This window comes from Spea bombifrons, chromosome 5 (assembly GCF_027358695.1).
Source record: "Spea bombifrons isolate aSpeBom1 chromosome 5, aSpeBom1.2.pri, whole genome shotgun sequence".
Lineage (NCBI taxonomy): Eukaryota > Metazoa > Chordata > Amphibia > Anura > Pelobatidae > Spea > Spea bombifrons.
The window spans coordinates 13,218,245-13,783,407 of NC_071091.1; the positions used below are offsets into that span (position 1 = coordinate 13,218,245).

General features: G+C 37.0%; 4 protein-coding genes across 11 annotated transcripts; 2 read left to right on the forward strand and 2 right to left on the reverse strand.

Annotated features, from left to right (window-relative positions):
• Positions 1-15,853: 15,853 nt before the first annotated feature.
• On the forward strand, positions 15,854-28,940 carry SKIDA1 (SKI/DACH domain containing 1). 3 transcript variants are annotated; one of them, XM_053467795.1, is made up of 2 exons: positions 15,854-16,009; positions 24,870-28,940. In XM_053467795.1, the coding sequence occupies exon 2, from the start codon at positions 24,956-24,958 to the stop codon at positions 27,347-27,349; it is 2,394 nt and encodes a 797-aa protein (XP_053323770.1). In that variant the 5' UTR covers positions 15,854-16,009; positions 24,870-24,955; the 3' UTR covers positions 27,350-28,940. The 3 variants fall into 3 exon arrangements, with proteins under 3 accessions (XP_053323770.1, XP_053323772.1, XP_053323771.1); XM_053467797.1 differs by lacking the exon at positions 15,854-16,009 and adding an exon at positions 24,467-24,671; XM_053467796.1 differs by lacking the exon at positions 15,854-16,009 and adding an exon at positions 24,682-24,774.
• Positions 28,941-67,822: 38,882 nt separating this feature from the next.
• Positions 67,823-151,261, forward strand: NEBL (nebulette). 4 transcript variants are annotated; one of them, XM_053468187.1, is made up of 29 exons: positions 106,594-106,695; positions 117,107-117,234; positions 118,304-118,361; positions 118,531-118,602; positions 122,607-122,702; positions 125,496-125,606; positions 127,455-127,565; positions 127,801-127,902; positions 128,430-128,531; positions 128,904-129,017; positions 131,672-131,776; positions 132,401-132,505; positions 132,946-133,053; positions 133,595-133,705; positions 134,910-135,020; positions 135,100-135,210; positions 138,458-138,568; positions 139,140-139,250; positions 139,871-139,975; positions 140,613-140,705; positions 141,381-141,473; positions 141,615-141,707; positions 142,319-142,411; positions 142,753-142,857; positions 143,851-144,022; positions 145,984-146,076; positions 146,660-146,803; positions 149,289-149,413; positions 150,913-151,261. In XM_053468187.1, exons 3-29 carry the CDS (start codon positions 118,305-118,307, stop codon positions 151,087-151,089), a joined length of 2,931 nt encoding a protein of 976 aa, XP_053324162.1. In that variant the 5' UTR covers positions 106,594-106,695; positions 117,107-117,234; position 118,304; the 3' UTR covers positions 151,090-151,261. The 4 variants fall into 4 exon arrangements, with proteins under 4 accessions (XP_053324164.1, XP_053324165.1, XP_053324162.1 ...); XM_053468188.1 differs by lacking the exons at positions 145,984-146,076; positions 146,660-146,803; XM_053468189.1 differs by lacking the exons at positions 106,594-106,695; positions 117,107-117,234; positions 118,304-118,361; ... (19 more) ...; positions 142,319-142,411; positions 142,753-142,857 and adding exons at positions 67,823-67,913; positions 73,436-73,530; positions 94,859-94,943; positions 104,988-105,095.
• Positions 107,876-394,000, reverse strand: PLXDC2 (plexin domain containing 2). 2 transcript variants are annotated; one of them, XR_008354366.1, is made up of 15 exons: positions 392,920-394,000; positions 335,302-335,498; positions 308,430-308,576; positions 302,520-302,589; positions 280,232-280,354; positions 278,293-278,411; positions 269,641-269,740; positions 267,039-267,134; positions 265,410-265,491; positions 246,693-246,753; positions 245,233-245,380; positions 243,678-243,716; positions 237,034-237,194; positions 231,653-232,306; positions 107,876-107,896 (listed from the first exon to the last, which is right to left on the reverse strand). XR_008354366.1 is itself a non-coding variant. In XM_053468192.1 (14 exons), the coding sequence occupies exons 1-14, from the start codon at positions 393,122-393,124 to the stop codon at positions 232,190-232,192; spliced, it is 1,665 nt and encodes a 554-aa protein (XP_053324167.1). In that variant the 5' UTR covers positions 393,125-394,000; the 3' UTR covers positions 231,404-232,189. The 2 variants fall into 2 exon arrangements, 1 of the variants encoding a protein (XP_053324167.1); XM_053468192.1 differs by lacking the exon at positions 107,876-107,896 and having other exon boundaries at positions 231,404-232,306.
• A 16,963-nt stretch (positions 394,001-410,963) lies between these two features.
• Positions 410,964-539,558, reverse strand: MALRD1 (MAM and LDL receptor class A domain containing 1). 2 transcript variants are annotated; one of them, XM_053467034.1, is made up of 41 exons: positions 539,295-539,558; positions 537,665-537,787; positions 534,583-534,680; positions 534,342-534,500; positions 525,192-525,288; positions 523,311-523,454; positions 510,283-510,440; positions 508,648-508,740; positions 505,907-506,093; positions 505,388-505,534; positions 502,387-502,478; positions 497,742-497,918; positions 494,917-495,016; positions 493,684-493,818; positions 491,628-491,780; positions 491,147-491,252; positions 490,289-490,656; positions 483,761-484,182; positions 480,066-480,153; positions 479,157-479,333; positions 477,779-477,938; positions 471,327-471,483; positions 469,724-469,834; positions 467,676-467,889; positions 466,740-466,984; positions 465,560-465,857; positions 465,232-465,477; positions 464,647-464,804; positions 458,194-458,371; positions 449,819-449,947; positions 448,060-448,209; positions 445,951-446,108; positions 444,750-444,951; positions 439,981-440,253; positions 436,782-436,907; positions 434,982-435,048; positions 423,941-424,023; positions 423,777-423,858; positions 420,209-420,287; positions 416,026-416,091; positions 410,964-411,089 (listed from the first exon to the last, which is right to left on the reverse strand). In XM_053467034.1, the coding sequence occupies exons 1-41, from the start codon at positions 539,503-539,505 to the stop codon at positions 411,018-411,020; spliced, it is 6,489 nt and encodes a 2,162-aa protein (XP_053323009.1). In that variant the 5' UTR covers positions 539,506-539,558; the 3' UTR covers positions 410,964-411,017. The 2 variants fall into 2 exon arrangements, with proteins under 2 accessions (XP_053323009.1, XP_053323010.1); XM_053467035.1 differs by lacking the exon at positions 416,026-416,091.
• Between the last annotated feature and the right edge of the window lie 25,605 nt (positions 539,559-565,163).

Below are 565,163 nucleotides of genomic sequence, written 5' to 3' on the forward strand. Positions count from 1 at the left end.
AGAGTCTTTGCCCCAATCTCAGGGTGAAGGGGCAGATTTTCAGGGTCACACAGTGAGGAGACTCCTCCATAGGACTCCTTCCTATCCTCCTTATACAGAAGTTAACAGAATAGGTGAATCACTAAGTAGAATCTTCACGATTAGTTTGAAAGGGTTAATATGTCAAAGGTCTCAGGCTCCATGCATTTAGAAAGTTCCGGGGTATGGTGAGGGTATCTTTTGCATTACAGAAAAATTGTGCTTGTTTAGGGCAATATCGGGAAGAAATTATGTGCACATGACGTAGACTGTAAGCTCCTCTGCGTTTTCTAATGTCTTCATACCTATTGTGCCCAATCAAAAGGTCTGATGATCTGTAGACTGCATTACTTATTATATAACAGCACTTGTTGCACCTGCCCTGTGTTATAACGTAAACTGTGAAGTGCGTCTATTAGCGCCCAGTAAATAATAATATACATGCATGCTGAGAGGCCGTCTATGATGAATACACAATGCAGGAATGCATTTATTGCGGCGTAGCATGCGGTTTTTATTAGTATGGCTCTAAATATACTATTCAAGTAAAACAAAGTACACTTTCTTTATATCAATTTGATGATTTATTGCATATATCACCATCATATTCCGCAGCGCTGTACAATGACTAACATAAGGAGGTTGAAATCAGGTGGACTGGTTGTATGTTGTGAGATGCTTACTTTTGGTATTGAGATGGTTAAACTTTCTTCATATTATTTCATCTTCAATTGTGGGTACATAACCTTTAGTCTGCAGATTAACCTATTCAGTCCCAGTTCATCCTTAACTTGGTGTCATGAAAGCATGCATTAGCTGGTGGTGTGAACAGACCCAGGTGTCAATCCAGCTGCCCATTCTATTGCCGTCAGGCTTAATGGGTCTCAGGCTGGCTTAACGTCATGGGAGTTGTGCACAAGGTTTTTATGTGAGACATGAACTCGGCATTGCTTGTGCCTGATTATTATGCAAAATAGAAGAGTAACATAATCCCAACACCGTTCTTAGATTCAAATAAATTCAGGTCTCCTGGACTTCCTTCACAGCGTCATTACCAAGCGCGTCACTGTTTTAGCGCTCAAGGGGTTAATGGAAGCTCCCCACATACCCAAACACACACGCCTCCATTGTAGCCCCGCCCATTTTCAGCAGCAGACGTAGTAATAGAAGGGGCAGCTGGCTGGCTCCGGATTATAGAGAGCTGCGAGCGGCCAGAGCGGCCGTCAGTCATCATTAACCCTTGTGTCGCCTGAACAGACTGTGCGGCATCCCTGAGCCGTATTAATTGTGTTCGGCGTGTGGTTTACACCCCGTGGAAAACGAGTCCAATCTGCCCCATATTTTCTTCTCCTAAGGAGCAGTAGAGGATGGAAGCATTAATAAGGCTATCAGGGTATAGTCTAAAACTGAATGGTCGGTTCAGGAAGGTTTTTTCTTCTTTTAGTGAAAAGGTGGTAGATAAGTGGGACAGCTTCCCAGCAGAAGGGGTAGATGCTAACATAGTGAGGGAATCTCAGCATGCATGTAACATAAAGGTATCCTGAATCTAGACGAGAACAAGGACTGATTAAGGTGTGAGCCTTTACATCAGGAAAAATGGGCAGACTAGATTGGCTGAATGGTTCTTATCTGCCGTCTAATTCTATGATTCTCTCTCCTTAGCTGCTCTCAGATTAGATGGGGTTGATTACCAGGACAGTGATTAGTAAATGGGGTGAAAAAGCTCATCTTCCACCTTTAGCATATCCTTTAGATTGTAAGCTTGTGAGCCGGGCCCTCTTTACCTAATGTGTCAGTCCGTCAGTTCTAGTCTGGTCACATCCTTTGAATGTATGGACTGTAATTAGCGCTGCGTCAATTAATAATAATGGACCAACCTGGGTAGGTTTCCTTGAGAGAATGTCTTCACTTGTGGAGTTGGCAGCTATTAGCAGCCACATATCCAATTTTGTATCTTACCACGACGTGCTATTTAATGAATCATGCCCTATCTATAATGGTTGTTTTATTGACTTTTTTTTTGGTTTTTCTAAAACACAGGGGAATGGTTTGTTTTATGTGTTAACCCTCCACATGCCTGAGGCTAGTGCTTAGCAATTCTCTACAAGCCCCTGGCCACCCATTAGTCTTTAGGTATTTAAATCAGAAAGCAAAACGACTGCTAAATATTTCAAATGCAACTCATATGAATTTATCTGTTTCATTATTTCTGCTTCCCTGCCCCCGATACTCGGTATACAGCTGCTATAATGTACAATGTATTCACTAAGCACTCCTGTTACAGGCAGTGTGGTTTCCGATCCCATTCAGTGTATCGGAGAAAATGACACTTTTTCCTCCTCGCAACTTCACGTGCTTCTGTGTAATTGTGGACGCATTCTTCACATCATGAGCAGAACTCACGGACTAATGCCTTGAATTAGAGGAAATGGAGGTTCTGGACCAAGTAACATCGGATTAATGCAATAATTTGTGCTTCAAAGAGCAGGGCTTCACTGGAGTGTATGCATGCGGCCGCAGATGCTTGTCGGAAATCAGTGGGTCTGCCGTCTTAAAAACACAAGGAACTAACAAGAGATTGGGAGATGTTCTGCACATGAGCCCCTTATACTACATACATACACGGGGGCTGTTTTAACCACAGGCCAAAAGGGGCAACTTGCCCAAAGCCCATGCACACATCAGGGCCCACACAAGATGCCCCATGCTGTGCCAAAAACCGTAAAACTAACATATAGCCCAAATGTATACCAGATAAGAACCATTCGGCCCGTCTAGACTACTAATTTATTCTAATGTAAAGACTCGGATCTTAAGTCATTCCTTGGTCTCATCTTAGATTCAGCGTAGCGTGATGCCTATCTAATTCCCTTACTATGTTACCACTTCTGATGGGAGGTTGTTCCACTTATCTACCACCCTCTTGCATCGCATCTAAACCTCCGACCCTCCAGCTTTAGACTATAATATGCGCCACTGTTCCATTGGTAATGCTATTGATCTTCGATGTCCAGCATAGTCTTGCTGATAGGAGCCACCATGATGATCTGCATCAGCTTTGTTTGCTAAAACGTACCAAAGTGGTTAAAAATTGTCTAAACAAGGCGAGAGAAAGTTAATATATAAAATTCATTGTTCATATATAATATAAATACGAATTAAAGCAATGATTGTCTGTTATGTGCATGAGCTATGAATCAGTGTATCCAAGTGATTGCCAAAGTCTATATTCCCAGTACAAGTACCTTTTCCTGTTTAAAAAATTACCTTTCAAGAGTAACTTTTCTCAGGTGTCTGGTCACAGGTTGGCTTTTCCCCAGGTTGGCTTTTGAATAATGGGGCAAGTGATATAAACCCATTAACATTAAATATGGCCCTGCACACAATATAAATGCTCTTTAATTATTCATATGATTATTCATATACTACATGTATTTGGCAGCCCAACCATATAAGCTATTGACTATTTAAACATACAAGCCACAAACACACAATAGTATAGTATAGTAGTATAGTATAGTATAGTAGTGTAGTATTGTATAGTATAGTAGTGTAGTATTGTATAGTGTAGTATAGTATAGTATAGTAGTGTAGTATTGTATAGTATAGTAGAGTAATATAGTATAGTATAGTATAGTAGGTTGAAAAAAGACTTCAGTCCATCAACCTTTCACACATACCTAGTTCTAAAGTTCTAGTATTTTCTATGACAATGGTAGATACATGTCGGTATTTATTATAGAACAGTTCTGCAGGATTCCGTATGCGTTCTGTATTTTAGAAGTGGACAGACGTATAGTACGCACAGTTTGATTTAAGCCAAATGCATTCCCCAGATAAGAGAACTATGAGACACAGTGTTTGCAGTAGAGAGCTTATTGTCTCCATGCTCCATCTAAATTTAATGGATGTATTATACACAGTCTGACATAAGCCTTCTATCAAGAGAATGTGTGCGGGGTGTATGTCAATGCACACGTGTGCACGGTTGATCCCCAGCCTAATAAATGGGTGAAATTTGGTGTCTGTAGGATACTTGTGATTTTTAGATACATAGACATAGCTGCCATTGTTCTGCTTACCACATGTAACATGTTTCCTGATTAGAAATAGAAGGACACTGTTCTATCTCCCATTTGAGTGATGACACTTGCATAGGCCTGCACACAATGACCTGGACCTGTAATTAATTGTGTCATAGCTTCTAGCACCTGTTTGAAGGCAAGTGTGTTTAGAGGGGCATTGTATCCATTTGTAAGAAAGACCTTTTAGATGACATGAGCATTTCGGCTACAGTTGGACTGCATGAGTCTCTCTTACCCTGGCCTAGAATTGGAAATGACAATAACTACAGTAATGGAAGACACATTTCATGCAAGGACTTGGCCTACGCATCCATTTAGTTGTTAACCAATTGTGGCAGTGTTATAAAAATATCTAACCAGGAGTACAATGACTGCATTATGGCTTATTCACCTCTGTAGTGCCAGAGTTGGTGAGTGATGTGCTGCATTGTCCCCTGACAGCTAAAGGGTTAAAGCATTCTTTATATGCCTGCTGGTGATGATTGATATACTGTATATAATGTCAGGTATCACTATTAATTCTGTGTTCTGTTTTTTTTAAAACTATTCAGGACCTGTAATAGTGGAGCATTAGTTTGATGTTTTTATTTTATCGGTATGATTTTTTTAATATTGTATTGCTTGTTTGTAATATGCGCTTATACTGGGCGTCTGTAATTTTTATATGTGGGTATATATATATTGCAGGAACTGTAGTGTATAGGAATTATATCATTTAAAAAATGCCTAAAACAACTGACTCTCAATTATCAATACAAGCATTTCATAATATAAAGATTTTTCAATTTTGTATATCTTCAGTTAATGCACAAAATAATTACAAAATTCAACAGCAATTACAAAAACCTTTTTTATTGCTTTGTTTGTTTGTCACACAATTTTCATGGAATAATTCATTTTTTTCATTCTTATTTTGTAAATCAGCTTGCCTGGGCCCATAGCTTTAGGGGATATACTAAATTATCAACATCATCATAAACCAATACTAAGCTTGGTGTTTAGTTGAGTTTAACCTGAACGTCACCCTCCTTTCCAGAAAAATGTAACAAGGCCAATGTTCCTAAATAATTTACAGCTTTCATTTTAGTTGTGACGGTGTTGTATCCAGGATTCTTTCCTTGGCTTGATACATGCAAACTTAAAAAGCTCATGTTTTGTGGCATAAAAATACATTGTATACCCTGAGAATTACAATTTCTTTGTATTCCTGGCAGTGTATTGAATAAATGTGAAAATGGAAAAAAAGGTTGAAAAAGTTACTTTCTCTATTCGCATATGTGAACAAAGTAAAAAAAAAACACTTCTATTTTTAATTAATAAGTATTTGCTAAGTAGCAATCCTTTCCAGCCCTCATGGTTCAAACAGGGTTAAAAAGCTTTGTGTATATAATGCATCTTGAAAAACAAAGCTCATACTATTCTGTGAATTTGATGCACACATCCTCTAGTGATCTCAAGAAATGTGGCTAGGATTCCTTTCTGACATTTAGGAGCAAGAAATTTTATAATTCTAAGGTTAAGAAGTCATTTCTCTACCTGCCTACACTGCAGATGTTCCTTTAAACAAATTTGTTAATAGAGGACACAGACTACAAAGGGAAATTTAAGTGGTAGACACAAATGGCCTGAAAACTGCAAATTTTTTTTTTTAAATGCCCCAAATGTATTATTTGAATGGGTTTTGTTTATAAAATCTGGTTTTCTCCCTTAGCACTTGTTTGCATAAAGGACTTAAATGATAAGCTCCTCCTTATATTAGAAGATAGGTCCTGGTTTCTCCCTCCTGGAGAACAGAGTGGAGGGAACTCCTTGCAGTCTTGGGCAGAGAGGGCTTTATCATGCTGAGCCTTTGGGAAAATCCTTGTATTTCCAAAGCCCTAATGTGCCTTTTTCCACTTGATGCACATAGAAAAAAATCATTAGGAAACAGGGCATTTTTCCACTGACTATGGGGTGGGGGTAGAGGTTTGCACTAAATTTGCCTTTAAAAAAAACACCCACTAATTTCTGGGTCTTTTTTTCATTCCTCATTAAATAGCAACATTACAAATTCTTGTACTTTTTTTTGCAATTGGCATCTTACATTTTGCATTACATAAATATTGTGCATCCTGTGTAAAAAAAATAAATAAAAATGTTTTGTCTAATTAAATGGCAAATTATTTTTTTACAGTCATTTAAATTGGTTATTAATGACATTAAATAAATTAACAATTTATTAAGGTTTATTTTTAAATATTTTTTTTAAAAAAACTTGTCAGAAGAATGACACAAGGAGAGACTAATATAGGTGTCTTATCTTACTATATATATATATATATATATATATATATATATATATATACACATATATATAAAAATATATATATATATAATTTTTTATTTTGCTTTTGTTCAGAAAACACAACGTAAATTGTTGACTGCTATCTTTTTTATTGTTATTGTATTTTTTTAACGTTTAGTCACTGTGAAACAGCCCTGGTGAAAACACGTTCTATACATCGAGTTCAGGAAGGGCCTTATTTTTCCAGGGGTTTTCACTTTTATTTTCAGTATTTTCTCTGGTTTCTCATGTTCTTTATTTTTCTTAAAATGCAAATTGGCTGTACTCCACAAACGTATGCACATTACAGCCTAGACCCTAAAATATGAACCGGTCTTTTTACCTTAATGTTAAGATTTTCAGCTCAGCACAAAGTGAGCTGATTTTTTTTATATCACACAGTGTTCTTTAGCATATTTTGCATTTTTTATTGTATTATATATATAAGAGGCACAATGCAGTTATATTGTTTAATGAATATATTAATAATAATGGTTTTATTTTACTGTATGGTTTTTTCGGGGGGGGGGGGGTTCACCAGTTTGGGGCTTTCAGAAGTTCATTGTATTTCTTGCTATTTCAGAAAAGGTAATTAACACAATCCTCCAGACCCGGATAGTGTAGTACTGGTAACACAATAAAAATCTTACAGCAAAAAACACAATCGTAAAAAAAAAAAAAACCTAAAACCTAAGATCTATAATATGCATTAATGTAAAAATAAAGGGGTACAAAAAATCGTGTTTTTTTATTATTATTTCTGCTTTACACATCAGCATTTTTTAGTGGAAATGTAAAAATGAACAATCAAGCAAACCTCCTTTTTTGATACATTTCTAGTCTTTCCTGTCTAAGTAACAATAGTGAAATGAAAAGAGAATGTGGATTAGCTGTTAGAGTGTGGAAATGCAGAGCTATTCCTGACAAGGCTGTTAAATTTACTTTCAATCTTCCAGTTCCAACATGCACACTTGGAAACTGAATTCTGAGCCAGAAAAACACATTTCCAAACAAACCACGACAGAAAATCATTCCCATTTACATGTTTCCACTTTACAATTAAAAACTCATTTAGTGGCTTCATTTGTTTCAGTTTGTGTTTTATGTCAATTCAACCTCTATTAAACTTTTTTTGTGTTTATTATACCAATTTGGGGGGCAGAATTCCAAGAAATAATCAGAAAATATACTTGTCAAACAGAAGATTGTCACTTATATCTCAGTTTCTTATAGTTATAATTGTCTTATTTTCTACATAATTTTGGGGCTGTTTTTATGTTCATCTATCTTTAAAACAAATCTAGCAAGTGCAAGTATTGCAAGTATACAGAGTTATACCATTGGCTATATATATATATATATATATATATATATATATATATATATATATAATGGAAAACAGAAGCTTTGTGATGATAAATCTACTCAAATTAAAACGTGTTTTTCTTTTTAGAATCCCACAAATACAATAACTATTTTATTTCTGCAATGGGTTTAAAATTGTTTTGTTTCTCTAAAAAAAATAAAAAGAAAGACATTTGAAAAATAAAGCAGAGACTGGTGTTAAAAATTATATTCAATTAACCATGTTAGTGCCAAATAGGGGCTATCAAAGGATTAAGTGTCCAGCATCGATGCTATATACCCTAATTTTGTGATGATGCATAATACAATTTTATTTTATTATTGTATTTTCTTCTTTACAAGCCTTGTAATATGTTAACTAATTGTAATGGGTTCAGTGGTGAATACAATAATAAAAATAATAATAATAAACTGACCTGATTTTTTACATGCAACATTCCACTAATGGAGGGGCCATCAGAGGCTGCATAACAGGGAAATGTGAAGCTTCCCCTTTATATTTATAACCAGGAGCTAGGACCAGAGTATTTGGGGGTAAAACAATCCCCTAACCCTTAGCTCATTTTCATTAATATAGCTGGATTATGTTACCATGAAATGTGACCAGTTTTCACTCCCTTTTTCCTTTCTGCACCCTAATGTGGTTTTATTTACTTGAAAAAAAGCAATAAAAATAATACAAAAAAAAGAAATATGACCAGTTTTCAAAGTGGGGACCCTTTAGCTATGTAATATGCCAGATATTGTGGAATAAGAAGTGTGCATCTTTTACACCAGCAAACAAGCACTATGGTGCAACACACACACACATGACACTATGGCAAAAGTATTATACCAACAAACATAAGGATGAAAACTGCCATCAATGGTTTAACTCCTTTGAAAAGTTGCTACTGGAGGGAAAATGGTGAAGAGGAAGATTTTGTTTTTAATTATCAGTAAAGATGAGAAGAAACAACTTAAGTTTTTCACCTATTCTTCTAGACATTAATTTACACCTGAAGGCCTAGCAAAGGTGTGTCATATAAATACAGAAATTAAAATTTTAATGAATACTAGGATTCCATTAGGATTGAACAGACTGGCAAATGTAGGGGGGACATTCCATATCTTTTATTAAAAAGTTAAATATCTGTATAATATATATTATATATATATATATATATGTTATAAATTACCTATTCACATAAATATGTGCAATACATAAATAGAAAGTGCAACACAACGTGCCATAGCCAATGCCTCCTGTGCCAAACCTGTGTAAACTGGAAACAGTTTACAAGAAAAATAAAACTGACTAATTACAAACTCACACAATGATCTGCATAGAAAATATATATCTCATGCCCTAATCTGTATTTTGGGAGTTAATTCTCTTTGCCCTGTATATTTGTTTAATAATATTATTTATTTATGTATTTATTTATTTATTTTTATTAAAGTCAATTCACTAACTTACCTGTAAGGAAGGAAAAATGTATTTCTTACCCACTATCACAATGATCTTCATAAAAAAAACTTTGCCTAATCTTTGTTTTTGAGTTAATTCATCTTCATTTTTATGAAATATGTCCCCAATCTGCATATTTTATATTAACATTTTATATTATATATATATTAATACTATTATTTTTTATTTACATTTTTAATTGTTGCTTATTCATTAATTGATTAAAACGTGTTGGATTAAAAAGATAGTGACATTTACAATACATTGGAGTAATATAGTAATTTAGGTTGAAAAGCGTCCATCAAGTTTAATGTACGAATAATATTTTTTTAATTGATATGGATTAATAAATTGATTTCAAATTGTGAGATTAAAAAATAGTTATAAAAAAATAATTTCTATTACTGGACTTAAAACCACATAGCAGACCTTGTGCAAAGCCCTCAGCCTTGTTTTTAACACTATATATTTTTTGCAGTAGAGCAAAAAAACCCTGGCTGGCTTGACCTCTTTGTATGCAGTAAAATATGCTAGGGAAGGATCTTGTAAGATAGTAGGGTTCTATAAAGAGTTCTGCTTTCTCTTCCCACCCTCTTCTTGTTTTGAGCCTGCAAACAGCCATGAAGGGTATGTAACAATGGCAGTGCCCTGAGGAGATCCAGGCCAGTGCAAACTTGCAGCATTTCCTGGCTGGGTAACCCAACCCCCCCTGTTCTTCAGACCTCCCTCTGCTGGCTTTAAATGTACTCCAAAGATGATCTGCTGGGAGGGTTAACCTGTGCCTGAATTACATAATATCCTCTCTACCACATTCTTACACATGCAGCTTGTCTCTGGCATGCTTTACATGCCTGATTGGTTATGACAGGGTTAATGTAATATTTTGCCTTTCTATAACTGGTCTAGCTATTTCTCCTTTTATTCTAATCTATATTTAGTTCTTTTTTTTTCTTACAATACTTAATGTAATAGAGACATACAGATCCAACAGTGTATACAGATATGCACCCTTACACATTGCATACATTCTGTATTCAGCAACATTTATCTATCACAGATGAAAATTTGGAGTTATATATATATATATTAGTATGTGTATATATATATATATATATATGTGTATGTATGTATATATATATATATATATATATATATATATATATATATATAACCCTTAGTCTATTCCAAGTAAACATTTGACCACATTTAACTATAAACTGAACTTCTGCACATACTATTCCATTCATTTTGAAAATCATAATGATTTTGTACAAGGCCTAAACTAAATGTAAATAAAAGACTGACAAATAGTTTTTTGCATTTGATCCCCTTAGGCATACTACATTCTGCTTTACATTTTAATCTGCTATGAAAATTAAAGTATAGGTCCAATAACCAAATAACTTTTCTGCAAATTAGGTTATTTTTCTAGTAATGCCTGTTTTTTTGCAGCTCTGCAATATAACAAAAAATAATGTTGATAAAAGTAGTTCTATTCATGCAACTTTTTTTCCAAAAAAGGGAGAATTTTGAATGTATTATCTCCAAGACCATGGCCAGCATTTCTTACTCAGACTATAAATTTCAACATTGTTAATTTTGCTATGAAATACTGTTCCCTAGCCAAAAATTTTTTATTATATTATATATATGTCATTAAATGTAAATTTAAAATTGTATTGTCTTATAAAATTATTTCAAGGAAACTGACATTTACGCTAAATGATAACAAGGTGACTATTAAATAAAAGGCCTTAACTGTTTATGCTTTATTTTTCAATGTTATTTTCTTGTTGCAGATTGTCATGTCAATTTAGAGTGAATTTATTTTGGTGAGTAGATTAGTTCCATATTTGTGTATTATTCTTACAGTCTTCAACACCCACAATCATTTATTTATATCCCTTGTTTGTTCAGACCGTGCATCCAAGCAATACATATTATACATTGTCATTTTTTTGCTTTTCAATCTAATTGGTAATTCTTCTTTCCTACAGTTACATGGTCTACAGGACAGGTTGGAGTTTTCTTAATATAATAGACTTTTGTGTTACGAAGGCCTAAATTAAATGGAATTTATTTGAGACGTTAAATGTCTGGGCCTTTCACTCTGTCTTCATAATAATGTGTATTCATTTACTTCTGTAGAATATTGTTGTCTGAAGAAAGGCCCTTAATGGTCGTATTCACAAAAGAATTAGGAATAAAGAATTAGAATCTAAAATAAAATAGGAAATTCATATTTAAAATATATTGTGGATATTTTTTTTATTATATATATATATATATATATATATTTATTACACTGTGGTGGTAAAAAATGGAAAACCGAAAGCTTAGCTCAAATAGCTTTGAGGACCAGCAGCGAACGTAGTTAATCTACTAATATTCAACAGGAACTTACAGTAAACCCCTTCCTGTGCACATGTGCGTGCAAGGAGGAAACACTGTTATTTAGCAGTTGTTTTCAAACAGACTCATGCGCCGAGTTTATACACACCTATCTAATCTATAAATACACACTGCATACTGGTTTTTGCTTTTAGTGTTTTAACTGAAAAAAAAAGGCCATGGACTTCAACCACATGACAACCGCATAACTGCATTTAGGAGAACTGCTGAAGAGATAGCATGTTCAAATTGTTCATGTTTGCTAGACAAAGGGAGTAATTTTAACATTTTGAGTGCCATGGGTGTTACTTCATAGGCCATCTCTCTGTCACTCAATACACTTAACTATCTAAGAGCCAGAGACCTGAAAGGCTCATTGGATCACACACACACATAGGGCACTGAAAGGTTTAAAATAATTTACATGGGCAATAAAAAATGGAAATTGTATTGTGTTTATTATTATGCCATTATTTTAAATAAGCAACTACACATTAAGTACTAATGTCAATTCTCATAAGAAGAAATGTTTATTACAATTTATAGTTTTTAATGCTTTATTACAATTGTACTAAAAAAACATGGTGGCTGGTAAGGTGGCTGGCTCTCATCTTTTAAAAAAATCAATAAAATATACAAATTTAAATACTTGTGAACGTATGTATTTGCAAAATCTATTTGTACAAAATAAAGATAAGACATGAAGGCAGCGGAACAATGGTGTTTTTTTCCACTCTTGTGCCCTTAACAAGATCATCTTATACCTTTTCTAGACCGACACAGGTCTGTCTTTTTTCCTGTTATTGTTAGTAACATACATTTCTTGGTTTCCTTTTAATGTTTTTATATATATGTGTGTGTGTGTGTGTATGTATATGTATATGTATGTATATATATATATATATATATATATATATATATACACACAATTTTTTTTTTTTTTTTTTTTACTAAAACCACCAATAAATGAAATGAAGTGATATCATCAATATGCTACTACAACGTTCTGTATTGTTGGTCAAACAATAAATGGAATAAAAAAATGTGCCTGCTTTATATAAGAAATAAATGAACTATTAGTTCACGCTAGGGGATCTAGTTTCTTAATTCTACTACTAGACTGAAATTTAGCACCTTTTTTCTCATACTTTTCCTTTGCAGTCTATGGGGACATTGTATTCCATTGTTGGAGTCAAATTCTTCTCTGGAGATAACATCTATTGGTAGCTGTGGTGCTCTGCCATACTAGGCAAATATCATCAGTGGTCCTCTGAAATACCTAGGAAAACTAATGGGATACTCTGCCACAGTAGGGACAAGTCTACTAAAATGCATGCTTAGTTCTGGTAATCACCTATTTAATTAATTGTAAATACCAATATTAAGGACATTTTCAAACTCTGTAAATGTGGTACTGAGACACGATTTAGGAGTTCCATGGCATCAGAAAGCAATAAGACAGAGGCTCATTTTATAAGACATTCATACAGGAAGGTATAGGCCCCTGCGCCTGTATTTCTTATTCACATAATAATAATTTCATGAGGTGAAAGGGTGGATGAGTCAGGATCTGTACCTCTATAAAGCTCTGTGTCTGAAATTCTCTGCTGCCCCATTAAAGTTACATTTTGCGGTTTTAAACCTTCTGGAGTATTGGTCCCAAATGTTTCACTCAAAAAAAATAAGTTTGTTTTCCAAAGCAATCCTTACATCTTGTATTCACTCTTTATGTGTTATTCGCAACTCTTCATACAGAAAGTGGAGGTTATATTTGCACTAAAACAAAAACTGTCCATTATTCAATTTTATGTATCCACTATTTATGTGTCTATGGACTATTATTAAAAATGCTTTTAAAATTCTGGTGTTTTTGATTTTTCTTTAAGACCTTTGTTACCAAAGGGATTAGCAGTATATTTTAATGGCAATTATGGGTGAGCAATTTAGCTACGTAAAGCTTGTATATTGTTTACTTGAAGGGAACCAATGTATTCTGTAGTGGTGTATAAATGGGAAATAGGGCATACAATATGAGACTTATTTAAGCACAATGAAACAGATGGTGTGGAAAAGCCAGTTCATTAGAGCTTACAAGTGTAATATAATATTCTGCAGCAAAGTGCAATGAAATAGGTTTCAACTTCATTAATAAACAAGGGTTAAAATATGGGAGTGTTTCTATAACACAGAGACATATAATATAAAAGGATTCCATCAGGCCTTTTTATGTATATAGAGCAATAAAACGCATGCAATATTACCAGAATCGGTACATCATTAATAATGTTTTATCTTGCGCATTTATTTTTACTTCTTACACAGATATGAGATGTGATAATACATTTCTTTGATACCTAATCTATCTGTATCGACAGACTAAGTATTTGTAACAAATATTAAAACATTGCTACTATCTAGCAAAGTATTCCTAAAAAAAAGACCCCCCCCCATCATTTCACAAACATGCTATTCAAATCTTGCTTTCTGTAGGGAATACCTGATGCATTTCTGTAATAAATATGTTGGTGGGTATTTGCTGGTATTACCGGTATATAAAATGATGTTACTAGTCATTATAACACAGCCTGCTTTTCCATTAGGAGTTTGTTAAATAACAAGGTTAAAATAATTTTTCTTTAAAGGAAAATTCTCTAAATAATGGCTGATCACACAATGAATGGTTCCCTGCAGATTACTGACATACATATGTAAAACAGTTGCGTTCACTCATAAATGCATTTTATTGTTTAGTGGGTTTTACTTATTGTAAATATGCAATTTAATAATTCACTTTAACCCTGTGGTAATATGAAAATAAGGGAGTCGTGTAAATAGCAAAACATTTTAAATGTCTTATAGGAGACGGATGCATTGCAGGCCATTTTAGTAACAAAAGGGTTAATGCTGGAATTGTCCCATTAAATTTTTTTTTTTTGGTCCAGAGCTCAGGAATCTCACTCATTCAGATCACTGAACCTTGACTGCTACATATGTGCCATGTTTGCCCTATTTAGGCTTCCCCTTGTGCATTTTTGGGGGAAAGTTCTGGTTAAACTTTTATTTCAAATGCCATTCCTATGTTATTGTTTTTATTATTTTTTATTTATATAGTGCCAACAATTTACTCAATGCTTCATACAATACATATGTTGAAAGGGTCTGACAAAACCAGAACTGACAGACTAACACAAACCGATACATTAGGTAAAGAGGGCCCTGCTCGCATCAGTGTGTTTAAATTAAAGCAAATAAAAAAGACATAAATCCTTCATTTTACACTCCATGTGTAAATATTTTGAATACATTAGGACATAACATGCAATATCCATACTCGTCATTAAGGGTTTTCAGTTTTTATTACATTATTTCCAATTCACTATGATTAATTGGGAGCTTCATCCTTTGTGTGCATTCACTTTAAGATTTTGTAGGATATCATCTTTACTCTGCTATTCCTAAAAAATATAATTGAAATCCCTGTATTTTTTCCTTTTACATTTTGAAAAACGTATATGTTGTTGTTATTTTTAGTTATTATTCACGGCCTTCCTAGGAACCTTTTTAAACCTTGCAAAAGAAAGCTGAGCGTTTGAAAAGGCTGCAGAATCTGCAACTATTCAATAATTATAACTGTTTCTTGCTAAAGGGAAAACCTGTGTATAGCAAACACAGTATATCGCTTTATATACACAGCAATTACACCGTTTGCTAGTTTTAAGACATGGGATTTTGTTACATATATATATATATATATATATAACATAGGAGATATTTATATATAATAATAATAATTATTATATATATATATATATATATATATATATTAGTGGATCAAGGCCCAGGGGCAGCAGCAGCAGCAGCTCCCTAGTGTAGCCCTGAAGCCTATGGCTGTTTCAAGGGGTATCCTGTGAATAGAACCCCTGACCGTTGGTGACGTAACGGGGCCCGAGCAGGGATTCTCCGAGGCTCAAATTCGACATGAGCTGCTGGGGTAAAAGAGGGGAAAGGGGGAGGGAGAGGGGCACGCAGGGAGGGATGTGGACGAGGAAGAGAAAAGTGCTTTGAATGGAACGCCGGGGAAAGGTGAAAGGTCAAGCCGGGAGCTCAGCGCGGTCACGTGACGTAGAGGATGCACTGTGCACGAGAGCCTTACGATTAACCCCTACTGCTCCGAAAGCGGGCTGCATCAACAAGCATTAGTGAGGCATCCGTATTTTAATGGACAAGCCGGGCACGTCGGTGCTTTTATTTGTCGCAGAATGTGCTCTGACCCCTCTTATATTATTGGAACTAAACTGAACAGATTAATAATATCCTTTTTTGGTGGCGTCTACAAGTTACTAAGGCCGCAAGTGCCCGAAATACAAGTCTAGAAAGGTACCTCATAAACAATAAAAACTTTAATAAATGACAGGGCGATATGTTGTTTTTTTTGTTTTACTGTATTGTTATTGTATAATATGCAAATTATGATAATTTAAAAGGAAAAGTCACGGTAATAAATGCGTCAATCACATAAAAGAGCGAATTGCGCCTTTCCACGTGACTTGATTTTGTATTGAAACATTTTGTATATTTAGTATTGGGGCTAATATATACGCAACCCAGGTATGGATATATATATATATATATATATATATATATATATATATAAAATATAATATTTATAATGTAAAATTGACATAGATAAGAATATTTTTATGTTGGTGCTTCATAAATAGACATACGATATAATGTAAAATATTATAGCGCATATTACACGTTTATGATCAATTATATAATAACTCTTTTTATTTCACAAATATTTCCAATTTAATAGCAATATTTTAAGTAACCTTATTTTGCTGGGGCAGAGGGGATGGGGAAGTAATATTGTGGAAAAAAGGGGCATCTGATTACCCAATTATTAAATGTACCCTTATAATATGAACCTACTGCCTACCGGTGCTGACTGGTTTGTGTTTCTGCAATATTCAGGGTTCCCATTTGTGATATTTTAGAACGGGGTTTTTACTTATGTGGAGTCAGATCTAGACTTCCAAAATTAATCTAGAGCTTTAGGGTTTCGCTAAATGATATTTAATCAATTAACAGTGGGTATCACTAAAGAGTTGCAGTGACTGTTTTCAGAATATTTCCACCATAGTGAACTCACACCCACCATATTTATTTTGTGTGATTTCAGAAATCTAAAGATCCCGAGTGTATTTACAAAACATATGGAAACCAAAATAGACATCTCTGTTTAAATATAAAAAAGTATCCATAGACACCAGTTACTGATACAGAGAAAAGATTGTACGTCAGACCCCACAGGACTACAGGATGGAGGAGTATATTATGAAATAACGGTCAGAGACAGTGGGTGTTACATAATGTATGCTTGATGGTTAAGGATGTGCAGAAGAGCTTGCAATTTAGAGGAAGTTCTGGACACATGAGAACATTCTGGATTACCCCTCTGTGTCTCCATTCCCTGCATCAATGGATTCCTGCAGGATCCAACATTCCATTAAACTTCATTGAAATTTTGCTAACTAAAATTGTCAGTTTTGGGCCAGGAATCCACAAATCTATGTCATTTGTGGTCTGTGGACCTTGATAGCTATGTATTATACTAATGTCACCATCCCACCCCCTTGCTATAACCCTACCCCAAACCCACCCCCTCACTCCCCTGCCCTGGCTGCAGCACTTGGCAATGCTACAAACAAGGGGATTAGAAAACATATACATGTGTCAGGCTGCAAGCTGGAAGGTAGCATCCTCATGTGATTTAACACCTTCAGTGCTACCTGTGCCTCTGACAACTAGCATTTAAATAATTTTGTTCCATAGCCTCAGATGTTATTTCTTTCTGGCTTCTTGTTTTAATATTTTCTGCCAGCGCAGTCATCCAAAAATCTGCAGTTTGTTTTTATTTAACACTTGTATGATAGGAGTCCTGATTATATAATGCTTAGACATATATGTTGACCAAATAACCATACATGCAGATTATACAGACATACATGCACATGTGATACATTATCTATATTGTCTTGAGTGGTAGTAAAATCATTCTCAGTTGAGGTCGTGTGCTGACCCCAAACTGAATATGGTTAGGGAGGGTATGCTGGGGTACATACAAAGTCCTTGCTTAGCTAATCACATATGGACATGTGATAACTGTATAGGGGATTGCAGCCTAGCAGCTTTGCATGTATACACGGCACCCCTAACATTCTATTATCTCTCTCTCTTTCTCTCTCCTATATAAATGTAACATCTTGCACCATGTGATATACCGGTATATGTATATACACAGGGCAGGCCATTCTCCCAACAGAGCTATATTTGACTATAAAAGATATAGACAATCCAGCGTCGGTTACATTTGCAATATATTAAATGCAGAGAAATACTCCACTAATTTCAAAGTAACATGGCATTAGTGCAGCCCAGCTCTGCGGTCCTGTGCTAACCTGTTTTCCCTGTCCCGTTTTACTCCTGCTTTTCCAAACCGTGCTACCCTCCGTGTGCTGCCCTTTTCTTATATAACGTATGTTAATGCCGTCATTAATATTGTCTAGTTATATCCGTCTTGCACCCTGCCATGTTTTTCAGATTGGTGACATCTATGTTGCCCCACTTTATACTAACCAGTCCCTACTTTCTGTGGACGTACTATCTCGTGATATTTCAAGCATGCTAATCTGTTCTAAAAGGGACCCATGGCTAGCTCACACAAGAATCTCTTGTGGTTTATTCCTTTCACGCCCAGATTAGCCCACAATATATCCCGTGTTAGCTGTATCAGCGCTGTGGCATGCTATCCAGTGACTAATTTGCCCCTTACCCAGTTTGCCAGCCACACTGTCCCATGTTAGTCTAACCATACTGCCCTATACTACCTCCAGGCAGCTGCACTCCCAAATAACCCACTCGGGTTCACCCCCACTCTGATAAGTCTGGGAAGCTCTGTTCTTAATGATTTTCTTCCATTAACGTTCTCCTCCCCCTTTCCTCTATCTCCTAAATAAAAATAAATAGATCCTCAATGATCAACTCAGAATGTGCTCTCCTGTGGCTTAACTTCAGCTTTCCACGGCTTGTTATAGCTCACCCAACTGTATATTCATATGAGTGGAAACTTTAAGGAAAAAAGTAAAATTGCCTGATGCCACTTTTTAGGTTCATTGCTGATCTCCTCACTAGATTTAAACGAACGATTTTTTTTATTTTTTTTTTTTACAATCAAACAACAACAAAATATCCAGCGCTGGTAGAAACTGCAGCAGCGTTTAGATGTAGTAAAATCAGCAAATGTTTAAATGGGAAGGAAAAAAATAATTAGCTAAGGGGAAGCCGAGTTGCTGCCTTTGTTCGCCCATTGTCTGTAAACAGGAGCACAAGGGGACAAATTCTTACCTTCCCTTGTATCTGATCCAAGTTCCCGAGCTTCCCATCCAGTAAATATTTGATCCAGGCTCTGCCAGAGCCTAGATCAGGAGCTGTATAGTATATTCCATTTATTAATCGCTATATCCCCTTCTTGGTTTAGGATTAAGTTGCTGTGCACGTTGTTGCAAGATAGAACCCCCCGCCTTGTGAATCAGTCACGTTTAGGACCTCCAAGTCCACCCAGAGAGAGAGAGAGAGAGAGGGAGTACTGGAGGTCTGAAGTTTCAAAAGGAGGAGGCCTGCTCCTCTCCTTAATTTGTTAAATGAACTATTTATTTACACCTAACCTTTTTATTGCAAGTTGCATATAGGTAAATTCTGATCTGTATAGGAAATCTGTAATATCACATGTTTAGAAAAATCTAAAAATAAAAATCTAAGTACAGGCATATAATATTTAAAAATAGGTAAAGAAATACAAGCCTCTAATATCTCATGTTTAGTTGAATATAAGAAATAAAATAAAAATACATACATACATGTAATATTTAAAGTAGGTAAAAAAAATACACACAGCTTCTAAAATTTCATGTTGAGGTTGATCTAAAAATAAAAAAACGGAAATACATACATATAGTATTTAAAAAAAAAAGGTGAAAAATACCAGCCCCATATCTCATGTTTACTCGGACATACAAGTAAATACATACATGTAATATTTCAAATAGGTTTAAAATGTACACGCCCCTATTATAGCATTGTTAGTAAGATATACAAATTAAAAAAAATACATTTAATATCTAAAAATATAAAACGTATTCAAGCATATTTTAATCTTGATCCTGAGCTCAGAATGTGTAGAAGAAATACAGTAAACATCAGAAAATAATAAGTTAGTATTTTCTTTATACTATTTGTCCAGTTCATGTTATATATTGTTGACACTATGAGTGTCAGAACGCCGAATATCAGGAAAGACTTGCAAGACGCTCACAGGGTTAACTAGGAATTGCTTACTAAATAATAATTGGACCAATGAGATACTTGCAGCCCAAGTTTTCTCGTTTGAGGGATTGCATTTAGTATTTTTACCTTTTCACCTTGTTTATTTAAATTTAATCGGATATTACAAAGTCATTTAACAAGCCCAATGACCAAATCGAAGGAAAATATATTAGGCATTCAGAGAGTAATTGCTCCTTAAACTACTGTTTAGATTTTGCTGATACAATAAACGCTACAATTAACGATACTTACTATTTGTCTAAATTAAGTGTCCGGTTTTCATTTACGGATGTTTAATAGCCTTTTTTTATAGTCAGTGAATGGACGTGACACATTTTGCATTTCATGATAATAAAACTATTATGAATAAATGTATGAAATCCCTATAATTCTTTGAAAAATAGCCAAGATCTGTACAGAACGAGAAAAAGGTGTCCATGTCCCAATTACTCCATTTATATTATATAACATAACGTTAAAAAAGCATCACTTGGAAGGTTTGTACAAATTACGTGTTTTCTTGTTTGCTACAAAATAGTGTATTTGTTGCGATTTAGTGGAAACATGAACACCCTACACAACCTTTAATGGGAATTAAAAGATTATGGCGGCTGCAAACATAATTTATTTATTTAGGGTACAAAAGGACCCATTGTTTTATGTCCAGCATAATTATGGCGTCCTATAGACTAGTTGATACCAGTGCAGATAAGGGAATGTGCTCCAGATCTGATCAAGCTTTTGTCCACTTCCCCCACACTCCTTTGCCACCATTAGCCCCTGGTCTCCACAATCCCCCTGTGGCTTTAAGATGTGTACCTAGCCTGGCTAACAGGGCTTTAGTTTTTCCTGATTACTGGGTCCAATTCAACACCCTTCTGATTTTTTATTTTTTGTTTCTAGTTGCTATTCACCAACTTGCAGCATTGCAATTTCTTACAACTAATTTGCAAGTACCCTCAGACTACTTGCATATCTGCAACTAGTTTATTTACTATGGCTTTTGTTAGGGAGACTATTGTCTGTTTTTAAAAATGCACACGTTCAGAACAAAACCTCACAAAATCCTCTTTTACACCGAAGGATTTGCAAATTTCGAAAGGCTGCATTGAATTCTGGTGGGGTCAAGGGGCAAAAAAAGGGTAGAAGGTCATCGCATTGCGGACATGGTTCACTACACAACATGGCATGCAGTATATGTACTGATCCTCAGGCTAGTAATACTAATATGCAGTCATTGCTTTAATCAAAATATATTTTACAATTAATTAGAGGACACACACACACATACTTGTGTGTCTGTCTGTATGTGTAAATATATAATATACCGTACATATATTACCACCTTAGTTCTCAGGCCTGCTTTGCATGTCAGTTAAAAACTGGAGGGACAGTACCATCTGAGTTGATTGAAAGTGGTCAGGCAGCTCTCAGATGGGTCAGATCACATGTTTTTGTGTGCTCATCTTCTGGATCAGATCTGCTTCCTCTTGACTGCAACTTTCACAGTATATGTTCTTCAAAAATCATACAATGTTGTCTGTGGAGTGAATTTGAAATCTATATTTTTTGCTACTACTCTTTTATCTTGTCTTTTTTTTTCCACGCAAAGCTAATTTTGGATACTTCTACACCGTGGAATTAGGGAGGTTATATGTGAGATATGGTTGTAGTCCACAAATCGATAAACGGTAAATTAACTAAATTATTAAAATGATTAAAAAAGGTTTGATTTTTTCAGGTGTGACAGCTGAACATTTGTAGCTAAAGAAAATGTTTGCTTTTTAATGAATTGGGACGTACATCTTGAAGTGAGATTAGCAACACAAAAACCTCATAATTGCATTATTTCTATCACCAAAAGACCCATCTTTAATTTCCCTGCAGATACTGTTGTCCTATATTCACATTAATAATCTGCACCATAAATGTCCCGAACTATTGATCGAAATCCCCTGTCTGGATGCAAATCCATCTTGAAGTTAAAGCCTTTCATGTGTTTGGGAGAAAGGGCTCCTGTCAGCTTTTCTATTGGGCTCGACCCCCAATGTGCTTGTAAAAGACCCCAGATAGGGGACGTGTGCTGATGGCCCAAGTCGATCTGTCTGTCAAACATATACCCCTCAAATGATGAGCAGATCATGGGAACAAAGGGATTTTCAGTCTCGAGTAAAGATGGATATATCTATTAAAATATAGTCTGAGGTTCCAAAAGAACTCTGAATCTATGGCTGGAATAGACGATCTCTGTTGGATCCAATAATTGTAATTACGATTATGATACTCATAGATTGCTCACATAATTGCCATCTATAAGTATTTACTACCCGTCACCATTATTGCTGGAAATCAACATAGCTCGATAGATAGATAGATAGATAGATAGATAGATAGATAGATAGATAGATAGATAGATAGATAATGTGTGATTAAGTTGCTGATTTTCCTGCTCAGAGGAAAAGCAGAGTGAGACATACACTTGCATGCAATCACATTATCTAAAGGCTACCACCCAAAAAACACACATTTTGAAAGAAAGAAATGTGTGTTGGCACATTGACTTTTCTTAGCGAGTTAAAAAGTACAAAACTACCCCAGATGCTAAGCCTATCTACCATAATAAAGTGTATAATAATAATGTTCACTGGTCAATGTATGGGGGAGTTATATAAGGACGAGGTACACGCTGGGTTGCATTAAGTATATAGAAAAATTGTTAAGCTTGTGTTTTGGGATATCACGACATGGCTGTGTTGACACGATTAAATTTAGTGGTAGGGTCTTACGGAAATATAATTTATTGAGTCGAATAGGCAGCCTCTTGTTTAATGGATAATATAAAAGCTCAAGATTACAGATCTACGAGTGGAAGTCTGCAGGCATCTGCTGGGAGATCCGCACAAACCCATGTGTCTGATGCACTCATTAAGATCACCAGTCTACTTAAAATTCTCAGAGATGTCAGAAAACAAAATGTAACTATATACACAAATCAGTTAATTCACATTAAAATCTAGAACTTGTGAATTAAGGCAGCCTTAAAACTGATGTCAAACAAAATAGTATTTGGCTTTTCTTTCTTCCTAATTTCTATCCCTCTCCTATTCCTGATAAATGCCCTCTCTTCGTCGCTTGTTGACCATGCATGGTTTTATTCTGGAGCAAATACGAAACTGAGTTGTGCGAATAGTGACTGACAACGATCTCATCACCTTGGTGATTATCACATTATTATTATTAAAAAAAAAAGCAAGCACAACTCTCCGTTACACACAGTTATAATAATCACCTTGTATACATCGTATACCATTATTTTGTGACTTCATATTTTTGGATATATGAATATTTAATGGAAAAAATAGGCAAAACAAGTATCTTGACCCCCTTGGGGAACCAAAGGGCTGGGTAATACTTTGGAGAATGTCGATGCCTTCTCTGACAGGCTAAGGGTTAATTATAGAGTGTTGGGGCAAACGAAAAGTGGGAAGTGCAAGCCGAATAGATGAAGAGGGCTAGATTCTTAAGAATGCAGTATGCAGAGCTCAGCTATCACTAACTCTAGAAGCACCTTTGATCATTAGTATTTGTGTTCTCTGCTGGAGCTAAGAGCAGCCGGGTCGCTGGGATCCCGAGGTCTGGAGCCTGGGTGAGGAGCCTGGACTAGTGGGGACTTACAGTTTATACATCCACAACGTTCCATTTTCAGAATTGCGAATATTTCTCGTCGTATTCCTTGTCTTCTTCTTGTGTGCGTGATGTCAGCAAAGCCTCCTTCTACAGAAAGGAAAACTCAGCGCAAATGATCCCTTCTGCGCCCAGACACAAACCTTTTACAACCTGTGAGCCATAAATATATATATATATATATATATATTACTGAAAAGATGAAAATCAAGAAAAGGAAACAGTAAGTCATCTCCTGTATTTTAGTACCGAATAGATTACTTAGTCCGAAAGAAGAAAGAAAGAGTAGAATTTTATTCAATCACTCTATGTGAATTTCAAGTTAAGAGAGAAAAACTACTTATAAATCATGCATTTCGTCTGTAAATAATACATACATTTAAATATATGTTTTACATATATATATATATAAATACATATACGATGTACATGTATAAAACGTATATATATATATATATATATATATATATATATGTGTGTGTATGTATATATATATATATATATATATATACTGTGCATTTAGTAGATATAAATAATTCCGAATTGCGATATTGTTATATTCGTATTTTAATGAAATATTTTCTCCTCCACCTTTAGTTATATATATGAAAAAAAAGAATTCCAGGTCTAAGCATATTGTAGTTCTATGGAAAGATTTATATAGTAAATGCATTATTTACTTTAAGAGGGGAGGTGGCAGCATAAGAGTATGCTAATTAGCCGAAGATTTTTTTGGGGGGGGGGGGTTGAAGGGGTGGAATATCAATTTTTATTGCATCACCTGTCAGGAGTGTCCAATCAGCGTTGGCTTTAGGGGAATTAATTGATGAAGGTGTCTCCGGACGGGCTCACTATACTCTGTCATTTTATTTGGAGCTGATGCAGCGGCCGCAGCAGCTGGTGCCTCCCCGGCTAACATTCCATTATTCCAGAGCCCAATGGAGCAGGGGGCTTTAAAAGGACACAGGTACTGGGCCCCCAGGCGCTGCCTTCAGCCTCTCCAACAATGGGATACTAAGACTCTACTCCACTTCTTGTATATAGCTCTCTGTGTCTAGATGTATATGCATGTATGTATTCATATATGAACCGGTCTATATGTGCATCTATGCAAGATTCTAGGCAATGAAGGGGGAATAACAGCCTTTGTTATTTCTTTTTTTAGCAGGATGCCTTGAGACTACAATACCCTCCTCTGGATTTGCATGTTTTCTTTGCCTGCAAATGTTGGGGATACAATAACCCAAAGCCATGGGAGATCTGGAATGCGGATTTGAAGTGGTGGACGGAGTGAGACTGGGTTACCTGGTTATTAAAGGGAAGCAGATGTTTGCCCTGTCGCAGGTTTTTACAGATCTCCTGAAGAACATCCCAAGAACTACAGTGCACAAACGCATGGATTACTTAAAAGTGAAAAAGCACCAGTGTGACTTGGAGGAGCTGAGAAAACTCAAAGCCATCAACTCTATAGCTTTTCATGCAGCCAAATGCACTCTGATCTCCAGAGAGGACGTGGAAGCTCTGTACACATCCTGCAAGACGGAAAGAGTCCTTAAAACAAAAAGGAGGAGGATAAGCAAGACCCTGGCAACAAAAGATCTGCAAGAGCAGCACCCATCCCCCGACCCTTACAACAGCCTTTGGAAGGAGGACAAACTTTGGCTGGGTTTGAATGAATCTGCCCAGCCCATAAAGAGAAAAGCCTTTACTACTGGAAACCCAGACTTGCTACCGGCAGCTCATCTACCTCACTTTTTTAGTAAATACACTGGTCAGACCTACCCCGAAATAGCGAGGTTTCCTTGCAAAAGCCCCCTAAACTATGAAACTGCCCCGATCCCCGGAGACTGTGTTGCAGCTTTTCACTCCAGCCTGCCCTTCATCAGGGGTGTCCTGTGCTCCAAGCACCCGGCATTCTATTACCAGTCCGCCATTGCCCAGCCTAAGCTAGGCAGCTCTGCCGGGGTGACTTACAGATACAAAAGGAAAAGGTCTTCTGCAGAGAAGGAGTCCTTCAGCAGCAGCAACAGGAGGCTCTTCTTCATCCCGAAAGCCTACAGATCCAAGAGGACCCCGGTGTGCTTGGAGAGCTTCCACCTGATTGATGGCTTTTGCCCCCAGCACCTAGGGGGCTTGCAGGAAAGCTACAGCAGCGAGTCGGAGTCCAGCTCGTACTCGGAACATGCTGCCAACGACTCGGATTTTGGCTCCAGTCTGTCCAGCAGCAGTGACTCGGTGTCCTCAGACGAGGAGGAAGAGGAGGAGGAAGAGGGCAGCCTGTCTGACTCCAGCGAGCTCAGCTCAGACGAGGAAAGCTCTTCGGAGTCAGACAGCAGCTCAGCGTCCAGTCAGGTCTCGGTAGAGAGCATTCGCTTTCGCAGAACGAGTTTTTCCAGCCCCAGCAGCAAGCCTCCTGGGTTGTCCCAGGTTAACCTCCTATATCAGGTCTCCAGATCCCCCAACCCCGGTTTAGGAAGGACTGAGAAGGAGGACAGCAGCGGCTCAGGTCACTGTGACATCAAGTCTGAAACTCCGGAAGAATGGAGTCACCAGGGCTGGGGCTCCAGCCCTCATAATGTTTGCTCTCCCTCTGCCTTGGGAAGCCCTTTTCCAAAGATAAGATGTGATACGGCTCGTGGAATTCCATTCGAACTCTCTGGGTTCTCTTCTAGAGCAAAGAGGACTGACCTGACAATTAAGTGTGTTGCAGAGGGGGGGTCTTCACCTAGCCCAGAGAAAAACAATGCATTTTCACAACAAAGAGTACACAGGGAGGGAAAGCAGATCCTTCAATCAAACCTCACACATTGCTTGGAAAAGAACACCCCAGGCCCCAGATCCTCAAACTGTGTTTCTGTATCTGCCGAAAACGAGGAAAAAGTGTCCACAATATGTACAGCAGCTGATATACCTGGAGATTCTGCACAGATTCGCCATGGGGCTAATGGAGACCCTTGCACTGATTTATCATTTCTGCACAACGTCAAAATTAAAATCGAGGAGAGTGTGGACAATGAGGAATATGAAGCTAGCCAGCATAAGCTAAACTACAAGTGCAATGTTGCAAAAGACGAGATTGACAGTGATGCGGGGAAAAACAGAACCGAGGAGACTTTGTTAGAAGCCAAGGAAGACCATGAGTGCACTGTTGAACAGACCACTTCCCAAAATGTGGCCACTCAGGCCACTTCATGCACTTTAGGTATCCCCAAACCTGAGGAGGGAGAATATAAATTTGGTGCTAAGGTAAGGAAAAACTACAGGACTCTGGTGCTAGGGAAAAGACCTCTTCTTCAGGCATCCCCCAGTAAACCAAATCTAAAATCACCCAGGAGCCCAAGACACCCTGGGAAAAATGAATTATGTGAAGGAGCACTGGATGGTTTTACAGTGACCAATAGACGTAAAAGGTTAGCCAACAATGTAGCATCTGCAGTAAAGAGACCCTTTAATTTCATGGCAAATTTTCCCTGTCCACCATCACTAATTGTTGGCAAAGACGGAGACTTGCTGCCTGCTTATTCCTTAAACAGCACAAAGGAATATAACCCACCCCATAAGGCCCATCCAGTATGGAAATGGCAACTGGGTGGCTCTGCAGTACCTCTTCCTCCAAGTCACAAATTCAGGACATTTCACTCATAACTCATTCTGGGAAATATTTTCTTTTATTTTTTAAACAAATGGTTGTATCAGCCTGTGTTTTTTTAATATTAATAATAATATTATATTATTATTATTTGGAATTCTTGTCTTGACATCTCCTGAAGAAGGATTTTGGGATAAATATTTTGCATTTGGAATTTTGGATCTTGTTTTGTTACATTCCACAGACTACTCGAAGCCTGACAGACACACATGCCCTTGTTCATGAAAATGGAAAAAATAGATTTCTTACAATACACCGGTACCTCAATTTATCTACAGCATACAAATGTCAAAAAGCATTTCATAATAAAAAAAGGAAAAAAATCTATATTATGAGCCATTGCATTTCTGCACTACATTTGGAAATTGGAGGTCTGACTGTTAATTGGTTGTGGGTCACCTTAATTATTTCTGGCAGTTTTTCTCGTTAGTTTTTCGGGTGTATTTTTTCACAGAGCAGTTGCACTTACTCCTTTTCCTGTGGACTGCAATGGTCTTGGGCTTGAGTTGAACTCGGGCACTAGAATTTGAAAAAAAACAAACAAAAAAAAATAAAGAAAGAAAAAGCTGCCTCACCATTTAGTCAGTAAATGTGGGTATTTTGTGAAATGCCTTTTTAAATGCACAATCACTGCAGAAATACCAGCCTATTTCCTACCCAAAGGTTATTATGTATTTTATCAGTACTACTGTCATCTTGCAAATAAAACCTAATTACAATTCCTTAGTAGCACCATCAGGAAAAATAGCACCCCCACTAAAAACAGTATCTTTTATGTCCCAATATTTCAAAGTGTGCAGTTCAGGCAATCTACAAAACGAGGGTACTTCGTAAATAATTGTGTTTTTGGCTCCAAGACTACATACTACAGATTAAAAGATCTGCATTTTTCACTGTAGCTGTAAACTTGAATATTCTTACAATCCTGGCATACACAGGGGTGTAACTGCACATGACAATCAGAAACCATCTCTGCATTTGCACTTAAAACTGAAATAGAGAAATATTCAGGATTGTGGAGGCCCATTGGTTATATACTGTCTTCTGTAATGTGTTGGTGAAAGCAGTAAATCATAAAATTATGGAAAATTGCACTGTTGAAAAGTATGTTTCTTTTTTAATTTTATTAAAAAAAAAATAACACAAAAAACCAAAACACTGTTTTCAAATTACCGATTCAATTCATCCTGAATTATTCCAGCATTGGTCCTGATTTGTATTAACAGGAAAAGGTTAATTTAAGATTTTTTTATGGGGTGGGTGGGAGAAAGGATGGGGGAGGGGGTCCAAGTTTGAAATAGGTGCTCTGTAAACATTTTGCATTAAAAAACCGAATTTGTTAATGATTATTCGAGCTGTGTTTTATCCACTTGAGTTTTGTTTGCTAAATTTCACACGTTTACTAAAACCTTTGGGGAACATATTGAAATTATCTAGAAAACAAAGATACAAAATAAAAATAAGGAGAACAAAAAGGGGCATTCAACACGTTTTCTAACCAGGCCTCTGTGCGACTCTCCTCTAGTTGGGATTCTTGTATTAAACAATATTCTGGAACCTTGATCAATAATTAAAAAATACATTCCATTTTTTTGCGTTGATTCCATGGCTGATTCTGTTAGTTTCCTTTGTCTCATAACATTTTAACTAGTATCCGCTTAACACTACCACGTGTCTCCTACCAGTGCACGAAATAATATTAGGATCTTAGTGATATAAATAAATGCAGCTCCAGATATATGGATTAACTAATTTGTTGTTTTCAAAATTATATAAAAACATACATTAAAAATCTGAAATGTAATTAATAATTAGAGAAATAAATATGTAATATCGTAAATTATCCCATTAGGGGGTGAAATATATGAGAGATTTCCTAGATGCTTATATCTAGGTGCTTTTTTCAACAAGTTAAAAAATACATTTTTTTCACTATGAATTCTTTTGTCTTGCTGCCTGGGTAAAATTTTGTATGCACATTTATCTCAAAAACTAACCGATCACATGTTTGGAGTGCATTTTTTTAATGTTTAGAATTAGTAAAATAGTGTAAAGTTGTAGAGAAGGCATCATATATGCAACATGATAATCTATTGAATCAGACACAGCAGTAGCTAATGGTTTCAATTTCTCAATGCAGGTAAATGAACAAGCTCTTGTGTTTAATGCATTCCCCAGTATTACTGTCCTTGCAAAAAAAAAAAAGGTTCCTATTCAAATATATAGAAATACCCCAGTAAAAGGAAACTCTTTATTTTGTGAACACACAATTTCACACAATCAGAATTTTGTTTGTGTGGTCTAGAAGACAAAGAAATATGAAAATAAAAAACACTTTGTCTTTAATGATAGTTTCCTTCAAGAAAAAAAATATTGTCAGTAAGTTTCTTGTAGAATTCTCTGGCGGAATTGTAACTATTCTTCCTTTGTTGTGCTAATTTAGGTTTATTGTGCAATGCTTAGCGTGAGAGACTAATTCCTATGACACTCTTATATGCTTTATGTGGCCAGAGTAAAATATTTAGGAGTGTAGTGGATAATACTAACATGACATCCTGAGTTATGTTTTCAAAGAGCACTTTGGAGTGTGTACATGCAGTACAATAAATATCAGGTTATTAGGAATGAATGAGATACAAGGCCATGCCATGCTACAGACTATACAATAATGCTGAGCAACTATGCTGAGCAACTATGGGCTGTGCTTGCCTGTGTGTGTGTGTATATATATATATATATATATATATATATATATATGTATAAGAAAAAAAATTTTTTTTGTCCATTAATACATAAGGGAAGTGTAGACATTTGTACTAAATTTTGTACACAACAAATAAGCTCATATTGCAGAAAACTATATTTATATATAAATATATATATATAAATATATATATCATATTATATGTAAGAGTACATTTGAGTATCTATGCTTTTCTTTCTTTCTTCCTTCCTTTCTTTCTTTCTTTCTTTCTTTCTTTCTTTCTTTCTTTCTTTCTTTCTTTCTTCCTTTCTTCCTTTCTTCCTTTCTTTATCTCCCTTCTCTCTTTTTCTCTTTCTTTCTCTTTCTCTCTCTCTCTCTCTCTCTCTCTCTCTCTCTCTCTCTCTCTCTCTCTCTCCTATATACTGCAATATGGAACAAGTGCTTGATTTGTGGAAATATTACTGAAATATTATGATCACTGTTCTTTTGGGGTTTAGACAATTTGCAGGTCAGGGTGTAACAGACAGATACAGGAAGAATGGCAGATGTGGTTTGCTTGTGCAACTCTCATATCCTTGTTTGTAAACCGCTGTTAGAAACGTTAAGATGTGCAAAACCCAATAGATATAAGCTGTTTTTATTAATTTATTTTTTTCTATGGACAACAAAGCCAAATATCTTCTTAGACCCATTCTTTAATGCTTTGAAATCGCTACAAACTCGTTCACCTCTAGATACAATTCTAGATACAATGTTTCATAAATAAACGCGTTGAAACCAGTATGTATAAGTGTTATCTCCACATCTGAGGCCTCAATGGCAGTTACAATGCAGCGGCAGGAAATTTACTTAAATGGGCGAAATTCAGAATAAATCTAGTGTATGGATCCTGCATTCTCCCTAATGTTTTTTTGAAAAAACACCCCCCTAAGCACAAGGACGAATTAGAGTAAATATAATGATTGTGTAAATTAAAGTGTGAGTTTATTTTTAGCGCATGATCTTTTGGCTGTTGGATCATTTTGTATGATTTATGGACTGAGATGAATTTAGGGAGTCTGATGTCTTTCAACGTGTTTTTTCCTCCAGTACTGGTGTAATTATTTTCCTTAGGCTAGGCCTCTCTGCCTTCTTCCTTTTCAATCTGAGGAGGCCTCACAAACACTAGATTTAAAAGGCCAGACATGTTTTGCATAAAGCTTCACAATAAGGCTGGTGGAATCACATGCAGTGTGTCCTCTACAGGGCATGGACCCCCATCTCTAGCTACATCTCCCTTTCCTCACTCGATTCTACACCCTTACAAAGAAAACCAGAGCAAATATTTCTACTAATTCTGGCTAGTGTAGCCAGGAATTATGCCCATTAACCCTTGTATTCCTGAAAAACAATTTGTTGCAATCAGCTTTGGACAAGATAAAAACCCCTAAAGCAAAACAATGTGAAGAGTAATATTTTGCATTTTGTGTTTTCAAACGGTTAATCTATACCAACGCAATGCAAAACGGGGAGGCTGGCGAAATAAAATGTATCTTGCGATTGACCACCAAATTATCATCGAATCTTGTTTAAAATATTAATAGGAACAATCCTCAGCACCTAAGAGAATAGGTGAGGGTTTTCTGTAGTATTGTTGAAGTTTCCTTGTGATCATAATTTGTAGTGCAGTATTTAGAGGGAAGCAGAGCCAGCTCCGTGTGTCTGTGATTATAGAACCCAGACAGAATGTATAGGAAACAAAATAGAAAGGGGAACTACTAATTCAGTCTCTTTCTGCCTCCTAATTGTTTAGTTAATTTGCCGTATGCAGTGCACTACACGCCAGCCACTATCCTAACGTTAAAAAAGTGCCATGTGTATGTATAATACTGCAAACGTATCACAGGGATTTATTAAATAGAAAAGGGAGAGCTCTTTTGGTAGGCCTAGCATAAATTCCACTCATGGAAAACCTTCTTGGTTCTGCACCAACCTAGACGTGAATAATAATGAAAAAAAAAAAATAATAATTTCTGTAAATATTGTAAAAGAAAAAATAATCTTCATGGTGGGAGTACTTCTAAATAGAAAAACTTAATATGGGATGGAGTAATTAGAGTCACAGTCCTTAATATAGATGCATCAACAAGCTTGTGGAGGCAATGTTTAAAGTGGGGTTGTAAAGTGAGTGAAATTGCACACTGGTGTCTTAAAGGTTGCCTAATTTATCTAAATAGGGATGCCTTTGTGAATGAGTTTATTATGTTGTTTCTTGTTAATTGTTGAGAAAATCCCCATTGTTAGGCGTGAATGCCTTTATGGTCTAACTCAAACTCTGCAGTAATCAAATGGTCTGTAAATGACCACGGCAAATGCCAGAAAACTAGCATTACATAAGTGTGAAACAGTGACCTTTGGTGATTTTTTACGAGTAGAATACACCCTTCTGGAAATTAAAATACTCCTGGTGTCAGATACAGAATATACACAGCAAAATCACTTCTCCTAGAGGTTTACGGGCTTCCTAGACTTTCCATGCATAGATGAAAAAATTACAAAAAGAAAGACATCACAAATAAAACAGAGTGGTAAATAAACATCGCACGTGAAAACAATAAACAAAACCAACAGTATCTTCTGGACATGAAAACAAAAATAAAAAAAAATCTGGAATCAAATGCTACCAAATAAATGTTATGAAGGAAAAGATCTAGGCTTGTATAACAGAGGGGCATTAAATAGAGTGGAATGTTTAATTGCAGAAGATGGTGATCAATCAATAGGACTGAACAGGCTTAGTAAATAGCAAGGATGGTTGGTTCATTGCGTGATAGTAAAGAAGGGATCTCAAAACTTGTAAACTTGCCCTGGCAAATTTGATCACATAGTTAATTATATATATATATATATATATATATATATTCCTTCGAACTTAAGCAAACGTTTTCATAGCTGGAGACAGAATACATAAACGTATTCAACACACTACACACACACACACACACACACACACACATATATATATATATATATATATATATATATATACATACATACATACATAAATATATATATATGTGTAATATAAGAAATGTGGAATGGGATGATTAGCAAAGTCTTTGAGTTCAAAGTGCCTTAAGAATTCTGTTAACAATTAACGAACTATTGTTCACCCCACTACACTTTCTTATCTTTGTAGAAATCACCATGTTGTTGGAATCGATCACGTCCAGCAGATATTACAAACACAGGCTTAACTAATAAGGTTTTTTTTTTCGAGCCCCCTTTGGAAATGGACTTTCACGATCGATACTGAGCTTCAACTAGGAAAATGAAGGAATCCTACTAGATTAACCCCTTTTGATTCTAATGGGACCTGCAGTGCAGGAAGGGGTTAACATCCCCCGCTTCCATTTGTGCTTTCTACTTTGATTAATACACTGGTTGTAGATGTACATAAAGCACAGAATCCATTTTCCCCAAAACAGGATGTTTCCATCAGGCTGAATGTAATTTTCCCCATAGATTAGTGCTGGGTTTATATGGTGAACCCACATTCCTCTTGTTATTTAGGATCACCCTTAATTGTTTGGGGATATTCACGACTGTCTGTTATTATAAGGAGGCCTCAGGACAAAAGAAAAGCTTAAAAGATGTAGCTAACTATTTTTTTCCCCTAATAAAGAATTGAAAAAATTACTTTTTACCTAAACGCAAACCTAAATACAATATCATATTCACAATAAACCACACTTTCTTTATTTGTTCTAATTGAATTTAAATACGCAATAATCTACCCAATAGTTTTTAATACCAAACTTATTAAGGTGTGTAGATTTTTTTTACATTTTTTTTTTTTTTTTATTAAGCAGTGTGTACTTTACAATAAGAAGAAAGGAATGGAATACATACTGGGCCTACCTATAATATATGCATTATAGGTAGACCCAGTATGTATTCCATTCCTTTGCTCTTTGATTACGAAAGTAATTTTGTAATTTTAAAGTATATTACATTTTATTTATGTATTAAAGTGATCGCATTAAAAACAGAAGAAAATAGAAGAAACACTTGTATAAAATGTACATAGGATTGCATCACATTTTATTTATAAAGCGCTAGTTGATTTCGGTAGCGCTATTACAGAAGGGAAAATATACAAAATTAAAAATAACATGAATACATATAAAATACTTAATAATTGAAGGGAGCTTTGCCTTTGAAATCTTATAGTCTATTAGGAAGGATTTAATGAATACATGTTTCCTGATATTTCCCCAATGATTGGGTTTCTCTGCAGTTAAAAGTCTGTTTGTGCCTCTGATTATCGCCCCATATTTGCACAAATCAAACCACTTAATGTTTTGGTCGAATCATTGTATCGCAACGTTAATTTTAGCGATAAACTTCGCCAATAGTGTACCCAAGTATTTTACACTGCCGCTAAGCCAGATGCGGTCTGTGGAAAATTGCGACTCTTTCAATATCTGATCACTACGGTACTATTTAAAATATCAGATCACCCTTAGAGTGCTGCAAAACGTATTTACTATACCACTCTCTGTGGTAAATAACAAGGCTTTGGCTCAACCGTGACAATTCGACCTGTACAATGATATAGCAAAATAGCGAAAGGTATCTATGCACACTCAATTCATCTTCTAGACGAATAGATACAAATATATACAGAGATAGATAGATAGATAGATAGATAGATAGATAGATAGATAGGTAGAGCATGTATAGTACAATGGTAGGCATTTAGATAGATAGATAGATAGATAGATAGATAGATAGATGGATAGATAGATAGATAGATAGATAGATAGATAGATAGATAGATAGATAGATAGATCATATATAGTACAAGGATAGATAGATAGATAGATAGATAGATAGATAGATAGGTAGATAGATAGACAGGTAGATCGTAACGAAGCATTAGTTAAAGACAGATAGGAGCTCTCAAACACCGAGATAATATAACACTGAATTAGCAAGTCTTGCATGATTATACTTCTCTTATTATTATTACTGCTATGGGGGATCAGCGCCCCCAGCCCCTAATTGACTTCAAAGGCCCCTCTTTCTGGTTCTGCAATTACATCTAATGGGTAACTTAACTTCTAGGTTAATTCATCACTCGGCAGAAGATAGATCGGGAGCAAAAATGAAGTCATAGGTGGTTGTTTGTGACAAATGAAGGAAGACTTGGAGAAGAAAATGCCCCTGTGTGAATCACACGGTATGGGGTCATGGCTTTGTACAGCGCTCTGCTACTTGTGTGCAAATCATAAGTATATTAACAGCATTCCTAACAGCGGATGGGATAATAAATATGAGAGCAGAAAGCTGTGTTTCATCGATTATTAATCTAGAAATAAATACATTTGTTGGTTGTGGTTTTGAGAGTAAATCTACGAATGCAGCGTGTTACTTGCGCTAAACACGTAAGAGTGATTATTTACAATATTTTGCGCTCGGGATAAATGATTTACCCTATATTCTCAGCGATCCTTGAATCTCACGCCGGTTTGTGCATGGGTCTGAATTTTGCATTTCGGACATCGCTCAGGAATGGGAAATACGGATTCACCCAGGAGCTTGACCGATTGGGATTGCTTTGTTCCGAAGCCAGATTCGGAGCAAAACCGTTTTATAGCTTGTGAACTGACAAGAGCAGGGCCCTTCTCTACTTTTGTAGAAGTATGTGTTAACTTGCGTTAACCGCATTCTCAAATTGTATATTGTTCATTTTATTGTTCGGTTTTTTTTTCTGTCCTCCTCCTTGCAATAGCGCTACTGAATCTGCTAGCGCTTTTTAAATACATATAATGTAATGTAATATATTGTTCATAGTAGAGGGTTGGGCAATATTGTTTAACCCTTTAGAGTACGTATAGGGGTGTATATCTCAAGCCCAACAACCTTAAAAAAACGTTAGTTTGTAGGTGTAAATCGGGATATTACCGTAGTAATCTTAAGGGTTGGTCCCATCCCAATTTGCCTTATGCCCAGCGAAAGGGATGGGCCTTTGTATGGGGAGTTGAGGATTATATATCAACTACAATTATAGGTTGATCACGCCAGGAGCTTTCCTTCCAAATCAGTAAAGGAAGAACCGTACAGGGACTCCTGGTCCGTGGGGTCTGTCTTTGTTCTGACTCCCTCAATGAACAGATGCTTTTTTCACAATTCTCCTTTTCATTAAGTCCTAGGGAAAAACACACACACAATAAGGTTTTCCGAAGGTTTATTGAAGAAAGAAAATGTTTTGAAAATGCCTACAATAACAATGTTTGCACTTAGAAAATGTTTAATTTCTAAATTTGTTTTCCAGCAGAAATAGACAAAACACAGCAGGAAATAAGTCACATGCGACACATTTGTGCATATGTATCTATATATGCATCTTAGTCAGATCCATTAACAGACCCACAATTTTATATATATATATATATATATATATATATATATATATATATATATATATATATATATATATATATATATATATGTTATTGAAACACTGTAACTAGTTACTGTTGGGTCAAGAAGACATTTATTATTATATGTTATACGGGAACAAGCCAAATAGTTTCATATCTATCCTATCTATCTATCTATCTATCTATCTATCTATCTATCTATCTATCTATCTATCTATCTATCTATCTACCTATCTTTATAGATACTGGAGCCTTCATGCTAAAAGTACAGCCTAACCCTGTTCCCTGTTATATGCTTTTTCAATTGTTAAACAGTCAATGGTGCAGCAATCTATTGATATTTATTTCTGCAGTGCACCCCTTATATTTCTGCACCAGAGTAAAGTGAAAAAGCAGTCGGACATTATTTGAGAAATTATTTCATACTGTGAACATCTTTTATGTCAAATAGGAATTTAGATGAAAAGCAGCGAGTCTCTTTAGGTTTCATTAGATTCGCGGTGTAACAGTTCTGCATTTTGTAAAGTGATAGCTTTTTTTTGTTTGTGAAAGGAGATTGGTACTTTAGTGAAAAGAAGGCATCACAAGCCTAAGGGAATAAGATGGTGTTTCTCAGACCCCACATAAACACACACTCACCATCACTTAAAATTCTCAACCACTTTTTTTAATGCCCACCTACACATTCAACCACAGAAAACCACTCCAAATATTCAATGATAATATATTTCTGTTAACCTCACCAACACGCATAAAAGTGGAAGATTCGTGGAAAGTCAACAAATCCAAGTGTAAAATCCATGCAAAACAGCATACAAATCAACAGTTTTGGCGATTTCACTTACAATTTAATTGAAAGTGAAATACATAATCTGCATTAAATTTGAGAAAGTTCTGCGCAGGATCACTGTTTAATCTATAATTGTTGATATAATTGTAATGTTGAGTACAGTATTGCATTAAAATAGCTGGGGGGTTCCAAATTAATTTGTTAGCAAATTATTAATAATGTCACTCATTGCCTAGGGACTTGGTGCCACTAGATAGAAGGGATTTCTTTAGGAAAACCACCCCAAGTTATATATATATATATATATATATATATATACGTATATATTTCCAACAAGTTATTTGAAATAAGAGAAATACAAGCAGAACCCTGTGCAGATACCTAGATAGTGGACATCTTTTGTTTCTTCAGTCTTTGTCCCAGCTGCAGCTGGAAGACCTTAGTAAACAGATACCAAAACGTTGTTTATTTTTCAAATGAGGATCTCCTAAGATATGTGAGCATTTCGATCTAGCTGGGGATCTCACTGACACATCAACGGATATTCCCCAGAGGGGGGCCAGTCCCAAATCATTGTGATTCTCACACAGTTTGGCAGGATTTTACATTTGTAAGTGGATGTTTGGAATGGGGTTTAGGTTTTTGAGTTTACCAGTAGTCTATAAGTAATTAGAACTATTGCTGACCGCTGAGTACTGTTTACCATGCTGAAGCCAACCCATTCTGTTCATTTCTCCTACTTAATCATACAAAAAAAAATATATTTTCATGTCAACTCTTGCTTTTCATTATTGCCATTAAAGACCTGTGTATAGTTCACCACAGAGCAGGAATTATTAAATCAGATAATTTGTCAACTTCATATGCACCGGATAATTAGAAGAGCTCCTGATGACGCTTTTGATGGCCACACAACTTTGCAGAAATATGGTGAATTATTATTTGGGTATCCATCTCCAGGTAAACAGTAATAAACTGCTTGGTCAGGAATAAATTGTAATTTTACCAATATTTGTGTATCTATTTTTGATTGCATAGTGACATGTTGTAATCACTTGTTTGACTAGGACTAGCTAATATTGTCCAGTGTGTAGTAAGCGTGTAGTAAGCCTCTTAATAGTTTCTCAATAAAATGCCACCATAGTAGGAAAAATAGGAGATATTTGAGAGCAGAGTCAAGATCAGAATATAATCCCACTTTCTGTCAGACAGATGAGAAATCCAGTGTAACATAGCAAGCATGTAACACCCAAAGAGTTAGTATAAAACAAATAGAAGTGAACTTCTACTCTGCAAACCTAAGAAAGGCCAGTTAAAACCACACAAGGCACAGTCATGGTTCCAAGCCACTTCAGACCATTTTCAATATCTTTTCTTCTGCCTCAACCTCAATATTATCTTTGATCCTTGTGCTATTTAAAAACTAACTACTATAATTGATTATCTTGGTTTGTGTATAAAATTTTCAAAAATTTACAATCGTAATCACTACAGGTCACACTATGGACTTCCAGTTTTTAGGAAGAATAGTCATTGTTGACGTTCAGTCTGGCTGCCAGAAAGAAAACATCGTCTTCTAAAAATAAATATGGGACATTTCTGTTGGTTGATATTAGGAAAAGGGAAAATGTTGACTACATTTCAGCTGAATGCAGAATGTATTATGTAAGGGTTATTTCTGTTTAATTGTTTTACATCCCATGACATTCCTAGGCCTCAGGATTCACCTGTCACAACAACCAGAGCTGCACACAAATATTTCGAATAAAGAATTAAATGTCTAAGGAGATTTCTTACATTATAGAAAAAAATACACATTTGTATTAAATGATTATTTAAAACATCATTAATTATTAATTAATAGATTACTGTACAGCACATAAGAAAAAAGTATAATCCACTGCATTATTATCTTTAGTCTATGCACCCTCCTAATTTCATCACAATCACAATGAATTTAAATTTTTTTGTGCACATTATCGGTCTCTGTTCAAATATTTTAAAAATTATAATTAGTTTCAATTTTGGAATAGGAATAAATTGGAATTTATTGGAATAGGAATAAAATGTAATTTAAAATTATATCTTATATTCTAAAAACCTAATCACACATATTTTTTAATATGTATATACAATATATCATTCATACGTTCTATCTGAATGGTCATATGTGCTGATGTGCTGTGCCCTCCCCTTCTTCTGTCCCATATATATATATATATATATATATATATATATATATATATATATATATCAGACTTTCCTTTTATAAATTCCAGATTGCTTGTGCTTGCCTTTTTTATATGTTTAATTTATTATGTGACAGCAAATTCAATGGCGTTTGATTATTTTGACTCCTTTGTCAGAAAAAAATGTCTAAAAAGTAGTTCCCCCCCCATTAAGTAACCACACAAAACAGTGGATTTTTGGACGCGGATGTAAGGAGGATTTCTATCATAATCTGATGCGCTCATAATCCGTGACAACCAGAAAATATGAAAACTGTATTAAGCAAATTCTACACATTAGTTGACTCTCAATTTAAATCACATGCTGTGGGCGATTGTTTGCTTTGCAGGTTTAACCCTTTCCATTGCCAGAAGCAATGTCTAGATTATACATTTGTGAGCCGGGTCCGCTTTACCTAATGGTTTGTCTGTCAATTCTAGTTTTGTCATCCCCTTTGAATGTATGTAAAACGCGCTGTGTAAATTGTTTGCGCTATGTAAATAAAAGATAATAATAATAATAATAAAAATAATAGTTTTGCGTCACCCTCCAGCACATTTATTTGGGACAGTTTATGATAAGAAAATTGGAGATTATGGAAAACAGTCAGTGGTTATAATGTTCTCTAAAATAATACTTGACATAAAAATAATCACTTCTTGCGTTTTAATGATTCGAAATGATTTAACTGTTTAAATAAAATTATTTAGCTGTTCTACCCTTTGGTATTCTGCGGCACTCAGGATTAATGCACCGTTTGTGGACAGTCCTGGTATGCAATAAAGTGCACTGACATGGTGGGAGCCTAGCAGTGGTGGGAGCCTGGCAGTGGTGGGAGCCTGGCAGTGGAGGGAGCCTGGTTGTGCTAAGAGGATCCACCAAACGGAATCTCTCTCTGAAAGATCAGAACTCTTGTATTCTACGAAGATAATGCACGGATTCCGTCTGAATGATCAGAGAACTCGGGTATTGTTCCATGAAATGAGAGGAAGGCGAGTGACGTGGGAGTGGAACAATGGCATCCCTGAATCAGAGTGAATGATTGACATTAGGGGGCTGCATAACCCCAGGGAATAAGACTCATTAGCGTGACTGCACAGGACATCAACTGGGATTACAAGACCCCCAGCCCCCCCTAATCCAAAAATATATTTCCACCAAGCACATGTACTGTCAGAACTGGCTGAAACGTTGGCACTCTTTGGCAGCAACCTCTGCTCAGGACAGAGGGGACATAAACTGGATGCCAGTGGCATAGACTGCAGTGCTGTCATGAGCTAATTCAAAGAACACCCCCCTTTGTGTGCAAGCAGAGCACTGCCAGGCAGAGTAGGTAAATGGCATATAATGAGCTGAATACCATTTCAAAGGAAGGACACAATAGCATATACATACATTGAAGGAATAAAACTATACGTACACTTTATATATTTTAGTTATTACACACAAACACACAGTTACTTAATTGTATTGGATTATCTCCACTCTCATATGAACCAGGATGAACAAACACATTTGGATTAAATAATATTAATGTTTATATACAAACCCGTTAATGTCGACTAAGAGGAGGACACGTCTGTATTCTTTTCTATGTAGGATATAATTGTTTATACATTAAATTACAATCACCTAATTATTAGTATTTCATAAAAGTACACAATCTGGATTATGCATAAAAAAATAAGGAAGTAAATTTGTGAAAGTAGATTTTAAAATCGTAAGAGCAGGTCCCTCTTCTCCTTTTGTATCATTTTGTGATTTTCAATTATTTTACTGACTCAGTTGTAACAGCGCTACGGAGTCTGCTGGCGCTATTTACATAACTATAATGAATGTAATATGTAAAGTAGAGCAATTAGCAGAAATTCGTTGCTATAGTGATAGCTCTACTACTGCCTTGCACCTTAGCACTTCATACGTAACCTTTAATCTATCTGTAGGCTGCCTCTCCTTTTAGACATCATTTGTATGTATAGGTAATCGTATGTTGCACGATTACCTGTAACCCAAGAAATTTGGCCCAGGGTAACGCTTTCCATTTTTAAATCAAGAGGCTAAGTGAATCAGATTTTTTTTTCTCATTCCCAGAGCCCAAGATTCCTGACCAACTCATCCCTCTTTGAACTTTTGCAAACAGAACCAATAACTCAATTCTCACTTAGAGCAATTTGTGCACTGACAGACTAATACAAGATGCATATCCTATTTAATAATGCAGTATCTTTTTAATTTCTTCTTTAGCATACAAGAAAAACTGGACACTTCCCCACATAGAGCATTAATAAATAAAAGTGTGGGGGACACACTGGCTCCAATTATCAAATTCCAATCGCTTGTATTTGTCCTGCGTGAGGATATCACAACCTACACCCAGGATACAATTGACTTGATTAGGTGACAGCTGGGGGCCAGGAGATTATTTTCACCCAATACTGTAGAAAATACAGCGGGTTTTTACTTGACTCCAGGACCCACTCAAAAATCAAAATAAAAAAACAGTGAACAGTGAATTTCATGGCAGATAGAGAGAGTCATTTTGCTCATCTGGTCTGCCCATCTTTTCTGTTGTTACCCGACTTGGTTCTTGGGCTTGTCTTAATATTCAGGACATCCTTATGCTTAACACATCTATCCTTAAAGTCTCTCTTTGTAGTACAATATTGTTATTGAAAAGAATAGGTTTCTAATGGCTCCAGTGATCAGAACCTGGAAACACATTAATATATACCATAATATAAAACACCACACCACCCTTGCTATTACATATGTGGAAATCAGCATCACATTTATATTGTTATATTTGCTAGCCATGGCTTTCATCTGTATCTGTAGAGTCGGTGCACTTTCAGATGTAACAATATACCCTGCACACAGGCACATATCTTCTGTATCTACGTGGATACTGTATAGTTTCTTACAAAATGCTAAATAAATAAATTGGCATTTTATCTTTCCTTAATGGCACCATATATATAATACTTTAATCATAGATTAACAGCTGGCAATACACTACAATTAAGGGTTCATTTTATTTATTTGGACTAAGATGTCTTATTTAACAATGCTATGTATTCTTCATTAATTGTGAATGGAGTTAAGTTTTGTGTTAATTTGAAACCCAAAAGGAAGAAACTTGAATTTCAAAAAAAAAGAAGGAAAAAAAAGAATTCTTTCATATAAACTCGACAATTGGAAAAGTGTCTAGTGAAATAAGGGAATATACACAAGAAAATCAGCTGATTTATCTGTCAATATATTTAAGAGTTTTAATAGACATTAAATAAATATATACAAACCAAAAATAAATATAAAATGCATCAATATCAAAAACGCAAACCCTGCAACGACAGAAGGAATTTTGGATAATGTACATGTTTAACACCACTAATATGTCATTGCATACAGAGGAATATAACCAGACTGGGTGGATCATATAGTATATAAAATTGGAGAAGTTAAAAATAGTAGTGATTCCAAAAGAGTTTTTTCTTTCTAAAAAAAAGCCCATGATGAATTAATGACGAATCATGAAGAAAGAAGATAAATATATTCTCTTGGTCCCCAGGGATACAATCTCCCAGCACCACAGAGATTCCTAAATTGAGTGAAAGGTGAGAGGACAGCAATAAATATTCTCATTATTATAGGGATCGTCACGTACACATCTTGGCAGTTTCATGTGTCGCACAAGTATGCACATAGAAGGAGAAAAACAGGGAATTAAACACTGGGGGCAATTTTGACACCAATTTTGATGCCGAATGAAGAATCAATGATCACAGAAATAGGCATATAAATCTTTAGTCGTTAAAGGAAATGTGTGAGACCTGACTAGGCAAGATAATTAAGATTTTGCCTCTGCATTTATAAGTAAATTTATATTTTAATCTACAAAGACAAATTAATTGTAAAGCAAGCATGTGCATTTATTTAAGAACTTATGCCTTTAAATTTCCAAATATGGCTTGCTATAGGGGACATACATAGGGTTGTTTCATAATGTGGGTATAATCACATATTAAACTGTTTGCCTTTTTAATTCAGTTCTCAAGAGGACGTTGTAGTCTTTGAAGAGCACAGTAACGAGTGTAACCCATAAAATATAAGGAGACAGAACCCTCTCAAAATTAAATAAGTACCTCTACCTATAGCCCATCCATCAATACTAATACAGGTTTAATGATAAACAGGGTTTGCAATCCTTATAAGCACAAGACTAAAAACGTCGGTTTTTCTTAAGCTTAGTCCCTATTTTCCCTTTGACCAGATGCGTTTTGGTGTTTATTAATCCTGGTCCTCAATGGGTTAATTTTAAATGTGGCAAATCGTTCTCATCTGTGCAATCCAGGGGCACTTTCCCTTAGACGTGTTGTGCCAAGACATGTCATACCCTTATAGACCACCTTTTAATACATCCTCTCTATTAGCAATAAACAACAACAATAATATATATATATATATTAAATGCATACAAGAAAATAGAAATCCAGACAGGAGAGTGGTAAATTATCTTCAACATATTCCCATCCACATCTGCCCACTAGTACTCAGAGGGTTAAACATCCAGGTTTTCACAGCTTGCAGTAATTCTGCTGCTTTGTTTAATCACACCAATAGGTTATTATCTACTAAACATCTACGTTTACTTAAAAGTTTATTGATAAGTATACCCTTCAAAAGTAGGATTTAAATATTTTCTCCAGGTCTTAATACACCACCTTATCGAGAAACTCAGCTATGTCGTTATAATCTCTCATGGGTCGAAATCACACTTAATATATATATCTATTTTGAGAAAATCCTATTCATAAATAAATACAAAATATTCTGGGAAAAACCAACCACATAATTTTAATAAAACAGAAACATATCTAAATAAATAAATAAACATGCTAAATAATTAAAATGTGTCTGTTCTGAAAACTAAATAATGTTTAAAACCTGATTTAAACTACAACAGAAGATTGATATAATTTTAGTGGCTACTACGAAGAAAAAAACATCAAATAAATACATTTTAGCCGAAAAACCTCGAATCACTAACAGCAACAGATGAACTTCATAAGAAATTAAAAAAAACGAAACGATCTATTCATATTTTACAAATAAATGTAATATTCACGATGACATCTTATTTATTATAAATAAAAGTAGTTTGTTTTTTTGTGGTTAACGAAGTTTCATTCCCTTCGTTATAAATAAAATTCAGAAAACTGATTTGTGTAGTAATTTTAAAAATATTTTTGTATTTTTTTCGAGGAACTACAAACGTATAAAACGTGTAACAAATTAGTATAAGAATTATATGTGTATTTTACTGCGGGAACACATAATGGCCACATTGTGTGTGTGCAGTACCCTATATAGAGTGAATTAAGTTATGTTGTGTAAAGTTTTAATACAAACACTGGAAACGCCGGAACATTGCCTGTTCCAATGAATGATTTATCTGCTTTTCACATGTTGATTTTTATAACAATTCTATTGTGAGCTCCATCGGCCAGACTCGCGTAGCACTACTGCCCTCTCATGGACATTACAGGAACTACGCGACACAGTCATTATTTGTCGTATTTAAAGTGGAAGACATTGTTAAGGTGGAACGGGTTTTTTCCGAAACGCAGCGATTAAGCTACGTTTTTTGGATTTGTTCCTTTTTTATTAACCCACTTTACTTAGGAAACTAGTCTGCATGTCTCGTATTGCATACACTATCGGATATGTGGGGGCAGGGGGCATTAGCACGAATCTTGCAAGAGACAAACATAAGCAAACCCAAACACATAGAGAATGAATATATAATTCTGGAATAATTAAAATTGCATGTCGGAAACTGTCCCTTTAACACGATTTGTGAATCATGGCTAATTCTATCTATCTATCTATCTATCTATCTATCTATCTATCTATCTATCTATCTATCTATCTATCTATCCATCTATCTATCTATTAGCATTACATGAATTATTTTATAAACTGTATATCTATTTTCTTGCTGTTAACTATTTGTGTCAAAGTGATTCTAGATTAAAATTCTAGACAGATTATTTACCCCGTATGAAAAATCCAGAGACCGCTGAGTCTACTGAGTTTAATGTATCTTTCTAAGCACTGATCTGTTGGAAACAGCAATAAAAAATAAATACATCGTCTTTAATTTATATTACATGTATTATTCACTCTGTTTCAATAAGCACGGGTTTTCTGATTAACGAAGTGATATTAGTTTTCAGTGGCAGATGAGCTGAAGTTCATTTATCAGTAGGGAATTAAGCTCCTATTATTGATTCCGATTTACATTAATAGTTTAAAGGTACAGCTAGAGGTGGGTTAGTCAGATCCTCTGTATGTAGTTTTGTCATGTATTGCTTTAACTGCATGTACAAGAAACACTGATACTCAAATGGTTAGGGTATCTTATTTAACAGCGAGAAGTATATGGCTCGTTTAGTATACATATCAGGACAGGCAATACATTATAATGTGTTTCTTAACGTAAATTAAAACCTATGTCTTTCTTTCTCTGATATAATTATTATCTAAAACCAACTGCTTCCGCATAGTTGGAAAATACGTTTGTGCAGAAACTTCACAATGTGTACTGTAGCGCTAAGGAACATGCCGGGCTCTATTAATACAATGCTATAATAACTGAAACAATGTGGAGTGCTTTTTATTTTATGTATCTCATTCTCTGGTGTTTCATGCGAATGCACAACAATAAATAAATGAAAAACAATAAATAAAAAGATGTATCTGTCATGACGATGGAAGAATACTATAAGATAATAACAGGATAGACCACATTAAGTGCTATATATTGCTCCAGGAGGAGAAATTTAGGAGTTCTGTTTTTTGTTTTTTTTTTAAAAACATCTTCTAAGCATCGTGTCGGTGTCATCTTACCCAGACTGTGTGCTTGATAGGCTGGAAGTCTATATTGCTCTGATGCAGCCCTCATCACATACAGCTCCCTCTATCCACACAGCAGGTGTGTGCTTATGAATCACACTCCCAGCCACCTGTGGATACTCAGGGCTCTTGGGTGACAAAGGTTACCAGGAGAGAGCAAGTAGGTTACCACCAAAATAAACCCAAATGTGCATTTAGTTAGAGCACCAAACTCTGTGAATGACTGCATTTACCAGCTTTTTATAATCCCATTGCAAAGCTTTAACACAAGCTTTTTTGTTCACTTGGACACAATAATATTGGTTACTGCAATAATGTCTGGCTGGACCTTGACAGTAATCTGACCATCCAGCTGCTGTGGCTCATGGAAGTCCCTGTCACCAGAGGTTATCCACCCTTGTTATGTGCAGGTCCACAGACGTTCACATAGTATCAAATCCAGAAACTGTAAAAACAATTCAATAAAATTGCAAAAAATAGAAATAGTTCTGCTGTGTGTGCTTCGAGTGTGGTGGGAGTTAGGGTTTGCAGTAGCTGATGCGGAGCATGGCAAGGAGACCAGGGTATTGTTGCCAAGAGAACAAAGTATTGAATTGGTTAAACACCCAAGGCTGATGCACTAAGCCTCAAATTGTCACTTTCAGGCAAAAGTTGAATTACACAAATACACTCAGTTCTCATTTTGGTGATTCAGATTTTTATTAATTATTCATTGATTTAAATAGCGGCATTATATTCTACAACACAGTACAATGGATAAAGAAGACATAACAAGTAGTGCATCAGAGAAACAAAAAACTGGGGACTGCCCTGTTCAGAGGTACTTACAACACTAGGTGACCCGAGACCTGAGACCTGAATTCTTTGGGGTTGGCAACCCAAACTGTGCTTGAACCCTAAGCTAGGGCATGTCCACCTAGACACTATGACAGCCTTTGAAATAAAAAGGCAAAGCACTGCATTAAATATAATAAAACTTATTTAGATCATCTATTAATATGCCTCTCTGAACCCCGATGCATGCATGGGTGAAATAATAGATAGATCCCTTAGAACCTAAATGGTTAAATGTAATAAAAATGTCATCCCTAATTTTAGTGCATGTCCTTAATTTATAACTAATACTAATTTCCATCCTCAAATCCAGTGAAGAGGCCTATCTTAAAATAATAATTTTCCTAATTTGTTGTCTAATAAATGTTTGGCTGAAAAACAAACAAACAAACAAAAAAACACATAGAAAACCAGGACCTGAAAAATAACCCCTTTCACCAATAGAAATGGGTTTGCTCTGACTTTGTCTATACATCATCAAAGCTCAGCTTTTTAGCTTTCCAATTGGCTTGTTTGAGAACCTTGCCAATCATATCACAGTTATTAAACATCCTAAAACTTTGGTATGGCATTCGAATTTAAATATATATATATTGCTTTTTTTTGCCCAAATGTTAAGATTTTAGGTGTTTGCAATATTGTGTAACTTTTTCCCACAACATTCAATTCTGTACCATGTGTTTCATTAACATTTTTATTAAATGTATATATTGTAACACATTTTCAACTGAATTCTACTTTGTATTAAATATAGACTAGGAAAGGGTTAATTCTTGGATCATAAATCCTGAAATACCATTTCTGTGTACAGAGATGTGTGACACTAAATTATAAAATATAAATAGAATTTAATGGGGTATTATAGGTTGCAACAATCCACTCTACTAAATACAATTCTAATAAAAAAAACTTTCATGGAAAAAAATAAAACTACTATAAAAAAAAATCATAGTAGTGAAAACTAACAATACTAACATTGACAATATACAAAATGGACAATAACATTAACAAGTTAAAACATGCAGGTACAGCATTCAGAGACTGTCTCTGTGATATCTGTTCTAAAATTATTCTGATTGGGTTAAACAGTAGTCCAATTCTACTGTTTAACCCAATCAGGATCATTTTAGAACAGAAAAATCTAATAATACAAACAATTGTTCCTTTGGGAAATTCTAAAATGCATTTTGGAAAAATCACAATAATTATGTCTAAACAATGAAATCCTTTTTATACTTGATTAGATTCCTTTAATATCTATCTATCTATCTATCTATCTATCTATCTATCTATCTATCTATCTATCTATCTATCTATCTATCTATCTATCTATCTATCTACCTATCTATCAATAGCCTAGGTAATTAGGAAGTCTATTCTGCCTTTAGTTCATTATGTATCTTCGGAAGAGTTTCTGCTACTTAGCTGTTTTTTAAACTTTCACAAGATTCTGGCCATAATGTAGATTTTGTGGTAAAATCCATAGTCCACCGGATATGAGGAATTTCAAAGTGAAGAGCAAACCAATGAAGTGCTCTTACTCATGTAAAGTATATCAATGATCATGTTTCAGTGTTACTTAACCCTTTTTGTTTTACTGTTTAGTCTGTGTCTCTGTTACTTAGAGGTACATTCATATAACTGGGGTTTTAGCAGGAGAGTTGAACTTTTGACTGCAAGAAGAACTGTACTGGTTCTGCATGCATGGCTAAATTGATGGGATGACTGGGAAAGCTCCACAGATTATAAATATACCTTATGCAGGGTCAGCTCGTCTTTCGGGAGTTGCTCAAGGTGTTTTCCCCAATGAAGATTAGTGAGCTGAAGTATTCAACTCGACTGCAAACATAAGTGATTTGACCCCTTATTCTTTTTCCTATACAAATTACATAACAAGCAGAGGTGCATTTACCTTGGTTGCTGCTCTAGGCCTGACCCAGAGAGGTGCCCCCCAGCCATCCCCTCCATGATTGCTGTCCTTGTGGCTCAGAGAGGGTTGCCACCTTTTATTGGGCAATTTCCCAGGCAATCTTTGAAAGGTTGCTCCCAGGGATGTGGTCAGGTGTGTGACCCTATAATTTAGAGCAAACATGCTTTCATATTTTATTATTATTCTAATCTTTTATTTATATAGTTATAGTTATACAGTTTACACAGCCCTTGATACAAACATATATTCAAGGGGTATAACAAAACGAGAATTGACAGACTAAGACAAACTGATACATTAGGTGGAGAGAGCCCGGCTCGCAAGCTTATTATTATTATTATTTATTGTTTTATATAGCGCTATCAAATTCTGTAGCGCTGTACAATGGGTAGACAGGACATAACAAGTAGCATGTAACATAACAAATTGACTTACAGAGACAACAGGTGAGGAGGGCCCTGCTCAAAGGAGCTTACAATCTAGAGGGAGGAAGGGTGTATTACACAATAGGTAAAAGTGCCGTTGTTAGGGATAGACCAGCCACACTAGTAAAAGTATTGCAGGAGAGGGAGTAGGAAAGGTGAGCTAAAGGAATCTTGACGAAAGACAAAAAAAGAAATTAGAGGTGACAACAAAAGAAAAAATATAAAAAGAGAAAGGAGGGAAATAAAAGGGACAATAGAAAAGAAGAAGATGACAGAAAGCGGGAATGAGAGGAGATGAAAGAGAAACAAGAAAGGAAGAAGAGGAAAGGAGAGAATGGAAGAAAAAGAAAAAGGGGTTGGATGAGTGAAAAAAGATCAGATCAGTGTGTAGCAAGCCCATTGAGGAGCAAAGCACTAATGAAAACAAATATGCTGATGCTTAATGTGGCCCAGCTCAGGAAATAAACAGCAAAACCATTGGAAGTAACAACCCTTTGGTGGTCAGTTTCCCTGTAGTTAGATAATTTGGTATTATTTCAATGCTTTTTGGATTTTAACTAAATATAGCGCCACAATATATGCTGTGCTTTCATTACACAGTAGCTTTTATTTTTTAAGCCTTCCAGGTTCACAAAAAATATCATCTATTTTCTTTATTCCCCTTGATAGTCATTATAGTTGGTCAACCAATTAAACTAACTGTGGCATGCTTTGTTCTAATAATTACTTATTGATTTATGTAGTGTCATCATATTCCGCAGCGCTGTAAAATTGGATTTGCTAAGTATATTCTTAAATCAGTTTTATTTGCAGGTTCAGAATTAGAGTATTCCCTGCAGCCAACTCCATTGAGTTTCCATTGAGTAGGTAGTGAATATGCCATTTAATTCAGAATTCAGCTTTAAAATTGGTAAATAAATTGAGCTACACGTATTTAAAACTCGAGGCTATCAATTGCCATGCCTGCTCCAACCAATAGTATATACGTCGCATTTGCTCTGTCTGCCAATATGTTTTGCAGTGTTGGACTACTACTATTACTAATTTTACTCATTCTTTCTAAGTTTTATTTGGGACTATTTACTAAACTTTGGGTTGTAGGTAAGTTGAGATAAGTGATTTGATCTCACCATGTATTCTAGCTATTCATGCAAGAAGTGCTAAGTGGACCCTGTACAATGCATGGTTAAATCAGTGATATGTCTTCATTTCATCTTTCTATTTTAAGTGACCCCCGGTTATACTATGCATTATGCAGGGCCAGCTCAATCTTTCATGCAAGAAAAGCTTTCTTGTTTTTAGCCCTTCACAATGCATATAGTATCAGCACGCAGTTTAAATGTTCAGTTCATCTGAAGTCCTTGGTTTTATGAGTGATAAATGTTTATGAGACCAAACTTGTTAAGTAATATACTTTTAATGGAGCATTATATCAAAAGAATAGATTTGCCATAAATGTCTTTCTAATATGGGTATTTTCTCCTCTCACCAATCTTTTTGATGCGTGTAATTGCTGGATTCTCATACCAATAACTAAAACGTGAAAAAATGTTATGACAGATCACCACAGTGTTTTTGTAATACAGTTGTTCAGAATTATATAAATATTGCACATAATAAAGTTTATTATTGGGAACCAACATGCATTCAAAACTATGTTTGCATATTTTAAGCCCCTTCTCACTCAACCTAGAAAAAAACATTATTGACAGCTATGAAAATCAGTACCCTTGGGATAGTTTGGCGATGTGTGTTGAATTACACCTGCTTTCTGTAACCCTATGAGAGCTTCAGAGGGGTCTGTGCATGAGTACTGCAAAAAGTGGTCAACACAGATAGTTCCCATGTGGATAAATTAGCTAAATAAAACTTCAATGCTACTTGTGTTTTTACAGCCAATACATGTATAATTGGCCTCTAGTCCCATTCGTTGCTAACAAGCTTCCTAACTGTAAAGGATTTACTGAAAAGCTCAACTGCAATGCTCATTTTCCCCCAGTATGAGGTCACATCGATGGGTGTATGTTATGCAAGAACTAAATAACATGACATCTATGTAGGTTTCTTTTAAAAATAAGTAGTACCGAACTCAGCATCTGTATTATACCCGAGATTTTACTGCATGTAAAAGCAAACTCATTTCTTATAATGATATATTTAAATTACTACAATGGGATCCCAAAGTTATAACCGTGTAACTTCCAATCATATAAAGGTAAACGTAACTGTTTTGACCTTGCCGCACCCTGTTTCAGATCTATTTGTTTTTATTTTCCAGGAGAATATCCCAGTTCAAATCCATATCTTCTCCTCCATTTGAATAGCTTTTTTCTCTTTTTGCTCTTGGTGTTCTTAGGATTGTAAAAAGAATTCATATTTCCGGTGAGTTTAAATAACAAAAGACTGAATCCCATTTATCCAGAGGATCTTGATCTGCCTCTTATTCTGAGTTCAATATTTTTAGGGTACTTTTGTACATCTGTCTTGTGAAACCATTTTTTGTCTTATGAGAACATCCCTACTATGGAAACCCATGTCTTTTAAATATGAATGTGACTCGGCCAAGATATAAAGACAGACGCTATCATGTATCTTTTTCTCCGTAGCTCTGTTTGAAGTAACCACCCCTGGAGTTCTCCCTTAGCGCAAAGCAGATAAGAGCCTTAAATTTCTTTCATCCTCATGTAGCCAAATGTCTTGGCTTTGTAATACTTTGTAAGAGATCTCAAGAATATTACAAATGACAAAAGCCCTATTGTGCTGTAAACCCTGAACAGGAATAGGCAATAAAATTCCGTACAATGTTGGATGCATTTTAAACAAATTACCACCCACGATTTTACTGCAATATGGCCTATTATTTTTACAAGTATTACACGATTAATAAACTACAAAACCACAACAAAGCTGATAAAACGTGTATACTTTTTTATATTTCATTCTTACGTTATAGCTCAATAGAGTTGTTCAGTGCCAAAACACCTGACTACTGAACAGCACCAGAAAAAAACAGCATACGAAGACACTGTAAAGTCTAAACAGGACTGAACACTCCACCTAAAAGAAAGTAATGCTAATAACATAAAGAGAATCAATGCATGAGAATTATTGGGGTTGGAGCTGTGGTTTAAACTTATTGATTTCTTTAAGCATTATGGAGGTCCAACCCTAGTGAGCTTCTGCTGCAGTCCTTGAGTAAACCTTTATAATGTATAGTTCAATAAATGAGATCTCTTTAGTGTGCTAACACATTGAATTATACAATATGCAGGGCCCGCTCAGCCCTTCTTGGTGGAGAAACCTGCCAGTGTTGGCTCTTCAAAATGAATAGTGAAGTGAGGGAGCTCTCCTGCCAGATCTTGAGTGCATAGTTGCATTGGGTTGGAAAATTGAGCATGGATACAATACATATTATTATCTTGCAAATTAATAAAAATATACATTTTTGGAATGCAGGGTGGGGGGTTTAGGTGTAATGTGTGGGAAAGGGATCTAAAAAGGTCCAAAACAGACAGGCACAGGACTAGGGTGAAAATAGGCTTACCTAACTACCAATCATTATGAATTTCCACTAGAAGTGCTCTAGACAAGCAACTGGTATATGAGAAGGAACTACTTAATGACGTCTGTTCTCTCCCCTTTATAAAACTTGGATAATCTTTTCCCTTCAACGTTTTGAGGCTTCCTTTGATGTGGATAGATGTGTAGGATTGCCTTTGTCTTCCCACAATATTTGTCTTTGTGTTCACTGTTGGAACCTGGATTTTATACTTGGCAAACACCTTTACAGTACCTATGCCTAGCAAACATAACTATTCACAATGTATAAATGAAACCACCTACCCTATATAATGTGATGTCATATCATTTGACAAGTGCACTTGAGCGAGGAGTTCCGTGGCCGATGAATATGCAACCCAATGACGAAGGATAAACGAAAGTCTCTACACGTAAGGAAGAAATAAGGTGGCATTTAGATGTAACAAGGTTTTTATGTAGTTTTTTGTTAAATTCTGTTGCTCTATGTGTTTGTCACGGGGTAAAATGTACAGCTGTCTAGGGCATTTACATAATCCAAGGCATCTTAATCTTCTGTTAGCTGTTAAAGAACCCTACAACATATCCCTCATGGATGTTAATGGAAAGCATATGCTTGGCTTAATTTCTAAAGAGCGTGGTTTCCTGACATGCTCACATGTGCTCAGACACGGTCATTCGGTCCCTTGCCTCGGGCAAACTGAATAATGCTTCTACATTTTTTTTTAAAAGGCTTAGAAATGATTACAGACTTAGAAGGCTACAGACTAAGCCATGTTTAGTAAGTAAATAAAAAATAAGGAAAAAAAATATGCTCAACAAATTGAGTTAAAAAAACCAGAACGAAAAAAAAAGTGAGCTCTTGCAATCAGGGTCTCATTTTGATTTTATCATCTCCTATATTGCACAGCACCGTGAAGCTTATCATGTGCTAAAATTATAAATAGATATTTTAATAGGATAAAAAAACTGATAATATGATTTGGGATAGTACCAGTTATCCAAGCGCTGCTATATACCTTCAGAAAAGCTCTGATGGAAATGCGGCCAGCCAACCCATTCTAGCCATGTGGTGTCCTCGGGAAAAGATAGAAACCTTTATTATCAGTCAGATGAGTACGTAAAACTAACAAACGCCACTAAGTACAGTACATTTGTACAAAATAATCTGAACGGGGCTTGTGGGCCGCTGGGGGCTTCAAAAGGATAAGCAGTACATGCTTCGTGGACTTGAGGTTTTCTTCTCTGTCAGATGTCTGTATTGATTTTTTCCCCCTGTTTGTTTGAAGATTACTTAGGGATTTTCGTAGGACGTGCTGTACACAGAGGGGTTGTTCGGCCATGTTATACATTGGAAGGGTTAATCACATAATCTACTTAGTGGAATAGAAATGTCCTTACTAGAAATGCGGTGGTAAATATTTCGAAAATGATAATCCTTATAATGATATTTCCTTCTAATGCCACATCTTTCATTTTATAGAAAATATAAACTGTAGCTTAAATTACAGACACAACAAAGTAAGAGATCAGCGCACACCCAGCAAATAATCTAAGGCATAAATATTGGGGATTCCATCACACTATATGGCCGTATATTGCTTAAACCACCACTATGTCAAAGTTCTCCAAGGTTGGCGAGTCCTATCTAATTTTTCATGGCTGTATTGCTTACCAAGGTGCTGAATTCGTGGGCCTGCACTGCAATTTAACCCAAATGAGAAATTTCACCCTGTTGTGATGCAACCGGTTACAACAAAGACATTAGTTCTTTCATGCTGGAGAGTGTCTAGATTCCATCTCCTTCATACAGCAACCCCTGTAAATAATTTTTACATTTATTAAGCCATTTTCTCGTAAATCAGTCATGGTGATGAGACGTAAGGTCGCACTAGAATGCAATATATGTATGAAAAGCCACTGAAAATGCTTGATTACCAATATATGAAGTTAGCACCTTTCTGTCTGCTTTCTATCATATGCAACAATGGGATGGATTCAATGCATAAGGTAAATATATAAAAAAGCAAGACTAATTCAGTCAAGAACAGACAATGCTTAAATTGCTTGCCCCAAATTTTATCTCATCAACATACCAGGCTAATACCATCCATAAGGCAATCTAGAACCGAAACGGAAGGCAAATTTCTACCTGCATGAGGGACCCAACAACCCCAGACCTCTGTTTCAGTGCAAATAATAAAGTGTGATGGAAAAACCATAAGAAAAATGGTGACATAGTATTTCAATTTAATGAATAGCTCTTTATTAATTTAATCTCTCTGTTTTTTTTTTTAACTCATTATCTCTATTGCAATCTATGCAAAGACAGCTTTTAAAACTTGGGACAGATTTATTTCTGGCATTGAATCCTGACAATCATCCATTAATTAAAAGGAATTAATCCACCCTATTTTAGTAATAATATGTGCTGACCCGAAAATATAAATGTTTTACCAGAAAACTAAATATGTGACTACTTTATCCAATGTTAAGCATGTGAAAAATCAGAGTGAGCAAAACGAGTTGGTCGTTTTTGAATACTTTCGCGTCTGGGGTATACTATATATATAGTCTTTGAGTAGGTTTGATTATATTGACAGATATTCTATTTTAGTGAAATTTGCATGGTGCGTGACGGCATTGAACGCACTAAGCACAGCACATTTTAAATGGCCCGTATCAAACTTATGCAGCACTAGGTTTTTGGGGGCCCAAGCAAAATGATTTGGTGGGCCATATTAAGGACAATTGATGAAAATGGATATTTAGCCAAGAACAAAGGAACATACTTCTTATTAAAGAGGAAACGTTGAGACACACCTATGTCATCTAAAGGGGGCCCATAGACCAACGGAGGCCCTATCCATTTGCTAAATAAGCATATATGGAAGCGTCACCACTCAGTATCCTCAAGGTAAACCCCTTTTAACTGAAAAGACTGTTTTTTTTGAAATTTAGATACACATAAAGTAATATGTATAAGTATATGTTGTAATGTCATCGAAGTATGCATGTTACAATAGTGCAGATGTAAGCATATACCTTTAAATTTTAAATTTATAATTAAATATATAGTATTTCACATCATGTGCTTCATTACAGGCCTATTTAAAGCACTTACACATCACTTGTGAGTCTCTTTGAAATGGCAAAACCTAATGACTCAGTAAAGTTAGTGTCTTGAGAACAATAAACAATCTCTAATTGCATGTTAATATAACCCTGCAGGCTTATTCTTATGCTTGGTGCAACGAAAAAAAAATATAACGTCTACATTTTACAGAACAATTAAACATTGCTGGGACTATGCAGCGTATACATTTTGTAAGATTTTTTTTATTTCCTAAAATATCTTAATGGCATGAGAGACCTGGCCTAGGGAACTATTAACTTTGAGCAGAAGCTGGTTTTGTGGGACAAAGATCCCAGAAATAGCACGTTCTGGGATCAATATATTTATCCTAGACAGCACACTGTGGCTGGAGTATAACATCTACAAGGGAATACACACATTATATATATATATATATATATATATATATAAATATATATATATATATAAATATATATATATAAATATATATATATAAATATATATATAAAACTTACATTTTCACAGCAATGTGAACTTATTTTGAAAACTATTTAGATCACTACTGATCTCTTATTTTATTCTATTTTCTAAAAAAAATAAATACATTTTGTTAGATTGGACACAATAATACATAAAAACTGTTTCTTTCTTGGCATTTATGTAGACTATATTAATCTTGGGAAACCATGCGAGTCAGCTTCCAAGACAAAGACCTTTTAATTCAATGAGCTAAACTTAGCGATGGGACCATGCCATGGCCATTGCTTTAAACCAGGCCATGGAATGGGCAAAGATTTAACACCACTATAATTTAAAAGTAACTTTGGATAGTTTTGAAGAAAACAATCTCTAGGCAATTTGAGAGGTTTGTATTTTTATTTGCAAAAATATTATCAATACAGTATATTAGGTATTCTGCAAAGAGTCCCAATTATCGTATCAGTCAAATACTGGAAATTGACCCAAGAACATAACATTACATTGTTATAGTACATCCTAAATGTATGCCAATTCTATTTTGAAACACTGAAAGTATAGTTTTTTTTTCTACCTATGATATCTAATATACTCAGTTTATTAACATTGTAACCAAACCACCAACATATAAATAGCATCCACTAGGCGGCGCCACCATAATGTAAAATGTACCCTAAACCTGTCTGAGGCTTTGTGACTTAAAGTTTACTTGAACTTCAGCAGGATCTTGTATGATTCTAGAGTTGCTAAGGAGACGGAAAAATATTTTATTTTAAAGAGCATTTTTTGCTGTTTTTACACATAATTTCTAAAATTAGAAAGAATATTCATAATCTAAAAAGCATGCTGGCTAACATTTTTTTATTCTGAAACTGAAGTCTCCCACCCTAAGCCCCCTTTACTGTTGATATGTCTATGTCTCAGGGACACAAGCCAGTCATCAACATCGCATCAATCAAAAGTTTAAGCCAACACGTTTGATAAGTTGCTTCATATATTTTATTTGTTTTCCTTAAAATAAATTGTCACCATGTTCAGTATATAACTGTGACTTTGTATCTTCATGCTTCTGTGTCCATGTCTTTATTTTGACATAATCAAATGATCATATCAACATTAAACCTGTCATGTCTACACATTCCCAATTATCCAATAGAAACAAACAGTAACCTGCCCAGTAATCTTTACAAATGTCATGGAAGTAGTCATACTGCTTCTTCCTTGTAGCTACACCTATACATATAGACACACGAAGACATGATGTATATATATATATATATATATATATATATATATACACACATACTCTGATATGCAGCCATCCTGTATTCCTGGGAACTCTTGAGTTGGGATGAAGTCCTGCTTCCCTGGGTCTCTGGGTCTGTTTGGCTTTGCTCACTCCCCTCCCACTCGTAACCATACCTGGGAACTCTCCGGGTTTGATTCCCAGGTTAGCACTGCTTCTCCGGTCCTCCGGGTCAAGGCCCAAATTCTCGTCACGCTCCGGTCCCCACCCATTTTTCCTTTAAATGGAGGTGGTGCCCGCTGCCGTCAGGTAGCCGGAGCCCAGAAGTTCCCAGGTATGCTTGTAACCCACGAAAGGCAGTCGGGGGCTAATCCCACCCCTTTATTAAGCCACTTCCCCAGAAAAATGAGAGGTCTGGGAAGCCCACCCTGGAAAGTTCTCACAAATACTTTAGAGATACTAGTTTTTTTGGCGAGTAACATAACAATCCTGGTCTTCAAATGACTTTCAATAGATTCCAGCAAGGAAGCTTCTCTTATATGCCAAAAACCCCAGAATTGGGTCATCTACGAATGATGGACATTCATTGCGCTGCAGGAGAGAGGTGCCCCCTTCTTTCCGCAGACAGCAGTTTTTAGGGGGTTTGGTTTCTATATTTTAGTTTCGTTTCTGTTCTGATGTGATAAACATTAAATCTGGCATAGCCATATACTGGAAATTCCATAAATACTTTTAAAAACTTTTTTTTACACCAAGGTCGACTGACTCGATGTAATTGGAATTATTGCTGTCATTTGCCACATAGGTAAAAAGTTTAATGATTTTATTATTTTGCATTATCTTTCATTATCTTTTCAAGCACCTTTATTAAAGAAGATGTAATTACATGAAAGGATCTCAGACTTAGCATAACAGATATGTATGCTGACATGGAAGCCTGGAGAGCTAAAGACTTCACAATCTACCTATAGAAAGGTGAGAGAGACGTTAAAATCGAACAAAAAAGGAACAGAACAAAAGGAACAGAGGATGTTTCAGACTGGCTGAGAACATGGTTTTCTAAAAATATCCTTTATAATGGTTTGGTATTAGTCATGTTATTCCAGAAACTGCACTTTATATTGAGCCAAAAAGGGTTTGCTCTCTTAAAACATACTGATTTTCACAACAGAAAAATATAATTTTAACCTCTGTTTTAAAGTTCATGACTTTGATTTAGTTCTATTTGTTTTGAAATTCATCTATATCCATTTTGTTTATTTTTTCAAAGCGTTCTGTTAAAGGAACTCATCAACTAAGCAGTGTTTAATATTGCAAGGAAAATATTAAAAACATAAGGACATCATGTTAGCCAAATAGCTGAGCTTTAAATACATCAATGGGCAAAAAGTATCCAAAACGATTTGCTATGATGAGAACTAATCCCTATATGATGCATGGATTGATCACAAATGCTATGTGATACCCTTAACCTGGAAAGTTTGTATGTGTGTGGGTATGTATGTGTGTATATTTATGTATGTGTATATATATATATATATATATATATATATATATATATAGTCTAGTCATTGGCCTGAAACAATAAAAGCACATTGCCAAGTGCCCTATCTCAAGTTGTTAAGAAACTGTAGGTTCCTGTACAACATAATGACATATCTCACTAGAGGAAACAATTAAAACATGCCAAAGATTCCACCACAGAGTACACAACCTACACAACCTACACATCAAATGCTACATAGACCGGTTCAGAACGATTACTACCAAGCATTATTTCTTGAGCGTCAAGGACTTTCCAAGAAGGTTTTTGCTGCTTTGTGTTAAAGCGGTATTTATTTTGCAGTATGTAGCTTTCATATATCTATCTATCTATCTATCTATATATATAAATAAGCCATTTCATTGAGCTGAAACCAATAGGAGAAACATATTAAATATTACACAAGAGATTATGAGTCAGGGAGCAGTAAAAATTAGTACATTACCAGCAGCTTAGTATATGTAACCCTGCAATATGTTTTTTCTACACCAAGGAACTTTGTGATCTCATCCATTATCACCCATCTTCTTAATTATGGTCATTGATATAGTTATAGTTAACCCTTTTATGCTGTCTTTACCCATCTTGGGAAAAAATGCCTTCTGATGCCCAAAACATCATAAGTGAATTCATTGGTTAACATTTTCAATCCCTTCCTGATTTGGCTATCAATGTCTGCTTCCGAGTGACCTATCCTGTGTACTCACAGCCATGCTGTGTTTGTATTATAACACTGCTACTAATTCTGGGCAAAGTATCAAGATCATTGTGCAAAGGCAATGCAAGCCATCTGTTTGTTTCTACGATAAAACATTTTGGATAACATTAGATTGAGATTATTTTGGACAACATTTTCAGTGCCAGGAAGACAGCCACACTTTACTTAAGACTATGAACTACAGCATGTAACAGAATACAATTAGGGATCAATTGGAATGGCTGAATTTGATGGATATATATATAAATAACATACGTTCAAAGTAATACAGTTCTCGTCTTGGGCGAGAAGGCCTAGCTCGCAATCTCCGTTACAGTTCATCTTGAATGTGTTCGATGTGGTTGAGGTCAGGGCTCTGTGTGGCCTGTAAGGTTCTTCCACACCAAACTCATCCAACCATGTCTTTATGGACCTTGTTTTGTGCACTGGGGCACAATCATGATGGAATGGAGAAGGGTCTTCCCCAAACTGTCCCCATAAAGTTGGCAGCATAACATTGTCCAAAATGTCTTGGTATGTCCCCTTCAGCATTCCAAGACATTCTGGACAATGTCTCATATATCTGAATGGGGTAAAAATCAGGGTACTTATGGTCACAAAGCATTTACTGGTGCAAAAAGTGTTACATGTGTCGCCACAGACCTTTTCAAGGCATAATCTTTATGTGACACCAAAGCAGGTCTATAGAAGCCAGGAGCCATCAAGATCATGAGATGTCCCAGCGCAACAACTCACATGTTGTAACAGTCAATCATAATTCTGCCGCAGATTGGAAAGTCAGTTGCATCCTCATAAATCATATTTAAGGGCACAGGCAGGAGAACACCAACACAATTAGGAGGACAGTCATACAACAATAACCAATAATACTTGGGAACCTCTCAGGCTAGGCTACGCAGAACGTTCCCTTTTATGGGGAGTGGCTCCTTGCAAGGGGATAGATAGCCTTAAGTGGGTCGCGAGTAGAAGGGAAGTTGGTGGGGAATATGAGTGGTCAACAGCACTCGCCTCTCTAGAGAAAGAACTGGGAAAGCTGATCACAACATGAAAAATGCATTTGTGTGTCCTGGACTTTATAAGTAACTAGCCCTGCTAGCAAACATTAACTGCTGGGCAAGGATAAATCACTTCTTCATAGGCCATAAACATTCCACCTGACAATTTTCTTTCTTGCTTTGCAGCAAACGACCTCTGTGAATCGGCAAAAAATAATATTAAAATTTCTCAGGGCCCACAAGGTTAGTTGAATATGAAAATCAATGATTACCTAAATAGAATGTGATTATTTGGCTCAGATATTTCAGTACAGGTTAGCTCAAAGATTTGATTACCGTGAATGGGCTCAACAAAACTGGCCATGATTGATTTGGATGCTGCCACAAAGCATGGGACAGGTGCCACTAGTTTTTTCTCCTCCAGCTTTTTACCCTCTCACTCTTTCCTTTAGACTTTCTCAACCCCCCTTTTTGTCTTGTAACAGATCCCAGGACGGTTTCCCTACTCCTTAAATCTTTTTTATTACATTATTATTCACATATTTTTCTCTTTTTCCTTAGTTCCTTTACTTGACCTCCACCCAGTCTCACTCTAACTCACTTTGTGTTACTCATTCTCCCTCACCAGTATTTTTCCATATTACATCCCAGGTATTTTCTACTTCCAGGCCAAGGAAGCACTCCACTTTTATTTACTTTCTACTTATAGGCAAATTCTCACCATTTTCCAGCTTTTCCAAAATGTAATGCAATGTAACTCTTGCTTAACACCTTGAACCATCCTAACTAAGTGCCCAATCGCTCATTCCATTCCCCAGGCAGACCAGGACTGGCATTGCAGGCAAGGTGGCCCAATGGCGCTGCATGCTTAAAGTCTGCTGCTGCTTGAGAGAACGATCTGGTTCCATGTGTACCCAGCTGGCAGTTAGACATACATTATTTATTTGCATCCTCAGTCTGGCCTTCCTCAAGGTATCTGTTGAAACCCTAGGCATCATGAAGACAACTTACAGTGAGAGAATGAATGCCGGTGTACTGGTGTAGCACATGTTCCATCGGCAAGACATGAAGCGGTAACAAGAGAGAGGCGAAGTAAGGCATCAGTAAGGGAAAGCTGATTTTTCAAATGAAATATTGACAGCAATTTTAACCACTGTATTTATATTACATTGCTAATTGTATTGCTAATATTACTTTTAAGGGAAGCATATAAAGTAAGGGCAAATTACCATTCTAGCCTCCCCATTACTTCTTGCACCAAAAATCTCAAACTTTATTTGGTCCTTGGTCTTGCCCTAAGATAGCCATATACCTCCATACATATTTAAATGTATCCACTGCATCCACCTCTTTGACTGCTGGATGGCTATCCCCCTTATCTACAACTTTCTTAGTGAAATAAACCTTATTATTATTTATTGCTTTATATAGGGCCATCATACTCCGAATTGCTGTACAATGGGTAGACAGGACATAGCAAGTAGTATATAACATAACAATTTGACTTACAGAAACAAGCTTGCAAACATTAAGCCTTTGATGTCTTAGTTTTTGATTTGGTTTTGATCATATCCCTCTCCCTATTCTCTCCTCAGAGCTATACATGTGAAATCTCTCGTCTTTCCTCATGGAGTTTACCTTGCAAACCTTTCACAACTTTAGTTATACAAAGATAAGAGGGAGAGAGTGGAATACATGAAATAAAATAGATCTGAGGCTCAGGTTTTAGAACCTCTCTTCTCATGCAAGGCTGTCTTCAATGCATTTATCACTGCTTGGTTGAAACCAGAAATGCATTCATATAAACTTACTTATTCAACTGTAAAGTATGCAAACTGGTTTTGTTGGAACCAATGGTATAATATTATGTGTTTCACATAATATTTAGCGTAGTAAATGGAAAACAAGAGACTTGGAACCTTTTTTTTAAAAAATAAATTTACACTCACAAACATCAATGCATCACCCATGTTCCATGAAAAAAAGAAGATTCCGAGTTAACATCCATAATCTCTTGGGCTGTATTTTACTGACAGAGTTTATTATGACAATTATAAATTCTTATTGAATCTATAACTAGAAATTAGATATTTTGATCAATAGGAAAAGGTAATACAAACACAAATGGTTCATTTAACTATTACAAGGACAGTTTAATGTCATTGACACCACTGCTAGAGAAGAATAGACATTAAAGTACTCACTAGATTGTAAGCACTTTCGAGCAGGGCCCTCCTTGTTTCAAGCTGTTATGTTATGCGCTACTGCTCATGTCCGGTTTCCCCATTGTACCACACAGTGGAATATGATGGTTTTATAAAATAATAATAATATGCATTCTTCTTTTTTAAAGTGAAGGTGCAGCTCTGTAGCTGCAGCTGCCCTCCTCCATTGACTATTCTTGTCACTGATTGGCTGCTTAAAGCAATTCCACTTTCCACATATGCACACAGGGGTCTGAACAGATTCAGCTCGCAATGTTCCCTGAGCCAGCGCTGGAGTGAGGTGAGAATATCAGGTGCGTTGGTATGTGTTTAGCCGAGCACATGGTATTTACATTACATTTACACGGTAATGCGTACGGGGGAATCCGCCCATTCATTTACTAAAAGGGCCTCATGAAAATGTCAAGGGGAGCTCTGACAAGCATTAAAATGTCCTTTTAACAATTACCTGAGAATCCAGTCTTTCAAACTATTTAAAAGTTATTCTTAGAGAATAAGTCAGATATATATGTGATGAGTATCACAGAAGCTCCTGTGGGTGGAGGTGTAACTAAAAATATCTTAAAACCCGAAATCCACCGTCACCAGGGCATTAACAGATTGATTTGTGCATGGCGAGCAAAATCCATTCGGACAAAATTTTTGTTTTGTTTTTGCTGCGTTTGTTTTCGGGCAACAAATTTTGTTTCCTGACCGTTTGGCTCGGACAAAATGAAAAATAATAGATGATATGATAGAAAGATAATAAAACAAAATAAAGTTGCTGCTACTAACGTGTTAAGATGGCGTCAGCGCACTTATATATCTAATGCTTGTCCCCTCCTCTTGTAAATGCTGATTGGCCAGAGTGAAAAAAGAAAGGAAAAACTCTTACAGGTTATTGTACCCATCAATCACAGCCATTATCATCAATGAGACCGCCCCCCATTTTTTTGGCGACTTCTACCTATCAGTGATTGATATGTGCCCTCCCACACACAGTCCCTCCCACTTTACCTCAACAAGCGCCAAAACGGCTTGTAATGGCGGCAAACCGGCGGCTACACGTGGAAACAAATGGACAAATCACAACGAATTTTCAGCAGTTCTTTTTCGTCAGTTTAGTCGGAGATCACCCTCGTTATCATTGATTCATACGAATACATGAAACAGGCAATTTTAGTTAAAAATAAAGTTTATATGAAAACTAATGCACAAGTCTATTAACAAATGACTTGCTAATTCATTATACAATTTCTTCAGTCATTTGCAAAGGCCAATTAACAGTTTCCTTGCTAGTTTAGCCCAGGGCTACAAATATGGGTTGCAAATGTCATTTACAATTATAATTATTATCAGTAATGTATTTATAAAGCTGGAGCGAATGGCAAACACACAATTTGGTGTATTGACTGCAATCCTGGTTAATTATGCCGTGCATTTTATACATTTTTAAGATAAATTCACCCTGCGAGCCGTCTGTTGCACAACTTGTGTATGGTGTTTTTGCTGAAAGGAATTAGGCTGGTAGAAGGTGTGGTAATAGATGTCATGTTGAGGCACATACATGATTGTGGTATGTGTCATTGGAAAGGGTTACACCTGCCTTTATACTACAGTTGCAAAATAAATAAATACATAAAAACAACCACAAAATTAGAAATTCGTTTTGCTTATTTCTCGAGCTTCAGGAGACCCATCATCTTGAGAAACTTCTGTTCCTAGGTACTTAGACATGTCCTCTCTCTTGTTAAATAAAATGTTGCATTTACTGTTTTGGGTGAAAAAACAGACATTGGGTGTAATAAGACTCCCTATAAATATGACAATTGCCAATTTTATTGGATAGTATGATCCCATCTGTATTGACCCATCGCATCTATCTATCTATCTATCTATCTATCTATCTATCTATCTATCTATCTATCTATCTATCTATCTATCATCTATCTATCTATCAAAAAATGTAAAGATACACTGTATTATCCTTCAGTTTTCCAGGCCCTGTATTGAGATTGTAACAGGTTAGAGATATTTAGAAACATTCACAATGATTAACCAGGAATACGCCATCACATGCAGTCTGCTGCTCTGTTGATTGGCAGGTCATCAAAATATGTAGTAAAGAGTAAAAAGCCAAATTGTAAATGCTGTCAAGAACATCCAATAAAGATGTTATGATATTGGGATTGAAAGAGGCGGTTGAATGTGAGAATGTTATAAAACATTATGCTACCCCATTTTGGACCCTTCCCTAAGATAGTCAGGATGCTAATAAAGCAAATGCTGCAGTATCTGGAAGTATTCTGTCATCATCTGGATATAAATGAATAAGTTATATATTTACTAATGTATGTATCTGTGATAAAAATAGTTTCATTCACTAAAAATTAAGTAAGCAGTTGTGACAGGAACTCATCAGGGGAGGGCTGGCAGCATTCAGTCTGGAAGACAAGTCCAGCAAAGCAGCCCAGTCATAATCAGCCTAAAACATATCAACAGACTTAGTATTTGCAATCCAGTCCTGTCCAGAGCTTATTTACAGAAAAGGGATTGCATATAAAGCTTATATGGGGTGGATAAAAAAAATTTAGATTGAAATGCTGAAGTGCGTTTTTTTGTAGACACCCCTGGTGGATTTGTGTGAAATTGCAAGTTTAAACAAAACATTAGGTAGTGGGCCAAAATGTCAAAATCAGAACTGCCCAAACTAACATTAACTATCCAACTCGCATTGTTTTATGCTGGAAACTAAAATTTAATTGGTGTATATATACTCATCTTTTAGAAATTCAGAGGGTTTTTTGTTTGGAAATTAAATTTGTTGCCCAAAGGCAAGTCTCTCTCATTGTGCCATCTACCCATTTCCCCACTCATATTTGTCATTATGAGTCCTTTCTTGTACTCATTCTTCACAACCTTCTCTGTACTCCTTGCCCTCTCTGTGCCCTGTAAAGGTATGGTGACAGCATTAGTGAGTGTTAATGTATGATAAAATTTTGTGGATGAGTATATGGCATTAGCGTGTGATGTGAGTGTGTGATACTATATGGCGAGTGCCTTAGTGCAGGTATTAGTGCCAGTGTTTGTATATCAGCATATGGTGTTAGCATGAGTGTGTTTGGGTGTAAGTGCATGGTGCTAGAGTGTCAGGGGTGAGCCTAGTGTTACTGGTGCAAAGGAGAGGTGGGGGGTAGCGTGTATGTTAGTGTATGTAAATGTATGTGTATGGTGTTAGAGTGAGTGAGTGGGTGTTAGAGTAAGTTTGCATGTTATTATGTGCACATATGGGTGGAACTGCCAAAGAAATACTGCACCTAGGCACCTTTAACCCTAGGCTTACTCCATAACTGGCAGCATGTGGCTGTGTGTATCCAGCCAGTTGTCGCACACTGCAGAACCTGATCTATCACTGAGGAGTCTGTAGGGGGAAATATGTGGTGCTATAGGCATCCATACCTACCAGGCATTTTCCTAGTGTGCCAGATACGTAGTGGACTTATGGACTGTAGTAAGCATTCTTCTGTAGTGTACTGGGGAAGCCTTCGTCTATCCTCCTAGCAGAATTCTTGCATGTTAGAGAGTGCAGTAGCCAATGTAACACAAAAACAAATCAGATTACTACATGTGACCAAATGTCAGATTAGCTGACTGGCTGCTTGTAGAAAACTCTGGTCTCTGGTGGCGTACAGGGTCAGAGGCTGTGATGTCAAAGATGTCCCCAACTATTAAACACCCCCTCAGGCAATAATATCAAGGAAAAAATAAATCAATATAAAATAAAAAAGGGGAGACAATGAGATAAATGGGCCGTGAGCTTTTTGGGAACTACCTCACATGTATTGACAATTACATACTTGGGTCTATTAGCCCCTTGTTAATATGCCCCTGAGGGCGATCTCAGGGGACATAAAAGGGATTTAGGTCCAAAAGTGGGACTGTATCTCATAAAGAGGGACAGTTGGGAGGTATGTTATAAAATAGGTTTTTACAACATGCAATTATTGGGTTAGTATAGCAAAGATGCATATTTCCTGCCACATGGCATGTGCTGGGGTAGTCTGGTGTCTCTCCTTATTTACTTGCTTGAATGTCCCTTTAATTTTGTTGCGTTGTTTGATTCTAACATTTCAATAAAGCATTTAAAAAAAAGATGAAGAAGGCAGGGCATGGTGGGGGGAGCCTGGAAGCTCTCACGCACACACACACACACACACACTCACACACACACACACACCCACACACACACACGCAGGAACACATCTGCCTCCTGACTGCAGTGTGTTGGGTTCCACAGCTGATCAGCGCTCCCACGACTCACCCACTGACAGCTCCTTCACATCTGCGACCAGAGAAGAGTGCAAACTCCGTGTCCTGTCTCTATATCTTTAACGTCATTCTTCCAAGGAGTGGAGAAAAATGAACCCACAGTGCGCTCGCTGTGGGAGAGTCGTGTACCCCACGGAGAAAGTCAACTGCCTGGACAAGGTAAATTGCATTGGTGTCTGTAGCAAATGGCTTGTTAGAGGATCTGAAGAACGGAGGGGTTCGGTCTAAAAGACTTTAGGAAGAACAGAATGTAACATATAGATCTTTCTACAAATGCGATGTCATCATTCACTTAGTGCTGGGGAGGAGGGCTGCATGGCTATGTAGCTTTATTTTGATGACCTGTGCTTAAGGGGTTAATAAGGTGTATGAAGCCAACATAGCAAATACCTTAAGGCTTAAGGAGTGACTATGGCTGGAATGCTTTTAATTAGTCATCCCTTCATGCAATACGAAGGCAGCGCAATTTCAAGTTTCGGAATAATCTGCTTTAATGTGAGCAGAAGCCAGATTTCGATAGAAGACACGAAACGTTCGATACTTTCATTGTAACAACGTTTCCACCGAACGGGAAACTGTATCTGCTGGCAAACGTCTGCTAATCTCATTTGCAGTGTCACGTTATACCCCATCAAACACTCATCCGTTCCCATTAATGAGATAAATGACACAATGTTTTATCTAGAAGATATACACACATCACATGCAGAATGACAATGGGGGGGGGCACTGATCCAGCTGCTGAGATCTTCAACTCCTGTCATGTCCAGCCAGCTTCTGGTTGATCCTGAAGGCAGTTTGGGCAACTACAACTCTAATCAGGCCAATAATAATGCCACTTTTCAGCAGAACATTTGTGCTCAGGGATCCTCATAAATAATGATGAAATAGGTGCTGAAGGAGCAAGAGAGAGATATAGCTTGCAAGCTGTGTAGGTGCTGCTTCCTTGGCAACTTAACTTAATAATACGTGACTATGGGCGCTGACTTGCACTATGAGGTGCCATCCAAAAAATAAAAAAACAAAGTATCCTTGAGAAAGTGGATCACTCCCCCTTTCTTGTAATGAGAATCAGATTAAGAAGGTATCTTGGCCAGCAGCTAGGACTTGGAGATCCAGGGCTTTGCAGTAAGAGGAATGCATGACCCTGGGGATGATGCCTTTTTAATTGAACAGTTCATTTTTTTGTTAACTCAGCAACTGTGTTGCTTTTGTATCCCTGGGCTGCAAATATTAATGCTGTAAAAAGAAACAAGAAGCCTGTAAACCCATAAACAGGCTAGTTCCTTAAAATGATCTTTTACAGATAGAGCCTGAAACTAAACCAGAAGCTTTTAAACCAAGCGTTGCCAAACCAATTTACACCAGATTTAATTCTGCCCCTCTTTGATGTGTAAGAGGAGCAACAACATGTCTAGCATCTGGCTTTGCCTTGCACGCTTTCTGTGTAGTGAATGCACTTAATGCATAGGTAGTTTAAATACTGGATTCTCTTCATTCTTTTGCTTCCTTTATTTCACTACAATTATTGATGGGAACAGCCTACCTTTTACAGTTACAGTGGATTGTAATTTATGAAATCCATCTTTCTCTTACTGTTCTTTGCCCTGAATTCATGAACCCAGAGAGGGAGAGCCAGAAAAAGAAGACCCAACAAAAGAAAATAAGACCCTGCCAGAATTGAGTTTAGCATGAAAAATATTTAAAGATTTGAAGATATAATTATGTAAAACACCAAAGCAGGGCAAACCCTTATTTTACTTTTAAAGATATTTTTATCACACATTCCCTTTAACTAGGATCTATTGGCATTTCGCTGTTCTTCATAACTACATTTATGAAAACTGCATGTAACATGTGCCCTTTGTTTGTCAATGTAATAGTTTTGGAGATATTTGTTATTAAACTATTTTACCATATGGAAGCTGCAATATGTCACAAAAGGTGGTAAATCTAGCATAGCAATTCATTTCCTGTGTCGATGTTACAAAGGCTGCTCAACTAATTATTTGCCAAAAAAACCCCAAAACCAAACAGGTGAAATAACCTAATAGGATGGCATAATCCTGCAATCCTGTGAAATCCTGGGTAAATCTACTCATCATATGACCTTTAATGGTTTGTATAGGGTTCCAGTATATGGAATATTCTTTATATATGGCTGTAGAATTTCTCCACATGGATGACTAGCTTTTTTCCTTCATAGATCTTCTTAATAAATATCTCTGTAGTAAACTTCTGTTAAACAGAAGTCGTTCTATTGCCTATGGATGGCTGTGACATTTTCTTTCGTGACGTTTTTAGTAAAACTCAGCGTGGTTGGCTAGTGCCCAAGGAACCCACTAAGTTCTGGAGATAAGTTGAACCCACATGGGGTAAAATTTGTTTGACGAGCTTAAGTACTTTTGTGTATTTCATTTAGAATTTGTCAACGCATACCACAGTGTAGTTATCTGTAGGAGTTTTGTTTCAGATGCAAGAACAACAAGGGAATGAAGAATGAGGTTGATATTTTAATTTGCTTCAATGCTTAGTGTATGGACATTGCATTAACAAAAATGAAAATTTACCATAATCTCTAAGTACATTTTGGTTTATTTGAATATTTAATTTCAATATTGGCAGCATCATAACTGGCGATGCATTACTGAAAGAGCTCTCATTAAATTTAGTTACTAATTCAAAGTTTGCATCAATTTGCATATGTAACAAGACCTTGAAATGAACCGTTTGGGGACTTTCTCATGTTTGAAGTTAGATTTTCAAATGTTATTAACTATGTATTGAGGAAAGCCATTTTAAGTGGCGATTATTACTTTGTATATTTTGGTCCATTGCTACATTTCACAAAGTTTTGTTTATTACCCCAACAGTCTTTGGTATTACTGGAGATTTAGGCCATTGACAAAGGAATAAAATATGCAGACTGGAAGGTATTTGCTGGGTACTTCTTATTGCAAAAGAGGTTGCATAAGACTGCATAAGACACTAATTTGTAATTTGTTTTTATATATTTATTTTTACGGATAGTGGTTTTGGGGCAGGTGATACGTGAATAACAAGAAATGTCCTTACTTGTAGAAAAATGCTCATGCTAAGGATTTCTGTCCTAAGCAAGTTACCTATGCGTTTTTTTGTGTAGAGTGCCTCCAGTACAGAGTCTGGAAATGTTCTAGAACATACTTACCAATGTTTTAAAAAGAGTTTCCATGGACACTTGACTTCTGCGCAGTGACATCAAAGTTTGACATCAGTTTTTCATAATGGTAAATTTGAAGAGCAGACTGGGCCTTGCTGGAAACAAAAATCATCCATGGAAAGAATTTTAACAGCAGCCCCATATATAATAGCATCATTATCGTGCAGGCATCACATATTTGTCTAGCCCTGATATTCTTTGATAGGCCAGGTCAAATAATATTTTCTTTGCTCTCATTATAACCCTTATCATAATTACCCCCCAAAGAAACCTCCCACATAACTTGATAAAGAAAACTTATAATTTTGATAAAACAAAACCCCAAAAAGAAATTTGAATAACGACATCACAACCACACATACTATACCCCTCTCAGCTGCACACATGGCACACGCACCATGCCACTCCTAAACTGCACTCCACACTCAGGGGCAGATAAAAATGAGGCTAAAGGAGGCATGTGATGGACTGTGCTGAGAAAAGGGTAAAGTAGTGCCGTCGTAGTTGAGGTATATCCGAGTCTCAGTTGAGCAAAGGACAATCTTAGATTGCAGTATAAGTATATCCAAAATAGGGGTTTTCATAGAATACCTGAACAATTTGGGCAAAGTATGAAAGAGATCCACCACTGGTGCAGTAGATGCTTTAATGTGGTTTTGCTCTCTATGTAAACCCCCACTGTATCTCCGGGACACCACTGAAAATGAAGGGCCCCAAATTATTTGCGTACCAGACCCATATGCTACCTGCATGGCATTCATTCATATTAGAAGTATACGCTGATAGTGACTGCAAACGTAAATGTATATCACCGATCAGCACGTATTACCAGGCGCCAGAAAAGCACTCTTACAAGGAGGAATTTGACCTCCAAAGTAATGTGGTTTTAAGTGACTTGAAGTGCATTAACCCTACGCGTGCAAATATTTGTCTTTGGTTCTCTACTTTTCTTAAGTAGATTGTAGAAATAGGAGGTAATTCTGTTAAAATGTAAATACCATTCTTAGCACAGCATAAGGACGCTGCAGAGGTCAAACACACATTCCAATATTTTTTTCCATCTCTCCTGTTTAACAAGGCATGCGTTTCCAATTGTATAGTTTCAAGGTATTTAATGTGAAAATGGGTTGCAAATGTCTTGCAACAGAGGAACCTATACAATTTAGGAGAAAGAATATTAGCAAATCACCCTTTTTAGATACAATCTACGTTTTAAATGTATTTACTTTTATTATTTTTGGGAAACAAAGCACTTTATAATTGAAAACCCAGACATTTGCTCGTTACGTTCAGCCACACAGTCACATCGCCCTCGGCCACACACAAGTGACTAGTAATGATTTATTTACTTTAGTGACAAATATGGCTTCTCATAAATGCATAAGTACGTGTAGTGGAAGTTGAGTGGCCTATGCAATTTTGCTTACTATGCACAGTCAAACTGGGTTGTCTTCTTTTTACTCTCTGTGCTGAAGACCTGAGTATGATTTTTCACACACTAGTCCACTGGCCAGACACCATGGAGCTTTATAGATTGTCTGTGATGTTGAAGCAAAGCTATCTCAGCTTTTTCAAATTACAAATGACCTGCTGTTGTGGTCATATTATTAAGCCCATAGGGAAATTTCTACCTTTCAGTCCATTTTCTGAGTATTTTGAGTTGCCAGACAGAGATGTGTATTGGGTGATGCCTAAGGCTTGACTCAGGACCTACCTCCACAGGTGCCACCTCCTCTGCTTAACACAAGGATATGGTATTGTATACCAACACCCTGTCTTACAACACATGGGGCCGGATACACAATTACAATGGAGGCTGTATTGGCTAGGCCTCCATAGTGTAAATAAGCAGGCTAGTGAGAGTCAGATCTCCCTTCTATCTGGCCTATTATGCAAAAGCCTTAGAGGGACCTGGCCTCAGAGTCTAAAGCAGAATAAGCTGCTCATGCCAAAGTTACATAGAATACATTGTGTAAATTCCCTGTGATAAGCATATTAGTGTTTTCCAACATAAGGGATGACATTTTTTTGAACCTGGGAATAATTGTATATCCAGATGATCGGTGCGCACAACAGCACTCGATCTGCTTTTGGGGTGGCAACGGCCACCAGTCCAGGTCACTTAATTGATTGAACTATTAAAGTTATCTAAGGCCAGCTCCCATATTACAGGAGCAACTTGCCATAGCTGTCCATTTAAATAGTAAAAAATTCCAACATTGAGTTTTATACTGTTGTAAATTCTCTGCTTACCAGAGACACCCTGTTTTAATTTGCACTCCTGTGATTAGGGATGATTTTATTGTAGGTTTATGATGTGATAGTGACATTTTGTACCACACCCCACTAAGATGTCATCATTTTTCAATGAAATAAAAGGCAATACTTGTGTCCCACGTACTTTCCGATGACATAATACCAAAATGTTTTTATTACAGATTATTTTAGTCAATATTTTGCATGTGTTTTGTTTTTTTTTTAGTACTGGCATAAAGGATGTTTCCATTGTGAGGTTTGCAAAATGACACTGAACATGAACAACTACAAGGGATATGAAAAGAAGCCTTACTGTAATGCGTAAGTACAACGAAAATAAAATGTAGGGTGCGGTTTGGATATATACACAAAGGGCAACGGCTTTATAACCGACAGAATTATAAAAACGTATTCTTCTATATCAACAAGGTTAGGTGGAACTCTGCCTTTTTAGTGGTATTGTGATGATCTTCCTAAGTATTCCAAGAATTGTGATGAATAATGTTGTAGAACGTCTGGTATGATATGCAGCATCTGAAATTGTGTGGCATTTACAAATGTTCTTCCTTCAAACAATGCATGATGTGTCACGGGGTATTAGTACGTGCATTTATGTACATTCATGAGACTGGAGATTCCTGTGGTAATTCCTGTTTTTTTTGGTCAAATGGGATTTAAAGTGGTGGAGGAATTCATACATTTATTTGTAAATTAATTTTAAAAGTGCGCTGTCTTGCAGTGTGGCAGAATCGCAGATTAGGTCTGTTAAACAGGAGAACCCATAGAAAAATACTGTAGATTCTCTATAAGCAGCAAATACAGTGCTCTGTACAGAATGTAGTTTTGCATTAAATATTTGCCGTTGAATGTAGCCATGCAATATTTAGGGTAACTTTTCAGTTACCAGACTATCCCTGGAACCCTTTTCCGTAGAAGTCATAAGATTGTAAACTTGCGTGCAGGGCCCTCTTCGCCTAATGTATCGGTTTGTCAGTCTGTCCGTTCTCGTCTTGTCATACCCTTTGAATTTATGTATTGTATTAAGCGCTGTGTAAATTGTAGGCACTCTTTAAATAAAAGATAATAGTAATATCTAGTCGTTAAAGCTGGCTAGAGGCATACACGGAGGGAGATTCAATATAAATTCAGAGCATAAGACAGGCCCAGGTATAGCAGCAAGATAACAGGCAGAGTTGATGAACAGACCACGAACAGCAAGGGTTAAACAGTCCAGAAGGCAGCAGGCAAATAGAAATGCCAGTAGACAGGGCAGGGTTGGCAATGATTAATTAAAGCAGTATAGGAGCAGGTAAAAAGTAATGCTGGTAGAAAGGCCAGGGTCAGAGAGCCAAACAATCGCTAGGCAGGGTTAAGGGAGGCTGGACAGAGAAACAGGGAACCAGGAACTGGTGCAGGACTCACGGAAGGGACAGGGAGCAAACATATATGCTAAATTGGAAAAGGAAACTCTTAAAACAACCGGGCACATATTAGGGGGTGTCAGAGACTTATATACTGTCTCATCAGCCCCTGAGGGTCAACTGCCATAAATTGGGTGCAGGCACGGGCATCAGAGACTCACCACATCACGGGGCTCCTGCAGGCAGCAGGAGAATGCAAGTGGGCTCAGGGAGAAGTCTGGCAGCACTGTGCGGGGTAAGTGCTGTTCATGACACTTTCCATACTGACTCTCCACACTGAGTTTACTGTGAATTGCAATGCTAAAAAAACCCTGCTTATCCAATGAAATCCTTTACTCCATAAACGTTCTTGCTTCTGTGTAGTTAAGACTGAGCCATTCTATGGTTTATTACAAGGCAATATGAAAAGGAGGGTGTTGGCAGGTCCTGTGAAAGCAATCTGGATGCCAGGGCTGGCCTTTGGGGTGTGTGACCTGTGATCTATGTCTACAATTTAGGGTTTCCATTCATTTTTTAATCCATACCGTCAAAGCTTAATCTATAGGTTATTTTCAGTTCTCTATACCTGCAATGCTATGTGTCCATGTGTTATTTATTAATACCTGCAAGTGCAAGTGTATGTATGTATAAGTGGGTGAGCACGAATGCGTACGTATAAGTGGGTGAGCACGAATGTGTATGTATAAGTGGGTGAGCACGAATGCGTACATATAAGTGGGTGAGCACGAATGCGTACGTATAAGTGGATGAGCATACATGTGGTGTGAGGGAGTGTGTGTGTTAGAGAGTATGAGTCAGTATGAGTAAATGTGTATAAGTTTGCTTACATATGTGTGCCGGGGGGGGGCAAGGGGCAAAAAAGGGACACTTTAAAGCGGGGGTCACAGGCAGGCATTTAAATGTTTAGCACTTAACTTTGATAAGCATAAAACTAGTGTCCATCAGACCTTGTATTGTCCCCCATCAGCCTCTGTCATATCCCCTCTTCAGCTTCTGCCATGCCCCCCAGGCCCTGTATTGCCCCCACCAGCCCTTTGACGTGTTACCAACATCCCTGCCTTGCTCCTCCACAGAAACTGCCATACTGAGCCACAGCCCCTGCCATTCTTCCCCCTCAGCCTCTGCCATTCTTCCCCCTCAGCCCCACCATTCTTCCCCCTCAGCCCCACGCAATGCTCCCCAAGCCTCATCAGGTCCCCACTATTCTCTGTCAGGTCCCGACCAGCCCCTTCCATGCCCCTCCCAGCTGCTCCTGCCATGCATGGAGTAGGATGGCACAGGTATGTCTGTAATTGTTCAATTAAATGTACAACGTAATATTTTACTGAAGAAGACTTTTAGTTTAAAGATAAAACCTGCTCACCTTTTTCTTGAAATAATGTTTCATCCATGGAGCAAATACCTACATGTAAACAACTGTATACAGATAAAAAATATTCAAAGATTGTGATATGGTGAAAATGGCCTAATCCAAGCCAAGTCTCTTTAAAAATGAAATATAAAAACCACAAATAGGTGGAAAAGAATATCCTAAATGGTAGGAAATGAACAGCTTGAAGGCACTTAAAGCCCTTAGTCTAAGTTCTGTCTATGGCTTTTGTTTTTTTTCCCCATTGCTGGACTTACCATTGCGTATGAACTCAGACCATTATCCTTGGTCTATTTTTACAACACGAGATCTTTGTTTCTCTGCAGAGATTCTGCGTTAAGATGGCTGTGTCAGCATTAAAGAGGTTAATGCAGACAGTAACGTTTTATGTTATTCTGATTGAAGTGTTTGTTATATCAAATTCATTAGTAAATGTATATTGGAGAATACCAGAAAACAAATATAAACATTTGTGCTACACACTGCAACATATTCATGATGGGTCAGGCAGTGCCCTCATCCGCAGTGCACAAGACCGGGTAGAGAGTGCTGTGAAGGCGTTATGGCGAGGCACAGTCCTCAACAGTGTAAATGCACTAGTAGAGACCACTATTGGGTCTATTCCCTCAAGTTTGGATTAATGCGTGTTGACTAACTCGCAAATTCAGGAGCTGTAGCTTTAGTAAACAGACCCCAATGATTTATACCCACATGCAGTTTCACATTATGCAGAGCTGCACAATATGACCATACCTGGGAACTTCCCAAAGCAGGCCACCTGGAGCCCCCCTCCTGGCAGCACATAGGAGCAGGAATGTCTTATTGCGGCTAGGCCCATACTGTGTTGAGTAGGAGGGAAACTAGGCGAGCATGACTAATCATTCCTCCTGCCCTGAGAAAAAACAAAGTGACCTGGGATGTAGCACCTAAACCCAGAGACTGTGTGAAACCTGGGCAGCACTAGGGTTGCAGCTTCTAGGTCAGGTAAGGGTTAATGGGGTGACAGGGACATTAACTTATATTATACAGCAGTGCTGCAATGCTAGCAACCTATGGATGTGTGTATGTGTAAGTATCCATGCATGTGCAAGTATGTATCTGTGCTAGTATTCATGGGTATGGCCCCAGCTTGTTGGTCCATCAAAATACAGCCCTCCACACGGACAAATTGGACAGCACTGTTAGAGAGCAATAAGGGAATGGGTAACAATGACTGTATTGTACCCACTGATGGCAGAATTTGCATTTGTAGCAGAATATTTCTTACAATCAAATGATCTAACATCCCATAACGTCACTATTGTCTTTCCAGTTATGTTTAATGGAATGATAAATGGTTGCTCGGATCTTATAATCAACCAGCTAGAATTTGCATGCTATAAATACTGGAAAAAATGCCTATTATAATGTGCTATGGGGCTATCTTTCAAGATATGTTGATTAAGTTCTGCTTTCCTTTTGTTCATTCATTATTTTTCTTTAAAACTCTATTCTTCCAATAGCCATCTGAGGTTTGAGGTATAGTTTCATTGAAACAACTTTAACCTGGGGTGCAACATTGAAATAAATAGCGGACCCTTCTTTCCTCTGTTTTAAAGGGGATGCGTCAGATGCCAAAGTATGGATGACAATGACTGTTTCAAGTGCAGAACTGAAGTTTAGCACCAGTTTTATTGCTACACTGTAAGCGAGAATTTATGATAAGAGTGCGGCTTGTACACAGCGATTTCTATGACAATATAATAAAGCATTCCAATCACACACACATAGCTTTTGTTGCATTTGATTCTGGAGGAGTTGGCAGTCCTTTAATCTGTCAACTACTTGGTGAACAGTATTCCATTTCAGCCCAAAATGTCAGCCAAATGATAATTTGTTACCTAATGCAAGAGTTGCACATAGTTCCATGGGATTTAAAAAAACCATCAGGGACTGAAAATAAATGTTGCAGGGGAGGGCTGGCAGCCTAAGGCCTGGGGGGCAAGTCTAGTCAACTGGCCCATTGCACCATCAAAGCGGCTGCGAGCGACATTGAAAGTGGCCGTCGTGCGGCAGTCACTCCACCAGCGCCTAATGAAATTAAAGTGGCCGGCGTGCACACACGACATGCCGCAGCTCTTCATCACACCCCTTTTAAGACGTGGGAAGAGGAGCTGAGGCATGGCCGTTGGGTCTGACAGCCGCATGATGCAGGGGTTACCTAGAGTATTTGGCACCTGTGGCAGACCCTGTATGTGGCACCCCTCCCACACACACACACTTTAAAACTGCATAGTTTCTATGGTTAGGCAAACATTGACAGGGGTACAGCAAAATTGTTATCATTATATACTTAGGGATTACGCAGCACCACCGTCAATGTGTGCCTATACATTGAGCCAGACACTGACAACCCCTATCACTATATACTAAGCCAAACATTGATGTGGTGTAGGCTTACCACTTTAGTGACTGGCATAGTATATAGTAGTGATGCACCGAAATGAAAATTCTGGACTGAAACTAAAAATTCAGCATTCACTTGGCCAAAACTGAAAAAAACCCAACAACTTTAAAATACTTTATTAAAAGTAACACCAAAATTAGACAAAAAAATCAACAACAATATATATATATATATATATATATATATATATGTATATATATAACAACAATGACAATCCTATCATGCCCAGGTTCTAGCATGTGCTGGCTGACTTAGCATGATAGGAGTGTGATTGCTGTTTGCAATTATATATATATATATATATATATATATATATATATATATATATATATATATTAATACTGTCATTGAATTATTCTGTCCAATAAAAGTGTTAACACACCGAAGTTGGACCAAAAAATAATTTATAACAGCAATCACACTCCTATCTTTCCTAGGCAGCCACTACATGCTGGAATCTGGGCATGAAAGGAATGTGATTACGGACTCCCTATGCCAAGCTATCCCCCAACACTTACACATCCATGCTATCTGAAACCCTCATTCACAAACATTCAGCATAACACCCATCACTCTCACACACTTACATTCAGCATAACACCCATCACTCTCACACACTTACATTCAGCATAACACCCATCATTCTCACACACTTACTAATCCACTCTCTCCTACCTTTTCTTCTTTCACTCTCACTTTTCCTCCTCCTCTTCTTCTTCTTCTTCCTGTCCTGTGCACTGAGCGCGGAAGACGGTGGGCGTGGCTTCAGTGTTGTACGCGCATCGTTTCTGAAGGCGTGCCGGCATGGTGGCACCCCTCAGATGAGCGGCAGCCGGGGCGGACCGCCCCCCCCCCCCCGCTAGGTTCGCATGACGGCCGCATTCAATCCTGCTCGCGGCCGCTTAGTTTTTAACTTTGCGGCCGCAGCCGCATTGAATGTTCGTCTGTCGGTCGTCCGTCCGGCCCACCGGTAAAATCTTCACAACAAGCAATTAAAGGGTTACAATTTCATGATTCTGAGGGTCAGCCCATTGGGAAAGTTGACGTGCCATTGTAATGGAGAAGGAACTTGATTAAATAATGCTGGCTTTGCCACAGGCTGCTGCTGATCTCTGCTCACATAAATTGAATTGTTAAACTAGGTACCTCCAATATTTACAGTGGCTGATTAACAAAAAAGCACAAAGTATCACTAGTTTTCATGACTGCATCTGTTATGCTGAAAGCTGTTACGGTTCATTGTAATTTGTAACTAGGAGAATGGGGGTACTCAGGTTCTTTACCAGCTATTTTAGACCCATTTGGGCAAATGCTGAGATGATATTACTAGAATCTAATTTTTACATACTGTGGGAACCCTGGAACTTCCTAGAGACACAGATAAGAATAGCATTTAAAACACATTGCAGTATTCTGAAGTCAAGCTTAACTCTTTACATATATAGTGGGCAGGTAATCTGCAATGTTGGTAATCTTATTCTAAAAGACAATGGGTAAACTATTCAAACTATGAAGACATTCAACTGGAGCAGAGTACTATATCTATTCACTAATGCGTGCTATATTATTTTAAGGTATAGAGTTACTTTCTATAGGGGTACAGGCATACACTCATGGTGGTTATTTTATCACGTTTAGATTTTTTTTTTTTTTTTTTAAGGAATCAAAGAGTTTATATGTTGCTGATCAGCATATGTAAAGTGCTGCCCCCTACAGTATGTAAGATGTATAACTATTGATTTGTGATTTTATGCATCCGACATACTACAGGGCAGCATTTTAAATATGCTGGTCCATAACATGTAAAATGAGAATCTTAGAAATAATGGGGAATTACTGTTAGATCTCTTCACTTTTGTAGGAAGGACTAACAGTAATAAAGAGGAGAATATTGTATCCCACTTCCATTCCTGATATATGTTATGGATGCCACTACATGCCTTGAGATCCTTTGGTGGCCACTTAGTGTTTCATTAAAATGATACATTATTTTAGTATGCATTGAGGTTGCAAAATGTGGTTTGGACTGCTATATTACTTTGCCAATTGGCCAATTGCCGAGGTTTACTTGAAATATGTCACTTGGTCTCAGAGAAAGGGATCTTGAAACCTGTATCCAGCTTTAGACCTTTCCAAGACATTACTATGTAACACTATTTACTGACATTGACTCTGACGGGCTGAACAAATAACCTTTTGTTTGGCGTTACGACATTGCTGTTAATAACCCTTTCTTAAAGGATAAAGCAACCAAGGTCAATTAATTTCTGTTGTGCGTTCTATAAATTTTGGTGTATTGTGACAGCTGAAGTATTAGGCAGTCATAATTCTGTTAACAAGCAAGGATAATGCCACTGCACTCACGGCTTTATATTGCTTCATAGGTCAGGAAATCTATTTGGAAAAAAGGTTAATTAGTCAATAAATATTCAGTGGTTAATAGAAAATATTTCACAATTAACTTTAGCTTTTATTGATATTGAAGCAAATGTTGAAAATAGAAAACAATTATAGTATTTTTATTTTAAAACGGGATGGTGCTTTTGCCCACCTTTGGAAGAAGACAGTGTTAAAAGGGAAATGCCATGGGAAAATATATATTTTTTCTTTTTAGCATAAAAGTATCATTTTGTTCCAATTAAGTTCAGACCAGGAGGCTGCCGTTGTGGTCAGCTATGTGATATTTTGAGTGACTCCCTGTTTTAACAACGTACCGAGCTGATTCTTACATATTGTCCAACGAGGTGATTAAAACTAAGATATGATATACAGTGATGATATACAGATATATTACACTTGCCATTTATCGGGTGAGTTGGGGAATCAGTCAGCCAAGGCAAACATCTAGCAAACAAAATTGTACCTGAGTTTTAAATTGAATATAAAATACTGGAAAATGGAGGCCAGCTGAGCTTCACTTCTGTGTAAATTGCAGTTGGAAATGGGATTGTCTGATCCGAAATGAACACTTACACACTGTCCTGCTTTTGTCAGCCATGGAGCTCATGGGTCAGTTAGGGAGATCCTCACAGAGCACCATAACATCTCGCATGTGGCCACCTTGTGACACTTTAAGGCTGAGGAGCACAAGGTGGCTTTTCTAGGATGGTGAGCATGTGGTTTGTTACCGCCTCTGCCCAAACACCCCAACACACCTGCAATGTTGGAGAAACTCTTTTATCTCATTGACCCAACTATGAATGATGCACAGCAAAGCTCACACAGTTTCTCTTGCAAATAGTTGGCCGTGCATAATACATCGATAGATTAAGCGGGGCCCATAACATGCACATATCCAGCCCCATCTTCACCAGTCCAGCCCTGTTATAAAGGTCAGAACAATACAGTTACCAAGAATGGGGGCCCTGCTTATACCGTCACGTTTGGACAGACATAGAACGTGTGCAGGGATGTTACTAAGTGACAAGGCGTCATCATCATGCTCATGTGTGCCTTTTCATAGTTTTCCAATGTTATTAGAGTCATGATGGGTGAGAGGAATTGTTTTTAAGATCAACAAAAATGTTATGTTAATTACGGAGCTCTTGGTAACTGTTGCTTGGTAACTATGCATCGTGTAATATGTCTATGGGTTTGTTAAGTGTATGCCATTGTGCACATTTTACTAAACTGTATATTATTTCCCAGTGAATACATTAGGTACCATGTAACCAATTTGAATGCAGTAACTGACTCAAGTCAGTAGCCCTCGACTACGTTTTGCTTATTTCTCGGCTACTCGGAGGTTTAAAGGGACAGTCTACTGTGTTGAATGCATATTAAAGTACTTGGTAAGTGCTGGTTGGAAGTGAGCGTCTGTGCATCCGATGAGATGGGATCTCACGCAAGGCCAATAGCAGCGGTGTTGGGAAACAGAGCCAATACTCTGACGAATCCCTCTATGCATTTGCATGCAAACAATAGATACAATAGGTGACGTTCGGCTATCAAATGCATTACATTAGCTGCAGTGTATCTTTAACAACTAATTTATCAGAACCCAGAACCTAAAAATAAAACAAAAAAGCTGTTATTGTAAAACAGGAAGCAAATGTAGATAATATTGTAAATTACATTATCAAAAAGATCACCTGCTGCAAAAGGCTGTGCTAATTAATTGTGCGGAGATATATTCTGTGACACCAAAGATATTTTAATAACCTTTACTGTCAGGAAAAAAAGAGAAGCCACCCCAAACCTGAAAGCAGGACCCAGAGACAATAGTGAACCGTGTAATAATCAGTAAAGTGGCTAAAACGGTCATGAGCAGGGCTGTTCTAGAATAGCCGTGAGATGTGAAAGCCAACCTGTTTTCAGGGAATTACTTGCCAGGGTAGTCCTCAGGGAGACAAGCTCCCACGTGGGATGGGACGGCAAAACGAATAGATTAAATTGATTAAATGAATAGATGAAGCATTAAATTGGCAAATGAATAGATGTATTAATTGGCACACTAAACAAAGTGAAATGTTGCAAGTGTATTTAATCAAACCTATACCACGGCAAAGTCTAAATATCAGAACACACTCAGCAAAAAAAAAGTAAAGAAGAGATTGTGCCCCAACATTTCAAGAAAACATTTAGGTTCAAGGGATTAAAGAATGTTGCACACCAGGGAATATATAAAGATATATCATACATAGGAGCTACATTCCTGGCAGCTGCCAAAGACATGTAAATGTTGGACATCATGACTAATTACAATAAACAATGAATATTTGATGGATATCCAGGCACGGACTGGCCATCGGGCACACCGAGCAAATGCCAGGTAGACTGCTGGCCAAAATCACTCCATGCTACAGTGTGCGGCCACTGGCTGGATATGCCCGGCTGCACGCTGTGTGAGCATAAAGATCTAATGTGCGGACTCTTATATCCAGCTGTCAGCCACATCTACATCATAGGTGGCCACAGCCAATTAAAATGGTTTGTACAATATAAGTGATCAGATAAGATCTTAATATGTATAGCCTGGAATATAGAAGAAAGAGGGATATGATAGAACCATATTAAGCAGAACAATCTCCCAGCAGAAGTGGTAGAGGCTAATACAGTGAGAGAATGTAACCATGCATGGGATGGGAAGCTCTCCTAAATCTAAGACAAGACCAAGGACACGATTAAGGTCCGAGTCTCTACATCAGCACAAACATGCAGATTAGATGAGCTGAATGGTTCAAATCAGCTGTCAAATAACTTTTCTAAAAAGCTACCTTATGAGTATACCATGAGAGAAGTATTATAGCTTTGTTTCCACTGCATGATTATTCCTTCCATTATCTTATCTCTCCCCTATTTTTAAGTTGCTGATTGGTCAGGTAGACCTCCTAAAGGTGGTTAAAATACTGAATTTAAGGACAAAACTCAATTGACAGGCTGCTGCCAATCTCAAATTCTAGGACACGACCATTTCAACTAAATAACCCCAACAATTACACTCACAACCAAACAAAAAGCCCAAGCTATAGTCGGTTTATTGATGAATTTCATTATGCGAAAAACAGTGAGTTCCCTTGAAATCAAAATCTAATTCTCCAAATAGGTGGCAATGATGCCTCATCAAACTACAAGGTAAAAGGAGCACGAGAAAGACGTCCTGCTGTATTTCACACCAAACCTGACACTTTGTCAGCAGTGAGAAAGCTCTGTACGTAGTAATAATAGCCTGTCAAACACAGCTTAGACTTAATGCATACACACGTTTTTATATATATATTATAAATCCATAATTAGCGCACACTCATGGGACTTCAGATCTTGATGTGTAAGATCAAGTAGTTCAACAGAACATTGATGAGTATCAGGGCCGGCCCAAGGCAAAATGTCGCCTGGGGCGAATTTTAAAATGCCGCCCCCCCCTTATCTACCCTTCCTCTCCCTCCGTCCCTGCCGCCACCTCATTATCTACCCTTCCTCTCCCTCCCTATTATCTACCCTTACCCCCGCCCCCCCTTGTAGTTACCTTTCAGCAGTCCTGCGGCGAGTCTCCCTGTTCGGTCTTGGTGCCGGCTTGTAATGCTGAGCGCCGGAAATGAGGTAATCTTCCGGCACTCAGCATTATAAGCAGGCACCGAGACCGAACAGGGAGACTCGCCGCAGAGGAGAGAGAGGGGCGCCGAGCGGGTACTGACAGCTTGGTAAGCAAAAACCACTCGGCGCCCCTTTCTCTCTCTTTCGCTATCACGCATATCACGCATAATCAATAGAGAAAATATTAAAATCATAATAATAATATTCTTGCTGCATATATTCATTTCCTGATCTGGAGTTTAAGCAATACACGCATTTCCAAAGTTTGCTAATGATCTGGCTGTAGTTTCACAACTTGTAAATATGAATACACAGACACACCTTTTCCCCCATAACAATCCAACAGGGGAAATTCACCAATGTTATTACAGGGCGATGATGTAATAACATTGTATTTATTTATTTATTCTCTGACTATACATGGTTCAGTCCCTTCTCTCTTCATCTGGGGACTTGACTCAGGAACTCCATGGAGAAACCTTACTGCACCCAGACTGGCCATACTTTTCTCCCACGCTCAGAAACAAAGGGGTGCTTTGATCATTTTCTTGTTCTTTAAGTATTCCTTTTGATACGCATACAGACACCTTGGTTTTCTGGCAAAATGCTTTGCAAAGTAGCACTGGCGGAAAGATAATCTAGGCTTGATGTATCAGAATTTAAACCCACGTTTAATACAGGTGAAATGTCACCTGTATCCAATATCTATACCTCCTGACAATATATTGTTAGCCTAGAACTTTTCCTTATAGTCCCCCTGCTGCCTGCTCTACCCCCCCCCGGTGTCTCGTTGCTCGATGGCTAAGAGGAAGTCGACCTCCCCAACTGGACCATTTACACAATGAATGACACCGTCAAAATATAGAGCACCAGGACCCCCTGCGCTCCCACCTCCAGCAGGGGACTGGCCCGGGTGCGCACTGTTTGAAGAATTTCCGCTCAGAAGATTTGGTTCAAGTTTCATTGGATTCAAATATTTTCCCCTGATTTGATTGTGTTGTATTCAGGCCAAGGTTTTAGAGTTCTCAGAAGCCACCCTGCAAACAGTGATGAACTGGGTGGGAAACGGCACGTGTCAACAAGTTGTGCATGTTGCTGCAATGTAATTATTTGTACTGAGTATTTTGCAGTCGCCATGTAACAATTATAATTGTGAGTCCTCTGAACGCACGATCAACATTATAGAGGCTGCATCAGGACAATTTGTCCAATTTCTTTCTATACTAATGGGTTATGCTGCTTGAGTCCACTGTCAGCTGAAACTATTAAATGGACATCCCAACCATCATATGCACCTTTATGTCTCTCTTTCAACTGCATTGGGGTATTATGAAAACATCCTCCATATTTATTTGGCTTATTTCCTACCCCCCAGATATTTTCTGTGCAGGTGATGTGTCCGGGACATTCCTGCCACTTATTGGGTGCTTCACTCAGCGGCATGAAATGTGTGTGTGTGTGTGTGTGTGTGCGAGTGTGTGTGTGTGTGCGTGCGTGTGGGGTGAATCTCCAGCTCTGCATGTGCAACTTCTCCATAACACAAGTACATTTTTTTCTCTTTTTTTTTTTTTTTTTTTAACTACGGACCTTAAAAAGCACTTTGTAAACGCAGACTCTTATTACACTCAGTCCGCATGCAGGGAAATTGCAGTTTTATAGCAGATATCATAATTGCTGATGAATTGGGATGTGTCATGACCAGCAGAATGCTGAGCTGTTTCTAGATATTCCCATTGCTTTCCAATGCCTGATGATGTGCTGTGAAACATTTTTACAGGTATAAGCGAATCAGTTCATGTAGGCAGTGTTTCATTAGCCCGGTCTTTTCTATCTGCAGCCTATTGTGCCATTGAATAGAACTTTCCAAACCGTGCATTAGATCAGCAATAACAACAAGGGTCTTTTGATGATTTGGGGTCTCAGTGTCCATATCCTAGCAGTATTTCATTGCCTGGAAGATATTTTTTTTACGTTTTTTTAATGATGTGGCATGCAATGCATTCAGATAGACTTTGTGACTTATACATTAGCTCACAATTGGCTGCTGTTGGTTATTAATAACTGCTGCATGCCGGTGAGGCAGCTACTCAGTGATGGTGTCATAGGCTTCCGGTACTTGCTGTGTGTTGGATGTGGGTAGTATGTACAGCATACTTATGTTTTGGTGCAGGCATCTTTGCTGAAAGTCATTTAAATGATTTTGCACACATACTGACATCCTCACATACAGAAGGGACTTAATAAGCATAACTTATATGGACAACAAGACTGTAGCTTTCTCCCTATTCCCAGTGCTGTCTTTATAATTAATGAAGCCCAGGACAGGCCTAATATCTGAATGCGACGTGGGGGTCTGTGGTGGTGGTGTGCCCCCCGCGATATAAAAATGATTGTAATTCTGTTATATCAAGCCTCGGACCTGACAACCTAAATTCTAAGGACTTTAACTTTATTACCCTTCTTTACCCAGCTTGTAAGTCCTACTTGGTTATTTACATAATGGTTACATTTTTTAGAGCAAATAACAATTGACTGACAATAAGTAACATCAAGATTGAGAAGACAGACATGTTAGCAGAAGACGGCTCTACTCTCGCAAGCTCAGTATATTTATGCCAAAATACACCCAGAAACTAACAGTACTTCCTTTATTTCCTGTGCTCAACTAAAGGTTCGACAATAATTACTTGGATCTCATCCACATAGACTTACATCAATACATTCTGAGCATTACAGCACAACAAACCCCACCCTGCCCCCAAAAACAACATTACCTAATGCCAACACCTTTCTTCTATAGATTAAAAAAAAACTCCCATCTGTCCCCAGACATCCATGACTAAAAAAAAAATCAACTATTACCATATCGAGAAAACTATAATTCTGTAATAGGGACCAAAGAAACGGAACTAACCTTACCATTTAAAAGACATTTTGTTTTGGAACAACCCTATAAACAACGCCCTACATACACAAACTGGGTAGATATTGCAGGGAAATATTTGAGTGAGGATATTAGCATCAAATTAGGCTTTTGTATTATTATTGTATATGTATGACACTGTGTGTAAGATATGCCCTTGCACCTATTACATTTAATTTATTTAATTTTTTTTTTTAGGTAATAATTCATAAAGGTCATAATTATATTGAGACACAAATCACAGAAATAAAGTGGACCTAAAAAAGAACCAGTAGAAGTTAGAACATACAGAAAGTATATAACTATCGATGTAATACTGGGAATGAATTATTTTTGGAATCCAGCAGGGGAGGGCTGGCAGCCTAAGGCCTGGGGGGCGAGTCTAGTCAACTGGCCCATTGCACCATCAAAGCAGCTGCGAGCGACATTGAAAGCGGCCGTCGTGCGGCAGTCACTCCACCAGCGCCTAATGAAATTAAAGTGGCCGGCGTGCACACACGACATGCCTCAGCTCTTCATCCCACCACTTTTAAGACGTGGGAAGAGGAGCTGAGGCATGGCCGTTGGGTCTGACAGCCGCATGATGCAGGGGTTACCTAGAGTATTTGGCACCTGTGGCAGACCCTGTATGTGGCACCCTCCCACACACACACACACTTTAAAACTGCATAGTTTCTATGGTTAGGCAAACATTGACAGGGGTACAGCATATTTGTTATCATTATATGCTTAGGGATTACGCGGTACCACCGTCAATGTGTGCCTATACATTGAGCCAGACACTGACAACCCCTATCACTATATACTAAGCCAAACATTGATGTGGTGTAGGCTTACCACTTTAGTGACTGGCATAGTATATAGTAGGGATGCACCGAAATGAAAATTCTGGACTGAAACTAAAAATTCAGCATTCACTTGGCCAAAACTGAAAAAAAAAACAAAAAAAAAATACTTTGTTAAAAGTAACACCAAAATTAGACAAAAAAATCAACAACAATATTAACACACACACACACACACATATATATATATATATATATATATATATACACACACACACATATATATAACAACAATCACAATCCTATCATGCCCAGGTTCTAGCATGTGCTGGCTGACTTAGCATAGGAGTGTGATTGCTGTTTGCAATTATATATATATATATATTAATACTGTCATTGAATTATTCTGTCCAATAAAAGTGTTAACACACCGAAGTTGGACCTTCACTTCACTATACATTATGAGCTCAACCACATAAAGCAGCTTCTGCAGAAAGAGCTTGGCCGACCATGTACAATGTAAAGTTGGTATCGTTAAATCAGTAACATTTGTTCAGTCTCTTTAGACATTGAAGTATGCATTATATAGGGCCAACACAACTCTTCTGCTGGAAGATCTTGTTGGTCTTGGGCTTCATAATGAATAGTGAAGTTAAACTCAACCATTCTCCATGAAACTGTCTTTCCAATTCTGCCTAGTAAATATACCAGATGAGACTAGTCCCTTAATTTTTTGGTGGTCTCCTGTACACCTGCAGTTGCCATATTTTAATTTAGAGTGTGTGCTTTATTGTTACTCAACTTTTATATCTAATTGCAATCTTTCACTTGCAAACACTTGGTAAATACACTTACAGTTATGCATTGAAAACTACAATTACAAAGACAGCCACCATGTCACCGGGATCATCTATCCAGTAGACATATGATGGGAAATGAACCTGGTGTATTACTAATGCCACACATTAAATACCTGTTAGTAGTTAATGACTAACTGGAGTGTTATTGTTAATGGGCTTGGTTGGAACCAGTTATTCTGCAGTGTGGGAGTTAATTAGACACACCTTATGCCTAATTAACACAATATAATACAGGTTTTGCTTGTTGGGTTATAACTACAAGTCTAGAACAATATACTGTTTATCGGCTTTTACCGACATATATAATTGTGAAACGCAGAGCTGGAATTTGGTACTGCAAATTTATAGTTAGAAATCAGGCATTTAGTAAACTTGTACATTTAAAGAAACCAACTGGTTTCCTTAAAATCCTTATAGGTGCCAATGAGTTTGCACAACTGGGATATATATTAAAAAAAGTTATTTTGGTTCAGAATTGGTGAATAGAAGTGGTCTTATCAATATAGGAACTATTGGAATTGCCCCATAAGCATGTTGTTTTGGTTGCTATGGCGATGAGACCCCTTTTCCCGACTCTGGAAATAATGAAGTACTTGGAAAACAAACTAAGCAAATATGGATGTATGAATTCTAGACATTTTTTCAGTATGTGAATGTTATCTTGCTATATTTGTAATTCTTTCTCATTAATAGCAACATATCAGTTTATCAAGAGCATATATCACTTATTTAGCAACATTGTATTAAGAGTAAATCCACATTACAAGTATCGCAGTTTGCAGGGTACAGCGCACCGCAGACACTTCATGCTGAAGAGAATACAAGCCTTTTGGCCTTAAAGTGGCTTTAAAGATTTTAATACCGAAGGAGACCATGTTCTGAGAACTACACGGCCCTTACCTGCAGTTTTCTTTTACTTGAGCGTAAGTATTGCAATGCTTGTAGCAGCTTCTATAGAAGCTCAAAACGCTGACAATTTCTAGCTTTCAGGTCAATCTCTTGATATCAAATCACATTGTGTTTAGCTGCTAACAAATTATCTGAAGCTGACAGCGGAGAATTGTCTAAATCATGAAAATTGCACCAGACAGCATGGATCACAATGAGCTAGCAACGTCAGAGCCGGCTATGGTGCAAACTGTAGTGACAGACCTCAAGTTAAGGAATCCACGAAGCAATGAAGACACAAGTTACTCAAAGAGTCGCAGACGGTTGGGTGGTTGAATTGCTAATAGGAATCCTGTGAGAGACATGTCAAATGCTCTACCCACACACTACACTGGAGACGTAATGAAAACAAGATTACTTTGCTTGTAATACCTCTTACCCACCTACAGCATCTTAGTCATTGGGACATAACATAGTACATTTTAATCACTTCTCCCTTTTATCTCCATGCTTCACCTAATGTTGTCCCATAATGTTCTTTTTGATGCAAAACCATCTACCCACACATTAAATCTAGAAACAAAACACAATTCACCATTCATACACAACCCATCACATCCTACAAAAGATTTCTTTGTCCAACCTTGTTGGTTGTCACAGCTTAAGGTAATTTATGAATGAGAGTTGTGATATGGAGGTGGATTTAATGAACTTATCAAATAATATTTTGGATTCTCGATAATTGGCAGGTTAATATGCTTTTATTATTGAGCAAATAACAAAGACTAGAGGTGGGTGTATCCTCATATGTATCCATATGGACCAAAGGGGAAGACAATGCAGTTGGCTCTGCTACATCTTACGCTGCTTCTGTTTTGGTTGAACCAAGCTATATTAAAGACCCTTATGAATAATACGAACACAACTGTTAAAAGCCATTGCTCCCCCACATGGTGCATTTTAATCACCCATCACTGTAATCACCAATGGAGGACAGTGTTGGGTGGAAGGTTAAGTGGTTCATTTTTATTATGTTGATTTTACTTTTAATCCACGTGCAGTGCTAGTATGCGTGTGCGTTTTAGTTTTGTCAGATCCTTTGAATGTATGTACTGTAAGAAACGCTGCATACATTTTAGGGGCTACATAAATATAATAATAATGTGCATTGAGTGGTGTTGTTACATTGGGGATCTGAGTACGTTGTTGGCATTAGCTAGTTAACTAGTTTCTTGTAGGCATAATTTAATATCCACTACAAGCCAATAGATGCACCTTTTTATCTCAGTTTTTAAGAACATTTTACCTTAATCTAACTGAAGACTGAACGCTCCATTCCACACAATAACACAGCTTCTTGTAAATTTGCCAGCTATAAATATCTGTCCTCCATAACATTGTGTTTCAGTAAATGTTTACATTTGCTGTAAGGAGATGCTGTTCAGGACTAACCCAGTTACTATGTATCTCATACCCAAGACCCAGGTTTGTAGGTGTGAGAACAGTGGGAACTCAAACCGATGGTATAAAAAGCAAAGGGCCTCTGGAATCTTTTCTTTCTTTTTTTTAAAAATAGTGAATGCATTCTTCTCATTCTGTCTACACTTGTTATAACGGTTCACATTTATGATGTTTTATGCAGAGAAGCCTGCAGTCACATCTAATTTATTATGCCAAGGAGAAGCATATTGAAGTATATACCATTTCTATGTAGAACTGATTGGGACTAGCAATAGCCCAGGGATTATAATTGTCATTTTTGGGGGCATTCATCAAAGAGCAGCGGAAAACTCATCGGGGTCATTCACTATTATGCTATAGGATTAAAAAAATAGAGATAAATTAGCATTACTGAAAAAGGTAGTATGTAATTCATATGGATGCATTCAATAATAAAGAGACAATTTATCATTAAGCACATGGCAAAAGTGGTAATTATTTGTGGATACAAAAAGCAATTTGTCCTATAACCATGTTTCTAAGAGCTCAGAACCTATTTTTTTGGTTAAGCACGTACATGTCTAAATCTTTTTCAGGAACAATGTGGATAAGCGCTGGCCTGACCAGTTGGAATCCTCGGTTTGAGAAATGATTTCCTATCTGTGTATGCTATGAATTACATATCCCTGTGCGTTAATCTGGTTTTGGATTACTCTTTTGGATTTGTCCATATTTCAAGGTTTTTCAATAACACAAGTAGTTACTGCAGATTTTTTCTCATATTTTTGGACATATAAGATTACAATACATTAAATGAAAGGCTGGCATGAAACAAAATATCTATTATGTTAAGTATAATTTATGATTTATAATTTATAAAAAATTGTACTTAATAAATAAGAATTGTACGGGCTGACATTATTGCTCTTGGAATCATATTATGAATATATAAAAGTGAATGAAAATTTCTATAAATGTATGTAAGATACAACATATAACAAAAATACTATAAATTGTGTTTTTCAGTTAGATAATAAAATACAAAAAAAATCATCTAATACAAATCGAGCAAATACGTCATATATTCTGCACTGGGATTATAAAAATATACCATAAAATTACATGTAGGTGAAATAATAATGTTTAAAAACTGAGGAACAATTTTCTGAGATTGAGACCTTTTTCCATCATTCTACTGAACACCAACATATTTTACTAATTTATCAGTTATCGGGGTTGTGGATGCCCATTCAGAGACAGTCTAACCTACATGGCATTTAGCATTGATAAAAATCCTTGTATTTGAAACATGTATTTCAAGTGTATTGAAAATATTTAATTCAAAAGTAAACCTGGGTTCAGTGGCAGATGATGGCTAAAGCAGCTTATCTCATTCCCATGCTTTTCAGCCCACGCTGACAAAGATTAAGCAAAAAAGATAAGGAAAACTTAACTTGCAATAACAAAACTGTGTCAATCCTGAATAAAGGAAGTAAAGAATAGTTTCTAATGTATATGTCTATATGATGCTCATTGGAACTGGTAAACATGTTAACATGGCTGTATTTTGTATACTGGAGTGAATGTAGGATTGGTGAGTGATTAATTTTATTAATAGTAAGGCTCTAGTCATGGTCACCGATTTTTTTTTGAACTTCTTAGCAGTAAAAAGGCCCTTTAAGGATTTTTCAACCCCTTTTTTTGTGGCCATAGGGAATCCAGAGTATGTGATATACCATTCGGCCACAGATTCTCAGCAGGGATAGACTGGGGATTTAAATCGGACCTGGCACTTTAAGGCCAGTGGCCGATAAATGATGCACATGTGGTTGTCTGCTGGGTACACACGGCCACATGCAACATTTTCTCTAAATGTAGCCACATCGATTCAGCATACCTGCACTGGCCATTTGTGTACCAGGCAAATGCCCGCTAGGCTGCTGGCCAACATCGCTCCATACAGACACACCTGATCTACTGATTCAGCGTGCCTGACTGCACACTATGTAAGCATAAAAATGTAGTGTGCAGCTTCTTATGTCCAGCCACCCACCTAAGAGTGCCAGGGCTGTCTCATCATCCTCAGTCTGGCCCTGCACTTAGGGACCAGATCTGCCTCATGAGCATCACTAGATATTTTTCCTGTTTGCCAAATTGAAGGTCTTGGCCTCTTGATTTCTGCTGACCAGGGTTTAAGTTTTAGCTTTTTCTCATATTTGTCGCACTTTTGATTCAAGACTTCCTTATTAAATTGTATTTTGTGCTCCTTTGAGGATTTTCTCAAGGGTCAAGATGTTCAGTGATTTCACACATTTATACTGCAGGTACATAGCTTATATAAAAGCTGTCAGTAAGGCTACAGAACATCAGAAGAACTTCGTGTCTGTTTCTTCTTTAATCTCTGGTGTCCAAGAATGTTTGGGTTTTAAGCAGTTGCTTTATTTCTATGAGTTCGCTTCACTCCTGTCTCAGAGCTATTATTAAGAATAACCCAGCAAAGACATGGCAAAGCAGGAACTGCTGTCAGTTTTCATCACATTAAAATATCTGACCATCTGTACCCTGTGTGTAATCATGTCACAAGACACAGGCAAGAAAAACACAAATAAACCCTTCTGCCGCCACATTACTTGGAAGCTATCCTAACCACCATGAAGCATATCCACACACTGGGCTTACAACGATCAGGAAAGGCTCTTAACTATAAATCAACATAAATCAACTATAAATTGCTTAGTACTAGAATTACAACCGATTTAAGTGAAATGTCTCAAATGATATTTATTATTCCACAATAACAATCCACTGCAAGCTTTGTAAAGGTCTTCTGTAGGTTTTGGTGCGCGGAAGGAGTTGAATTTAAGTCTACCTACTTCTTGCAATTTGGTGGCTGTCCCCAAACCTTTGGGGAACTCCTTGCCCTAACCCCATAAAATATTGTGAGGAATATGAGAACAGGAATTGGGGAACATATAATTTGTTAAGAATCATTCAGCCCATCTAGTCTGCCGTTTTGTACTGATGTGTAGACTCAGAACTTGATACTGGCTTAGAATCAAGATAGCTTTATGTTTATCCATGCATGGTTAGATTTCCGGTTGGTTTCAGACTACATGGTACCATGGATTGCTAGCATGCTAACCAAATTTTTATTCTGATAAGTGTGGTCTTCATCAAGGTACTTTGTGAGCCTTAATTAGGCTTGGACCTTACAGAGACCTGTCTTTGCCAGCAACACTAAAGCCAACTGGACAAGGTGGGAAAAGCATCGTAGAGAATGGGTAGCTGGGGGGACTTCTATATAGCTGCATTTAATACAAAAAAGTCACATACAAAGTGACATGACTGTTACTTTATGATCTGCCACAATGCATTAAGCATTATACCCCTATAGTTTTACTTGCATACTACATTTCTGCCAGGATATGACTATGTTAATATGACAATGACAATGTTAATTTATTCATCTATTTTTTCCCCCCAGGCATTACCCGAAGCAGTCGTTCACCACCGTGGCAGATACTCCTGAAAACCTTCGACTGAAACAGCAAAGTGAATTACAAAGTCAGGTAATAACATACACAGAGAAATTCATCGAAAAACAACAACAAAACCGTTTAGACTAAATAGTGAAAGGTTTGTCATTGATACGCTCCCTGATATTTCCTGTTATTTCCTCTTCCTAGACAAGAGCTGTATTAAAATTAACTCCCTGTTAACCATACATTAATACAATACAAATCACAGAGTCAAGCACCGTAAATTGTTAATGCTCCGGATATGGTGCTTGGCTCTGTGTCCTTTTTATTCATTGTTTGAACGTAAAGAGTACATTTTAGTAAAGCCCCTGGTCTGCCTGAAGGGTAATTGCCAAAGGAAACCATTTGTGATTTGGTTTGCATGTAGTTTTGTGTAATTGTCACAAGTATGGTATATGCTTTCTTTCGTCTGAGTGTAGGAGATGAGTGTCTGTGTTGTGCCCCCTATCTGAGCACGGTTTCCCTGTTTCTAATTAAAACCAAAGCCTTGTTTTAGGTAATAGAACAATGTACCAATATACCTGTTATTGTCTGTAACCTTTAAACTGAGCTTGAAATTAGATACCCAACACTTCTACTGCATATCTGGTTACTATCTGCTCTATATGTCATATGTTTCTAAAATGCTTATTCCATGTTGATCTCAGGCCTAGTTATCATGGAGATAGCATGTGCATAGTGCAGCAGATGTGTTTAAGGGGTGGTGGTAAGGGCGTATTAGTGCATATATATGGTGTGTTATATATTTGTGAGAGATTTAATTGTTCCCCAGGCAATTATATGGAGATATGACAGTGGGAAGACTGTTTAAGCTCTTTAGTGCTATGCAAGTGAATGAGAAAGGTATTGCTCCCATCCGATATCTAAAGACTTTGCCACAAATATGTCCCAGACATTCTAATTCTGGTATGATCGCAATGACATAATATGAGAACCATGACCCACCCATGAACATTAGAAATAGGACAGGAAATTCCTCCCTTCCCTTCTGATGACAATCACGTTCAATTGCAGTACATTGAATAATTTGGTAACAGTTGCAGTTATTATAGAGAACTATAAAGTGGATCCCTTGTTTCATTTGTCCAGTGTTCTCTCAGGCACACATGATTCGCAGTTACACAAATTCTCAAGCAAAATCAGGACAAGTTATACTAAAGGCTAATTATATAGCTGACTCTAATTTTGGGACATCATGAAGATAACTTTGGCTACAGATTTGTTTCCTCAGAACTGAACTGAATCCTGATGCTATTTCTCATCATCCCCACTGTTTCTTTATCTTGATTTTTAGTTGATAATTGGAAAATAAATTTACTGGGCATCTTGTTCAAGAGATAATGTGGTTCTAGGTGTGCTGTAACTTCATTCAGACATAAAAGCCCTCCTTAGTGTCCGATGATGTAAACAGTATACCTTCTTCAGGCCTCGTATTTCGATTGTGTGAACATTCCAACAACAGGTTTGGTCCATGTGGACACATTTCACTTACCACAGGCAATGACGCTATCAACACATTGGTAGGTTAGCATCAGGCCAAGAAGATAACAGGCAATATGGTAGGCAATGATAACCCTACGGAAGCTGGGACTTTGACAGTATTGTAACACAAAAAGGTAGTAACCCTAGAACATATGATGATGTCAATTATTTCATAAAAAAAGCTTTTTTTTGGAATCTCTAAAGAAAGGACTTTTGAGGTTGCCAAACGATGCGTCTTGTTCTCTTTTGGCCCAATAAAAGAAAAAATCTTCAACTCCATTGTTGAAAAATAATCAAATATATATCACCCACAGTGCTCTGGCTGTGACTGAATACCCTTCTATGCTTTCTCTATGTGATCTATAACCAATACTGTTGGCCAACTGCAAATCTATGCTTAAACATAGAAACATAGAATGTGACGGCAGATAAGAACTATTCATCCATCTAGTCTGCCTGTTTTTCCTGATTCATGTGGCTTGCAGTGGTTTAGCACGTACATAAAGGCGATTGAGGATGAGGTACCGTAGAGCCATATCATTGGGCTTGACTCGTTGTGTGAATCTGTTTTCACTTGGAATATATAAATGTAATACAGAAAGTTTGTATTTTCTATAACAAGGCGTGTGTTATAAGGACACTAAGAAGATAAATGAATACAATATTTATGTACAATAGTGATATATATGTCCCATTTCAGAAAACCTAAATAACAAATTGCAAAAGGGAAAAAGCTCCCCCCAAAAGTCCTGTTAAATTTAGTCCACGTTCTAACCCCCCTTTCATAAGATGTTCTGCGAAATAATACTTATGTTTATGTAACCTTTTCAGTGATTTGTATTCGTCTCAATGTTGTGCTCAGAGCTGTCATTATATATTTTAGGGCATTCAAAATTCAGCTTGCATTCACACACTTCACAAAATCACTTGATGTGATCCTCACCAAAGGATGGTCTGTTACCTCCTGCAGTGATTCATCTTTATATTCATGGCGGCACCTTCTTGAGTATAGTACTGTACATCGCCAACAATGATATTATTCATCTTTCTTAAAGGTATAAAGGCAAATTCTGCTTACAGACAATTTAAATCTCAATAAATCTAAAAATCTAGAACTTATTATGTATCACACAAGGTGGACTTACACAGACGTCATTGGTCATTTGTAGTATGAAATACTGTGTGCCCCTTTGGTTCCATGCATACACAAATATCTACAGATGAACATACACGATTCATTCTACTTTTGTTTCACCAAGATGCTGTATGTATTAATATTTAAACCCAATGCAAATTGCTTCCTTGGCCATGTTTTGTTATATTAGAACAGATCGAATCGGTGACAGTGACCACTTAACAAAACCAAAACAAATCTGGAAATGTCTATATGAATTTTTAATGTTGATATAAAGTTTTCAGAGATGCTATGCATTGGGGATGAATGCTGCTTGAAGAAAGCAAAGTACAAGAGGCAATATAATTATTGCCTAATTTGCCTTTTTTGGGCTATAAGCTTCTCTCTCTCTCTCTCCTCCCTCTCTCTCATATGGTAACAGTGGAAAGCATTGACTCATTACAGATAGGAAGCAGGTACAAGCCCTTTATTGCATGAAGGGGAGATTCTAACCGCAGTTGTGTATCAAGTTAGTAGATTCCAACAATAAAGATTGAGCTTTGATCTCTGCCTTGCACCTGAGAGAAATCAGTGAGGATTTTGCACTTTTGTGACCAGAAATGCTTTGTGGTTGGGAGAGGTCTTGGAGAAACAGGTGCACGAGAACCTTTGAAGTGGAAGTAGCCTCTGATCAAATGGAAAAATATCCTTTGATATTATGTATATCAAAAGAGATACAGGGAGCTCATCCATATTACATTAGAAATGTTATCTAGAAGGGGAGATTTTAATACCAGGTTACCAGCAACAAACTTTTCAACCCCATTACTAGTCTAATTCCTTCTACTTATTTGTTCTAAGGAAAATTTTATATATACACTCACTATATGCCATTACAGGGGAAATAGCTCCATGGACATATATAAGTTGGATTCTACCACACAGGCAGTCCAGAGCTGAAATGCAGGGCAGATTTCCAGTGCATGAGGGAACCAGCAACCTCAAACATAGGATTCAGCCTTCATGGTCCTAATCAGTGGGGTCCGGTGGGAATCCCTTAAGCACAAGTGAGCGAGGAGTGAGCCCCAAGAGATCCCCGAAGAGTGAAATACCATACACCCTCTTGTTGTCTTGTCCATGGCAAACAAAACAGCTGAACATTTAGACTTTATTACAGGTTTTCCCCAGATCGTAGAAGCCCCGAGACATCTTGGTGTAGAAGTAGGCCTCTTGAAACTGTCCGTAACCTATTGTTAATGATATCTGTAATGTTTTATTGCCAAGCACATTCGTTAACATATTTTGAGCAAATTTATTTTGAGTTTATTTGCTTCCTATTATATGTGGACACTACAAGCACTAATTTCCCACATTTAATAACACAGGCACTTAGATCCTAAACAGAAGACATATATGTAGGGAGGGAACCCCTTAAACAGCATGCGTGGGGCCCCAGGATTTTGTGTTACCCCATTTTCTGACTATATGAGGACACATTTTAGGTCTGCAAGGCAGAATCTCTATATCAGGCATGTCCAAACTTTTTTCGAAGAGTGCCAGATTTGATGAAGTGAACGTGTGCGAGGGCCGACCATTTTGCCTGACATTTTCTGAACCATTAAAATGAAATGCAAATTAACTATTTTATGCAAAGTTTATTGAAAACGGCATACCACATCTATCCCTTTCTCACTCTCCTTTTTCAGCAACCGCTCGGCACCCCTTGGGCCCCACTGACTGGCAGAACTCCAGGGCCTGGTCGCAGTCGCGACCCCGGTAATTCCGCCACTGCCTACAATTTCTTCATCAGATGCCCTTGTGGCTGTGTGTGCCGGCGCAGGGAGAAGGAAAGCCCAAATCTAGCGACGTCCGAGATCGCAAGATTTGGGCTTTCCTTCTCCCTGCGCCGGCACACACAGCCACAAGGGCATCTGATGAAGAAATTGTGTAGGGGAGGGCAGGGGCGTACCTAGAGTATTTGGCACCCGGGCGGATCCTGTATGTGGCACCCCCCCCACACACACTTTAAAACTACCTGGCCGAAACTGAATATGACCCCCCACACACACCATAAAAAAATCTAACACTTTTATTTAAAGTAAGTAACACACCAAAATAGGACAAAACAATTAAATAACAATATATATATATATATATATATATATATATATATATATATAATTGTTAACAGCAATCACATTCCTATCATGCCCAGGCATACCCAGATTCCAGGAGGCAGTCACAGACTTGGCATGATAGGAGTATGATTGCCTTATCTACCCCTTCACGCTCCCTTCTGCCCTATCTACTTCTTCTCACTCCCTTCTCCCTATCTACCCCTCCTAACGATCTACCCTCTCCCTCTTTGAAGTTCACTTACCTTTCAGGAGTCCTGCGGTGGGGGTGCAAGGCCTCTGTCTCCCAGCTCTGCCACTGTATGGAACAGTATAGAGTGATGGGAGTTATGATGTACTTTAGAGCATAATTATATAATGAAAAATACATTGGAAATGGTACAGCATAACATCCATCACTCTCACACATTTACCAATCCACACGCATACCAATCCACACGCATACCAATCCCCACACACATACCAATCCACACACACATACCAACACACACACATACACCAATCCACACACATATACCAATCCACACGCATACCAATCCACACGCATACCAATCCACACGCATACCAATCCACACACACACCAATCCACACACATACACCAATCCACACACATACACCAATCCACACACATACACCAATCCACACACATACACCAATCCACACACATACACCAATCCACACACATACACCAATCCACACATACCAATCCACACATACCAATCCACACATACCAATCCACACATACCAATCCACACACATACACCAATCCACACACATACACCAATCCACACACACACACCAATCCACACACACACACCAATCCACACACACACACCAATCCACACACACACACCAATCCACACACACATACCAATCCACACACACATACCAATCCACACACATACCAATCCACACACATACCAATCCACACACATACCAATCCACACACATACCAATCCACACACATACCAATCCACACATATACCAATCCACACACATACCAATCCACACATATACACTAATCCACACATATATACCAATCCACACATATATACCAATCCACACATATATACCAATCCACACACATACCAATCCACACACATACCAATCCACACATATACACTAATCCACACACATACACCAATCCACACACATACCAATCCACACATATACACCAATCCACACATATACACCAATCCACACACATACACCAATCCACACACACATACCAATCCACACATATACACCAATCCACACACATACACCAATCCACACACATACACCAATCCACACACATACACCAATCCACACACACATACCAATCCACACATACATACCAATCCACACATACACATCCACACACATACACCAATCCACTCTCACTGTATGCTTTCCTACCTTTCCTCTTTTCTCCTTACAGCTCCTTTTCCTGCTCTTCGCTCCTCTTCTTCTTCAGTTCTTCTGTCTTCTTCCGAGGGCACGGGGTTCAGAGGGCACGGACAGCGGTGGGCGCGGCTTCAGTGTTGTGCGCCGGGATCTGACAACAAACCCCGGCGCACAACAGCTGTTGCCGCGTGGATCGCAAGGGAGCAGTATCGGAGGTCTTTACCGGACATCCGGCTCCCTTGAGTGATTTTAAGCCGGATGTCCGGTAAATACCTCCGATACCGCTCCCTTGCGATCTGCGCGGCAACAGCTGTTGTGCGCCGGGGTTTGTTGTCAGATCCCGGCGCACAACACTGAAGCCGCGCCCACCGCTGTGTGTGCCGGCGCAGGGAGAAGGAAAGCCCAGATCTCGCGCTTTCCTTCTCCCTGCGCCGGCTGATGACGCCAAGTCCCGTGGCTCACTTGGGGGCCGCATCAGTCCGGAACGCGGGCCGCAATTGGCCCGCGGGCCGGACTTTGGACATGCCTGCTCTATATGCAGTATGTCTTTATGCAGCAGTTCAGGTTATGTGTATCAGAAGAAGAAATTGACCCTGGAATTACCAGAATATCACTGGGGTCTACTTTATTTTATTCTAAGTTTGCACGCGCATAGAATTGATCTGAAGCAGAATGAGTTTGAATAATATTGTTACCCTCTAAAGAGAGATCTGTTCACCTTAGAGGAATTGAATTAAAATCTACTGGGAGACGTCTCAGGAATAAGATTATGTTTACTAACAGCTTGCAGCACCTTCGAGGACTAAAATGCCTGCCAAGCTTGCAATGTGATAAACTGGACCTTGTGAAACACTTTTGAAACAGCAATAAATTATATGACTTATTCCCCCCAAAAATTGTTCTTTGATTCAATACAAAAATTATGTACAATAAAGGAACATTTTTTTAATTTGCCTTTTTTAAGCCAATTGCCATATTCTTTGTCGTTCTTCATAGAATTTCTGCAAACAAATAAGAAAACGCCATGCAAAGAGAGTACACCCCAACTATTTGCCCATGTCTACTACTTGGAATATAGATTCAGTTGAAGTAGTACAGACGTAGTATGAATTTAAACAAAAACTAGGGATGTGCATAAAGCTATCCTTATTTATATACAGTATTCATGAAGACCTAATGTGGCCAATCGGTTCTTTTCTGTCATCGCTTTCTAGAAAAGGAAATTACCAATTAAAATTGGCAAAATAAAACAATTACCAATGGCTCTTGCGAATTTACAATCTATAAGCATATGAGACTTTATTGCTTATGTTTATTTACTAAAATAATAGTTGGCAGCCGTTGTTCCAATTGCACCATGCTGTAGGAAGGTACATCCCTGGTTGGCTCTCCATAATGCGTAGTTAGAATTAAGTGTATTAGCTTTGGCCTTTGATAATACACAGATTATACGCTAGACGCTCCTGCTTGCTCACCTGAAACATTTTCAGTTTAATTATGTATTTCCTTTTTATTAGAGTTTCTTCTACTTTACTTCACTATTGGCCAATCCTATTTAGCTTCAGGTTTGTATAATGTATAACTATCATGGGGGATCTTCCTAACACTATACATGATACAGGGCTGACCTAGCTTCCTAACACTATATATGATACAGGGCTGACTTGGCTTCCTAACACTATACATGATACAGGGCTGTCCTGGCTTCCTAACACTATACATGATGCAGGGCTGACCTGGCTTCCTAACACTATACATGATACAGGGCTGACCTGGCTTCCTAACACTATACCTGATACAGGGCTGACCTGGCTTACTAACACTATACATGATACAGGACTGACCTGGCTTCCTAACACTATACATGATACAGGGCTGACCTGGCTTACTAACACTATACCTGATACAGGGCTGACCTGGCTTACTAACACTATACATGATACAGGACTGACCTGGCTTCCTAACACTATACATGATACAGGGCTGACCTGGCTCTTCTAACAGAAGAAGTTAACTGTGATTAGACCCTGATAATGCATGATGGAGTCTGAAAAATATACCTCATGCCTCATACAGACAGGGTGTTACTGGTCTGAATCCTGCATTCAGCTACGAGGGGGAATGTACTGCGTGCCACAAAACAATGGAGCAGTGCCTTGAGAACCACAACCCCCCTGCTTGTTTCTGTTAAACTGATAGCCATTAAAGTTTAACCCGTGTTATTTTAGCCCTGACTTATAAAACCAGTTTCAATAAACTTTCATCATATAACACGCTGATGGCTATGTCTCTATAGCTGCATCACATAGACAGGTTTAGATGGGTTTGCAGGTGAGGGCCATCACAGTAAGCTTCTCAGGCAAGGGTACATCTAGCCCTACATAACGCATAGTTATATTGGAGAGAAATCTTTCCCCCTATCAACTATACATTGCACAGGTCTGCGAATGTTCCATTAGCATGCTAACCATAAATGACCATGGGTACTTTGTTTTAGCCAGTTGTGAATACACGCTGACAGCTTTTATTTTCATATTTTTTTTTTTTTTCATTCCCCTTTCCATTCCTCACGCATCAGGGTTTAATATACTGTCATTTTCCTAAAATGCCATCAGGTCAGTAAGCGTTAATAATTCATACTAACCTGGCTCTTCAATAAAGTTGTAATTAAGTTCATTCTGTAGGCACCTTTCTGCTTTCCAAAGACCCACTGAATTTTTCTCTTTGTTTTTTTTGATAGGGATCACTTGATTTGTCAAATTCCGCATACAGAATTTATCAAATACAAAGATAATCTCGCAGTTCCTGTTTCTAAGACTGGTTTATATTTGTACATCTTTGTTTGTTATGAATTTACTGTGCCAATCTGCCTGTGTTCTTCTTAGCATGGTAAACACATGAAGGATTAGTCACTTCTCCAAATTTGTACAAATGGCTCAGATTTCTTTCCAGTTAATCAGGATTCCTAGCTATGGTTAATCGCCAGTTAAAATAATAGTAACATTCTATTAGAAGCATTAATTTTGAAGTATTTGGGTTCATAATTGTAAAGTAGCAACAGATTTTACATTTACGAAATCCATAGGAAAAGTCAAGCTTAATGCACGGGAAGCGATGGCAAGCCATTTGCACTTAGTAGATTACACGTTGTTTATAATTACATGTAGCTAAAACACCATGTGGTCCAATTTACTAACAAATATCTACCTGGGCTTCCCGTACTCATTTACTCCTGTTTTAAACAATTATAGTTACACTCCACAAATTATAACTGATGTGGCTTTTAAAATGTATGCGTTCTGCTAGAAAGTAGGTTTGAGTGTGTAATTCTTCTGCACTCCTCAATTCTTATGCTGTAAGGTTGTTAAGCTCATCTAGTAATTATATACCGGTAATTTAAATTGCAGTCTAAATGATCAGTATCTTGGAGTATTTATGCATGGTTTCTCTTAAAGTCTTAGTGCTTATTATTGTAAGGCTTACATTTTCTGGCACAGTGCAGGTGATAAAGTAATATCTTTTGGTAAATTTGAGGATTCACACAAAGCCACTAAAACGAGGTCTTCCAGTGACGTCCTCTGCCGCGATCGGAGAATCGGGGAGAGGACGTCACTGGAAACGCTCTCATTTTGCAATAAGTTGAACAGTTTATGGTAAAAATCAGTGAGGGTTCTTTAAAATCACCTCTCTGGTTGGGCTATGAAATAGGCAGGGCCAGTTTCTCCCCTTTATGCATTGTTAAATTGTGAGCTAAAACCAGAACTCACTTAAAAAAAAGTATTCTTTTAACCTCCACTTTAGTCGATGTTTCTGCTATAGGAGACAAATGTAATCATTTATTATTAATAGAAATGGGTAACATCTAAGTCTACTAAATGATACTTTTAAATTCCATGATCTGTTTCTTATACATATAGAACAAGACATGTATTCATTAAATAAATAAATATTTTGCAGGTAAAATACAAGAAGGATTTTGAAGACAGTAAAGGAAGAGGATTCAGCATCGTGACTGACACTCCCGAGTTACAGAGACTAAAAAAGACCCAGGAACAGATTAGTAATGTATGTGAAACATACTATCCAGGGTGTGCAGCAGTCATGTTGACCTATGATATTTGTGAGATTATAAATGGTGTCAAATTGTGCGAGTGAGTGTGTGTGTGTGCACAACTGAGTGTGTGTGTGCACAACTGAGTGTGTGTGTGTGTCAGGTTCACAACACGTGCATTCTCTATGCAGCTCAAATTCTCATTTCTTAAATTAAGATACTGACTTTTTATATACATTTTTTAAGAAAAGGAAGCCAGTATGGCATTCTAAATTCCTTACGTTTAGTATGGGTGTATCCATCCCATCACAAAATGTTCATTTAGGGAACCATAGAAACTAGGGCCACCATAATATATTGAATAAATATCATAGAGTTGAAAACCGCTTTTTGAATGTATTTTGACTGTGGCTGGTTGGCTGACAAAGTCAAGTACAACAAATTCAAGGAGCATTTCAGAAGAATATTTTCTGAAGCTGGTCATGTGACATTTGAAGATGTGCCATCCTAAGAACACAGAAAACATTAATTGCAGAAATGTAAAATAATATTAATTAATTTATGAAAACTCTCTCCTACGTTGTCATATCTGGAATTGCTGAGAAGCTGGCCATAAACCCCGGGTCTTCCTTTAAAAGCAGTGGTTGCAATCGTTCTTAATCCAGCAGCTACATGTAACACAGAAGTAAACTTTCCAGGTTCCGGAGGAGGAGGGAGAAACCAAGTCTTGTCTGAAACGCTAAAAAGGTTAAACTTCTGTGTTTATTTCAGTATTTAATCCTAAAAATCACTTTGAACTTATATCTGTCTGCTCTCATGTTGCAAACAAACATGAAAGCTCACACTGCACATATTATCACCTTCTTATTAAATCAAACAAACCCTGGAGAAATGAAGAACGGATTATCCCTATGCTGGAAGATCAAGAAGGTTCATCAACCAACGGTAAATATTCCATATTTTGTCTTTCAACGTAAAAATGCTGTAAAAGCTATAACTGCTTATTTAGCGCGTTACGATATTTATGGGTTTCTGAACAGCTTGTTTTTTTCCAATCAGCTTCCCGTCTAGTAATGTCAATTTTATGAATGGTCAAACTATGATTGTTTAATAATCTTAGTTAAAATGGGTGTGATTAGAGAACTGCTTTCATGTTGGCAAAACGTCCAAAAACCTTTCCTCTGTAAAAAATAAGACTACGTTTCAAGACCATCCGGGTTTGTGTTTATTATGCTTGGAGGCTACAGATGTTTAGGAAGCAACGGCAGTTCACGCCACAACATAGGACTATTATGACAAAAATATTGCAGACGAGCTGTTGACATTCGTCTGATTTACGAGCTACAGCAAGGACGCAAAAATCAAACGCTTTCACCAAAAACTCAATATTTGCATTATTTATATTTTGCATTTGTAACCCATAAGATCAGTTATTGCGATATTCATAAAAACATACTTGTTTTGAAATTAAATACCCTTCTTATTTGGGGTATATGATTTATCTCATTACAGGGCTGCGTTATTTGAATATAACAAATATTTTGGATTACTCAGTGTCTTGTAGGATTCTATCACAGGTTGAAGCTTGGCAGCATTTGCTAAGAGACTAGTTGGGTAAGTCGGTTTCTTCATTTGATATTGTCAAGCAAAACATTGATGTAAAATGATCTGTTGAGCATGTGTGAGCGATTATGTTGTGACTTTTACAGGTATTTAAGTGAATAAGTCCATACCTCTACAAGGCAATATCTGATTTCTTCAGTACACTCCCTAAGTCTTCCTCTTTCTTAGCATGCAGGAAGGGCAGATAAATAATAATAATTTATTATTTTATATATATCACCATCAGATTCCACATCGCTGTACAAAGAGTAGACAGAAAAACCCAATTAGTATATATATATATATATATATATATATAACATAGCAAAATGAAATACAGAAACAGGTGAAGTTGAGCTCAAACGAGCTTACAATCGAGTAATACAATTAATATGAATAATAATGTTTTTCTCTGTTTTCTTCTCTGTAATATTTTTTACAATTATTTCTAAAGGTATCTTTGCATAACAGTAATTTTTTAACCAATACCAAATTGCCATATGTTAAATGACAACACATTATACACCTCCGCATTAAAGATATTTCCTTGATACAAATTGTAATGGTGCACAGTGTCATGTAGCAGTAGTGAAAGCAGACAATAAGTTATGTGTAAGAAAAAGTTTTATATGTGAACCAAGGGTACACAGTTTTCAAAGAAGAAACGATTAGCTAATACTTAATATATGGGACTCAAATCTGGACAGTATTAAAAAGGTTTTGAAAATAGTTCATTAGAAAATGTAAGAATGTCCTAAAAAGATATTATCATGGCATATTGGTAGTCTATGGAATTAGTTCACTTGAAGATGCTCTGGCAGTGAAGGGGCATTGTTCCACATTAGTAGTATTTCTATAACTTCCAGATTTGTCAATAAATTCCATTTGTTTTTGTTTTAATTTCTATTAAAACACAGGTAAAACTTTAGAATTTTGAATTTTTTTAAATTAAATATGGCAACTGTATTCAGAATATATATATCTATTCTACATTAAATTGCATGTACTCAAAAGGGTAAGCCATACTCTGAAATGTAATTTGAGAATCCTCCACCTATATAATGTTTAACATTATTGAATGCATTTAAACCACACTACTGTGTTATGTGCTGTTGATACTTGTGTTACCGTTAAATAACTACTTTATCTCGATTAAGCAGAGTTTGGTAGAAACCGGCATATATAAGTACCTCTGGATTTTTGTATATAGTTCCTTGGTTGTATAAGGGAGAATCTCATAGGCAGGGCTAAAATAAGTTCCCAATATGTTTCAGGTAACAAACCTTTAGTCACTGAATGCGCAGTGTTGCTTTCTCCTTACACTGGATATAATGTGTAGGGAAGGAACGAACCCAGCAGAGATTACGTCTGTTATACTGTTACCAAAAATTATTAAGTCACCTTTTGTAAAAGTCCATGTGGGCTTGAGGAGGTGAAAATGATCAATTGTATCTTCCCTTTCTGACTATGGATCTTATAGAATGTTCTTCTGTACAGTATCTGGTGGGGAAGACTGACTTGGCTCACATATGGACTTAGCTTGTCCGTTAAGACTCTGACTTTCATAGTATTTGAAGCAAGTACCTTCCTTTTACTGGATCAGTGAGGCTTCTTATATGGATTGAACATTTAAATATTAAGGCAAACAGTATTAAACAGCAATGGCAGCAGTGAAGGGAAATATTTGTAGGCAGCCGTCTCATAAATACTTCTAGCAGTAGTATAAACATTATAATTTAGACCAGTGGTTCTCAACCTTCCTAATGCCGCGACCCTTTAATACAATTCCTCATGTTGTGGTGACCCCCAACTATAAAATTATCTTAGGCGACCCCTGTGAAAGGGTTGTTCGACCCCCAAAGGGGTCGCGACCCACAGGTTGAGAACCACTGATCTAGACCCCCAGTGACCCTTTATTTGCCACCAATGTGCTCCTGTGGAACCAAGGTGTTCATGATGAGAAACCCCATGACAATAGATGGTCTCTTGAAGTTTGGAGCAGGGTAGCTCATTGTTAAGGGCCATAATCCTTTTTTGAGCAGCTAGATTCTGGGTACCTACTGATGACACATTCACACTAAAGCGATGGAGAAATATAATCATTGAGTTACACATCACTAAAACCATTAAAGTGTTACAGGGCTGTGACATTCTAAGAGCATAACTAGTTGGGATTTCCCATTGGCCCTTGTGATATAGTGTATCCAATCCATACCGTACCCTCTGGGTCTTTTTTTGATGGTAATCAATTCTGATATTTCCCCTTCCTCTGGGACGTAGCCAGTTGCGGTACCAGTGCCCTTTCTTGTTGTTATTCTTTATACATCATTATACTTCGACTAGGCTAAAATAATTGTAGTGACATTTATGTGTTCCTGTTTACAGTAATATTTATTTTGATACAAGTGCTTACAGGGGAATGTGTTACATATATGTTGTAGAGCTCTCATTTTGGGACTAGTGCAAGGCCCTAGACTATGAACACTGATTCATTGGTATTGGTAGAAATGGTCACTGTCAACTGCATTTACCTGGTATTTACTGTGGCACCGAATAAAGCCTGTTTAATCACACAGAAGCCTTTAAGAAGCATTTTTATTTTCTATGACAACAACCTATTAGTGGCTGCTTTTGTGTCACAGGGCTTATTAAAATTTCACAAATGAGACATAATTTTACATCATTAAAACATTACTTCTGGGAAAGGTTTGGGGGGTAAAACAGTACTAAGAATGGTGTATTTAGTGCTGCAGTGTGCTACAAAACTGTTAAATTTAGCAAATTAGTGGAAAATCAACTTGAATTGACTTTCAAACGGTACGCATGTAAACCACCAAATCATTTTACAACAAGGATTCTATACACACAGAGATGGATAAACTACAAACCACTTGTTTATCGCTATAGCAAAACCAACAGTTTATATGGCTGGCATTCTTATTCCAGAACCCATTTTTTTATATTTAGAATAGAAATCAGGAAAGCAGTCGCCAGTAGCAAGGGAACTAAAAATACAGAATTATTCTGTCCCTCCTGTGATATGGCTGTTCTCAAAAGGGACACCTGGCGTGGTTTATGAGTTAAGGAAACAAGATCTACTTGAGAAAATGACTAGATGGTTTCCAGGGGAATTCTCCTGTTGAAAACACTCTCATGATCTAAATAGCCTTGTTGTGTTCAGAGTCTTTATGCACTCCCAGTAGCTCTGGTGAATGTTAAAATGCGGTGTCTTATTCTTGCAATCTGGCAAACAGTGAACTCGAAAAGTTTCAATTGTATCCTTTGGCATTTGCATGCATCCGGTGAAGCCGCTGCTCGTTACAGGAATTTTTAAAAAAGTCAAGAATTCTAATTATCATCATTAATCTAATGATAATCATGTCGGCATTATGAATGTTCTATTTGGCTACTTTTACGTGTAGGGTTGAAATTGTGTAAAAGTAACTTTATATTCACAGTCAAACTATCCTAAAACGTACTCTGAGTGAAATTTAGGACAGTCCAGCTAAGAGAGATTAAAGAAGATACAGCCCCACCAATGAAGAACGCATATTAGAGTTCTTTCTAAATAGTTTAATATGCATTTTTTACCTAAAAAAACCCCAAAACACTTACGTACCGCACACAGCTCCCTCCATAATCAACTTTGTTGTGCTTAACGCATCTCCTACAAGCCAAGGAGCTAGGGGCGAGGAAGGAGAGCAAAGGCATTAGGAGGATTCGGCAGATCAAACCTTACTTAGTCCACAGCCTTGTCCTATGTTCGTGATAGCCTTAATAAGCATTCTATTGACAACCCAATTTCTGTTGGATGGGTATTTGGCTTAGTGAAGAAATATTTCTGATTCTAAAAATGAAAAAAAGTGCATTTAGCCTAATGCGCCTTGTGCACGCTTGATTTTTAGTGCTTAGCAACAAGAGTGGAAGCATTTTTGACCTAGAATAAAATATACCAGCAGTATTTTTGACTTAGAAGAGCAGAATGTATAGCAAAACTCAGCATTGATTTAGGGATCTTTATATCTCGTCTCGTGCCCTTCCCACTGACTTATTTCAGGTTGTTAAGTTATCAATTTTCTCCTAAAAGAGACTAAGCTAAGCCCAGGAAGTATTCCTCTGAAGGTTAATCTAGTCCTATCTGGTAATGGGCAAAGCATGCTTCGGGTAGTACCAGTAGCTCTGAACATTTAATTCTAAAAAACACAAGCATTAAATAAGCTTTTCTAGTTTCTGTGGCAATCATTGCTTACATTTATCTGTGTTTAAGAATTATTTCTCGGAAGGGCTGTACATTCAACAATACTAGAAATGATGGCTTCTAATGATACATTTTTGTTAAAGTGGTAAATTGCAGAAGAGGACCTATACAGCCATATATTGCTTATCCCGCCACTACGTAAAAGGACCCCATGTTTGGCGAGTCCTATCTCATTTTTCCTGGCTATATTGCTTACCAAGAAACTGAATCCTTGGAATTACACTGTATTTTAACACAAATAAGCAATGTAAAGGCTTCTATCGACACTATTAATGAGGCACATGTGTGGCAGGTAGGCTGCTCAAGCCTAAGGTTTGACCAGAACCTGCAAATATGTAAAGCGCAAAACTATATACAAAAAGGGGAGCAATAACCTAAAAAGCATAAAAGGCACACATATTCAGATTCCTGGGTCACTGCTAGAATAATAATGACCAATAAGTACACAAAACAAAGCAAGAATTCAGCACATCCCCAGCAGATAATTTCCTGAATGATAACATACGTAAGCTTTCAATTCATATGGACTACCTTTTGAGATGTTCAAATAATGACGTCCTTCCCCATTTAGACAATGAATTCCCTTTGTGCCTCAGCGTTTCCAAGGTGCTGCACCTGGTTTGTGTGACATGGAAGCTTTGGTTTTTGTGTGATTAATAATTTATTCCAGGCAGCGAAATTGCAAAGAATATAACATTTATACAGTGGCGGAACTACCGGGGTCGCAGGGGTCGCGACTGCGACCGGGCCCTGGAGTTCTGCCAGTCAGGGGGGCCCAAGGGGTGCCGAGCGGTTGCTGAAAACGACCGCTCAGCACCTCTTGGGCCCCCCTGACTGACAGAAATCCAGGACTCCTCTGCTCCCCGCCGCCTGCCTCAGCGCAGTGTTGGGAGTGTGAGGTGTTTGTCTCGGGTGCCGGCGCTTCACGTTGAGCGCCGGCATATGACGTCATATGCCGGCGCTCAGCAGTGAAGCGCCGGCACCCGAGACAAACGCCTCACGTTCCCAACACAGGAGTTGACGGTAAGTGATCTACAAAGGGGGTAGGGAGGGAGTGGGTAGATCGTGAGAAGGGGGGGTAGGGAGGGAGAGGGTAGATCGTGAGAAGGGGGGGTAGAGAGGGAGAGGGGAGATCGTGAGAAGGGGGGTAGGGAGGGAGAGGGGAGATCGTGAGACGGGGGGTAGGGAGGGAGAGGGGAGATAGTGAGAAGAGGGGGTAGGGAGGGAGAGGGGAGATAGTTAGAAAGGGATAGATGGGGGGCCTTAACAGATTCTCGCACCGGGGCCCTGAGGTTTCTAGTTACGCCCCTGCATTTATATACAACGCTCCTGTAGAATTAGCAGAAAATTATTTTGCGTCCAAATAAAAAAAGAATAACATTTTTTATTTTGGAAATAGTGGCAGAAGTTCATTTACACAAATCCAATTTAACAAACTGTAGAACGCGTTTTCCCTAAAGTGCGCCCTTTAGCAAGTTTCAAGGTGAAGATGTAGTTAAATGGTCAATTTCCAGTGTAATTTGAAGAACAGCTTCTCCTTTAGGCTGTGCAGAGCCAGTAAGGCAAATTCATATTTATTTAAACTAATTCCATTGTGCCCATGGATAAGTGAATGAATTTACAAGTACAAATGGAGGTAGAGTTCCGGCGTTGTCATTTTATCAGCTTGAGTATATTTATAAAGATACACAGGGAGAAGTGTTAGCTCAATTTACAAATGCTCATAGCGTTTCCAGCTAAAGATAGTAACTGGCATTTTATCGCCTCTGTTTTTGGCATCTCTGTAGAATTTCAATGAAATGATTCAAACCATTGTTCCCGTCTTCTGCCTCTCAATCAACAGCCTGCCCCAGGCTGCTGGGAACAATGATAACATCTGGGATTACAAATCGATACAGGGGGATCGATATACACACGCATTACCTTTCACAAATAATGAATTCTAATTGTTTTTGTTTTTTCCACCATAGCCGTTTTATCTAGCGAGCCAGGCTAAACTGCATATAAGTACAACCACTCGTACAACCACTCAGAATTTTTTTTTTTCGGTTTTTATCCTTAAAGGAGAGCACCCTTCACATTTACTATTATCACATTAAAAAATAAGTTGTGAAAATATTGGCTTGTTTTCTGTTTTAAAACAGTTTTAGTTTGAAGATAACATGCTATTTTCAAACAACTGCTTCTTAGCCAAGTTCTAGCTCTGTTATCTTTACCCAAACTACTAGGCAAACACCCCAACTTCTTTTTTTTTTTTTTTTTTTTTTTTTTAAATTCATTCTTTATTGAATATTTCATTTAAAGAATGAATTTAAAAAAAAAAAAAAAAAAAAAAAAAAAAGAAGTTGGGGTGTTTGTCGTCTGAAGGTAAAAACAAGAATGGCTCGGTCATGATCACTCAGCTAGACACACATACCCCCAGCTTTTAGTTAGAATAGCATATTGTATTTTTTTCAATGTCATTCTGCTCAGTTATTGAGCATTTCTTGTGCACACAACAGTGTGAGCATGTGATTGACAGTTGTATTTATTTTATTCATAGTCCCATCAGTTCAATAGCTTTTACCATGTGGTCCTGAAAAATGATTTTATTCTACGGTGTCAAACTCAACCTTTCATTTCTATCGAGTTTTATTATACACTTGGAAGATGAGTCAGAAATTCTAAGTTTAAGTGCGTATGGTTAAAATGTTAACAAAATAATGATGCAGATAAAACAAAATGGACATTTAGTTTAAAAAATGTATCAAGACTACCTTAAAGTGGAAGGCAGTATGGCAGCATCTGGCTTACATTCATGGTTACGTGAGATAAAATCAAAAATAATACCACCAGTTAGTAACAGCTACTTTTGATGGTTCAGATAATCGCTAGTGAAATTAGCCTCTTAAAAACCCATGGTTACAATGATTCTTTAGGACAAAAAACTAGAACCTTGGCTGTAGTGACATTTTCCAAAGGGCTGCATCTGTAGCTTCCATTAGAGGGCAGAAATCCATCAGCAGATTTGGCTTTGGAACCAAATTTAAGCTCTTTTGGATTGTTACTTTGAGTCCTTTCATAGCCTGTACTATCATAAGGTCCAACTTGGAGTTTGCTGCCTTATGCCACTACAGAAATAAAAAAATGCCATCAACCTGATTCTACACCATAAGGCCACTACAGACCTCAAATAGGAACCTAAACAACCTCTTCAGTGAGGAGCTCTTGGTATCTATGTGAGCTATTAAAGCTCTGTGTACTTCATTCTGATCTCCTGTGTATGACCTGGGCTACATTCACGATCCAGATTTGTGTACCAGACCCCGGCGTGTCCCAGACTTACCTACCTGCCCAGCCGTTTCCAAGCCGTGTGCCCTGCCTGAGGGCTTCCAAGTCGTGTGCCCTGCCTGAGGGCTTCCAAGTCGTGTGCCCTGCCTGAGGGCTTCCAAGTCGTGTGCCCTGCCTAGGGCTTCCAAGTCGTGTGCCCTGCCTGAGGGCTTCCAAGTCGTGTGTGCCCTGCCTGAGGGCTTTCAAGTCGTGTGTCATGCCATTCTGAGTTCCCCTGTCCTCGCTACAGTTCCCCTTTATTATTCGACTCCAGTCCTGCTTTTCTGTCTGTTGTGTGTCTGTACCTACCTACCAGTCATGATGCATCAAGGGGTACAGACAGAGACCCTGGGCAACTGGGCTCCTACCTGACCTGCTTGCCCGGGTCCTGACAGAACCTTCCAAAAGCCATCTGCTAAGACTTGCCTCATCTTAAGCCAAGCGTAGGGAGCAACAAAACAGACATCCCTGTACCTTTAAAGGAAAGTCTATGGTTGATTATGATCGAGGTGATAGAACATACCCAGACTGGAAGAACTAAATACGCACAACAGTCATGGTGAAAGTGCTGCTTAAATACCCAGCTGGATTTTCATCGTCCTAGCTAATAATGTTTAAAGGTTTGGATCCAAACATTTTGTATGCCAGTAACTTAAGACTTAATTTATACATAGAAGATACAACACACAGCACACAAGAGCTAAAACACTAGGACTCGTTCCTTCAAGATTTAAATGTAACTTAACAGAGTACAATCTAACGTAATGTAATGAAGGAATCAGAGCATGTGCAAAAAAGGAGACATTAAAAAATGTACAGACTTACAGGGCACTCAGCAAGGGCTGGAGCCATAATGGTCTTTGAGATATTTGCTCCATTCCTGGTTGGCAGAGACATGTGTATACTAATATAGCAGTTCACTTGGAGTCCTACAGATCTTACTTTAAGTTTGTTCTATATAAAAATTGCAAAACCCTTTGTTTTTACACCTGGGATAGATTTCCCCTTTGCTATTGCTCCGTCTTCTGTTCCTTTAAGCTCCTTATACAGTTATTTATATAATTCACTTAATCGACTGAAGTGTTGGTTCATTTCTGGCAGTATCCATCTCTCTGCTGTTTTCGCGCTTGTTATTGCTGTACCTGCTGACTTGGAATGACCTAAAATTTATACTCTCAAAATTGGCTATAGCAGCTGTTTTGATTAAGGCCACTGCAGGTAATTTCTTCATGGTGGAAACAGTTTGTTCCATTCAGAGACTTACATGCCAGCATACAATAAATCACAGCTCATACTTACATATATTGCTGCTGTACTGACATGATGCTTTTACAGACAGCAGTTACATGTGGTCATTGTTCTCTGTGTCTTCTTACTGCCCCTCGTAAGACTATACAGTTATTTTGGAAAATATTTGACATTGCAATGCTTTTGTGTGGCAAAATAAACATTATATAACAAAAAATATAAAAATGTTCATTAAAGGATGTTTTTCTAATTAGGTGGCAGATGCTACAAAACTGTAAACCCATTCCAAAGATAGCAAAATTTAGATGGTCAGCCTCAGCAGGATGATGGTCAACCTCATTATTAGATTAAAATGATACCTATTGTAGTCGGTTATGTAAAAATCCAGAAATAACCCATTTCCCTCCATTTCTAGACTCCAAGGTCAGATCTATGAAACTTGTTTGTCCAATACCATTCTGAGTATGCAAAGAAATGTTGTAGGATCCTGAAACCTACACAACACCTTCTCACCAATAAACACGTACATCTATTAAATATGAACATTAGTATTCAGTAATCACTCTTTTGGATCTTTCTCTGTCACCTTTGCAATCAGTAACTCACCAGCAGAACCCATTATCAGCATACTTTATAGGCTAAATATCAATTTAAGTTACACTGTCTGCTTTCATGAAGTGCACAGCTTGAACAAAACTCACTTGAAACTTGGGTTTCTTGCAGCCACATTTCAAAGTTCTGTAACTTCTTATTGCACTCTACACATTATTTAAATGTTGCTTAGCTACTGTGACTAATTCCCATCCAGGCCTGATAACCCATAGACTTGTCAATGTTCATACCCAATGTCAAAGAAGACATTGCATGTTTCAGTTAAGCATGTTGACTTACCTGTTCTCCAGTCCTGCTTTAATCTCACCCTACACATGTTTAACCCTCCCTACTTGTTTGACCATCATCACCCTACAAATACTTTTTCTACCCTTCCAAAATGCCCTTATCGGCATCTTCCTCCATACATCTTGGTCTAGTTAATGGAGTAAGGCAGTTAATGGAGTAAGGCAGTTAATGGAGTAAGGCAGTTAATGGAGTAAGGCAGTTAATGGAGTAAGGCACCTTTGTCTTCATATCACTGCATGCTGCATATGCTTGAATTTTGGGCAAGAGAGCAATATAAACGTGACCCAGACATTTGGCCAGTTTGGAGTAGGTGGAAAATGACTAGCCTTTATTTCCATGTATCTCAGGTCCAGCAGCCACTGTGCCTCCATCCACTGCATATGGGCCATTAGCTAGGGACTGATTCACTTCACAACACCCATAGGCAACCTCCGAAGACTTCAGCTCTCAATGAGCTCAACCACCCTCTGGCTGATCATGAGAGGATATTTAGCATTTAGCAGCTGCTGTCCTAGATGGCATCAAATATTAGACTTCATAAATGAAAAAAAGTTATATATTGTTAATACTCTTCCATTTGCTGTCAAACCTGTTAGATGTATACTTATAAACATTTGAAGCAATTGAAGTTTATATCATCGTTTCTGCTCGGTTTCATAGCATTGAAGTGCTCTTAATTTTAACGTTATGCTTTTTGTTTCATTCCAGGTGTCATGGACCATGTACATGAGCTATAAAGACGCCACATTTCCATTTATCACACGCACATCATCTTCATATTGATAGTGAGATGGAAGCGAGTATGGAGGCTGCTGTCTGGTGGATTTAATGCGATGGTGAGTAGACACAAATCAATGCCCTTTTTTCTATTTGTCGAAAACTTGGCAATATAATAATATAATACTATTATAATACGTATAGTTATTTGTAATGCACTGTATGAAGAGGGGAGTATATCTTTTATTTGTGTGTTCGATATGATCCCCCGTGTGAGGCACACTTATCTCCAGTACCATTAAAGATATTGTGTAGAATACCCCTGCGAGTGGATGTGGTTATAAACCGAGGCTGTGTGAAATGGTTGTTTGCTGTGGCATCACACAGACCGTGTTAAACAGTCAGATGTGACAGTGTGGCATGAGATATCTAAGGTTATTGTTAGATATTACTCATAAAATCTCACTTCTCCCACTTTCCAGCTCATCTTACGTAAAACCTCAGATCTGCCCTTTTTGCTTAACTGCCACGTGCTCACAGCCATGTGTTATATATCACACGTATATTTTAATCCTCTTTGGCTTTGTACATTTTGCAGACTGTGTTGATTTCCCCCAGAAGTGCTGCAATAAAACGATATTTATATTAAATGCAGTACTTATACCAATAGCGAATAGGACTCAGCAGTACTGAGTTCATTGATGTATATGCATAAGCCTTGGGTTTCCTTGCTGCATTGGATGACAGTTGGTGATGGTGACCCTTATGTGCCCTAATGATGAATATTCTATGCTACAGAATACCGCTACCATAATCTATTTGTTGGTGGGACACCAGTTTTGTAGAACTCGGCACTCATACACTGCACAGTAGCTTGAATGTTGGATGTTTTTCATTGATATTCTCCTTAGTATCAAGAGAAAAAGTCTTTACCTCTTACTTAATAGTTCAGCTTGAGTGGGTCATCTAAATATATGACTAGCTGTCTGCCACCGATGCCTTTCACTTTGCTATCTCGGCGTTCCGCTGATAAGAACCAATCGGCACCATATAAGGGTGACTCTTGATAAGGTTAAGTTTAGAGCTGCTATCTAGACACAAGTAGACTTTACTGCATTGTTTGCCTCTTGCTGGACACGGCGCTTTCTTTTGGATCTTTTATATTTTTGTTTTGCTAAAATCCCACAGAATGAAAGTCCCGGTCATCATTGACTCAACGGTGGATGACAGCGATGAAGAAGAAAAGGTAATACAGGACTCTGTAAATATATATATATATATATATATATATATATATATAGATATATATATATATATACTTTACTATATGTGTACACGGAACTATATATCTACACGTACACACATATTGTATATAAATATATGTGGAAGTTGGCTAATATTTTTCTTGTTTTCAGGTTTACCCAAATCCTGTTGTGGAAGATAGAAACATTGAGTTTGCAAAGAAATGTAGTGAATTGATCAGCGATGTAAGTAAATGCCATTATTTGCTTCAGTCATTCACTCTCTCTTGTTCGCTTTCATTCTCCCTGGTTTGCTCTCTTTCTCTTTCGTTCTCTCTCTCTCTCTCTCTCTCTCTCTCTCTCTCTCTCGCTCTCTCTCTCCCGCACAAACACATACACATATAACATTCAAATCAATCCAAATGTGTTAACTTTATATTTACATTACATATTGAATAGTACAGCGGAAAAAAAACAATGCAAAAAAGGAAACTCTCACCCTGAACGTTAAAATATGGTGAAGGTCACCTATAGAAACACGTAATCAAAATGTCAGACGGTACATTCACAAGTATGTTCTTTCTACTAAAATTATAAAAAATAAACACATCACAATTAACTAAATAGATCCAGAGAACAGTTTAAAGATCACTCTAATATTTTTATTGGCATCACTGTTGCGCAGCTCGCTATAAAAATGATATATTTCATGTTATAAATATCAACATTTTCCAAAATAAACAGAGCTTTTTTGAAGAGGGGGCTCATACAGTAAATGCCGACAAATATTTCTTTGTGAAAAATGTGTTATGGAAAAAGAATTTAAAAACGGTTGAAAGTTTAAGCCGCTCATTTGTTTAATTCCAGTTCATTCTGGTTCGCTGTATAAATCACTGACCGGTAGCAGAAATGAATTGTTCTCTCTTTTTATTCCAAGCTAGAAGTTTGTGCCTCCTCTCTGCCCACCCTCTGACCCCCTCCTGTGAGTTACACAATAATCCCCGACAGGAAATGTAATTTTCAATTATATAACTTTGCAAACTGAATTAAAAGCTCACAAGCTGTTACTGTTCTGGGGAGTTTGATGAATTTCCCAGCAAACGCTAATGACTTCAAACATTTTGGGGCAGTGTTTGCAAATAAAAGCAGGGAATTCCATGAGCGGCCCCCTCCGCCAACACAAAGCAGTCCGCTAAAACCTTAAATTAATTATAGGATGAAACAGAGGAACAAACGTGTCCAGTTCTAGTTCCATTCTATGGTTTCAGATAATAACATTGTAACGGAAGAATTTTATGGTTCCTCGCCCCACCGCTTATTATAAAGACTTAAGGTCACAATTTTTTTCACAAAATGGAAATGGAGATCATTACAAAAAACAGCTCTATCAATCTATTTTACCTTTCCTCAAGGAGCAGCCTCTAAGAATACTCCTGCTTTATCATGTGTTTGTAGATACATTTAATGCGACTTATTAGAAGCAACGCTTTTTGTACCAGTATATTTTTCTAGTATAAGACTCAGACCTTAATCACTCCTTGGTATAAAATTCAGGAGAGCTTTATGTCTATCCCATGCATGTTTAAATTCCCTCACTGTATAAGCCTCTATCACTTCTGCTGGGAGGACATTCCACCTGCCTACCACTCTCTCAATAAAGTAAATTTTTCTTACATTACATCTAAGCCTCCTCCGGTTTTAGATTATGACCTTCTGTTGTGTTTGCACTCGCAGCAACATACAATATTAGCTGTATATTACAGAATCAAATAATGCGTTAACATCCCATTATAGAAAGTTCCTATTAAGAAGCAAGGATTTTTATTATGTGCTTATAGAAACCATTCCCAGTCCATGCCAATTTGGGGCTAGGCTGCCATCTGGAACAACGTCATCTGGAAGCTCTTCAGTCAGCACTGAGATAACACGGGGCTTACCAATGGCATGACCTCATCAGCCATTTTTTTTACATTTCTGAACAGCACATTTATAGAAGTACCCTGCAACATGCGGGATATATAACAGAGTCCCTTATGTGAGTTAATACATTGCACACAGGGTAGGGCAGAACTTTACATGTTCTGTCTGCGATGTGTTAAATAATTGGTGTGGTCAATCTCATTAGTAAGCCCAATATCATCTCTGTGCTGAGCTAATAGAGCTAATATTACCAACCATTGTCAATGGCAGTTCACAAACCATACATTATATACAGCAAGGAAGCAGAGAATTGTAAAATACGCTGTATGCTATAGCATTAGCACTGAAAACCCTGAAATTACATCCCCAGACCAGTATCCCTCCTCCACCAAACTTTACAGCAGGCACCGGGCGTTCCGGTAGGTAGTGTTCTCCTGGTACCAGCCAAACTCAGATTCATCCATCAGATGTCCAGATAGTGGAGCATAATTCATCACTCCACAGCACCTGTTTTCACTGCTCCAGTGCCGGCGTGCTTTACACTACTCTAGCCTCCACCTGGCATTGTGAAAAATCAAAAAACATTGGGGCTTGTGTGCAGCTGCTCAGCCGTCAAAACCCATTTCATGAAGCTCCTGATGCACAGTGGCGTTTTGGGACTCTTTAGTGGGTGATGCTACAGACGACGCACAATTATTACACACTACATGCTTCAGCCCTCAGCAACCCTACTTTGTGACTGTGCCTGGTCTACTGCTACATGGCGCTTACAATGAACCCCAGCAGATATAACAGGGCACAAATTTCCCCAACTGACTTTTGACTGGCAAACATGGCATCCTATGATGGTGCTAAGTTAGTCACAGAGCTCATAAGTACGTATGTTGATACACTAGCATCAGTTATCAAACATTTTACTGCATAGATACAGCATAGAACACATTTCTAAACATATTTACGGCAGTTTAAACACATTGATGTTCTTAACTACATTCTTAATTTTTAGTGCTAAGCATACACACCCATGTACGGAAAAATGATGAGCTCCTGGAAGAAAGGGACAGAAGTATAGTCAAAAGGGATTTTAACTCTTAAGATGTAACAGTATCATCATCGCCTGGGCATATAGCTTATGTTGACACAACTATTAGCCTCTAATAAAAATAGGATCTTACATGAAATGAATATGCCTAGAATGCCATCAATTCTTTATAGGCGCTATCATAGGCAAAGGTGAGGGCCTTAATGATAGTTATGCCCACTCCTACTTTACTTGTTTTCAAGTATGCTGTGTAGAACAGTCATTCCTAATTCCTTGTCTCAAATTTCCCCAAGGTTCTTACCATGTCAGCAAAGTCCACTCAATTAGTCTCCGTGACAGATTCTTCTGTACTTATTCAACAAACAAAATCTCAATTGATCCTAAATAACCTTACAGTTGGGGCTGCTTTGAGGACTAGATTGGAGACCATCGGTTTAGACTATGCAGTCTCCTTTTTTCTTATTTTGTAGGTTATAAATTAAAGGGACACTTCAGTGCCACACACACCTGCACCAAAGAGGATTGCAAATGAAAGTACATTTAATATGCATTCTTAACCGGCAAAAATATCTGAAGCCCCAAATAATTGGCAGGAAAGCGCTCGAATTGGAATCAATGGAAGTACTTTCTACTCGTGTGCATAGGAGGTCATATTGGGTGAACGTTGCATTTGTAAGCAAGATATGTGTTTGGCCGAATGCATCTCCTTCACACCACAAAGCTTGGGGGGGGGGTTACAACGAGAGTAACTGCATAGTGAGATGCATTCTGAGGAACCCATCCATACATTTCTGGCTATCATATGCATTAAGGTGCATCCTTAATAATAATAATAATAACTGTAATTGTATAGAAAATACCAATATTTAACATTAAGCCATTTTCCTGTTGTGACCTTATACTTGTTCCTGCTTTCGCCCACTCTGCCTTATGGTCTTTTGAGAATGTTTATTTGTACTAGTACATTCCTATGTGTTCTGTTTTATTGTTTGTTCTCTTGCTCCATTGTGTTGGTCATAAAACTTGTCAGGCAGCCCTGACCTTGGTCAGTCCCATGGCTGCCTCCTTTATTTCTTGAGTCAAATTCTAGGAGATTCCCCTTAGAATTGGAGGCAGCTGGGTACCTATAGACTAGTTGGATCACTATTGCTCTCGTTTGAACGTGCATTTATTCAAATTTTTCAAGTGACCCACATATTGATGAAATTATTGTCACCAATATAGTTGAACATTGTAAATAATTCCTTTCACGAACTGATATTATTATCTTATTTGAATATCTTCACAGGTTAACTACAAACAACAATACAAGAAATCAAAAGGAAAGAACAAATTTGTTCCGGATACAGTTACATTAAAAAATGTTTCAGATTCAATATCTGAGGTAAGATAGAGCTCTGTTTTAACATGTTATTAAATGAAAAACTCATTAAACATTGCTTCTAGTGCCGTAGCTGAACTATGTTTCCATCTCCTTCTTTCACATTTAGATGCTGGGTACCATAGGTATGATCCATGTGGCCTTTTATATCAGAGCAGCTCACCTCCGTAGATCCTGGCTTAGTATGGAAATTATGTGAGATATAGTATAACTCATGCCAAAGTTGAAATTGAGTTGAACCAACGATAGAACTGGTATGCTATGATACCAGTGATGATATGCTCTCATATTCCCAGAAAAGGCGAGGAATCCGCAACTCCTTCTTTATTTCCGGGCACACAACAGAGTAGAGTGGTCAATAGACAGATCCCACAGGGATGTCCAGACAAGAGCAGACAGGGCTCCATTCAGGGTATGATTTCTGTCCAGCTGTACTCACCATACCAGCTTGCGTGGTCCTAAACAACAACTTACTTCTTAACTTTTATCAGCGTGACCCAAATCATCTCCAGCGTTTGAGTTGTTGGTTGAGCTGTGCCATGTCGAGGAACATGAGTCCGAACTACATAATGTGTGTCGGGTTAAACGTTTGACTCAGCTGAAGTGTCGACCCTTAGTGAATTGTCCTGCTTATAATTGATGTATGGTGTGTAGGATTATTATTAAAGTAGTATTACTGATATACTTTGTTCTTTTTGCTTGTTGTTAATTTGATTTTACCTCTTATTTGTTAGGGTGCATGATGGATACATATACATGTAGCACTTGCTAAGTAGAGCCAGATGTGTTCCAAATAATTTCTATGATCTATCAAATAAAACACACAGCATCTGTGACATATGTACTTTGTCAGCTGCTTACAAAATTGCCGTACAGCACGTAGCCCTCACATGAGCACATCAACCATTACGTGTAACTATGATTTATGCTCAACAACTGTATGATGTTTGGCAACAGTTTTGTTGCTTTTCAACATGTAGTATTGTCTTGCAGAAAGATACGTAATTGGCTGCATCCTGTTAAGGACAGAATAGGTTATCGTTTTACATTTAAAAGCTTTGGTAAGGAGCATTGATTCTATTCAACTAACGACCGGTGCCCCTTGCTCTTTTGTCATAGATTAATGATAATGTTAATAATACAAAAATTGTTGGAACAAGTACATTTTCCCATTTTTATTCTTTCATAGAGGCGTAATAGATATTTTATTTCAGATTAATGCCCCCAATATTAGATACATGCATCTGGAAATAAAACAGTATCTTATTGTCAGAGTTTTTTTGTGATGTTCTGATTATTTGCCGCACACTAGTTTAATGATAAATGTGTCTGGGAAAAGTAGGACTTAATCCAATCAAACTAGTGAGTTTTGGCCTACGGTTTTGTAAGGTAACCGTACACTTATCTATCAGCTTATTGTCACAGGGGCTCATAGATACAAATTATGCCAAGGGCAGAAGGTAATAAATTCTAAAGGTCACCTTCTGGACCGTATGTTTCTCACCCCAGGTACTATTTATTCTAGAAAATAACTTCCTTCCACCAGACCTCCTGGCTTTCTAGGGGAAAAACAAGTAAGCTATCCTTCATTGTTGGTTACCTGAAAGGTTACTTTAGGAAACGGTCACTTTGACCCCGCTCTTTTATACTTTTATAGCAAGACATACTTTGTTTATGGACCATATTAAACAAGCATGACACTGCACACAGTTGTCCATCTGTGTATGTTTGCTGCCACCTCCCAGAGACTGTTACCCCTTCAACTGAGGTATTTGGCCAAGTCTACCTAAAACCCAATTCACTAAACCATAACTCTTTGCAAACATAAAACCCAGGGGTTCATTTTTAGCTTTCCCCCCTAAATTTGGAGCTGCAAAAATTGTGGATGCTCATAGATTTTGCATTTTGGCACAATTTGAGACACACTTCTATAATTTGGATAAACCTTGTAATGCAGTGAGTTTATCAATCAGTGGGAATATTTAATCAGTTTGAGTGATCTCAGGTCTCACTATTTTCAATTTATTGATAGGCAGTCACATGATCTTGACTAACTATAAGGAGCAGAGGACTTTTCTTTGGCATAGGCATGGTAAGGCTTGGGTTGGCTATAAGGCACACGGGGCAGTTGCCCAATATCATCTTCCAAAACATAGTGAATTCATTTTGATTACGTTGTGGGCCTTTAACTATGTGGCCACCTACTGGATACACGCAGCCGCAAACTGAAAACGTGTGAAGTTACATGTGTCCAGCAGATGACCTCATACCTGCTATTTATCAGCCACTGACCAATTTCCAGTCCCAGTCTGGCACTGGGAATGGTTACACGTTAAAGGATGGGATCCTGGGAAATGAAGTCAAGATCATATTCACAGATTAAGCACGAGTCATAAACATTTTGTACCAAAAACCAGTACACATACGTTTTTTACATTTTCTTCATTGTCTTTCATTTAATGTCATTTAAGGATGATTCTGCCCTCTTTATAACTAGAACATTATGCAATTTGCATTTCTGGCAAACTCACGCCAGCAGATTTTGTAGTTGTTCATACACTGATGGAGAAAATAGAAAACGTTATGTTACATTTAATTATATAGCCTTTAAAATAGCATTATTGCAACACGTTTGCAGCTGTTGTTAATAGGTGGTCTCTGCTATATGCTTCCTATATCTGAAGGTAAATATAGTAGATTTAGGTATGGATTCATTCGTAGGAAAATACAATTTTGATACAATGAAATTTCTTGGATCTTTATATAATTATCTCCAATGTATTTTATTCTACCTAGACAAAATACAAGGAAGCCAGCAAGAAAGAACTCTCGAACACTCTGTACATGAAGATGCCAGCAACGATAGATATAGCTTTTGCAAAACAAGTCACACAGCTTCAAAGTGAGGTATTACCTAAACTTATATTATTTAAATTTCCATTTCTATACATTCTTTCTGTAAAAATGTTTTCGACACAACTTAGTCCTTCTATACATACCAGTGTTCCATCAGGTTCCCTCATTGTTCTTAGTTTCATGAAGATGACCAGCAGGGGAGATCTGTAGACTGAGATATTTTTCCAAGTTTCCCTCTATCAAAGAGGGGCAATCTTTTGCACTGCAGCTTTTGTAGCTTATGTTTCTCATGATGGTTTGACAACTAATGATGAGTCGAGATGTGTATCATACGCTGAAAAAGCTACATATCCAATGAAATTGTTGTCCACACTTATTGTAACATCGTTGAAGCAGTAAATAATAGTTTAAGTCATGTTTTAAAATCCTATAAAAGTCTTTAAAATAGTCAGTAGACTAGGAAGGAAGCTCAAGAGAAATCCATTGGGCTCCAGCTAGAACTGATGAAAGGACACAACAGGCAAATGCCCAGTGCATGATGACACAGGCACACAGTCTTGTTACAGAAGAAGTGTTTGAGCAGAGGTGACGTAGAAACTGGTGGAAAAGTTTGAGTCCTGGTGTGGTCCTTAATGAGCAACAATCTGAATTATTATTATTATTATTATTTATTGTTTTATATAGCTCCATCATATTCTGTAGTGGTGTAATTTGTAAACTGATGTTTGTAAGCACTTTATAGACACTCCTTTTGTGTGAAAGTGCTTACATTAGAAGAAACACTATGTAGAAACACTCTTTACGTCTTTACTGCTGTAAAGATACATCCGTCTGAACAATTATATGTAACAACTGCTCCCTGCTTAGAAAACAAGAGATACAAACAAGTAATAAATTAACCAGTGGTAACAGCCTGCGTAATATTTTCTTCTTTCTGGATCTGTAAACTGTGGGACCCACAGCCTCAGTATCTACACTCTATGAATCCTCCTGGCACATAAATCAGGCTGTTAAGTGTGGTTTTACAAAGAGCTTGTCTATGTTCTAGGGCTACTACAGAAAAAAAAGGTAATTTGGTTTGTTGTGATGTATTGGAGCAGATGCTGAACAATTCTCCCCCGGTAATATGACACTGTGGGGGCTTTTATTTCCAATGCTACATTAATTTACAAGGATGGAGACAAATGTGGCAGTTACGTTTCATGGGGCCGGCCATCTGCCTGAAGAAAATTATCCATAGACAATTATATTGATAAAATGCTCTATTTTTTATTATTGCCATAAAACTGAAGTAGATTTTTGGCAGACATAATATTTTCCCTGTAATAAATTAGGTGTATATTTGTAATGCCCTGGCATACAATTAGTCATGTGTCCTTTCCCTTTCAAATGGAATGACATCATTGATATAAATCTCTAACTGCACTGTGTAAGTCTCTTCTGATAAGCTGATACAGACATCCAGTCTCTTTACATTTCAGCTTTCTTCAAATCAACATCCTTCATAATGTAAATAAAGAAAAAATATGCTTTGTTTTTTGTAAAACATGATATTAATGTCCCATAGTAATAAAAAATCCTCAATACGAATAATAAATACAAACAAATAAAAAAATCAAAAATATGATATTTTAATTAGGAGATTTTATTTATAGAATGCCTTTAGATTCCATAGTAAGATGGCCACATATTTGTGTAATTTGTTTGTAAAGGTTACACGGGGAAAGAGTATAGATTAGGTGATTCTAAGGGTAACTTTGGTTGCATACCGGATAACATACCGGATAAGAAGAGATCAAATAGATTATCGCTAATAGGCAGCGATAAATGACATCATTGGTTTACTATAGACTACTTTATTTGCTCACAATTCTAGTAACATTGCTATTCTGTTCCTAGGCTATTTACAGACAAAAATATGATTCAGAAAAGGGAAAATCAAGTTATGCGCAGATGTTGGAGCCTCCAGAACTTAAGCATGCAATGGAAGTCAATAAACACCAGAGTGATGTATGTAATAAGCCACAATATGGAACTATTAATTACTATTTTATCCTGTGTTGTATTTATATTTTAAAAAAAAACATATTTCTAGAATATCATTTTTATTGTGACACTGGTAATAGAAAATCTTGGTTCCCAATTAAAGCAGACTAAATGTATTGTGCAAATGTATATGCAGTTACATGTGCATATCATTATATAATTGTGTCTTTTAGTCCTAACCCTATTTTTGTCATTGCAGATATCATATAGAAAAGATCTGTTGGACACGCACAAGTATACAGAGGTGTTGAACAGACCAGATATCCAAAAAGCAACAGAGATTTCTAAAATTATAAGCAATGTAATTATTCGCTTCAGTATTTGTTTATTATTAGTTTTGATATCTGTCTCGGTGGACACAGTTTGTTATTATAGTTTATAGTTATATTATTATATATTATAGTTTATTATCAGCTCCCTCCTGTTGGTAGAGTCTATAAGTTCATTATTAACAAGAAACATTCAGTTGGCTACCACAGCACTTTCTATCGGGCAAAATAAGTGTCCATAGATCTTGTGTTGGCTTATCTTATTCTAATAGTCATTTAAAAGATGATACTTTAAATACATTTAACTCCAGGGAGAGGGTTGAAGAGGTGGAGATGGGCAACCCAAGAGACTTCAGATACATAAATGTTCTTGTTGTGTTCTTTGGGGAACTGATTTTTATGTAACTGTTTATTTATGGCAACTTTCTGTGAATGGATCCTGTTACATACAACATCACCTGGGATATTTACACGCTTAAGATTTAATGAGCACATTATGTAGATGTCTATCTGTGTTTTATAAAATATGGTGGCTTTGATATTTTTTTTCATTCTACAGGTTGATTATCGAAAAGACAGAGGGGAAATGAACAAGGAATCGGCCGTTTTAGGACGACCAGATTTCGAACATGCAAAAGAAGTTTCAAAGCTTGCCAGTCAGGTAATAAATAATTGTAGTTATAAGATCCAAAAAAATCAGAGAACAGCCATTAAGCATATAGATAAATTCAAGCCATTGTAACTTTAGGTGTTTATTAAATAGCACACGGAGCTGTCTTTGGGCTCTAGATAGTATGAATGATAGAATGATTACCTAAAAGTGACATAGGGCATGGGATGAGGGTAGCGGTGCTCCTGTTGGTTCCACCACAGTTTTAAGGGGTGTCCTTGGAGCATTGGGTTTTTTTTAATGTTATATATGGAAAATATACTATATAACCAAACTGTGTTTTTAAATAAATTCTAATTAGGAAATAAAAAAAATGATTTATAGACTGTGAATTTTAATTTGCTGAGAATTTTTGTTGATTAGGTAAAATATAAGGAACAATTTAATAAGGACATGAAGGGCAAGAAGCCATGTTACAACCCTTTGGACAGTGCCTCCTTCAAGCAGGCCCAGGCTGCATCTGTACTGGCGAGTGATGTATGTATCAACATAATCTGTGCATCTGCATACATAGAGATTCTTCTTATTTGCTACATATTATGATAATAGTAACATAGTTGCTTAATATTCCTGCTGTGTGACTGTATTTAAAAATACTTGGTTTAGATTTATTGGTTAATGTCAATTCATAGATACCTAAAATCCTAACTCATATAACAGGAGTTTCGCATATTTACCTTTTTGAGGATGATATAATAATGAAATGTATTAAAAAAGAACATAGAAATGAGCCTCTGAATTGTTTTTGTTTCTATATGTATCTGTGTTGCAAATGGGACACAGTAAACGCTGGGTGCAGACCGCACCTTGTACCTAGTTTGGAAACCAGTTCTGAACTGGCTTGCTGGTATTTATATCAGCTAGTAAGAAATCAGAGTTCAGATCATGGTCACTGAGCAGATAATAATAAAATAACAATACAATAGGATGGAGCAATACAACTGATATACAGTAATCCCCCCAAAAAACAGGACCCTCTTCTACTTTGTAATAGGGCTGGTAATCTATAAGTAAGCACCAACAAATTAGGCAGCGCTGTAAACTTTTAATGGAGTAGTTAACACATACACAAGAAATATACATTAATACATACAGACACGTCAGGAGTTGGGAAACCTGCCTGTAAGCTTGCCATCTAGCAGATTTGCAGAGGACTTGGAATGTTTCAGGAAATCTACAAGAGGGGAAAGAGAGAGATTAATAAGTGAGAGGATTTTTAGGGTAGAAAAGGGAACTAGTTATAGCTGTAGGAGGCCAGGGGGGGGGGTCAAGATAAAGGAATGTACATTCCCAAGGTAAACAGCTAAAAAAGAAACAGTCCTCAAAATAATGTTTGGTACATGTACATAAAACATGCATAAGAATACAAAATCTGAATTGGAACATTTGCTTGGGGATCTGGTAAAGTCCAGATGTGGTTGGGGGGGGGCAAAAACCGCTGCATGTTTAAAAGGATCAAAGAAACCTGTGATTGATGTTAGCATAGGTCATTGCCACAGCAGAAGCTCATTCTAGTACAAACAGTAGAGAGAGTATTGTTATGTTTGCTATATTTGTACAGCAGCTCACAGCTTGGAATATGTTAAGGTCTAATATAGTTTAAAAAATTAAATAATTCAATTTATCTGTCTAAAATTGTAATGAAAAGTGGAATAATTGGATAAGAAGCAATCCTTAAATTGAATATGGTGTGGTAATAAGTAAGTCATATATTCCTTATATAAAAATAAGTCTGCTAATCCTGGAAGGTAAAATGTAACTCCCGATTCAGTGGTTTATAATTTAGCACAGTGGTTTCTGTGGTATACTGTGTGTATACTGTGGAGGGTACTCAGTTCAGCTTTCTATGTTGCATTTTTATAGATATATCTAGTACATTCTAGACCTAGATACCATGAATGTATTTTGTTAATGTTTAAACAGGAATTGTAAACCATGTGCTATCGACCACGCGGTAGCACCAGTTAATTAAGGCTTAGATTGTGCCTATGATTACTAGCACAACGCCATGGTTTTGAACTTTGACTAGTTTGCATGGATACAATATTTGAAAATAATAGAAAAAATCCATGTCAGTATTTAATTTAATAAGAACAAAGATGGATAGAGTAGCTGCTTTACACAGCTCTAAACCCTGCTGTGCTTCCAAATCACAGCTGAGTTTAACTTGCTGGCGCCTCTAACGCTTTTCAATTGCTGGGGAGCTGTACAATCTGTGAATCCCTGAGCAGAGAATATTCGTTCCTCCACGGGGATTCAAACAAATTCTAAAACACTGCAGACATTTGGAAACTGTGAGACTCTGTTCTGAGTGTTTCAAGAAATATTTATATATTGTATAAAACAGTAGCCTGTGCCCAAAGCATTGTAGCATCACACAGTTACAACGGTAAAGTGGTTACAAGCTAACAAGATTACAGTTTTGTCCAGAACTAGACCTGGTAGCCCTTCCTGTGCTGCTACTATAACTTATTGTTAATCACTCACCTGGACACGCTTACTAATAAAAGCTTATGGAGGAAAGGGTTTCATTAGCATTAGCTCAGTGTGCTGTTTGAGCAAGGAAAGTCACCCACAATATCAGATGACTGACAACAATGACCGCCTCCAGGTCTGCAGATAAAGGGAGTTTATTGGGGGAAAAAATCATATAAAACCAGGTATTGTCAATGCTAATTACTACATTACTGTATTACAAGAACAACATTGTGTATAAACTGGGAAACCAACCATGTGGTCTCCCCAGCCCCTGCTTCCCCAAAACGTATACACACTCACTTCCTTACATACATATACTGTATACTTGTCTTGCATAAAGCCTGCCCTCAGCCCTGCTTGTATACAGTGTGGTCTGCTGCATTTCTAATACAGGGTCCTGTAATGTCAGGTTACATGACCTCACTGAGCTCCCAGGGCATGCCAGTCGCAATTAGACCTACCCTGAACTCGAACTGAGTAGCACATGTGTGCCAGCTTTCCTCCCAAGCCATAGGTCTTATGGTCAGGTAATTTATTCCTTGACTTGTTTCAAAAGCTGTCATAGAGTTGTCATATAATTGTTTGTAATATACCTGATCGACCGGTAGACACAAAGTTAGGAACTCCACTAATCGGCAATATTTTTTAATTAGGTGCAGTATAAGAAAGACTTAAATAACATGCATGATCCCGCTCTCGACTTGCCGAATTTACTTTATCTTGAACATGCGTTAAAGACCAGCAAGATGCAAAGCAATGTAAGTTATTTATCAATCTATCAACTTTTTTTAATATAAACTATAGCAGTTATCACTAGTGTATATTTTAGGCAATATTATACAATTTTGTCATTCTTATACAATAACAGTATATAATGTTAATTTTTTCTGCAGCAGCATTATGTTGTGCAGAATTTATTTGTTGTGCATTGCTCTCTGTAGACTAGTTAGTTCCACCTAAAGGGCCACTTTAGTAAGAATATGGAGGAAAGTTTCTCTGGATTTATAATTAAATTACTAATGTCTCCCTCTAGTGGTTACAACTAGGTAGCTCTACTTAACTTACATAAACAGAATTGTGTGAAAATTCTTAATAAAATGTGAATATTGAATTTTTAAATTGAGTATTTGTATATTCCTTGGTTTGCTCCATGAAAAGAAGAAGTATATGATGATGACAAAAAAAGAAGAGATCACATATGTACAGTGCTTGATCTTTTAGAACTTCACGTTGGAGGTGTAAGATGTGCCAAATGATTATTATTTGCCTTCAAATACTATGTTTCCATGTAGAGCACCTAATTTATCATGGCTTGAACGGCCAGAGTCACATAAATCTCAGCTTCATACTATAACTAGATATTTAACTTTTGTATTTTTCAGACAACATACAAAAAACAGTTTGAAGAAAACAAGGCCATGTATAGCTTTGCTTTGGATACAGCAGAGCAGATTCACCATAAGGAAAACGCTATCCTTCAGAGTCAGGTAATTGTGATAAGTATAATTGGGAGATGGAATTTCTTTTGGTAAAATAAACATTTTGGGTTATTATTAGTTGTTATTTGAGTACAGTTTGAGTGAAATATTGTATAAATTATGTCAAACTAGAATAACAAAGAATAAAACAATGGAAGTTATGTGTGTATGTATTCAAAAGGATTTTGGTGCTAAAGTGTTAAAGTAGTATTGTCACCATAGCAACCAATAGGAAGGAAACTTATCAAGTGGGGCACAATATTGATTCAAAATTTTATTTATGATTTCCAAGGTGTTGCCAGATAGTGTTTTGTGTTATTATTTTTTACAAGTTTATTTTTATTTAATTAGACTGACAATAGGATTATTTTTTTAACTGTTTTTTTTTGTCTGTATGCCTCGCTCACAGCTCCTCAATTTAATATAATTAGAAAGTTATTTGTATTCAGGTTAAATACAAAGAAAAATATGAGAAATCTAAAGGCAAATCATTGCTGGAGTTTGTTGATACTCCGTCATACCAAGTTTCAAAAGAGGCCCAGAAGATGCAGAGTGAGGTTGGTGAATTACTTTTGCACTAAACTATTATGGATATAGAACTGTAGATAGCGTGATCTGTGAGGAACATTAATATACCTCATTAATATATCTGCATAAATATATCTCATAGGTTTACATAAAATAAATGTCCGCTGTACCTAGTTTCATACAGGGGGTTCTGTTTGACTGTTTCCTGTATCCATGGATATCTCTTTGGCAGGGTTCTTCCTCTTCTCCTGAATGTCCCGAGAGGGTAATAGATAAGTAGAACACCCTTCTTGCAGATTTGGTGGAGGTTAACACCTTGAGTCAATATAAAGCCACATGGCGTAAGGATAAGATTCTCTTAAATATAAAACGAGACCAAGTAAGGTTTGCCATTTTTACTTCGGGAAAAACAGGAAAACTAGATAGGCCCAGCGGTTGTTATCTCTTCTCTTGTCAATGTTTATGCTGTCTATGGTTGCCTAGAGGATATATATCGGACAGATAACTGCTGGCTGGTCTTCCTTCTATTTTATTTGACTGATCAAGCTTCCTTTTTATTTGAATAACTAGAAATCATACCGGAAAGATTTTGAAGAAAGCATTAAAGGAAGAGCAGCAGCAGATATGGACCTTACACCAACATTTCTTCATGCAATGCATGCTTCTACTCTGCTAAAGGAGGTAAACGTGGAAATTTGGAAAACTGTTTATATTAGGAGTTACTTTCCTGTCTGACCACAATGTTACTTGACACTTCCATGTATCAGAAGGCTGCAGGGCTGGCCCAAGAATTAATGCCGCCTGGGGCGAAGTCTAAAATGAAGCCCCCCCCTGGCGCCCCTCTCTCTCCTCCGCTCCAAAAAAAATAATAAAAAAAAAAAACGCTTTGCCGCCCCTTCAAAAGTGCTGTCTGGGGCAATTGCCCCACTTGGCTCCATTGTAGGGCCGGCCCTGGAAGGCTGCATTGTGATATTGCTCCCATGTACTTGCCAGTCTAGTTGAATATAGTACTTGATAAAATAGCTGTGCTGCAAAAAGACATTACTTGGCCGTCAGCAAATTTAGTCATCAGATGCCAAGTTCTAAAAATCTCTACAAGCACAGATCTTCTTTATAGTTGCAATTTTGTGTGATGAAGGTCATGACAAACACTATAGGAATTGGAAGAGATATCCACCTAGGAGAAGTATTCATAGAGTCCTACCTATAACTTCTTATTATTACTTATCCATTTTAGCCAGTAATAACAGGCAAACTACTGTCATTTGTCTGAAACATCTAGAAACATTTCCCTTATAACATTATCAAGCATTCTACCTGGATTTTTTATTTTATTTTGGGCAATACCAGCAAAACGATTTCTAGAAATATGTCTTTAAGAACATTCCAATTGGCATATAAGAGTTACTCCATGTCCTAAACCTTGCAAATTAAAATTCTAATAATTATATTATAATTAAAATTATGGATGATAATAACTCGATAACACAACATATCTTAACATTATAAACATAAAATGGATGTTATTAATTATTAGCATGTAATCGAAGACATTGTTACCACAATCAGTTGTGTAAGGTTGTCATGTATCTTCACAACAATGTTTCTATTGCTCACCTGGAAAAACTGGAGACTAGAAAGTAAACTTTAACAATAGTTTAATATTGTGATTTCTATAAAGGTGATAAGAAACAATATATGAAATCATCAGAACACAGCCATATCCAGCCTATTTGTGCTAGTGACATTGTGTTATTAATTAACTCTAAATAGTGTGTATGTATATATATATATATATATATATATATATATATATATATATATATGGCTATTTTCACATGTAATTGTTCTGACCCTACATGTTTACGTTTCTTTTGATTTTTAGAAAGAATACAGAAAAGATTTGGAAGAAGGGATCAAAGGAAAAGGGCTTAGTGTCTTAGAAGATACTCCCGATTTAATAAGGGTGAAGAATGCTGCTCAGATATTAAGCGAGGTACAGGATTGCCTTGTATAAAAAGTGCTATAATCAGCTGTTTTGTGCATTATGAAAAGGTGCCACGTTTCTTTTACAGAAACAATATAGGAGAGACCTTGAAAATGACATAAAAGGAAAAGGTATGGAGCTTAATGCGGACATCCCTGATATTATCAGAGCTAAAAGGGCATCAGAAATCATCAGCCAGGTAAATATAACAGCAAGGTGCCTGCACGTTTAAAAATAAGAAATAAGAATGTTCCTGATACATTTAATGATTTTATGGAAAAGAACATTTTGGTCCAGCCAGGACAATAAGAGGAGTATAATGTATTATTAGTCTATTCACTAGGTGAAGCAAAACTTGCGCATAGCCTGTATAAACACATGGGTGCCAAGCAGGCCCGGACTGGCCATCGGGCACACCGGGCATTTGCCCGGTGGGCCGGGCCACGGCAGGGCCGCACTGACTTAGGGGCTGATGGAGCTGCAGCTCCAGGCCCCTACCCTACCTACGGCCGCATTAACGCAGGGCAAAAGGGGCACCTGCCCCTTAAGCCCGCCGTAACTGCGACCGGGTCCGCCACTCTAAGGGGCCGGGAAGTCCCCACCAAGGCCGGCCTTACGGGTCTGCGGCCGCACAGGGCTTAAATTAAAACATCGGGGTTTTTTTTTAACTTTATTTAACATCCTCCATGTTAAATAAAGTTTTTTTAAGTTGAAAAAAAAAACCCCGATGTTTTAATTTAAACCCTGTACGGCCGCAGACCCCTAAGGCCGGCCCTGGTGGGGGCTTCCCGGCCCCTTAGGGCAGGGCCGACCTTTGGGGTGTGCGACCACCCTCCAGGGGGCGGCGGCGGCGGGGGGCGGTCCGCACTGGGTGCCGCCAACTTGCGGCACCCGGCACCCCTCCAGAGACGGACAGTAATGTCCGCCGCTGGAGGAGCAGGCTCGCAAGGGAGCGGTATCGGAGGTCTTTGACAGACTTCCGGTTCCCTTGAGTGATTTTAAGCCGGGTTCAACCCGGCTTAAAATCACTCAAGGGAGCCGGAGGTCTGTTAAAGACCTCCGATACCGCTCCCTTGTGATCCGTGCGGCAACAGCTGCTGTGCGCCGGGGTTTGTTGTCAGATCCCGGCGCACAGCACTGAAGCCGCGCCCACCGCTGTCCGTGCCCTCTGACCCGGAAGAAGACAGAGAAGACAGAAGAACTGAAGAAGAGGAAAAGAAGCTGAAAGAAGAAAGGAAAGGTAGGAAAGCATTAAGTGAGAGTGGATTGGTGTTATATGTGTGTGGATTGGTGTTATATGTGTGTGGATTGGTGTATATGTGTGGATTGGTGTATGTGTGTGTGGATTGGTGTATATGTGTGTGGATTGGTGTATATGTGTGTGGATTGGTGTATATGTGTGTGGATTGGTATATATGTGTGTGGATTGGTATATATGTGTGTGGATTGGTATATATATGTGTGTGGATTGGTATATATATGTGTGTGGATTGGTATATATATGTGTGTGGATTGGTATATATATGTGTGTGGATTGGTATATATATGTGTGTGGATTGGTATATATATGTGTGTGGATTGGTATATGTGTGTGGATTGGTATATGTGTGTGGATTGGTATATGTGTGTGGATTGGTATATGTGTGTGGATTGGTATATATGTGAGGATTGGTGTATATGTGTGGATTGGTATATATGTGTGGATTGGTATATATGTGTGGATTGGTATACGTGTGGATTGGTATACGTGTGGATTGGTGTATATGTGTGGATTGGTATATATGTGTGGATTGGTATACGTGTGGATTGGTATACGTGTGGATTGGTATACGTGTGGATTGGTATACGTGTAGATTGGTAAGTGTGTGAGAGTGATGGGTGTTATGCTGTACCATTTCCAATGTCTTTTTTCATGATCTAATTATGCTCTAAAAGTGCATCATAACTCCCATCACTCTATACTGTTCCATACAGTGGCAGAGCTGGGAGGCAGAGGCCTTGCAACCCCACCGCAGGACTCCTGAAAGGTAAGTGAACTTCAAAGAGGGAGAGGGTAGATAGTTAGGAGGGGGTAGTTGCGGCGGGCTTAAGGGGCTCTGCGTTAATGCGGCCATATAGGACCAGTCAGTCCGGTCCTGAGTGGGCCTATTTTAAGGTGGGGGCCTGGAGCTGCAGCTCCATTAGCCCCTAAGTCAATCCTGCCCTGCCACAGGCGCGGTCGCAGTTGCTGCTTGCTTCGGCAACAAGGTAAGTAGGGTGAGGGAGGGGGGTGCAGTGAGAAGGGGCAGAGGGGGGTTAGATAGTGAGAAAGGGGGAGGGGATAGATAGAGGCGCTACATATTGAGAAGTGGGGAAGGGGGTTACATAGTGAAAAGGGGCATATAAGATGAAGAGAGGGGGTAGTGTGAATGCGTATGAGAATGAATGAATAAATGTGTGGATGAATTGTGTGAATGCGTATGACAATTAATGAATTCATGTGAGGATGAATTGCTTGAATGATTTGTGAGACTGCATTAATGAATGTGTTAATGATTTGTGTGAATGATTAAATGCAAAGGTGGTACATGAAGGGTGGGCTTTAACAATAAATAAATAAATAAATAAATATGGGCTGCTCAGGCTTAAATGCCCGGGCCTATTTTTTGTCCCAGTCCGGGCCTGGTGCCAAGAGTGTGCGTGTGCGCACGGGGGGGGGTTCTGTGAGCAACCTCAAATGATTTCAATTGGGTCCTTGTCAGTATATATTTTCAGCGACTTCACCTTGTAAATTAGTGGCTTTGTATTCAAATAAACTTTATAACACATCATAAAAAAAGCTGAGGGGTTAGCTAAATCATTCTGATGGTTATTATTATTATGTTGATGAAGGGCTCATGTAATCATCCTAAAGCATGTGTTAAGGCTTAAATCTTGTTGGAACCAAATTAATTATTTCAGATAACACTTGGCACACACTTTATCTCACAATTCTAATTTGTAAATCTCCGTATGTACTTGGGACACATATACCGCTCTTTCACAGTTGTTTTAATACAGGGCCGTCCAACCTGCGGCCCTCCAGCTGCTGATGGACTACATCTCCCATAATGCTCATTCAGCTAAGGGGCTGGCTGAGGAGGATGGAAGATGTAGTCCTGCAGCAGCTGGAGGGCCACAGGTTGGACGACCCCTGTTTTAATATATTAATTTATTTAATATATTATCTTTTTTAGCATTATTATACAAAATATTTTGCAAAGACAGTATGAGCTCCAGCAGTCTTATGAAGGTGGCATTCACACACCAATTTAACTCGAGAAACTTCTTCTTGTGCTGCCAAATTATTTTAGACAAGATTTTGTTCTTAGGTATCAAAGACAAGAAGGCCTGTTTGTCTAGAGGGCAGAGTGCTTGTTGCTACAATTTGATAATGTTAACGGCAATTTCATGTTTTTTTTGTGCAGAAGGAATACAGGAAAGACTTGGAAACAGAAATTAAGGGGAAAGGAATGCAAGTTTGTGCTGATAACCCAGAGATACAACGTATAAAGAGGGTATCCGAAATGGTCAGCCAGGTTAGTATAAGAAATATACAATTTATATGTTATACAGGTAATTTAGGCACCCAAAATTATTTACCATAGTAAGGGAATTCAGAAGGCTCTCTGTAGTTCTATATGCAGTTGCCTTATTTGCTAGAGAACAGGGTGTGGGGTACTGTAATTCTACTGTTTTCCATGTGGTTTTCTGCATATTTTATTTTATACTTTCAGTACTTTTATTAACTCTGGACATAGGACTTTCAGGTTTGTGGGAAATCTGTCAAGAAGTTCACAGCTTCCACCAAGTTACTCAAAGTCACTGTACACCCCCTGGCAGGCACTTGGTACCACCATGGAAATCTAGCTGCTAGCTAGCAAGTGCAGAGGGCTTCATTGCTAATGACTGTAGACCATGTCTTCCCAACCACAGTCACCTGAGTGATATTCTATACAGTAAAAAGCAGATTGTTATACAAACAATAATACAGTACTCAAAATTGTATTTTACTTTTATAGTTAGTCAGTGTGTTGGTTTGGGGGTTACAATTTACTTATTTTACAATGAAATACATCTCATTAACATGGCCTGGAACTTCCAATGCAGAAAGAGTACAGGAAGGACCTGGAGACCGAAATCAAAGGGAAAGGAATGCAGGTTGGTCCAGATATTCCAGAGCTACAGAGAGCCAAAAGAGCTTCTGAGATCATAAGTCAGGTTAGTATGAAGCTCACTAATCCATTCTCATAATATGTGATTCACATAAGCCCACAATATTACCAGCTACTGCATCTTTGTAAACACTGTCAGTTCCTAGTGTAGATAAAGCAGTTGGCTTTATCGGTGTCAGAAAATGACAGAACCGCTATAATAAAACACTGAACACATTATGTTGCTTTGACTGACCAGTTCTAGCAAATTACTACTATACATAACGGGCTTGCAGGATATTGTACATCGGGTATTGCAGCAACGGCCCCACAACGAGAGTGAGTAAAGTAAATTATTGCCAATGTCACCTAAATTAAGTGCTGATTTTTTTAATTTAGTAATCAGTGACATTTTAGCAAACATGATGTTATCTCTTTTGCTTTTGCCATCAGTTCCCCTGGAAATAAATTAATAATTTGTGCAAGCTGTCGGTTTTCTAAATATTGATTCCTTGTAGATCTTAGGAATTTCTAATGCCAGAAGTTTCCAAATGTAGTTTAATGAAATAATAAGTGTTCTGTCCACATTACTTGTTGCAAATAGTCCTGCTTTCACTTAAAAGTGGTTTCAAGGAGGCAAAGGTAAGAAATCACATTATTTATTAATACTTATTTATTTTTCCTTAGAAAAAATACAAAGATGAAGCTGGCAAAATGCTTTCTACATATTCCATAGTAGCAGACACTCCAGAAATTGAGAGAGTCAAAACCACCCAAAAGAACATAAGTTCAGTGAGTATTTTAGATAAATATACTTTTAAGAACAAAGTGTCCCGGCATTGCTTGCCTAATAAATGTATCCAGTATAACCTTGAATTATATTGCAAATGTAGTATTTTTCATAGTGTGTTAGAAATTGCATTTGCAAATGCTTAATTTAGTGTTGTTGCACTTGAATTGGTGCAATTCTAACAAACTCACAGTAGGACTGCAAAATAATTTAGGGTAAATTTAGTCGCCAGAATTTTTCTTCATTCCATTCATTCGATTGACACCATTAGACTGTTCACCAGAGAACTTGGCTGTTCAATGCTGCTAAATTGGACAGTGAAAGCTTGTGAAATTAATAATATTAGAACATAAGTTCATTTCTGAGATGAGAAATCACTTTATTATAAGTGGTATTATTATGAATTCATAAAGTGCCATCATATTTTGTAGCGCTTTACAGGTTAACTGGAGTGTCATATTTAAAAATCACTCTTACCAAATAATGGCCAAATACTTCATTTCTGGAGCACCGTCATACTTAAATACTGAAATATTAGCTTAATAATGCATTTGTTTAAGATTTCTTTATTTTTTGATTATTTTTGAGAAAGTGCTTAATGCAATATTTAAGTTGTAATTACATTATTTGTAATTTTAGGTGTTATATAAAAAGGAGGTGGGGGCTGGCACGGCTGTTAGGGAAACGCCAGAGACTGAACGAGTTAAGATAACCCAGCAAAATATCAGTGCAGTAAGTAAACAGTAGCTTTTACTGTATCGACCATCCATATAAATATGGATGCTTTTTGGTTGTTGCTTTTTTCACATGAACCAGTACCAAGATGTGTGTTTTGAAGACATTGTTATAAAAAAGTGGTTCTCAACTACAATTGTACAATAAACAGGAGCATTCCCTTTGTTTCTATGATGCTAAACCGAAATACAAAATTGTGCACCAGAATCACATAACTATAAACATATGTTGGTCTTTAACCTTTGATAAATATATAATTTACATCATGTACAACTGCTTATATAAGAATTCACAAGTGGTCCAGATAGCCCAATAAAGACCACAGGGTGGAACTTTTCATATCTATTCACTAACTATTTCAAAGAACTAACTCATCAGCTTTCTCATAGTTAATCTACTTGTGTCCTTCCTGCAAGTTCCTCGAATTTAGGGCAGTTCATGGAAGCTGGTAGATGTTCAGGGAATGTTAGTTAACACTTTAACACGTTTAGCCTTTGGTTTTAGTGATTTAACCTCGTGGTTGAGCGTGTGGGAATGTGTCAATAAAATCTTGCTGTAAAGATTTCACAGGTAAACATCTGATTTAGACTACTATTGCAGTCTATGTATTAATAATGTATGCATCAATTGCATGTTCAGATATGGGAATTTCATTCTGTCTATATTATATAGGTAAAATATAAAGAAGATATTGGACCTGCCACGGCCATCTCAGATCTACCAGAAATAAAGAGAGTTAAAGAAAACCAAAAACATATTAGCAATGTAAGACAATTGTTCTGTATTTGAAACGTGGCACCTGTGCCTGTATGTCTCATGTTCTATGCAGCTGTAGCAATGTTTCTCCAAACTGAATAAAGATTGTACACTCTGAAATAAAAGCTTCTTGATTATTATGATTAACAGGTACAGTACAGAGAACAGCTGTATAAAGCCACCCCTGTCACCATCACTCCAGAAATGGAACGCGTCAAGAAGAATCAGGAACATTTCAGCACGGCAAGAACTCCCAACATATATCTTCATAGCGTTTTACATTTTTATGTGCACTGCAGAAAATTCTTTCCATAATATTTATGACCTGTTAGTCATGGGGGAAAGAGTATGGGTGCGGGAAACTGAATATCCCACCAACGATTTGGGTCATTTCAACAGCTTTAATGGAAAATTTCATATTTTAGTCATAAATTATGATGAATAGGACTCATCTCTTGTTACATTTTCTCAAGCAGGGTCATCTTTTCCACTGAATACAGGAAAAAAAAAAATAAAGAGGATTTTTGCACAAGAGAAAAATTTGCCTTAAAACATTTACTGTTTGTGGTACCTGAGGACTTGGTATTGAGAAGCTCCAAGATTACCCAAAAATATTGCTCTTTAGGGCAGATAAAGTAAACAGAACTTAAGTTTAAAATTTACCTTTTAAGAACTTTAGTATATGATATAATAGGGGCCCCTTGGTACGAGCTCATGTCAGATACGTTGGCAATAAAGGTGATATTCGTAAACATTTTCTTGCTCCAGATTTTTGATAGCCGTATTGTGTTTTTTACATCGGAATTGTACTAAATCTTATTGTGTTCTGACTCTACTGTCTCCTTTGTCCTCAGGTTCACTACAAGGAAAAAATAGGAAAAGCTACTGACGTTAGCCTTACCCCTGAGATGGAGAGAGTAAAAAAGAATCAGGAAAACATTAGTTCGGCAAGTTTCATATTCAGGAATTTGAGGATTTACTCTAATTAAATTTCTATATCCATTTATTTGAAATAAAGCATTTTGTTTAACAAGTTACAATTACCCTCACTCCATGACCCCTTTGGTGTTGAATGTAAGTTAGGTAAAACTGATATGTTGCGGGTTTTATTTTTGGTTATCCTTATTATAATCCCTTTTTCACAGTTCTCCCAGTGGTTACTGCTCTGTGACCTCCAACGGTCTTACAATATAAACCGATTGAAAGTCCAGTCCTTCAATTAGGGTTTATTTTGGGTTTGTATGGTCTAACGGAATAAACGTCTTACTGTCTTACTGTTTTCATCCAGGTTAAGTACAGCAGTGATTTGAAGCAAATGAAAGGAAGATCTAATGTAAATTTAGACACACCAGAAATGAGACATGTCAAAGAAACACAAAACAACATATCAATGGTAGGGTGTTGGGACATTGTCACGCTAGCTGGAACGTTCAAATTAAAATGCATGTAGCAGAGATTTTATCTTACTTTTCGAAACTACAGCAACTATATACCTACTTACAAGCACATTCAGTCCTTACCTTTTCAAGTGCAGCTGAACATTGACGTCAATCACTTTGTTGGAACACTAATAAAATCTTTGTCTTAACCGGATTGCGTATTTGTTTTTAACTCGCACGTAACTGAACCTGACACAGTCTGAGTGTGATGCACGGTGCGTTCTCATCTGCATGACTGCACAAGTGATGCTGTTTGACACACTAATTTTGTTTGCTTGAAGTGTAAGAATTTATTTTGTTCATTACCACGTGTATGTTATTGGCAAATTATTTATGCAATTGACTTGTATGTCAGTATTCATAACAATCTGCAATATAATTGTTAATTTAGGCTACGTGTGTTGATATAAATTCTAATAAAACCGACAAATGAAATGTGGCAGGATCCCAGTGTGTTATCTGAACACATTGAATATGAAGCTATACATATTATATTGGTATAGTGTCATCAATATAGTTTACATTTCTGGGAAGTATAAGGTTATATACTGTATTTTTGTAACAAGGTATTGTAACTTTCACACGTGGAAATCTCAAATTACTGTCACATTCATTTAAACTCAAATATGTTACTAAGATGTTGGAACTGGACTGAAATATTGGGTAAGTTGTAGTTTCAGCTACAATGAAGTGGCATGACTTCTGCGGCCTTCAATATACTTGTCTTAGACTTAGGAAGTTAATTGTTCACTGTAGTTAAGAAGGAGACGTGACTCCATATTTGTGCACACCCAAAGTTTATTCTCACTCAGCCTTTCACTTTGAATCTTGAGCCAACTTGGCCAACATGGGCCTCCGTTGACCCTGTTATTTGTATTTCTTATAATTCACGAATATATAATACACAACAAATAATTCAGCACGTTAAATCTCTTGATTACTTTCAGATTAAATATCATGAAGATTTTGAGAAGACAAAAGGTAGAGGATTCACCTCAGTTGTGGACGATCCAGTGACTGACCGTGTAAGAAAGAACACACAAATTGTCAGTGATGCTGCCTACAAAGGGGTTCATCCTCATGTTGTTGAGATGGATCGAAGACCTGGGATGATTGTGGGTGAGTTTATCAGAAATCAAGATCCAGGAGGCACTATACTCAAGCCAGCAGTGTACTTGGTTCTCACTGGTTAGAACAGCGGCTGAAATTTCATAGAGTAGATATTAGTTGCAGATGAGTTGGATATTTTCTTTGGCTTTGTACTGGATCTGTTTGCAACATAACCGGAGGATTTTAACCTTTTTATTCTAGGTTATGTAAGATTATTTTATTATTATTATTATTATAGTCCACTTAACACAAACCATTTGAATTGTGTTATCAACTTTTCAAACTATATTGACTTTTTTTGCCCCTAGTTTTAAAAATTAAGAGTAGTTACACACTACTTTTACTACATTACTCAGAGGGTTGAGTAGTTTTATATTACTATATTTTTGAATATGATAGCCCAATGGAACGTAAGAATGGAGAAAATGGAGCATTGAGGGTGAGTTGTGAGTGAATCAGAAAAATATCAAGCTACTTAAGTTAACTGTGTGACTTTTGAATTCCGTAAACAATTGTGGTTTATGGTAGAGATCCATGGTGCAGCTGCCGTTAAGATGCTTTTAACAGAATAGTATTGCTATAGTACTCAGAATTGGTTTGATCTCCGTATTATGGGTTAAATGGGCAAGGCGGTGGCAGAAACAGTGAGCTAAAGCTTGTAGCCTACCAATTTTATGTCCCGGCCTCCCAGAGGCAAAAATTTTGCCAGACCAATAGTGGTGCAAGGGTTGAGCTTATGAGCTTACATGTGTTCCACTTGCAAATGCTTAAACACATGTTCAGCCGAACTTACCTCCCTGAGCTACCGAAGGAGAGTGAAAGAAGGAGGGAAGAGAAGGAGAGAATCGATGTGTAAGTTTATGGTGTTAGAGTATGTGTGTCTGAGTTTGTGTGTTTATGTGTATAAGTGAATTGTCATGTGTGCCTGGAGCTCACCGTTGTGTAGCAGTGGCTGCCTTCAGCTCTAGGTTGTATAACAGTGCCTGTATACAGTTCTCCATTGTGTAGAAAGGCCTGCCTACAGTTCTCCATGTTTATGCAACTGGGTGGCCTTGTTAGGCCCTCCCAAAAGCTTCATTGTCCCCGGAGCCCTTGCATTTTCCCCCTGTATTGTCACCCAAACCCTAAGAAACTCTCTTCATGTACTGCCTACCTTTTGTCCAAATACGGTACTAAAGCCCGATGTTTATTGAAAGTAGGAATTAGTAGGTTTGGATTTGAGCGCTGGTAGAACTGGCAATAGTACAAAGAAGTGGCCACATTCTTGCTGGGATTTAATGTTCAAAACACAAAGGAATGTTCAGGTTTGGGCAAATCTCTTTTTTAATAGTGTCTGAAAAATACAGAAACATTTAAAAAATTTTAACACAACAGATAAACAATTTTTATGCTCTATAGATGAAGGTCCTCTTTTATTAATAAATATATTTATAAGGGCACCAGCATAGTGTTATTAACATGGGTAATTACAAAATTAATAACATTAAAAGTGGCAATATGCAAACGAACAATAACATGACCATGCATAACACATTCTGGTACAGAAGAAGAGGGCCTTGCTCTTGTGAGCTTATAAGCTAAAAGGTTGGTGGTATAGTTATCTATTTACAATATATTCACACATGCGGTGGCCCACATTTCCCTATACCGCACAATATCAATGTTGCAAATACATTCAATCATTTAAAAAAATATTATCTTTTTAGAATCACTATCAGCACCATATTAAAACAATCCCTTTATTCTAGATATTGCTACGCATCTTTTATATATCAATAATTATTTTAATAATAATTTTGCTTGTTGTGTTGCTAAAGGAGTACATATTGGTGTTTTGGCACTTTATTTTTATCAGCATTATATTTTTTTTTATATTTGCCTTTTGCTAATCTCTGACTTGTCCTTGTACTTGGAATTTATTTTCGCTTCTTCCTCTTATCTGTCTTACACCTTTCCTTTTCCTGCTTAAGACCTCAAGGTTTGGCGCACTGATCCAGGCTCCATCTTCGACATTGATCCTCTGGAAGACAATATCCAGTCTAGGAGTCTGCATAAGTTAACTGGTATTTCTGACTGATGCCGTAAACTCCCCAAAAATATGAAATTCCCACACAGTTTTAAAATCTCATAATTCTAATTAATCATATAGATGTTTTTATAGCTCATTGATAAAAATAGATATTATTAAATAGAATTAATTAGCAATAATAACTAAGTACAAAAACCCATTGATTCTTCAATGACATAGAAACACAGAACTTGATTGTGAGGCTGTTCAACTTACCCTCTCAGGACGTTTCTATCGTAATAGTGCCTTTCAAAACATGTAGCTCATTAACAACAACCACAACTAAAAAATATCTGTGGCACAGAACGTGATACGAAATTAATGCCAAAGTTTAGCTTTGAATAGATGCCAAATGTTCTAATAAAGATAGCGCTCACTGTTCTTTGTGGTTGGTAATATCAGCTTTTTTTGTAACCAAACCACTTGCATTCTGTAATATTAACGCACCCTTTTCTAGGTCACATATAAATGATACATTGAGGCTAAACTTTGCGTTGTTATTTCTTGATTTTGTTTTGTTTTATATCTTATTCTATTATTTCCAGTAATTTGTTACAATAGCGTTCCTTTGCTTTTAGAGAAAGCAAGCCTTTATAGTAAGCACTGTTGCCACTCTGCTGGGGCTGCTGCATTGAGTCAGGGTGATGACAGGTCAGAAGTATCCGAGATGAACCCTAGTTTTTCTTACTGCAGTGAGGGCACCAGGGTATCTGAAGAAGGAGGTAACATTATATTTAGTACTGTACATTATTAAAGCGGCTGTCCCCCTATGAACATGTTAGCTTTGGTGAATATTGCCTCCATGGAGAGCCAGGTTGCCCTTATGGCAAAACAGGCAGTTGTCTCTTTCCACAATTATGTTCTGGCGCACTTGAGAGCATGTAGGTAATTTTTCGAATAGGCTAATTCATTTAGAACACCTGATCATGGTGTGACTTTAGTATATAAGTTCTAATCTTTAACCAATGTACTATAAAAATAAATATCATGGGGACAGCTGTTTTAAATACTAATAACACATGGGTGTTGTGCAGTGGATCACTTTAAGGAAAGATTAACATTGATCATGGTATTCAAATATGTTTGTCACAGCAGCTGTGAATAATATTCAGGACATTTGATGAACCTAAATAAAAAGAACTTCCTGTCTTCCTCTCATTATTTTACCAGTGATAATGTGATTGTGCTGTTCTGTTTTTTTCTATAGCTAGGTAAGACAGCATTCTGACTTTTTGTCAGATGTCATTGACTTATAGACCATAGATGCCAAATAGTAAACTAATAACATGAATACGGACTTCAGTAATATGGAAAAGCAGATTTGATATGTTCTAATGTACTTGTATCTTGGGCCATATGACATGCCATTGTTATTTTTCTGGTCATGGATGGCTACTGTGGGCTTGATGCATTGCTTGGCTCTATACTAGAGTGGAAGCTAAGCTGGAACAGGTGATAAGCACGGCTTCTCTTTACTGCAGTCCTAGCAGCATCCGTAAATATGCAGATGGGCAACTTTTGTGTACCACAAGGGACGCAGCTGGGCTTATCAACCCAGTACAGAAACCAGGCTGTTCTCTGGCTTGGTCCATACTTCTTCCCGCTCCCGCGTCTCTAACATGTACACAGCCTCTTATTACTTTGAGCTTTATGCACTGTGGCCAACATTCTATGCATGGTTCCATGTGCCTTCTTGGACATTACTGTTCCTATAAACAATTGTGTATGGTCTGTGCTTTTACAAAACTACTGAATGGTTCAAGAATAATGTGATTCACCAAAACAGAACATTACCTGTTTCAATATATGTATACATTCTTAATATCAGCTTTCTTGTAATTTTAGCAGAGTATAGTTTAGAATACTTATATTTTAGTATATTATAATATTAGTATATTATATTATATATTATATATACACCTGGGAACTCTCAGGATTTGGCCCCAAGTCTCAAGGTTTTTGCCTTAATCTCAGGGTCCCAGGGTGAATGGGCAGATTCTCAGTGTCACACAGTCTGGAGCTGACATCATAGATAAGAATCCTAATGATTTTGCTACCAGTATGTTATGGTTGATATCCCTGCGTCAATGAGGACCACTATTAGGGTCATTTGGGTAATACATTTAGCGAGTCACCACATAAAATCTTTAAAAGGCTATAAAAGGGTTAATATTTCAAGAATCCCAGGGTCCGCTCATTTAGAAAGTTTCCAGGTATAATTATAGTATAGTTTAACAAATCTACATGAAAGACCTCATGGCTACAGGGGCTCCTAGACAATGTGTCCAGTGTGCCAAAAGGATAATCCAGGATTGAACAAGAGTTTGTTTTGGTTTTGTGATACTACTTCGTATTGTATTTGGGACTTTGCCAAGAATTGCTCTTGTATACATGGATCAATGTATTTTTCTGAATGTTTATCTATGTGACAGAAAGGGCTATTACACACGGGTTACCCTGCAGCTACCGTCCTTTTCCGTGGTCCTACGGTTTTGGCTGGTAATGGCTGTATTTTTGTAAGTGTCCCTGGTTAGAGGAGCCATCTGGTCACCTTGTACTACACAGCTTTGCATCAGTGTGAATTTTCAGATGGATAGTTACTGTTCATGCAACAGAAAGGGATGCTTTACTAATGTTATTGTTTTAACAAACACTATGATATGTAACTTTCATGTCTCCTCTGCCTGTTTATCATATTATCCCAGGCCTCCTGAAGAAAATGTGTTGTGGCTTCATCTTTTTCTTTAGATCTTCTAATATTAGTCTCTCCACCTAATGTATCCGTTTCTCTTAGTCTGTCAATTCTAGTCTTGTCATATCCCTTGAATTTTTTGAAGCGCTGCATACATTGTTGGAGCTATATAAATAAAAGATACTAATATTATATATAATTATCTGGATAGATCTCCACATACAACTGTTTCACTGTTTACAAAGGTTATTTTGGTATGTTACTGTGTTCTAAAGATTTTCCCATTGCATCTAGACATTCACATCTAGGGTTTTCATACCTACCCTCTTTCCGGGAACATACATTCGGACAGCACTTTACATGTGCTGATCACAAACATGTGAAATGTATGTGTCCCTAAAAAGATGGTAGAATGGCAACCCTAATCACAGGTAAGTCATTCCGTCATTATTACTCTGTGGGTTTTGGTCAGGTTTCACCATTTCACCATTCGCCATTTGGATCTTTAATTGCAGCTCCGGTGCTTCCTGGTGCCTACCAGCAATCCCCGCCCCATAGCTATGGATTTATGGCCCAGTCAAGTACATCTTCCATGAGGTCCATGCATTCACCGCATGCACAGCAACATTCTCCGAGCTTGGTGAGTACAACAAGGTCAATAAAAAAATATACCAGTCTTAACCGCATGCTTTTGCTAATTTTCAAATGTCCTTGCAGTAACTCAGTATATTAATAGTGTGGTCAATGTACCTTGTCTGATATGTTCAAACATAATTTAAAAAATTTGTCCGCATTATAAAGTTTACATTTTTTGTAGCACAAACCTTGTAGAGGGTTCGATGCTACATCTACATTGGGAATTTTACTGTATTTGGAATCAAGTGACTTGGGCCATCTTCTCCATCTTCTTTGCGTGAAGAACTTGACTGCTAACTCTATCTCTTGACTTTTAGTGATTAAACCCAAAATAGTATTAATTTAAACTGGGAGCCTGCCCCCTTAAATTTCCCCTTTAAATTTTACATTGACTTTAGCAGCACATCAACGCATGTTTTTACAATGAGTCCGGTTAGGTTTGTTTCACTGATTCCCTCCAGTCAGTGGCTGGCAACCAGCATGTCAGTGGTTAATTGCAACGTAGGCTAATGTTCCATTAACCTTAAAGACACGCAGCAGCATGGCTAACCAGCGTGTTTCTGGTAGAAGGGGAGACATAGAAATAGAAACATAGTCGCCCATTTTTTCCTGATGTAAAGACTCTGACCTTAATCAGTCCTTGTTCTCATCTTAGATTCGGGATAGCTTTATACCCATCCCAGGCAGGTTTAAATTCCCTAATTGTATTGCCAAAGGTTTAGGGTAAGTTCTGACAGCCGCAACAGCCAATATATGATTTTATGTAAGGTGGCTAGAACGGTCAGGCAAAGTCAACATCACAATATGGAAAGACTATTATATTAATTTGGTCTTCAGGGCCACAGTGCAATTCAGGTTTCAGGTTTTTTATCCTCAAGTGTCTACAGACCGTTCAATCAGCTCCACCAGGAATTTACGAGATTATCCTGAAAATATGTTCTGGGGAGAAATACCACATTTGAAGCAGTCAACTAAAAGCAAATAGCCTTGTATCGCTAAGTTATTTAAGCGCACCTTCATTTGGCTTTTCATTTATTTCAAGAGCTATTTTTTTGTTCTGATACTGCCGCTACATATGTGATGCATTGTAATAACTTTCTTAATGGAGTATTATAAATTCTTCTAAATCCAATATATTATGTAAAATGTAGTATCAGACATGGTAACAGGGTGGCGTAAATTTGTCAGAATAATAGGTTATGCTTTTATGTTACAAATACTAGATACTTAATTTCATATTTTTTCATTATTACTAATAAGAATATTTAATTCCCCATCCGCCTGTATGCCAGCACGCACATTAATGTTCAAGCACCTTAAATAATTAATATTATACTATATGTATTTATTCTATATAAGTCATGTATGTTAATTTGACATGACTCAACTTGTATGAAAAAAATTACATTTAGGAAAGAATACCCATTTGGGTAAACAATTTAAAACATGTACTTTCAGTTTAGCAATTTGCCTGATAAATATTTCTGTATTTTTGTCGTGCAGAATACATACAGGGCAATATATGATTACAGCGCACAAGAGGATGATGAAGTATCCTTCAGAGATGGTGACTATATTGTTAACGTGCAGCAAATTGACAAAGGCTGGATGTACGGCACTGTTCAGAGAACTGGAAAAGCGGGGATGCTTCCATCCAATTACATTGAGCTGGTTAACTAAGCGCCTGGAATCACTTCTTCTGTATTATACATTCTGCGTTTTATGTGAGGATTAGGAGGATCAAGGATTGTTTATTAATCATTATTTTCAAACTTGCAGAAATATACATTGAAAGTCACAGGCTTATTTTTTTAGCACTGCTATAAAAATCATTGATAACATCCAGATTCACACTATATATATATATATATATATATATATATATAGGAACATTTATTTAAACACTTTGCTGTTTTAAAAATATTGGAGAGGTTTTGTAGAAACATAAAATATTAAAACATAATAATAGCTCCATACCTTTAAAATATCACTTGCTCTTCATGCTTTAGGAACCAAATGAATGCTCCAAGGGCTGTTAAGTGTTGACAATCTGTACGGAATATTATACATGGTACTGTACTGATACAGGTCGGTCCTACTGTGGTCCTTTAGCTGTTGTGGGTGGGCACACTCCTATATTGGGCCAGCAAACATAATGCTAGAACAGATGGAAGATCACAGATGGACAACCCTTTCCTTGATTCAAAAACGTAATATCATTTTATAACACAATTGTACTAATAGGCTGTTTTGCGGTATGACTACTATATTTTCTGAAAGTAAAAACATAAACTAAAGGCTTTATCGGTGGGGCGTGGGCAAAAGGTGTTGGCAAAATGTATTAACCAAGACAGAATATGGAAAGAAGTAGTGGGAGCTACCATTAAGGACTGTCCACTTGCCACTGGAGAGTACCTGAAAATGTGGTGCTTTGTCTACTCTTCCTTATGGGGAATACATGTTTGGATATGCACAATTTAACTCTTTCAGCGTTAAAGGACCGAACAACTTTTGTAATGGAATGCATTTCTTCCCCATAATACACCAATATTATATGTAGGAACTCTCCAGACTTACCCTGGAGGCTGTAGTTTGTCTGGTTATGCATGTCCGTGCTGTCCTCCATTACCGAGTAATCTTCTGGGTAAATCTACCTGGGACGTTCCAGGGGTCTTTTTTTTTTATTTTTTAAAGTATATAGACGCTTCATAATTTAAATTTAAAATGAAAAATAATAAAAATATAAATTTTACAAACTATATATTTTAATTAAAGTATATTTTATTCCTGGTTATTTTTAGTATCTGGACAAGAGGTTGTGTTATAATATTCCGAGACAAAAGAGTATTGGGTTTAATTTATCCCTTCTCATCAAGCTATGTGGCACAAGCAAGAAACGTATCTCTTAGCAATTCTCGGGGAAGGGCACGGAGTGATTGGCCTCTTTCCATACTCCCTTGCGTATGGGAATTAGTTGTGAAATCAGGAGAAGTGGGTTATATTCATAACCCTTAGAGGAAATATTAAAGGGTTCAAGGAGAGGACATGCTTTGAAGTGTTTGTTTTCGAGTGTAGAAAAGGCAAGCACAATCTTCTAGTTAATCACATCCACCAAAGTTTGGAAAATATTATTCTTTATAGTTTCTTGTTCGATTTAAGTGCTTTGTTTGATACTATACTACTGACTGCTTGTAGATTTAATATATGCAAAATAAAGAAGATAAACACACTGGGGTACATGTATGTGGACCAAACTCTACACTGTTTTTATCAGTTTTAATGGAATATTGACATCATTGTATAAAAATGAAATATTCCCCAAACCAGCCGTAGTGTAATTCTCACCTAAAAATACAACACAAAATCTGGATTTGTTATTAAATTTCATATTTCTCATTTGTGTGACATATATAATACAAACACATAAAAAATAACATATATCTGACAGTCACCAATATAAAATGACCCTAATAGGAAATGACAGAACAATAATTGATCATTACTTCATAATTCATAATATAATACCAACCACATTTATATTATGCAATAGAATACTAGTCACTAATCATTTATCATATGTTTGGAAAATGCAAATCAATTAGAGAAACATAGAATTCAGCCCATCTAGTCCGATTAATCCTTGGTCCTTGGTCTCGTCTTAGATTCAGGATAGTCATATGCCTATCCCATGCATATTTCATTTTCCTCAATGTATTAGCATCTACCACTTCTGCTGGGAGGGTGTTCCACTTACCTACCACCCTCTCAGGAAAGTAAAACTTCCTTACATTACATCTAAGCAGTCTAGTTTTCACTGCTGAAATGAAAGAACACCATGTAGATCTGTTTATTTATGGACCAAAGCTGACAATTCCATCACTCAAGTTTTCAGGCACAACACACTGAGATCATTAAAATTTGTGGCTGATCAATGACACCTGCTAGATACATGCACCCACTTGCTACACTGTTTGATCTGTGATCGTTATCATAATTCCGTGTTTTCACAGATTTATTAATTCTGTCTAAAGGGGTGAGATTTGATTGATATTGAAACATTGGTATTTCTTCGTCTCTGCCCACTAGGTGGTGCTGTTTTTTTCTCAGCTCTCAGTGGAATTAGTTGACAACATTAATTTAACAAGATTTTTCAATGTATAAACCTAATAGTACAAAGATGATGATTAAGAAAGTGTTAAAAGACTGGGACTGATTGGGTCCTAAATAATTAATTACACGTGGGCATTAAGTTTATGGCCATGGTTTTAATCAATAGTCTGAATTAGAGCCCTGCGTGGGACTGTTTTCTTAATCCCGATCCCGCTGAATTTCTGACCATTACCGCCCGCTCCCTCAATGTGTGTGTGCCACTCCTACCCGCTCCCGCAACATATGTGTCCAATCCCTACCGCTCCCGCAAACATCATTGACAAACATTCATTCACTCATTCATATACTCATTCATTCCCTCATTCACAGATACTAATCATTCACAGATACTCATTCATTCCCTCAATCATGCATACTCATTCATACAATCTCCCCCACCCCCTTACCTGAACTGCAGATTTCCCGCCACACTCCCGCAAGGCTGCCTTCGCGTTGTTCGCTCACAGCGCCTCTTCTCTTGTCCCGCCGGAACGGAGAAGAGTCATGTGACGTGATGTAAATTCACGTGACTCTGCTGGGTTCCTGGGTGGAACAAGAGAAGAGATGCTGTGTGCGAGCAACACCAAGGCAGCCTTGTGGGAGTGAGCGGGACCACCTGCTCCTGCCTGCAACACCCGAAAAAATGCCCGCACCCGCAAGTTTTTTGACGGGTCCCACATCCAATGCAGTCCCCTAGTCTGAATGACCAAAAATGGTATATCTCAAGGTTTAATCCTAAATATTTTTGTGAAATTATTTAAATATTTAACATCAACATTTCAGATGATTATTTTGAAACAGTTACACTAACAAAAGTTCTAAATATAATCAGCTAGTTTTTTTTGTCTTCCAGTTGTAAAATAAGAGTGTTACTACAGGCAGTCTCTGGTGTTACGTTTTTTTATGGAGTTACACTGTCTATTGACTCTCATTAAGAACTACATAAAAACATTACAAGCTGCTACATGTTTATTGTAAAACAGCAAATGATATACATTTACCTGGAGTTTAATTTGAAATCTGAAAAAACACAATAGCATTTTAATCTGGGTCCATTTGAAAGCATTTTTTACCGTTAACCACAGTCCCAATTAATAATCTTTTATTAAGGGTAAGCTTTATAAAGGCTGTGGTACAGCGGGTTAAACATAAATCATTTCTACAGATATTAACGGCAGACTTTAATGTTTAATACCATTTTTAGTGTTCCATCTAAGGTGAGTAGTCCAGTTTTGTAAAGCGGTTAAAGAACTATCACCTTCCTGAATACCCCTGACACTAATTCTTAGACTTGCATACAACATATTGATTATCTTTCCTGTATATGTATTCCTGGGAATTTACCAGGTCAGCCTGGGGGAGCAGCTTCACAAGGGGGCCTAGCCATGCATGTGGGTGTGATTAGCTGCCGATAAGGGTGTGGCTAGCCCAGAGAGCATGGCATTGTATGGGTGTGGATGGAGTGGGTGGGGACTTGACATGTTTAAATGCCGCTCGCCTACCCAGAAGAAAGACCAGAGTGCCCCCAGAGACCCAGGGAAGCAGAGATTCACCTGGAGACTTGAAACCCAAAGAGTTCCCCAGTATGTTCAGATGGAATTTGCCATCTTGCTGCTGTACCATATTTTAGGCTGTTGTAAAATCTCTAAATCTAGAGGCTTATGTGCTAGACTATGCCCAGAGCATTAGTAGCTGGGTCCTTCTTGAAGATGAGGATTCCAATGCGGTCAAGAGATCATGTAGAATTGTGTTTTGTGTCAATGGTGTCAAATATAAATCTGAATATCTTGAAATATCAACAAATAAAATAATAATGATAACAACACTAGGCATAAGGAGTTTTCAGTGCTAGATTAAAATCTAGATTTCTATATCCCTTTTAAGAATGAACTACATAAAGACAGTCATATGGGTTTGAAACCTGTTAAAGTGTTTTTCATAATGAAACCTTTTATTTTATTTTTTTATTAAACTCCACGTGTTTCACCACAGATCAAATATAAAATATTGCATGAGACAAATAGGAGTCATTTCTTGATTTATTTTATGAATTTCATTTTATTATTTTCTGGCGTTCCATATTCAACTATAAAAATATAGCAAATATAAAAAGCTAAGATATATTTGTAGAACATTTATTGGTAATGTTAGCGTGCTGTGCTTAGCACCAGTTTATATCGCACTTTCCCACTGGCTTCCATCTGCTCAAATTGTGTGAGAAAACCTAGACGTTATTTCATATGCATAGATATATTAAAGGGGATGCTTTTATTCAAGTAGAATTATTGCATAAAGGCAGGCAACCTGCAGTGTTTGCGATGTATAACTAAGTAATTGGTTCCCTTCAATGAGTTTATACATCCCTGTACTGCAGGGGGCCGCACTTTACATGTGCTGGCAAGCAATATGTGAATATTATACATGTTCTGGAAACATACGTGTCAGTAACATCCAGAGAGCCAGAGTTTAGTAACTTCTCTCCTGGTTTATTTGAATTGAATGTAAAATCATTTTGTATCTTAACTGATCAGTTGCTGTCAATCAATAATAATGTATTGTCAAGCTATGTCATTTGGTATGCATTAGGTTCATAACATCAAATATTAAAGTATATTTTAGCACAAATGTTTTTTTCTTTGTTGTGTTTTATTTTTCGCATAACACTTAAAATACCTTTTAACGTAATGGCCAGCGCACTGTCATGCCAAACCCTGCCACTAGGGGAGAATTGCAGACCATGTACCTGTGCATGCGCAAGCTGAATCCCATACTAGATCTGACAATGACAACTATTAAGAGGAGGGCAATAGCCTCTGGTTAACAGACGAGGGGTAAAAGGCCCCTTGTTTTTTTTAGCCAGGCAGGGACTGGTAAAACAAATAAAGTAATCAGGACATTACTGTCCTCTTAAAATTAACTACATGGAAATGAACACAGGAAATATTAGCATTGGAAGGGATGCTCCATGAATGCCCAGTCATATTCTGTTCTGGACCCCCTTCCCGCACTGACTGTATGTGGAACTGCAAGTGAAAAAACAAGGATGTGATGCAGATTCTTCAAATGGTATGACCCCTGGATTAGGAACCCCTTTCACAGCTTTCTGACAAAAGCAAGACGTTATTAAAAGCAGCTAACGGAGAAGACAGCTCCAGATAAAAGCATTGTTATGTCCTTGTGACCCAATGTATAGCAGGTATCTTAGTTTATGCATACTTACTATCACTATTCACTAATACCTATGTTAAGATGCGGCCCACTTAAATATTTTTTTGTTTTGGTGTCCTAAAAAATCTATGAAAATAGCAGCACATATCCGAGACATCAGAAGTGCTGAGATTATGACATCATATCCTTAAGATCTCCCTCAAAGGACCCAGAAGAGATGACAAGAGGATAGAAGCACCCTAAAGGTGTCCCTGTAAGGGAATTGTGGAGGGGCAAGTGTCCTCTGCACCCTCTTCTGCAGACATCCATGGCTGCTCCAGAAGAAAGTCGGTGGATTATATATATATATATTTTTTTTTTAATGCAATATATTTAACTAGACCCATACCTGAAATACCTCCCCCATCCTGTGTGATACCAAGAGAAAGACCCACCTGGAATACAAGCCACAGACATAGGACAATAATAAACTTTGTGGTCACCTACACTTTTGATGTAGAGGCAATAGGAAAAATCCCAAACCAACCCACTCTTAGGGATTAAAGATTAAAAGCTATTTTCCCAACCTTTGTTTTCTCGCTTACAGACCCATAATGCAAAGAGAATAACTGGAAAGTGTCATAACCTTTAAAAGCCAGTTCATTCCCACATGGGAGGACAATTTGCAAAGCACAGTCAAGATACCGATACCCACCATTAAACAGGACTTAAAGGTCCATTCACCCGTGTCTCATACAAGCTCAGACTCAACTGACAAATGCGGGATGACACCTCCCATATACCTTTAATGTCAATTGTGTGGTAGATCATTTGCTTTAGTGGGTAGCCTCTGGCTGGATACACATGGCTCCAACCTACTGAAGCGTCAGAGTGTAGCACATGGCTGTGTGCATTCAGCACCCAGCTGCCCATATGGCATAAAGTACCAGGGCCCATTTTAATCCCTAGACTGAACAATTGAACAATGCCAAACAGAAGGTTACTCTATAGGGGAAAATGGGCAATCACTGAGGAAAATAATGGTTAACGGCGGTTACATAGTGGCGAGTCCAGCCAGGTTGCCAAAGGTGTAGAATACTCTCAAGAAGACAACATGGTCAATGCACACTATCCAGTCCTGTCCAAAATACATGACCGAAAACAGGATGCACAGAAATTCTATTTGAAATGTGTAGAATCGAGTCATCGAGATGTCATGTAAATCCATTCTTACTCTGTACATCCTATATATAAATTAGCAGTAAAAAAAATCTGAAAAAACTTCAGGTAGTGAACCAAAATCTGTAAATCAGACCAGCTTAAGGAATAATAGCCCTTACCGTATTCTACACATCTAACAACTCCCTGACTTCACAGATTGTTCCCACGTCTGTGGTAATCATCATCTCCTTGTTCTTTCTGCCTTGATGTTACAGCACTCAGATAATATTCCATATACCAGCCATTAGTTCTGTTAATTTACCTCTATTTTTCACTTACTGTATCTATTTTCTATTTCATACTCTGTATATATTTACCATGTTATTTCAGCTTTATGTGTTCAACTGTGCCTAAAGAAAGGGACCTCAGTGTCGTGAAACATTGTATTTACTATTTTCTCAATTACCTTGACTGTTATGTAGTTTAATATTTATGTCTTATGCAGGTATGTTTGCTTGTAAAGCATAAAAGTAGAAACAGCATGGGGCATCGGTGTTTTGTAGTTTGTAGTCCCTGGCTGCTTGTTATTTCAGTTACCAAATCATTAAAAGTGACTAATAAAGTTGTTTGGCACCAAAATAATCTCTCTCATTTACTAGTAAATATGCCTTTACTTGAATAACAACTGCTTTGTGAATTTCCAATAAACACTTTTGCCCCCTGTTCCATATGTTCTAACTTAGACCTTTAAATAATTCCCACGAATAACAGAGACCCACTAATTCCAGGCTCCTGTTATTAGAGCTATTGTTTTCTCATGGATTGGATGTATTTGGCTAACTTGGAGAGTGCCAGAGAAATAGACATAAATGCAAAATGTGGCCTCACTGATTTCAGAATAATTATACAACCTCAATTCATAAGACTACATGAAAACAGATGGCGAATGAATAAATGAATCCCATTGTTGAAGCACACAAACATAATTATTCATGTACTTACTATATCACCCCTGTAGAAGTTTCCCTTATCCTGTAGTGATTTGGGCTTTGTTATATAAACCTGTGTTATATAGACCCTGATGCACTGAAAAACCATATTGCCTATCTTTAAGGCTTTTACATTAACCTATCTTCAGAGTATGAAACTTTATTTTTTCTATGTTGGCTAAATAAGAGAGATAGAAAGAAGAGGAGGATAAAGAGGAGAGGTGAGGAAAAGGAGGAGTGATAATGAGAAAGGGTGGAGAGAAAAAGGGAAGAGAGAGAGAGGTAGGAAGAAAAGGGAAATATAAATACAAATTAGAAATATAAGGAGAGATCATAAAAAAGGGATGACCAAAAGGAAGGGGAGAGATAAAAAGGGGTAATAAGAAATGGGAGAGATGGACAGAAATGGCAGAGATAGTCCTATGTGTGCAATCTGGGTGCCAGAGCTGGCCTTTAGGTGTGTGACCTGTGACCTATGTCTGCAATTTAGGGTTTCCATGCATTATTTATTTGATCTATACCTTTAAAGCAGAGTTTGTGTGTAATTTCTCAGTTGATCTATACCTTCTAGGCTGGGTTTGTGTGTTATTTAGTTGCTCTATGCCTGCAATGCTATGCTTCTGTTTGTTACTTATTTACTCTGTACCTGCAAATACAGGGTTTGTATGTCTTATTCAGTTGATCTGTACCTGCGGTATACCTGAAAATAGAGGTGTGTCACAGTGGAGGAGGGGAGAAAGGGACTCTGAGGGTCGAGGGCACCATACAGGCCCCTGAACACCTAGGTACAGTATACCTAAGTATACTGTTTAGAATACTTTTTTTAGACATGGAATAAGGTAGAAGGGTAGAATGGGTCCAAACACTACTTCATCACCTCCTATTTTATGAAGATTTGTTGAAGCGGAGTGCACACTTCAGTGTTTTATCTTGTTTTGTTGTTAAAATATTACACTATAGCCTGATTACATTTGAAGCTGGGATGTTTTACTTTTTTTAGCGTTTCTCTTGAAACAATGCAAAAATACCATTACTTAGAAACATTAATTCAATTTGGTTACATTAGGCATGTGACTAGAGGTCACTGAACTCTGAGGGGCCACCAGCTACATAGCAGCAGCTGCTCTGTTTAGGGTAGTGTAGCCGGTCACGCTACATGACCCCATGTTACAAGCGATCTAGGCACCTCTAAAGGGACTTCATTTGGCACTGCTTGTATAACTGATTCCTTGCCTTACCATGTCTTCACTTCCTTTTCAGCATCACAAGTTTTAACCTATGGTTAAAATATCAATGGCACGATTTTCACAATGAAATCATAGGGACTTTTAGAATGCAGATATGTAACTTTTTCACATACTGTGCTAATCAGTAAGAGTTGGGAGCTTTATAATGATAATGATTATAATTGAATCCCTGTTCTCTAATTTAAATCCAAAGACCATGTTTCTTACCTGACGTTGAAGAGAGAGCCGCAGGACACACTTCCTGAAACCAAAAGTAATCAAGGAAAACCCTAACGAAGTCTCCTGAGATAGCGGTCCTCTGGACCGCTTACTTGCTCCTGGCAGGTTCCACAAAATCCTGATTAGAATTCTGTTTCCTTGGCACATTTCCATTTAATCTGACTGAGCAAATACAGACTGGATGTTATTAATATTATCTTTTATTTATATAGCTCCAACAATTTGCGCAGCGCTTCTTAAAATAAACACATTGAAAGGGTCTGACAAAACTAGAAGGGATGGACTAAGACAAACCTTTAGGTAAAGAGGGCCCTTCTTGGACATTATTCCAGAATCATTAGACTCTTGCTTGATGGCGTATACTAGCCTTTAGCTTTCTAGTGTCCTAACTGACCATCTCAGCATCTTAAGCAGCCTTCTGCCTATGGGGAGTTTCTAGGGGGCCTCCTTGCTTGGCTGTTTGGTAGGACCAGTATACAATATGCTGTATTTTGTTCATGGAATGTAATGCAGGTTAACAATTCCAGTGCATCTATTTTTTTGGTTTTGATGCTTTTATTGCAGACGAAAGCCAAACAAAACTACTCTTAGATCACTCAGATTTTTATTCCTCCCGTTTTAGTAACTCAAAAATACCACCAGATGGCAGGTATGTTCCAGCATTTCAGAAATCCTTTTTGTTTTGTCTTATAGTTCTTATGAAATGACATGAATGCTTTCTGAGCCCCACCACTGAACACCGGGATATACATATATATATATATATATATATATATATATATTATATATTATATATATATATACACATACATAATTAATCTATTACGCAAAACATTTAGTCCATTAGAAATAAAATTAGATCAGGGCATAATATTTGTTCAAAATTTATTCAAAGTTGCTCCAGCCAACTTCTCGCTTGCATCATTAACTAGAAGCATTTGGGACTCACAAAACATACTTACAGAGGAAAATCAGAGTTAGCAAAATTCATCACACTGTAACCAAATTATTGTTTTTACTTACTTTCGACTCACAAAAAAACTGTCTTGTTGAACAACCAAAGTTGCTGAACAGGCTTTATTTAACATTTTGCATCATAAACTCAGCAAATTAAAATTTCAGTCTAAGACCTAACGGAAGCCTGGTCAATAAAAATATTTTGCTCGATATTGACATATTACAAAATAGAATGTAATTTGAGGACATGTTAATTCTACAGAAAAAAATATAATTTTTGGTTAACAGGTATATCTGAAAATTAATGGCTGACTATTTTGGACAGGTTTTTTTTAACTTAAATCTAGTTAAGATGGACGCTAAGAAGAATACTTGCCTCTGGGATGGGTTTAGGAATATCATATTTTAATGTGTTTCTTTGAGGCTTTGGGTTTGAATGCTTTATCTTATTTTGTAACTTTTAAAATACCAGTAATTCTGAGGGAATTTACAAGTGAAAGTTGTATTCGTGTACGCATTACACTAGTATCTTATTTTTAAAATGGTTCTTGATGTATGTGTCAAATTAACGTTTGCATCCATATGTTATGAATAGAAGTTTAAATTGCTTAAGAAGAAGTAACCTAAAGCAACTTAGAATGAGCTCTAATCTTCAGAGATAAGAAGAATGGAAGTGAATAGAACACACAACCGGGGATGTGAAGTGAGGAAGCAATGCATCATTTATAATAAATGTCAAGAACTCATAAAACAATCATTTCCGTGCTTAGGAAGATATTTATAAAATAATAAGTATTTACCCCACAACACATCTGCCACAAAAGATAATGATTTAATAATATATAAACTAGTCATTGTTTGTATTACGACATAAATATTTAAAAAAATATCAACTCTGTTATCTAATATTTCTGGCAAATGTTAGATATCTTCATGAACATTAATTTGTAAGTATTTGACGTGTTTCTGCAACTGAAAACTTGGTTGATAGCATTTTGAGAAATTCCCAAAGGACCAGAATGGTCTTAATGCGATACTTGTGGAAGAGGAAAGATGCTTGTTTAGTGTTCTGATGTCCTTTTTCCTAAAAAAAAAACAAAAAAAACCTTTTCCGAACACGTTAACCAACTGCACCGTTATACCATCAATGTTGTGGACAAACTAACGTTGTTGGTAAGCTGCAGTTAGATGAATCCCTGTTTTATTGACATACCTGCCCCAGTGATCTCTTATATCACTTCTGTGTTAGCAAGGAAGAGTATGTGTAAAGTGAAAGAAAATTTTTTGAGACAATTTATTTCATCTGGCCTTTTAAAACAATGTTTAGCACATATGGTGTGAATAACGCATTTCATTGGGCTGCAAAGTGAGGCACAAGAGCTTCATGGATCATCGTTGGATGGGCCCTTAAAAAGGCAAGTCACCTGACATCCAGAAAGTGCTTAGATATAACTTTTCACTTTTTACTATATGTTGGTTTAATCAAGCCCCTTTTCTATGTTTGCTGTACACACTAATTAAACATAATTTTCACTTTTAACCTTTGTGGGAAAAGGGAGAAAAGTTGTTTCTCACTGTCTTCCCTCTGAGCTCCACTGTACTGATCACACGGTGATCAGCAAGCACAGCTCCATAGCCTTGCGTTGCTGATCCCAATATATGGGATCAGCCAGCGTGGGGAGCAATCAGAGACAGGCCCTACTCCAAGGAGCTTCCGGTGGATGTCAGCAGTGAAAAACACATGACGTACAGGTATATGAAGGGTTAAGGATAGTGGGTAGGTAAGGTTTTTTAATTTTTTTTTCCCACTTAGCCCCTCCATCCCACCTCCACCAACTTCACTTGACCAGGAATTCACTACCTACAGTGGTTGTGCCACCAAGTTCAATGGAAGCCTTTAAATATGCAAGAATATAACAGGTTATAAGGACTAAGGACATTAGAGCTTGTTGACCCATCATGCCATTTTGGAGTCAAGAAATACATTTTCCCCCTTTGGGCATTACTGGAATTGTTGCCTTCTGGATTAATAGTGAAACTGAACTTCACAGATTTATACCTTTATTTGAATCTCAAATATTACTGGTATATACTATTTTTTGAGTGCATTCAATTGTTAACATATTTGTGAATATCAAAGTGAGCCCTTACATTTATTTGACTTACTGCGCTGTGTATGGAAGCACTTCTCCCAGATCCGGAATGACCATGAGAATGTCAACAAGTCCATAAATGTAGTTTATTATGTACTATTCATGCAACACAATGTATCTCTTTTGCCTGTCTTGGGAAAATAATATAAAAAGCACATATTTTTTCCTACAACTCTGTTATAGATTGTGCTTTCCAGACAATGTGTGTAACAAAGGTAAAATAAAATATAACTCCGCTAAGGTAAAGTTGCTCAATGTTCGGCAGGTTTATTAAGAGCTGCTAGTACGACTTATAACATAAGAAACACTTTCACCCTTGGCAAGTCAATTTAACTGAAATAACTTGTAATCACCAAGCATGAATAATCTATCCACCGTCCCAGGTTTGGGCTCACTTAGCTGTGTTTATGGAAACCAAGGACATTTCTAGCTGTCCTAACATTATTGCCATTGGAACACGAGTGATGGGAGTGATAAAGGGCCATTAAAAATCAGTCGTTTTCTAGCTACAATAGTAATTTACGTTAACAAAGTCTTTTCGATTTATTTCATGTTATTTCATGGAGAAAATGTGCAAGAGGAAGGTATTGATGGTATGGATTGGCCCGTCCGTTCCCCAGACCTGAATTCGATTGAGCACATCTGGGACATCATGTCTCGCTCCATCCACCAACGCCACGTTGCACCACAGACTGTCCAGGAGTTGGCGGATGCTTTAGTCCAGGTCTGGGAGGACATCCCTCAGGAGACCATCCACAACCTCATCAGGAGCATGCCCAGGCGTTGTAGGGAGGTCATACGGGCACGTGAAGGCCACACACACTACTGAGCCTCATTGTGACTTGTTTTAAGGACGTTACATCAAAGTTGGATCAGCCTGTAGTGTGGTTTTCCATGTTGATTTTGAGTGTGACTCCATATCCAGACCTCCATGAGTTGATAAATTTGATTTCCATTGAGGATTTTTGTGTCATTTTGTTGTCAGCACATTCAACTATGTAAAGACGAAAGTATGTCATACGATTAGTTCATTCATTCAGATCTAGGATGTGTAATATTAGTGCTCCCTTTAATTTTTGGAGCAGTGTATATATCTGTAGCTGTGCCGTGTCTTGCTTGTACAATAGAAATACTTATTTTTATCCATATTAATAATAAATTGGGGTAAATATTTTTTGCATCCAAGATTATAGTCTTCTACAAATCCTCATCACGATTCTTTGCTGGTGTAATAATCAAGTGCTATTGTACAGGGCAGCCGATATGTTTTTAGCTGGAACACATTTGTGTTCTGAGAATTCTTCGGGGGGTGTGTGCCACATTTCGAGAGACCACTTAAAATATTTCAGAAGGCCTTTAAGCAACATCATATGTTAGTACTTACAGGGCTTTAGAAGAAATTCCTATTTTCAATACTTTGTAAAGGAATGGTGAAGCTTTTAGTAAGTGTTATTTCAAATGACTGAATAAATGGGCTTTTTTAACCCGACAGGTTATAAATTCTTAAAGAAGTTCCTTTTTTTGTACTCCAAGCCAATTCCCCGTGTATTTAAATGTATTGCAAAGTTGCATCGGCTAGTACACCGTTGTTTGAGTGGTGGATCATAACCGGATGTGTCCAATATTTTTGTGAAGCTCTCATCTCCTTGTATAATAAAATATAAAGGGTGTGACAGTTGTGTGGCAAAATTGCCCTCAGGTTTGCTCCAGATAGACCATTGCCTGCGTTTTTATTTACTTTGGGATTCACACATGACCACAATGGGTATTTGGAACACATACTGTTAGGTCTTACATTTTTTATTTAAGCTCCTTTAATGGATAATCTTGCAGTCTATTTGAGAGTCGCAAGTATGTGAAAATGCTTTTTATGCTTTCTTATTAATAAGATTGCGATGTATGGTCGGATTTGCACCTTCGGCTCAAACTTGCTGATTTGATTTCCTATGTATACAAGGTGAGTGGACAAATGCTACAATGCATGTATGGGCAGTATCCTTAAGTACGCTGCCTGCTTTAGTTGAGACAGTCGGGGAGGGAGGAACTAAAACACAATTCTCGTTCTCTAACCCCCAGAAAACATGCCCCAATTTGTATCCAGTAAAATGTTCCGCGGTCCATACAAAATGGATTCCAGCAGGCATTTTTCTGATTCTAACTGGTAGAGCGGTCCTTTAAATATTTGAGGTTTCTTTAAGTTAGATTTTTTTTTAGCCAACTCAACTAATCTGAAACAATCACTCTTTGTTTGTGGCGTATTGTGAATTTTATACTAGGTTGATATTTTTTTGTAAGATATATGCCTCTTTCCCCTGTGAGAGTTAATATACAGTCACGTGAAAAAGAAAGTACACCCTCTTTGAATTCTATGGTTTTACATATCAGGACATAATAACAATCATCTGTTCTTAGAGGGCTTAAAATAGGTAAATACAATCTCAGATGAACAATAACACATGATATAATTCACCGTGTCATCATTTATTCAACAAAAATAAAGCCAAAATGGGGAATCCGTGTGTGAGAAACTAAGTACACCCTTACTGCTTCCATAGGAATTAAGATGCTAAGTAGCAGACAAGTGCTGCTAATCAAATGCCCTTGATTAATTGATCATCAGCAAGTGTCACCACCTCTATAAAAGCCTTTATTTTTTCTTTAGTTTTAGCAGTTTGCAGGTCTGGAGCCTTCAAGTGTACCAAGGAGTAAAGACACGATCAATGATCTTAGAGAAGCAATTGTTGCTGTCCATCAATCTGGGAAGGGTTATACGGCCATTTCCAAACAATTTAAAGTCCATCATTCTACAGAGAGAAAGATTATTCAAAAAATTAAAAACATTGAAGACAGTTGCCAATGTTCCCAGGAGTGGACATCCCAGCCCGGGGCATAACTTTTTCAGATGAGAATTTTCTCATCTGGGCCCTGTGGCAGTCTGGCCCTGCATTCAAACACTAATAGGAATGATGTTTTTAATGCTGCATTTGGTTACAACAGTTTTAAACTGAGCAGAATAGGCGGAACATCGTCTTTTGGAAGAACATAAATCAAAAGCAAATATGGATTTAAAATTGACCTGATTATAGTTAATCTGTTCCGTATCTGATGAGTCTAAAATATCTTTTTACTAACAGAAAGGTTATTTGCTTTACCTTAAATGCATTTTTTTAAATTCATTTACATTACTTATTAAAAATAGGACTTATAAAAATAGTACTAAAAGTATTCCGTTTTGACTTTAGGAAGGATATTTATGCAAAATATTGGAGTATACAGAGTGCATGCTGTAAAGAAATCTGATGATTAGCATCAGGGACAGACTGATGATGACGAGGTAGCCCTGGTACTTTAAGGCCAGCTACATTCAACCACTAGCCACACAACGCAGAACCTGATGTGCAGCTGGAGTTGCAGATTGGGTGTGTGGCCCACCGGGTATTTGAATGGTGTGTGAGAGGGCCAGTGCAGGCCTAGCTATTATTCATTTATCAAGACAAAAAGAATATCCGAAAGGAAAATTATAAGGAGTATTAATAAAGTCTTCGGCATATGAGGAGTCATCTCTGTGTGAAATTACTGCAACATTCTGAGGCTTTTAACACACTTTAAATTTGCCAATTATATTTTTACTTCAACACGCAAAATTCATAGTGTGTCGTGATCAGTTAAAGAAATAAATACCACTGCCTTCCCAAATATATGTATATAAAAGCCAGGCTTAGGCTATAACCTCAGCATTTCGATTCAACAAACGTGTTTAAATTCATGCAGTTTGTGAAAAGACAGAAAATATCAAGAAAATAAATGCCTCTGCAGGGACCGCAGCTTTCTGACCAATTAAAGATATGATTACCATTTGGAAGATACAGCAATGTTTTTTACTCTATAAGACAGGATGTTTAGGACTCAACAGGGATTCAAATATTCAACACAGATAGAACACAACTCCACCACTTCTGACTTCAAAAGAAACAATTATGACTAGAACACCAGTTTATTACTGTATAATAGGCACACTAGATGGGCCTGATGGTTCTTATCTCCGTTGAATTCTGTTTCTAACTTAATACCGCAAAGTTGAGTTTATATTTACTTTCTAACACTCGGTAACTCCATATGTGAATTACTGGCCCAGCTTTCATTTTATGTTTTATAGTAAACAAGTGTTAATAAAATATTGTCTCATAAAAAAGTATTTTATTGCATGACATATTATGTTTTCGATATTATATCTTAGGTGACCAGAACTTACTGTTAAAACATTGAGTTATGGTGGATCAGAAATTAAATGTCTTTACACAGCCTTTATCAAAGAAAGAACCTTTGTAAGAGAACCAAAATGACTTCTCCACCTGTGTAAATAAGGTCTCTGTATCAAATTAGAGCCCAGACCCCAACACCATCACGGCTCATCATTTTAATCACCTAAAGTGTCCTTCAAGCACACGTTCTCCTCTGCTAGGACCCCCAAGTAAAAGTATAGCTCTGCCTTGGATTCCATGTTAATGCTATGAAGAAAGGAATGTGGGGGGGATTAATCCACTGTGGGGGCTCTGGGCTCTTCCAGAAGCTACATTAACCGTATTGCCCTGATGGCCGTATTTCCAATTCTGTGTACTGGCTTGGCTTACTAGACTTTTTGTAATGATCATTTATTCACATTTCTGATGCTATTAGGTACATAGACACATCTCCCTGCCATGAGAAGGAAAACAAACCTTGTTGGCAATGCTTAGGGAAAAATGGACAGGCATGAGTAAAAAAAAAGCATAGTAAATGAGAAAAACTGTACATTCAGCTTTCCAGGTTGCTGCTAAAATACTTACACAAAACAGAGCAAGTAAAGAAACCCTGGAGTCATAGGCGTAAGGGGAACATGACCCTGCCAGCACTACAGGACGGTGCACATGGTATTAGGGCAGGAAAGGGTTAACTCAGCAAGGGTTAGCACGAGGTGAGAATGCACAGGGAACGAGGGGGAAGTCACAAGGAACGTGACTGTAGGGGGAAGGGGACAGGGCTATAAAGCCCCTCTAAGCACACGTGCAAGGGGCAATTACTGAACACCACAGGAGCAGTTTCCCGCCCGCCCTCCCTCTTTTTGTCTTTTGCTTTGTGTTTTTGTTTTGGCTTTGTGTGTTTTTTCTTTCCCCCTTTCCCTCTTTCTTTTTGCAGGATCCGTTTTCTTTGCTGTGGCGGAGGAGTTCCCTGGAGAAGTTTGAATGATAATGGGAGTGGCAAGTTGATGGTTTTGGTTAGAGGTTAGAGTTAATGCCCTCCCTGTACAGGATTAACCAAAGCGTTAAGGTGGAGCTCCCCTATCCGACCCGCGGTCGCTTGGGCGATTGTGGTATCCGGCGGAAGGGGTAGTGTGAAGCCATTGTTTTGTGTTTAGGTTGGGAACCCTCAGCTGTTTGTACACAGGTGTACAGAAGACTGTATAGTATTTATACAGAAGTTATTATTAAAGTGTTTTTACAATAATTTATAAGATGTTAAATAAAGTTATGTCGAGACATTTGTTAAATAAATGTCTCGGCCTTTTCTAAATCCAATCCTGCTGGTGTCTGTCTCTTATTTCGGGTTTGAGAAATGGGGAACCGCCTGGGTATGGGCAGTGCAAGGGTCATGAGCACATACTAAGCGAATACCATTCAGAAACACCTATCTCAGGCATAAATATTGGGGATTATGTGATACTATATGGCCATATATTGCTTAGCCCTCCACTATGTCAAAGTACCCCAAATTTTGCTTACCAATGTATCCTGGCGCTCGGCATTACGTGTAATGATTAGGGAGCACTGAAGCCGAGGTCTGAAGTGATAGACCTCATCCTCCCTAATGTTGGGCTAGTTGGAGGCAGATTGCAATCTCCCGAACCGGCCCTGCACTGTAGCCGCCCCCATGGGCACCTCCTACCCACACCACTGCCATGAGCGCTGGTTTGGGTAGCAGGAAACCACAGGGGCGGCCGCTGAGCAGGACTGGTTGTGGAGATGACAATCTGGCCTCACCACTTGCCCTATGCTACTGTTCTAGAGGCTCTGTGGTGAATCACATTGCTGGCAGCACTGTGATACACCCCCGGCCCCTAGAATGTGCGGCCCATGAAATACTAGGAGGGCTGGTTCATTTTAATACTGCATGGTTTGAAAGTTTCCCTTTACATGCATTATGGTAATCATTATTTTTTGTAATGATTATGAGAAGTGATAATATATATTCCTAACTAACAATTTGGGATTGTTTATAGAATTAAAAAAATGGGGAATCTAGATCATGATTAGGAAAAAAGGGCAATGTTTCTGTATAATTTTATGTTTCTCTCTATAACTCAGCAAACCTTGGAGACCTAATTACATTTCATATCATAAAGTAATGACAAGTCCTGAAAATAATATGTTCCTGAGTACACTGACCTTAAATGTAGCACTAGGATGACGTTAATGCATCATGCTCTAATTAATGCACATTCTCATTTGGAAAATGCACAAATCTTTTACAAGAACTCCTAAATCTAAAGGGATGCAGTTTTAGCTTGGTGAACTCTCAAATGCATTAATATTAAATAGAGGAGCATGTCCTTTGTATAAATCAAATGTATATTTTTTTAATTGATTTTATAAGTAACTCGTACTAATATAAAGCAGGTGAAAATAATGGGCCCTTGGGCAAGGCTAGTAATTTGACTCACAACAGGGCTGATTTTCAGCAGGGTCATGCAAGGTTGAAAGCAACATTTAAATACATAAAGGGATTCAAGAAAGTACAAGGGGAAGTATATTTCAAAGGGAGCAGAAATGTTATGCCAAGAAGACATGGTCTAAAACTAGAGGATCAGAGGCTTAGATGAAATGTGGGGATGTCTTACTTCACTAAGAGGTAGATAAGTTGAACAGCCTTTCAGCAGATGTGGGTGATGTTAATACAGTGAGAAATTTGAATGCAACAAGCATAAGTCTATCCTTCATATAAGAAAAGATCAAGGATTTCAGTTTGTGTTTTGAGGGGATGACATTGTACCATATTAGACTATGTTGGGTGTATGGTGTTAGAGTGAGTGTGAATGGGGTACAAGTGTACCATGTTAGACTGAGTGTGTGTTAGTGTACAGTGTTAGAGTGAGTGTGTGGAAGTATATATCAGTATACAGTGTAAGTATCCATATATAATGTTAGAGTGTGTGTTAGTGTAAATTGTTTGGGTGTCAGTGTACGGTGTTAGAGTGAGTGTGTGGAAGTGTATATCAGTATACAGTGTAAGTATCCATATATAATGTTAGAGTGTGTGTGTTAGTGTGAATTGTTTGGGTGTCAGTGTATGGTGTTAGAATTCGTGTTAGTATATGGTGTTAGAGTGTATATGTTTGCATATAGTGTTAGAATGCATGAGCTAGGGAGGTGATATGCAGAGAGAGAGTGAGAGAGCAGAGCTCTGTACTCTACTATAGTTTTTTCACTCCTCAATCATGTCAGGTCTCAAAATATTGCTAGTTATGTAAAAGAATGGGAGGGGGCACAAAAGAATATTCTTGCTTGGGGTTCAACTTGGTCTAGAACTGCCCCTGGGTGCTGTAGTCCTGGCTTTCATAATCACAGAGCCACTATTTTTTTATAGGTTATTCACCACAACAAGCATCCCATCTGCTTTAGTTTGGTTATCGAATTAGAAATTTTACTCCTATGAAAAAACAAGATTTTGTTGATTTTGCTGCAGTCTTCTATACAATTATGTTTCATTATCTCTATTCCTTGCAAAATATAGTGTCATCCTAGGTAACATACAGTAGGAGCTGCGTGAAAATCAATAGGCAGTGCGGTACAATAAAATAGTTTTGTACGATAAACAAGCACAAACTGCTTTCTGGGAATTGAATTTAAAAGCAAAAAAATATAAAGCTGAATTCAGCAAAACCTGCAAAGTCTGGAGAATCGCCAGGACCTTTCCATGACAGATCCAATTATACACTATTAATTGCATTTCGGTTGTCAAAAAGATGGTGAAATAAATTAGAAATCTGAAACCAAAAATCTGCAAAGTATGGAAAGGCAATAAAAATGTATTTATTACATATACTGTATCTGAAATAAAAATACACATCTTAATAAGTCATAGCAGCCATGCAGCCACAATACAATGTTTTAGGTCTAACTAAATGCACTGAAATGCAAGGGTTGTTCTGCAAAGTTAGTTGGCAAAACAAATGCTAAGCTGCTGAGATCAACTCATCAACGCAGTGGCCAACTCCAGAGCAACGCAACTCAACTTTTTGCAGCAAGTTACTAAAGTTAGCTTATTCTTGTGCTGTTGGGTGCTTTTTGACTTAAGTCTTGGTGTTACAACACTGACTCCACTTTGAATGAAATTTAAATGGAAAAAAAATCTTTAAATTAATCAGTGAGGGACTTTTTTTTTCTTCCACCTTCAAGTCCAGCAAAGTACTGGAAACATTTGTTAGTCATCTAATTAATATATAATGTAGCACTGTGAGACGAGATGAGAAATCATCAAAAAATAATACTGTAATTTTAAACACAGCTGAGTCTCATTTCAGCATTCATTTTTAAAGCTTATTTGGAAAGTCAAAATCATTACAGATTCCCAGTTTTCATAAAGTATGTGGATGAAGAAGAACGCTTCAGGTAAACTGTGGAATGTAACTTTGTGTAACTGAATTGATAAAAAAAAATACCAGAGTTTTTCTACCAGTGCTGAAGAGAGGACTTCATACCAACACAGCGATCAGTACTGACTCAGAATGCAATCTACACAGCTCCCTTGCCATCCATTTTTCTAGTTAATATCATTAAACTACATTATCATGGATGGAGACCAGGAAACCTGCCAAACCCTGGTCTTGCCGTTAGCTGGGAGAATCACTAAATGCACCTGCCACCACAAACCTTGGCCACAACTGGACCCAACCTTGAGGTAAGGTTTCCTTTTGTGGTCCATCCATCCTGGTCCGCGACACTTGCTTGTTTGCTGTTTTTTATAGCCTACAATAGAATGTGACAGCACACGACAGACTGTGCTTTGATGTCTGTTTACAATACATACCTGCCAAGTGTCCCTCTTTAAAAGGGACAGTCTCCTTGTATACTAATGCATCTTCCTTTACTCTCTACATCCTGCTGCTGCTAGGATCTGAGATATGATGTTATATCCTGGTGCTTTGTGCAAGAATGTAAACTGAGGTCATAGGGAACCATTAAAAATATGTTCAGTGCCGCCACTGCACAGACCACCACCTCCACACAATGGTGGCTGTTGAGGGAGACTAAGAGACAACTGCCAATGGCCCCAAAGCTAATCCTGAGCCCAGGGCAGCTGCCCCTTTTACCCTGTGTTAAAGATGCCCCTGCACCATTCAACGTCACTGAATAAATTGGTGACTGGTGATTCTTAGCGTGCCAATGACTATGGTAAATATCTCTGCGGCATTTAAAGCATATACCGGTACATTTATACTTAGTTAATGTCGAAAATCAAGCAAAATACGGATATCACTGATCTAGCCATCCAATATCAAAATGAAGAATTCAGATACAGGTTGTTATTTAACAATACCCAGGCTGTTCCATTTATATGAATAAATAACTATGTCAGTACCGAATACACTTGTGCTAATACAGAGTTTTGAATCTGTTTTTTTCACACAAGTCTGCATCTTTTTCCGGCATCCTGTAATTACAAAGAGAAGAGCTGTGGAATAGGCGTAGGATATGGATATGGACATAATATGGCAGAAGCCTTGATTCCCTCTACAGTGGGCCTTTTAAAACATTTTAGTGCAAGAGAGATGGGCATTTAATGATAGGCACTTGACCAAACCTATCATTAAGAAAGGACACTGACAATGGAGTGGATCGTGTTTCTGTAAAAAGTCAGCTTCAATCGCTCTTTACTGCCGTCACTGTCTAATACATAGATTTGTATCGGGTATAATAAGTCACACTGGGGTTAACATACAGGTTGCTGCTTTTTGCTCTGAATATTTCCTAGTCTCGGTAAAACCAATGAAAAGGTTCACCTGACCCTATTTGAAAGTGTCTTTAATCAATGTTTTACCTAATCTGAAGCATCAACAATAAAGAAAGATGCTATTCAAAGACTGTATTTATATCAGAGAAAGAGCACTTTGCAGCATTTTCATTTCTAAATCACCCCCTTTCAAGAGATGACTTCTGTGGTGCCTGATGAAGGCACATGGCACTTTATTTCCACTTGATTGACAAAAATGGAGAAAATTATAGTGACATTTACCATAGTTACACTAAAAAAACACTGATTGCCCCTTTAATAACAAAAGCCCATGAATGGGAGGAAGAGATAAAGAAAGATAAGCAACTGAAATAAAAAGCAGTGCTCATATATACTGTATCTCTCTCTCTCTATATATATATCTATATCGAGAGAGAGATATAGATATATATACAAAATGTTCACACAATTTGTATTTATGTGGCAGAGTCAGGAAATAACACTGGAAGAATTGATTTTTTCTTTACGGGCCTCTTGGTATTGTAATGAAAGAATTTCTTTTTTGTTACTGATGGCACAACTGACATCTCCGCAGCATAAATGAAAGATGGGTCCAAACGGCATGTAAATGATGGAAAGGCGACTAAACATTGTTCCAAACTGTTGTTTTTCACTGGAACAGCCGCAGGCAAAGTCAGGCACCCGTACATTTTAACATGATCCCTATCCTACATGATGTCATTTAACATATGTCATTTATTATATCGCCAATCACGCAAAATCCCACCTAATCCCAAGCTTCTCCATGGAATGTCCTCCTCAGATTTTACTACATCACACAATTTACAACATTTCAAACTAATTATTTTGATGGGTTATGTTTGTATTTTCCTTTGCAATCCTTTGTTGATCATTAAACCTAAATGTCTCGATGAGAAAATGAAACATTGTTAGGAACACTGCGGGGTTTAGTGAAGGATGTATCTTTAATAGTTAGCGGGTGATTTAACTGTGACAATATCTCCATTTTAATATCACTATATATAATGGAAAATGGTAAAGATTTGCACTACGGCACAAAGGGCATCCACCACTGCCTCCTGCTTAGTGGCCACTGCCTCCTGCTTAGCGGCCACTGCCTCCTGCTTATCGGCCACTGCCTCCTGCCAAGGGGCCACTGGTATGCCAGAGTCGATTCTATTCCATGACCAGAAAACTGCATCAGCTCAGCACTCTGCATTACGATTCAACCATACTGACACCCGCTAATAAACCATGCAGTGGATTATTAACCAGTTGATTGCCATAGGATTTAGTATTTTAGGGCTTGTACTATTTCTGGTTATCTACATGTTAGTTTTTCTTTTTTTCAGTGCTGACCATATGCTTGCTTTTGTGCCAGGTGCCAAAACAGTAATTTAAGGGCTAAAATCAGGTCAGGAACTGTAAAATACTCACAAAGATGTTTTCTTTCATAGCAAAAAGGTATTAGATGGGATTGGGAAATTCTGCTGCAGTCTCGAAACACATTATATATTCTCTTTATCAACGAACAGCACACGGAATAATTTGTTCTTAGCCACTGCTCTGCTGGGCATTGCAGTCTGCTCAATTGATGATAGGGACAGTTCATCGTCAGGTCATTAGCCGAGGTTTCTGTTTTTAAGTAATGATTTGATTGTTGCTGAAAGCATTCTTGCAGTTTGAATGTACACAATTTAATGCTTTCAATACACACAAAGTGACTGTAAGAATGCAATCCATTGAGCCAGAATATTGCAGGGAATGGTTCCAAGGTGTGCTGATGTAGCTGGATGTTTTAAATGAACCAAGATTTTTAGGGTGAAAAATACAACAGTAAGAACCTGATATTATTGCAATTTATTGTTTATAGTTTCACTCCTCCCAACATTTCAAATTGGGACACCTATGACGGGGTGGGTCTGGGACCAAAAGTGGGTTGGAGCAGTATCACAATTGGGTGGAGTTAGAGGTGTGGTCACCCACAATACCAGAAGGAGCTAACGTTTTACCCACCAACTGCAGATTGTTGCAAGGCGGTCACATGGGAGCTGCAAAGGAGGTCTACACTGCAAACGCACAGAACCGGTGAGGGAAATCAGAAGCCTTCCCCAGCATGGCAATGGGGCTACTACAATGCCAATAATCAGGACTGTCCCGTGAAAACCAGGACTGTTGGGAGGTATGGACTTTCAATATGCATGGACAAAAGAATGAAGTAACGGGAGAGCAATGGCCAGTTGCATAAGTCTTGCATTCCATATAAATAACAGAAATGAAGTGAAGTAAAGAACCAGAGCCACTATCACAAAAAAGAATGATCAAACAGCAAGGGAAGAAGGAAAGTAGAAAAAATGGAATTAATTTTGACTGTCAATAAGAGTAAAAGATGTTTGGTTATTTATTGCCAAATCCACCGCCATGTATGACTAGCTTTATGCTTAAGCAGCATCTAAGTGGGTCATAAATCATAATCCAAACCACTTTGTACCCCTGTTCCTTGTCATTTTCCACCCATCATTCATTATTAGTGTATGTTTGCCTCTTTTGGCTCTGATACAACACATTACTTATTTTTAGACTTTTGCCACATGTCCATGGTTTTAAAATTAAATGAAAAAATAAGGTACAGATGTTCTATAACTCATTGTTTAGCCTTAAGTAAAATTATGTTTGGCATAGGTATGATATTACTGACACAGATATATTTTTTTATATTCTCATGCTTCAACAAACATTAAAAGAAGGCCCAATGACAAACACATTTTAGCCAAACATATTATAGAAATACTATGATTGTGTAGAATATGACTATTCCTCATTTTTTTTCTCTACCAAGTAACAAAACAGGAAAATCTGTGAAGCACTTATTAAAACACAAATACTCTAAGGGGTTAAAAATGATTGACAGAAGGATTTGGGCCTGCCCTCCTAAGAAGAATCTTGTGGGTGGTTTCTATAAGGATATGATACTACTTGGCTATTTCCACCAAACGGTTTTATCAACAGATCATGAAGAAGTATTAATAAAACGCGGAATTTGGAATTCTAAAATTAAAAAAAAAAAAAAAAATTACTACACAAAAGCAGGCTTCATAATGAAAAAGTTACCTAAATACTAAAATGCTATGCAAAGCATAATTTTGCATGGGGCAGGCTGGCTAGAGGTGGCAGGGTGCAAATTCTTAATGCATTGTCATCGCTTCTCCAAACTGGGGTGTCTCAGAGTTTCGCACCCTTTGCCAGTATACAGCCAACAAAAAAGAAAGAAAGAAACAATGTTCAGATAGCTGTGACACTCTAGGCTCCAGCTCACCTACAACTTTAACATATAAAACATAAGACATAATGAAAGCACTTCGCAAGACGCCCAGGGGGCATGGACCAGAGAAAGATGCAACCTAAAGTAAGCAGAAATAAATAATATACTTAGCACTACCACAGATGTGTTGCTGTATCTTTCAGCATATAACTACATATAGTTTCCTGACTTCAAAGTGAAACAATTAATTATTTTTAACAACAACGAGCATACATTTATATAATACAAGATCATTGTTTTGTTATCATCACATTGACTTACATTATGTGGACTTATTTTTATTCTTTTCCCTAATGACACTTTTTTTAATTATTCATGTGGGCACTGTATTAAGCATTCACTTTTTTTTATAAAGCCTTAGACAGACATTTCACTGGTACTATGCTAATTATCCCTGAAAGGACCCAACACTAATATTTGCTTGTACATTAGGGATCAATGTGAATGATAATTGCTGAGTTAACAAACTTGATATGGCTTTCAATGGCATTTCTTCATTTGAATTTGCTGTAAGGACAGCATATAGAAGCATGATTCTTATCTAGAATATTCTTATGTTGGCCTGTACAGCTAGATCTGTGTCATAATAAAAGGCCAGGTTAGATGGGTTGGCTGAAAATATGCAACTTTACTCAACTGTTGGATCAACCATAAGTGCAGTTGACTTGGCTACCAATGTGGAGAGAGTTGTTATGAAACCTTCCACTTCCACAAATTTGAGTTGATTTGGGAGTACTCCTTCAGATGAGAGGCCCATTGACAAATGCGGGCCCCGAAGACCAGGCTCGGTCTGGCCATCTGGCACAATGCACAGAGGGCCCCTGGCTAACAGAGCCACACACTGATCTGCCACTTCAGCGCGGGCATAAAAACAGCAGTGGATATCAGCTGTTAACGGGACTTACGTCATCAGGATGCTTGCCTTAAAGCGCCAGGGTTGCCATGTCATCGCCAGTCCGACACAGCTGAAGACTGCTGACTTGCACAACGAAAACAAGTGGCAGATTTGCTAATTAATTTAAGATTAATTTATTAACTATTGTACAACTCAGCAAAATGGCGAATGACCTACAACCATTAAATGGTATTCATGGTACTATACGGACTCTTACAAGGAGATGTGTGCTGAGCAGATGCCTAAAGATGTTTATGATTTAAGTTATTTTGAAAATGAACGTCTCCAGAATTCATACTTAACCAAAAGTTGGGTTCCCAGTGCCAGGACAACAACACACACAGTGCCAGGACAACAACACACACAGATGGGTCCCTCAGTAATTTACTGGTGTTGTGACTTAAGGATATTCTCCACCAATAAATCTGGTGGCATCACTACATGTACCTGAGTGTAACTGCCAGCTGCCCTAATAATCTGTTAACTGGTCAGGAAAGCTGATACTATTAGAGGCTATACAATATATATATATATATATATATATATATATATATATATATATATACAGATATAAATACATATTCCACCATTTTGTGTGTCTCAATTGCTCTAATGAATAGTCTGTTCACACTGTTTGTCCATGTCGGCTTGAATATATCAAAAAATTAATGCTTTTCACACTTGGTTTGTAGATGGTGAGAGAAAGAAAAACACTATACAAACTTCAATATTATATCAATACATGCATATAACTGAAGACTATAGATCTCTGCATGAACATCTCCCCAGTGACATACTTGCTGTTCTTTTAATGAGCTAAGTGTTATCACAGTGGTCACACTTCAGCATGAATCTTACACAAGAGACTTAGAAGCAGCAAGCGTGGTCTAGAATTGGCAGTAAGAAAGCAGTCTTTGTAAATGCGACAAGATGTTTCTGACCTTTTTTCTGTAGCACTTTTTGCAGACTTTCACCTTCATCTGGTAGTAGAGTGTCAGCTCTTTCCTCTGGTATTATTCCCTTGCTACTGCCCCAGTGTCTGTTTTTATCTGTAAGTTCTGAAGGTATAACTATAAATTCTTTGACAAGCCCACATACATAACACATTCAGTACCAATGTTTCTGAAAGAGGCAGTCCTTTATTTCAAGGATCAATAAAAGACACTCTTGCTAATAAAAAGGGTAGAAAAGGGGTCAGTATTTTATTAAAATAAAGAAAACTATCTAAGAAAAGATTTTTTTTTTTACCAGTATTTTTTATCAATAAATGTTTTTTAAAGGGACACTCCAGTCGTCATATGCGCATTAATGGATACAAATATAGATTAATTCCTCCTGCGCAGTAGTGCACATTCAGGGCATCTAATAAAAACCCTTGCATGTAAATGCAGAAATTGCTCCCATTTGTTTTATGGGGAGCTTTTTCATGCCAGAGACTGGCCGTTTTAAGCAGCCAAAGCGGACAGCAGAGGTGGTGGTGCATGGCTTTCTTATGAGTAAGTGATGTATATTAAAGTGCAGACAAAGTATGCATGCACCAATTGTAACATCATTTGCACTTTCTATATTTTGTTCTCTCATGAAACAGAATTCTAAAGGTTAGACTAATGTCTGTGGCAGGGCACAAGCTGATCTAGTGACAAGTCAGACTGGCCCTGCACATACAAGGGTCCCTGTGTGTGTATGGAAGTACAAAAGCCGAAAACCAGAAAGAGAGAAGACTTTTAGGTAATAGCTGGTGTTCCGGATGTATCAGTCCGAATTAGGTGCTCTGCTCAAATGCACTGGCTTATCCAGCTCTCTACATTGTAGGCCGTTCTATGTCCTTGTTCTGACTCAGATGACCCTATAACCATACCTGGGAACTTCTGAGGTCTGGCTACCCGGAGACTTCCCTTGCAGGACGCGGCCAGGACTGCCCGCTGATGTCAGCGGGCATTCCCAATGATGTCAGGGGCGTTCCTGCTGACGTCCACTGACATTGTGGAAAACACCCCCACTTAAGAGAGAAATGGGCGGGGGCAGGCCTGTCAAGACCCTCCTTCCGCGACCCAGAAGATTCAGGTGTTGACCCGGAGAACCAGAGAAGCGGTGCTTCACCCGGAGTTCTCCGGGTCAAACCCGGAGAGTTCCCAGTTATGCCTATAACCCGCTCCAGATCAGTGTGTGTGTCGGAAAACAGGGCCCCCGAAGCAATTGCTCCGTGTGCTCCGGGGAAAAGTCAGATACACCTCTGTATCGGCAGTAACGAGCGTTCAGAAAACCAGCTGAATCGCTTACACCGCTGGACAACATTATCTATCATTTCATAGGCCCCATACATTAGGTTTTTACCCTGAAAACTGGATTAATGATAATAGTTTTGAAGCAGTGAACTAAAAAGGAATGTTAAATTACATGTACTCCAGTGCTGCACCAAGATAAGTATAAAATATTTTAAGTAATTTTAAAAATGATTCTGATAGGAAAGTGTTTGAAATGCATAACCTAAGACTTGGCATTTTAAACCTATGTGAAAAGCATTTGCAATCATTAAAGATGTTAGGGAACTAAGGATGTTAATGGCTCATAAAACTTGCATTTAAAGTATTATATTCTGCATATTTACACTGTATTTCCATTTTAAGAATGTATTAAAAACTAGTGTTAGACACATTTATCAAAACACAACACTTGGCATCCAACATTTTTATTTAAGATAAGAGCAACACCCTAATAACCATTTAAAAACACTTATGTTATTTGCTGACTTTATTTACAATTAAAGGTCTTGTGCCACCTAGAGTGCCTTAGAAAATATCACCAGATAAGGGCTGCATTGTATAAAGTTAAAGAAACCTGTCATTTTATTTTTTTCTCGTCAATGCTCCCGGTTGCTTAAAAACTACAATAAAAGGTTTCTTATGATTCTAGATAGAAAGGGACGCATACAAAATCCTCTAAATTTTAAGCTTGAAAGCAGGGCACTCTTTACCTACTGTATCTGTTTGTCTTAGTCTGTCAATTCTAGATTTGTCAAACGCTTTGAATGTATGGATTGCTTAAAAGCCATTTAGATTAATTAGCTAATTCTCCAGTTAGCTCCAGGTTTGGAAATTCAGGGCGAATTCAGATTATTTGACATTGATGGTGTCAGCTGAGGATGGAAAAATTTAGGCGCAGGGATGTCCATTTAATGCCTAGGAGCCCACAGAGTCTTAATCCTTGGAAGCGCACTGTATTTTCTCATATTATATATCTGAACTGATAAGTGAAACATATAGATATGCACTCCATCCCTTGACTTTAATAAGTAAGAGTCCCTCTGTCTGCTTAGGTTTGTGGAGCCGAGTTAGAGGAGGAGCGGGAGAAAGAATGTGTATGTATGTGAAAATGTGCGGTGTTAGCGTTTGCATGTTACTATATGTGTATTAGATATAGAGGGGGGGATGTATAGGCACACATAGTGACAGGGTGCTTCTGAAATGTGGCATTGTTGGACCCGCACTGCTTCCTGCAACATGAGAGATTTTACAATTTTAAGACTCTCTCCCAGTAGTTATACTCTGCGGGCTGAGAATTCTGGTTTAATACATTTACAAAATTGGATTTTTCATATTTTTTAAAGATGAATTTATTCCTAATGATCCCTAATAAAAATAAGCATTCTCTGACCTGTTTAATTTTGCGAGTGGCCTTATAATTATTTATTATATAGCACCATCATATTCAATAAGGTTGTAATATTTGCCTGCGGTGGCATCCCCCCTCTATCACTACTCAACGGACCAGATACTACAGAAATCACTTATCTGTCCAGCCAGCCCATTTATACCATGGAGAACTTTCCTCTGTCAACAAAGCCTCCATTGCACCATAACTTATCTTCCAAGTGTATTCTTAAGAAGCAAAGCCCTGGTGTATAATGTCTGACCCCAAGGGATGACAAATTTGGTTTAGATCTAAGAAACTGCTTTGTTCCCAGCCCCAATCGTGTATTTATTTTCATACATTACCCTCTGGACTGCAGTTAATGGATATTTATCAAGGCAATGCCACATAAAAATACACCATTCTTAAGTGCTGCACCAGATTGTACAGTTTTGCAGTTAACCCCTTCATGACAAAGGGTGTTTTACATCATAAACACTCAAGCATGCATGTTTAGCCATTAGTTTTAGTGTACCTACCAAAGAGTACATTTTTTCAAGGTTTCATATGAAGCCATATTCATGCCAATAAATATTTATTAGCACCAAAATATAAAGTATAAAACATTAAAATGTGTATCTGGGCGGTCAGCCTAGGCCAGAATATCTCACTGATTGTATGTGCAATAAGGCAGTTAACCATTGAAGAAAAGTGGGTTTTAGCTCATGTTGTCATATAAGCTGATTATTTGTGGCATTCGTACTAAAGTCTTAATATCCAAAAGTCCAATTCCTCATTTACTGAAATGTCACTCTAAGACATTGTATTGTTTCCCACAGGCAGTAGGAGTCAGGGCGCTTCTCAAGTATATTGACCAAAACAACAGACAGAACACATACAAACGGCTAATATGCAGCATCCATAGACATGTTAAAAAAAAAACACACAAAAAAACAACTTTTACTGTAATGCTAGTGATACATTTTTAATGCACGACGAACAGGAGATTCAAAAACTGAAAATTGGGTCTGAAAATAGGTCTGACAATTGGGACTGCCCTGCAAAATCCATGCTTGTTGGGATTTATGAGGTAGGTGCATAACTGAAAGATTATGGTCGCAGCCAGCTGCTTCTTACCCCATACCCCGATTTCCTTCACACACAGGAGGTGGGGATACCCATGTTGCCAATGGCTAAATGTAAACAGTTTGAACATTTAGTGAATGGGTTTTTTAATATGGAAATCTGGAAAATTTGCAACCTTCTCCTTTCCATCACACATCCATCATAGGGCAAGAAATGAGGCAGATCGTTAAAATTATATAAGGCAGCAGAATGTATGGGTTTTCCATGCAGGATGGGAACATGTATATGCAGTATTTAAATTCACCATAGAACCATTAACACCCTGGTCATTTTATATGATAGATACAGAAGTGCCCCATCAATAAATGAAAAAAATCCACTAGTATTTACATCCATTAAGCAGTAAAGCAGAACCACAGAGCCCTCATTCTGGCCTCACCTAGTCAGTGAATTGTGACATCACAAGTGTCGGTGATATCACAACCACTGTAAAGCTGGAGAACATTCATCCGTTTACTCAGTGTAGTTGGGCGCTCGGCACTGTAAGGAGCTATTCATAGCAGACTTGAAGTGTTGTTACCAACGACATCAGAGATTGTGGAGATTAAAATGGAGAAAGTACCAAGGACTACGGTGGAGTGTGGTCTTCTCCCTGGATTAAGGTGGATTGTAAAGAGATGCTGCCCCAGAAAACTGCGTATGTTTTTCCAAAGAGTGAATACAGCTTTCACTAACACTGCAAAAAAGTCTAAAGATCAGAAGAAGGAGCACTTGTCCAGTAGAGTCCCAGTACCCAAAAGCAAAAAGGACAGTAGGAGTACTGAGGGCGAAAGAGGGAAAGAGAGGAAGAGGGCCAAATGCAGTGCTAATGAGAGGGACAAGAGCAGCCTCTCCAAACATGAGAAAGTGCGGTGTGAATCCAAGGAGAACAGCAGCCAGAATCTGAGGCAGCAGGAGAAAGAAAAAACAGAGGAACATCCGGAGGAGAGCAGAAGGGGAAAGGTTCCAATGGAAACACACAGGAGTATGGAGGAAAGTAGTGTTACCGCGAGAAGGAGCCCTCTCCCCACGTTAGTCTCCGGCTTCACTTTCCATTCAGTGCTAGGACAAGGAGGGTTTGGAAAGGTCATGTTGGCTTCTGTACCTAGAAAAGAGCCCATGGTAGCGGTCAAAATCATCCGCAGGAAAGCCGTAAATCCCCGGTATTTACTGAAAGAGAGGAGGATCCTGGAGATGGCTCGGGACAGCCCGTTCCTGTGTCACGGATATGCAGGCTTCCAAACACCGACCTGCGCATTATTTGTGATGGAATATTTGGCTGGTGGGAGCCTCCGGTCATATATGAATAGGGTGGGCTGTCTCACTGAGACCGCAGCTGCATTTTATTCAGCTGAAATCATCTGTGGCATCCAGTTCCTCCACGCTCAGGGCATTATACATCGAGACCTGAAGCCGGACAACATCATGCTTGACGGACAGGGCCATGCTAAGATCTGCGATTTTGGTCTTGTCGCCGAAGGCATTTTTGGAACATCACAGACAAAGAGACATTGTGGAACATTTATGTACATGGCCCCGGAAATACATCTGAAGAAAGCATACGGTGTTGCCGTGGACTGGTGGTCCTTTGGGGTGATTCTTTTCCGCATGCTTCACGGAGCTTTACCATTCCCTCATGGTAACTGCAAGGAGTTAATATTCTTTTCCATTGTAAATGGAAACCCTCGGTATATCAAAGACCTCTCCGAAGAAGCCACGGACATGTTGAAACATCTTTTGATGAAAGATCCTCAGTATCGCCTCGGGATCGCAGCATGTATTAGGCGGCATCCATTCTTTCAGAACATTAAGTGGGAGGATATAGAGAGCCGCCGTTCAACTCCCCCATACCAGCCAACATCAACATCAAATCTCCGCTTACAGATACTGCAGGAGATTCCATCAGTTTTGGAGGCCACGTCCTCTTCACCGAGCAGTCAGAAACTTTCTGGCTTTTCCTTTGTGACTCCAGACTGGATGGCGTGAAGAATGGACTGAGCACTGGCCAGGTGTATGAAGATCTGCTGTTTCCGAACATCATAACATCATAATAAATTTGAGAAATAGCTACAATAGTATTTGGTCCCTTCGTGTTGTATTCCTACAGGTGCCATTGTTTACAGATAGCTCTACATGGCTATGACCTCACAACAGAGGTTCTGCTTTTATGACACCATACGCAGATGGTATATTTAAATTTATGGAGGCAGCAATGTCCCAAATGAAACTCAATTTTAAGTAATCCACCTTATGTAGCCACAATGTAACCTAATTCATGTAATATAATAACCTATAGATTTTCATTTCTAAAGGCTCCCATTTTTCCATAAGCAAATAATGGATTTTGACATGACGTCCCACTACTAAATGTTGTCCAGTCTTAGATTCCTTGGCATATCTTTAATGACTTTTAAGTACTAATCCATCACATCCTACCTCATTAGCATCTCTTATTTCCAGGGCTGAGACCAGTATCATTGGAACTTGAATGATGCATTTTGGGGGCGACAGCACTCCTATATGTACACATTTGACTAGATTTTAAGGTGTCAGTTCTATTACCCTGACAGTCGTGCAAGCCGGTAACAATGTACTTAATCAACCTTATTATAACCTCTTGCCGTTGCACATTAGACCAATAGCTCGCAATCGCCAAACAGAACTAACATGAGGCATCGTTAGCAGTTAGCCTTAATATCTACCCATATGTAGTCTGTAATAAAGGCATATAAAGGGAAAGGGTTTAGCAAGGATTTTGATACAGTAACCCAGTGAAGAAGGATTATGTTTTTCATTTACATTTAATTGGGGTTGAAAGAGGGACTGTTTACTACCATTTAAAAGTTTGGGTTCATTTAACTGTTTTCAGGGAAAACAAGGAATTTTTTAGCTGTAACATAATTGCAAAATACTTTTCTAATGATCAGTTAGCCCTTTAAACTTAAGGTTGGATTAGCAAACACAACATATCATTGGAACACTGGAGTGATGGGAGTGATAAAAGGCATTTGTACGCCTATGAAGATATTCCATTAAAAATCATCCCTTTCCGGCTACAATACTCTTTTAGAACATTAACCCTGTCTGTGCTGTATTCCTGAACTATGTCATCCATTTCAAACTATTACATTTCTGGGTGACCCAAACTTTTAACCAGAAGGGTGTGTGTATATATATATATATATATATATATATATATATAGATAGATAGATAGATAGATAGATAGATAGATAGATAGATAGATAGATAGATATAGATATATATATAGCTATATTCTTCCTTTGACTTGGAAATTAGGGTCAGGATCAGTAACGATCGCTGTTGCTTCTTGGCGCTGATAGGGCTCCTGAGCCTCCGCAATGAGTGAGGGAGATTGGGACATATTTGATTCTGTGATTTATTTAGATACAGGGATCCCCTCACTGAGAAGTGGCGCTGCAATAACACTAATAAGTAAACAATAACTGATAAAACAATTTAAGCTATTTTACTGTAATAAAGGGGAACAGACGCATACAGTAACAGTGTTCACAGAAAAAAAAAGATTCGTCCTGAGTGGCAGTTCACAGTAACTGTCTAACCCAGGGCAGAAATTATATAGATATATATATATATATATATATACTGAAACCCCCATAGCCCACCCAAAGCTGGGTGACTGCCCACCTAGGAGCTCCAGTAAATGGTGTTGGGGCACGGTGGGGCCCTGGCACACATTCAGCAATAGCCTTTGTGTAACGAGGATGTTACTTCCCTGGTCTGATGTCCTCAGGTGGAGTCTGGATGCTGTCCTTGCTGGCGGCAGGTTCTCTGCGGAGATGAATTTGCTGGAAGACCTTAAGCTGCGTCTCTGGTCTGTATCAGGAAACCTCCTAGAAAAACAGATCAGGATTGCTCCTTTAGTCACTTGGTCTTGCTGGATGGGGAATAGGCCTTAACCGATCCTAATTCAGAGAGAACTAAAATGGCGTCTCTTCTTCCCTGTCAGGTTCTGCCACACTCCCTTCTAGGCAGTTCCCAGAGGCTAGAACCACACCCACAAAAAGGTAAAGTACAATGTCCTCAAAAGTCCAAATATTGTGAAATGCGTTCACATATTATTAAAGAAAAATAATAGAAATAAATCAGAGGGCTACATATATATTGATTATATATATATATATATATATATCATCAATGCAGGTGCAGATTTAATAAACACGCGCTCAGTGCAGTACAAAACAAAGATAATCAATAACTCAACACCGAGGTGCTTCATTGTGTTACTTTGTGCATAGTTTTAAATGACTCTTAATTTTTGGTTATACATACCTCCCAACATTTCAAAACATGAAGGAGGGACACTTTTTTAAAAAGTTTTTTTTAAATCTCGCAGAACTCACAAGCGATTGCACTTTACAATGTCGCGCTTGCATCGCAACTTAAAACACGCTTCGTTTTTGTCAGCACAGTCATGCATATAAAAAATAACCAACCCCGGGGCTTCTATGACTGAGGGCCGAAGGTCATGTCACGCCGCTGCTCAGTCATTGAAGTCCTGACGGAAGCTGTCTGTGCGCATCCCGCAAACATTCACTGGCTGCCAGAGAGGAGGATCCAGGTTCCCTGCAGCGCTGCGGGGGATCTGGATCTTAGTCTTGTAGTCAGATCTCTATTTGAGGTCCGATTATCAGACGACCTTGAATATAAGACAAGGGGTATTTTTTAGAGCATTTGCTCTGAAAAAAAAAAACTTGTCTTATAATCGAGCAAATACGGTATATATATATTTGCTTGTAATTTCACTAGAACAATGTATATATCACGTGCTAGCCACACTTTTTTGGATAACAGGTCCATTTTAAGGCAGTATATTTAAGTCATGATGGCTAACAAAGCTAGTCTTACCCTTATGATTGTGCATCTCGATTGCCCTCTTGGGGGCGATCAGGTCCTCCATTGTCCTGCAGCTCAATGGGCCGGTTATATCCGAATCACCACAGCCTCTATAGACAAAGGAGTGAATAAAACCTAGTTACATTGGGTGTCTGACATTGAATTATGTCTGTGCCTCCTTATAATTCTTTACTTTTTCTTGACTGTATAGAAAGAATAGGCTACGAATGAATTATGGAAGCCTCAGTAGTTACTAGTTAATGTTTACAAAAGTTTAATATTTTTATGGTGCACCAAAAAAATAAGAAAAATACATGATGTACACATATATACACATTTACTGCCTTTACAAAAACACCTGCCTACACACACTGCTTATACACACACATACAGTGAGTTTCGGAAACACTGACACAAGTTTACCCTGGCAGCCATCCGAGCCGGTACTTAATCAACCTTATTATAACCTCTTGCCGTTGCACATTAGACCAATAGCTCGCAATCGCCAAACAGAACTAACATGACGCATCGTTAGCAGTTAGCCTTAATATCTACCCATATGTAGTCTGTAATAAAGGCATATTAACTTCTCCGCTGTGTTTCTGATCCATTTGAGCTCAAGTGAGAGTGAAGTGACGCTTGGGGTGATGTCCCATCCTCTGATAGGAGGATCAAGAAAATGACATCAGGGCAGGCACCACCTTATTGCCCTCAGTTCAATTAAGGGAAAAAATGACAGCGCTTGGTGAGATCCTCTTCCCCGATTGGAGGATCAGGAGAGGACATCACCCAAAGCCATATTGCCCTCAGTTGCTGCAGAATTTAGAGGATAAAAGCTGGAATATGAAGAAGATGAGGAGGAAATGCAGAAGCAGAAGTGGTCCAAGTAGGCAGAGAAGGTAAAGAAATATTTAGAGAGTGTGAGTGAGAGTGTGAGAGAGAGAGAGAGAGAGAGAGAGAGTGAGCGTGAGAGAGTGAGAGAGAATGCAGGCACGGGGCAACAAATTTAGTTCACAAATTAAAAATGCCCCCTAATTTTCAGGCAGGGAACTCAATTCTTGGCCTAAAAAAGGAATGGGCTAAAAACTGAAAAAAGAAATTCCAAATGATTTTAGCCAAGTCTAATTAATAGTCACCCTATAAAGAGATTTTATATGCCCTTCTGCTAAGGTCGTCCTTGGTTGGAAATCTTGAATTATACAAACTGAAATGCAATTTTATTTTAGGAAAGTAAACAATATTATGTTCTACCTCCATTTCTTCATGCAAGACCAATGGCCAATGATATCTTCTACAATAACCGGCTTCTGTAAAGTCAGCAATTCTCTTTGGAGTATTCTAAAGACGGGTAGTGGAGCTTTGGGATCACATGGACTTAATCCACAGTAAATGATGAGTAAACGATGCATTTTCTGTCAGGAGCGAGAACATTCATTAAATCAATTTATCGATATGCAGAAAAAGATGAAGGCAAAACAACTTTGTATCTGTCTTTTCATGAAGAACGATGTCTGGCCCATTGCTGATACTGGGTCAGGCTGAATCTGGTCCATGGGCGACACTGATCCCCCTCATGCCCCTCTCTAATACCAGCCCTTGTCATGGCAAGTTCCAAGAGCAGTCTCCATGCTATACACGTCCCTCAAAAAAAACCATGATGTAAACACATACACTACCCTTAAAAATGCCTGCCCATATACACTACACATATACACACATATACACTACCCATATACACACATATGCACTACCCATACAGATGTCCTACCCATACACACATGCACTACACATACACACATGCACTACCCATACACACACACACATGCACTACCCATATACACTGCCCTTAAACACATACACTGCCCTCACACACATATGCACTTCTTATATACACACAGATATACAGGGTCACACTTGTCTTAGCAGCACCCCTTCCTCCTCATCTCCTACCCTCCTCCTCCATCTTCTGTCTTCCATCCTGTGGTGGAAGTGCGGGGTCTGTCACTCCAGATCTCGGCTTCCATGCTCCCTAATCACTATACGTTGCAGTGGGCAGGGATTTGGCGTCATATTCCGGCGCTCAGCATTCATTAAATGAAATGTCTTAAAATGGTTGGGACGAAGAGCTGAGGCACGGCCATTAGGCGGAATGGTGGGTGCACGTCAGCCCCTTTAAAAAGAGGTTTTCAATCCCGTTCGCAGCCGCTCAGCGGCTGTTTTGAATGTTGGTCTGCCGGCCCTGGCCTCACCCTTCCTCTGCCTCTGCAAAGCTGGGCAGAGGGAGGAACAGAGACCCGGAATCGGGACTGTCCCGCCTAAATCGGGACAGTTGGTGGGTATGTTGCATCCATTGGTTAATGATAGTAAGTAAAATGAGTCTTCCTCTTACAAGCGGTCTCCCATCATACTTCTATATCAGGTGTGTCCAGGTTTTTTCTGCAGCGAGCCTTTTCATCAGAAATGCACGTGTGTCTGCGACAAAGAGAAAATATGGACAAACTTGGACAAATTTCAAGTGCAACATATACAATTATTAATATAAAGAGTATACAATACAATTGCAAAATTAAAAAAGTATTAATAAAACTTGTGACAGGTTTAGGCCACTGACATTTATTAGTAAGACCAATCAATAATCAGTGACCTAAAGAGTCACTAATAATTGATCAGGTTGCAATAATTATTATTATTATTTTTAAAGTGTTTTTTTTTTTTATTCCTAATTTGTGTGTTTTTTTCTTTACCTTGCATGACCCCTCTCTCCGTCACTTTTCGAAGGGGGACATCAAGTGTCATAATGATCTGATCATCATTAGACCACTCCTGACTGGCTCTGACACTAATTGACCTGGAACTTTTTTATTATAGTCCTTACAAAGACATTTTAATTGCAAGATTCTTTTTAACATGTCCTATAAATGAATTAATCCGTTCTATCTACATTGTTATTATTTGTAATCTACAAATCCATAATTAATGTAATAAAGATTCTGTCTTGGCGTGTTTGTTTTCTTAACAATATAGAATACAGCTTTACTTTGGCTTAAACGTATAAATCTATTAGAAAGCTCTGTACTGCAAATAACATCAATAAAGTGTTTTTTTTCCCTGAGCATCTAGACACGTAATTCATTTTACTTCTATTGAGACAAATTCCTTTTTTACTTCTTAAAAGCAAATTTACATTTTAATATTTCATTTTTTAAGTTTTGTTTCTTCATTATACACATTAATCTCCCATGATGCATCAGTATAATCATTCCCTGCTGAATTTGTACAGATTGGATTATGCTAATTTATTTAAGAACTTTCATTGTGTCAAGAAGGAGCATTTCGATTTTGGGTTACTACATGAAAAATGTGATCTGCCATAATCTGCTTCGTCAGCAATGTTTTTTTATTTTTTTTTTATTTTATTTGAGTGATGTGCCCAAGTATTATTGAGTACAGAATACTCTGCTGAATTGCAAATATATTTGCTAGAATGCAAAAATGGATGAGAGAACTGAACATTAAAGATAGTTTGTAAAAACGCATATATTAATAGAATCTACTGTAACTTTTGAGTAACATAATGGTATCTTAAAGGGACACTCCAGTATTAATTATTATTTTATATTGCGCTATTATATTCCGTAGCACTGTACAATGGGTAGCCAGGGCATAACAAGTAGTATGTAGCATAACAATATGACTTACAGAAACAACTGGTGATCCCTGGTCAAGCAAGCTTTATTTCCATATGTATTCTTCAAACAAAAAAAAAGGAGAAGCTGCAGCTCCTAATTCCTTCTGTGGTCTGACATTTTGAACTGGTGATTGAAGTAGCCAATTAGTCACAGAAAAGCGTTCCCATTTAAAACAATAGGAGCACCTTCCTCACGCGCACATGGTGTCTCTTTAGCTGAGCGTCTTTAAGACAGCTTGCGCCGGGATATGATTTCATATGACATCATATCCCGGTATACAGGTGCAGCTCTGGGTCAGACTTTGGGCAGAGCCAAAACTGAGCTGACTCTGAACCATTCATGGTTTAATCAGAGAAATGTGTTCAACGTCACCTAACTGATTATGCCAGGCCAGCTTAGCTCAGCTCATCTGCAAGAAGAAATTACCAGGACTGGCCTTCATAATAAATAGTGAAGATGATATGTTTAAACCAACAACTCTCCTGTTAGCTCCCCCACACCCCTAACAAAGAGTGTAATGAGGTTTGAAATAAATTTATTGGACAACAGTTAGATTAATATGACTGACTTGCCGTAAGTAGTTGTTTGCACGTTTCTGTGTGTGGCAGCATTATGGCAATACAGACCTATTATCTTCAACGGTTGCACGCGGTCAAGGAGAAGAAACATCTGTATTTAAAGAAACTGTCATATACATTTATTAGAAATTGCTTTTACCATATCTGCTCTAAAATATCATATACAGATGGTCAATGACACCCTTCCCCACATCACAACTGCATTTTTACTTAGCTGAGTGATAAAAAAAGTCAAATCAATAACTATATAATTGAAGGTGAGTGTGAGTCTTTGAACAAGTGTCCTTTCTTGAACAGTAAGTCGTAAACACACATGAACTTGTGACCCTGAAGATAATTTGTGTTGTAGTTTAAAAGGTAAGTGTTTAGAGAATTGACTTTAGGCACCTGGAATGGAATTTTAATCAAATATATGGTTCTAATCAGAAAATCTATAAAGTTAACTGAAAGCTACTGTTGCATACAATCCTTCTGTGCACCAAATGATTTGTAAAAAGTATTGGAAAGATGATAACAAAATGCTGAACAAGAGAAAAAAAAATCAGGTTTTTTTTTCCCGGGAAAAAGAAAGGTTTGTTTCACAACAACAAATTGAAAGGGGTTTCTATGTTTGTGTAACTGGTATAAAGTTATAAGAAACACCAGTTTGGAAGTGAATTCTGTGATTGAAAAACAAGACACAGCTGAACAAATTCTCCAACATTAATAGATAGTTCTTATTTAGGGTATAAAGACCTATATTTATCTTCGGTGCTGCCCTAGGCCTAACCATGCCTGGAAACTTGTAAGCTCCAGCTACCCTGAGCCTCCCCCTGCAGGACTTCATCAGTGGGTGGTCCTGCTGACATCAGTGGGTGGTCCTGCTGACATCAGTGGGTGGTCCCGCTGATGTCAGTGGGCATTCCCCACAGCATCAGTGAGCGTTCCCTCTGACATTTCAGGGAACACCCCCATTTAAAGAGGAAATGAGCAGGGAGTAAAGGGGTATCAGGACCCAGCTCCCGTGACCTGGAGGAGCCCGGAGAGTTCCCAGGTATGGGCTAACCATTGGTCTACCTCACTGCAGATCCATCTTAAAATGTATTTAATGTTAAATGATATATGCATAAACTGTTATTGAGTGACAGTTTAATTTAAACAGAGGTGTTTGATCCAAAGCTGTCTGATTTCGTCAGTACCAAATACTACAACTTTTTTTTCCCCTAAAGAAAAAGGAACAGGTAATTTACATCATGGAAGGCAAACTAAACTGAGTGCCTTGTGATTTAGGGGCCCAAACAAAATATTTCACATCCAGACAATGTCCATACAGGATCCAGTTTTATTTGCCCCCAAACAGTTTGTTATAGCTGTTTGTGGAATCCAGTGTTAGTGTGTGTGCGTGCGTGCGTGCGTGTGTGCGTGAAATGTATGATTGGTCCTGTGTATGGCCTGGTCAGCCTTGACCTAGATCACCATCCACGCCAAACTGGGACCTTTGTATTACCATTAGCAATTTCTTGTGGGGAAATCTCATATATCTCAAATTTAAGACAGATTATAGATGTTAAGCTAATATAACATTTCAATGCCTTTCAAATTACGTGTCTTTTTTTATTCAGTATAAATGCATATGGTACCATACTAAGCATTTTTTAATAACAATTCTATTAAACTATAAAGTCCAAAATATTTTTCCAGTACTTTACCGAAATGAAAATTGCAAAACTGAATTTGAATGATTGCCTCTTAAAATGAAACTACCTTAATCGTAATTACAATATAAGCTCAGTAATTTTACTTATGCATTTCAAACTTCATCTCTGAGTGTTCTTTCTTTTTGTTTTTTTATTACAAAACTATTGTAGATATTCAGTTCTATAAAAATGAGCTTATAAGGGATTTATTCTTCATCAGTGATACATGCGCTACAGGCTATGTACAATGAATATTTCAATAATTTATAAGAAGTACAAAACCAAAGCATGTTTCGGACAATAAGGAAAATATGATTGCCTTTTTATTACTTTTATTGTGGGCACAGTTGTGTCTGTCCTAGATATTTGTCTCTGTAATAATTTACATGGCCTAAGGTATTCATTTACTTTTACGTATTTATGTAAGAAACTGAATATTTTGTTATTAGTATCAGGGATAAGAGAGTAATAATAGTATTATTGCTGCATGGAAGAGAGGCTAAGATTGTAACGTTAGCTTGGATATTACCATATTTATCTGTATATATGGGAACTCTACAGGTTTGACTCAGAGTCTCTGAGTCTTCTTTTCCGGGCAAGGAAGCAGCATTTGCCACTCTCTACCCACCAAAAGCTTTCTGGGGCTAGCCCTGGCCCTTCATGTGGCTACCCTACCCCTATATGTGACTATCCAAATGCCTAATGAAGAAGCAGAGCTCTGGGTAGCCTATCCTGGAGGGGGGGTCAAAGAAAAGGATGAAATATTAAAAAAGACAGTATAGTATAGTATAGTACAATCAAAGTATTCCAATGTATTAATTAAATATACAAAAAAGTTTCAGAATACAGACAAATATGCCATATAGTACACAGATTTTTAATGTTTTGTAAAACCTATACCATGCATTAAAGATTACTCACGATGATAATTGCCAATTAATTAAGTAAACATGCTAAACAAGTGCAAACAAAAATGTAATAAGGTATATATTGTATTAAATAGATGAATTAATGGCTAAAGGAAATTCTGCTTTGTGAAACGTAAACCAAGCGTTTTCAAATGACTAAAAAAAAAAGATAATTAGCAATATTTGAACTGGTGTGTAAAATGATTTGTTCTCTTCTTGTTTCTGTGAAGTATTAATAAAGGCCGTTTTATTCTACGGCACACCTGGCCTTTTCAACATTTTAGTTGTAATAAGCTTTGCAAATAAAGTGACTGTCAAAGGCAAGCATTCAAATATCTTTTTTTCAGGCTGAGCAAGACCTCTACTTTGCTGCCAAAACAAGGGATTTATTAAAGTTCACAAACTTAATTGAACTCAATGCCATGTTTAACAATGCCTTTGAGACAGATGTCGATATACACTTTGGCTGGTGATTACAAAGTCCACTATTTTAAAAACTTTATTTTTATATTTTCTGTAGACATTTTTTTAATCCTGGCCCATTAATCTAATAATAAAAAATCTGCCCAGTAGAGACATTCTACGTTGCCTTCTTCGAGGGAACAAATATACCTATTGTTGCATAGAGAATGATAAGAAGCAAAAATGTGATTAATTTAGCATAGAACATGAATGCTGAAAGCTATTTGAAATATGAGAATCAGCGGAGATTCCACAAAAAGGTCATTTCAACCTGGGATCTGCAAGCCAAAGAGCTTGGGGGGCAAAGAGGGCAAATGCATTGGGGGGGGGATTCTGCTGAATTCCTCTAAACATATGAAATGGGGATTGTTAATTTTAAAGGGACAGCTATCGTATGGCTGTAGTATGTCTTTAAGTATAAAAATTTAGGTGGTGTGTGAATTAACCTGTTGTATGTAAGACTCACAACTATTCATAGATGTTGTCCTCCATATGGAAAGTGGGGGCAGGCTGGGCCACGGGAGGGTGGCTGCCCATAAGGGAACTGGGACTAGCTGCCCATGGGAGGTAAAATACACCGAATATTGCAGCGAGCGGGCAGAGGTATAAACTGCTTATATGACCTGGGTGTCAAAGGTTTGTGTGAGGAACATGACCATCTGTTACCTTATCTGGAGCAAATGGTGGTGATCAGGTTTATGTGCTACAGTCCAGGTTGACTTGCAGCATGTAGGATTATGAGGAGTTTAATATGTAATACGTTAAGGGATATAAATCTATGTTGCACTTCATAAACTTGGTTTAAAAGGGAATGCCAAAACCATGAAAAATGTAAATCCTTCAAAGAAAAAAGAAAAAAAATAGAGTTAAAATTTTAGTACATGAAAGTAAAGGATAGTTTGGTCAAGGGGATTTAATACTTAGGCGAAGAGGAAATGGCAAATACATTTGGAATGCATAAACTGATGACTAGTGACTTGTAACAGATTCCGTCACATGCTGGAAGCATAATTTGCTTAATAATCTTCAGTTCATGAAGTACACTTGTGATGCGGGCAGCCTATACCTACGGTTTAAACTGTACCTCCAGCAAATATCGATACTAAAGTTATTGGAACCTGACTTGAAACAAGAAATCTAAAGAATTCAGTGAACATCTCAAATAAAGAAAGGATGGTTCTCTATACAATACATGAAGAGTCTGGTTGAAATTATAGTATTAGGCCCGGGGTTAACCAGCGCATGTGCTCAGTAAAGTAAAGTCAATGCCTCTGTCTCTGCTCTATCTACACGGGATCTCGCACTTTTTTGTTAGATTAAGCCTAGGGTTTTTTTTACTGCTATCTAATCTATTTCCTTTGGAAGCTCTGTAAAGTATCATTAATATGTGTGGAGTGTATGCTACAACAGTTTATCCTAAGTAATTATGCAAATCAGTCCACAGAAAAGAGTTTCAATGACTTCAGCAGGAATGTAGGGTTCTATTTCAGTCTGAATTATAAATGACTCAACATTATTATCTCAGCAGTTTTCCGACAGGCAACAAGGTAGGGTGGAAAATATGTTTTGCCTAGTTATGACATTTGGAATTTTTCTTTTCTACGGAATATATTTTGTTTGGGTAACATGTATTTATTACTATTTGCAATAATTGGGGGAAATGTCCGTCTGTGTCACTTATAATCCACAAGTTTTTTTCCCCTAAACTATCAAGATCCTCATGTTTAGAAAATAAATCTCTGAGCCTTATCGGTCACCAGGAAATTCCTTTAAAAAAAAACCCCTACCTATTCCATATGATTATAATGTGTTTCATCTGTGCTCCCACCTGCAGGCTTTTGTTCTTCTAAGTGTTTTATTTAATCCCATTCCCAACATGCATTCATTGCTCACTGGCTTCACTTGTTCCTTTAGATTCCTCTTTAGATTACTGGATTTTTGGCCTGAAAGATTGACCCTTTTTCTATACCCCTTTAGGAGCATTATAACCTGTTTTTCAGAAAAAATATCAGTGCCCTCTTAACAGTAGCAGTTAAATAGCAGTTGCCCAGGGTCCCCACATTTTAGGGACCCTGTGGTGAATCACATTGCTGCCAGCAATATTCTGTACACTAAAACTAATGGTTAAACCATACATGCTTCAGTGTAGAGGACTGCATTGGGAGGCGGGTCCCGAGGGTCCCGTGGGACGCGCCAAAAAACTTGCGGGCGGTCTTGCTGGGGCTGCGGGCGGGAGCGGGCGGTCAGGCACTGTACCTGCGGGTCCCGGTAATCCCGCGCAGTCCCACAAGGCTGTCTCCTCGCTGCTCCATTACAGTGTCTCCTATTTTGCTCCGCCCAGGAACAAGGCGGAGTCACGTGATGTGACGTCACTTCCTGTGACTTCGCCTTGTTCCTGGGCAGAGCAAGAGAAGAGACGCTGTGAGGGAACAAATTGCAGGACTGCACGGGAAATCAGGTAAGGAGGCGGGCGTGATTGGCCACAAATGTGGCGGGAGCGGGCGGGATTGGCCACAAATGTGGCGGGAGCGGGCGGGAGTGGAACACCCACATTGCGGGAGCGGGATTAACAACAGCGGGATTAAAAACAGCGGGAGCGGGATTAAAAAAGCAGTCCCGCACAGGGCTCTACTTCAGTGTAAATGGTGTAACACATTTCCCCCTCTATAACTAACAGGGCCGGCCTTAGGGGTGTGCGACCTGTGCGGCCGCAGAGGGCGCCATGGCAGCAGGGGCGCCTGTCCGGGACTGAAACCATGGTTGTATCCACGCTGTCTAAAACAAGAGTGTCCTCATTTGGCCTTGGTTTAGGCTGCTGTTCTAGAACAAAAGATGCAGGGTCATCTGATTTTGTACCATCACACAAAATCTCAGTAAAGCCCCACTGTCTCTAAAAGAAATGATGTTGTCGACCTGCAGTGACCCTGCTGATCATCAGCCCTGAATAAATTACTAATGCTGTATATGATCCCAGTAGTTATGCCAAAACTGTATTTCGTGACACTTCTGTTTGTAATTCAGATTCCTAAGGAGAGCTATGGATAGAATGTTTTGAGAAGGTAATGCAGAGGTGCGCTTACAGAGTGCATTATGAGGTACTCCTAATGCCAAGCTAAATCTCAAACTCCCAGAGGGCATAAACTTTAGTATTATCAGAAGATTATGGAGGCGAAGGAGATGCACTTGATCCAAGTTTCAGTGAACTAAAATAACATGAACATGAGTAACCTGAGTTTTTATTCATAAAGATTATGTTTTCATCCTAATCTTTCATCTGCCTCTTGGGTGGCGTTGACTTGTTACGCTTGGCATGTGCTGTGCCTGAAAGGTGCGGAATAACCTTACTGCTGTTCTAGTCTTTTTTTTTACAACAATTTGAAATTAACTCCTTTCTATGTTAATCTTGGAGTTACTATTAAATTATCTATTTTAAAAACTGTAATTGAAACTGGTTTGTACCATAACAAACGATGCTTGCACAAAACTATTTGTTTATCCACTGTCACATATTAGGCATTTATGGCCTGTATTACGTGAGACATGAAATTATATTTGTATTGGCCACTGGGGCCAATGCATTGTAGTGGTAGTGCTATGCTTATTTCCCAATATGAAGTATCTGCTACAATTTAACTAATGAGTGGAATTAATGTTTTATCTACATGGTTGTTTTGGCCCATACCATTGCTTTCACTTTATCTAGGGCCCTAGGCTAGTCAGATTTTCTTCTTTTCTTTCTGTCCTGTATATACAGTTAGTATACATGGAAACTGTGTCATACATAATGACTATATATATTTCCCTCTCCCCGAAGACATACATTTAAATATAAAGAGTTCTTGACACAAATAAACAATTATTCTCCCAGTAAATACATAATTGCTGCAACCCATGTTTTGAAATATGTTTATAAGTAATCAGGATGGTTATGGTAAATGAATGAATGAATGATGAATCAATACATGATGTGAGAAAAAGGCAAGCCTGGAAATCTCCCCAACAAAATCTCAAATAAATTACATTTCTTATTACTAACGCCAAATAACTTCACTGGTTTTAAAACAGAATCCTGAATGCATCAAATTATGGAGAATTGCATTCCAACTCTCATGGTATATAGAAATTACATTTCTTATGCAACATATAATATGTACTTAAAACTCCAGAAACACATGGAAAAACCTTGCATTATTTTGCACAAAGAGGCAATTGAGGCAATTGAGCCATCATACCTACCCAAAGGCATTAACAAAGTAATAGAGAAAAATAATTTTTTACCATATATGCTTTAGAGTATTTAATATGAGATGCTGTGCAGGGTACGTAACCCCCCCCCTTTACCGTTATGGCACAAAAAGTTTTTTGGCTTAACAATAATAACAATCATCAATGTTTCAAACACACATACACACACAATCTAGACATGACTACCTATTTAACAAGCTATATTCTCCCCCCTCCTCTTCATATTGTTAAAGATATGTCAGATAATTATTATTTTACATTTTTTATTAACGCAGTTTTCTAACAATATTTTGGCCATGATATAATTTAGTAAAATGTTATTATTTTTTCATTCATTTACCTTGGCTGATGATTGACCAACAGGAAGACAGTGTCTAAAATGTGAGATTACCTCTCACTTGAGCATTTGGAATTTATTCAATTCATAACCCCGAGAGAAAGAGTTACATAATCATTTATTTGAAACCGCGACATGCTTCGCATAGGTTGAACTGATATGTCTTGTTCTTTCAAACTGCCCTTTTCTAATTCCTTTCTTAACCAAGGGATCGTGAAAGCTGCTGACTATAGATAAATAGTTTCTTCCTCTTGGTTTGAAATGAAGGTCAAGTGTACTTTACCTTTGTCTGACTTTTAGCTCACTGTCTAGGTAATGTATTCTGGGTCTATATATGTATCAGGAGCTTAGGAGCATTGATCTGTGACAGCACTTTGGGTACAAAGCATTGCTTAATAAAATACTTCAGAATAATATCACCTGCATAAAATTGACTTCTGATGAATTAAAAAATCCAGTTTTAATTGCAAGTGTTTTGCACATCATACCATATGATTATAGGAGTAGTTTCTACAGGAGTAGTTTCTTCTTATTTTCCTTCCCTTTTTCAAATGCTGAAGATGCTCAAGGCTTAATACATGTAATCCCACGGTAAATATTTAGTTATAGTTCTTATTAAAGCATGAAGGTTAAATAGACAACCTGTCCACAATACTATTCTAGGACCTAAATGGCAGTTGTAGAGTGCATGTAATCACTTGGCATATACGTTGATGGTCTTAAAATTCCCTGACCTATGTTATGTCCTAAATCTGAGAACACACAATAGTAATGACTGAAGATTTTCCACTCTGAAAACATCGTAAAGTCTTACTAGGGTCGTGAAGGGAGGAAGCTCCAGCCTTCAAACAGTCTGGTTTTCATTGGTGAGATCCAGCTGTTTCAAAACAGCACATTTTTGAAAAAATGTATATATTTTATCTGATACTAGTAATAAAAAGTGGTAGTCTCTCTTTAAATTGCCAACCATGATTTTAAAATGAATTTGGTCTAATATTAGAGTATACTTCTACAAGCAAATGTTTAACAGGGGTACAAATACATAAATAAAACAAAGCAAGAATTGAGAATACTAAATTAAAAAAACACATAAGGCATAAATATTGGGGATTCCTTCATACTATATGGTCATATATTGCATAGCTCGACACTATCTCAAAGTACCCCAAGTTTGGCGAGTCCTATCTAATTTTACACGGCTATATTGCTTACCGAGAGACTGAATCAGTGGGACTGCACTGAATTTCAACCCAAATTAGACTCTCAATTAAGTCTTCTCTGGACACCATTAATATATACACATGCTGTATGTGCATAGAAGGAACGTGCAACATTACAGAGAATATGTTTATGTATTGCCTTTGTTTTGCTCATAAGAGGTTTGCTCTGTGGCATTTCAAGTCTGTCTTTTTACACTGATATGACATCAAATATATGAGCTTGGAGAACCTGCTTATACTGTAGTTAATGTTAAATTATTACTGAATTAGCAATCCTTTTACATCAATTGAAAATACTCAGCATTGCATCTGGGCATCAGACTGAAAGTTTACTTCTCATGGGAACAATTATTGTAGTTTTAGTTTGAGCTTCCACACATTTTACAACCTTTACTGGCATTTAAACCACGCTTAAAGGTCGCTACATATTATTACAAGTACACCAAAATGATTTTGAAAATGTATCAAATACAAATATAATTAATTAGATCAGCTATATGGTAACAATATCAATTTTAAGATAAAGTAATGCAGATATATATATATATATATATATATATATATATATATATATATATATAATTATATATATAATTATATATATATATATATACCTGAAGTGGTAAAAAGAAGTATGAAGTATAAATTTCAGCATACACTGTCCTCCCTACAGAGTGCTAGGATGTTATATGAAGACTAATGTCTGAGTCAGGTAGGTACACAAACCTATAGCATAAATGGGTCAGTAGGGGACATCAGAGATCAGGGAAGAGGAATAAGTGGGAACACTAATAAATTATTTGGCAGTGGTACACAATAATCCCCTTGCTAATAAATAATAACTGTAGGGAGGGAAGTCTATTCACTAAAATACTTGTGCTTGCAAGTTGGCCGAAAATGTGAGTTTGCAGCAGTAAACTCGCTCAAGTTGGATTTTAGTCCAACTCGCATATTAACTTTTGCCAACTCGCATTGCAAAACATAATCGACTGGAGAGCAGCTAACAAGTTCACCAACCTACGAGTAGCTTAGAAGTTGCAAACCTTTAGAAGGACCTGAGGGGAAATATAAATCGCCCCTCGCTACTAGATAAAACAGTATGAAGGGGTTAATGGAGCCAGTTGTAAATATATCTACTATTGCAATAACTTCACCCCAAAAATGAAAAATTCAGAAGATCCCAGGGTTCACCTCCTTGCCACGCATTAATGTTTGTTCGTGGGAAGATGTTCCTTAAAATCGAACCAAAATATATATCACTCTGTTTAAGAATATCCCATACTCCCAGGTATGTGTATAGAAAACAAACAGAAATGAAAACTTGAACTACCTCATTAAAAAACCTCAAGCTGAACGTAGCCTAAAAGCTCACGAAACTCCCGATAATCAGCCCTGACAGTGGCATAGAAAATGACACACGGAAAATGTGTTTCTTTGGCGGGAGTACAATCTGAAGCATAAAAAATTCTTATGAAACAAACCATGCAAAACAAGAAGCAGACGGCTTATTTACAAGCGTCTAAATCCTGTTTACGGGAAAACAGAAGTGATAATAGAAGTTTTAAATTAAAGTCTTTCTTATTGAGGTATCTTATACATTGCCCCCTGCCAGACTGTGTGTATAGAGATAAGGCATTGGAGTGGGCCGCTTGTAGGGAAGAGCCCTGTGATATCACGAGACAGACTGAAAATAGTAAATGAGTTCCAAGTTTCTTTAATAAAGGGCGAAAAAAAGGAAAAAAAGGAAATTAATCTTTAATTTGGTAAAATTAAACAAATTTCAAGGCACCAATAAAGTGTTGTATTAATTTGCTTTTACCATTTATCCTTCTTGGCAGAGTAGATGTCTGTGATTGTAATATCTTGCTAATGACTACAGATATATATTTACTATTTTGTATACGCTCGATAAATAAAGTTATATGCCCATTTTAAAATCTGGACTTTTCCTAAAAATGAAAATTGCATAAACTACCGGATTGTTTCATTTACAACTACCTAACCAATTGTCTTTCCTATAACTTTCTGCTTGACGCTTTACAATCTGGTTTCTATCCACAACGCTCTAGCGAGACACTCTAGATCCCCTCACCGCTAAAACACGAGGTCACTTATTCTTGTTTATCCTCTTGGATCCTCTCTGACCATTCCTTTAGCAAATGCTTCTCTGCTACTTGTTCCTCTCCCATAATGTTCTCTGTCAATGGTGTCAATGGTGGAAACTGGTGCGTCTTGAGCTAAATAATTAGTTTATTTTTTTTAAATAATAATTGTGTTAAATCTTTATTATTATTATTATTATTATTTTTTATATATATATATATATATATATATATATATATATATATATAATGACAACCTTATTTTCAACCAAATGGCCCTAATATTAGTCATAATATTCCTAATGGAAATGGCTTCCTTCAAAAATATTAAAATTTGTAATTTAGGTGCTTTCAGATACTGTATATGAAGTATATGTACCGCACATGTACTTAACCTTTTATAGTGCGCAACTACATAGTATTCAAAAGAATTGTAGATATGGAATTCTCTTTTCTAGGTTTATATAAGAAATAGACCAGTGCTTATCTGAAAAAAATAGAAATTTAAATATGAAAGTTTTTGACCAAGATGATAGTCATACAAACAAATGGAAGTAACTTCAATATTTGAAACCAAATCATTTTGAAATTCAATATTTCTGATTTTGACCTGAAGGTTGAGGGAGAGGAACACGCAGTAATACTTTTTTTGTTCAAGAATACTCAAAGGAGAAATTTGTGTTAGAGCTGTGACTCCATTCCACAAGGGTAAGTTTCCATTTAGAAGCAATATGGTTATATACGAATGAAAGACATTGGGGTTAAGGGTTGTTTTATGAAACCTGACATTTTCTGGTCTTTGCTTCTTCCATAGCACAGTGAAAATAATGGGTACCGTATAAAATATTTAGCTGGAGGAGATATTATTGATCTGTTTAGCAGCTACCGTACATCACTTTATGAATAGAGCTCAACAAAGCAACAGGGTTTGATGTTTTTGTATGAAGAATGTAATCAAAATATGGAAATACAAAAAAGTTACTTCGCAAATGTATTGCCTAAGCTGAGATTTCAGTCAAAGTGTTGGGAAAGATGTTCATGCACATAGTTTCCAGCTTTAAATGAAAGGGAACTTTGTCATAACATGACAAGATTGATACCCGTTGAACGGTTTTATCGAGCTTCAAAAGAACCTTGTTCCAAAAACTAGCTTAGTAGTTTCCAACCTTGGTCTAGATTTAGCAAGCCATTTAATTTTAATTGGCGCTAAAGGTGGATGAAAACGCATGGTTGGCCATTAAACAAAATGTCTAAAACCAAGTTATGCTGAAAAGGCTAAAAAAAAAAATTAATTTGAAAACAACTTTTAAATATATATATATATATATATATATATATATATAAATATATATATATATATATTTTTTTAAATTATTATTTTTTTTTTTTTTTTTTTTTATTAGAAAAGTATAAAGTATACAGACAGAAAATTCATAAATATACAACTATTTTAAAGACATTCGGAGTCTAATATATAATCGACATACATATAGACAGACGCAGATATAAACATATAAATATATTGTTTCAAATAAACATTGGGGAGGAACCTCAGAGGAGAGAAGAGAATTATTTCCATTATATTAATTATTGGGTTTTTATTTTTTTATTTTTGTCTCGCAATGTCCTGGGCTTTTTTTAGCCAATTAAGGTAAGTCCATGTAGTTCTACCCGTTATATCGAAAGACCAGCTAATGTCCTTTTCCATATTGAGTTGATGGATCAGCTGAGATAAGTAGTGGTCCATATGAAACAACTCAGTAGATTTCCAATTTCTAGCTATTATTATTTTTGCAGCTGCTAGGCAGTGTATCACTAGCGGTCTTTTTTCTTTTGGTATATGTGCTATATTTAAAAGGAGCAACGCAGTCTTGGGGTCCCTATCGACTTTTATATTCGATAATTGATAAGACAATTCAAAGGCATATTTCCAAATTGGAGAAACTAATTTGCAAAGCCACCACATATGTAGAAAAGAGCCGTCTTGATCACCGCATCTCCAACAATTAGGGGCCACATGAGGATACATTTTATTTAATTTTTTGGGGGTTAAATACCATCTATATAATAATTTATATTGATTTTCTACTAAGTTTAAACAATGAACTACCTTATTTATTTGGTAGGCAGCTGTATTCCATTCTTTTAGAGGTATTTTTAAATTTAAATCATTTTCCCAGGATTTTAAACTTGTAGGTGTAGAAGTTTTGTTGCTTAATCTCATTAATTCATTACATTTAGTCACAAGTTTATTTATTTTTTTATGGGAAAAGATAACCTCAAGAAAATTGTTCAGAGGGCTAGTAGACAGTAAGTGTTTTCTCAGAAAACTTATAATACGTAGATATTGGAACATATCTTTATTAGGGAGTTGTATCCTTTCAACCAAGTCTGAAAATAGACAGATCTCATTATTTGTCATTATATCAGAGAAGGTTAAAGTATTTAGAATTGAACATCGATCTAATGTAAAGTCCTCAATAATGTAATGTAAAGTTTTTATGTGTACTGTTTTTATGACTTTATTATGTAAACCTATTCTTTTTTTTATTATATTCCATTCTAATAAAGTTTGAGTTAAAGTCATAGATTTTAAATTTATTAGATCGATGTTAGATTTTAAATTGTTCGTCCATAGTAAATATTCTAGGTCATTTTTAGAAATAGCATCAGATTCGATCATATACCAAGGTTCTTCTTTATTTTGTTCTATTTGTAAGAAACTTACATGGGCAATTATATTGGCTTGATATATCCAATGTATGTTAGGGTAATTTAATCCGCCTTGCTTGGTTTTCTTAGAGAGAATCGATTTAGCTATTCTTGGTCTCTTCCCTCTCCAAATGTATGTATCAAATAATGATTGGACCATATCTAACCACGGTCTTGGTATTTTGTATGGTAACATTTTGAAGAGATATGCCCATTTTGGCAATATATAATAGTTAATCGTGTTAACTCTGCCCCACCATGATATGTCAAGATATCTCCACTCTCTTAAAAATTTATTTGATTGTTTATATAAAGGCATAAAATTTATCTCTACTTGATTTTCCGGTTTTGCAGCTATCCGAATTCCCAGATAACTAAACTCTTTATTAGTCCATTTAAATTTATATTTTTTCTCTAAAGTTATTTGTGAATCTAAAGCAATATTTTTACTTTGAGCTATTGTTTTATTCTCATTTAATTTATAATTTGAAATCAGGCTATATCTATTAATTTCATTCATTAAGTGGTGCAGAGATGTAAGGGGTTGGGTAAGAGTAACTAAAATATCGTCCGCATATAGAGAGATTTTTAATTCTCTTTTACTGGTTACAAAACCTTTTATATCTGTGTTATTTCTTATTTTTATTGCTAAAGGTTCTATCGAAATTAAATATAATAAAGGAGAAAGTGGGCATCCTTGTCTTGTACCGTTGGTTAGATTAAACCAATTAGAACATATATTTGGGCCGATAGTTCTTGCCATGGGGGAAGAGTATAATGTTTTAATTGCCTCATAAAACCAACCTTCGAATCCAAAGGCTTTTAATGTTGTGTTTAAATATCCCCATCCAACGCGATCAAACGCCTTTTCGGCGTCTAAAGATAGACTTAGGAGGGGTATACTCGAATTTTCTGATTGTTCTATAATATCAAACATTCTTCTTGTGTGATTACAAGACGATCTGTTCGATACAAACCCAATCTGATCGGTATGGATTATAGAGGGTATTATTAGTTTAAGGCGTGCTGCTAGTATAGATGCATATAATTTTATATCCACATTAATTAAAGAAATTGGTCTATAATTTCTTATATTAGTAGGATCTTTTTCAGGTTTTAATATCGGTAAAATATTAGCGTGAAGAAATTCGGCAGGCGTTTTAGAGCTTAATGCTATTTCATTAAAAGTCGACAAAAGACATGGTGAGAAGGAATCTTTAAAGATTTTATAAAAGCTATTACCAAATCCGTCGGGACCGGGAGTTTTTTGATTTTCTAAATGGTCTATTGCTTTTGTCAATTCTTTTATAGTTATTGGTTGATTTATAGTATCTCTTTGAAGATCTGATATTCTTGGAATTTTTATTTCTTTAAGATATTCATCAATTTCTCTTACTGAAACTCCTTTACTTAGATTATAAAGGTCGCTATAATAATTATTAAATGCTTGGCCAATATCCTCCGGGGATAAGAATATTTTATCTCCTTCAATGATTTTTGATATTTTACTCGCTGATCTTTTATTTTTGAGTTTTTTGGTCAAGATCTTATCTGCTTTATTCCCTTTATAGTAATTTTTTAATTTTAGATTATGAATAGCTTTTATAATCTTATCTTCTAATTTAATGTTTATTTTTTGTTTTATCTCCTTGATTGCTTTTAAATTATCTACTTTAGGAGCGATTTTATTACTGGAAGTCAGTTTAAAGTAATTCATATATAAATCAGACAAATCCAAGTCCCTGTTTCTTTTATCTTGTTTACTTATTTTGATAAGATATCCTCTCATTACTGCTTTATAAGAAAGCCAGATTGTAGCCGAATCTAAATCAGGAGTCATATTTTCTTTAAAGAAAAAATCTGACATTCTTAATAAATATTCTCTATTTTCTTTATTTTTTAAGATAAAGTCATTTAACTTCCATGAAGTCGCACCTACTATTCTATTACCAATCTCTATAACATTAAAACTATGATCTGACCATGTATTCTCTATTAGAGACGCTTTCTTAACTCTCCTTATCATAGAAGCACAGCCCAGGCAAAGGTCGATCCTAGAATAAGATCCATATACTCGAGACAGATGTGAATAATCTTTTGTGTATGGATGGAGAGTACGCCAAATATCGAAAAGATCTCCTTTTTTACAAATAGTTGTCAATTTTTTGGCTTGTTTAACTAGGTTTTTATCTACTAAACCATCATTAGGAATTTTTTTGTCTAGAATCGGATCCATTATACAGTTGAAATCTCCCGCTATTAATACACAACCTTTTTGAATCTTTTCAGCTCTATCTATAATTTTTTGAAAGAGCAGAATGGGGTTTTTATTTGGGAGATATACATTAATAAAGGTAAATATAGCATGTTCTATTTTGCAAACAAGGATAATAAAGCGACCCTCAGGGTCTAAATCCTGACCTAGAATGTTTATTTGTAAATTTTCCGCAAAAACAATGGCTACACCCCTCTTTTTTTTTTCCGTTAAAGAGGCCTGGATTATTAATGGGAATTTCTTACCCCCCCATGATTGTTTCTCTGACTTTTTCCAATGGGTCTCTTGAAGGAAGGCCACTTGGATATTATTTTTTATTAATGTGTCGTAAAGTAGGCCTCTTTTTCGCGTTGAATTTAGCCCTTGGGCATTGAGAGACATAACTCTTATAGCCATTTATTAACTAATTCTCTCCTCGTTCCCCTTCCCAATTTAAGAATTTTATATAAGCAAGACAATACTCCTGGTATAGACTCCCTATCGCGAGAAAGGGAGTGTTGTACCAGACAAAAAACATAAAATTTGGAGCAAAAGCTCCATCTAAGTTCTTTCCTAACCATTGTATTTGGAAAGAAACTAAGGTGCTCTGCGTTTAAAGCGCAGTAGGCGGAATTTTGTACGGTAGGAGCCTCTACTTTTGATTGTAAATATCCCTTACTCAACGTGTGGACCAGGAGAAAAAAAAAAAAAAAAAAAAAAAAAATGGTATATTCCCCCAAAGTATTTAAGCGAAAGTGTCATATTATTTCTTGTATGAATATAACATGTATGTCCCTGCGTTAATTTAAGTTTAAGGGCCTTTAATAACCCCACTTAACTGGCGTAAATTGTATAGTTATATTCCCCATTACATATGTAGTGATATAAACCAAAGTAACTCTAAAGGAGTATATTTATTATAATACTACTTTATTAAAAAAAAAAAAAAAAAAAAAAAAAAAATTTGCTCTTGTATTTTTAATTCTAGTGACAGTGTCTAAATTATAAAAATGACGAGTATGACCCTACAGTAATTTTAAGTTTGGTGACACTTAATTCCAGAGAATTTAATATTCTCTATTTCAAATATATTTTTAAGACAGTGGGGTCCTAAATATTTAAATTCATCCTATTTCTCATATAATTTTAGCGTGTATATCTCTGCATTACTTTAAACAAATCAGAATCTAGTGAATAATTAATTTAGGAGAAAAAATTCCGTAGCATTATAATGTGAATATATAATAAAATATAACAAATGTGTCCCTACAGTGATTTTAAGTTTAGTGTCACTTAATTCCAGCCTTTTTGACTGGAAATTTAATATTCTCTATTTCAAATATATATTAAAAAAAAAAAAAAAAAAAAAAAACACCTAGTGGTATGCAAGTGTATATGTATATAGATATGAGTTAGTAATACATTAACAATAGTAAAGTGTGATGTAGAAAGAGAGAGAAAAAAAAAAAAAAAAAAAAAAAAAAGTCTAGTGTACCCCCCTAAAATATTTAAACTAGAAATTCGTACTATTTCTTATATAGTTTTAGCGTACATATCTCTGCACTACTTTAAAAAAAGTCAGAATCTAGTAAATAATTTATTTAGGGTAAAAATTCCGTGCGGTTTTTCATATGGATATAATATATGTGACCCTAAAATGTTTTATCCCTATTAACTGAATATTTAGTATTCTCCGCTTCAAGTGTATATTTGAATCAGTGTAACCCTAAAGAGATTTATTTAAAGTAATAAATTATTTATTTATTTAAAGTAATAATAAATTTATTAGTTTGTGTGGAGGAAAAAAAAAAATAAAAAATAATAAATAAATAAATAAATAAATTGCTCTTGTATTTTTAATTCTAGTGACAGTGTCTAAATTATAAAAATGACGAGTATGACCCTACAGTGATTTTAAGTTTGGTGACACTTAATTCCAGAGAATTTAATATTCTCTATTTCAAATATATATTTAAGACAGTGGGGTCCTAAATATTTAAATTCATCCTGTTTCTCATATAATTTTAGCGTGTATATCTCTGCATTACTTTAAACAAATCAGAATCTAGTGAATAATTAATTTAGGAGAAAAAATTCCGTACTATTATGATGTGAATATATAATAAAATATAACAAATGTGTCCCTACAGTGATTTTAAGTTTAGTGTCACTTAATTCCAGCCCTTTTGACTGGAAATTTAATATTCTCTATTTCAAATATATATATAAAAAAAAAAAAAAAAAAAAAAAAAAAAAGAGAAAAACACCTAGTGGTATGTAAGTGTATATGTATATAGATATGAGTTAGTAATACATTAACAATAATAAAGTGTGATGTAGAAAGAGAGAGAAAAACAAAAAAAAAAAAAAAAAAAAAAATAAAGTCTAGTGTACCCCCCTAAAATATTTAAACTAGAAATTCGTACTATTTCTTATATAGTTTTAGCGTACATATCTCTGCACGACTTTAAAAAAAAGTCAGAATCTAGTAAATAATTTATTTAGGGTAAAAATTCCGTGCGGTTTTTCATATGAATATAATATATGTGACCCTAAAATGTTTTATCCCTATTAACTGAATATTTAGTATTCTCCGCTTCAAGTGTATATTTGGATCAGTGTAACCCTAAAGAGATTTATTTAAAGTAATAAATTATTTATTTATTTAAAGTAATAATAAATTTATTAATTTGTGTGGAGGAAAAAAAAAAAAAAAAAAAAATTGCGATTCATTATAGACATATGTTCAATATAGTTATAGCAATTATATCCCTGCAGTTGTAATAACCTTAATTTACAGCTTTAATTACTTCCACTTGAGTATACCTCAATTTGTGTATAGCGATGACTAATATGTCGCCTATGATATGGCACTTATATTAAAAAAGTATATTAATGAAACCCAATAAAATAAAAAAAAAAAAAAAAAAAATTCTATTTGATATTTTTCAGTTTTAGCCATTCCTTCACTTCGTCCGGAGACGAAAATTGTTCTATTGAATTGTCAAAAAAAATTGCAATTTTTGCTAATGGGCGCCAACTGAATCTAATTTTGTTTCGCCATAATATAGTCGTGACAGTGGAGTATAGTTTTCTCTTCATTCTTGTATTGTATGAAATGTCTAGTAATGGAATTACACCCTTAAATTTGCCTTCGTATATACTCTTCTGTTTACTAGCTTTATAAATTTGTTGTTTAAAATAATAGGAGTGAAAGCAGACCAATATATCCCTCGGAACTTCCTTAGAGATTGATTTAGGTCTAGGGATCCTGAAGCAAATGTCAATAATTTCCTCGAAATTTTTAAAGTTTACCCCCAGATATTGGAAGTATTCTTTCATTATTAAGGAAAGATCTTCCGGATGTTCTGTTTCTTTAATATTCCTGAAACGGAGATTCTTTTTGTTGATTTTATCTTCTAGGTTGCCAATCTTGAATTCCATTGATTCCATTTGGTTTGTAGCAAAATGTTTGTATTCAAGTAATGTATTGACTTGCATTTGAAGATCTTTAAGTTTATTTTCCATTTCTTTCATTTTAGTAACTACTATGTTCATTTCTTTTTTGAAGTCGCTTAGGTTATTAGACATTTCTTTTTTTAATTCAGTCACCACGTCTTGTAGGCTTAAAGTTAGTAATTCTGGTGTAATTGATTCTTGAGATTTTGCACGATCAAGGTCTGGGGAGAAGTGTTCATCTGTGAGATCAGAGGATGATTTATCTGTTGCTTCTTTTGAGCTTTGAGGCGAAAAAAAAGACAGTCTCTTGTCCAATTTTGTATCCTGTTTGCCCCGTTTCGAATGGAGTTTAGGGTCTTGCTTTCTTGAGGCCATTTTAATTCCCAATAGTAACTTCCTTAAATGGTATCAGGTCAGTTTATATTTAAGTACAAGACTTCAATTAGAGTTTTAGGGAATATTCATATTACCATTAAGTTTACACATCAATGTAACAAGCAATTTAGCTTCAGAAAACCTCTTCAAGCACTCTTTAACCACTTAGTCATAAGACTTTCACCTCAGACCCTTCCCTTCTCTTCCTTTGCCATTTAAAGTATATAAGATGAAAAATGTCCAAAAAAAAAAAAAAAAAAAAAAAAAAAAAAGTATATTTCTACTTGCCGGAGAGCAAATTTAGTCCTTCAAGCTTCACGAGCTATGTTTATACGTCGTTGGTCTCGGCACTGTGGTCTCCGTTGCTCTATATTTTTCAGTTGCCCCGGTCCCCACAGTGAGTATTGTAGGCGGGCAGCGTCAAGTCCGCGAGGTCAGCGAAACCCGCGAAACCCGCGAGGCCGGCGTTTACCCGCCATCACGTCCCAGGCTCCGACCGCTCGTAGGATCCGCCTCCGAGAGCGTCAGCACGTCATCGCGTCAACCGCTTCTCCTAAATTATTATTATTATAATTTTTTTTTTAAGACAAACAGACAAAACAGAATAATAGTAGTTCAATATTTATGCCAGAAAAGTATCACCACTCAATTAAAGTAACCACAACATGATTTCTGTAAGTGCATTGGCAGAAGTCCTCACGTTAAGCTTATAATGTGCTTTGTTTCAACATGCATAGTTTGATGGAGAGAGAGAATGTGATAGAAACATTTAAATACATAAAAGGCGTTTAACAAAGGAGAACAAGAGGTTAAAACAACAGGTCATAATCTAAACCTAGAGGGTCAGAGGGTCAGATGTAATGAACTTTTACTTTACTGAGAGTATGGTAGATACATGGAACAGCCTTAAAGTAAAAGTGGCAGACAAGGATTTAAGCAGAGAAGTTACTTATTCCATTCTAATGAGCTACAAGAAGTTAGGGAAATTAATTCTTAGGAAGTGTTTACGGAGCCTGACTTTGTTAACCATTAAAACACCAGGGATTGGTTTTACCTATCTGGCCACATGGGCAAATGTGCGTTGATTACTGGAAAGGAAAACAGCATGAAACTAACATTTTATACAATAGATGGTGCTGAGAGAGAATGGGAGTTGGAGACAAAAGAGAGTACAGATGGGTAGGAATGCACTCATATGTGAAAACTGTCTTAATTCTCAAAGTAAAAAAATAACATTTGCTCATGCATTATAGATTCAAATTTAAAATGAATTAAATATAAAATAAACACAAATTGCAGTCTGTGAATTATTTTAGAAATCGTCCAGTATTCTCAAAACATTTACTGTTGTACACGGCCAAAGTTTATTTAATTTAGTTTATAAATTCTGTTTTAATTGTCTGAAGTCACACCAATATTGATAGTAAAAGTAGAATATTCAAAAAGTATTTTAACATAAAAAAATCCTTGTATTGCTTAATATATTTCCTTTGCCCGGGCTGCAAGGAACTTGAATTCAATAAAGAACAAATTCTCAATAGCGAGCCGCTCAGGCTGAGTATATAAACCTTAAGGAGATTACTCTTTCCAAACCTTTAAATATGGTATATATTTTTTTTAGTTGTGCTGGAAATATATTTAATTTAAAAAAAAAACATACCACGAGGTACATCACTGCGGGGGAAGAGGGAAAAGAAATCTCAGTCACCAGGAAATTAAATTGTAATGACTGGGGAAAAAATCACATTTGCATAAATAGGGAAATTCTGATTCTATTTCAATCCATTTGAGCGACAGACAGCTTTGCATTTTCACCTTTTTGAGAAATCACAATTTATTCTGGTTAAACTTGGATGTAATTATATAATACTTTAAATCGTATCATTTAGAGTAAAATAATCCCTTTTTGGGGATTTCATCTGTCATTTCAGAAACAGATGGGACAACTGATTCACGGCTGCTTTGGGTTTTTGTTTGCATGAATCATAAATTGGAGCAACCAACAAATCTGGTGTACAGGTATTGACATGATTTTTCGGACAATAACATGCTATACTGCTGCAGATTAATAGAAAAGAAATGGCATTTTTTTCAACATTTTTGAATTTTTTTCTTATTTTTTTATTGCTAAGGAAGAGCTCAACGATCAACACAGGTAATGTTTTTATTTATCTTAATACAAGTACCTGGAGTGGTAAAGGTACTCGGCAATACTACCTGCTAGAGTAGCTTCATCCCATATGTTATGCCTATGAGTACTAAGACTATTGGGTCTATTTACTAAGAAGTTGATTAAGTAAAAAGGCAAGTAGTAGTAATAGTAGTAGTAGTAATAGTAGTAGTAGTAATAGTAGTAGTAGTAATAGTAGTAGTAATTAAATGTTATCTCGACTGACCAGAGTTGACTGAAGTTTCATTGCCTCTCATTCTTACTGTATATATTAATGCACCTTGGCAGTAGTAAATATGTGAAAGCAGGCTGAAAAATCACCTTTACTGCCAACTTACGTGTACTTGCAGTTTAGGGAGTGGATCCTAAGGTAAGTTGAACTGAACCAAGTTGCTAGTTGAGTTGTGTACCTGAACCTGACTTGACCATGCTAGCTTTAATGTGGCAACTTCTATTCACTAAATTTAGATTGACTGCCAACTCCAAAGCATTTCAGTTTGACCCCGTCTGGTGAGTTCTTTATCTGTCTATCTGCTCGCTGCCTGCTTAGGAGTGCGAGATAAGATCTGCAGTAAAAATTCTTTCTTACAAAAAAAATTCAAACGTTTCTACAAAAGAAAATGTGAATTCAGACTAAGCTATTATAGGGTAGCACAATTAGAATTCCTGATATGTTCTGTGGCTTTATGCCAAATGAATATTTAATATATATGACTATAAAACAGACGGGTTAAGTCAATTAGGATATTTTAATCTGGCAGTTCATCAACCACACAGAGTAAAGGTAGAAAATACATTAGTAGCTTGTTCATAATGTGTTTGTCACAAGGCCGTACGTTAATCCATTATGCCAGTGTACTACAACACCTTTAGAAATCTTTGTTGACCTGAAACATAAATTTTGCTTGTAATCAAGTAGTTTTTTTTCTCAAGACAAAAACATGCTTTATAATCACATTTAGTGACAGTTTTATCTGGGCATTAATGGACGAAACTGTGTAATGCAACATTAGTTTTCTTTTCCAGTCACTGTTTTGGGGAATCTTGTGCTGTGAAATTGTTTGGGGTTTTTTTTTTTGGTCTTTCTATAAAAAAAATTAAAATCCAGAGACACCTTGACACCAGGTAGGCACATTCTGTATTTCCATAATACTGGGTATTGGAGTTAAACACACTCGATGGGAAGGGGAACGAATGTTATCAAATTAATACATCTTAGGTAATTTTTATAACAGAACATAATTAATATGCAAATGACAAATAACCATTTCAGTGCCTGTAAGGAAAGCTGTGCATTAATGTATCTATAATGTATCTATTAATGTATCTATACAGACAAGCAAGGATTAGATTTAGGGCAGCTTTTATTGCAGGCACTGTGTACTCTACAAGCCCCCTTCTTTTCCTCAATCATTTCTCTGCAGCTGCACATTCTTTTACATACTGACCTGCTCCTCATCCTGTCTCTTGCTCCAGTATCCCATTTTGCCTGCCATTTTTTTTCTCTGCAGCTTCACACTCTCTCTCACATTGACTTGCCCCCATCTCTCCTGTCAATATCATCTCTGCAGCTGCACAGAGAGATCAGAGAGGACCAGACAACAGCAAGTGAGTTAGATGGGGCAGGGGGAGATTGCACAATGAGCCAAAAAGGAAACAAACCAAAGTGTCTGAAATGATTTTGGGTCTTGTGGGCATCACTGATTGGCAGGAAGGAACTCCCATTAAATTAATGGCAGAGCTTTCTGCGCATGCGCATACAGGTCTTGTGAGAATGCTTGCCAAGTCAACACTGGAGTTGACTAGCAGTAAGTATATCACGTGTCTAGAAAGGGCTTTGGCTGAACACATTTCATGGTGCAAAACAGCTAATGCATAAGGGGAATTTGCAAGAGGGATGCCACAAAAATATAAAGGGACCTCTCAGCTAGCATATGCATTTAAATAGGTATTTGCGGTCAGATGGAAGCAACTCAGTGTCTAAAGCTTTGAGTCCTAATCAGTAAAGTTATCCAGCTATAAAATAAATACCACATACAGGAGACACTTTATTGGTAGTATGCAAAAATGCAAGCAAAAAACACAGGATTCAGGTAGTGACCCGAAATCAGTGCAGCCCTGGAAGCAATAACCCCTCCCCCACCTTTGCCACCCCTCCTCTGTTTACATGCCATTTATTCTTGAATGAGCTACTGAAATAAACAATGGCTTATTATAAATATATATTTACTGTACCTCATTCTATATTATATGACCAATAAGCTGCTGTCAGTGGAACTGAGTTCCAGATACTGCTGCATCTATATACTCCAAATCAGAAAAATATTTTGATGAAATCAGCATTCCTATTTCTGGTAAGTCTACTTGCAGATATTTTATCAGCAGAGTTTTTGATGGATGAATCTTTTAATGGACGAAGCTCTATATATTCTTAGTTTATTTGCCAGTTTGGGTCTAAGGCTCTGTCACAAAGGCAAAATGTAATTATGTTCTTTGGGGTAGCAGTGGCATGTACTTTAATGCAGAGGCTTGTGTTTGATCTATTTCCCTTGGTTTAAAAATGAAAGCCGCGAGCTGATGAAAACTAAAGAATATTATACAGTTTTCTTAAAGGGGTAGTCTAATGCCCCATACATCCCCACCAACAAAAATACATATTAAATTACTAAATTTCTGCATGTATTGCCTTTTGTTTCCATCAGGTACACACTTTTTTAAAGCCTTTTAAACAATGCATATTAAAGCACTCATAAAGTTCTCTAATATGCATTCACTTTAAGTAAAAAAAACTGTCAATAGACAAGTACTGAATGGGCCAATACAGAAAAACATGTAACATACCTGATTGTTAACCGTGTGGGGCACAGAAACAATTTCTGCCTTCCATGCCATCCTGCCTATTGGGATGAGGGTTTAACCCCTTTAGGACCAGGCTGTTTTTTTTATTTTTGTACCCTTCGTGACCAAGGCTGTTTTTATACTTTTACGGTGTGTTTAGCTGTCATTTTGTCTCTTTCATTTAGCGCACCCACACAAGTTATATATTGGTTTTTTTTCAGAACAAGAGCTTTCGTCAGATACCATTTTTTTGCTCATACCATCTAATTCCCTATAAAAAAAATAATAAAAAGCACATTTTCTCACTTTTATTTGAAAAAAATCTTTCTTATCTTCAAAAGCTAATAAAAAAGTTGCTAAATATATTCTACTATTTGTTCTGAGTTAGAAATACCCAATGTTTTCTTTTTTGCTTTTTTGCAAGTTATAGGGCAAAGTACAAGTAGCATTTTGCTAAATATGTTGAACTGTATTTATAGTTAAAGCATACAATCTCCCCTTGGGTCTGTAATAAATTGTGTCTGCAAAATGCAAACTGTGTCTCAGCCCAAATGGGAACTCTGTGCCTGTGAAGGAGGAGCTGCCAGTGTGAAGTGGAAGAGACCAGCTAGAGATAGAGCAGACCAAACCACTCTGACAGTGTCACGACTTACCTGCCCTCTTCCCTCTTCTTGTTTGATCCCTGGCTTGTGTGACTACCTTCTAAGTGTACCTCCATTTAGCAGATCCAGCCCTACTACAATTATCCACGCTACTGCCATTTCTACTCAGACACTGTCTATATATTGCCTATACCCTGCCCGTTCTCTGCCTGGTGTCTCTCCTGCCCTGTGTGTCCCTTTGGGGGTCTCCCCCTTCGGTATCTCTCAGGGTGAAGATTGGGCTGAATAGGTTTCGGGCAACAGGTGCGTGACAGAGAGCAGAGGTGTACGTAATTGAATAAAAGCTTTTTTTGCTGCCCTCTCCTAAACACCGGAAGGTCATGTGACACCGGTGCTCCATCATAGAAGCCTCGGCGGAAGTCCCAGCAGTAGCGGGGGGTTGTCTGCATCCATCGAGCAGATGTTCGCCGGTTGCCAGAGAAGAGAATTCCCTGCAGCGCTGAGGGGAATTCTCCTCTCTGGCATCCGGGAAAGGTATGCGCGATGTGTGTAGACAACCTCCGCTGCTGCCTGTGCTTTCGCCGGCGGTCGGTGATAGAAGACCCGGTGGAAGTGCCAGCAGCAGACAGGAGGATCCAGGTGCCCTGCAGCGCTGCGGGGATCTGGATGTTAGTTTTGTAGTCAGACCTCTTGATTATAAGGCGAGGAGTATTTTTCAGAGCATATTCTTAACTTGCACACATTTGACTGCAGGATAGTTGAGATGATGTGAGCAAGCAATTTGTCATTTAACCCCTTTGTGACCTTACAATGTATTATTATGTCCTATAGAAGGTGCTCTAGATAACCATTAGGTTGTAATAATACATCCCATGGCTTTGCACCGGTAAATATATTTCATGGATGCAAATAATTAAAATATGATAATTCTATACATGAATAATTCCTTTTAACTCATATTCTGGTTATAAACGTATTTTGATTCTTAGTCATTGAGAACAGTCTTTGTGTAGATGACTAAAGGATTATCTTAGTTAAATAGTCCTGTTCTAATGAACCACATCTTTTTTAGAAGCGTATGTAATATATTTACCTATGAAAGCCCATTAAAAACTACATGAACTTTAAAATGGATTACTTGAAAATCAATCTATTAATAGGTAAAAACTACTGTACCAAATCTTTAGTTGCCATGTTTTAATGATGAGAGAGCAAATGCAAATACAGCTCGATTTATCTCAGTTAGCCAAAGTCTTTCCTAGTATTAGCTTTTAAGGAACTTTCTAAATGAGCTGAACCAAAACTCTTTATAATATTAACCATTTCATAGCCCAACAAACACACTATAATACAGTATACTTAATATAGTATTAAGACTTCACTATACATTATGATGGGCTGCACCAGTTAGAATCTCCTAGAATCTCCAGTTAGAATCTCCTACAAAAAAACTTGGCTTACTAAAGAGATGAATCAGTGGGAATGCAATGCATTGTAACCCAAATGAGACTCTTAGGCAAGCTCATTAATGGTGTCCAGAGAAGACTTTAATTTGCTTGAGAGTGCTTTTGGGGTTAAAATACAGTCCCACTGATTCAGCTCCTTGGTGAGCAATATAGCCATGGTGGGCTATATGTAAGCTTTATGTGACCAAATAGTGTGACGGAATCCCCAATATTAATCCTTTATATAGGTGTTTTTGAATGGTATTCGCTGGGTATGCGCTAAAAACTTGCCTTGTGTGTATGTTTTTCGGTCAATATTCTATCAGCAACCAGGGAATCTGAATTTTTATGCCTTTTATGCTTTTTAGGTTGTGCGCTCCCCATTCTGTATATTTTTTGACCCTATGTAATGCGCAATTAAATCTGTGAGATCTCAGTCACTTCACCAATCAAGCTATACATAATGCGGGGCCAACTTGGCCCTTTCCTAATGCATTGTAAAGCTGGTAAGTTGAAACTGCAGCTGAACCCAGGGCCAGTCCTAGAACAGATGTTAACCTAGACCAAGAATACGCTTTGATGCCCAACTCCCATAGAAAACATTAGAAAACATTAGGTTTTGATACAATTAAAGGGAATTTATAATCATCTCTGTTTTTGCCTTACCGATCTATCTAAACAGTGTCACTTTTAGGGATTTATAACACTGTGATACACTAATTCCCAGCAAGCATTCTGAACTCACCAGAACTCAGACACCGGGGAAAAAAAAAGCACATTTTCTCCCAATAGCAGCCCATGGGCTGTAACCACTGCCTTGATTTTATGCACAAGGAGTACAAGGATATTTTTTTTCCCCCTTAAAGAAATAAAAAAAATAAAAATTTGGCATTATTTACTTTTATAGTTTATATAGAACTGCTATATTGGCATTTTCGCAGATTGTATATTCCTTTTTTGTACCCATTTGGACAATCAATAAAAAAAGTGAAAACAGGCGCTTTTAACTACGGGCTTACAGCATTATGCATTTTAATGCTTTCAAAAACTCTATTCTAAATGTTCTGCTTGTAACGTCGTTTTTTTTCTGTAATTGACATTTTCCTTGATCACTAGGTTCAAGAGAAGGTCTGGGAATTGGGAAGTCTAAACTACAGTACTGTGCAGTAAAACATCGAGAACAAAGGCCTGGGCATTCTCATTGGGGAAGCGAATCAGAGCAGCATGAATTTATTTGAAAGTACAACGGTTTGAAACATTGTAGGATCAAAATCAATTAAGGAAGTTTAATGTGAACGTCACAAACAGCTGAACCTAAGGACACTGTGAATATGGATCGGTAAATAAATCAGTGAATCAAATCTGTAGTAGTTATTCCATTTTAGTTCAATTACCTAAACTCGTGTTTCATGCCAAATGACACTTCAGAATTAATCATGTTGTACAAGAATTTTGATGTTTCTGTACCATATCATCCTTACAGAATTCTCACGGCTTACCGATTAAACACAGATTGCTTAAATGAGTGCAGAATTTTTTTTTATGTAGATCTGTAAGACCTTCCAGTAATCACTCTACTGTTAATCCAGTCTGGGTTTTTGTAGGGGGAGGTTTTTTGGGTGTAGTTTGTCCAGAAGTGGATTTCTTTCAAGGCAGGAGGAAAAGAAATGAGAAAAACATAGGAGCCTCATCTCAGACCAAGAACGGACAGTACTGAAATTCCCGGCTCTATAGGAAGATATCTACTTGGATGGGGCATCACAGTTGTTTTGCTTACTTGAACCATCACAGGGGAGACCTCTCCATTATCAAATCAGACTGTCCCACCCATCAGGGCCATCGAGACTCGAAATGCATTGGAAGCCTCCTCTGCACAAGGACTATAAGAACCACAGATGTACGTTTAGCCTCTCATAGGCCTCGTCAGTGTAGTACGGCCAATATCCCTCTAAATGCAGGAGGAAAATAGATGCCCTGTTGCAGTCTGTTCCCTGATGAGTGACAAACAAGTACCATACTTGGGAAATATCAGGGTCTGATACTGAGTTTTAGGGTTTTTGCTCCAACCTCGTGGTGAGGGGGCAAAATCTTGGGATCACACAGTCTGTAGCTGGCACATTCATACTGTACAGTGATTTGATAACATATAAGACCAGTACTTTTGCTACCTTGTTGATATCTCAGTTTAAATGCATCCTACTTAATTAAGTGTATCCTTAAGGAAAGATATTAAAGTCATTTGGTGAGTCGCTACATAGAATCTGCGTGATGGGCTATTAAAGAGTTCTAGTTTCAGGGTCAGCTCATTGAGAATGTTCTCCCTTTGGATATAGGAGGACTGAACATATTCCCTGTCAGAGTTCTGATGAGTGTTCTGTATTATAAGCATTGGCTTATTCTGGCCTAGCCTCTCCTGCATAACCTGGGGAACCTGTGGTTCATTTGGGATCTCCATTGTAACCATTGTAACCAACCCACATACATCATGCTCGCTCAGCATAGAGGATGACAACCTTGGAGGTAAGTCAGAGGAGGGAGTCAGCCAAAATACACCACTAATTACAAGCAGAGCTGCCTTAAGTGTTCTGGCGCCCTTGTGCGGACTACTCCTCTGGTGCCCCCTTCTCACTACTCTTCCCTCTGCCCCTTCTCACTCCCCCGCCTCTGCCCCTTCTCACTACCCCCCCCTGCCCCTACTAACTATCTACTCCCTCTCCCTACTTCTGATTATCCTCACTTACCTTGTTGCCGGAGTCCTGAGGTGGGAGCGGGAGGCATCTGTCTTCCCGCTCTGCCGCGATGCCAGCATTTCACGTTCTCAACATGAAATGCTGGCACCGCGACGGAGTCACGGAGAGTGAGGGGCGCCGAGTGGTTGCTGAAAACTTCATGAGCGCGCTTACGAAAAATTACTGCAGTTTTTCTGAAGTAATACTGCTATTTTTTGGACATGAAAAAACTGCAATAGTGCACTTTTACTGCAGTATTACTGCACATTTACCGCACTTTTTTTTTTTTTATATATTGCAAACCTACAGTTGTACTTCAATGTGCTGTAGCTTTATTGCATTTGTACTTCCGTACAAAAATAACTGCAGTACAACTGCAGTACAGTGAAGTACAAATGCAGTAAAACTGCAGTAAATGTGCAGTAAAAGTGCAGTATTGCAGTTTTTTCATGTCCAAAAATAGCAGTATTACTTCAGAAAAACTGCAGTAATTTTTTTGTAAGGGCGACCGCTTGGCGCCCCTGCCCGGGACTTAAATTGAAGCATCGTTTTTTGTTTTTTTAACTTTATTTAACATGAAGGATGTTAAAAAACAAAACAAAACAAAAAAAATGATGTTTTAATTTAAGTCCTGGGCAAGCGCCCCTGCTGCCATGGCGCCCTGTGCGGCCTCACAGGTCACACACCCCTAAGGCCGGCCCTGAATTACAAGAGCTGCATTATTCAGGGGGGTCACTGGAGGTATTGAGAGTGCAATAAGGCACAGTGCTGGGGTGTCATTTGTGTTGTAGAAGTTTTTATTTCCTCTTTCTTTTTTTGTCATGCTGCTAGAAAGAGTGCCTCGGCAAATTCCAGGAAGGGCACTGAAGGATCATTTTGTCACCTCCTGTCTGGAGGCAACCTTCTCAGTCTAGAAAATGTACTTGCGGCCTTTGACAGGGTGTCAGTTCCTTTTCTGATGAGGTTGATCCTGTAGTCTTAGGAATATTTGCAAAGAAGTACATATTTTGCAGAACAAAGAAAAATGTTCAGAAATCGCAAGATTTACACAAAAGTCTCAACTCTAACAACCCTTATTTATATTCGGTTCCTGTTTGGTGGTCAGTTCTCTGGTGACATAAATGCACATTCGACAATAAAGGTATATCTAGTCAAGTCTATTGTTGAATTATATATGCCCGCATTGGTTACATTTTTCCGCTTTTCTCCTGAGACGTTCTGCTTTAGAACACTAGTGTAGTTTTTACTTGGTGTGATGCATCATACATTTTCTCTGGCGATCTTTGTAATATTTACACAGATTTAGAATTTTCAAACGTGATTCAGAGGATCATGCAAGATTCATTTTTTGCAGCCCTCTAAAGGGAGGGTTACATATTGGATTATAGCAAGCAAAATAAAATACACTGTTTTTTTGTCTATGTGGCCCTGGGAGGCCTGGCAAGGAGGGAATTAACCTCTTGGCTGGTCTGATTTAAAGATTTTGGGTCACTACATGAAGCTTTATCATTCTAGAGTTATTCTACATATAGCCAACAGAGTTTATAGAATAAGAACAACTTAACAAAATTCATCCAACATTTTCGTATTCAGAAATCCCATTCATCCGTCCAGGTTGCCACGTAAACAAGAAATAAACAAGTTGAATTAATATGGCGAGATTCTCCTCCTCTTAGAGTAGTTAAAATGGCGGCCGCAGCAACGAACAAATGGAATTTTGAAATTTGAATGTTCATTGAATTTGTTCATTGGACAAAACGGCAACATTTTGGAAGTCTATGTCACTGCCACTGTATTAATCATATTAATCTAAGAGCCACTGAAAGTAATAGCCTGTATCATACAGTGTAGCAATTGATTTGTAAGAATTATACGCCACAATATACTGATATATAGACACTTTATGAAGTCCAATTGTGTGAAAAATATTTTTTATTTTGAAATAAAAATATCTTTGGATCTGATTCTGATCTGTAGCTGTTGTCAAGGACAGATATCCTAAACCTTCTCGTTGCTTTATAAGGTATTTAGCTAAAAAAAACATAACATACGAAGAAAATCAAAGAAAATTAGTCCTTTTTAATTAAGTGGATCCTTGCCATAAAAATCTTTATGTACAATCAAGCTTGTGTGGAAAGTATATTTTTTTATTGGTAAACTACAGATTGCTTATTTATAGATAAAACAATTTACGGATCGTGATAAAAAAAAGAATCACGTAATCTTCGCACCATCTGCTCAGAAAATGAAGCAAGCAAAATATTTTTTGCGTGGTACCTGCCTCCCTGACTGCGTCCTCGCGGTGGGAAGCAGTCCTCTGTGCGGGCGCACATGCCAGACGTGTACGTATAATGCATGGGACGCCCGCCTAAAATTAATCCAAATTGCGCTAGAGCATTAAAGGATGCCGCTAAATAAACTCACCAAGCACAACAATCAACTTGCATGTAAGCAGCAGAAAGTATGTTCAGAAATTACAATGTGTACATCCCTCTAATACTCAATTACATAAATCGCTATTATTCTTTTTATTTTTATTTATTTACAGTTCAAAGAGTGTGACAAAACTAGAATAGGCTCAGACCAACCAATACATTAGGTAACGAGGACTTGCTAATTGATCATAGCCAGGCCACTAAAACGAAAGCCCCCCTTTGGACAGTATCGGTGCTGGGAGGTATTAGGATTTGTGAATTTATAAAAGAAACATAGAAATATAATAAGATTTAATGCATTAGTGCAAACATTTGGGAAAGAGATCGATGTAAAACGTGTACGTGGCACACCAACGGCTTGATTTATTAAGCTGCTAGTTGGTAATGGGCCACTTGACCTTTTTGACACATTTTTTTGTAACTTTTGCTGAAATCTGCACGCTCTGTGATATATTCATCTTATCTCTGGTAAAGCATTTCTGAGCATTATTGAATTATAAAGTAAATGTTTCTTCTTTTCTCATAAAATAGTAGAATGTCCAAGCCACCGGGAATATTCCAAGTGTGGCGCCAAGATCGCCTTTTTATACCCAACCCCTGAGATATGACATTTTTCTGTATTCATCAAATTTTATGGAAAATGAAACACTAAACATACTCATGAGTTTTAACACAACATAAAGAAAGAATATAATTGAGGCTTATTTTTCATTACATATATCTCAAATTCAATTATTAGGCAGACAATGATGCATATTCGATACACCTTGATGGCTGATAATAACTATTCCGCCCCTTTTTTTCCTAATGTAGGACTCAGTCCTTTGTCTCATCTTAGATCCAGGATAGCTTTATGCTTCTGTTATGCTGTGTTAGCCTCTACCATTTCTGCTGGGAAACTCTCCCACTTATCTAGCACCTTCTAGAAAAATAAGTGAATTCCACATCTTTCTAGCATACAAACGACAAAAAGTAGATCCAGCCATCGTCAGTAAAAGCTTTTGGAACCTCAAAACATTCTGAATCTGTGAAAAAGGCAGGGGTTAAATGAGAAAGAGTGTCACGGACTTGGTGTTCCTCATAAGGATAGTTGGAAGGTATGCCTAAACTATGGACAATGCAGCATCCAGTCTTCATGTTTAGCCCTTGGACTGAAAAGTTAAGTGCACACATTTAGATTATTCGTGGCGCTAAATTTGGTTGTTGCCAAAGAGAGATACGTGAAAGAAGTGAATCGAACATTTCTGGGATATGGATCTCCATTAAATATACTAAGTTGACATTTAAAAATGCTTTTATGAAAATTGATTTTCAACACAAGATGCAGAGAGATTAGTGAATTATTTTTAGAATAGCAAAAATTCTATAACTTTTGCAAATTGTAAATAATGGATGTGACCTTAACGTTATAAAATTATTCTCCCTATGTCCTTTTACTTAGAAAAATAATGCATTATGCAACGTGAGTTAAATAATCTCGTTTCTAAATATATTCTACAAATATTATTCTACTTCTTGGGAACATTGGATTAATTTTCCACTTACACAAAGAAATTAAATAAACATTTTGCTTTTAAGCTATTTCTGCAATGTCTGCTGAATTATCTTTTGAACAACTTGGCTTTATCTTTATTCATAACATTGTACACGCATTATTGCAGCCAATCATTTTAAGAGTTTATCCCATGTCTTAAAGAGGCAGACATGTTTGTAATAGGGGTTATTGGGTGAAGGCACTCTCTCTGAAGTGTTAGCAGTGATTTTATTAGATATGAGCAGCATTCAGCACGTACCCTTGGTATATCTCTGCCATAGCCAATGCACTTTAAGATGTTCAGGCCCACCGCGTGTGCACACACACTATGACAGGATGCATAAACTCCATTTCAAGCACTGAGTCCATCAGTCCCACCATTCGTGCCGTTTGCATGGAAAGGATAGACTGTCAAAGCCAGCAAAAGAGGAAATGTCAGCCACCCTACAGGTTTTTTTTAAATAAATCAATATAGTAGGGTGGGTTTAATGTTTTCAGAAGTAGATAATAATGATCATGAATGTTGGACTTTCATGGAATAATATATATATATATATATATATATATATATTTATATATATATATAAATATATATATATATATATATAGAGTTACAAAGACTTCCATTCCTGGTTTCCAGCTTTCCTCCAGTTGAATAAATACATCTCCGGGTATAAGAGCTGCCTGCAAGAAAAAGGAGCTCTGAAGTATTCAGTCTGGATGGAATGGACCTAGCACCTTCTACAACTGCTTCTAATTGATAATTGAAAACAGACAGCCATAATGTATTTTTTATGGTTATTTGCTAATGCAAAATCTGGCGTTAGGACCTTGAGCTCTGAACTTTCTTTTGTTACATGGTTTGCACGCTACTAATTGATAATTGTAAGCTGTAAATCCTACTTTCTAATAACCAGTATTGAAAAGTGCTGGAATAATCCTTTGACCGTTTCTAAAGTAATGTTAATAACTGTTACTTTTGTAAAGCACATGAGAGTATAAGAAAAGGGACAGATTTAATAATGCACAGTTAAATGTATTGACCAGAGCTCCTCGATGAAGGTAACAAGTTCATCCAAATATCTTTCAAAATTATCATTTATATTAAAAATGTGCAATGCGCCAGAAGGTGGTGATTTAAATAAAAATATAAACTGGATGGCTGAGAAAATGCTGAATCTGAAAAATGATATTCCCTCGGCTCAGTGGGAATGTTTTTGGTAATGAAATCTCTCACTTGATTTGATGTCACTACATCACCTATCTCATATCACATGAGAATGAGTTGTAGCCATTCTTTTTCAAAATGTGTTCTGACACAATCACACACAAGCTAAGCCTGGAAAATGTCCCTTTAATGGTATGATTTACATTTGGCTCTGATGTTCACCAAATAAATAGATTTGCACCATGTAAGCCATTGAAAGAGAGAAAGCTAATTTGGTAAATATGATGCCTTTATTGGCTAACTGACATAGAAAGGATTGCAAGCTTTTGAGACTATCTAGGTCTCTTCTTCGGGCATTTAGATTTTTTTTGTTATTTCTGGAAAGCTTATAAGTACTACCAACCACAGAAAGAGGAATGAGACAGGAGATGAGTTCAAGAAAGCCTATGTAATTTATACAGGTTTGGGGGATGGGTGGGAACAGGTGGAGGGGCAGGTGGAGACTTGTTTTGGGTTCTAGGTTATTACCAGAATTATTTAGTGCATATGTGCATTTGCATATCTTTTCTCGTATAGATACTGAGAACTCTAGAGTACTGAGACATTTACGCCATGACCGGGTTTTTTAATTGCTTTCTATGTATGCCCTACAGCTGTGTGTTTGATAGTTCTACTTTCCAGACACCTCACTATTGGGTTAAAAGGCTGGTCTTAGTCTTGGAACTGAAGTTGCTAGCAGTGCATGTTTTTCATCAAATGCCACTAAACTCAGCCTTAGGTGGTTTATTGTCCCTAACTTTGGAACCATAATACTTTTTGGTACATACCGTGTTTCCCCGATAGTAAGACACCCCCGATTGTAAGACGTATCGGGGGTTTCAGAGGGGTCGGCTAATATAAGCCGTACCCCGAAAGTAAGACATATGTCTTACTTTCGGGGAAACACGGGGGATTTGCCGGGTCCGCCACTCTAAGGGGCCGGGAAGTCCCCACCAAGGCCGGCCTTACGTGTCTGCGGCTGCACAGGATTTAAATTAAAACATCGGGGTTTTTTTTTAACTTTATTTAACATCCTCCATGTTAAATAAAGTTTTTTTAACTTTATTTAACATGGAGGATGTTAAATAAAGTTGAAAAAAAACCCCGATGTTTTTATTTAAACCCTGTGCGGCCGCAGACCCCTAAGGCCGGCCCCTTAGAGCAGGGCCGACCTTTGGGGTGTGCGACCGCACAGGGCGCCACACTCCAGGGGGTGCCAACCTGCGGCACCCGGCACCCCTCCAGAGACGGACAGTAATGTCCGCCGCTGGAGGAGCAGGCTCGCAAGGGAGCGGTATCGGAGGTCTTTAACAGACCTCCGGCTCCCTTGAGTGATTTTAAGCCGGGTTCAACCCGGCTTAAAATCACTCAAGGGAGCCGGAGGTCTGTTAATGACCTCCGATACCGCTCCCTTGTGATCTGCGCGGCAACAGCTGTTGTGCGCCGGGGTTTCTTGTCAGATCCCGGCGCACAACACTGAAGCCGCGCCCACCGCTGTCCGTGCCCTCTGACCCGGAAGGAGACAAGAACTGAAGAAGAGGAGCGAAGAGGAGGAAAAGAAGCTGAAAGAAGAAAGGAAAGGTAGGAAAGCATTAAGTGAGAGTGGATTGGTGTATATGTGTGTGTGGATTGGTGTATGTGTGTGTGGATTGGTGTATATGTGTGTGGATTGGTGTATATGTGTGTGGATTGGTGTATATGTGTGTGGATTAGTGTATATGTGTGTGGATTTGTGTATACGTGTGGATTGGTGTATATGTGTGTGGATTGGTATACGTGTGGATTGGTAGGTGTGTTGATTGGTAAGTGTGTGAGAGTGATGGGTGTTATGCTGTACCATTTCCAATGTCTTTTTCATGATCTAATTATGCTCTAAAAGTACATCATAACTCCCATCACTCTCAATTTTTTCCCAATATAAGACATACCCCGAAAGTAAGACATAGTGGGGCTTTTAGGGATAAAAAGAAAGTAAGACACTGTCTTACTTTCGGGGAAACACGGTAATACCATTTCACAACTGGATCAATTGCTATTTTCAAAGATAATTATAGAATTCTGACTAGCTTGATATGTCTATAACCTTTTCTATTTATTTTGAATTTTACAAAACTGATAATGTAAAATAATAACAAAAAGAGATGTTTCCTAGCATACCCCTAACTGGTGTGGGTTTTTCTGTCCATGCTTTGTATTTTTTTAATAAGCCTAGCCTATATATTAGAACTGTCTTTTCAGAAGACGTTGATGATATGGGTTACTTAATATTTGTTGAGGCCTCAGGATGTAGAACATCTGCCATGCATTTCTAAATGCATAATACACAATATGCATTTTTGATGATGCCTCTATGAAACCTATGCTTCATATCCCATAGAGTATTGTTTTACTCATCACAAAGTCAGGTGTGCAGGGAATTAAATACAAATAAAATAGTTTAGAGGTACTCGCTATGAAAGTGTAAAGTACCAATTTGGTATTTTTAAGGAAAAAAATCTTGTTAGAGTCTCTTTTTCCCAAACTCAAACCTTGGTGAACTCCATAAAAAGGCAGTAATACAGCTTCTGTGAAATGGTCAAATTGTGAATTTCTCGTGTAAATGTGGGTGCTGAAAGACTGAAACAATGGGAGCTGAACATTGGACGGCTTACAGAAGCTATGCAGGAACGTTAAATTGTCACTTTGCTTTGTGCTTCTGCAAGCGTCACACAACTTACCACCTTGCTTAAGTCCATGTTAGCATACCTGGGAACTCTCCGGGTTTGACCCAGAGATCTGTGGGTGAAGCACCGCCTCTCTGGTTCTCCGGGTCAAGACCCGAATCCTACGGGTCGCAGGAGCGGGGTCTTGACACGTCCTACTCCCCGCCCATTTCCCCTTTAAATGGGGGTGTTTCCCGTGATGTCAGCAGGAATGCCCCCGACATCAGCTGGAACACCCACCGTCGTCATCGGGAACGCCCACTGACATCAGTGAGCAGTCCTTGCCTTGTCCCATAAGGGAAGGCTCCGGGTAGCCGGAGCTTAGAAGTTCTCAGGTATGCTTGTTAGTGACTAATACTAAAATCAATCAAAGAGCTCTAGAGTCTGTTGTGATTTATGTTAATTATGTTAGTTGTTGTAATGTTGTACTTGCATCCACTTTAAGCACTGAATTTATTTTTTTAAATTATATTTATTATAATAGAAAATATGAAAAACTATGGAGGAGAAATGAGGAGATGGAAAATTCCAGGTTATTGCATACAACACAAGATTTAGATTTCAATGAATAGGTCAAAAGACACAGTAACATAGACTTCTTTATAAACTGCCAATCATGTGATCTTTTAACCAACCAGGTAAAATATATATATATATATATCTTTTTTTCCCATTTTTCAGATAGTACAATGACTTTACCTTAAACAAGAATTTAAGATCAGCAAATAATTTAAAACGTCCCAAATATATTGCTTGCTAACACAAGAGCTTTCCCAAATACTGCAGCAGCTGCCCCTATTGTAGTATATGTGGCTTCACAACTGGAAGCACATTGACCAAACTTAGATGTAGATAATGGCGCTGAAGTCTTAAGACTGGGAAGTCATGAAAATGGATGAATACTAAGACATAGGAAGCAGAGCCTATGAATGTATCAGATGAATAATCTAGACTATAAGTACAGTGCACTTTGGGAGTTTACTTTGGGAGTTTGTGGAATGTCTTGAGTCATTATTGATGATTTACATTTGAACTTTGGAAAAATTAACACTCAGCTTACATACACTTGACGGCAGGAGAGTTGAGTTTATACAAGTTGCACATTCGTTAACCCATGAGTAATAGAGTAATAGACTTTCATTCAAGGCAATTGAGGATGCAATGCATTCTTCCACGCAACCAGCCTTCATTTTAGAATCCACAGTCATTATTGCACAGAAAGGATTTTTTCTGTGTTTTTTATTTGAAGCTAATATTTCTGGTTTTTGGGAGCGGCTTTCCATGGCATGAAGATAAGAACTCAAGAGTATTGCTTGATGGATGGCCACTAAAATGTAAATGTTATTTTTTTCCCAACACCCATGTCCTGGTATAGCTAGCTCAACCCTTTAACATATCTGGGAGCTTCCCAGTTATGATCATCTGGAGGCCTGCTTTTTATAGAAGTCAGGAGGTTAAGGAGATGGGGTATGGCTTGAGAGGGCAAAACAAAACACCAGTCTGTTGAAAGGCTGCCCTGGAGTCGTAAAATTCAAAGCAAACCCAGAAATAAATCAATAAAGCTGCAGAACATCAAATAATCATATACAACAAAATGTAAAAAGACAGAGTTAAAAAGGTTGTTTGGTTTGATGTTGTGAAGAAAGAGAGTAATATCCTTTGAAAATTTGGAAACAAATGGTATATTCTATCAACAGTTACAAATTATAAAGCAACAGGTAAAACTATTTATACTTGAACATTGATATTGTGCATTGTGTTATTCTCGGGCCAGTAAAAATAAAGAATGGAGCAGGTCACAATATAATATGTATGCCTTCTATTCTAAAAAATCTAAACTAAGGCATTCATATTTGGATTTAAATACAGAATGTGTTTCTTCTGAAAATATTGGAGGGGGAATTCATTTTCTTTAAATGTAAATTTATTTTTCTATCTCTAAATATGTGATAAAGTGTTTGTGTTATCTGAAGAAATTGACATATAATCATAATCATGGCACTCTTCTTCCTAAAGGCTGGAATGACTTGAAATGCGTTATTAATTAGGTATTTTTTTAATGAAAAGCGGGACATATTGTTTTAAAAAAATTGACTATTGTAAAGAATAGATTATCGGCAGTTACTGCTTCATCATTAAAAATTAAGAGAAAACGTGTTTATCATTTTCCTTAAAAACTGAGTTTCTTTTTAATTTCCAGGCGGAACGATAGCAGTACTTTGTCTATGGCAGATATGATAGATACCACCAAGGCTGCAGACAGCAGCTTCTCAGGAGCCATTGCACTGACATGGTAAATAAACAAAAAAAGTTTTCAAAATCATGAAAAATGCATATTATTTTATCTGAGGCATACACACTACTATAAGCATGTCGTGTGCACAAAAATCACATTGACCATCACTGTAATACTATATGTTGTAACATATAATACAGATTTCTACAACTTTTGAATTTTCTTTTATTAATATATAGAGCCATCTGAGACATTACATTTTTAGATTTCTAGGTTCCTGAGAAGGCACGGTCTCCAGATCCACACACAGAGATCTTTTTAAAGGTACCTAAGAAGGTGACAGCTGTTGTCACAAATTAGATTCTTCTTGTTGGACACGAACAAGAGCAAAATAAATATTACAGATATTTTTAGAATTCCGTTTTTGGCTGGATTTTTTATATAAAGCACATCATTTAATAATCGATGAGAGAAGCAACCCTTCCTCACAAACAACAATTTGATGGCTACTCTGTAAAATGTTTTGGAACATCTTTTGTTCTATACAAGGAGAATCCACTTATTCTTCACTCGCAAAGTTTAATTCAGTCTATTTGGTAAATTGGTTTGCTATCCTGTACTTGTATTTGTTCGTGAGTAGTAAGGAAAGCACCCAAAAAATAACACAAAAACAAAATGGTGGCGTGCTAAAGCTATATACTGTATGTTGATCAGTATTCAAGTCTCTCCTCAAGCCAGTAGAAGAATTTTAGTTCATTCACTACTGTTGTCCACCAGAGGTGCCCAGGATTTACTGCAATATTCCAAATTAGAATTATACCAAGAGCATTGGATTATCTGAAAAAGATGATCTCTTCTTTATCAAAGATGGATAGAAACGTCTGCAGGTTTCTCAGTTGGTGGCTCACAGCTTTTTTTTTTGTAAAATATATGCAAAATGTAAATGTCTTCCACCAGAAACCAGTACTAGTATCTTGTCCTACATATTTAGCACTGCTCTGAGACTATGAAGCCTTCCTTTTCTCCAACGGGTTCAACTTCAGCATAAGCAGGATGTCCAGATCCTCTTCTAAATTTCATTGCTGGCCACCTGCTCGGGCGGCGCTATTGTAAAAAAAAAAGGAAACATATAATTATTCAAGGCAAAGATTACCTTATTTGGTGTTTCTTAGCATACATTTGATTTGCTCTCATTATTTGTTTTTAATATATATATATTAAACGTTCCTAAAAAAGATACTGTAATTCAGATATGTAGATATGTAAACTCAGCTAAAAAGTGACATTTAAATATGTATTACACCAGAGGTAGGAAGCAACAGGCCTCATGGTGGGAATGTCACTAAGTATCCTAGACTTCCACAAACTAACTGGAAAACACCCAACTAAGTAATTATACAGCACTTTTCAGAACACATCAATACTCAATAACCACTAAATATTTGCATGTGGACGTGTATGGTATTAATTACTAACAAATGGTTTAGAAGCTACACAAAAACATATAGGGTATGTTTTTTTATTTCCTTTTAATTAAAAATAAATATTGAGCTATCTATCCTTTCTGCATTAAGTCAACTGGCCTCTCTGTGTTAAGTAAATTAAACTCTCCAGCAAGTCAATAGATGCTGCTTCATTGATCAAGATGCGTCATAGGGAATAGGAAGGTAAATCTGTTCGGCTACATCTCTAGGCTTCAACCCAGGACACATAGCTGAAACTAATGGATCCTGATAACACGTTTTTGTATTAGATTTCATTTATATGGTTTATTTTAGAAATCTAATAAAGAAAGTTCCGAAGACTGATTACGCAGGTAAAGGTATAAACAAAAGGAAGTTGTTCAACTCCAACCCTGCGAGTAATAACAGTACGTTAAAAGTATCATCATTTATAGAGACAGTTCAGCCACCACATGCAATTTAATGCATATAACGCTGCAAGGTTCCTTGTAAATCTACATGGTTTTCCCCTTGTTACTATACGGATGATTCTGCAGAATCTCTTAATCTGCATTTGCCCCCTTTGTCCCAAGAGATGTGTTTGGCCTAACATGTCTTCTGCATGACATGTGTTGAAGACATGTTAAGCCAAACACATCTCTTGGCACATGATATACTTACGTACTGCCAGTCAACTCCAGCTCTGGCTCGTCAAATGTCATGGAGGGGGTTCTAATGACAGCACTTTAAGATCCTTTAAGCAGCCAATCAGTGGCAGGAATTGGCAAACCACGGAGTATGGGGGGAGCTGCAGCTTCCACATAAGGTAAATACTTTAATATACATTATTGGAATAGTAAAGTACTTTAACGTTCATCATTCTTTGGAATACGTCACTGGGACATTAAACTGTCCCTTTAAGCATAGCTTTGTAAATGTGTTTGTTTATATAAAATACATTTTTATTATTATTCTAAATAACTTAGTTACATAAATAAGTTATAAAGTTCAATTACTCTTGTGCTTAAATCAGGAACTGCGCGACTGAGTCAGAACTAGATTTACTTCTGTCATCTTGCTGTTTTATGTGTTGCAGAATAGGAAATAACAGTGTTGGGTGTCTGGAAAGAATACTCTCTTATTTTGCAGAGATTTTCATCGAACTTTCACGGAGAGTTCTGCTTAATTGTATACATTTCATAAAGATGAATTCATGTTCAATTTAAATGCCAATGCATTCTGCAGCCAGAAATGATTAACATGCTATTGGTGATCATAATCTAGATGGTTTCTTACAGTGAAGATGTCAGGATTGTCCTCACTATGTTCTTTATGAGTCTGCTCAGGTTTGAACAACTCCGTTAATGTGAAAGGGACAAATAAAGGTGAAACTAACAATTTCTTCCATTTGAATTCTAGTAATAATTCATGAAACCTTCCCTTTCCTGCAAACTTTTCATATTAACCCTTTGGAAGATATAGGTAGTTGCAAACCTGTCTGGCCTGCCTTTAAATATTTCCTCAATTTAATCAATTTAAACATATCATTAATATTATTGATATTATAATGATATATTAGTTATAATATCTTGTACGCACATTGACGGACTGACATACTGAAAGGTGGAGAAAGGAGAAGAAAGTGAGAGAGAGAGGGTTAGAGAACATAAAGAAAGATGCAAAAAAGAAGTATTGTGCCATCATTATAATGAAAAATAAATTGTATCTGAATTGTGTCTTTCCTGGGAACTGATACATGACTTTACACATTTTCCACTGAAATGTGCTGCACATGAGAATGAATTTCAGAATCTGTGTTCTATTTTTGTCATAATTGGAACAACTCAACAGTTGCATTGGATGACTGTTATTATTAATCAGTCGATATTCCAATACCTACTCTTCCTCTTCTCTGCAACACTTTAGTAAGTTGTGCTGTATGGGATATTGCTCATGCTATTCTATAGATACAGCACAAATAAGTAAAAACATTAACATTATCATTTAATATGCATCATAGACAAATATTTAAATAGCGTGCCTGGAGTTAAAGTAAATTAATTAAGTTAAAGTAAATATAAACTAGTGTTTCATGTTAGTTTTTACATCATTTTGAGGTGGATTCATGGCTAGGAATTTTATGTACCAATATTAAGCATACAATTTACCAAATAGCATTATTGTAGAAAATATATTTGATCTCACTGTATTATTCAGGATTGTAAACTCGTTTTAGCTGGTCTCACCTAAACTTTCATTCCTGTAAATCCAAATTGTTACCTGGTTTACTACTAGTTATATATTGAGCCACTGTATAGGCTGCAGAATACAATGGGGCTACATTATAATCCCCTAAAGGACAATGGGCGGCCCTAAACCCATTGAAAACAATGCATTTTGAGCCTGTACATGTACGGGCTTTGTGATTAAGGGGTTAATAATAATGGTATTCTGTTTGAGAATACAGAGAGTAGACAATCTCCTATGACCTAGAATAGTAAATTATATTAAATTGTGTGATGGCAAGGTGAGGAAAACCGTTAACTCGTGCTCATGAGGAACCTGAAAGAAACCACAGCTCATGTACCATTAGGTAAAGAGTTTCCCGCAATGACACAGAATTTGCACCCTTGAGGGATTGTTTGGAGCTGGGGGATGGGGAAAGGGGCAAATGCATTTTACAGGGCATATTCTGCAGAGTCCCCCCATTTGAAACGGGACAACATAAACATTTTAAGGGATCAAGTAGCGACGAAGCACATATGACGGCTAGAATGTCCTTTAAAGGTTCATATAGTACATAATACTAAAATTGGGTCAGTTCCTATTTTACAATACAAATTTACACATATTATTGATTTTTAGTAGTCTTGTCAAGCATTTAAATGTTGAAAACAGATTTCTTAAGCAGCAAAAATTACTTTGCTTATGATTTATTGTTAACATAGACTGGTACAATGTTTTTCAGGACTCTGTAATACCAGTAGAATAATGTCTTTTTCTTTATGAAATCTTTATAAATATTTTATTTGCTAAACACTTTTTTTTTTATCTTTAGGAGACGTGGTAAATTGGCTTGACCTAAATTGTGCGTCGTCGACTTTTACAATTACAATTCATTGTAATTCATTTTATTACACACTTTTGTTCCAGAAGACATATTAATAGAGCTTTTCTGACGTTCCAGGACATATTATTATACAGTATTTGTATACTCAGGTGATAATCTAAATTCAAGGGCAAAGTATTTTATAAAGAGACTTGGCACGCATAGTCGGTGTGATACTTATACCAGAAAATATGGAAGCCTAATTTTCTCGCATCATTACAGCAAACATGTCCAATTACACCCATAACAGTTAATACTTTATTCATATAAAATACTTTGTTCCCATTTAATTCCTACAATAGCTGTTAGAAGCAGTAAACAGTAAAGACACTTTTGAAAGCAATGTACCGTATTGGCCCGAATATAGGCCGCACTTTTTTCCCCCACTTTAAGTTTTTAAAGTGGGGGTGCGGCCTATATTCGGGGTCTAGCGCCCGATGCCCGGGACATGCAGTCCCGGGCGCCGGGCAGGCAGCGGGGTCAGGATACAGATCCCCCGCAGCGGTGCAGGGGACCTGTATCCTACTGTCTGATACGCTCAGACAGCCTCCCGTGCCAGCACTTCCCACGGGGGGAGTGCCGGCACGGGAGGTTGTCTAAGCGCATCGCGTGGACGTTCACCGGCAGCGGCGATGCGCCGCTGCCGGTGAACGTCCGCATGATGCATTTTACATCCCCCCCTCTCGGGGGGGGAGGGACAGAGTGGCAGCATATCTCGGGGGGGGGGAGAGGACAGAGTGGCAGCATGTTTATTTTAGGGTGCGGCCTATATACGGGGGCGGCCTATATCCGAGCCAATACGGTATATGTTTCCTTGCTTGCCAAAGTGCACACAGGCAATACTCACCACCAGTCAGCTACATTATTAGTGCGGCGTACAAAAGAGCTCTAGGGGGTCTAACGAGACCCCCTTGCTAGTGCACAGACAAAGCTACCATTTATTTCCATGGAAGCCCTTACCTGACACTGATTGGGACCACTGAGGGCGATGAGCTGCAGCTTATCCTAAAGATAAGTACTTTATATTTTTCCCCCACGAGTAACAAATGTTTATTAAAGTACCTGCAAAGTACTTTCCTATGTATTCTTCATTGGTGGAGGGTGTATAGGACACCAGAACACCCCTATTAACCCCTTCACAACAAGTACATGTACATTGTCCATAATGGGTTTAAGGACAACCTGTTCTCCTTAAGGGGTTAATATGTAGTGATTGCTTTTCAGCCCTACATCACTAGAAAATAACATATGTCTTGGGTGCAGCTACAATATTTGCTTACCTCAATAAAAAACAGACTGGCAGATGATGTTGGATGATGGTACATGTAGACGGTTATTAAAATGCCAATAATAACCAGTAGTACCAATATCAGTATTCCTATAATTAATCCAGTGTGTAACGGTCCATTCTTCTTCTCCGCTGCACTGTCATCTGTGGACGCTAAAAAAAAGAGACAGTTTTATTAAATATTAACGTGACTTTCAATTACCATATTGTAAGTTTATACATAGTTTATATGCTGACCTACATTGCATTCCATTTAACCCCTTAATTGCCACCCAGCCACTTAAGTGTTAAACATTTATCTTTACCCATTTGTATATCAATAAAAAGTTATGACCTTATCCGTGTAACAGTGGATTTTAATTATATTTAACTTCAAATAATGCTGATGCTATAATATTCTACTTTAAAAGATTTTGGCATTGTTAGATTAAAAAAACCAAAAAATTCAATTCTTACAACATGGTTTCCTTACTGTAATAAAATACTAAAAAATAACATGTTCTCATGATCCTAACACTAAAAGACTATCATGGGCTTCATTACAATAAGTATATTATTTTCTTAGGATAACATACACACTTGCATTAGTTATCTATGCTCTGTATCAACGTAATAATATTTTTGACATATTAAAAAAAGTACTGATTTGACTTTACGTTGTTTGTGATACTGATGCCTCTTTTCTTTTTTTTATTATGCGCACTGATGACACTTTTTCTGTATTGTACTAAGGTTCCGGTGAATAAAAAGTTTTAATTTTAAAAAAAAGTACTGATTTGGTATTAGTATGTAAAATAGTTTACAGTCATGTTTATGTGTATAACTCGGCCTGCATTCTGTGAATTAAAGGGACATTCCAGCCACCACATGCACTTTAATGCATATGATACTGTAGTTTAGAAGTCCCTTTAAATTTCTGTTGTGTCCCTTTTACAAATGCATGGGGGGGGTTCTGCAGGATCCCTTATATGCATTTGCCCCTTTACTCCCCCTTTACTCCCTATGCATATGCATTTGCTCCCTATCAGTCTTCTGTGATAGTTTGAACACATCTTCTTGCACATGATATAATTACCGCCTGTCAGCTCCAACGCTGGCTCAGTGAATGCTGACGACGGGGGTCAGACCCATGTGCGCATCCACAGAAAAAGCTCCCATGGGTTTCAGTGGGAGGGCTTTCCTGCCACTGATTGGATGCTTGAAGCCATAATCATCAGAGCACTGAGGAGGAAGACAGCTGCAGCTTTGTAGCTGCAGCATCTACCTCAGATATGTGTTTTTTTTTTCATACTTTGAAGAATACATATTAAGAATACATATTAAAGTACTCATAGACTACTTTAATATGCATTCTTCTGTTGTAGGGCTGTCAGGTACAGCAAAATGCCCCTTTATGACACGCAATGCATGTTCTAGGCTGCAATAGAAAATGCCTTTGTAGTAGAAATGATGTAACATGCATAGCTGACGAAGGTAGGTTAATTAAAGCAAAAATATTCATACATAAGAAAATGATTTATAAATGCCAACAAAAGTAATGAAAGCTATAGCAAGTAACTTGAGATTTCCATAATCAGGACTCTATTCTTTCACCTCAAGGTTACTCTCCTCAAGAGAAATTGATTTCAATCTGTTTTTACGGAGACAATAAACAAGCCTGTCAACTCGGAAAATAAGCCATGCCACATATATCAAGCGACAGTTTCTTAGTATGAGGCCAAGAGTTTCTTGAGGCTTATTTGTAGAAGAACGTATTCTAATTACTAAACTGCAGATGTTGCTACAAATAAGAATTAATAATAATTAAAAAAGAAGCTAGCAATAAAAATCCCAAATTTAGAATATTATTTTAAGGAATCTTTCTGAAATATAGAAATAAAGAATTTGACGACAAATAACACCATCTAGTCTGTCCACTGAGCCTGATGTGAAAACATAGACTGTAATCAGTCCTTCTTCTCATCTTAGTTCCAGGATAGCTTTTAAATTCCCTCACTATTTTAGCTTCTACCACTTCTGCTGGCAGGCTATTCCATTTATCTAGCTACTGGTAAAGTTCCTTACATTACTAATCTAAATTTCTGTATTTTTTTTATAATATGGCCTTTTTTCACAATTCGTGCTTGAATGCATATGATAGGATAATGCCTGCTTTAAATTATGCATCTGCTTCCTGTAACAGGTCTCCAAATATTATTGCGTTGCATTCAGAGATGTTCCGTACTTCCCCCTTAAGCATATCACTTCCAATTTTCTTAATGTGCCACTAATTAAGTTTTTATGTTACAATCACTTGCCTGGACCTGTCTTTTTATGTGTAAGGTCTTAATTAGTTGCCTAGTCTTTATGAGGCACATCAACGTTAATGATACATAGACAAGACCGTCAGTAGGTTATATCTTAATAGGACACGCAGGATATAGAGATAAACAATCTAGCAGCAATACGTAAGAGTAAAGTAAGAAGAAGGGGATATATTCGATTTAGCTGCAGAAATTACTAGGACGTGATGAATTACTTGGTAACGAAAACCACAATTTCAGTGCTGTCAGCTTTCAGCAAATACTATATAGGATTTAGGTAATTGAGATGCAGATAGGTTTGTGATTACTGCTTGATATTGTCTCTACTTTGCAATAGAACTGCATGGAAGTCAAGAGGCACAAAACAATGAGAAGTAAAAATATTGAAAACCCATCTTTATCTTGTATTTCCTTAGGATACCAAGTGTTACTTTGTACTGTATCAATGATTTTAAAGGGAAGGATGGCAAAATAATACATTTACAAATTTCTCTAAAGAAATATAATATATAAGATACTCAAAGCAGTATGTACACACAATGCTTCTAAAGATTGAAAACTGTTCAAGACACATTGATGTTTTTTTTAGGACTACGTTCTCTCAGAAATACAAATTGCAGACGTAATAGAGAATTGGTATTCTATTAAGGCTCAGTAAGCAATAAATGGAGAACCATGGCTCTGGTATCTTTCAGTTTTGTAATAAATTACATTACATAAGTTATGGTGAGTAAGGGTGATGGAAACCCTCCCACTTAAAATTAAGGGGGCAGTAGAAGTATTATTAAACATCATCTACAGACACCAGACAAGCCAGAAGGCATGTTTTTCCCTCAGAAATCTCATGGCGCTGCCACAACCACAAGGAATTCTGGGTAGGCACATGCAAATAAGGTTAACAAAATTCACCTTTTGCCTCTGTATCAACTTTGTAATGAGTTTGCTCTGGACTTTGCTGTTTTGTACAGCGGGCAATTACTTTCAAGGGATCCATGTATAAAGAGGATATAGAGGCAAAAGGTGATTATTGTTGACATTATTTGCATGCGCCTACCCAGAATCCCTTGTGGTTGTGGCAGCACCATGAGATTTCTGAGGGAAAAGCAAGCCTTCTGGCTTGTCTGGTGTCTGTAGATGAGTGTTTAGTAATACATTACATAAACTGTTATTGTTTCAGTACTGAAAATGGAGCATTTTAAAGCCCTAAATGACCCCACTGACATTTTGTAATAAAGATGTCAGAGTTGGAGTAGTTAATATATCATTGTGAGCAGTGTGGCCAGAGATGGACCCCAGAAGGTTGATGATTGCGGGAGTGTGAGAGAAAATTTATTTTATCATCTGATCAACATACCTTATATTACAGAAACTGATAACTCAGTATTCTGCATCTCACCAATAACATGCCTGCTTTAATATGACATCTGTGTCTTCGATCCATATCATAGCGTTGGTGTCATTAATGTTGGGCTGTTAATGTCTTATAGATTTTATTTTTTTAATACTATAATAGATTTTTTAAAATGAAAAAAGAATATACTGTTTGTTCGATACGCATCTTTTCTTAAAGTCCACCAAATTAGCAGAAAAAAAAATCGGAGTATTATTGAAAGGTTTTTATAGTATTTGTTCATGGCTTCATATAGATATATTTATTGCATAAAAATAGTTTTGTTCATGGATGATATTAATAATGTATAGCTCGCAAAATATACAATGTCTGCACTTAACCAAATACGGTAATCTGAAAGGACTTATCTGACTATCCGATCGTATTGATTAAGTACATGTTTTTCTCCAGTGAAATCGCTCCTGCTGATTACAGTTTTTACAAAATCCTGCCTTGGAGGGATACAAGCGCAGCATTCATCAGACTTGGAACTCTGAAACTAAAGATGTCTGCAAGGTTTACCGATTACATTGAAGTAATGCCCCTGGCAATAAGGAATTTTATCTTATTAAAATATATGCCGGGGCAAACACTTATGAATTATTTAAGAAAAAAGTTCTCTGATTAGGAGGTACATTTCAGAACACAAATAAGAAACCTGTTTAGTGAATCCCTTTTATGCGCCTTTAAAGTCTTTATTTTGTATTAGATAAGTAATCTCCCCTTAGGGCGTGAATCTATAATTAAGTAAAGACTTGATACAGTTGAATAATGATAAATGCATTCATCCAGAACATATTATTATTATATTTTATTTATAAAGCTTCACACAATGCATATATTCAAGGGGTCTGAGACAAACCGATACATTCGGTAAAGAGGGCTCTGCTCGCTTAGATGTTGTTTATTTATGTTTGTATGTAGAGCTACATGACTTGCAGCAAAATTAGCGACTTGAGGATTAGAGAACATGATCACAACAGAACATCTGCAACTGAAGATGTGGTGCAGTATCTGCTGGCAATTTTATAAAAACATAATATAAATATCTGGGCTGGCACTGAGCATTGTGTGAGGCCTTGTTAGGAAAGAGTGATGTCCTACGCATGCTGAGATCGGACATAAAGGCCATGACAGCTTTGTTAGATACACACCTGTCACAAAAAAGTAGCAGATCATCAACCTGGTGAGACTCTGCTCTACCAGGACAGTAACAACAGTTTTGCTGAAATTGTTGGTCGGATGACCAGATGTCCCTATTTGCAGGGAATAACCCCCTGATTGTGGCTTGCCCCCAGAATTGTTTCTTTTGTACCCATAGTGAACATCGTTTTTATTTATTACTATTATTAAAACCCCACCAGCCAATGTGTTTTATTTAAAACTGACCTTCATCGATAACCCCAGTGTTGTTGAACATACATTGTTATTTGTTTTCTTCATTCTGATTTATTTTTATACTTCTTGCCCCATTTATATCTAACAAGTTGGAACTAAACACATAAAAAACTGGATTTATGTGACATACATGATTCAAGATGAGTATAGTTATCAGACACCTTTTAAAATTAATTCATTTTAATTCAAAAAAATCACCTACAAACTGTACTTTAAGGCGAGATTCCTTTATGACATCCTTATGAAAAAGTCTAGTTAAAATTAGATAAATATTCTTTCATTTAGCCCCAAATATTATTGTTCCAAAGCTTAAATATATATGCATATATACAGGAATAAAATGTAGGGAAAACAGAGAGAATAAGACAAAGATAGAAAAACAGGACTGTTTGTTAGGGGCCGAAGTGAAGAAAAAAATAGGGAATGAACCAGAAATAGACAGGGAGTATGTATGAATAGAAAAAAGTACATGGAAGGGAAATAGAAACAAATGTGGAAATAGGGGTATCAAAAGGAACTGTCAGAGAGAAGCTGATGGTAAATAAGACATACAGGTCTATTCACTAAACATTAATGTGCTCCTTTGACGTGAATGGGTCCCCCTCCTTGCGCAATCTCTTTGCCATACAAGCTGCTATTGGAAGAGCATAAGCTCGTTCCCCTAAAATTTATGGGCAACTGGGAAACAGCTCTAGGTTAACCGATGAATAACTAACAATGGCAGGAAATCTGCAAGTACTTGTTCGGCAGAGTGCAAAGTGCAGAAAAATACGTAAAAAGTGCTGGCAATGAGGTATAGAACACCAATTCAGCTGAGCATGATGGGGCTTCTAGTTGATGACAAATGCTAGAGATGTAAGAGGGCCTTACATCTGAGGGCGTGAAACATGTAAGGCATTGTTTCTTTCCACCGGGACAAGGGCATGCCTGTAAATGCTGAAAATAAATGCACTTTTTTGCATAAAATAAAAATAATATGCTATATCACGTGTACGTGAGTGAAATAAAAATAGTGAAAAAAGTGAAAAATAATAATGATAATATACTTCCCAAATGACCGCAGCAGCCCAAGAAAGCACTCTTCCTTAGGGTGCGAATATGAAGATATACAGATGATTGGGGCGCAGGTACATATAAATCCCTATATGTACCTGCGCCCCAATCATCTGTATAACTTTTTTGCATAAGCCTCTAGAAGCCCAGCATTTCATTTGTTGTTGGTATGGAGTCATATGCTTTTTTTATATTTTTCAATTTGACACATAGTAATCCTGGCTGGAGTAATCAGCTTCTGTGCAAATAGAGCCCCTTTTTTATTTCTTGTTAAGTTAAAACTCTAGTTGCAGTATGAGTTTTAACTTAACATTTTCAGCGCTTTCCTGTTTTCTTGACAAAATCAAATAAAAATCGATTTACAAAAAAAAAAAAAAAAAAAAAAGAAATATCTTCATACATAATGGAAACCTGCTTCAATAAAGATATATCATAGCTATATAGACAATGTTATGGGGACTGAATAGTTGAATACCGCATCCAGAACCTTACCTCCATTGTCTTTCAGATGAAGCGCTATCTTTGTGTCATCTACAAAATAAAGTCAAGCATAAGGAAAAAAACATAAAAAAGACAATTGTGATATCGAAAGAACATTGTAAAGTTTCAAATTATGATAAACACTTAGTGCTTCATAAAGTGGGTCCATTTTCCGACACATAAAGGCATATGAATAATATATAGAACATGTTTAGAATGTGTACAGAAATACAATAAAATATAGGTTAGCATTAGAACCTGCTATAACTTAAGAAAAGAGGTATTAAGGTAAGTGTGATTTTATTTTTAAATTACTTAATTTTAGTATTCTAAAAATATAAACTTCAAAATGCAGGATTCTCGCCATGTTTTTGCAATTAAACTTTGTTTTAACAGAATCATGTGTCTTCAAGATTGCCCATGACCAGTAACCTTTTCGAAGAGCAGAACGTTTTTAAGCATTATTCAAACTACGGAACTTGAATAAAAAAAAAAAGGTTATACATAATGTAAAAAGTAACAGATGCATAACAAAATGAGCTCATATACTTCATGCTACATATGTATGTGATAAACTCTAGCTCAACAACACCACAGATTTCATCTATTCTTCAACATGTTGTTCATTGGTTCAAATGTTACATAAGTAAAATCATTATTTGTAAAGAATAGAGAATTTAACTATTGTACTGCTGCCGATTTGCAGTTCTGTTAATGGTGAAATTAAATGATACACTAGAAAAGTCTATAAGAATGCTTGTGCCTATGTGAGTGGCTACTCTGTGAGTGAGCGTGGTGTTTATGGCCATTCTAAAACCTCACAAATGTGTTCATCTGGATGGTTCTCTGTAAAGCTCAGGGGATACTGGACTCAATTACTGTGTTAGTTTCACTGCAAGTTCAACCTGAGCATAATACTTTAATATTCCATCCTCTGTCTTTTATCTCCCTTTTGATTAGGACTGTTTCTGTCTACCTAGTCCTATTAAGTGAGGCGTTGCAGGAATTCCAGCCCGGATTTCTGCTACGTTATGCGATTCTCCCTCAGTGTACAACTTTCTAAGGTGCACTTTGGGAGGTAATTAGACATAGCTAAATTGTAGCCCTCTCTATGATAGCTCTTTTCGTATATAAAATCAAATCTTGCTCCTACAATGTCTTTCAGTTTTATTTATTTTGATTTTGTAGAGTATGGGTAACTTTAGTACTATTTTGTGCTTACAGCCACCTGGGATATAGATCTAACTCAGCCTTCTATCCATTCATATAAGCATTTTCTATGGTACCAAGTAATTCAAAATGTCTGTCTAATTCTGCTTATGAAACAATGATTTACATTGATGTTATGCAGGGGTATCTCTCCTCCACACCAAGCCACCATTTGCTGGCTGCCCTAGACAGCCCCCACTCTCATGTAGGAGAGTAAGTGGACAAAGAAAATGATTTTTTTGATATATATATATATATTTTTTATTTATTCAGTACATTGGTCGTTTGCTGCCATGTCCCACTCATGTTTCAGCATACATGGTAAGGAAAATGCCCTGTAGGGTGTTATATGAATTACCTTCTGTAGGGAGGCTGCTTGGGAGATGTGATGTAAACATTCTTGATGTAGTAGTTAAATCTCTCCAAGTTGTTGCATGGATCCCAGTCGTAGTATGATGGGGAACTTCAGTTGTCTGTACAAGATCTCCACAAACTTTATCTTTGGACTATTAAAGCAAATGAGAAAACTTATTTAAATTCAATATCTATATTTTACATACTAATAAAAAAAACTTTTATGTACAACATAATACTAGTAGTTATCATGTATCTTTATCTTTGTATTCTAAGCACTGGCCTATGAACCTTTTCTGTCTCTCAAGGAGCAAATCATTGTGCTGGGAGGCTTTTCTGTGCTCATAAAATGATAGGGCGAGTGGAAAACAAAAGAAATAGAACCACGCCTCAATAAACACCTAGAAAGTCATAACATAACTAGCTAAAAATATTTGATGAGATTTCACAAGCTTACCATATACTCTACTCAGATGAATAGGTTGCAGAGCCGTATGAGCAGAGTATGGCCAGGCCAGACCTCAGACTTGGCTTGATGAACAATATGTGTGAATAATCAGACATGGTTGCATGTGTCCATAGAGAAGGGAGTTGTTTTAAACAATTTGACAATTCCAATTATGACCTCTCTTTAGGAGATTTGTTCCAATTTATATTTCCACACGTCTCCACTGTACAAAATCATATTCACTGCCAGCTTACAAGTACAACCTTTAAGATACCTTTAAGAGGTGTATGGCATGTTTCTCTGTGCATCATAAAGGGTTAACTCTTCTTACATGAGAAATACCTTTCATTTAACGCATAGTTATGAAAGTTATGAGTTAAAATGTTTCAGCACACCTTAACTCGTGGTTTAGTGAATAAACAGGCCTAATGGGTAATGGTGTAATGAGTAATGATGTTAGAAAATGAATATTAATAATAATTAACGTTATTACCAGCAATGAATGTTTCCAGGCACATACATTGCATCATCATACATCATCTTTCAGCTCAGTCATTCAAGGTTAAAATGGTACATTATCCTTTCTAGACTGGACTCATTATGATTACACTATTTGTGTATGATTTGAAGTGTTCACTGCCAGCTTTCTATGCACTGGGTCATGAATGCTTTTTCATCTGAAGAATAAAAAAGCAAAACTACTCATCGGGAATACTGATTACATAAAAAAATAGGTTCTCTTTGAACCTGTTATCAAGATTCAACAAATTATTAATTTGCTTTTCAGTAGTACCAATGCCCGTTTATGCCAGTGAATCCTTATTAAAACTATGATAAACTATAATTACCCTTAAAATTATTTGCTAACACAAATCCTACTGTACTAACTCTGTAAAGATGCTAAGGAAATTATTTCAAGACATTGTAATTTGTTTAATTTACAATATGCAAATTATCATAATGCATAATTATCTTGCCCACTTGTAACCTAGTTAAATGAACTGTTCTTTTCGTACCTCCTCGGGGCATCCGTTCTCTACCCAGTCTTGTCGATGACGGTCAAATCCACTGGAACATCTTGAAGAAAGAGAAATGGCAAAATGACTGATTCCGACCATCTTCAAATTGTTTTTCCCATAAGGCATGGGCAATGAGCTACACAGCAGATATTTGTAAACTCATCATTTGACGATATATCATTTAACATGTCAGCAGGCCGCTCTCCAGATACCGCTGAACTAGAACTAGAACATTATTCCCAGTAAGCCTCATGGGAGTTGTAGCTCAACAGCAGCTGAAGAGTTCCCTTCTACAGACCCCTAAAGTACAAGAACCAACAAGAGGGAAGACCAATTAAGGTAATCTGGCAACTGAACTAACAAGGAGATAATAATCATATTATCGTATATATAATAATACACTTTTGATTATATAAACATTTAACTACAAAATGGATTTAACAAAGAGAAGTGTTGTTATTCGGCAGTGGAGAAATCTATCGGAAGAAACAGAAAAATCCAAGGCATCACAGAAACTGTAAACCTCTTAGATTATATTTATCTGACCGCAAATAATATTACAGATGTGCAAACTTTCTTCTGTATTTGGCTCTAATCACTGAAGTCATTCTGTCACTTTGATTAATGCACAAGATTAATTTTAGCGGAATTTGTAAAATGTGGGTCAAGTTCATCGACCAGACTGTTGTACAACTGTTCTGCTTTTCATAACCCATCAGGACCATGGACAGATACTGCTGTGCTTTTCATGCTAATTACGCTGATATTCTTGTTTGGCTGTTGGCTAAACTCAGAATATCATTTGTTTCAGGGAAATGTTATCTTTTAGCAATAAATCATTTCTTTGTATGGATTTCAGGAGCTGGAAATGTCTCGATTGTATGCACTTAAATAATATACTGTTACCGTATGAAATAAGACAAGCAATATTTAATTCCAAGGATCGTCCAAAGCTGCATATTATTCTTCCAAAGCACCAGTGTATCATTTGTTAGGGTTGTAGAATAAACTTCCTTACAAATGAAAAAATATAACCAAATAAACTTTCCAAGGAATATTATTCAAATAAATTTAAACTAACAGGGTATATACAAGAAATTTGCCATGGACTAGATATATTCCAAACAAAGGTTTCTGGGGATATTTGTATTTAAAAATTCACTGTTCATTGGGTGTGAAATAACCAACTCAGGCAGGGATGGACACATCTGCTCAAAAAAGAAAACAATACAACGAGACAACATTTGCACCCTTGACAAATGGATTTTATTTTACTTATTTATCCCAAAAGTAACATTTCAGTTTCATTGAATTGTGGAAACGCATAGCACTAGACGTGCTGTTCCACCTACCCTGCTGAATTTAAGACTTTTGTACTTTAATGCAGAGTTAAAAACATCACACCTGTTGACTGCACAAGCTCTTCCTAGAAACAATTATTTAGTTATGTAAGATTCTGCCTCATTTATAATTCTTGGCAGAAACCGCCAAAGCTTTCTTAAGATTTCTGCATTGTTTTTCTGTGATTAAAACTTCAGGACTGACTAATAATAGCAGAAATAATAATGACAAATCTGCTAAGGCTTATCTGCTAAGGCTATTGCACCTCTTACCCGAGTTTTGTCTAAAGGCTGTCCTGTACAGTGGGTAATTACTCCCAAGGGATCTGCATATAAAATGGATATAGAGTGATAATTGTTGACCTTCTTTGCATGTGCCTACCCAGAATCCCTTGTGGTTGTGGCAGTACCATGAGATTTCTGGCTTGTCTGGTGTCTGTAGATGAGTGTTTAATATTGCTTCTACTAATCCAAATATATAATTTCACTGTATTCTATAACAAATCTATCTTCTTGACTGTTTTGAAGGTTTGTGTGTTAAGTCAGGTTTTCCACAAAGCACAATCAGTAGAATATATTTTATGTTTTATTAAAAATAGTTTTTTTTACTTGGATCTCGTATGCACAGCGTCTCTCGATTGAACCGATTCTTTGAAACCCTGAAACAACTAGTACTGTTTGGGATAACATAACACTAGATTGCAGAAAAAAAGAGATTCCTACAAAACCAAGTCTTGCTTTAATTGGTTTGCTCATTTGTAAGGTTTTACAAAAAACAAAAAAAAGTGTCCTTCCAAATATATATCAACATGGAGGCAAAGTACCTTTTTTTAAAAGAGAAGAAGCATCTTTGAATTCCTAGGGAATTCAAATAAGAATGGATGTCACTGGAGAGAAAATGCATGTTTCGGGATAGGCAATCAAAAAGGATAGTAGCATCAGGCAAAATGTACCAGCTAGCGGTAATAGTTTCCTGTAAAGCAATCACCAAAGGTTTGTATTAGGTCAAAAGGCCTGCTTTTTCTTTAAGATCGAGGAGAAATCACGGCAAGCGTACATATTTGGTTTCTAAGAAGACAACGAAAAACAATAAACTTTCAATTGAACTTAAGGCACATCAATTACCAAAGTTTAAGGTATATTTTTAACCATTTGGATACATTGTTCAAACTAACAGTCCTCAATAAACAAAAGGAAGAAGAAAACGCATATTATATTACTTTTCACTCATAGCTAACAACAGTCGAACAGTCCTGCGGTATGGCCATCGGTGCCGATAACTATGCAGCTGAGTAGGGAATTTAAGGTAAAGGTAGGGTGCTTTATTAAAACAATATTTGATTTATTATTAGTTTATATTTATTATATATTGTATTTATTATTTTTTTATTTGTGGGAATGCTTGCAATCTATGCACACATGGAAAAAACCCAATATAGAATTTGTGTGGGCAAATTAATGGACAAGAGGAATCACATGATAACATGGTAATATGTCAAAAAGAGTATATTTAATTAACAAAAAAAAGGAATATAGTAAGTGTTGTGTCTAAATTTCATCCCTGCAATTCAGTAAGCACTAAATCTTAACCCCAGTACTGAGAAGGATGCTGGTTACGCTTGTTTTTTTTTTTTAGATCTTCCTAGAATCCTACTTTATTCGTTCTGGCTTACTAGAAGCTGAAATCAGCAAACCGGCTAAGATATTTTTATGAATTTCCACACCCACGTGTCAAAGTCTTATTGTGGCTTACAATGCAGGACAAATCACTCCTTGTGTGCATTAACTTTCCATTTGGAAAGAATGTTTACATTAGCAGCAGGGAGTGTTAAATGCCTTTCAGACCAACTAATGATGGCAACATCAGCATATCTTAAATTGTAAAGTAAAGCATGTTGCCCAAAAGATATATTGAAACAGGAATTATTTTCCCTTAACCCTTTGAGCATAGCTCCCAACATTTCAATGGTAGATTTTTATATATCTCAAGGCATTTGAAAGTAAATGTATATATTTTTATTTTATATTTTTTTTTTTTACGGTTACATGCACACAAAGTCGATAAACCTTCTAAGGTAGCACAAAAGAGAGATATCAGGGGAAAAGGGGGCAAGGGGATTTGGGTCCAAAAGAGGGACTATTCCTTTTAAATAGGTACTCTTGGGAGCTATGCTTTGAGTACCACAGCTAAAGAGAAATACATTTTTAATTAGATTTTTTTTTTAAATCAGATATTTTTTACTACAATGAACTAAAATTTCAAACTACAATGAAAACCATAATTAAAAGAAAAGAGATGTGCTTTTTAGCTTTTTAAAATTATTTCAGGAGTGTGGATATCAGTGGTCTTCATGTCTATATTATTATTTATAAAGTATAAAGTATAAATCCTCAGAAGGAATGAACTACAACCAAAGTATACCTGTGTCTCATTTATTCATGAAACCAGTGACATCATAGGCCAAGTTTTTCCCAGACCATTAACACACACATGTATATATATATATATATATATATATATACGCACACAACTTAAAAAATAGGATTTTTATTGACCACTGGCTAATAGGTATACCTGGAAACCTTGTGGCTCTTGCTACCAGGAACCCCCCTTGTGCGATGGGGTGGAGGTCCCGCTGATGTTAGTGGGCTGTTTAACTGATGTTAGACGGTCAAACGCTATGTTTAATGAAGGAGTGGGGAGTCATCAACTCTGAGTCTCCCCTTAGTGACCCGGTGACCCGGAGAAGCGCATTTCACCTGGAGCCTCCTGTTGAAACCCGGAGAGTTCCCAGGTATTCTAATAGGTGAGATAGTAGGTTCTACTCTATTTCCCAAAGAAACAACGCTCACATTGCTTACTTTATAGACCCCCGACATAAAAAAAGGACTTGACCCTTCTTTTAATAACCAACAATGACAGCATTAGTATTGCTTAACTAAAATTGTGCAAATGTTCCTGTCTAAGATAATTGCATTTAGGACATTGGGAGACTGATTTGGAATTTGTTTAAAGTTATTGCAGATTCCCAAAGGGAGCCATTACCTCTAATGAAATCAATAACTGTCAGTGAAATTTTGTTAGGATTGGATAAGCCAGTCTCATCCGTGGATTAGAAGTTTACTTTCCAGAATGACAATACAAAGGCAGCAGAGGACAATATACATTTCAGTCATTTAGAAGGCAGCAGAAATATCTGAAATGCCTCTTTCAACTATCTGCAACTCTCAATACAAAATGAATAAATGTTTTCGTTTTACAAATTGTATAATTATTGTTGACTACTTGCTGCAAGACTACTCCAGGGACAGCCCTCTGTTGCCTTCCCTGTTTCTCCGCAATATCAAGGTTAAGAGTGTATTACACCAAACCTAATTTTAGGTAATTTCAGCAACTACTGAGACATGTCTCTCAATGCTAACATAGTAACATAGTAACATAGTTCATAAGGTTGAAAAAAGACCAAAGTCCATCAAGTTCAACCTATATACATATTGTGTCCCTACTGTGTTGATCCAGAGGAAGGCAAAAACCCCTTATGAAGCAGATGCCAATTGCCCCATACCAGGGGGAAAATTCCTTCCCGACTCCAAATATGGCAATCAGAATAAATCCCTGGATCAACGTTCTGTCCCTATTAATCTAATATCCATAACTTGTAATATGCTATATGGGCGATCATTAATAAACAAATTATCCATTTACAACCACTCTTTGCATTCTATCTTTTAGCCAGTTTCAAATCCAAGTACATGCATTTTACTCTAAGCCTACTTCTGTCAATTTGTACAGTAACCTTTTGTGTGGTATCGTTCAGCAAAGTCCAAAATAGAACACATCTATTGCCACTCCTATATCTATATGTTTTATGGATAGAATGCTATTAGGTTGGCTTGAAAAATTCTGACTTCTAATTATATTCTGATTCAAGGTGTAGTCTTGACTGTATGCTCTAAAGTACTATGTGAATACTAGCATTCTATCAAAATGAAAAAGCAAAAAAAAGACACAGAAGTTGGATCTTTGCTACAGAAGCTGTCCTTCTCCTCTGTGGTCTGACATTTGTTGCCACTGATTGGCCGCTTCAAGCAGCCAATCAGTGTCAGAAAAACGTTCTTATTAAAACCAGTGGGAATGCTTGCAACCCATGCACACATGGTTCAGACTCCTGCTTGCAGCATTTGCTGATCCAGTGCTGGAGCTTACTGGAAGTTGGCAAATAACCTAATAGATAGTAAGATCACAATCATTTTTTATATTACCAATTTTAGTGTTATTGTTAATTTTCCATTTCCCCTACTGGCACTCTATGAATAAAATATAACGTCACAACAATCTATACAAATCTGACAAAATCATTATTTGCTATGTAAAATCGAGATGGACTTGCAGGACTCATTCTTAGAAACAACAGAACAGAACATTTGGATGCAAAGGGGTTCTTGTGGAGTAAGATTGTAAAATTATAGTAAATAATCATGATTTCAAGGTGGTAAAGAATAGTTTCCATATTTTTCTAAGATTTATATTCCACATGGGCAAACATACGTGGATAGAGATGTGCATACCATGCACATGAAAAAAGTCTCCAACAAACCTCTTGATATAACTATTTCACTTCAAAGGCCACTCTAATACACTTTAATGAATATGATAACTGAATTTCTTTTTTAAATTTCCCTCTTCGCCACAATAAATTTGTCTCCTTGGCTTGCAGGAGATGTCTTAGGCTGAACACTTCTCCTGTGATACATGCTGGCTTTACGGAACATCAGCCAGCTCTGGTGCTGCCTCGTGCAAGAGTTCCAGGTGGTCTAATGAGACCTCCATAGCAAAAAGTAGAAACCACGCTTGTTGATTTAAATGTAGAAGCTCTCTGTCCAGTCCCTTCAAGCAGCAAATACTGGCATGAAAACTGGACAGTAGATAGAACGATGTGCTGCACCTCTGGAGCTAAGTGTCAGTGCCATCCTAGTGAGGGAAGGAACTTTGTTTTTTTTGCCTTCTACAGTTTTCCAGTAGTTCATAAATAGATCTTTGACCCGAGTGGAAGTTTAAAATAAAGATTTCATTAATATACGGTAAAGAATAGTGTCGCAGAGAATGCAGAATTATGGGTTGGCACAGTCAGAAACATTCAATAGGTAACCCCAGAATAGAGAAAAGTCAGACCAAGCTTGACAAGATAATGACCATGTTAAATCAAGATTAAAGAATACCTGACAAATTAACCGGAGTGAGATCATTTATCCAAAGGGAAGCGGTGGCACATGTCCAAATGTGCAAGCAAGAACAAGATCATTATGTTGTGATGAATAAAAGGTTACATGAAAGAAAATGGTAAAAAAAAAACAGGCACAGAAAATAACATAGTGTTTTATAAGTTCTTTGTTAACTTCAGTTCCTTGCATCGTGGATTTTATGAAAACTAAAGGGGAACTATCTGATTCATTGTATTTATCAGAACTTAATATATTTATTAAAACTACTCATAAATAAACATAACTTGAGTCATGGGACTCAGCCTATATTATATACCCTGACACACTCATTCATATACACAAATTAATTTGTATTCAGAATAAGATTATAATCAGCAGAGGATGCGATGCACACAGGCGTTTTTCTTCAATGAACGTCTATAAGGAGTAAGAAAACATATTTTCATGGGTTGGACCCTTTGAATAGTGGATGGATCTTGCCCTGTCTTGGGGTGCTTAGGGGCTTCTGTTCTTTAAAAAAATTATATACTTAACCCTTCTGCTCTATACCATGCCGAAAGTGTTTGGCAACATTGACAGATACTCTTTAAGAACTAAAACAATATCATATCAATGCCATTAAAATGCCTTTTAGTCTTAACAAATTTCCTTAATGCCTTTAGTGGTGTATTAATCTGTGAGCCAGTAGCCAGCATGACTTTTGGATGCTTTTTCTTTTAGAGGTGACATTTCATATGTTCAACATTACTGATCTTTACAAGAGACATTGCCAGAAAAGGACGATCTATTATTTTGACTGACATGTATACTACACTAAGGGTGACAGCATCTGTTAAATGTTTAAGCATTAATAATATTCTTAAAATGTGTAAAAGAGACTTTATGCATTTATGATGTACAAATATATCACAAGGATCTTTAAGTATTATGGAATAATTTAAAGGTTATCCTACTGATCAGAATATTTTTTTTAGAAAAAAAAACCTAATATAGTTTATAGATAACCTTGTTTTGCTGGAAGAAGGCTGGAGTAGACATAACTGGCTCCTCATGTAACAGAGCTGGCACTGAGCTTTGCTTTAGTTAAAATAGATTCAAAGGGCAGATTATGTCCCTGATGTGCCCGTTCTTACAAAATAAAACAAATAAAATACTTAACTGACACAGAAGCTGCAGCCCTGCTGCAGTTGCCTTCCTTCTCTGTGGTCTGCATGGAAGCATTCCTACTGAAATCAGTGGAAAAGCTAACCATGCATATCTCTTTTATATGAATTACGGTGCATCATGTTTAAACAAAGGTGTAGTGTGGGTTGAACATTCTGTGCGCATCCCACTATCAGCGACCAAGTGGCACTGCGGTTAATAAAAACTTTAGGGCTGGGTAAAATCAACTTAAGTTAGCAGGAACTAAAAAACGTTTGCATTTCTTACATTTATTATACCTGGACAAATTAGTACAAATGTGGGTAAATCATGAAATAGAAATAATACTATAAATATGTAAGCTATCGAAAAAGAATTATTTTAAATTAGCCTTTTTTTCATTCAAGCACTAAGGCATAAGATGATTTTTTTAAATGCAAATTTAATTTAAAGATTTTTTTTCTGTGAATTTAATGACTGTTCCTGTTTAAAAATATATGGTTATCAGAAGCTAGAATTCGTGATGTTGTCAGCACCCGTAGCATATCTTCATGCAGAGCCGGCCTTAGGCGTTGTGGCGCCCTGTGCGGACTACTCCTCTGGCGCCCCCCCTCACTACCCCCCCTCTCTGCCCCTTTAAACTACCCCCCTCAAACTACCCCTCCCCTCTACCCCTTCAAACTACCCCTCCCCTCTGCCCCTTCAAACTACCCCCCCTCTGCCCCTTCAAACTACCCCCCCACTGCCCCTTCAAACTACCCCCCCCTCTGCCCCTTCAAACTACCCCCCCTCTGCCCCTTCAAACTACCCCCCCCTCTGCCCCTTCAAACTACCCCCCCCCCCACTTACCTTGTTGCCGGAGTCCTGCGGTAAGAGCGGGAGGCATCCGTCTTCTCGCTCTGCCGGCATTTCATGTTGAGAGCCGGTATAGTCCGGCGCTCAACATGAGATGCTGGCACCGCGACGGAGTCACGGAGAGTAAGGGGCGCCGAGCGGTTGTCGAGAACTTCACGAGCAACCACTCGGCGCCCCTGACCGGGACTTAGATTAAAGCATCGTTTTTTTTTTTTAAACTTTATTTAACATCAATGATGTTAAATAAAGTTTAAAAAAAAACAAACAAAAAAAAAACGATGCTTTAATCTAAGTCCCGGTCAGGCGCCCCTGCAACCATGGCGCCCTGTGCGGTCGCACAGGTCGCACACCCCTAAGGCCGGCCCTGTCTTCATGTGATGTAGTTGTTTATGTGTATGAATGCATGTGTATACGAGGGAGTGAATTATGTATATCCTTCGGACTGTCCACAGTTCTCTCGGTTAAAATTTCAATCTCTCCTGCTTCCTATAGCTGTGAAAGGCTCTGTGCTGTTCTTGCAGAACTACTGTATGTGGTTATGATTAAAATTCAGTTTAATTAAACTAAATGCCATTTCCCACATGTTTGCAATTATGATTTCAGGACAGATTTCAATGTTTGCTTAATTTATGCATTATGCTGACAGATTTAAAGAACTCGCTTAGTGATGCAAAGGGCATCCATGTAAGTAAATAATGTTAGGTGGCGATAGATTTAAAAAGGTTTTGTCATGAAATTAGTGAGGAGTGTTAGGTTTTGTATTATAAATGGAATTAGGTTCTAAACAGAATAAAAAAAAAAAACTTATCCATAAAAATATATTGAAATCGCAATTTAGGTATTGGGAAATTGTTTTGTAATAAATATTATACATAGTATCTATATAATATGTATATACATAGATACTAGACTTGTGCATTTAGATTTAAGCAAATTGCGATTTTAACAATGTTTGTATATTTTGTCAATTCATACAATGAGGCAAGGCCACCCACAAAACGACTGAAAACAAAGCTCTGAATTTTCATTCAATTTTGTGGCTCATTCACTCTCACTTTCTCATACTGTCATTCACATTCATGCTCATTCTTATTTACTCTCTCATGCACTCTAAATGTCTCCATACCTTCTCCACCGACCATTCCCACTGTTACCCTCTCTAGCGTCCTCTCATCTTTTTTTTTCTTCTGTCGTCTTTCTTTGTCAATATCTCCACTAACATGATCTCTGGTGAACTTGTGCAAAACTAACCGAGCTTCCAGATGTCCATCATTTTCACAAAGATAATATCACATCGTCTCCCATGATTGGAAAATCGGGGGAAGGCGTGTGCCCAGAAGCTATTTGCCAGAAGATAACTTCAGTGAACTTCCGCAAAGATGGCGGAGCTTCCAGTTACATCTTTGCCTGATTGGACGATTTCACCAGAAGTGCTGCCATTTTGCAAAAGTTCACCGGGAGTTCCTGTCTGCAAATATACAGAATGAAGATGGGAAAAAGAAGAGAAAAAAACACAAAAGTGACGCTACAGAAAAAGTGGAGCTGTGAGACACAGAAGAGGAAGCGGTCACCAGAGCAAGTCGGGAGACATTCAGATAATGTGAGAGAGAGTGAATGAGCAGGGCCGGCCCGACAATGGAGCCAAGTGGGGCAACCGCTCCAGGCGGCACTTTTGAAGGGGCGGCACTTCGCTGCCCCAAGCCCTTTTTTTTTTTCTTTTTTTTTAAAGCGAAAGAGAGGGGCGCCGAGTGGTTTTTGCTTACCAAGCTGTCAGTACCCGCTCGGGGCCCCTCTCTCTCTCCTCTGCGGCGAGTCTCCCTGTTCGTTCTCGGTGCCGGCTTGTAATGCTGAGTGCCGGAAGATTTCCGGCGCTCAGAATTACAAGCCGGCACCGAGACCGAACAGGGAGACTCGCCGCAGGACTGCTGAAAGGTGAGTACAAGGGGGCGGGGGGGCAGGAGGGACGGAGGGAGAGGAAGGGTAGATAAGGGAAGGGGGGGGCGGCATTTTAAAATTCGCCCCAGGCGGCATTTTGCCCTGGGCGGGCCCTGTGAATGAGAGTATGATAATGTGAAAGAGTGATGAGCGTGAATGTGGGCATCTGACAACAAATTTTGTTTCTGAATTTAAAAATACTTCCAATTTTCATTTGAAAACGAATGGGCCAAAAACCAAAAAAAAATGCGTCCAATTCGTTTTGGGCCATTTGCACACGTAGATACTATATATTTTACCATAAATAACTCACAAATTCAAGCACCTGTATCGCTGGACTAATGAACATAAATAATGTTAACCTCAATTTAAGAATTTTAAGAGAAACCCCTGGTATTTTTTTATGCATATTTCTAGTTGCAACTAATTTTTCTTGCCTCATCAGGGAATTATATTAATCTGATTAACAGAGGCACTGTGATGTCTCATCACTCAATGCCACTCTAACATGGGATGTTATCTTTACCAAATTCACCATCACTGATACTGTATGTTACTTTAGGGTCATATGCAGAGTTGTAAAGATATTAAATAACATTTTAAATATGTTTTAATGCATTTACGTTTATTTTACTTTAAAGCTTAACAACATTTCGTTTGGAAATAGAAGAAACAGAACTAGAAGTTTCAGAGGAATGTCCCTTAAAATCAGGTACATCTGCATACCCTATAGCAATTGTTTACAAACTCCCAAATTTATGACTTCAACCTTATACATGTATTGTAAGGTTGTATGTTTTGTAAGAATCAGATCATAAAAATATATTTCACAGACAAAAAGGCTTCACCTGGACCAAAAACTGCATGTAAAAAAAAAAAAACAATGCAACTAAATGAGTGTTTTTGGCGTTGAAATCAGAACACTTCAAGCCACTCAGTGAATGATTCATTTATCACAAGTATGGCAGTTAGTTAATTAGTATATGCGTTCTTTCAATACAAAACAGGACAGCTAACAATTTGATGTCATTGAGGACAGTTTTGTACGGAACAATTTTCGTAAATACTTTACTATTTATTTTTTTCCACTATGCAGCATAAGCAAAAGGATTGTCAATCCACGAGGTCTTCTCAAGCACATCCAACAGTGACTCAATTCCTCCAGTTCTTGTTTGTCTAGCTCATTGCGTTGCTTCCTTCTAACAGTGCTATAAAATGGATTGTTAAACCAACACTTTATCTGGCCTTGTTTTTCTAAACATTGCTAATGTCATTATGATCCGCTATATCTGCAATTATTCAGCTTCTATATGACCTAAACATTCATTATGAAATTGAAATCTGCTAGTAGGTTTTCATGACACAGATGCTACATCAATTTGTTCCTGTAATTAAACATCTATGAGTAACCAAGTCCGCTTATGCTGTGTTAATCATAGTTTAGCCCAAGCGAAATATATATCCTCTGACTTGCAAGTGGCAGTAAAGTATCCTGATTTGCCATATGGCCAGTCTGGGTCTGATAATAAGCACAATAGTTTACAGATATTTTCATCAGAGTACAATAGGTATGAATATATCAGGAAACAGTTCCTAAGCATATATTCTGCACCTTCCTAAATAGTACCTTGTGATATTTGTGGCCAACTCTTTAAAAAATCAAGTCTACTTCATCCCCTAGATGTCCTCTGCACAACCAAGTAAGCTAGTTAAGTATGTATGCAGTCTACTATACACTCATTCAAAAGACAGACACATTAATATTATATACATTCCATTTACATTACTTAAAAAAACCCTAATCCTAACATTTTTGAAGGACGTTGGATTCTCCAATGCATTTTATTTGCATGAAAATTTGGGCATTGCTTAATTATTGGGGTTACTTCATTAGACTTGCACCTCATTTACGTCCCACACTGGCTACCTCTACTAATACAAGGAAACATTAGGAAACGTGGACGCTTCTTGCGTATGCTCAGTAATACTCCAATTGAGGTCAGTGAAGGAGCAGCCAAAAGCATTTATGCTAGGAAAACATCAATGTTAAGATACAATGCATGTGATTGAGATAATATCGCACTTCCACTGTAATTTCCACTGTAATTCTTTTGTTTTAAACCAAAAAGAAGTTTTTTTCCCTAATGTAATCAGTTCTTTTTATGGTGTGACAGAAATTGCTTTTCACTTATAATACTTTTAAGACTAATGCATTCTTTAGCTTTGGAAAAAAAATATTCTTTTACAATAACATAGTTATTATCTCAATGTGGAAACACGCTGAAAGCCACAGACAAAATATTAGAAATATGGGAAAAACCAGATACTCTAAAATAGATTTATTTAAGCATAATAATTGCTAAAAGTATGCCTCGGTATATTGAGAAATGATGAAACCACTGCAGTGCTCACCTTTACACTTCAGGAAAATGCAGTTAGAATGACATCAGAGATTGATGACTCAATCTGCAAGGGTTGATTATAACAGGGTAGATATATTTTTTGTATTTGGTATGGGAAATAAGAAATAAGATACTGTATCCATTTCATTTTATATAGCAACTCTGAATGATTGCAAGAAACGAAATAAATATCTTATGTTGCAAAACTGAGCTTTTAAGATAAAGAAGAAAAATATTCTGGTACACAGGCAATCTACTATTTCAGACCATACATACTGGATGTGATACAATATTTATATATTTAAGAAATAAAAATGGAGCTTGAAATATTTTTCTGCATTTTCTATCTACTTTATTTAAAGAGCAGCTAACAAAAATATTTTGTTTATTAAGTGATTATAAGATTATAGGTTTTTTAGCTCATTTTCATTAATATTAATTGTGATTCCAGACCTTTTTTAACAGTTTTTTTTTATGCAGGTACATAGTTCTAGAGTGTTTGCAGTAGACTCAAAAAGAACATATTTGGTAAAGATGATACCTTCATCGGCTAACTGAAGTATCATAGGAGCTTTCAAGACTATGTGGTTCTCTTCTTAAGGCTTAGTATATGAAAAGACCTCAAGAAGAAACCTAGATAGTCTTGAACTTATGCAGTCTATTTAACTTCACTTAACCATTATCTTTGGTAAATCTGATCTTCTTTTAATATTTCAAAGTGTTTTTTGATGCCGGTGCAGTTTCTTTTCAATGTGATTTTATATTTAGCTTGAAGACTTTTGAAGCTAACAAAATGCATTACATTATCATTTGATTGCATTAATATTTATTGTAGTTGCACCCATAATCTTACCATGTCAGCAGCAGCTTGTCATGGAGGAAAGTAAAGGATTTTAAATGGCACTGATCCCGGCTTGGAGTGGGCATCTGGCACATCAGACTAATGGCTGGTGGGCTGGTGGCCGACGGCGCCCCATACTCATCCCATCTGCCGCATGCTATGTGAGCTCAAAAACGTAACGTGTGGCGGTGCATATCCGGATACCAACCACACTTACGTCACTAGGCAGCCACTGGCCTTAAAGCGCAAGTCTGCCTCATCATTCCCAGTCTGGCCCTGCCATTAATGAACATTATGGTCATAATATACATAGTTCTTGTAATAAACATCTAAGCTGTTAGTATTCCGTTGGTCATGTTATTGACACAGGAAAGAATAAGCCGTTTTCATTTGCCAGCGAAAAATCTATGCTTTGAACCCAATTGATGATGTGATCCCAGGGGACTTTTTCAAATTACCAAGAAAACATACAAATGTTAAGAAAAACTGGATATTTCAGAAAAAAATAGAAGGTGCCGGGTAAAATGTTCAGAGGTAACGTTCTGAATTCTTATTTTGCAATGCACACAAGAAGAAGAAACACTTTCCACTGAACACCATAAGGCAAGGAGAGGAGACAATTTATCTGTAGTGAGTTAGATGAAGGCTGTTGGGTTCCTATTATTTTTCAAAGCCCCAGCAAGGTATTATTTTCCAAATTGCCCATTTGAGAGCCTTCTGGGAAAGCAAAAGCCCATCTAACTCTGGCATTAGCTGCTTTGCACCTCCTATAATCTGCAGTCTATCTCCTACTTATCTCCACACAAAAAATCTAGGTCTCTCCCTACTATACGATTCTTAATGCTTAATACAAAATAACCGATTATTCCACCGGTCCACTTTATTCCCTTATTTCCGGTTAGATTTGTTTTTCTACATGCATATGTATAATGGTAATCATTATGTTAATACAATTGCATCTGTTCAAAAAGGCCTTTATCTTGCAAAGAATAATCTGATAACCCATGCAGAGATATTTATGTTAAAAAAGTAGCACAATTTGCAGATTTTTTTCTTTAAAAAAAGTCAAAATCCTATTTGACTTAATGGTAATGTTTATTCAAAGATGTGACCTCTGATCACTGCTAATCATTGATCATCTTTAAAACTGATGCACTTCCATTTAAAATGCAAATGCTAATGGCAAAAATGACCCTCTCAAATATTTATGAATTCTTGATGTGTTGGATTAAGGGCCCTTAACATTTCCAACTTCCAAAAGAGGTTAAAACAATACAGTTTGTAAGGGCATTTGCATCCTCACTGCTACTGTTTATTACAATACATTCTAATGTGTGAGATGCCATAGGGTAATTATGTGCAAAGTAATCTAGGATACTTTCTGGGGTCCTTTCTGGGTACTAAACTTAAGAAAATGAGAAAAATCACTAGTCTACCAATAAGAACCATTTCGGTCATTTATTGTCCATTTTTCTACCTGCTCTAAGACCTCAGATTTTATATGCTTCCTTTGCCTTGTCTTATGTTCATGGGTGTCATGTCTATCCTATCCATGTTTAAAGGGGAACTCCAAACACTCTGCCCCTAATAAAGCATTCTTTATGCGAGTAATACATTCTTATGTTAAGTCCTGAAAGTTTAACAGGATTGCTCACCTACCCATGATCATGTGGCACTCTTTGACATGTTACCTTGCATCCTAGAAGCCTTCTCGGGACACCGGAGCAATTATTTTGTGTGCAAAGTAACGTGCTATAAGTACGGAGGTCGCCTATTGCTGAGCACAGGCGGCTTCTGACATCATTGTAGGGGGGACATTTTGGTCACCCTACAGCAAGTGCATGTCCAGCACAAGGTCATTGTTACACGCGATTCCCTGTTTGTCCATTCTTGTTACTTTATAAATAACTTTGAGGATAGTTAGAACTGCACGGGCCATATCATACCATCTACATATAGTATTCAGAGCAGGACTGGGGTAAATTACTATTTACATTATTTTTTGCCCACCATAAGCATACTGAGTCATGAGCCTATTGAATGGTGTGTCCTTCGTTAATATGTCCTCATTTGTAGCATGCATGACCCTGTAAAAATACTAAACTACCTTAATGAAATGTATCATACAGCACACGCTGGTTAAATCAAATAAGATCCATTATTATTGTTATTATTAAAGCTGACAGCACATTTCGGAAGATCACAATGTCCTACTTTTAAAAAGCCACTTTCAGTAATGTCATTACTGAAATATAATGTTTGAGTCAGAACTCTGTTCATTTAACTTTTGCTATAACTTTTTTGCCACTCTCCATGAAGGTTGCCTTGCATATAAAAACTTCCATTATTAAATGCAAATTCCCATAGAGTATTATGCAGTTTGTGCACACAAATTATCTTGTTACATTAAAAGAGCACTTGGAATGGATTTGGTGGTGTTGGGTGTGGAGTAATTTTCTGCTCGATAAACCTAGATAAGATTTAAGTTATCTTCTGTCATCACTGATATGTTTCATACCCCATCTTACATAATATACCTATTTTAATTATATTTGAAGAAAACCGATAAGAGTAGAAATAAAGTTGGATTTTGCATTATAATGCGTACAGATAAAAAATAATAGCTTTTGGCCAGCATTCTCAGCAGGAATTTATTGGCTAAACTTTATCGTATGTGTACAAAATTAGGTTCACTCAAAAGAAAAGAACTGAATACTTTTTGGAATGCTAAAATCTAAGAAAGTGATGAAAGTCCAAAATACTTCAAAGTTCTCCTAAAATGCATGTTGTAACTTACTACAGTAAAATTAAATCGATCAATGATAGTTTGATGTCTCTAAGATATAATGGAGATGTTAGATGCAGACTTACAATGTATCAATACAATTATTGCAACACATCATAATATATTTACCTTAAAACTGCTATTCAATAAAGATTATTTTTCTTCTAAAATTAGTGAATACAATGATGACTCCACTTAATAGTTAACACTACATTATGATCAAGGAATATCAGGCTCTCTCCGGATAGCTAGAAACACAGTTTGATTTATGCTCTAGTATATTGATTTATAGTCTAGTATTGATTAATTGATTTATAACGTAGTAATTATCATGGTTGTTGCCATGTTTTACCTGGTTCTCGTTGCCTCCCCCATGCTCTGCCTGCCAGGCTTGTTTTTAATGGAGATGATTAACACATGGTTTATAATTCACTGACCTGTCTAAAATTAAACCCTCAAGCATGGGGGAGGCAACGAGAACCAGGTAAAACATGGCAACATGTGACACTTTATGTTAATTGAAACATCTGTACTTTGGTGATTCAATATGTTCAAATAAAACATTGTAGTCAAATTTTCTAGAAAAAATAACTCAGTTTACACACCATGCCATCTTCTACCTGTACCTCTCGGATGCCTTGCCAGCTGCACCATCTTACTCTTCACCTGTACTTTTGACAGGAGTGACCGTATTCACAATGTCCTTTACCTCTTGCCATGCCTGTCTGTTATGTGCAGGTGAACACTTTCATTTTACTCCCTTGAAAAGTGAAGCAGATATGCTCACACTTCAGTTATTCAGTCTCCACCATGGGCATCTTCTCTACACTTTAGCCACCTGAGTAATTCTTCTCATCCATAACATCCTCATCTTCCCCAATGCAATGGGGTCAAACTATTGAGTCCCTCTGGGTCTCTCGCACACCAAGTAAAGTGTGAAAAAGTAGGGGGAGTGTCAGCTCATGTACACATCTCCTTCTGTATTCTTTCATTTCTCCTATCTCCCTCTCTCTCCCTATCATCCGCTTGTGGGCCCTGTGAGGCATCTCATGAAAACACTTGAGCAGCAGGTTATATACTTTATGAGACTTAAAATTGGATGTGATTTTGCTATGGAAACACTGTGTTTTAGTAGTTTACCTTGTTTTTGTAAAAATTGCTCTAAGGACGCAAAACTGCATTTTAACTTAAATTTAAATTGGTGTATTGCAGACACCAAATACTTTTTGTTCCACGTCAACCAGTGTAATTGGTACTGGTGATTGGTTATATTTTCAAGCTTAATTATTCCCTTATTCAGTGAATTTGAATCATTCTCTCTGTAAAATGATTAACTGCTTTAAGGAATAATTTGGGAAAAACATTTTTGGTCTGACACCCAAACGTTAATAGCAGCAACATTAGTATATATATAGCTGCTGATAAAAAGTGCCTGGGTATCTCATATTTTTGGTTATCTTAGCTATAAAAGCCAGGTACTGCTTTGTCCACAACGGTTATAGAGGTGAAAGAACAAAAAACTGTTTCTCCTCTGTCTTTCACCTAAATTATGCAATACATGTTTATGCAAATATGTAATTTTTCAGTGGTGTTAAACAATACAGTAAGTGAAGACCATTTATGATTATCACTGGATGAATAAACTGAGTCAGTCCCCCCAAACAAATTATTAACATATTAACATAAAAACACATATTATCATAGAATCAGATTGGGACAGCAAAAAAGAACCAAATGAACCACCCAGTTTTCAATTATAGAAAACAATTTACTGATTTATTTCTTATGATACAGCTTTATTCAAATCCCAAGATTTTGTTATGTTTTTCTTTTATTATATAATGATGAACTTCAGGGTGATTTTGTTGTTAGTATTTTTTTTGATGAGTTTTAAAGATGACATGCGAGTTTTCATTTCACTTGCATGCCTTCGCCTGCAGCTTGCAAAACTTGAAAGTTGTGGGCACTTGAAAACACCATGTATATTAGTGAATATGTGAGTCATTTTACAAGTATTAGTTTATAGGATCATACAACTTCAGACAAGTCTGATCAGTCAAGGTAAACCCTAACGCATCTGGACACTCAAGTTCATAGTAAATAGACCCATTGCATGATAGCAGGAGCCAGGCATTTTTCCTGCTAATAGAAGGTATCAACTTATACATAAGAAAGCCACATTCACTATACCTTTGAAGATTATTGCACCAACTGCAGTCAAAGCCAATCTGAGATTTGACACACGAGCCACAACTGGTAAACTGGAGACAAGCTGAGAAGAAAATAATACATTTTATTAATTCAATATAAAAATGTACATTAATTTGTAGAATGAGGATCCTTTTTCATGTATTGACTGCTGTTTTAAGCAATCATTAGAAAGACCAGAAATAACAAAAAAGACCAGTACACACATATGATGTTTAGTTGCTGCAGCTTGTATTTGGTAATCACCATCACTGGAACATGAATATCACTCTACAGAAACTTCAATTAAATAGGTTAAAAAAAATGTTTGGACTACCCCCTACGTTCAATGGAATCAGCTGCCTTTTTATACTTTAAGTGTATGACGTGAGAATCCAACATTGTGCATTGAAACTGCACCTGTGCCATCCACAACTGCTTCTGCCCACTGCACCACAGCCATGGCACATTATAGGACGTGGGCAGGAAAATGTAGGTTTTTATGATATTTTATTGCATTTTCTTTAATAATAATGGTAAAATGTCACACTTGATCTAACTTAAGTGTGATTAAGCATTTTATAATAGGAAAGTATAGAGCCTAATATATGTATTACAGCGTCATTTTTTTATATAACTTGGTTGAATTCTTGTATTGCAGATCTTTTTTTATCAGTTTTGACGTAAAAAAATTAGAAATAAATTCTACTTATACGATACAATATAAATGCAGTCTTTAATTGCAAATTATTATACCAAATCACATCAATAAATTAATTTCTGAAGCTAACTGAATCAATGATCAATGATCAATGATCTTTTTAAGTATGAATTAGTGACGTGATGAGGCGTCGCTGCTGTCTCGCAATGGTGAAAGTATTATTTTTCATACAGATACTGTGCTTATCCACACTTGTTATTAAACTTTTTGACACTACCACAGATATTTACACATGCCAGTAGGTAAAGGAGTGAGTATATATGTATTTATATATCAAAGAGTGTATATGTAAGTGTGTGCATGACTGTGTAAGTGTATGTGGTAAAGGGAGGGTATGTAAGCATGAGAGTGTGTATGTGGTAGAAGGAGTGTATGATAGCATGAATGCATCAATGAGCCTTGGCCACTCATGACCCTATTGCCAGGTCACCACTTTTCCTTTCTTGGACCAATTTCTTGGCCACTGCAGACACCCCACAAGAGCTGCAGTTTTGGAGATGCTCTGACCCAGTTGTCTAGCCATCACAATTTGGCCCTTGTCAAAGTCATTCATTAATGGAGTGGATTTTAGCATTAGTGTGATATACAGCCACTTCTGTGGGTAATTAGTGCAGCAGGTTCACAATAGACAAACAATGTGAATTGGCTCTAACAATGTGAAGAGTATAGAACGATCATATGATGGTTCCCCTCTTAAATAGGCAGAGAAGCGTCTTCTTATTCAGCCATCAAGAGGGACTCCCAGATACTCAATGAATGTTCTCAAATAATAATAATGTGGTAGCGTGCAGGTTAGTTACCAAGGAGGGTTAAGGGGCTGATGGGGCCATTTGGCTTGACATGCCCCCCAAGCAAGAAGATGCCAGTCCCCCCCTGACTGATTAGCATGTACTATGTAACGTTTCACTCACTTGGAAGCGGAAGCATCTCAACAGCGGAGTAGTTAGTAATCCGAGACATTTCAAGCTCCACTCTGTGATATTCAAAGATTGTTCTTCTGCGAACATCTAAGAAAAACAAAATAAGAGTGTAGAGTGTAGTAAACTTCACCGAAGTAATTTCTTTAATGTAATATAATTTTAATAACTATCAATCATGATCTGGCTGTTATATAATATCTCTCTAGAATAAGTCTGCACTCAAATAGCTTTCCGTCTTCTTCTATCCACAAGAAAGTGAAAATACGCTTTGTATAAATATTATTGACTTGACAATGAAAAAAGTTATATATGAGATTTTGGAAAATGAGTCCCTCCAGCAACACATTTTCTTAACTTATTTATTAAAGTGCTGAGTTGTAGATATGAAGAAAAGTTTTGGTAATATGCAGTATGTAGAGTTAGTAACATAGAGTATAGATATGTCAGGTATACTATTTTTGAGGTGTTTAAGGATAGATATTATGCACACTTCTAAAGTAACATTACCTATGTGTAATGTTTTCCAGATAATCTTGTATGAGTGTGCATCATACTCGAGATTATTCAGTACTTTTTGGCTAAGAACAAGTAAAAGAATCTTGGATGTGATATCCTGAAAGCTTTAATAGTTCTGTAAGGGATTATGAAAAACAATTGACTCTGTTTCAAAGATTAAAAAGTGGTCTTATTACCATGGTAACCTAAGAAATGATTCTGGCTTTTACATTATTCTGTTGTTATGGTGATAAGACCATTTATCAAGCTTTGCTCCAGAATCACATTTTATGCCTAACCCGCTTCAGCTCCTTCTGTGACTATATTGACTAGATACACCATAATATGTGTTTCTGAAATACTCAGAACTCCGGTTAAGTAAAATTTCCTGTTCTGTGTAGCAGGAATGAGCCTTTCCTGTTTTAACATTAACTGAAATTATAATATGCATCAGGACCTTCAATGGCAGTGTCAGAAAAAGAATTAGGCTTGAGGTCACTGTCACAGTAAAACAATCTATATAACTTTGGACTCATCCCATATATCCGCCATTTCCATGAGGTGACTGTAACAGTAAAACAATCTATATAACTTTGCACTCATCCCATATATCCGCCATTTCCATGAGGTGACTGTAACAGTAAAACAATCTATATAACTTTGGACTCATCCCATATATCCACCATTTCCATTGCCGAAGAAGACACTCATTTCTGGAGACTTACCGGTATCTGTCATTCTGCTTGAAATATATTTGCACAGTTATTTGGTTTTGCCTGTCATATGTGTTTTTAAGTGTCCTTAAACCTTATGTCTTTTTAGGTTTTTCTTCAAATTTCTCTTTATGTTCTCTTGTGAGAATTATGGAAGCATTAGCTAAGCTTTATATATGTATATACACCGTATCTTATGTATGCATTGTTAGTTAAGGGTATAGAAAAGTCACTCACCCTTGACAGGAGAAGTTAATGGGCTGTTTTATGTAACAAACCTTCTTCAGGTTCAAGATAATATATATCCTTTGTGTAATTAGATCTGAATGACTAGGTTTACTAGGTTTAAAGCAAGAAGGTCTCATTTAATAATGAAAAGGGAATGCTGTAAACATTTTAATAAACATTATCATTTGGAATAAAAGATATAGTATAACTGTATAAACAGTACATGTAGCAATATACATGCTTCCGTGTATCAAAAAAAAAAAATACATGAAAACCCAGTATAGTTTCTAGATTTACAAATGAGTCTACGTACAGTAACCATGTGTAAGGAATCAAAATGTGGCATACCTTGTGTTTTGTTTTGTTAAATATGTCTATATTGCCATAAGTATATTTTATTTCTACATGCCAATAACATTATTAAATATGGTCTGTAAAGGGAATGTTGGTGAAAAGGTCATCACTATTATCAGTGAATCAGAACAAATGTGTGTTCTTGTTAAATTAGAATTCCTGATTCCACCAAAGTTTATGCCAAAACTGTCATAGTTAGGAACAGCCACCTATGACGATTAAATCTGTCCCTTGCATTATGGACTATTGCAGCAAATATTTTGTTTGCACTAATGGCTATTACCTCTCCTCTCCCTAGGCTCGTAACAAAATACAAAAAGGTTAATTTAATACAGAAAAGCTTTCGCTTGTTTGGGACAGTCTTGGAATTGCCAGTGCTGTAAATTACATCCCAATCCATCCTTGATGATCATCATTATTTAGAAAACATTTTAAATCTAAGTCCATAAGGCATTTTTTGGATTATCTGCAAAAAAATATTAATAGTATAATTCAACGTGTGGTTGTAGTTTTGATCGATTACGTATACAGGTAGATTGATAGAAAGATAGTAAACTATACAAGACTACCGTTACAACCGTTTTATGTAACGCCTTATTTACAATACTCAAATTTTTCACTTCTGATTTTACAAAAGTGTTAAATTTCCTGCTCTCCTACTCATGACATCCTTTCAATAAAATACAGACCGTGGCTATACAAATTCTGAATATTACTATGCCAAATCACTGATTTTGGGTTTTGTTGGTGTAAAAAATATATACATTTGCGAGATGTAGAACTCTGCTACGAGAAATACATACTTGGTATCTGCTGAATCTTGTGCACTACCACAAATGCATCTGACAGCCCCACTTTCACCGGGTGATTTGTTGAGCTAATCTGCATCACTGGTACTGGAATCTGCAAGAGAGATTGTTCCACTGGGTTACAAATGGCTCCGCCAGCTAAATCGAGGGAATTAAATAGAATAGAAAGTAAATCGTCTCAAACATAATGATATTGTCAGTGGTTCCACAATCAAAACACATGGAAATACAATGTGGTATACACAGCTTTAAAGGGAAAGTACCATTGTTTATAAAATCCAGTGATCTACATTCGAGTTGGATAAAGTCAATTCACTGTGAGGCAAGTATACCGTATTTGCTCAATTATAAGACGACCCTGATTATAAGACGACCCCCCAAAATCAAAATATTAATTTAGGAAAAAAACAAAAAGCCTGAATATAAGACTACCGTATAGGAAAAAAGTTTTACTAGTAAATATTAATTCATGTAAACTCATTTTCATATTTAATAAAAGCTATGATTAAGAAAAATATATATTTTATTTCCTTTTATTTGCCAACCTGCCCCCCCCCAGTTATGCACATCTGCCCCAGGCTTGCCACTCTGCCCCCAGAAATGCCTTATACCCCCCTATTTGCCACTCTGCCCCATGATGTGCCTTTTAACCCTCTATATGCCACTCTGCCTCCAGAAATGTCTTATACCTTCCTATATGCCACTGTGCCCCATGATATGCCTTTTAACCCCCTATATGCCCCTCTGCCCCATGATATGCCTTTTAACCCCCTATATGCCAGAGTGGCATATAGGGGGTTAAAAGGCATATCATGGGGCTGAGGGGAATATAGGGGGTTAAAATGCATTTCTGGAGGTATATATATATATAACTGCTAACAGCAATCACATTCCTATCAAGCCAAGGCAGCCAGTACATGATGGAACCTGGGGATGATAGTAGTGTGATTACAGCCTCCCTATGCCATGCTACCACCACCACCCCCCTTACACATCCATGCTATCACACACACACTCATTCACAAACATTTAAATACTCATTCATTCCATTAATCACACATACTTCACACATTAATCACAAAAACCCTCACCCACCCCCTTACCTGAACTGCAGATCTCCCACTTGCAGACTTCTGCAGGGGCCCGGCTGTGCGAGCAACTTCTCTGGCCCCGCCCCCAGAGGAAGGAGGGGGGAGGTAGAGTTATGTGAGGACTGTGCTAGCTTCCTGTTCTCCTGCTGCTAGTGGCACAGACGCTGCTCGCGACCAAAGCACAGTAAGCAGTACGGCCCCAGCAGAATGAGGTCTGATTAGAAGACGACCTCGATTATAAGACGAGGGGTATTTTTCAGAGCATTTGCTCTGGAAAAAACCTTGTCTTATAATCGAGCAAATACGGTAAATATAAGCTGAAGGTCATTTTTTTCGAATATGTACAAGTATGATCATATTTTGACTGTCAACTCGCATTCACTCAATCTCTAGTATAGCCCTGGAGGGTAAGTATTAACCCTGCATAACAGGGCCCAGATCTGGGGGAAGCATAAGTGGTTAACTTAGTAAAGGTGGGGGCCTGAGTCAAGTGAAAAGACCCGTTTCTGATTTCAAATGAAATGTTATATGTTGACTCAACCAACAATCTATACTGTGCGAAATAAAACAAATTCTCCCACACAAACATACTGAAATAGGTGAATTATGTATATAACACGATTCTTTTAACTGCCCAAAGTATTAGGCACGTTGTATAAATGTGCTGCTTTTACTTAAACACAAGGCTGTATGTAGATTACACAGGCAGATGAGGTCTCCATTAATACTCCATACTGCCCTAAAGAACTCATGATCATGTTTTATTGTTTGTCTCCAAGATTTTACATCAGATTTAATTAAGAAAAAAAAATCAATATGTAAACTTATCCTTTCGCATACTTCTCGTTAAGACAAATATGAACATTTCTCACCAAAACGGTTGTCATTCTTTTTATGTGTTTTAAGGCTAACCTCACTTGTTATTTTAACCAACCTGACAGACTGTCCTATTTCAATCTGCACAATCTTATTTCAATTCTAATTACCCTTTACGCCTAGAGGTTAATTTATTTGCTAGGGTTCCTGATTTCATCTTGGAAACTAAAATGGTCAGCAGATCTTGCCGGACACATGCTAATTGAGAGCAACAATATAATTGCAAAGAAGGCACTAGAACTTCCTTAAAACAAATGTTGGAGCTATATCAATGCTGTCTTTGCCAAGGAAGTTTTTTTATCCCACATAATTTTGATGCAGGCTGTAAAATAACTAACTTAGGTCCGACTCATTAAAATAATTCCCATCTATCTTATGATGTAAATGAAATTACGTCAAGACGTGTTCATATTAATTAGGCCATAATTAAAGCACACTCAGTTGTTGAGATGTTGTGACACTTGTTAAGAAAAAGAATCCTTCTATAGGTTTCAGACCACTGATGGTTTGTGGAACACTCTACATCATTTGCTCAAACAAAGCCCTCAGACTTTATGTATTGCGTTACATTTTTTATGAATGATTGGCAGCTGTATACTCGATGAACTGATCAACACTTTAATATATTATCTGTTTCTAAATTTCTTTTACATTCATGACATAAATGCAGAATGTAAAACTGTTACTATGTCATTTTATCTTAGTCTATTTATCAACTTTTCCCAATCATGATTCCATGCAGCCAAGGCAGATACATAACATAAGCAGAGAATGCTTCCATAATGTTTTTCCCTCTGCAAAATGATATGCTACCCCATACAGGTGAGGTTTCTGGTGGGATTTAAAAGTCTGAATACGTCTTACAGAACAAGTTATGGAATTACAGAAAACAGGTACAGCACAGGTAAAAATCTGGATATGCAAGTAGGAAGCAACAATGAAAGGCGATTAGGAAAGTATTTGGTGATACGATAGAAATTTAGGAGGGCACAATGTTGTTAAGGTCTCTGTAAGGTACTTATATTTAATTCCGGAGGGTATGGGGAGCCAGTACATGGACAAGGAAAGTGGGGTAGCAGATGAAGAACAATAGAATTACAAAGGAGAGGGAAAGGTCTGTTAGTGGGTAGTTGCACGTGGGACATTACAAAGTAATTCATTAGTATTTTAAGAACTTTGCCTCAGTTCCAAAATTAATTTGCATGATCCTCAAATGTCTGCCCATAGTTTTTTGTTTACTAAGTATGTTTATAGCTTCATAGGTCTTTAACTTGGAGGCGATATTACTTTAAACAGTAGCCAGTGGCTTTTCAACCCCAGTGAAAGGCGTTTGAGAACAATTTGAGGAGGCGATAAGCGAACTGTATTTGATGATGACACCAATGGTTTATCCTTCCAGACTAGTGAATGCACATTTTTGGACGTGTCAATGTTTTATATAACTGAATCAATAATCCAGCCACTACAAAACTCAAAGGCGAAGCCAGATATGAGTATGAACAACAATGGTTGGTCTTCCAGAGCTTTAGGGATTTCAAACATCTAATTCGTACCACAGAAGGGAATCTAAACCATAAGAGAGAAACAGACATGAGCATTGCCAGGTAAGGAAGAACAGAATGCCAACCATGGTCCGGATGGTTTCCTATTGTTCTAAGAACAATGCAGAGATGATAAGTATGAAACCTCCATCTGTCCACAAAAGACCAGAAATACAAATTAAATCTGGTTAGTTAGGCAAATGTTAAGATAAAAGAACATCTGTTGTAATTTAAAAATAAGTGATCCTTATTAATTAGAGGATTTAATGCAGGTTGCTGTTATGCCAAATTGTTCTTTTGACAAAATAGGGAATAATCCTGTATACATAAAGAAAATGCATTATGCATTAGACGTGGATTCCAAAGTATGATTGTTAAAAGTGAAAACATTTTCGCCTATAATAACAGCCTGCCCTTTACAATGCCCGCGTATCATAATTAACTGCTCTTCACACAAGGGCATTTCTTTTCAGGTGCTGCAAATAATGTACAGAACAAAATTTGAGTTTATTTTCATTTTTTGCAGGATTACAGACTTGGTCCCAATAATATTTATTTAAAATTTTTTGCTTGAAAAAAAATTGCAGGAAGTTGAGGACATGATCATAATTTGAGGACATGTCTATATCACGACCATCAAAGAGCAAATGTCAAACTCAAGGCTATCCCTAATTCAATTCCTTCACCTGTGCAAATATACTAATCCTATCTTTGTGATCCCCATTGCTGTGTTAATATACAAATGTCCAGTAATGTTTTAATCTCACTTTCACAGTTAAGTTGCTGCCTCACTCCGTAACAGAAACATGGAATATCATGACAGATAACCACTCGGCCCTTCTAGAATGCTCATCTTTCCAACTGGAAAAAACCTTAAAACTTAGTCTTCCCTAAAAGCAGAGCTCCCTGTTTTGTGACCCACCGGACTGAATTTAAACGTGTGAAAAGGCAAAGTGTAATGTCCACACTAAAATGTAAAGGATTCTTAAAATAACGATTAATGTATAGAGCTTAACCTTATGCTTATGCTAGTTAATCGAAACAGATTAATTGATGCTGTTTTCTTTTGCATTCTAGGAAAATACATGAAACAAATCAATATACCTTGCCAGTAAGCAATATAGCCATGACAAATAAATAGGACCCACCAAACTTGGGGTACTTTGACGTAGTGGAGGGAAAAGCAATATATGCCAATATAGTGTGACAGAATAACCAATATTTATGCATTAGGTGTTTTTTTTTTAATTCTGTCTTTGTTTTGTAGATACATAAATAGGCTTTATGTATGTATAGGCCCCGGACTCTTGCTTTACCATCGCCCCGGCTGACTCACTTTCCTTGTTCTCCTTTAGTTCTTGCATTTTCACCTCTATTTTGATAAACTCCTACATTTAGTTTCTATACTGATTTTTTTCCATCTGTAGTTCTCTCTTCCTATTTCCCATTGTATAATATCCGCTTACTGCTCCTCTTTATGTTTTCCCCAAAAATGTCAGTAATGCTTGCTTTTTTTTCTATGCTTCTTTTTTTTTGCACTTTCAGAAATAAATACGTTAAAAAGAGATTTCCTACTATTAGTTTAAAGTCAAGTATAAAAAATGAAGGAGAATGTCCTTGTATAGCAGATAAAAGTATGAGATAATCAGTCCATTACCAAGACCTATATTTACAGTGATAAAAGCTCAGTATGTATTAAATCCAAAGCCTTTCACTTCTGAACAAATATTTTAGTGGAATGACTTCTATCAAAACCCAGAAGGGTTTTTAAGAAAAATGTAATGTTATATTTAAGATGTATTTTTCAATACTTTTATCCAAAGTGGACACTCCACAATATTTCTTTACACTTTTTTCAGCATGTAAAACGATAAATTGCTAGCATAACCTCCTACAGTTTACTTTCAATTATTTAAGCATTAAGTGTTTTAGTTAGTCTCATTAAGAACAAGAGCATGTTGGTAACCTTGGTTCATTATGATGATGAAACAATTAACATCTAATTTTATACAAAACACAAATAACCAAAAAAAGATACAAAATAGCATTTTCAGAACTCCCCATTTCTTTCACCAGAATATAAATAGTAAAGCCACTTCTTGGTGTAGCGTATCGCCCCGCTGCATGATCACGCAGATGTGATATGAAAATTCCACTAATGATATATGATCTATATACTCAAAACTGAGTGGAACCTTAGTCAAAATAGCAAACACTGCTAATTATTACAATCCATCATCACCGTGTGGTAATAAGCACGTGGGGCACAGTAAAACCAGTAGTGTATGAGTCTGACAACTCCTCCTATGGATTAATTAATAACACTAATAACAAGGCCACCAATGTTTAATCACTTCAGAATCATGTGATAATGCAACACCCTTTCACTGCTGCACACCTAACTGACCATAACGTGGGAGGGGGGATAAAATAAAGCGACTATAATCTGGCATATCGACTACATTCAACACATAGCTTCAAAATACAATTTAATTCAACCTTGTATTGGTGCACCATATATATATATATATATATATATATATATATATATATACATATATGTGTATATATATATATATATATATATATATAAATAAACTGTAGATACATAGATACATATATAGAAAATATACAATATATAGAACAATATGGATATCAGTTGTATGATATATTATGTAATAAAGAAGAAGAACATTATCATATTATATCCATGTTCTCCTTAAAAGACAAAACACATTGATCAAGTTACAGCACACAGTATTAATTCAGGTGTGATGGAATTAAGGTATCAGGATTTGCTGTTTGAGTTATTTTATCCTTAAATGAACACATAGAGAATTGGAATTGCAAAATCTCTCTCGTTGGACTTATTAAAGTAAATGCCTATTTTGAAGAAAATCAAAGCAGTGCAAAAAGAGAATTAACAGGGATAGCGGACAATGACATCAAATGCACAGTTCTGGAACAACCTAATGCATTGAACAGCAATATAATTTGCTTTTGCCTAAGGACTTTTCAATGCAGAGTTAAATTAATGTATATTCAGAAAATAAATCCTAGCTCAGTTCTATATAGCAAACATATGTGCTCAAGGAAGAAAGATCCTGTGGTAGTTTGTGGGCTGACATTTATAAAGTAGGATGTAGAGTTAGATATGCTGTCAAGCCCTTAAAAATCTCGTGGTTTATCTGAAAAGGGAGTCTCAGAGGTCTTTAAAGCTAAAACGACTTTTATTCTAGGAATGCTGATCCAGTAAGAGGCGTGCAGACTCGATGATGTTAAGATCAGGGCTCTGTGGGGGTCATGCCATCACTTCCAGGACTCCTTGTTCTTCTTTACACTGAAGATAGTTCTTAATGTTTTGGGGTCGTTGTCCTGCTGCCAAAAATTTGGTGCCAGTCAGATGCCGCCCCGATGTTATTGCATGATGGATAAGTATTTGCTAGTATTTCTCAGCATTGAGAATTAAGCAGACCATTAACTGTGATCAAAGCCCCAACCTTGCTAGGAATCTCCACAATGCTTCACTGTTGTCTGCACACTTATTCTTGTACTGCTCTGCAGCCGTTCGGCGAACAAACTGCCTTCTGCTACAGCCAAATATTTCAAATTTTGACTCATCAGTGCAGAGCCCCTGCTGCCATTTTTCTGCACCCCAGTTCCCGTGTTTTTGTGAGTAGTTGAGTTGAGCTTGGTCTTGTTTCCACATCGGAGGTATGGCTTTTTTGGCCACAAGTCTTTCATGAAGAACACTTCTTTCCATTTTGTTTCCAGACAGTAGATAGGTGTGCTAGTGTCCCAATGTGTGCTGCTAAATCTGAGCTCATGGAACTGCAGGACATCTTCTGATTTTGAAGGGAAGTAAGCATGTCTTCCATCTGCTGCACTGAGTTTGCCGACCACTGCGTCTACGGTCCTCAACTTTGCCCATTTCAAGAGCATGAACTGACCATTTGGAAAGCCATTCTGCCTTGAAAGTTCTGCCTGGGAGAGACCCTGCTGATGCAGTATAACTACTAGACTTGTGCACTAGGGAGGTCTTCGTGTTCGTCTTCGTGTTCGTCTTCGTGCTCGTCTTCGGCAAAAAAAAAACCAGTGGTCTCTGCCGGGCAAGTTGCTGCATTAGGATTTTAAAAGTCTGTGCGAGCGACTCTATGGGTCGCTCGTACAGACTTTTAAAATCCTGGTGCCGTAACTTGGCCGGGAGAGACCACTGGTCCGTACAAGCGACTTTATTGGTCGTTCATACGGACTTGTAACTGTTGCAGCAGGGAGACCAGTGGTCAGGTTGCACCTTAAGGAGTTAAGGGGCCATGCGAGTGAGCCTATTGGTCGCTTGCTCGGCTCTTTAACCTACGGATTTCCGCGGAAATCCGTAGGTTCGCTGTCAGGAGTTAAAACGGCCGTGCAAGTGAGCCTTTGAGTCAATGTGTGTGTTAGAGTTTGTTGTTGGATAGTGTGTGTATATGTATGAGTGAGGTGTTAGTGTGTGAGAAAGTATGGTGTTGTATATGTTATTGTATTGCCTTCGAGAGAGTGTGTATATTAGCATATAGTGTTAAAGTGTGTGCATTAGTGTATGGCGTGTGTGTGCAATAACATATGGTGCCAGCATGTACGTGTCTGTTACTGTATGGTGTTAGAGTGTATAATTGTCTGTTAGAATATGGTGGGTGCATGTGTGTTAGACTATGTTGTTACTGTGAGTGTGTGTCAGCTTATGGTGTGAGTGTCAGGGGTGAACCTAGGGTTAGTGGCACCTGGAAGATTGAGAGAAGGAGCAAGGGAAAGAATATGTGTTTATGCAGCTGAACAAAGCTGATCACCATGCTTTATGTAGATAAATGGTTAAAACTTAAATTATGTTGTAAAATAACCCGTAGAAACATGGCACACATACAAACTAAATTGTTAGAAGTTATACTGTACATGCAATGGTGTATTTACCCATGGCAGCACCCCAGCTGCACTCTCACTGTGGTGAAGATGCATAGCACCTTTTATTGAATCCTATGGTGGGCTGTACAGGCTCGGCACCGTCCTCCATAGTGTTAATGGGCCACCAGGTTTTGCCTAGTTGGCATAAGCCAGAGTGCATTGCTGTACACATTATTGAGAAGGTTTTTAAGCATACTTACATCTTTATACCCAAATACTATACGTCCATCATTGATAAGTGTGGCCTGAAAAGTGAAACTTCCAAGACTGTGGTTTTCCTGGAGGTGAACATGATCCCATTGAACAACAAGTGCAGTACCTGCAAGAGTCAAGATAAATAAAAAAAATCAATCAGAAATCACTGATATTGATTTTATAAATAAGCTATAAAACAGTTCACTTTACAGATTTCTAAAAAAAAAAAAAAGACAGACTCTTTAACAATGCAGAACTTTTCTTCAGAATTTGGCAGATATGCCCTTAGTGTTTCAATATGCTGCTCTGTTGAATTTAACATCATAAAACTAAAGGTAATATTTTTAGGAACATTTTAAGGGAATAATTAATTGTCATATGACATAAAACAGCTGCTGTTGCCATTATGTGATTAAACTCTTAGATGAAATAATAAAATGATAGATTTTCTTAAGTTTAGAGAGTATTATTATTTTTTGTTAATTGGGAATGTCTATATGGATTTCCCTTAAACTATAGGCAAGTCCCTGTGGTTGGAGCCATGCTATGCACAAGGGGTGCATCATTAGCACATGAACAGCTGGGTTTGTCTCTATAGAATTCATTAAGAAAGCTATTGATATTGGACTTGTGCAAATGGTCTGAAAACGATTCAGACAATTTTTTTTGTCTCATTGCTAATATAACATGCATTGTTCTGCTTGTTTTCAGATTTCTAGAAATGTGTCTTGTGTAAAACCCCAGAAGCAAAGCCTGATTTCCCATTAATAACCATGTTATGGCATATTTAGCTTTCAACTATAAGTATTGTTTATTTGTTATTTTTTAAATAAACCATTATTTTACAATCCAGTTGTGTGAGCTTCAGTTTCTCTCCTAGAAAAAAATTACCCCCTGTAATGCTCTGTCTACTGTTATGTGGTCAGGGCCATCTTTAAACATAAAGTGGCCCACGACGAGCTTCCCCTGTGGGTCCCTCAAATCATGCTCCATGGGGATATATGGACTTCATACTTAATATCATATCAATGGTATTTGGTAGGAGGGTGTATTCAACACAGGTGCCACATGTTATTAATGGAGTCCTGGCAGGTGGATGTTGTTCATCATGGCATCCCAATTACTTGCCATGCAATAAAATAATAGGTACATGCAGAGAAGCAGTGTCTGGTCTATTAAATGTTCAGAGGCATGGATATTTCCACCATGTAACTATAGTAGGCTGGCTTTTGTGGTAGTAGCTACCAACATGTTGTGTGTATTAGAGTATATCTTAGGGTACGTGTTGGATAAATAATGAAAATGGGTTTTAAAGGACAAAGGTACACTGGCACCTAAAATACCAGGTTATATTCAAGGTAGGTGGATTAAACTTGCTAAACTTTTGTTGAGATGTCATTCAAAATTCTTGAATAGAGAATGTGTACTGCCCTGTTTAGACTTGTGAAATTTTATCCTATTCTGGACCATATACAACTATGCTCATATTTCTTCTATCCCCTGGGATCTTTGGATTTTTTGAGGATATAGGTTTTCAGTAGTATTTGTTCTTGGATCTAAATCTAGTCCAATGCAAGCTAATATGTGTTTTCTTCTAGAAAAATAAGCATACATGTGAATTTCCCAGGGTTGGCTGCCCCAAACTCCCTGTCTGCCCAAGTATGTGCCTCCTATTAACCAGACTTTGAAGGGACTGAGAATGGATGGAGTGTAGGCAGGAGTAGGTGCAAACTGGACAGGTAGTCATTTTGACCAAACACTTCTTCCCTGCCCGAAGACTGAACAGAGCCTTGGGATCCAACGCTTACATTTCGAAAATTAGACCCAAAAGTGAAATATGATCTAGTGCATATGTCCTCACACCATCTTTCCTAAACATAATATCCATAGACTTATAAGAAAAGCTAATCAAAACATAGAGGAGAAAAAATAAGTTTGCCATACCATTGTCAAAGTATCTGACAGTTGAATTTCTGGACACACTTGGATCAAAATTGGCCATCAAGGGAGCAATATATTGCGTGGCTGTTAGCATCCGATGTATAACTTCTCCAGTATAAATAAAACCTAAAGAATATAATAAAATGTTTTAACAAATTTGTTTATAAGCAGTGCAACTACAGGGAATTTACAGGGCTAGCATTCACTTTATTTTCTTTATGTATATTTCAACTTTTCAAATAGCTGATCTGCAATTTTCTACAAACATAAGAATACTTTATGGGAAGGAATTAGAACACCCATCTGCTCAAAAATCCATAAAATTACTCAGAATCATATGTTCTAACATATTGCAGAGTTATGTTAGCGTTGTGTATAAATTAATGATTTGTGTATTATGAGAATGTCTTCATATAGTGTTCTTATATAAATTTGCTTTTTCTTCACTTTAACCTAAAATGCGTAAATTTTTTTTATTGAATATTTATTGTTCAATAAACATAATATCAATAAACAACCGTTTCGTAAAAACATAAAGTCGATAAGCAGCACTGCTTCGATCAGCAGAAGCTAGTGCTTTAGCAATTATATATATTTATATATATATATATATATATAATGCTAAGGGTCTGTATACTAAACCTAGTTATTGGATGAACTGTGGAGATCTGCAGGATTTAGGTGACAACTGAAATAACTTTCTACTGAAAAAACAGGGTGCCTAGATTTACATTTGGTGGCACTATACAACTATGCCAGACAGTCTTAAATCGGCAGGGAGAAGGTGGAAGTGGGCATGGATTGATAGCCCCCTCTACACACCAGAAAAAGGCAGGTAGTACCCAGGGGTGCACCTTTTCACCTGGAGATTCAGGTCAGGCCAGAAGAGTTCTCATGCATGTTTATGACTTAAAACTGAGGCACTAGACTTATTTAGCATAGCTGGAAACTTATCAGGTTTGACCTGGAATCTTGGCATGAGTATAGGAGAGGGTTGATCAGGCTTAAGTGGAAATGGAGAGTGTTGAGAAGGCTCAAGTGGCTCAGGACAAAGATCTCAAAACACTTTTGGCAAGAACCTTGCTCAAGCCCTCTTCTTAGACAGTGTACCGCAAGACAAACTACAGTGAGGACCTAGAAATGTCAACCATGATGTTGGAAAACCACACTTTATCTTTTCCCACATTCCACTAATCTGAGTCACATATTGCTATTTGTTTAATTAATGGTCTATCTACTTTTAAAGTTAATTTTCATATCTTGGATAGCTCCTTGTGTTTTGTCACTCTTTGTTCAATGTCATGTCAATATACTAGGTGGATTTATTTCAAGCTTGACTTAGTAACAGGAAAATGCTGATTAAGAGGAATTTAAACATCCTCATTAACAAATTAGCACAGGTCTAGGTACAGCAGGGTTTTCTTTGTAATTTTGTTATAAATGTATTAAAAATGCATGGACTATTATTAATCTTATGGAAATACAATTTTCAATCCAGGTTTGTAATCAGCTACAAGAGATATTACAACTTTGTATTTTTCATGGGATACATTTGAAAGATATGTTAGTTTTTCTTTGGATACATTTAAAGGTAAGGTTGCATCTAAAGTAAATAAACAAAGAAACAACAAAAATGTTGCTTTTCAAGTTTACATTCTTGAGGTTTTGACATATTGAGTATATTGGTATAAGTAACCTGTCACATAAAGTAGTTTAATTTTCATAGTAAATATGTGTTGTACTAATTATATCCCAGTGAATCTTTTTGTCCTGATGTCGCCATAAAGCATGAACATGCCAGATGGACTTTATTTTTTAAAAGGATATTTGAATCAGGAACAGGAGTTCATGTGCATGCTTGAGAATGTTTTTGACTGGTGAGCTAGAATGCTATACAGGGACCAGGTAACACAATTTAAAATCATATTAAAAAGTGATAATGTTAAAATAACTGGTCTAGTGACCAGAGCTTTTTTGCCATTTTTTACCATTTCTTTGGTTTTTTTTCAGAAACATAAAGGGTTTTCTTTTGATACCCTTTTTAATGTGCAGTCTGTCAAAAATTGCAATTGTGCTTTGGATTTTTCCACATATTGACTTATGTTCAACATCCCCATAACAACATTTGTTATTTTTGAACTTTTTAATTTATTTTATATATATATTGTCTATATTCTGTTTTACTATTTAGAGATTTTTTTCTTTTACCGAAGATCCCTTAGGCTTCTCTAAAGAACCAGATAATCCCTCTAATGACGATAGGCCGAGGGCCTGTGCACCACGAGTCAACTCCAAAGAAACATAAAAAGGGGGCGGGTGGGAGGGAAAGCTTTCCCAGGTGAATTCAGTTAATGACCTAAGTGGGGTGGGCTCACATATATATATAGTGACACCCACCCCAAAGCCCACAATGATGACACACTCATATCACCACTAGCTCTTGGTTGTCAATCATCCCTTGACTGACAGCCTCTAAACATGACTCAGCAGATTTCTCTGCAAGCAGGAAAAAAGGAGGGGGAGAGGGCTGCCTGCCGCCCCCTCAGTCATGCGCCCCTCCTGCTCCATACTCTCGCCTGGGGCTTTCTGGACCCCGAGCTGTCTTATGAAAACCTGATCTCTAATATACTGGCACAGAAACATCTTTTCCAATTCAAAAACCATATCAACGATAATCCTATACGTGATCTAGACCATGTCCTATAGGATGTCATAATACATCCTACGGTTGCAAAAGGGTTACATTTAGACTTGTTTATTTACTGGGGGATGGGGTCCTTTTTATAGGATTTCTCTGTGTAACTGTCCAATTATATGTTGACATTGCAATACCATTATTGTAGAGAAATTCCTGGAAATGGTTTACCGCAATCCACTACTGCTAATAAAACTGAAAAAAAACCGCAGAACATTATGGAGCTAATATGCATTGAAATGGTCTAGCTCACATAGCAATGCCATTTAATATCCTGCCTTTTCGATCTAAACCGCTCATTCATTTAAAAAGTGCATAATGACTTTATAAAAGTGCAATTTAATTTTATAGTGATGGGTATGTTTTATATCTTTTCCTAGCAGATATGACCATTGCCCTAATAGGGTGCCTAGCTGTATTTACATGCCTTTATATGACAAGAAACCAGAATTAAAAAAGCATTGGCTTCTACTCACATGCCCATCCATATTCAAATCAACCAGAAGCTTTCAAAACACAGCTTAACATAATTTAAATTGTTTGGGATCTCTGGGAACAGAATTGTAATATTATAGGTATTCGTGTGGGGAGGACCTGTCAGTTTCCCAAGTCATTCATTTATTATGTTGAAAAGCATTAACATGTTTACATGTTAAAGAAATTGGTTTAATGGGGCTCTGCAAGCTTGTCCCTAGAACCCTAGACTGTCTAAATAGAGTTTTTGTTGGGTTGCGTGCTGAGCCCAGCCACTGGTGGTAAATGTACTAGGAGCATCTGGAAAAGAACTACCAGCGTAGAGTTGCAATCAGCCCCAAAATTTATGGGACAGTCCCTAAGTTAGAGTCTGTCCCCCGCCCCACATTGCTCTGACAGGGACAGTTAACTTGCAGTGTAACCGGGAGAAATACATGGTAAGGTAGATAGGTGTGTGTAAGAACAGTTTGTAAGAACAGTAAGAACATTTGTAGAAACCCATAGACAATCCAACTGGGTTAGGCCTAGGGCAGAGCTGAAGAGAAATACAGTGACAGATGATGAGGAGATGGATTAAAGTAATCTGCGGTAACGTTTTCTAAAATACTCCCAAATGAACCAAGTAATTATTTCTCCTTTACAAATAGCTATATGTTAGATTTCAATCCAAACAGCATTTGGTTAAAAGTTTACAGAGAACTGCCATATTTTTTATTATTTTTTGCCTCAGTTATTTCCCATAAGTGTCACAAATCATATTTACTCACACACACACCTCTCTTCCAGCCACACACATCACACTTTACTACACACACAACACTCTCGGCCAGACAAATTACACTCTATCAGACATAATATCAGCCACAGATATCACTACAGATAGCCCCAGATAGTAGGAGGGGAAGTGGGCAGGAATAGGAGTAGCTAAATACCATTCAACCTGCCCCAAGAAAGAGGGAAGTGGCCTGGAGAAAGGAAATAAAAAAAGAAAGAAAGACTCGAAAGACAGACAGACACGAAAACAGCACTTTGCCCACAGGATCAAACCCAGAGAGCTCCCATGTATTTTACAACAAATACTTTTAAAGTAATTGTAATTAGTGAAAAACAATAATTATTTGAATATTTGTTTAAAATACCATTGTGTCAGCTATACTTTCCTAGATTGATGAGAAAAAAACTGTGGTATTAACTACTTATGCTTTTTTTCCACAACTAAGCCACATACATCACTTTTCTTCTTTTTATATCAAATATTAGCCATGGCAGGCATTTATTAGTTGTTGTTTTTTACATTCTCAGCTGTTTACATGGACCATAAACATAGAACACTGTAACTTTATTACCCTCTTAGATATTGTATGATTATTCAACTAATTAGAATTTTGGCAAAACAATCAATGAACTTGAAAAATGTTTCATGGAACTGAACATCTTCCGAAGACCTTTCACTCTCACATAATGCTAATGATGTTGTGTTTCACTCATTTTGAGTTGATGCTAGAATATATCATTTTTAGGTGCAAATGTATACTATATCCATGCATAAAGTAGATATAGAGGCAAAAGGTGATAATTATGGACCTTATTTGCATGTGCCTACCCAGAATCCCTTGTGAGTGTTTAATGCTTCTACTATCGCCTTAATTTTAGTGGAAGGGTTGTCCATCACCTTTACCCACCATAACTTAAATAATGCTATTTCTTGGCTACCCCAGACCTCAAGTATTAAGCCAGAAATGGCTGGTTACTTACTTATTACTGCATTTTCACACGTGTGCCACTGAATTATGTTTTTGATTTCATGTTACTGAATCATGGTGAGGCAACCACACATTTTTTTTGTTACGATCTGGCACTTTTGTTTTTGGGTACTGCACTGCAGTGATAGCTTGATCTAGCTGGTGGAGGTATAGAGAGCCTTATGGCCCCTCACCTCTGTCCATAAAAGGGTCTTTCCCTTTGGGGTTAGACCTGAAGTTTAAAGGGGTCTTACCCTTCGGGGTTTGATCCGAAGATCCGGCCCTCCCATGGGGGAGGGAAGGAATTTTGTCTGGAATCTCCCTTTGGGGAGAACCAGAATCTACCTTCAAGCATGGAATGCTGCACCAAAGGAGCACGCACCTCGGGCTCCAAAAAAAAAAAATTAAGGATGGAACGTCTGTCCATGAGTGGTGATCTGTTAATTGCATCTCTTCACGAGTTTTGTCTAAAGGCTGTCTTGTAACGCGGGCAATTACTTTCAAGGCAAAAGGTGTTAATTATTGACCTTATTTACATATGCATATCCAGAATCCCCTGTGGTTGTGACAGTACCATGAGATTTCTGAGGGAAAAACAAGCTGTCTGGTGTCGGTAGATGAGTGTTTCTACTATCCCCTTAATTTTAGCGGAAGGGTTGTTCATTACCTTTACTCACCATAACTTATGTAATGGTATTTCTTGGCTACCCCAAGCCTCAAGTATTAAGCCAGTGTCACAACTTAATGCAGACAAGTTTCATGAAGGGCAAAACAGCTGTCCATGGGTGGTGATCTGGCTATTGTACTTCTTCCTGAGTTTTGTCTAAAAGCTGTCTTGTACAGCAGGCAATTACTTTCAAGGGATCCATGTATAAAGTAAATATAGAGGCAAAGGTGATAATTGTTAACCTTATGTGCATGCGCCTACCCAGAATCCCTTGTGGTTGTGAAAGCACCATGAGATTTCTGAGGGAAAAACAAGCCTTCTGGCTTGTCTGGTGTCTGTAGATGAATGTTTTATAATGCTTATGTAATGGTATTTCTTGGCTACCACAAGCCTCAAGTATATATATATATATATTTGAGTTGAAGAATTTTTAATTATATTTCTATTTTATATTTACTCTATTGTTTATATTTTAAATCAATTGTAAGTTTGCATTAAATCTTACCTACCCTTGCTGCTAACACCTATTACAACCACAACTTTGAAAACACTTTTGCCAAAGATTGACAATTTTCTCCCTCCGTCAGGGATGTACTATATCACATTTATTCTTACATTTCCAAGGTCTATGCACCCATCTTATACAATACAACATTATTAAAAATCTATTTAATTGATTTTTTCTCATAAAAAGTTAAATTCAATTTTCTTATTATTTTCTTTCTACTCAGCTCAATCTTGCATATAGCCTACCATGCAACCAATCCATGTTTAATGGCATTCTAGACAAATGCTTTCATATTAATCCAATTCCACGCAATTTTCTTAATTCTATGTCAGTGCATTCATTTAAATGAAGAGCAACCGCTTGTTAAATTGTGTTCAGAAAACATCTGACATTTAAGAAAGCAATATAAAACAAAACTGTAAAAGTTACATCACTGAGTATTTGTGTAAAGAATAAACCCTGGAGGGGGTGGAATCCCAGGAAGGGTGGCTGAAGTGGGAAATGACGGAGCAGATCTTTTTGGCTGTAAGGGGTAAATTCTGATGTTGGGGTGAAGCCAGGGTAGGTTGGCAGGGATCAGGAAAATGGCAGGAGGCCAGGGTATTTATATGTGTTGGTGGTGTGTCTCTCCCTCTTTAAATTATAAATGACTTTGGTGCTGTAACAATTTTCTTACCTTTGGGCACATGTGCAGAACACTCCCTGGGCATTGTGACCCAGCAAAAAGCAGGTTCATAGCCACTGTGCTAGAAGGGATGCCAGTGCCTTCAACAAGTGAAGTGTTGCAGCAGTATGCCTTTTTATAGGATTTGTTGGCTGTTAATGTATTAATATCATGCTGTTTTAATATTAAATGATAAATTTACTTATGTGAAGCTCGTTAGAGCTCAGGTAGAGCTTACACGTTAACTATGTGGTTAAATAAGCTTTATGTGAAAATTAACAATATTGTTTGAAATGTTAATTTCCAGTGTTACAGGATGGAGTGTCATGGGGGGTTAACAGGATGCCCACCGTGGCCAAATAGTTCTCCCATGGTATGTTCTAATAGATTATTTTAAACACTATTACACAAATTAATTTAGTGTACTGAACTGTAAAATATAGGATTCGGGAAAGTGACAGAGCTGGTTTAACCTTCACTCTCCTGTCCTAATCACAAGAGGCTAGCACTTTTTGAACCATTGAGCCAGTTGAGCCAGTCTAACGTGCCACAGGCTTGGCTGTCTGCAACCTCTGTGTTCAGAGACCACAGGATTCTTGTTAACAGACAGAAGTGCTTCATCTACCACAATTACACATTATGTAGACAGGGTGTATATGAAAATACACAATATGTCATGTTTGCCAGCATCATTCCCGCTGTGACAGGGCTGACAGTGGAAGTAAGTGTGATGAGTCCAACAAGTTGTTTGGGAGGCGTGTAACCCGCCTGCCTTATCCAAATAACCATCTTGCAATTCTATCATTATAAGGAGGCCATGTTGGAACAGCAATGGATATCTATATGGCAACAGCATAGATTTTCATTGTTCTTTTTTTATTTCCCTCGACTGGTCAGCAAAGATCAGAAGACCCCCCAACTGGGTCGTGCACCCCACTGCAGTAATTTACAGCAAGTGACACTATTCATACAGGTTATGAAGTGTTATTTAGTATCCTATAACCAAGACATCTTTAAAAAATTATGTATTTGAATAACAGTGGGGATAGATCTGGATCTCCAACACATTTTTCTTTCAACTCCACTAATATCAATTTTAGTGGAGAAAAAGTATTTTTCGTAATCTAGCAAGAAAAGGCCATTAGACTCTGGCAATCTTTTTATTACAAAGTAATGCGTCTTATCTTAATGACTTTTTAAAAGTGTGGTTTCCTCAGTATGTTTGATATCATAAAATATTTAAGTACAAGTTCTAATGCTTAAAGTCTCTGAAGATATGCCATGGAAAATCAACATGGAAAATATGCCATGTTTTTTTCAACTTTATCAACAAGTTAATGAAAGTCAGAGATGGTGTATTAAATGAAATTGAAACTGCAACTTTTTCAGTTCCGCTGCTCTTGCGAATGTTCTGCAATTTCATTTATATGTTTCTACAGCAAACATATCCTCAATAGCATATGAAATAGTGATGAAAAAGACTTGACATTAATTAGGATGAAAAGATATGATACAATGTTTGAAAAAAAAAGTGCAATTCTTTTTCCGGTACTGATAAACATTATCTCCTAAGTAGGTATAAATTTCTAGATTTGCAAAGACTTGTGGATTCCATGATAAGCGTATGTTACATTTTCATTCAGTGTAGCTAGAACTATTCAGAAAGGGTATTGTTCTTTAAATTCATGTTTTATTGTAAAGAAAGCCCATAGTTAATCCACCTTGGATTGTGACTTCCCTATAATCCAGATTATTAAAAACACATGCATGCAGCCTATAGTGTTTTGGAGTAAAATTCTGCATTGGAAGTTTCAGGATGTCTTCCAAGGTCTCATGGTCTCGTTTAACAACAGAACTTGACCTTCGTGTTTCCAGTGTCTATTCTCATTGTGTTTAGTAAATGCTTTACATGATCTCAGGATCCTCCCAAGTCATATCTTACTGTTGGACGTTTAGCAGAAGAAACTATACAAAATATTAGTGCCCATTAGATTGTAGTCAACAGAAACATCTCTTTCCATATTTATGGTGTTTGATGTACATTTTGAATTATACCCAAGGTTTTTGTATTAAAATATCCACAGCGTAAATGGTTAGATTACAAGGGAGGTCAAACCCTTAGAGGAGTGGTACACCACAAAGCCTGATTTCTCAATCTGGCAATCTAGCACAGAGCCTTCCATACCCCCAGGACACACCATCCAAGGCCAGGGCAGAATACGCAGTGGAGCGATATGATAAACACATCTTGCACATGGCTGGTAAGTAATAAGTCAAACAGCAGATGTCATCAGTACCAGCATTGAAGGGTCCCACTGAATGCCGAATATATATTGAGGATTTACTGATCCACAGGAGTTAAGAGGTCCATGTTAAAACCCTCTGTACATAATATTGTATTAACAAAACTTCTACTAGTGTCTCTACTCTCCTCTTTTTATACACGTGTATTTATATCTAACCTTTGAATGTTATTATTTAAGACAAATACGCGTCTGCATATGGAAGGATAAGTAGAAGAAACATTTAACATCTACTTCACACATATGCTAATCCAATCAATACCTGAAAGACTGGTAACATAAATAATATTAAAGAAATTTCTGGCTTTTTTGCTCAGACCATTGGTACTTTGTTTCATTTAACTGAGATCTAATAGTCTCCCCCTGTTTACTATTCTTGAACCCCTTAAGGACAATGGGTTGTCCTTAAACCCATTAAAAACAATGCATTGTGAGCCCGTACACGTATGGGCTTTGTCACAAAGGGGTTTTTAAAGAGACCTAACCATGACTGCAACCGCATGCTCTCTGATTGGCCTGCTTCTCTGGATCCTGAATAACAGAGTTCTGCGAACATTTATCTGGGATGTTTTACTTATAAATGTAAAAATGTCAAGGTAGTCTGCTCTTTACTTGGACTTTGCGAAAACAGGCAAACTTCCTTTTCTGGAGCAGCTGAGTAGCTGATGAAACAGAATATATTAATGCCCTGTTCTAACATAAGTAGGAAGAAATATACGAAAAGTCTGAGAATTCTCTGGAGAAAAGAGAAAAATACATTTCCAAAAATCACTTAAAAGAATCATACCTGCTGTAAGCCAGACACCAGTATAAAAGGGATTGTTGTTCCACAATTAATGTAATAAAATTATTCTTAACATTGTTTAACTTAATATCAATGTTTTCTGTACAAAAGGCCAATGTGCTATTGGGTTTTATTTTTTTTCTTTTCTTTGCTGTATTATTGGCTGATCGGGCAATTCATATTTCATTTGCAATCCATATAAAATATTGGGTTTGAATTTCATATAAAGTATATAAAAGTATTGGAAACTATTATCTATATTCTGCCTGTTTCATATCACCCCTATAAGAGAACAGAGAGATGGCACACATAAGTCCAAGATGGGGGTCTGCCCACTGGTTCTGCAACAGAGCAAACAAGACCAACTGGCTCAAAACATCCCATCCCAAGCACATTTAACACAAAAATCTGTTTAATAAAACAATTTTATCTGTATTAAAAGTTCATAATGTGAGCAAAAAAGTAACCCAACCTGGAGAGAAGAGAAGAACATTGCATTTTTCTGTGCTATACAGGAATTTCTCACGAGTTGTTTTTACATAATTAAGTCTTTTTAGAGTGTCCATGTTGAGGAGTAGAGCCGAGAAGGGTGGCAGTAGCTGTAGATGGATGCAGGGCTAATCCCCAGACAGCTTTAAATGGACAGGGAGTGAGAATGGATCCAGGGAGTGAGTGTAGCCAAATGCCGCTCTACTGACCAGGAGACCCGAAGAAGCAGCACTTTACCTGGAGACTCTGGGTCAAACCCAGAGAGTTCCTATCTATGCAAACATCTAATACAATTCATCTCAGGTACACTTATGATTTATAAACCAAAATGACCCATTTAATAAACCTATAAACCTTATTGTAGTTCATACTTTTATGGAAAGCAGAGATGTTTGCCGAAGTGACTCAGTCTTGGGGGATTGTCAGTTTTAGGATATTTCACCGAGCAATATGCCAACTGTTATCGAGAAATCATATTGTACTTAAACTTCTCTTTTAAATAAACCACTGGCGTCCACTGAAAGCCTATTTACACTGTACACGTATTTGGGCTATCGGAATGCTATGGCTTAAAATGTTAAATATCGTACATTTTGCATTTTGTTTGCACACAGAATTTAAATACAAGAGGGGATTGCTAATCTCCTTAAATGTTTGCAGGTATTTATAATGCTTACCCGTTTTTATATTAGTTTGACCTTGTCCCTCTGTAAAAGAGACACATTAGAAGACTCACTTTGCTTAACATATATTTTATACACTTATTTTATCTGAGTTCAGCTTTATTTCATATACTATGAGTAAGGCAATATACAGTCAAATCCAAATAATAATTCATGTTTTGACGTGTAATAGTGCCAGTAAGCTGACTGGAATGATTTCCTGGCTGTGGAATTCAGAACTTCAGCATATTTAAGCATTATTAATAACAGTTTATAGTCAACTAAACCACAAAATTGAAAGTTGATGTATTGCATATTCCATAATTATGGAACACATTCAGAATCATGATTTTTTTTTAAGTTCCAAAATAATAATAATTATTATTACATTTCTTAGAATGGTTGATTATTTTCTGCATAAATATTTACAGTTACTGTTCTATACATGTTATAAATAATGTCCAGAAATTGTGTAAATGTGTTTTTTTATTACAGGATTATAATTAATTTCATTAATAGCAATATTTAATGTTATTATAAAAAAAGTGAAGTTCCCAAACATTTCCTATACTTCACATAATGTTTCCATTCTGCATTACATGTTTAAATTCCTCTTCTTTGATGACTTTAGCATCAACTAAAGTGTTTCTTTTCCCTGTAGCATATTCCAACCATTTCAAATGTCTGAAGAGAAACTTGTTTTAGGCCTGTGGTCAAAGGCACAGCCAAGGCTCAAGTCTCAATGTTGCTTATGTAAGTTTATGAAATTTAGTAAGAATAAGGAATTTTGAGGCAGAATAAAGCAGCCTTTTTATCTCAACCTAATGTATAAGAACTTTATACATACAAATTATTATGACTTTCATGGCTGTGATACACTCTGTCATCATACGTGGATGTCTTGGAAAGGCTGAATTTGCAGGATTTACCATTACATAACTTATGGTGGGTAAAAGTGATGGAAAAGCACCGTTAAACACTCATCTACAGATATCAGACAAGCCAGAAGGCTTGTTGTTCCCTCAGTAATCTCATGCTGGTGCCACAACCACAAGGGATTCTGGGTAGGCGCATGCAAATAAGGTCAACAATTACCACCTTTTGACTTTATATCCACTTTATACGTGGATCCCTTGAAAGTAATCGCCCGCTGTACAGGACAGCCTTTTTACAAAACTCAGGAAGAGGTGCAATAGCCTCTTGCAGGATTTATGCAGAGTTAAGAGGGAACGCTCACAAGAACCTAAAGTTTCGATGCACCTTTTATCTAATGACATATTACTCTACTCTACTGCTTGTCTGACAACACTGGGGGTTATGGACCGAACCACTCTTTTTGTGCAAAATTTGTGCTATTTTCCTCATTTTTGTGATGTGGGTGAGGGTTTAGAAGGGAATGTAGATATTTGTACAAGGATATACATATGTGCCATTATCCAATAATACTCAGAATAAATAGGCATACAAAGTAACTCTCCAAAAATGTATTAACAGCCTTAAGCAACACAATATGTGCTGCAAAATATTGTTCCAAATAAAACTAAGCGCAAGAATGAAAATAAAATATAGTGAAAGGTTTCTTTGTTTTTTTAATGATGAACAAAAGGTGTCCCATTAAGAATGATATATATGATGAAACACTGCAACTGTCATTCAACGCAAGGAAAATGTGTAAGATTTAAAAAAAAAAATCATTCCGTTTTATTGAAGACATGCAATAATAGGTTAGACAAGCAAACAGTGTGTGAAGATGATGGATGCAATGTAATGCAGAAAGGTAAAGATTCTAAAAATGGCAAGCTTTGATACATTTTACACATCGTCATGCAATCCATATTCCATATCCAAAGTAAAAGAGTTAGTCTGGGACGGGAAATGAGGAATCGCTTTAAAACGGCACATCTAGTCGTTTTAAAGGTGCGGTTCCACTTGCACATGTTTTCCCAAACATTTTACTTAAATGATTGCGTTCCTTTCATGCATGTACTAAATGAGCAAATGTCTAGTTTAAAAGGCATTGCTGATTTTCCATAATTTGCTGTGCAAATCAATTCCCGTGGGGACTCGTAAATCTGCAACAAAACCAATCTGCTACATTCTGCTTTGCTTAGCCCACCCAATTCTGACATCACATGCGCTTGTGATTGGCTTTGGCAAAGATCCTTCAAGCAATGTAACATAAAGGGCGGGCAGTACTTGGTTGATAAGCAACACTGGTATGCGTCATTTACCTTCTCATGCTGTTTTTACTGGACAGGGATCTTGAAGAAATAAAAAATGACATCACATTTCTACTTATTACCCTTCACAGTGGTATTGAAATTGGGGTCTGAACACCCCAGGTTGTCTCCAAGACCTCAAGATGATATCAGGAATGTGAAAAAGGGACAATTTTCTTAAAAACGTGTATGTATATAAAATAAAGTATCAGCAGGGAGAAACAATGTCTGAACAGAAATGTTGTGCATTGTATGAAAGGTATGCTTTCTATAACGATGTATTTTTGATGACAGCATGTGGCACAGAGTAGGCAGGCCTGCCTTGGTGTACAATGCTTTGTCAGAGTGGCCTCCAAATGCATTAAATTGGAGAACCTCTGTGCTATAATTTGAACAGCCGGAAACTATTAAAAATGTAATGCAATTAGGCTGAAAGAAACAGTAAAGTTTGAAGCATAACTTAAAATCAATCTGAATATAACAGAACAAGAGCACTTAAGCATCTCTAATAGGGGATTTCCTTTTACATTTGTTCTTAACAATAACTTTCAGTATAGAAATAGATTGTTAGTCAAAGTGAATTTTCTTTAGGCTCTAATATTTGTGTAAAGAAGCTGCACATTTGAGACAGACCTGTAACTGAAACTGTAGCAACAGTAAGAACAAGTAGGATCAAAGTTTATTTAAAACACCTACTAGACGTGCAAATGGTCAAAAAAAGATTCTGAAGAATTTTTAAGTTCGTTTTTGGTCCCAAATTATGCTCCCTGCACATATGGTTTGGACAAAAATTGGGGGAGGGGGAGCTTTTTTTAATTTTGGAACAAAATTCTTTGCCCCATGCTCATTTTCACTCTCATTCACACTCTCATTCTCGTTCAGTCTTTCTAAAATGTTTCCCTACCTTCTATTCCATATAAATGGCTATAATATTTTATATCTTCACCTCTTTTTTTCCTTCTTGTAATTTACTTACCATATTTGCTTGATTATAAGAAGACCCCCCCCAAAATGTGGATATTAATTTTGAAAAAAAAGAAAAAGCCTAAATATAAGACTACCCCATAGGAAAAAAATATTATTATTATTATTATTATTATTATTATATTAGTAAATATTAATTCACATGTAAACTATTTTTTCATATTTAATAAAACTATGATTGAGAAAAATGCATTTCTTGTTTTTATTTCCTTTTAATTGCCAACCTGCTCCCCAGTTATGCACATCTGCCCCTAGGCTTGCCACTTTGCCCCCAGATGTACCTTATACCCCCTATATGCCACTCTGCCCCCTTGATATACCACTTTGCCCCCCCCCAGACTTTCCAAAGCATCCCCAGACTTATCGCCATGTTCCAGACCTTGTCTTATATTTGAGCAAATACGGTACAGACTAAGGAACTGGTACTGGCAGTTGTATTCTGTATAAAATGACTTATATGGTATAGGATAGGATTGTATAGAATTATTTGTATATCCCCTTAAGGACCGGGCTCATTTTTCGTTTTCTACCCTGTGGGACCGCAGCTGTTTTGACACTTTTGTGGTGCTTGTGTTCAGGTGTAATTTTCTCCTCACCCATTTAGTGTACCCACATAAGTTATATATTGTTTTTTTCAGGACAAGATGGGCTTTCTTCAGATACCATTATTTTGATCGTATCATCTTATTTACTATAAAAAAAATAAAAAAAACATGGTGAAAAATTGAAAAAAAAGACATTTTATGACTTTTATTTGAAAAATCTTTTACTCACCTAAAAAAGCAAGTAAAAAAACTAGCTAAATAGATTCTACTACTTGTCCTGAGTTTAGAGATACCCAATGTTTTTATGTTTTTTTGCTGTTTTTTGTACGTTATAGGGCAATAAGTACAAGCAGCGTTTTATGATTTCCAAATCTTTTTTAACAAATCTGGTCAGTCTGCCTCCATCTCCTCTTTGGAACATCTTTGAAGCCGGTTAACTCAATTTAACCCCCTCAAACCATATATTTTTGAAAACTAGACACCCCAGGGTATTCCAAATGCTGTTATTTTAACCCTTTCCATGCACCAATTATACAACTACACTTTGTCAAACTTTGTAATAGTATTTTTTTTTATTTTTTTTTCCACACAAATTGTACTTTAGTTATAGATATACAGGTTCTGGTATATGTCACTATCAAACAACACCCCAATGTGTGTTCAGGAACATCTCCTGAGTACAGCGATACCCCACATGCATGGGCTTGTCAGATTGTTTGGCTGGTAAAAGGCTACTTTTGGGGCATGCGTAATCCAGGTGGTCATTTGGTCATTCTGCCTCCATCTCCTCTTTGGAATATCTTTGAAGCCGGTTAACTCAATTTAACCCATTCAAACCATATATTTTGGAAAACTAGACACCCCAGGGTATTCCGAATGCTGTTATTTTAACCCTTTCCATGCACCAATTATAGAACTACACTTTGTCAAACTTTGTAATAGTAATTTTTTTTCACACAAATTGTACTTTAGTTATAGATATACAGGTTCTGGTATATGTCACTGTCAAACAACCCCCCAATATGTGTTCAGGAACATCTCCTGAGTGCAGTGATACCCGACATGCATGGGTTTGTCGGGTTGTTTCAGATTTAAAATGCCACATTTGGGAAGTGCGCTTTTTTTCTCCATTTTGGTCAGTCTGTACCTATGCCCTATCTGTGAGCTAGGCCACTCCAATTTACCCCATCAGCCATTTTTTTTATATATTAGACACCCCTTGGGTATTTGAAGTGCTTTTATTTTAACTCTGAGATTTTTGAGAAATTTTAGCACTTGCTCAAAATAATAAACTTTATTTTTTTTTTTTTTTTTTTTTTAATACTTTTTTTATATTTTTTTTTTACACATTGTGCTGGTACTGGATGGTTCATCTAGTGACATCACTGCATAATTATTTTTAAATGTTAGCACATTTTTTTTTTTCCATTTTTTTATTTTTTATTTTTTTTTGAATATTTTACTAATCACATAGTGATTAGAAAGCTGGGCTCCATTGACTTGCATGGTTGAATGCAGTACCTGTATTCAACCAGCAAGTGGAGCCAGTTCTCTAGAGGGTCTGGAGACCCTCTAGCGAACTTTTTCGTCTTTATTGTTGTAGTTCCCGGGCCGCCGCCATCTTACTTGATGGCGAAGATCACCGGCAGCTGCGGCTGTGACCGCTCTCCGGAGCGGTCACAGCCCACCTAAAGGTAAGTGTTTGGTGTCGCTGGATGCCTCCTGATCGAGGCATTCCAGCGACACCATTTAAGTTTAGGAGGCGATCGTTGATCGCCTCCTAAACGCTTTTAAAACGGGCGTCCGCCGCCATACAATGTATGGCGGCTGTTGACGCCCCGGGGAGGGGCCAGACATGGCCCCCGATGCCGATCTCGGCCTTGCTGGATGCCTCGACATCGAGGCATTGCAGCAAGGCCGTTTAAGCGAAGAAAGTGATCCTTGATCACTTTCTAAGCTTATTTAACTTTTTGACGGTTCAGGACCGTCAAAGGTCATTTAGTGACCTTCTTGTCATGACGGTCCTGAACCGGCAAAGGTCGCGAAGGGGATATTGTCCTATTTCCCAAATAAATAAAGTGTTGTTAACTTTTGAAGCTGGTTGTTTGAAAACAATGTAATTAGTACATGATAAAGCAAGACACCATCAAAAGCAAACAACATTCTTAATCATGCTTCAATCTCATGACAGTGATAAACAGCTCTAATTTAAAAGTAGGCCACATAAAACTTGTTAATGGAGTCTCTGAACCAGGCTTGAGTACATTGCAAAAATACACATCACATTAAAAAATGTAGATTTTTAATTAAGTTGGATTTTTGTTTCTCTATGTTACATACTGCACCATTTTGTTTTTCCTTCCTTGTTTTGAGACTTAAGAATAGTCTATGAGTTAGTCTTTTTCCTTATGTGTTCTAGTTGATCCATTATCTATTTTTATAATAAGAAATAAAGCTGATTTTTTAGCAGTGATTCACTGATGAGAGTACACAGCTTACAACGCATACAGGTAATAATATGCAGGATAAAGAAAGGGTCAAGTCTGTGGATCCATGTAGTTTGCAGATATGCACTAACGTACTTTTATCATGTTGTTTTGAGATTTATGGAGCTGTGAATTTACATTGGCATCTCATGTGAATGCACTTTTATTTATATTATGTTTGTACATGAAAACCGGGTAATCACCATGAGCCAATTCACCTCTTAGGCTTTGAGTTGTCTGTTACTTCTAAGGACTGTGAGATGCATACATGTTTTGATCTAGCTTAAGAAATAACTCATGAATACATTTCTCTGTAAGACATAAACATGTATATGCGTCTGTAAATATACCCATCAGGACAGTAACTTTCATTTGTTAGAGGGGCAGCTGCCCGTGGTGCCAAAAGGTAAGCGGCGTACTCAGGGCCGGCCGAAGACTTAACGCCGCCTGGGGCGAAGTTTAAAACGCCGCCCCCCCCCGCCGAGGGGGGGGGGCATTTTAAACTTCGCCGACGCCATTATCTACCCCCCCCGGTACTTACCTTTAAACAGTCCTGCGGCGAGTCTCCCTGCTCTGCCACGGTGCCGGCTTCTAATGCTGAGCGCCGGAAATTGACGTCACTTCCGGCGCTCTGCATTACAAGCCGGCACCGGGACCGAACAGGGAGACTCGCCGCAGAGGAGAGAGAGAGAGGGGCGCCGAGCGGGTAAGCGAAAACCACTCGGTGCCCCTCTCTCTCTCCTCCGCTTCAAAAAAAAAAAAAAGCGCTTGGGGCGGCAAAGTGCCGCCCCTTCTAAAGTGCCGCCTGGGGCAATTGCCCCAGTCTGCCCCATTATAGGGCCGGCCCTGGGCGTACTAGAACCCCATTTCCCTTGCATTCTCTTCCTCAAGCAGATTTGATGTTGAATCGGGGTGGTATCTCTGACCCTGCCCCGGGAGCAAAGAACCGTGGTTACAGCTCTGATATACATGTATAAACACAATTATTCATAAATCCGTTAAGATGAATCTGAACTCATTATTATCCGTGAAGTTGGATGCCTCTAGCACTCAACATAAATAGACAATGGGACAAAAGTGGGAAAAACTATTTGCTAGTTAGACTGTCTTGCTACATGTAGCCTCATGCCATCCAAAGTCTATTGCAAAATATCTTAAGATGTAACCCCATCACTGCAGAAAAGTAATGTCAAGTTAAAATGGTAGAATGACTCCTATATGCTGCCACAGTTGGGCAACACAATAAAAATGCACATACAAGGAGAAAACACATGGGATACATTTTCAAATTGTGCAAGGAACTCACAAGCTACTTCTCTAAGCAGAAACATGGAAAAGGGGGTTGTTTACTGCGAATAGGTATTCTGATCTACAAAATATTTCATGATATTTTTACTCAATTGATACAACTAATATATGACAGGATAATCGTTAGGTTTAGTGACCTATTTCAACGATTGTTTTTACTAGGTGAATACAACTTGGTCACACATTGGTCCAACATTGGCCACACAAAGTACATGCTCCTATAAAAGCAGAATTTAAACAAATAGAATAGAATAGAAAAATGGAAAAAAAAACCCTGGAGCTCTCTGTAGTGACTATAGTGTATGATGCTAAGGCTGTAGAAATGTAATCTTAATGTGGCACACCAGAAATGATCATAGATGTGGATTGTTGATTTCTTGTCTAGAGCAGCTCTACCTTAAAATCAATCAAGTCAGATACTCCAGACTACCAGATGTTCAGCATACAAGCAGCACTGGAAAAGATTAATGACAGAATATCTGGACGTGTTAGACCAGTGCCTTGCACAAATGCAAACACTTACCAAAAAAAAAACGAGGGGCTACAAGTATTTAAAGTAAGTTTTTAATGTTTTTGCTTGATGGAAGCTGCAATGTGGAATTTGCGAGTCCCAAATCGTATAACAGCTAAAGGCAACAGTTTGTCGAAGAATTTTCATAATATGTCAGGGTGCAGAAGTCTGAAAATATCACATTAGGGAATGGAAAAGCATAATCATCCACTTCATAAGTGGTTTCCCTAGACACATCTCCTCACTCATCTCCAAATACACAACTACCTATTCCCTCCACTCATGTGATGATCGTTCCTTGTTTCCTTCCTGCAACCAGGTGTCCCCCACCATACATCTGCATTTGTTCTGTCAGTCTGCGATATACTTTATTTGAACACTATTTGCACTAGGATAGAGTTGTGTGGCCGGTCCATCTGCCGGTTACCTCTTGTGCAGTATACCCAATCTTGTTGTATGTTCTAGAAGACTAACACAAGTAGCACACAGATAAAACATTTGCATTTAGCATTTGAATGTTATCTTTTAAGTCATATATTCCCATGGGATTTACAGTCCCTTAAATGGATACAAATCATTATGAAAATGCTGTTCCATTACAAGATAGCAATAGTTTACCAATCAAACTAAAAAGAGTTCGTTTTGTAATACCTTTTAATGATATGTTGAGGTTTAGGTGTTCTTTTGGTATTTATCCTCAAAAAGCCTTTTTTCAGAGATGCTCACTTTCTAAGTCTATCCATATGATTCTTAGAACGTTCGTATTGTATGAGACATATGGCTTCAGAGGAGGCTGAGTCTTACACATAATTTAAACATTTCCAAAACGTATATGTTTCCGAGGATTTGATCATTAAAGTTGATTGCAGCTGTGCAGGACTGCTTTACAAACGGCCAAGCAGGGTATGCCTTGCAAGCCATCTCTTATTTTCGTTTTAGAATGCTTAGAGAGGTTATTCCTCAATAGTTATTATTCCTTGTATTTACTGTCACAGTATATAATATATGGGATTAAGTAAGAATACAATTTTTATGGATATTTTCTTTGCAAGTGATTTATTAAGCCAATAATTTAAATCCGCGACAACTGCTAATCAGCAGTCTCTACAAATCTATTTCAAAGGAGCTCTACAAAGTGAATGACTGCAATCTGTGTACAAGAAACAAGCAAGGGCTCTCTAATCACCATGCTCAAAGAAACATAGAAATATAGATAGAAACTGACACGCAAATCCGAATAACTTAACATTTCAGGTAACGTAACAGAGAGACTTGAAAGATCAGATGCATTTCATCCTTGACATTTCTTACAGACATATTCACTGAGCCATAGGGTTTTGATTTAAATCCAAAACTCAACCAACTGGTTTAATTGGGTCGGGGTGGATTCACAGTGGACAGCTGCAACAGTGTGATGCACTAGACAGACTGTATCATACATCAGTGTATAGAGTCTCAGAAAAAAATATACCCTCACAGGCATAACTGAAGTATCTGGCCACTGTACTGTTTTTTGGGAGTTGGGTTCTAATCTGGAACCTTTTCTTCTAACTAATCAATTAATATTGTTATTATTATCAGGCCCGGACTGGGACAGAAAATAAGCCCGGACATTTAAGCCAGAGCAGCCCATTTTTATGTATTTATTTATTTATTGTTAAAGCCCACCCTTCATGTACCATCTTTGCATTTACTCACTCATTCACACAAATCATTAACACATTCATTAATGCAGTCTCACAAATCATTCAAGCAATTCATCCACACATGAATTCATTAATTGTCATACGCATTCACACAATTCATCCACATATTTATTCATTCATTCATTCTCATACGCATTCATTCTCAGTCCGGTCCTGACTGGGCCTATTTTAAGGTAGGAGCCTGGAGCTGCAGCTCCATCAGCCCCTAAGTCAATCCGGCCCTGCCGCGGCACGGCCCACCGGGCAAATGCCCGGTGTGCCCGATGGCCAGTCCGGGCCTGATTATTATCATCTTTAACCTCAACCTTGTAATTGCAGACAAACAGACTTTTTCACAAAAAAACAGAAAAAAATAACATAAAAAAGAGCTATTTTTGTAGCGTGCCAATATACACCATATCCCCTCTCATTGGAAGTCTACCCACCTTGTTTCCCTTTCTTCCTCCTTATAGAAGGTGGGAATGGGGGTTGTGGCCCCAAGAGACTAAAAAGAGGTGGGGACCTGAAATTAATGGGGACAATCACCACTTTAAGATTAGGCACTCACTCTTACAGCATTATATCAGAGTATTGTCCCACCTTCCATGGTCAAGAACTTCTCCGAACTATATATTTTCCAGGACACTTACGGATATAACCACAAAAGTTTCAATTTGTAAATTGTGAATTCTCTAAATTCACATTTTGCCAAATTGTAGGACAAGACTTTCATCCTAAGAACTTCTAGGCATAAAAACTGTTGGTGCCCCCCAAGCCTTAGAAAGTAAATAAAGAAAACATTTCATGGACTGGGCCTACGTCAGAAGTATACAAGAATGAGGAGAATTAGTCTACCATCAGGCCATACAGTCTCCACTGGTTCCCAATATCTGTAATGCCGTAGACAAACATATAACAAACCATACTTTGCTTTCACAACTACAACCAACTGGGCAGTTGACTCCTAATAACCACAACTTGACTTATAACTACACAAATAAAAGCGCACACACATAACAGCAACTTGTTTTAAAATCTGTCTCTCTTTTCTTCTCGGGGACGTATCTCTTAAGATATCACTGGGTTAACTGGATTATACCCACACAATCTGCGGCTTAGGAGGAACCGGTAATTTGTATAGACCGTTCATAAATAATTGAGCTCAATGCAGAAAAATTAATATTTGAAACACAATCTTAATTTTTATATTTAACCTAAAAAATATTATGTAAAAAAATGCTTGTGTCTAAATTCGTATTTTGTCACACACTGTTTATACAATAGCCTCCCATGGTCTGAAGGCAGTGAGAGGAGAAATATAATCATTGGTTGAAAACCATGAAAAATGAATTTTCTGCCTAAAAGCCTCCAATCTTTTTACTATTACGAAGCGTAAGAATTATCCTTCCAGGGCTTTCACTTGTAACGTTTTTCTTCAAAAATATATTTCTCAATAGAAACTACTTATTTTCCGCCTTAAACTATACACCTATTATTTTATATAACACCGGAAGCTAAAGCATATATACGATTTTTGAAAGGTGCACGGGTCAAGAAGTACTTACCGCCGGTTGCCACAGTAATTTCACGCAGGAAATGTCCATAGAATGGAAAATCAAAAGACAGGTTCACTCTCTGCAAAAGGAACAATGCGTAAGTCAGTTTTTGTGTTTTTTTTAAATAGAAAATTACAAAAAAAAGTCAAAATGTGATTTATTCCTTATACTTCAAGATTTTCAACAAACACCACTTCAGTTTTGCTCTTAACAGGATTCCGTTTGAAACTGTTACCTTGGAAACAATTCAGCCAATATAATTGAAAGAGAAATTCTCTCATGAGAAATGTTTAGTATGAGTTTACTGTATTTTTTTTTCATCAAAATCAAAATAGTTTAACCTTTACAACTGAGAAAACTATATTCAGTGCTTTTTGCCATTTTCATTTTTGGAAATGTTGCCTTTCTAGAATCACCATTAAATGAAGGCTAAAAATTTTAATAAATGTCAGATTTGTTAACAGAGGTAAAGTGCTTTTTTTTTTTTTTTTTACCATAGATGTAACCTAACAGAATAACATTTCCCTGTTTATTAACAGTGTTTATTTCATTTTATCGACCTGATACCTTATGCCAACTGCAAATCCATCATCTGTATGTTTATAATGATACCATTCAGTATATGCTTTTATAATTATATGGCCACAAAATTAAACATAAAATATATTAGTTTCATGGTTTCACCGCAGCTAACCTAAGTCTCAACTTTCTGTCTCTTGGTTGTTGGTAAGCGCATTGTGATATCTGTCATCGACTCTTAAGTTGCTTATTTTCTTCAGGTACCCTTTGGAAGGGTGGTATGAGGAGAAGGGTAAGAATTTTAGTGAAGGGAACCACTATAGATAATATTAGTTATGAGCGATGTATTTTGGCTGAGCACTGGCCATCATCGTTTCCAGCCCATGAAGCAGCAGAGCACCAGACAGCCTAATCTCCCAACTGATAACCCCGATTACGTTGCAGAAGGAAAGACTAACCAAGAATATGTTACTGCTAGTTTTGCCACCTGATGTCAGCTTCCATGATCTAGACTTTTAAAATGAAATATCTCAGGTTGTATTAATTTAGTTAGTTATGCTAAAGGCTGTGATAGATTCCATTAACCTATTGTTCATGTGCTGTCTAATTTAATTACAGATCACTGTTTATGTCCCTACACAATACTACAATCTCATGGATTTGCTTTTCAGATTGTCTGCTTTTGGGAGACATCTTACCGTATGTAGAATAGTTTTGGGAAATCGGCAAACTTAGTAGTCATTTGCGAGGGCATGATGCGGCTTTTAAAGGAACAAAACTAAACTCAGTCAAAAAAAAAAAAATTAAAATGTTGAAAGGTGTGTGAATTGATAGCTGAAAATCTAAATCAGATAATTAGCTCAAATTCATTCAAAAATGTAATCAATGATGGGTGCTTAAGAAGGAAAAGATCTAAGGAAAATACACAATCTTTACACCAAGTCCAAAAGACAAAATTATTTTAAATAAAATGCCAAATAAATTATCAACCTACTGCAGAAGTCAAAAGCTGGAGTATGATTATTTGCCTCTGAAGCTCCAGGCACCTTGGGTGCACCTTTCTGGCAGGGACAGTGTTTAGCTCTAGTTAGAGTCTTCACTCACTCTCCACCTGTTTTGCCCCTTAATACAGCTAACCATGCCTCTTCTTGCTCAGCTTCAACTCTCCTAGTTCATTAAAGGAGCAGTAAAGCCACCCGGGGGAGCATATCCAGAAAGTTCCCTGGTATGACAGCTGGGTAGGGATATAAAAAAAATGGAAGAAAATGAAATAAAAAACAGATACATTAAATGAGATAAAATGTATCACTGTTTTTTATCTATTTTTTTTTAACACCAATCTATACAAGGATTGTTTTTGAATTACTTGGGATTGATTTATCTCCAGCAATGAATCCAGCCCACTATATGCAGAGAATTTCCATATCTATCAGCCTTGGCAATGCATTAATAAATAAACCTTGCAGGTTATCTTGCTATCTGTTTCCTGTTTTTATAAAGCTTTCTGACTGCGAATCTGGAACACGAGAATCACAACAAGTGATTTATTAAGCGTCCCATTTTCTTTTGACATGATTTGGAGCCCTTGGCTAATTGCAGTCAGCGGGGTTTGATGGGTAACTCCTTTGTTTTCGGTACATTGCTTCTTCTTTTCTTATTTGCAATTATTGGCTCAGGGAGGCATAGCAGTAGCATTTATTTTTATTTTTAAAGAAAGGGAGTGGGGGATTTTGTCATGCAAAAGTCCTATGGTTATGGGTTAACAAGGCATCTTTGCATGATGAAAAGAAAATCTAGCTTTTTCTTAGGGCATGTCCTGCCATAAATGTTGACTGGAAACCTGGCCAGACCCCACCATAAAGTTATTATAACACAAAGAGCACCCAAGCAGGGCATCTTCAAAGGATAGCAAATGTCCTGTCCAGGCACGGGTCACACAGGGACTGCAGCACCTAGCATCTTCAAAGTTCTGATTAGAGAAATAAGTTTACATAGTAGGATCATGACATGAAGATGTTTTGAGTGCTGACAGTGTGCCCTTAAGTGACATCAAACATGGCAGGGGGGAATTAAGAAATAAGCCTGAGAAATAAGAATAGGTCACCTATCAGGTGGGTAGGGCTTTGGTACCTGTACGTTTGTAATGACATGGGGAACGAGATTGCCCCAGAATTATTAACGTACATACCATAACAACAAAATATGACCTATTAAAACATGAGGCAGGTGCCAGGGTTCACGGCCCAGCTCATTAAGAGTGTCATAAAGTACCTGGACCACACACATTCCCACGTGACACCAAATGGGTTTCTCCTAGAGACAAAGAAAGGTGAATTCCTATAAGAATGGGAACCTGAGAGAAACAAATTGAATTTTCGGGAACATCATTCTGACAAGAGACTTAACATCTGGAAATTCCCATAGATTTTTTTTTTACTTTTTCAGAAGTGAATAGTTTTCTGTGTTTTAATTTTTTTTTTTTTGTATTGTGACTTCTTACCATTATTTTTGTGCTATTTCTGTGACCATTTATGCTCGGATTAAATGTAAATGAATCAGTTCTGAACTCAAAGCATTCAGGGATACCCGGGGTTATCACGTTACCTTTTTTCTAATTTGAAAGTTTGAAATTTTTTTAGTAAATTGGGTTTTTATAGAATTTGAGTAGTTTAGGGGGTTACTGAAGCCTCCTTAGGTTTAAAACCTTAAATGTGAGAGGGAACAAAGTTTTGGGGTCGTGAGGTAAACAGGTTTGGGGTTCAAGTGTAGTTGCTCTTGGCCCCGAGGGGAGAGCGGCGAGTGAACAGGCTGGGTTTTACCATTAACCCTTTCACACCCACATTCGACCTAAATGTTACAGTGAGAGCTAGCAGCAGTTCCTGCTGTTGATTCTGGGGCGTCCATGATAGGTATAGAAGGCATATTACTACTTTTTGGAATATCATTAAATATTTACAAAACTTTCCTATTCTGTATGTATCCTCTGCCAAAACACTGTCGGAAAAGGCTTTTGACAGGAAGATGAAATTTCCACAATAAAAGGCAAATTAAGATAAACTTACAAACATGTTAGCTTGTTTATTTTAGAGTAGAGAAAAAATAATTACGCTTAATGGGCCAAAATACTTTATCGATGCAGAAGGAAAAGTAAATAATTCACCTCTTTAAAGCAGTAAAATAGATATATTTAAAGCTGTACACTGAAAATTACTTAATTCTGTTAATTAAAGCTGGATTTGGTGACTGGCAACATCTATATTTTGAATGGAAAAAGGCATTATACAATTAATAATCACCAGACACTTGTTGATCTAATTTAAAACAATTTAAAGTGTAATTGCAAGCATAATATTCAGAAGGCTGGGACAGGTGCCAGACACTGTCACGTTTATGTAATATAGCAGAACCTTTCTATCAACAAGATATGGCCATGGAAATGTCTGGAAAGCCACATCTGGCCTGATGAGTGCCATCTGCTAGAAAAACACCCTGACTCCTTATCACTATTGTTATATTTTGCATGTTAAGGAAAGGGTTAATTAGTGACGGCGGGAGATTAAACAGTTAATATAGCAGATAAAGCCAAGTTTTTGTCAACGCTAACCTACATTACTTTATACGGCACTGCATTTTATACTCAAGTTGAAATATATTATTTTCAATAGGACTTCTCCTTTAACTTGGCAGGTCACTTGGCTTCTTAGTGATGGACTTTTTCTAGAGGACAGTCTATTGTGAGTTCCATGAAATGTCCTGTACACGCTGCCCTTCTGTAGCTTAGTAATATTGCTGTGATTTTTTTTGTTTTAAAAAAAAAAAAAACCTTACAGCTTGGGAAGCCTCTGGGGGTACAAATGTTACATTCCCTCATTCCACTTTGATTTTTCAATGTAAAAATACTTAAATCATCGGATATATAGATCTGTGGTCATGTAGTTTAAAAGTTAATATGCCTGAACATTTTAAAAGGCCGAACGGGAGCACAATAAATTATCGAAAATGCTGTTAAAGATGTCATGACTCAGGATTTTGTTTGAACTTTCTTTTCTAGCATATTTCATGTGCTACAACAGTTTCCCATATTTTTAATATTTATTTAGTCTCACACTTCAGTCGCAGTTCAATTTTAGTTCCTCTGCAGTCACAGAAGGCATTGGCACGAGGGTCACGGCAAAGGCACCACATCAAGGCAACAAGAATCCCAACAAATACACAACATAAAGGTAACTTCCTCAGGTTCGTTGTGGGGGGGCTTACTTCTTAGAGACATTTCAAAAACCTGCACACATTTTCTCAGGTCCTCTGCAAAAGGCATGCGAAGATCCTCCATCAGTGCAGAACATCAAAAAACTAGTGATAGTGAGAGATACTAAACTGCATGAGTAAATTAGACCATAATCTATTATTATTTCCATATGTAATATCTGGTCTGATTATTACAGGGAAAAGGTATGTGACAAAATATTGAGGAATTCGTAAATGGGCCATGAAAATATGCGTGCCATTATGAAGACATCTCTCACTCCTTTCTATGGTGGCACAACTCAGAATTCCCAAAGATACACTACTGACGGATGCTAGTGGTAGTTAGTCAAGTTCATGCCACGTTTCCACTAATGAAAGTCAACAAAATTCTTAAAATTGTATTAACAGGGCAAATTTTGATAAAATATCCATAATTTTAATAGGTATTTTTGAACAAAATAAGGTGTTATTTATAAAAAGCTATTTTGAAAATTATTATCTTATCACATTAGCAACCAATATAATGATCTTGTTTGTCGGACCTACTCACTGATTGCTGTGGCATTATTACCATCACAGATCATTTTTGCAAATCATGGATTATAATGGAATAATGGAATTTAATGAATTTATGTTTACTTGACAGATATAGAAACCTCCTTATCTCTCAAGAAAATCTGTTGCCACCATCCAATAAATGGTACTGTATACCAAAATAAATAGTATAGCTGCTATTGTGGCACAGATACAACAATTGGATTTGTTATTATAAATAAAATAAGTTTGCAGTTTTTTCCATTATCTAGGTCCGGATTGATCATTTGGGACAGTGGACAAATGCCCGGTGGGCCACTACCCGACATCGCTCCATAGGCACCCTATCTGCTGCTCCATCATCAAATCGAGTGCTGCAGATGTGGCCACCGGCTAGACTTACATCACTAAGCAGCCATGAGCCAGGGATGGCTTGTTATCCCTAGTCCAGCCCTGTCCATAACTATTCATTTGCTTTGGTTAATTTCAGACAATTCTTGCATTAAGCACTCAAGTATCGCAGCAGTTAATGTAACTGTCCAGCTATATACATAAGTCATTAATATATTTCTTTCCAAACTGTTTTCTGTTGTTACATAGACAATATTTAAAACTACTTACTGCTGCTTGACGATGTGTATTTGACAGAATTCCATGAATCTTCACTTTTTCTTTTTCCATTTGATCGATGTCTACCCATAAATCCCTGCTGGCAGAATCCAATGGACCAAATGTTCTAGAAGTGTAATACTTATGATCAGTATCCTCCTGCAACAGAAACATGTAGCCATTTATTAAAATCAAGACTCCGTGGAACATCAGAGCGAACACCTTTTACTTTGGACATAGGGATTTAGATATTGAAGCAATAGATATATATAAGTACAGCGTATTTTGTAACAGAAGAGATTAAAAGTAGAACAGATTACATATATCTATATGGAATCTGCCGGCATGCTATAAATATAATGTATTAATAACAGAAATGCATTTTTCTGTATATGAACATCAATGATGAAAGCTCTAACAAAATGAAATATAAACAAATAATTGCATGATATAGGCCTAGGTAGTACTATCTTTCCAGCATCTCTTCTGGGTACCAGCATCTATTTTGAAATCAAAATAGATTGTACAGTTCCATTATTTCTTGAAATAAAGCATTTCACAATTATTTATTTTAATTCATTTCTTTGAAAGTTAAAAAAGTTGTTGTTTGAGTTTATTATCTAATTCTCATACAGAGATAAGAAGATAATACTACCCAAGCCATTGATCGATTAATAACAGAAAAAGGATAGGGTGATCATTCTTGGACAGTAATTATGATATAAAAGTAAACATTCTGGGGTCAAGAAGGAATTTTTTCCCCCTAGTTTTTGCAAAATTGGAAAGAGCCACAACTGGGTTTTTTTGCCTTCTTTTGGATCAACAGCAAGAAATAAACAGACATGGGAAAGGCTGAACTTGATGGACGCATGTCTTTTTTCAGCCTAACTATATAACTATGTAATACTTTGTAAATGTAATGTTTAAAAAGTTCAGATGATGCCAACTTATCAAGGAATTGATTTGAAATACCATATTTTGAATAGCAAAAATATATATTAGTATTCTGAACAAATCCCATGTCAACCCACCCCAAGTAAAGCTTGATCGAAACTCAAATCCAGCACTAGTTCTCAAGTAATGACCATGAAGGCTACTCACTGAGGTCATTGCAGACTTCATTTAAGATAACAGAGAAAAAAGGCCTTAATTGACCAAGGATTTACACTAAAGTAATGGTCAAACACATTTTCTAGAATTGGCCAAAGACTCATTCATTTACGTCCTCAAACTGAGATACTAAAGCCTAAGGAATATGAAATAAATGCTATAGCTTTCATTATTTTTCCTGAAATGTGACACCGCATCCTATAGAAGGTTATGCGTGTGACCCATTTAGGGTTATATATAAACAGTGATTCAGAGAAAAGTTTGAAAAATCTTATGCCCATAGCTGCCATTGGTATTGTCCACTCAGCGCGAACATTTCATCAGTAACTCCTCTTTAAGTCGTCACTTTTTATGCATAATTCTCATTACACCTCGTAATGTTTAGGTATTTTATTTTATTTGTTTTAAAGTACATAGTTATTACAATTGTTTATTTTAATTTGTTTATAGCATATATAAAATGAGGAAGCCACTAATGACTCAAATGCTAGTACAATAAACTCTGTTTTATAATTTTAACATATAATTATGTGTAGTGAAAATAAAGCCAAGCTTAAAGCCATTAGGAAATAAAAATTCTCGTAGGTTATTACATGATCTATAAAACATTTTATAATGTTGTATCTGGTTTTGGTCGGGATGTGACTTTTGTTTAGTTAAATAATTCTATCCCACTAAAATATAATTATGGTTCCTTCAAAATAAAGAGTTTTTTTGCACAATGTAAAGTTAAGCGTAAGATCAAGATTTACAAAGAGCTGGAGATTTGCCCAGAAGGCGTTCAATATTCTGAAGTGCACCCTGGCATTTCCTAGCCCACACAATATGCTAGAAATCCAATTTCTAGTGCTTATGTCAATTAGGACATTGGAAGCGGAAGCGAAATATGCAAAGTTTATATTATAGTAAGTGGTTAGGCCAAGACATTGTGTTACTTTAACATTAAAATTGCAATGAAGACCAGTTGCAAAGGCAAGTGCAAATTGATTCATCCTGCTAAGATAGATGGACATCAATAGCTTTGCTCAAGACTGCCAGGAACTTAATCACAACTAGTGTAAGAAACAAAGTTACTCCAAACAAAAACGATGGCGCGTCTGGTGATGTCAACTCGCCCGATCCGTCAATTGGGGAGGAGGACGTCACCAAAAGAGCTGCGATTTTGGCAAAAGTTCATCTTAGGGCAAAATGGCTGTGCTTTCGGTGACGTCCTCTCACCCGATTGATGCATTAGACATAACCTGGTCACTAAAATGGAGGCGCCCTAAGGTGAACTTCTGCCAAAATCGTGGCGGTTTCGGTGACATAATCTGCCCTGATAGGAGGATCCGGGGAGAGGACTTCACCAGAAGTACTGTCATTTTGGCCGAAGCTTGCACCAGGTTATGTCTGATTCTTCAGTTGGTTGAGGAGGTCACCGACAGCACAGCTATTTTTCCCTAAGGTGAACTTCAGCCAAAATGGTTGGTGCTTTTGGTGATGTCCTCCCCCCCAATTGGAGGATCGGGCAAGAGGATGTCTCTGGAAGCTCAGTAATTTTGGAGGAGGTTCATGCCAGGTTATGTCTGTGGAGATAGGGAAGTAAGATAGAAGAGAGAAGATAAAAGATGAAGAAAAAGAAGCTGCGGAAGTGGAAGCAGAAGTGGAAGTGTGTTCAACGGTAGGGAATGGGAGTGAATGAGAATATGAATTTTGGATGAAAATTCAGAGCATATTGCATCATGGGAGAATCTGGCCTCGTTTTCATTACCAAAATTCAGAATATTTGCAATCTGTACGAATCCAAATGCACAAGCCTAGTAGCTATATAAAGCCCTTATACCAAAAGGTTTCATAAACAAGTTTCTAATGTTAATTTAATGTTTTGGATTTTGAAATTGCTCAATAAACAGATGAAATACAAATATGTTCAAATTAATAAGTATCTAGTTTTTTAAAGTTTAGCACACAAATAATGACACCAACATGCAGGTGTAGCAATATATAATATATAATCATTTACATAAAGGTCAGGTCTGGAGTCATTTACTGGACTACACCTATTTTATGTAACTATTCATATTTTCAAAGAATATATCATCCAAAAACCAATCTATGCCATTATGGAAATATTTTCCTGTAAAATGTTACAATTAACATACTAACTGCAAAAAGAAGAATATTTCAGTTGAAGATAGGTCAAAGGCAATGGTGCTTTGTTGCATTTCAGCATTTGATAGCCCAAGTTGTTTTATATATTTTTTTTAAAACTAACATTGAACCAATCCAACTTTGCACAAAGAACCCTATATTTCTTATCAGCCTTTATTATAAATCTTCAATTTTTTGCAAAATGTGCTGACAGGTCACAAAGGAAAAAAAAAATCAACATTTTGATATTTTACGGTACCTGGTTTAAACAAAATTATTTAATTCTATATTTTTTATCCCTTATATAATACCCTTATATACATTTTAATTTCTCTAAAGAAGAAACCACAGTTTTAAACTCAAATCTGGGACCTGTTAAATGCTGATGTGATTTCAACAAAGTATAGGCATTAGACTTGTGCATTCGGATTTGTACAAATTGCAAATTTACTGAATACTGATGAAACTTTGTAAAGAAGAGTGGGCCAAAATTGCTCCACGATGTTACAGAGACTGATTGCATCATACAGAAAATAATTACTTCAAGTTTTTGTTCCTAAAGCTGGTTCTACAAGCTATTGAATCATAAGGTGTACTTAGTTTTTCATACTTGGCTTCTCCACTTTGGCTTTATTTTGTTGAATAAATCATGACACGGTGTAATATGTCATGTGTTGTTCATCTAAGGTTGTATTTTCCTAATTTTTAGGTAAATACAACCTTCGGGAGCATAAAAACATAATGTGCAGCAGCGCTTATCCAGCCAAAGGCTGTTCTTAGGTCATCAAACCTCATCATCATCCTGTCCAGTCCAACTAAAAATAGTATCTGTGATTTTGAAACTGTTTGTATAGGTTGTTGTCCATGGTTCTGAATAGTATAATTAAGGATATTACTTGCAGCTGGCAAACAAAGGCAGATTATTTTAGAATTCAAATTATAATAAAATTTAGCATAAGCATAGTCTTTGGTGAGTGTGTTTTTACCTCACTGGTATCAGATCTTCTTTTTAGCAATTAACATTATGAATATTAACACAGCTGGTAGACGGTTGTAAGTCTTCACAACTCATATTACATTAATAAGACTTCAGTATCAGTTCTGACCTTTCCACGGACGCAGCTGTTTTTTGCAACAAAAAACAGTTGCTGACACCACTTTGATGTATCCACACAAAATGAAATATTGTTGAACAGCATGTGACAAGCTACACGTCTGTTGGAACACAACATAACATTTAAAATGTATTCCTAAAATGTACTGCCTGGAAGATTTTCTTCTCACTGTCGATGCTAGTGCAAAAAATATATAAATTTGACCATTCCTGGTTACCTAGATATTATTTTGTTTGGCATTGAGTGATGGGTCAGATATATTTCATTGATATTATATAAGCAGCTTTTTCAGGGTAGAACAATATAGTATTTGGAATCCCATCCTGTGCTATGCTATGTTTTGTATTAATAAACAGCCATGTGCACAACAAAGAAGCCCATACAGCAGTACATAAGTAACTTTGTGAGCACACCTGAGAACTCTCCAGGTTTCACCAGGAGAAGCTCCAATTTTCCTGGTCTCCAGGTCACCACCGGGAAACTCTGGGTCACGGGAGAGCCATTCTGATACACCCCACTCCCTGTCGATTTCCCCCTTAAACAGCAGCATGTCCCATGACACAAGCAGGATATTTTTACTGGCATATCAAATGAAGAATATTCATTACAATGTACATGCACAATAAACATATATGCATTATACAAAAAGCTGCATAATCACAGAAACGTACTGCAGCTTAATTGGGCATTAATTGTTGAAGCAAATAGGGCTTTGTATAGTATGGTTTAGTCAATCACTCATTCATTTTCTACAGATATAAAGCGACAGGTGATAAACAGTAACCTGATACAGATTTATTTTATCCACAGCATAAAGATGTTATCTTCCATCTACAGTCGCATCAAGAATGTTAGCTCCAAAGAGGTATAAGGGATATAATTGTGAATTCACAAAGTGCAGGAGGCTGGATGGTACCCGGCTAGCACGTATCCGGTAGAGAATAAAGTGCTGTTGGCCATATTAAAATATAAATGTAACAGCACCATAAATAGTGCATTAGCCCAATGAAGTACAGCTTACTCATTTTAAAAAGTTCCTAGAAACGGAATGAAATGGCCCGTTACCAGCTAAAATTAGATACAAACACAATATGGTTCAACATCAAATCCAATAAAAATCCAGATGAAAAATAGTAATTGTATTACGTTTATTACTATGAACATTCTTGAAAGAACCCAGCAATACTTATCTACCAATAAGCTCAAGCCATGTGAACCCTGGGTATTAGTTTCTAGATATATCTTTTTCTGGTAAATTTGTAAATTTTTTCACATCAAATCTTTTGATACATTAAAAGAAATTCCAGCTTCAAAAAGAGTTATGCCAACGCAATTTTAGCACACAAATAATATAAAACAGGTAGAGAAAAAAATGATAAGGAAAAAATACTCTCAAATGTTATATGATGCTTTTGTTAATAAAAGTGATCAGTAATACAATGAAATAAAAAAGAAACAGCAACAGTAATAATATACAAGCACCAAAAAAGAAAAACAAATAAATACCAAAATGTGTACAATGCCCTAGAAGTGACATAACTGAACAAGGGGAGGTAATAAATTAAAATGGCATAGTATGTTTTAGGACTTTTGCAAATATGTAATCGGAATTTGTGCAAACTTTTATTATTTTATATCATTTCAGTTCTCACGTTCACTTGTGTGAACTTTGTCTATTCCATTGTCTGCTAAACACACAAAAAAATATCATGCTTTTTTGATATTTAAAGGTGTTTTTAAATATTTGCATTAGCCTTTTGATAAGACTATCAGTTCTTCACAGCTCAGACTTACTGTACCTCCAAACGTATTTTCACAGTACAATGAGCCCAAGATAATGTAAGAAAATATGAAGTGCTCTGGGGTTACATAAAAGACAAAATAAATCCCTCGCCATTTTGTGAATCAATCTTCAATAGCACACAAATAACCTGGTTATATCAATATAGACAGTTTGTACATTTCAGAATTCCATGAGGGTGTTGACTTCAATCTTTTTATGGAACAAATTAGAAACATAGAATTTGACGGTAGATATGAACCATTCGACCCGTCTAGTCTGCCCATTTTCTTGATGTAAGACTGTAATCAGTCTTGGTCTTGTCTTAGATTCAGGATTGCTTTATGCCTACCCCATGCATGTTTAAATTCCCTCATGCTATTAGCTTCTACCACTTCTAATGGGAGGCTGTTCTGTTTTTTACCACCATCTCTGATTATAATTTCCTACAGACCAAGATCCACTGAACCAAAGTCAGCACGGGAGATTATTTCCCTTCTACATAATTTTTTTAAGTCTCCTGGTGAAGGCCTTGTCTTTTAACAATGGATGTTATTCTGGAGAGATCCTTTTTCATCAAGACTGTAAAAGGCATTCTAATAGAACCACTATATCTGTGATCAGTAATAGGGAGTTCCCTGGGGACCACTAGTCTTCAGATCTATTTTGTGTAATGTCCCTAACATCATCCCTAACAAGAATGTGCTATAAAGTACTTTATGAGTACCATATGAATTTATGAATATACTTTATGAGTTAAAAAAATAAGCACTTATCTTAGGGAGAAGCTGGAGCTACAGATCTCTGCCTCCACCCTGGTCAAGTGATTCTCACCACTGATCACCTGCTTAAAGACCCTCCTCGCAACCTTATCCGAGCCATCACTGGAGCTGAGAGGCAGTCTTTCTATCACACGGCAAGAGATGTGTCCGGCTGAATATATCTTCTGGTCCACTAGGGGGCGCTTGTGTTTTTGGTCGGTTTTTCGATTTGAAATATAAACAAACAAAATGCTTATGATAGTGTAGTATGTCAAAACTGCCTCTTGGTATAAAAAGTGATTTGTATGCACTCACACTTTAAATGAGATGATCAAGCCTTGTGTATTACCACCGCGTTCCGTGTGAGAAGCATATGTGGAAAAAACAAAGATATAAAGGACACAATGGTGTGGTATTTTCAGCAGGGTCTGGCACGCCAGAACAGATTTGCACTTACAGTTAGCCACCGATGTGTCAGGCGTGTAAGAGTTTGGTGTCCTCAATCCTTCCCGGTCACGTGCTTGTGTATGGGAGTAGTATATGAATTGATCCACCACGAATAAGTATGTATATATAAAAAACAAATTTATTCTGGGCTTGTGCCCAAGGTAATAAAATACACTATGTGTATAGGCTATGCCTATACCGTTTTTTTAAAAATTGTTAAAATAATAAAAAATGAAATAAAAAATAATGAAAGTCCAAAGTCTAGGGACGGGAGCTCAAACCGTCCGTTCCTCTACGCGTTTCGCCTCAAATGCGGCTTCCTCAGGAGTATTCTTCGTGTTGTTTCGTTGGTGTTTTTATGTGTAAGGGGAGCGCCATCTTTAGTTCCTGACGTCTGCGTGCGTCTGACGTCAGCATAAACCCTCCTCTTTGCGTCCCTTCGTTGTTCCCTCCTCCTTCGTTTCATGGAATATCATCTGTTTGGTGCCGCCTCCTCCGTCTAGTGCAGCCTCCTTCGTTCGTTTCATTCATATCGCGTTGATTAAGGGTAGGTATCCGATTTTGTAAACGGAGAGATAAAGGTTATTAGCCGGAGAGCGTGCATAAAGATGTTTCTTTCTAATCGAGTGGAAATCGGGAAATGTATTAGTTCTATTTCTGTGTTTTTTTTCCCTTTTTGTAGGTCCGTTTCCCGTTTGGAAGGTGGTGTTCTACCGTTTCTATCTATATTGGGGGAAGGCTATCCACCGAAAACCCAGAATGGGATATATATACCATGAATTTACGAATATAACTGAAGCAAAGTTTTTTTATATGAGAAGGTCATAGATTAACCAGACCTGGGAAATGAATGAATTTTAACGAATGTACCGTAATCAGTGAGATATCCTTGTAGAACCTCTGTGCAAAAATGAAATAAAATAAAGGTTTAAAAATAAATAAAAAGTATTTCTGGTGTCTATTTCATTCAAGTGTATGTGTTGATGTATATGTCTGATCTATATCTTTTAGAGTAATGTACATATAACATACTAATGTCTTTAAATGAAGAAAAAACATGAAGAATCAAATCTTTTTGGCTAATGGACTGATATCTTTAAATGAAGAAAAACATGAAAAATCAGATATTTTTGGCTAATGGTCATAAAGAAATATATGTATGTTAAATCCTTAATAGGGCTCATATTAATCTATTTATTAATTTATATGTGTGCTAGGATGTCCAATTCCATGTTTAGACCTCCTTTTTTAAAAGTTTTTAGTTTAAAAATCCACTCAGTTTCTCGTTTTGATAAGTTCTCTATTGTGTTGCCACCTCTCCAGTTCGGGGGGACCCAGTCTATACCCATAATTTTTAGATTTTCTACTGAAAATTTTGAGCACGTGTTACAGTGTCTTGGGACACTGTGTTTAATATTCTTATTCCTTATATTGCCTATGTGTTCTAGGATCCTTTCTTTTAGGGGTCTGGATGTCCTCCCTACATATTGGATCCCACACCCGCATTCTAATAGGTAAACTACATTTTTTGACGTGCAATTTATAAAGTGTTTGATTGTGTATGTTTGACCTGTGATAGAACCTATAAAATGTTCTGTTTTCCTAGGTAAAAAGGTGCACATTTTACAGTGGCCACATTTGTACGCACGCAGACGTCAGGAACTAAAGATGGCGCTCCCCTTACACATAAAAACACCAACGAAACAACACGAAGAATACTCCTGAGGAAGCCGCATTTGAGGCGAAACGCGTAGAGGAACGGACGGTTTGAGCTCCCGTCCCTAGACTTTGGACTTTCATTATTTTTTATTTCATTTTTTATTATTTTAACAATTTTTAAAAAAACGGTATAGGCATAGCCTATACACATAGTGTATTTTATTACCTTGGGCACAAGCCCAGAATAAATTTGTTTTTTATATATACATACTTATTCGTGGTGGATCAATTCATATACTACTCCCATACACAAGCACGTGACCGGGAAGGATTGAGGACACCAAACTCTTACACGCCTGACACATCGGTGGCTAACTGTAAGTGCAAATCTGTTCTGGCGTGCCAGACCCTGCTGAAAATACCACACCATTGTGTCCTTTATATCTTTGTTTTTTCCACATATGCTTCTCACACGGAACGCGGTGGTAATACACAAGGCTTGATCATCTCATTTAAAGTGTGAGTGCATACAAATCACTTTTTATACCAAGAGGCAGTTTTGACATACTACACTATCATAAGCATTTTGTTTGTTTATATTTCAAATCGAAAAACCGACCAAAAACACAAGCGCCCCCTAGTGGACCAAAATTATCTTTTCTAACACCGGGAGAGTGTTATTACGGGTTTGCAGCTGTGTATCCGGTTTAAAAGAAAGGAAAGTATCTTTTGTTATTATTTTTCTTGTACACTTTTTTGACACTGGTTTTCTCACTATTTTTTGCTTCTATATTTACTTTCACTCCACTGGAATTCCAGTCCAAAAAAGACAAGATATTTAAATACACATAATGGCCTATAAGGCAGATTCCTTTCTCACATGGCGGGAGGAAAGAAATAGGAAACTAGAGGATATCTTCTCACAAAACACGAAAGACCCCACACCGGACACATATCTCTTTATAAAAATGGAGAGATTAATGGAAAAGGAAATTAAAAGGTGGTGGGAGATCACATTCATAGAACAGTACATCAAAACAAACACCATCCCTAGAGGATTAAGAATTCAGAAAACCCCAGCTTTTGGTCTAGAGGATGAGGGTTTCATGCAAAATTGGCACAGAACTTTAGACGAATGTTCGTTTAAATTAATGCAGCTAATCGTCAACCAACAAAAAGAACAATTAAACATAATTGAAAAAGATATACAAAGAATGGAAGATGAAATCAACACTAAATTAGACAAAAAAAGTATTTCATCAAATAAAATAAATATGGAAAAAAAGATTAGTAAAATAGAGGAAGAAATTATTAAAAATAAACAAAGGAAATTCTTTAGAGACAAGGATGACATGCAAAGAGGTATACACCAATCTAGAACCACACAATACAACCATCAATACACACAGAGAAACAGATGGGAAAGACCCAGACAATTTATTCCATATAGAAAACAACAACCCGAACATCACAAAAAGAGTTTCACTTCACCTACACGTTCCAGGACTCACTCCACTTCACTCACACGTTACAGACCAGAAGAGAACACAAATAGGAATTATACCGAGAACACCAATAACACACAGGAACAGGTTTTTTTAGACAGGGAGCCATCCCGAAAGGGTGGCACAAAACGAAAAGAGACCCCACCCCGCAGGGAAGCCATAGAATTACGGAACCGGTATATCCCACTGGACCAGAGTCCATGGAAAAGGAGAAAATTTGTAAGGGAACAAGAGGGCAGAGGGGCAGAGGAAGGAAGACAACAACACACACACAGGAACTAATACCAGAAAAGGAAGGGATTATCAATATATCATCAGTCACTTTGGAACAAAATGAAATTAGCTTGTTGAGAAAAGGTTTAAAATTTGCCCCGGCCAAAGGCCCCAACCAGTTCGAACTATTCTTAGACACTCAAAAATACCTGAGAAAATTGACAATAAAAAGATTTTTCAACAAAACAGATAGAATTAATAGCAACATTGTCACTACATCACATGACAACCATGACCAGGGAGAGGAATACACACATACAGAACTTAAACCGAAATCTAAGTTCTATCCTTATAACGAAAAGAGCGAACACATAGGTGTATTCACGGATTTGATTCTGAAAGACATGGAGAAATTAGGTAACAAAACCAAAACACATAATTTAAGTAAAAATGAACAACAAGCCCTACGTTCCCTCAAAGATAAACATCACATAGTTGTAAAACAGGCAGACAAAGGAGGGGCCACGGTGGTAATGGACCGCTCATATTACATACTAGAAGCAAAGAGGATCCTGGAAGACACCACCACCTATAAGAAACTAAGTAAGGACCCTACTAAAGAGTATAGTACAGTATTGTATGATATATTAGATAAGGGCCTAGAACAAGGAGTTCTAAATAAGAAGGAACACAATTACCTAAAAAAGGAACATCCGAGACTACCAGTCTTCTACTTCCTTCCTAAGATTCACAAAAATGTAGAAAAACCACCAGGTAGACCTATTATCAGTGGCATTGACTCCCTAACGTGCAATACATCGGAGTATGTAGACTTTTTTCTACAAAAATATGTCACGAAGATCCCGGCATACTTAAAAGATACAACGCATCTTCTAAACACCCTTGGAGAAATAAGGTGGTCCCCCGGATGGATATGGGCAAGCATGGACGTCTCGTCTTTATACACCATCATCAATCACGAACAAGGAATCAATGCAATCAATCACACCCTATCCAGAGATGTTAACATGAAACCAACACAGAGATCCTTCATCCTTGAATGTATTAGTTACATATTGAAATATAACTATTTCTGGTTCGAGGAAGAATACTTCCTCCAACTTTGTGGAACAGCAATGGGCACCAGGTTCGCACCGAGCTACGCTAACCTGTTCGTAGCGGAATGGGAGAACAACGCAATATGGAACAACAACCCATATAGTGCGGACCTGGTGCTCTGGAAAAGATACATCGATGATGTATTAATCATCTGGAAAGGGACAGAGGACAACTTGAAAGCATTTATACAATATACTAACAACAACGAATTCAATTTAAGATTTACTTCCAATATTCAGACAGAAAAAATCGAATTCCTGGATGTAGAATTATTCTCGGAAGGAAATATGATATGCTCAAAAAACTACACAAAACCAACCGATAGGAATGGGTATATTCACTATACAAGTTGTCACCATCCCAGATGGCTAAACAATATACCGAAAGGCCAGCTGATGAGGATTAGAAGAAACTGTTCAAGGGATGAAGACTTTGAAGAAAAAGCCGAGGAAATAAAACGAAAATTCATTGAAAAAAAGTACCCAATTGCGAGGTTAGACAGCAGCCTGCAACAAGTGGTCAATACAGATAGACTTCAACTATTAACAAGGAAAAAAACTGACATAAAAACACCAAAAGATTACAGTTTCTCTTTCTTTACCCAGTACAATACCCAAGCACATAAGATTAAGAAAATACTCGAAAAACACTGGCATATACTCAAAAATGATGATATTCTCAACACGGTTCTGCCAGATAAACCACAAATCATTTTTAAGAAAACAGGATCACTAAAAACCATACTAGCCCCAAGCACTTTACCCAAAAAAGATGCCAAGAAAAATCCACACTCCTTCCTAGGCGACAAACCCAAGGGCTTCTACAAATGTGGCCACTGTAAAATGTGCACCTTTTTACCTAGGAAAACAGAACATTTTATAGGTTCTATCACAGGTCAAACATACACAATCAAACACTTTATAAATTGCACGTCAAAAAATGTAGTTTACCTATTAGAATGCGGGTGTGGGATCCAATATGTAGGGAGGACATCCAGACCCCTAAAAGAAAGGATCCTAGAACACATAGGCAATATAAGGAATAAGAATATTAAACACAGTGTCCCAAGACACTGTAACACGTGCTCAAAATTTTCAGTAGAAAATCTAAAAATTATGGGTATAGACTGGGTCCCCCCGAACTGGAGAGGTGGCAACACAATAGAGAACTTATCAAAACGAGAAACTGAGTGGATTTTTAAACTAAAAACTTTTAAAAAAGGAGGTCTAAACATGGAATTGGACATCCTAGCACACATATAAATTAATAAATAGATTAATATGAGCCCTATTAAGGATTTAACATACATATATTTCTTTATGACCATTAGCCAAAAATATCTGATTTTTCATGTTTTTCTTCATTTAAAGATATCAGTCCATTAGCCAAAAAGATTTGATTCTTCATGTTTTTTCTTCATTTAAAGACATTAGTATGTTATATGTACATTACTCTAAAAGATATAGATCAGACATATACATCAACACATACACTTGAATGAAATAGACACCAGAAATACTTTTTATTTATTTTTAAACCTTTATTTTATTTCATTTTTGCACAGAGGTTCTACAAGGATATCTCACTGATTACGGTACATTCGTTAAAATTCATTCATTTCCCAGGTCTGGTTAATCTATGACCTTCTCATATAAAAAAACTTTGCTTCAGTTATATTCGTAAATTCATGGTATATATATCCCATTCTGGGTTTTCGGTGGATAGCCTTCCCCCAATATAGATAGAAACGGTAGAACACCACCTTCCAAACGGGAAACGGACCTACAAAAAGGGAAAAAAAACACAGAAATAGAACTAATACATTTCCCGATTTCCACTCGATTAGAAAGAAACATCTTTATGCACGCTCTCCGGCTAATAACCTTTATCTCTCCGTTTACAAAATCGGATACCTACCCTTAATCAACGCGATATGAATGAAACGAACGAAGGAGGCTGCACTAGACGGAGGAGGCGGCACCAAACAGATGATATTCCATGAAACGAAGGAGGAGGGAACAACGAAGGGACGCAAAGAGGAGGGTTTATGCTGACGTCAGACGCACGCAGACGTCAGGAACTAAAGATGGCGCTCCCCTTACACATAAAAACACCAACGAAACAACACGAAGAATACTCCTGAGGAAGCCGCATTTGAGGCGAAACGCGTAGAGGAACGGACGGTTTGAGCTCCCGTCCCTAGACTTTGGACTTTCATTATTTTTTATTTCATTTTTTATTATTTTAACAATTTTTAAAAAAACGGTATAGGCATAGCCTATACACATAGTGTATTTTATTACCTTGGGCACAAGCCCAGAATAAATTTGTTTTTTATATATACATACTTATTCGTGGTGGATCAATTCATATACTACTCCCATACACAAGCACGTGACCGGGAAGGATTGAGGACACCAAACTCTTACACGCCTGACACATCGGTGGCTAACTGTAAGTGCAAATCTGTTCTGGCGTGCCAGACCCTGCTGAAAATACCACACCATTGTGTCCTTTATATCTTTGTTTTTTCCACATATGCTTCTCACACGGAACGCGGTGGTAATACACAAGGCTTGATCATCTCATTTAAAGTGTGAGTGCATACAAATCACTTTTTATACCAAGAGGCAGTTTTGACATACTACACTATCATAAGCATTTTGTTTGTTTATATTTCAAATCGAAAAACCGACCAAAAACACAAGCGCCCCCTAGTGGACCAAAATTATCTTTTCTAACACCGGGAGAGTGTTATTACGGGTTTGCAGCTGTGTATCCGGTTTAAAAGAAAGGAAAGTATCTTTTGTTATTATTTTTCTTGTACACTTTTTTGACACTGGTTTTCTCACTATTTTTTGCTTGAATATATCTTCTGCACAGAAAATAGCAGGGGTGCGTGCATAGGGGCAAATGCTTATGGGGGGTTTTGCAGATACCCTGTGTATTCACATAGGGAGCACAATGAAAATTCAGCTATTATATGCATTAAAGTGCATATGATGGCTCGAGTATCCCTTTAATGCTTTTTTATGATGTATATGATTTGACTGCAATATCGTTTTCTTAACATTCATGTTATGCCTCTTAACGTGCTGAATTTTTTTCAATCCCACATCTGCTGAGGAAACAAAAAAAATAATGATCTGTTGTCACAGATTTGATAAAATCATTCTATTAAACTTGATGTTTTTATTGATTTCGGCCACTATTTCTCTACAATAAAACACAAATCTCTCCTGAGAGATTTTAATAAAGTGAAAACATTTTATAAAATGGTGTTGTTTGAGTCAAAACAAAATCCACGTAAAATGACTGAAGTTTGGTGTTTTTTCTTGCTATTAGCACAACTGCCGGTCTGTCTTATAGTAATGTAGCCACTACTATGATATTTAGAATGAAGCATTGTTTACTTATTATAAAATTAATTCTGTAGAATATCCATACATTTCTGGAATGCTAGAAAATGTCTTCTCTTTATTTTTATGGAGTCAAGTATTTCACTCTAAATCACTATGTTACTATGTAATTTTAAGAATATTTGTACTTAAAGGGGAAATCCAACCAGCCTGTCCAAAGTTTTTTTTTAAATAAAGCATACTTTTAATGTAATTAATTTAAAACCTTTGATTTAACTTACCTAGAGCTTTAGTAGGCATACTCACCTACCCGTGATCCTTTGGCACTCTCCTGCATCTTCATTTGCCACCTGCAACTTGGTACACTGCAATCATGAAATTGCATGTAATGTAGTACAAATTGAGGAAAGTGGCATCTGACATCATAGGATGATGTCACCTATATGCTGGAGCACTGTGGAGGCCGATGAAACGGCTGCTTGCACACATGGAGGGACCAAGAAAGCCAGTCATGACACCCATGGTAACGTTTTCAACAAACTGATTTAGGTGTGGATGGCAGGGCTTGACGGATAAGCAGGCTTGATTTATGTCACAGTCATGTGATATATGGGGGGCAGCAAATAACGAGAAAGGAAAATGCTCTGGATGCATAACTATATAAACGTGTATTGCTTAATGAGTTCTACAAGTAGCTTTCACACATAATATGAAGCCTTTTACTGGATATCGGCTGGCAATAGCGTGTGATATTTTGTTATTGCAGTGGGAACTTTATTTTGGAAGATAGTTAACTTGAAGTACCAATTAAGAACTGCAGAAATTCTGCCTCTTAAACCTAGACTCGACTGTATAGTAATCAACACAGTGTGGATTATGAGCGGAACGTTGGAATCTAAATATCACATAACGTCTCACAATGCAGCAGATGAAACCGAAAAGTTTAGTGTTGCAGTGTTAAGCAAAATAAACATTCGACCCAGTATTTTGGAAAGATGCTGAAATGGGAAAAGTACTTTATATTATATTATTAAGTATTAAACAAGCAACGCTTGGAAAATGTGACTTCTCTATGCATGAGGGAGGGTCAACCTCAGTGGCCTTAGAATCCTGTATAATGCATGGTTAAATAAATAAAAGGCACCTCAATTATTGAACTATGCATTATGCAGGGTCAGCTAAACTCTTCTCGTCAGAGAGACTTGCCAGGGTTGCCATAGATAATGACTTTAACTCTCCTGCAAACTCTCTCTTTAACGAATAACCACCGTAGATAGGGTATATTATTTACTTGTAAACGGAATATCATATAAAAACTAAATGTAATAATGTAGGTGAATTATTTTACATAAAGGCTTTTTTATGCTTTATTTTAATGTCATCTGAGTGATTATTTGTTTAAAAGCAGCATTATTTAACTAAAGCAGTATCTCCGGCTCTTCAAAATCACTGTTTTTACTGTGGATATTTTAAATTCCTAAATAGAAAATTAAAAATACATCCCGTATCTTGCTACTGTTGCTACAGACAAAAAGATGATGGACAACAGCATTGCGCCTCTAGCAAAGAATGGTTTAAAGACATCTAGGTTGGCGTAATAACTTACGGCCCCTTCCTGGTTTAATGACAACTATAAGAAGAAATACTGAAACTTTACAACGGCAATATATGTGGAGCAACATAAGCAATATATAACAATGATGAAAATCATCATCAAAACTGTCCTGAATAACCATAAAAAGCAGAAAATACACAGAAAACAATTACATAATATAAACGGTCAGACTTATTACTCCTATAAAACCTTTAAAAGAATCATAAGTATTAAATAAATATGAACAAATAATTGTACTTAGCAAAAAGCAAAATCATATAGTTCATTTGTTTGATGAAACATAATTAAAAATAAAAATAGCATTACTTTATCAACTTACTCATAATGCACACATTTTTTATTTTTTTTTTATTTTCTTCAGCAGTGGTTATAAGTATACAGAGTTCCTTTATTATCATGAGTGCAGTCCATGGTGGCGTTTCAAATATATATATATATTGGATGTCTCTAGAAAAATAATGATCCATAGGCCATAATTTAAGTACAATTATTTGTTCATATTTATTTAATATTCTTTATAAGGGGTAGTAGAAGCAGGGTAGTAGAAGCATTATTTAACACTCTTAAATCCATATCTACCAGACAAGCCAGAAGGCTTGTTTTTTCCCCAGAAATCCTATGGTGCTGCCACAACCACAAGGAATTCTGGGTAGGCGAATGCAAATAAGGTCAACAATGATCATCTTTAGATATATATATATAATATAAGTGAGGCAATACCAAGTGAACACCCATGGCCTCATTTTCTATGGAACCATCAATGTAATCTTTTACCTTAGTGTTTCTGAATCTACCAGCTGGTCATGTGCAGGTACAAACCTCGCCAAACTATGTTTGTGGAGCCATTAAACCACTGTCCTAAACATTGATCATCCAAAATTTTAAACATTCTCCCATAGGGTCCGGAATTGAGAGCTCTCTGGGTCAGCATTCAATCTCCAGGTGGCAGTAGTAGTGTTGACCATACCCACTCCCTACCAAAGCTCCATTAACTTCCCATTCAGTGGTGATAGCACTGATTAAAGTACTGGATTAATATAAAATGCAGGTTTAATTTAGCATATACATAAAACAATACATAGCACTTTTGTTAGTTAGCTGCAAAGAGTTTGTGTCAAGTTCCTTCTGTGTAGAACACGAACAAGCGATACAACCAGACACTGCATTATATTAGAAAACAATTCTTCCTTCGGGTCAGCGATCCTCCTAAACAGAAAAAGCAGTTGGAGTGAAACATCCCACAGAATTTTTAAAGAGCCGCTTTCCTTACCGAATTCAATACTTGAAATAAACAACCATCATCTCGCTAACCCTTTTTTTTACCGCTCCTAGCCAGGCTAGTGCTTGTACAGTCTAATTTCTTCACCTATGAAGAAGCCTGTCAGCGAAATGCATCAGGTGATTGTGACATATATCACAATATATATATATACCGTATTTGCTCGATTATAAGACGAGGTTTTTTTCAGAGCAAATGCTCTGAAAAATACCCCTCGTCTTATAATCGGGGTCGTCTTATAATCAGACCTTAAATAGGTCTGACTATGAGACGGCTAAGATCCAGATCCCCCGCAGCTGCAGGGGACCTGGATCCTCCTGTCTCTCCACCCCCCCCGCCCCACTTACCGGTACTTCTGAGTCCCCGGTGTGTAGCTGGGGCAGCGTGTAGATGTCTACGCGATTCGCGTAGACAACTTCAGCTGCAGCAGGAAGGAGGTGTGGCTAGCAGCGGGGGTTGTCTGCGTCCATCGCACAGACCTTCCCCGGCTGTCAGAGATCAGAGTTCCACACGCCGGTGCCGGGAACTCTGATCTCTGACAGTCGGGGAAGGTCTGGGCGATGGACGCAGACAACCCCCGCTGCTAGCCACGCCTCCTTCCGACTGCAGCGTAAGTGCGTGCGATCTACACGCTGCCCCGGCTACATGACACCGGTAAGTTTGGGGGGGGCGGGGGAGTGTTAAATGGGGGGCATAAGGCATTTCTGGAGGCAGAGTGCTCTGTGAAATGCCTTTTAACCCCCTTAATGCCACTCTGCCTCCAGAATTGCCTTTTTAACCCTTTATACCCCACTCTGCCTCCTGAATGCCTTAAACCTCCCTATATGCCACTCTTCCCCATAATATGCCTTTTAACCCTCTAAATGCCAGAGTGGCATATAGGGGTATAAGGCATTTCTGGAGGCAGAGTGGCACATAGGGGGTCAAAAGGCATATCATGGGGCACAGTGGCATATAGGGTTAAAAGGCATATCATGGGGCACAGTGGCATTTAGAGGGTTAAAAGGCATATCATGGGGCACAGTGGCATATAGGGGGTATAAGGCATTTCTGGGGCAGATGTGCATAACTGGGGGCAGGTTGGAAAATAGAAGGAAATAAAACCAAAATATTTTTCTCAATCATAGCTTTTTTTTTTAAAAAAATAGTTTAGATGAATTAACATTTACTGGTAAAACTTTTTTCCTATAGGGTCGTCTTATATTCAGGCTTTTTCTTTTTTTCCTAAATGAATATTCAGATTTGGGGGGTCGTCTTATAATCAGGGTCGTCTTATAATCGAGCAAATACGTTAATCTGTTATTACCTTTACAATCCCACATCCAATGCATAAAACATACTTGTTTGGCCTAAGCAAAAGTATACCTTCCAGGTCTCTCTGGGATCTCCTTGTATCACAATGTTTTACAACCCATATAATTTACAATAATTTGTAAAAAAAAATGCAGCCAATAACTTATTTAGAAAACAATTGTGTATTCTTCGTCTTCTAAATACTGTATTGTATTAAATAAATAGCCAATATGTCACAACATCATACACAATGACATAAAGGCTTATAGTGTTTATCTGTGTATTATAAAATAAGTAATAATATGTGTATTCAACAATTGATCAAAATATATTTTTTAAAGTAGTTTAGCTTATGAAATGATGCTTGTACTATAATCAGCTGCTAGACATCTATAACTTCTCCATGAAAAACTGAGTAATAAAAATTTTACTTGCAAAGTGGAAACTGAATTTATTTCTCACATTTTTCATTAAGACCGCCATTATTCAGATAATACCTAGAACTTTTTCATCTTCAATACCGCAGCATTTTATTTTCTCCTCAAATGTATTCTATAAAAAGCCATTTTCTTTATCCTGCTTGTCTAGTTTCTCAGCTGAATTGCCAATGCTACTTCTCTTCATGCCTGAGAGATAACAAGCAGGGTCTGATGGTATCTAGAATTGGTGGAAAAAAGCAAAGCACACATCGGTTTCCTTAACCCTTTACAAGCCAGGGCAATATTGTACCTTACACCCCTTCAGATAGTACATAGATGGAAGTATATTTATGTGAAGATTTCATTTGGAAAACAAGAGCATCGGTGCCCACCCACAATAGTCTGATCATGATTAAAATCCCATGGAAGCTGCTCAACATGAGGACTGGAATTGTGAGTTGCTACAGATATTGGGAAGAATGTTACAATGTGGAACTAAATCTGCTGACTCCATCAACAGCATGACCAGCATCTTTATCCCTGCCATGGCTGCAGAGAAGTTATTTGTCCTTCAGGATTATTGTAACTCAGACGGCATGAAGACACATTACATCCAACATGCCAAGATAGCATCGTCACAAAGTCACACAGCCATTTTTTTATTTGTGGGAAAACCGTTTATTAATGGGACACGTGGAGTTGGAGGCAGGTAGCTGTAAGCAGGGAATTGTCTTAGATATGCATTGTTCAATGTTTTTTTTGTTTACATTTTTAATTATGTGAGAGTCAAAGACTCATGTTACAAATAAGTTATACATTTACTCAGGGCGACACTCCCCAGAATACTCTCTCAGGAAAAGAAAATAAGCACCCTCAACATTCGACTTCCTATGCTGATCCCAGATAGGGTTGCCAAAAGAGAACAAAAACTCATTACTGTTAAATTGGCTTCAAAGCTGGATCCAGCTGACAAAGTGAAGACCATGCCCAGACAACCATCGTCCCCCCAAAAATGCATTTCATAGAAGAGTGGTAAGTATGTCCCAAGAGAAACTGTCTTTACCTTAAAAAGCTAATCAAGAAAGCTACATTGTCCCTTGTGCAGGAGTATGACATCATATTCAAGACGTCATAAAATACAGTGCCACAAGGCAGCAAGTGACAGAGAAATACAAGTCAAAGGGGACCAACTGCAGATGGCCTGCTGTGCTCTCATAGCCCTACTGCAGGCTAATGCCCTCCCAGACCTGATACCCTAAACCTAGGCTGCACCGGCCAAAACATTTCACTGCCTGCTGTCTTATTTCACTTAAAAAATAATACACTTTTACAATACGACATTTTGGGAGGACGTCATAGCTATGCATGGCCCCAACATGCTTACTGTGGGCACTACTTTTTTTTATATTCTAAATTACCCTTCATTCCTTTCTCCTTTCATCCTTTTATTTTGTCATTATACCCTTTGAGAATCATATATCTTCTTGTGCAGCTTAATTTTTTTTTGTAAACACTACACAGTTTCATTTTGTTTTTCTTTCTAATATACACAAAAGGTTTGACGCAGCAACGACCATGGCACAAAGTGAGCGCATCTTACTAATGACATATATTGTCTAATGGCTTTTTAAATCATGATTCTAATCAAACCGGTATTCACAGTTCTTGTTTCCTACACGGTGGTGGAAATTACAGACCAAATCGCCATGTTTTAATGGCTGCACGATCTGATTGTCTACCCCTAGTCCTGCTGCTTCACATTTTCCAGCTTTCTTTTTTTTTAAATGGCATCATAATTGCAAAGTGTCATAAATGTAATGGGAACCATATCTCTGCAGAATGGAGAATGGCACTTACCGAAGTTATACCTGGTATAAAAGACATTTAAGTTAAACATAAAACTCTACATAGCATTTTCAATTACCTCTGAAAACATTTATCAGCAGAATTGTCATAATTTTGTTTTAGAACGCTTAAATATGTCAAGCCACATGAAACAGAAAACATTAATGGCTTCTGGACCGCAATAGCTTCTCTCGGGAAGCACTAGCATTGAAGTGAAAAACCTGCCTTTTTGGGAAGGTGAATTTTCCGGGGCAAAAGTACCGAGAGCGTTCACTTTGCTGATATTGTAATCTTAGCAAAGTCTATTTATTCTTTTCATTTAAATGTTTGCAGTCTTTGATGGAGCAATGCGGAACGTGATAAAGAAGTAATTATCATGTTGGCTGGAAACTCGGGGATCTTAAAAGTTTATGTAATTGCAAATCTTAAGACGAAGCATTACCATCATTCTAGCCTTAATTAGTGACGCCGAATCAAAAGAATGTTTGTTTGTATCTTTTAATTACCTTACTTTTACAATGTCATGTCAAGCTAACAAGAGCGGAGCAGCTGATTTTTGAATAGCAATGCTGTTAATATATATTCTTAAAGGGACTTTGTAAAAAAAATTGAATAACTGTGGCTCATGTAAAAAGCCAGTTTTAGTCGTCAAAATCTTTTTTTGATTACACCAAAGCTCTTTAGTTTTATTGTAATCTTGCTTTAAAGCAAAGACAGTTTTGTGTTCAGCTGATGATTAAAGCCATTCTGATTTTAGCTTCTCAGTAGCTGCTTTTTCATGAAATGGTATATGTGAAAACTTGATAAAGTTGTACAAAACTGCATTTTGTATACATGCATACTAGCAAAAAAAATACTTTTGGGGATACAAAGTTGAGTTTTAAAGAAAATAAATAAAATGTAATTTGTTAGGTTGCAGGCCTACAGCAACATATTTTGGCATGGTTGCTAAGGCCTGATGTGAGGTACAGAAAAGGAGAAACCAAGAATATACATCAAGTTTTTTTCCAAAGATGTCAGGAAACTGGAGGATCAAGGATGCAAAGCTAGGAAATATCAGTAATACACAATTAATTGCGGATCAATGAGTTTAATTCTTAGAGTAAAGCAAGTTTAAATAGCCCGTCCATCAGGTAGCAGGTGTAGATGGTCTGCAGTCATGTGCTGCAGGTGTGCTCCTCAGGAAGGTAGTCACGGACAGGTAACACAATCCTGAGAGGCTGCGGCACATCTCCCTCTGGTGGTGAAGGCACTAAATCACAACCTGTGAGGAGGCTGGGTGCTTGTCCTGCCATAATCACATTTCCAAATCAGTGGCGTCTCCAGCTTTCATATTTAGGGGGGGCACATGGGGGGCCAGGGACCAAAGTAGGGGGGCCAATTATAAAACGGTACATATACACTATATATATATATATATATATATATATATATATATATATATATATATATGTATATATATATATATACACACACACGTTAGACGTGCATTTTTAACTACATAATATGCACTTATCTCTTTGAAGTTAGCCCCTGCTGACAATATATATAAATATTAGACCCTGCTGCCGATATATAGAAATATTACACCCTGCTTCTGATATATATTAATATTAACCCCTGCTGGGGATTTATGTTGATATTAGCCCCTGCTGCGGATATATACTTATATTATACCCTGCTGCTGATATACATAAAAATTATACCCTGCTGCTGATATATATAAATATTTGACCCTGCTACCAGTATATATTAATATTAGCCCCTACTGCCAATATATATTATTAGTCCCTGCAGCCAATATATATAATTAGCCCCTGCAGCCAATATATATTAATATTAACCCCTGCTGATATATATATATAAATACTAGACCCTGCTGCCAATATGAATATAAATACTAGACCCTGCTGCCAATATGTGTTAATATTAGCTCCTGCTGCCAATATATGTTAATATTAGCTCCTGCTGCCAATATATATTAGCCCCTGCTGCCGATATATATTAATATTAGCCCCTGCTGCTGGTATATATTAATATTGGACCCTGCTGCCGATATATATTAATATTAGACCCTGCTGCTGATATATATAGTATTGGTCCCTGCTTCCTATATATATTAATATTAGCCCCTGCAGCCAATATATATATTAATATTAGACCCTTTTGCCAATATATAAATATTAGCCCCTGCTGCCAAAACATATATAAATATTTGCCCCTGCTGCCAATATATTTTATAGTGAAATAATTGGACCCTATCCAAGCATTTCCTTGGGCCCCGCTCAACGCTTCCTTGGATGCAATCACTCCCTCCGCTACCACAACAAAAAAAAGAAATATTTCCCACACTGACTGCAGATCAGGGAAAGACCGTGAGAGTCAGTCCTGCACCATGACATTGAGAGGCCCTCTCCCCTGTAATCATCCCCAGAGTCCCTTTATCCCCTCATTCACTAAACCATACCGCTCTTTTAATTACACCCTGTAGTTCAGGTATAGATCAAATAAACAACACATGGAAACAGCACATGCAACTAAATGAGATATAAAAAAAACAACTTGTATTTGCAGGTATACATAAATAATGTATGGAAACATAGCATTGCAGGTATAAACCAACAGAACACACAAACCCAGCATTGCAGGTATAGATCAACTGGAAATCACATGTACACTCAGCACTGAAGGTATAGATCAAATAAACAACACATGGAAACAGCACTCCAGGTATTGATCAACTGAATAAGACATACAAATCCTATATTTGCAGGTAAACATAAATAATGTATGGAAATATAGCCGATACAGATGAACAGAATGACACAAAACCCAGCTTTGCAGATATAAATCAATTGGAAATTACATATAAACTCTGCATTAAAGGTATAGATAAAACACCCTAAATTACAGGCATAGATCACTGGTCACACACCCCAAAGCCAACCCTGGTGTCCACACTGCCCACATAGAACCTGACCAGCACCCAAATTACATATTGTGTCAACTTTGTCCCCAAACAGCTGAACGTACGCCAAGTTTGTCCCATAAACACCTCTCCCTCCTAATCTATCCCATCTACCCCCTCTCCCTCCCAATCTATCCCATCTACCCCCTCTCCCTCCCAATCTATCCCATCTACCCCCTCTCCCTCCCAATCTATCCCATCTACCCCCTCTCCCTTCCAATCTATCCTATATATCCCCTCTCCCTCCCAATCTATACCTATCTACCCCTTCTCACTTCCTATCTACCTCTTCTGACTCTCTAACCCCCTCCTAACTTTCTACCCCCCTTTGAAGTTCACTTACCTTGGGCTTGTCCAGCGGTGAGATCGCGAGGTCTCTGTATCCCTGGTTCTGCAGTGTGCGCGGCTTCACCGCCGGGCGCCGGATATGACGACATATACCGGCGCCTGGCTTGAAATGCCGGCACTGCGACCAAGGCAGAGGCCTCGCGGTCGCGGAGAAGAGTGAGAGGCGCCGAACGGTTGCTGAGAACTTAATCCTCAGCGACCGCTCGGCGCCTCTCTTTCTCTCCTCCGGGTCTATTAAAAAAAAGCCGGCGTTTCAATTGGGGGGGCACACCGGGGGGCACAGCATGATGTTGGGGGGGCCATGGCCCCCTCTGGCCCCCCCCTGCCGACGCCACTGTTCCAAATTACAAATTATGGTTACTGATTGCATGAGATATAACTCATTGAAAGAGGGCATCATATTTATCTACCATAAGTAATGGCGCCTACTGGTAAATTATTCTGCTATCAGTGTTCTTGAATATAACGACCGGCTAAGTACTGGTCTGTGATATCAGAGGCAAACTGGAAGAAAAAAGTGAACTCGTACAATGCAGATTCCTTATGGCCCACTAGGAGGAACCAAATGTAGTTACACGTTTTGAGAAATGTTTTCCAGCTACCATTGTGTTGGGTCTTGGCGAAGCACTAGCAGAGCCCAGTTTTAGCCCCGTCTTGGCTGATGCCCCACTATCATCAACCCACTTCTACTACTGGTACTCATCTACTGCATAGGGAAGACACATATGTCTATACAGGCACGAGTGGATCAAAATACCACATGAGAAGTTTGAGCCAGCCATCTGGATGAGCTAATTTAAGCCAAGTCTTGGATTACAGCCTATGCTGCTTTACCCAGCTATAGTTTATTAGCTATTATATTATAGATATATTGCCACACATACAGTACATCACATTTTTTTCATTATCGAAAGACACATGTACAACATGTAACTGTTCCTAGTACATGATAAATATCTTGAACATTATTTAACTGTACACCAAGGAGTAATCTCCGCAACAACTGGCAAAAAGTGCTACACAGCAACATCTTATTGAAATGCATGACCTTCCGAGCTAGTTCTATCAAACGCATGAAAAGGAACAAGAACGTGCTGGTTCCACAGAGCCATCTTAAAATATGCAGCATGGATCTTTTCTCTGATATTTGCATGATGTTCCCTAAAATAATGCACAACAAATTCTTGGTACTTTACTAAACAATTAATATTCTATGAGACATGCTCTAATTACTTCTATTATTACAAACACGGAGAATAAAACAAACACAGGACATATTACAAATACAATTATTTCGCTTTGCTGTAAACTACCCTCCTGATATCTCACATAGTCTTGATAATTTTCAGCACAGAAGGTTCTTTACCAGGAAAATGTTTGCAATATGTATATATATATATTTTTAAAAAGCATCAGGTAATTTAAATGTGTCAATCTCATGAATATGCTCAATTTACTTCTCTCTTGCCTCTCCTGTTTTTTTATTTAACCCAAGGGGGTTTCTTGGAGATCCAGAAGATTATATCGCAGTTGGTAACCAGTACATTGTCCTGGTCTTTTCTTTCCTTGCTACCGTGCTTCCTTCTTGTGTGTATTTTACACGGTCCGTCTGACTTCTCACGGCATCCGCAGACTGTATGATATTATCCTGGCATTCCACCAGCCAGGGAAAGCTACAACACAGCAGGGAGCTTGATCACCCAGTACGGCAATTTGCCCCTAGTAAAGCAGCCGAGGAACTGAAGCCTCTAGAAGACACTGTCACCATAAGCAGAACTTACTGGTGCTGTGTTTGCCTAGTCCTACTTCTAATAATAATAATAATCTACAGTAATTTATACAATGTTACTTTAGTGGCAATAATCATTAATATATCAACATACACACAAGCTAAGTTTTAATGTAACAAGCAATACTACCTCAACATCTGTGCCATTGTCACTTCCATTGTCGAGGAACATTTCCAACAGACCAGCAGCTTCAGGGAAATCATGGTCCATATTTGCTCTATTTGTGTCCACAGAATGCCGCTTCCACCTGTGCCTAAACATGTTCTGGTCCACAGACACGTCTTCATCCAATCTGGGCAATATTTTGTTTGCAGAATAGTAGACATCTATGACATAAAACAGAAAAATATAGTTAAGGATAATATCATTCATATGCAGAAATAATACAATGCATAAAAACATTGTAATGTTGAAACACTATAACATTTAATTATTATAGTTTTAAAAGGATATATATATATATATATACTTTCTTTTTTCACACTTGTCTTTTTTCAGTGTAAGATGGAGAGCCTGTTGAAAGCTGCACACACAGAGTAAAAGAGACTCTCAGGTACAAAAGAAGAAATAATGACTTATAGCTATACATAGAGATAAAGACAGGTCTATTTACCAAGATTCCAACCGTCAAGCTATAAAGTTAAGATGTCTCATATAACTGAAAAGCATTTGAAAGCTCTTGACTAAGCCAACTTGAACAGCAATTTGTCTATTCATGATATCGTATCTCACGGTTCAGTCTAATGCTGTCATGATGCCAGTCTCCTATCAATTTATATCAAGTTGTGTTGAGCTGGTTATGAAGCAACTGAGATGGTTGTCAAGTTGGTTATGCAGTCACATCTGTCAAGTTGTTATACAATTTGGTCATTGCAGACAGTGGTAGAATTTGTCAACAAGTTTGTCCGTTTTACTACCTAAGAGGTACGGGTAAAGTTAGAGCCATTCGTCAACTTCCATGTCATCTACCAACTAGACCCAAATTAACCTTGTTGGAAGTTGGCTGCCAAGTCAACTTGAAATGTTGTATCACTTGTCCCTTATCAATGTAAATACAAGAGTTGTTCCATTTCAGACAACTCATTTAAGTTGGACTCAGTGCTCAGTGAACCTTTAAATACTCTGTGCTTTCATTCATCAAAACACAGGTAGTTTATTTTATGATGCTCTACAACATAAATTAATTGAACGCTCCATTTGATCAGCATCTTGCATGCATTTTTTTTAAAAGCATCAGCATCTTGTCACATTTTTTATTTTCAGTTCCCATCCATGGTATATAGAAAAAGACTAGGCAATATGCACTATTCACTAGTAAATCGTATTAGACTTTTAAATATTTAGAACTTTATGTATGTAATAAATATATCTTTAAACAGTTTACTTTTTTCAGAAATAGGCTACAAATATGATAATCACAATATCTAAATTCTATTGATATGCAGTAAAGTAACATCATTATGTTACAATTCTGTTTTGATTGAACGGTCATGCATATACAGACTTTATATTTTATTCATGCATACACATATTTTAAGTTTGCTAAAATTACTCTTCTAGATGAAAACCGTTGTTCACAGAGGGACCCACATCACAAATATTTGGGTTCTTCCATTGTTGTTTGTCCGTTCCCTACCACAGTTGTGGGTTTGTGTCCAGTCCTCTATCCCTTGTGCACGTTCAAGAGAAAAGGGAATCTGCTCTTGTCTCCTTCTCCTCGATATAAAGACTCAAGATGCCAGGTTGTGACCTCATATCCAGTGGCATGAGTCACCCCATATCATCTCCATGAGTTGTCCAATTGGCATGAGTTGCCCCAAGGTTAATTAAGTAAAAAAGAGATCTCCAAACAAAACAAAGCAGTTTGATATAAAAAGGAACATACACTATGGACATATTCCATAGTTGGTATGAGACAGACAGAGAATATTATAAACTTGTCAAGCTTGAATTTACTAAAGGAACAATCAAAAAAAGGCAATGCTGTGAGTGGAACTTGACGAGAATAAATATACTAAGTAAGTGTATGATTGTGTATGTGATAACAGCACTGATGTCTTACAGAGATTAGCATATAGAGAAACCGTATAAATATTTTAAACCTCATTCAGGCGTTTGTTAAGTATTATAACATTAGGTATTTAATCAACTATAACTAACACATTTTTTTAATTAACAACTAATGGTCATAATAAGAGATGGATGGGCGTGCCTTAAAGCAAATCCATTCTAAAATGAATGGGTAATAACATCCAAATTGTATTAATGAATAATTAGTAGTTCTGCAATGACTTAATATCCACTCACCATACCCGGGGAATTCTCAGGGTAGCTCATTTGCAGCTGTTCCTCTTCTGGGGGAGTGGCTTCATTTAGGGGTATGGCTAGTCATACATAGGGGTGGGGCTAGCTATAGTCAGGGCAGGGAGCAGAAGAAAGTGGGTGGGGAGTAGGCATGGCTCGGAGAAAGAAGAAAATGACCCCAAGACCAAGAGAAAATGGACTTCAGCTGGAGACTGCGGGTCAAACTTATTCAGTTCTCAGTTATGCCATTTGTGTAAAGAAACATTACCGAGATGAATGGAAAGACAATTTGGCGGGGTTATAGCAATATGCATCTACCCCGAAATATTATGTAAGAGAAAGAGCTGCAGATGGAGACAAAGGGGTGATTTATAATGGTGTAGCAAGCCCAAAAGTCAACAATTTGTAACAATAATCCAACAGATTTAGCAAGTTAGCAACAAGCATGCAAATCTGCTAAAACTGTTGGTTTTCTGGCGCAGGCTAGTTAGCAAAATCCGTTGGAAAATTGAAAGTTGTTTTTTTTTAACAGAAGACACTGCCAAGCCTCCTTTGGCGGTTCTGCAAATCAGACCCACGTGTAAAAAAGCAGGCACCTTAATGCATCTGAATCTGACAGCAGCATGCGTTTTATACATCCCCCCGACTATGTATGAGAATAAAAGTAAACGTGGCTGGGAGGAATACAGAAAATGCACGACAAGAAGCTCTCATTCCTAAAGGTTGAGACAATTCTAACTTAGCTTTCAATAAGAACTAATTCTACAACACAGCACAAATGAACTTAGTCAAACTCAACAGTTAATTACCGTGGAATTAGATAAACAATTAGAGAAAAATCCATAGACAGATGCTATTGTCAATACAAATATTACTTCTGTATTCTAGTAAGGCCTACAATATATTTCACTTTCTCTCCAGAATATTTGATGAAATCGTTTATTTGCTGTCATTTACATATTTCATGTTTAGGTGTCACATACGGTTTCAAAGCTCCTCACTATTTCATAGACAGACGCGATGTACCTTCTCATTGTTCTATAATGCATTAGGTGAAGTCTCCTCACACCTTCAAATGTTTTTTGGATATTTTTCTTCGCTGAGGGGAAAAGGAGCGAGTGGCTCCAAACCGAATAAAGTCAATTTCTGACGAGCGATACCAAAATGTTTCTTTTTTGCATTAATATAAGCACTGGCGTATCAAGCAGAATATTACATTTCACAAGGGACAATAATAAATTAAAGCTGTTCCCATGGGTAGCTAATGGAGTTTCTAAAGGCGACCTAATCCTCACCTTCACGAATAGTAATCAAGTAATATCCCTTGTACGGCGCTGCAGAATATGATGGCACTTTATAAAACAATAAATAATAATAGTAATGAACATAGTATTGGTATATGAACCATTGTAGCTGATCTAGAAACAGTCTGCATCACTTGGTCTCTTCTTGGGACTTTACTCTCATAACTCTCAGCCATGTGGAGTCAGAGTTATAGTCGAGTAACGAGGCCTATGCATGATCACAAATGGTTTATACTGATGACTGGTCATTGCGTTATTTCACAGCTGTATTCAGCTTAGATTTTAAGATCATTTCCAATGAATACCATTCTATTATTTATACTTCAGCTGTACAGTTAATGAAGCATTTTCAAGCTGATTTCATTGTTTTTTCCATTTAATTTTTCATGCACCTGAAAATCAGAGGAATATACTGTTTGGACTTCTGTCAAATTCCATCCTGATAAGATCTGCATGTGTTGAAATAATACTATATTATATATTATTAATAATACTATATAATTGAATATAGTAAAGGAAAGGCATTCACGTATGTTAAAAACAGGACTATTAGTCAAATGAACTCATAATCAATGCATGTAACGGGGACTGTGGGAAAAAAAGTGTCTTGTAGTTCAGCTCTCTTAATGTGAGGCATATAAAAAACAATTATCAGATTTTAAACAGTCATGACATTTTTAATGGCATTAATTTATAGACTTGTGCACTTTTGTTTTTGCCACAGGACTGAATTTCCCCAATTTTATATATTATACATATTATAATGCCTGGTTTTGTCACCAATATTTATTTATTAATGAAGAATAATAGATCATATGACAATATATAATTATTATAACAATATAATATCAATTAACAAGTTTGGCTGGTAGCAAAAAAGAGGAACTGTCTTAATCAACTAAACTCACAGGAACAGTAGTCACCACAGCTTCTCCAATCCGCCCTACAGTAACTTTTTTGCACTAAAATAAACTTTAATTTTTATTAATTAACTTGCAGTATGGTGGGTGAGTAATGAACATTAATCTCAGCCTCTGCTAAGCTGTCACTGTCTCCAATACTCCAACAAACGCACAGGTCTATTAATTTATTTTAAATTTGTATATATGGCAACTCTATGTGTCAGTGTAAATATTCTGAACAGCCACATGGCTCCGACGGGAAGCTAGCCAGTTTCTGAGGATCCCTGAGTCCTACTTTTAAGGAGAAATCACTAGAAAAGTCCAAACCTATGAGTAGTAGTACTAATAGTGCTACCTGCCAGAACACGGACAGCAGCCGTATTATTTCCCTGAAATACAGGAATTATCCAATTATTGTTTAAATTATGCATTGCTATTTAATACAGTTCAAGAGTATACAATGTACATGTTAAATGTTAAGATACAGTACACACAACTGGTTTCTAATGTACCATCAGTGATTTTATTGACTTTAATAGACCTTTTGTCTCCCTCCCACAATATACAATATCTATTGAGGGGTCCATGGACAAATATAACAAGTATAACAAGTTTGCGGATCATGAACGCAATCCAATCCATTTGCCTTTGATCAGGAACTTTGCGTTAACATTCACCTACATCAATAACTGTTTCCAACTTGTGACCTAGTTTGCTGTAAACTAAACAGTAATTCTATTTTAGTGTATCACGCCAAAAGAAATCATGTATTCTTGCCACCAACAGGTTAAGCAAAGGCTAAAAGAAAATAAAATCAAAATCCTTGTGAAAGGTCTGTTGTTATGAATAATGCATAACATAAATGTTAATCTAAAATAATAATCACATCACTTCTGGTATGTAATAATTGCAGAAGCAATACATTGTTCAAGTCATTTTAACAAAGTCTGGTAATTAGACATATGAAAAATGATACAAAAACCGGGAAATGTTCTTGCATCTCTGTCTTTTTAATTTAATCTCTTTCCCAAAAAAAAAATGAAAATGGTTAATGAGTTTCTGAAGTCTAGAAGAAACTATGTAAAAAAAACTAATGAACTTTATTAACCGCATCTACAAAAACCTGACGTTTTATACCAGTTTTATGAAGGCCACATTTATATGTAAGGTGGGTTTATGGGTGGGGGTGACCTTGCAAATTACCTTGGATTCATTAAAGATAGAAACTGTGCAAGCATAAGAGTGTTTTAAAAATTTTTAAAAATAAACTCACGTTATCTAGAAGTACAATATTTGAATGATTGTCTAAAAAGAGACCAACAAAAAAAATCAGAGAACCAGGTGGTCAAGCAGCTTTCAACCTGGCGGTGGAGAAAGGATAGCCCGATGTTATAGAGTAGTTTGTGCCAGAAATGCAGGTGTCCAGGCAGCAGCAGTAGGGCATATGGCAAAGATAACCAGTTTTGGTGTTTTTGTGAGATAGGCTAGGTAGCTGTCTAGAGTATCGTGTCATTAATGGTTAATACACAGGTAATGGAGGGGATCTTCAGGGCAGGACTGACGACCACTGGGCAGCCCTGGAACTTTAATTCCAGCGTCCGCCTGATGACGAAAGTGCAGCCGACGGCTGGATATGAGTGGACGCAAGCCACACACTACAGTACCTGGTTTCCTGCTGAGTGTGTGGTGCTGTTGGCCAGTGGCCCACTGGGCATTTGTCCCATGCGGCCTGTCCACCTTCATAGTATCTTTGGCTTGTGCTATTGTAAGAGGAGCATCAGGATATGACTTCATACCTCTGCTAGCTGTGCTGGCTCTTATTGAATGACAGAAGAATGGGCTGCTATTGACCAATTTCCCATGCATTGGCACAGAGATCTACCTGCTTATGCAAACAAACGTAAGGAGGAACACCTCCTTGGTCACAGATGACCACCATTTATAGAACATCCTTTTCATGAAGGAGTTAATAATAGGTGAGCAATAACTTGATGGGAGTAAATAATTATATAAATTAATTAAACATAAAGTAGGTTGTAATGCATATAACTAGTTTATATTAATACAGAAACACTAGATTTATTTAGAATAAAAAATGGTAAAATGCCGGCTTTGGAAAAAGTGGCAGACATACTTTAAATATCAATGACAAGCAATCTAATCTCACTATTGTTCCTTCTACTCTTCCATCACTCTGTTTACCGGTAAATCAGCTGTAAATCCAGTTTATCCATCACAGCAATAACATAAACTCTGGTTTATTGCCTGAAATGAGCATAAGCTTGCTATATGTCAAAACGGGAATAGCAAGTGTCATTCTTTGCTTGAGTTTCATTTTATTGAAAAGGATAAACTATTTGTAGCAATATTGCTAACACATGATATATATGCAGCGATTCCCGAAAATATTCTACAATAATCTAAACCAATTGACTTAACACAGGTAATTGCACACAACAATAGACTTGGAAAAAATACATATTTATAATAAAGCAACATTTCTACCTCTATAAAACTAATATAATATACATTCCCCTAGGAACCAGATCTAAGACAGCTGCACTGGCAGTTTATCCTACACATGATGGTAAATATAAAGTAATATGTTATTCTCTTTTAACACAAAAGGAATACATATCCAATAAATATATCAACGCTTATTGTTGTGCATTGTTCTTGCTCTGTTCACACAATACTATATTAGTTTCAATAAGGCCTCTTTATTATAGTGTTCGTAAAGCCATGTAGAAAAAGTAAATTATGACAAAACATCAAGAATATAACTTGCCAAAAAAATATTAATATTAAAGTACATTACAAGGATGTTAATAATCATTCTTTATCGTTAAGAACAACCATCCGCTGTAAGAGAAACTGCAGCTCCAGAGCTGCAGCACACTGAGCGCATTTTGCTTACTTGGCATCAGCTAGAAAGCAGTGAACGTTTGTTTATTTTTTCATTTGGAAGAAAAGCATGTCTCACCATTAACAAGAAGCATACGCTACAACCCCGCGAAGACAGGGATCATTTATATATGTCTGAGTTTACTATTAATGACACATAGCAGCTCGTCATTCACTAAATCAAAAGGAGAACATGCAAATGTAATATCTTGCTCTAAATACCTTCATTATCACAGTTGGATTAACCCAATTGATAATTAAATGTTGCTGAAACATACAAGTTAATGACTAAGTATATAAACGGCCATAAACTCGGAAGACACAATTATTCTTTGATAATGTCCTAATCTTGCAAATAAAAAGCCCATTCTCCCATACGTAAATGAATAAAAACTGCTTAAATGTGTAGCACCAAGCAACAGGACTTACAATTAAGCAGAGAAAATAAAAATAAAACTTCAGTACATTGTGCACAGATCAATCAATTTGGTGACTTAAAGAAGAGCTTACGAAATGTCTGGTTCTATCTGCTTGTAGAACAGAGAGACACAAATAAAGGTAAATGTATCTTGTCAAGTCATTTATGATTGCTGATGGTTGGTTACGAACAAATTAAATTCTTGATGGAAGAAAAGGACAAATTGGTTACTTCTCCTACATTTTGCAATAAGAGTCTTGGTGACTTTTGTTTTCTTTGTCCCAGGCCAATGCCCAATAGTCAGGACCGCTACCAACTTAAACATTCTTATAGGTAATACGATAAATTAGAACTCATGAAATGAAATGAAACAGCTTCTCTAACCTTACCCTTAGATATTTGTGGCCATAGGTTTATACATTCTCTAGCGGTAGATTCCTATGCATAAAACAATGCAAGCATCAGAAAGCGTGCTATTGCTATACCTGGGAACTCTCTGCGTTTGACCCAAAGAGGGGAGCCGCTGTCATCCCCAAGATCAATATGAAGTCCTGGGGACCCCTGTTTAAATATTTTTCCTATAATTTTATTTTTTAAGTTAATTATTATTCTAGCAGCAACCCAGGAATCTGTGTATGCTTTTTATGCTTTTTATGTTGTGCGCTCCACTAGTTTGTGTTTTTTGTGTTGCGAATATTTGCAGGTTCTGACTAAGCCTTAGGGTTGAGTAACCCATCCTGCCACACGGGTGCCTCATTAATGGTGTCCAGAGAAGCCTTTAAATAGCTTGAGAGCCTCAATTGGGTTAAAATGCATTGATTACGCTCTTTGGTAACCAATTTAGCCATGGAAAATCAGATAGGACTTGCCAAAATTGGTACACTTTGACATAGTGATGGGCTAAGCAATATATGGCCATCACCAATAGTTATGCCTTAGATAGGTGTTTTTTGAATGGTATTCACTGGGTATGTGCTCAATTGTTGCTTTATTTACTCTCCCCAAGTTTTTATTTTTGTGCTGTGCACCTTTAGTGAATAAACCTGTTTGTCTTTTCTTACCCATGCGACGTCTAGTATCTGCTCGTGAGCCAGCTGCACAAGTAATGCCGTGCTTCGTCTGGCTTCACAACACTAGTTTAAATAAACCCATTATAAATATATTAATACACATGCATTTATTGATGCAATGTCCGCATAACGAATGTAAGAAACTCAGGTGTACGTTGTTGTTGTTCGTTTGCTGACAACGTTTGGCTTGGACACACATATCTCACTACCAGATGGCTGAGTGTATTTCATGCCAGCAAGCTTTAGAGGTGTAAAAATGCCAATGTTGAAATTGAAAACAGGTGGCAAAAATTTCACTTGGCAACTTGGCATCTGTAAGTAATCAGTTAATGTAAAAGCCTTGGTCGGACACAAATTAGCCTCATTGCTGATGACATTTTTAATACCATAAGGAGACTGCAGCTGAGCATAATTATAATTACAGTACACATCGAAATAACTGATCACCTATGACACAGCTGTATCTCGCCTAACCGTATTTCTTAAGAGAAGCAAGAAACCACTTGTATGTGTATTTTGTACAGATTAATCATTAGAATTAAAGTGAACGCATCCTTTGCTTTGGGAAGTTCATATTTAAGAATGGTAAGTTTGTATGTTTACAAACAGTATAACCAGACCTAGGAACTTAACCGCTTAATGACAAAGACCCTACATGGGTTTAGGCACCGCCCATTGTCCTTAAGGGGTTAAACCCAATTCTCAGGGTGAAGTACTGCTTATCCAGGGTCTCCAAGTCACTTTCTGCTCGCTGTGTGACCACAGTGATTAATTCCACTTTCTGCTCCTCTCAACCTAGTGTCCTCCCAACAAGTCATGTCTGGGGCTGGCCCTGCTCTATTGGCGCATCCCTATGGAACCTACCTTAGGACGTTCTCAGGTATGAATATAGATTAGGTATGATTTCGAGCTGTGCCTGCTGACTCGTGTTAAGAAAAGCCTGCATGATAACACTTAACTTGTCCAAAGTTTACTTGCTTTTTTTCTTCCTACTTGTACTAAAGCTGCAGGACACATCATCTTTCATCAAAAGAACTCAATAGACTTTTAGGGAAAAAAAAAATATGACCCATATGCCTGTTTTTAATAAGCAGCAGGTATAGACTATACTTCTCCTCTATATACCGTATTCATTTTCAGTGTTCAGTTCTTTCCTTTATCCTTAGAGCAAGAAGTAAGATGCCAGGAGGCACGGTTACCCGACTCATGGCATTTTCTCCAGCTTCATTTATATAAGTCCATGACTGCTTCACTAATTTAACATTACCGTCTTGTTTTATATAACTCAAACATTAAAAGTGAAAGTTTTTATAACTAGAAAAAAAACACATTTAAGGGCAACACAACGCTGTGCACTCATGTGTTTAATAAAAATGTAAATCTGAATTCAATTAAAAACCATACAACCTTTTGTTTTGTATATAAATGATGAATTATAAATATACATATTACATATACATCCATACAAATGCACATATATATATATATATATATATATGTATATATTTATATATATATTCATTAGTTAAAAGTGTTTTTGTGCTTCTGCTTCTGTTTTTTCTAAAACACAAAAGACATTTTTTCTGAATGCTAGAGGTCAGACTGAAATGTGTTGGCTACCCACAGAAATTGCTCCATTCCAGAAATCATAACAAGAGCAAGAGGTTTAATGGAAAGGCAGACATTCCACAAGTGGCGATCACACTGAACAATTCTAAATTACCTTTTACCTCCTTATATAACTAGGTCACAGATCAGAGAACTTGAAAGTTGCTCGGGGCAAAACCAAGCTGTCTGAATTGAACGCTTTTCCTGTATTCCATCCATCACTAATGATACTTTTGTTGGATACAATCTATATCTAAAGGCTAGAATTGGCCGGCGAGATAGTACAAAAAATGGTAACTTGTCATATTATGTGAGATGATAATAGGCATTTTTTATTTTCGAGAGATGAGTATTTATCAAAGTTATGGAAATGTAGCTGGAGAACAGATGATGCCAAAATGTCTAGACATAGGCCAGAACAGAATAGTTTAAAGTTGCACAGAAATATAGCTGTAGGGTCTACAATCACTGTTCTATTAAGTAGGAAAGAATCCCCCAAACTCTTTTAGTTTTGAGTCCAGCAATATATCTCTCAAAGATTTACACAGTAGGCAACTTGTCATACACATATTCTCGGTGTCTGGGGAAAGATCCCATGTTGATTTCACATCTGCTTCAGGAAGAAGAAGGAGGTCCAGGGACAATGCTTCTTGGCAGGTCAAGTCAGCCACTCACCTTGTGGAGCCTGGGGCAGATGCTACTAAAAATATCCTATAGAACCACTCGAACTTCCCAGACTAGGCTACCTGGAGCTTACCCTTTTCTGTGGGGGTGTCTAGGTGGGCCTAGCCATGCATGGGACAGGGCTAGCTGCATGCGAGGTGGGACAAGCCCCAGAAAGTCTTTAGTGAGGATAGGCAGGGAGTAGGTCTTCACCATGTCAAGTCACCATACCAGATATGATAACCGTGACTCAGTTGTACAAACTAGGGTGATTCTACATAAGAGTCAGTGTGATGATGTTTTTCTTTCTTTTCAAGAATAGTAGTGACTGGCTTATTTACTTGATCCAGAATTAACTTGATTCAGAGACTATACGCTTACAGAGCCTCCTTTCCTATTGCTTTATAATGTCTGTATGACTATGGTACTCATTATATACCTTTCCTTTAATATACTGTAGATTATAAAGCACTAAGCACATCTAAGCGCTAAATAAATAAAAATATACATGCATACGCAGTGGCCATTTGAAGTATTAAGAGCCAGGGCTTAACTGGTCATTGGGCAAACCAAGCAAAGGCCTAGTGTGCTGGCATCCAATGGTGCCCCAATTACTTTTTTGGTTAATTAGGTCCTTTAGTGTCCAGCCACTGTCCCCAAGCTCCAAAAGTGTAAAAGCATTTATTTTAATCCCCAGTATGTCCATTTGATGTATGTGTGACATACTGTATTTATTCCAAAAGTTAATTGATCCCATTGTCTATAAAATCTCAATGCCGCTCTGTACCTTATAGAAAAAAACGATATGCCAAAAAAAGGCATGTTTGGGGTTTTGCCACAGCTATGTTTTTCATATTACTATATTATATTTCATCTTTTAGCTTTGTGGTACACAAAAGGCACCGGGATATAATCACAGGACGTCAATCAGTTTGTGAGAAGCCCGGCACATATTGCTTTCTGCCACTAAACTGCTGATATGTTTACTATAAGGGAAGGAGGTGGATATTACATTTTATTCTCCACACATTTATAATTACATACAGTAAAATCGATTACTCCCTAGACCCAGTTTAATATCTGGACGCTTCAGTATGTTAGTGAAAAATGGTACACTCTAAACGTCAATATACAAAATGCGTTAAGATAGATGTATCTTCCATCTCAACCTACATAACTACCATTAACTCCATCCCCCGCTCCTGCCTGCCTGATGCAGAAAACAAATCTATAAAACACATGATGTGTATGACTACTAAGAGCCAAAGCCAGATTAAGTCACCAGATATTTGTTTTAATAATTGATAGCAAGTGGGCAGGTTGTAGCCTTCAAGGGTTTTTTACATCATGTTTTGTGACGATACACCATAAAAAAACATGCACACCTCTCTGACTGTGTCCGGTATACGCAGTAAAGGCTGCCATTTTTTTCTCCTGCGGGGCCACTCACACTAAAAGACTCACTCAAATACTCACACTACTACACACATCCATACACTCACATTCACACATACATTCATACATACCCTAACAACCACACTTACACACACACTCACACACATACTTACATACCCCAGACACACGCATACACTAACATACCAACACTCTCAAACAGTTGCAGTAACATACCCCTACACCCTAACAACAACTTACCCAAACACACCTAGTCATGCACACACTAACATACCCACACATTAACATAAACGCACACACTAACATACCAAGGCACACACACTAACAAACCCAGGCACACACAATCACATATACAAACACATGTCCACAGTAAAATACCCAGACACACATGCTCTCATACTCAAGATACACACACGGCACTCACTTACCCTGCCTAAGCCAATTCTCCAATCTAGCCGTGCTATAATGTAAGGGTCATGCAAAGTTCTGTGACCCTGCTCAACCCATTTACTACTGGATTCAATGCGCGACCCCTCCGTTTTAGTAGTGCCTGTGTGCCGTGCACCCCTCACCTGCCTTTAGTGTGAAATCTGACCGGCTGGGGGCAATTGTCCCCTGCACCCCAGGCAAGTTAAAAGATCTTTATAGCGGGATCAGTAGAACAGAGGTTGATTTCTCGAAGGACACACTTAAGAGACACTCCCTCTTGCAACCCACATCAAAAAGATTGCCCCACAATATGTTCAGCTATGCTAGCTTTTACCACTCTGTCGAGAAAAGGGTTAACGCAAGCTGCCTGACAAACATATAAAATAATAACAGGGACACTATTTTCCCAGCGCTCATAAAAGGGTTTATTTTGTCATATATCTGCAAAAGCTCAAAAGTACATTGATTTCAAAACACGTTGTCTATATAACTCAGAGAATCCAGGGCTTTATAGAAACGGGATTAAGAAAGTTGGACAGTATGCTTTAGTTTCACATATCAGCAAAATAATGCAAACATTATTTGATTAAAAACGTCTAGACTTGTCTTTGTGCATGCGTGGGTCAGTGCTTCACCAGGGAAAAATCTGAATTCAATAAAATCCACATTTCAGGCATCCAGTGGTGGAATCGAGAGTCTAGAACTTCACATGTTTTAAATATAAAACACAATAAGAAATATTTGTAGCAATTACAAGTAAATGACCCAAATGTCACAAATTTCAGAGAATATATACAGTAGCTGTTTTATCGCATATAAGAAAATGTATGGACAATTCAACACAATATTTCTAATGGTCTTAATAATTGTGTCGTATGAGATGTGTAGAAGCTGTGCAAATTACAATGAAAATGAATGTACCATTTATATATGTATTTATTAAACATTTTCACACCCTTTCAGTATAGTTTCTGATGGTATTCATGTATCAGTGATATTTTAATATACTGTAAACGTTTTAAAATAAATGTTATAGGCTATGTTCAAAACTAATTATGTACGTCATTTGGTGGCCACTGGCCTAGTCATTCCTTGTCCGGCCCTGGCTTTGACTCTGGCATACATGCTGTATAGGAACGGATTATAGTCACCAAGTAATTAACATTACATTTACAAATAGGTCAGAACTAGAAGGACTGAGTCTCATGGGCATAGGATTTAATCTAGCCCTTTAACTAGCCAAACACACTTCACATGTGCTAGTTTGATGCACGTTAGTAAAACAGTCTGTTTTAAAAAAAAAAAATAGCTTAATGCGGATGTTTGAGGCTTATCTGTTTCCAGCAGAGGTAATGCCAATCCTTATAGCCTATTTAACTGCATCAAGCCAAGGGTGGTATCGGCTTATTACAACACTTGTAATGTCTTATTGTATTATACTTTTATTACAGATTAATTTCTTGCTGACATTGACTAAGATGAAAAGTTATAATGGGAAAGATTGTAGTTTATCAGCAATGACTAATGTATCCCAAGAGTCCAAACCACTGGACTTACTGACCATTGTGGTGGCATTCAACGCTGGCAGATCAGTTCCCCCCAGCCATTGATGGGTTATGTTTGTGGGGTATCCCACACCTCTATGTTTCTGGCTCCATCCATCATCTACTTTATCGTCAGAACACTTCTTCTTTATGGTGTAGCACATCCTCATGACTTTTGACACACTGATGACTGCATCCCCTGTTACCAGACCCTTCTGTTTCTGCCCTTCCCAGCCTTAGTAGTGGATAGCTGCCCCAGGACACTAGAACGTCACTAGAGCTGCAACTCCATATTACTTGTTTCCTATTTAAATTATAATTGGTAATTACATAATAATTATAATTCAATCTAATTAGGTCTTACATATTTTTCTGTACTCTACAACTCCTTCCTTTCATAAACATTGTACCTTACTGGTTCACTTTGAGATTTTGTAATACAGATAGTAAAATATTATTGGAAAACTTCAGGTATAATTTCCACACGCCATTCATGAAAGACAAAAAGAGGACACCGCATTATTAATCTAATAAAACAAGTTTGTTTTTCTAGTAGACAAACATACACCTGATTGAAATTAGTTAGTATTCATCGTTACTTTAAGACATTCCTGACGGTACGCTGTAAGATATAAATTGACATACTTTTTTATACATGTTTTATAGCCTCCTCTTGAACATATACTTTCATTTTTATTTATATTTTTTTAATGTCAAATTGCTATGCAAACCTACATGAGTTTACAGAGACAACAAAAAATTCAGTTTTGCGTCTTATTTCAGTATGCAATAATAATAGTGTTCAAAAATGCTCTAACAGATAGGACTAGTCAATACAATAACACAATATTAAAATATAACGTTATGCTAATTGCTGAGCAGGTGTCCGAGGCATATACAGGAAGCATAGACTAATTCACTAAAATAAGGGTATTTGACACATAGACAATAGAAGAGATAATTTGCAGGATGAGTAGTAAATGTGTGCTACTCACTACTAAAGGAGGTTTTGTTGTTAGCTCTCATAGCTGAAATCTGAACTCAAAAGATCATACCCAGAAACTTCTTAGGAAGACTCCCGCATATTAATTTCTATTCTTCTCCACCGTGTTCCTGCCTGGAGAACATGGTGGATATGAGATTAAAAAGGAATCAGCTTGTAGAGTTATTAACACGTGTGACAGGAAGACCCAATAGGTTAAATATATTTTAAATGATGGGTCTTTATAGACCTTTTTATCTCTTCAATATTTCTTTAGATTCTGAATAAGTTTCATAAAAGCCCACACTCCAATACACATCTTTTTTTCAGTGGATGTATTGTATATCATGATAATGATAGTATTTCACCATCTCACCACCTGTTATACTGTTAACAGATAATAATTGATATAAAAATACTTTGCACACATTTGCCGTTAGCATACTTCATACTTAAAGATGACATTTTTGTGTGATTTCACCGACTCTCGTCTAGAAGTATACAAGTTCATAGTAGTCCTTCTAGGTCAGATCACAAGAACATTGATGCATTTTTCCCAAATATTTTGCCTTTGGTGACAATCTGATTGTTGCCTTGCTAAGTCCAGGGTGGTGGTATTTACTACAGATTTACACTGGCTGAAAGAGAGGTGATAGTTGGCACATAACACACAACAAACTCTTAGTATTCACTAATCTCAACTTGGATCAACGAGATGAACTTTGTGACTCAACAGCATTTAGAGGTTCATCGAACCTTGTTTCAAAATAGCAATGTACAGAATCAAAACTACTAGATGCTTCACTTAATTATTCTAACAGATCAGACACAGTATCTCATCTCACTGATTAATGTTTCATTAGCTATTCCTACCTCATGGTCACATCCACTGTCTAGGATTTCTTCTCTTCCCTCATTTTGCCCTAATTAGGTAGGTTTATAAAAAAAAGAAAACAGTAGCCCTTTATAATGTAACAAATAAAAAGAAATGTTATATCCATATATTGAAAAGAAATACCGTATTGGCTCGAATATAGGCCGCACTTTTCCCCCCCACTTTAAGTCTTTAAAGTGGGGGTGCGGCCTATATTCGGGGTCTAGCGCCTGCCGGGCAGGCAGCGGGGTTAGGATACAGATCCCCCGCAGCGGTGCAGAGAACCTGCATCCTACTCCCCGATACGCTCAGACAGCCTCCCCTGCCAGCACTTCCCACGGGGGGGGGGTGCCGCACGGGAGGTTGTCTAAGCGCATCGTGCGGACCGTCCGCACGAAGCGTTTCACCTCTGCCCACCCCTGACTTACCGGAGCAGAATCCCGGGTGTCTTGCGGGGCCGGCGGGGGACATCTACACAATATCCAGTGCCGGCACCGGAAGTTGTATACGCGTATTGCGTAGATGTCCCCCGCCGGCCCCCCAAAACACCCGGGAGTCTGCTCCGGTAAGTCGGGGGGGGGGCAGAGGAGGACAGTGGCAGCATATCTCGGGGGGGGAGGAGGACAGTGGCAGCATATCTCTTTTAGGGTGCGGCCTATATACGGGGGCGGCCTATATCCGAGCCAATACGGTACAACCTTCAAATGAATTTAATAGACATACACATGTTTTTATATCATTAAAGGCATGTTAATCCATTACACTTTGAAGACATTACGTTTCACATCCTAATTTATGATTATCTTTAAACAAAAGCTTAGTCCTGTTCAGGATCTTTGGCGTAGGAAGTCTGTGCTATGTCAGGATATATATTATTTCTTATAATTTCACATTTTCAAATCTCTCTGGGCATCAAAGCTGCCATCAAAGCAGTCACCACGTGTGGCTTTACAATCTGGCTTTGATAACCCATTAGCTGTTTGATGTTCCTTTTATCCTTTACAAAATTTGAACAAAAGACTCGACTCGGAATATGGAACGCGCATATTTTATTTTCTGCCTTAATAAATACATCCATCACTATCTTTAGACAACAGCAATAAACCTAAATACCACAAATGCCTTAATTAAAATGAAATAATTATTTCTCAATAAGCAGATAATGTAATTATTATTATTATTAAACATGAAACAGGATTACAATGTCAATGCAGATCGGCGATGGATTTTATTGGATTCGGTATGAATTGTTAATTTGTTTAAAAACTCAGAAGTAGAGATTATTTATAAATTGAAAATTAAATAAGATGAATATTAGCAGAACTGCCAGCATACTCTCAGTAAAGGCTAATTCAGTTTTTCGAGTGTCAATAACAAGTCATTTTTTTTTAAAGATATTCTGACTTGAGTACCCTGAGATTAACGAAAGTAATCAAGTCTTTAATTGAGCCATCTGTGCTAAAGAAACGATTTCCATACAAACATGCCTGTTAGTGACACTTGAACACTGCAGTTAATATCACTGTATGATATTGAATGTCAAAAAAAAAAAGATATTTTGTGAAAATGAAGACGCTCCAGATGCCGGAGGGCCCTCTACCATAATGTTATCAGCAGTTTGTGAATTTTCTCCCTTGTGTAAATAACATTGACAAGGTATGCTGCAATAATTTGGAAGCAATCTGCTCAATGGAAGGGGAAAGTAACTTTTTGACTGTTTTTTTTTTAATATATATGTTTACATATTTTTTATATATATATTTAGACATTTTTTTTCTTGTTAAGTCATAAAATGCATATTGGAGTCTATTTTGCATAGTTATTTTAGTTTATGCAAATTAGTGCATACATTCTTTATCAATCCGTTTGATTTAACTCCTCCCCCAGCTGCCTCCACGAGAAGCAGGAAGCATTTCTCAGTACACTTCATGCACTTCTTTCCTCTAGTCATTGAAATCAATGGTAAATCAACTTGAGTAGCAGCAGTCAATCACATGTATATATATATATATATACAGTATATATTTAAATAAAACAGTATTTTAAAGTTTTTATTCATAGCATAAGTATACTTAGTCTTTTAAATCCATACGTAATACAAGAAGCACTAGAAATATAGAGAGATTATTTATCACAAGTCATAAGATTATGTATGCCAATGAAAAAGACAGCCATGCACCTTTTAATTTTAAATTCTATATTTGGTGGATTTTATACTTAAATTTATCTGTTATGATAATTTTTTTAATGGGTTATAGTTATAAGTCATAAAAACCCAATTCAAGATATAATAAGCATATCAATATTTTTATGCTGTGATATACGGATACTCATCAAACATTTTGACATCGGGGGAAGAGAGAGGAACGAAGGATTGTTTGGTGACAGTCCAGTTTAAAATTTATATTTTGGAAAAGGAATAGTGTTGCAGGAAAATATTCAACCTAAATATAAGACTCTGGCTTGTACTAATGTTACCATCGTATAGTTATAATTCTAATAAGAGAACAATATAGATATACGCATACAATTCAACTGTGAATTTAAATGCCAAGCGTTGACGGCCATGCGTATGTTAACCTGAACTCTCTGAACAAACAACAATCTAAAACTATGCTTGTAGGCTACAGAAATCCCAGCTGTTTACCAGATCTCGGATTCAGCTTTGGATCTCTGGCTGAAGAGAGAGGCATTTGCCCTCCGTTTATACCCTCTACCCTGGGTCAGTCTTTCCCTGGTCTTCATGCATATTACTAGTAGACCCACCCTTGTGCACAGGTGATCCTGCTACCTTACATTATCCCATTTTACCTCCCATAGGAAAGACGAGGGTAAAATCTCAGTTCACCAATGGAATTCAAATCCCTATGGCAAGGTCTGTTTTCAGGAAGGAAAGTAATTTTACTATAAAACATTCAAACTTATTAACATACTAGAAGAGCAACCTATACATTTTTGAGCACGCTACAGGTGCTCATCCTAAAGAGAAATCCCCCACTTTAAACAATATATTTCTGTATGGAAGATAGTAGGACAGAAATAAGTCAATTAGTATGCAAATATTGTTATTGAGCTAATTATTATGTCAGTGATTAGGGCACTGCTCCCAGACTAATTCATCAGGGCACACAACAAACCATTGAAAGGATCATAAACACTAATTAAAAATATCTACAACGCATGATTTGAGTTTATTTTGCAATGTGCAGAAATGTTATCAAACATGCAAAAAGCCTAGATTATTTTCTCTTCACACTCAAAATGTCCAAAATAAACTCAAAATCTATAAATGATTTATTCAAATACAAATGCCCATAAACAGTATATTAAATCTCTCTTTTCAGAAGACAGGTATATGAATATGACATTTATTAAACTAAAACATTTTTAATTAAGTTAATGTAATTAAGAGTCCCACCGTATTTGTGTCAAGATGCCTGATACAAATTGAATCTCTACCTTACCAAGACAGCACACTCGTCAACCATTTATAAGTAAGCAACAGTCATGACAGTAGGATATTCACTAAAATGAGCAAATGGGCCAAAAACGATTGGGATTAAGTTTTTAATTCCTTTATGGCCCATTAATTTTCAAGCTGCGAATTTCATTCCCTGCCCATTCATTTTGGCCGAAAATGTGGGGGGATTTTACACGTGGGAACAAAATCCATTATCTGGTGCCCACATTACTCTCACATTCTCATTTGTGTTCACTCTCCCTCTCTCTCAATATTCCTCTACCTTCTCTGCAGACCACTTCCGCTTCTACCGATTCATGGGGGGAGGGTCTGGTCTCATTTTTGGGGATTTCATGGGAATCAGCAAATTTATTAAAATAAGGTAAGTTTCAATTTGTACGAATCTGAATGCACAAGTCTCATATACACCCAACAGCCGAGTATTCTGATTTATACAAGTTCATGCATGAAGTCATTGAGCCTGTAGTGTTACATGGATGGCCCCATCATTCCATGCAGTCAAAGACGGACATTTTTGTTTTATGGGTGCAGTTAGATGTCGCTAGGAGTCAAAGCTTTACAGGTTACGGGTGGTCCCACCTAAAATTATCAAAAATTATAAAAAGTATGCAGCAAACAAGTAGATATATGAAAAATATATGGTCGGGTAAGCTAGGCTATTTGAGTAATTTTTCCTTTCACCTATGCCTGGATCAATCTAGAATTGATATTTTTCTAATATCAATATAGAATGGAATCAAACAATTCTCAATGTATTCCCCTTAGTAAAGAATACATGATAACATAACAAAATCAATTTATCCATCTAGTTTCTATATTTTGACCTTCGAAAACACTTGTATTCCCTCGCTTTACAATATTCCTCTGCTTCTTGTACCAGGATACCAGCTGATTTTTCCACCACCTTTTCTCTAGAACATTACTTTGTTACATTACATCATTCTCTTTCACCCTAAAGATATCTGTGCCCTTCTCTTACCATATTTTCAATGCCCCAGAACTCTTGAGTCTTCTGTAACACACTGTTCTACCATATAACATTTTTATCTGACTTTTCTGTAACTGCTAAAATTAGTTAATATTTCTGAGACACCACATAGATCTGCATGATGTGAAAAGTTTAATTAGAACGCTGGTGATAGGATACTTTTGAAGGAGAGCTTTATTTGCATCAGAATGTGTTGTGATCAGGGGCAGGCAACCTCTGGCATTCCAGCTGGCGAGGGATATGAATTCCATGATGAATGGCTAAATGGTACACAGCAGATGATGCGACAGCCTTTGTCATTTCAGTTAATTCCCATATACAACCTCATTTCATGTCCACTAGCTGAGAATAAACTGTATAAAAATATATTTGTATAGAGAGAAACTTGCATTAAAACAAACACAAATCACTAAAACATGTTGCCCATGAAACTATGAATCCACCTGAAACCCTTTGGAATAGCCCAGTGGCTTCAATGGTAACTGGTAATTCTGGCATCTCTAAGGCAACCATAAACTAACTGATTTTACTCCTTTATACATTATTTATAGTTATATTATCAATAACCTACTTCATCATTCTTTGCGGCTTACTTTTTTAGTGCTCTTTAATAAAGTTTTCTATAATATAAATATATAGGTAAGTTTAAATAAGTGTTCTATAATAAATGTATTACATAGCAATACCAAACTTAGAAAATATCTTCCCATTTATGCAAAAGCAGAGAACTCTTCTTTTTACAAAACCTTCCTTGTTGCAATAAAACGTCCACCAGATAAATGTATCAATGTACAACGCGTTCTAGCTCACAGCCTGAAAACTTCAGTTCAATTGTTCCAAGCCAGTTGTCTCGCCTTCTAACAATTGTGCTATAAATCTCAAACAACAAAACCTGCCTCACATTTTGGTGCCCTGTTACTTTAAAGCTCTGTGTTTGTATAGACAGGTTCAAAATGTATACACAGACAACGATTTCTACAAACGTTTAATTTTAAGCAATGAGGGCTCCTAAAAATATTTACCTTCTGCTATGCCCTCTGTATGCGCTAGACAAAAATTTATATCACCACACATATAACAGTCTATAGCGTGGGAATTGTAGGTCACTGTTGGTGGGGCCTAAAGTGAAGTGCACTTTGATTGGCCTTGTGACCAAGAATTCACACCAAGGTTCTGTGCAGTGCATGTAAGGAGAAGGGCTTCTAGATCATGTCATGTGCAGAGAGGAGATGGGGCATCTCAATGGTGTTATGTGAAAGGGGGACTGCTGTGTGCATGCAGGAGAGGAGGTGCAGGGTCATGTTGTGTGCAGGTGGATGGATGAGTTACCAGATCATGATTTGCAGGGAGGGGCTTCCAGATCATGTTGAGTTCAGAAAGGAGAGGGACTGAGAGATCATGTTATGTGCAATGAGAAGCGGAGAGTACGGATCATGTTGTGTGTTGGGCAGGTGCTGCCAGATTACCTTTTGTGCAGGTAAGAAAGGGGCTGTCAGATTATGTTGAATCTAGGAAGTAGAGGGACTGACAGATCATGTTAGGCAATGAGAGGAGGAGTGGCTAAATTATGTTGTGAGTGGGGGCGGTGCTGTCAGATAGTATTTTAAGGATTGTGGGCTGCCAGAGAGAGTTGTGCACAGTTTGAGGAAGGGGCTGCCAGATCATGTTGTGCAAAGGCAGGAGATAGCCGGTCAGATCATGTTGTGTGCAGGAGATGGGGCTGCCAGTCAAAATATGGCAAAAGTTTTCCAATTAAAATAAGTGCAAATAAAAATACATAGAAAACTTGTTTGGATTGGCAAAAACATTTTCTATTGAAAGCAGCACAACTACACATTGATGGTTGCAGATTTATAGGTGCCCCATCATACTTGTTCACAATACTGTATTCTGTCAGCCTGAGCCTTGACCCTTTAACCACTATGCTACCTCAATGGGGTACTGAGGTATGATGTTATATATCCGGGGCTCTGTATGAAGAAGAAGGACTCCTTTGTATGGTATGGTATGATAGAGGCACTTCTCTTTGTCAGGCCATTAAAACAGACCTGCTTACTGACAAGCACATACATTAGATGGAGACCAACATTGGCATCTTCAGCACCTATGGTGGCCTTGGGGTGGAATAAAGAGGTATGAATTTGTATTTCTAATGGTGACCTTTATAACCGAGCATGCAATATATCCATATCTGGGAAGTGTTCGCTTGCTCAGCCATGACATCTGTCACTGTTTTTATCTGTTATTTTGTGTCAGAGCCTGCACTATTATGTTTATTATGTTTGTCATCCTGGCTTAATTGTTTATATTATAAAAGATGGACAAACTTTCCTTGTAATATTCTTGTAAGCATAGGATGAGGGGATGAAAATCACAGGCCCCCTAGGGCTCTCAGACCATTGAAATTAATTCTATAATCTGATATAGAAGGAAGTGTATAATAACACTAATTATTGTGGAATTAAGCACCTAAGCCAAACTGTAAGCATGCAGCAGCGGGCTCAATTAAGGATACCTGTGGTCCAACCTACACCCTTCTTTTAATGCACATTCTGAGGGTGGAGAAATCACTTGTTGGCCTAGCGAGAAGAGATACGTGCCTCTGGTAGCAATAGGTTTTTACTGGTAAAAACCTATTTTTTCCTGTATGGCTATTTTCTGTGGCTCTGTATTGTAAACATATAATTCATTGTTTCATGCTGTACTCATGGCTTATGAGATTAGAAGATTTGTAGCTGCTGAACCCTGTACAGCTTTAGTAACTGCACCCCTGCATTTAATACACTGTACTTGTACAACACCAGCAGCATTAATAACTTTTTTCCAGAGACAATGTACAATGCAGCTCCATTTGTTTTAGCGCATATCACAGCAATATGTCTTAAAAAGCTCTGTACCTTCATTCATGCACTGTAACCGAACAAGCAATTTTTGGCACCTATTCAATTCTCCTTTAGCTTCATGAAAAGAAAATTATTTAATGTACAGCTCGCCATGCCTAACTTATGATCCAGTGTAGTATGCACTATATCCTTACTAAGCACTGGAATATTTTTTTGTCTTCTAAAAAATGGGTCAAGAAAATTTAGAAATGTTACATATAAGCTTTTCTTCAAACATTTAAATGTTACAGTATTTTGGTTCATGCAGAATTTTTCCCTGAGGTATATCTCTGAGTTAAATTATGTGTAATAAACCCAAATGTTCCATAATAAGTCTAAATGCATATTCTTCTTAATCAGAACATTTTGCAACATGATGCATATTCAGGTAAAAACATATCCTAGTTTTTATTTTTGTACTTGAGGTGTACCAATTATTAATATGAATATTTATAAAGTGCAGTTCTTACTAATACTTGTACATGAATCACACAATAAAACATGATATATGGGATCTTTTTGGCAGTAATGGTGATAAAACAAAAGGCCACTTCTCACTGCTTATACTCTTGAACTTCTCTGCAGCTTTTGACACAGTTGACCACCCCCTCGTTCAACAAACCCTTCATGCTCATGGCATCCGTGACACATTTATTTTCAGGCTCAGTTCTACCTCTCTGACAGTACCTTAGTGTCTCCTTCCCTGGAACTTGTTCCTCTTCCCTACCGCTATCTTTTGGTGTTCCTCAGGGCTCAGTTCTTGGCCCTACACTCTTCTCCATTTCCACTTCTTCCCTTGGAAAATAATATCTTCCTTTGGCTTTCAATCCCGCCTATACGAGGGTGACACCCTCATCTACAATTTCCTCTACTGACCGTTCACCATTACCGGTTCTCCATATTAAATACATATTTCAATATTTCTTTAAAAAGAAAAAAATGCTAAATTAAATGCCTAGTTACTTTAGGTATATGATACAATATATATATATATAAATATGCCATTTGGTATCAGAGTTCTTAAGATGTGATATTCTTCTCTGTGGAGCTGATAAATGTACATTTTAATATTTAATATGCCGCACATAAAAATCTGCGAACACTGGTAATATAACACAAAGGTTAAGATAGAGAGTGTCACATATTCAAAATTTATAGTCATCTAGGTTCACAGGTGAGTATTTCCAGAGAGTTGAAATATACATGACCAAGGACCTACCATAATTCTTATGACAACTACAAAGACTGAAGCTCTTATTTTGTCTGTTACAATGAAGCCTCCTTTTCATTCAGTCTTTTCTTTTTCCTTTTTTGAGACATTATCCGACAAAACTGTGCCAGGGGCAATAGAAGAGAATATAAGAGTAGCGATGATCATAAATGATTGATAGTAAACATGGGATATTAACCTTATATCTCAGCCTTGATGCTTGCCAACAAGTCATACTGATTTGCCAAAATGCTACCAGAAAAATAAAAACAGACATCAAAGTTTCAAAACGAGTTATGTGATGAGCAAGGCAGTTATAACTTTTTATCATCTATCTTTCCTGCAATTTATATAAACCGAATTTACATTATAGTCCTAGCTTTAAAAAGAAATCCATCATCAAATTGTAGTAAAATCATATTTACATTCAAACAGAAGCTTTCATCATGTAGTGCAATTTTCTGTTTCATGTAGATGCAATTTTCTATAAAAAAAATGTTTTTGAGTATCGCAGTTTTAGAATAAAGTTCTTTGGATAATTTACATTTTCTTTTTTCACAAACTTCTTCTAGAAAGCTTTCTGCAGAATTGGGTTATAAATACAAAAAAGTCACAGCTAGGACGAGTCTTAGATACCAAGATAACACAAACACAGGGCCGGCCCAAGGCAAAATACCGCCTGGGGCGAATTTTAAAATGCTGCCCCCCCCCTATCTACCCTTCCTCTCCCTCCGTCCCTGCCGCCCCCCCCACCTCCCTTGTACTTACCTTTCAGCAGTCCTGCGGCGAGTCTCCCTGTTCGGTCTCGGTGCCGGCTTGTAATGCTGAGCGCCGGAAATCTTCCGGCACTCAGCATTACAAGCCGGCACCGAGACCGAACAGGGAGACTCGCCTCAGAGGAGAGAGAGAGGGGCGCCGAGCGGGTACTGACCACTCGGCGCCCCTTTCTCTCTCTTTCGCTTTAAAAAAAAAAAAAAAGGGCTTGCCGCCCCTTCAAAAGTGCCGCCTGGAGCGGTTGCCCCACTCCATTGTCGGGCCGGCCCTGCACAAACATGATGTGTAGTCACATAAGCTTACAAGACGTTTATAGACTCCATTTTCACATCGGAAGTCTTCAATGAGACTGCGTCTCATTCTAAGAATGCAGTACAAATGTATTGTATATCTCAAAATCAAACTTGGAAACTCACACATATTCAATTCGTTTTGAACCCAATTATTATTTTTGTAGTGCTGAGCATGAACACTTCTTGGCAAGCAATCAAAAGTGGAAATTAAGTCGTATGGCCTTGTTAACATATTGGTCAAATAAATATTTTAAAAAAACCTATGAAACGCCTGAAAGCTTGATTTAATAAATAAAAACTTTTCTGGGCGTTTTTAGATTATTTTATTTTTTGTAGCTGCTTGAAGTCCTTGTTATTCTAGACAACATGTTAGACAACAAGTTGAAATGCAAATGGTGTCATTAGTTAAAGGGGATATACTTTATTAAGCCAACACAGAAAAATATATGGTATCACGTAAGCTATCACGTAAGTGCCTTCTTTCTATGTTGGCCCGATAGAAAGTATCACCTTCAACATCATCATCTCCTGAACCAATACACCTATACCTATTTTTCCTTTTCAAGGATATAATTGAAAAACTTTCCAAAAAAACTTCAGGTATTAGTCTGAAATAATTAAAATATAGCAGCCTTCACCTAGTTAGAAAATGTAGTAATAAAATTTATAAAGTCTAAGCTAAGGAAGAAATGTACTCAACCAATCCAACAAGAAGTATGTGCTAACTGACAAGTGGTCAAAGAGAAAACTCATACATAAAAAGAATTGACATTAACTCATAGCCTGTTCTACAGTACATCCCTACTCAGGAACATCTCAAATGTTAGCAGGGAAAAATATTATAAGGATATTCAATAACTAAAACGCAAAACGTCCTCTGCATGAGAGAAGCAATAACGACAGCCTAACATGTCTGCCTTCATAAGCCTCACCAGTGGGGGGTCCTTTTGTGCAGATGAAACTTTCCCAGTGTTTTGGTTTTGGGCTACCCTTATGGCAGGTCAGACATGTTGATGGAGCATTTTTTTCTTGGTAATGATGTAAGAGAGCTAACATTTTAGACACTTCTGAGCAGGCTATCAAGTAGCTGTCTATTCTTTGAAATTCAGCTTATAGAGACACTCCAGCTATCATATGTTCTGCTAATGCATATAAAAACTGCATGGCCCCTATGTCGTGTGGTTAATTTTGCAAATACATGGAGAAAACCTGCAGAATACCCCTATACGTGTTTGCCCCTTTCCCCTCTCCCTCACTAAATTTGGCCGAGCACCTCTCCCCATAGGTGATATGTTTATCTCCTGTCAGCTCCAGTGATCCGATCAGAACCCCAGGAACATGTGGAACATCTTCGGGAGCATTTTCCAGTCATTGAATGACTGCTTCAAAAAAAAAATAAATTCAAATGACTTCTTAACACATATTAAATTTCGAACACTTAAGATTCTGGCAATGTAGCAAAAGCTAGCATGGGTCACCTCCATGAAATCACCCTGGCAGTGCTTCATATGCTTATGATAGTCCTTGGGAAGTTAACATTGATTCATTTTGGTAGACTTTCAAAATATAAAGTGGCAAAAATGCTCAATTTCCTTGATTAGCAGTAGTTCTGCTCTAAATGCTTGTGCAGGGCACAAGCGAGGCACACTGGCTTATATGTTCTCAATTAAACAACAATTAAAGTCATTACCTATTATAAGCCAATTCACATTTCTTATCTTGTTGAATACGTTGCTTGGAAACACCTTGCAGTTGTACATTTAAACCGAGAAATCCATATGTTAAAACAATAATTTGAAATCCTTATATACACATGAGCCAAAATCAACAGACATTGAAAAGTAATTAATAGTTATCTTTCAATAGTGACAGACAGAGCCATTATATCCTTTGCACTTTTACATTTATTGTACAGTTTAAGTGCCAGATAGCTGAGCAATATATTGCATCTTGGTTTCATCTACTGAGAAGTCGAAAGGTCAGTTGAGTTAACTTACCCTGAATGAGATTGCATGCTAACACTTGCTAAACAAACTCACACATTTACTAAAATGTGAATTTCTTGGGAGTGCATGCAAATGCCTACATTAAAATTTGACAGTTTTAGGTGAGGACATGCAAACTTAATTAAATCTTGCATTTCATTGTCTAAAACTAGCAAAATCTAACATACATGAAAAAGGTAATGAACCTAGGAAAACTCTTGTGCCCAAGAATGCTCCTCACTTCCATCCCCTGCTCAGAGGGATGGAGGGATAAAATCTATAAAATTACCCTATGGGAGGCAGAAACCTCAACATATGCCCCCTCATGCCGTTGGTTTAAAATGCCCTATGGAGGGGCATTCTTCCATGACTTGAATGAGCATGTTTATGTCTATGAACCCAATGAAATCCATTCAAGTCAATACATCCCAACGGGCATGGGGGCAACTTGCAGGTTATTGAATTTGTGAGTTGCTTGCCTTTTTAAACTATCATCAATTTGACTCTTCAAAAGGAAGTGAGTTGTGAGAGCTAATTAGAGTTGGCTTTAGTAAATCTGTGAGTTGCACTTTTGTCTAATTTGTGTGACTATGCCTCGTGAACATCATCTCACCTATTTATCCATGCATTCAGGACAAGCTCGTCTTCTTATGAAGAATGGATAAGAAACAAAAGCAATGGTACTGATATTAGAAGTAGAATATGGCGCTAGGTCAATGATAAGAAATTAAGGAATAAAGCCATGGCATTTATTACTGTCTGTTGTCAAATATGGCTTGGAATACAATAAAACTGTCTTCTTCAAGGCTGACGCAGCTAGTATCTGTCTTCTGCTGCTCCAGCCATCAGCTCGCTACAACCTACAGTTAGAGCCAACTAGTTGTTGAGGGACCAATAGGAGTCACTTATGTTCAGTACAGCTTTTTTCCTGACTAATCATAGTGATATCCTTTTGGGCCTTATGTCAAGGAAGCCTGTTAAATAACTCCAGTTTCAATTATCATGCTCATTTAAAAAGCCAGTTTAGCTGTACCCTGGGTGATATTGTGTTTGATTCTCGGAATCTGTGTGTAATGACTTATAGGTTTTCTAGCTCCTGTGCTATGCAGGCCAACTGTGTACCAACCATTAGGTTAACCCTGACTTAACCACCTACAGCTTCTGCTCTATTATGTTCTCAATCATAGGTTTGTGTGTGGAGGCAGTGAAGGCCTGGCAATAGCAGAGTATCCTAATGCTCCACCAAAGAAGAGAGAAGGCTGTTGTAGGTGTAAGGCCTACCACCAGCACTGGGTAATCTAGACTTAGGGTCTGTCTCATTAGAGGATCATTACATTTACATGTATTAATTTTTATAACGAAATAGAGTAACACAACAATCTTCTCCCCTATAAACATGGGTTTGCCCCCTTAAACATCTACTAGCAGTGCTCCTTGTGTCAAGCTGCTTCCAGGATATAAACATTTTTCTGTATGTACATTCATATTTTTTCAGATGATTTTACCTTCTCAGTTCTTCACTTTTTTATTTTTCTGTAACTAATAAATCACCTTATTTAGAAATGGTTTAGAGGCACAATAACCTTGAGGAATATAACAATGCATTTTGAGATAAATTACTTCTAATATGGCTAATAGATCATTTCCACTCCTCCCTGTTTTGTGAACAACATTTGATGCAGGATTTATTGCATCATCGCTCTATCAGCAATATTTCTATTTGTTTTTTATCATGCCCGTTTTCAAAAGAGACCTTGAATCATATCGAATACCAATTTTCTAAAACAATCTAATCATCTGAGGAATCTAAATTAATTCCAAATCACATTTTCTGGTTTAACTGCATGTCCAGAAAATATGATTCCACTATAAATAGTTCAACAATGGCTTCTTGATTTTAATACCTCTGCTTCCTTATGTAATGGTCCCTAAAATTGTAATCATAGCTGGGAAGTCCAAGTGAATCGCTGCTTCTTTGGGTCTCCACATCACTAAGGGGAAACTTCGGCTTGCTTGTACAGGGTTGTGGTACACCCTACTCCCCGGCCACTTCCCCATAAAAATAGTATGTCCCGTGACATTGGCGGGACTGGCCACTGATATCGTGGCAGGGCACCCTCTGATGTTAGTTGGACCACCCATCATTGTCAGCGGGGCCTCCTACCTGCATCTCGCAAGGGGGAGCTCAGTGTAGCCAGAGCCAAGAAGTTCCCAAGTATCATTGTTATACCTAACAATTTAGTATTGTGTTGAATTTAAGATCCCACAAATAATGTACCCAGCAGTCTCTAATGCCAAATTAAACCAGTGACTTTTCATAAGTGAACATTATTTTATGGGAACTTCAAAACAATTCTTAGGGTATAATGTAAAGAAAATATAATCTTCGGCTATCTCTCCTCTCAGCCAAATATTTAATTATTCTTAATTGTAGCTTATTATTTGCATAGGAAATGCTTAGTGATGTTACAAAAAGGGCAGGAGGTTATTATGCAAATGCTGCCAGGACCAATGAGTTGGTAGCATCATTTAAGGCACAAATCAACAAGAAGATCTACATTCACCTTTACACTTGGAGTGATTCCTAATGGATCTCCACAGAGTGAAACAACATCCACAATAAAAATTTAAGAACAATTCAACTGAGATCAGACAACTACTTTTTAGTTTGCTCTACAGTTTCCCCTCTCTCATTAGCATCTTAGTTTTAGCTCACGTGCATAGGAAAAATCTCCATCAGCATATCGGTCTAACCCTACCTACTGAGACAGTCTAGAACGAAAACGTAAGGCACGTAAGGACTACACTGCCCTCCCTAAATAAAAGGAGTGCAAGGTCTGGGGTGTGTGATCTGTGATCTATGTCTGCAATTTAGGATTTCCATGCATTATTTATTTGATCTATACCTGCGGAGTTTGCTTGTGATTTTCCAGTTGATCTATACTTGCAAGACTGGGTGGTGTGTTTATCAAAATGGGTTAGAAATCAATGTTTAAATCACATTCTATAGCACTCACAAAACAAAGTCATTTTCCAAGCAAGAGCTGAGTCTTGTTTATCGGGTGGCCTGCTCTCCTGTAAGGTAAAATGTACACATACCTTACCATTCAGTTACTTTTAGCGCAATTTCTGTTCATATTGGATACAAAATAACATTTAAATCCTAAATACAGATTCACCTGCAATCATATATTTCTATATTTATATTATATTTTCTATATTTACTTAAGGTTAACACACAGTGAAAACTAAAATTAGATAAATTGTAATGAGTGCCTTCTCAGGTGAACTTGACCCCTAATAAATTTCCCCTTTGTTTTGCGAGGACATTTGCAAGAAATATTGTAATATGGAATATAGATGGAACAGTTTCGTTGATTTTCCTGGTATGTTTAGAACTATATTGATAAGAAATAATTTTCTATAATAATGGGCAAATAAATCAACTTAAAAATAAAAAGTAGATTGAAGTTGGAGGAGTACATGCTTAGTATTGGGATTTTGAGACTTTGTTGCCCAAAGGCAATCATATACAACTGGGATAGAATGGGCATTGGTAGTATTGAACTGCTTGCAAATTGTTAGAATCGAAAAAAAAAAAATCCCAACAAATTGTGCTACATCCTGCGATCATATTAAATAGGCCCATTGGAGGAAAAATCAATTGGAAAAAGACCTGAAAAATGAACGCTAGAACAAATAGTTAGCTCATGAGGTGACCTGATCTGAATGTTAAATATACTGCATTTGACTCAAACTACCATCTATTGAGAAGCACTAATTTTAAACTTTATTTTTCAGAACTTAATAAGTTGCACATCTGATAAACTGAAGGTTTATGCTGAAGAAGGTACAATGTTAATTAAAAAACAAAAAACAAACAGTATTTTAACCCCTTCAGTCCCCCGGGTTTTTGGTACCTCAAGTCCCGGAGCAATTTTGCCATTTTTGTTGGTTCAGCGATTATTCTCTTTTCCTGCGAATAGGGTACCCATGTAAACTATATATTGTTTTTTTCAAGGAGAGATAGAGCTTTCTTTTGATACCATAGTTAGATGATTAGCTGAAAATTTAGGATGAGAAATTTAGTGAAAACTAGCAAAAATATTTAAAAAAAATCAGTTCACTATAACAAAAATCAGAGAGATCAGTAAAACAGCAACAAATGTGATTTAGCAAATGCTGGTTCATAAATTGCTAAAATTAGACTTATATTGGACTTATCATAAATTTGCTTCTACGTGTTCTGGAATGTCTGTGTTTGAAAAGACATTAGGAAACAGAAATGCTCGGCCAATATTTATTAAATCTTGTTACTAAATTTATCACATCAGAAAATCTACTGATATTATTTGCTGGAAACTGTTTTGTGTTGGAAACCTAACAAATTGAATAAAAAAGTATAGTAAATTAATAAAGTGCTTTAACCCAAGTGTACTGTTTTTCTCTTCCAGCATTGAGTTTTAAGCCAAACATAATATTTTGTGTATGTAAAAAAGGTAACATATCGCGTACATAAATGGTAAACATCCCGGTCATTGTTATGTTTTCTACATCCGACCAAATATAACGGTTACCTCAAATACATTGTTGCTGACTTTATTAAAACCCAGATGAGGTCAGAAGAGCTGCCCAAGTGTGTATAAATGCTACCCATGGATTATTACTGGGTTTTATGAACACAGACAAAACCGTTTTAAAGGTCATGCCTCTGGAAGGGTAAAAAAAATCCTCATAAATTACATAACCTCTGGATCAGGAAATTAAACATGGCAAGAACATGCCTTTCCATTTAATTGCCGAGTTATATTCCTTCTCTGGGCGTTTGTGACCTGCCTGTTCTTGATTATTTCTTTGTTGCCAGGGAAATAATTAAAGAAGTTACATTTCTGTGCAGAGATACATCTGTTTAAATACAGATTTATGCAAGTTTTCATTTATTCCATTTCTAGATGCTCCGGTAGGTCCTGCAATCTATTCATAAGGCAGGGTCCTTCCAACAATGACTTGGCTGCCAGTATATAGGAGCGTGCGCTTCAGCCTGGGTCACGAGTGGTAGTAGGGAGTAAGGACAAGTAGGCATCCGTGGCACAGATTTTCCTTCTACTTCCTATGCATGCTGTATTCTAAGGATATCATAGGATGATACCTGATTCTTCATGCAAAATAAACTATATATTTCCACTCATAATATTTATCGATATATTAATTATATTGATTGATTACATTTAATTAATTTCTACCAGTTTGCAGTGTTATGTGTTTTCAGTAGCAAAAGAAGCCAAAGAAGATGTGAATACAAATCACAATCTACATCTCTCCCAGAAACCAAAATCTGGAAGCATGAAGCAGAAATAAGTACATTTCCTCCACATGATCTGGAGCTCAGTGTTCACATCCCATTTTAATAGGAAGTGTACTTAAGTATGCTTGTACTTCCTGCTTAAAATCCCGAAAAAAAAAAAACATTAAAAAGGCGGGGAATTGTTAATTTAAAAGAGTCACAGATCTTACATGCATTAAAGTGGGGACTACTACCAACTGAATTACTAGTATCAGATTACAGGTAGGTTTTCTCTATGACGACATGGTAACGTGTAATAACGTGGGGATTTAAAGAAGAACTCACACCAAATTTTGTATTTGTAATATAAGATTAAAAATACACTTTTGAAAGTACTGTGCTTTTTTAGTTTACAAAAATATCACATGACTGAGGTTTTCTCTGTAAAATAAAACGTTACTTTTTGGCGAGGTATATTAAAACTCTGAAAATGTTCACATGCTCTAAACCTTCACTTATTCTATTATAATCATCCAATGTTAAAGCAGTTTTGTGTTACACAAACGGCAAGATCTGGTTAACAACACAAAGCAACGTTTCATTGTATATTTTGGCTCTGGTCTTTGTTACAAGACAACAATTCCTGAACACCACATATCTCAACGGCGCATGAAAGCAATAAATTGTAGACCACCCTGCCAAAGCCAGCAAAACTATTTTAGATGCTTATTGCTTCCTAAACATTTTATAACAGTGAATGTTACTTAACCTGAAATTAGATTCAGATGTTTTGGGGAACTTGTGATTTAGTGAGACCGTTATCAACATCCAACAACGTGGGTTTTTCTAAGATACTATAATGAAAAACGTGACATTTTAACACTTTTAGTGGAGTGGGAGAAATGCAGAGACAGCAGTTAAAGTTTACAAGTAAAACTAACCCTCCCTACCCCCCCCAAATATCCTTCACTGTTTGTGCTTCATTCAATGACCCATTTTTTTTTAAAGAAAATAGACTATTATATAAAATGAGGGTTGCATGTCAAAGGGACACCCCAGCCATCATATTTTTATTATGGTTTTATATAGCACCATCATATTCCGTAGCGCTGTACAATGGGTAAACAGGACATAAAAAGTAGTATATAACATAACAATTTTAACAATACAGAAACGTGGAAGGAAGGCCTTGCTCAAACGATCTTACAATCTAGAAATGGACTTTAATGCATATGATAGCCATGTGACTGTTTGAAACTTTTGTGGTATCTGTTTTGCAAATACATATACATTTGCGATTATCCTCACTCCCCAGCTAAATATCATCTAGGAAATATGTCCAGCGTTCAAACTTACTAATACTCAATTGCACACCAGTTAGTAGAAGTCTACAAATATTTAAACCTGTGCATATTTCAAATTTGTTATTAAAAAAAAACATTAAAAATAGTTTTTCCATGTTGGGTTCTCATGTTAAGTCCCACTGTTTGACTCATAATGCTTATTTACTTACACGCAATTTAGATAAATCATAAGAACATTTCTAGACATACCTCTATATACCTTTTGTGCAAATAAGTGGTTTTACTAGCATAAATATTTTCATGTGCAAATCTAACAATTAATGTCCCTCAGTAATAGATATCCACTATCTATACCCAATGCCCATTTCATAGGCAAACCTTCCCATTACGTTTATGTGTATAGCTAAATATTATCAGCACCCTGTTCTGGACATGTTCCTCCATCGTTTCCTCTGCTTCCCTATCCTTCACACATTTCATCTTCTTTAACCCCTTAATGACAAAGGCTGTATATGTACGGGCTCAAAATGCATGGTTTTCAATGGGTTTAGGAACCGCCCATTGTCCTTAAGGGGTTAATATAATAAAGACACACGCACTGTTTGTGTTTTCTCTAAAAATCTGCAATTAAAAAAATATTGCAACACTGAAAGGATTGGTTTCTAGTAGTTTTACCCAGTTTAATGATGATGACTTTTGTAACCATCTTGATATAAAAAATATATATAGTAAAAATATATTTTAATCTTATTCCCTGGAAAAATCAATTATATTGCTGAGTGTGTGTACAAATAAAAGACTGCATTTGATAAAAAAAAAACAACATAAGGAATTGATATCACTGGGGTTGTGGAGTCATATTGCAGTTATTTAGGATTAAGGCTATTCATTGTTTTTAGAGATGAGATATATTAGCTGACTCCCTTGTGACTATAACACCTTGTTAATTCTTTAGCCTGGGTTGCATTTGGATTCAATTATTTTATTATTAAACCTCTCAAAAATTCAATGATATATTTGAAAAATTGTTTCCACGCAGTAAGACATTCCACCGAACATTTTCCAAAGGTTCCATAAGAGCACTTATAAAGAAAGAAAAAAGACTAACTTAGAAAAGATGTTTTCCGTGTTAAATAACTATTAGATGGCAGCTTTCAAACCCTGATGTAATCGTGAAGGCAAACAGATGGCCAGTTATTCTAAAAGTCTAATAAGGGCCATTTGTTAATATTTTATAGAAATGCCCAACTGAACAGGGATAAATCAGTATCAGAAGATATAGAGATTATTATTATAAATGATTTATATAGCGCCACCATATTCGGTAACACACAAAACATGCTAGCATTCACACATTTATTGCTGTACATGTATCCTCTACCATTTAACTTATTTCAAATATAATGTTCCAGTTACTGCACAATAGATGGATATGGGCCACTGCCCAGCACCTGAGACATGTCCAAGGCTTCTGGATGCATGGAAGGACCCAATTTCACAGTGACAGCAATAGCTTTAGCTGCCTCCTCCTTGGTGTTCCTCTGTTCCTTGGCCTACACTGACCCGACTAGATGTATCAGGAACTACCTATAGCCTACAATGTTTCTATGGCCCCAGGGTTAAGGGAGCTGGAGATTGCAAAATTTCAGGAGACTTTTCATATTCATGTATGTTATTCTGCACCTCATTTGGTGTGGGTAGTTGGCTGTGAAAATGTGGTCTAATTTACATAATATAGTTAGGAAATATGCATCAGGTGATAGAATAGTGTATCATTTTAAGAAGAGATCCACTCGAGGCAAGTGGTTGTGTGCCCATAATTTATCAAAAGGAAGTGTGTGGATACCTACAATGTCCCCTAAAGTAATTCTGGTTCTTGCTTCATACTACTATTTAAAAGGGTAGGCTGTAAAAAGAGTAGAGAGCGTGCTCATTAGTTTGGTTCATTATTGCCAACATTCATTCAGTCGTTCATTCATTTTTTCATTCATTCTTTTACGACTTGGATACCACTTACATTCCTTTAATTTATTTCTCTATAAATTTTCTTTTCAGCCCTTTTCAGTGAGCAGTAATCTGTTTTAGACAAAAGTAAACAATGATGTTCTTACAAAAAGGATGATCTAATAAGAAGGACCATTTTTTGGAGGAGGGACAACCTTTTCCATCACAAGTATCTATTTTCACTGCTAATATAAGTTTAATACAGATTTATGGACATGTATGCTTTGAGCAAATACCTTGTACTGTACATTTTTAACTCTAAGTAATGAGAAACAGAATATCTTAGATCCTGCTTCTCAGAAGATTCCTTTCATCTTGGGAATAAAAAGTTAATGCATTTGTTTCCCTATGCCTGGAGCTGTGACGGTTAAATATGGCGTTATTTTCAGGCACTATCTTATGGATGCACTCAAGAGAATTTCTAACTTTATGGGGTTCACAAAAAAATATTTCAGTGCGCAATATTTTAGAGCATTTGGACAGCCGGCATGTATTGTTACACCAAAATGGTGCACTGTGCCAAGAATCTGATTTTAGTTTAATGAACTCGTCCACTCGAGATCTGCACAAAGTAATGGCACTGCAAATCACAAATTGCACAGCTGTAAACATTTAAGTTATTACTATAATTGAAAATGGCATAATCTGGTGCAGAACCATCATCCTGCTAAATATTTTGCATCTCATTAAACAATTGCACAATACCGCAGTGTGAAAACGTATCAGGACTGAAAGTGATGAGTATACATTTATTTTTACGCAATGCAAGCATCTATCTGAGAAGTATTTTCGTGATATAGCTGATTTACATACGTTATGCTTGTCTCATTTATTATATATTTTTTAAAAAGATTTTCTACCCTACCAAAATCGTAGCTGGTATAAAGCATTTATGTGAATTCTAAGCTATTTTGCTGATGAGGGAAATAAGAAACTGTGACCTATGTGAAACTATCCACTATATAAAAATAAAATTAAATCATTTGTTTCTGCTGATAGGTACATTCTGTACGTTGTATAACAAAATAACATACATTTGAATCCATTTTGCATGGACTCCGGTGCCTTTATAGCATTCAAATTGATACATGTATGGATTTCTAAAATCTCTGTCCTATATCTGCCAACATTCCTGGTTTTGCTGGGACAATTCCAACAGCCAGCTGTGATCAAATACAAGACTCGCAATTTGTGCATTTGCTACCAGTTATGTTATGATTGATATCGTTGCTTGAATACAGGTGACTCAATGAAGTGTATCTATAAAAAATGACAAGTCAAGGTTTCCATGAGGACCAGCATTAGAGTCACTTGGCTAACACATTTGACGATTCGCTGCGTAGAATCTTCATAATAGGCTATTAAGGGGTAATTATTAAAAGAACATTAAGAAAGTTCCCAGGTATTGGGCATGCGACCCATTCTTCTCTCACCAGCCGGAGGTCTTTGGGGAGGCAGATCTTTGTAGTCCTCATTAAAGAAATGAGAACCCAGATGGACATACCACCTTGTCCACCAAAACATAAGCACATAATCTTTGAGGATCTGACTCCACTGTGGCCTTGTGGGTGAAAATGTGCATCAAACATTGGGATTTTTGTTCTAAAAAAAATAATAACAAAAAACTATGGGCACAGGAACCTAGTGAAAAGCAATGTGAATACTTTAGGGCAAAACAAAATTAAAAAGGGCCATCTAGACCCCAGCCATTTGTTTTATGTCATAAAAATGTTCTTCTACCTACCTCCCAAAACACTAGGGCAGAGGAGAATAGAAAATGCCAGTGTCGAAGTGTATCCATGTTCTTATCTGGAGTATGAGGGTTACCAGTTCACCCCATCACCATCACTCAAAAAATGAAGCATTCACAGGTTAGATCTGGGGGCTCAGATGCACCTTGGGCTTAATGCTGCCCCAACCTTAAAGCCGGAGGCTCAAGTTTTCCTCCCCTCACAGGTACGCAGAAGACGGTATGTATTAATGACGATTTTCATTTTGATAGACGCTACGTTATTTTAATATGCATATTTTCCAGTTTTTAAAAGGATGATTATACCTACAATTATATATTCCGTAAAAGGAGGTCACTTAGTGGCCTTTGTCTCGCTTTCTAAAAATAAATCCCTAAATGGACTGGCCGCATTTGCATTTTTATTGATTAAAAAGGTCTTGGCAGTGCTCCATAATTTTGACCTATTGAAAAGTATTTTAAGGATCCCTCTGGGGCTCTGCGCATGATACTTCTTTTCATTACATGGATAAAACAATAAAAAAAAGAACAAAATTAAATGTTTAAAAATAGAAGGTATTGCAATGCATACAGGGAGAACACACAATCAACAAATATTTTTGCTTGAGTAGACATCAGACGGTTAAACTTGCAGCCTAGACTTGATAGCATACAAGTATACGTTAAAAAGTCAAACAGTGTAAAAATGAATATGTACCGTATATCAAACTTGGCTCTAGCACGTTGTTAGCTTCATGTTCTTCATGCTGTTTTTCTGAAGTAATACTGCTATTTTTTGGACATGAAAAAACTGCAATACTGCACATTTACTGCAGTTTTACTGCATTTGTACTTCACTGTACTGCAGTTGTACTGCAGTTATTTTTGTAAGGAAGTACAAATGCAATAAAGCTACAGCACATTGAAGAGCAACTGTAGGTTTGCAATATAAAAAAAAAAGTGCGGTAAATGTGCAGTAGTACTGCAGTACAGTGAAGTACAAATGCAGTAAAACTGCAGTAAATGTGCAGTAATACTGCAGTAAAAGTGCAGTATTGCAGTTTTTTCATATCCAAAAAATAGCAGTATTACTTCAGAAAAACTGCAGTAATTTTTCGTAAGGGATGGGGATCGGACATACCGGGCAAATCCCTGGTGGGCCGTTGGCTGTAACCGCTCCATGATCACCCGCCGAAGCGGCATTCAAGTGCTAAAGCCACCGGCTGGGCTGTACGCTGAGTCAGCATAAAAACAGAATGAGTGGCCTCTCATATGCAGCCATGGGCCTTAAAGCGCTAGGGCCCCCTCGTCGTGCCACTCCGGCTCTGCTCAGACTTGTGGTCAGCTTTGCACAATTTGTGTGCTTTTTAATTTTTCTTACCAGATTATAAACCATTCACTCATATTAGGTTGCGCCACAGTATGGAAGCTTGACCCTTAGGACCCTGGCTAAGAATGTAATACATTGAAATCTAATTTGCGCATGTAGATTACATAGCGAGGATTTTGTCTTTCTTAAGATAATTACCAAAGATTAAGTTTTGTTGGGTTTTTTTTTTCCAGATTTTTACGATTTGGAGAGAAGCTTTAATATATGCAAAACACCCACATTACCCACATGGGAATTCAATATAATAATGAATCCTGGGTATAAAAGAAATGTTACTGGAAGTCAAATGCATAAAGTGAATTGATTTTATATTCAGAAATGTACGGTTTATTTGGTAAACATACTGTGATTAAAAAACATTAATGTATCAAACTAAATTTGGGAACGGAAATCTTTTGAGAATTTAGATGTCATGTGGCTTTATGCAGTGAAAGAAATTCAGGCTGTGCCCCCGGGTGTAATTACAGCTTCTTTAATGAAATGGTGGTTTCTTAATCATTTGCCCCTATGCTGCATTTAGATTAAAAAACCTTGGGGGGATTTTCTTTCATTAACTATGATTGAATGCAGTGGAGGAAAATGATGTGTATGCCAGTATTTAGAACCTGAAAATATCGGATAAAACACAACAAAAATTTTAATTGTTCTGTTTTTTCTTAAGACACCGTGCTTTTATTATTTACTAGTACATGCTTATTTTAAACACGCTTACGTTTTTGAGCCCAAGCTGCATTATTGTGCATCAGAACGATCTTTTCCGCATGCGGAAGTTACTAATAATTACTTTTAGCAGCATTCTGTAACTGTTGGTTCGGTTCTTCACTAACTGACTGACAGCTTGCTGTCCCTTCTGCAGTGACATTTTACAAATAAATGCAGCCACACTTCTCTCCCTCTCCAAACTCCTACTGAGCAGGCATTATTAGACGCTCATCTGCGTCCACCAGACAAGCCAGGGGGCTTGCTTTTCCCACAGAAATCTTGCAGGTCTACAACCACTGCAATGGATTCTGGGTAGGCATATGCAAAGGAGGTTAACAATGATCCCCCCCCTTTTGGCCTCTATGTGCACTTTATTCATAGACCCCTTTGGAGCAAATATCCGCTGTACTAGACAGCCTTCACACAAAGCCGGGGAAAGAGGTACAATAGCCGGATCACCGCTCATGGACAGCTGTTTTGTCCTTAATGGGACTCATCAGCAAAGTGGATATAGAGGCTAAAAAGGGGATCATTGTTAACCTTGTTTGCATTTGCCTACCCAGAACCCCTTGCTGTGGTGGTGAGATTTCTCGTATGCCTAATATTACCTTATTCTTAGTGGATGGCTTTTTCCCCACCATACCTAATATATATACATATATATATATACCTATATATATATATAAACATTTTATCTTCTACAAATACAGAGCTCCTATGTTGCACAACAGGAGCATGTTTTCTGGTGTACTCACTAACAAATGATAAAGTAAAGGAAAATACTTTAGGCTACCGCAAATATTCCATGTTGGTCGTTTAGCTAAAACCAGAATTTTTTTTTATATTTTTTTATTTTTATGTAAGGGGGTCTATGATACAATTATATGTTAGCTTCTACCAAAAAGGGATAGTGAGCTCAGAAGAATTTGCATTCCAAAAAGCGGATGTACTTACAAATGATAAATGCTTAGAAACTAGTGTTGTCACTAGTGCGTCACAATTAAGAACATCACCACCAAAAGTTAGCTGCCAAGCTTCACCTAATGACCTGCATGTCCATCCCTAACACTGTATATATACTAATCACTAGGGTTGGGTGTGTTTAATGCATAGGGGATTGTTGTCCTACCCTATACAGTTTGTTTGGGACTAGCCTCACCCTTATACACAGTTGGCTTTCTTTCTTATATCAGTCACATCCCCTTCTTATGTTTTATAAGCTGGAGGAGAGGTAGGGCTCCCGGTTCTCTGAACTGGAAACCTCACTGATATTGATATCGGGGGCAGCTGACCATGATAATAATGGCACAAATACTCCAAGTTCCAGATCTTTGTACTCCCTGCTAAATGGTCCACAAGCGGTGAGGATCAATTGGCTACCATGGGACTTTGAGGCCAATTGCAGTGATACCACCAACAAGACCTATTACAATTATTATAACAGTTTATTTATAAAGCACCAGTAAATGTAAAATTATTACAACACACACTAAAACACATTTTGTATACATTACACACCCTTACCCTGCATAGCTTTATATGCTTAATTCTGATAGAACATGCTGTCCTTTAAAAAACTCACACCGAGGATCCAGCTATTGTAACAACTGAATTCAGCATCCCATAGCTATATATCAAGCTGCATGTTGTGATGCTATATTTTTTGTTTAAAAAAGTGGTTGAAATTGTCTAATTTTAGCAATTTCATCATCAACAAACTAATAAAAGTGTTTTTGTTACAGTTTAGAGCTATAGCTGGTGTGATACTATGTCTGCAAAATAACACTATTAAACACATAAAAAACTATTGAATGCTCTTTAAAACAAGGCAATAACGTAACAAATAGACCATAATTCAGTAATCCATGATATAAGAACAGGCAACCAAATCTTGTGACTGACAAGAACCTGTGACAGTCAGCAGGTGTAGGTGCAATTACACCTTTCAATTCATTTATTTATTAATGATTAACATCTGCTAGCTTGCATTGTCTATTTAGGTCATCTATGTGAATGATCACAGAGCAGCTCCACACAAGTCTGACAAAATGTTTAATGGAATCATAAAAATAAAGAATATTATACTCAGCATTCTTGAATCTGCATTGCTTAATTTTTGTAATCCTTCCAAACTTGCAATCAAGAGGAAATGAGGAAATACCATATACAACAAGTGCAATAGGCTTGACATTTTTATTAGGTATTCTTTACAAGTACATGTAATGTTGTTTATCCCCAAAACTTGTAGTGTGTATGTAAAGAACCCCCCCCCCTCAAATTTGAGCTGGAAGAATGGTAAAGGGATACGGGGCAAGAAACATAAAGAGGTGCCATCATGTAGTAAAGGTGCCCTAGTGTAAGGGGACATTGCCAGGTATAATATTCATCAGACTCATGCCACGCTTCTATGGGCACTTCAGTAGATAAGGGTATAAGTTGAATTATAGTCCCACCAAGTTATGCTCCAACCATTGTTTCCTTCATACCCCACCAATGTTTGCAAGGCTTTTGCTTTAATTTGAAAATTAGTAGTCTTTCTGCATGGGGCAACCTAGAACAGAAATCTGACCCTGACAAGTCACATACTAAATGACTTTCTGTATGTAAGTGATCAGTAAAAGTTTAGAGTTTCCAATTGGTTGACACTAAACATGATTAAACCAACGCAACATAAAACTTTTAACCAACACAAATCAACATAAAACTCTATATTACCAGCACAGAAGAGTTCTAACAGTAATAGACTATTACTGTATGAAGAAGGAGCTCTTAATGCTTCATATGCAGAGGTTTGCAACTTTGTAAATGAGATATGCTACGGAACTTTGGTAAGAAGGCGCAAGTGTTAACATTTTTAATACGGTGATACTTAACCTTCAAAAGCCTTATTGACTGCTTCTGTAGAATATTCATGCTAAGTGCCATTGGTTGGTTGGTTGTTTTTTTAAAGTTACAAAGCTTGTTCAATACAATTTAACAAGGTAAAGCTCTACCACTGTAACAACATTTCAGAACAGCGACGTACAATGTTTGGCAAGCAGTTGTAACACCAAGTTTTAACAGAGATATGTAACTTGTTTCTCCAGCTTTCTGGAATTCACAAAAAACAAAGTCCCTATTATTGCTTCCTTTGAATATACCTGTTACAAGTCACAAGTAAATGTATAACTACAAAATACCCTTTTATTTGCATTTTTTGTCTACTTTAAAAATCTTTTTTTTATTATTATTATAAAGTAAGCATAGCATTAGCTAATTACAGAATGTATTGTCACTACGTTTTCCATTTTCTGCAAGTTGGAGTAAGTTTCGATTCCCAGAACCATGTTAGGAAAATTAATTGAAAAACATCTGTAAAACTTAAAAAAAAAAAAAAAAAAAAAAAAAAAAAAAACTGGCTTGTAGAGGTGTCCTGTTAATTGGGCTAAGTTGAAAGTCCGAGCAGAAGTAACAGAACTTTTGAGAAAAGGCATCTGTTTGTTCTAGCCTCTCATGCTAATGGTTATTCTTACAATTAAATATTTTGAATGATGTAGTCACATTGAACCCTGGGCTAGTACAGCAGAAGTATAAACTTGTAACTCATTAAATAGAGCCCTGAGGATACAGTCAGGAGAAGGGCTTTTAAAAAAACCTCCACAGCTGTTGACCCTGAGTGCATTTTCTTTAGACTTCTAAACACCTTAAAAATCCATCAAGGAGTCTTCAACTGCATGAATAAACACTGATACAGTTTTAATAAACTATATGGTGCATATTGGGTCACCTTGGAAGCGTTTCAAAGGTTAACCAAGGACACAAAGTTGAGATAGGTCTACGTTTTAACATCAGGGCAAAATTGCAGACTAGATGGACTGATTGGTTCGTATCTGACGTCAGATTCTATGTTTTCCCTGTATACTTACTGATGTTTCATACAAAGTGGTCTGTTACGTGCGGAGGACTTTCTCTAATTAATGCAATTAAACAGTTAACACTCCATCACTGAAATAAACATAAATCATATCGCTTGGTAGTCTTGTGCAAGAGTCACTCAAGGAGATAGTTGGACAATTCCAGCGACTTTCTTCTTTTTTTATGAAGTCTACCTATAGCTTTCCTTCTTCCATGGATGCTGCTTTCAAGATTGTGGCTAGCCATGCTTATGGGTAGAGTTAGTTAGAGTTAGATTTAGTGGGCAGGGACATAATCCACTGCCCAGAGATTAAGGGAAACTGACCAGCTATTCTCCCTGAGACTTCAAGTCAAACCAGGCAAATTGCCAGGTATAGGTATGATGTAATCATTATAGGTATGATGAGTCTTCTGATCGAAGCCTAATTCTACACCAAGTCTATACCCTCCCCTATCTTCTCCATATCACCATCACCTCTCTATATATGACATTTTTGTTTTTCTTTCGCCAGTTTCTCCATAATACATTTTTTAGCACTGTGGAGTACCCCTTCCAGGTCAACTCTTCAGAATATTCTGTCTGCTCTGTAACATTTTACACCCCTCCCTAAACCTTACAGTCTCAATTCTTTCTAATGCTTTCTATTTTCAAAGCCTGTCTCTTCCATATCACACAAAATGTTTTTTACAGTATATATCTTTAACTCTGTCTTGCCCATCTTCCATATAAATCTGGAGGCTGCTTCCTATATCAAAATGATATCATGGGAGATGTTTCTAAGTGTGAATATGTCAGCGTAGGAAAACCTGACAAGATAAACAATGATGTTCATCTCTTGTACATAAACATCTGCCAGATTGGAAAAAGGAAAGCAATGTGTGTTATTCAGGAAAATTATGTTAGTGAAACCTCCAAAGTCCTGTATAACAACCACTGGACATCCAGTGAATGAGATTAGACTTTAAATATCACCATCTGCTTCTCATTGCATACTTGAACTATTTATTTCTCTAAAATTGAGCATTTCAATATTAGATGATCCTATTTCACTTTCAATAAATTTAATTTGACTTTGGTGGGATTGGCTGGGAGGTTAATGTCCTATTAGGGACAACCTAGGAATCATAGGTACTTCCATGCATATGATAGGTAGATAGTGACCTCTTTAAAGTCTTGCTTTGTCCTCCATGCAAATGCATAGAAGGATTTGCAGAACGGACCTATGCACTTGTCTCTTTCCTCGATCCACAACTCAGCCTTGCAGAAGCCACTGATTAGCGACCTCAAGCACCCACAAGTGGCTGTAGTACTTTGATATGCATTCTTCATTGGAAGGGCTGCATTGGGGCACTAAACTGTTCCCTTAACCCCTTAAGGACAATGGGCGGTCCCTAAACCCATTGAAAACAATGCATTTTGAGCACGTACATGTACAGGCTTTGTCATTAAGGGGTTAATGTTTTCTTTCTGCTTATGATATTCTGCAACAGCGTTGTTACAGATCATCCTGTTAGATAAGCTGACAATGTACTGTTTAAAAAAACTTTAGATACTCACAGGCCTTCTAAACATGATTCTACTCAGATACATACTTGTGACACTTTCTTTATATTTTCGACACAGATACAGTTCTGCATATCAAATGCAAGCCTTAAGATGTTCTCTGTCGATGATAGTATCATACAACAGAGTCCAGACCCTGCCTCCAGCTTCTGTTTCCTAAAGTTCACCCTGATGGCTCAGATATGATTTCCCTGAAGCTAAAAACAGTGAAAACCGGCCTGGAATATCAATAAGCTACATATATATATATCTGAATTAACTTAAAACAGCTTAACCCTTTCCTGGCAGGAAGTCTAAATGATAATGCAAAGATTTACAATCAGACATGATGTGGGATTCCGAGTATATCGGTTAGATTAAGAAGAATATTGCTTTTTTAATGGATAGCTCTAGAGTGAGCCAGACAGAGGCTCACACTAAAGAAATAAAGTTTAGGTGAAAGAAATGTCTGTTATACGGAATGGATGAAATACAGCGAGAAATGATTAGTGATGAAGGAAAAAGACGACTAAATCTGTTCAGCTAGGAAGATGATGAAATTTAACATGTACTCCACAAAATAGCTATTCTCAATATAATATCCTACTTTCTGCAATAACACATTGGGTTTAAAGAATTATACCACTGTACTATTGGCAAGGTTTAATCATATTTGGATAGAGTGTTTTGGGTGACTGGGATATATTTTTGCGCCTTAGTAGGAAGAAGCACCAGGAAAGTAGCTACACGTCGGGCCTATGCTTTAGTAGATATATATATATATATATATATATATATATATATATATATAGTAGAAGTATTATTAAACACTCATCTACAGACACAAGACAGGCCAGAAGGCTTGTTTTTCCCTCAGAAATCTCATGGTGCTGCCACAACCACAAGGGATTCTGGGTAGGCGCATGCACATAAGGTTAACAATTATCACCTTTGCCTCTATATCTACTTTATACAATAATTTTACTTTAAAATAAGTTGACAAAAGATTAAAATAATGAAAACAAAGAATATTTACGAAATGACCAATTCTTTTACTCTTTAAACAATCATTTACAAGGATATGTCCCCTCAAAGGACACTGGTAGGGGATCTGAGAGTTCTGATATTTTTGCGTTCTGCTTGATAGCTTCTATGTAGCACGGTGGCTGCTGTTATTGGGTGTTGTTTCGTCAATGTCACTTTGATAGATAAAAAAGCAGCAGGTGTGGATTCAGTTCATTGCTCTCCCTGCTAATAATCTGCCAGGTGTGTATTAGACAGTGTAACTGTTGGAAACAGGATTGTGAAAGATATCGTAGAGGGAAAAAAAGGAACTTTCACCAATTACATCCATTTTTATCTCTACAATAAACAAGCTGACTTGGTAATATACAGTGAAGCATATTAAAGTGAACCTGTCAGTCACTGAAAAATGACAAAGTGTCATTTTGTAACGGGTAGCTTTTTGCCTATAGATTGCGTTTGCCGAGTGACAAGGAAATGGTATTGGCGAAAAAGGTATGTTTACTCTTAAAGAAGTTCCATGGACAAAAATATGTTTTCCAGAAGCAGTAAGTAAATTAGTATTGACAAAAACCTGTTTTTCCTTTATCTGCAGACCTGAAAGCGGCCATTGTTGTCAGTCATGTATTATTTTGGTGACGTTTCCTGCTCAAACACCACACTGAGCTGATTCTTTATGGAAATGGTAATGTAGTCCCTTCCTCTATAAACTCCATAATTTTGGGCTGGATGATTAAGACTGAGACATTCTATTGCTTACCACTGGCAGTTTGATTAGGAGTCAGGGTGTTTGTGTATGTGTAGTAGATTGGGCAGAACTAGAAGATAACAGAACTAGAATAAATACAAATGGCTAACACATATAGCTACCTGATTATCCAACAATCTGAACTGTTAAAAAAATAAGCACAATATTTTGAAAAGTGTGTTTTAAATCTGATATTACTAATAAAAAAATGGTGGACATTCCCCTTTAAATTCCCACCCAATTATACCATGTTGTAAAAACTCCAAGCACGGATGGTGGGTGGGCTACGCTACAGAATTGCATGCAAACAATCAGCCTTGGTGCTCGTACAGCATTCTGGGATTGAACAGAACATAATCTTTGTGAGCCTTCTGCTCCATGAGATGTTTCTATCCTCCCTGAATTCACCCTGAGACACTTGCGTTAAGGTTTGACAGTCAAATTCTCGATATGAAACTGTCCTCTGAGCGTGTCGCACACACAGACATTATGGCAGGGCCGGACTGGCAATCGTGAGGCAGCCTTGGCTCTTTACTGATGACGTAGGTGCGTTCAATGGCGTAGCGCATGGCTGGGCACATCCAGCGGCACGCCGTACCATCTGGTGTGATCGGGTGAATATGGGGTGGCGTTAGCCAGCAGCCCACCGGGCATTTTTCAGGGTGTGCCAGTATGGGCCTACATTATGGCCATGCTGGCTTCTCCAGCATTAACAACTGTAAGGCTATGCTCTTTTGAGGCATTACCATGGCTAGGTATGTTCCCATAACTGCAGATTTGTATTTGTCATTATCCCAAGCTGAACTGAAAATAGCGAGACCGACATCAAATCCAATGGCACTGATAAAAATGTGGATTTTGTTTAGTGGTTATTAGGTATTTCACAATTATCATTATCCCCGTCACATGGCATCTTAAAGGTTCTTACAATCTGTATCCATTTCTCTTAGTTTTTGTTTCCATGGCGCATTAATACTAAGTATGAAATGAAATAGTACACTTGGGAGCCATTTTTGTGGAACTAAACATTCTAATGAGTGAATATGTTTCTGTAATAGATAATATACTCACTCTTTATAGCAACATGGCTCCTACTGACTTGATGTTCTGTTTCAACCCTCTAACACAATTTGCTTTTATGTGTCATTTTTATATCTCTAATTTATTGATGTTTTATCGGTTTGAAAGGAGTTACAGGGGAAGGTCACTGTTATAGATTTCAATTTCTTGCAAATTAGCTTGAAAAATTTATAACATGTAAAAGGGATGTGACTTGTTAAATAGTTTAGAAAGCTTGTAGCATTTCCTAGTCACTTACCATTAAACAGACAGGTCCCACGATACCCTGGATTTGCATGCGTCGTAAGTCAGTTATAAATTGTATTTACCTTATGCGCAGACCAAATACTAAAATTCTAGTCTGTAAATGATGTTGCTAGAAACAAACTACAAATCTCCAAAGTACCTGAAACCTACAGAATTTGCTACCGTATAGGTTTAACTGAAATGCATGAGCACAGATAAATACAAATGTACTGTAAGAAAACCAGGTAATTTTGCTTAATAAAGTGTGGAATGTATTTAAACCATTTTGCCTCAGCAAAGAACACAGGGGCCAGGCCCGGACTGGCCATCTGGCAAACTGGGCAAATGTCTGGTAGGGCGCTGGCCAACACACTCTCTCGATCTGTCGCTCCAGTGGCACATTAGATGATCTACTTCTCCCTCATACAAATTGGGCATTGGTGAGGTATATCATAGTTTAAGCTATACACAGTTTCAACTACTCACATATTTTTCAAATTCCATAGGAACAGCTCTGACCCATGGAAGTACAACAACAAATACACTTATGTTAACACGTGTATGTTAGAGACTTAGTAATCAAACTGTGATTGATATGTGTGTATATATATATATATATATATATATATGCAGGGCCGGCCTTAGGGGTGTGCGACCTGTGCGGCCGCACAGGGTGCCATGGCAACAGGGGCGCCTGCCCGGAATTTAAATTAACATCGGTTTTTTTTTTTTACTTTATTTAACATCCTCCATGCTAAATAAAGTTTTTTTTAACTTTATTTAACACAGAGGATGTTAAATAAGGTTAACCCCCCCAAAAAACGGTGTTTTAATTTAAGTCCCGGCAGGGGAGTTTTCAGCAACCGCTCGGCTCCCCTTACTCTCTGTGACTCCGTCGCGGTGCCCGCGTTTCATGCTGAGCGCCGGAATTATTCTGGCGCTCAGCTGTGAAGCGCGCACCGTGGCAGAGCGGGAAGACGGACGCCTCCCGCTCCCACCGCAGGACTCCGGCAACAAGGTAAGTAAGGATAGTATCATACAACAGAGTCCAGGGGGTAGATAATGAGAAGGGGTGGGGGTAGATAGTGAGAAGGGGCAGGGGAGAGCAGTGAGGAGGGACAGAGGGGGAAGGTAGTGAGAAGGGGCAGAGGTGGTAGATAGTGAGAAGGGGCAGAGGAGGGAGATTTTTGGGATGAGGCGCCAGAGGAGTAGTCCGCACAGGGCGCCAGAACACTTAAGGCCGGCTCTGTATATATGTATATATCAGTTATTTTATAAAATGAAAAAGATAAGAAATAACCAGGCATTGTTATACTTGTATGTCAGGGCAAAATGCATTAGTATAAGGCAGTAGCCAAAAGAATGCATTTTACATTAAATTCCAGATTCTTGTGGCTTAGAACAGCAATGTAATTATGTGTCAAGAGAATTCTTTTTGGACTTTTCACTGAAGTGTGAGTAAGCTGCCAAATTTAAGACAGGTGAATACATCACCTGGTTTCTCTTCTGAAACTGGCTATTTAAAGAATAAAAGAAGAAGTTGCCAGAAAATAAAAATGCTACGGGATCAACACAAGTATATTTGGCAAGCACTTTTGCTATTACACTGTTGAAATGAGCTATTGTTCCAACTGCCAATTTTTGAAGCCTGGCTCCTCGTTATTTTTTTTTTAAAAAAAGAGACAAATTCCTAACTAACTCGATTTAATAAATTTCTAAGTTATCAGATTTATTTTCTGTTAACACTTTCCTCCACTCTCATGCCTCCAATTTCCCTCCTGAGAACCCAGAGACAGTGGGTTCACTAGAACTTCATTGAAGGCATACAAAGAGAGGTCCACATAACGGTGCTGTTTCACGTAGACAAAACATTAATGGCACCATCTGATATTTTGTAAAGCTTAGCAGATCTGTCATTTCATAAATTCCACCGGAGGCTCAATCACATAAAACTTACAGGAAATTTTGAGAAGCGTTTAGATTTTCTAGGACAAGAACCTAGAAACCAGAAATCAGTGGCTGGTTTTGTGTCCCTTGACATTTAAATGTTCCAAGAAAAAAAAGAATGAGGCAAACATTTTTCTTCATTAAATAAGTATTTATTGGAATGGTGATACAAATCAACACCACTAGGGAAGGTGTTCGTAATGTCAATTAAAATGTAAGGAACTTCATGATCAAAGCAGAGGAAGTGGAGCCTCTAAGCATTCTTCCGAGGGTAGGCAGGAATCGATTATTACAATACATAGGTTTACAGAATTTTAGGATGAAATTAAAGTGTATTCAGTTCTATCGTAAACATTTAACTTAATACCCTAGCAGGAAATATCCACGAAATGCACTGGGTCGATAAATATCATCCCACCTAATAGCTACAAAATTTTTCTTTCTTCAGCTGATGACTAAGCTAGTTTATGAACCCTGTGGTTGCGGTACACAGAAAAAGCTGATTCACCAATGCATAAAACTGAAATGTAAGGAATAAAAATGTAGATTTAGAAGCCACAATTGTTGGAAACTATTTCAAATTCAAACGTTTCCATGAGTAGGTGAAAAAATAAACGTTAAAGTTATTTCACTATTGTTATGATGAATGTATCACTATGTACTATGTATGAAAGTATCACTATGTACTATATGATTTTAATAAAGTTTCCGTTGCTTCTTTTATATAAAAACTTTTATTACAACAGTAACCGCCGCCATACTAAATGCAAAAGCTGTAAATTTAAATGTACTGTAAGTAATATAAAGTGATACTTAAACCTATTGGGTTCTTATCATGAGTCTGTGTAGAAGCAATGAAGTAATTATTTGAATCATGTGTTCTATATGCAACATGAAGGACTGTTCTAGGGTAAAGATTTGAATGTGGATCACTCAAGGTCAAGATGATTCTTCAACATAAAGGAATTGCTCTTTAAAACAAATTGTCCATGGGGTCGCTTTTATTAAGGAAAAGGAGAGTGAGTGAATGAGAATGAGTGTGAGAGAATGTGTGTGAGTGAGAGAGCGAGAGAGAGAGAAAATTGCAGATTTCAGAAAGCTATGATTGCAGCTTTCCAAACCCCACGTAATTCCCTTTTCCATAAACCCTTTTTAATGTATATATATTTGTTACATTAAAAATGTATATATATATTTGTTTTAGGTAATAAAGTAACAAAAGACTTTGTGCCTAGAAGAACAATATATGTAAATGTAACCGTGGAGAAGCTATACTAATCATGTAAGGTGCAGTGAAATCACGCAGACATGAATAATATCCAACGATGCTCTAAGGAAAACCGAGGCCAGCATGGTATAACTGAACTCATTCTCAATGCCAGCTGAACAACACAGAAGATTTCATGTGCTTTATACTACAGTCAGCTTTGAAAGAGGAATAAGCCCTATCTGTGCTCTAAAAATACGAAATAAAAATATGGGATGTTTATTTTTGGGACAATAACACAGTTTAGGCAGTTTCATTGTACACTTTCTTAATAAATATTTTTCATAGCTTCTATATTGTCAAATCAAGGTTTCTTTTTTTAAATAATGCTTCCCCCATCAACCATTAATGTATGTTAAAATAATCTACTTCCTTCTACTCTTCCAAGGTATAAATATATAATCTACTCCATTTCAATGTATATATGTACATATATACATTTCAATAAATTCTTATAAACGTTATAATTATACTATACCCTAAAAATACCATTTAAAAATATTTTTTAGACTTGGAGAGACTGTCGTGCTGGACATCACATATATGTGAAATACCATATGTAAGATTGCAATAAATCATTAGCTTGAAGAATAACTATGCCCTTTTGTTGCCCATAAGAAGGCAAGCCACGTCAAACGTGTTAACTCTACTTATAGGTGGCTGAGAAAATATTTGGTTGTTTATACCTTCACTAGTATCTCGCACCCACACAAATTGTATATATATTTAATTATTTAAAAAAAAATCAGGATAAGTGGAACTTTTTTAAACAATATTCACACGTGTAAGACATTGTAAAACATTTTACAGTTATATAAATTATCCACAACTAGTATAAAAAGGGGAAAAACACCAACAAATATATCTGTCAATTTGCCCTGATTTGGAATCCCTATATTCCTATATAGTTTTTTACATTTTTAAGGTTTCTATTTTTTCATTATTTTTTTTATCCTCTACCAACTCTCAGCCCTATCCTATCTAATACCTCACTAATCCACACCACACTAACTACACACTATAAATTAAAAAGTACATTTAAAAAAAATGTCCCTGTTAGAGTCTTTATGATCACAGTGAGGTGAGAGACAGAAAGCAGAGATAACTGTGGTCTATACAAGCAAGTGTTTCTTCCCTGACATGTGATTAGCTGTAGAAAGGATCACATGTGTAGAAGTGTGGTCATGGAGTGGTCAGCAACAGCAGCGACATGGTATAGTTTTTTTTACTGATGACTTACCAGGTATGTCATTGGTCCCGTAAGTGTGTTTTAGATGGGTAAATGGTTAGATTACATATTGTACCATTTGTATAAGGGGTTTTAGTCAAGGTATAAAGTACATACAAAGTACCATTAATTGATATTGAATGGTCAGTTTTGTATTGGTGCCCCAGTATTGTACATCATGATTTAAACAAAGTGATTGTTTCAATGAAGCGTTATGGATGAAGGAAGGGCCCCAAGCTTATAAATATCTTTCTTTTAGAAATGGATCAAAAACTTTACTTTTGGCTAGGAGTACTGTAGCTACTTTTCTGTCTCATGATAAGGCACTGAAACCTACTAAAAGTTATCAGCAAATAGGCCTTTTTCCATCATTATGACTAGAATCAATTTTCTATCATCATTACTAGGACAAATTATTATAACAGTATATCTTTATAATTTCATATATAATATTATGAACTGAATGAACAGTATTATGGCAGTATCATATATCATGACAAATGGAGGTTATGAACAAAATGATTCTGGTACATGGTTTAAAAGAGTGGTCTTACTACCATAATAACAAATGGAATGGTACTATCAGCCTAAACACTCCATTGGCAGCTATGGTGACCACTTCTCAAACTTTAACCAAAAAAAAACTGAAAACAGAACAATTTGGGGCCTAATCAATTTCTAGATTTGAGAGTTTTAGTAGAACATTAAGTAAAAAGCAATAGTATACTAAATAAAAATAAATAGAACCGTGTGGCACAATCATTCAACCCACTCCACAGCCATTGTTACAAGAAAGCCAATCCAAAGATATAACTATAAGAAATTTGAACATAATTTATAGCTGTTTTTCCAATATATATTACAATATATATAAACAAAATATTACTAATGTAACAATATTCAATCACATCTCTTACTTTCTTGTAAACCATTAAATCTACCAACTGGCCATAGGAGAAGTGTATAATTGCAGCTAGTACCTCGTTTAAAATCCCATACAACTTGTCATTAAATAATAAAGGTTGTGACATTGACTGCTGTGTTTGCCAACAGAAGAGAGAACAAAAGTTGCAAAGTTGGCAGAGAAGCATTAGCAATATTTGAGGCAAGTCTACCCAAGTGGCCCAGTGGTAAAAAGCCAAAGCCATATGTCCTGTCCCAAACAAATGTATGTCCTCATGTTCTTGCTATAGATTCCCTGGTGGCTGTATATGGAATTGTAGGTAAAAATAAAAAGCTTTAGGTAATGGCCTAAATCTTGAAATCAAAGCACCTATTATTCCCCTTGCCAGCTGCCCTGTGCTGTGTGGTAATACCAGTTACCAGGGCAGACCACTTAAAGGCACTTGGATTGCCCGCTGCAGGAGGAGCAGGGCAGGTTAGGGAGATCATAGTGCGCCCGACTCCCTGCTGCTCAGCCTTATTTGCTGGCAGCTTCGCAAGGTAGCAGTCACAACTTGATACTGCCTCTCGTGATACTGCCTGTGATTAATGCTGGCGCTCGGGCACCGTGCGATGGAGCCATGATTGGAGGCCTGCAATGAGAAGACTTCAGGAAGGTAAGTGATAGGGAGAAACTGAAGAGATAAATATAAAATAGATGGTAAAAAATAAATAAAGAGAAAAATATAAGGGAGAGATAGGGAAGATAATGAGAAACAAGAGAAATAAGGAGAAAACAGGAGAGGCAGTGAAAGGTGATAATGAAAAAAGAAAAAGAGGAAACGGTATATTAAGAGATAAGTAGAAAGGAGACAGGGAGAAAGGGAGGGATAAAGAGAAGAGGTAATGAGAAAAGGTAGAGGTAGATATAAAAGGGGAAGATAAAGTGAAATAGGAAGAGTGATAATTTGAAATGGGAAAGATGAAATACAGAAAAAGAGCCCTAGTTGATTTGATCTATACCTTCAGTGCTGAGCTTGCTTGTGATTTTCAGTTGATCTATACCTGCAAGGCTGTGTTTATGTGTAATTCAGTTGTTCTAAACCTGCAATGCTGTGTTTGCATGTGGTGCTTATTTGATCTATACCTGAACTACATGGGAGGGGGGTGTAGCACAGTGAAAGGACCAAGAGAGAGAGAACTAGAAATAAAAAGAGGTTGAGAAAATAAAGAGAACAGAGACAGATAAAAAGAAAAGGGGAGAAAGAAAGAAGAGATAACAAAAAAGGGGTGGAGAGATATAGAGAAGGTCAAAGAAGGAGAGATCAAAGAGAATTGGAAGAACTAAAGAGAAATGGGAGAGATATAGAGTAAGGGGTGAGAAAGATGGAGAAAATAAAGAGATAGATAGAAAGAGAGATAATGAGATGGTGGATGATTAAATAGAGATGCAGGGGAGAGATTAAGGAGTATAATGAGAAAGAGTAGAGATGGGTAAAAAATTTGAGATAATGAGACTTGGTAGAAATTATGAGAAAGGAGTTTTTTGTTGGGACAAGCGTGATGTGTGTATATGTATGTGTTTATGAGCAGGTGTTTGTAAGGGTAGAGTATATGTGTGTGTTCTGACAGTCTATCCAACACTTTTACTGTTTTGGGCCTAAAGTATGTAGAATGAATAAAGGGTGTGTCTGAGCCAGACTGAGAGGAGCCCAGAATGAGAGGAGACTTGAGACTCTGAGAGGAGACAACTGTCAGTTCAATATGGGTGCTTGGTAAATCCTGTAGGTACAATCTAGGCAAATCCTGTCTATGTACTAGGTGCAGGGGCAAGTCCTGTGCATGCAATCTGGGTGCTGGGGCAAATCCTATGTGTGCAATCTGGGTTATCGAACTAATCGATAAAATTGATAATAATCGTTGCCAACGAATTTCATTATCGATTACTTGAATAAATTTTATCGAATATAAGATGAAGGTTTTTTCAGAGCAAATGCGCTGAAAAATACCCCTCGTTTTATAATCCGACCTCAAATAGAGGTTGGATAATAACACTAAGATCCAGATCCCCCGCAGCGCTTCCTCTCTGGCAGCTGGTGGGCGTCTGCACGATGCGAGCAGAGAACCGTCGCTACTGCCAGCACTTGACCTTCCGGTGCTCAGTCATAGAAGCTCCAGCAAAAGTAGGTTTGTCTGTGCGGATCACGCAGACGTTCACCGGCTGCCCCTGCTGTTTGTTTTTAACATCCAGTTTGTTCATTAAATTATTTTAAATAAACAAAAAATGTATATTTCTTTTTTTATCAGATTAATCCAAAAAATTATCGGCCAACTAATCGATTATGAAAATAATCGTTAGTTACAGTCCTAGTCTGTTTGATCTATACCTTCAGTGCTGAGCTTGCGTGTGATTTTTAGTTGCTCTATACCTGCAAGGCTGTGTTTGTGTGTTAATCAGTTGTTCTACACCTGCAATGCTGTGTTTCCATGTATTATTTATTTGTTCTTCACCTGCAAATACAGAGTTTGTATGTCTTATTCAATTGATCTATACCTGCAATGTTGTGTCTGCATGTGGTGTTTATTTGATCTATACCTGAACTACATGGGAAGGGGGTATAGCACAGTGAAGGAAAGGACAAAGGGCGCCATCAACATGGGGTTGGGTGGTCATGTGTATTATGTGCTCACACCTTCCACCCTCAGGGGCAGGGCTCCAAGTTGGCGGGAATCAAGGTAGAGCCAATAGGGTGGCAAAATGAGGTTTTGCCTAAGGTAGCAAAAATCCTTCCACCAGCCTTTGCCAGGTTTAAAGTTGCAATGTTTTCCTAAATAATATCGTTATTACAGTGTTTGTTATGGTGTTTGTACAAGTGTACTTGATTTAAAACCTTGTTTGCAACACAAATATAATTATCTTTTAGTACCATATCTGCAGCTGTAGTAAATAACCTACAGTATCATGATAACACCTTAACACTGGACTCCATAAAATACATGCCTATGTAAATACACACATTTTTGTGTACTGTGGATAAGGATCTATGGGCAAACGCACATCTTGATGTGATTGTATATGTATAGCGAACAACTTATTTCTTGATCTGCCTTGCCTGCACAGAAATACAGAATATACAAAAAAATCAACACTAATTTGCATTGCAGGCATTAAAAAGGCAGTGAGCATTTCTGTTACTCCGAATTTGGGACCATATGGAACACTTTACAGGAAAAAAATAGCTATTGTGTTTTAGAAGCATACTTTACGCTCCTTAGCAGATAAGTGCCACCTTGACCATCCTAGCACAAGACACATGGCTACACCAAGGAATAGCATTATAATGTATCTTCCCTTCCAAAGCACTTACATTGTATTCATTTTATCCCAACACCATTGTTACTGCAATCCCTTGATTCTGGTTGTAAAAAAGAAAGAAATCTTTTATTATATGCATGTTACAGTTCTTACCATAAAGCTGCTCTGCGACCTCTGCTGATGTAAACTGATAGCGATCCACCAACAATGGGAAAAGTAATAAAACTCCAAACATTGATTTGGTTTTCCTGATTATCTCCATAATTCTGGATTTCCTCTTCTCGTCTTCCCAAAACACACGCGGAGACAAAATTCCAAAACAGAATACAACCCTTCTTCTTCGGATCTGCTGATACATCCAACCAAACCCTTCCAAATAAACTTCTAAATTCACAGATCAAGGAGCAGGAATACTGAGGCTAAGGAATGACAATCATCAGGTCTTAGGATCAGATTCAACTTGTCCAGGCACAATACTGATCATTAAAATAACTCTCCAGGGTATGAGGTTATGTCCTCACCCTTTGGCAACCATTAAGCAGGGTGGGGGTGAAGCAACAGTGAATGTTGTCCACTCTAAACTCCAATAAGGAATCCCATTTTATCGGTGAAGTTTTAATAAGTCATCTTCAAGGCTGGTGATAAGCAGGTTTTGTCCTCCAGCTTAGAGCGGTGTGATGTATTTCACAGGCAGCTCAGTGAAAGTAGGAGAAGCAAGGATTTCAGGCAATCAGGAAAAATAAAAACATTCCAAAGAAATAGCATGCACTTTAAATTGTCATCACCTGAAGATCACATCTGAAAACAGAAGTCCAGGCACCTTAATGTCAGTGGCTGTAAAGTAGTTCTGCAAAATGAGAGTCTCAGTTCATCCACTCCCACCCTTTCACTTGTGATCTGCACTTTACATGCAGTGAAAGCAGATTAAGGTCTGTTTGATCCTCCAAGTCCTCCTCATCCCCTTTGCTTTCTCCTTTCCATACCCTCCCTTTGTACCTTCCCCCTTTCACTTCACTGCTTCATGCAAGAGGGGGCGAACTGACCAATCGATGCACTTTTCTGTGGGTAAGACATCTGTATCTCCATGACCCCTTTCCTCCTTCTACTTCCAGATGAAAGTCTTCTGCTAATTCTTGACCCGTTTGTTAGGACAGCCTTAGCCAAGCCACAAGCACACCTTCTCCTCTGCCTGCTAACTGCTGCTTGTTCTAACACCTTCCAAAGCTGATTGCTCCTAGAAAGAAGAGAATCTCTGCCAAGCTCTCCTTCTTTCCTCCTCCTTCCACCGCCCCTTCTCCTCAGGCTGCATGCAGAGCTGGGGCTGCTGTTGAGATTCTCTGCTTACAACCCAAGACACAAAATACCTCCTTCTTCTATTGCTCTATTTGCATTCATTCGATCTGTGTTTATAAATGTTTGCAGAAGAGTTAACTTTATTATTTTGTATTTATTTATTTTTATTTTAGATTGTGTCTCATTTTTTAAGGGAAAGTAATACAGTTCCCCACCCTGTTCTTATTGTTCCTCAAGAACACCCAGGGTGGTTGGTGCAGATTAATTAGGTTTTTTTCTTTTGCCACTCATGGCTTTTTTTCTGCCTCTTCTCTTTCCTTTAGGGGACTTCTAAATTCTTTCCTTTCACACTGAAGCTGTGGAGCTGACACCTCTGTGCTACACACATTTTGGTTGATTTACTCTGTTCAATTTAACTTAAAGAAAACAGTCTTATTTCTGTTGTGCAGTAAATAGATAAAGGCACCATTTAACACACAGGCAGCTTTTAGGAGGTTTTTTTAGATGAGCAATAATAGGGGACATGAATTGACAATGTAAGGATTCTGGTCTTGTGCTTTTATGGGTAGGAGGGGGATGGAGAGACTCTGTTACTGTAAAAAAAAAAAAGCTGGGATTTAGCACCAAACTGTGATCACTAAAGCAAACAGAATAGCTCATGTAAGTTTCCCTGGTACAAGTTGGCAGCTTTTTGACTTGGAGACGCATTAATCCAGTTATCTCATCCTAGCCGGAAAACTCCACTAGTATGGTAGAATGTATAGAAGGATGGGGGCTTCAGATGCTGCACAACTTCTTGAAGGGATGCTATAATCTGTATGCTGAATCAGACCAGGCTTTGCCAGCCTTTTTTTATACAATAACTGGGCATATCCACCTATTTATTTTAAGAATTTGTATTTCGAATCTGTGGATTTTTGGGTTTTAAATTTTAGATTCTCTAAAATTATTTTAGGACTGCGGTGTTATTTAACATTTGAAAGTGAAAATATGCATTTCACTTTTTATGGGTAGAATTAGGTGTTATATACAGTTGCTTAGTTTTAAGGATGCTTTGCCATTAAAAGAAAAATCAAAAAGATCTGAAAAAGGTGACTGTATGTGAGGACTGCTAGTGTCACAAAAACTATATATATATATATATATATATATATATATATATATAATATAATATAAATACATATTTAACAGTTGCTTCATTTATGCTAGCCATTTAAGGGTGTTGCTGTTGGAAGCACTGGCAACATCTCAAGAGCAGGATGAATATGTAGGCAGATCAGCTTCATAAAACCAAACTGGACAGCTTTTGTGGAAAGAAATATTCATCAGAAACACAATATGTAAGAGTCTTTCTGTAGCTGTTACAGATGCATAGGAGATTTGCTTTAGTCTTGACCATGAAATAGACATCGAAGGAGAGAAATAAAGCATCTTACGTGCCAATCATTATACCTAACCTGGTGTCATTGATTGGGATCACAAAAAAAATTAAAGTATAGTAATTAAATAGGTTGTGCCTTAGCATGCCTTAAATGGATACACTTTATATGTGTATTTTAGATAATATTAAAATAGTTAAAAAAAATCATTTTTTTAATCATTTTTTTTTAGTGTCGCTAAGGTTATCTAATTTATCTAAACTTTAGTCCAAATAATACTAACAGAGTGGAATCCTATGAATAATCTGTTATTTGGATATATTTGTTAATCCTAGAACCCTTCAAGCATTTCACACCAATTTATATTGAGGATTATATTGTTGTATATTTTAGATGATTTTCTGATGTTTTAATAAGTTATATTACATACAGTATATTGTATACATTTGTTCAGGGGTTACCATTATTTTCTGCATCAGATTCTAGCTTTTCAACAAAATTGTGCCAATTTTATTTAAAAAAAAAAGAAAAAGAAAAAAACATTCCTAATTTTTGTATAATGTTTTCAATTAGCTGCATATTAGTCATTTGTATGTGTTTTAGCTCTGTTATCTTAACTCAATATACTAGACAAATACCCTGACTCCTTATAATACTATCTGTGGTAAACGGTAGAATTGCTCAATGTTAACCACCCAGATGGACGTTCTGATTAATGGTAGTCTGTGGGGGAACTGGCTTCATTAGCATTGCCATAAAGGATCAGCTAAGTGTGGTGTTTAAGTAGGGAAAGTTACCCAAAATATCACATGCCTGACAACAATGGCAGCTTCAAGGTCTGCAGATAAAGGAGGCTTATTGGAACAAAATGAGATAAAACCACATTTCTGTCAATGCCGACCTACATTACTGTATACAGCGCTGGGTTTTATGGGACTGCTTGTTTTAAATAATAATTTGTAACAGTTTACTTATGCAACATGTGGAGCAATCAGTATAAACTTACCAATATTCTAGTCCTCTGCATGAATGTAGTCCTCTGCATGAATAAAGGTACATCAGAGTCTGAGGACTTCATTTACCAGTGCATTTGATGAAACATTCATTGCCTGACTATACCATGCCATATGAAGAGTCAATCACGGCAAGTTTCTTAAAATTATGATTGTAATGTTACATTGGTGAAATGATTTCATATTTATCTTTGCAAAGTGCTATTTTTAGGCAATAACCCAACAAATCTTCATACTTTTCATGCGCCATGTTTTATGTACCTTTTTGTTTACAGATTTATAGATCAATACATGGAAGTGCTTCTTTTTAAAACCCCCACAATAAGCCTGTGCACAACTTAATACATATATCAACGAGTGAAGTTGACTGAAGGCTGAGTTTGCCATAGAATAACCTCGAGATGAATTTTCATGTTGTGCTCTTCTCTAAATTGCTTGAAGGACCAATTTCGTTGTAAAGACCAAATATTTCCTGTAATACAAAACACCCAGGCCCGGACTGGCCATCGGGCACACCGGGCATTTGCCCGGTGGGCCGGGCCACGGCAGGGCCGCATTGATTTAGGGGCTGATGGAGCTGCAGCTCCAGGCCCCTACCCTACCTACCGGGTCCGCCACTCTAAGGGGCCGGGAAGTCCCCACCAAGGCCGGCCTTACGGGTCTGCGGCCGCACAGGGTATAAATTAAAACATCGGGGTTTTTTTTACTTTATTTAACATCCTCCATGTTAAATAAAGTTTTTTTTAACTTTATTTAACATGGAGGATGTTAAATAAAGTTGAAAAAAAACCCGATGTTTTAATTTAAACCCTGTGCGGCCGCAGACCCCTAAGGCCGGCCCTGGTGGGGGCTTCCCGGCCCCTTAGAGCAGGACCGGCCTTTGGGGTGTGCGACCGCACAGGGCGCCACACTCCAGGGGTCGGGGGGCGGTCCGCACCGGGTGCCGCTCATCAGGGGGTGCCAACTTGCGGCACCCGGCACCCCTCCAGAGACGGACAGTAATGTCCGCCGCTGGAGGAGCAGGATCGCAAGGGAGCGGTATCGGAGGTCTTTAACAGACCTCCGGCTCCCTTGAGTGATTTTAAGCCGGGTTGAACCCTTGTGATCTGCACGGCAACAGCTGCTGTGTGCCGGGATCTGACAACAAACCCCGGCGCACAGCAGCTGTTGCCCTCTGAACCGGAAGAAGACAGAAGAACTGAAGAAGAGGAGCGAAGAGGAGGAAAAGGAGCTGTAAGGAGAAAAGAGGAAAGGTAGGAAAATATTCAGTGAGTGAATTAGTATATATGTGTGGATTGGTATATATGTGTGGATTGGTGTATGTATGGATTGGTATATATGTGTGGATTGGTATATATGTGTGGATTGGTATACGTGTGGATTGGCATACGTGTGGATTGGTATATATGTGTGGATTGGTGTATGTGTGGATTGGTATATATGTGTGAATTGGTATACGTGTGGATTGGTATACGTGTGGATTGGTATGTGTGTGGATTGGTATATATGTGTGGATTGGTGTATGTGTGGATTGGTATACGTGTGGATTGGTGTATGTGTGGATTGGTATACGTGTGGATTGGTATACGTGTGGATTGGCATACGTGTGGATTGGCATACGTGTGGATTGGTATACGTGTGGATTGGTATATGTGTGTGGATTGGTATACGTGTGGATTGGTATATATGTGTGGATTGGTATAGGTGTGGATTGGTATATATGTGTGGATTGGTATATGTGTGTGGATTGGTATACGTGTGGATTGGTATATATGTGTGGATTGGTATAGGTGTGGATTGGTATATATGTGTGGATTGGTAAGTGTGTGAGAGTGATGGGTGTTATGCTGTACCATTTCCAATGTCTTTTTCATGATCTAATTATGCTCTAAAAGTACATCATAACTCCCATCACTCTATACTGTTCCATACAGTGGCAGAGCTGGGAGGCAGAGGCCTTGCACCCCCACCGCAGGACTCCTGAAAGGTAAGTGAACTTCAAAGAGGGAGAGGGTAGATAGTTAGGAGGGGGTAGATAGGCAAAAGGGCGTGAGACGGGGGAAAGAGGATAGATAGGGAGAAGGGGTAGATAGGGGAGAAGGGAATGAGAAGGGGTAGATGGGGCAGAAGGGAGTGAGAAGGGGTAGATAGGGCAATCATACTCCTATCATGCCAAGTCTGCGAGTACATCCTGGAATCTGGGTATGCCTGGGCATGATAGGAATGTGATTGCTGTTAACAATCATATATATATACATATAATATTGTTTTTTAATAGTTTTGTCCTATTTTGGTGTGTTACTTACTTTAAATAAAAGTGTTAGATTTTTTTATGGTGTGGGGAGGTCATATTCGGTTTCGGACAGGTAAATGCTGCATTTTCGGTTTCAGTCCAGAATTCGTTTCGGTGCATCCCTACTACTAAGCCAGACAATGAAGTGGTAGGCCTACACCACATCAATGTTTGGCGTAGTATATAGTGATTGGTGTTATGCTGCACTATTGTCAATGTCTGGCTCAATGTATAGTGATAGGGATTACGCTGTACCACTGTCAATGTGTGCCTCAGTATATAGTGATAGGTGTTATGCTGTACCATAGTGAAAAGGGGGAACATAGTGAGAAGGGGCAGATAAGATGATGAGAGGGGGTAGTGTGAATGCGTATGACAATTAATGAATAAATGTGTGGATGAATTGCTTGAATGATTTGTGAGACTGCATTAATGAATGTGTTAATGATTTGTGTGAATGATTAAATGCAAAGATGGTACATGAAGGGTGGGCTTTAACAATAAATAAATAAATAAATAAATATGGGCTGCTCAGGCTTAAATGCCCGGGCCTATTTTTTGTCCCAGTCCGGGCCTGAAAACACCACACCATAAAATTCACCTATAATACTCAAGAATGATGTTGCCTTTTAAACAGATTCTTTATGTGCAATGTTACAGATTTCTCAGAAACAGCTTACTCAGCTAAATTGCCAGCCATCACTCTCCTTACTCCAACATTAATATTATTATTCTAATTATTCTGCTGTAAAAGTCAGTAGCTCATTTCCAGTCTCATTGCAGTTCAGGCATTGCAATAAGCAGCCACCAGCAGCATTTCTGCAGCATCAGCTTGATATACGTTGGGTTGGGAAGCTGTGCACAGATGAATGGCACTTAGTTGGGTATTTAGCTGAAAACGAAAATCAAGGAGAATAAATAAGTATAATCTATCTGTCAGGAACCGGACAAGCAGGTTGAGTAGGAGCCCAGTTGCAAGGGATGCCAGGGCCTCTGTCTGTACCCCACGATGCATCATGTACACGATACCTGGTAGGTAGGTACAGACGGGCAAATAAAATCACACAAGGCTGGATATACATATACAGATATCAGTCTATATTGGAGTGTGTTGTCAGAACAGGAGAAACCGTACCGGTTAAAAAGCGTGATAAATGCAGCACGGCAGGATAGACTTCAGATAGGGGACCTTGGACCAGACTTTGGATGGGGGACTTTGAAGCAGACATGGTCCTCTAGCAGGGCACCAGGCTGGAACTGCTCAGACAGGGCACACAACAGAAATACGACTGGAAGCCCTAGACAGGGCACACATAGTCAGAGCCAGAACATCACAGGAACAAGAGCCAAATCAAAAGTCGAGGGCAAAGTCAGGACAAGCCAGGTCAGCATCAGAAGATCACAGGAACAATAGCCAGATTGGAAACAGAGATAAAGGTCAGGACAAGCTGGGTCAAAAAAGGGTAGAATTCTACAGAATGCTGCTAAAAAACAGCACCGGGCCAGGAAGCAGAGAAACAGCAGCACTGTATATATACCACAATGCAAAGGACCAGACTGAAGGGCCGAGCAGACATATAAGGACAGGGCTACACTCATGTAACATGGCTCAGCGAAGGCTGGCCACTAGTGGCTGCAGGTAAACACAACAATGTATAATCATCGCATAGTCCAGGCTAGTAGGGGGGAACGTGACACTGATCATTGAAAGCTGTTGCCTAGTGATTTGGATTTTTCATAGTACACTACAGCCCTAAGGATGTTCTTTCGGGTAGATTCATGGAGAAAGAGAAGTGTTTCTGCACCTCTCCTTCAAAGCGAATCTATCAACATTATTCTTGCCTCCTGCTTCTGTCTTTTTTTTTCTGTCTTCTTCCGCTTCTCTGTGAACCTGGACTCCCAGTACACAGACCCCCAGGGCAGCCTGCCCCTAGGATAGATGGATCCATTACAACTGTAACTGTAGTTGTAACCCCTGATGGTGGCCCTGTGTGAGAGAGCCCGAGAGAGTGAATTTATTAATGATAATATAGCATAATGGATGTGAATGTATTTTTGGTTTGAGGGGCAGCATTTCATCCTTGTACTCAAGCAGCACAATATCTTGAGCCAGTCCTGATACACTACCACTTCATTCACTACCTGTTTCATTTTCTTGGTGTCAGAGCATTATCATCTCATCCAAGAAATACCTGATGTGATCTCTGAATCACTTTATTTATATTGTAAGCTCTGAGGTCCTGCTGCCATCTATAGTGCAAATAATGTATCAGGATTCTTGCACCGTGCACATTTTGCTATCAAATAAATAACTTGAGTGCAAAGGGAATACATTAGATGTATCCATTTCAGAATTCTACTGGCTGCCCCTATATTCAAGATGTTATTGATTTTTGCTTAATGGAACAATGCAATTGGTTTTTATTTTCGCTATATTTCTTAAAAGAAGATATTGGCCATAAACTCTCTGCTAGATAGTAGACAAATGGAAACATACTTTGCAGTACCTTTGGAGGTTATTTATGGAATTATCTTTCTGATATTTCTATATCACAACTTGCAGTAGTTTTAAAGTATTTGAGAAACAACATACATGAATTTTATTAAATCGAAATATATGTTGAGGTGTATATTGTAGCATGCTTGTAATTGAAAAACTTATGTAGATGTTTAAGTCTTATTAGACTTTATTTATGGGGCATCAGGAAATTCCATATCTGTCCGGCATTGGGTCCCAGTGCAAAAAGCTGACACTGAGCATCTAGAAAAAGGGGCAGAGCGGAACTTTAAACACTGTCCACAGATTGTGAACCCATGAGTGGCACCGAGTGACTTGGGGAAAGTGAGTAAGTATGAAGAGTACCTAATGCTAATGTAAACAGATATAAAACATTCAGGAAAAGAAACCGAGCGGCAACATAAATTAATTTAAGATTATAACCTTATACCAGTTTAGTAAATTAAGCCATTTTATTTGGAGAGTTATTTGTGAGACAATGTCCAACAGAGATATTAAATCTTAACCATAACGGCGAAAACCCCATGTCTCAATAAATCAGCCTTAGAAATGCCTGAATGGTCTATTTGCTCTTTGGTTGTTTTGGTTTTGGATGCTAAATAAAGTGGGGATGATGAAGTCACAGAAGGAAAGATAGGAAAGTGATTTTTTAGTAAAAATTTGGATTTTAGTAAAAATAATTTTTATTCTTAGATCACTTGTTATTTTTAGTATGTTCCTATTGATTACAAGGGTCATACAAATTTGACCTTGACTAAATGATAAGATGATGCATTTGCCCATTATCTATGTACTAATAATAATCTTGAATATTAAGTTATGTCCTAAATGCTGTGAAGATTGTATGTTTAAATGTTCTATCTTTGGGTTATTGTTGAGTCTATAAGATAAGTAAAAGTATTTAATTTGTGGAGTTTGGATGCCGCTTCCTCACTCTCAATGATTACATTGTCATCTACCGAGCCCTCTTCTCCGATACAGGTTAATGTGTTTTACTGAACTTCTGAAATAGACACAACGTCACTGTAAGAACACACAATTCAGCTTTCACCTGTCCGTATGAGCCAAAACTGCAATGTCATTGTAGATGTTTTTTTGTTTTTTATATTCAAACAAGTTTAGGTATCTTTTAGGTATTTTTGGCCAAGCATTGTACTAGATTATTAAAATGCTGCCACAACATCCCTACTGAGTTGCAAATACCATTTGGATGTGTCTTATTACAAAGCCTGCTTTCGTTATGTACAAGGTAGCTGTTCAGTCTGTGCTACTGCGATATATACCGTATTTGCTCGATTATAAGACGACCCCGATTATAAGACGACCCCCCAAAATCAAAATATTAATTTAGGAAAAAAACAAAAAGCCTGAATATAAGACTACCCTATAGGGAAAAAGTTTTACCAGTAAATATTAATTCATGTAAATTATTTTCATGTTTAATAAAAGCTATGATTGAGAAAAATATATTTTTTAAATTTCCTTTTATTTGCCAACCTGCCCCCCCCAGTTATGCCACTCTGCCCCCAGAAATGCTTTATACCCCCCTATTTGCCACTCTGCCCCATGATATGCCTTATACCCCTGTATGCCACTCTGGCATATAGGGGGTTAAAAGGCATATCATGGGGCTGAGTGGCATATAGGGGGGTATAAAGCATTTCTGGAGGTATATAGGCATATCATGGGGCTGAGTGGCATATAGGGGGTTAAAATGCATTTCTGGAGGTCCAGAAATGCATTTTAACCCCCTATATGCCACTCAGCCCCATGATATGCCTTTTAACCCAGCATGTACTGGCTGCCTTGGCTTGATAGGAGTGTGATTGCTGTTAGCAGTTTGATATATATATATATATATATCAAACTGCTAACAGCAATCACACTCCTATCAAGCCAAGGCAGCCAGTACATGCTGGAACCTGGGGATGATAGCAGTGGGATTACAGCCTCCATATGCCATGCTACAACCCCCACCCCCCTTACACATCCATGCTATCACACACACACTCACACTCATTCACAAACATTTAAATACTCATTCATTCCCTTAATCACACACACTTCACACATACTCAAAAACCCTCCCCCACCCCCTCACCTGAACTGCAGATCTCCCACTCGCAGACTTCTGCAGGGGACCGGCTGTAGCAACTTCTCTGGCCCCGCCCTCAGAGGAGGGAGGGGGGAGATAGAGTTCTGTGAGGACGCTGCAAGCTTCCTGCCCTGCTTCTAACAGAAGAGACGCTGCTCGCGACCGGTAAGCAGCATGGCGCCAGCATTTTTTTGGGGTCTGATTAGAAGACGACCCCGATTATAAGACGAGGGGTATTTTTCAGAGCATTTGCTCTGGAAAAAACCTCGTCTTATAATCGAGCAAATACGGTATATATTGTGGCAAAGTAATGGAGTCTGTCTACATAAGTGGCAGATTGGAACGCTCATTATTCCCAGCATGGGGAGGGTTAATTGCTGGAGGTCAGCAAGGTGGAGCCAATTAACCTGCACTCAGGTGCTTAAAGGGGCGGCCGTTAGAGGCATTAGTTGTCAGGAAATAGGGTGAGAGGCAGGCAAGCAAGCCAGAGGCCCTCAGACTTTATCAAAAGGATTTGTTTTTGTTTTGGTTTATTTACACTATGAAGTGCATCGCTGTGGACTGTACAAATCTGCAATAAAGCACATCTTGCTTTTATTCTGCTGGTGTTCGGAGTTTCTTGTTTTGATCGGGCCATCCTGCTACAAGATATATATAACCTATGTGCTTAAGAATGATGAGAAAATAATTAAGAGTATTTTAAGTGAATGAAACAATGGTTACAGTATTACCGATGACAGCTAAAATGTTTGTTTTGGTAGAGTGGAATAAAAGAGATGAGTGAAAGAAAAAAAAGAGGAAAACAGGAGGAGGGTAAAGTCAGAAAGGAGGGGAAAGAAGAATGAGAAGAGAGAAAAAGAAGACAGGAGACAAAACAGAGAAAGGAGAGAAGAGAAAAAAGGAAATAAGAGAGAGAGAGAGTGAGAGAGAACAAACTAGATAAAGTAGACGGAATAGAGAAAAAAGAGTAAAATGGGAATAAGGATAGAGAAAGAAAAAAGAAAAGATGAGAGCAAAAGGCAATAAAGAATAGATAGAAGGACAAAAGGAGAGTAGAGGAGAGAGGCCAAATCTTTAGAGTGATGACATTTGGACTTCCCAGTAGCTGTATCAGAAAAAAAAATATACCTGCTCATGTTTTTTGTGAGCCAGACAGTGTCAATCAAACCCTCTTCTTTTTACAGATTCTTACCCGATAGAACCTAAAATGACCACACGCTACCGCCTCAATCTATAGATCTTCAGCACATGCACACCTCTCCCTCAACTACAAAGAACATCTCCCCTCCTCCACATGCTTTCCACACACTTTCTAGGGCCCTATAACTTGTTCATTGGATGCACAGCCCCCTCCTGTCATATATATTATATAATAATATGGTCAGACCCATTGTTTTCTTGAAAATACAGACATAAATGTGGGGTTTATCATTATTCCTCGACTATCAAGGTGAACCTGTACAGCTCACATCTTGGCTTATCTGTAATCAAAGGATGTTTGAACAGAATCTCATTAACACAACACTTACAACTGTCCATATTAGAAAAAGAGTGATAGATAGATAGATAGATAGATAGATAGATAGATAGATAGATAGATAGATAGATAGAAATAAATCTATTCTGTTTCAACTTTCTTTGCACTTTGTATTAATTGCATATTTTTTTCTGGGAATCAGTCAGTTTATTCACCTCCCCCAGAATATGAAGAAATGTAAACCATCCTTCTAATTAAGACTTAGATTAACTGCCAATTATCAGTTGGCGACAGCTACAGTCACTGTCAGACATTAATTAACAATGAGGCTGTTCGGGATTTAAAAGGAGCCTCCGAACTGTGCCTGATGGACTGGCGGCCATTAAAAATACCCGTCAAATGGTTTAGGTAGCCCTAGACTCCCACTGTATTAGGATATGACTGTACAGCACGTCTTTCCTGCCATGCAAGTATAAACAGTTGGGAGGCACAACATTCATTAAAAACATTTCCTGCTATTACTACCCCATGAAAGCTATTTTCAGATTTTCACAACCTTTTGCATAAAATACTAAAAAATGAAGTTAACTTTGCAGTTACAGCATCCTTCTACGACAATTTCCTGAATATTCACAAAACATGTTTCTTGCTCTAAAAGTTAATAAAGCGTTATTGTTTTTGCAGAGTTTGTAACTTTTGTGAAAAAAAGCATTAAGCTCCTTTTGTATAGAATCGTCTCCCCTGCCATTCAAGCAATATCAGAGGGAAGGCCTTTACAGATTGCTTCTTTTTATTCCTTGTCAGAACTCAGAAGCTTCTAAAAGAGAACGTTCAGTAACGTGAACCAAAAGTTATGAGAGGTTACTCTGTGCCAAGGTCTTACAATAGGAAAAACATATTGTGCTAAAGTTACTGTTATGACCTAAGATGGCACGTGCCAAGGTAACTGCATAAAACAATAAACCGGTCTCTCTAAAAACGTAAGGTAATCCAAAAAAGCCAAATTACAAAGCTAACATAAAATGACAGTGCTTCTGTCATATATATATATATATATATATATATATATATATATATATATATATATATATCTGATGCCTATGCTCCAGGTGAGAGGCTTGTGAGCTGACGTTTAAAATACATTATTATTATTTTTAGTGGATTGCTTTGCCTTAGTAGTTTTTTTCCCCTGCAGGAAATAATCTGGAACAGGTGACTGATTTTTAACCATAAACTCCTACTATCAATTGTAATGGGCTCATTAAATCCAGTCTCCTGTGTTTCAGCAGCAATGTTATTTAGATAATTAAACATGGGCAATGTTTAACGTTATTATTATTATATTATTATTATAATTTATATTATTTCTTTGGAACGCAGAACTTTTCTCAAAACATAAGTTTTGCTGCCCCCCTGATCTTAAATATAGCAAAATACACACTGGCCACAATGGGTTGTGTACATTGCCCAATGGGAAAAAAAATCTAATTTTTTCTTGTGTTACGATTGTTCCTTTTACGATTACGTTAAGGATTTTCCACTTATCATTTTCATCTCCTTGTCAGTTTGATTGTGTATCTGCGATACTCTTACTACACCTTTCTGTGTTTCATTAAACTTTAATCTTATTTCAGTATCTGTCTCTATTTCCACTTTTTCAACAAAAAAAAAAAATGCAGACGCGCACATCTAAAATTGATGTGGCATTTTTTTCTAGACTACAGTAACCCAAATAATGGGGCTGTTTATCAAGACCGACAGTAGGTTTTCCAGTAAAGCTGTCACTTTGAAGCATGTGCCGTGTCAGGCTCCGTATATTCAAATGACCACACAGCAAGAAATAGGATGTAATATTATTTAAACTCGGAAACGTGATCTTTGGAAAATCAAACAAGGCAACAATACGTCCTAGATTACCTCTGAGGCATGCTTGGGGAAAATGATGTACATACAAAACCTGAATTAAAAAGTGTGCACTGAGTACAGCCATCCAGGAGTGTTTACAGATAGGATAAAAAAATGGATTGGAAACAATTTTGCATAAAAATGTAAAAAAAAAAAAAAAAAAAAAAAAAGAATTATGTAAATAAACTATGTGGAAAACTACCGAAATATTTAAATATATTGTTGCATTTTTAATATTATTTGTCAGTAGGCCTAGCTAATAAGGAACCATAGGCTTTTTTGGACTATGTTATAGGTTTTTATTGGCAGCAAAGGCACTCTGTACTAATTGCTTTTCTAATTAGCATAATGTTCTAGTTGTCTATGCCTATTCCTATTGGTAATTAACTTCACAGATACCTTCACACCTAGTCTTAAGTGATGAAGGTAAAATTCAGCTCCATTCGGAATAGTATCACAGAGAGGAATATATTTCTTTATGTCTTCATTTCTTATTTACTGCTGTTCTTACTTACTGTAACGGAGAATGCTGGAGTTCTTTGTGAATAGACCCAATTGTCTCGTACAGGTTTTAATACACTGTATATAAGCTAATGGAAAAATAAAACACTGCGTTCTACTAAAAAACATTAATTTCTGGACTATATACAATGGCTGCTGCTTTATATTTTATGTGCCCCCATAAATACAAATTAGGGGCTGCTTTCATGAAACAGTACAATTATTTGTGTCACGAGGAGGGTTACATTTATTTTGATCAAGGTACACCCTGGTCATGTAGCTTGCAGGCCTCAATTGTCCAGAAGCATTAATGACAAGGTTTGACGGGTACATACCCAGATGACCTCAGCAGAATAAATAAAGAACACGCGTGAGAAAAATTAAAAGAACCAAATGAATAATACAAAGTCATAGCAGATAAGTCATTTATGAGCGCTAATGATTTCGGGCAACATATTTTAATGAATGAAAAGAGAAGTCATTCCAGTGCACTTCTCCACGAGTTAATGAGTTAATGTGGTACGAGATTTTATTTTTCAAAAGAGACTGGATTCCTTAACTCCCTGAGTTTTTTTTTTACTTTACAAGGAAAAGGCCTCATGTTCATTAAGTATTTGAAACATGCTGCTCATCTAAATGATGATGTATGAGGCTAAAGGCCATTTCTTGAACTTTATGATAGATTTTTGTAGTAGATACCAAGTAGAAAAAAAAAGAAAAAAGATTTCTCTGAGCTTGAAAATTATAAAGAATCCTGGGTATTCAAGGATAAATGTGAGATAAAAGTTATATTTGTATGCATGTAATGATCACCTCGGGTCAGAACATTACAGTTATGCCTAAGTGGAGTACATAACGGCTCAGTACAGGACAAATATTCCACACTTGTATATATGTATATATATATATTAAAAAACTATAATGTGCATGAGTTGAGCAACCATCTAGCAGAAAAAAACCTCTTTTGGGTTTATGCTTAATTATGAAACGGTTAATGATCTGGTCATCCTAAATGGAAGAGACCAGGCAGAATAAGACAGGGGCAAAATAAACATATCTGTGTCCCATGGGGCCCTACGTCTCTGTAACCTCTGTACCTCTACAAAATGATATGAATGTTCTTCTAGTCTTCACAAATGTAACAATGCAAACACAGGTGGCGAATCACTGCTAGATAAATTTAAAATATTGTATAATGATATGCAGAATATTTCCTTTGTATTTTCTTGTGTAATATATACCGCTCTAACGGACACCACAAAGCCTTCAGATATTGAACAACAGGAAGGAATGTTTTAATTACACAGAAGCAGTGCTGATGGTGGGCTAGGAGATCCTGTGTCCACAATACTGCTTTGTATGAAAAGCAGCTCCAATTGCCATATCCATTTTGTTGTGCCAAAGAAATGTGCCAGCTTTTAAATTTTACTTGTAGACCGTTACATTCTAATTTACCTTTCACACTGGGCTGTAAGGTTGTGGTGTATGGTAGTAGTCTTTTAGTATGTAATTTGTATGGCTTGCGTTTCTCCCTGAAGTATAGGCTGCTCTGCATTTTCTAGGTCAGGCTCCAACCTAAATTAATTTGCATTGAATATTATTTATGTACTCCCTGTTCCTATGAGAGTTCTAAACTGAGGAACATATTGGATATTTTAAGCTATCCAGATGCCCACCGTCTCATTCATTCTATTTCTGCATGTGACTCGATAAGTCTTACAGAAGTGTACAACTCATGAAACTGAAAGAAAACAAATAAAACAAAAATTACAGAACATTTGCATATTGTTGTTAAAAGAATGGCTTTAACATTTATTCTTCTCAATTAACATAATGACAACAAATTAACTAAATACAGATCACATTTGGAGATTGTACTTTTTTTTAGATAGATACCTTTGACTTCTGAGGACAAAAACATATTTTTTTTTTAAAAACAAAAAAGTATAATAAATGGATGCAGATATTCACCTATTATTCTGTTTTTTTTTTGTCTTATATTTTATTAGTTATAGCTTATTTTCCAGAGATTCCATGTAATGGCAGTTCTGGCATCATTTTTACAGCACAAGATTGTGACCCGGGGTTTGCCACCGCAAAATAGCTAAATGGATTAGTGCCCAGAAAACCTTTGCTCCCTGTAAGAGAGAACAAATTCACTGCTAACAACTTGGCGACTTCATTATGTAAGTGCTATGCTTTCTCTTGCTGCTTTTAGTACATCGGGGACTCTCCAAATCATCATTTCATAAGCATACACATTGGCTTCTGGCACCGCTGAGCACTATAGTTATAGACTAATAATTATAGGCTACAGCAAACAAATAAATTACTGCTCTATAAGAAAACCTACGGCATTTTAGCCAAATTGGCTCAGAGGTTAGTTTTATGGTTGGATTTTGAACCTCAGAAGCCCAGAAATATTTTATAAATGCAGATTATATGACCTTTCTTTAAAAAAAAATAAGATAATCGTAAGAACAGGTAGTAATATTCAGGTCAGCATTTTTTTCTAAAGTATATTCCATAATGAAATACAATACATGAAAATAGTTTTACTGTTGTGGTTTGATGTAATTAATTTATATAATGATTTATACATCTCTTATACATTTATACATCTCGTTTAATATAATAAGTAGACCTGTGCATTCGGATTCGTAAAAATTTAATGTGTTTGCACTAATCTCCAATAACGAGGAGGGCCTCCAATGAAACAAATGAAAATGAATGGCAAAACCTCTGAAATTTGTTTGTTTTCATATCTCCTCCTCTCTGTCAAACATTTTCTGGGATGGTTGCCAGTTAATTAGAAGATGTTACTGTTGTTGGGTTGAGACAAGCTTACACAAGCAGTGATTGGCATTTTGGCAATGTTCCTAGAAAATATGGTTAAAGTTCAATGTATTAATCATTCTTGAGTCCAATAAATGTAACATACGCTGCTTATAAGTATTAGCAAATGTAACCTCCTCAAGAAACAATCAAGGCCAGGATGCAAGAGGCTACATATGACAAAAGGAAAAAAGTTAAAGTTTACCATTGCAATGCCAACGATATCTATACTGAAAAAATCCTACCTAAAATCACTCTAAAACTAAACTTTTAATATCTTTAAAAATCTTAACCAAAACAAATAATAGGTGCAGAAATGAGGAAAAGGAAAATAAAAATCCCAGGGGCTCAATAAAATGAATCCTGAGAATCTGCCAATGTCTCAAGACTTTTGTAAAAAAAAAACAGGATAATTATCAGGTATGAGGGAATGTGGTTACCAACATCACAGAAATGTCATGTTCATGGTCACAAAACATTGCCCCATTACATTTGTACAGAATAAAAGATAAACAAAAAAAGGTTCGAATCGACATAATTTATTCAACATATTTTTTTCAGTACTGAGCTTTAAAATGTATGAACTTCATTCCATATCTAATATAAATTGTAGCATGTGTAGGGGTGTTTGTGTATAGATAATACCCAGTGGCATTGCTTAATGTATAATTTAGGATAACTTTCAACAAGACTTTGGCTTATGCTAGTTTTATGCATGAATAGATCTATTTTATATAAATGAGAAACTCATTTTTTTTCATGCTTCAGTGGTTTGTCCATAACAGCAGGTAGGGTTTACAGTGACAATTATATATATATATATATATATATATATATATATATATATATACACACACACACACACATTACAATATTATACTATAGAAATTATATTGTAATTTTTATTTTGCTGGTTTTACACAAAATGATTTGACATCTAAACTAAATGCTTTCTTCTTTCTTGCCGTATAGTGGATTGGAAAATACACAAGGCTTTTGCTCTTTCTTGAGGTGCTGCAAGATAGAAATGAGTAGGAGTATTAGTTTATATCATTTTGTACATTACATTTTATTTGCATTACATGCTGAAAATTAAGAAAAACATTAAAATTGACAATATACCAAAAAATACAAAACATTCACAGACGCTAATACTGTACATACTGATACAGAAGGGGGTCCTGTTCTTGAGAGCTTAAAATATATTAGGAGGCTGAGGACGAATAAGACAAAAGGTTATGGACTGCACAGGCGTGGATAATTTGACTGTCATGTGGAGAAGTTGGTGGAGTCAAAGGTCTCAAAGGTATGTAGGACAGATGATTTATTTTTACAATGCGGGTTGTGGGTACAAGGAGGATGGGCTGTATGTTTTTTTTAACAGGTGTTTTTTTTAGTGAGCATTTAAAGTTAGAATAAGTAGGGATGAGCCTTGCAGAACAATGTAGGAAATGAAGGAATATGGGTACACCACAGGTAGAATCCTATAAGTAGAAAAAGGCAATTATGGTTGAGGAGAGATTCAAGTCTTCGGCAGAGCCAATATGCTGGTTAGTTGAGTACTTGGAGATAATTAATATAAGTTAAGAGCTCTGTATGTAGGGGTGAAGTTTGCAAAATTTATTTGAGAGGACATGAAGAGTCAATTGAGGGATTGGCACAGTGGGGCAGCAGATGAAGAGAAAATGGATTAGAAAATGGTCTGCTAGAGGTTCAGAGCAGATTGGAACAAAGAGAGCCGTAGCAATAGGTGGTCAACAATCCCAAAGACTGTTCAGATTTAATGAGGAATGACCTTTTGTTTTAACAGTGAGGAGATAAGATTGGTATAATTTTGGATGTAGATAGAAGCGAGATTGGAAAGGGCCAACCACAGAGTTAGAGAGAAAATAGTTAATACACTTATTAACTTTTATGGCTGGATGTTTTCCCCCGTAGCTGCCCACTAACAATCGGGCAGAGCATAAGAATAATACATAAACCATTTATTAAACTATTTATTTCCCCCACAATTATTCCATTGTTCATATAAATAAGCTATAAGAATATAATATTCAATACACAGAGAAATGATTATTTAATAAAAATATTAATTTCATAACTATACTTTCCTAGTAAAGCAGGGTTAATAAAACTTAATAACAATGACAAATAGATTTCATGAAGTTTATAAAGCAAAATGCTTTGGGGTGAAATAATCTCACAATAGGTAAGCAGTTAATTTGATATCCATGGCAACAACTTTGGAACCAATAACATCTCAAATGGACCAGAGACAATTAAGGAAGTAGTGTCTTAACGACGGGGAGCTTTCAGCCTGGAGAGAAGCTATGTCTTAACGGAAAGCAAAAAAAAAATACAATATCCGCAAGAAAAATCTATAGTACACAATATTTTGCCTAAGAAAAATGATAATGAAGGATAATAGCAAATGATGCATGCAACCAAATACCAAGAGATAACATCTACTTGCTACCTGTCATTGTAAGCATATATTACAATAAAATGAAATAAGTTTAAATAATAGTATTCACCTCATTTAGAATGTCGACAAAACCTTATATAGGATAAAATATTGGCTTAAATCCTTGATAACCACAAAAAACACACCGAGAAAAAAAGTACTTCTGATAGTGGGCCATACATTTTATATCAGAGCAACCCAAAGAGCAACTGCTACCCTTGACAGTTCCCCCTGCTTTAACTACAAACAATTTCCTTATAATGTGGTGTTTAAAAGAGTAATTTTGGTCACATTGCAAATAGAAACATAGATACACAGAGACATAGAAAGTGACGGCAGATAAGAACCATTCGGCCCATCCAGTCTGCCCAACCTCTGAATACTTTCATTAGTCCCTGGCCTTATCCTATATCTAGCTTGGCCTTATGCCTATCCCATGCTTGCTTAAATGTCTTTACTGCATTAACATCTTTCTGGTGGAAGGCTATTCCATGCGTTCACTACCCTTTCTGTAAAGTAATATTTCCTGATGTTACCTTTAAACCTTTGCCCCTCTAGCTTATGACTATGTCATCTTATTGTAGTAGTATTTCTCCTTATTAATAAACTCTCTTCCTTTATCGTGTTGATTGCCTTTAAGTATTTAAATGTTTCTATCATATCCTCGCTGTCACGTTTTTCTCCCAGGCTATTTAGGTTAAGATCCTTTAACCTGTCCTGGTAAGTTTTATCCTGAAATCCATGAACCATTTTAGTAGCCCTGTTCTGAATTTTCTCCAACATATCTCTATCCTTCTGGAGATACGGTCTCCAGTGCTGTATACAATACTCCAGGTGAGGTCTCACCAGTGATCTGTACAACGGCATGAGCTCTTCCCTCTTTCTACTGCTAATACCTCTCGCTATACAACCAAGCATTCTGCTAGCATTACCTGCTGCTCTACTGCATTGTCTGCCTACCTTTAAACCCTCCGAAATAATTACCCCTAAATCCCCTTCCTCTCACGTTGAGGTTAGGACAGTATCGAATATTCTATACTCTGCCCTTGGGTTTTTATGCTCTAGATGCATTACTTTGTATTTATCCGCATTAAATGCCAGTTGCCACAGCTCTGACCATTTTTCAAGTTTACCTAAATCATTTGCCATTTGGCTTCTCCCTCCAGAAAATAGGTGGTTGACGAGACAGTTTAAAAGGCAAATGGATCTGGTTTGACACTACGACAGCTCATAACAACCAGTGATTGTAATGAGAAGCACTTGTTAAAATGATAATAGATTTCTACATCTGAGAACGGTGCAGGTTAAGGCCTGTATAACATTTCTTGATAGGCTATATTGTCCTGATATTTCTTTTAACGTTAATTCAGGAACGGATTACTTTAAAATATTACTTTTTGGTAATTTTATAAAATAGTTTTTTAAGAGTGGTGTTAGGTATACTGCAAGTTCCTAGTTGGTATGACAATGTTTTAGTAAGTATTACCATCTCATTTCACAGGATACAACTAAATTTAACTCAAAATATTTCCTACTGATTCAAATGATTGGCTAAGAGACACGTACCGGTATTTATGTATTTTATTAGTTAATATAACTATATATTTTTGTAATTTAGTTTCATTTACTTAAAACATTCTTTAGCTACAGAGTAAGGAATATATTTCTTATTCCTAAAAAACAACCTTACAAGAAAATAAACAAATATGTGTGTATTATTGTCTCTGGCGGGTAGTCTTAGAGTGCATTCTAATTGTGGCAATTTCCTTTAGCAAATTGGCTATAAGGCATTTCTCATGTATGAGTGCGATAAAAAAGAAAGTCCGTAGGAAAATTTCTGCCAGAGGTTACATTGTGGAATCAATTCCCTGGTAACCATTTCAATTTCTATTCACAGTCAAGCGGTCCCCAGATGTGTGCATCCTAAACAGTGGATTTAGGCGGGTGGCACCATGTAACATATATCATGCTTAAAGCACAATTTAATGGCTACGATGTGCACAGTGGGGAACTAGAGGTGCATTTTCACAGCTTTCTCTCTTTGTATTCAGAAAATCTCTGCTTGTAAAATGTACCTGATTGAAGGAAATCTTAAGTTTAAACTCTAAATACCAAAGTTACAAGCATCGAATCGAGAATCATAGTTGATGGGTTGCTTTGGTTTGTTTTTATTAGAGAATTTTAAAAGTCTTTAACAAATGCATTGTATATCGGTTGACAGGAGGTAATGATATTCACCATATGGTGTACCGTAAACTCATTAAAAGATAATAATACACATAATATGTAATATGGCAGCCAAAGACATGGTGGCACACTGATTTAAAAAAAATAAATACCGTATTTCCCCATGTATAAGACACACCTTTTTAGAAAAATTTGGGGTCTAAAAATTGGGTGCGTCTTTTACAGTGGTGGTAGGTATATATATTTTTTTTACTAAAAAGGGTGTTAGCATGGATCCATGTGTAGGGGCACAAGGAGGGGGCACAGGGGGGCTGAAAGTGATGTACATGTACTGGCTGCCTGAGCATGATAGGAATGCGATTGTTAACAATTGCTAGCAGCTAACATCAATCACACGCCTATAATGTCCAGGCAGCCAGTACAATAACTTTATGTAATTTTTTTTTAATTTCGGCCCCCAAAATTAAGGCACATTTTATACAAGCGTCTTATACTTGGGGAACTTGGTAGTACTGTACAGCAAATAAAATAATGAAAGTAAATAGAAAGCACATCAAATCAGCACATAGAGCACCCAGAGAAGACAGAGGTGCTGTCTGGTAACATCCTATTCTATCACAGATTCAGAAACCCCGGGAGCGATTACAACCCTTCTGGTTCGGCCTCTGTTAGAGTGAATACAATTGAATTTATTGTGAATTTACGACTGAACACGTATAAAAGAAAAGTTAGTTGTTTCTTTCCTGCAGCTAGTTAAAGGTTTATGTCTATAGATTTTATATGAAGCTGCGATTGAACAATTCTCATAGATTGTCTCAGCATCCAGCGTGCCGATCCCCGGGTAGAGTCTATGACTGAGAGACACCGTTATATGATGAGACACCCCATCTCTCTTGTTATCTCTTGCTTTTCACTATGGTGGGGGATGGTTTTCCAATGCATCTCTCTGATATCGAAAATGCCTTGTCCTTATCTTTGTAATGCCCCTAGCAACGCTCACCCCTAGTTACCAGTTATCTGACTCACACAATGAATTCAATAGTCTCAGAACAACCTGCTGAAGTAATTCACTCTTAAAGTGATGTATAAGTGATTTCATAACTGGTCTGGCAACTTGACCAATGCAAAGTGATTCATTATGATTTTTCGATTGACATTATGGGTCCAGTTTTGTAGATACAGCAACTACATCAATATTTAGCATTGTTTGTATTGAATTCATTATTTTCTTCATAATTACAAATTCCAATTAGGCATTATGTGGGGCCAATACAAGACTGTTCTAAAAAAAAAACATACCCGTTGAAATGCGTTCCATGGAAAAACACTGATTTGGACGTTATAATCAAGATTACTGTCAGCCTCCTGAAAGCAAACAAAATGCAAAAGGTCAGCACTGACAAGGTAATGTTTTCCTGGTGGTTTGGTGCTATATTAATTTAATTTTAGCATAGTAAAATGAATGAATGGGCCATTTTACAAGCATAATGGCAATAAATAGAAAATAAACTTGCTATACCTGTCACGAAAACTGAGGAAGATATAGAATAGCACAAAAAGGAAGCTTGGAAGTAAAGCTAGATGGTCGCTGTGCTTAAGAAAGAAATTCACGAAAGCGTGTCATATGCACCAAGCTTTCCTAAAGAATCAATATGTTTAAATGTGACTTAAATAGAGCAGACCAGATGAGCCAAATGGTTTGTTTCTGCTGCCACTATCTGCATATCTATGAAAGGTCACTGGTATAATTACACAAAAACTAACTAAAGAGAGAAAAAGACTGTTAAAATCTCCATTTAGTCAAAAATATATGAAAATAAATAAATATTTTTTGTTCGTATACCAATATTTTTTGCTTGTTTTTTGTTTTGTTTGTATGCACTGGTATAATTATGCATTACACAGAACCATGCAAGAGTTTCTTGCACGAGGAGCTCACAGATGTTGGCCCTGGTTGGTGAGATGAAAGACCAACTATCCTCTAAACTCCAGTTTTAGTGAATAAACACATTATTTGATACTATTGAAAGACGGCATTAAGAAGAGTATAACATATTTGTTCTTACTTTTGTGAAAACCCAATTAAACTGTGATTTGTGTAAAATTATCATATATATGTTTGTTTTTAAATAAGAGTGAATATGGAAAAACAAAATATTGTCACGACAGGTGAGGAAGGTATGCTTCTTTAATCTAAATTTAATTAGACTGGAATATTTTAGATTAAAATACTTGGTTCAAGCAGAAGGAGATTGTACTTGTCAATAATAATAATAAGATAAATAGCTGGTTCGAGATTGGATATAACTGCTTGATAAAGATCTAGTAGTCTTTTTTTTCTGGAAGGATGAACAGATGCTATGTAACAGATCAATAAATAATCATTGTGTAAGTTAATTATAGATTGGGATGCAAAACACAGTTCTAGCTTTTATGAAAACATTGTAGCTGGGGGCTGTCAAATTCCAAACCAAAAGTGTCCCAAAGTGATAGAATACAGGAATTGATTTACAGTTTGGGTTAGGGGTGAAATATAGTTGTCTAACAAACCAACATCAGAGAGATTAGAGCTGGATCAAACACCTTTCTGTTTAGGTCAAACACCGAGATATGAATTGTGGAAACCAAGTATATGGGACTTTTGTGAGTCAATGATTCTCTATAATGCTGTGTTACAAAATAATATAATGATGATATAATATGATATTATAATATGATGATATAATAACATCATCTATCTATATCTACCCACCTACCATCAGCTATCTCATAAAGGTGTTTAGAGCAGTTGGTATTTGGAAAAGTAGGCAAGGTCAGGGAACAAATAAGCTACAATTATGGGAAGAGTGCATGGGCCAAATGGCTTTTACCTGCAAATACATTCTATTTTTATGTATCAGATATTGAAAAACAAAGAACTTGGAAGACAAAAATGGGAATATTTTCTATTTGGTAATTAAAGGGACCCTGCGAGTGTTTTGGCAATATGTTATTTTGTTAATGTTATTTTAGCAATATGTTAATTTGGCACCATTGTCTTTTACCTTATCTAACTAAGTACATTTTTATCGTATATAAACAAAAACATTTACAATAGAATGTAGACAATAATATTTCAAGCCATGGCATTCTTAAGCAGCGACTGAAAAGATTGTATCATGAACACACAGGACTAGATGATAATTTAGTTTCTGTATTAATTCTTGTGAAAAGTCTCTCCTGAATAAAAAGTACAGAATTTGTTTAGAATCAGATCATAAAAAAAGACAATATTAAACTTACAACAACAACAAAAAACTCAGATAACCAACAACATTAATTAAAGAGATAAAAGATTTTAGATTGTCACATAACGGTGATCAAGGTATAAAAGATATTATTGTTATATGTTATATTCAAACACGCTCAGGGACAGAGTTAAGAACATTCAGGACAACGTTTTATGGAGGAGGTCATGTTGTGCCTTTTAAATGAGATTTTGCTTGCTGGAACTGTCTTTTGGTGAAAAACCCTATCCTATAATTAACTGGCTTTAGACTTACTAATGTTTTATTAAAATGATATCCTTTTACATAACTTACAATAAAATAATTATTTTAGCCATTAAAGCAAAAATAAGAATACGAGTTGAAGTACATGCTTAGTACATGGGTGCTTTATTTTACTCCTAGACCCTTACCCATCTCAACCCCCTTTATATTGTGTTTGTTCTACAGTAGGTCAGTCATACTAACCAGTGGCATCATATTATAACTCGCAGGGCCATTTTATGGGTGGTAGCAGCTTGCATATGGAGTGTGAGCAGATCTCCGTGGGGTAAGAGGAAGGGAAGAGGGAAGAACAGTGTTGTGAGCTGCTCAAATGATGACATAGGGACTTAATAATAGGGACATAATCAAAGAGGTTTTGTATATGCAAGAAACAGATCGCTTACTGGTTAAAATCGCAATAAAAATGATTTCATGGTTTGCTTATCTTAACTAATACAGTACATTACCAATAGAGGTCAAAGTCATCCTGTAGGAACCACAAAAAAAAAAATTCCTCATTGACTTTAATTTAGTTTAGTTTATGAACAGGGCAGACCTGATGAAGGGTTCTCCATGTTTGTTCACCTCTAACCCTGAATCTAAAATTGACTGGAGTAATTCAGTTTACCTACGGGGGACTTGGATATCAAACATTAGAATATAAATTCTACTGAGCAGAGATCCACTATGCATGAATAAATACATGGGTAGTATTCACTGCTCTGGCAGCATTATAATATGGAAATATTCATACCTTTTTAAATCCCAACACAAAGCTGAATTTCTGAATTAATGCCACTACGGCCACATTTAAAGTGGTTCTATCAATATTACCGTTTTAACTAAATCTGTTAATACACAGTGCTTATACCTTGTTCTTAAAATTTTAAAGATTAGGGACTATTTATTTCAATAGAGTCCAGTGGAATTCATGTCAAAATATGCTGAATTATTTCTCTACTGTCTTAAACACATCTCTTTGTCCGACCCCCCCCCCGACCCCAGTCTATAGGAAGAACTTAATAGGAAAAGTCAACCTCATAGTTAAAAAGACTGGTAGTTAAAATGGGTACTCACTCAGCATATAGAGAAAGTGGATTTTTAATACATATTTTATTGTTTTAATCTTACTTTGCTCTTTCATGGGATTAACTAATAGAACCAAAATATAATTCTGCCAGAAAAAGTAACAATGTTCAATTGAACAAAACATATGAAAGTTAGAGGCTGACCAGTTTACGACAATATTATGTAATTTAAAAAGGAAAGCGCTTTGAACTATGAAGATTGAAAGACTACTGGCATGAAACCCACAAACTGGTGAGAACCCTCTTGATTTCACATTGTTACATTTGTAGCAAGCTGTATAATTTGATTTGAATAGTTAGTTCAATTGAGTTTGGTTAGTTTGATTGAGTCTTTCCTGTGGAAACCCCAGATATCTATTTAGACTATTAGTTAACTATGTAAAGGGGAAAATGCTTCAACATGTAAATTCAATCCAGGCTCCCCAAAACAACATAAGGTACACTAATATACATATCAATCGATAATTTAACAAACTTTGTATCATTAATGGTTTAGAAAACAGATCTTGATACATTTTGGTTATAGTAATTATATGAAATTAACATGGATCTCTAGACATTTAAAAAACTATTATAACTTAATTGAACTTGATATTTTAATTACTTTGATCTTAATTGGCTGCCCAGAGGTTTGCTTTCATCTGCTTAGAACTGCTGTGATTCTCAATTGAAAAGTGTATTGAGTTACACTCGTTAAATATGTACTTGGATTTGATTGTTTATTCAGATTGCTGCCCAGGAAGGTATATCGCTTACTGGTGAATATAGTTTTAGCATGCAGATTATATTCTCTGAGAAGATTACCAGATTGTATACTTTTGCCCTAGTATGATAGCACTTGTGATTAATGCTGATTTTATTTACCTCTTTTGGTACGGTTTGGCAAGTTTCTCCATAAACTGGATTGGAAAACCCTTCTTGAATGCTTCCTTTATTCCTTTGCCTGTTGAAAAAGGTAGTTATTAAACTTAACCCTGCGGTTTAGAATTATTATTAGTACCGTGTTCTAAATAGTATACCACTTTTACAGTATTACATAGGACCTCTTTAGAATTTGCATACCTCTAGTAGTTGAAGCAACAGTATAAAACCAGATTTCAACAATGCAGATTAAAGATCTCACCAGGCCTTAGTTGTTAATAGTTTTATTATGTACCCTGACCCACATTGCCGGGGGGCCCTATGGTTATTCCTCCAAGGTGTAGAAAACAAACCTTAACTGATGATTCCTCTTTGAATAAACTGATTAATTACATCTTAAAGAAAATAAAGTATCATCCGTAAGCCTTGTAACTACTTGGACAACTGTAGTGTAAAAATCCCACTATGTTTGCAATGGTGGATTCTTTTTGTAGTTGGGTGTTGTTGGGAAAAACAGCCATAACAGTGATTAAATCTTAGTAAGGAAAAAATTGTCTATTCTATATAGGTAATGGTACAAAAGCATGTGAATACCAATAACTGTACATGCCATCTAACATTTCTGCGAAATTACTAAACTGAAGCCTGCAAAATATTAGTCTCTGCTTTTTCAGACAATACATGTGTTTTAGTTAGGAAATTCTGTTCACATGTTTTTCCATGCTGGCTTTGCTTCATTAGCGTACTCTGTCAATCTGCCTCCAAGGTGAAGTCTATAAAACAATGTATAAATTCCATCCCTTCTGAGGCTCTTTGAAAGTGCAAACTAATGAGGCACAACCAAGCTAAAAGCAGAATTTCTGCTTGTGACCACAATACTGCTTTTTCCATTTTTACAACCCATTTCAAATGTGTTCCGAATTGGCTATTGCAATCATTAACCATTCAAAACTGAAACATTTGTTACAATATATGAAGAAAAACTAGTTTTAAGATACTTCATTGCGTGGGCATAGTAGGTATTTAATAAAGATAAGTTTAATTAAATCAGGGTCGGATTTCAAAAAGCATGTGTCTTAAATTCCCTGGTTTGGTAGTCAGATTTCTATCAGTACAAAGTTTCTGTATATACAAATAAAATAGTGTAGTTATCTATCTACTACCTTGTTCATTTAGCACTTTTATTAAACGGTATCTTAACATAGAAACAGAATTTGATGCCATAGCCAGTCCATACAGTTTGTTCATGTTTCCTGATGTAAAGACTCAAAGCTTAATTAGTCCTTTGTCTCATCTTTGATTCAGGATAGATTTATTCCTATCCCATGCATGTTTTAAACTACCTCACTGTATAAGCCTCTACCATTTCTTAGGTACTTTGTGGTTGTCAAAAAGAGATAAGAAAACATCTTGGCGTTTCAAAACATCCAGTATGAGATCTCTCTTTGAATACTAGAAACATATTGTGTAATTTAATTTCATAGCACATGCATACCTGGGAACTCTATAGGTTTGACCCAGAGTCTCCAGATAAAGCCCTGGTTGCCTGGGTCTCCAGATCATTTTCTTCTTTCTCTGGGCAGGGGAGAGCCACTTGACTACATCCAATTTGAACTTACTTCTTGCCCACGTCTCTCCCACTCCCCAACCACTGTCTGGGGCTAGATCTATTCCTATGGGGTAGCCTACTCTGAGAAGTTCCCAGGTATGAGTGTATAAAATATGGCACATTCCCGATGAAATAAACACTCCTATGATGTTTTGATAATCTGAATGATAATGTTATTTTTGTTCAGTGACTAGACGTGCAGTATGGATAATAACTTTTAGAATATGTAAGACTATTATAATTGCAAGCAGTGAAGACTACAGACTAGTGGTTTACTTGCAATTTGTGTAAACCTGTGTTTTATTTTAGGGCACAAGATTCATATGAAATAGTCAAATTCTTGAAAAAAAACATATTGTCAGTATTGGGCTATGGCTGTGATTCTACTAACAATTAAGAATTTAGCATTATATGTTTTTTTAAAAAAATCCTCTTCTAGGAATTACAATAAATACAACAATAAAATAAAGCATTGCTTTCCTAAGAGACAAGAGATTGATAAAGATAAAAAAAAACACTGACAAGGATGAATGTGGGTCATTAATAAGAAAAATGACCCTTTACAGCAAATTAACATAGGGAAAGTACGTAATAAAGAAACATTGACAGCTAGTGAACTAATGACAAGCGGCATCCTTAGCGGGTAAAATTTATGTGAATTCATTTTGCGTTAAAAGGCCAAACAACAAAGTATAAAAAGTGAATCTGGTGCAAATTCTGAATTCAGGTTCATCTTTAGTTTAGTTTTAGTTTTTTTCTTCTGACCAAGTAAAGCCTTGGCTTGTTAGGAAAATACCGGTACATCCATGATAAATGTATTTATATGCTAATGACATAAGGAAAGCACGTGATAAGGAAACATTGACAGCTAGTGAACTAATGACAAGTATACAGTATGTATTGTGCAAGCAAAATTACAAACACACACACACATATAGTAAAATTATATTACTATTACACTGAAGTTTTTATCCCCGCTTTACGATCATTGATAAAATAAAGAACCAGCAACACAATTTAACCGTTTGTACCCCTATATCACCATGGCAGCTATGCTGATTCCCATTTCCAGTTGGCTTTATCATGCACAGCCTCTGCTTTGTTTGGGTGGGATTTTCCACACGCTAATCTGGTTCCACAATGTTTTATTTGCCATTTGGGAAGCATTTTCACTTACAAAGAATTCTAACACAATGAGGGAATTTTCCATTTGTAGAAAACTCTTTCCATTCTCCCTCAAGCCTTATTCTCAAATTAAGCTCCCCCCCCACTGAAATGATTATTTTTCACTTTTAAATCCAGTCCATTATTGGAATTTGTAAGTGATTTTTACAACACTGTTTTAATAACATAATTTAGCAAAACATATTTCATAGTATGTCATATAATATAATGTTTTATTCAAGGCATTTAACAATAACGTTTGTAACTGAGAACCACTTTTCAGTTAAACACTGCTCAAATTGCAAAGAATAAGGGTCAGTTAAGGAAAGTATATGCTAGCAAACCATAGTTTACAGCCATATTTAGGGGGAGTAACATAGTGTCAGCACTGATCCCTGAAAATAAATCTGTCCCTATCCACAATACTCTAAATTTGAGAAGATGTTTACTTTATTTATAAGTGAATAATGTATATTCAAATCTGATAAAATGATGAAACTTGAAGATCACTTAAAGGCAATCTTTCATTTTCCTCTTTTTTCTGATTTTATAAAGATGACTGATATTGGAAAACAATAGCTAGTTACTGGGTTAAAATTCCTTCATTTTTTTACTTTATCTATTTATGCCGCTGTTAAATAAAAGGCTTCTATGCATAAATAAGGACATTCCAAAGTAAAAACCCATACAATATAGGTCAAGTTTCTGTTTCATTTTTCTTACATATAAATTATAATAAATGTGGGTTTTGTTCTCTCTTTTTTGTGTGTGTTGATTGACGGCAAAAAAATTTCTCACCTTTTATAGAAGATGCATACGATTGCAACCGTGAGTACAGTTAAGAAACAAACTAGTCCAGCGCTTAGACCAACCCATACGCCTGTTAAGACATTACAAAAGCACATTGTTACACGGAGGAATACACTTTTGAAGATTTTCCATATTGTGAGGATTCTCTTTACCATTCACATTGTCTTCTGTTATTAAAGGAGGAGACTGAGTAGAACTTAGGTGGCAGCGGTTTCCTTTCCATTTTTTTGGACATCTGAAAATAAACAAAAATGTAAAAAAATTATTTTGATAGACTTTAGTCTTTTAAAAAAACGTATTTAAATGTTGCTGGATATGTACTACTTTATACATTGTACCTTTTCTCCTAAAAAGATGTAAAACAATTTAAAATATTTTGTTTGCCCTGTATTATTTTTGTGCCATCAGGTTTGAGGGCATAGTGATAAAAACGACACACATGGCCGATAGGTGGGGGATGGGCATGGATCCACAATTCTCTGTACCACGTCATAGAATGCTGTGTGCACAGCGGCTGGGTGAGCATGCATGAGCAGCGCCTAGACAGCCATATTGGAAAAGACCAAGAAATGGGGCTGGCAATGTTTGAGTAATTATAACATTTTATACATTGCTAGGGATTGTGCTGCACAATGTTAATTGGGGCCTTTTCATGTACCTATTAAAAATTTTAGAGGACTTTAATAATCTTTAATTATGGGGAAACAGCTTATTGATCCAAGGAGAAATCTGACTGCCATTTTGGGGTCAAGAAGGAATTTTTTTCCCTGGTTAGTGCAAAATTGGAAAGAGCCAACTGGGGTTTTTTGCCTTCTTTTGGATCAACAGCAAAAAATTAACAGATATAGGAAAGGCTGAACTTGATGGACGCATGTCTTTTAATTATTATTATACTTATATAACTATGTAACTATGTAACCTCTAGTAATAAAGGTTTATGTGCAGTTTCTTAAAGCAATGTAGGTAGATTCCAGGAGGTGTTAAAATGTCCTCCTTGGTCTGACCATTAAGATCCCATTGTCCCTTCTTCCCTGAGGGATCACAAAAAAATAAAGGATGATGAAGGATGATTTAGTATGAAACTACCTGGCTATGCCTTTGGTAAACGGTGTCAAATCAGAGCTGTATTTAATGTAAAGCTGAGTAACCTAAGAACATCTAATAATAATGGAAATAACACAAGGAATTGTTTCCAGTGCTAGAGTCTTTTGCTTTTATGTCATATGTGACATAACACGTACTCTTTTGACATATTTTCTAGGCAATCTGGTATATTTTTCTCTACATTCCACAATTACCACATACAAATTCCGACAAGCTAATTAATATCCAGTTAATACAGAAGCTATATAGTTACTCAAATTACAGACTTTAAACTATGCTGGCACAGATAGGATTTGCATAACAGCTGTGACCACAAATAAGATTTATTTTTCTCTTTAGGATTGAACACTGCCAATAATTAAACATTTATTTGCAGTTGTCAATCACAATCTTTTTCCAGAAAATTAAGTAAACTATAGTAAAATGAAGTAAACTTGTTTGGATGGCATTGTTATGTTGTAATGCTCAATGGAGAAGCTAAAACAATTAAAATAGTATTTTGTAATATTAACAAAATATTTAGGGTTATTCTAGTAATTTTTTATAGGTGATGAGTTGAGTTGTGCTACCCAAAGACAAGATTTTTCCCAGCACTCCCATAGGCTTTACCTATTAAAATGTTGATTATCGCAATATGTCGATGGAGTTCAGGGTTTTAGCTACAGCAGGTAAGTAGGTTCAGCTGGGTTGAATTTGGCAGATACAACTCATGCCATTCACTGTTTGTTGACAGAGAGAGAAGGATAATCAGATGGACATGCCTGGAAACTTCCCAGGTGAGGCTACCAAGCTCTCCCTCTTTTGGGGAACTGGATTTGTGAAGGGGTTAGTGAAGTTGTGCATAGGAAATGGCTAATCCCAGACAGCCCTAGACTGCCCTAGACTGCCCCAGTCTTAATGAGTGGAGAGGGGATATGACCAAACACCACCCCCTTCCCTGAGTAATTAGAAATATTTCTCTCTCCTCACTCATATCATCTCACTCTGCAGTCCTGCTTTCCTGATTACACTTTTTGTGATCAATGACATATCCAATGACAATGGATAATGTGGAGACCCCAGCCTGTATAGTATTTGCTGCATTGTCCATTGCTTCTGCAGTGTAACAGCGCCAGCAGTAAATGTTGTTTCATTGTCTCTGTTAGCTTGATGTCAGAGATGGTGGCTTCTGTAGACAGAAGGAATATCAGGCTATAATCAAACAACCCGGTATCGCATGGTGATACAAAAGTGTTGGATGTGTTTTTGGACTGCACATGGGAAGCAGCCATTTTTGTGCCAGTACTACACAGACCTCTCATCCCTCCAACCCCCTCTCATGCCAGAAGTATAGAAATGCTTACTTTATTTTATTTATTTATCGTCCATACTAGAATATGAGAGAAATGTGGTCGGTGGGGTATGAGAAAAAGGCTACTAAAGTACAAGTCAGACGGAGGAAGAACAGACCACCACAGGACAAAGGATAAAAGGTGAAGAAAGGTATAGGGGAGAGATATACTGAATAAGGGGAAAAGAGAGACACATGGGGAGGCAAGAAAGACCTGAAAGGAAACAGGTAAGAGAGTAAAAGACTCCAATAGAAAAAGGAAAATGATTAGAAAAGAAAATAAAGACTGGAGGACAAGAACCATAAAAACCTGAAAAAATGCTATAAATAGATAATTTACTCTTCGTTCCTTTTGAAAAAAATATCATAGATTCTACTATACTTATGTTTTGACATTTTAGGGGAAGTGTATAACACACTGTAATGTGCACTGCTTCCTTCATTAATAAGAGGTAATTAGGCAATAGGCATGGGGCCTGTATGATCTATTAATGAAATATGTATCGAGCAATAACCTAACCAGGAGAATGTTGGCCATTCAGTGCTCCTTTACGCATGTGAATCGATCTATCTAATTGTGCTAATTAAATTAAAGCTGGCTCATTACCTAGATGACTGTCCTTGTCTGACTGTAAACACAAACCATGTGCTGGGTCTTTCCTGCCAAGATTATAATGATGAATGGGTGCTGTAGGACATGTAGTATGATTGCTTGGAAGACATGCTAGCTCTCTTTTGCACTACTAAATAATAGTTTTACACTTACGTCAGGAAGTACATGTTGACAAATGGTTGGGTTACTGAACTAAAACAAGGAGATTTGTCTACATTTTGCTGACAGAGTATGCCTGTCCTATCGGCACAAGCAGACTAATTACTTGGTGTAATTGCAGATGCTGTAGGTGATAAATCATCATTTACACAATGCTGCGCCATTTGCACTGAAACAGTTTGTATGAATAAAATTCACCTCTGGAGTTTAGAAAATACATTCACATGAGCCCCTTGGTAAATACTACCTGACCGTATCATAGCTCCAAAGAAACAAATACTTTCATATTTTCATATGAGACATATGGCTATCCAGTATATATATATCTATCTATATAGATATATATATATATATATATATATACACACACACATTTCATATGCATTTGGGTTTTTCTTGTAAGCCTGCGCCAACGGCACCTTGTGTATTAAAATGTAGCTTGGAGAGATTATAAATCATGTTGTCATTTTGAGAGAATCAAAAATCCATCTTTTTCCCCCAGGAGACAACATTAAATCATACATCCTAACTTCTTCTAGAACATATACTGTTAAAGGCGGGGGCACAACCAATGCCGCGATCATGAGTATGTAATTTATTTTTAGTAAAACTTAGTAAAATTGAATGTGTAGTTTTGCCAATGAACCTTCATTAGGTACTTTATTAATGGCTTTTTTTTTGCAGCATCTAGAACAGAAGACAAATGGCCAGATGGAAGAGCAAAGTGATGGCAGATAAATTATCTGATTAAAAAAAAAAAGACTTGGACGTGGCAGTCACGAAAAAGAAAAGCATCTCATGTATACATATTTAAAAATTAAAATTAAAAAATTAGCTGTATCATCATTGTGTCTGCAATAGAACTATCTATAATGGCTGTCTGTATAAACGTATACTTATCAATATACAGCATTCTGCGTAATATGTACTCGTGATACTTTCATGCATCGTATCATTATCAATGTACAGCGTTATGCCGACTATGCATTATCTCCGACGTATCCAATCATTGTTTGATTTACAAAAAGAACCCTGTAAACCAAATGATAAAATTTGAACAGGTGCAGATCCACTTAATTAAAATATCTGAAATAGCTAATTACATTTACAAGAAATTTAAACAGTCCACTTCAATCACGATTTTTGTACTTACACTGTCTAGTGAACTGTCTAATATTTCCCAGTCTCCTGAGAAGCAAACAGCGATGATACAATCTATTAAATCTTGTCATGTTCGGTTATTTATTTTTTTAACACGGTAATGATGAATATGTATGTTTTCATAGGAATAAATTACAAAACATTATGGCCTTAAACAGGCATTGAAAAATATCCCTTAGATTTACTAGTCATGGGGACAAACTCACTTGCCCAGTACTTGGTTTTTAGTATGGAATCCTCTACAAACCCCATCAAACTCATTCACATCCTAAATCTTGCAGACACTAAAACTACCGCCACAGACATTCAAAACGTGCTTCAGGTCTCATCATTCACACACAGGGATAACATTCATCATTCACCATTCACATTTCATCATTCACACAGACCTCTCTCAACCAAACGGAAACACGTGCCACTCTCAGCCGCATATTCTGCTTAGATATTATAATATATAAAGTGTCTTTGTGAAGGGGTGGGGCTAGTCATGTGTAGGGCAGGGCTAAATGCATCTGGGGGCATAGCTAGCCTTATATGGCCTTTACTGGGTGTAGAGTGGGAGGGCAGTGGGCAAGGAGAAGGCTTTATATATATATATATATATATATATATATATATATATATATATATATATATATATATATATATATATATATATATTGTTATTTCATATTTTAATATAATTATTACTATTTAAGACCTAGACACATTCAGGTAGCCATCAAAACAAGATGTAGCGAACACAGTAGCAGCCATTAAACCAAAACCAAGAATATATAATATATTGCATGATGTTAAAATTTTAGGCTACTTTAAACAATACCTTGGTTTATATTATCATAGCAGTAGTTGACCAATGTATAACCATACAGTACATAAGATTAGGGAAAAAATGACCATATAACAGACATTTTGAAAGATCCCTGAAGAGCTTATTGCAGTGTTCTCTGAAATGCAATCTCTGTATGTATCAATAACGAATAGCATAAGTCATTTGATTTAAACAACGAAAATAACATTTTCATCTCTTTCAAATATTTTAAAATATATTTATTTTTTTAGCTCTGTCTAATTTTCTTCTAAGTAGAACATTTCTCTTTTGCAATGTTTTTCCTTGGGTCTATTTCAATTATCTATAACCTATAATCACCGTGTACCCTTATCTTCTTCTCCTTATCTTCTTATCTTGCGTGTTTCTATAAGCAGGAATAATTTTTTGCTCCAGGAAAAAAAACCGAGCTAAAAACAGCTTTGTCCTCATGTTCCGCCAAAAAAAAAAAAATAATTCTGATCATCAGCTAGGATGTGTTGCCATATAATAAAAAATAGAAAGGGAGTAAAAAAGAAAATTAAAAAAAGTCCTGAATACATTTCCAGTATGGGAAATCAACTGAACAACGGTGCCTGTAGTTCCAGCCTTTAGTGCATCACATCGTGCAAACTTACTGGAATACAAATGGATTCTGCAGGACTAGCATGCATGAGGTTTCAATAAAAACAGACTTTCCGTTACTCTGGTCACCCACACAGAAAAAAGGAAGTCAAACTGTTTGCTGACATGTCTCTGGTGGTTTGAAGAAATGCCTCCTCTCTAGAGATTGATGCCAAAACTTGACTTTAACAGACAGATAATATATTGAGGGTGATTATTTCAATGCAAATCAGGAGCCACAGATTGAGCATGGGTTTTGTGGTGGCTGCAGACAAACCACATTTGTGGTGCTTTAATAAACAGTTATTGCCTTTGTCTTCTAAATGTTACAGTATGTGCTCTTATTTTGTGGTCGTATTGTAAAAGAATGAGACACTGCCTAATTTAATCATGGAATCGAAGCGCCATTATAACTTTATTTTCCTATTTATTAAAAAAAGGCATGCAGAGGGTAAGCAGACACAATTTTCACTTCAGAAACATATTTTAGAGGCAGTTTAGTAGAATTCCATGAGAGTTCCATTTTTTCCATTAACTACTTTGAGAAGAGCTTGAAAAGCCTGGAAATCATTGTACTCCCTGCCATCCAGATGTGGTTTGGGTTAATCCTAATCACAAATCCAGATCTTGATCATAATACTGAAATAAAATCCAATCCACCCACCCTAGAAAAATATTTCTAGTATGCGTTTATGTTATGTTTGTTTCAACAGGGGAAGAACCAGAATTCTAAAGACTGAAAGTAGACAGAAAAGGGTGATTCAAAGAGAGTGATTATTAATATACCTTTCTTAGAATAAAACCCATTCGGGTAGCCATCAAAACTAAATGTAGAGAAACACAGTAGCACCGACTGAAGCAGAAATATTGTACAATGAATACATTTTAGGCTACTTTAAATAATTTCCTAACTTGGTTTATGTAGTTATAGCACTGTTTAATTGCCCATGGCTAATATATAGCCATATAGCAGGTAAAATTAAGGGAAGCAATAATTGTGAACGTAAAACTGACAGTTTGAAATGTCCATGAAGAGCTTATTGTAGTGTTTTATGAAACTCTGTGTCAATATGTGTGAATAAAAAAACATATTCCAAAAAAGTTGTTTTGCAACATTTTTGATCACACTTATTATTATATATTTTTGTTTAACTTGTATATACTTTATAACCTACAGCTACATAATAAGCTATTAATAATTCTGTCACCCTCTGACCTCTCTACAAGAAATAATTATAACAACTTATAGGACTTAGACTTTCTATAATACACTAATCCCTACACACAGGGAGGTCCTCCACCACATCGTCGACTGAGACCTCTATCCAGTGTCCCACGATATCGGCAGTTTCTCCTGCTGCCTCTGCTGGTTCTCACTCTTATTCCGCTTCTGAGCGGGCTTCGTCTTGCTACAGCGGCCACCTGCACAGCGGTGCCATACACATGATGGCCATGGGCATACGTACTGAATGAAGAGACGTCACTCCATTTTAATTTTGGCTCAAAATACGAATTTGGTGCCTTCTCTTCTCCTGTGTTCTAAGTAATTCTCAAAACCCAACTACACCTTGCCCTCTGATGGTCGTTCCTATGCGTGTCATGGTGTATCCTAGCACGACAGGAATGCACAAGTCTAATGGAAAGCGAGAAGCTCACTCTGCCATCTCTGATCATACTCCAGAAATAACCAGGAAACTGCCCCCCACATCACATAGAAAAACAATCACTATGTCCCTGTTGTGCAGTGCAGTCTATACAGTATATAAATCACAGAAAAACAAGTAAGCAGGTAGGGGCCTCGTGCTACCAGGGACCCTGGGCCAAATGACCCTTTTGCCCCATTCTGAATATGCCCCTGAAGACTACAGGCATGAGGGAGTGAGCGGTCAGCAGCAGGACTGTATGACCCACCAAAGTGACCTGTCTGCCCCCAGGGCCAGCCCTACCATGGAGCAGATTGGGGCAATTGCCCCAGGTGGCACTGGAGAAAGAGAGGGGCGCCGAGCGGTTTTCGCTTATCAAGTTGTCAGTACCCGCTCGGCGCCCCTCTCTCTCCTCTGCGAGCCCTCTAGCTCGGTCTCGGTGCCGGCTTGTAATGCTGAGCGACGGAAAATGACGTCATTTCCGGCACTCAGCAGTAAAGCAGCGTGCACCGTGGCAGAGCAGGGAGACTCGCCGCAGGACTGCTGAAAGGTAAGTGCAAAGGGGGGCGATAGGGTAGATAATAGGTAGGGAGGTAGGTAGGGAGGTAGGTAGGGAGGGAGGGGAAGGCTGGATAATGACCCCTGGCGTCGCCGGGGCGGGGGTTGGCATTATGTCTTGGGCCAGCCTGACTGCCCCTGCCTTAGGACAGCCCTAATGACACTTTTAAAATAACAGCTATGACTTGAACACCTTCTGATTCTATTCTGCTTCTAGAAGAGAGGTTTAACTTTTCATATTATCTGCTTTTTTGATAAGAACAACACAGCACAGTACTCAGTAATGTAACCAAAATGATTTTTATCTGCTGAATGTAAAAGCTGCCTCTGGGCATTGACAATTTGTGCTCTTGTTCTCTGGCTTTCCTGGAGCACGCTGTCTACAGTAAAGTATGTGGTTTGAGGGGAATGCATGTGTTAAAGTGAGTGTGGCAGAAAATGCATACATGCTGAATGCCTGCACATTAAATCATCCCTCCCATGATTAACACAATGAGCAGGCAATAAGAAAGAGAAAATCCTTCATATGTACTATACACCTAGCGAATGGTGCAGGTCCGCAGGGTGACCTGAAACGGATGTGCGAGTTGTGATCAGGGCCGGCTTTAGGTATGCCATCTTTGCCCCAAACAGCCTCCCTGTGCCATATTTGCCTCAAATGCCTGCCTGTTTCACACATCCATGCTATCACACACATACTCATTCATTTAATCATTTACAGATGCTCATTCACAAATATTCATTAATTTACACTTACTTATTCATACACCTTCCTGCACCGTCTTACCTTAACTGCACATTTCTTTGTGACACTTGCACACTTCTGTAGCTTATTTCTGCTTTCTCTTTTATGGCCCAGGGGAACCAGGAACCCTACTGCATTTCTGCTTGCCCTGGGTGGTACACTAGCGGGTGCTTGCACTGTGTGTGAGCAACATGGAGGTAAGCAGCAGGTCCGTATGGAGGTGATTCCAGGGTTGTGTGGACTCAAGGGGCAGCTGCTATGGGCCCCCTTTTGCTTCACAGTCATATGCTGGCACTATATAGTGAGGCAGCCACAAAAAAAGGTGTGATTGACGTGTGTGGTGCAAGAGCAGTTGTCTACAAAGTTATAACAGAAGGCTTCCAGTATACCAAAAACTGGCTCATTCAGACCTGGCAGCTAGTTAAACTGAATGACGGTTATGCTTCGACAGCAACTGAGCTGTCAGAACACAACTAGTGTCTCTTCCATCTTTCTCTATAACAGACACAATGGTGACTGACATGTTTGCTTCCTAGAAACATTATTTTCTCCTCTTTAGTACAGAATTATGTCTCACAAGCAAAGACTGGTTAACTGCTGAGGCTGTCATAATAACTTGCTGGATATGACAGGCATAAAAAGCACTGATGACACGTTTTTCTCAATTCTTCAAATGGAGAAAACTGTATGGACTATTTTATACATTAATAGGGTTGTTTTAGTCCCTAATATTGAGCCGCACCAAGTGGGCCCAGACATTGTGGTGGAAGTTCCAGAAAGTATGCGGGCTGAAGGTGGATCTGCGTTGTCTTTTGTGTTGTTTGGACACTTAAGTGCTATCTTAAAACAATGTTCTATAATATCTAAGAGATAAAATCTTAGTCTATGGTGCCATGGAAAATGCCTATGTTTAAGGGTTAACAAGGTGCATGGAATATAGTAGTTGCATTGAAAATGTGTCATTATATGGTCTCTTATGATCATACGTGGGACGTACAAATAGAACGGCCTGCCATCACAAATGCATAGTTCATATTGACGGGATTTCTTCAATCTCTTCTCACTTATATTATGTATTCTGGAAGAGGAGATTACCAAGACTGACTCTTTAAGACTATAAACGTATTTCTTGATTGTAAGTTAATTTTGTTCTTTTGTTGTTGTGATTGAGTAAAACATTATCACATGTAGGCAACAAATATGTATCCTCTGATCAGGTTTCATGTGTATTAGTTAATAAACCATAAGCAGCCATCCTAATTGGTAGGTTACTGTGGGCATCAATGAATCTCAATAAATACTGTTCAACATTCTAAGTAAAATACTAAAATATTTTTTTCATTACTTCAGTAATGGCAGAGTGTTAAGATCAATATGGACAAAATTTACAGATGACATTCCAGAAAAGCCAATCACATTTAGGGTTGCATCTCATATGTGCGATATAACCAATTTGTATATTGTATTTATTTATAAAAGACACCTAAATTGTGCGTATATGTACAGTATATGCGTTTTCATTAATTATTTTTTAATAGGACAGCCAGCAAACATTGATCTAATTTTGAACCCCGTATAATCCTATAAACATAGTCACAAAATGTTTTCTTTATTACATTCTTGACAGAAGAATGCAGTAGAAGTAAGAATGGATGATTCTTGAATGAACAAATGTTTGCTATTTACAGAAAACCCGTGAAATATATTCTTGTGGGAGTTAGTATGATAAGTTGCATAACTGGTAAAACTTCCTTCTGGGACATAAAGTATCAAGCTCATGCAATCACATAGAACTGAGACAGGCCATTACAGAATGATTAATGGCTGCATTGAAGAGGTAGAAGAACACAATATTATGAGACAAGGATTATTAAAAATCATTCATTTTTGTACAGGAAAAAGTGCATACCCTTTGGAAATATATCAATATAAATGAATATTTTATAAAAGATGATTTTACTTGTTATTACCAAGTAAAATTAATTGTGCAGCTAGAGGACGATCTGATGTCCCTGACAGCCATACTAGAGAAGAATACGTATTAAAGTAACCCTATCCCTCTGTGAGCACAGTGGGAGAAAAGCATTTCTAAATTAATCAATGGGAGTATGCCCTGTCACTGATTGGCAGCTTAAGCTGCCAATCAGTGGCAGGAAAGGCCTCCCTTTGGAATTAATGGGAAGACTGCATGCAAGTGTATATATAAGGGCTCGAGTGCCCCGTAATGTTCACCAACAGTATTCATGAAGCTTCTATAACTGCGTTAGGACCAACTGTACAGTATACGAGATAAAGAGAACATTTTATGGCGATTACATACGATGTTTGTGAAAATTATCCATTATTTAAAATGAGACAGATCCGTGTTTTTATAGAAACATTAACTTGCAACTTTTTCCATACATTAAAAGTAATATAATACATATTAGAGATGACTTTGAACCTTACTTGCATAAAGGGACATCATGTTCTATGACACATTTTCCTCCATTTTTGCAATATCCCTCAGGACAAACTGTAAAGTAATTGAACAAGAAAAACAAGGAATGTTATTGTATTTAAATATTAAGTATATGCATCATTGATTCCGCTGCAATAATCCATAGTTAAATAAAATAGCAGTTATAGGTTAGTTTATACACACATTTTTAGGAAACTATGGAAACTCCCATAAAATCTGTCACCATATCATTACAAAACATCAGTCGTTTTGTTATCAGTGCTGATGTTCAATTTTTTCTGTATTTCAACATTTTCCACTAAAGATAATTTACTAAAACATATTAATGTGGGTTGGATTGATTTAGGTTTTTATGGATCCTAAACAATCCTAAATTGTGGAGGAAGCGATGGATGTTGAGTTATTTCCTTGAAATAAATATTCTATCATTTTTGTATGTAATATATATATTTATTTTTTTTTAAAAAAGAAGAAATTCATCTAATTGTCATGTAGTGAATGGCGTTTTTGTAGATTTTCAAAAAAAAACAAAGCTGTGGTCTGACCAAGTGAGGATTTTTTTTTATCAAGTTAAGTGAGGTCAGATTCCCTAATACCATATTAATTCTATAAAAAGAACGTGTACTTTGCAGAAGTGTGTGTAATCTCTCTGTAGGATGGTATGTGCGCTAGATATCTAATAAGTTTGCAGCTATAATAGCGTTGGTTAAAGCGTTAGATAGTTTTGTTTTACCTTTTTACTTGGTTTTTTTACGTTTTTATCTGCCCATGTCTGTGATGCAATTAAAATGTCCTGCAATAATTAAATTCCCTTCTTCAACCTTATGTACTATATCTATAATCTTATAATGTTGCAGCATTTTGTAAGTATACATTAACTAGGGTAAAGGGTTGGTTATTCGGCTTACAGAACAATATCATATTTTATGTCTAGTTTTAGAGTGTTTGAATGCACGTAACTTCCTCTGTCTCACAGCATAGGGGATAGAGGGAGGGAGAGACATGATTGGGTATCAGACCTCCTCGAAAGGATAAATAATAATAAAAACACCATCCCACTGGGTATAGCATAGTATAGGGTGATGTATGATTGGGTGCCAGGCCTCTCAATAAAGTTTTTAAAACATTTTTGTAACCACCCCACCACACTCTATAGTGGATTGGGGCATAGGTTGGCGCTATATCCTCTTAAGATCTTCCACCCCCTTTTACAATAGTTACACAAATGTGGAGGGCATCATTTGTCACTCTGTAGTTAATATGAAGTAATGAAGCATCTATTTCATTTTTTGAACATTTTTTAGGGTTTGGATGTGCTCCTGAAATAATGACTCACATTCATTCAGTCTGAAAAGAGACAAATATGCACTCAGAAGGAAAACACAATAGGCTTGTAGCAAAGAGAACATTAGATGTGGTTTAGTCATAAAACAAAAACATTTTTTTGTAAATTTTTAGAAAAAATTGCATAAATAGTGTTTTCATCATCATTGAAAACATTCCACCCTGCTTCGATTCAGTGGTGTCAGGTAACGGATGCTTATATTCAAAATGTGAAAATACTCCTGAGCTCCAGTTTTTAATTTCTTTTAACCAAATAAATTTGATTAACTTTGATTTTTCTTAATTGTTCATAACTTCGGCTTGTTTAAACATAAACAATATGCAGTACATGGAGATAAATAGTGCATTATCACTAGTTCTATTTTATAAATGCTGTAGTATACTATAAAAATGTTTGATAATTATAACTTAGTTAATACATCTGTTTAATTTATATTTGATACCTGAACAGCTAGACTCATCAATACTGAACGGGCTGCAGTCGGCTGTGCCATCACAGCGCTGTTCTACAGGAATGCACGTATTAGTGGAAACACATAGTAAGGCGCCTTCCAGGCAAGCCATAGTACCTAAAATGAAATGAGTCTCATTACTTTTTATATATATATTCATAATGTTCTGTTACCACCGTTTAAGGGGTGATTAAATCTACAGTTATTATGTTTTCTGGGTACCTATTGACCCACCTCTCCGTTGCCAGTTTGCCAACATTTATTGATTCTGAACACAATTGTGATTTTACACCATTGACAAGTGTCAAAGCATTCACTCTTTCTCGTGGAATGTGAACAAAACTATTATTTCACTCACTTTCTATTATAACTAAGTTTTGGGAACTTATGTCCTGTCCTCTTTCATCATTTCATCAGCCTACAGTTTCCATACAGTGGCATAACAAAACATTACAGGGCATCCATGCGAGACTTAGGGTGGGGCCCCCAAGTTCCTCCTACAAACGCACAGTAACATACACACAAGCACACACACTAACATTCTAACATGCTTACACACATATTAATACACCCACATACTAACACACACTGCAATATACTAACACACACAGTAACATACTTACACACATCCTACATTTGTTGGATCAGGAAGGGGGTAATCCATGGCTGGTGAAAGCTCTTCTGCTCCATAGTGGTCCTCAAACACTGCCAACATCTGGGTGCCGGGACATGACACCATATGCTTATGCACACATACTAACAAACACACAGTAACATACTTACACACACAAACATACTAGCACACAGTTACATACTTACACACATATACTAATAAACACACAGTAACATACTTAAACACACAAACATACTAGCACACAAACACACATAGTAACATACTTACACACACATACTAACACACACTCTACTCTCAGGGGGGTAGTCCATTGGCTGGTGACAGCTCTTCTGCTCCATAGTGGTCCTCAAACACTGCCAACATCTGGGTGCCGGGACATGACACCATATGCTTATGCACACATACTAACAAACACACAGTAACATACTTACACACACAAACATACTAGCAGACAGTTACATACTTACACACATATACTAACAAACACACAGTAACATACTTAAACACACAAACATACTAGCACACAAACACACAGTAACATAGTAACATACTTACACACACATACTAACACACACTCTGCTCTCAGGGGGGTAGTCCATTGGCTGGTGACAGCTCTTCTGCTCCCTCATGGTCCCCACACACTGCCTACGAGTGCCAGTGAGGGCCGGGGAATCCCAGGGTTCATATTCAGTCAGCATGTTGGATCTGAGGGCTGCCAGCCTAGTTGTATGGCTGGCTCAGAAGGAAGGGTTTTGGAGGCCCTAGCATTAGTAGCCCCAACTGTACAGGGAAACCCCTGGCAATGCACGGGCCTAGATTACGCCAATGTTTTCATATTGACCATTTTTCTAGGACACACTATTCATCCACTTACATAAGGGAATAAGACAAGGTATACTTTTAAATGTTGCGAAAAAGTGTAGCTCTCTGCGACATTTATATCATAATACTATTTGGAAACATATAACTTAAAATGTTTTTAATATTTTTGTGACTATACTACTAAAATTATTTATGACCATAAATATTTAGCCGCTGACTTTTTAATGGGCTTATAGTGGCGTTGAATAATATAAATCACACTATAACTTCAGAAATATAAATTAAAAAAAATATTGAAAGAAGCCAGCAGGGTAAAATAGACTTGGATCAAATAAATATTTGTTAAAGTATATTGCAATTTTTGGAAGGTCTCACAGTAACTGGTTTTGTTTAATTTTTTTGTCTTTTGCCAGCCCTTTCAGTGAATGTATTTAATCGAAGAAAACTCTTTTTCCAAACGTGCCCTCAACTAGAAAGATGATTTTATCATAAAAGTGTTTTGATCTCCAAAGTGAGACCAGCATTTGGAACTCTGCACCTATTTAAAAATAAATGAAATTCTTACAATAACATTTTTTGGACTCTGCAATGCAGACAAGTTCATATCTGTTAATAAAGAAAAAGGCTCAGTGTAAACCAGGGGTGCTCAAACTGCGGCCCTCCAGCTGCTGCAGGACTACATCTCCCATACTCCTCAGACAGCCCCTTAGCTGAAGGAGCATTATGGGAGATGTAGTCCTGCAGCAGCTGGAGGGCCGCAGTTTGAGCACCCCTGGTGTAAACTATCTGCTTTTACAACTGAACATTGTGTTGATGTGCTGGGCAGCGTTATATTTACCCTTGGTGCTGACCGAGGCAGCACCCACAGCCACCTTCTCACAGCCACCTTCTCCACAGTGCCATTCTGAGCATCAGAATATGTCATATTCCGGCTTTTAAAAATGAACAGCGCTCAGTAGAAGTGAATTGTGCAGGTATTGTCCCCATAGTGTTTATGGGTTAGTTGGGGAGATCAGTGATCTCTCTTTTACTGGCCAAGTGAGCAGAGGAGCTACAGTGACCCCGATGGCCCAACTGGGCATCAGGCTTCTGTTATACAGCAGAGGGACTGTGGCCCCGTGGACCTGCTGTCATGGGCATAGGCCTACTCAGGCTTGGCCAGAAGATGCCACTGGTGCTGAGGCATGATTGTGGGTGGAACATTTAATCTCACTGTAATGCCATGATGACCTAAGGTTTTTACATTAAATTTTTTTACATTAAATTACGGGCACTTGCATTTGATGGATTTTCATGTGAATTGGGGAAATGGGCAGTCTAACCACTAAACAGCATATGAACACAAGTCAATAGAGAATGCAGCAGCTTCTGTGATCTCTTGTGTTTTGCTAGGGAAATCTTTTTTCTATATATTTTATAATACTGTCTAATACGCTAATCAAGTTTCATATTAATCGAAGAAACATGTATGAAAATGCTGCTCCTGCCCCCAGACCCTTTAAAAAATGTGTCACCATCGGTTGGTACATGTGAAAGGTTCATTTTACATTTAGGAAAAGGCAAAAACATATTTTTTTAAAAATAAAACTCAATATATATTGTGTTTCTGAGCGTAGGAAACGACTCTGGCTATGCTGTATTATCTGATTTGTACAACGGGAATTCAACATCACTGTGACTGCCTCGTGCCTGCACCAAACAGATCAGCATTTTGAGAGCTGATATGACTCTTACTGCATTTATCTTCATCTTCTCCCAACAGGCAGTCTGGCACTCCATCACACCACATCGCAGACGGGATGCAGGTTTTATCACCACACTGAATTTCTGTTTCCATGCATTTTGTTGAAGTTTCCGTGCTAGGAACCAGAGTGGGGCAATTGATTTCATCGCTTCCGTCCATGCAGTCTTCTATTCCATTACATTTTGCAGACAGAGGAACACATTCCTTTTCATAGACACAGGTAAACACGTTAGGCAGACATGTAGGCTGCGGTGTTATTGATCCTGGAATGAATAAACAAATATGTTTTGTTACACAACATTTTTTTTAAGTTGTATTAACATTAAGCATAAAAATATTTGTTAAATCAAACAAAGCAACCAAATCACTTTTAGCCTGCTCCATCTGGATAATTCTGCCTATCATGCTGTACTAGACAGAAGCATAATTAAAGTGATAAGTAGGAGGAATGCATTTATTTTGATTTGTGTGAATACATTTTATGCCATATGGTTGGATATTTATCTGACATTTTAAATGAAATCATTATTAGACTATTAGAAAGATAGATAGATAGATAGATAGATAGATAGATAGATAGATAGATAGATAGATAGATAGATAGATATGCTTAACCTATGGGACTCAAACAGGCCCAGACCGGCCATCTGGCACATTAGGCAAATGCCCTTTGAGTCGATGACCGGTACAGTCACACGATTACTCATACTGACACTCCAGCAGCAGATCCAGTGGTGTTCAGCTGATGGCAGGATATGCATGACTGCATTAAAATGTAACATGCTTTAAAGTGCAGCTGGCCTTAAAGTTCCGAGTCGTCTAGTCATTCCCAGTCTGGCCCTGGAGTAAAATTTCTTAGGACTGCAGCTACAATCTGTTTCTTTTGTTGGATAGGGCTCTTTCAGAAGTTTACAGTAGAGTTAAGAAAAACTCATAACATTTTGTGACAATGAGATAAGTAATCCATTCTGTAAATGTGCCATTAATATGCTTTCTCTCTGCTTTTGCAAACTCTGAGTCTGGGTTTATTCACTAAAGGCAGTGTGTGCTCAATTTGGCAGTCAAGTCATGGACAAAATGTCCATGACTGCCAACTTCACTACAGAACTCGACATGTTTCAAATTAACAGTGTATTATAGTGACTGAACATGCCATTTATCCTTTAGCCAAAAGATGAGATTACTTATACACTCCTGCTCAACTTGGCATCCATGCCGCATAGTGTATATTTGTTACAATGGAAATTTTAAAATTGCAAGCACAAGCATCAACTTGAAAGCACCTTAATTATGTTAATGAATGTCCCAGTTTTTTTTCCAAGCTGTAACATGTAAGTGCTTGAGACTTAAGGTGAGTCGCATTAGTTAAGCAAAAGGGGCTTTTAGTTCCAACATGTATCCAGTAACAGGTTATGAAAAATATCAGCAACAGAAAAGTTAACCAACAGCTATAAAACAAATCCCAGTAACCTGCTCATTACAGCAATAATAATAGAATAATCATGGATGTAGAAACAAGGGTGTCTCCATTGGAATAGGATTAGAATATAGAAATTAAAACATGTGAAGCTTTTATAAATATGTCAAAAACAAGTCATTTTGCAAAAAAAAGTCTATACACATATATACATACTTGCATATAACAATGATATTGTGCTGTTAGGTACAGTAAGAGGTCATCATAACCTTGGAGAATTTTTTGAACTTTTTTAGATTGCATGTTTGCTGATTTGTCTTTTGGATATTATTTCCAATCATACACACAATTACGATAAAATTAGGATGGTGTATCAGGAAATTGAGTCAGCAGACAATTTAAACCTCACTGTAAATTTTTTGTCAATGGTCCAGTTTACATTGCATAAATTACACAAAACCGACAGTTAAATACATGGGAATCTAATTGGTTTTATAATTGCCTTTTGCCTCTTTTGACATGCAGTGTCTTCTACTACTATCTTTCAGCTGAGTTCACAAATGAAGTACATTATTCATACATTTGCCTTTGGTATTCCAACAAATTGAATTTAAATAATGCCAGAAATTGAATGTAAGTTGCAAATCCTCAAAAAGACTCATATTTGTTTATTAGTCAGTCAACCGTCAACACTGGCTTATTTGTGCAATTCATTTTGCATCAGTATATGCTAACATTACACAAATTACATTAAATAAACCTGAGCGAGAGTTCTGAATCCTACAAAATATGTGGTTATTAGAATGTTTAGTATTCAGCAAGAGTTTGGACAGAAGTGATAAAATGTTTTTATATATTTACAAAAACTAATAGTTAGCTGTGTTCATGTTATGTTTAGTGATTAATAAAAGAAAAAGTACATATAAATAGGTACCTATTAAATCACCCTCATAGGCATTGTGCATGGCAAAACAAACTGTTAAAACAATCATAAAAGAAAATTAAAAATATCTCTCCTAAAACTCTCTCTCCTAATAAACAATTCCAATTCCTTATAACAAGTCGTATTAACATAGAAATCAATCAAACGATCAAACATTGTAGATCATTTGAATCATCTGCTCCACTGCTCATGAGGTGGGAAAAAAGGGTAAGTAGTAGGTACCCAGTCGGTTTATATTTTTCTAGAGAGTCCCATTTTGAGCGCTTTTAAAAAAAATTTGTGTATTGTGGGGGTTAATATTTTTGGAACTTCAGGACAGGACATACAAACTTTCATTGAACTTACATACCCTCACCTGAAACTTATAAAATGTTAAATGCCCTTGATAACAGCTTACAGTTTAGTAAATCTTTAAGTTTGTTTTCAGTTGTATGTGGTCAGTCAAGTTAAACTAAATAAACTAAAGCTATAAAACCAAGCCTTGGAACTATCTGTGTTTGACCCAGAGTCTCCAGGTGAAGCCCTGATTTGCCGGGTCTCCAGGCCAGTATTTTCTTTGTCCAGACAGAGGAGCAATGTTTCACCAAACTCACTCCGCACACATATTTGCCTTCACACTTTCTGCCTGCTCAGTTCTAGTCCACTAAAAGTGGTTTGGGACAACGCCATATTTTCACAAAGCTACACCTCCAGAAGAGAGAGAGCTCCGAGCAACCTACCCTCAGAAACTCCCAGGCATGTTTACAACATGCATTTCCAAGGAATTGCTGAACAGAATACAAGTAGGAACGATACGTCTTCAAGTATTACAATCGTTTTGCCCCCCTTGACACTTTTGAGGGGGAACAACTACCATTACACTTATCTTTCTGGTTCTATGAAAAATTATGATTTCCCTCCAATAGTGTGATGTCTGTTTTACTTTTACGATATTTGAATACTTTGTTGGCTGAATTTCTTTCGGCATCTATGGCAGTCCCTTGTGACTTGAAATAACATACTGTACCAATCTATCTGTTCAGCTCAATTGTTTCAGCATTTGACTTCAGTTATTTTTTTATTACAGTATTTTCCATTTGTTCTTCAATTTTTTCGTTGGGAAAAAAAGGAATATTTTCTGAATCTCTACAATGCTTATGCAGAAATAGCAAATTATTATTTGGTTACCAATAAGGAATGTAAGTACACGGCATCGTATTATTTCATCAATATATTTGGGCATTTGAATAACTGATTATGTTACAGTAAATAATAATTCCTAAGAAATAAGAAAACATATTCCTGCTATGTTTAAGAAAACCATGTATTATGAAGTAGTTATCTTTTAATCCTATGTATTTTTGATATTCATTAAACGTGGTTGAAAGTATCTGAAATTTCTGTTGTCATTTTAAAACTTAGTTGACTTTATAATAGAAACATAAAATAATATTTAACAGCAGATAAAACTATTCAGCCCATGTAATCTGCCCCTTATTTCTTCCTGTAAACAAACCGGTCTTGTTTTATGTTCAGGATAGCTTCATGTTTATCTAATTTAGACTTAAATACACTCTATTACCCTCTTCTGCTGGAAGCTGTTCCGCCTATTTACCACTCACTTAGTCAGCTAAAACTGTCTTATATTACATATGTTGTATTGCCCTTTCACCTTTTCCCCCTCTTTCAGGATCTCCTTAGCTGAACACAGATTGCTTTTTTGTTTATTCTATAGTTTAAAAAAAGATTGGTTTTGCTAGTTTTTTTTCCAAAACCTGCACTGCTAAAGCAATTTGAAGAGTAATATTAATAATTATTTTTTACAAAATAAAGATAAATGCTGCAACAAATCTATGGAGCATGCACGAACATGATGATGTATTGCTTGAATTCCCATTATTTCTTCAGAACAGCAAAATCAATTGATTTGTATTTAAAAATTACATGGCTTAGCCTTTTATTCCAGGTTCTCTTTTCACAGCAAGCTTCATTTAGTGTAAAAATTAAATTTAGACATGGAAATAAGACTTGTGCACATGGACCAAAAACAATTAGTTTTTGGTCCAATCCCTTTTCGGACACCGGCTTTTTCCTGCTTCTTGTGTGCACTGCCAGCCCAGTACTTTCCAACACAGCTATTGTATTAATTTATTTTTACTTTGGAGAATTCAAGTAGAATATCTTCTTTTGTGGGGCCAGGCCCACTCAATGCTTTTGAGTTTGCAGTCCAGCACTAATGATGGCCGGTCAATATACTTAAGGGTCAGAGCATGCACAGATCCTGTGTACCCAGACATTGTTGATTTACTTTCCCAAAACGTTTGAAGTTTCCCATCACGTTTCTCTATAGGAAAACTAATTGCCCAAATTGTCCATGAAAATATTAAGATTATGCATCATCAATACCATTAAGAACTCACCCCCAAAAGAACACTGTAATGTAAATGATATGTCATCCACAGCAATGTCTGCAATCGGGTCCCCTCCTACTTGTGCTTCAAATGCCACTCTGAAAGGACTGCTGCTTGAAAGGATTACACTGGCATACATCCACCTCCCTTCTGTGCTCCTAGTCGCCGACCACAACAGAATATTCAGTCCATAACTGGTAGTTATGTACACCTACACAAAACAGCATGAATATGTTTTAATATTTATGTAGGCACGCTGAAATAATTACCGATGGTTTAGTATTATCTCCAATGCTTGTTAATGTATTCAGTGATTGATGACATAGACAGTTTCCACCAGACAACAAATCATTCTGATGATAAAACCAATCAGTTTTGCTTTGAAGAACATGTTGCATGCAGCATGCAAACCAATCACAAAAAGTAGATGACTTTGAAAAAGTACAGAAGGCAAAAGTCTGCACAATCATATTTGTCACTGTCTCCCATTCTCTTGACACATTATCGTGATGGGAAACAGTGAGCGTTTGAGTAAACAGAGCAAAATAAATAAAGAACATTGAAATGCTTGTTAATGACAATGGTAGACATAGTTGAGATTAATGCGATACGGTTTCTGGTGATGAAGACTTAGAACCCTTAAAGTGTACTAGTCATCTGGAAATTTAATTTCAATAATAAATTTAATTTCAATAATAATCAAAGCATAAAAAATGTTTTTATTACAGTAATAGTGGCGGTGGTTTAATTTTCTTAATCACACTTCAATTAGCCTTTCTGGGACTTTTTATTCAACTTGCGTTCCCTCACATGCCCTCATCTTTAATCCGTAACATTTAAAGCTCTGACAAAACAACTTACATACTAATGGATTTTTTCTTTAATACAATTAACTTTAGGTGCAAAAACACTAGCAATTAGCTCTTTGCCACTTTTGCAATCTGTTGAGTATATAAATATAACTTACATCTGTGCACAAATGCAATATGTTAACGGAAAAGCAAAAACATATGTTATAAAAAATTATGTGAGACAAACAAAACTGAGACAAATATAAATTATTTTTCACGTGAGAATTTATGTATTTCTAATTTTTTGGTTCCCATAAGCCATCATTTAATTCTTAAACTGTCAATACAGTAAATTAAGTCACTACCTGATTTTCAAAGCAATAAGAAATAGTCAGTAAGTAACAAATATACTTGTTTACCATCAGTTTTCCCGATTGTTGTGATCCATATATATAATACCAAAACCTCACTCTACAATCTTCCTGAGTAACGGGGAAAAGGTTACTTGTCAATATCCTTGCAGTGTCTCCTTGTTTCTGCATTGAAGAATTGGCATACAGAAAATGTCTTCCGCTACCTAGAAAAAAAAAATATTAACTTATGATTTACCTACAAGAAAATATAAACTGTATATATGTTAGTTTAGGCACATGAACTGCAATTAGGAGAAAGCATATAAAGACCCCCCTGGACTATTAGGAAAGGGGAATATCAGTTGGGCTTTGAAGGGCCAGCTATTCACATGAAAAGCTTGGATGGTCCTGTATAAAGCCTAATTTAATCAGTGAGATTTCATTAGAGGAACTTTTTAACTATTTAACATGTGATGAGATCATTTTTTAATGTTTTATTTTTTATCATTTATAATAATTATTTTTAGGAAGAGTTTTGTGTATTTATATGAGATTGGGTCACAATAGTGTTGACGCAAATAAGTAACTGGTAAAAGCAACTTGTCCTTCATACAAGGTAGGATCAAGTGAGAGCACTGGTAAAGACATCAGTTTATCTAGCATTAAAAACTTTGCTGCATCATGAACTAATTGCAACAAACACAGAACAGGAACAGCGGACTCGGCTGAGGGACATCTACCACTGAAATCGTCTTGTGTCTTAGCAGGTCAATCTAGTCCAGAGGCATCTGCTTCATCTAGCTTCCATGGTAAATTCTGTGTCATTGTACAAATAACAAAATAAATGATCTCACTCCTTCCTGAAGTCCTTTGTTTATTCTAGCAGTTTATGTAGTGCCTTCATACTTAGGATTCCCTAAGCCATTTCTCACATGGTGTGGCTACAGTTGGTAGAATGTAAAAGCATTGGAGACAAAGTCATATGCTTCAGGTTTAGTTCATTAAAACAGAATGAAATCCCAAAGAATAGAAGAACTTGTTCTCTTTTGTAGGGTTTAATATAAACTAGAACCTTTCTAATGTCACTGAAGGAGAGGAACAATGAATGAAGCAGCTTATAGCAAGCTTCAAGCCCTTTATCTAGGAAATTATTAAAACATTCTTTCAGGTACTATTTGGAATTATTATGTTAGAAATTGCAAATATCAATCCATTCAGTTTCATCACTTAAAATCATTTCAACCTTCTTTTGTGTTTTTAAAGCTCCGTACTTGAAAGTGAGGTAATCCTTTGATGGACAATTTACAATTAGCATTATAAAATGGCCACATTGACTTCTCCATTGTGGTAGCAGACAATTGCTTCCTTTTCATCTTTTGTTGAAAACTAAAGCATACCATAAAATACTCCACTGCATTGGAATACTATCTAACTCAGTTATTTCTAAACGATTTGTAAAGTATACATTTTATCTGTAATGCGTCTCAAAATGTAAATGTGATCATCTTAATGGAGCGCAGGACATGTGCCATAATATTGCTTAAAAGCCAGAGGTGTGTTTGGAAAACATTCATAAAAAGAAAAACAGCAAGCAATAAAAAGAATAGTATTACAGAGTATAGTCTCCACCGGCTCTATTTCTTTCTTTTTCGTGTACATGAAAGACAAAAAGGCTTGTGTTTTATTAAAGGGACAGTTTATTGCTCCTCACAGCCCACTCAAGTAAAATCACTTACCTGAGGTACATGTTTCCCTTGACTGCTTGAAGCAGCTAATCGCTGGCAGAAAAGCGCACCCATTTAAATTAATGGGAGCTCTTTCTGAGCATGAACTAAACCCATCGGCAGCTTTCTTAGTGATTCGGATACTGCACTGCTCTACCTGTGTAATGCACCTGGCTTGTCTGACTACCTGCTCTGTGACCTGACCTCTGGCTTATCTGACCAGCCATTCTGCATTAACCCCTAACATCCTGTATCACCTATCTGGCTGCACCTTAGCCTCCTCATTGTCGGGATCATCTAAATCCCTGTCCCCTTACTACGTTCTAGGTCATTCAGGTCTGAAGACAGCAGAATTCTGCGTTCCAGTGCTGGTGCTGACTGACGGTTGCTGGAGGCTATGGGAAAAAGAGGGGAGACACTTTATTGATGCCTTAATGTATGGTTTGCTTACCTGGTGTGTGGTCTGAATTAATACCACCACTCTTCCTTCTTATGGTCCAGTCAAACTGGTCATTTTGATCTTGTGTCAAATCACAGATAAAGTTGCCGCTTCCATCAAGGTGTTCAAAGTTGCAGCTGCCAGATATATTGTTGTATTTGCCTGAGCGTAAATTATACAAACATTAAAAAAATGATTCACAGAGGAAATCAATTAAAAAAAGCCCTTTTTAGAATCTTCATTGGATATGTTCTTTTTAATTTACACCAAAATCATTTACTATGAAGGCAGAAGGATTAATGCTTAATTCACTTAAATCAACTTCTCCCCGTCCCTTTCAAGCATCTCAGTTTTACCGCTGTTCAAACTTTGTACGATTTTCTATAAGTCTATTAAGGGATTAGCTGTTTCTGGCTCAACACATTTTCTTAATTTCACAAAGGAATTCCCATTCTTCATCTTAGTACTTGCCTGAGTGCTTTTCGACAGTGAGAAAATTGTTAAAAAAAAATAATTAAAAACTTAAATGTACTATGCCCCTGATTTTGCTTGCCTGTACTGCAGGAGTTGTCATTATTAATAGTTACTGGTATGCATTTCAATGCACTTTTAGGCTGACATAAAAACATATACAGAAATGGTGTCTTTTAACCAAAGTTTGGTTTAAAACCGCCTGAGAAGCGGTTGGAAGGATATTTTACAACAGTTTCAAGAAAGCATTCGTGCCACGGGTTTTTTGAGTGTTTTTCAACGCTTTTTTTTAAATTCACCTCAGATTAGAGGTTTCTTTAGCTATAAACAAAAACTCTGTTTATTAAGTATTTTATAGCTGACATGCAACTGACTTTTAAGAAAGCAGTGAGCACAATTTTATGTTACGAATGGTTACATGTGAGTGTGTAAGGTTAAGTGTGTTAGCATAAATGTTTGGTTACATGTGAGTGTGTAAGGTTAAGTGTGTTAGCATAAATGTGTATGTGTAAGCACGTGTATGTGTGTTAGCATGTGTAAATTTGTGTGTATGAACGTATGTGTGCCAGAGTGCATGTTGCAAGGGACAAAGAGGGCACAGAGAAGCTGTTTAGGGGTAATTTTGGCACAGGCATGCTGCTTGAGGACAAAGATGGCACAGGTAGAGTGTTTGGGGGTTTGGATGGCACTGATAAGTGGCTTGGGAGCACCGGAGGCCCTATGGTTTCTAATTATGCCCCTGCACTAGCGAAAAAATATTTTTATCTTAAAAAATGATCAGTAAATTCGTTAATTTGGTGTAGCTGTTTCCCGGAATTTTCTTTGGATGGGAAAAGTAACTTTTTCGGTGGACAAAATATATCTATGAAGATACACAATGGATTATCTTCCTGCCTCCTCACAGTAAATGCTGCATACAGCTGAGGTGAAAAGCAGTACAAGTATTTATTTCTGTCTTATTCTACAGTAAGAATATGTTAAATGCTGTAACGGACACCTTTTTAAAATCCCTTATGTTGATCCAACGTAAAATCAAGGAGCTTACTGAATTGCAAACATCCTGTACTTTAAGTTTTAAAGTACAAGCTGCTTTCTCAAAATAAATATAAAAGTAAACCAGTAATAAAAAAAAGCTTAGTAATGTTCATTGGGATGAATCTGCAAGTGGCATAAGCACCCATCAGAATGTTTTTATATAAATATATAGTTAGTGGATGGGTTTTAAAAATAAATATTTTTTTATACAAACAGATATTGCACATCAAAGTATACAAATATATTAGAATAAAAAACAACATACTGCAGTCTGTCTCATCTGATAAATCTTCACAGTCTGGTTTGTAGTCACAGACAAGGTGGGATTCAATGCACTTCTTGTTTTTGCAGACAAAATCAGTATCTGCTGGACATTTCCCAGATAGCTCTCCAACTGCAACCAACAAGACATTAAGTCAATACTTTAATTAAATCAAAGATATGGTGCATTCATTTGCTGATTTTATGTCCACTGATGTATTTCATTCCTTAGATTTCTATGATGAGTTAACATCTCAATGGTTACATATCCTGACCCTGCTTAAAACACTTTCAATACCTAATTAACCCCATTTTTATATTATTTACTAAATGAATAAATAGGGCCACGTTCAATAATAAGGTAGCTCTGCACAAGGCTTCTCCAGTTCTATTCAGGTCTGTTGTACCCGTCAGCAACAAGCACCACGCTTTGATGAATGGTGGTGCTGGGACCTACATTGATCCAGTCTCTTCCCTCTTTCCAGCTGCACAATGATGTCAAACATGTGAACCACAGTTGGGGACTAGTAGACAGCTGTTTTCAGTCTCTAAGGTAAGTTTGGGCCTGAGGCACCTGCCTGCTTTGCTTTACATCAAAACTGTCCCTGTGAATTAAGAGCCCAACTAATTATCAAAAAAATGTTGCATTCATTTTCCATGAATTCCAAATATATGTCCCTAATCTTTTGTCATAGTAAATTATGGTGCCAATGTATGATTATCTATCTATCTATCTATCTATCTATCTTGCAATGATATGCTCAAAACTGCCCAAATTAGCACAAATTACCCCCCCCCCCCACGCACACACACACACACAACACTGCAATATTTCTGAGAGCCATTTGGCTATTGCATCTTAAGTAAACTCTACATATCTGGACAAGGCTGTCCATGATGGGCCTGGTAGAAGATATTTACTCCTATAGGACATTTAGCCTGCCGCTACCTACCCCAGATTTTAAGATTTCTTAACATTGTTTATCACTGTTTTTAGTGAACCTATTTTTTTTCTTAGTAAACATTCATTATCTCTGAAATAACGGCTGAAAAATACTGATTAGTTTTAGCAGACAAACACAGATTTTTATTGCAATGAGACTCAAACCAACTAAAAATTTAACTGCTTTAGTAAAACAATGTAGTTACTAGAGACATTGTCCTCACCTTTTGCAAATTACAATCTTATTCCTCGCAATCACTGTCCGTATTATCTGAGAAGTGGAATCAATATCATTTATTCATCATACGAAGGAGAGCGTGTTGTTTGTGAGAGTGTTGTTTGTGTAAAATACCATAGCTGAACAGTGTGAAGCAACAAAACGTTTGCATCAGCTCCTGTAAAGGCTGCTTGGTAATTCAGCAGTCTTCGGTATATATATATATATATATATATATATATATATATATATATACAGTATATATATATATATATATATATATATATATATATATATATACACATGCGTGTGTGTGTGTGTGTGTGTACAGTCATGCAAAAAAGAAACAAAAATATAAAAAAAATATCAGGACATAATAACAATCATCAGCTCCTTAGCAAGTCTAAAATTTAGGTAAATACAATGTCAGATAAACAACAACACATGACATTTTACACTGTCTCATAATTTATTCAACAAAAATAAAGCCAAAATGGAAAAGCCATGTGTGAAAAACTAAGTACACCTTATGATTCAATAGCTTTTAGAACCACCTTTAGCAGCAATAACTTGAAGTGATTGTTTGCTGTATGACATTATCAGTCTTTTACATCGTTGTGGAGGAATTTTGGCCCACTCTTCTTTACAATGTTGCGTCTGTTCATTAAGGTTTGCAGGTATTTGCTTATGCACAGCTCTCTTAATATCCCACCATAGCATTTTAATTGGGTTGAGGTCTGGACTTTCACTGGGCCATTGCAAGTTCCTGATTCTTTCCTTTTTCAGCTATTATGTTATAGATTTGCTGGTGTACTTGAGGTCATTGCCCTGTTGCATGACCCAATTTCGGCCAAGCTTTAGCCGGTGGACAGATGGCCTCTCATTTGACTGTAGAATACTTTGTTATACAGATGAGTTCATGGTCGACTCAATGACTGTCAGGGTTCCTCCCTGCCTGCCGGGATTCTGTCTAGTGGCCACCCTTCCCTCTCAAAAGCACCCATTACTTATTATTCTGGACAGCTGAGGCACATTATCTGGGTTTTAGCCCTACCTTTAAATACCTGCTCTGCCCCCCAGTCTGGGCCTTTGCGTTGTGGTGTATACAGCTCTGTTCTTTCTCTGCTTCCTGGCCCTGTGCTGTTTCTAGCAGTGTTCTGTGAATTCTACCTGTCCTACCATTGCTCTTGGCTCTGTGGACCGAAGTCTGTTCAAGGTGCCCTATCCGAAGTCCGTATCCCATCTGTTCTACATTCACCTGTTCTGCCAGCACACTCCAATATAGACTGTTCCCTATATATATATATATATATATATATATCCAGCCTTGTGTGTTTTCTATTTGCCTGTCTGTCAGTCATGATGCATCGTGGGGTACAGACGGAGCCCCTGGTATCCCCTGCAACTGTGCTCCTACCTAACCTGCTTACCTGAGTCCTGACAGTGACTGCAAGGTTCACAGGTCCTGTGGCTGCAAAACAAGCCCAAATCATCACCCCTCCACCACTGTGCTTGACTGTTGGTATAAGGTGTTTGTGCAGTAAGGGCATAGTTTTTTACACATGGCTTCTCCATTTTTGCTTTTTTTTGTTGACTAAATCATGACACTGTGTAATATGTCCTGTGTTGTGGTTGATCTAAGGTTGTATTTACCACAATTTTAGACCTGCTAAAGTACAGATGATTGTTATTATGACCTAATATATAAAGCCATAAAATCCAAAGAAGGTTTTTTCTTTTTCACCCAACTGCACACATATCCTCTGATGGAGGATCAATAGTGCATAAAATAGCCAGATCTATCTGCATTTGCTACATGAAAGAATTGTATATTATTTGTAGTTATTAGTTGAAGACATGTCTTTCAGTGCTCTTCATCATACAGCATCCCCGAGATCCCAGTGAGAAATACAGAACCTGAGACTATACAGAGCTGAGTGACAGCTTCTAATTGGGTGACCTGATTCATTTTGTTTAAAAAAACCTGCACTAGTATTAACAAGACACCCTGGCTACTCTGGTGCAACATCTATTATTAGTGCTTCCTGCCTGGACAAAGAGAACCACTGATATGGAGATTAAACTAAACAAAACTAGTTCACTGTGACCACGCCAGCTATTTTTTACAGGACACATGCGTATTTCCCATGTTAGTGATGAGCACATGGAAGGTGCCGCCCCGATGATGACTGAACGCAGAAACTCACAAAACTGAATCAGTTGCTTAGTCATAAATCCCACATACTGCAGGACAGCACATTACAATAACATGAGAAACAATTACGTGTCATGGTTTATATGGTAACCTAAATTTCCTCCATACAGGTAGTCAATTTACTGTGGCGCTCTCATACTCTTCACTTTAATGAATAGTGGTTGTCAGCAGATCAGATTGTTTAAGCTAGAGCTTCTCCATCTCTGTCCTTAAGTGTGATCAAGAGTACTGATTTTCAGTTATTCCTCACATGCATGGAGAAGACCCTTACACTTATGGTCTTTCCTTGTCTGAGGAGCAGAATAGAGAATGAGAAAAAACATTTTATCATTAGTAATTCCATAACTAAAAATAACATTTCAATTTCCTTAACTCCACGACCACTGCTGCAGCGAAATCCATTGTTTATCGTAAAATAAATGTGTATTCCTCCAACAAGAATAATAGAAATGGACAAATACCTAAAATGAACTAAGTTAAATCGGTTTCTTATACTAAGAAAGTTCTTCTTTAATTGCATGTAATGGTGTTTCACACTGTCTAGATTTTATGAGATTTCATGTGTCAAGAGATTTGATGGCAATTCCTTTCTTACACCCTTTACAAGAGTCAGGCTACAGACAGATATTACAGCTTATACCTTACAAGGAATACTTTAATCATCTGCAGATGGAACCTGTGTCCAGTGAGAGCCACTATAAACCCCATACAGAGTTTTGTTTGTTAGTGTGATCCATGAGATCTAATACATCATGTTTTCAACACCATAGTGCAGTACTGCATTTCATTCTACCAGGCTAGGAAACGTCTGTTCTCCTTTATTTAAAATCATATGTTTTTAATTTGGCTTTAAAGGTGGTTTGACAACATGTGTTGACCACTTTTTACTTTATTTTTAAAATGTAGAATCAAGATGGCCCATAGAATGAAAATATAAAGGTGAAGTGCTCTTTGCATTCGCCATTACATTTTTTTAAATGGAATGTTAGTCTCCATTGTATTTCTTTCTTTCTGTTAAAACTAAATGTGTTGAAAATGATGTGCTGTTTTTTTTTTTTTAAAAAAAAGGATTTCTACAGGATTAAGGGATTGATATAATGAGATGACAGTAAACCTAGAAATTCCAGGATATACGAGGATAACATAAGCAGTGTTGTAGGAAGGGGAGACTGTCAGCTTCATAACACTTATTTTGCTTATTATATAGCTGAACACATGATTATATCAGATAGTTTTGCTATTTTTAGGGATAATATGTGGATATTTTATTTATACAGACATACTGTATGCATGCTTCAGACTTCACACAACTCAACTATGTGGTCCAAGGTGGAACCTCATGCATGGGTCATGCTGACCACACAGTTTAATTTTGGTCCCAGTTTGTGACGCCAAAGAGCCAAAACTCAAAATTCCAGAAGATTATCACAAGATTCTTAAGATATGCCTTGTCCATACTAATTATTTTATTCAGACCCCTAATAATGAGTGAGCACCCATAGCAAAGCAAATGTAAAAATGTTCCCACTATAGAGCACAGTCTGATGCATGTTGATACAATTCATCACAAAAGCTGGCAGACAGATATGTGCTTCTCATCATCGAACTCTGGTTTAGGTTTGTTCAATTCAAGTCACTCCATGTGTGTTTTAATAAACACATTCCATCTGGCTCCATTCATTCAAGAAAGATTTTTCATATGTTACTTATTCCCTATTCATATACAATTATCTATACGGGACAGTCCTGTCAGGACTGCTTAGACCTAGAGACCCTGATACCAATCCAAGCCCTTGAATCACCCACCACCAACTAATGACAAGAGTCATTAATGTAGATAAGGACTTTGGCACAGGTTTATTAACTTCCTGTGCCAGATTAAAACATATGAACCATAACCCTTAACAACCTGCCAGCTGCTAGCCATTAAGCCTAGCAGACAGTTCAAAAAACACCTTAAACCAATAGTTCTAGCTCAGCAGGTGCAATCAGCCGCCCCAAGCCAATTTAGGTGCAGCCTCCACATAACTACCATTCCAAACACTGGCCAGAGGTCTGGATTCTTTCACAGAGAAAACAGGCCAGAGGACTACCAATTCCACTTCACATTATAAATACGGAGGGAGGATGTGTGTGTTCTTGAGATCCAGGCATGCAACATTGTCGTATCCACCCATCCGATAGGAGAACTGCTGGCATGCCCATGCTGCGGCCTACAGCGGCCTACAGCAGCAGTCATGTCCTCCTTCACTAATAATATTCCCTAATATTTATGAGGTATAATTCAAACTATAACACCTCCGTCTCCAATATATTAAACGTAATTGGGGCATGCAATTCATTTATCATTATCAGATTTCAACAATATTTTTTATTTCAATATTTTCTCTCCCATAATATTTTCCAGATCCCATTTTGTAACTGATATGGCCCATTGGGTGTGATTGTGTACTCTCAATATATTCTTTTATTGTAAACACACTTAATATTTTATTTTTGGGTTAGAAATGTTTTGGGTTTTTATGTTTATTACATAGAGTATATAGATTTCTGTTTTTATTGTGAGTGTAAAGCATTTATCCAAGTAGTTCTAGCAGCGTTTAATTCCATCTGTCGGTTAGTTTTCCCCGGTTTGCAGTGCTTTATCTTGATGAATTGTTATCTGGTCTCTGCTCTGTGTTTCAGATACTCCCTAGAGCACTTTTTGTAAGATGGTTCCTAATGGCTGCTTTTTGCTGCTTTGTTTCCTCCTCTGTCTTATTAGATTAATGCCCCCAAAGAATTAATTACTATTACTCTCTTTGTTATTCACTTCCAAGAATTAACTACCAGAGGGAGATGGGACAGTGGTCAATTTAATTCGACAAAACAAGGTAAAAAAAAATCACTAAAAAGACCTCATTACAAATGTATTATACAGAGAATATTCCAGCAGTACGGATATCCCCACACAAAGTATTGGTATTGGGGATAATAATGAAATAGATCAGGGGGAGACTTAAAATCATTAACTTCACTGGACCCTGGAGGAAGGTTATTTATATTGCTGTGGCAATATCCATTGTGAAAACAAGAGACTGATCTCATCTATGTACTGAAGTCTCGCTTTATTTGTATTTATTTATTGTCCTTTTCCTCCAAACTGTTTGCTCTTGAAAGTAATTAGGGGCTTGGAAACATTGGAGCCTGTGTGCCTCTGTGAGAAACGTCTTGTGTCCAAATGGACTTATATATCTCCTATTTATATTAGGCAGATGAGGCTCATCGCTACTATACTCCTCTTTTTAGGCATGGCTCAAAAAGACAAGTGTTTAGTAAATATTCGGTTTTTACTAAATACCCTTTTCTCCTATATTCCCCTTTCCCAGATGCCACTAACACTAGGCTAACACTCTATATCATACACTGGCACACACAATCATACATACTCTCTAATACCACATGCTGACACACACTTATGTTAACACAGTATTGCACACACCATAACACCATAGAATAACACACAAACACTCACACATGCGCTAACATCATACACTAAGAGACGAACACTAATGCCATATATTAATACGCTGTAACACAATGCACTCACACACAGTAATACCACCATACACTAACACCCACTCACTCTAACACCCTACACATATAAACACTCACTCTAACACCATAACATTACACTAACATACAGACAGTAACCCATAGGTTCCCCTCTCCCATCTTTATGTGCAGCTCACACAGCTCTATACCGCCCCCCCACCTCTAACCTCATGCAGAGTCCAGTGCAGTTCACAATGGTAAATAGAACACCTATGTATATGAAGCCCATGAACTTAAAGCACATGAGGTCCATGAAGTGCATAGGTTAGTTTTTAGTAGCAGTTTAGTCTTAAAAATAATTCACAAGTATAACATATAAACAATATTTCCATAGCAGAATTACTTGATATGAAGGGTAAGACCTACATTTATTCTGTTGTAAGTTAAGAAACATTAAACCACAAACCTGGCTTATAGTGTCTACGTGTATTACACCATGCCCAACCTTTGTATATTTTGGATTGTTGTATGTTTGTTGTATGTTTGTAATATTGTGATCTGACCTGATATCCAAACTTTGGCACTGGCGTTTCTCCACTTTGTAAAGCTAACTTAGGCTTTTCTTACAAAAATATTATTTTAATGTAACTGTATTCATCAATATTTCCATACTTGTATTAAGCTAATGAAAACGCTAATGAAAACAGGCTATGAAAATACAATAAGCTATAGCATTCCTTTATAGGTATTATTTGTCAAAGATTAAATAGGATTTTTTCTAACCTGTTGACCTCAGGGTTAAATAAAAAATTAGACTTGCAAATGTATCCAGTAGCAATACAATCTTCTTGCAGCTTTGTGTAGTTCTTATGAATGATTATGAAATGTTTTATTTGGACTGGTATCCTTAGTTTTTTTTACCTAAATAAACATTTCTTGTGTGACGTGGTTAAAAAGGAAAAAATATTACGGAAATTATTATTTTAAAGCAATGTTCTTCAACCTTTTAATGTAGAAGCGGACACTACCTACCTATAAAACAACAGAACTTCTATGCTTTTCAGACAGGATACAGTAGAAAAAGCTAATTAATGGCTACATCTGGATCATGATGCTTTTCTTTTTATGTAGTCATTTACACTGACTTGACAAATGTTCCTTTCCTCAGCCCCTTATACACTGAATTCATTCTTGGGCAAAACAATACAGAAAAAAATCCAGTGAAAATGTGCTGCACTTTAATTTTAGATTGAGCGTCTGGTAAATTGTAACTGAAAGGCACATATAGTCATTGTCTAATAAAAATATACAGTAGCTCAGCAGAATATATTGAGTCACAATAATCTAAGATGCACAGGCCATAGTGGTAGCGGGACTTCCATGATGGTTGGTAGGTCTGTGCTGACAGAGAATAATATGTTTTATTTTTTATGTCCGTATGAAAAGTATAGCTGATAAAGGTGTACTCACGTGTTGAACAGTTTATATATTCAATGTCATCTATAGCTGCTCCTCCCCCAAAATCTCTCGTAAAAATGCCTTCAAAAATGACCTCGAAATGTCTCCGTTTGCCAAGGTAAACATTTGCTTTGTTCCATTTCCCATCTTGTTTTTCAGATTCCCAAATTTTTGAAAGGTTAGTATCTGTCTAAATACAGACAAAAAAGCACAATTAAATACACATAAAAAACATTAATATATGGTTACATTCACAACATATGATTACATAGCAGCCAACTGTCGGATGCAGGGCCATCTTTAACGCGGGGCAAGGGGCCGGCAAGGTGTCGCACATGGATGGATCTCTCCAGAGGCGGACTGCCCGCTGCTGGAGGAGCAGAGCCTCTTGGGGAGATCATGGATCTTTCTCTAACTGGCCCAAAATGAAGGCATGTGAGGTCTGTTCTTACACTGCTCCCTAAAAAAGTGTGACAGCTATTGATGCTGAGTGTCGGGACACATGAGGTTTTTTTTTGCTGAGTAAACTACATTGTTGTACCAAGAAATATTCGTACCACGTAAAAACCCTTGATTTCATAGAGCTACATCACAAGTGACCAGATTAGCTGATTACCTACATGCAGTAGATGTAATAATGGTGTATCTGGTAGGGTTAAAGCAGATCTGCCAGATGATGTATGTAAAGCAAAACCGTAGTAGAACAAGTTGATCCGAGGACTGCTGTCTAGGCAGTCCAATATAACTCCATCAGTTCACTTAAGGTGTCTTTACTTTGGATAATTAAACTAAAATATCTCAAAAAACCCGACTAAACCATGTTTGCTGATAACATAGGCCATTACATTCTTGTGAAAGTATAAAATAATGGAACGGTTTTGGCAGCACCATGGGTTTCTTAATAGGAGGATTTTGGGCTGCTATCAGAAGCTTTTTCTCTTTTTAGTACTTTTATTTGTGATTCCACCTATATATATGGCCTTCTCTATATACAAAAGTAATCTGACATGCAGATAATTCTGATTGCTTTATTGATTCATTTTACTTTTTTGCAAATGTTCATCATGTTCTATTAAGTTACTAATCGATACTAAATCCATGTGTGATTCATTCTCCAATTTAGATTATTCAATCTCACATTTACTAAAGGTCTTCTATAATACCAGATATTTTTTAGATTTAGTGGTCGATTCTCTCACCAGTTACATATTTACATTATGGCGCTTGATTGCAGATCAATACATGCAGAAATAACATGTGCTTATCGCTAAATACAGGGCAGTTGTGCAACACTTCTTCTGCCTCGGAAGAGGCTAAGTATCAATAATAATGGTAGTAATATAAATTCATATGCATTAAACATTTTCTTTTTCCAGGTGCATGCTACAACTGGAGATTTACTATATATAGAAAAACACAGTAGTGCCCTGTGAACAAAATCCATGGGTAAAAGAACATTTAGGTTTAAGAACAAAAACTCTCTAGATCAGACCATGGCATATCCCAGTGTAAACCTTGTCGTCTTAATATGAAAAATCTTGCTGAGACATAGCAGAATTTCGAAGCTGCATAACTGATGCCCTGTTTTTAATGGGCATCTGGAAGGTGTGATGAATATTACCCAAAAAGGAATCAGATTTAGTCGTATTGGTCCAAGAAAAAAATTAAGGTATCTCAAGAAGAGATCCTGGAGGTCCTGAAAGATTATGTGTCCTGACATTGTTTTTCTAGGTTGGACCAACAATTACTAATCACCTTTAACTGAATATTTCATATTAGCTTCAGTTTAAATTGAATTTATTGTATTTCATTTTTTTGTTTTATTTCAAAATATTTTATAACAAAATATAGCATAACTATGGAAACAAAATAACACCTACTAGAGTAATCAGCACCAAACGAATCATCTTACTATCTATGTATCTATCTATCTATCTATTTATCTATAAAATGCCTTTCTGTGCCCTTATAGACTAGATGGAGGCCACATACATAAATGTCTTTCGAGACGCCAAATGTTATGTTTTATGCACGTTAAAACCACTTTGAAACTTCACTATACACTTTCCCCTGCGTCCTTTTTTTCTGCACACCGAGCATAATGCACTGCTAATGGTACATCTGCTGCATCGTTAATCCTCGGATGAGCAGGGCTTGTGTTCTGCTAATTAATTTGTCCTTTCATGGTAGTTACAAATAATAGTGTGATATATTTTCTGATGGTCATTTTATACGGTGGAATTTATCACAATGCTTATAGGTCACACAAGGGACAAATTAATATGGGGATTCCAAAGTAATTGATTTATTAGTGGACAGTTGCCTGTGTACATTGTATATATGCATAAGGGTGAAGTGAAGTCAATCACATCCCCCTAGAAAAAGTAGACTTTTTAAATTAAGAGCACACATAAAGAAATAATGAAACAAAATATTTTTTTGGTACTCAGATGTTAGAAATTATATGAGCACAAATGGGTGGCTTGTAGGTAGAATGTAGTAAAGAAGCAATTATCTTTAAAAGGAATATTTGTCATGAGAAAGCAATGGAACATACACCTGGTTTCAGCCTGATCCCTCCTGAAGCATTATTTATTTTACTTATTTATATATACTTTTTTATATATTTTACTTTATTTTAATGTGTTGAGGACCTCACTAGCCTTTGTGGCTAGAGACACGTCATGAAAGTTCACCCCTGCCTGTAAAACACACCAGAGCCTTCGGACACCCCTCTTTGAGTTCTTGCATCATAAACGCTTGTATTGTTTCAATTGAAGTATATCATGCTCTCAATGTTCACTTCTTGCAAGAAGTATGAACTACTATAGATCAAAAGTTGTAAATCGAATATCAGGCACACTATCAACGACACGAATACAGTTTCTACATTAATTATATAATGCGTTTATCTCTTTTTATAACACATGGTATTTTCTTTCTCTGAAAACATAGGAGTTATGCACAATGAGCAATTCTGAACATGGTACAATCATTACAGCCAACAGAATTCCCCTGGTGATTGCACCCCTTTTAATACTTTGCATAATTGCGCTGTATGCATAACGTTCACAGGGCTCTGGGAAGAAGACATTTATCTCACATCTATGTTTGGTCATCTCTTCAAACATGTTGTAAAGTGTCCCTTTTATATGAAAAATGTAGCCTTGCAGCTCATTGAATATGGTCTGAATTACTAATGAATGTGTTTTGTTAGTTTGAATTTTCACACCATTGAGATTTACATAGCAGCAGCTAAGCTGTAACCTATAGAGGTTGTACGGTATCGATTTCACATTCGATAGCAGTGAAATAATGAATGTTAGGACGTTCTACAGGTTAATGAATGGGCTACAAATAGCCCTAGGAAGAAAGATGACGCATAGGATTCTGGAAAGTATTGGTTACAATCAAATCCTTGATCGTTAAGAAATGGTGTTTTAAAGTACATGTCTGATATAACCATGAAATTAACATAAATCCTATTAGACTGTTACTTCTGCATACCAAAGAGGTATTTTTATCTGATGACCATGTATTTCTTCAATCTACGATGGTCCATTTATCTTCTAACCACACTCTGCATCAAGCCTTCTTTTAATTCAAATTGTATTTTTCATTAAATTGTAATTCAGATGATGTATAATGTTCCTGGGGAAGTTAATCTGCTTGCAAAGCATGGCAGATATTGTCTTTATAGCAGGATCTCCTGATTATGAGTCTAAATTAAATGTACCATAGTCAGTACTCTTAGCTAATGCATGCTATAAATATGATTTAGAGGCCATGAGCATTTGGTGTAAACCAGTATTTTTAATATTAAATTGTCTAAGTAAGATCAAGATTATACTCAACATAAGACACAACGGATTGAGCTATGAAGAGTTATTAATGCCATTCTCTAAATTGTCATCATAACAAATAGTACCTTGAAACGGAGGCACACAATTCTTTCATAAGCTATTTGCAAACAGAACAAATGGATAACTGAAACTTTAATAACTGTTTAAAAGAAAAACAGGAGCCCTATATTGATTATACATCTATAATAGTGATAGGATAACCAAGCAGAAACACATCAAACGGACTTGTTACCTGGGGCGAAAACTACTGAGATTTCCATGCCCAGGGGTTTATTTACTAAAGGCACATGATATAGGAGCTTTTTGAACGCCCCAGCTTTCCCAAGAGTAAATTATATAACATTGTTGGAAATGGTGCCTGTCTTTAATTGAATAGGATTTGTGTTATTATTTTCCTCGTTATTACTATTCTGCCCTGTTAATGTATTAATTCAGTTTGTGTGGAGCCACGCGTGTAAGGGGAAGGAGAAAGAAGGGAAATTTAGGGCAATAAATGAATTGATATGCTTTTTAGCCCCCTTTCAGACTGGCCTATATTTCTATAAAGTGTCTGCTTTTACACAAATATCTCCAACACTATTAAATTGTTTGCAAAATAAAAAGTTCAAGTAATGGGTGGCTAAAGAAAATCTCAATGGACATATATATATATATATATATATATATATATATATATATATAGATATATACATATAAACGTAAAATATAATTTATTTAGTGAACAAATACTAATGTTAAGTCTCTTTAGGGAACTTCCACCAAATGTTATAGCTAGTGTCCGATTCAGGTTACTTTATTTTAGACATTTGTATGTGTTCTTGCTCTGTTAACATTGTCTCCTTATTATACTGCTGTGATAAACAACAGAATAGCTCATTGTTAATCGCCCGGTCAGGCACCCTGACTAGTGAAAGTTAGAACAGACTTCATTAGTACTGTCATAAAGAATGAACTCAGTGTGGTAAAGTAATCCAAAATATCACAAGACTGACAACAATGGCACTGTATACAGCACTGTATTTTATGCTCAAGAAAAAAATAAAAGAGAGAGTCCCTATCAGGGTAAAACATAAACATATATAAAAGCAATAAAGCTTTACAAGTGGCTTACAAGTAAAGTTATTGCTATAAAGAGAACGATCATGTTGCTGTTTTACTAGCAAAGTCTGAACAGTTACTAAACATAGCCTAGATTTAACTACAAACATCTGAGTTTTTTATAGAATATATTTTAAGTACAGTTCCAATATTTCATGTAGGCAATTTTGGACTCGGTTACTTAATTCAGGTTATATTGATAATGCCCTAATATTGGATTGCTCGATTAAATCACTTTGTAACAAACTTCAACATATGTCGCACAATTTCCATGTAATTTAATAACATGAAGGCAAATGTAATTTTTGAGTTGTTATATATTTTGTGTATTATGCTTTAAGAAAATAAAATGAACGTACTTATATTAAAAATATATTATCTAAAAATAAAGTACATTTATGTGCACTTCACACCGATACACAGCATTTAAATCAGAGGTCTGTGGATTAACAGTCTCCCTGTGTCCTGTAGAATGTTTTGGTGATGATCCGGTAAGGGGAACAAACGTGATCCATATGAAAACACGCTAGAAGTCCTCACCACAAGGACCTGGTGCTTTTGATAAGCTCACTGAACAAACGTTCAGGTAAATACATTTATGATCTTGTAATATCAAGGCTTTAGGAATCAAAACTGATTACAGGGCAGCCTTTAATCACCCGATGGGTTGTAACATTTATAGCTCTGCCATGAGAGAGAAGCCCTGCTTCCCAGACTTGGCCCTCCCACCCTATGAAGATGGTCTGCCACCGTTCTCATTCAGCTGCCTAGGTTTAAATGCACTGCTGCTCGCGTATTACAAATGAGGTTCATAAACTTTATACCTTTTAATTGGGCCAATAATGGGAAATATTTAAAATTATACAAGATTTCAAAAAGCAAAGGTCTCTTCTTCTGTAACGGTAAATGTTTTCTATGTTGCTCCAATAAAATGTATCAACTTTAGCTAAAGCCACAATTGTCTCTTGTGACTGTATCAATTTACCCTATTAGAAGAATAAAAAGTTCATGCCTATGATAAACATCATTAATCTAGCAGTGATTGTTTTGATGTTAAGCCTACACATAGCAAAACAGTCAAGAGGTACATCCAAGTCCGGGGTCTTCTACATGCCTCTAGGTATATAATATACATGCAAGTAGGTTTGGAAAAGCAAAAAAGAGCAATATGGATAGCTATATAACTGTGGCAATGCTGGTGATTTAAAGTCACAGTGGCAGATCTGTGAGCTGCAAATTATATTTCCATTTTTTCATAACTTTAAAACAATACTGTCAGCAGATTTCTGTTACTAGCTAAGTAATTAATCTAGCTAACCTAATATAGTTACTTAAATATCTGACCATACTCCATTGTGAAGGAGCCTTGCATTATATGGTTTAGTTTTGTATAACTGAATTATACTATTACGTATTGCATGTTACCCCCTTCAAGTTGTTCTGAAGTACGGAAAACCAAATACTATATAAACAACTTATAAAAATGAATAAAAGTATCTCTTACCTTGATTAGAATCTGTATTGTCCCCGTAGCTTTTGATGACCTGTAGTACCAGAAGCTCAGTGTACAGTCCACGCTTGACTCTTTCCACCTGGAACTTTTTATATGGGCTTTCTCACCCTTTAATGCAACCAAAGAAGTTTCAAGACACACAAAGTGGCCTGGAATATGGAAACATAAGCACAAAGACCACTTACTTATGCTTTATAGGTGTTGCTTCCCCTACTCTGCTGAATTAAACACTTTTATAACTAAACACAAATACATAGAGCTGAATTTAATGAGCTGTCTAAACCTCTCTCATCTCCCTATGTACCCCAAAAAGGCTACCTTAACCAATTAACAACAATCAGCAATTTAACAAAAGGGTGTTTTAATGGAAAAGAATAATAATGCATATCCTGCTGAAAGGAGGTTGAGATAACTCCCCCACACCGTGCACATATGGTCGGTTTTAATAGGAATAGACTTATTATTTTAATATTTAGCATTAGATAGGTTTATACAATGTATAGCATTAGAATGTATGTAGAATTTGGGAAAACATCCACTTTAATATTATGCAATGTGTTTAAAGCAAAATAATACCTATCTCTGTTCCTAGAGTGTGGTCTGTTGGAGGACTCAGAGCTTGAGAAGAATGCCTTCCAAAAATCCAGTTGAAGTTGTCAGCCTGTGAGTTCTGCCATCCACACATGTCTTTTTCAAAGGTGCAGGAGGTCCCGCAGTCACTTTCATCTGTATAATCACCACAATCATCCACAAAATCACACGTTTGCTCAGGTTGGTAACACCTTTTATTACTGCATTGCAAAAACCCTTGCGGGCAACTTTCTGGAAGAGAAACCAGAAAATTAAGGTTATGTTTAAATTTAGCATCTCTTTGAGTGTCATATGAATACATAAGCATATTTACCTTTTATTTCTGACTTCTGTAAAGACTCCAGGGACCAGGTAGATGAAGGCAGACACTCATTAGAAAACACGATATCATCCAGAGCTAAGTCTCCTGTCTGGTCTCTTCCAATTCTTCCTTCAAAAGTGACATAGTAGTCTTCTCCAAGTTCATAGAGAGTTAATTCCTGTCTCTGCCAAAAATTCCCCTGGTCTCCTGTAAGGTTTAGCAGTGATCTTTGCTCTTGATTGCTTACTGTCACCTGAGTCACTGACAGAGAGCCGATACCTTCACCATACATGTGGAAATAAAAAATAATCTGAAGCAAAGAGTAACATTGAGATGGAAGTTACTCTCAGGAATTTACTTCAAGTTAATCATACAGAGTATCAGATGAGATGGATATTTTTCATTAATAAAATGGAATTCGCTTTACATGGAAATTAGTTCTAGAGTCAACTTTAAGTTGAGATACAATCTTTTCTCAAAAAAAGTTTTTATTGTGTCATTCATACTGTGTCTTTACTTAAATTGCGATGAGTTCATAGGGAGGACTAATCATGCAGATCATGAGAACCAAATCTGATCCATTTCTTCTTATATATAAAGCATAATTTTTAGTTTAATCGCTAAACACAGCTACATAGGTTTAGTTAAGTTGATGGGACTGTAAAATGTAGGATTTCGAAATGAGGGAAATCATACTGGGAATGCTGTGATATGGGATGGGTCAGAAGAAGTTAAATGTGTTTAGCACGAAAACAGAGGTTGATGGCTTGTTTACTTGATAAAGTAACCCTCTCCTGGACCAAACACAAGATAGGAAGTTGTAGGAGCATAATGGTTTGATTAAAATGATGTGGTTTATGATTTAGATGACATAGGAGACCTGTTAGGCTAAGGGCTGATAACATTGAGCCCAGGTCCAACAGCTCAGTAATAAAACAGGCCAACAGCAATGGCCTAGTGGACTTCTGACCCCTTGCCTGCCCCTCTGCCCTCCTCTGTGTACATGCATATGATAGGTTAAAGCATTTATCACGTGTAGTCAAACAATAGCCTATCTGTATATCTACTTATTGTATAGTTGTCAGGCCGTCTGCTTTTGTGCATATCTTGTGGCAGTTGCTTTTATCAAGAATAAACCTTTAACCACTCAATGAAATCTGGTGGGTATTGTGTATTTTGGTCAATCCCTTACTTTACAGTTTCTGCTCCATCTGCTGATCCTTGGTCCTGATAACGTTGCTCTTTGCATGGGTAGCCGTGGAAATGAGCTTTCTATGAAGATATAATAACCAGATGGGTTTTGCAAGGTATGATCGGTTGCTGGTCCCGTGCCATAAGTTGGAGTGCTGCCAGATCCCAGATTCCAGTTGAAGTCATCGTTCTCGTCCTGTTTCCAGTCGCAGAGGTCAAACTCAAAATTGCAACGTCCAAAAAACCCTGAAAAGTGAATAACATGGTATGAAATGACATGCGTTAAACAAACAAACCATTTACATTTGCTATTAAATAACATTCTTAAATATGTTTATTTTGTGTTACTTGTTACATTTAACTTTTATATTTTACATATGCTTAATATTTTGCCTTTACTAAAAATATAAGTGAAATATTATTAATAACAATAATATCTTGCCATGAAGCAAAGGTTTTGCAAATCGAGTCAGAGTAGTGTTCTTATGTGGTGTAGGTTTTATACGTCCAGTCGTTCCATCATATAACAACATCCATGAATTCACAGATCATGGAATTCCGCTGGAACAAGCCTTAGCAAAAATTTCCATACATTTCCTTTCAATAAAGTATATACAACAAATCAGAACTTTATAGAAATGCTTCTGGAGAAGAAATGTATTTACAGTACTAGCCTCCTGCTAAAAATGTAAATGAAAATTCTAAACTGTCATTTATTCTGCTTTTTTGGGACTAATCATAATTACAATTAGTATTTTGATGTATAATCTTGTGAAGGTAACATTTAATTTTTGGCTACTTTTCACTTAACCATCACTCTGGAATATTAACAACATGGTCCCTTGTTACTGTGGCTGATTGAACTGCGTATGTCAGTGTTTATCAGCGCTAAATGAATCTGCATAGTAAATGCTGTGTAAAACAAAATATGACTCACTACAGATGTAAGGATTCTCATCAGAGTTGTCAGCGCAGTCATTAACAAAATCACATAAGTTGTCCTTAGGAATACAGTATTTATTGGAACACATGAATTCATCAGTTGTACATTCCTTGTCAAGGATCAGCATTGGGTCACAGCCTTCAAAGGAAACGTCATCGACTGTCACATCTCCTACATAACTCACTCCACGCAAAGCTCGAAGGACGATCTACAAAAGCAATGTGAATACGTATTATCCCCTGCAAGGTTTAATGTAACTTGATCACAGTTCCTTGGGAGATTAACATAGATCTGATAGGATAGGAGTTTTCAGGAAAAGCAGTTTCACCTCCTAATATCAGCAGGTATTATGTAGGGCTATTGAGCTTCTTCTGCAAGGGCTGAGTTAACCCAACAGAATGCATAGTTAATGTAAGATTTAAAAGTCATCTCACTGGTTTAACTATATAAACCCCTCTTGCATGAAACTCAGTAGAGTTGATCCTTAACTACCCATAATGAGGCCAGTGTTTAGCCTGTTTGACTACTAAAGCTGCATAGTGAAAACTCAAAAAGTATTCTAAACAATAGCCATAAGTATTGCTTTTATTTTTTACACATACATAAGGCTATTTTAAGGTCAAAGACCAAGCAAAATTTTGCAACAGGTAATTTAGATGGGCTGAAAGGTCCTTGACATACTTTTAAATCTCTAGATAAACCTTATATACTACTGAAAACCGAACTGTTTACCATTTAATAAAACGTTTGTTATAACTTGATCTGTTTTATATTTTGAAAACTTAGTTACACAAGTAATGCCAAGGGTAAATATAATGATGTTTTTTTTAAGTGTAATGTAATTATAATTGGTTTAGGCTTTTTGCGGCAGATTACTTAATTATCTAAGAAGGAGCCCTGATCCTATTGAACATATGATAGATTGGCTTCCGCGCTGTATAGGATGCTAAACTAGGTTTCCTAACAGATATACATATCGTGTTAATTATTTGGCTAGATGACACATTGTTGAGCATATGGTACATCCAATTAAGGGCTATGCTGCTGACATTTTTATGCAACTATATTTCAGTTTCAATTCTATAAAAAGGACATCCAGTTTAAATCTATCAAGAATATGGCTAGGAAATAACAAGGGTAGTATTATGTATCTGCTAAGACTATTTTCTCTTGTTTAAGCAAATTTGCATTGAAATACCCAGAGGTAAATTACCCAAGGGGCACATGGAGTCCCCATCCTGTAGTTAAGTGGAAGTGCCTTAGGTCACAGAGTGTGCTCTTCCTTCGATCCTTTAGTGTCCCTCCATGTTACATGGACTTGGTGTCAAGTCATAGGCTTTGCAGGAGATCATACCCGGCTTTTAAGAAGTGCGGCCCCCGGAAAACAAGGAAGTGCCTTGAAGTGCAATGTCTGATAGCAACTCTAGGTCAGTTTAGTGAAGCTTTAGTGTATGTGATAATATTATGTTGTACCCTATTAAAAATACAAAAATCTCCACCCGGCAACCTGGGGAAGCATGGAGAGTACCGAGGTATAGTAATTTTCAGGCCCAACTTTCAGTCTCGCTCCTGCCTCTTATAATATCTTGCAAAAATAATTTGCTTCTCCTATGCCGCTATTGCCAGTTTGGCGATATGTTGGGTAGCATTGTAGAAGCAACATCATGTCATGAAAAATTTCAATGTGTCATATAGACTACAAATTCTACATTCTCATTTGCAATGTCATTTTTATCAAAGTACGCCTTACAATAGCAGAAACTTTCTGCTCACTTCTGCTGCAGAGACCCAAATAGAAACTATATGGAGCTTTTCAGCACTCTTGAGTACTAACACAATATTCTTTATGTTATTATTTAGTCACATAGTTTAATCATAGAAATTTCCGTTTGCTACCTCTTACTCACCTTTTCAGTCACCCCTGTACACAACTACAGGCCTTCAAAGCCACATACAGACTAGGATTTTCTAGTAAAATTAATATTAAAAATAATAAAATAATAAAATAAAATAATCAGTAAATCTATGATATTTTTACAGACCTGAAAATTTGTTAGCGTCCCTAAAAATACTTCTGCTCTCTTCCACTGGGCACCTTGCCTGCCACTTTGAGACCACAGCTTGTAAGTTAAATTGCCAAATTGAATTAAAACCTGGAAATGGAATACGGATTATAATAATGTAAATGTACAGGATTTTCTCACAAATAATTTCCATAATATAATAACTGAAGGACTGTTTTACATTACAAATAATAAAATATGTAGAACATAAAGTAGCATTCTATGAGCTAATGAAATGTATATCTCCAACATTCACTCTATATCAATTAAAATTAGTTATTAAAATTGAAATTTAACAAACTAGCTCTTTGTCTACTAATGGACTTCTATATACCCTAGTTAAACTGTGCTCATTACGGCTGTGAAATTGTGAAATCATCCAAAGTATTTTTGTTGGTTCTTTGTAAACGGTAATGATAAAAAAAAAAACCCACACGTTGTAATTGTATTAAAATTACATGAGAATTTGATGTTAGGCTTGTAATGAAAATTTCTAGTGATTAATCAACCTAGAAAAACATCTGGGCACTGTATGGTCTTTGATATATTGGTTGAATAAATCTTTTGAAAATATTCTCCTTGTGATTGATAACCCTTACAAATAAGACAAATCACAGGGGACTGAACAAAAATACATGACTTATAAAGTAAATGTTTGTAGTTGTGCCTTTTAAGTATAATAGCTGGGGATTTGCCCATTAACACTTTAAGCACAGACTTTAACTGTTCTGGACAGAAGGAGAGGGGTCGGCATGGGATGGGGTCTGACAATTTCCAAGCCTTTTTGGGTACTAAATAATGTATAAAAGTTTGGGAAATTGAGTTTGCTGCTGACGTTGTTAAAATTGTAATTATCTCTAAATTTGTTGTTACCTTTGGCTTCCTATTGTGATATCCACTTCACATTGACACATGTTCCCTCTTTTACCAGACCAGCAGAGATACCAGCTGTTGTACTGCTTTTATAGGGCAAATTTATTATAATATGGCTTTGAATTACCGACATAAGGCAATTTATTAAAAATATATATCATAGCAACAAATGAATATGAGACAATGGATAACCAGTGACACGACACATGTTTACTGGTTTTCAGGTACTGCATTGTTTGTCGCATATGTCCTTGCATAGTAATTAGATACGAGGCTTTGCCTATATATCATAATAAAGAATATCCATGTAAATTGATTGCGTTCCAGTTTTTGGCTTAAGAAGGTTTGAAAATGAAAGCTATAACATTTCAGGACACAGCCCATATGTTAGGCTCTTGCCTACTGTTAAACAACAAGTGAGCTAACTTCTAAAAACACCACGGGGTGTACTGAGCACAGGCTTCATTCACACAATAGACAGAGTGAATCAATCATAAGAATTCAGCTGGGCGCTCATTAAGTTCTTTACTGCAGTAAACATGCCAACTCATCTTGGTGTTCATGATGGAATGATGACATGATGTCCAGACGTGTGAAATGCACCACATCCCATCATATTGACTTTTTTAGTGTATAAAACCACACTGACAGCAGATAACCTAGTCTTCATAGCATTTGATGATGTCATAAATAACCTAAAAATGCTTACTTCTAAAGTGCCCACAGTTGCTCCATTCATATAACTCCAAAACGCCAGCTTGCATTTGGGTCCAGTTTGAGAAATCACAGGAGTCGTGATCTCAGCGATATGACCAAATTGTCCATTAGAACTATCTGCATATATGTACCAGCCTTCCTCTGAGGACCTAAAAAATATTTAAAAAATCAATACAAACTTTCAGCATTTTCACAAATTGTTATACATATAGCTTGGAGGCTGTCAACCACCACAGTTTATACACGTGAACTAAATTCTGGAACGTGGTGATACACAGCATGGTGCCACTGCCCTGATTGCTAATAATTCAATACAACTGAGGAAGATCTTTAATGAAAATTACACTTTGTTTCAGGTATTTAAGTACTTAAATCTGACAATGAAACTTAACCATTAATGCAAAATCCACACTAATATAGCAATTTACCAACCCTTAAAGAAATGGGCCTGGAGCATTTCATAATTGGTCACATCAGAAGACCTTATTAGAAGGCACTAAAAATCCCTTAACATGTTTATTTCACAACTGGTCATCCAAGTTAGGACAGTAATGGAATAGTGGAAATTATGAACAGAGGACCAAGGCTTTGATCACAGCTCATGGGCCAATCCGCAACCAAATAGCGCCAAGAAGCCCCTTTATTTCCCCTTACATGCATATATAAGTTATACCTTTACTGTAGGCATACACATCTTGTGGAAGCCCCATGTATTGTGGATGCTTCTGTTGCACACCTGACAGGTACCAGAATGACTACACATTGGGGCATTTTCTGGGATGATTGGCCCCACCCAGTGGCCCAGGTGCCCCAGCAGCTACCTGACTTGTCCAGCATTAAGATCAGCCCTGTAATGATCTGCTACAAAGACATTATTATGCGTATATGCGTATATACACTATTATCTTTCAGTTCTATCGTGCCAACAATTTACGGAGGACAGGGTACAACAAAACTAGAATTGACAGATAAACACAAACCGATCCATTAGGGGAAAAAAGGGCTCTGCTGGCAAGATTACAATCTAGAGGGAACGGGGTGTAAAGAAACATACAGAAAGAAGAACAGATAGTGTCAATTGAAATATTGAAATAAAAGTTAATTATTTACTAGTTACTGACAACAATAGTGATATTGTAATTTATTGTACAAAACAACCATTTTTATTCTTGTTTACAAGGCATTATTTAGTGTTCCCAAATTAATTCTAAATATCGGCATATATAAATATTGACCTGGATGTAGTCATAATTTTCTTTTTCTGTTAGTTTCCAGGCTGAAACTGATTTACTGCTGTATTTTCTACCTCCATTAAGGGTGGCATTGTTAATGAATGAGGTGATGTTTATATTGGGATATTGGTTCCTATTGATTGAATTCACTATAAATATGTCAACACCTAATACATTACAGATTACTGAAAGATGTTAACTGCTCGTTTCATTAAGCAGATGAAGTAAATTATTTCAAGTGATCTGACTTAGGAAATTATTCACGAGAATGACTAACTATGATATACAACTATTAAAAGCAAAGGAAACCTAAAGAATAAGAATGTTAGTATTTCAGTATTAAATTGCATGGCACATATCTCTTTAAAATAAGTCATAGTTTCCGGCTAATATCTATATTTAAAGTAGTCTAACCTCTAAAGGAATCATTTCAATGGCTCAATAAGCAGAAACATCCACTTGTTTGATATCAGGGGTGGGGGGCAATCAGGCAATTGCCCCTCAGACCAGTCCAAATGATGTTCAAACTGGGCCAGGTGGAACAGGTGGGAGTGCAGTGGAGTCATGTAATACGACATTATATGAACCCAGGTTAGGAGCACAGCCTCTAGTACAGTGTGAGAGCAGCCATAAGAAGGAGCTCCAGACAAGGTAAGGGTTTGATGTACCAGGTGTGATGGAGTCGCTATGTCATATTTTCTGTTTCAGTGAGGGTATGTATGTGTAGGTTATAGCGAGTTTAGGTGTAAGTGTGTGTACTAGTGTGTATGACTCTGGGAAGGGCCAAGGACTTGGGGAGTCACTCAGCTATGCCAGGCCTATGGTGACCGCTTTTTAAACTTGGCACCTGAATCGCTTTACATACATAGCACCACTGGTAGGACCTTCTGATGAAAGGTATACGCCATAAAAACCGAACAGGTGTTCTTGTGGTGTGGAAGATTCCATTGGTTACTACTATAATACGACCAATTTCAAAACCTCACAACAGCATAACTTTATAATAACTTCAAAAGATTTGCAGAAGAAAACCAAACATGTCTATGGATCTATAGTTATAATCACATTGTATTCTAATTGAAGCCAGTAGTAGTTATGAAATGTGTGATGATCTGAATCACAGTAAACCAATTTAACATGTAGGATATCCAACGATCATTAAATATACAGGACACATAAAAGATTCATGTGAGTTAAGAATAAGTGAAGTCCATATCATTCATTTTTAATAAGTACTATACATTGAAGTGTGTGCCTGACCTCCTATAGCTAAAAGCCTACAATGTGAAAAGACAAATAAATATAATTTTATTGATGACCAGTTAGCTTAACTTTTTAAGGACTGGAAGGGTATTACAATGTTTTTTGCTCAGCATGCTGGCACTTTAAGGGTTAGCTGTGAAAACAAGCATCGCCATCAATTAAAGTTATCAACACTGAAAATAAAAATCTATGTTAATAAGAAATAGATAGTAAGGCAATTTGTAGCAAACAATGTATGTTGATCTAGTTATGTGTGCCATATTTTTTGGGGGGTGACAAAAAAGAGCATGTCAAGATGATATTATATATTATTTTTCTACAAGGTTTTTGACTGCTACCTTTCAATGAATCTGTCTTATCAGTTAGTGGAGTATAGCTGTCACTTTAAAAAAATGCCACATACAACTCAAATGCAAAAATACTGTACTACTTTGTTGGAGTGGAAAGTGTCAGTCACATAACGTATAGAAGATGGGGTTCTGACCCCCCCCCAAGATCCCATAGGCTGTGTTCATGCTCATTACATCCTTTTGGAACACTGGTTGGGAGAGTCGTCCAAAAGGACACATGTACTGTTATTGAGACTGCTACGGACATTCAGTGACCATGGGCAACTCCAAAGTCATTATCTACTGCATAGTGATGGGGCCAAAGGGGCAATTATCTACCTGGAATTCTACACAGTGATCCTGCTGTTCAATTTATAGACACACGGAGGCAATAGCTTTCATCATCCCACCATTAAAAAAATACTTATGTGGAAGCTGATAAATAAGATAATCCTCCTATCTGGTGAAAGCTTCTTTAATAATGGGAAAAAGGCATACGGTTTATTTTATTCTGTTAAATTACCTATATGGTTTAGAATCATTGCATCTGACTATCAATGAGCTATAAGATTTCTAACAGTTTTTCCTCAAAGCAACTCCTGAAATCTTACCTCTTTTATTCAATCACCACTCCGTGTCTTGTGTGATTGCTTCCTCTTTGTAGCGTGCAGAATTTCACACAGTAGACTTGACTTTCCCTGAGGTGTCACTTGATGCATGTCCAAAAAGCTCATTCTAATTTTCCAGTATGTGCTGTATAAGCACTCCAGTTCTATCTTTGGCAAAGCCTTTTTTATGCTCACTATTTGTTTTTTTCATACATTTTAGAATATACATATCTAAGCTATTTAGATAATATATAAAAAAACAGCAAGTAGTCTGCAAATATTTTTTCATTACTAGAGATTTTCATGCACTTGTACAAATAAAAGTAGAATACAAGTGTTCCTGGTTGTAGAGAATTTGTTTTTAAAATGCCAATATGTGATATAAAATTCTTAAAGTATGGACTACAATAAAATCGAATTAGGGCTGCTGAATGATTTTTAATAACATTCTACAGAAAGCATTTACAGTATTTTGCAAATATGGAGTTTGATATCTATTATGTTTGTATCCTATTTACTGGCACAATCTGCATGTTTTATGTTTAAGTTTAATTTGAAAAAGTAAAATAATATTACTCTAAGCAGAAGACAGAAGGATTGATAGTAATATAATGAAAATGCCCTTTAATTCAATTGCCAAGTTTAACAGATTGGAGTGATAATCTATATCATTCTGCTTGCCAGAACCTACAATGATTTAAAAACATAACTTTCAGTCTTAGATTTTACAGAATTATATTCAATTCTAGCAAATAAACAAAATGAAAAGACCACTATAAAATGGCTATTTGGGTGAACAATCTAAATAACCACGCTTGACGCTAGCAATGCTATTTTTTCTGGATGCTGAATACAGCAGTCTTAGAATCACTGGTGTTGTATTGAAGACTCCGTGGGGTTCCTCCAAGCGTAAATGAATAATCCAAACATGGATCCAGTTCTTACAATGTGTCACCAACTACATTTCACTAACGAAGCCTAGGAGCAATTGAAACTTAGTTTCAATTGTAGAGCAAAAGAAGCAAAATGTTGATGAGATACTGAGTGAAAATTCACCATAATAAATTATTGATCATGACCTGTTCTCAATACAGCTACCCTTATAGTTACTTGTGTACGGTGCCATGGAGAGAATAGATGATCTACAGAAGCTCTCAAGAAGAGGTCAAGGCCATTGCTCCTACTCTCCCAGGATGGCCCTGCTCTCACCTTTAAGGTTCAATTTAGTCTAAATGCACTGCAACGTATACACAATGTCAGCAAGGTTACAACTGGCCTGACTTAACAATGTCAGAACAGCCCTAGGTTTTTAGCACCCTAGGCTAGCAAAACAGTACCTGTAATGTTACACCTGGTCTACCTCAAAATGTATCATATTTTGTATTTATTTTATATTTCTAGTGGAAAGCAGTTGATTTCTTGGACTGTCAGTAAGTAAGGGTGTTTAGCTTTATACATAGTGTGCTAAATAAAGTACTGAAAGTACTGAGCTTCCATCCACACTTAATGCTACCCCACAGCTGTAGGCAAAGACAAAGCTTTGTGCCAATGACTGCCTAGGGTTTCTAAAAAGTTCTGTTTCTGGAGCTTCCTCCTGCATGCACTTGCTTCCTAACATATGAAAGAACCTCACGATGTACCTCCTACCAACTCAGTGCCCTAGGAAGCCATGTAGTTACCATAATAGTAAGGTTTGTCCAGCTTTGCTCTACTTTAGAATCACTTGGGCTTCCTTAGGTGCCAATGGCACAATAACTTCTGGAGGCAAAGAAACTAATTGAGAGGAAGGGGAATAGTTGAGACTCAGTGAATACTAGTATTTCTCAGGGAAACATTATGCTGGGCACAGACAGTATCAGAAACATTTATATGGGAAATTAAGCAGACAAGATCATTGTTGACATGACTGTTCCTTTAAGTTTAAATTATTTAGTAGGTGTGCAATATACAAACTAAGTTCCTCACCTATCTGAATAAAGTTCTATCTCCTGTACAGACTACGTCCAGAGTGTACAAGATTATCCGATCAGGCAGGTCTTGCACAACAGAATATATAAAGTACACGCTGTTCTGAAAAATTTCTGCTGTTTATTCCGCACAATGCTTGTCTACTGGCCAAAGTGACACAGTTTGTTTTAGTAATTGCCTCATAGTTCTGAAAAGGAATTATATTAAAGCTGAAGATTATAAATCAGATTGATACTATCAGCCTGAATCAGTACCTTATTTGCATATGCAGTTGTTGAGCCAAGAACTGAAAATGAATAGAACACTTACACCACAATATTAGAATAGAAAATAAACATTTTATTTCCACTTTACTTGCTATGAGGCATGAAAATAATCAAGGCTAATGATTTGAATCAACTTCAAAATCACAACTGTCCCCTTACAATAAATTGATTTGTAATATTCTGGTTTAACAGTTTTCTTGCACATTTTGGTCCAATATGCACAGTAGCTTAATCCCCTCAAGTTTTGTTCGGTCATAAATCATTGTGACATTGATTAGTGTTTCTCAAACCTTGTTCTCAAAAATAGCAACAAATAGCAAGTTTGGTTCACAATGTTTCAGTGATAACCCTATTGAGCAATAGGGCTCCCCGGGTGGCTCTCAACTAATAAAAAAAAGTTACGGAGATCATAAAATGGGTTTTGTTACAATATATTTTTATTATCACATTTCCTGTATTACACATATTACATATTATATTATATTATTATATTACATATAAACAAATACTGTTTGTGTAATTGTACCCTATGGAATGCAAGAACAGGAACAGAATATACTGTGGAATATACACTGCAAATCAAAACTAAAGAGGGTGGACAAACAGGGCTTTAGAACAAAAATGTTATTATTATTATAATTATTATTATTATTATTATGGTATTAATGTTAAATGGAACCTTGTTTAAATAATACAACTTCATCTAATAAAGTGTATGGCTTGTCATTCTACGTGCAAAGATATCCATTTGAAATATACGTAAGATAGATGCACTTACAAAGTATGGTCTTTAAGCGGTCGATGGCTTTCTTCTCCAGGATGGATGCTGCTTCCTTGTCCAAGTTCCCACTGGAATGCTGTATCTTTGCGATAGAGCTCTTGTTTGGGTTGAAGCCATTTGCACATGCTTTGGTTTTCAAAGCTGCAGTAGCTAGATGCTTAGAGAAGAGCAAACACAAAAAACACATTTCAAATACATTTAAAAGCAACGTAATATAAGAGAAAGGGAAATGCTTATAGCAATGATGATAGCATCAATACATTAAAATACTTTACGCATATCTTACAGAGGATGTCCTCTTTTTTCTGCTGTGCTTCTTCTTATGTGGGGGGTGTCAGAATGTGAGAGTTTCTCCAAAAAGTTGCAAAGCATGAAGGGCACTACAAATGCCTGTGCAGATTACAATGGAGATCTCCCCAACAGGATGATCTGCACCTGGGAAGGCAGCATGGGAGTTACCCCCCCCCCCAAACACACACACACACACCCAAAACCTCAGCCGAATGTGTTTCTGATTACCTAACAACAATATATGATATATCTACATAGCGTTCCCTATTTTCCATTTCATGTTTTTGATCCTTGTATCCTCTGTAACGGGGGTGTAGGCACATTAACTGCAATTAACTGACCCAATTGAGACACGGGCATTCAGACCCATAATAGGATAGATACGAGGAGAGGAAGACCTTGCAGCTTAGCACAAACACCTTGTGTCATGCCTCCACCCTCCAATCTCGTTAAGGCAGGATCACCATATCCTCTACCTTTATTGATTGTAAAGGTTTTCACTGGCTTAAAATGTAGCATTTGGAATAGAGAAGACTAATGTGTATCACTCGCTAACTTACTACAGTGAGTTTATACCTTTTTCATGGATAACTAATATAAGCTAGAAGTTTTTTCCTTGAATTGGTGCTGGAACCTCTCAACCATCATCTGTAGACATTGGGTTAACAATAGATAAGGAAAGTGTTGGTAGGCCTTTCTTATCACTAAAGGAAAGGGAACAGCTTAGCAATCATAAATGATGAGGTCAGCAGATGCTTTCATATGACTGCAGAAAGAAAAGCCTTCTGTCATTGCTATAATACCACCCCCTGGACCCCTTACAGGCTTCCCCTCATGGTTTTGGGTCCTGTGATAAGAAGGGCTTGCAGGTGCCCATTTGTCCCTCAAACAAGTGGTGTCTGCTGAGAGAAGGGGAGGTGGGATATGATGTCATATGTTAGTGTTCCTTTTCACTTAGCAATGCAGAGACCATGAGCAAGAGGGGGAAAGCGGTAGGTAGTGTGGAGCGCAGAGAGAGAGTCCACTGTCTACCTGGTCTTTTATTAAAATGTATGTGAAATTGCCAAGTACTATTCTTACTTACCACATTCCTCTTCATCAGAGTTATCTGGGCAGTCTGCTCTGAAATTACACACATTTGCCACTGGTATGCACTTTCCAGTTTTCCTGCAAATAAATTCCTCTGATGTACAGTTATGGTTAGGTAATGTTGGCATGGTTGAAGTTTCTACGGAAATTGGTTCCTTGGTGGGCAAAACACCTTAAAAATTAAAAGAGTACACAACATATATATAAAATAATCACAGTTCACAAACCTAGACAAGTGCTGGGCAATAATATTTTTTTTCAGGACTGTTTTCAAAGTGTGTAACATTCTAATTACTGTAGAAACTCTAATGCCTGTGATGCAATAAAACAAAACCTAATTCCCCCAAAAATGCAAGAAACAGAGCAGCAAAGAAGGCTATTGTTAGTGTAGGGCTAGTGTAATACGCCCTAACTCCCTCTAGATTGTAAGCTCCTTTGAGCAGGGCCCTCCTTATCTGTTGTTTCTGTAAGTCGAATTGTTATGTTACATACTACTTGTTATGCCCTGTCTACCCATTGTACAGCGCTATGGAATATGATGCCCCTATATAAAACAATAAATAATAATAATGCCCCCCTTACCCCATGCCAGCACTCCCATAAACCCTAATATATCAGGATACAGGGCACCCGAATGATGATCTGTGGATGATGATCTGTGAATATTAAATGGATTAAAGGGGAAGTCTAATGGGCAGTCAACATAGCAATTTCTTTTGAAAAAAAAGAAACATTACATTGATTTAATTTAATTCACTGTTAAATATTTCACTAATTTAAAATCTAATTTAATTCTACTTGAAACAAGTTTATTTTCATCGGCCCTTCCTTTTTCAGGGGCCCTTTAAATAAGAAGTATAAATAAATCAGCACATCAGAACACATGCTACGTCTTTAAACTTACCATTATACAGAGAACAACCTAAAAATGACAGATCATCAATCGCAATATCTCCTGTAAAACCATCACCGATGATCCCAGTGATCATTAGCTGAAAAGAAAAGAAAAGAAACACTTGCTCATTATACGCTCCAACCTGATGAGGGCGATACTTTTAAAATCTAGCCATAGCAAACAAACCCTATTTCTTACAACGTTCACTGTGCTATTAAGAAATTCAAATCACCCAGTTGTGTGAGACTTGGGAAAAAACATACACATATGATAGCATAGGCTTTTGTTTAATATCAGTCATTGTAAGGATATGGAATTCGTTTTATGTCCATGGCTGTTCCCAGTAATTTCCATACAGTACAACATTAGCGTCTTCTTTTAAGGATTTTTTTTTCAATTCTGTATTTTTAATTCTGTAGCTGTTGCATTAATTTTTGTTTCTTCTTAAGAATATGAAAGTGTCCATCTAACCTTATGATGTCATTACTGTTTTATACCATGTAAGCACTGTGCAGATAATATCGTGAAGACCGTCAATGTTTTTGGTTTTCTAAATGCATGCGGTTGAACAATAGAACTGCAGAGGTAATATTTCGATTTGAATATCTGTTTAACCAAAAAACATCCAAGAATTTGACTTCCAAATGTTCAGAATTTATTAGATTGAATAAACAAAAAGTCTATAAGGCAATTCATTGTCTTAAATAAAGAGATATCATTTTAAGGTCTTGAATAGGTGGCACCTGGTCCCCAGCCATATCTCCAAGATGTTTCCATTGAAGCCCAACAATTTTTGGAGATGTAGTGTTACAAATGGCATTTTTGTATATATTATATTTGGTGGTATATTTCTAATGTGATTAAAAACTTTTGGACTGAAGTGTATAGACAAATAGAAATTCTAGCCCATTATATACTGGATTTTTAACCAGAGGTTTACTTCTAAAATTGCCTAAAATGTATGATTATTTTACATGTCTTGGTTGCAGCCACATTTATCTTTAGCTTGAAAAAAAACTGGAGGTCTTCTCAAGTTTGAGCTTTAAAAACAGTCAGGGAACAAATACTGCATCAACGCAAGATGGAAAGCGGTATCACTGGCCAAGATAATCTCAGTAATCGTGAACACGATATGTGGAATGAATTGATCAATAAATGTAGATAAATTCAGTAGTGAAGAACCGCAAAGAGCTTTTTACAAGCTTTCAGTGTGTATCACATTTCTACAGACTTGTGTACATTTTTGTTCTTCACCATTGTAATTATAAGAGGTCAAAACTTTACAGTAAAAAAGTACTTTTGAGAAAAATAGCTCTGTTGTAATGGTGATAATTTTATTGAATTTAGCAGCCGGGTCAATTTCCCATCAACTTTTTACAATATATTTTAGCCTTTCTGTAAGTCGTTGTAAGTGGATTTCAAAGGTACAAATGTGTTGACCAGGCCACAATCCAACAACTTGCCATGCTAGAAAACCATGTATGTTAATGTTAAGCATCCTCAAGGGATTACCACTGCTACGAACCTCATTTCACATCTCATTTAAAAACCGAATGAGGACAAATTGCCCTACATTTCTTTAAATCTAAAAGACAGACATTCTTTGACAGGGCATTTAATGTTATAGCCTGTAATAGTAATAGTATATAGTAATCATAGCTTTGGGGAAATCACCCTCATTCGCCTGAAGTCATCAACATATAATGGATTTTCAACATTCCATTCCAAAATGCTAAGGATCCATTACATTTCGTCATAGAATCCTGGTAGGAAGGGTGTTTTACTCCTACACTTGAATAGACACAGCCATAAACCTTTGAAATGGTTAAGCGACACAATCAGTACATTCACAAATCATCATAATGCACACCGTTTCAAAGAGTACAAATATTTACTATACTAAAGTGCATAGCAACACAGCGGAAGACTCGACAAAGTCTACCCGATCATGATGAACAACGTGTTTTGGAATTGAATTGTACGCTACGTGTTGCTATATTTAGAAACTTTAAAGCTCGAAACACAATTAGAAGGGCTCTGGACACCAGGGTAGTGTTTAGTCAGGAAGTGAAAGGATCTTTGTGCAGAAAGTGAATATATTAATATACAAAATGCATGAAGTAATATCAGAGCCCAAGGGAAAAGTCAATGGGATTTCTTTCTGCTGGTTACAGGGAGGGACGATTACTATGCTTCACACATGGGCAGCATGTGCCCCTATTCAAAATACTTGTTACAGTTTTTAAAAATTTAAAGTTTAATAAAAATAATGAATCGTTGGTTTCGCACCAAGGTGCTTTTTGTAACTGCATTCTGGTAATACAACCTTTTCTTGGAAATTTTATGTCAGATATAAGAACCATTTGGCTCATCTAGTTGCCCTTTTTTCGTGCTGTTAAGACTCAGGCCTTAATTTGTCCTTAGTCTTGTCTTAGATTCAAGATATATGTCTAGTTGGCCATCACTGGCATACATGCTTTGTTCAGTGATACCTATATGCAGGCATAGATAGCTATAGAAATCTATCCTAAAATAGTCATGAGGTATAAACCCCAAAACCAAACGTCAAAACCAATGAAACAGAAATCAAAGAAGCATAATATAGACCTCACTGAGCCACTATAAAAAACCCCTACTTCTAATGTAGACAACACAGAGTACCTGAATTTTTTAATAACATAATTTAATCATCACTTATTGAGATGCACTCCTCTCTGTCTTAAATTCACAACAATACTCCGCTATGATTATCTATAGATCAGTTTTCCTCACAGAAATATCAATAAAAATAGTATTGATGCCAACTATACAATTTATATATATATATATATATATATATATATATATATATATACATATATATACACGATCCAGGTGCACTTCACAGTTTCAAATAATTGAAAGGAAAAAAAGGGAATGTTTTATAGGAGTTTGATACATTACACAAACTTACATTTGTTCCTTGTAATATTTCCACAAACAGGCACAAAATAGGTAGTTAGAAGACATTTTCCACGGAAACTATCAATCCGTTATTGCAATTAAAAACAGGGAACAATCTTTCTATGTGTGTTGGCGCTGCATGCTGTTACTGCACGTATGGCCTAATAATGGTCTAAGTATTTCCACGGTAGATCATTTAATCATGTTATTGGAATGTTTCTCAATGATTTACCTTTAATATTATTTGACATGCACTGTATAATGAAAAGACATACATTTAAAAGTGTGGATTATGATTTTTTACTTAGAAAGTGTGTAACATTTAATGACAAATGGAAAATTCATTCAGACTGACTTTATACCGTATTGGCTCAAATATAGGCCGCCGGGCAGGCAGCGGGGTTAGGATACAGATCCCCCGCAGCGGTGCAGGGGACCTGTATCCTACTCTCCGATACGCTCAGACAGCCTCCCCTGCCAGCATTTTGCACGGGGGGGGCCGGCACGGGAGGTTGTCTAAGGGCATTGTGCGGACGGTCGCCGGCTGCGGCGATGCGGGTAAACAGCCTCCGCCGCCGGCACGTCTGCGCGATGTGCTTTAACAATCTCCCTTGCCGGGAATTCCCACGGGGGGAGAGGGAAAAAAAATTTAGAATATATATTAAACACAAATGCATACAAATGAACACCAAAAGCATGCACATACAATTATATAACTTGTTAATTTAATTATTCATACAATAAACATTTATGGAGAATACCTGAAATGGTTGGGAACTATTAATATGAAGGTTTTTTTTCAGCCATCTGTTTCCTTTATTCCCAAATACTTGCCACAATAATTGGCCCCTAGTGTTCTTCATCGTCCTCTTGTATATTGCCAAGGAATAAATGTGCCTTCCATACATGTGATAGAACAATCTGAAAGTACAGGTTTTATTTCCGTGGTTCACCGTGGCATCTATCGTTGGACTCAGTAAGACCGCTTGATTTTTGTGTACTTGAGGCTCCGAAGACTCAATATAAAGGTAATGGCCTTTTGCTGTCCCAAAAGTATGATCTTTCATGGGTCCGGTATCAAGTGTTGGAGTTGAACCTTGATTTATGGTCCAGTCAAAATCATCTTCAAAATCTTGTACCCAGTTACAAAGCCCATGTTCAAAATTACACTGTAATTCAGATGCTGAAAGTAAAAGATTAACAGATAACAGCCTTTGGAATATATTAGTACTGATGCAAAATTGTAGGAACCAATTGCATAGATAAATAATTATTATTTAAACTATAATAGCTAATAAAGTTTAATATGAAAGTATGAGTGTATGGGTCAATATGAGTCTCCCAGCTTTTGCCACCCATTTGGGTTTAGGGGTTCCTGGAATGTAAATTTACCATTGTAATAAAAGGCCAATTGGGCTTACAGTCTAGGATCTAAGCAGACCCGGCAACAAATAATATTTGCAGAAAACCACATAAGCAGGGTTTATTCTACAATACCGAGAGCAAATACCCAGAACGGATGCTGCAAACAAACAATAACCTTCTGTGACTCCTGGACTCGTGTTGGGTTACAAAATTATGGTGAAAAGAGTATAAATTCTCTACTCAATGCTTAAGGGTATTGTATATGTGTGTATATATCTTGCATATATAACTTACAAAGACTGGTCTAGAGCTTTTACTTGTAAACCAGAAAAAATCTTAATAAGTGTTATGATATATTTTGTATGGTTGATTACAAAAGACTAAAACCAAATCCACCATCCCTCACCTATAGCTAATTTAATCTATGAATGTAAGAAATAAACCTTGCAAAAAGGAATTAAATATTCACTTTGCATTCTGTATGTGTTTTAATTAATTCAGCATAATTAACTATCACAGTAGGAGGCTAATTTCAGTTCACGCATTTTCCATTCAATTCCTTATATCATGTGGTCTAAATTCAAAAGGACAAAAAACATAATTCTAAAAATGTTTCTACAGTTAATAAGAAATGTGCATTTGTGATGCCCCTGGATAAGTGCTGTTTTAAAGAAGAGTTGGTGCTTCTACTTAAAGGGACAACCTACTACAAGAAGCTACTAGAAGAATACACAATAAAGTATTATGTGAGTAACACTAACTTTCTGTTAGTAGGGATTCTTCCAAAATGAAAAAAAAATCAATAAAACACTTGAATGACACACAAGTTCTAGCCATGCTGCAAAATGTTCCTTGTTCCTTCTTCAGAACTTTCTTGCCATTTATTGGCTGCTCAACCTGTTCATTAGTGGCATTAAGTACTTTTAATGAAATCAGTGGGTATATATCCTGCAACTGACTGACAGCTTAAGCAGCCAATCAGTAGCAGGAAAGTGATCCCATTGAAATCAATAGGGAGACATTATAATTGCACACTAGAGCCTAAACCGACCACCGGTCGGCCATGCTACTGATTGTTGATTAATTCAGGCATCTTTTGAATGGGTGGGTGGCAGGGGCGTAACTAGACACCTCAGGGCCCGGGTGCGAGAATCTGTTAAGGGCCCCCCCACCCCCTCACCCCCCCAAAAAAAACATGATTTTTACCCAACAATTTTTTTTCAACAAATTCAACAAATTCAATTTACATATTGAATCATATCTGTAAAAAAATCAAACAAAAAGGGGCGCATGTACAAAGGGCATAATCCAGGGGTGTCCAAGTTTTTTCTGCAGTGGGCCACTTCATCAGAATTGTATATGTGCGCGGGCCGCACTCATTTTTCACTGTGACAAAAAATATGGCCTTTAATAAAATATGCAGATTAAAATAAAGTAAAATGACACAAAACCTTTACTCTTCCTCTCACTGATTTCTGGGCCTAGAAAGTTTTGCGACTACAAATTCAGGATTCCCTAGATTTATTCTAGGGATGAACTAAAATGAAAATTCTGGACCAAAACATTCAGGGTTCACTTAGCCAAAACCGAAAATGACCCCCACCTTTAAAAATAATAATAAAAACTCACATTTTTAATAAAAGTAGGTAACACACAATTGGACAAAATTAGCAATATGACTTGGCATGATAGGAGTGTGATTGCTAACAGCAATCACACTCCTATCATACCCAGGCAACCAGTAAATGCTGGTACCTAGGCATGATGGGACTGTGCTCGCTGTGATTGCTGTTAGCAATCACACTCCTATCATGCCAAGTCAGCCAGTACATGCTGGTACAGGGTGGCTGTAAGTGATGTGCAGACCCCATACTGCTGGCAGCATCACTACACAAGGGGGGCAGCTAGCTAGGTTTCAGCATGTACTGGCTGACTTGGCATGATAGGAGTGTGATTGCTAACAGTAGTCACAGTCCCATCATGCCTAGGTTCCAGCACTTACACATCCATCCAGTAAATGCTGGAACCTAGGCATGATGGGACTGTGATTGCTGTTAGCAATCACACTCCTATCATGCCAAGTCAGCCAGTACATGCTGGTACAGGGTGGCTGTAAGTGCAGACCCCATACTGCTGGCAGCATCACTACACAAGGGGGGCAGCTGGCCAGGTTTCAGCATGTACTGGCTGACTTGGCATGATAGGAGTGTGATTGCTAACAGCAATCACAGTCCCATCATGCCTAGGTTCCAGCACTTACACATCCATGCTATCACACACACACACACTCATTTATTCATATAATCATTCATTCACAGATTCATTCCCTCAATCACACACACTCATTCAAACACCCTCCCCACCCCCTTACCTACACTGCAGCTCCTCGGTGCCGCTCACAGACTTCAGCAGGAGGCGCGGCCTCCCTCTGCCTTCTCTGCTAAAGCACAGAGGAAGTAGGATGTCACGTGAACTCCGCTTCCTCTGTGCAGTCCAGAAGACCCTCCCACAAGTAAGTAGCAGGGCTTGAGGTGCGGCTCGCGTAAGATCGGTTGCCCTGGCTGCCGATCTTACGCGGGCCGCACCTCGAGGCAGGGCCGGACTGGGACTGAAAAGCAGCCCTGGAAAAATTTGGAGACCAGCCCCATATAGTTTATCTCACGGTGAAGCTCTTATACCCACACGCACCCCTTATACACACCCGAGTCACACTATGTGCCATTCTTTTTATCTCATTATTTGTATTGAAATGCCAGAAAGCAAAAGTGTTAAAGGGCCCTAATAAATGAAATACATTACACATAATGGGATCAAAACATTTACTACTGCAAACATTTTTAGATGAAAGAGTTCAATTTTATTCAGTGGAACAAAACACTGATCACATTATTCTTCACGATATTCTGGTAAGAAACTTTTATTTCTTTATTAATTAATGTAGACTATTTTTTCCATATTTAATAAAAGCTATGATTGAGACATGTTTGGTTTTTATTTCCTTTCATTTGACAACCTACCCCCGAGTTATGCACCTCTGCCCCCAGGCTTGCCACTCTGCCCCCTGATATGCCTTCTAACCCCCTATATGCCACTCTGCCTCCAGAAATGCATTATACCCCCTATATGCCACTCTGTCCCATGATATGCCTTCTAACCCCCTATATGCCACTCTGCCTCCAGAAATGCATTATACCCCCTATATGCCACTCTGTCCCATGATATGCCTTCTAACCCCCTATATGCCACTCTGCCATATAGGGGGTTAAAAGGCATATCATGGGACAGAGTGGCATATAGTGGGTATAAGGCATTCCTGGAGGCAGAGTGGCATGAAGGGGGTTAAAAGGCATATCATGGGGCACTCTGCCTCCAGAAAAGCCTTATGCCCCCCTATATGCCACTCTGCCTCTCTGATATGCTTTATACCCTCCTATATGCCACTCTGCCCCATAATATGCCTTTTAATCCCCTATATGCCACTCTGCCTCCAGAAATGCCTTTTACTCCCTATGTCACTCTGCCTCCAGAAATGCCTTATACCCCCCATATGCCACTCTGCCTCCCTGATATGCCTCAACCCTCCTATATGCCCCTCTGCCCCGTGATATGCCTTTTAACCCCCTTTTTGCCACTCCACCTCCAGATATGCCTTTTGACCCCCTATATGTCACTCTGCATCCAGAAATGCCTTATACCCCTATATGCCACTCTGTCCCATGATATGCCTTCTAACCCCCTATATGCCACTCTGCCATATAGGGGGTTAAAAGGCATATCATGGGACAGAGTGGCATATAGGGGGGTATAAGGCATTTCTGGAGGCAGAGTGGCATAAAGGGGGTTAAAAGGCATATCATGGGGCACTCTGCCTACAGAAAAGCCTTATGCCCCCTATATGCCACTCTGCCTCCCCAATATGCTTCATACCCTCCTATATGCCCCTCTGCCCCATGACATCCCTTTTAACTCCCTTTATGCCACTCTGCCTCCAGATATGCCGTTGACCCCCTATATGTCACTCTGCATCCAGAAATGCCTTATACCCCTATATGCCACTCTGGCATATAGGGGGTTAAAAGGCATATCATGGGACAGAGTGGCATATAGGGGGGTATAAGGCATTTCTGGAGGCAGAGTGGCATAAAGGGGGTGAAAAGGCATATCATGGGGCACTCTGCCTCGAGAAAAGCCTTATACCCCCCTATATGCCACTCTGCCTCCCTGATATGCCTCAACCCTCCTATATGCCACTCTGTCCCATGATATGCCTTCTAACCCCCTATATGCCACTCTGCCATATAGGAGGTTAAAAGGCATATCATGGGACATTTTTGTTTACTTTATATGGCAAGCCGATCCAGCTTGCCATATTAAATAAAAAATAATATATGCCACTCTGTCCCATGATATGCCTTCTAACCCCCTATATGCCACTCTGCCATATAGGGGGTTAAAAGGCATATCATGGGGCACTCTGCCTCCAGAAAAGCCTTATGCCCCCTATATGCCACTCTGCCTCCCCGATATGCTTTATACCCTCCTATATGCTCCTCTGCCCCATGATATACCTTTTAACCCCCTTTATGCCACTCTGCCTCCAGATATGCCTTTTGACCCCCTATATGTCACTCTGCATCCAGAAATGCCTTATACCCCTATATGCAACTCTGGCATATAGGGGGTTAAAAGGCATATCATGGGACAGAGTGGCATATAGGGGGGTATAAGGCATTTCTGGAGGCAGAGTGGCATATAGGGGGACACACTTACATACACACACATGCCGATTTTTTTTGTTTTTAACAAATACAAAAAACATTATACAGTACAAAAAATACATTATTTTACTCACCTTCTACTTCTCTTGACTTCCTGGTAGCTGCACACTGTTCTCCTCTATGCTGACAGGATGCCACTGACCTGACATCCGGTGCTGCAGCAGTCTGTGTGCGAGGGGGCGGAGCTTCCACCTCACGCCGCTCCCATCACTATGCAGCCATCAGACTGCTGGGAATGTAATCTAAACGGCCGGTGCGTGCTGATGCCGCTGGCCGGAGCTACTTTAACACTTTTTTTTTTTTATAAAGTAAAAAAAAAAGTATTAAAGCAGAGGCGGCCGGCGGCATCAGCCGTTCAGATTACATTCCCAGCAATCTGATGGCTGCATAGTGATGGGAGCAGCGTGAGGGGTGAAAGGTCAGTGCGAGGGGGCGGAGCTTTCACCCCTCACACTGCTCCCCATCACTAGACGGCCATCGTACACGGCTGCTGGGTGCTGATGCCGGCCGGCCGGCCGGCCGCATCAGCACCCAGCGGCCGCTTTGATTAGATTTCGGGCAGCCTGGGGGGCAGCTCAGCGGCTGTCTTCATGGTAAGTCTGCCGGCCGCCCAGCCCACGGACCTTCCGGCGCACCGGGAAATTTCCCGGTATCCCGGTGGGCCAGTCCGGCCCTGCCTCGAGGTCTCGCGGGCCGCATGTTGGACACCCCTGCCCGATTTCGGGCGGCCCCTTGGCTTGGGCCCCCCTGCCGCCGGGGCCCGGTCGCAGTCGCGACCCCTGCGACCCCGGTAGTTCCGCCACTGGTGGGTGGGCAGACAAGCAAGAACTTCAGGACTGGAAATTAAATGTACCTATTGTAATACTTATGACGGCGGCAGTTCCTCTCTCTAAACGCGTCTGCGACTTGTGAAAAAACAATTCAAATAGCTGGTAGCCTAAATCTGTCAAATCATAGCAACCTGGGGGTAATTGCATCTAACCCCCCTTGCCAACCTCTTTGTCCTCTGACTTTCATAGAAACATTTGTAAACCAGGGAAATTCACAAATTTGAAGGACGCTGATATTATAGAACACATTTGAAGGTGATGCATGGAATTTACGTTAATGTAACTGAAAATGAGAATCCGAAATTAAAGTACTTACAGCAATTGACCTCATCAGATCCATCTCCACAATCATCAATAAGATCACATACCAATAAATGGCTAATGCAAGCCTTGGTGTGTTTACACCAGAAAAGGTCAGGTCCTTCGCAGTTTGTCACCGGAGGAGGGAGAGAACAGTTTTCAAATGTAATATCATCAATCGCTGACACTCCATTGTAATATTCTAGATTCATTTTATTCAATGATAACTGGAAGGGTTTAGATAGACGGTCAAGCTGAATGAATGCTTTAAACCATTGATTTCCCTGATCGTAGTATGTCCTCCATAACACTGTAGGCATTAACTCGCTATCAACGTGCAATTGCATTTCCGCTGTACCAACAGACAGCCCATAATTGTAATACCTGGAAGGAAATTGAACTTTAGTAACTCTTTGTATTGTTAGTATTTTGTTTCATTTTAACATATCCGCATACACTTTCTGGAATTAACATTGTCGACAGAAAAAAAAATGTAAAAAAAATTTAAAATACATTACCAAAAATCAAGATTGTGAGAAGTGAATACATTGAATCACAGCTTATAACCTGTGACTGTGTCACTTTGTATGTGTTGTGTTAACATTGTACTACTGTGCTGCTCGTGTACAGTTCATGACACATCTTCCACCACCCTCCATAGTATGCCATCACCCCACAACACTCATAAAGAAATAATAATAATTACCCAATATAGATCCCAAGCAGACCTTTTAGCTTGGTTTTAGATGTAACCTTCCAAACCTAATCATTTACAATTCAGGGGTTTGTTTCTAACGACCTCAAAGTCATTATTAAAAAAAGCCTCAAGATATCTTCTCCCAGAAAAAAATAAATCTAAAGAAAATAACCTTACCAGAAGGTCATTGTACAGCCTGATGCTGCCTGGCTGAATCTGGGGCTTCTTAATTCTGCAACCGGTGAATTCAAGCTTGTTTCTTTCCGAAGGAACATAAAATGACCTAAAATGAATTGATAACATAAAATATACATATTGTAAAAATACTACATCCAACAGATGGCCTGTCTTTGAAGACGGACTCAGTAAATATTCACACCATCATAAATGTTGTATGCTGTTTATCTAGTGGTTTACTTTGATGGCAACTAAAAGGCAAAAAAAAAAATTATATACAGATTTCAGATTGACACAGAATAGTAAAAAGTATTCATGTTCTATGCAATAAACTGAAGAAACTTCTACTAAAAATTGATATTGATACAAAAAGGATACTGCATTTTTGTCTTATGCATAATATAAAACAATGCAATAATAACTTCACAACCCTATTTATAAATCAGATATTCATTTTATATATATGACAAATCTGTTTTACCTTCTGGTTTGTTTGACGTATGATCGTGTGGAGGGGCTTGCTTCTGGTAATCACTAGACAGGGTGCTTCTTGAACCTCGTATCCAGTCAAATGAATTGTCGTGGAATCTTTCATACCAGCCACATGTATCGCTTTCAAAGTCACATTTGGCAGCTGGAAATGGCATATACATATTCCTTTTATATATTTTCCTTTATCAGTTTTTGTCAACGTGCTGGCCTACTAAATTCTGTACATTGTAAAAGGTAACACATTTTATATTGTATTTTCTGAGAGGGTATGATGCAAAAGGCATTACTATAGATGGTCAGCCTCTGAAGGCCTGGTTTACTTGAGAACACCAGACCTAAGTTAAATATGCTGCCATCGCCCAATTGAACTTTTTATCTCTTCTCTATACACATGCAATATTCCATAATGAAGTCACTGTGTTAAGGAAACTTTTTTATTGAGAAAGCCTTACTTGAATAAATACAGAATACATTATAAACTAAATAAAGAAAAAATGTTCCAATGTGAAATAAGGTTATCAAGCGGCCAGGGGTTATAATATTTCCATGACCCTTTAAAAAAATAGATATTACAAAAATTGGAAAGTTATTAATACTGCTTGTATTTATGCCTATTCTGTCTATAGACATATATATTAAGCAGCAGGTGCCCCAAACATCAGAAACTAAGAGCTAACTTATTTTTTTTATTTTGTTTCACACTTTTACCAAACCATATGTTGTTTTGCAGACTTGCAGATTAGACCAAAATATCCATTTTGGTGACAAAGTGCTCTCAAAGCACTTTTTAGAAAAAAAAAACCATTTAGCGTACCAGCTAATGCAAAAAACGTATGATTAATTAATGATTAGAAATGATTATAGTCATGATGTTGTCATGGCTACTGCCACATAACGGAAAGGATGTCCCTTACCTATGGAGCTTACACTCTTAGGTGAAATATCTAATCTGCCCCAGGGGTACACATAACATGTTTGAATCTGAGAAACGTTTAAAATACTACATCTTTACCAAAATAAAATGATGTGCATATTCTATAATTTTCCCTTATGGTGTACTATTATGGTGGGAAAACAAATGCTGCCTCTAGATGTCTCAGTTAACATAAAGTAGACAGTGCTGTGGAATATGATGGCGCTATATAAAACAATAAAAAAAATAATAATAAAACTATTGATTTTGTAAAAGGAAAATTGTTCAGTGGCATACTTGGTAACTGAAAAAGTTTAAATTTAGTCCTGAGGCCTTAATGGGTAATTGTTACCATCAAAGCTTTTAACATAATTACATTCATTTATTAAATCGAATGTGATTAATGTATTAATGAGTGTATTTATGTTAGAAAAGTTAAAATATGTTGGCAAAGTGGCTAGACTAGCACATCAATTAAATTCCCTTTTCTCCCCAACTCTTACAAAAGCTGCCAATAAAAAAGGGACGGTAAATAAATTAATAGAGAGGACCGATCAAACCCATCAAAGTGTGATATACACTTACGGTAGGTTTCCAATACACACACATGTTGCATATTGTAGTCGCATGGTTGTATTCAGTACGATATTTAGGAAACATGACATTAATTTAATAATGTTCTTAAATCAAGTATATCAAATAGCCACTACCATAAAAGGTAGTTTTAAGTAAATGTGGTTTTGTAATTCTCGAGCAGCTTGGATCTGCGTGAAATGTGCCCTTGCCTGCTTTTAATCATGATGAAAATAAACTTAAATACCTAGCACATAGTTAAAAGTATGTTGCCACATAATGTAAGAAAAATGGTTAACATGGCTAGCAGCATTTGAGTTAATCTAGGTCAGTCCACACTAGAGAAAAATGTTATCCAAGGTCAGCTCTTACAGAGCTGGGTATTTTAATTGGATATGTCTCACTGGAGTAAGAACCAAAGCTGGAATACAATGATTTCATACAGGTATCAACGGGACCATCAAAATCCAGAACATGCTGATATACTATTTAGCATGCGTTTGTCGTGACTCATTTGTAATTCTGAAGATGAGTTAAAAGTAAACAGAAGGTAACTTACAGCATAAGGATTCATCAGCACCATTAGAACAATCCAGAGTGAAATCACAAAATTTTCTCCAAGGCAAACAGTTGCCATCTCCACAGGGCACATACCCAGCTGGACAATTGAAAGATAAAGGTTCGTTTGGCCGATCTGTGGAATAAAAGAATATTATTGCATGAAATCAACATTAGGTGTTTGCAAAATCATATGCCTTGCTACCGGGAGGCATAGACCCAATTTAAAATAATAAACAAAAAAAAGAAAAAAAGGAAGAAAAAAAAAATTATATATATATATATATAATGGTCTTTTAACTATGTAAATTAAAGTTATATTTATTATTATAAATCATTGATACATTGGAATCATTTGGGCATGTTAATTCACTAAGATTTGGTGATGGTCAAGTTGCCATCAAGTTACCTTCAAGTTGCTGCTGCATTCAACTTGACTGAAGTTGAGTAGTGCTTGTTTTGAGCCATTTGTGTCCATTAATCAACTCTATTCTCACATTAGATAGCCTTTTAAGTTTAATGGAGTTCTGTGTCAACTTGCCCCCATCCAAGATCATCTGATTTGGTCCAGTTGAAGCCCCTTTTCAACTTGACTTTTACAAGTAAATGAACGCACATCACATTTCTATGAACAAATGACTTATAAATAAATATAAATTGGTAGACTTTAATTGCTGTCGTGTAGGCTTGGAGTTCACCTCAATAGATCAGTTACCCAGCAAACTCAAGACTAAAATAAATTGTAAAGGTTTATTCTTGAAGACTAGATGTGTTCATTGGTAATATGGCACCTTAACAAAAGGACAACTTGTCTTCAGGGTGGTGTCCGATTTAAACTTTCTGGAGGAAAGTGAAAATGATTCTAAAGCCTATACAGCAACTATATATCGACCCGGCTCTCTCTACGCTAATCCCAAATTCACTTGTTTTCCAAAGAGACCTTATTTTTTCCAATTCAATAAAGTCATAGCTCTGAAATTCAATTCACGGAAAGTTATTGCGATCTTTGTATGTGGTTGGATATTTTGCACAGACGACTTCTCCAATTTTGCTTCGTTTGTGTTGAATAAATCTTGACACAGTATAATATGTAATGTGTTGCTGTTTATCTCAGGTTCTATTTGCCTAATTTTTAGACCTGCTAAGGAACAGATGATTGCTAATATGTCCTGACATGGAAAACTATAGAATTCAAAGAGGGTGTACTTTCTTATATATATACACGTTATGTTACCTGAATTCGAGTTATTTGCAATGAAGCACTCTGGAGATAGACTGATATCATCAACAGCAACAGTGGAATTATCTGAATAAATTGAAGCTTCCATAATAATCTGAAATTGTAAACCAAAAAATGACATGGCACTAATTTCATTGAAGAGAGCCATGCTAGTCATGTGGTACAAGTGAAGAAATAAGTGTTACAGTATATAGTAATACATTTTATTGGAAAAACAATGTGTAGGGCAAGCTGTCAAAAAAGAAAGGGAGCAGGGAGACCCCCAGGCAGAGTTTCACCATCAGAAGTTAAAGGTCCGTACGAGCGACTCTATTGGCAAAAAACGAAGAAAAAAACGAACGAAAATTCGTGGAACACGAAGATTTTTTTCCCCACGAAGACGAACGTGAAGAGTTGGCCGGCACTCAAGTCTAGTTAAAACTTGGCCAGCTTATTAGTTATTAAACATATAGTATGTACAGATGTAGTCGTCAGGTCTATCCACCAAGAGAGTAAATGCAAATTGGTAAAAGAAAAAAGGTCAACTTGCATATTAACTACCGCCAACTCGCATGTGCACTCAAATTCAGACAGTTGAGTTGATCCAATTGGTTACATGCATGGGCACGTAACGAAAGTCAAGTCTGGTCAGTAGAGTTAACTGTGATCACTCATTAGCTATAGCGCATTTCTTTTAGTTTTGTGGAAAGTTTACATTCTTTAATGTTTTTTTTATGTTTGTGTTTCTTATGCCATCCCTAATTTGTCCAAAGTAAAGCCTTTAAAGACAGGTCTACATTTTTCTCCAGGCACACAAATGTTCACAGACATCTGTATTATTTCCTACAAACGGGGTCAAAGCCCCAGCAAAATATATACTTCCAGAGCTAAATATACATCCAGACGAGCCTTTAGCAGCAAATAATACCTCCACCTGGCTGCTGTGGAGGTAATTGGCATTACAATTCTGAATTCCCATATTGGTGATGACATTTTAATTTACAGCTACAGGAGCTCAGTTCCTTTAGGTGATTCATTGTAGGATTTTCAGAGATGTGACCACATTTCCACCCACATCCAGTGGCTTGCGCATGATCTGCTATATGCGAAGCAATGTTGTTCTTGGAACTGAATTAGCAGGTGGTGGCCGAAATCAAGAATTAAAACTTGAATTGGAGACACCAGGGTCAGTAGATTTTTGAAATATGTTCTAAAAAAAACATATGGCACTCAGGTCTCATAAAAACATCTTATATTTTTGACTGGGGACCCTGGGGCAATTGTCCCATTGGTAGTTCACCCCTGGGATTTCACCTTCCATATGGTGAATTTTAAACAAAATATCTAAAAACAAAAATTTACCAATTGACATAAGGAGGTAATGAAGCCTACCAAAAAGAAGTATATTCTAACATCCTAAAACATATAATTTAAAATCATAAAACTGTACGAGAATAGGTAGAAATAAATTTTAGCATTCATGTGAGTAAATCTGACTTCATTCAGTATTTACATATTACTAGCACGTACCCTTAAACATTATAAAAGTCCATTTCACTCAAGTTATGACCCTTATTTCTTAATGTGCTCTGTCTAGCTGAAGAACATTTTTAGACAGATTTTTGACACTATTCAGGATATGTATTAATTTAATAGCTTAATCTTCACCAAACAATCTTTGGAAACTGCATAAAGATCATCGATCAATTTTGGCATGATGTAATATTTGGCAAGAAAGATTTTTTAATATAAATATATTTGAAAAGTGTCTATTTTAATGGTAAAAGTTATATAGAAATATATAATAAATATATTTGACAAATGTCAGTTTTAGTTGCAGAACAAGCCGTTGCACATTCTTCTTAATTAAATGTATTTTAACATGACACAAAGGGGGGATTAGTACCTGCCGAGAAGGAGGCATGTGACAGACTGCATTTTAAATCAGAGCGTGAGCTAATCAGAAATATGCACAGGATTCCGTCAAACTTCTGCACCCTTAATATTCTAATGTTATTCATTCTTGGCTTATTGTATTAAAATAATAAAAATAAATAAATAATATATATATATATGTGCTCTATTTTGACAATTTTTGGTTCTTATTTCAAAAGTTTGATTTAGTATACATATTTTATATAAACTTTTTGTTTCTAACTGGAAGTCCTGCCTTCACATGTCTTAGACGATGGATTTTAATTATCCAACAAGGACAAAAGGCAAGAATCAGGTTATATAATAGCTTGTTCAACTTACCAAGAACTGTTGCCCATCCCATGGCAAGAAGCATTGCCTGGTCTGAGGCACAGAACTTTGCTTCCCATGTTTTCTCCCCACACAGCAGGCCTTCGGATTGAACATGCCATCAGCAAGGTACATGCCAACTGTCAGCAATCGCACATGTCAATGGAACACTAACCTGCTGACCAAGGTAACTTGCCATCAAGTAGAAGGGCAGAGCAAAGGGGGCATGTGAAGAGGGATTTTTTAGATTGTTTGAATAAAGCTCAGTTATTTAAACAGAATATTTGGGCGGTTGTTCCTTTTATAGGATTGCAGGAAAAAAAGCTTATCTGACATATGAAGTTCCTAAGGAATAAACTCCATGTTCGTAGTTGCCTTGCTCAATAATACATTATCACAGAGACTAATAATAAGCCATAGGCGTCACCTTCACTGCCCTCTCTAGTCATGTATGTACCATTGCATTACATAGCTGACTTAGTATGGTCCACCCCACAGCCTCTGTCCTGTGTCAAATGACCTCCCAGCTAAAAAAAAGTGGGGGAGCATTATACATTATACATTATGCATTCAACCCGATGAAATAAAAAGCGTACCTGGGCCTGGTCCGTTATATCTAGTGAATCTGTGTCGAGCTGAATAGTTGCCTTTCTCCAGTGGTTATCAGATGGACCTGTTATTTCTTTTAGCAGCAGTAGCGAAGACCCCTTATTAACAAGTCTTTTAAAAATTGATAACCTGGAAGCATCCTGTAGGTAGTACCAAAGCTGGATCTGTAAAGTGATAAATAAAAGAATAAGTGCTGCCACTTACATAAAAATATAACAAAATATCATGGATTAATAAAAACTGGATTACACCTAATTACAAACTGTGGTTTAATTACACACACCAGGATATTTTAGATGAGTTATTGTCAGTAATGGAAGGTTATAGCTTATTATCATTTATGATAACCATTCATAATATGAAGTGCCACAGAGGGAACTTAGACAAACCTTGATTGGGATATCAACATATTCAAGATATTCATAAAGTCATGCAATGGAAGTAGCTCAATCTTCCTTTTTTTGGAACACAAATTAATCGACCAAAATATCTCAACATATTTATGGAAGCTACTGTGGAAGAAGAGGCTTATTCATAAGCAAGGCCCTCAATTAAAGTTTAAAATGGGATTGTGTTGGTTAATCCTTAATTTGAAAATGGAAGAACCGTTGGACTTATTCTATTCTATTGTGCGGTATTGTGTAGTTACATACATTATTTTGGAATTGTGCGTCAAATGCCGTATTGATATTTTTTTTATATAGACGTGTACATTTTTAGTTGAAGTTGAACTTGAAAAAGTTCAGAACGATGTGAACAAATGCGGGTAGTAAGACAATGTTACTGCCATCAATATACATTTTTATGTGAAAGGAAATGCAGCTTTAGAATGTTAATCAGTTATGTAACAGTAAGGGAATGACAGCTTGTCTTCCTGTCAAATCAGTCATCTTGAAAAAGTCACTTTAATAAGATGCCATCCTACAGTATATGAATGATTAATATTAATATAAATTGGTATAGAACAGGCTCTGGAAATCTTGTGAATATGGATTTTTTTTTTAATTCTTAATTCACCCTCTATGTCCTTTCGTGGTTGTTTAAAATAAGTTAAAGAATGGTTGACTTAGCGGTTACGCAATCTAAATGTTATGCCTCGCGAGGTGAGCACGGAAATAAAATACTTAATTATATTCATGTGAGGCCACGTAAGCTCGAAAGAGAATATGCAGAAGAATATTAAACGAGTCGTGAACAGAATAGGTACAGAGCATTTAACCAAAAAATGAAAGGTAAATATGTATTTTTTCTTTCTAGTTTTACAGTGACCTTTAGCTGTGCAGTGTAGTTGTAGACTTTGAAAGACAAGAGTGCTGAACGGAACTGAGGAGATACCAGAAACCTGTGCTGTTTGGGGTCTTGACTCCTTGTGTTAGGGACAACTGAGTCAGACAAATATTCACATAGTGTGCCAAATCTGAATTTCATTAAAACCATCTGCATGTATCTGTTCATGCACCTCATCCATCACTGGACAAGACCTGATAAATATGGACCAATGTTTCAAATTAATTATACAAAATTCGTTGACACATTTCTACAAATAAGAGATAGTAAGACAGGGTGCAATCTAGGTGCTGGGCAAGTCCTATGTGTGCAATGTGGGTGTTGGACAAGTCCCATATGTGCAGTATGGGTGCAAGGGCTGGCCTTTGTAGTGTGTGACTTGTGATCTATGCCTGCAATGTAGGCGCCGTCAACGCAGGGGTGGAGGTCATGTGTTTGATGAGCGGTATACAAGGGACAGAGCCAATGGGACAGCAAAATTAGGAGTTGCCTATGGTTGCAAAAGTCCTTGCACCAGCCTTTAATATATGGATTGTAAGATGCCCTGCATAGGTTGTTTGCAGCATATAAATAAAAGATAATAATAATAGACAAGTTATGTTATAACCCAGTAGATGATTTCATAAAATATGTTCTTTCTCGTTCTATTTTTTAAGCTCTAAAAATAAACAGTGGAGGATTTACATTTTTTTTCTTATGAATTAACTTTATCATTGTTATCTCACTTGCCTTGAAGATAAAAGCTACTATAAAAGTATTTAATTGCCAAATAAAAAATACAAGTGTTTACAATATGATTGAACATGGCCGAACACAGTTTTATTACATCCTTTCAATATTTTTTCAGCTAGACTTAAAGTCTTACTGACTTAGCCCATACTACAATTTTTTTCATGTGATAAAAATGAACCATCCTTCAAATTCACATGCCTTGCCATGTATGTTATAACTAACCAAGCTTTCAACCTGTACTGACCTCCACTTTTAATTGTGACCTGCTACCCATTATTTCCGTCACTATTTGTCTGTCCTCACCTTCATTTCTTTGACATTGTTCTCCCTCTTCCCTTCTGTTTTGAATTCAAAGCAGATCAGCTCTGTCTTTCTGTTGACAGACACCAGGAACTAACCACCCCAAGCTTTCAAAACTACACGCACAAAACTAATACTTGATTATTGTAAAGGTGTCACACCATGTTCCCTTCAAAGTGAGAAGACCAGCAGAAAAACACTTTAAAAAAGGGACGAAACCTATGATGGATAAGAAAGATTTCTAATGAAGAATGTATAGAATGTTTGTATAATGCATTTTATGGGGATATTTGATGTTTGTAGCGCATACAGTATGTACCATATGTGGTGTTAAACTATATGATCAAAAGTATGTAGGCACCTGACCATCACACCTTTATGAGCTTGTTGGACATCACATTCCAAATCCATGGGCATTAATATAGAGTTGAGCCCCTCTTTGCAGCTAAAAAACCTTTCACTATTCTGAGAAGGTTTTCCACAAGATTTTGGAGTGTTTCTGTAGAAAATTGTGCCCATTCAGCCAAAAGAGCATTTGTGAGGTCAGGCACTAATGTTGAACAAGAAGGCCTGGTTTGCATTCGAAGAACCAGTTCATCCTTTGGACTTGAGGTCAGGGCTCTGTGCGACCAGTCAAGTTCTTCCACACCAAACTCATCCAACCATGTCTTTATGGACCATGCCTTTATGGTCATGCTGGAACAGTAAGGTCTTCTCCAAACTGATGCCACACAGTTGTAAGTACCACATTGTCCAAAATGTTTTTATATGCTGTATCATTAACATTATCCCTCCTCCACAAAACTTTACAGTAGGCACTATGTATTCTAGTAGGTAGCGTTCTCCTTGGATCCGCTCAGATTCTCCATCAGACTTCCGGATAGTAAAGCGTGATTCATCACTCCACAAAAACTGCTCCAGTGTCCAGTGGTGATGCACTTTACAACACTCAAGCTGACGTTTGGCATTGCCCATAGTGATCCTTGGCTTTTTGCGAATCTGATTGGCCATGGAAACCTTTTTCATGAAGCACCTGACACACAGTGCTTGAGCTGATGTTACTTCCAGGGGCAATTTGAAACTATGTAGTGAGTGATGGTACAGAGAACAGGCGCTTCAGTGTTTGCCAGACCTACCCTGTGAGTGTGCAAGGTCTACCACTTTGTGGCTGAGCTGTTGTTACTCCAAGATGCTTCCTCTTACAGTGGACCGGGGCAGATCTAGCAAGGCAGAAATTTCACAAACTGACTTGGCGCAGAGGTGGTAATCGTTGAGTTCTTCAGTATGACCTATTCTATTGCCAATGTTTGTCTATGGAGATGACATGCCTATTTCCTTGGTTTTATACAAGTAATTAATGTATGTACATTCTTAAAGTTCTCTGCTAGGTGTCATTGTTGTAATTGTCATGTTTCAAAATAAATGCATGTTATTGAAAGCTAAAAATGAATTAAGTACAATTATAAGTAATAGTTATTTTCAATGATTGGCTCTGACAATCTGAGTATTGGAAATCAATCGCTTTCACGGCTCTTGTATTTGTGTAAATTAATACATTCTAGGGAGTAGAAAATACTTTCAGTGTAACTATGAATGGCAGATTTAAGTGAATTCTACATTCCGGGAGGAAAATACATTATATAAGGTCCCTGCATCAGTCAGAACTTGTTTTCTCTTTCGGTTCTGATTTTGATTGTAATGAGAAAGGGAAGCAGTGGGCGTCAGGAAATAACACAGGGAAAGATTGGCAGAAACATCTGAGTATATGAAACCCCTTTATTCAAAATGAATAATTTACAATAGCCATTCAACAATCACAAATGTCATGAAAGAATAAGGAAAACCCCACTGTTTATTCAAATTGTTATGTCCTTCCATGCTTCTGCTCCCAGTCGGGGAATCTCGGCTGATGGATTATGTTTGTTTTCATACCGTGAAGGACTATGCTGTGCATGAATGTATACAGAGTGGAATTAAGGTAGACAAAGCTGCACGCAAATCCCCACACCGCGCATTTACTTTTTTACTTTTAATTATTTTTGATATCTGAGCAATATTCATTTTTGTCTATATACTGCAAAGTAATTTCACCTCTTCTATCACTTTATTTTCCATCATCCTTTAAGAGTAACAGAACTCCTTTTTGTTAGTGTGGTTTGTACTATTTATGGGACCCTGACAATACCAAGCCAATGACATTCCATCCTGGCTAAAGCCAGTGACAGATGTATGGGTATCCGGTTGGCTTAGAGTGATGTCCACCCAGTCCATGATTGAAGGCTATATGTCAAAATAGTTAATTAATCTACATACCTGGCAAAGAGGCTTTACAAAAAAAGAACTTCCAAGCCTTGAAGAGTATTTTTTATCTTGCCCCAAATGTCCACTAACATAAATAAAATTTCCTAGAAAAGAAAACATACATTTATTAACACACATTTCAGACAAATTTTCTGTTGATTAAATTTATAAGCTTCAAACCAAGTCCTCATCATATCCTAAACAGTGCAAGTTTTCAGCTTCCACGTGCGATAAGGTTAAACTCATTATGAGAATCACCATTGTTGACCACCTGTGTCCACTCTGTGAAGGGAAGCTGAAAACCTGCACTGTTGGATGAGCTTTAATCTAAAATCACACTTGTTATAAAATATATCCACTCGTACAATCATTGGTTATTAGGAAAATAACTTTTGCACCTGGTGAAGATGCAAATGACTTTGTGTGTTTCTACCAGGGTTTCTACCAGGGTCTTTGTTATGAATTAGATACATGACTGTTGCACTAGCTCATGGCTGTAAGTGTATTATATGAGCCAATGTATGTATGGCATAAATATGTTTATTATCAAACAGAAGTATAGTGGTTGGAGGAGCAAAATCAAGAAACTAATGGTTTTCCTTTGGATTAAAAGTGGAGCTGTTCTCTACCTACAGCCTATACCATTTTACCTCTTCATTGGGGAATTATTATTTTTAATCCCGTTTGGTTATAGCATTGCCCGTGCCGTATTTCAATACAAAAAAAAACATGCAGAAAACAGCCCTGCTCTAGCATAGGAAGACTGGATCCTTTTGACATAGCTCTCACCATGTTTTATGTATTTATGGTACATCAACTCCTAGGTCATCCGTCATATATTCACACACAAAGATAATATGAATCGATTTAACATCATTGACCAATTTACTAATTTAAGGACAAATTCCAAAGATAAATGTTACCTTTTTTGAAAGAATCAGTTCTATTATTTCATCAATACCACAAAAACAATACCCTCTAGCATTTACACCCTCATCATACAACTGCTCTCCATAGCATCATTTGGTGTTAGTAACTTAAAGGGAAAATCAAGAAGCTTTTTAGAATGTAGATTTTACACTGATATTTATAGTATTTCAGATCACAAAATGAAGCTGAAAGGAGGACATGCAACTACTATATACAGCAGCTGAATGAAAAAAAAAATTCTCTCCAAAATGGGAAAGATTGATGCCAAATTCTTTTGGAATGGAGGAGGGAAAAAGAGAAGAACGTTGTGGGCAGTTAATATTGGGAAAAAGTGCAGTGATGTCAAACGGAGATTAAAACTGATGTCGTAAAAACCTACTGTGTCCTCTGGATTAATTTATTATTGTTTTTTTTTTATTTCAACACAAAGTGACTCTAGGAAGCGAGACAACGTATGAACAAACAAGCAAGTTCCTACATTTTGCTTTTGTATAATACATGCCAAATTTAAATTATTTATGTAAGATGCATTTTATTTTAGAGATAGCGTGAAGCTAACCACATTTTTTAGATCCTTATACAGGCCACCAGCACAAGGTCCATCGTCTAGAGAGTATTAAATTAGTTTATTAAAATGTCCTACAGCATAATCAAATTCATGAAAAACCAAATACAACGATCAATAAAATTAACATATATTAAGTTGGTTCTGATTTTTATTTTAGTTATAGCCAGGATATTTTGCTAAGTAGTCCTAAGATTCTTTATTTCAGCGTTTATTTTTCACTATTTTATTATTTATAGGTACTTGCTTTTTACCAACTTATTCTCGTTCCGCCTTGCAAAATCACACCAGCAATCCCCCAAGGTCATAAATAAATTAAATAATTCTATGATAGGAACAGACTGTATTTTGTTATGTCAGACTTTCTGGTGCACATTTTATATCATAAAAGTCATGTTACGACTTGATTTAAATTTTATCACAGCCATAATTATTGTGCACCAGATTTAGTAGTTTGGTGTGCCAATACAGAAGTTAATAGTAACATTTTCTAAATTGGTTTCAAGTAATTAGTTTATCTAACTTTATCTAAAATACAAAAATATATATATTTACTGTATATATCTATATCTATCTATAGATAGATAGATAGATAGATAGATAGATAGATAGATAGATAGATAAATAGATAGATATCTGTATCTATAGATATATATAAATAGAAGAAAATAAGAAATTCGAAGAGAAGTACACTGCACTGGGTAATTTGGCCGGTTATTAATCTAGCTGATTTAAGTAGGGAATGGACAAAATAAATGAGTTTTCTAAATGGTGAATGGGATAAAACAAATGGTACTACTGACCCTCAACTGCGTCTAGGTTACACATTGCAATTTAATTCACATAGAACTGGTATTGTAGTGAAATTGAGGTAGATAGGTGGAACTGCCTCCCAGGAGAAGTAGAGGTTAATACAGCGAGGAATTTAAACATACATGTGGCTATCCTGAATGTAAGGTGAGATCAAGGACCCATTGAGGTCTTTACATCAGGAAACATGGGCAGACAAGATGGGCCGAATGGTTCTTATCTGCCATCAAGTTCCATGTTTCTATTCTATGATCCATTGCACCTTTCTTTTGGTGGAAAATTCATAATCTTGTCAATAATGCATCTTACTTCTTTCCATTTGGTCTAACAGGGAAATAAGTGTGGAGCTGAACCTGTGTAATATGTATTTCTCGTGTTACCAATGATGTAAAAAATCTTGAAATGTCTTCTTTACACGGTTTTATATTGACAATATTCCACAGAAATAAAACATAAATATATATTACTATAACTAATAATATACTATTAAATCATCTTTATATTCTTATTTGTGGAAATGAACATAAAGTGACCAAAAAGTGCAACACTAAAATCACCATAGCAACCAGTGGAACGCTCCACCATTTCTGTGGATGCCATTCTCTTATATGTTGTCACTTTATAAGCTAAGTAGCTCCTGCAACGTTACATTTTAACTGGACGCCTTGACAATCAAACTAAAGAGAATATATGACATCAAATACTTACCATATTCTGTTTTAGTTGTGTGGTCTTCATTTGGAAGGAGTTGATCCTGTGACTTTCTTCCGCTGGTTGCTTTCCAGCTATGGCCACCTGTTTGGAGTGGTGTCCAGTTGCAAAAGCCAGATTCAAAGTCACATCTGCTAAAATTTCCTGTACATCACAAAGGTTTTAGGATTTCAGTAGAATGATTAAGACAGACCATTACAGATATTATAATTCATATATACACATATGACATTTGATGACATATTATTTGTGTATATAAGTAACATCACTACTAAAATGTCATAAAAGTTATTTTCAATATTCTGTTCTAACCCTGAAAGAATACAAAGACACACACACACACACACACACCTACACAAGCCATCAAGGTTCATTTATTTTGGGCTGTTTTTCATATTTATTGGGTTGTATTTCTGAGTTTTGGTCATCATAAAGACTTACATTTCAGACAGACATTGTAATTTGTGTTTTGTTTTAGACATGTATTATTTGTTACGATATTAATTCTAAACTTACTACAATATCCTGGATCTTCATCACTTCCATCTTCGCAATCCAGCTCAAAATCACATGCTGACTGGGCGCTCAGACACAATTCATTGGGAGATTTAAGCAGCTTTGTGGATATTTTGCAGCCAACGATTCTGAAACCATCCAAAGCAATGAACCCTTTGCTGCCGGTTATTCTTCCTTCAAATGCAAGCTTCAAAATATTCATGACATGTTAAGAAGTACGGTACTAGTTTATAATTTTTTATAGTTCACATCTTAGTTCGTGTTTTTAATGATGCTGACAACATAGAGAAAGAACAGGGAGGCTTTACAAAAAGAAATCGACATTGATTATCAAAACCAAAAAAATAGTCTACATACTTTTAACATTGCTTTGATCAATACCATTTTTTTTTTCATTGTTTCACATTGTTCTGGGAAATATTATTATGCGCAAGGCATTGTTAATACAAATCTGTTATGATGGATCTTGAAGGTATGAAAACTGCTGAACCATTTTTAAGAATGTAAAAAGTCAACATGAGAAAAAAGTCATCTGTACTATTACCCTACTGAGAAGAAACTGCAATTTTATACTTTATAATTCAAAGAAACAGTTTCCACTTTACATGCATTCTAAATTTGATTCATACCTGTGGAGCTCCATGGAAATAGGTTATTTGATGGTGAAATCAACTGTTGGATTTCTGTCTGTTCAAGTGACACTTATTACATTTACTGAAAATGCTTGAATATGAATGTTAGTACCATTGCAATCAAGCCCATCTATTTATTGAAGGTACATAAGAAGGTGATGCGGATTTTTCACTGCTGCAAAATCATTTTATATGATTGTTGGCAGAACTATCTTTTCCGCAATTCAGACATTTTAAGGAGCCTTCAGCTATACTCTTATACGCATATATTCCTATATTTGCTGAGTAGCCCTGATGTTAAGGGGGAAATGGAATATTGTGTCTAATGTGTCTAATACTACTCTCAGGCTAGACTTACAGAACAACAGAACAGTTTGCTCTGACCCCACCTGGACTGAAGAGATTGCTTGTTTCAAAGGGATCTTAGCATCCAGAGCCGAACTGGGAATGAAAAGCAGCCCTAGAAATACTTGGACACCATCCCCATATATTTTATTGTGTAGTCGAGTTCATGTGCGCACATGTCCCATGAGGGGTTAACTAGAAACCCCAGGGCCCTGGGGCAAGTTCCACCGAGCTTCACAAGCAACATGTCCCACGGTGCCACCTTTCTCTCCAAACAGCTTGTCTGTGCCATCTTAACCCCATAAACAGCCTGCCAGTGCCACCTCTTCCCACTCAGCAGCCTGCCAGTGCTACCTTTGCCCCTTTAACAGCCTACCTGTACCACCACTGCCCCCCTAAACTGCCTGCCCTGGGCAGGAAGAGAGAGTTTCCTTGTACAATATGTAAGTTCCACAGCGATAAGCTGCAGGCCATAGACATCAGCATGTCCCCAGTGCTGCAAGGCCGGCCCCAGGACTGATCTGCCTTCCGGGAAATCTCCCGGGTTCCCAGTAGGCCAGGCTGGGCCTGTGCATCAATGGCAGCGCCAGTCAGTGACAGCAGGAGTAGGTTTTCATTCATTCTGCTTAAACCGATATAAAACATGCTAAAGGGTCATCTTTAGTAAATCCAGCTCATACTTTGTGTTGGAAGCAGCAGACCCTATATATTCTATACATATTCTATACATTTAAACAATGTGTTTGAAACCCCAGCGTGTATAATTTGCACTGAGACTGGCTAGTTTCAGTGAAAATCTGCAACAAGCGGCAAAAGTAAAATTAATTTAACTGTTTTGATTAAATGAAAATGACTAATTTAATCTATTTTAATAGGTAAAATGAAAACACTTCCCAAATTATCCTGCACTATGCATGTTTGAAACAATAGAGGCTAATAAGCTATTAATTACAACATTATACTAATGCTGAAATCATTACGGCAAAATTATTTTGCTTTTTTTTATATTACGACAAAAGTACTTAATTAGAAGTGATGGTCACCATCAAGAGCTGGAAAACAAATCTTCTTTCAGGTGACATGCATTTATATGAGCAGGGACCCATTGGGAAATCTATCATTATGCTATCTATTTCTGTGCTAAAGCACTATGTTTTTAGCGGCACAGTGAAAGATGGGGGAGGGGCTTTATTGTGGTCACATCCACTCATGTCCAGGCTCCTCCCCTTTTGCTGAGCCCCTGTTTCCTTAGTTTTGGAAAAACTTTTTTGGAATTATCTTTCAGAATGGACCAGTGGTTGTTAATTTTTGAATACCATATTGGTATTTTCATTTTTGCCCATTCTCCATAAAATGTAAAAATTCCATGTGTGGGATGGGGATACGTTTAGTGATATGTAGATGGAGATTTCTCCGTTGTAATGGCACAAGAGAGCTACAATTTGAGATGCTCCCTACGGAGACACTGTCACTGTAGGGCAGAGTATGAAGCGGCTGTCATCCATTGAGAGACGTGGCAAACTAGGGAGACTAGCCACCCAAAATGACAATAGCTCCTAGTTAAGTGGTCCAGGGGCTGGTACCCCATCCCTCGACCTGCCACCCCAAGCCCAGTAGACATGGCCACAATATGCCAATAACCAGCGGAGCGGTGTCTACACAGTTGGCAAGTTATATTATAAAAAAAATTATATTAACACAAAAGTTAATAAACAATAAGACAATACATACAATATACAGCACATTATATATATTTGTGAATACCTGAAATCCCTTTGAATGTTCTGGAATAAAAACTTCCCCTTTAATCCATTGACTTTCTGTTGAACTATTGTGTTCAAAAAGTATTTCTTCCATCTTAAACATAACGTAAAAAATAGTGTTGAAACGTATGCATGTTTTGGTATTAGAAATTCAAAGATTACAGCATATTACATCTAATTCAGAAATGACACATTCTATCTACCCATAAATGCCAAAAAATTCTGTTAGTCCTAATAACATGAAGTGTTTCATCAAAAGGACCCCAAAATGTCAGCCAGCCCTGAATCAATTAAAGCTGAGAATATTCACATAAATGAGCAATCAAATGCTATTCATGTAAATCCATAACCGAAACACGGCAAGTGATTAAGAACTAGAGAGAAATAAAAATGCAATAAGAGTTCCTTGAAGTGGAGGTTTCATTACATTCCAGAGTACCGTATAATATTTTAATAGACTTTTACATATCTTGAACCACATCAAATGCTTTCATGGTTTTAAAGAATTCAGCACCCTAACTTTAAAAAAAACTGTAAAATTAGACTGTAAAGGAATCCAGAGCTTCGGGTTAGAATGTTTTCTAGTCCGCAGAACTCTCAAAGGGGTCCGGCTTTATAGATACAGCGTTTCCTGCTTGAAGGAACCTAAACTAAGCTGGCCCTTACGAAAAATTACTGCAGTTTTTTCTGAAGTAATACTGCAGTTTTTTCATGTCCAAAAAACTGCAGTATTACTGCAGAAAAAACAGTATTACTGCACATTTACTGCACTTTTACTGCAGTATTACTGCACATTTACTGCACTATTTTTTTATATTGCAAACCTACAGTTGTACTTCAAAGTACTGTAGCTTTATTGCATTTGTACTTCCGTACAAAAATAACTGCAGTACAGTGAAGTACAAATGCAGTAAAACTGCAGTAAATGTGCAGTAATACTGCAGTAAAAGTGCAGTATTGCAGTTTTTTCATGTCCAAAAAAGTGAGTACCAGTAAGTGAGTACCAGTAAGTCTGCCGTATTGGCCTCCTGCGCCCCCAGTTAAAGACACTGTTCCACTTAGACAAAACATTCATTGCATCAACCTATCCGTGGCTACTTTAACATCACATGAGGATTAAGTCATGCTAGAAAAATATGAATTAGGAAGATAGTTTGGGCATTCTTCAGTATTAGGAATTATGTTTCTACTGCTGCATTTAGTTAAACATGTTTTAAGAGTTGGTGAATTAGCACCTATGAGCCTAGTGTGTATTACTGGAAACTCCAACCTTGGCATTCATTTGATAAAAATGAAAAGATTTATCATTCCTCTACCTATTTTTTATATATTTTTACCTCTGCATTATACAAAATATTTTATACTCACAGAAAACTTTGCATTTTACATTAAATAAATGTATACAGTATATCAATGTTTATGTTGAGTTTAAAAAAAAAAAGTGGTTTAAAGTTCACTTGAATACAGATTGCCCTAACAGTTATGGCTTTAATATAAATGTAAAATAAATTTATGCTTTTGGCAAAGAAACCACTTATTATTTTCTCTCTGAATTTTTGCTGCGACTGCAAAAAAGTCCAGCTGTGTTTATTATATACAACTGAAAGTACTTTAATGCCGGCAAATGAAATAGTACCTCTTCTGTGTATAGAAGAAGCTTCAGAAGATTATTCCCCTCTATTTCATAATGAAACTGGAACTGACAGGTTGTGCCGGTGCTGAAGTACCGCGGGCTGATCATATAAGCACCGTTCTGTAAGGTGTTGTTCCCTGCTCCAAAAAACATAAACGACCCTGCAATGAAATAATATATTATTTACATCTTATACTGAATCCAGTGTGCAGGTCTGCTTTGCCAGAAATTGTTGCTATCTGTATCAAGGCCTCCATAATGTGGTGTCACTCAGAAGTAAAACTTTTTCCACTATATTGTGCATATCCAGCTAGGGTTGCCATCTCTTGCTAAGCCATTTCCAGGACAATCTTCAAGAGGTTTCACGTGAGGGGAATGGAAATGGTTTTACCAATCACACCTAAAAACGTTTGGTTCAGCAGGGAGAAAGGAAAAGAGACACAAGAAAGAAAAAAAAGACGGAGAGAACAAAGTAAAGAACAGAGAATGGACAGAAGGCAAATAGAAGGGGAAATACAAGTAAAGAGAGAAGAGAGCTGAGAAAAGGGAGAAGACAATAATGAAAAGAAAAAAGGGAGAGGAAAGTGAGAAAAGAAAAAAAGAGAGAGGGGGAAACAGTAGAGAAGAGAGAAAGACGGGGGAGGGAGATGAGAAAGTAGAGTGATTAAAGAAAAAGAGAGAGGGACGATAAAAGAGAAAGCACAAATGAGAAGAAAGAAAGTAAAATATGAAGAAAGAAGAGCAAAAGAGAAGAAGGGGAAAGAGAGAATCCCTTTAACTGGCTGAGAGTGATGTCAGTTGAACCCCATCCAACAGCGGCATCAGAGAAATATAAAGTATAACATTCTTAAATGGAATCCGGTCACGGTTTTAGTGCTCCAAACAGTGCCAGTCACACTCTTCACAGATCCTACACTGACAGGACTGCTGGTCATCGAAATAAAATAGCTCAATTATCCTCCTGCGCATTAGCAAAAACATGCGTGGAACATCAACTCTTACCACGACCCACACATCTTCCAGGTCCCTGCTAATTTATTTTGGAAAATAAAGGCTGTCCAGTCCTCTACCACCAGCATTTACTAGGAACCCAGTCCTTACTTCTTTGTTCCAGGGCTGTCCAGGTGAAACCAAGACAGATGGCACATAACAATGTGGCACGCACATCAGCAGGCACTTGAGCACCTTGGTAAATAACCCTTTTAATATCAGTCTACAATTACCCAAACAGACTTAATTTAGAAAGCAATATCATCAAACAACAGCTGGTTCTTAGAAAAGGTAGAGATAGAAAAACATACAATACAAGCTGATGTTTCAGATCAATACAGATCTTGGGATAAAATGCACTTTCTATATAATTTCTATAACACTCAAATGTACATCTAATCCAACATTCCAACTACAACCACAGTAAGATTTTTTAAAGAGTTGGCAATTAATGCAAAAATTCTATGTTACAGTATAATAGATACAAAAGCTTACCGCTGGTTTATAGTTAGAGATTAAATAACAAAAATAAAATATAAATTAATGAAAATATGTTGCAAATGGACGTGAGCGCCATCTGCTGATGCAAAAATGAATAACAGCATGACATAATAACACATAACTCGTAACAAGTGGTTTGTCTATTTATTTTAAAGATCATGAATATATGCCCAGCTTCCTGTCACGCCGGCATTATATAAATAAAACATAATAATAATAATAATAATGTAAAGTATAATTTTATACCGTACTGCTATATACAACACATAAAATTATATGCGATAACAAGTTTATTTGCCATCCACAATGGCAGCAGGTCTCTGTGTTTTAACGTATTTAGTCCTTACGAGACTTGTAAGCATTTAAAAGGAACACAGTCATTTCTACATAGATTACATCGATTAAAGGAGTCCTTAATGTAGGCCGTTCAAAGTAATATAACCATGACTTTTTTACATCATTGGAGGACAGGGAGTTTTAAACGTATTACAAAAAAAGCATAAATACAGTATGTGCACCCACATCATACCTATACTGCTACTTACTAATCCTGTGGCCTAGAATTATGGATATTGCTATTTGGTACCTTTAATGAAACAAGAATGGCCTACCATTAAAATATTAAAAATATATTACTTACAAGATAAAGTACAAGATATGACATAATAACAGCTAGACCTAAATACCTTTTAGTTAAATTATTTTCATGATTATTGCATTCTAGGTGTATCGCTATATAATATCTTTCAACATTATTCGAATGGAAAACCTTTTAAATATTTAACAGCTAATATAGGTGGAGAACATGGCCCTGTTCTTGTGAGCTTACAGTCTATTAGACTATGGTTTAGGGACAGGCATGGTTAATATTATACTGACCTCCTTCAACAGTGACATTAAGAAAAGCAAATCTAAATTGGGTGAGCCTTAAGTTACTGTTTCGTTCCTAACAGTTGGTATGCCATAAAAATACATTTTATATGAGTTTTTGTTATCTAAGCAGAAATGGGATATTTGTGTCGCGTTTCAGTTTTTATTTCTTGCTCCATAATTCTTGCTTTATCTTGAGTTAGGCTTTTTATCGTCGGTCTTATTTCAGTCTTCATTGGCAGACATATCTATTCTCATAGAAACCTTTGCAAAGAATAAAAAGTTGTCAGTTCCTATTCAGACTAAACCTGAATGCGTTATCTCCCAGAGCAGATTTTTTGGCTGCTTTGCGAGTTGCAATCTGTCAGCTGCGCTGCGTTTTTTTCTATCCCCAGCACAAAACATTTGGGACACAGTCTCGACCTTAGACCCTTTATGACAAAAGTAGACTGGAGGCTAATTTGAAACTTTGCACTGGGATCCTGAACTTTATTATTCAAACTTTAACATCTGTCACAAAATGTGTGCGTTTTTCACCTAAATATATATATTGTCTTGTAAATATGAATGGGTAGCTTGCAGTGAAAGTAAATGAACTAGGGCAGGGGTGTCCAACCTGCGGCACTCCAGCTGCTGCAGGACTACATCTCCCATCCTCCTCAGCCAGCCCCTTAGCTGAAAGAGCATTATGGGAGATGTAGTCCTGCAGCAGCTGGAGGGCCGCAGGTTGGACACCCCTGAACTAGGGTGTTGGATAAAAAATGTACATTGTTATATTTTGTTCCAGGGACTAAAGACATTTACGATACTTCGTCAAGGGCCAACAAACCATATTCAGGGAGGGGGAGATGAATATGCTTTGAAGGCCTAGACTGGCTATCTGGTACACCAGGCAATATGGCCAGATACTTACCCTTACACCAGCTCAAAAAATTAAAAATGGATCCTGTAGTGTCCAGCTGCCGGCTGGATACAAATTAAATGTGTTGTTCAAATTGGCCTTTAAGTGCTAGGGGCAGCTTATTCCATCCCAGACCAGACCTACTTCAGGGGTTCTTTCTTTAGTTGATAGGGTATATTTAGCACAAGCTAGGCTGCCTCCCTCTTTACTTCCACACTGCTGGAAGGGGAAGACGCTCTTTAAGCAGGGGGCAAGTGCAGCCAAGCGGCTCAGTTATAAAGTGGCCCAAAACGTTCTGCCAGACAACATTCAGTCCTGTCCAAAATACATTGGACATGAAACGAAAACAAATGACAGAAATCTCATCTACCGTCATTCTTACAGCCTGGTGGCTACTTCTGGAAATGCTATAAAAACTCAAAATAGCCTCAAACGTTAAAAGCCTCAAAACTCAAAAGTTAGTTGCCCAACATCTTTAAATCAGACCAGAGAAGGGGGCAACCCGCTCACTCCCAGGCTCCCTTTCTAACACTCCACTGACTCTAGAGTATCTAGAGCCCCCCACAAAAAACATTGTTTATATAATATACAATAAAGTAACTTTTTTCTATTCATTTATCTTGCAACAGTTTATCCCAAATTCCGGCTTTGGTTACTATCAAATAAATGGTATATACATGTCATGTGAAATGGGCATTGCTGTTGCTGAAAGGCATTATTTCATTAGAGGTATCTGTCATATTGTCTAGCTCGGAGAGAAACCAGTAACCACAAGTGCACGTTTTCATTCTGTTAACATGATATTTAACCATTTTCCATGGTCAGATGCTCTCTGTCAGCAGACATGTCAAATTAGTAACCGTGTACTTTATAGAAAGAGACATAGGAATCAGAGCTCCTACCCACACTGAGACAGTAAAACAATCATAGATATGTAATGCTCTGCTTACCATATAACGACTCATTCCAAGGCAAATGAGTTATGACATTGAGAATTAACCTTGTAATTATGTACATTTTATAAGGTGTCTAACACGGAGCATCAATAGACAATTATACTCTACCTCAATTGGATTTCATATATTACCTACTTCAAGAGAAGCCTTTGTATAGCGACATTATATATCATGTGTCTATTGTGCGCAGCGATCCACAGGATACATACCAGCATATTTACAATTGGAAATGTATTAATTGATGAAACACCTCTCTCCCTTCTTGCCAAAGAGTCTACTCTATTACCTGTACCCCCATTGCACTCCAGCTATTATACACTTATAATCGCCCCACAAGCTATTTTCTTCATTCTGTAGTCCAGAAACTCAAGGAGTCTAAGGGTTTAAATGCTGTCATGTATTAATTAGATTGTTTTTGGTATCCGAGTTGTCTTGTGGACAATGTTGAGTTCTGAATGACTCCAAATGATTCAACAGGTATTATAGTATCTGGTTCATTACTGATTGGAAAATATGGATAGCTTCCATTCCAAATAAACCAGCTCTGGGATTCTTGGGGGTCATCCCAAGAGTAACTTGTCATCCCTGATAAGAACCATTCAGCCCATCTAGTCTGCCGATTTTTCCTGAGATGCGAATCAGTCTTTGGTCTTGTCTTAGATACAGACATTAGTCATTGCCCTATGACTATACTATGTATAATTTAACTCCCCGTATTACCCTGCAATACTTCTACCACTTTCTTTGGTTTTAAGTGAAAATTGTATGCTATGCAGGTGTATATATATATATATATATATATATATATATATATATATATATATATATATATATATATAATGTACACAGTATATATATATATATATATATATATATATATATATAGTATATATACTGTATATGTAAAATGGAGGGAGTGTCAGAAAGTATTCTTGCCCTGTTTATTGCTGTCAAATATATATACTCCATGAACATATTCTTGTTTTTACTTTGAATTCCCTTTTAATGTATCAGGCCTGGCCTGGAGTTTGCTCAGAATTGCTTTGCTGAATTGCTGAACTCTTACAGCATCAATTTTAAGTGCAGGTATTAATTTATCTGCAGAAAATAAAAACTATATAAATAAATATATAAGCATATATATATATAACATGTATATTAAACATGCGGAATTGTGTTTTGCATATTAAACTGGGACTTCAAAGCAAGCCTTATTTAAGAAAATTAATGTATTACTAATTATGGAGATACTGTAGTATTGTCTAATTTAGTTCACATTAAAATGTAAATAACTTCCTAAAACTTTTATCTTATTGTATTTTTCACACCAGATAAACTTTAATGGAACAAAGACTAACATTTTCCAATGCTATTGGTAACATTATGTATCAAGCTGCATTTAATTTTCATTCCTTTCATGCAGACTTCCAAAGCCCATTTCCCTTATTTTAAATTCAAACCAATTCGAACTTCTATTTACTGGCAATGAGTATTTTACTGCTCTAATTTATCTGTTGGTTTTGTTTGAAAGACCATAGAGGATATAACACATACACAGGGTTTTTCAAAGTAAAAAAGTAACAAGCTCTCTAATATTCTTACATCAATATGAATATATTTCAGAGAATTTCTTTCAGATTTTCTCATGCTTAAAGGAGAAGTCCCATGCAGGGCTGAGCCGAGGGTTTGTGGCACTTGTGTAATATTTCTTCAGTGCCCCTCCAACTAAAACACACACACACATATTAACATGCAAACCTGGTCTCAATCTAACACCACTTGTCTACCTTTCTCCTCGTATACCTCGCACCACAAACACCATACACTAACACACACATGCGAACACCTAATACCATCAGACACACTAATGCTATATCATACCATACACCATACATATACTACCATACACACACTCTAACACCGTATACTGACACAAACACTCATGCTTACACCATACATAACATCCTCACACAGATGCTAACACCAAATGCTAATGCCCACAATAATGCTAACACCATATACACTCAACTGCCACTTAACACACACTTATGAAAACACCATGCACACTGTCTGATCCCACACACAGATACACACACTCATTCTTATACATATACTTGTATGTGCACACTCTCAAACTCTCTGACACACACAGATTCACACTAATGCCATACATGTCCACATACATATACATATTCTCCAACACCTACACTTACATGCGCACACATACTACCACTGTAATCTATAGAATCCCCAAATCATATGTAATAAATTGAAATGTTTGATTAGAGCTTCTCATTTTAACCATTGGTGCTGATACTGTGAAGAAGTTTGTAGTATGTAGGGCTATGTGTGTGAGAGAGAAAAAACTGATAAAAATACAATACGATACTATAATAAACTTGATGGTATTATTTGTGCTTCTAATGCACTCAAATATTTCCCAAAGATTGGAGTCACTCACATTACAGGTATGGGGCCATCAGGTATCAACAATGAATGTCATCAAGGAGATCTCACAAGCTTCAGCTTCACCCAAAACAAATAATTTCCAATAGGATCAAGAAGATATGGGAAGCAGGGTCAATACCAAATTTTGATATTTCTTTTATAAATATGGTATCTTACATGTAGAGTAAATCATCCCCCGCAGTAAAAGTAGAAAAGGTCATCCAATATCCCCAATATTGATATGCGTTTTGTATTGTAATACACAAAAGGCCTCTCTTATTTCAGTTTAAAGGGGTGAATCTTATCTTCTTATATTTTTATTAAGATTTATGCTGCGTAAGAAAGTTGTAACATGAAAATGTGAAATAACATCAGTTGTAGGCCTGTTTTGGTTAGCGTGGCAGTCCCCGTTTCTGAATTTGGAAAATATATTGCTTTAAAAAGCAAACCCTTATTGCCATGTAATCGTAAAATACATAGTTTGAGTGGGTGCTCAAAGAGGATAGAAGATATAGCAAAAATGGTGACAAAGTGTAAATAAGCTTTTGTCCTTTATGTGTTACTGCTTAAATATACGATTGCTTAAATCTAAATAAACAATTATAACTTTTTTTGTTGCAAATCATAAATCATCTGTTATGTGTTGAATAAGATTATCCAGAATATATAAATTGTTCGTTCATTGTAATAGGATTCTCTGTATAAAGTTGAAGATCTGGGTTTTTTTCAATTTTTTTAATTCAAGTTAAAAGTCACCTTCCCCAGCTGGTTGGATATCTGCTTCAGTGCCAAGAAACCTGACAAAATTGCTTTTTCCAATTTATGAAACTTTAGAACACGTCTTCTAAGGGTATGCATTGTGTTCCTTATTGAACCACCGCTTTCAAGGACTTCTTTATAAAATGTGTTTATAGTATTTCCAATGTTGCTGGGTACAGTAACAGATTAATCCGACAAATGATTCCTGCCTGACCTAATAATTCATGAAAGCACTATACCAAAAAATGTTTCAAAATGTTGATCAGTGGTGCCATAATATGTTATTTATTTATGTTTTTTGGGGTTTTTTTTTTAACAACCCATGTTTTATTTAGTCTGTAATATTGCTGCAATACATGGGCAAATGCTTGACGTAAAAATAATGTAATAAAATGGAATTATAGTCATTCAAAAGCTAATTAATCTGAAGTAGATCAAATAAGGACCACAAAATAGCTCAATTTGTAAAATGTTAATACCATGCACTACCCATAAAAAAACATAAACGGATGAATGAATAGATCACCCCATGATTTGAATCTACACCCACGATATGTCACACGAGCTTCGGTATTTTATCTTGGGACCCTGGAAAATTGGTAGGCAGATTTATGGTAGCCCACCAAGTGCAGTGTATATTTGCTAATAGAGGAGAACAATGTGCTGTTAATTTATATACTCAATTGTCTTATATACCTTTTTTTTAATAAAATATTAAGTTCACTATCTTCTGTCATCTGTTTTGGATTTAATTTGTTCATCATCAAAGCTATAAAATGGACAAGAACCCAATTATGGTTACTTTGAACTCAAATTCCTTGTGTGACTGACAGCTGGGTCTTAGCTAAGTTACTTGGTACACTGAATATATTAGGAATTTAGGAAAAGGCTAGCGTTTGGATTTATAATAGTTAGTTCAGTCTAGTACAGAGACACAAGCATTAGAGACTATTTTAGTTAAGCAGACATTTCCCGAAGTGCAACGGAATATAAACTTGCATTTCACAAACAGATCAAGGTTATGGATACCCAGATAAGATCTAGTAGAGTTGTGATAGGGAAGCTTTAATCCAGCTACATGCCCCCCTTGATTTATAGTTGACATAAAGGTCATTCCTGAGAAACTTGGTCCAGATTTAAAGTAGATCTTTCTGGTTTAGCTGTCTGTAATCTCTGACAACCGTTTATCAAATCTGTAATCTATGTACTATATATGCCTGGATGTTCATAACATTTTGATATATAATATATATATATATATATATATATATATTATATATATATATATATATTATATATATATATAATATATATCTGAAATATGAATACTAGCATAGGTTGTTCCCAATTTAAAAACATTTTTCCTATAAAAGAAGCCCAAAAAACAGAGCTTCAAAAATGTAAAGGAAAAACATGCAAGCAACAATTCATAGAACACACTGTCGTTTGCATGACAAACGACTCTAATCATTTTTAATGATCACATTGAATAAGGCAAGATCTACTGTGATAAAATACTTCCTCATTAACACTTTAATATAGTTTTCCTCGAACCAATTAGTGAACACTGGTTTGAATGAGAAGATATTCATTCAACTGAAAAATAAAATCATAGGCTTATTTCTGAGCCTTTACGGAAAGCGAAGATTGAGTTCCACTGTAAGAATATTTTTTTTATCTTTATAGTTTTATACTTTGCAATGAAGGATTACAACTCAGCATTACATTTAAGAAATCTAACTACAGGTACAACCACTTCCAGACACTGTTCAGTTCTCATTCTTCAAGGTTGCATACTGACCACGGGCCATTGATGAGTAGAAGGGAATTACTAGATGGCTAGGTAGATAATCATCTTTCATATATGACACTGGGCCCAGGCTGGAAGCCGTAAATGTCATACATAATTGCTTCTCCCATTTACACCTGCCAGCATCAAAACTTTCATGGATAAAGATAACGAAAGCATTGCTCTTAGTCGAAGAGAATGACCAGTCTTTAGAAAAGAGAGCTCTAAATAGTTTTTTTTTTTATAGAAAAGCTATTGAAGAATTTAGTGGTTTCTTTTCTTGAACTGTGATGTTTAATATATATATATATATATACTACATGGCTAAAAGTATTGGAACATCACTTTCTAAATACATAGACATTTTATATGTAGTTGGTCCCCCCCTTTGCAGCTATAACGGCTTCCACTCTTCTGGGAAGGCTTTTCACAAGAAGTTGTAGTGTTTTTCTGGGAATTTTTTCCATTCATCCAGTAGAGCAATTCTGTGGCCCCCCTTGCCGTATCTGTAGACAACATCTCTAATGTCATTGCAGAACTGAAGCTGGGCCACACGTGCATGAAGCTATAATGCACCTTCTACGATGCGTTATCCATTTTTAAAAACATCAGGATGTTAATGGATCAGGTTCTCAATCATCCTCCTCTGTCACCAGGGAAACCTTTAGCAGATCATCCATCTGCCCATCTATCTGAATCTATTTGATTTGATTTGTAATGAGTTTTAGTTGTGCTTCTACCTGCAGGCTATTGGAGCTTCTGTGTGTCCTATTTAAACCCACACCAAAAGGCACATTCATTGATTAGTTGGTTGGCTTGCTCCTCCATTGTAGCTTTCCAGATACTCCCTGGATTAGTGCATTTTGAGATTTAGCCTGGATACTGATTATGAACCTTTACCAGTGAGACTGACATTTTCCTGGATATCAACTTTGACTGTGAGACTCACCTTGGATTTGGACTTTAGATACCTTACAATAGAGACCATCCAGAAGCTATAGTAAAGACTGCTAGGAGCGTCAAAATCCCCACGGTTTGGTGGCGACCTGGTTCTACCAGCTATCCAAAGGCTTGGAGGACATCCTTACCAAAGCTCTAAAGGTCTGAACACATTTCAGTCTGTTCTTTAGTGCCCACAATGTCTGGACCATATTACAAAAAAGCAGAACTGCCTGCCCACTCACCACCCATTAACCCATAAAACATGCTGTCTCTCATTGAATATGAATATTGCAATAAATTGGAGTCCCACTGGATTTTTTGGTAAGTCTGAATTTTCACCTGGTTTTACCATCTATCTTTTCATCTAGTTAGCTATGCATTAAAAAACGTTGTGCTACGACATTGCATTGTTAATACCAACAACATGGAAACACACATCTCAAACGTTATGTCTACAATTTATAAAGGGGCAATTCCAAATCTTTTGAATACAATTGTAACAGTGTGTCATTCTGTTCAATTTCATTTCCTAAGCATCCCAACATATAATTTCATGGTTAATGGTACTGGAAAATGCAATTTAATTATGGCCATTGTACAACATGAACCATACAATTACCCTTGAGACTAAATGCTTGTGTTTAAGTTCTACACGTTCGATTGCAACCATAAACCACAAAATAAACAATGGCTTGTTGATGTTTTCCAAATGTTTACGATGTAAAAGATAGCTTTAATTACGCTCTGTCTGGTACTATATAATCAGACACAGTGCCTATTTTATTTGACAATGCTGAACATTTCCTAATCCTAAGCGTTTCCAAAAGTACTAGTCAGGTTATCTGCTTCCTAAATATAAACATTAATACTTATTGTATTAAAAACAGTTATTTTGTAATATTCACATTGAGTCATAAGACTTTCCCAGCTATGCCAAATGTGTATTTTCAACTGTACTCAATTCATAAATCTTTTTTCAAAGGCCAACAATTACTGCGTAGCCGATTTTTTGGACAGCAATATAAGGGAGTGAGGGAGGGAGTGGGTAGATCGCGAGAAGGGGGGGGTAGGGAGGGAGAGGGTAGATCGTGAGAAGGGGAGGTAGGGAGGGAGAGGATAGATCGTGAGAAGGGGGGTTAGGGAGGGAGAGGGGAGATCGTGAGAAGGGGGGTAGGGAGAGGGTAGATAGTGAGAAAGGGATAGATGGGTTGGGGGTGGGAGGGTGCGGTGGGGCCTTAACAGATTCTCGCACCGGGGCCCTGAGGTTTCTAGTTACGCCCCTGCTGAAACATATCCACAGGTAAACATGTTCTACAGGTTGGTTTTTTCTTTTCAGACGAACAGCCTCGGCTATTTTAGCTAAAAGACCCTCCAAGACAAACATTACACTCAAAAAGGAACCCAGACTGAGAAGAGTTTAGGCGGGTGCTTCTTCGTGGTAATTATGTTTGCAAAGCAATAGAAAATAATTGGGGGTAAAAAACAAGCGTTGATATTAATTATAACCATAAACTGATTTAAATTTATTAGAAAAAAAAGTACTGATGGAGAGTTAGTAATGAAGGACAGGGCTGCAACTTCCATGGGGCAAGAGGGGCGGCTGACATCATGCACCGTGATGTCCCTGGACGCCTATCTAGTTCTTGAAACGAATGTGACATCACACAATGTGGGACCACCAACCTTGCCCCAGGTGCCAGGAGCCCCAGTGATGGAGTATGGGGTAGAAAGCACCAATTTAGGAGATTATCCCTGAATGTTGTTACTGATATTCTGTTGTATGGCACTGGCTAAACATTCAATGACTGCCAGGTCAGAAGTATTAGTAGGCATTTAAATAATTTGCCACTGGTGCCACAAGGGTCTATTCTGACCTTTAGGGTAGGTTGAGCTGGGATTTAGTTTCCTGCTCTTGGTAATAGCAAAATGAATGCAAATGTTACAGTATTATATTTTTTTTTAGGATAAGCAATTATCGCACTTTTTGTATAGCATTTTCATCATTCCAAACAAAACCGCCTGGGGACCCAAACACCTTTTATATCCCTTCTTACGCTTTTGTCTTTAACTTAATGTAATCGTTGCAATTCTGGAAATGTCAAATATTAACCTTCCTTTTTTCCACTTTGAATTTTGACATTTATATTGAGATTATACTTTCTTAAGCTTGAAATCAGACTCTAGAAGTGAAAGGAAAGTGAATACAAAACTAATAGGAATAACCTTTTTGCGGATAAATCTGCAGGAAGTAGAATCACGGCTTGAAATACTTGACAAAAATATATATACTAAGAAAAATTCAGTTACTTAAAATAGTTTATTTTGTTTTCCATATATTGTAAATTTCTAATTTATGTGGTTCCACTATTCACAGGGTATAGTTTGACCTTTGTATATGATAACATATTTTTACGGCTCCTGAAAGGGTTAACACTTAATAATGGGCCTCCCACTCTTCTCCAGGGTCAGCCAATTTTGACCGATTTGTGCCCTCTTTCTGCCTTTGGTCCACCAGTTTTATGCTCATTCGCTATTATGAGGTTAATTATATATTTTTGGGGTATTTTTGTCTTTAACAACCCAGGCCTGAAAACATAGTAATTTATTTTATTATTTTTTTTTCACCAAATATTTATTTGCAGGTGTTATGCATTTGTAATTTAGCAATTTTATCCTGCTCCTTCTAGTCAATTAATTTATCATATTAAAATGCATTATTTTTTTTCCTGAAACCTGTATAAGTAGATGTTTTTTTCTGTACGAAGACAATCATTTTAAAGTGGTTTGATTGCCTAATGCAAATGATCTGTTCTATTAATGTTTTATTCATGCTATAAAATCTACATTGAATTTAAAAGAAACATTTTTTTTTTACCTTTGGCATTGTTGCTGAAATCACTTATAGCTCCTGAATTTAGAGACACAATTGTTTCTTCCTTTTTATGAATCCAGGGGGTAAACTCTGCTGACGAGCTGGAGGTCCAGCCGCACATGTTACTTTCAAAGTCACAAAAAAGTCCTGTGTGTGAAAAAATGGAAAGTATAATTTTAATACAGAATGAGAAGTACAGTTGGATCACAGTTTTGGCTTTTGTTTAATGTGCCTAATAGCAAAATAATAAATATTTTTATTATATTATAAGCACAAGAAACAAGTAATGCACAGGGAGATACGTTAAATTGCCATAATGTCTTTAAGTAGCAAGTCATACAAAATTAAGGCACAACTAGAAGAAACAGTTACAGAAAAGCATCTTGTCCTTATCAGTTTTTTTAAGATACTTTGTTGTTTTCTATTATTATTATTATTATTATTATTAATTTGTATTATTTTTATTATTATTATTATTATTAATTGTTTTATATAGTGCCATAATATTCCATGCGCTGTACAATGGGTAGACAGGACATAACAAGTAGCAGATAACATAATAATTTGATTGACAGAGACAACAGGTGAGGAGAGCCCTGCACAAACCATCTTACAATCTAGAGGATTATACTTTTAATTACACCGTAAATAGAGCTCAATAGAGCTATATATACAGTGTATATCTCACTGGGGAACAAGTACTCTATAAAGCATTTGCTTACACTTTCCTGTGGTCTTCTGTTGAGTATCTTCTGGTGATCAACTAGTTGTCTACTAATTGGGTTCTATATCAGTGTGGCTGGACCTTCTTACCTCATCCTCATACATAAAGTCACCAGCTCTCACCTGGCTCTCTTATGGGATTGTTTTTTCAGGGGGTATTAATAGCTATGTCCCCGTTATATAAGTTTTGTTAAGTGACATTTTTATACACATCCAAAAATGCTGAAAAGTTGATCGAACAATAGTGCATCTAATATTCTATAACTAGGTATTGTGGTTATGCAAATCAAATCTGTACATTGTAATTTGTGACACCGCTGGGGCCAGCATTTTTATTTGCATATCTTTTTGTGAAGCCTTGTAATTTTCTCCCAACACTAAAAATTAGCAATTACATGCTTCCCTGGAAACCGCAACATCTCAAGCTTAAAAAACGACTTGCATATAATTACATGTAAATCACATTACCATAATATGTTCAACCATATACATTAAACTTAAAATGTAAAAATTATCTGTATTATGTATTATGAATGCATATTAAAATGTTATAGAACATTTGGCAAGGGAATTTTTGATGGCTACTAATATGTTAATCTTCAAAAGGCGCTATCATTTTCATACTAATATAGTCTAGTACTATTTGATGTAAAACTGTTAATACCGGTACTTAATAAACCATCTGTTGAATTTAGTGATATGGGGGTCGCACCCAGTTTATTGAATCTCTTTTATTTTATTTAGGTTTCAAATCTTTTTTCTTGGGTAGATGATTTACTTTATAGGTAATGTAAAATGAAACCATACAACACCTATATATATATATATATACAATTTCCTTCTATTCCCTGAAAGCTACAATAATTGCAGTCATGGTAATTGCCAGAGCAAGAACAGATAATGTGTAAATGGGCGCAAATACTGCACAGGCAGGCTGGTTGGGGACAAAAATGGCACAGGCAGGCAGTTTTGGGGCAAAGATGGCACATACAGGCTGCTTGGGGGCAAAGATGGCTTAGGCAGGCAAAGGTATTTTATATAGTGCCGTTATATTCCGCAGCACTGTATAATGGGCATACAGGACATGACAAGTAGTATATAACATAACAATTTGACTTACAAACAAACTGTTCAAACAAGCTTACATGAGCATACACTTACCAGCTGCAGTTAAACAACCTTCACTAAAAGAAATATCGTCAATGGCTATTGCTCCAGGACTGTTGGCGTTCCCCAGAACGCTTCCTTGGATGACAATCTGCACAAATGTGTGTTAAAACATAATATATAGTCACATGTATTCTTTTTATATTAGATCAACCAATAAAACATTTACTTCTTTTGTAGGGCAAATGAGCCAATAACGATTTGGACAAATTGTTGGGTTTGTTTTTGGTCCATTCTTTTTCAGGCAACAAAGTTTATCTCCTGGCCAATCAGTTCGGCCATAAATCTGAGGGCATTTTTAATTCGGGAACAAAATCCGTTGCCCGGTACCGAGATTTACTCTCTCACACTCTAATTCTTGTTCACTCTCTCACACACTCTCTAAATGTTTCCCTACCTCTTCTGCCATCCACTTCCAAATACATAAATAACACAATCATTAATGAAATAAGAATCATATATTTTATTATAGAATGCAAGAAGAAACTATATCTCACACATTGCATTAGCCAATAAAGCTACTTTTCATTCAAAAACCTTATTTTAACACCTTTTAAATTGTCAAGAAATAAAATGTTTTAATGAATTCATTAATTAGGTAACCATTTTTTTTTTATTTCATAATAATAAAAGACATTTAACACAATGACAGTGAGTTGCTTTAAAACTGGTGCGCAGAAGCATCTCAGATTTTAGCTCCTTTCTGCTGTTGCAGAGAAAAAAATCTCCATTGACATAACAGTCTGATCCAGCTATCAGGCCAGAGGACCAACAACCCCAGTCTTCCGTTTCATCCTCCGTGGGCCACGTCATTGGGGTCTTGCTGCATCCCCTTAGACACAAGAGAGCGAGGAGGTCCATGTCTGGACTCACCTTTCCCGTTTAGGTGAGCCCCAAGAGATGCCTGGAGGCTGTAATACCATACAAAAAAGGTTTGAGTTTAATCTGTTTAATATGGTATTCGACCGATATGTCAGTGGAGATTTTTCCTATGCAATAGCACAAGAGAGCGAACATTTGAGATGCTCCTGAGTGGGCATGCACCATAGGATAGGCTATTAAGCAGCTGTCTGTCCTCGGTGAGTTAACCTCTCTTAGGGCTCACCCCAAGTAAGAAGATGAGTCCCGACATGGATCTCCTTGCTGTCCTGTGCCTAGAGGGATACTAATTGGACCCCACTGACAAGCCCCATGAAAGCCAAAACATCTGGAGTAGTTAGTTTTCACACGCAGAGGGAACATGGCTCACATGCTGGCTCTGGACTGCCCTCCTGGCAGGCTCCGTCTAATACATTGATGGAGCGCAGATGCACCATAGGCTAGACTATTAAGCGGCTGGATTCTCTTTCCTGTCTCATTCTCTCTGATTGTGAATCATCAGCCTCCCAAAGAGGTCATTCAATTTGTAAAAATATTCCGTGGCACAAAGCAGATGGACAATATGCTGATGTTATGGCCAATCTGTGTATAAGACATTAATTATTGAACTTTAATAGCAGAAGGAAGCAGATACAGTGCAGTTGCTGTTAAATGAGCGGCTAATTATGCATCTGCTATGTTTCCAAATACATTCAGATCTGTAGCCTCTAATATATTGATGAAAAAAAATACTAATGTACATACTAGCACCAGAAAATATTATAGTTTATTCAAATATTGGTATTTTATAATTTCTCCTGCTCACAAGTAACCAAGGAATCAAGCTTTGCTAAAACAACATGCACATTTAAATGGAAAATATTTTTTAGCATTGAAGAAAATGTGGTTTCATCTGCACAATCACCACACTAAGTTGGTTGTTTGTGGCAATGCTAATGAAGTCTATTTCTTATTGACTCTCATTAGTGAGACCAGTCTATTCACCAAAGTGTGAGCTGGCAAAAATGACTTGTGAATACCTCCCGCTACATTACATTTAATTAAAAAAAGAACGGAATAAATAAATGTAAAAATTAATCAGGGGTTCCCATGACCCCCTATTTAACATAGATTATCTCCTCTGTTCCCTCACCCTGTGTGTGGTGGGATGGGAGGTAATTAAATAACCCTTTGGGGGGTTATGTTTCCCTTTATATGTCCCTCCCCAATCCTCTGCTACTGAGTCCAAACCTGGAATGTAAATAAGTGCTGCCAGGTAACTCATAAAGAACCATACCGCAACTTCTACATACAAAGAGAGATCCCAAATATAGTATGTTGAAGTCTAAGACGGTGCTCATTGCTTTATATAGGGTAAATATACACTACATTGTACTACTATAAGTTGATAAGAGTGACCTAGAGAAAAAAAACAATGGTGATTGGAACTAATTTGATAACGTATTGGAATTTATTGCTTACCTTCTGAGTTCAAAGATTCCAACAAGAGGTAAAAAGTTTGAAAGGTTTCGAAATGTTCACTCTTACTATGAATGGCATTATTTTAAGGTGGGAAGAAGGCTTGTTGTTGGTGCGTTCTATTGTATGACAATGTTCTCTACATAGCCTATATTTTCTGGTAACTGCAGATATTTGTAGATATTTTTTAATGGGAAAACCTTGATGTAATGCATGGAAGAGAAGGCATGTTGGGTAAAGGGTACTTGTTAAGGAAGGTGTTAATATGCTGTTTTCAGTTGGTCTCTACATAAATAAGTGTGATAGAAAAGTTATATCAAAATGATGTAGTGTAGAATGTACTAATGTAGCTAAACATGGTTTAACATGTCCTTGAGCCTGGGATGTCGGGAGCTCGAGAACCCTGACCGACAGGATAGGGAGTACAGCATGAGAATCCTGTTATTAACAGCCACCCACATTTCTAAACAATAGTTAATGAATATGATCACGTAGACAGTTAATTACATAGGCTATCATGTATTACTAAAAGATGTATAAGTGGGCCCCTTTGGTGAGACACAGATCAGTGTATGGTGCCTGGTGCTCAACCGTGCAGCCCCTCTCGCACTGTGAAGCGGTGCATAGTTTTGAGGGTCTACCAGTGCACAAAAAGTTGTAAGCATAACATATTCCATCCCTCTTTTATGGCTGGTTATTATACATGTATTTTAATTTGGTTTATACATTATATGCATGATTTCATCCATTGAGTGAAGGTGTCATCTCTGTATCCTTCAACCCGTTAACCCCTGCCTGTCCACGTATAGGTCACCAATATAAGTGTCAGATGAACGTTTATAGAAGTTGTGGTCCAGTAACTTCTGAGGTTTAGCTTTCGACTATATCTCAAAGTGGTTAAGAAGCATACCTGGGAACTTTTGGCATCCGGCTACCTGGAGCCTTCCCTTGCGGGAAGAAACCAGAGCTGTCCAATGACCATCAGGGGGTAGGCCCACTGATATCACATGAAACACCCAAGGACCCCCTCCTGCTACCCGTAGGATTCCGGTGTTCACCAGAGACGCAGCCCTCCTCCCGGAGTTCTCCTGGCCAAACCCGGAGATAGCTAAATGATCAACGTGTACACGTCAAAGTTCTGTCCGCTTTCCTCCATACCTTATCTGCTTTTTCTGTGGCAGTTTATTGCAATAACCATGAAGCATACATTTGTGAATTATCTCATTGTATTTCCATTTTTAATTTGAAACACATTTGTTTAGTACAAAGAATGACATTTATCCATTTGAAAGGAATCATTTTTTTATATACAAGTGACATTTGGCTTTACGGGTAATTAAAATGAGCTAATTAAATCACAGTGGAAAATTGTATATTAAAGCTGCTGTTCATTTCAGTCATAGCTGCAGGATAACAGAATAGTTTTTTTTAACTTGTGAAAATGTCTTAAGAGCGCTTTGAGAATAAATGGCATTACAGAATCCCAGGTGTTGATGTGCAGCTGACTTCAGTAAACAATAACGCTTTTAGAGACTTTCTTCAGAAAACTTCACACTCACAATGGAACGGGACCAAACTTATCTTTTATTGGGGTTTTTTTTTTTAAGCCGGTCTAAAAGATAACGGAAAGAAATATTGGAAAAAGGGGATGGAAATGAAAGAGGTGGGAGAAAGCTGGAAGACTAGAGAAGAAAGACAGAATGGTTATTGTAAGGAAATGTACTCTGGGCCAGTATTTGGCCTCTTTGGCCACATTGACTATGAATTGTTTGCAGCTGACTAGAATAATTAAATATTCTGAAGCTAGAAAAACATATCCAGCTGATGCTCTGTAAGGAAATAGGGGCAAAGGTTGGTCTCTAATAGTAGATATTCTGGCTGAGGGTGATATGAGTTATTGTCCACATGTTTAATTCAGAAAGATGATGTACATCAGAAAATAGATGAAAAGAATTACAAAAAATGCATTAATGTGTATATATATATATATGTACCAAAAAGTACATCTCTGAAAAAATGGTGCACAAAGAACCAAATAAATTGCCATGGATTAGAGTGTGTATAAAATTGTAAAATGTAGAAAAAGTGACAGAACCACTTTAGGTTAAAATAATCTATGCACACAGAGGGAAACCGAAGAAATAACACCCGATATGGGACCACAATTGATGGTTATTTACATTTTTATAGCTTGCAGTTAATAAAACATTTATCTAGCAACCATAAAACAGTCATGCACGGCTGAACATCATACTAAAAAAAAAAAAGCTAAATAAATGACACTTATGCCAATACAGACATGTTTAAGATTAAGACATGCGAGCAAAGACACAAGAAATGTCACTTTTGATTCCTTACCCATGGTTACATGGGCACTCTCATTTGCATATTCTAGTGCAGCTAGCTAAAACAAGTGCTTTTATTTATTTATGGCTTTTTTATGAGTATATATATATATATATATATATATATATATATATATATATATATATATATATATATATGTGCAAATCTGAGTTGGCTTCACAAGCTGTACTTTTATCCAATTTATGTGACTTTACTGCTGCAAACACTTCCAGCTTAGTTAACTCCTTAGCTCTGCAATGGTTAAATATCAGAACTCAAACTGTTGAAAAACACAAGTCTTTGCTCAGGCATATTTTAGATTTCCTGGAAAAGCTAAACCTCAAGTGCAAATGTCAGGCAATCTTGTTTTTCATATAAGAGCAAATGGCAAGATGCGGAGGAAAAGAACAAAATTGCAGTCCCAGTCCCCTGTTGTTAAAAGTGCTTGTTTGCTGTTTCCAGTGTAATTACATCATATAACAATTCACACTGTCTTTTTACTGATTTCCTTCTAAATTAATGTTTTGGCTCATTTACAGAGCAGCACAAAAACTAGCTGACATTCTCTTATGCATTAATAACGGTTTTGTGGCAGGACAAGTTATATACCATGACGGGGTATGGGGAGCAAAAAAAGTGGAAAGGTTTGAAAAGTGTGCAAAGTGAGTGTTGCTACCATTAAATGCCTTCCCCAAATTAAACTAATTACTCGATTCCTAACAGACTAAAAATTATTAAACGAAATACAGCGGAGAAAAAATAGCACTACTCCCAAGTGTCCTGTTTTTGGTTGGACAGTTCCCGTTTTCTGGCAATGCCCAGCTGTCCCGCTGATCACCCCTCTGTTCAGCTGATCAGCCGCCATGTCCCGCTGATCAGCCCCACTGTCCCACTTTTGTACTCAGTGAGGATCATGACTTTATGAGAACCCCCTGCGCAGATGCACAGATAGTGGCAAGACACCAGAGGAGGCAGCTAGCTGCAGCTTCTACCTAAGGTAAGTACATTTGTTTATTTATGTTTTTATGAGTACATTAATATCCATTATTTTTTAGTGGGGCTGTCTGGGGCATTAAACTGTCCCTTTAAGCTAATGACCAGTATGCCTTGGATAGCAAATGGGTGCCCAAGCATATTATCCCTATGAATACATTGGTTATTAGTTATGATCTATGAGCAGACCATGACTTTCTATTGTTAAATGTATACAATGCTTGCTGCTGCTCAGTAAACATAGTTTCATAGCTGGACCCATGTTAAACATTTCTGTGGCATAAATCTGGACACATGATGACAATAATACAATAAATATAGCATTAATGATAAAAGGGATAGGGATAATTCGTATTTTTAAAAGTAATGGAGGCTGTGTGAGGTTAATGGAATTACAAAATAATTATAAAGTCAGTTCCCCAGCAAGAAAGTCACAACTATATTGTACTTAAACATAAAAGAAAAACACAAAAACATATTTCTTATTCATATTTGTTAGTCAGACTCAGCATCCAAAGAAAAAAAAAGCTATTAACCAATTTTGCTTCAAGTGTGACATAAATAAGAAGAAAAAGTAAGTGACCTTACGGGGTTTAACACTGGTAATGAGATTTGGCACAGGCCCTTGCAGTGTTTTTATTTCAATAGTCAAAAAATGAATGATCTCCTGTTCTAAAAAAACATTTTCAGCCCTAACATGACATTATCTACTGTGTCAGCCAACACTAGTTTCTTGATAGCGCTAGTAAATTTGTCAAAGTTATTGATCTTGGCGTAAAGAACATTTTACTTTGTTCAAGATGAAACCATCTCTCTACCGATCTTCAAGGACAACACTGTCATGTTCCAAGCCAATCTAATAAAGAGTTCGGCTGCATTAGTATTAAACTGAATGTCTAGGTAGTTGCAGCCTGTAATAAATATCATACAGTAAATAGTACAGGGGCTACCAAATTAGTTGGGAAAAAACCCTACAAAATTTCAAATAACATTGAATAAACTGTGATCCCCAGACAATAAACAAACATAGAAGCACTATACAAAGTCTTCTTGGAACATTGGTCTGACCTATAGACAAAAAAATGATCAGGGAAGGATTTGGTGGACTTTCATGAATACAGAGGGCACCTTGGGGGATTACCATGATCATTCATGATGTGTTCGGGACCAGGCTCTAAATATATATATAAATAACTGAGCAAGCCTGAACACATACTTTTACCATCAAAGTTTATCATCAGTTTGGTTAAATCAATCTTTGTTTTACCTTGTCATGTGATACTTCATGTACTTAAAGCAAAGGAACTACACTAGATTGACAAGAGACACTTGACAATTACACCAACAGGGACTTTTCTGACACCACATTCTAAATACATACAAAATACATACATACATACAAAATACACTATATGGACAAAAGTATTGGGATACTGGACCATTACACAAGCAGGGACTTTTATGACATCACATTCTAAATAAATAGACATTAATATGTAGTTGATCCCCCTTTGTAGCTAACAGCTTCCACTCTTCAGGGAAGGCTTTCCACAAGATTTTTGAGTGTTTCTGTGGGATTTTTTGCCCATTCATCCAGTAGAGCATTTGTGAGGTCAGGCAATGATCTTTGACGAGAAGGTTCGGCTCTCAAACTACGTTCCAGTTCATCCCAAAGGATGATGCGGTTGACCAACTACATATTAATGTTTATGTATTTAGAATGTGATGTCATAAAAGTCCCTGTTTGTGTAATGGTCCAGTGTCCCAATACTTTTGTCCATATAGTGTATTTTGTATGTAGTTTTGGACAAACTCAGTTTAATTTCAGAGAGGCAAAGAAAGTTTGTTTAAAAACATAAGAAGGAATTCTCTTTACTTGGGATTTGAGCACCTGAGTACAGTGATGTCGTTTTGATAAAGGTAACATGAAAAAACAGCAAGTAGAATACTTTGCATTAAAAGTTCCGTTACTTCAGCTCAACCAACAATATTCCACTTTCTGCAAAATCACTCATTACAAGAAACATACCAGAACCTTCATAAAGTAACCAAATAAAATGTTATACTTATGTACCAAACTTTTTCACTGTATTAAGTCTGATGTTAAAAAAATACCTACTCTATAATCAACTTACTACTTTGTTCTCTTGAAATACTTTACTTTCCTGGAAAATAATCTGTTTGGTGTGTGAGAAGAAATGTCGTTACACATTTATTATGTCTGTACTGGGACACAATAATGGTTTTAAACAGATTCCCATGATATCTATTGCATCCTTTGTCAATTATAATATCACATTATAAAAGAAGGCAGTCTGTATGCCTTTGGCTGTTGTGTGAGAACTTGATAAATCAATAATCTTAACAGTGGCTACGGCTATACAATTTCTACTTCTGTCTTTGATGTATACATGGTACTAGCTTTTAGTAAATAGTTTATATATTTTTGAGGCTAATTATATCTGAAGAACGGGTTAAGAGTAGAGTCTCTCTCTGACAGTATTTTAACTATGAATTGTAACCACTTCATTTATGCAATAAGGATATTTCACCTCCAGGTTAATTGATTTAAACATGGATTTGTCTGGACCTGCATCTGTGAAGGTAATAGACAGGCCCTGTCAGCCAAGGCTTCAAGCATAAGCCAGAAAGCAAACGATGGTACTTGGGGATAGTATATAAGTTAAACCCTTTCATTGGGTGCTTACCAAGGGCAGCAGATGACCTCTATAGGACTGGAGTCCCCTGCTACCAAAGTACAAGTTCACTGTTCAGTTAACCTTCAATTGTAACGTATGCATGAGACGCCATCACAACCACACCATAGCAAAAGTGTTCAACACAAGAACAGTTACAGAGAGAACAATGCTGTTCTGATTGACAAGTAGAACCTTTACTTTTGGTGACAGTATCAGAATCACAAGCCACAGGATAAGAGTTGTTATGTGGGCATTCATAAAAACAATAACATAAGCATACCTTGTAACATTTCAGATGGCCAAAGAGGGACACTTTTGCCTTAGGGGGTTTGGTTAGGAGCAAGGCATTACCACACATTGTTATATGCCTTTGTACATACTGACAACTATTTAGGTAGCTTAGTAAGGCATTGCACAAGTTAATGTATGAACACATTTTGCTTTTTGTTCTGTTTCTGTACACAATATTGCGACTTGTAGGGCACTGGAACATTCTCATCCTATAGAAAAGAGGAAAGAAGAGGAACAGACAGACTGTCCTTCCTAAAGAGAGACTCCCGGGAAATATTAATTAGGTTCCTGGGAGCAGCCAACTTTCTATTCTGACAAATTAAATCTATGTTTGCTTGAGGGTTCTTACAGATAAATAGAAATTATGGAATTCTAGGTTTGATGGGAAAGAACACCTTTTCCAAAGATGTCATAACATTTTCATATTGATGTAAAAGTACTGTAAAAACACATCATAGGTTTGAAAGGATTCACTGACCTTAAATCTTTCTGTGCTACTGATGGAAATGACCTCTCGCCTCCAGACATTTGTATGCGTTGAGTTTTGTATCCAGATGTTATTTACTTGATCTTGATCTTGCATACGTAGTCCTACCATGAGCGTCCCGTCAACATCCGCAAAGTGATAAAATCTCAGCTAGAAAACAGAGATATCTTTGAAATTACAGTGAAATAATCACCAGTAATTAAAGATGTAAGAGAAAAAAGGATGAACTCACCTGGCAAAGCACCTTATCATTAGTTGGAAGGAAATCCATGCTCTGTAGAGTAGCTTGAGTGGACGGCTTAGTGTGAGAAGAAAGTGCCAAGAAGTGACCTGATCAGAAATATATATTTTTAGAATCTTTTAAATTAACCTTTTAACCTTTGATTAAAGAGAAACTATCCTATTCCAAAAAACTTCAATTGGATTCCATTGTAATCACCAGCAAGGGATCGTAGAAATGGAGGACAATTTGCAATTCTATGCCCTTCATGAATGCCACATATCCATTTCTTACATGTAATGGTTTGTTTAGTGATAGTTGCCTTTTAAGGCTTTTACACATAGTATCTTTCTTCTTCATTCCTAAATTATAATTTGGGTCCAAATTACCTTCTGGCAGAAGGGTTTAGACACCCCGTCTAAAGGATCATAAAGGGCAAACAAGCCGAGGTCATGGAGTAGGAGATAATCAGAAAAATCGTATAATAAGCCAAAGGTCAAAAAGCTGGGAGGTCAAACAAGGTCAAGGAGGTTCAAGTGCGTTAAGAAGCTGTAGCAAGAACAGGGAGCTGGTGACTGCATGTGGACAGGTACCACAGCTTGGCAATACACAAAGAAGGGTTAGAAATAAGGCTGCAGGTAACTGGCTCATCCCAGTCATTAGAGTTTATTGACTGCTACGGGCCTGGTATGTCAATCTGAACTATCCACCAATGAAAATGTTCTTTGGGCCGTTTGGACACACCCGCTCAAGGTTGAGGATGTGGCCTACACCACCACCGCAGTGCACCTTCTACTTGAGGCCGTGGATGCAGCCTGTTCCGCAACCGCATCATTAGTGTGGCGCAAGACCAGAGATGCAGCCTACCCTGCAACTGCCTCAGCAAGAAGTAGGGGAACCCAGGGGGGCTGACAAGAATATATTATTTACTTTAAAATAATATGATTGAAAGCAAATTAGATATTCCAGAAACACAAAGTTAAAATAACTATTGCGTGTTTGTAAGGTGTTTTATTATTTTTTCTGTGAGGTTTGCTCCCCATGTATATATATTATATATATATATATATATGTGTGTGTGTGTGTGTTCCTCTCTCTAAACAAGTATTCCTATAATAACTTAATATATTAACGTAAATAATTATATCTAATTATTGCATAGATGTGTTGTAAGTCTATCCCTGCATTTTCTATATAACATTTTTAAATGTATCATAACAAAAAAATATTAATATTTTTTTTATTAAATTAATATTCCCTAATGTAAAATTAGAAATATTCCTTATATTTCTCCGCATGTATATAGGGACATCATTTTATCACCCCACAAAAATACCATGGTCTAGTTTATAAAATGCCTGTTAAATGAGACTCAGTTTTTAGATGATATAAGCTTTATTCTCCTTTGGTTTTACTTTTTATTACATTTGTTCAATGTAACTCTAGCCAGTGACCTGCTCTCTTATTTATAGATAAAAGGGGCACTACCATTCTATGTAAGAAATATTTTTATTACAGATGCATTTTATTTTTATCCCAGTCTAGACAGTGTTTATTGAATTTAATGGGAGTCATATAAAATAATTTCATTTTAATCCTGTGTATTGTTTCCTTAAATAATACTTCTCTCTTGCCGATCAGTCACCTTATTTGTCATTGCCTGGTCAAAAATCCTTACAATTGATGCTTCTCCGTGGTTTTTTTTTTACTTCCAAAGTTGTAGAAGTCTTATCGAACATTTTAACCTTTGGAGTGTATTTTAACAACTACAGCCCTGTCTTGTAAATAGATTCTCCATAAACTGATTTTGACGTGTGCTGTATGTATGATTTAACTTTGTGAATTAAAACCAAGGGACGGTTTCTAATCTATATATTTTGGTCATTCATTTACAAACCAAACAATAGTTTATACAAACTATAAAATAAATCCTTTAATGACTCTAGTCATAACATATCAGTGGGAGAGAGAAGAAAGAGTTTTAGAAGCTATAAAGACAGGAAGAGACAGGGGAAGGAGTGAGAAAGGAGAAAAAGAGAGATTTTTTAAAAATACCATTTTAATGACTGATATAGTTCATATAATTGAAGACAAAATAACTCACTATGGTCCATTAATTAACTGTACTATATACCTAAAGTTAGTCTTGGGCAGCTGATGCCAAAAACCAGGGCAAATATTAACATCTCTGTATGTATTTATCTAGCATATTATATATTTGACAGTTGATTCTACATTAGCTTGGACATTTTTTACACTCATCAAATGTCAGAACATATTGGTGATGGAACATTATATTCAGAGAATTGTCTTGTTTTTTTTTACCATGTTCTTTAAATAATAATTACTATAGGCAATCTGCTAACTAGACCTGTGTATATACCGGTATATATATATTACTATATCCATATTATTATATTATTTTTGAACAAAAGGGATACCAAAATGGGAAAAACTGAGTTAATGATAACTGAGTTAATGATTAAGAAAATATTACTTGTGAAGACTTTGAACCCATTTTTACATTATCTGAACTAATCAAGATGGAGAAAGGTCATACATGGAAAACAAATAAACCAGACATGCTTCACTTTTCTTGAAAAAAAAAGACAATAAATTATTGATAAGAAAAATGGATATATGTGTATTAGCCTCACAAAATGAAGGTTTAGTCAAAGTTGATATGTTACATATGCTTTCGGGGGGGCGACAAAAGTCTTTCCTTGACATGAAATCAAAATGTCAAACAATACGCTCAATATCCATCTGTCGTAGAGACTTATAAGATCCTAAAGGCTCATGTGACTTAGTAAGTTGTTGGTAATTATTGGATAAGGTTTTTTTAACCCCTTAATGACAATGGGCGGTCCCTAAACCCATTGAAAACAATGCATTTTGAGCCCGTACATGTACGGGCTTTGTCATTAAGGGGTTAATTAACATTTTTCTTTGTTGTCTTTAGTTATTTGAAGCTGCTTCTTTAAAATGATCCTAGAGGCCACCTAATGGGGTCAAAACTAGCTAACCAATACATAGTAGTGTAGACTTTAAGATCTGGTACAAATTATACAAAGAACCTGATTTAGAATCATACCTGTGTCATTGAATCTGTGGTCATGAACTGGACTTGTATTTCCAAGCCCACTGGTTCTAATCCATCCTTCAGCTGTCATACCACAAAAACTTGTCTCAAAATCACATTTTTCATTCAGGGAACCTATTTAAAATGGACAAAAAAATAACTTCCAGAAGAACACGAATAACATAAATAAAGATCTATATAGCATCCTTGTAATGAGTTCTTCGGACGTTAATGTTCAGTTCATGTACAACATTCAATCCACTATGTTAATATAAGGATTTATCCCCTACAATATAGGCAGTGATGGATTTGTCATGTGCTGCCCTAAGCCTAACCAAGGTCAGTGGCCCAGCTACTCGCTAGGCTCATGCCCGTGGTCACTATTGTTTATTGCTTCTCTTCCATAGTGTAAACCCCTCAATAGAGAGATCTACCTCTGGCCTGTCGCTCTAGATCTAGTCAGCCTAGATCAGTATATGACTGCATATAGGTGACATACGCATCTGCCTAAGACCATGAATTCGTAGGGGATGCAGAACCCATTTTTGTTTTTACTGGATCAGCAATCAAGTAACTAAAACCCTAGAGCCAGCCCCACTATGTATATATGTATATTTTATGCTGGCACAAAATATTTCACTTTCTGTGTTCGCTAAGGTCAGGAAGATTCTATCTGAAGACATGCTAATAAACAGTCCAAATGTACATTAAAAATAAGCACAAAGAAAGATAATAACCTGTATTGGTAATAACATAATTATGTTATAAAAGAGAATACCATAAGGAGTGCCTTCAACCAGGTTTGATATTGATACAAACATAATAATAATAATAATAACAATTATATGTAATAATAACTGCCCATATTAATTCAATAGTTCTAGATTATAATCTTGATAATTTAAGAATTAAGTGGTATGGTCCAATGGGTTAGGAAATTAAAGTGTTAAAAGGAGGATAAAATAGTTAAAACTGTGTGATGCAATTAAAGTTAGATTCCAAAACGATTAATTCCCATTAGTTGCCAGAGACTGCTTTTTCCCATCTCCCACCAGGCATCTTAACCCCCCTCGCTCCCAACAAATAGCTCTAGGGACCTACATTCCGGTTCCTTTTCTAGTTGATTTTTTCACAGTTGCTTACTTTCCTTAATTTTATTCTTCCCCACATACAGGATTTGGATGTTACAGACTCACACACCACAAATTTGTGCAGTATTCCTTTTCTTTGGACAACGAACAATAAACTTATTGGTACTACTGAATAGGCTGAAAAGGCTGATTCAGTAAATTATTAATGTATTGTATTATTAATTGAATTAATTTAATGTATATTATTACATTATATATTTTAATATATTGTAGCAGCTATCGCTTGAGTTATCGCATAGTATTTTTATGGATACAATATACAATATTTTTTTCCTTCTAGAAACAGAAATTGCATAAAATTGTTACATTATTTTTTTAAAGGCAAAAGGTTAACAAAAAATGCATTCCTACCACACATACACTTGTATGTATATATATATATATAATATATATATATATATATATATATATATAATTATTTATCAATAAAAACCTTTTTAATATCTTAATAATAAATAATAATAAATACAAATGTTTTACTCTTCACTCACATTGACTTTCATCGCTGCTATCCTCACATTGATCAGTGAAGTCGCACAGGTTATCCAAAGGTACAACAGATCCCGTTCTGCATCGAAATCCATTTTCTTGACTCCTTATGACAATAGCGACTAGATTGATAGCAATTAAGGAGTAGTAAATGTTAAACATTTGGGGTGATTTTAAGGCACTAGTTACATGGAGTGCACAAAACAAAAGCATCTGCTAAAATATCACAGACGCCATTATTCTTTGCATAACATTTTATCCTAAGCACAACTGCTAGACATAAAAAAATGGCTGGAGAGTAAATGTATTTCATCACAGTCGAGGTGTGTCTTAGCCAATATTTAACTTCTGCTCCTTTATGGCTGGATGCAGAGTTGCTTTTGCTCCTGTGCTCGTTTATTGTCAGTATGTGGCACTTTGTTTTGCTTTTAATGATTGTCTGTGCCTGGCAGGAAGATCTGATAACAATTCATAGATAAACAACGGGGTTTCAAGTGATAGTATGAGCACGACTTATCTTAATTGTATGTTTTATGTTTTGCTGAAACAAGATTTTTGCAGTGCTTTAGGAATAACCTCAGAGGCAGATCCAGTATAGTATATACAATATATGGACAAAAGTATTGGGACACATGATCATTACACCAACAGGGACTTTTATGACATTGCCTTGAAAATACCTAGACATTAATATGTCATCGGCTCCCCCTTTGCAGCTATAACAGCTTCCTCTCTTATGGGAAGATTTTCCACAAGATGTTAAAGTGTTTCTGTGGGAATTTTTGCCCATTCCTCCAGTAGAGCATTTGTGAAGTCAGGCACTGATGTTAAACGAGAAGACCTGGCTCTCAATCTCCATTCTCTCACTCATGCTCTCTCCTTTGTGCACACACTCTCTCACTGTCTTCCTACCTTCTCCTCTGACTGCTTACGTGTCCGTGTCTCATTTCCCATTTCTTCTCTTGCCTCTTCTTGTTCTTATGTCTTCTTTCTTCGTCCTCTTCTTGCCATGTCTTCTTTCTTCTGTCTTCTTCTGCGTCCAGGCATACTTGCTCCCCTGATTGAAGGATGCTGTCTCCGTGGGTATGCCCTTTTGCAGAAGTGCACCAAGAAGCAAGAACAATTAAGATAGATTAGCGGAAAAAGAGAGGTGCAGAAACACTTCTCTTTCTCCATTAATTCCTAAAGAACATGCCTTAAGGTGGAAAATTGCCGCCCCTATCAATGTGGGTCACCAGCACCAGCTCTGCATCAGCCCAGCAAAGCCATACCTCTGAAGTGGAAAGACCAAGCGAGTCAACCATTCACTAAAACACAGGAACTGGGCTGCAGAAAAATTGCATCAGGTGCTCTGATGAGTCTGATAAGTCAAAATTTGAAAGAAATGGCTGTAGTAAAAGGCAGTCTGTTCATCGACGGGCTGAGGATCGGTACAAGAATGAGTGCAGGCAACAGTAAAGCATGGAGTTGGGGATTTGGTCAGAATTAATGGTCAACTTGATTCTGAGGAGTACAGGAGATACTTATATTTATTTGTTTTAGATTTTTCTTCTGTTCAATAACTTTGCATTTAGTTAAATAATAAAAATAAACTTTTTACGTTTTACACCTGCCAAAAACATTTGCACAGTACTGTATCTAAATTGAAAATAAAATATTTTACAGTCCTTAGGTTCTTGCTTCTCTTTTCTCTAGGATTTTTGTTATAGGTTGTTATGTAATATCCATAATTATAGCGTGTCACTCATTTTATCAAATGGTATACTGTATATCTATCTATCTATCTATCTATCTATCTATATATATATATATATACATACATTTAGGAACCACTAGTACCCAGACATTAACTACAACCCATTGGGTGTTATTCACCAAACCAGGAATTTGTCATAATGACTTCAAAGGAAGTTAGTAAGGTCATACTCAGCTCTCCTGGAAAGTCACACTTTAGTGGGTAAACCCTATAGCTCATTTAGCCATTTTAACACCGCGTTATTTCACTTTAAGTCTCTATTTTCACCCCCGTGTATAAACTATACCCCACGATAACATCATTTGGCTCACCGCAATTATTAAACTTTGACGCCTTCAATAATCAGTGTTAAATCATCTCAGTTAATAAACATTCCATGTGTATGCTCTTCAAGGAAACCAAGGTTCTGCATAGGAAAGCAGTAAAGTCTCATGATTATTAAGGGTCATTTATATTCAGTTGTATACTTTGTGTTTCATTATTCTTCCTCCTTATGGAATCTGTTCAAAAAATATAAACAAATCTGCCAAGTGGTTGAAAAAAAGGCAATTTATGTTTTCCCATCTTAAACAAGATGCAGTACTTGTAACGTTAAATACAAGCCCTAAAGCAAAAGCCCCCCTGAAACGTTGGGGGTTATATATGTGTGATCTTTTTTTTTAAACCTTCCAACAACATCAAAACTAAATCAAACGTGCACATTATACAAATGTGGTTTAATACTCGAGATTTTATGGTACATTAGACTTACAAAAATATTCAAGTCTTGTCTACTCAGCAGAGATAATAAGTATGGATTCTTGTATTGTAAAACGCAATTTATAAACAGCGCACAAATGATCTGGATGCATATCACCCAAAGCTACAAAGCGTGGAAGTTACTTTACCTTTACTTTATATGATTTGCATTAAACATGTCTGTTAAGCTTTCATATTGTCCATTTTAAAAAAGAAGATACCCAAGAGTTTTCAGTACACAAAAGTGTTTGCTGTGAAAACATGTAAATCACTAAAGACCTACAGTAAATATATTTCCAGTAATTAATGGTACATTGAAAAATATAAAAACTCCATCTTGCAGAGCTTTGAATTCAGAATGAGTATATATCTTCCAACAAAATTGGGATTTTAAAATGCAATAGCTTGTGTATATTTTATACATACTCTGCATAATCTTAGAAATCAAAGAAATAAGCCATAATACTGGATATATGTAATGTATTACATAGGAAACAGAAACACCAAGCAGGTATATAACAATCTTTTAAAAATAAAGGAACATATATGATTTTTTCCTTCCTACAGATGCTTAACTATGGGGTAGGAGGCCAATGGTCTACTTTTTTTTTTTTTTTTTTTTGGAGAAGGGGGGGGATTAGCCAAGAAAATCTCTTTAAATCATTAATAAGTTCAGCATAATTTATTAACTTAAAAGGAAACAGTTCCCTTAATTAGTTTAATGCCAAGGTCAAAAGAAGCCCAAAAATGAGAAGCATGGATTTAATGAACGGGGGAGGAAGGCTATCGGCTTTCAAACTCCAGTTTAATTAGAATTTCAATATTTTTGTGCCATTGCTTTCTTGTTAAGTTGTAGAAAAAATCTAATGAGTTCTTTTTTATCTGTGAAAGTTATTTTTCTTGAAATACAATTTGCTCCTGTGTTATTTAACTGTTACATTGTTACCACATATGTTATTTAACTATTTAACTACTACAATGAAAAAGTATAAGTTGAATTCCCGGCAATGATGTTAATAGATATCTTAAATCATTCAAGTATCATTAACCTGTAAATGTTAGACATTTTAGACCCTACTGTTTCTTCTACTGGCTGGAATGTCGATGTAATTGTTCCTAGAGCCCATAAATCTACATAACCTTATCCATAACCAAAGCTTTGCAACACTGGGTATTTTAAGAGCTGCAAAGAGTCATGGGATGGATGCTCATACTGTGACGGTTAAAAACATTGCAACATGTTGTGTTATTTTGCCCCCCCCTCCTATATTCGGACACCTGTTGTTCCTCCTATTCCTCTGTGATGAGTGAGTCAGATCCTTCACGTACTTACTCCCTCTGAATCACAGTATAACTATGTGTTTTGGGAAAAGAAGCTTTAAGCTAAGCCAGTAATACCCTAGAAAGGCTTTTTTTTTTCTAATGGAGGATTTTTGGACATCCTATCACAATGACATAATGATCCATTACCACATGTCTGAGAGACAAACAGTGAATTACATGTTATTTAATGAAGTACAGGAAAAACATTATTAACCCCTTTGAGTGATTGTTGTAGAAAGTTTCTGCCAAAGCTTTTGTCGATAATATCTGTAATTGTTTTTTTCTTATTATGAACCTGCCAGTGTTGCATCCATTGCACCTGATTAATGTATAATCAGATCACCATATGTATTCTTGCTCAGTCCGAATGAGACATTTCATTATTGCTTTATACAAGTTAAAGGTGTTTTTTGACAGCATCTTTAATATAAATGCAATGTTTGTTTTCACCATGAAATCCACAGATCAATGTATAATATTATGCTTACAACTGATGGATTCCTTTCTCTGCATTAACTGAACACCAAGGGGTCTGGTACTGAAAAGCTTGTGAGGTTAAATAAGTTTCAGATAACAATCCGAGTCGTCCAAATTTTCCCAAGTAATTCACCATGGGTTGTGCGAATATTAAATTATTCAGTTTTCATTACCTCCATGTACATGAAACCTCGAAACTTAATAATAAAAATAATAATAATGATAAAAATAATAAGAAAAATTCTATCTAGTAAATCATTTAACATTATGTTTTCAATGTTGACTTATCTTTAATGTCAATATTTTAGCAGAGATTGTATATACATAGATGTGCTAATATGTGAAAAATCAATAGATTTTAATATGGTTCATAGAAGTCATAAAGGTTAATTTTTAACACAGATATGAACCAATCAGTTACTAAAATGGAGAATGGAGAATGGAGAATCGCTTGTACGGACCTTTAACTCTTGGAGCGGGAAGACCATGGTCTCCCCAGGCCAAGTTCCGCCGTCAGGAGTTAAAGGGCGATGTGAGTGAGTCTATTGGTCGCCTGCAGGGGCCTCCTCTGGCATCAACTAATTGGTTGATGCCAGAGGAGGCCCCTGCAGGCGACCAATAGAGTCGTTCGCACACCCCTTTAACTCCTGACGGTGAACCTACGGAGTTCCGTTCCTGTTAACCCCTGTGATGCTGTGTAGATAAGGTAGGCTAGATGGGGAAGGGACCAGGGAGATTAGAAGACGAACACGAAGTTGAAATTAGCAATAAAATGAAAAATGGGAAAATGCAATTTCACAATAACAGTAAGGAGAGGAGCCCCTGCATTTGTGAACTTTAATCTAATAGAAGATTCAGATGGAATGAGACAGAAGGTGAGAGACTTCCTGTGTGAGGACAATTTGATTGTAGTGAGAAGTCAGTGGCATGAAGACTCCAGAATTTTGAGGATGGATGTGTTCTTCAGGGTGCACATTGTTGTCTGTATGCTTTCCATAAGTGGGATAAATGGGGTGAGAAATTCCAGAAAATAGTAGCATGGGTCAAATTTTACAGTATGGGTAAAATTTGGTATATTTTAGTGATAATGGCAGAAGAGAGATGCAAATCCTGGGTAGAGGGTGATTATGAGAGAATGTGCATATATATGAGACATAGTGGTGCATTGTTGTTAAGCAGTTTAAATTGAATTCTAGAAGGTATGCTGAACCAGTAGAGGGACTGACACAATTGGGCAGCAAATGTGTGATGAGAAAAAGAAAAACTATTATTTAAAAAAAATAAAGAAAATTAGTCTGGCACAGGTATTCATGATGGATTGAAGTGGTGAAATGTGGGAGAGGAGAGGCCTGTTAGTAAGGAGTTGCAATAATCCAGATAGGATATCAAGGGAATGGATTTATATGTTAGTAATCTCTGTGAGGACAGAATGCAAGAGATATTTCACAGCTGAATGTTTCAGGATTAGGTGAGAAACTGGATGTGTGAGGTGAAGAAAAGAGCAGAATCTAGTTAAGGCAACAGACTTGTTGGGAAGAGTGAATCATTTCCAAGAGCGATGGAGATATAAAAAATTATGTTTTATAGACTTTTGCATTCAAATTTGTACAAACTAGGTTTTTTTTTTTTTAAAGCTACCATATTTGCTCGAGGTTTTTTCAGAGCAAATGCTCCGGTGTGGGGAACTCTGATCTCTGACCGTCAGGGAAGGTCTGCGCAATGGACGCAGACAACCCCCGCTGCTAGCCACGCCTCCTTCCGGCTGCAGCGTAAGTGCGTGGGATCTACAAGCTGCCCCGGCTACATGACAGGGAAGTCAGAAGCACCGGTAAGTTGGGGGGGGCGGGGGAGTGTTAAATGGGGGGCATAAGGCATTTCTGGAGGCAGAGTGCTCTGTGAAATGCTTTTTAACCCCCTTAATGCCACTCTGCCTCCAGAAATGCCTTTTTAACCCTCTATACGCCACTCTGCCTCCTGAATGCCTTAAACCTCCCTATTTGCCACTCTTCCCCATAATATGCCGTTTAACCCTCTAAATGCCAGAGTGGCATATAGGGGTATAAGGCATTTCTGGAGGCAGAGTGGCACATAGGGGGTCAAGAGGCATATCATGGGGCACAGTGGCATATAGGGTTAAAAGGCATATCATGGGGCACAGTGGCATTTAGAGGGTTAAAAGGCATATCATGGGACACAGTGGCATATAGGGGGTATAAGGCATTTCTGGGGCAGATGTGCATAACTGGGGGGGCAGGTTGGAAATTGAAGGAAATAAAACCAAAATATTTTTCTCAATCATAGCTTTTATTAAATATGAAAATTAGTTTACATGAATTAATATTTACTGGTAAAACTTTTTTCCTATAGGGTTGTCTTATATTCAGGCTTTTTCTTTTTTTCCTAAATTAATATTCAGATTTGGGGGGTCGTCTTATAATCAGGGTCGTCTTATAATCGAGCAAATATGGTAATTGCCAGGTTGTGCTTTCCTACGAATCTCAAAAAAAGGAGGTAAAACCTCTATGAAATGGATTAGAAAACATTAGAAAACTGCTGAAATGTCATTTGTCAATGTTGTATGTTGCTTTATCTGGAGTCATACAGGCTTAAACGAGCTATGATTAGCATTTCTACTGGCATTCCTAGAAAAAGTGGTTAAGGTTCAAAGTGGGTACATGTGTTGAGTATTCAGAGCCCAATAAATCTAACAAGTGCTTATTATTAAGTATTAGCAAATGCAAACTCCACAGGAAACAACCTGACGATGTGCAAAAGATTACAGCAAAACAAAAAATATATATAGTTAGCCATTGCAATGTCAGAGAAAACTATACTAAAAAAAAAATCTCAAATCACTCTAAAATTAAACTCTTAACATCATTAAAAATCTCAACCAGTGTTCTGTGGACCTTAAGTTACTTCTACTGGGAGGCTGTTCCAAATATCCACCATCACTTTAGTAAAGTACATTACATTAAGATTTTTTTTACATTAAATAAAAGTACAAATCTGAGGGTTCTGAGCACTTCAAGTTTCTTTTGCTGGGAGGATGTCCCACATATTCAACACCCTCTCATTAAGGTAAGCCTTTGTTACATTAAATAAAACTTTATTACATAAAATAAAAATCTCAGGAGGAGCGTAATTAATATGCAAATTACAATTAACCATTTTAGTGTCTGTAAGGAAAGCTGTGCATTAACTTACCCCTACAGACAAGCAAGGATTATAGTATAATTTAGAGCAAATTCTATTGCAGGCACTGTGTGTATGCACTGTATTCCCTTCCCCTTCCTCCTGTCTTTTTTTCTGTGCAACAGGACACTGCCTCACATGGTGACCCCCCTGCTCCCTGTCAACATGGTCTCTGCATCCCCCAAGAGATCAGAGGAGATAAGAAAACGGTTGGAGAAGGTAAATGAGCAAGTGAACAACTGTTGTCATATATGAAGCCACCAGATAAGTTGGTTGTTGAGTTTGGGGTCAACCTGCTTCCTTTTCTCATGTTGGAGTTATTTTTCACAAGACCACCAGCTCATCTGCCAGTTCAACTCAAATATTTGTGAATAGATAAATTGATTTATTAATAGAAATCTGGTTGATATGAATTAAGATGACTTTAACCTAGTTGATTTGGCCAAGAGGCTGAAAGGCAGACACCAGATATTAGCAGCTATGTATAAATCAATACTGGTCCAAAGCAACTAATTACATTTTCTGACTGATTGCTTCACTTTTATCCCTTTGCATCAAAATAACATCTTATACATTTTATAAGCACTTTTTCCTAGTAAAAAAACACTGTGTCAAAATTGTCTATATAAACATGGTTTAAAATCTAATTAAGTACCTATGCAATCAGCTATATGCTCAACATTACATTGCTAATTTCAGTACAGATAGATAGATAGATAGATAGATAGATAGATAGATAGATAGATAGATAGATAGATGGATATTCTGAGTATGTATGCTGATAGATGCTCCCTTATAACAGGTAAGTTAATGTTTATAGTCATATACAATATGATATACAGTCAGTATTACAGTATATTATATTTGTGTTTTTACTTGTTAATTTAGTATAATACATACTTCATATCCTTAAGCCACAAACAAGTACTCCAGTACATTTACAAAACCCACATCTACTGCCTGTCATCGCGTACGGACATCTCAGTGGCAGATAATGAAATTATAAGACTGATATGATGAGACAGCATGGGTCAAGCAGGCCAGTCTCTGGAAGGTATACTGGGGACAGAAGTAATGTTGCATTCCTTCTTAAGGGAACCAGACAAGAGGTTTGTGGCGGTGAATTCTAATGAGTTATCTCCTGTCTGTAATGTGAAAGATAAAAAAGCAACTCAATCTTCAGTGAGCAGTCATGCAATTTTATCCTGGGAAGGGAAAATGAAGAATTGGAGATATCTGCTAATTGAAGATGAGAGCTAATTACTGCTGTATGTTTAAGGATAAAGATGAATGAGATACGTCTCTTCATTAATCATTTCAAGCCCTATATCCAGAGAACACAGACTAACTAATACAAGAATTACCTTTTTAACTGAATGTCAGGAAAGTTCCATACTTCAGATGATGAATGGCTCACATCCCTCAGTCTAGCGTGTCAACAAACTTTATTGAGCGGGTCATTATTATTAGTTGCACACACTTTGTTATGTAAATGTAGTTGCCTTGGATTATAAAACAATTATATGATAGAAGAGGATGTGCTTAGAAACTCCATCTTGGGGAAGTTCACTGGAGGTCATGTCCCTGTCCCATTGTCCACGGAGAAGCGGACAAAGAACAAAAAGAGAACAAAAAGAGAACAAAGAAGAACAAGAAGATGCAAGATAAGAAGCAGAGCTGTCCGACATGGAGACAGAAATTGAGAAGGGAGGGAGACATTTTGAGAGAGAGAGTGAATGAGAGTGAGTGTGAATAAGCATGAGAATGAGTGTAAAAGAGCATGAATGAGGGTAAATGACAAATTTAATTCCCGAATGTAAAAAGTCCTCTGATTTCTTAGAAATTAAATATGTTGTCCAATAACGACTGGACCAAAAACTAAACTTAAAATGTGGCAGAGGTAATTTGATTTACATGACTAGCACAGTCAGCATGCTGGGAGTTGGATTCTAATAACTTTCCAAGACCCGGACAAATATATATATATATTATATTTTGTTTAAAAAACAAAACACATTTTAAAGTTTAAAGCAAGATTTTTACAAATCTTTCAAAAAAAACTTAGTATATAATGATTTCAAAGATAAACACCTTTGTTTCTAACCTTTCTCTAAAATCATGGTGCAAACAGCACTTCAATCGGGATCAAAGGGAAACTTAAAATGCTTTGTGTGTGTCATTTAACTTAATGCGAGCAGAAAGGTTCTGTTTGTCCCAGTCATGTCTTTGATGATTTTCAAATTGCTTCCGAAAAAGAAACTGTCAGCGGCCAAAAAATAGAATGAAACATTAGATTATAGAAATTGTTTATGCTCTTTTATGTTACAAAACATGGAGAAAGGTTTGTCTATTTCAAGTATTTCAAGTAACAGGATTATCGTGCTGCAGGAATATCATAAAAAAAAGTGAAAGAAAGAAAACATTTGTAGGTCATAAAGAAGTTTTGAGAGTATGCAGTGGATGGATCTACCCAGTGGCTGGGGTTCTATGTAAAATATGCCCTGATGGCCAGTGATATTATCTCATTGGATGCCGACGGGGACAACTCTAGCATCTTACCTGGTGATCTACCCTTCTGGGGGAGTGGCTTCATAAGAGGATGGGGTTTGCTTTCGATTCAGGATGGGGTAGTATTGGCTGGGGCAGGGCTATCTGTGCATGGGGGTTGGGCTAGCCCCAGATAGTGGAGAAATGGGAAAGTGACCCAGAGACCTGGGGAAGCAGCATTTCTCCTGGAGAGTTCCCAGGTATGCCCACCATGCAGGCATTGCAGTTGACTACCTAGGATGACTTCAACTCAGGGCCGGCCCGACAATGGAGCCAAGTGGGGCAACCGCTCCAGGCGGCACTTTTGAAGGGGCGGCACTTCGCCGCCCCAAGCCCTTTTTTTTTTTTTTTTTTTTTAAAGCGAAAGAGAGAGAAAGGGGCGCCGAGTGGTTTTCGCTTACCAAGCTGTTGGTACCCGCTCGGCGCCCCCCTCTCTCTCCTCTGCGGCGAGTCTCCCTGTTCGTTCTCGGTGCCGGCTTGAAGATTTCCGGCGCTCAGCATTAGGGGCCGGGCGGGGGAGGAAGGGTAGATAAGGGAGGGGGGGTGGCATTTTAAAATTCGCCCCAGGCGGCATTTTGCCTTGGGCCGGCCCTGCTTCAACTGATTTTAATGATAAAACAACCGTGGGTAGAAAATATATCCCCGATCTGAAAGGGTAGTGGTGTGTGAGTCAGGCCCAATCTAAATTGTTTGACAAGCCTCTACATGCCCTAAGCTGAATCATTCACCAAAGAGTGGAGACTAGACATGGCATAGCTTCAGGTAGCGATTTTACCCTTCTATCTCATGCATCTTCTCCCGAGCTTTAGTTAAGATTATGTTCTGAAATCTCGCTGTGTAGAAGATACCAAAATCCTGAGACACTTAAAGACTGCTATCATAGACTGTATCTAACTTAATGCAGTCTAAGTTGGTACCAAGTGGCTAATTTTATTAGGATGGTAACTAATGGAAACCATACTCGCTCTCACCTATCCACCTCCTCTTTTGACCATACTCAGCTTTTGCAAATAACTTGTACTATCGCCCCCTGACACACGGTCTCTTGAACATACACTGGTCTATGTATGCCATATGTAAGTATTTTGGAGTTGATTTACATATGCTAGAATATAGATTACATTTTATTTCTGTGACACCGGACTCGTCGTATGCTCCGTGCTGCTAATATTTTGTGCCTCTTCTATGCACCAGCAATAATTACGAGCCCGAAAGGAAGCGGCAGAGAATGGAGTGGAAGCATCCATCATCTCCTATAGCAAAGGAATTCAAGATGCAACCGTCGGCAGGAAAGTTGACGTCGACCCGCTTCTGGGAAAAAGTTGGTAAGAAATTGGGAAAATTGCATCGCAAAGGAAGGTGACAAAAGGTGGAAAAGTGATATCATTTGTTTTTGATGTAAGTTGTTTGGACATAAATAGAGTTAAAAGTGCATAAACTTTTCGAACATCCCTTGTATTTCTAATAGTCAACCAAACTTTGTCTACCATATCTTAGTATATATTTATAAATAAATGAATTTATTATTTTATCCCATGCATTTGAATGAATGCTGTGCTAAGCGTTCACTCTCAACTGTGTATCTTATTTCCAATGCGTTTTTCTCAAAGCCAAGGTAATTAACATTTAACAAATAAAACATGCTGTGGTGGATTAGTAATTAGTTCTGTTCATGACTGCAGCGATACAACCAAGGTTTGCGCTAATTGATGCACAGATACGGCACAGGGGTCAGGATTGGCTTGTTATTGAATTTACTGATCCCTGAAGAGCAGACAGAGGTACAGTCAGACACAGATATTGACATGACCTAACATAAGCATCTTTGGAGTTTGATGCTGGTTGTGTGCTAGACAGAATTAGTGTATTTGAACCAATGCTGTGTATTGTGACACTGCAATTATTCATTCCTCTGAAAACTGAAAAATTGTTCTGTTCCACACAGTAAGGGTAAGTAGGAGTGAGCTCTTTAAAGTTACATTGTAATTTAAAGAATAATTATAGTTATTATTAGACTTATTATTAGACTTGTGCATTCGTATTCGGGCGAACATGAAAACCTTCCCCATCTACGCAGCATCCCAGGGGTTGACGGAAGCGGAAATCCGTAGTTTTGCCAACAGGGGTTAAAGGGCCGTGCGAACGTCTCTATTGCTTGCCTGCAGGGGCCTCCTCTGGCATCAACCAATCGGGGCCGTGGTTGGATCTTTCAGTAAAATGATCCAAAACATACAGCAAAAATATATCTATCTATATATGTGTGTGTACTACAAGATGAACTTCATAAAATTAAACAGGCCATATAAAAAAAAGACTGTCTACATGTCGTGTTAACCATCTTGTTAAAATATTCCAGAAAGATTTTGTTCTATACAATGTAAAACTCATTGTGTGATGGGACGTTTTGGCATTTGTCTAAGCCAGTTCATATGTCATTTTTCTGTAGGAATAAAAAGGAAACGACACAGCTGTTAAATGACTAGGAATAGGGAGAAATGTTGTATGCTGGGTTATATCATCTGTTAGCAGCATGGACAGAAAATTAGATTATATGAAAATGCTTCCATTGTACCATCCCCCATGTAACAGTTTCAATGAATTTTGATCACACTGGGAGGTCCTCGTGATCGAGCTGTACTCTGTAGCCCATAACAACAGACACCAAAACTCTGGGCTTCAGAGGATAAACAAAACAATTAAGTCCAATTTCAATGAGTTCTAAAGTTAAAGTTTAACATATAATCCAGCATCTTAAAAACAAAAAGTAAAAACATCAAAGGGAACAACAAAAGCAGAGAAAAACATAAAAGCTAATCCTGAAACACGAGGCAGCGTTTCGGCACTCAGCAAACCACCAGGCTAACTAGTTATAATACACTTACTCAAGCTTAATACATATTAAATAAAATTAAAAAACAGCAGTCACATGGAAACATTTAGATTCAAAGACTCTTAATGAAAAACTTAAACAGAATACATACATTAGTTACAACTAATATGTTTTGTGGCCAAAAACATGTACAATATTATATTCTTTTTGTCCCTAGTTAAAGACACTAACAACTGGTCTTGATGCAAGGTTTTTTTCTATGTAGAATATCTTCAAAACTATTAACAATAACAATTATTATTATTGTTATCTAGCAATATTTTTAGCAAATGAAAATGAAGACTAGGACCTTGCCCTAAAACTAAGTTTGTGTCCTTGTAAACTAATAAATAAATAGATTAATTACGAGACTTGTGCACATGGAACAAAAACGATTTAGACAAATATTTCATTTCGTTTTTGGTCCATTCTTTTGTGCAACAAATTTTTTCACATTCGGAAATAAACTTTGTTGTCACTCACCCGCACTCACTCTCTCGCATTCTTATGCTCTCTCTCTAACTTTCTCTCTCAATGTCTCCCTTCCTTCTCCACCAACCGCTTCCATCTCCTTGTCTCCTTCTGCAGCTCTGCTTCTTGTCTTGCCCCTTCTGTCCTATGGTTCGCTTCTCCCCACGGTCCGCTTCGATATCCAGACCTCCCAGAGTGCGTACACAAAAGTGTGGAGCATACCTTCTGCCCCTGTTGAAGGAATGGGGGACAGGCTCCCCATGTGTGGCTTGCCATGACTTTATGCGAAAGTACATAATGCAGACGGATACATGGAGAAAGAGAATTGTAGAAACTCTTCTCTCTCTTTATCAGTCTGCATTATTCTAGCCTGGTGTAGTAATTCACAACAGGCTATGGCCTCTCCCCATTCTTCCAGTTGGGGGAGAAGGTGTGCTGTTGCAGGAGTACAACTCCAGGCCAGAGTAATGAAGCCCGCTCCAGGAGACCAGGTTAACGGAGCATATAGTGAGGAGAAGTGAGCCAAGAAAAAAAGACAGAAGAACAAGAAGAGGCAGCATAAGAGTTGGAGCTGTGGCAAAAGGAAACAAGGACATAGAATCTGTTGGTGGAAAAGGTAGGGAGATATCGAGAGGGAGTGTGAGAGCATGAAAGATTGTGAGAGAGTGTGTGAAAGAATATGATAGAGAGGATAAGAAGGTGAAGGAGTGAAAAAAACAACAAAATGCAAATTAAAATTCTGAGCTTTGTTTTCACTTGTTTTGTTTTCGGTCATTCATACGAATTTGCTAAATTGGCTCATTTTGTTAAAATAAAAATTCATACGAATCTGAATTCATACGAATATAATAAATCTGTCTTTTTGTTATATGTTCTCTGGACCTTAGGCCATATGTTATATTTGAAGGATCTTGTAGTTCTTCCGATTTGTCTTCGCGTGAAGTAAAGTGTTACTTGTGTGTTCTCTGAACAGATTGGGGTGTTTTTCCGCTTTTTGAATTAAAAGACATCTGAAGTTCGCAGTCAAAAATCTCAGTTGCTTGTTTAGATTGTTTATCCTGTAAGAACAGGAAATGTGCAAATCCTTTCATGCAAATATCAAAAAATGCCATATGGTGTGCTAAAAAATGTAACAAAACATATAAGGCGATTTTCTGCACTAGTGAGTAATGTCATGTATATGTTTGGTGACAGGTTCACTCGAAAATCAAATACACGGCCAAATCTGATTTCCTGTTCACTACTTTAGCCAAATGCTTTGGCTCCACCGACAAATAACTACATAAAGATCGGCTCTTTTATCATTTAGTGGTTGCAAACAAGTATATTAGAACACCTTCCATTTATCATATATATAATTTAAATATATCAGAAAAAAAGCAACCCTTGGAATTATTTAGTTGCGACCTTTGTCAGACTATTCCTCAAGATATTAAATTCTGAATATTTTGTAGACAAAAGAGTAAGTTAACAATAAAAAATGAGCACTTTTGGGGTGGATTAAAAAAGGCATGGCCAATGTCATTCTTTTAAATAATATCCAAGGTGCATTAAGATGTTATAATTATTTTTTGGGCTCCAGAAAACTTAAATTCCTTTTTTAACATTTCAGATTCATCATATTATGACATTCTGATTAAAGGAATGGCAGGTTTCCAATCTTGTGAATACAGCTCAAATTGATGTCCCTGAAATGAGGCTGATTTCATTTTAAAAAGCATCTGGAGCTTTATTGACAGGTGAAGAGAACATATTTAAACACAGCACTGAATAAAAGAAGATAATTTAGCACAATAGTGGGATTACCTAACAAATGCTAGAGAATTCAAATACGTGATAATAATCACTCCAAAATTTGGTGTTAGGGGTACTAAGCTTTTTTATATATTTCTGCTGAAATTTGTACCCTTTGTTTTAAACTTTTTCAATTTGGATGCTCTGTGTAATGCCTCTGTAACATACGCTAAGTATAACTGGGTCATGTGAATGTTTTATTCCAACGTCAAACAATATATTTATCATGTTTTTCAGCCAAAGCCAATGCAAATATTTTTTCTTTGTTGCCTTACACAGCCCACGAGTGTTACATGCAAAGCATAATTGTTACGACAATACACCAGGGATTTTGCTGCAGTACACCGTAGGATAGCAGAAGGTTATACATGTTGTTCTCTTAAATACCTGGTGTAAAAACATTTTGTTTCAAGTACACAGCAAACCCCTGCACGGGGTCCTTGGTGGTTGTATTGCTGTAGAAATAGGATTCGAAACACAATAATATATTCTATAGCACCATAACAGAAGAAATGCTAATTTATTGAAAAATACAAAACATTCCACATTCCATTTTGAATATTCATTGCTGTTGATGACATATTTTTAATGATTTGTTTTGTAGAAACTAAGAAGAGATTATACTCCAGAAATGTTTTGTATTACATTTTAAAATATATTAACTATATTTTATGTTTTTCTTTGATAAATAGCGTTCCATAAAATGCAGTGAATTAATTAAGTGTAAGGTACTTTGGTTGATAAGAAAGTATTATAAAATAACTTATTGACATATGTAACAATATACAAAAACAGCTTCTGTAAGTTCAGCATTTATTGGATGGGGTCCAAAGTTAAATCGACCAACAAACTCGCAAACAGGCAAAGTTCCATAGGAGCAGATGGACTGAATTGTTGGCAGTTTGAAGGCTATACATGTACATCTAATGCTTTTGCTCAGGGCATTGATCCAATTCAAAATGCCCAAATGAGTAATAAGCTTCTGTTTATGCAGATATCGTTAGAAAGTGTTGTGAATAGCGCAAGTGTATGTTTTGTTTTAGAAGATAAATAATTTCAAAAATGGAAATGAAGTGCTTTGTATTTTCTATATCATTTTCCTTTTTTTCTTCAAAGTTTAACTAATGCAAATTAAAAAGTTGCCTAAGGTGCCAAGCTGGTATGGGACTCCATTGTACCTGCAAAAAGGGATATTGGAGACATAGTATGCAGGGTGAGCAAGAAACCACAAGGCCAATCTTTCATAGTTATGTTGCTCAGGGCCAGACTGGGAATTAAATTTGGCCTAATAATTCTATCACATATGAGAAGCAACACATTGTTTTTGCTACAGATAATATTTTACTAATTGAATTTGGTCCTGTATTTATGTATCATCCAACATCCAACATTCAGCCCATGGGCCAAATACGGCCCACTAGACACTTTCAACCAGAGCCACCAACCAGAATCTCCTTTCCACAGCTCTGCTTCTTCTCTTGCCTCTTCTTGTTCTTCTGTCTGCTTTCATTGTTCACTTATCCCTGTATCTTCTTTCTTCATCTGCTTCTTGGTATTATTCTGGCCCCTTGGAGTACCTGTTCTTTAAAAGGGTGAAGCAAAGGCATCAGAATCTCCCCCATTTCTCCGATTGGGGGAAGAGAGTGTGCCCGGAAACTCAACAGTCTTGAGGAAGTGCTCTGGGAGGCCTGGTTCAGGTCTTCTGAGACACTGAGAGAGAGTGAGAGTGTGAGCGAGAGTGAGTAAGACTGAGAGAGTGCGAGAGAGAATGAGTAAGAGCAAGTAAAAGTGAAAAAGCAAATAAAAATGATTTTGGATTGGACATATGCTGTACCACAATCAATGTGTGGCTCAGTACATGATGAGGGGAGTTATACTATACCACCATCAATGTCTAGCTCAATACATGGTGAGGGGAGTTATACTGTAACACCATAATGTCTGGCTCAGTATATAATGATAGGAGTCATGCTGTATCATCATCTATGTCTGGATCACTATATAATAATAGGAGTCATGCTGTACCACCGTCTGTGTCTGACTTGCTATATAATGATAAGAGCCATGCTGTATATTTTCTATCAATGAAAAATGAGTGCAGCCCACGCACACATTTCTGATAAAGTGTAGACTCAAAAGTGAAAGACCCCCATGAAATTCTAGTTTATTGATTGTCTATGTTTTATATGACTAAAAGAATATATTTTTCAAATTTTAATATACTAGACTTACACTGTATATTACAGAAGATCAAGTGAAGTGACTATATTTATCCACGTTTTGTCTATATTTACTTTGCTGTTCTTGAAGCGGATTTTAGAATTGACAAGCTACATTTCACATCAAATATGCAGTGAAGTACTATAGTCATGCAACTCATAAATCTTTTGTATCGTGGAGTATAGTAACCCCACTAAAATAGTTATTGCTGCCTTCTGGGTACAGTGCCTTAAGGCATCAATTAGATCAAACAAAAAACAAAAGGTCCTCAAAATAGCTTACGATATATTGTTGTGAGAGAGACTATATGTAAAATTAAAAAAAACTTTACCTTTTATTTCTAATTCCAAACATAAGGAAGAAAAAAACCCTCAATAGAGTAGTGGTCACTGACATGTTACGTCCATATTGCTGGATTTAGTCATAGGTCATCTGTGGACGTAATCATAGATCTTGTATCCAGTCCTGATGGACAAAAGTTTTCTTTTAACATCAGATATTATTCCCATGGCCTATACAAAATGATCAAACTTTCAAAGACTTTGTAATTGAACAGCCTTACAAGTGCAAACTCTGAAGAATGCCAGTAAGTCAGACATCTCAGTGTTAAATGTCAATGTGTAATAAGTGAGACAATGGGTTGATTGTTTCAGTGGTCTGGACATGTTAGTGTATTAGTGAGTGTGTTGGGGTCTAATTGTGCCAGTGCAACTGTCTGGATGCGTGTTATAGTGGGAGTGTCTGGTTGTGTGTGTCTGTGTGTGTTATTGTGTCTGGTTGTGTTAGTGTGAATATCTAGTTGTGTTATTGTTTGGATTTGGATATATCTTTATTGCACCATTATCCTACCAAGTATGCCTGTAACTTCCATGGGGCAGGAGGGGAAGCTGTCCCTAGCTCTTCAAGGAGAAGTTGGGGGGGGGCTTGAATCTCCTGTCAGCAATGTTACTTCACCCCTCCCGTTCCAGGAGCATTGACCTTCAACCCTGCATCACATGCAAAGAGCCCTAGTTTTGGTTCTGCTGCCAGGGACCTACAGATATCTTGGGTTAGTATCAATTGCTACACTAACCTGGTAGAAACAAAAGGGGTTGAATGTGCCTTCATTGATTCCTCAACAAATTTGCTGTCTGCTTCCAACATAAGCATCCCCTTCATGGGCCGTGGGCCGTGGGACAATCCTCCCATCTGCCTGAATACGTGCCAGCTTCACATCCATTTTATTGGCTTACTTTACGGAGAAATCCATAAAAATTAGCTATTTATGTTACAATAACTGCAGGTGACTAACCATGTACTACATGAATAACTCTCTACTTCTTTAAATACTTTTTGCTCCTAAAACAACTATATTTGATTGAAATTTTGCTTAAGGGTAAGCTGCTAATATTTAGCCTAGGGTCCAGCCAAGTGGTCTAGTAACAGAGCAATTCAAACACATCTGCCAGAGAACATGCTCTTTGTTCACCATCCGGTGCACATTTAGAGAAAAATAGTGTATAGAATGGTGTATAGAGTGTATAGAAAAAGTCCATAAAAAAGAGGCCGGTCGTCTTGGAAAAGGCTAATTGCAATTCAGAAAACCCCCTTCATGTATGGTGAGGTACCAAGTGCGTCATGCAATGCGCCCAAGTGGGCTCATTGGTTCTGTGACGTACCTGGTATGTCATGCCAAAATAAAAATGCCCCCACATCGCCACAATCGTGCTTGGGCAGACTCGCAGATCCATAATAGCATGCACGGTAAGGTTGTTGTAATAGATGATATTATGCACATCCATTGGGAGAAATATGATGCAAATTTGTGTCAGAGAAAATTTAAGTCTGAATAACTGTTAGAATCTGTAAAACAAGCACTGTCTATACTAAGTATATATGTATCCATTAAAAAAGTTAACTGATTCTTCTTTCCCCAAAAGTATTTCACTAAACAATTTATCGTACAATTTATCTGACATATTAAAGTAATTTATGTTCAATTTATAATTTTAAAAACATATAGAGTCCACTTAACTGTAGATCAATAATGATTAACAATCAAAGGGTGCCAGCGATATTCAGGTTAATTATTTTACTTATAGACAATGCCACTGTCTAGCGATGTTTTTAGTGTAAAGTAACTGCTCCATCTGGTGGTAAATCCTGGAATTAATTTCATGAACAACTACAATACATTTCGGAAGAAAACAACGATGATTACATTTAAAAGTAACTAAAACTAACACAACTAAAATACACAAATGGATTTAAGTTCAACAGAGGCAACATTTTAGGACAACTCATAATCTAAAACTAGAGTCCAAGTTTTTTCTGACGTGGGCCACTTCATCAGAAATGTATGGCCTTTTAGCTTTATAATGCATATTAATAAAGGGTTAATTTGGGGATAATGAAAAAAGCAGTGGAAAGGTTTTTTGATCAACTTTTACATATCATTCTATCAATACTAAATTACTTAAACGGTAAAACAAAGTCAGCCCACAAACCATAAATAAAACTGTACAAGTCTGGAGCACACTGTGAGAACACACTGGAGGCAGGGCTGGATTAAGAGCATCACAGGCCTGGTGCTGAGGATTTTTGTGGTCATTTTATGGAAATTAATAAAATAAACAGAATCTTAACTCATCGACATTGATGTGTACTGGATAAAGAGAACATCAGTGCTCAGCAGATAATACAAGATCGAATTTTATGTGATGGGATTGGGAGTAATCAGTACACCAAAAAAGTCATCATACACGGGACGCCTGAAGCCACAATTTAGTGCCACTAGTCCTTTTTAATAAAATATGCAGATTGAAACAAAGTAAATAACACAAAACCTTAACTTTTCCTCTCACTGATTTCTGGGCCAAGAAAGTTTTGTCCTCTGAAGTGAGTACAAATTAGGAGAGAGTTTTATCTCTAGATAAGTAAAATTAAATAGTTCAATTTATTCCTGCAGTAAGTAAAGTGCCAGGAAACAGATGACTAAATACACACCAGGGCAGGCTCTGCCACACCAACACCCAAACACACACACCCCATATCACTCTCCACCTAATGTATCAGTTTATGTGAGTCTGTCAATTCTAGTCTTCTCATACCCCTTAAATGTATGTATTGTAAGAAGCACTGTATAAATTGTAAGTAAAATATGGCCCTATATAAGTAAAACATAATAATAATATATTTTATTGCATCGTGGAGCGCTTGTGCCCACACGCCACACCCCTTATATGCTTTTTGCTGTTCAATAAAATAAATCATTATTTTAAAAATTATATTTCATTGTTTCTTAATAAAAACAGAACACCACATTATTATTAATGTCCCAGGAACCAAAAGTATTGCAAATAATTACCTGGGTAACAACATGTCCCACAGTGCCACCTTTGTCCTCCAAACAGCTTATCTGTGTCCTCTGTTCCCCAAAGCAGTCTGTCTGTACCATCTTTGCCCCAAGCAGCTTGTCTGTTCCATCTTTTTCCCCAAAAACCTTTTCTGTTCCATCTTTTTTCCCAAACATTCTGTTTGCCCCCTCAAACACTTATAAGTCCATGCTAACAAACACTCACTCGCAAATCCACATCTATGCTAACACTCACTTATTCATTTACTCATTCATACTCTCACTTGCACTCCCTTACCTCACCTGCAAAGTGGGCCTGCTGCATTCCTGCTTCCCCTTGGTGGTAAGAGAGATTGAGTCAAAGTGTCAAGCTGCAGGGGTCCAGGTGTGGAGACAAGAGGTGGCAGGGTTCACCTGGGCCCTCTATAGTGACCATGGTTGGGATGCCACTGGCCACATGAATGACATTCGACATATTAAGGTTTCAGTCTTTACAGCAGGAATGAGGCATAAAAGGGCACTAAAGCTTTTTTGATATTTATTTAAATACACCGGGAGAATGCAACACATGGCAGGGTTCAATGTTCCAGACAAGGCACTTTAGTGATCAGAGTGGATAGCTTATTATTTGTCTGAAAGATTCAATTTCTGTTTTTTGACACTGCAGAGAAATCAGAATGCCCAGGGTACTAGTGACATCCCATATTCCCCTCTATTTTAGAGAAAATTAGCGTTGTTCTCACAGTCTCCTTCATGGCCTTCATTAACCTGTGTGACCTACAGTAAGCAGCACAACGTACCTGGGAACTCTGGTTCAAGTGCTGAATCTCCGGGTCACTATGTGGAAACTCTGGGTCGCGGGAGCATTGTTGCAGCAGGCCTCACCCACACAGTGGCATGCGTCCTACAGCATCCGCTGGACCACCCACAATGTCAGAGGGATCGCCCACTGACGTCCATGGGACAGCCCACCCACATCAGCGGGAAAGCCCACCCAAGTTAGTGGGACCTCCTATCAGCATCCAGATAGGGGTGAATTCAGTACAATCATAGTGGGATCAGTGAGATGATCTCACAGAAATTTCTCCACATAAACTATAAATTATACATGGTCTTCCCAGCTGTCTTGTAAAAGAAACTGACTGGGATTGTTTTTTAATAATGCATAGTAAGCCAGGGAGCAGTAATGTCCAGGACACCTCCCTGCTTAGTGAATGCTCCTCTTTGACTTACCTATGATCACGTGATACATAGGGGTACCTAATCATAATTTATATACTATGTAATAAAGTACTCTATAGGAATCTATGTCATTTTCTGAGTTACACCAAATTATTCAATGATCATGTTCAAAGTTATTGTTGCAGAGTAGTAAGTGAGAGTAATGGGGAATGTTCATGTAAATTCATTCAAAGGCTAGAATCATCCAGAACAATAATTAATTAATCCATTTTTTAATAGTTAACTATTCATATTATCATTATCATATTGCATTTATATAACTGTATGCAGCGCTTCTTTCAATACCTATATCCATGGAACAATGAAGGAGCCAAAAATCTACAGAGTACCGCATGGGACAGTTGCATTTCCTCCTCCCATTTTTGGAACTTAGAAGAATAATATAAGTGCCAAATTAACTTAATTGATCAACTTAATTGATTTGCTAAAAACATACTTTCTAAAAACTACATATGTTAAGTTATCCTAAATAATCTTTTAAGGCACTTACTACCAAGTAAGTCAGTTAATATTCAGAAAGCAATATATACCATCATATTTCCATTATTTATTAAGTCCTTGTATACAAATTGAACTTTAATTTACATTATTTAGGCACAACAGAAGCAAATACTATGCAAGCCACATTTAGGCTTTAATACACCATCCTTCACGTAGTAATGTTTTTGTCTTGATAGCTAGTTCTTCTCACTACATAAATACTTCCTCAATGGACCCACTTGACACCTAGGATAAGACAGTTTTAAGATGACATACCTGCAAATTGTAAATTTTCTCTCCGCTTTGGCTCAGTAAAATCCTTCTACTGATAGACAGCCAACTAATAGAATCCATGTTTTATGGACAAGAGTGTATTTCATTCTTGAATGTGTTCTTCTCCTGTTTATATTCAGTGGAGAAGAGATGTTTATAATGGCTTGACCAACTTATTACTTTTGTTACAAAAGTGTAACTTGCGACAAAGAATAGTGCCCAAAAAGGTTTCCATTGAAAATATAATTAAATAATGATATATTAAAAGTCTTAAGGAAAAAAATTATTTACTTACCGTTGCATTCAGGGCTGGACTGGGGAAGAATAGCAGCCCTGGCACTTTAAGGCCAGAGGCTCCTTAACAATGCATGTATGGGCACACATTAAAGAACCGGATCTGCCATGCAAGATCAATTTAAACTCATCAGCTTTGCTGCCTTTTATAAAGGGCTATCCCTAGAGATAGAACTGGACTGACCATGTAGTCAACACTGCCATGCCAGATGTCGTCCTGCACTGTGTGGCTGCTGACTGGATACAGGGCCACCATCATAAATTTTGGGGCCCCTTACAGAAACGGTCTGCCCCTGCCAGGATCTCACCCCTTCATGCCACCAGGATTTCCTCTTCTACTCATATTTTCTGGTGGCACTGTTTGGGTGCAAATGTGGCACAAGTAGGCTGTTTTGGGGCACACACAAGCTTGGTCTACTGACAATCTGGGGACAAAGATGCTCAGGCAACTTATTTGGGGCAAGCTGTTTGGGGGCACAGATGGCACAGACAAGTTGTTTGTGGGTGCTGACAAGCTGTTTATCATTATTCTAATTGTGTATCTATATTTACAATTTCTCCAGTGCTTCTCACAATGCATATACTCAAGAGATATGACAAGCCTAGAATTGACAGACTAAGACAAAGAAATACATTAGGTTTAGGGACAAAGATGTCACAGACATGCTGTTTAAGGACAAAGATTGTGCAGACAAGCTTTTTTGGGGGTACTGGCAAGCTGTTTAGGGACAGTGATGGCACAGTCAGGCCATTTGGGGGCACACATGGCACAGACAAGCTTTTTTTGGGACAAAGATGGCATCCCTCAATTACTAAACATCGGTTTTATAGAATTAACCCCTGTATTACCAGACGTGAGCAGTTTCAAAGAATTTACCTCTCTATTACTAAACATGAACGGTTTCAGAGAATTATCCCCTCTGCTACCAGACATGAGCAGTTTCGGATACTTAACTATCCCTACTACCAGATATGAGTAGTTTCTAAGAATTAATCCTATTATCAGACATTACAGACATATATCACACAAACTAAGGGTTCCTTACCTAGTGCTGGCTGCAGCTTACACTGAGCTCCATGTGAAGTTGAGAAGTATCTCCTGATTGTCTGAGACCTCCTTTACCGAGAGATCTCTTTCTGGAGTATGGCACGAGAAAAAAGAAACACATCATAGGACAGCCGCTGCAAAAAGGGCTGGTTGGTGACACATCTGTTCCAAGTAAAATTAGTGAGATTACTTTTGGTCATCTCAATCAGGGCCGGCCTTTGGGGTGTGGGGGGGACGGGGGGGTAGTTTGAAGGCACAGGGGGGGTAGTTTGAAGGGACGGGGGATAGTTTGAAGGGGCAGAGGGGGGGTAGTTTGAAGGGGCAGGGGGGGTAGTTTGAAGGCACAGGGGGGGTAGTTTGAAGGGGCAGAGGGGGGTAGTGAGGGGGGGCGCCAGTGGAGTAGTTCGCACAGGGGGCGCCGGAACACCTAAGGCCGGCTCTGATCTCAATCATTTATCTACATGTAAGGTAAGGCCACTCTGGCCCTCCTTGCTGGAGGAGGGTCATCCTTCATAAAGGCTTAGCCTTGTCTTTGTTCTGAAATGTTCAACCCAACTGCAAACTTCAATTTTAGTGAATATATCCCTTTTTAATAAAGTTAATAAGTTTTAATAAATAACTGTTGAATTGTCACGTTTACACCCACTGGGTTTCTATCCAAAGCATGGCTGTCTCATATAAAATCGCTAATATACCATTCACCTGATGTGTATGGAAGTTTAACAGATAAATATGTCTACTTTTTCTGATACTTGGTAAGTTTTGTTCTTTCCAAGCCTTTATTTACATACATGATATTTTGTGTTTTGCGTCTTAGAGGCATACCAAGGCCAGCCCTAGACATTGTGTAGCTTGGTTCCAAGGATGAAATTCGTCCCTCCCCTACATACATTTTTTATTAAAAATAAGAGCGAATATGTCAGCCTAACTTTTTTAAAAAATGACATCTCTCCTTTCTGTTGAGCTATTCTCTTTTTCTTTATCTCTCACTTTCTCCCCCTTTCTCATTATCCTTTCTCCCAGTCCCTCCCTCTTCTCGTTATCTCTCCCCCTTTTCCTCATTATCCATCACCTTTCTTTCCATCTCTCCTTTCGCATTATATCCCCCTTCTCTTTCTCTCACCTCCTATCTCTCCATGTTCTTATCTCTCATCTATCTATCTATCCATCCATCCATCCATCAATGTAATATGCACTTCTCACCTGTTGTCTCTGTTAGTCAATTTGTTATGTTACATACTACTTGTTCTGTCCTGTCTACCCATTGTACAGCGCTACGGAATTTGATGGCGCTATATAAAACAATAAATAATAATAATAAGATATATTGGATATTGAGGGACAGATAGCCCTACATTTAAAAAAATAGATTTTCAGAATATCTATTATTACATTTGTTGACTCAGAGGGTAGGATATTCACTTTTGCTACTCAACATCCTGGTGGAATTTATTTTGAGTTTGACATTTCATATTTTTAATATAGGCTAAGAACACTGGATGTACTTATTGGTTTTAAGGATCATCCTAACCTCTTTATTGCGGACATAGTAGTAGTCCTTAGGGGTGTTAAGGAGGTAAAGTACTTGCTAAGTGTTTTAATATGCATTAATGTTTGGAGTGGCTGCTTGAGGCCCTTTTTAATATCCCAATGACCTTCTGATGAATGTCAAAGGAGAAGGGGTTTAGCATAGGTTTTGTATGCCCTCAGAGCATAGTTTGAGAGTAAGGGAAGCACTCAAATACCACATGTCTAACAAAACTAACATATAGGGTGACCATCGGTCATGTTTTCCAGGACACGTATAATT

What these genes read in the sequence shown, in the direction of transcription:
- PLXDC2 (XM_053468192.1), bottom strand. Translation starts at nt 393,124, where the DNA reads ATGTATCAGCAGATCCGAAGAAGAAGGGTTGTATTCTGTTTTGGAATT. An exon ending in ACAATGGCACAGATGTTGAG is followed by an intron (nt 308,577 to 335,301) that starts GTAGTATTGCTT and finishes TTTCTGTTGCAG; the next exon opens with GAGGATACTGATCATAAGTA. An exon ending in CCAGTCTGTTTTTTATTGAG is followed by an intron (nt 232,307 to 237,033) that starts GTAAGCAAATAT and finishes TTTTTACAATAG; the next exon opens with CGCCGCCCGAGCAGGTGGCC.
- NEBL (XM_053468187.1), top strand. Translation starts at nt 118,305, where the DNA reads ATGAAAGTCCCGGTCATCATTGACTCAACGGTGGATGACAGCGATGAA. An exon ending in ACGCTATCCTTCAGAGTCAG is followed by an intron (nt 132,506 to 132,945) that starts GTAATTGTGATA and finishes ATTTGTATTCAG; the next exon opens with GTTAAATACAAAGAAAAATA. An exon ending in GAGTCTGCATAAGTTAACTG is followed by an intron (nt 146,077 to 146,659) that starts GTATTTCTGACT and finishes CTTTGCTTTTAG; the next exon opens with AGAAAGCAAGCCTTTATAGT.
- MALRD1 (XM_053467034.1), bottom strand. Translation starts at nt 539,505, where the DNA reads ATGCTTTTGTTTTGTGCACTCCATGTAACTAGTGCCTTAAAATCACCC. An exon ending in CTCTGATGAAGAGGAATGTG is followed by an intron (nt 477,939 to 479,156) that starts GTAAGTAAGAAT and finishes CTCTTCTCTAAG; the next exon opens with CATCTAGCTACTGCAGCTTT. An exon ending in TGATGAGTCTAGCTGTTCAG is followed by an intron (nt 435,049 to 436,781) that starts GTATCAAATATA and finishes ATTACTTTACAG; the next exon opens with TTTGTCCTGAGGGATATTGC.
- SKIDA1 (XM_053467795.1), top strand. Translation starts at nt 24,956, where the DNA reads ATGGGAGATCTGGAATGCGGATTTGAAGTGGTGGACGGAGTGAGACTG.